Raw genomic sequence first — 471,085 nt, 5'->3', positions numbered from 1 at the left:
TTTTCCTGAACTACATTTTTGAGATCGTTAACTTTTCTAGCATTCCCTTTTTGTCACTAAACTGTAATAACAGCAGCAGCAGATGTTTTGAAAAAATCCAAATTCAACCATTTTCCTTTTCAGACCATATCTGGTATTAGCTGATGCATTTGAAAATAACTGTATTTTTACTGTCTCCTTGCATTTTGTTTACCTCCTTAATATTTGGTACATGCAGTTGTTGCCAGTTACAAAGAAAGCTGGAAAAATACAAGAGCCCCAAACAACATGTGCTACCTAATCAGAGAGGTACAAAGGTTTGAGGTTCAAAGATAAACTACTTCTGCCTCTGGTGTCTGTATATTCCACTAACTTCAGCAGAACTGTACAGGTATGCTTGAAAATTCAGCTGTCATTATACTGAATTGATTATATTTTGCCTTAGAAGATATGCTGTCTTCTGAAATGAGTTACACTGTTCTTCAGCACAATTTCTTGTTTACCCTTACCAGAGTAGCACCTGAAACCCAACCCCTGGGCTCATAACTCTAAACTGCTCTCCAATTACCTTAGTTACAATTAAGATGACTTCTTGACTGATACCGCTTGTGACCAAGACTGATATACTTCTAGAACTAGTCAAGAACTGCTATTTGTCTCCAAGAATGCAGAGTGATTGTCTCTCACATAGTATTTGTCGGATAACTCAAATCCTGCCTTAGACAAATAGTTTCTGTTTGTTTACATTACTAGAGAAAGTCCAGCAAAAGAAAAAGTTTCTCATGCAAACATACTGAAATTAATCTCAATTGCCTAGAAGCTACCTCTGATCATATCAGCCTGTGGTGACACACATGTCAGTAACCACAGTGTTACTGGTATTAGTGCTACTGGTTATGGAGCAGCTATCGGGTCCTCGGGGCAAACACCTTCCACACCCGAGAGGAGAGCTCACGATCTTAAAGGAACTTGTGTCTGGCAGTACAGCAGTCATAAGTGTAGAGGAAAAATCTTTAATTTTCTCAGCCCTGCTACTCTGAAAGGTCAAGGTTTAGAGCACATCATCTAAAAGAAAGGTGTTGGAGTAGAGGCTGTAGACAAGAAGACTGAGGAGAGACATTAAGTTTTCAAATACATAAAAGGTAACTGCAAACAAAGTCAAATAAACATATTTTGTGTCTGCAGCAATCCGAACTGGTACTAGTGAGTTTAAAGTGCAGCAAGATTAAGTCAGAAAATAGATTTCTAAAAGTGAAGTGCAGTCTGAAAGTACAGTGAAGCACTGGCAGCTGGACACAGTAAGAAGTTAGACAAACATCTGTCAGGAGTGATGAAGAATCCTAGTTGAAGCAAGGAATGGATTAGATGTCTTCTCTGGGTCCTTTCCTGTTCTGATGCCCTAAAGATATATCAAAGTAAATTTTATTCATAATTTCCAAATTTTGTATGAAATCAGATGTTTGTTTCTTTGAAAACCTGGTACTACAAAATTTCATGTGCATCCAGACTGTAACCCTGGCATTGTACTTTATAACCACAAGGTCCTTTTATACGTTCTTCTTTTTGTTAAAATCTGATTAAGATTAGGATTTATTAAATATTAATGTCTGCTAATACACATGCAAAGTCTTACAAGTTGTGAATTCACCATGATGTGATGGGTAATTGTATTTCAGTTTTCCATTAAGAAAACACTAACAACCATGATGAGATTAATTACCCTTTGTTTATACTTAGTAGGAAACTATGGACCAATACAAGCCCCCTCTTATTAAGGAAGCTTTCAGAGGCTTAAAGAGCAATCTCTGTGCTTGTCCTCTTTGTAAGAGCTGCCAGAGTCCCTTACCGACACGGGTCCATTACTCTGTAGACTAAGATACACATACATCTCTTACACATGCAAGTTTCTTGCCCAAAAGACATTTAAAGAAAAACAACACAGGCAGTCTATACAAAATGGTTCTAGTAAATATCCATGGAAAGTATGCAGTACATATGTCCAGTAATAATCCAGTGGTTTAATATTAGTAGAATATCCTGTCTCTCTTCTTTTACCTGAAGGAAGAAAAGATGACACAGCTCTTTGCAACCACAGTAGGAGCTCAGAAAGCTAACATCTTGGAAAAAAATTATTCATGCTTGTACATGGATTAAACATCTGACACCTAATCTTTGCTGAGCTGAAAACTAACTTGTGACTCACTGGTTTGTATTTGCCAATGATAAAATGTGTTTTCAAAAACAGGATGGTCACTGCTTGGTCTTATGAAGTAACCAGCTTCCACCTTTGGTCTAGGAAAGGAAGAAGCATTTCAGTGCACGCATTTCTCTGAAGAGAGATGCTCATTTATAACAAATATCTTCACTAGAAATTTAGATCCTAGCTTCACTGAAGTGGAATAATGTCTTTATGATAGTTCAGTAATATCACAGTGGCCAAGAAAGAACTGTCCCCAAAATAAAACATTTGGCTTAATCTTTGCTTACAAGGATTTTACTTGGGTCCCTATGCCAACAAAGCCTTCAAGTGCAGACACACAACTACTTTTGCCAGTACAAACTGCACTAGTATGAACTATATATGCTCTAATAGTAAAACAACTCTTACAAATGTAAGTTTTATCATATGGGAAGTTGAGTCAGTCGTCTTATTCTGGCTCAGAGTGGTTTGTTTTTTTTTTTTTTTTTTTACAAACATCTAGAGAAGGAAAATTGCACAAAAACACCAAATAGGAATGAGCTGAATGCTTATGGCAAATAAATTGTTCACTGACTCCTCTCTCAAAAACTGTCCATAAGTGAAACAGGCATTTTTAATCACAGAATTTATTAATTTCCATCTAATTGTTAGTAAATAATCATGTTATGTCATGACTTTTGTTACACAGTAGTTCTTTTCATCGTTTGGATATCCAGGTCTCCTGCAGAACTGGAAAGGCATGTGAGTGTGGAGCGTAAGGGAGGTGTCCGCTGTAATAAGCACATCATACTGCTCTCAAAGGCATAGCTAGCAATGGTACAGCTAATAAATCAATGCCACAGAAGCATAGATGTCAATCAAGACAGCAAAAATTCATTGAAAACTCTTGTTAAAAGCTCTTGTATACTTGACTAGGCTGATAGTGTAAATGTACATTTGTACTTTCACAAGCTGTCCATTAAGAAGTTAAGTAAAAAAAAATCCCAATGTCTTTCACATTTGTGGAGGGTGTGAAAGAATCAAACTCATCTATGACTTTGGTTCCATCAGTAGTTTTACTTCTGACCATTCACAAAAATGTCTAAGAAATTTTATTGTCAGGAAGTAAGTATAAGGAAGAAGTAGCAATCAAGACTTTAGTACTCAGAATTTCAAACAATTCATGCCATTAATATCATGTTATTTTCTCCAGCTCCTTCCATATTCATTAGGTGCTACAAAGTCAGGATGTGGGTTTTTTTTTTTTCTTGAATGTTTATCTTGCAACTTTTCAGACATTTCCATCTGTGACAAAATAAATACTTCAAAGCAGAAGATCATGTACAGGCAATGCTTTTCAATCATGTCAAGCCCATTCATAAGATTCAAGGTCTCACTTTTATTTTGTATGGTGTTTTTGTTTGTTGGGGTTTTTTTTCCAGGTTCAAACCAAGAGAACTGAATGCATGGTTTTTAGTTCTTTGAGGGCAAATTCCTCTAGTGGACTTCCCTGCACAGAGTGCAAGAAGTGGAGCCATATTCTTCCTGCCCTACTCCATCAAGAACACTAAAAGGAAAGGAATATACAAAAGAATGCAAATCACAATGGAAAAATAAGAAGAGAACATGCCCATCCAGAAATAAGCCTCTTAGAAATTTGCTTTCCCCTCCCTTACTTCCCTTTCTTCACTCTCTCTCCTTTAGTTTAGTTCTACTTTTATGCCAGCTCTATAAAAGGCAACACAGAAAGGGAAACTAACTCTATAGACTGACCCACGACTGTAGAGAGGAAAACTAAGTATCATGTGTTATGTTCTACTCATAATCTGGAATATGTTTTTCATTACAAAGTGCTTCGCATGAAACCAGTTTCCACTACAGGTTAAATAGACAAATTCAAGCACATTTCTACATTTCACTGCCTGGGTAGCCAACAACAAGCCAAATTATTTAAGCAGAGCCATTAAAACTCAGTATGTGTTTCAGTTCTGTAACATTTATCCTTTCTCTTTTTCTTCCAGTTTGGAAAACATGCAGTTGACATCACTCTCAGGTATTAATATGGCCTCAAGCTTCTTCAGAAAGACTGTACATCTATGTTTTAGACAAAAAAAAAAAAAAATCAACTTGAAGGGAATTAGCTTGCTTATAAACCCTATCTTCACTTAATACTCACACCCTTTACTGGCAAGTACAGTTTTCCTCTCCTAAGGATGCAGAAACTAAACATTTCTATAAATTGCTAGTTTCTAGTGTAAGCCATACAGCAACAAAACATTGTGGTCATCAGAAACAAGAAAATGCTGCTGTTGTATGCAATGGAAGGACAAAGGAAAAAATGAAGATCCATTACTACAACCCTTACAGTGTTTACCTCTAGCAGGAAGACCAAATCAAACAGAGAATATGTATGGAGACAGATGAAGCACAGTCACTCCTGTCTAGCACAGTTCTGAGACCTTCACAGTGGCTCTTTTCCAAAACATTACCAGAAATCATCAGCTGGAGAAGGAGCACAGCACTACACGAGCATCTAGCATGGGTCCCTGACCCAAGACTTGTGAGACAGTCCTTATGCATTGACATCAATAGGTCACACTCCACCATGAGGTCCTGCACATCTGCCGTGATTCTGTGCTCCCCTTCAGCAGCCCCGGTCCCACCACGTACAACAGCAGCAAGTTAACACGCTGGTAACATCTAGACCTGTGTGCCAGTGGTTATGGTAGACTTTCTATAAACCAGGCACTGAGTAGATTTATGCTTTGCAGGTCATCCTCTAAATCAGAGGGCTTATTTTCTAATCTATTCTTTTTTATCTATCTTATACATATCTTATTTTAAATATAACATCTAATAGAGATTTTAGAGATAACAGGCAAGGTATACTGTAAGCATGAAGTATGCCTGGATACTGTATTCAAGAGCTCCACATGAACAACTTGCTCTCTTTAGCTAACATCACCTCAAAAAATTATCACCTCCTAGACCTATGAAGTAATACAAACATTTTGGCAGCTATCTGTACTCCTTCCAAGCACCTGCCACCAACCAGCTAACCACACAGTAGTTGTCATTTATGATTTGATTTGTCCAGTTTTATCTACTACCAGATTTTCAGTTTTACCTGGGACTGTTACGAAGTATTTACACCAAGTGTATTGATTTCCAATAAATACAACTTTCTAGCTTTGTTAGAAGATAAAGACTATCGGTAGAATGGCTTGTCTTTAGAGTCATTATACCCATTTTGAAAAGCTGAAAGCACTTTTCTGCAATAATGACGTCCTGCTTTCCTGGCACAAATTGTTCTGTGCACATCTTCCAGTCCCCAGAAGAGGAGAGCACCCTGCTTGCATGAGGTAGCTTGCCATCATGTTTAACAGTGCAGACACCGACATTAAATTCCCACTTTCCTGAAGACTCAGACTGTTTGGGGAAATTGGACATCACCAGACCCAACAGCTACTCCAAAGGAGAGGTTGGATTTCATTGCTGTTGAGCCTTAGGGAATTTTCAGTAATTCCTGCACTCTTGTGCTCCCAATGTTATACCAGTCCTTTTAAAAGTTGTATGACTTTGTTTAGTAATTTTCATAAATTACTGTAATAGGACCCAACAACACTAACTAATCCAACTGGTATTTTTCCAGTTAACACAGTTTTGAACCAAAAACTTTGACAAAATATATATGTTGCCTGTATTGTTACAGAACCCCTGACAAGCCAGAGCCTGCTCAGGGGCAGACCCTGCACGAAAAAAACACTGCCTGCACCGGAGGTTTAAATACACATTAGCTGACAAGCAGGAATTTTATTTGAGAGCAGCTGTACACCAGGGGAGAGCAAGGGCAATCGGGCTGGATGATGCCATTCAGGCCAGCATGGCGAGGAGGGTGCCGAGCAGAAGCAGTGGTGCCCAGCGGTCAAGGGGGGGAGCACAGAAGCCGGGAGCAATGGCAAAAGGGTGGGAAGACATGTTCAAGACGGTGGTGTAGGGCTGGCAGCTGCCGTCTTCACATCTCCATCCCCCTAATTAAGCTTCTTAATGCACTTTCTCAGTCCCCAATAGCCTCACTCCCACTTTGTGACAGTTGCAGCGAAGGTCCCTTTCCTCTCATGCGTACCCTGAGCAGCAGAGCAACTGCCAGCAGCTAAATAATGACTGGCACTTTGGGCTGATGCATGATCAACTGCCCTTAACAGCACAAGGACTTCCACTCCCTTTTAAATGTGGATTCCAACTGAGGCCATTGGAAGGTATTTTCCTGTGTGCTTCAAGGTCCTGGAAATGAGAGCAAACTGTCAAAGCCACTCAGGAGCTCCAGGGCTGCCACGCAGGAGCGCTGGACCAAGCAGCAGCTTCGTCCAAAAACCCAAGTGACAGTTCAATAGCACTATATTGAATTATTAAGTGGCTGATAAATCGACATAGTTGTAAATATTAATACCAGATATTTTGCTCTGAGTAGACTAGACTTACTAATTTTTGTCTTGGTTTCCCTCAGTAAGCGCTCCGCACAGAGAGGACAGAGGGCCTCCGAGTCCCGTCAGTGTTTGCTCCCACATTCCCTGCCCACATGCCTTCCTTGGGGCTGTCTGTGACCAGCAGGCACCCTAACAAGTTAACGGCATGAGGAGGTACAAGGCCTTACAGACAGCAAAAGGTGAGTAATATATACACAGTAGGACCGGGAGTGCTTTTCCCAACACCAAGGGGAGAGCTTGGACACTCCAACAGTTTCCTAGAAAGGGTCACCAAGTACCTGCTGAATCCCAAAGTTTGCTGCACAGCCACAAGGATCAATCAGCACTGATTTTAATTTCCTTAATTCACTAAGCACAAAACTGCAACAGTCCAGAAGCAGATTTACAGGTCTAGCTTTAGAGGGGGCTAGGAGTCTATCTTGCAGAGAGTCTGGTAATTAGCAAAGAAAAGTAACACCTACTGTTGTTCAATTTTAATCCACAGCCTCCATACAGGGCACCCTTAATCTAGCTGTTGGTTTAATCAAGGGCACAGAAGCTGGTGGGTAGCAGTAGTCCTTTCAGCAGTTAGCTTAAGGACAAGAACAAGAAGTGGTGACTTTAAAGCCATGCCCTGCTCTCCAGAAGCAGCATCTAACACAGCTCCTTCTAAATCTACTTTCCAATTTCTTCCTCTTGAAGGCCTTGAAGTATTACATCCTCTAGTTACAGTGCTCATACCACTCAAAAAGTTATAACTTCAGATTAAATGCAATTTATACTGAAGAACAAACATCAATAGGACAATTCCTATACTATTTAAAGCACCTTGAACATTTGATCCACATTAAAACTACTTGATTACAACCATTTTGAGAGGATTTCTATGGCTGTTTTTCTTTCTGTCTTTCTTCAGCTTTGTTGTAGCTCCCTGAACAAGAAATTTTCCCTGCCACAGTATTAGGAAAGCAATGACCCTTCCAACAGAAGTGATGACTTCTGTTCTGGGTCACAGTTAATAAAACAGCATCAAATATTGTAATGTAACTCAACACTCTGCACTTAAAAATACCTGTAATAAACAGTGCCTGATAAGCCATAGGAAAGCAAGGTTCAGCATTACAGATGTCTCCAAATGCAACTACCATCTTCATTGAACTTTTCAAAATTCACTCCAAAATGAACTTGTAATAAATTTCACCTGTGGCTTTTTTTTTTTTTTTTCAGAGCAATCAAGGAGTTCCCAGGATTTAAAGGAACGCTTAAGCAATCATTATGCAGCTAAAGTTTAATTTTCTTGGGTAATGTCCTGGTTTCAGCTAGGATAGAGCTAATTTTTTTTCCTTCTTAGTAGCTAGAATAGTGCTGGTTTGGATTCAGTATGGGATTTGGTATGAGAAGAATCTTGATAAGGTACTGATGTTTTTAGTTGTTGCTAAGAAATCAAAGATTTTTCAACTTCCCGTGTCCTGCTAGTGCGCAGGTACACAAGAAACTGGGAGAGAGCAGAGCCAGAGCAACGGACCCAAACTGGCCAATGAAATATTCCATATCATATAACATCATGCATGTATATGAGGAGGATTGATTGGGAAGCTCACTCTTGCTTACAGGATTATGGTTTCAGGATTCTTTCCTCTCTGGGATTACTAGCTGGGAAGGGCTGTACTTCAGTCAGTGGGTGGTGAGCAATCACATTATGCATTACTTGTTTGTATTTCTGTTAATTTATTTTATTTCAATTATTAAATTGTTTTATGTCAATCTATGAGTCTCCTTACCCTTACCCCTCCAGTTGTCTCCCCAATTTCCCAGGGTCAGGGAGGGTGAGCAAGTGACTGTTCTGGTGTTTGGCTGCTGGCCAGGTTTAAACCAGGACAGGTAGCCTGGATATTCAATTAGATGCTAGTGTTGCTCTTGACTTCCTTGAGAATTACTTAGCTGCTACCACCTGGCCCAGCCTTTTCAATCCTTCAGGCAGCTGTAGTCTTTTCTTGTGCGTATCTGTGAGTAAATGTAACTCTTTCCAGAGAGGAGAAAACAATTGAGATGAATAAACCCCTTCTAGGGACAGGAACGCTTCTTTTTGTCAGGTCTATAAAGTGCTTGCCCCCCCAGAGAGCTGCCCCCATTCCTAACAGGCTTGCTACAAAACAAACAACGTTCAGGACCAGTAGTGATCCTTCAGATATACTCTCTTTGGTCACAGTGCTAGGAGCCTACTACATAGCTGAGGAGAACACATGTGCTGGATAGCAAGGTTTCCTCAGGAAACTAGTCTAAGGTAATATGATTATGTTGCATGGTATCTCAGAGTCTTTTCTTCTCCTCCTACTGGCTTTTCCACCCTGTTATAGCCTCTTTGTGAAATCTGTATGAAATTAGATAATTTCAAAAATATAAAGTTTCTTTCAGTTTCATGGAAACTAAAGTTTCAAGGAAAGTGACCATAACAGCCAGGTCACTAAGGGAAAGAATGTAGTATTCATCTCTTGTAAGACACTAAGAAAATCCACATAGAAGAAAGACTCCATAAATACAGTGAGTATGTTACTGCAGCATGCACTGTGCAATTCAGCAGAAAATCCAACAAGACATGAAGGTACTGAAAAACAGGCATTCATCGTTTGTTACCCACAGAACAATGAAGTTATATTAGATTTATTTGTGGTATTACTGCTCTCTGTACAGAATTAAAGGAGCAAATGCAGCCTTTGAACAAGCCACCAAGATAGATGCTTTCTTGAACTCCATCCTCTTTAGCTGATCTCCTTGAGTTTCTTTGTGCCATTGAGCTGGTTTTATTTACCTGGTTTCCTGAAGGGATGAAAATGTAGATGGTGCCCTAGTGAGCCTGGTGCACATCCACTTTGCGTCCACCTTTGCAGTCTCCCGTTAATGCCATTGAAACACTGAAGTGATGGAATTAATTTGTTGGAATTGGATATCTTCACTGAAGAAAGAGCAGAAATGGAGTGTGTCTGCCTGGTGTGGATTAATTTGTGTGGTGCTGCCAAATGATTTGTGTCCCTGTAATCCAAAGAGAATCTCCAGATTAATAAAGTTAGTAAACTAGTTCCTACTTTCCTGCATTAGGGAACTGAGTTTTCATTTCCACCAACTAAACCATGCACTGTCTAGAGCCAAAACCTGGTCTGAATTATCCTGTAATACAGCAAAAGTCATTACCCTCTTACCATAGGCATTCACTGGGGCAATTCTTATGCAAAACCCCCACATTTTTCGCTTTTTCTTACAAAGGCCACGATTTATGTAGATTATATCACATCAGATTATATATTACTTTCTATAATCACACATTTTGCCTACTTGGTTGTGTGAGTCAGCACAAGCAGGACACAGGAACAACCACAAAACCACAGATGAAATTCAAAGGGTACATTTATTTTCATTACCTGGTCAACTGGGGGATCCCTGAAACAGCACCCAGGCAAAGACACAGCAGTGGGGATGCAGGCACCGCTGAGCTCGGTCCATGCTACAGGATTTCCAAACCTGCTGTTTTCACCATACAACAGTATGATATATGTATTTTTCTACACCCCAGCTGCAGGTCACTGTAGAGTGTTTATAATCCTCCTTGCCCATCTTCTGTTATTTTCCCCCATTCCACCCCCTTGCTCAAGGGACCACTTCTGCTGGGACTGGAAAAGCTGAAGGTGTCCAGTTGGGCTTGCAGGGTGTAGGGCAGGATAATTTACAGAGGTATGTAATAAACACATACAGAAAAAGGAATAAACATATTCCTACAATAACGATTTGAATCAGGTGTCCCACCCATCCTGTCAGGGAATTAAACCACTTAGCCAGCCAGGCTAGACCGTTTCTTTTGGTGCATTAAGTCCTGGGGATGTTGAATGTTGTCCTCTATGCTGACTGATTCATTAGTTATGTTGAAGCAACACATGCCTTCATCATGCCTTTATGGTGTCAAAGAAGGAGATAGTCCACCACCAATCGATTTTGTAATGTTCCTTGGCATACAGCCATTACCTACTGGGAAAAAAATAATGAGGAACATTAATATCAAAAGCACTTAGCATAGTATAATCCTGTAATACAGCCACTGGGGTTGGCACACCAATGAAACACATCAAAAGATCTGCAGTTGTTAATCCTCCCTCAATACAAAAGATAGATGAGTTAGTTACAGTAGAGACCAAGCAAATCCAAGTATTTACATGTTGATCTTGTGACAGTGTAACCAGGGCATGTACTTGTAATACAAGACTACAAAGCATGACAAGCCAACCTGTGATAAGGGAGGAAAACAGGAGTGTCATCTCCTTCCAGCAATACATACGCCATTGCTCCAGCTCCTTCAGCTCATATTATTCCAGGTTTGAAAACCTCTTGTAGGGTAATTGTCCACACAGATTGAAGAGCTATGGCTTGAGCTTTTTCAGACTGAACTTCAATTTGATGTTGGGTTCATGATATCAATAACACCGTTCCGATGTTATCTCCTCTAGGTAAGGCACAGGTATTCATTGAAAATGCCTGAAATACAAGAACTCAAGAATCTGATATCAACGGAGGATGTAAAATAAGAGGAGAAGTTGGGGTACAGAACCATATGGCAATCTCAGGGGTTATTATATGAATCTTCATGTCTAGAGTAATAGGTTGTGGCCCTACCACGCAATCCATTGGTGTAAACAATCCCATTTCCCCTGTAGTTAATATTTTGGGAGAGATATCATCTGGAAGAGTTTCAGTCCTCACTGTGTTTTGTAGTGGAGGAGGTGTAATATGATCATAGGGTGTTTGATTATGAATATTGCTGTTATTTAACAAAAAAACTGCTTTAATAAGAAAGAGGTGAACTCCAATGTCAGAAAGTTTTAGTACTGGTTAGCTTTTTAAATTGTCCTTTCAACATTGCCTTCATTCTTTCAGTCAAGATACTAGCTTGGGGATGGTAGGCAGTGTGGAATATCCAATCTATCCCTAACACTTGAGCCCAGTCTTGGACATTATGTCCAGTAAAGTGTGTTCCTTGGTCAGTTTGCATTTGGTGAGGAGATCCGTACTGATGAATGAGTTACTCAAAAGCTTCAATTGTGCTATGCTGATTAGCATATTTGATGGGTTTAGCAAAAACCAGTCCTGACACTGTATCCACTGCAGTGAATACGTATCACCACCCCTCTCAATGGGGAAGGAGGTTCATGTAATCAACCTGCCAGGTATTCAAGGCCCACTGACCCCATTTTATCTTTCCCCAAGGCCTATATAATGCCCTTAAATGTAGTTGTGTGCAAATAGTACAATTATGTGCACATGCTTTATGAATATGTAGTGGCACAGGGGTTTGATTGTGACCAATATCCCATGCATGCACAGTATGAGCTGACTGATGTCCACAAGCTACATGCACATTTATAGCTTGAACATGTCCTTTGGCAGAGGTCATATCATCTACTTCCCTATTATTTTGTGACTCAAGCAAATCATCTTTTTGATGACGTCAGACGTGCCTTACTTTTAAAGGATACCTTTATATGTATTACCAAATTTGTTGCCACATATCTCCCCCCATATAGGGTATTTTTGTGCATGTCAATTCTCTTGGGCCCGGTGAGGTATCCACATTGTGAGGCTTTTGTATACAACCCAACTGTCAGTGTGTAAGTAATGCGCTTTCCCTTACAGGATGGCAAGAAATGCTGCAATCAGTTCACCCGTTTGCCATAATATAATTCCTGGAATCAGAGCATATGCAACTGCTCTCCATTGCCTTTGTCCAGTTGCTGTGTATGTTGCACTTCCACCAGTAAACCAGACATCTTTTTTGAGCTCTTCTGTGAACTCATCGTAAGGGGGAGCGTCCTCCACAGGAGATGCAGGGATGTCTCCAAGGGCAAGAGTTTCCCCTAGTGTGGGAATATGATTAAATGATAGTTTCTAGAAGAGTGGTGTGTGGTGTAGTTAAATGTGGTTTTCCCAGTAGAAATCTTTGCTGTAAATAATGTTTCCATTTCCAGTGTGTGGCTGCCTGAGCTAGCCCCGCGTGGGCCCTAACGATACCATCAGTAACGCACTCGTGAATAGGTGTAGGTGTGTTCACAGTCACACTGTCTTGGACAATGATTCTTCCAGTTTCTTGTAGTGTCCAAACTACAATTAAAATTTGTTTTTCCATCAGAGTATAATGTACAGCAGGGCCTTGCAATGCCTCGGACCAAAATCCTATGGGTTCTTTCTGATTTTTCAGCCCAGTCATCTGCCACAATCCCTGTGAGACTGTACATCTAGAATTGTTTCTTCTAATTCAAAAGGATGTCCTCACCTAGGAGAGTATAATTGCGCATGCTCAATTAAAGCATTTCTGCAGTCATCAAAGGCTTCTTGCTGTTGCCAACCTATCTTCTTCCCAGTTGAGGTCTGCAGACGGCACATTAATACCTCCAGATGTGGGATAAAAGTTCTCCAGTATCCTGAAAGTCCCAAGAAGGTCTGTAGCTGTTTTACTGTGACTGGTAAAGGAAATCACTGGACTGTTTGCTGTGCCTTATTCGGTATTTCTCTAATCTGTCCATGTCAAACTATTCCCCAAAATTGTACAGTAACACTAAGGCCCTGTATTTTCTTTGGATTAATTGCCCAGCCTCAGTCCTGTAAATGTGCTTTCAGCGATCTGGTAGCTACTTCAATTTCTTGTTGTGACTCTGCCATAATCAATAGATCAACAATATAATGGCAAACAGTAATGGTACCTGGCCATAGTGCTACATCAGCTGTTATCATTTGGTGGCAAATGGAGGTACTGTGTTTGTACCCCTGAGGCAATACTTGTAAAGCATACTGCTTTTGTTGCCAGGTAAAGGCAAACTGGTCTTGGCTTTCTGAAGCAATGGCTATCGAAAAGAAAACATTAGCAAGATCGTCACCTTCCAGGGCTGTAAATTTTTGCTAATTTTTTTCTGTAAGAGTAACCGTGTCTGGTACCATAACTACAAGTGAGTGTGGACGACTTTATTCAATTCTCTGTAATCTACAGTCATCCTCCAAGTGCCATCTGGTTTTCAAACAGGCCAAATAGGATTATTAAAAGCAGTCATGGTTTCCTTAACGATTCCCACTTGCTGAAGTGCCTGAATGGTTTGAGTAATTTCCTCCTCCCTCCGTGGAATATAATATTGTTTTACAGTTACCACCTTGGCAAGCACAGGCAGCACAACGGGATCCCAGTTCAGGAATCCACAGAAGTTGGTTATAGATTGAATAGCTAATCTCGCTTGCAAAATCCTAAAGCAGAAGTAACCATTTAAAGTTTCAACTATTCGTCCTGCCAACACATCGGTACCTAAAATATATTATTTAATTGGGGCAATCAACACCATTGTGGTAAATGGCGTGGCATTTCCTATTGTTAAGGTAACCCTAGCTCAGAGGGCAGGGGTTGGATTTCCCCCTAATCCACAGATCTGTGATGTGGCTTCTTTATTATTAATGTTACTATGTAATACAATAACTTCAGCTCCAGTATCCACCAATGCTAACACATGTAAAATCCCCCCCAGACCACCACTTTACAGTTAAAGGAATATAGGAGCAGCGGTCCCCCTCACAGTAAGAGGCTACAGTGGTGGCAATTTTGGGGGTCCTGCCAAACCTCTATTTCTGTTGTTTTGCCAGGTATTGACTTGCCTTGAGGTTGCAGGTGTGGCGGAAGGTGGGCTCGGAGTTGGCAGTGGGGCCGAGAGCAGTCAGCTTTTATGCGTAGGCACTAACTTTTGCCATCAGCAAAAGATTTCTGATGTTGTGATCCCATTTATTTCTGATCATAGGACACTGGCTTGTAAAGGTCATTCCACATTTGTTTCCTTGTCACCTGTGATGTAAATCCTTTCAGTTTTGCCAGCTTTCCTTTATCCATCACCTGCACAGATCATCCTGAAATTACAGCCCCAATTTCCCTCAAGATATTTGCTAGGGCACCTACATTACCAGTAGCATTTCTGACTGCTGGTATAATCAAGGGGTTTAGTGAGGCAGGTGCTCCTCTCAGAAACTGAATTTTGATACTTCTTGTTACTGCTACCCTGTCCAGATTGGATCCCATAATCAATGCATGAGCCATTCCCATCTGCCACACTAAATTAATACCCTCCTCCACTGTACACCAATTTCTGAGGGACAACACTAATTCGGCAGGTTCAGTATGTGCTCTTAAAACTGCTGCACACAACCATTGATATAGCGTAGGTGCAATAATACAACTGAGTGTATCTTCGTATCTGATCATCACTGGCTATAGGACTCAATAAATCTTTTTCACCCATCAATAAACAGACAGATGCAGCTCCACTATCCCAAGCTCGCAAAATCCATACCAGTATGCCTTCCTCACTCTTCTGCTGGTAATTCCCTTAACAAGTATGCATGACCTGCACACTCCAACCACTTGTTCCTGTTGTCCCTGCATTCGTATGGGGGATCGTGCTTCTACCATCTCCGTGTCTTCTAAATCCAACTCAAGCTCAACCTTGGAGTCCAAAGGTTCACTCCAGTTATTGCCACCACATTCCTCAGGATCCCATGAAGGTTTTGTGGTGAAAGCATGAACTTCAAAAATTGAAACCTTACATTTTCCATATATGTCCATTGGTTAATTAGCAATATGCACTACCGAATGCTCTACAGTACCTTGCAGCCCATGGCACTGCTCTGCTTCAGCAGTAATCACTTCTTGTGCAATCACCTTTGCATCTTGTGAAGTCCTTTCCAATTCTCATTTTACTCCATAATACTACAACTTCACGAACAAGAGCTCTAAGACTTGTAACTAATAACCATCCCAATCTCCCCACTAACTTGCGAGAAGACTCTGATGTCACTTTCCATGGCAACCCACACACAGACGTTTCAATTGTCTGGGGGGTAACCACTGCCCTGGCATCTATTTCAGGCCATGCTTCTGGCGGAGCCCATGTAGCCAGGAGAGTGGCCACAGGGCTCCAGCGCTCAGTAATGGGCTACCCTGGAATACAGGGAGTCACCATTGTGGCCTCCCCAGTCCCCAACATTTTTGCCAGCCAGGGCATGGCTGTTCCTGGATCCTGCCAACTGCACCAAAATGTGTAAGCCAACACAGGCAGGACGCAGGAACAATCACAAAACCATGGATGAAATGCAAAGAGTACATTAATTTTCGTTACCTCACCAACCAGAGGATCCCTGAAGCAGCACCCGGGCAGAGGTACACAGGCGGGGACGCAGGCACCGCTGAGCTCGGTCCATGCTAGAGGATCCCCAAACCTGCTGTTTGCGCCTGTTTACCAGGATTCATGCAGGCATAGTATACCACTGTGCTTTGACCTTTCCTGCAGCAGGACAGGAATCTCAAGCATGTGTGATAGGGTGCCTCTAAGTCTATCACAGGCCTATGTTATCTAAACACAGATGTTCTACTTGTCAAACACACAAGGCTAAACAACAATTAGTATGATGTATGTGTTTTTCTACACCCCAGCTGCAAGTCACTTTAGCATGTTTATAATCCTCCTGGACAATCTTCTGTTATTATCCCACATTGGTTGTTCATATTTCACAGTAAAAACATTGTGCCAACAGGAGCTAGGGAGGGGAGAAAAAAACTTGAGTACTTTGCAAACATGAAGGAAACAAACTGAATTCCAGATCCCAGTGTCTTCTCAGAGTTACAGACTGCTGAAAAGTGCTATTGAAGTATACCAGGAAAAACACAGATCTTTTCTGCTGTTTTCAGTGTTCCCAATTAGGCCCTATTTGATGGAATTCTACTTCTTCAGGTAGCATCTCTCAGGACATCAAGTTCTTGAGAAGTGCAAATCAAGATATGCAGCCATTTATCTTAGCAGTTTGTTCATTGAAAAGATGCTTAATACACACTGCCTTTTGTCCCAGGGCCACCTATCTTCACAGATATTTAGGAAACCCAAACATCTGTAGGTGGAGAGAGCACCATAAAATAGACTGTAGGCAACATTTTTGCAAGGTGTAGGCTAACAGGCTATGGGAGAGGCTCCCACACTGTGGGCACAAACCACTTGATGTTGGGCACTGACAGCAGAGACATCTCCCACCATGCACTTAAGTGCACACTGTGAGCACCTGCCCATACTGCTATTGCTAAAGCGGTGTCACCGCTATCTGTAGCTGTCTGCAATTCTTCCATGGGTGCGAGGACAAGGTGGGGTGGCTAAGGACACAGAGCTGAGCTTCTAGTCTGTGGGAGCTGGGTATGAAACGGGATGGTGAGCAAGAGCTTGGAGGTCAGGGTCAGTCTCTGGAGTTGTGGAAGAGAATGAAGAGAAGGCATCTGGGATTGGGGTTAAGGAAAGCAGACACGCTAAGAGAGGGGAAAGGTAGTGGAGTCAAAGGGCTGGCAGATTGTGTTAGAAGAAGTGAGAGAAATGTAGCTACAGGAAACCCTTCTCTGAATCCGCAGTCTAGCAGACTAAAAGGTTTCAGCTGTCTATAATAACTGAACACCCAAGAAGGCTGGAGGCCCCTACACTGTCATGTATGCATGTGGACTGGCACAGAAGCAGGAGTTGCTTCTGCTGATGCCATTTTCCCAGACAGGTGAACTCTGACAGGCTTTCAGAAGACACACCAGTATCACAAAGAAGTCTCGATGCTAGCAAGATGTTTGAAGCAGGATGAGGAAATACCCGTTGAAAGGATACTGCTAAGGCAGTCTACATAAATTAATAGATGACACGAGGTGTGGCTTACCCAAAGAAGGAAAAGTCCAACAAACAAGAGTAATCACCAGAATGACTTTTGAGAAAGACAATTTTAGTTTATTGTCAAGATACTTTCCTCCCTCTTTTCTCAACAAGTATTTTAGATAACTGCTAACAGTTTCTCTTCTAAGAGGTCTCCACAATTTCCCAGACACTGGTGATCATTCAAGACAGAGCATGTTTGTGGCACAGAAAGTAATTTTTGAGATTCTTTGTTCCCCAAATCCAACCTGGGTCTACAGTGGTTGTCACATCATTCAAGAAACTCATTCCATGAATTAGGTGACCAATTTGTTCCATAGGCAGTTCTGGGCTTCAGAGCTGCACTTCAGAAAAAAGCTTTTGTTTTACACAAGCTCACTTGCCTAGGGTTGTGCTTAACAGTCCAGAAACAAAGTAGTTCTGGTGATTTTTTTAAACTCAGAGAAATAAGCCGTATCAACTGCTTTTCATGTCCCCACATGCCACAACCTGACAAATTTTGCAAAAAGCTGCATCAGTAAATGGAGAAAAACAGTCTTATGAATGTTCCATGCTGGAATAAATAAAGGGATACCCTCTTGAATATTACATGGAGGTAGACTTTTTTCCCTGTATTCACATCACAGAAACCTGTCTGTAGAATTTAAGTTTCGGTTGATCCTGGATAACAGACTTTTGCCCTAAAAAAATCAAGTGTGCTGTGCTGGGGAATATGCCAGTCTCATCAGGGATCACCTGTAGTTTGGTACTGCATGTCATGCCCATGGCTTGCAGGTGGATATAAGCTACCCCAGAGTCACACTTTGACTTCATGACCTCTGCTCCCAGCCACATGCTCCTTGGTGCACACACTTTTGTTGTCTTAAGATCTCCTTTCCAAAATGTACTTTTGCTTTGTATTAGGACTCTACTAAAAGGTAAATATATTAAAATTATTATCACTCCCTAGCTTGTGACTGCTGTACTGACTACATAAATCTGGGCTTTTTTAAACCCTTTTGACTACACTGCAGCTCCCAGTTGGCACAATAATTTACAACAATCACCGTTTTTCAGGCAGTGCATTACAACATCCCAATGAAGGACAGAAGGATGGGACCGTCTTTCAGACTACACTAGGGCAGCTTCTCAATTGGTGATGCTGCACTGGGCACTGAATGTTCTTGTCACTGTAATGCTCTTTCACCCATTTTAAACTGGCCTAGAAATCAGTTTGCTTTTTCCAAATGAAATTACTTGCTATGTTTCTAACACTCTTTTCACACTGGGTTGCAGTAAAATGGATACAGAAATTCCTGCCTTCAGGAGCCTACAATGTATATTTGACTGACTTTTAAAGAAGACATTCATTTACTACTGAGACGTACAAGAACAACATGGGAGTTAAGCAATTCTTAAATACTGCCACTGTGGAAGCATTCTGCTTCAGAAGGCACATAGGACATTTTGTTTCCCGTACTTCTTGTTGTCAGGTTTTATTTAATTGGTTTTGTAATTTTTTTTTTTTCAAAAATTAGTTTTTACCATCTAAACACAGAACTGACGTTTTTACTATTTTTTTTCAGGAGGTAGTGAACATGCAGGAACTTCTGCCACCTCCGTGTCCTGACAGATTTTTACCTTTTTTGTTCCTTCAGTAGCTAAAATTTCTGGTTTTATACTGAAGGCCGGTGCACAAATAGAGTCAGAAGCAACTCAAATGTACATTGGGACTGGCCTTTCTCTCTTCTGTATATACTCCCACACATGCATACACACACACATTTGGATTCACTATTAACAGACAATTTCCTACTAAAAATCGATGACATTTTGCATTAGCATTGTTGGGAGAAGAATTGATTGGCCCTTAAAACGTTGGTTGTGCATGACGTGTAAGAACCTAACTTCAAAGAGCTAAATTTGCAACATAAAATGTACTCATTCTGCTGGGGAAGCACTAGCGAGGCTTTTACCCAGTCTTTCAGAACAATACATGACATAGCACTTCTTTATCAAACATCTCTATATTTTACTCTGTTGAATGTTTAATTCACACTGGTATAGCCACAGTCATGATCCTGCACTGAATACCTGCAAGATTTTAATGCTGCACTCTGATTTAAAGTTGATAACACCTCTTTAGAACCAAGAAAATTATCAATTTTATGTCAGAAGACTTTTCTAGTCTCAACTATGAAAGAAATACTTCTGAAAGTTGTTCAGAAAATGAAGGGGGGAACTCAGAAAACTAATACAATGTACTTTGTACGCTATATAATTAATGTAATTTGTAGCTAGCTTTGTGGGGTTTGTATTGAAGTTACTGTAAATAAAACAATTCCTCATTGCCACTGTAAATTTTTTCACACTTTATTGTTGAAGTCCATCCTTTTAATCTTCTCTTATAGAAGCAAACAGTGCATCATTTTGAATCACTTAAATGTATTATAGCAACAGCTTTGTTGGAGCAGTGACCGCTGCTATAAATGGCTTTTCCAGAACTTTGTGGGATCCAAACAATACCTGACAAGACGTATTTGCTTGCAGTGTTATGCAGACGTTTATGCCTGTGCTGCATGCACAAGTGGCCTCTCTTCACTCCAGGAAAAGCCTGCAAGTTTAGCAAGTTGCCAGAACACAGGTGTCTGGAGAACAGTAGTCAGTCCATAGTAATCACTGGATGCAGGGTTGTTGATAGAAAGTAGGCAGGATGAATCTGACCTTTAATCTTCCTGACCCCATATTCTTTCAAGATTTTGGGCACAGCTTTTCTGCACAGAATCCTTCCAAGAGTTGTGCTCGAGCCTGTAGCCGCCTGCCCGATGCTGCCTGAGGTCTCCTAGAGGTTCCTCACTTCAGCCTATTACTGCTTCTCTAAGCTCACCTGATTTTGCTTTTCTTCCTCTTCTAAAATGTTTTTTTCCATGTTTGACTGACTTTGGCCTTCTATATCCTTTGAATTGTGAAGAAGCACAGAGGCTAAAATTTTTCTTTCCCCTTGCTGTGTCTATCCAATTGTTCCTTTGCCTTTCTCTCTTTCCTCTCTCTCCTGTACTTGCTGGAACTTCTTTATCTTCAAAAATCTGCATTAGCCTGCCAGCCCCATACCTTACTGTCATTCTGTGCATCAGCTGTACTTCTCAGTAACCTCCCTGCTTCACCTTTTCTGCCATTATTCTGTGCCTTCTTTCAGGCCAAGCCTTATGCATGAACCAGTGTCCAGTCCTGGTTCCTCAAAACCCTGTCTTCATCAAATCCACTTCTTTCACAACTCTCTTAACTGATTTTCAGTAACCTTCCAAACCTCCTCTCACCAAGCTATTGCTCTTTGCATAACCATCCTTCATTTAAATTAATAAAGTCTCCCCCCTCCAGTATATAAACAGTGAAGGCTTGTAAATGCCACAGAGCCTTATGAATGTATTAATGTAGTAAGTGAAGGGCTCTAGTTTAAGGGGGATTGGGGCTGCCTACATCTGACAGCAGTACGAACGAACTTTGAACATAAGAGGAAGCATAGAGTGAGTTAATACAGAGCAAAATTTAAGAAAAGATTGAAGTTGAAAACCATTCCAAATTAAAGGAAAGCAAGAAATTAACTTCACAGTTAGCTTCAATGATCATTCTTGATTTTGAGGCAAACTGTAAACCAGCTGTAAACTCCAAACAAGCCCTGTAACATTATGATCCATTGAGCATCAGGATGACAAGTCTCCTTTCTCTCTTTAGCAGGGCCAAAGTTTGTGTATTCTTCCCCCTCTCCTACCGCTCTGGATGTCTTTAGCAGGGGTTTGCTAAACTTAATCTATACTTGTTGACCAATAAAGCCACAATTGCAAAACCCCCCTATGGACGAAGCTTATAATGGAAGAAAGTAACTTTGAAGTTGGATGCATGACAGAAAATTAAGCATGTTTTCCTTAGCATAATTACATACACACCAAAGTTGTTCCCAGTACAGAAAACACAGCCTAAAGCTGTCATGCTCTTAAGGTTTTGTAGTGGAAACTTGGGTCAAGGGCTGTATTGCTGAGGAAACCGAGCTACTAACCAATTCTGTGTGCTGCTACAGAGGATGACAGCAGCAGAGAGATGATGTGGTGGTATCTCTGTAAGAGTTACATCAGCTGCCTAAATAAATATCATTGTAAGCACTATTAAACATATTTTAGCACATTTAATGTATTTCACTGCATCTTATACTGTGTAAAATGCAGTCATGTAGCAACATCAGTAGGGCTACATAAACACTGCCTTCTGCACACTAGCCAAAACCTGTGCCCCAACCCAAACTCACCTTACACCCAATGTGGGTTTTAGATAAGCATCAAGGTTACCTGTGGCCAGAGAAGAAATTCAGCCCAAGCAACCTTTAAGTTTAACCTCGCCTACCTGCACTGACAACATGGTGTGCATATAAGCCAGGACTTTCCCAAGAGTTTCCCATGTAGCCTTTGAAAACAACTGGCAGCATCAGCAGGCCAGCATCAGGGAAACAAGCTGGCTGGGCTGCCTCCTACAGGCAGTTTATGCAAAATGCGGCAAAGTACTGCAGAAGTTGCAGACACCAGAACTATTAATTCTCTCCAATGCTGCAATTTTTCACTTAGATGATTTCCCCTTTCATAAACAATAAAACAAAGCCTGAGTATTCCCCTGTCAGGATGGTGGCATGAGGACTAGTTAGCATTTGCAAACAGCTTTGAAAGGGACAGCACTTGCTGGGAAAGGGACACAGCGTTCGATGTTTCGTGTGATCAGCTCTGGGAGAAACACCAAAGCAACACTCACAAGACATTTAGCAGCTGCAGAATGTTTTGCACTATTTCTTCGCAACAGTATGTAGTTCAGATCAATATTCATAATATCTGAAACAATCTACTTTATCCAATTAGGTTTTCATTTAATTAAAAAAATCCGAACGGTTCTTTAAATATATTTAGCACACAAAAATGGTAGGAAGTTTGCTGTGCACCAGTTAATCCCACCTTTGTTCTAGTGAGTGCAGCTGGATTCACTTTCTTCACTTCATTTCACTTCTCACTCACTCTGCTTATAATCTGGTTCTCCAAGAATTTTAGTTTTCTGGGACAGGTTGCAAGTAAAAGAGAAGTAGTAGAAACACTCACAAACGATACTAGAAAAATCTTAGTATTATTTCAATTTTTTTAGTCTCAGCATTGAGATGCCAAAATGGGTTGGATATGCAAGTAAGCTTTAGTTGTCTCTAAAGTAAATTAGTAAATTTTGCAATGAAAACTGGAGATTAGTAGCTAGATGCATGGTTTATGGCATTCAGTGGGTTGCCATATGCTGTGGAACACATCTTTTGAAGGAGATTTTAATCAACTCAAAAGACAATATGGCAACTGGCAGCCTTTTTCTTTATTGAAGCAAAGTCACAGCATTTTCATCACTATTCCCCTCTTGTGAAGGGAAGAGTTAAACGAAGGCCCCTGAAATTTACATTACTAACAAGTAAAGGATTGAAGAAAGAGATTACAAGCATATTTCTCTAAAATAAATAATCTACAAAGAGTGCTTTTTCTTCTTAAAAGCAATCTAAAAATGTATAAATTCTACTGTAGGGAGATCAAAAGATATTTTAACAACTTTCAATATTTACAAACAATACAAAAACTGCGCACGCCATCAAATGATGCAAAATTCTTAAAAATTAAAAGCTTCATTCCTACTAAGAACCAAAAACTCCAGCCAATATTTCAGTTTTAATTAATGGTCTTCTTTACAATTGGAAAACCGTTAAATGTTTTTATTATCTGTAAAATATACAATGAAAACGAACCTCACTAAATTATTAAGGTTAAAAAAGAAGAGAAATACTGCAGGCAAATCAAAAAGGAAAGTAACTGTAACTTATTCTTTGGTAACCAAAAGTTAGCAAGTATCTGTATTTCAAGTGATGAAAAGTAATAATCTTCCCATTTTGACAAATGGAAGAAAGATTTCTGGCAAAACACAACTCCCAAGTTTCAATTTTGAAAGACAGGCTCCACCTACAGCTCTGTAGTGCAAGTTCTCAAAGTTAAATTTTGCTTTCTAATTCAGAAACGTAACCCTTCCAAACTCTGGCAGTACACTGCTTAATTCCTCTCCCACTTTCCTGTTGACCGTTCACATCCTCCACACACATCCAGTTGTTCCAGTTCTCTAAGGGAATACTCTAGTCAAGGAAGCACTTCACTTGGAAATGAGCGTTTCATCAAGCGTACGTGTGTGGCTGCATAGCAGCTAGTAGTGTGTTATAAAACTCGGCTCCCTTTTCCACATTAACTACGTATTTCATTTTCCCTCAGGAAAAAAACAAAAAAGTACCCTGGACCAATCCACAACCCGGTGACCTAATTGCTCTAGCAGGACGTGCTTCATCGAACACTGGGGCATACCCCAGTAATAAGCCATGTAACCCCAGCACCACCCCTACGACCTTCTCACAGGTGAATGTGCCTCATCGTGCCTCTCCCTGCTTAACAAATGCACTACGCTGCACCACTACAAAGCTTCTGAAGCAAATGTCCAGCTTGTACCACAGGAGCCTTCCCATTCCTTTTTCAGGCTTATTCCTAAATTTTGCTTGCACAATTGCAGTCTCGAGAAAAAGAAAAACTTCACACCCCTACAGGCTCTGAGAAAACTCCCCCCCACCCCCCAAGAGGACTTCTAAGGCTTTACAAAAAATTCAACTGTTAACTTTCTTTAAGCCACAGACCACCCATTCAAAGCAAGTCCTCCCCACCCCAACCCAACCATGCAGAACAATCATTGCTTTAGCATTTAAACACACACATGCAGTTCATGGAATAAATGCTCAGCAAAGTAAACTTGTCCTGGTCTGGGCTTTCTTCTGGAATCTAGTCCTCTGTCATTTTCTAGACTAATATCCAATGCCTTTTGTCACTGCCTTTTAACTTTCTTCAGCTGAAGGGCTTAGATACTTCCTTGAAGTACCTGGTTGAGTCATTAAGTCTAGATGGGTTGGATCCAAGGTCTCCTTGCAGCCTGCCTCCTCAGCATATGGAAAGTCATTCATGTCCAGTTCATCACTGTTAAACATATCAAGCTGCCTCTCTTGCTGTTCTTCCAAAGTCCTTCGGACCCTGCCCTCTGACTGTTCCACCACCTCCCCATCTCCTTCACTAATGACGGTCATGGGGCTGCTCTGGATGCGGTTGCGGACATTGTACTTGCTGCTGGCAGCAGAGGGGGGTGTTCGTGACCGCCCATACCTAGTGCCAGAGAAGGACATGCTCCTTGGCATCAGGCCCTCACTCTTGGCCCACTCTTCCTGGGCCCGTTTGCTCTTGCTGGGTGAGCAGCTGGTAGGGCTGTCGGAAAGGTCAGGGGAGGCATCTGTCTTTGTCCGGTGGAACCGCGGGTCCGTGTTCTTCAACATCTCTGCCGCAGACATGCGGGAACTGGTGTCACAGCGGCTGCCTTTCTTCAGCAGCAGAGCCTTGAAGTTGTCGTTGCTGGTGCTGCTCTTGCGAACACTTCTCTGAATAGATCCAGCTTGTTTGAGGGTAGCTAAGGTTGGGGAAGCACCAGTGGGAGTTACGGGGGGCGACGGAGAATGGTTGCGGGTACGGTCGTCTTCAGAATCTTTACGGCCAAGGACTTTCCTTTTGGATCTGAGTTTGAAAAACAACAAAAAAAGAGGACCAAATGAAAATTGAAACTTTTTACCTCCCCCAATTAAATTTCGCTTAGAGGGATGACAATGAATTAAGCTACAGCAGAGAGAGGGGTAAGGGAGAAGTAATCTAAATCTAAAGCATGAGTAAGAACACCACCAAAACCGTACAAGCATTAATGCAGGTATTGGAGGTATAAGCTAAGTTTATTGTTCTTTTTCTGCAAATCTGGAACAATGAAACTACTAAAACTGGCAATACTGATGTCCAAAACACATTAGCTACTTTAGTGAATCAGGTTTTCTGGAGTCAGTATTCAACCGCTAAGACTAATGCATTATAAAGACTATACTCAATGCCATTTGCCTGTTACTCTGGGGACTTGATTAAAAATATGTCATCCAGAGTATGTTGGGTTGTTCTGTTTTGTTTTGGTTTCTTATTTCATTTGATGCTCTCTAGAGAATTAGAAGTGTAGTTTAGTGCACTTGCCTTTAGAAAAGGATATTGAATGCACTGCTGCTGAAGTTAAGATGGAGTGAAGGGATCCAGAATGGTTACATGTGGCTTAAATGACTTTTTAAAAAAAAAAATCCCCTCCCCAACCTAAATATTACATGAGCAGTGAAAACTGAGTTTTCCAGCTTCTATTAAGATGCACAGACAAAATCCACAGTTATGTTGGTGCTCTGTCATTGCAACTCTTCAACTAAATGAAGGAGAGACAAACTCCTGATGCAAAAGTTATCTTTCCAAATGAAAAGGCAGAGTGGGTTTCAATTTCTTAATTGAAGTGTAAAGTGCAGGGATAACAAAAACAAAACTAAGAAACAATCATGGAACTGGGAATAAGTGGAAATTGGACTTCTATTGCCCTATTTTCACATTATTAGAAAACTTAAAGAAAGAAATGTATTACATGCCCGGCATCTGTAGCAAAGCTGCTTTACTTCTTTGCAGGCCAAGCAAGAATTAATTCAAAAAGATTATATAAAGGTAATTTTACATACGCTATTTTGGCAAAAGTTTAAAACAAGTCAGTAGACTTGTTACAAATACAAGATTATCATGCTATAATTCCATACTAATTTTTATCAAGCGTGTGTTCAATACAGACCGTTCCCCTTGTAAAACAGGTTTCTACTTAACATCACTGATCTTCAGCTGTCCTTTCTTAAAGGCCTTGAGATTTTGCCAAGGCAAGCTCAAATGTCTTTATGCATTGCAGCCTACTGACAATTAAAAAAACAGAAAACAGAGTAGCAGGATCCATCTGCTGAGTAGGTGGCAGCAACAGACATTGCCATAAAATCTGCCAAGACTTTGGAGTGATCCTGTCTCTCTTAAGCGGTGAAGTTTAGGCATAGATCACTGCTCTTTACAGCTGCTGCTGCCTCTACCTGCCTTCCTGCAAGAATATCGACATACATTCAGCCTGAGGATGAATGGACACCAGAAGATAGCACAGGGATAAAATGATGACTTCAGTAGTGGCAAACATAAGAACCTTGTCTAGATTTAACTGTGTGTCAGTACTGCAGGCAGCAAGTGCATTTGGTGCTTGGATGCTCTGTGAGTCTGTATGCGAACATGTGTGTGCATTACTTACAGGGAAAAGAGTTCCCTTCATTAGGGTTTTGGCTGCCTACATGTATCTTTAAGCACTGCAATGCTGGGCTTCTACTGCTGCCAAAACCCAAATTAAATTCCAAATAAACAGAAAGCGAAATTCAATTGCAAAGATCTGCAGGGAAAAACTTAGTTATCCTGGCTTGAAGTAAATCAGTAAGACTGCGAATGCAGTGCAGAGCAGTTTGCTGTCAGCATCTAACCAGCTTTTCTCAGCATGTATGAATCATGGCAGAAACTTAAGAATCAAATTTGGTTTTGGTGGCTTTTCAGACAGAGATAGGGTATATATTCAAACAAACCTGTGACTTAAACTTAGATTGTTCTTCCTGCCCTTAACGTGCATACTGTTAAATTTCTTGTCTTACTCCAAAGCACATATTCAAGAGTGCCAATCACTGAAATCATACCTTTTAGAAATAGTGGGGGGAAAACCAAAACTTTTTTTATTAATTAACAACCAAGGAAGGTAGCGGTTCAAGTCTAAAGCCAGCAAAAGCAAGGTCTTAATAACAAATGTGTCAAGCAGTTTTAACTATGTCACATCCAGTTCCATTGTCCATTTCCCCATAAACTCATGAATTACACGTATGTACATACACACAGAGATCCACTCTCTATCTGCATACATAATGGAGAAACGCTACTGCCCAGGACATTTCATTCTAAAAACAGATTTGTCGCAGTCCTAGTGAGTGCCATGCAACATGAATGCAACAGACCATTTTTAGAACAGCTCCTACAGACGAAGTCCTAAGGGGTAACCATAAATTATAAAAAGTCAGTATCATATATATGTAATTTTTGCAACATCTGAAACAGAATTGTTTCAAAAATGAAAAAATAGCATTTGCATCCCAAGTGCTGCAGTTTCCCAGCTCCCAGCCACGTTCTCAGAACAGGATTTTCCTGTCCCTCAGTACTCCTGATGCAGAACTCAGGCACAGATGCACAAACTGACTGAACACCTAGATAAACCTATATGGATGCTGCCAGGCACTTTCTGTGACCAGTTAGAAGAGACCGCCCCTCTACATTTTGAAGTAAGAGACAAAGCCACAAGATGGCACTACCACTACATCAATTCTAGCCTAAAAGCAAGCTCAGTAGTTCAGAGAGTGGTAATGGTCTTCTGTGTGTACTGTTTAAATGGTGCACACGTTTCATTTTGTGGTTTTAAGCTTTTTTTCTTTTCTTTATTTTTTTGACAACCCAACGTGAACAGCACAAAAATCTAGTTGCCTATTCAGGATGATTTTGTTTTTAAGGGAAATGAATAATGTCATTAATAATAGAGCCAGTATTGCACATTTCATTCATGAACCAGTTTGACACAAAACACCCGACCTCAGGCTGGATTATGGCAAACAATAATCCAGCGTTTGCCATATGTTTTGCCATATGACTGACATGTTGCGTTACTTGCCAGTTTCAGCCACGCTTGCCATGAAGCATTAGCGTTGAGCCTCTGTCCCAAACTGCACCATATAAGCAGCGAAGAGAGTAAAAAAGAGATGGAGAAGGAGAATGAAAACAGAAAGATACACAGAAAAAGCAACAGTAGAGTTAATATGGCAGATTGAGAACAGTACAATAAATACTAGACGTAACTTGTATTTTAAGGGGCAGGATATTTAGAATATAATCTACATTGATTTAATCTGGTAGCTTTTAGTTCAGAATGGATTAAATATATTTGTAAAACAATAAAACACAAGTTATTTTCCTTATCTTTTTCATACATAGCCTTAGTAGAAAGTTGATAAATGTGTGCTTTCTGTTAAAGCAATGACTGTTGTAATTGGATGTTTTAGTAAAAACACTGTTAATTAATTTTTGAGAGAACTACTGGACCTGACAGTATGGGAAGGGCAATTTCTGCAGTACCTGTGAATGGCTGCAAAAAGATCCTCAGTAGTCCTTGGTCTCGCTGGTGTTGCCACTCCGTCCGTCTCTTCCCCATAACTATTGCTCGGCAGGAACGAACTATTTGCTGTATCCGATTCAAATACCTCCACTATGCAGAGAGAATGAATGATACTGTCAGTCCATCATGGGAACCCAACAGGAATATAATCCTGAAACCAGCCCTCGCCGCCTCTAAGGCAAAGCATCCAAGAGATGAGTGAGTGCACTGTTGTCATTATTGTGATTTCAGAACAACGCCTGCTTAGGAAACTGCCGTGCACGAAATGCCTATGCTTGCTCACACACACAGGCGGAGAACAACACTCAAAGAAAATTTGTATGGCTTCCACTAAAATAGAAAATCAAAATTAACAAAGCTAACCATGTTTTCATAGCATGATTTAATCCTAGCACAGTTAAACAAAGCATCATTCTCTTTCCATGTCTGCAATAATGAGAAGTCAGAAAGAAATTATAAGAAATCTCATAAAATATTAATTGGATCCCTGCAACTTTCTTTAGGCTTTTAGTTACAACTATTGCAAGAGGTTCTTTTCTCTACAGAAGCCCACCTGAATGCTAGGATTGCTACTCTCACTCCCCAGCTTCTTTAAAATAGCTACTGTTGTATCTGAAGAAGAGGCAGAGAAAAGAGACTCACCACTTTCGTTCTCTTGAGAGAGGTGCCCGTCAGTGTTACTGCCGCTGTCTTGGCTGCTGCCTGAACTGCTTCCCTCATCAAAAGCGGACTGCTCCTCCTGCCTGGGTTCTTCTTGAACTGGTGATGCAGCAGGCTGTACCACAAAGGCATTAGCTCCCACTGTCTCAGAGAAGGTGAATCCGGCAGCTCCTCCCTCAGGAACCAGGCTGCCAGAGTCCATCTCGCTAGAACTGAGTCCATCTGTAAGACAATTTCTCGCCTCCTCGCAGTGTGCAAGCACAGCGTCTCTCTTAGTTGGGCTTGATGTGCTTCTGACAGTATCACTCACTTCAGCTATTTTCTCCACTGTAAGATCTAACTGTGGAGGTGGTACAACAAGGAACAGTTTGGGTTTCTTTGAAATAGGAGGTGGTTTCTTGCTTGGCAGTATGACCTGAGTCTTGTCAGGAGATGCTGGTGACCCCTGAAGTGACATGCCAGAATGGAGGTCTTCACTCTGCACTGAAGACTCAGGTGTGTCTTCAGCAGCTGTCCCCAGTGCATCAGATTCAAAAGGCTTGCTTAGACCTACCGCACTCGCAGGCTTTTGATCGCTGTCAAGCGCAGGTATGTTATCAGAGAGAATGAGAGGAGAACCCCGAGCCAGTGTTTGAACCGAGTTTTTAAATGAAGTGCCTTGAGTTTTCATTTCCTCTTCGCCTAAGCTGCTACTGAGTCTTAGTGAGAGAGATGGCTGTAGGGAAGACTGCGATGATGTATTTACACTACCCTTTTCCTGAGACGTGGTTTCAGAAGCAGATTCAGGTGATGGCTCACCCTCTGTCACTTTTTTCACAGACCTCAGCTGCACCATTTGCAATGCTTTGGTAGTTACTAAGGGCATCACAGGTCTTGATGCATCTTGCTTGTTGAGTGGTTGTTTCACTGGACTGTAGCAAGAATCTTCCTGGTTACGTTTCTTAAAAGAATACTGTGGGCATATTGTTGCACCTTTTGTTAGCTTGGGATCAAGAGGTGGTGCTGGTGGTGGGACAGCTAAGGGGAAAGTAGGAGGAGGAGGAACAGGGGAAGAGAACGAATTGATGGAGGCTTCTTGTGGAAACCATGGGACAGTCTGGGCAAAGGAAGAATTTACATCAGCTTCTGGCGGAGGAGGGGGGAACGTGGGAGAGGCTGGCAATGGTGACAGATCCATTACTTCTGCTGGAGGAGGAGGAGGGGGAAGGGGAGGAGAAAGTTTGGGGCAATGCAGCGGAGGTGTTGGAAGAGGAGGTGGTGGAGGAGGTGCTCCAGAATCCGGAGGAGAGCTCAGGGTGGGGTCCAATTTCTTCACACTCACAGTCCCTTCAGTAGATGTATTTGAAGAAAGAGAAGTGGAGGATGAAGACATGGAGACTGAAGACAGAAGAGAGGATTTCCTTTCAGGCACTTTAGGCTTCAGCTTAGATTTCCCATTTCCTGATGATGCAGGTTTTAAAAATACAGGCACTGGAGTAAGCGCAGTGGGTGTATTGGACTGGCTGGAGTACCCGCTCGATGGCGATGTGACTCGGTGGGATTTCTCCGGAGAAGTGCTCTTTGGTTTGGCCAGTCCACTGGGCACTTGTGGCACAGAAGCCCTTGAGCCATCACTGAAGTGGCTGATGCTGTAATCACTGAGAGCTGATGATGTACTGGCAGAATGGGTCACTGGAGATTTTACCTGGTCATCTGCCACTGCGGCATAGTCACTGTAGTAACCCCACTGGTCAGCGTACTCCGACTTGATGCTACTTGTTTCACTCTGAGAGGGAGTGACTGTGCAGATGGAGTACAGGTTTGGGGCAGTAGTGGACATCATGCTGCTGCTTGCACTGACTGAGCTCTGGCTGCGGGAGCGCAACACCCAGGGATCCTCATAATCACTGCAGGGGCTCTGGGAAGGGGAGCTGCCATTTTTGCACTTGAGATTCAGCTGCAGAGAATGCTGGAGGGTGGCAATGAGGGTTTCATCAAGTACCTGTCCATTGGACTGGGCTTTTTTCTTGGGCATCCTTCTGAGTGAGTCGGTTCTGGATGGTGGCAAAGGTGGCTTCTTTGCCTTCTTCAGAGAGATGTTTCTTGCAAGGGATTTGTCACCTTTGCCTGACTGGTCATCCTGATGTTTCTTCTCCTTTCCTTCAAAGACATTTACCACGCTGTCCCTGGGGTTCCCAAAACCGTTAGCACTATTGCATGGCATGTCTGACTTCAGTCCAGAGTCCATATGCATGGAACCGTAATAACCATCATGGTCCATAGAATACAAAGAAGTAGAATCATCCCTGACCGAAGTCCTCTCCAGGCTGCTGCTGCTGAGGTTGCTGCCGGGAGTGGCACAGCCTGGTGTGGTACAAACCACCTTGCATGAAGCAGTCTCACTGCTTTCTGCAGACTTGTACAGCCAGTGCTCTGTGCTGTTTACTGCTGCTTGTGCTTGCTCCCCTGAGTAGCTGGATTCACTCCTACCATCACTGTCCTGGGAAGGGGTTGGTAAAGCAAGATTGTTCCTACAGCTATAGCTCATGCTCTGAGACCCACCCTCTGCATTTCCAGGAGTGCTAAGAGAGACAGCAGAGTCACCAAGAGAAAGCATCATGACGGTATTAGATGGGATGGTATCTGAAGTCTGTGAGTGACGTGTGGAACTACTCTCACTCCAGTTACCGCTTGAAGAATGGTGATCTTCTTTACCGCTTACTGCACTGCTAGCAACAAAATTGTCTCTTGGCTTTGGGTAGGCAGTGGAGCTGGTAATTTTACTATCCAACGATCCAACACTCTGGGCAGTATGAATAACAATAACTTCTGAGGAGGATGACAGTGTTGCATTGGGTATGATGCTCGTTGAGTAGGTGGCATGCGGAGAGACCACACATGCTGGGCTTGCGGACTTTTCATTATCGTAGCTTCTCACCTCTTGAGACTTTGGCCTCGACAGGGTCCCTGGCGTGGGATTATTCCTCAGATGCACAACACTATCATCCACTTGCAATTTACTTATCTGGTGGGGTAAAGTGCCAGCGACGTCTTCTGTCTGTCTAGAGATGCTCTGTGTCTGCTCTAGGGACTGCAGAGACACTCTTGCACCAGCCCGAGGCAAGCTGTGAAAACCTATGTCACTATTTTGGCGAGAAGCAAATATAACTGCAGCAGAATCACTCATCACTGACATGTTTCCAGATGAGCTGGAGAACTGAGACATCTGGGCTGCAATGCCTTGTCCTTTCTGCGCTCGTATTCTTCTCATTGAAGGGGGCACAACTTTAACTTCCTCCGTCTGGCAGCTGGTGTCCTTGGTTTCAGAGCGCTGCATAGCAGAGCGATAGCTGTCTAGTCTCCCTAGCGTGGAACAGTGATCTGGGACATACATCGAATGCCCTCGGAAATCACTTTGGCCAGTGCCAACTGCTGGAGTCAAAATAAAATAATTATTTCGAAGCACAAGTTCACAGTTATCTTCTTATGCATTTTAAACCAAAAAACCCCAGCAAACTGCTTGATCCCCATGCTCTTGCAGGTTATCCCTTCTGAAAAAGAATCTGCAACAATGGATTTTGCACAGGCATCGTGTAGTTTCTGCATTTCTCTTCCCTTTTTCCTTACTACCAGGAACCTTCCCCTTACAGAATCGTCTACGTTCCTGCCGCACATTCGACACATGAAATCCTCTGTTTATGACATGGTAATAATTTCCATAGTAATCAGTTATGTCAGAAACCAAGTAGTACTGTTTGACTTCCAGTAGGCAAAGCAGCAGGAACAGACAAAAGCCTGAGAAACGTGAAGTGTGTTTCCATGCTAATGCCTCATGCAATAAAGAAAAGGGGAAGGAAATCTGGAGACTAATGTGAATAATCAGATCTGCTTTTTAAAAGCATTACATTTCAGAAAAAAAATTTCAGGAGACACAGATAGCTCTCCAAGTCTTGCAGTTCGTCTGAAAGGAGCCTAACACATTGAAACATGCATTGTTTTACCACAAATAATACGTATGCTATAACACCATTTATACAAAGACGTTATCCAACACTGCAAAGAAAACCATTAAATGACATTTCTCCATACAACTACTTTCCGTTTATCATAAAGGAAAAACTCTAAGTGGGGAGAAGAAACAGCTAGTACTGATGGTCGTCTCATCCTCAGCACCGTCAGGAAATAAAAAATTACTGTACTATTTTTTAAATAAGTAATAATCATATACTGGCATAAAAAAACCTTTGAGGACAATGGAAAAACAGTTTTAATTCAAAATATAGTTATCACTGGGTCAGTAGAAAGGACTGTGGGGTTCTTTTAAATTTACATTTTTATTGGTAGCTGCCTTTTAAAATCACAAACCTGAGCACTGATTTAAAATTAGTCAGCGTAAGGCTGTTGCTTTTCAATTCAGTTGCATTACTGTATAAATAGCAGACACGAGAGGCACGGCATGCTGCTAGAGATGCTTGTAAGGATGCCGCATATGTCACTGCAGGGGAAAATTGGTTATTTCAAGTCTCCGCCTTAGCTAGTCTCAGGAGTGATGAAATAGCACGCCTGATAGGACTGTTCTCCTTTCGTATTTACTATATGGAACTGGATCAGGAGGATAGGTATTCTTATCATGCAGCTTTAACCACCACTTAAAAGGACATTTAATTATCCTTATTTTTGGCAAGCAAAAGAGGCATTTAGGATGAGGAAAAGAGGGCTCCAAACAGGCTACAGTGAAAGCAGCACACACAAAAAGATTGTTTACTTCTTTTCCCCAGGCACACAAGTAGTCTTTTAGCAGCTTGAAGTCTATTTAGTTTGCTTTGTGTAGATTCTCTTGCTCTCATGAAAGCGTAGCCTCTTTCTGCTTCTGGTAGAGGTTTGCAGGAAAGCTAGATACTCGGATGCTGGCAAACATCTTGGATAATCTAATATGAGATACTGTCAGAACAGATGGACTACTGCAGCCAACCAAGAGAGGTATTTGCATATTCTGTATACAGTTATTAAGAACTGTACAGTAAGAAAAATAATTTAATTTTGCTTTCCATGTGTATTTTTTTCTATAGAATCAAGTGTCCCCTTTGGTTAAGAGAGTGAAAAACATTGAAGTAGACATTATGAACGTTTCTGGAACCATGACATCACTGATGACAACTGTTAGCCAATTAAAAATATCCAGTAATAAAAATCTGCATACTAAGTTATATAAATAACCAAAGAGATGGGGTGTTTTTCTTCTTTCTACTACTGTGAAATACACACACAAATACACACACACACAAGCCAGAAGGATGGGGCTGGTGGAGAATGAAGCTGTCAGCACTACAGCAAGAATCTAATACTGTCACATACTGACCTGTGGCTGAGAGCACCACATTTCAGTATGCAGTATGTTTCTATTCACAAAGGAAGCTAAACGCACTCTATTTCACAAGCAGTGTAATGCAGATGGATGGTTTATGCTTGTTTAAAACATTACTGCTAGGGAAGGTAAATGGCAAAGCAGAACAATGCTGGACTTGCTAACCTCCCCTTCCCTCCTTTCAAAACCAGCAGTGCTACAACGCATTACTGGGACATGCTGTTTATGGTAAACACACAGCGATGTCTGAAATACAAAATTAAACCTTGGCATTATATCTACGCCACTAAATAAAAGAGGCCAAGGATGGTTGTACAGAAATGTCTGGGGGAACAGCTCCTGCTCCAACCCCTAGCACCCATGCCCAGAGCCTGGGGACTGCTGGCTGGCCCAGGCCAGAGCAGTGCTGGAGGAGCACGCTGGCGAGAGGGCAGCATGGACAACCACAGGATGCTGCTGAGCATCAGTGCCAGCCCTTGTGTTTGTAACTTAGGGTCCAGTCCAATATGCTCATGGAAACTGCATAAACTGACTCAACAGCAGTAAACTTTTACAACCTTGATACTGCAGGGAAGCTCGTTGGGGCAGGTCTTTGCACCAGTGCAAAGCCTCCTGTAGTTAGAATGGTTCAGAGCCCAAACAAATAGAGGGTTCAGAGGGGTCAAGACAGCCCAGTCTCAGATGTATAAACTATAGGGCTACATCCTTCAATAATTATATGGGATATGGTCAGGGAAGGGACTTTTCACAGCTGTTGCAATTACAAAAACACAACTTTGAGGTTTTAAATATTTTTTGTAGAAATACAGCGTATTTTGAAATTACTTCAACCTTGGTTTTGGCTTTACATGTATGCCCAATCTCATGCAAAGCTTTGAGGATTTACTTGCCCTTTATAATAAAGCAATTTTCTTTTTACAGTTCCATTTCCTGAAAAGGAACAACAGAAATCTGCAGGGAAAGTGGTTCAAAAAAACAACGAAAATAACATTTAAGACTCAGATATTCTCTTAAAACATTGAGGGTTTTAAGATTTTGGTGGAATTCAGAGGAGGGTAGCAAGCCGTATTTTGTTTGCTGTTTACAAATACACTGTAAAACCCTCACTAGCTTCCAGAGTAACACTGAAAAGCAAGGGTTTTCAAAAATCTTTAAAATCAAACTGCCTTTGCTGGTACTGCAGCTAGAAGATGAACAATCTAATTCTAAGGGACAGCTCAAACCTTTAATGAACTATCACACTGAAAATGCTATGTCTCTCAGAAAACCTCTACTTAAATAAATAGCAGTCAGAAGTTACAAGATTTCTGCAACACCGAAATTCTGGAACTGAATCAGAGCTTTTAAAGAATACCGTCTACAAGTCCATCTAGTTGCAGGGGCAATGTCTGAGCACACAGCAGCAAAAAATACTGCAGAACTGGACATCAAGTTACAGACGCTGAATGTTATGAAGTCAAAAGTGGCTGCAATTTGGTGGTATGATAAATGTAGCTGAAAGTAACGAATAATCATCTTGACTGCATTTCATATTATCCTGTGTCCAGCAGCCCTGCAGCCAGTGTTAGGTCCACCACAGAGGATCTGTATCTACACTCCGTTATTCTTTACTACCCTACTTCTTGCTATACTGAAAATGCTGAAAATATCTCTTATGGCAAATGCTCTTCCCTAGTGCACATGTTCGGTGTAGACTCCAGCAGGAAGCAAAGAACACCCACTATCTGGAACAAGCGAAACACACAGCGTATTTAACAACTCTTGTATGGAAGCACAGAGAAGAGGTTCAAATGCATACCTTAGCTCCAAGCACTTGATCCAAGATAGGCATATACAGGTTACACCAGTTTTCCCTGACTCTGGCAGTTACTGGTGTGGCTCATTAGAGATGACAGGGATTGAGACTGACTGCAAATTTGATGGGAAAAAGAAAGCGTCTGCATGTAATCCCTAGGGTCAGGTACTAGTTACTAGATGACTCTCTATCTCCCTGTGACTCTGGCTGATCTAGTAGCACCAGCAGCTTGCTGCAGAGAGTCACCAGAAAGGGCCTCTGCATTTAAATGAGCGTAGAAAACTGAGGATTTGAGAGGATAAAAAGTAGGTGTGTTGATATCACAAAGAACATGCTTGTTTCAACTAGTATATAGAAGTAATCTCTCTTCCCAAACTTCTGACTAATCATTTCAACTATGAGCACTTGTCTCTTCTGCCGTAGGCACATTCCTAAGATTTGTTGCTTTCATCTTCTCCTCATGCCTCACCCAGCAATCCTTCAAACCTGGTGGCCTGGCCAAGTCACAGTGAAGGCACCACAACTTCCAGTGCTACAAAAAAAACCTCAGAGATTCTTCATCTATTTCACCCTAGTACTTACATATCAAATGATTTTTAATAGACACTCAACAAGAAACAGACAAGTACATCGGGCTTATGGTAATTTTAAGGAATTTTCACTGTGCTCCATGAAGCATTTGTAATCTCTCAGCGAGGAGAAAATTATTGCAGAAAATCCTGCAGTTCTTTTCAGTACTGCCATCTAAAAAAATATCTTGAATCCTTGCATATATCACTGCCACCCTGAAAGGGAGAATTTTGCTGAAAATATAGGGAATTTAAGTTTTCTTGATTCTGTTCTTTTCTCTAACTGAAAAGCCACTGGTAAAGATTATATTCCTGGCATCTCTGTCTTTCATCCCTCATTAACAAAAAGCAGATAATACATACTTTGTAACACCCTGCTCTCTGGATGAATAGCGCTGGAAACATACAGTGTTGAGAAACTACAGCTATAAAACTGGTATTGGTGAAAAGGCACAGTAACTCTGAAAGAGAGTTACTCTCCCCAAAGACTGTTAAAGTTGCAACCTGAAGCAAGTGCAGAATTACTTGGCTTGAACAGCTGGGTATTTGCGTGGCATTTCTGTAGGACCACTGGATATCTGGGACTCTTCTGACCTGTGGGACCTATACGTTGAATGACTGCTAGTGCCAAAGAGACTAATTGGAAAAGAGTATCAATTAAGAGGAGTCTTCAACAGAACAGCTGAGTTCCCGAAGATCAGAAGGACTTGTGTTCCCCCATGTTGCTGAGATGAAATTGTTTCCTTTAAGGCATGTCAAAGGAGAAGCTTCAACAGTTCCAAATGACACCTGAGACACCAGCTGGTACCAACAGGGGGTCTGGAGCTGTGCCCCAAGAAAGCAAATGAGGGACTGACAGTTCAGGTGTCAGTCATATCCATCCTGATGACGGACAGGAGGTCCTATTGGTGACAACTCGTGAACTACTGAAAATGGGAGGAAAATAAGTTGAAGAAAAGCATATGAGGTCATTCTGACCCTCTGAACCCTTTGGTTAGGAAGAAAAAAAAAGTAGATGGGGGGAAAAATCAACAGAGCCATAAAGACCCTGAATTGTACCTAAAGGTGGAAAAAAAGTATTGAAATAATTCAAGGAAAGTACACACAAAGCATAAAATTAGGAGACTTTTTTGAAAAACAAAAGAGGACAGAAACTTTCTGTTTGATTAAAGAAAAGCAAAATGCTTGGCAGAAGAAGAAATCAAAAGGTGGAAAACTTGAAGATGGTTTCCTCTCCCCTGCTTTGGTGAGGTATGTTTACCTGGAAGATGAGCTGTGGTGGAACTGCTATTCAGGTCTGGGACCTGCTCCTCCTGCAAGACAAGGGAGGGAGTCCAGGACACCAGAAGCTGTCCATCGGTGCCTGGGACTGCACCGGTGCAGAGCTCTGGAAAAACACTCACAACCAGGTAACTTGGTACTTTCGTAGAAAGAAAGTTAGTCTGAGTCAGACCCTAAAGCAGTGACACAGAGAAGAGACCATGGAAACGTGAAGGTGTCTTCCTGCCTTTATTTCATCTGGAGAGTTGGAATGTGTGAAGGAAGCTGAAGATAACCGAGAGCCAAGAAATGAGCAAGGCCTGCAAGAGGTTCTCTCAGAGAGCTGCTCATCTCTACCACACTTGTGTTTGGGAATCATCTTCCTGCCTGAGGGGAGAATACTGGTTTGCATATAAGGTACTATCTAAAGAAGACAGCTAGAGGTGATAGGTAATGGCAACACAGAGCAGAGAAACTGAGAGCACAGAAACTTGAAGTATAACGTCATCTCAAAGTTCCTTGCCCTTTCTGCAGTTTTGATCCAACACTGACTCCATTAAATACATATATAATATTTATGCTCTGTAAGACAATGAAGGTAATTCATAGGCATGCAAAACTTATTTTTTCATTGCTGTGTTTGGCAGAGAGAGGAACGCTTTACCTTCTCCTCTCACTTTGGTGTTGCTCTGCTAAACAGTACTGAGAGGGTCCTGCTGTTAAAAAATAACTGTTCAGAAAATAACTGGCATCTCTAAACTGGCAGGCATCTCATATTCTTATTTTGTCTTAGAATCCCATCACATCCCATTCTATGTATGCAGCATTTTTTTATGCGGAAGTTTCCAGTCTATGCAGAAAGACTGGTTCATCCCTGGAAGACACCTGTGAAAACACGACAGTATTACAACGCTCAAAGTAGGAATGTTTAAAGATACTTTCAGCACATGCCTCATGGGTGCAGTTAATGACTACTTTTAGTACATTTGGCTAAATTCTACAAGGGTACCACGGCTGCTGAGCTCAGGCCAGCAATCAGCACAAGCTTTCTCTTCTGTTTGGTCTTTTTTGTGCCAAAGGAGCCAGAGCAGCCAGGGGAGAATCCCAGCAGCGTGGCCTGGCAGAAGCTCTTCCAGGCTCTCTCACAAGAAATGAAAATAGTTCAAGCTTGGTTGAAGCTTTGAGGTTCTCTCAAGTTTCTGCTTCCTTCTGAAGGATAAACAAGAGGTAACAAGAATTTGCTGTATGTGTTGGTTATTTAGCCTGCGCACAGCAACTCTGGTGTACCAAGGGATTTTAATCTTTGTGTAAATATTATAGCCATTCACAGCAATGCTTTAGGGGAGAAACAAAGAGATTTATTCAGCTGGAACCACAGGGAGAATGTCAATAGTCACAATGCAATTGCTTGATTTGGAGTTTAGTCCGGATCCTTGTTCTGATCAAATGAGCTGTGGAATGTTTTAAAACAACTCGTTGTTTGTTTTGGGACAGCGTAAGAGAAATAGGGAATGGACAGATACAGAAATATTTGGGGAGTGACAGAGGAGAAAAGGCAGAAGGAGCACTGGAAAAGGATGGGGGAGACTTCATTTATTCCCAGCCTTGCCAGCAGCCTGGTGGGTGACTTCGGCTAAATTACTTCACTGCAGCATGCCTGGTTTCCCCATCTATAAGATGAAGACACTGATAAGTGTTCTCTTTTAAAGAGCACTTTGTTTCTCGTGATAGAAAGCAATACATTAGCAGGATGGATACTGCCATTTGAGAGTTTTCCTGGCATATATTTTGCTGTCTGGATGACATACAACTACCACAGAAGCAACACGAAGCTCCTCAGACAACTTCCACTGTAGGGCAGATGGCTGAAGCCCTGTGTGCCTGCCGGTTGTGGGCCAGGGAACCATCCAGAGAGAGCTCCTACAGTGAGATACTGCCAGCCCTGAAATTTCTGCAACTTAAAATAGGAGCCAAGGAAAACCTTCAAGCAGTGCAACGTGAGATGTGCTCAGCACAGAGATGAAAGACTGAAACCAAGACCATAAAACCTGTCACCCTTAGCAAACAGGTTGACAAAAGTCACAAACTTCTTTGAAGATATTAATTGAAAAATTCTTTTTAAGATAGATGCCAACTGCATTCTCAGTTTATTCCGCCAGGTAAACTACAGTTCATGTTTTCCAGCATTAAACATCTGTCTGAAGTGGTCACAAACATAACCTCGAAGTTTTGGAAACACTTCCAGCAGCAAGCATTCTCTGCACATCCACCCAAGTACTGTTGTCACCCATTGCAAAACCCATGTGCCTGAAAGAGCGTCGGGAACTCCAACAAGTGACAAACAGTAGTGTGGGAAAAAAGTGTTCTGCTTTGCTCTGCTTTTCTCCTCTATCTGCTCTCGAGGTAGGTCCTACATGTGTCAAAGATAATCTGAGTCAAAAACTATGACTTTGGTATGTGTGACACTTTCAGAATAACACACTAGACTCAAGACCCCTGTAACAACCCAGAAAATGAACAGTTTAAGCGATGTCCTGTATCAGTTTTGTGTTTAAATGGCACAAGCATTTTTAAGAAGCACAAGTCACTTCATCTCAGCTCTAGACAAAGAGCAAAACAATTTAGTTTAAAATGGATGAAGGGAATGCAAAAAGTATCCATCCTGAACAGATGAGAGAGGATGAAGGTTGTCTCTGGTATTCCTCAAATGAGCTGTCAACATGGTATCTGAGGGATCAGCCTCAGACAGACCTCAAAAGGAGAAGGGAATCTTTTGTTAAGAATAATTCAATATTCAAGTTTCATGTAGTTTTGTTTCCAGCTTCTTCTTTGTTTGGTTAGAACAAATCTACTTTATTTTGTTTAACTCTCAAGCTTGCTTATAGTTGATTGCAAGGCTGATAAATGTGTCATTCTCTCTCAGGAAATAACAAATTCAAATTTTGCCCTCCAAGGGGACTTGGAAGGTATGCTATACCAAAAGGTCTGGAAAGTATCTCCTGCCAGGTGGCACAGCCCACTATGTACAGTGAAGAGGAAGGAAGGGAACTCACACTATGAGGGTAGTCCCTACAGCAGGCACAAAACAGCATCCATCCCAAAAGAAGAGATGGACAAAGACACCTGACAGCTTTGGACTAATCTCAGAGCAGCAGTTAGAAATAAAATAATTATGTGAGATCCAAAGGTAACGAAATCTAAAGCTGCCTAACTTTAGCTGTCCTAACAGGCTTAGGGCAATTGAATTTTCTTTCTTGAAGCAGAGGATTCCCATGGCAGGGCACTGTTTCATTACAGATGCTGAAGGAGCACAGCTGCTTTTCATGTACTTGCTCATTTCTTGGCTTTCTCTATGCCTGGCCCTCCAGGTCACTTCAAACCCATCCAGACAAGTTACATATTTGTGCTTCTGCTTCTGAAAAATCTAGACAAGAGAACTAAGAATTGAAAACATAATTAAAAAAAGAGATGCAAAATGCAAGGTAGTAAAACTCACTGAAATCATCAATATATGAGATGATTCCACACGTAAAGGACCTAAAATAAGTTCTGCCAGACTATTTAAAAAGACATTCTTCCTCTACTGGAAAAAAAAAAAAAAAAAGGAGGGGAGCATCATTTTATCTGTGAAGTTATCATTCGGGAAAAACTGAAACATCTTTTTAAAAAATAAATAAGAATGACCAGATTTAAATCAAAGAGTTCTGCAAAAAGTATCTGAAAGGTCTGCCAAAATTCAGACTGCTTCATCAGCTTTGAATATCACGTATGCTACTAACTGTGCAAGAGGACAGCCTGAGGTAGTGTAAATGTGACCAAGTAGGCATTTTTCCTTTGGAATACATGCAATAGCTAATGAGCCCATGTAAATTACTTCCAATCAAATAACACTGATACTTAAGGGGACGCCAATTAGATCTAAACTGAACTGGAAAATATGCAGGTTTTTCACTGTTGATGCAACTCTCGGCAGATTCAGGAAGGCATCCATGAATTGGTTTACTCCACTGAGTAATTATTTACAAGTCAAAATGCCTGCCCACTTCAATTTTGCTTCAGTGAACATCCTGAGGGAGTTGACCACACCTCCAGGAAAGCATTAAAGACCAGAAACCTTACATCCCTGCAGATTTCCATTGTACCAGTACACCAATTTCCAAATACCCTGTTCCCTTCAACAAATGGAAGACAACAGATAAAAGGTCCTAATTTCCCGATGCACAAGGTGGCAAGGAGGCACACACGTATTTGGAACTGTAATAGGCTATCAGACTGTATTGGTTTCATGAGCACTGGTAATGTTATTAGCCGAGTAATGATAAGCAGTGACAATGAACAGTGGACGGAATACAGTTCTGATGAGCCATACCTAGCTCCTTTTGTATGTTGTCAGGGATTCCTGTAATAGTCTTTCTCCTTTTGACTTTCTTCGGCCGTCTTACCACCGTGTCTGTGTAAATTAGAGACCGCCGAATGCTGGCTTGGCGGTCGAAATTCTCCCCTAATACATGGTAGAACAAGCAAAGCAACATTACTTCCAAGCACACTGACATCATGCACTTTCTTCCACTAGTTTTGTTGTAGAAATGGAAAAAAAGGCATTAATAAATGATGTTAGCTTGGTCCTACAATGAAGGTTTACACTGAAGGAAGATACGACATATCATCACAGTAAGGCTTTACACACACATATACGTTACACAGTACTGCAGGTTTTAAAAGGAATTTTGGCTTCCTGAGTCCAGCTCAGAACTGGTGAGAGCAGCTCTTCATTCCACAAAAGTGAACAGAATCCTTGCTTTAATTTGGCCCTTTGTGGGGTTTTGTGCGGTTTTGTTGTTTTATTTTGAAGTAATGAGCTGCAGAAAAAGCAAATCTGCTCATGAAAATGAAAGATCACAATAGTTTATGCAGGAACAGACATTGCTATTGGCAAGTTATTACAATGTCTTTGCACAGCTCCATCATTAAATCACACAAGACATTTCTTTTTCATTCCAAGTTGCTCTGAACCTGTCAAGTGTACCACATTTCTGGTGGTGATCTTTTAACATGAATACAAATAAGTACTATGGAGCATGCAGAGATCAAACCGATCTTGTGGTCTCATAAATATTTCAGTCAGAGTGGAAGCTGCTTAAAATTGAACTTTATAAACGATTAGAAAAATATACAACAGCAAGAGCTGAAAAAATGCGTGTGTAAGTGCACGTTGCCAGACAAAGCCTTATGATGACCATGTGCTGTATCATAATGGGACCCAGAAGCACCACTATCATTAAGCAGCTTTTCTTTAGGAATTCACTTTTGTTTAGAGGTTTATAATTTGGCCATTTTACTAGCAGTAAGATAAAACTTGCCCTAAAGACTGTAAGCTGTCACTTCTAAAAATCTAATGACTACCCCCCATATCTCACATGTAAGTTCTGTTTTGAGAAGTCAAAGTGTTTTTAAGCACTGCTAAATGTCCTTTAGATGACCCATTTAAAACTTAAATGCAGAAAAAGCTTGATATACGTGTACATGTTTTTTGCCTTGTACGCTTTTTTTAAATTTATGACCAAATTATTTACCTCTAAAAAGTGATTAATGCACAGTAACTAATACGTCAAAAATATTATCCCTGGCTGACTGCACATCAGTATGATGTGTGTCATGCAAATAGCATAGAAAACCTCATTACCTCTATAACAGTTAAAGATACAGTCATATATTAAAGTATAGCATGTGGACTTGTGAAAATGCAAGGAAAAAACATAGCAGTTTCATTCACCATACTGTAAATATAAAGACTCTGACTCTGTTTGACTGAAGCCTTTTGCTCCCATGAGCCGCACTCGTGCTAAGAGGAACGCTTACGGCTACAAAGAAGTGCCAGTTTCATCCAAGTTTTGGATTGACTGAAGTCAGGGCAGATTAAGGGAGCAGGATCTATGAAATTGAGAGCTATGGATGCCACCGGCTTAGTAGAAGCCCTGAAATATCAACACAGACTATCCACTGTCTGGGGCATTACCACTACTAGGACGTTAGGACCCTTACAGGGTCAGGGTCAGGACCATTAGGCCATCCTGCCATGCAGGATAATAATACTTCTAGCCACATTGTAACAAATCCAAAGAATTTGAAGGGGAAAGTTTTGCATCTCTGAACATATCTTTATCCATTCAAAGGCCAACAATTATGCCTGAGACAGTGAGTTGCAAGGAAATTAAAATACAGCTTTGAATGCCCTGGAATAAAATGTAAATGGTAAGTAAAGGGTGCAAACAAGGAGAGAGCCTTTTACATGAAGCCTCAGACAGCACAAACAGGATGACCATAGGGAAATGTTACTGTGTCAGCTGATCCACAGTAACTTCTTCCCCTGGGCTACCCAAGAGCTAACTCAACCAATCCACCTTCAATGGCTTTTGATACACAAAGGCTTTTTCAAAGCCACTGTGCAAATTTGTAGAATTTCAAAGCAGCAGCTTCAATAAATTCCAACAAGCAAAATGAGAACGTCTCAGTCTTTTGCATTTTTCACTGTCATCTTTTTTTTTTTTTTTGAAAATATAGATGTTAAAACTAAATATATTTTGCCGATTTAAGGATACTTTTTTTCTCCTTCTGTTACAGGTTTGTAGCAAATCACCTAGGCATTCCTTATACAGTTTACTCAGTTTTCCCTCATGCAGTTTACTCAGTTTCCTTGGATTCACTGAAAATATTTAAGTATGTGTTTAAATCTCACTGAAGTCAGTCAAACCAGACTCAAGTAAATGTTTAAATGTTTTGCAGGATCCAGCCTGGCGCTGATCACCTCCACCATCACCAAACTCCTCCATCTGGAAAGAAAGTTAGTTCCAGAAAACCCATGAGAGAAGACACCATTATACATCTTTTAACCCCAAGGATATGTAAAAGCAAAGATTGGCCACCACTGAAAATTCAGCCCAACCCCTTCCAGGCCAGAATAAGCTCAGCCCAGGCACTCCCAAAGACTGAAACTGCTTCCAAATCTGGATGTGTAGTCACCAGCTTGTCAGCCTAATGCAATACCCCTGCACCTTTAGGCTATCCAACAGATTTTTACTACTACTTTATTAGTTGCAATCTGTTCACTGAAGAGCCCTGAAAGCTGAACTCGCTGAGCATTTACTGCACAGCCACGTGAGAGGCCATTGTAGCAGAATCATTACTGATTCACTGCTGAAAACGCTGTCAATTGCCAGCAGCCTCTTCAGAGGTTAACCTTTTATTTCATGCCAGGAGTAATAAAATGGAAGTTTTTTGACCTCTCTTCTGGGAGAGTGAGAAAAAGAGCAAGCGAAGGAAAAAGCCAAATCAAAACAAAAACCAGTGTGGTTTGTTCCACGGCACGTTGAAAAAACGGCACAGAATTTTTGGGTTTTTTTTCTTGCCTCATGCAGTAACATAAGGAACTTCACAAAATAAATTTACTCTGCATGTGGGAGGGCAGAGGAGGGGAGCAGATTGTGACTTTTTAAAGAGGAACAAGGACAGCAGCTTTTTTTGTGTGTTGTGTGTAGCTTGTAGTCTGTTACTGTTGCTTGACTTTTTTCACAGTAGCACTATAACTATTCCACGGGAAAGGCAACAGTGGATCCCAGGGACCAGTCGACACACCACAAGGAAGGAGGACTACTATTAAAGGAAGTAGTCTTCCTTTACCTTTCTTTCCCTTCCAAGTACCATGTTTATAAGGGAACAAACGCTCAACAGCACACTCCAGCAAGGTGAGGTGTAATATGCATGTGCACTATTTTTATCAGAAAAATTGAGAACCGCTGAGTTTGCTGAGTGCAAACCAAACAATTCAGGAGAAACAAGGTTTGCTACATCAGTTGAATTAAGGCGGTTGAAGTCACAAGTGTAATTTATCCAAACATAGTAACGTTTCCAGTGACACTGAATTAACTCTATGAGGGTTATTTGATCTCTTTTACCCCATTTTTCCTTCCATCTGTTTACTTCCCCCATGTATTTTCAGTATGCAGGGTCATTAAACCGAACAGCAGATTACTCTTTCTGTAAGTATACCCTGTTCCTGCTGTCACGATATCTAAACCCTGCTCAAGCTTATCAATTATGTCAGATTATCTGTTGTTCCCCAACTCAGCCTTCTGCACCTGTATCCTACTAGGTAGTGACAACTGGCCTAGTAACGTTTCAGCATTGCATTTGTTTTCCTTCTATTGATTTTTCCACAGGTAGGGTGTCATTTTCTGTTGCCTTCATGCTGTTTATTTCAAATATTTTCTGCTGTTTAAAGAAACATTTGTTGTTAATTTCTCAGAACTCTCTGATATTTGTCACAGAAGTACTGCTCCTATACTATTTAAATACTATTAAATAATACTATTTAAAATACTAGTTTATAAAAATATAGGTGAAGAAATTATTGGTAGTCATGCAGAGAAAGAGAACACCTAATTTACTTTCAAAACAAAACCAAACATTGCAAGATACCGATTGTACGAGCAAGCATGGAGTCAGAGCGTGCCATGTGGCATTTGAAATAAATTGGGTATTGAGTAACATCCTGGTTTTGGCAGGCAAACGGTCAGTTATTTGAATTAACTAATAACAGACAATCTTGATACTGTGCAGAAAAAGTGATTATTAAACTGAAGTGGTAATTCAATCTTTCACAGAAATCCTATATTACACACAATAAAGTATCTATTCAGCATTAGGCTTTAACATAATTTAACTTCCACAGAGCGGGAGTTCTGCAACTGTAAAAGAAGCATTTTCAAAATGAAGAGTTAATACACAGTCCATAACAAGAAAATGTGGACTACGGTGACATAAGTGGAGTGTCTTACCAACAGTCTTGCTCAAAGACACAGCCCCATCAACTTTTGCTCTTCTTACCCTACTCTCCTTGACACCTAAGCCTCTTGTTGCCGATAAAAATAGGATTCTAGAGGTTTTTTTTCTTGAATATTGTAACATTTAGTCTTTGGAATATAGAAGTCCCTGATAACCTTCCTTACATAAAATTCCTAGAAGAAAATCCTGAAATATCATTACCATTGCATAAAAATGATTTTCCATTACATATCTTCAGTGCAGTCCACAGCAAAACACTGCTATTTATCAATTTTCTTCTTGTATTTCATGAATATCTAATGCTGTTTCAAGCCCATGTTGTGTAGACTACCTTCATTAATGATAATTTTAAGGGATTTCGAGGTTTTCTGATTTATTTCGGAGAGACTATTTAAACACTGTTTTCACAGAAAGGAGCAATATGTAATTCAAAAATTCATGCATCAAATATATGAGTGTCAAAATACTATCCAACCGTATCCCTTTTTATCCCTTCCCTCCCTCATCAGTGTAATATAATTACTGAAATTAAAAGCCTACCAGTCACATTAATAGGAACGACATCTGTTTGGACTGCCTGTGCTTGCTGTCGCATTTTCTCTTCAGGTGTTGGCAGTGGGAGTGACTTAGTCCAGTTGGTTTGAGTGTTGATATCTGATAACTCATTTGAAACTGGAGTTTTAGGCCTTTTGATGGTAATAAGCTTTTCTTCTTCTGGGGAAGAGACAGGACACTACAAACACAAATACATGCAACAATGTAAGTTTACTACCAAAAAAAAAAAAAAAGATAGGACTATGGTATTACTAAGGTTTGCCACTGCAGTCATCACAATTGCTTGTGGAGCAAAATATACCCTCACAGATATCACATTTTGACCAACATAAAGAGTAATTTAAAAAACACACGAACAAACCACCCACAACAAAACACCTGAACTGTATTTATCCAAGACATCTGATCAGTCTAAGGAATACATACTAATGAAAGAGAAAAGAGTGGTCTTGAGCATAGCAAAGCACAGTAACTAATTATCTTACACACTGACATTGTCCCTGGAGTGATTAAGCGCTCCCACTGCACCGCAGTTTGCCTTCCCTTCCTCTCTCCCCTCCTGGTGACCTATTAGGATGATGAGATTGGAGCACTGCTTTGCTCCAGCTGTACTAGGTTGTAAGGATGTGTAAGGTCTCAGCAAGAATCCTGTTATGAGGAGACAGATTTTGGGAGAGCTCAGCAAAAGAACCAGCCAATGCACTCTACAAAATCATCAGCCATGGATCAGTAAGGTAGCAAGAATAACTTTGCTTTAGTGTTAGAGAAACTCATGCCATAGTCAAGGGATTAATTTTGCCCATTTTTCAGGGGTGAAGCCGTTAACAATATTAGTAGCCATAGAATTGTCATTTTAAAAGTCATTCGTTATCAAAGTGGCAGATTTCACCTCCCTGATGGGTGTTTCACTTAAAAAAAAAAACAACCAACCAATGAAACAAAAAACTTTCAGCACCAGAAAAAGAAGTTGCAACAGCTTGTGCAAATCCTTCCACCAGACAAAGTTATAAGCCAAAAAAGCTATTTGCAAATCTATTTTCATTACAAGGTCCTCGCTTACATGCCAGTAATGGCAGAGAAAGCCATAATGTAGCTTTTTACTGATAGGACAGTACTAGTTCATAGCAAGCTCTGAGAACAGGCAGGTTCAGGGCATGCAAGAAGACATCACTGGGGCTTCTAGCAGGTGGTCACAAGCTCCAAGCAAACCCAGGAGAAGCACCCTTCTTTCCACCCTGCTCCTGCCAGCAAGGCACCCCAGAGAATCCCAGAAGCAGGAGAGAAGGAAGACCTGGAGGAAAAAACAATCTCTGCCTCCTCCTGCCCCCAGGCAAAACAAAAAAGAGAAGAAAACCATGGAAGAGGAGTTGCGTAGCAGCTGCAGCACGAGCAGAGATCCCTCTGCAATCTCCTGACTCCTCTGCTTTAGGGGTGTTTGCTTTGGGACCTCCATCTCTACCACCAGACCAGAGTTAACGTGCTGCCCCCTTTTCTTTATTCCTCTATCCCTCTGGAGAGCAGAATACTACCAAAGTAGGGTTGCCAGTACTAGATCACTGCCAGTACTAGATCACTGCCTCTCCCGGTAGTTACTCCCTCACTGCTGTATATGGGCATGGAAAGAAACATCACAGCTATTTACAACAGATGGGGTTTTTTTACTATTATGGGTTTTCAGTCTAAGCGATCTGTTTTCTCTTGAAGCTGAGTGCTATACAAAAGACATGCCCAGACATTGTGCCGCAAACACTGTTTATCATTTCTGATTTTAATTTCTTCCTGTTACCATGAGGCATTCCTGCTGTTTATAAATAAACAACCATTTATTTATTCTATTATGCTTTGACTCTGCATCCTTTAGGACAGGACCCAACATTTTATTTAATAAAAAATAAAAATAAAAGCAACTTCCAGGCAAAAAGTAAAACAACAGAAAGGTAAAATCTCTTTAGGTAATAATAAACATTTCAGGCAATGAAATTGTTACTGATGTCAGCCTGTGGTTTGGAAACACACTTTGAAACATGGGAGCTTTTCTTCAAGGAAATAATCCTTTTCTGTCAATCTTGCATTTCTTTACAAGGGAGACTGTGGATGGGATAGATGCTGCTCTGTAGGAAAGGGCTCAGCCCTCTGAAAGCCCCAGTAATTCTTTCAATACAAGCTTCTTGGAAGACAGCAGTGTTTTTTCAGGCCTGCACTGCTTTTAAAAGGCTCTAAAGCCATTTCTATAAAAATATAATGTGAATGCTTATTTTTTTATGAGTGTTGTTTACATAGATTGTTTATACACATATATAGTGTGGGCACACATATTTATATGTACTTACACAACAAACACAAGGGCTTTCCCACCTCAAAGCACTGAAATTCATAAAAACCTTCATTAACTTAAACAATTTGGGAGAGAAATGCCACTGCAGAAGGGAAAGCTGCCTCCAGGCCATGCTTCCCCCCAATTAGGTTTAAAACAGCTGAGAGAGAGAAAAGGTTTGTAAGGAATGTGGCACTGGGGTGCTAGCCCAGTGTCACGGCAGGCACTTGTGTGCGCACTTAAAGGAGTAATCAGGGGTTGAGGCAAAGAAAAATTGCTTTCCCTGTTCTACAAAAAGCTTTTCTCCACCTGAATCGGGGCACCAAGGGAGACACCTCAAGCATGGTTTTGCAGATTGTGAGGGGTGAGGATGAGCTCCAGTGACCTTCAGATAACTCTGCTTAGTTGATACTGTCCGCATCAATATCTGTCACATTCAGACTATACTGCAGTGCCAGGTCTCAGCTGTGATACAGCAGTCACCAGGGGCTACTCCAATATGTCAAGTGGCAGAGATATTGGTTACAAAGCCACACTTCCTTTTCAAGGAAATTACCCAAACCAGGCAGAACACTTCTTCCATTACAGTACATTAATAGAAAAACTGAAGAACTGAAGCATCTACTACAAGGGAATCCTAATTATCCAAAAAAATGTGAAACAACCATCACAAATTTTGCAGAATTAAAAGCTGAGAAAACTGGGGACAGATGGAGGAAGACGGAGAGAAATGAATCAGCCCAGTGAGCATATAACGAATGAAAAGCAACCGAAAACCCAATTGTGCAGTTGAGTTCAAAGCCCCATCTCAGTAAGAATGATTTTCTGCCATAGGACAGCGGTGTGTACTGCTACAAAGTAATTCAGTAAAAGAGTTGCGGGTGGTTTTGGGTGTAGGAATAAGTGCTCACGTTTCATCTGTAGGTACACTTTCCATGGTTCCTGAAGAAGCATGACTGTCTCTACTTACATTCTTTCTTCCAAATTACTCACAAGGATAGTGGTATAGGGTTTTTTTGATGTGAAGCTACTTTTAAGGGGCATAACAAAGCCATACATAGCCTTATTGCACAGAGGAAAACAGTAGCTCATCTTTCAGATTTCTTCACACAGAAATTATTTACCTCTATAATCAGGATGAAAATAGGAATTCACATATTTTTAGCAAACATTCCCAGATTTTTAACACCGAAGCTTGCCAGAAGATGCAGTGAATTGCTGCTTAAGGTCTGTTGTATCAGAAATAGAGCTGGACTAGGCAGTACTCTGAAATTATGTATCTGCTTACCAAAGCTGATCGTAAACACTATGTTCATAACAGAACAGAAAGCACTTGTCCCGTTTTTAAAGCATCTCTGATTCATAATAACTTCATTGCTAGACTTAAATGGTCAAATTTCTGTGCAATGGCATGTTAGACTCACCTCCTCAGGAAAATTCACTGGAATTCATTCTTTTTAATGGACATGGGAGGAGGGAAAGGTGGGATGTGAAAGCAGCAGTTGCAGTGTTTCCACAAACATGCATTAGAGGGGAAAAAGCATGAACTTTCAAATGGGAGTTGAAATGAGAATCCAGGAGAAAAATGGCCTATAAATACCCTATAGACAAATAATATGGCTCAGTAAACCAGAATGTCTCCGATGCCTTGTTGACATATTGTCCCCCAGCCTACTTCAGCCGCTGAGACACAACAAAAGGGTTTCACTATCTCAGCACGTTCATGGTATTTGAGAGGTCCCAGATGACAAGTAAGTATATGCTGTGTATCTTGCAGCACACTCTGCCTAAATACCCTGTTTATTCTTAATCTTTTTATATTCCAGGGGTTTATACTAATTGTTTGAAAAAAGATGGAAATTCTAGGAGGAAAATTCAATCCATACAATTTTACCTTTCAGCAAAGGAACTTAAAACTCGTAGTCATGTCATTCACCTCATTGTCCACTGCAATCACGTCTAAAATTGTAGTTTCGCAGAAAAACAAAATTGACGGAGGAAAAAAAAAAAAATCAGTGTAGTGGACAGCAGCCATACCAATTCAGCTGTCTATTACTATTTGCCACCATCCTATTTCTCCTCCAGACTTCTACTAGGTTTGATGGCTTCAAGTGCCCTTTTACCCAATGCAAAGGGATCAAGAAAAACAATAACAGGGAAAAAAAAAGGCAAGCCCCAAACCTTTAAACTCCTCTTTCTTGGTCAATTGAGAATATCACTTTATGTGCCTGCTTCAACCCAACGGGATTTCACTGTATTATGTACCACTGCCACATAAATTTACATGAATTTACACTTAAGTTGAGTTAGTCATATCTTGCTCTATTTGGTGTCCTCGAGACCAAGGTCCCCAGTCTAGTTCTCCCAATTTTTGTAGAATATTCCCTTTTATTACTTCTACACACAGATCTTCAGTTGCACTAGCCAACTTTCCTATCCTACTAAATCCTTCACTGTCTCAGTAAGGAAGGGATTATTTTTTTTTGTCAGCAGAAATTACTAACCATCAAGCAAGTTATCATCTTAACCAGCACTGCAGAAATGTTCCTTTCTTCTTCCTCTACTCTGTTGCAATGGGATTAAAAACATAAGAAGAGCTGTACTGCATCAGTCCAGAGCTCTAAAAGCCTACCTAGTATCTGCCTTACGATAATGGCCAATCAATGATATACAGGTGAAATTAAATCAGAGGATGCACACAGTGAATACCTTCCCCTGAATATTCTCTCAGCGCTGGATGGAGTACTCTCCCCTCAAGAATTTACCCAGTTGCTTTCTGAACCCATATGAACTTTCAGTATTCACAATTCCTGCAGCTGTTGCACTGTGTATGCGGTGAGTGAAGACTTACCCTCTTTGGTTTATTCAAAGAATTTCTATACTCACTTCCTTATGCTTTAGCATTTTATACTTTGAACTGCTGTTTCAATTCAGTAAATTGAGCAGTATTTTCAAAAAAACATGAAGTGGATATAAAATACATGTGCTGCTTACAAGAGCACCCCCATGCAACTGCAGCAGAGGGACAGGGAGGCCAGCTGAGGACACCACCACCTACAAGTATCTCCAGTTCTGCTAGAGCCCATGCCTAAGGGGTCTCAGGCATTCCCACCTCCAAACTGGAGTGCCCAACTGCTTTAGCCCCTCTTAACACCAAAGTTTTGGATTAGACCTCTTCAAGTCTCTCAAGCCAATACAGTTAATGCATTTGGTTTCACTTAAGATACTAAACACTCTCTTGCAGATACTGAAGAGATAACTAACGGTTTGGCTGAGTACAGTGGCAAAAATATACTTTTTTTCCCCATGGATGAGCAAAAGAAATGTTTTTGCACCCAAAGCTTAACTGTATGGAGGCAAAGTTCATAAGCCAAATAACAGGACCTGGGGAAAAATACCCTAAGTTTTTGGCATACAAACATTTTCATAGATGGAATAAAGACATGATACACTGCATGCCTGGAAGCAAGTACTCTCCATAGGTCACATTCATCATTTAAGAAAAACACATTACTCCAAATTAGTAAGGGTTTTCCTTGACTAATTAAAAACCTATGAGGCAGCCATTTAAATAAAAGACAGGGTTCACTGGGGGAAGGGTTTCAAAGGAGGCAAATGTTAATAGACAAAAAAGAATCAAAAAATTTCAGTGAACCAAGTAAACAGAGGATATTGGAATGTGGGCAAGGAGCAATGAGGAAAAATAAAGGAAACAAAGATGGCATGGCATTATTCTGTTGAGCAGTTGATTTTTTTTAATTATTTTTTAAAACAGAAAACAGAAGCAGGTAACAACTGAAGGCTAAAAACAGAATAAGACTGCATATATGCTAAATGCTACAAGTAACATCAAGCTGCAGATACGGCAGCTGGATGGTCCCACTTGTGGGCAAAGTACCTTTTTGCTCCAGGGAATCAAGTTACAGCAGGCGCTAATGCAAGACCGAGAGATGCAGTCTAACAGACTAGACTGTTGAGCAAGACAAAAAGAAACAAACAGAATGAGTGATAAAAAGGGAAAGAAAAAAGAATGAGAAAAAAGCCACACAAGAGACAAATACGTTTAACGTACAGAATGCATACATTTTCAGAACTTCAAGGGAAAACAGAGTTTGAAAGTGACATCTCAATCCATCTTTTGACACTTGGGAAACAGAGCGATACTGAAGGACAGAAATAGCTCCCAAGTCACATCACCAACAGTGGTATGTAAGAGATGAAAAAGAAGGATACTGGTCACAGTAGTGAGATATAAAGTCCACATAAACCAGTTTAATCTCAAATTCAATTAGGATCAGCAGAAATACACTGTAGTGGAGCTTGGTGTGTGCCCCGTTAATATAACTTGCAAGAATCAATCTAAGAGTAAAAGGGCAGTTCCAAGAACTTCATTTTATATCACAAAACATGAGAATGTTTGTGGATCAAAGTGTCCTCTCGCATCACCTAGCCATGGTTTCATACCATCTCCAGTGTAGACAGGACAGGCAGAATATCTGGCTTCATTTTTTTAAAAAGCAGACTAAAGAGAGTAGGGAAAGATGGTTTCCTTTGTGAAATCACCACGCAGCAAAACATTGTTTATTCTGCACGTTGGCAATTATGACAACTTAGAAGTAAATTTCCAACTAGTAAACAGCTATTCATCCACCCGTCATTATTCTGCTGTTCTCGAATTTCAACTATTAGGTACTGCATGTACAGAATTTAAATGTTGGCTTTTTTGCTTTGAATAGACAACAGAGCTATAAAGCTTTCATCTAGTGGAGAGGAGTTCACATTTTGAATCACGGGATTTTGGTGACCCCAGTTCCACACTGTTACTGAAGAACACTTCTGACAGCTGAAATACAATTCGCTCAAGGCATAAGACTTATTAGAATTACTTGGCACTTTACCAGCGGGATTTATAATTCAAGTTCAGAGATCTGTTGTGGTAAGCGCACATTTTAAAAAAGAGCAAAATTTTAGGCCATTACAAAAAAAGCCAATTAAACAAAGATACTGGTCAAAGGACCCCACAAAACACTGAGTTATATAATATGAAGGGAGAATCACACTGCAGTTAACAAGGCATTAACGTCTTTCTGAGCTGCAAATAAGAGCGGCAGGGTTAAGGTTAAGGTTCTGAGATAATCAGTAACATCCAAGACTATCACTTTGGCAACTATCTTTCTCCACAGCTCTGAATCATCCTTTCAGCTAAAAATATTGAAAGGAAACTATTCCAATTTGAAATGGAAGTGTTATCCTATCCTGGAAGCATACTTAGTTGCACTGATTTTTTTTCAGAATGCACAGAAATTGTTAGTGACACATTATGTTAACGCTCCAAAAAACCCTTAACCAAGATAAGGATGACAGATCATAGTCTCTAAGAGGCCTCACCCATGCTTATATGCTCTCATTCAAACTGTTAAAGAAAAGTGTATTTATATTTTTTAAATGTTACATTAGTTTTACATGTGCAGATGGTCATATGCTGCACATCACTGGCTAAGACCAGCTGATACATATATATGCAGTACATTAATAACAACAATGCGTTAATACCTTCCTCGGTGGAAATCATAATTTCACTGATTTCAGCAAGGTTTTACAAATTACTGTTATAATACATTCCACAGTATGAATGTGCTTTACATTCTCTGCTCGCTGCCAGTACATACCACACACAGCTAAACAAGATGCTCTAACATTCCCTGCCAATACACAGATATAATGCAGTCACCACCTGGATGAGAGACTGTACATATTCCACACACCTTTTATTATGTGATTAAAAACCATGGAGGATAGAACTGAAAACACTGTACCCTTTAAAGTGAGTTCTCAGGATCTGCACGCTTCGTACAGACAGTTATTTGGTCCACGCTACAGAAGCACATACGGTTTAGTGACAATTCAAAGAAATTAAACTGCGTTGCAATCAAGGATATCCTCCCACGCTCTAAGCAACAGTAGTTTGTGGCAAAGTATTCTAAATTATCTATCTTGAAAATCCCAGGAGCTCCAGCATTTCAGCTTTCGACAGCCGGGCTCCAGTGCATCTTGCTGTCCACCCCAGCAGCAACATCCTAGCCTGCAACACCAAAGTTAGCTTCTCTTTCACAGGCACAACAGGGTAAGGTAAGGACAGGGCAGCAAAATTTCTTTTCTTCTTTAGAACATTAATGCAACTTACTAGATCTGTAACTGAAATGTATATAAATTGGTGTATATAACAACGTCCTCACAACATTCTTACGACCTGTGCTCAGCTGTCCATTCTCTGGATTCTAAGATAAACATACCTGGAGTTGAGATGTGGGCATATAAAGATGAAAAGGATGAAGCAAACTGAAAGAGAGCTGATAAACCCAAGGTAGTGGGCAATCTTTCATTCTTCTGGATGGCTTTTCGCAAACAGTTGTGATGCATTAGGACAAAGCTTCTACCTAGTGAAACCGCAAAAACCCCCAGTGCCTACTGTCTCTGTTGCACTATACACTGATGACTGGTTAACAGCTATTCCTGCTACTTGAATGTAAACACTTAACAGATTCAAAACAGCTATCCTTGCTGGGGTCTTCGCTCCAGAACATTAACAAACTCCTCTGGCTTTCACACCCTGAACGTGCCAGTGGGAACTTTATATAAATGCAGGGGTAGAACTAGTATTTTTAAGAGACTATGGAAGTCAGATTACCTAATATCACTGTAATTCAAAGGAATAAGCATCTTCATGACCTTCAGAAAATCCTACCTTATTTGAACAATGTTATGGCAGGCAATTGAACTGCACCAGGCATGTATTCTTTCCAGCACTTTGCCCCCCACCATTACCTTTTGTTCAATTTCTTCATAATCATCCTGGTAACTTCCACAGATTGCACTGGAGGATGAGGAGAAGGTGGGACCCTGAGAGTAATACTGTGAGCTCCGGTAGCCATCCCGCCGCAGCTTGTCACACTCTGCCGAAACACACAGAAAGAGGAGATTAATTCATGACAAGAGCCATTACTGTTTACACTTGGTGTACCATGGCATTTACAAAAGCACAGAGTATTATTCTGAAAATGTTTACCATGCATTAGCATTGTCTGTCCCAAGTAACAGAACCCAAAGATGCATTTCTCATATTTGCATCTATACTTCCCCGTACCTCACATATATCATATACATAAGCCCACACATAACGTATATACACATGGCTTTTATTTAACCCAGGAGATGGCAAAAGCTTTGGAAAGAAGGAGGAAATTTATTTATTTATTTATTTATTTGAGGCCTGGCTCAGTGTCTTGACAGATGGCAGCATCTTGCAGGATGGGAGATGGAAGCATGTGAGTAACACCGGGGGTCTCATTTGCCAGGCCGGTAGACATCCATTATGTGCCTTACACTTGAAATGATGATGTTGCTCACTACTCAAGCACCATCTGCTAAATAACTTTGGCACTGACCACTTGTCTTGTCTTCCTGCCCATGGAAGAGACCATTTATTGTGATTTTGGAGAGAGGAATGCAAATCACAGGGATCTCAAAATTGCATGTCACTGCAGAGCACGTGTGGTTTAATACTGAAGTTTTCAAAGTTGAGAAAGAATTCAGATTCCCACTCAAAACGGCCTAAATCCCAGTCAGCATCTCATCCCCCTCACCCAGGTTTTCCACAATCATCTTCCCGCCTCCTAATTGATATTCAGTGTGACTGTGCTAAAGAATAACAGACGCCAGCGCATAAGGAAAAATTAAATGTTCAAGATGCGGCAACCAAACTCATCAGCCCAGTCAGACTGTTAGCTTTATGTTTCCAGAGACTGAATCTGTTGAAAAATGAGGAAAGCAAAAAGAAAATTAAGTATTTGGTACATTTCTGTGTATGAAATTGAAATTTCTGCACAATACATGGGCATTATCATAACACAAAGTGCTTTCATCATCACTTGCTGGACAAAGACTTTCTGTGACTGTATCATCTGTCTCCCTATCTTTATCTTTTGAATACCCCTTAAAGTGGAAAACATGCCATGTTTATATCGAGGGCAAGGTTTCAGAGAGTCTTTTGCTTGGCAAATGATTAAGTGGAGTTACAATCTGTAATATCAGCATACACTTCTTCCGTTATACTCAGGTGCTTCTGAGACTGAGGTCTGGAGGACTCTGTGCTGACAAGTTAACTGACCTAGAGCAACCACAGCTCCACGAGGATTTAATCAGTGCAGACTCCCCTGTACCTGCACATGCACATCAAGAAGGCAAGCTTACAGTTTGACAACTAGCCATTTCCATCAGAGCCAGACGTACGCCCTGGCCTATCACATGTTTCCATATGTGGTCAAAAAGGGCAGTATGGCATGAACCTGTCACTTTTCTCACGATTCAAGGACCAAGGGCAGTGGTGGTGGGTTTTGAGATCCAGATCAATTGCTACATCTCAGGAACAGAGGGTTGGTAACCCTGTTTTGCACGTGTGAGCATGCTGACACTGCATGCATCTGGCAAACAGCTGCTGTACTTCAGGAGGGGGGTGAAAAATGACTGCCAGCAACCGCAGTAAAACACATTCCTCCACCGCCCTTCCAAATTTGGCACTGGATCCAGCCAGATCCAGCACATAACGCTCACAAATGTGAGCACCCTGATGGGCTGTTTGTCGGTTTGAGCTGCAAATCAACAGGGATAAGCGGGCCACAGCAGAACAAAACAGCCCAAAGAGTTGCGTCAACTTGTAGCACGGGTTAACACATTAAGTTGTCAACTTAAACACTGCAAGTTTTACCTTCAGATCAGTTGCTAGTAAGAATGCATTTGTTTTTCCTTCCATTCTTGGGATAAGGCCCAGGGTCCTGGCTGGCCACTCCTGGGGCTCTCCAACATCAGGCATCGTGGCACATCCCAAGGGCAACAGGCTCTTCTGGAGCGCAATAGATGCATGCGCTGATATTAATTGCTTGACCTTATTTATTCTCCTAACTGAGGAGATGAAGATGATAAATAGTCTACTTCATGAAGCCTGGAAGAGCTCAAAAAACTTGAAGTCAACACTGAAGGTCTCAAGTGCACTGCAAGTTCAAGTGGTCTGACTATAAAAAACTGGTAGTTTTATCAAGCTCACAATCTCCATTTGTCCACAACATGAGATCCAAGTAGCATCTGAAGCTATTGCAGCAATGTTGCTGAAGAAACCAAGAGAATTGCTGCAAACTGCCAGGTGAGCCACACCAATAAAAAGGTGGTTTGTCCCCAAGAACAGCTTTTCTATTCACGCACTCTCGCTGTACATTTTGCAGCACTGCAGGAAATACACACCGTGGATGGCACCCAAGGCCAACAAACCTCAGCAGAGGTTTTAGGTAGGTATCTTTTACTTCACATTGCAATGGCCCGCAAGCACAACACAAGGTCAATCATTGAATCTAACTGAGGGTACTGTCACTGCCAGACCAAGGGTGGCAACTTCTGTTTAAAAACTGTTCTAGATGGAGGCATTCCCCCACCATCTCATCACTATTATTAAAGGTACACATGGTATTCTGTAAGCAATCAGGTTTGTATTTTTCAGGTAAAAGGTCTTTATTTATGTAAAAAATACTGATGAAGAAGCTAGAAATACTCTAGGAAAGACTCCAGACATGTTCCCTTTTTCCCAGAGGAGCAATACCTTGTCCTATTCCCACAGCTCCAAACAGAGAGGAGCACTATACATTAAGTGAAAAGTGCTTAGAGTTATACATGTTATTTCAGAGATGTCTGTACTGAAGCTTACTAGGTAAAAGGATACAGCCAGGTCCAGTTATTAAAAACCTTCCGTTTTAAGAATGTTGCAATACATTAGTGCTAGCTGAGCCAGGAACATACACACTCTTGGTTGGACCCAGCAGCAGGGCTACCATTACCTACATTATCCAATATACAAAACCATGCACAGCCACAGAACTGCCAGTGCAACCTGCCGGAGATTGCATCAGGCAGGACACAAACACCCGTTCCTGATGATGAGACTGGCAGTTCAAATCTGCAGCACATGCTGCAGTCAAGCAGTCATAATCTTGCACGTACCTGATCTGAAATGTGCAGTAACATTATTGTGCCCCAGATGAACCAGTTTTGTTTACACAAACACTGACCATTTACCCAGGAGGACCAGAAAAGAGCCTCTGCCTTGGCAATTGCAATCAGTGGCTGCACTGGGTAGTGCCATAGCACGAAGGCTGGAACTACCTCCCGTTCATCGCCTGACTGCTTCTGGGGCTGAGTGTGCAGAGGTGCTGCTGCCTATGATCTTCTGCTGTCCTCAAGTGCTTTTCTGGCCAGGTAAAACCATAGATTAGTCCTTGTCCTTCTCCTTCTATGCTAGTGATACACTAAATTTCAAGATCACCTCTGTATTAGAAACATTGCTTGAAAATGACTGTAGTCAGATTACATTATAATATAATTTACTCCACTTATGCGGTACAAGTTAAATCCTTCTTGGAGAAGGAAATTTTGCCTGAAGTTGAGTTTTGCTGTTCACAGGGTGGTATTACTTCAGCATGAAGAAATTGTGTGGAAAATGTGGTCAAAAGCCTTTTAAAGGTCCCCTCATCATTTACACAGTTACAAGAACAGGGTAGATACGAAGTTCAGGAGATGCATGACAGAGGAAATGCGTTAAAGCTGTCAGTGCCTGATAACATTATGTTCGAGTCACTGCCATATACCCAACCACTCATATGTCTGCTCAGGATTGCACTACCATAGGGTTTGCTAAATCCTGGCATCAGACAGAAGCGTGCTGGGGATGTGCTTCTCACTGCCAGCAGGTGAGTGAGTGCATCATCGTCCTCTGCTCTCTTCCCTTACGCTAAATAAGCAGGGGAATGGGCAGGTACCAGCAGCACCAGGCTGAGAGCGAGGGCTCAACCACGCAGAGTGTGATTCTGCACCAGAATTTTGAGCCACAGGCACTGAATTAAGTGCTGCTGTGAGTAACTCAACGTCTCCATGTAAAACCTTATGGCCTCTCTGACAGGCAGTCAGGCTAAGTGTATGAAAATACCTCCAAGGCCTCACAGCCCAGGTCTCTCTCTCCATTTCATGCAATGAACTCGCATGTAATTGCATCTAACCCTGAGCTTGTAACACAAAGCAGCAAGTCTTGCACACAGAGGCAATTTACTGCTTCTCCAACAACTTGAAACCGTATTCTTACATAATAATTTGAGACACAAATCACCGGAGTGAACAGAAGGCACAGCACTGACACCTCAGTAATTCGTCTGACATGGTATTACTGTGGAAAACCAGGATTAACATTTACCTTGTCTGCTTAGCCAGACCTACACACCGTACTGTTCCAGGATGGAAGGCAGGCTGGGTTTGGTGGGAGGGGGGACTGGATGTTGGCTCTTTTCCTCTCCTTTAACCGACTTGGGTAACATTTTGTACCTGCCAAGCTTCCTACCACTAAAACTAGTTGCAGTATCTTGGAAGTTTGCATGAAGGAAAATGCATTGGCCTGCCAGCAGCAGAAAATGTCAGAGAAGGATGGATTCATGGTCATTTTCAGGAGTTTTCCACATTTTTTTTTTTATTGTAAATGAACTGTTCAAGACTAGGTATCATTTTTCACGAGCTTCTTCATAAAACTGTTCTTTTGCCTGTCGGGCCCAGGGTGCCCCATATTGACGTGGCTGCAGGGAGAAAGGCTCCAGGTGCTCATTTTCAGGGCTGGACCCCATCTGAGCCTGGGACACCTCCCCAGGATGCAGCTCCAGCAGCAGTGCAGAGCCACAGCTTTCTGCCACCACCCTGGACCAGTCCTCCACGCCTCAGGCCTGACCATGCAGCCATCACTCACTAAATCTCACTAAATTAGCCCTAATGAGATTATTCGTGTAAGTAAACACTACTCACATGACTCTTGCAGGATCAGGCCTTAAGCTCTGTAGCTGTCTACATCCACACACTCAGACACACTCTCACAAGTATGTATGAAAGTTTAATACAAAAAGATCCACTTTTCTGTGTTTCTAAGTATTTATTAGTAACCAGTAAAGACACCGGTTAAAGAATTAAACTACCACTATAGTCACAAGCATAAACTTAGAAACTTGGTATCAAGGTTACTCAGACATTTAAATAACTCCAACTTGCTTGGCATAACTAGCCATCTCACTGGGTGGGTCAAGCAGTGAAAGACAGAAAGATAATGTGCCAGAAACACCTGAATTTGCCTCGTATCCAAGAACAGCACCTGGAACTCAAGAACAACTGCTAGAAGCCAAAGAGAAAAATGCCAGTCAGATGAGGGGCAGCAGCTTCCTGGAGGAGCAGACGCACTGCCCGCCCTGCAGAGCTGCCCAAAGCTGCCAAATGGAAACTCCCTGGTGCAGAGGGAGAAAGGGGAAAGACACGCACACACTTTGCTTGCCTTTGCACCATCCCCTGTTGTCTCCTTGTCAGCAAGAAGGGACAAGCGACGAGCTGACAGCTGCATCTGCATGCTTGAAAAATTATCTCAGCTAATGTCAGGGTGACTTCTTGGCAGAGCCTTTCATGTTGTAACTTGTATTTTGTAGAGTGGGATTTTTTCTTTCTTGTTTTTTTGTCTTTGTATTAGAGAGAGGCTATTAACTGCAAAAGTCAGCTAAACTGTCAACTACAGAAATAAATCTGCTGACTAGTATATTAAAACACATTTATCCATTCACCGCACATATCACTGAAAACCACTCTACTCCCTCAGCTCAGGGATCTTCTCCTTGTTTTTTTTTTAAGTCTTCAAACATTGTAGCCAACCCCTTCTGTAAAAACCCACAAACCATGTTCCTCCCTAAGTCACAACTACAAACGCTGTCTTACAAGTAGCTTTTAGCTTTTCAAAATTTCACCTAAAACCAGACAGATTGTAGTACAATATACATTTGTCTTGTAAAAGCAAACTTTTAAAAATGATGGATTACTTTACAGGTCACGCTGCACTTTAACAATCACAATATGTACTATAGCACTGCTTTCTGTTTTAGAAGAACCTTCTGTTCAAAGCTGAAAAATAACTGCATATCATTTTAATTTACTTCATGTATATTTTGAATTTGGTTTTCCAGTTGAGCTGAGACAACTAAGACCTCATGGGTTGGTGACAGACAGGTGTGGGTGTCAGAAGACCTGGATTCCCCATCCGGCATTGCTGTATCTGAGCACATCACTTTGGGTTACATCCAGTCAAGAACTTAAATTACAAACACAACACCATCTAAATTTCATGTATTTGCCTCCTAAATTCAGAGTCCAAGCAGGTATCTACACTGCCTGCAGCACATGAGTATACAGTGAGGCACCGCAGGATAAAGACAAGAAGGAATCTTCATCTTTGAAGATTTATTTAAAAATTCTTTATCTTTAAAGATAAAGAAGGAAGAACCTGAGGGTGCCTTAACTCTTGTCCTCGCCACACCAGTAACGACCGATGCTGGGTGCAATGCTGCAGGCATCCCTTCTCAGGAGGGGCAGGAGAACGTAACAGGGATTTCAACACCTTGTGAGGATGATCCAACAGTTGCTTAAAATAAAGTGCTGAAAGTTAAAAGTATTTTTCATGTAGATACAAATTTAAATTCTTTAAGGATGAAGTGAGTGCAGGCTAGATCTCCAGCGTTCTAACATTGTGCTCTGAACACCAGGCAAAAAGGTTGCCACCTGAAATGTAAGTCAGAGCTATGCTTTGTTTGGGATCAGGCACACTGGTGCATACCGAGACATGCTCTGAGCACACCTACCAAACTGGGGCCTCTTCAAAGGGCGCAGCTGCCTCTCTGCCTGCTTGCAGTGCTGCAGTAAGATGTGGGTAAGACTAGGGTAACTCTGGACTATGCAGTTAACCAGGGAATTTCAGGAAAGTAACTTTTCAAGATAAAGAGCTTGTTCAGAATGGTTATACCTCGGATCATAATTAAAACAGACGCCCTAGTTCAAAGGTCTCTTTGGTTAGTGAAGCTAACTATACTGCCTTTCGCTCTGTGCCTCTTTATGAGTCCCTCATTTGTAAACTGTGGATAAGAATGCACAGCGCTCTGTGTGGATGAAACAGGCTGTATAAAAGCAGAGCCGTACAAAGGCAATCTTGTTTTTGACAAATATCTCATGCTAAATATGACTTTAAAAAAAGCAGCTCAACTTAATTCCAGTGCAGCATCTATTTTTGTCCATGGTCTAAATACAAGGCAGACAGCTTGCCTCTACCACTTTATATTCCTCCCAAAAATTCATTCAGCTTGGATCAAATCCCATTTCCCTTAAATATATAAATCCCCATATAATCTGTAGAACTTGAGTATCACAGAGAGTACTTATATATCAAAGCTTTAAAATATGTTGTAAAGCCACAGCAATGATGCACTTGTGTAACAACTGAACTGTAACCAATGCTGACTGCAAAGCAAGTTCATGAACTTCAGCTGTGATATATCCAGTGCGCTGTTTTGTTCAGACTCCCAGTTTAATGGGTCAAGAATTTCAACAGATGTAGTACTGTGGCAGCCCAGCTGAAAAAACTTCTGCTCAACAGTGCAAATGAGATGCTTTAGCTATTATCAGCCTTTGCCAATCCAGCTACCTTCCCTATTATTCCCCTTTCTTCCCCCAAAATGCAGTTTTATATTGCTATTTCAAGGTCTTTTTTTTTATTAGTACATAAAAGCATAACACAAAAAAGCATAAGACAAGTCTGGAGACAGTGAACACGGTACCTGACACACTTCTTCAACAAGCAAGTGCCATATTGAAGTGGCAAGTTTTTAACCCACCGGCAAACTTTAACTGTTTCCTGCAAGGCCTTCTTATTTGATGAGTAACAGGAAAGGTCTATCGGACTTTTTTCAGACTGTTATGTGTGTTCCCTCTCTTGAATAAGCAGCCAAACCCAGCCACACAGGCAGCTTTGAAAGACACATGGTGCGTGGAGTTTCCCAGAAACAAAGATGTCTTGGACTCCACGGGATGAAGGCAAGCCTGACAGAGGGCTCTTGGACTCTGTGATGGAGAAGTCTATTGAATGGATACTTCAAAGAAGTCTTACTGAAAGCAACCAAATGTATTTATGTTAGGTCTATTCCCTCCAATGCACAAATGCTTGTGCTCTAATTGGGAAGGGTGTCCTGATGTGGTAACTGGACCCCCAGCCAGGCTGGGAAGCCCACCCTTGCAAACCGGCTCCTCCAAGCTGCTTCAGGGCTCAGCTTCATAGATGCTTGCAGTAGTGCAAGGATGGGGCATGAAAGTGCAACATTAAAGTAAAGCAAGTATGCAGCTAGATTTATTTTCAAGGGTCCAAATCAGATGCAAGTCTTTAAGAGGGATCCAAACTAAAAGGAACTCTGCAATGTGAAAATATCTTTAACGGGGTTAAATCAATGCAAACATGTTGATCATTCCTTTCTTTCTTTTCTTGAAGCTTTTAAAAAACAAATACATTTAATCCCAGTCTTAATTCCTCAGGTAATCTGCATGATTTAGCCAAACAGAAAACCTTTCTAATGGCATCAAAATGTAACAGCCATTACAAATTATATTTGTTAACAAGCTGTCACTAGGGAGTGCTCAAAATAATTATCACTGTTTGTCTTGAGTTAATTTAAATTTCTGCAAGTGTGGTATACGACTACATTTAGTGGTGACAAGATGTCTTAAATTTAACAGTTTATTTGCTTCCTTTTGCATGTTTGATGCTGGCATTAAAATCATTCTCCCTGCTTTTTCTCTAGCATTTTTATGGATTTTGTTGTTTCTCAGACAACCTAACACAGCTAATATAAAAATATGAAGGGAGTTTTTATTGTTTTTTCTGTTAGGACACATAACGTTAAAGCTATCTAAAATGCTGCAAGCAAGCATGTATAACACCCCAGTCTAAGAGAGGAAGGAGGAATAAAAGCAAGAAAGGAAACAACTGAAAGTCTGATACTCCCTGTGATGGGAATTGCTTTACCTAACACTGAAACAATTACACCACAGACAGTAACAGTTCAAATTTCTCTCCACTAAAGGCACAGATCTGAAATGGGGTGAGGTTCGATAATCTTTCAGCTAAACCTTCCTACTGACTCTGACTTGTATCATAGAACATTAAGAAAACACATTAATCTGGTTTAAGAAAAAAAACAGTATCATTACTATTATTTTGAAACAAATTTTCATCTTTTAACCCTTTCACTGGAATCGCTTTCACTTATGTATATCATGCAATCAATCTACATACAACCACCCTGTATGTTTTTACAGTCAGCACTGCACTATATAACTAAATCTAAAAATAGGGAACCTAGATGCTTCCAAGTAACTCAATTTTTCAGCACAAGAGCAGCTTTCAAACACGTGCAGTGTAGACTCCCGGTCAAATTCTGCTTAGTTTCATTTGAATATTTGCTTTTTTAAATTCCTTATTAGAAAGAGCAGTTGGAGTATGGAATTTGGCCAAAGCCATCAACAGATGTACTGTGAATTAATTCAGGAACAGTAAAAAGGACAGGATATATGGGCAGAACCTCTGGTACTAACCTGACTATTTAAACCAAAATAATGAGAAAGAAGTTGATTTCTCTTTTCTGATTTTACAGCTCTGAGGCCTTTCCAGAACATATGGTCTACCCCTAGCCTTTAATGGTCTTTTACTTCATTAAGGCTTTCGGTTGGTGGGGAGCTCACATCCTGACGTCTCTCTGAACCTGAACCAGACCTATTGTTAGTAAAGTGGTTCCCCCCTATTTTGCAGCTCTTTAATGAAACATAAGATTATTTTAAATCCATAATCTTCTCAGCAGGATTATCGACTAGTAGGGCTGACCCTAATATTGCTCATCTGAACAGTGATCTGGCAGATGCACTGAGAAAACAAAGGCTAAACACATACCTGTCTGGAGGGTCTTGCAGCAAGACATAATAGAGGCTTTATGAGTAACTACTTAAATCCGGTTTTATTTGACAATGCTAACCAGATGTCTTCTGGAAAACAAATCAAGTGTTTCAATCACTGCTGCTTAAATACATTCCTTGAATTTGGCCAACAAAGCTAAACAGAAGCTACAGTCAGCCAAATCCAGCTCTTCTGAAGATGAGATAATAAATGAATCATCGCAGACATTGGAACAACGAGCCCTATAGTATATACATAGCCTGAATCAACACAATTACCCTGGGGGGAAAAAGGCACAAAGTACAGGCAGTTGTGCAGGAAGTCTCCGCAGCTATAGTCTGAAAGTCAGACTGTTCCCACTATTCACAGCTACACCTTCCTCAGTACCTACCTGACACCTTGTTATCCACTGGAAAGGACAGCCAGGCCAGGCAGCCCCCAGCAGTGTGCAACAAGACATTGCCCGTCGTCTGCAACTGGAACTGCACAGAAAGTGTGTCCACAAGACCCTTCAGGAGCTGGCTATCTCCTGACAGCCTGGTATCATTTCAGACTGGCTGTGTTTGCCCTTTAACATTGACATTGTTCTTTCATCACTTCCCTTTATGCCTGTTGTCTCCCAGCTCATGGACAAGTGACAACACACAACAGTGGAGCCTGTCCTCCCCCACTTTTTTCTTTTTTAAAACCAAAAGTGCTCTATCTGCTAATTGTTGGAACTGGAAGGTAACTGCGCCTTGGAAATCTGGCTACATATGCCCTGCTCTGGCTCCCATCACAGGAACTGACTTAATATCCATGTTTGAGGGAGAATACAGGATAGCTCAAAAAATGCAGACACAAAGAGAGTTCAGGTGTGTGACAGGAACATTTATTTCCGTTTCTTCACTTCATCATAGCTTGCAAGATTATATGAGGCCAGTGCATTCCAGCTTACTTTAGGGTTTCCTTTTAGGACACTGGACCTACACCTGTGAACACACTGCTAATGCTGCAAACCTGTCCAGAAGATAGACAGGCACACTTATGATATGCTTCAAGAACTTAAGCAACACTACAACAGTGCTCTGTCTCCTCCCCATCTTCATGCTTCATACCCTATTGCTTGTCATTTTCAGATTATAGTACAGTTAGCAAAATAAGGATTAGTCTCAATTTACTTTTTTTACCAAACATTTGAGTCACTGTTATATACTACTGCTGTTGTATCTGTCCTCCCAGCTGAAGACCACTGTACTTTAGGGGCTTCTTCAGACAACAGTCTTTTAAACCTTTCTTCAGACAACAGTCTTTTAAACCTGACTATGGTACAGAGCAACAAGCCGGATCTGTCAATGCACTGTGTCAGGGACAGGGGCTGTTTTATGGTACTACCCTCTTGACTCTGCTTAAGCTGTAGGAAACACTGCAGTATGTGGCACTGCCCTTTTACCACAGATAATGGTCTGCCTTAAAAAAAAACAAACCAATGCCACTCTGAGAACAACCTTAAACTCACAGCTCTGCTACTGTCCAGACCAGACTCTCAGAGCTGGTCCAGACGCTCAGTGGACATTGGCAACATGAGACTAAACACGCCAAGCAGTCCTTCAGCCTTGGAGCAGAGCACACAGTGCAAGGGGACAGGATTGATTTGAGGACCTTGACCTCATGCAGAGCCTCGGCTCTTCCTTCCCATCTGTCTTCTCTGACACCTATTTTCACAACTTCCTAGGAGGAAACAGTGACATGGAGCACAGGAGTCACTATCTGAACGCCTGTATGGTGGGAAACGCCTTCCACAAGGTGACTATGAAAACAAGAGGCCATGTAAGACAGGCTCTCAGGAAAGGCCTGTTAGAGTGGCTTGTCCTGAGGGTAAGGAAACAGGCGCCTTGGATGGCACATGTCACCCCATCTGCTCCAGCAGGCACTCCAAGTTCCTGGCTACTTCCCCAAAGAAAAGGACAGCCTGTTTTATCCAATGCAAACAAAACATTAAAAAAAATGGGATCTATCACCACAACCCAAGAACTGAATCATTTTCTAAATGTTTAGATCACATTGCAACGGTACCATGACTGTGAGGTGCAGCTGATTTTGCTCTTCTGCTCTAGCCATCAGATTAAGCCACTGAGAGCTTTTATTTAAAATGTAGTAATGTACCCTGGGTTAAACATATCAAGCCACTGATTTTAGTCAATGACAACTTTAGATTTTAATATAAGTTACATAAAGCCACTTCAGTTCTCAAGAACACATAAACTGTGCATCACAAACTTTTCAGCTTCCAGGTCCTTCATTTTCTAATTCAGATTACTGGACAACACTGCTTTTTAAAACTTAAGGTGGCACCTGAGCACCTGCATCCCTAAAGAAGGATAAATAGCTTTACCTTAGCTATGAACAAATTTGAATGCAAGATCTCACCATTTATACTTGAAAGTACCTTCATAAAGAAAAAGCACAGTATTTCCCCTTGATTTCAAAAGGGTAAAAGGCTAGTTCATAGGTACAAAAATCTAAAAGATCTCCCCATGCAACATCCACCATCACATGCTGTATCCACTTCCACAGTGTGATATGCAGAGGACATTTTAATATATAATATACAAAGTAAAATAATAAACTGCACAAAAAAATAATGAAAAAAATCTCTTCCTCCTCCAAACACAACACTGCTTCTTGTAAAGGTATGCAGAGCATGCCGAGATCACCAGGCAAAGTACTTGATTTCTCTCAAGACAGGTTAGATATCATACATTTTAACAACTCTATCCCTAACTTTTTATTCTTAAACCACTTTTAAGAGTAAGCACCGATAATAGCTTTTCTGCTCTTTAAATGGTGCTTAAAAGTTTATTCTAGACAACAGACAGCTTCCTATCTATTTCACTAGATTTTTTTAGCTAGACCCATGCTGTCAAAAATTTGCTGTTAAAATTGTACCAGAATAAATAGGTTTGACCTCGTGGTGTCTTTAAAGCTAGCCAGGATTTCATCTGGTTCATATTAGATGGGTGAAAACACCTTGACAGAACGGAATACCTTGCTTGAATTATTTTGAAAGATTTTATACATTCAATAACTTTACAGGTGGTTTAAATGACTGTTGTGCTCTACAGGTTAATTACTATTTGTTACCTAAGTTTTATACTTACTTTTCCATTCACTGGGGCGAGCAATGAATGCAGTAACAAACTAATAGGCTGCAATCAAGTTGCTGTGTACAAGCAACATCAGATATCATGATTCGAACAAGAGGAAAACTTTCAAACGGGTGTGTTTTAATGGTCTGAACTACAGCTACTAGCTCAGCCCTCAGGACCACATCATCAGGTTTGAGGGGACCACCAGAGGTTATCTCTTCTTTCCCAACCTCCTCTGAAGGTAGGATTAAATTTACACAAACCATTTCTGAGTAGTGTTTCTCTCACCTATATCTTAAAACCTTGAATGATTTCATAGCCCCAAAAATTTATTTCAGCATTTCAGTATCTTTACTGCAAGGAAGTATTCCCTCTTACCAAACCTAAGTAGTTCTCCACTGCCGTGCACATCCACGACTTCACCTCCAACTTACCACAAAGAAAAAATTAATTTTGCTTTTTTCTACTCCTTTCCAGTTTGTACAGATGGTTTTTGGAGAATGGGAGGATTCATCCCACTGTTTCCTGCACAGAGTACAGCACACCTTGTCATCCAACATTGTTCATTCCCCACCACCCATGCAGCACGTTGGGTCACATGCAGCCATTCTACTGCACACGCTTCACCTCCACCAATGAATTTGAAACACAAAAAGATGTCAAAATGCAAGCTTCATCATGAGGTCAAGAAATGCAGAATTAAAGTTCCCATGATAGCCCAACGGTGCTTCTCATAAGACCACTTTTCTTCAAGGTCTTCTATGCTATAATCACATAGCACTGAATTTACTTCCTACCCACTAAGAAACTTTGGAAAACTCTGTCTTTTCTAAAGCAACAGGTGGAAAAGCAGTTTGGCTGTTGTCACAATTACATCACAACTTCAACAGCACTTTTACACTGAATGAAACTCAGCTCTGGCTACAGAACTTTTAACCCAATCCTCCAAATGTGATCAGAAGCATTGGCATCTTCCTGATTTCACAGTGCTGCTTGAAGCAGCAGCAGAGTAAAACTGATAAAACTGATAAAACTTTAGTCAGTGCCTCTCTTACTATGCAGAACCCCTACAGGCAAGAATGAAATTACTGAAAATGGTGTTAAATTCATGCTGTAGCTACTCAGCTACAGGCCACAGCAAGGAGTTATTTTAAAACTGCTCTTAGGGAATAAACATGGCCCAGGGAAAGTGCCTGAGGTAAAATAAACAAACAAATAAATAGTAGAGTTTTGTTGACTATGTCAGCAGCTTGAGGTCTGGTGAAGGCATCACAGTTCCTTCTCTCTCTCTCAGTTATTACCCTGAAAGCACAAAACTGAAATCCAGTTCATTACCAAGGAGTCCTACATCATGCGCACAAGCCAGTTTATTTAACACATATAGATAATTGGTAAGTTGTAGTAGTCTGAATAGATTTTGTTTTATAAAGACCAGCAGCTCCAGAGAAAAATCCCAGCAGACAGAAATAACTTCAGGTGTATAAGCTGCAGGAAGCAGTATATATTACTTAGTTTCACACAAATATATTAGATAGAAATGTATTGAAAAAGAATATGAAACTGCAGTACTTTTCTGATAAAACAGAAGAAAATCAGAGCAGCATTTTAGCCTATGATGTTTTCTTTGATAACAGTCCCAGAGAACAGAAAAACAGAAGAATGAGTAAAGTTTACAAAAAGCTAACCAGAAGCAGTATACTTTTTAATCTAAAGCAGGCAACTATTTTTCTTTTGTAAAGAACTGGTAAGTGTGTCTGCAAGGGAACAGTAAACATTTCAAGGCTAAAGGGCTGCACAAATGCATTAATCCAATAATAAGTGTAGAGGACACACAGGCTATCTGCTGAGCCATGCACAAGCTAATAACACTGGCTGTCAAGACTCCCCTATTAAATGATAACAAAAGGCACCTAGTAAGAGATGGTGAAAATCAAATAACTGGAGAAATGACAAGAGAAATAAAATACAGCAGCCAAACACTTCTCTATTCAGACATACAAAATAATGTTTTCTGCAGCTTTAAAAAGCAGAAATGTCGTTGTTAAACAAAACAAAAATTACAATGTTCTTTTAAATCAGGTTAACTCTGCAAAGTATCAAGTACCTGCAGTTCCTGCTGAAACAAAAAGGGACTTGAAACAAGTTGGCTCTTTGCAGGGTAACCCCCTTTGTTAAATAGCCAATGTAAAGAAAAATCTAGGTTAACCGTTTCCAGAACACAGACATTCAGCTGTAACTTTAAACTTTACTTCTGGCCCAGGGACAGATGTTCTGCAGTCCTCCCTGTTGGCTGCCTGCCTCTGTCCTCATGGCTGCACTAACACAACACAATGCCTCCCATGCCAGACTGTACGGGTACAGCCCCAGTGAAGGTACTAAGGGTAGAAATTGGTCCTTAAAAATACACTGCACCCTTCTGCAAGAAAACACTTTCACTACTGGAAGAGTCCTTGTGAGTGTCCTCTTCCCCATTTCCCTTCTCTGCCCTCCGCGCCTTTTCCGACCTCTCACAAGTAGCCACATCCCTGGAAATGACACTGTACAACAACAAAAGAAATCACCAAATGAAACATCTTTGATGTGCTTCTTACACTAAAGTATAAATGGAGTTAACTCAGAACTTACTGAAACTGAAGATACTGTTTTGGAAACACTGCAAAGACTAAATGGAAATGGCCAAAAGACACAAGATTTTCCCCTTTCTCATTCTAGAGTGCTCTGCCAGGTAACACGTTTTCTTGTCTCTTGATAGCAAAAGCATATTTTCCCTATACCTACATTTGAGTGGGTAAATCCCACTAACATTCCTGATGTGCTGCAGGCAGAAAAACAAATAAACTTCTTCCAAAGCCTGCCATTTGGATACGTTTGCAAAGACTCTGGCAAAAACTGCTGTCCCTTTAGGACACATCTGTGCCAGCAGTAGCATCTTACCTCTCAGTACTGACTTGAGGTTCAGCTTGGCTTGTCGGTGCAGGTCCTCCACACAAGGTGGTCTTGAGGAGGGCAGGAAGACATTTTCCTGCTGGTGCCACGGAGCAGTGTAGTGCACAGTCCATCTACTCTCTTCATCTAGGTTGGAAACAGCTGCAGAGAGAGACAAGAATAAGAAAATTAAATGCTACAGTAGACAACTATACCATGAAACCCCACATGTAAGTTTGTCACGCACCATCTTAAAACAAAAAAGATTGTTTGCCACTGTAGTCCCATCAAAACACTCTCTAGAACTTCACTTCCATGACAGTTAAAAACCCTCCTCTCATTTCTAGTCTAAATATATGTTATGTAGGAAACACCTTTCCCTCTTCCCGTGTTTATTTACTCTGTATTACAGAGTAAATACAATTCCCCTGCTGTATTTATTCTGAACTTGCAACTCTGTGTTCCCGCTTCTAGCTTCCAGTCTTCACAAACGAGATCAGTTTCCCGGTCCCCTGATCCTGCCAGGCACTGTGTGTTGCAGGATAGCTTCCTCTTGCTCAAAGGTGACCCTGGGAACATGACAGTCGCTATGAGAGATTACGACAGGTTCATTTGTATGGGGAAATAACCTTCTCTGACCTCACGCTTGCTCAAACCAGGAACAAAGATTCCAGTGAAGCCAATAAATTAGCTACTTTCCATCGCTGTGAGTGGAAAGCAGATCTGGACAACAGCAACTCCCTGGGCAAACACTGCTCAGAGCACAACAACACTGAAGAGGGATTGCTCTGGCCACCTCTTCTCAGCCAATACACACATGAAAATAAAATACAGACCTTGCTCAAGTTCAAAGTTCCCTACAGACAGTCTAGCAATGAATCAGCCAAAGCACATATTGCTAAGATTTGTTTATCATTTATGCTTCCCGAGAGACAGCCATTACCTTTTGTTTAAAGTTTATCATCAATAAAAACTTCTACAGTTGAATGGCCTTATCCCTCCACCCTGTAATAACAGGAAAAGGGCAGTTGGGGTCATATTTTATGATTCCCCAGGCACCCTTTGGCCTTCAGCCAGCGTGCTGCACATCTTTGCTTTTAGCTCTCCAAAGCAGACAGAGCTATTACAGCTGTGCTGGCTCCCAAACACCTGCCTTTGCTGCCAGCTCTGCATCTTCCCTTCGCTTGCCTTGCTGCCTGGGCACTGGTCGCTGCTGTAGCATCACTTCATGAAGTTTGTCTAATGCCTCTGTGGTAGTTGAGGGGTGTGTAAACTGAGAAGCAAAACGAAGGCAACAGCCTCCTGTCATCTGAAAAATGACTCTCCCTAACACCACTGTGCATCTGCCAGGATTATTCAGACAGAAATCATCGGCACTCGTTAAAAGAAAATAAGCTACGCTTTTTGCTTCAAAATCTATCTACAGCCTAATGCTCAATGCCTGTTTTGTCCTGAAAGACCTTGAGGTGGGGAGGGAGGTTCGTAACTGCCTTTCGTCCCTTTTTTAGATTAGTATCAGACCTCGAAAAAGGTTTTTGAAGACTTTTGATTGGTCTCTTCATCTCTGAGGTGGCTTGGTCCTGTGTCCCCTCCCCTCTTGCAGACATATTGGCTGCAATGGGGCAGGTACACATTCAGTCTGTGCCTGCTTTTCCCGTCCTTGCTAACTAAGAATCAAACCTAAATCACAACAAACTGACAATTCACCACCTACCTGGATACAACACCAATCATCCCAATATTACAGAAAAACTGATAGGTATAGCCAATATCCTGCCCGAAAAGCGCCCCTTGCCATCCCCAGGCTGAGCAGGCAGGCGGGGAGGGGAGTAAGGCTGGGGGAGGAAGAGGAGGGAAATCCCAGCCGCCAAGCCCACCGTCCAGCTGCAGTCCCACCATACCAAAATTAAAGTTTACTGCTCATCAGAGCGATGGGCATCAAAACTAGTCGACACAAGGGCTGTGCGTATTTGCCGACTACTCTCTCTAGTGCAACCTGTCTACCCTCCCGAATTAAATGAAGAATCGCGATTTTAAAAGCCAGTCTGAAACTAGAGCATCTTTATAAAACACAGCTCGGCTCAGAGCGAGCTTTCTGTCGGTACCTCAGAGATAGAAGCCCAGAGCTACACATGCACTCAGCAGCTGCCCAAGCGGAGACAGATGACTGACAGACGCCAGGAGGATGCCTCAGCACACGACAGGATACCTGCACACGACGGCAGGTGACACCTATGCACGATGGCGAGTGACACCTGTGCATGATGCCAGGTGACACCTGCGCACGACAGCAGGTGTCACAGACAGGCTCAGCCTTGTCACCCAGCTGCTCGTTTCACACTGAGAAGTTTGGCTCCTTCGAAACCACCACGACAAAGGACTTCAAAAGCAACAGTATCCCAAAGCAGAAGTCCTAAAGCACCTCATAAGGCTGCCTCCGCACAGTACAAAATACTCGACGAAGAAGAGTGTGAGATAAAAAGAGGCTTCAGGAAAGCAGGAGCAAAGCCGAAGAGAACTGCACTTTCCTGCAGGACTCGGCTGCCTCCCGAAAGGACAGCCAGCACGCACAACTACTTACTCTTTCTCTTGAAAAGTTTCATGAGAGATTTAAGCTTTGTGTTGATGAAAACCACCATTTTCAAGGTGTTGAACTGTGATCCTGGAGTTTAAATCCCATAGAAAGGAGCTGCAGAAAGGTGACTGTTTTCCAGATCGAGCCTGTTCAAACTCTGCACACCAAATTTCTCTTCTCCAGGCTTCTCCCCTCTGCCTTTCTTTCCTGAAATCACAACTTTAATTCTGTCTAGATCTTCCCGATGCACAAAACCACTTACAATTCTTTAGCCTGAATTTCTCCTCCTCGCATTTAACCTTGTGGGCTGAAAACAGCCAGTTTCAACGTATGAAACAGGAGGAAAAAAAGAAAAAAAAAAGTTAATTGGTATTCAAGTTTGCGCAGGAATAAAACTGGGGTTTTCTTGCTACCCATGCATTCACTCAGCCGTTCTTCTCAGCCTTTCCTCCGCTCTCCAAGTTTGGCTACTCCAGAAAGTCCTGGTTTGCAGGTGATCTCCCTCCTCCCCATCGCGCTGGCCGGCTCTGCCGGCGGAGCACAGGGAGATGCCGGCACCTTCCTCCCTCCCTCGCTCCCTCCCCCGGTCCCTCCCCGCCCTCCGCACCCCCGGTGCCCGCCCGCCCCGCCTCGGCCCTCCCCAGCCGCCGCCCTGCAGCCTCCTTCCAGTTGCAAATGTAAGTTGTATTTTCGTGCAAATCAGGATGCCAGGCTTTCCCACCGCTCCCCCCACCCCTTTTCTTTTTTTTCCCCCTCTCGCTCCCACTTTATTAAGGACCCAAGAGCTGCGTTTTAGCCGGCTGCAAGCTGCGGTCTCCCTGCAACTCCGGATCCACTGCTCCCCCCGCAGCACTGCCATTGCCTGGGACATCAGCCCACTAATTTTACATATTGAATTCCATTCAGTAACACTCCTAATTTATTCTTATTAGCGTCATCTCAGACCAGATACATGGAAAACAAAATCGAGTTACTTCTGGCTAATAGAGAACCTGTTATTCATCAAACCAAACTTTGTGCACAGAGATGAAACAGCCCAGGTTTTTGAGATGCGCATTATATCCTCATGCCTTACAAAAATACATCCACGGGTCCACAGCCAGCCTTCCTAGGAATGAACTGCAATTTTGCAGAAGTTAAAGAGAAAATGCTAAGCACCAAAGCAATGTGCTCAGCAGGGCATGCCCTTCGCACAATGTTCGGGCTCAAGAAGCAAGCCCTCCCTCACAAAGCAAGCTTAGGGAACCCCCTCGGGTTAACAATGAAAAGGATTTTTTCCTCGGGGAAAAAAGAAAAATGCCAGCAGCAGGGGGTTCAGACTGACCCCAAAGCTGCAGCAGGATGCGGCCTCTGGAGCGCAGCCTGTAAAGGCAGATGTTCCACGGGAATGTCACTAGAGATTCACCAAATGGCTGAGACTCGGCACTGCGCAGAACTGACCATAAACAAAGTGCCTCCATCATTGTCTGAACACACTATTATCAGCATTTTATCAGTATTTTCCAAACCCAGAGATTTTACAGTTACAACACAGGTTTGACACCAAAACTGCCATTAGCAGCAGGTCTCTCCAGCAGCTGCTGGTCCAAGAGATATCTTGACTTGCTCGCCTCACCCACTCATCATTAAAACCGCTTTAAACACACACTTGCTGGACACATGCTGGAGGCGAGTGCAGAATGACTCCATTTCGAACTCCAGCAGGGTTGCCATCGAGAGCAAAGCCAGAAGGTGCTAACTCCTTTTTAGTGTGGTGGTGATCTTTTCTAGGAGGTAGGAAGTGCCTCTAGAAGTGGGACGGGGAGCTACCATGCATTTGCACAGGAAGGGTGACAGTTTCAAGCCAGCATGTGAGGGAGACTGGCCTACTTAAACTGAGACACATTATCCCCAAAGTCTTTATGGCACCTCACAGAGGCCTGCAAGCCCTGGGAAGCAAGACTGTGTTCCCGTTTGATGGTCAAGCCCCTGTGTATCAACATGATCCTGGGTACTTTGGATGGCTCAGGGAACCTTTCCCTGTTTCACCGTGGGCTGCAAGATGTGCCAAGTGCAGCGCTGCTCTTTGTTATTGGATCCTCAGCCCACCTTGAGGGCTGAGCATTTCTCCTGCCTAAGAACAAGAGCTTAATCACTGTCCTCAAGCCCTGATCGCCAGTATGGAGGCAGCTATTCAAACCCAGTAACAAACAATGTATAAGATGATGTCTGCCTTTCACCCTTCCCTCCCCCCCCATTGCTTCCACCTTCCCTCAGGTCATGCTGATAAAGAGGTCAAACATCAAAAATGGCTATCATGAGGAGAGAAGCACCAGCTGGATACTTGTATCTGCATCTCTCAGAGTCTGCACTAGGTCAAAGACAAAAAACTCTTCACCACTTGAGACAAACTCATTGGCTTCCATGAAATCCAGCACGTCGTCTCAATCCAGCTTTTTTAAAACGCTTTTCCTGTCACAAGAAACTGCCACCACATTTAGCTTCTAATGGCAGTCCTCTTAGAGCTGAAAACATGAAGTAAGCATGCTTCTCCACAGCCTGCCTCTCTACATTGGGAAGAGAAGGAGAAGATGAGGCAGTTTGAGAAAATTTATATTGTAGTCACTATGCAAACTGATAAAGGACTTTAGCCTCCAACACTGCCAATCCAGCAGACAAAAACCACAGAAAACTCCCCACCAAACAACAACAAAAACCCCACCTAAAATTACCTTGATAGAAGGTAATTACCTTGTTGAAGCTGGATAAACCCAGCATGAACAGTAGGTGAGCACACACTGGGATATCGGTTCTTCAAAAGCCAATGACTCAGAGACGGCTGGTAGACTGAGGAGACCTTGGTCTGTGGCATATTTCCTACTTCCCCTTGGACAAGTTAATATTAACCCACCGCCTCAGTTCCCACATCCTTACAAGCAGGGATCACACTCACTTGCCTCTGCACAAGGACACTATCACAAGGAATACAGAAAATACAGAGAAGACTTTCAGCAAATGCTAATTCTCACTTCATACCGGATGGGATTGTTAACTTTGGTTACAAAGTTTGGCCCTGAAGAAACTCCCTCCTTCAGTCAGAGACCGAAACAAAGAAAATGAGAGGCACCAGATGCAGTGCCAAAGAGCACGCTCAAAATCATCAATGTGTAACACACTAATTAGCAAAACTGTGTCTTTTTTAAGTTCACAATATAATAGCTTTTAAACCCCAAGTGGTTAAACTGATTTTAATTTCCAGTAGAGGCCATGTACATCAGAAGAGAAGTGAACATGAGTAGCTGCCTGTTCATGGCGTGCTTGAAACACTGCAGCCATTCCTTCACTTCTCTCCCTGCTCTCTCCCCTCTTTAGAGGGGCTTTCCAGCTGACCTGCTCTGCGACGGCCATCTGGGACAGCCACCCCTCCACATTCACGGCAACATAAAACATCGGCGCCTGTGAAACAATCTGGAAATATTCGGCTTCCACAGAAATATTTCCAGCCAGCCCTCTGGGGGAGGGGGGGGCTCTCCTGTCCAGCCGCCATTAACAACCCAATGCCCCAAACCTTGCACCAGTGCACAAGATCCGTTGAAGAAGTTGAGACTTTATAAAAAGGCAAATGTTGAAAAGGGATGTACTTGCGTTGCTCGTAACCACAGCCGAAGCAGCTGGGACACTACAAATCGGTGAGAATCAACTGTTCTCCTTCCCACTGCTGTTCATCAGCCTATGCACACCTGCAGTTATGAAATTTAGGAAGTACTAACTTAAAAAAACAAATAAACCACACGAAGAGTTAAAGCAACCTACTCCTACTCCATCCCACAAATCAAGACAAATTTTACCACTTATTTGCATGAAGGAGAGGTAAACCCAGCACACTTACCAAGTTCACAAAAGGAATGATGCATCAAACTACTAACACGTATCATCATCTCAAAACCTGAACTTTAAGTTGTAAACCTTAGCAACTTTATTCAGACAATGGAAAAACCCTCCATTAAACAACTGTATAACATTGATGATATTTTAAGAGGAAAGAAAAAGCAAAACCATACAACTGATCTGGGAACTGCACCACGAGAGCTCTTCCAGTGAGTAAGCAAAAAGGAAAGTAGAAACGTTGGCAAGCAGATGTACATAAAACAATTAAATCGATGCCTTTTATTTTTACAGACACGTCAGACACTCACTTGAAATAAGTTTCCACTGTGCCACCCTCCAGCAGCTCACACGGGGAAGAAGCTGTTGGAGGGCAGTTTTCAGAGCATGTCTGCAGGACTGGATCAGCGTAGGACATGCTCGGGATTGCTCCCTGCCACCCCCGTCCGCCCCCTCTGAGCAGCTGCGGTGTCTGGAGGGGAGCAGCTATAAAACCGACCCCCCCGAGCACCCCCTCCCCAGGCTGTGCAGAGGCACCCAGGCGTCTGCAGGGCGAGCCTGAACCCAAGGAGGGTCATAAAACCCTTCCTGCAAGTCACAAGGCTCCCACCTGGCTCAGACTGACACCACCCGGCCTTGAAAGCTGCACCTTTACTTCTAGGCGAGACTTCCGTCATTAAGAAACACCAAGCACCTGAGATAAGAAACGCCGAATGTCTCAAGTGTTTTCAAAACTTGTGCCCAAGCTTTATGCCTGTCCTGGCCACCTTCACCCACTTCAACCACTTGCTAGTACTTAAAGGGAGTCGAAGCCACCCCCACAGACCACAGGAGTCAATAATTTATGGTTAGAAGGGGTTTCTTCCTCCCTTAGAGCCAGTCCTGGCTGCCCCTCTCCCGGCATCTTTCAGGAGAACAAAAGTGCTCCCTCCACAAAGGCTGTCCCAGGCAGCACCGCATTCAGCTGCCCTCCTGTCTCCAGCTCGGCTCGCTCACAATGGACTCTTTCAGGGCAACCTCGGCCTTGGTGAAGCGCGATACTTCCCCAGCTACTGAAAAATTACAATTCATTAAACCTGGGATCAGGAAGAAGAGGAGGAGGATGCACAGGGGAGAGGGAACAAAGGAGGGAAGGTATTTTATCCCCAAGCCACCACAAAAGCCAAGAAGGACCCATGCCCCTGGCTCCGCACAGGCAATCACAGAGCAGGTATTGCTTTAAAGAGGGGACCCCGGCAGCGCCCTCCTTTATTCATGCTCATAGGGATTAGGGGTGCAGGCTCTGGGAAAGGGGCTGCCCGGCGGGGAAAGGGGCAAGAGGGAGGAAGATGAGAAAGAGAAGCAGCACAACCTAAGCCACAGAGGACAGAAAAGCAGCAGACTGATTGATCTGATGATCCTATTTAGGTCACAGCACAATAAAGCTAATTCATTCCTTTGACAATTCAAAACATCTTTCCACAGGATCCTCTGTCATGCAAACACATCACCAGAGAGAAAAGGAAGCATTTGGGCAGGGCTGTCTGCAGACAAAGCAGCAGTTTCTTTTGGTTAGAGCATCTCCCCACACACTGTAACTGCAGGCAGGAGAACAGAAAACATTTAGTGAATGTGCAATTTTGTTCCATGGTTTTGTTTTAAATTGCAGGGCACAATCCTTTTTCCTTTGGCCATTCCTGAACCTCAGCTAAGGCAATGTCAGCTCCCAGAAGAATACTTTTCTCTCTCCCTAGGAAGACCCTTTTAAAATGCCACCAGGAAATATTCTCAATTTAAATTCCAAATCCACTTCAATGCTCCTATGCTACAGCTTATCCTGAAGAACCGATCAAAAATGGCTGCAGCAAGTACGTTAGTCTGCAAAATCTTGACTCTTATTTACCCTAATAATGCACCATAGAGAAGATGCTTTTCTTCTAAAGTAGTGATGGAAAAAATACCAGGCAGACAAGTTTGCATAAGTCTTCTCATCGATCCATCCTGTAGGACTCAGCGTGAAACCAACAAAACCAGACTGCAAAAATGCCATTTCTGAACTTCTGCCCCGAAACCATCTCCCTGTTCAGCCTGTAATTCCATCTTTGGCAGCTGTGCACTTGTGGATCCCCACTAATATCCAACAGACATCTCCAACCAATCGCAGTCTGCATTCTCCTTATAGGCGTCCTGAAGGGGACACGCTCCTCACTCATTTCACTTATTTAAAGGTCACAGAAAGAATTCTTGTAGCCTATCTCTATCTCCCTGCCCAACATTGCTCTTTGGCATACTTTTATTTATATATGGATTATCCTGGTATAAGGAGTTGGCAGATTCTTCTTTTTTTCTTTTCTGCTGACTCTTAATAAACTCAGGGTGAGACGCATTTAAGCTTGGAGACATCCTCTCTCAAAACTAGGCCAGTACATCCTCTAGTTTCCTAAGAACTTTGCAATCTATAAATGCAAAAAATGAAACTCCTTGGAAAATACCAATCTTCATATGCTCATGCCAAAATCAAGCACCAAGTGCTCACTCACTGTTCTCACTCAGCAACTTGAAAAGAAGTTTTGGTTTTTTAGCTAGAAACTTTCAAAAACTTCACCTGAAAATGTTATCTGCACAACACAATTGTAAAACGGTAAGTAAAAGCTAAGGTTCATAAATAATTAATAGATTTCAGCAGTTGGGACATTTGGTGTTGTCCCTAAAGCCCTAAGATTTTTGACAAAATCTGAAAACCTGGGTATGTTCCAATTAGATAATGGCACAATCTGCCCTGAAACAATAATATTGTCCAAACTAAAGTAGGGCATCGAGACCATGTAACAGTCACCTAATAATTACGTTGCTGCAGGATTCAGCAACCTGTTTTAAGCTCCTAAGGAAACAATTGAACCAACATCCACACCACAGCATCTCCAGAGAATGTCTTTGGCTGGCCAGGGGTGTGTGGATCTCAGACATATCAAATACCAATAGATTCTGAAAACAAATTTTAAGATGATATTTGTGTGGTCAGCATCTTCTTATTAGAAGTTCTCAGTAAAGCCAAATGAAAGGATAACCTCCTAAATTCATACTGCTAATCGTTTGAACTTTCAAAATTTATAATGTGGATACCAACTTAAACTTTTATTATCACCTGTTTGATTAAAAGTGTCAGAAATGAAAACATCCTTGTTACTAATCATATGGAATCTAGCAGCCCAAACCTCACAATGAGCTGTGGTCAGACAACATTAACAGCTGAATAGTTGCATTTCTTTGAATTGCTGGCAAAATGCATCTACCAGTTTAAATAATGCTACTGTGAACAAGGTGCCTTCCCACCAAACATCTTCAGAAAGCACCAGTGAGCACACCAACTATCATGAAGTATGTGGGGGCACTAAACAAACAACAGGCATCACCATCTACTTCATCAAAAGGTAATCTACGAAAAGATTAAAAAATGGGAGATTCTCTCTTCTTCCGCATCCAGTCTGCCATTTCCGCCTCCATTCCTGTCAGAAAGGGAAAGGAGTAGATCCCTACTTTTTTCTACAGGATCCCTACTGTAGATACCTATACTTTTTCATATTTTAGAAAAAATAGTTATTCCCTGCTGTGGCTGAAGAACTTCAGAAAACGGATCAAACTGTAAAGTTGTAACACGACAAGGGGTTTAACATACACCATTTAAAATGAAAGGTAACATTTTTAATTGCAAAAATGTCTCTTTGGCATCCCTGGTTTCCCCACTTAGCACAAAATGTAAACTGCAGAAAAGTTTGTATTTCATTGTAGCAGTATAAGTTGGAAAAATTGGAGGAAAAGTGTAAAACTTGAGACAGTTGATGTTAGTTTTAAAAATACTTCTTCAAGTACTTTCACTATTTCTATCTGAAAACCTTTTAAAGTGTGCAGCTATGGCACCATCACCCCCACCCACTTCAGCTCTGAACAGATCACATGCTCTGTAACCTGACATCATGACTTCAGAGTAACTTACTGCCAGTGGTGAACTCTCACTTGAAGTTAACTGAAAGGCAAGCATGCATCTACAATTCAGATCAACACTGCTTATGATAAAACTACCAATATATTCCTCAAAGAGCTTCTAAATGTAACATCCTGCCAATAGGAGATACACTGCGACTCAGAGATTTCCAACACTTGATAGGAGACTGGAGACAACGCACAAACAAATACAGAAACGACCATGCAGAGTCTAAAAATAAATTTCTATGCAGAAATACCATGGGTTTTCCAGCCCAGACAATAAACTTGCAAGAATCAACTGTCCTGTCCCACTCAGTCATTCTTGAAACTTCCCAGTAGCTGTTATTAAGAAAACAGTAAGAACAAGACAAAGAAATATCAGTAGTTAACTACTACTAAGCAAACAACCCTGTCATCTCAAGATAGTTGATATATCACTATGTATCCCAGTGGCTGCATTTTTAAACTATACACAACAACCCACATTCACCTTTGGGTCACAGATTTGTCCAGAGGACTGTTAAGGGCTGACAGCTTGTGCTATTACAGAATTGGAACGGGACAGCATTTTACATCACAAGTTATTGAGAAGAGAGGAGGAGCTCGATTTAAAAACAGTCTGGAAGAGTCAGGTGGGAAACTTCTCACCGCCTCCAGGGCAGGGCTGACCCCTGGAGCAGAAGATCCAATTCAAACATAAAGAAGGAAGTGGGAGATCAGTAACATGGTCAATGTGAGTAACATCTACACCCTCAAGAAAACCAATCAATAAAACCACAGCTGTACTTTCCCAAAATTATTCCGAAGTCTGTAGTGGGCATGAAAAGTCTCTTCCTTTTTCCCACCTTTATGGATAATGACACAAGCAGTTGTAGACTTTGGCACCCTTTAAGGACACTGCAACGGAACACTGAAGAAACTTCAATCCCAGTCCACTTGAGTTAGAAGCGTCTCCTAACAGGATCCCTGCTTTGCCACCATGTCAGGAATAGTCTAAGATGACACACACCAAAACTCAATTTACATTTTTGTTTTTAAACCATGGCTGGTTTGAAGAACATAGTTGAAACTACAGCCATTAAAAACATCTGACACATCCAGCAATGTCTAATATTCTGTACAAAGCATACACCCTCCTCCAGGAATGAAGAAATTAAAACAATGTGTTCATATAGGCTTTGAAAATATTTCTTTTTATGTCAGGGCAATTAGCATCCTGCTCCATTTCAGATTAATTAAACCTAACAGAACAAGGTTAGCATCACACAGAGGAAAAAACCCATGCTCACCTTCAGCTACTGGACATAAAAGAGAGTCTTCTTTTCTGACACTATTAATTATTTAACCTAACATTGCTACCACCATCTGCCCGGGGACCTGCTCACATCTGTCAAATGGCAGCCCACTGTCCCTGGTCTAGCCGTACCATCATGTTTCTGGCAAACATCTGACAAACAAAAGGAGGGCCAGGCCCATTACAAGTTGATGCTGAGAACAACCATGAGGGATCATTCAGTTAGGAGAGAATCCAAACCTGCTTTGGAGATACTACCCAGATACAAGTTTAATTTGTCCTCCCAGGAAAAGATCATGAAACTGCAGAGGAACGGTTTTATAAACCTCTGTCGATGCTTTTGGGCAATGACAGATGCGCTCTGCAGCCCTTGTGTGTAAAACTTCACTGTTCTTAAACTCCTTGTCAAGCACCCAAAGGACAGCGGACAAATGACAGCACTGATCCAGAAGAAGAAAAGTTGTCTTGTAGTCATTGTGGCTTGGATCAGAAATCAGATGGTCAGGGGATGAGACCTTTGGGATGAGCAGTATGTGGCCACTGACGCCTCGCAGAGCAGGGAGCTGAGTACTCCCACGGAAAAGGCGTCACAGTTGGATAATTTGCCTTTCAACTGCAATATTTACAAGTTTTCCTCTCTTCTCTAGAAGCCTAGTCTCCAGTGACACCAGTTCATGCTCAGCTGATGGGGATGAGCAGTTACCAGCATAGTGAAAAACAGCTTCCAAACAAAAGCCAGGAGCTGCAGCCAAACAGCCACAAGCAGTGCTTTGGGGATTTCAGCCTTTAAATGAGTAATAGTCAGGCACAGCCTGACTGACTGCACACAGAAGACACGGGGAGGCCAGTTAAGTACACTGGAGAAGCGGCATCGTGGGGTTTCGCATTTATTCTCTTCCAATGACTCCAAGTCAAAACTGGTCAGTTCACAAGTCAGGTGCTGTTTCTGTAACTGCTGTAATGGCAGGCACTGCTTGCAGTCCAAAATTCAAGCTGTATCTTTCCAGTCATGCATCATCCCCATAATCCAGATCCCACTGCAGTGTATTACAGCACCAATTGAGATGTAATTACGATGAGCCACTTAAAGCATTTTTCTGATTAAAAAAACCCAAGAAAACAACCCCTCTGACCCAATTTCTGCTTAGGCATAAGAATGTCATGGTTATTGTTTGTTTTGCACCACATAAGCTTAGAATAGAGCAGATCCAATCTACTTTTCAACTGCTTATTAGTAATTTCTTTATTGTGCAATCCTTGTGTCTCCTTTTGTGCTTTCCAATACAGTCTGGAAAATGTTTTTAGGGGTTTTTTTTAACAATATGTTAATTAAAACAAAGGCTGTGCCTCCCTCCCCTTTTTTTTAAATAACCAATCTTTCCCAATCCCAGCTCTTCTGAGACATTTAGGAAATGCAAGCAAAATGCCATCTCTTGGCAGTGAGGTGGGACTAAGCCTTTAATGTTGAAATACTCACTTTAGAAAACCCAAGCAGGCAGGTTTATGCGACTGACAAGATTGAGTTCTCTAAATCACTGCATATTCCAGGTCCAGTCCCATGCTTCCTTTCACATAATTAGACATATTTCTATTTGATCTGCCATTAACTCATTGTTTCCTTTCTAAGAGAGCAATGAGCTGCCCTTGGGTCTTCTTCCTACCAAACCTGCTGACCCATCACCGCCTTAAAAATTCCAGCATGGGGCTCTGCTCACCTTCCTAAATGTGTGAAGGGAAGGAGAGAGCAAATGAACTCAAGGTAGACTTAGGGTGTTTTTTTGTCTTGTTTCCGTAAACTTCCTATGCACATATCATACCCCCTGTCCCTGCTGCGAGTTCCACAGGCCAGCGGCTGCCCAGAGGCAGGAAATGGCCACCCTGCAGCTCCACTGAAGGAGCTGCTCTATAGACTGTGATAATGTCAGTCTGCGGGTGACAGGAGAAGTCACTGCGGCTGTACTCCCAACCTACACCTGCTGCCCGACAGAACTGCCGTGCATCCGCCAAGAGTGGCTGCTGCCTTCACACAGCATGAAAATAAAAAAGAAATTAAGTTGAGGGCAGCTTTCTAAAGTCTCACTTTCAGGAAGAGCATCACTCAACATCCTACAGGGTAATCTGATGCCAGATACATGCAGCGTCCAGTCCACTACTGTTTGCTTTTTGTTGTAGGTATTTTACACCAGCTGACCCACCTATGTCAAAGCTTTTATTTTTCATTCTAAGCAGCCCAGTTCTGCTCAAAACTTATGACTGTTACCTAAAAGGACTACATACTTGCAGCAAAATTGCATAAAATATAAAAATCAGCAACTTTTGTACTCCTTTTGGCTCTTCCAGCCTTGCTGCCATGAGAAGCGACTCCAGGCAGCGTGGGTGCATCCATCAGCACAGCAGGCAGACAAAGGCCGACGGCCACGTGCCAGCAAGGCTGCCTTCTCCAAATTACCAAACGAATTCAGTACCAACTTGCACAGTAGTACTTTCACAAATATGCAGTCACCATGCAAGGCACAATCCTTTCTACTCTAATCCCACCCACTTTTAAATACAATAATTTAGCACGGGGAAAAAAATACAGATTCCTTCTAAAAATCGGATCGCATCAGCAAGCTCCAGGCACCCTATCATTCTGAGATTTGTCCTCTGAAGACACCACTCTGCCAGTTCATTTTCTCTTTTCCACCACTAAATAGCCTTCACTCCACTCCACTGTCTCCCATATGGTTAACATGAATGCAGCAATTAATATGCAATTAATAAAACGGTGTGATCAACTGCTTTTGTTCACAGCAGCAGCTGGTCTGCATGTTAGAGAGTAATTAGACAAATTAAGATGTACTGCTTTTGTCTGCAGATGAACTGACAGCATCGCTCATGCTTAAATGTCACTAAGCCTACTGGCATTTCGGATTATTTTAAACCTGTCTTTTTTTATTAACACTACAAGGTATCAATAAGCCAGATTTATATGCTGCCAGGTGCAATGCCAGCAAAGCGCAAGTTTGCTTTACCTCCAAGACGTTTGCACGAGCCAACGGAAAGTTAAGGAGAGAAGTGATGTATTTCAGAGAATGAGGGCGCTTTTCTTAAAGTATCACAGCCCGTAGCATGGAGTGAGTGGCTCTGGATGGGGAATAAAAGCAGAGTTGATCTGTAACCATGTCCTAGCAGAGGTTTAAAAATCTTAAGGATCAAGCAGCGTGCATATTTTTCAATGATTTGTCATCAGATTAGGGCAGGGAAACAATGGAGGGCTAAAAATCTTTTGTAATCTATCAGATTTTTAACTATTTCCTTTAAAAGGTGTTAGCTTGGCCTATGCATGGGTCATAGGGAGAAAAGTGGTTTCAGGGACAGTCCTGAGCTCTTTGGGAGTAGGAGCAAAACCCCCATGCCCTGGCAGGGCAGGGGGCCAGAGATCACAGCACCAGCTCCAAGCACCAGCAAACCTACACAACACAGATCCCACAGCAGGCAGAGGCACGGGGCGGGTGGCAGCAATGCTCTGCCAGCCTGGCCCCCTGAGGTCTCGCCACAGGAGCTGCCATCCAGGAGTCAGACCCCATTGTCTGTGCTGGGTCCCCCCGTGGGACCCCATGTTCCCTGCAGAGGCTGCACACCCTCTTCTGGTTGTCTCTCACCAGCAGTACACTGCACAGCCCATATTGCTCCCTCCAAGCACAACAGCGAGGTCATCATACCCACCACATAAATGGCAATACACTGTTTTAATCACAGGATTACCACCTACCATGGGCTTTGCAAAGGCAGCACTGCAGGTTACCTACACTCAAATTGGGGTAGCACACACCATACACAAAACATCGAACATGATAATTGATAAATCAAAGTATTTCCAAGGCAACACACATTCACACCTTTCCATGGAGTCATTATTAAAGCTTCTGGCTTCCCAACAGTGTGAATAAACACAAGGGAAAGGACACTGTGTGAGGAGCAGTTGGCACAGGAAAAATAAGGGAGTGGCAAGGAAGCCTCAAGATTTTCACATTTAGTAACAGTTAACAAGAAAAAACAAGTCACCAGAAGGATTTCTGCTGCAGGAGCACTGCAAACATGCCAAATGCCACAGAAGGTCTCTACCACCATAACCCGGCACACAGCCTGACTCAGGAGATGGGTGGATGTCACTGATCTACAGAGTCCTGGAAAATGGGCTCCAGAAGGGATGATATGAGTTCTGCCTTGTTAATGGGAGAATTTGCTTCTCTACTCCGCCAGCACAAGAAAATGCACTGTAGCTATAAAACCTGGTTACCTTTTATCACTTCATCTTAGTGTTGGCCTATGGCAGGGTGGGATGCAGTAAGAAACGTGGCATGGTAAAATGGATTTTGATAATGCTGCCATAATCTATTTCTGATTGCTAATGTGACTCCATTAGCCAGGCCAATAAAGGCATCCCTTCAAATGCTTGTGCCTTTTCTGTGGAGTTTCACATTCTCCTCCAGCTTTAATTTGATCTGAGTCTGATTTTCTTTTAGCACTCAAAACCATTTTGTGACTTCACTGCACTAGATAAAGCAACTCCCAGTAAGATCTGCAAACATACCGTACCCACCATCCATAAAGCCCAGGAGTTTTAATTAAATTAAGCACTGAAGAGCCTATTCAGTCTACCATTAACCACCATCCTCAACCACAGGTTTTCCAATCTCACCTGTTTCACATGTGCATTTGCACTTACGTTGCTCCACCTCCTTAATTACAGCAGATGCTCCCTGCTCCAACTGCTGAAAACACTACACAAAAGACGTCTCTGAACTCTCTATTTTTTCACACTCCTCCAGATGCACTTGAGTGATGTTAATGAGCTCCATACCAAAACCTCCCTGCCTCTTCCTTGTGCTCCTGAGTGCCACACACAGCTTCTCATCTGCTCGCATGCAGAGAGGAATGCATCAAACATCCACCACCAGTACCTCCTTGCAACGGCAAGCACGAGTTCACACCTAGCAATAAACAGCCAAGCTAGCAAAGTGTCTTCTTTCGGCAAGGCAACGCAGCAAAGTCTTCATACTCATGTTACCAATTCACTTATTAAGAGTTTTACAACACCCCAGCATTAATCCCTTTTTACTCAGCATATTCTACATTCTTCTTCATCCCTCCCTTCATCCATAATGCTCTCGCATCTGACCCTCAAAAGGGCTTATGAGCCATATGGCAACAGGACAGGAGACCAAGAACTGGATCTCAATGGCCCGGCCAGAAAAGGACAGACAGGGAGGCTGGTTCTTTATGGCACACTCAGGGAATGTGCAGCAAAATGAGCCAAAAATGCACGACATACACAAATGCACACCAGGAGAGTTGTTATCTATCCAAGATCTGAAGTAATTCTGTACAAATGGACAAGTTCCTCTGCTTTGCAAGATTTCAGTGGCTTGTTTTGGCCAAATGAACAAAACTTCCAAGAAAACTCAGCCATAAGACAAGTCTTCATTAGGAACACTGACAGAAAAAGGGGAAAAAAATCCCCCTTTTTTAGGCACACAATAAAAATTATGTATCAAATTACTTTTTCTTTCTGAAACAAACCAGTTCCTGGCTTTATCTGATGCAATCCAATATGTCAGCTGTTATGATATGAGCTGGATGCAGCAGAGGAAGCCGGGAACGAGGATGGCCAGCCCCTTGCATGAGGCTCTGTAAGCAGCCATCCCGGCCATTCACCGCGATAGACTGTGTCCTTCTGTCACTTAGGGCACGAAAGGCCACAAAGGCTTGCTCAGTGCTCCCCACGGCCCGGGATTTGCAGAGATGCAAAGTGATTCAGTCTTTGTTTCACACTGCTAAATGAGAAGGCAAAGGATGAATCCTCCCAAGTCACAAGGACTCTGGATTTTTTTTTTAATGTAACGTCCTTTAGTTGGGAAATTTAAATCTCATCGCTATCAGAAGAGAAATCTGGAAAAAAAAGCCATGGCAAATACTGAATAATAAAAAACCCAACTTGGTTCAGGACATTCTATTCATTTTTACATAGATTTAGTTGTTATTCTTTCAAATTGTATAGGTTTTTCACAAAACACACATCACACAGATAGGTTTCAGCTTTACAGATAAGACAGAGCTGTTGTCCTTAGAAAGACTAATGAATGAAAAAGAAAGCATTCTTTCATGAGCTAGCAGGCCACAAAACCCTGAGAAAAACTACCAATAACTGAAGCTACTGTTTAGCAAACATTAAAAGTAATCTGATACTGCCACTGGCTCACTCCCACATCTGCAAAAGAAAGAAAAAACCTCCAAAATCTCTACCAAAACTTTATTGTCACAAAAAGCTGGCAGATGCCACAATTTAGCTAGGCTAGCAACAGCATACCACATCTATGAACTTTGCGAATTTGATAAAATATGAAGCAGCAATGGGAACCACAAGAGGCAGGAGATGCTCTAACCCAGAGGAGGTGACAGCCTCCCACAGCAGCAGTCACTGTCAACAGACTCAGACTCCAATTCAGCAGGCATTTAAACCAAACCAAACTCAGCCCTTCACATTTCTGCCAAAGCTGGTCAGTGGAGGATCTCAGCTTAACTTTGCTGCAGGAAAACCAACTACCGAACACTCAGCACCGCTGGAGTTTGTCTGCAATCATGAATGAACACGTGATGGTGATAGTCCCTCCACCACTGTAATACCATTCTTCTTGCAGACAGTCAGGCTGTTGAAGGATGTATTGGTGCCCTCTGACTGATTTACGTTGTCTATTTACAGTCAATCTGGCAGTGAAGAACGGCAGAGAAACGGCATCACAGATGCTGAAATGAGGCTGAGCTGGTAATGCAGAACCTCCACTTCACAGTATCACTAATTTAACAGTTTTATCGTAACAATTGCTACAGCTTAAAAAACCCCAAACCCTAACATGGTCACTTGTTTGTCAGAGCTGCTACATCACACCACAAGTATTTTGACGATTGAACATTTTGCAGCAGAGGTGCTGTGAGGTGAGCAGGAGTGCTGGGGACTCCTGCTGCAGACCATTGAGATCCCCTCAGCAAAGATGCTCCCCCAGGCTCTGAGAAATTTCAATAATTTGACTGTATTATGTTTTCAAACAAACCTAACACTACCAGGGGCATTTTCTACAGAGTACATCAGCACTGTGAAACCTCTTGAAGTGCTGTTCTCATGACGCTCAATAAGGACCCCAAAGGGACGCCTTTATCAACAGAGATAAAGCTCAGCCAATAATCTCCCACTGTGCTCTGCAGTTATCACTTGACCTGGTCCCAGAAAGCACTTCCACTTGTAAACACTTTTGTTCCTTAAAATAAATATTAACAGAGTTTGAAAGCAATGTAGCCTCCCTATCTCAAAGAGAAATAGTACCTGTCCCGCAAATAACGCTTTTAACTGATGGCTTAATTATGTTGCCGTTCTTTCGTTACTATGGACTGGGAATGAGTAAGAAGGAAAGGGAGCCAGCGGGGCAGAGCTGCTGTCCCATGTGTACACGCTTGTACCGCGGTGGGACACCATCACTGACGCACAAGCGGTTCTCCTGGGAAAAGTCAGGACAGAAAACAGGTTAACTGATTTTTGCCGTTCACTGTTTCAAGGATTCAACATTAAATATTGAAACTTCAATGCTTTGTGATTCAAAAAATAACAAATAAAATGCTTGGGGTCATACCAGACACCAGTGAAACTCAACATAAAGGAATCAACAATAAGCCTGGTCTGTAAATGTTTATTGTTAGGGACCAGAAATTGCATTAAAAAGCTTTAGTAGATCACAAGTCAAACAATCTAATTGCTTATATAAGTGCTACATTATAAATCAACAAAATTACACACATGCACACAATTTTTAAAATATTAAATAGAATTAAATAGAATTCTTCTTTCTTCATCAGGAGTATGTTGAAACAACAATAAAAAAAATGAATGGATAGGGAGAGCAGATGCTCCCACTGTGTATACAGGAACCAGATCACACCACTTAGATAGGCCAAAGCTTCCCAGGTTCTTTGCACACTTAGCTAAATAATTTCAATTCAGAGGTCATTAAATTCTCATCCAAGAAGAAACTGGATAGCGCCTTAAAGTGACTTGGCTATTTAAATGCAAAAAAAAAGCCAACAAAAAATCCCTGTGTTTCAGTTTCCAAACTTTTTAAATGCAAAGAGGATTTAAGATCATCAGCATGTATCTACTTTTGCTTTCTAATACTGTAGTAACATAAATATTCTTTAAAGTACTGCTCTGTTCCCCATTCCTGTCTCTATTCATCTTCTGAAAGTTTTATAATTTCAATTCAAGTGCATTTTAGAAAGGAGAGGATGGACACCTTTCCCTGCAGACAGGACAGAGAGAAAAAGAAGGCAGGCTGCAGGAAGGGAGCAGGGATTTCTGAGTGCCCTACCTATGCTCCTCAATCCCATTTCCACACTCCGAAGGAGCAGATTTAAACAGAGCGACTGCTCCCAATGCCCTGAGCTCGGCTGCCAGAGCAACACCTCCGAGGACACTACAAGAACCAGATCTGAAAGTCAACGTCACGATTTCGCAGGAATTAACTAACCTGTTACCCAGCAAGAGAAACAAAACCATCCCCCCCAGGCTGACTGGGGCACAGAGGGGCCATGTCCTCCACCCTGAGAGCATCCCTGGAGCGGGGTCCCTAGCACCGAGCCTCTTCAGAGTTTCCCCAGGCCCTACAGTACAGAGGCTATATCATTATACATAAAGGAAGCATTTTCATTTCCCCCCCTCGGAATGAATCAGAATTGACCCTGTGCTCCAAAATATAAAATTCAGCAGATGAGCTGGATTTTTCTTTCCCCGCATTTTAAGAAATTGCTTCCTCTTGAAAAAGGCCTGGAATACCCATGTGGTAAATCACACTCCTCCTCCAGGAGAGGACATCAAATGAGGCTTGCTTAGCACTGGATGAAGAATACTGTAATCCAGAAAACAGAAATACAGGTGGTTTCACTAATCAGCGTCAGCATCATGTGTCTAGACAGTGATTTTTCAGTTGGTAATAACTAGACATTGTCAGATGATCAGCGTGAGACTAATGAGGAAAAGCAAAATCAATACAGTTGCAAATATATTCATGTACTTTTTTTTTTTCTTTTCCTAAAGGCCTGGTGCAAGGTAGTCAGCCAGCTGGCTTTTGCAGGAAAAGCTTTCTTTGTCTTGTGAAATTTCTCCCCCATCACCCTTAAATACACTTTTCTGAGCAACCATTCCACAAACAGCTGGGTGCCTTTGCTTAGGTGGTCAGAAAAAAAGGGAAGGCAAGCAATAAGGCTAAAAACAAAACAGCTGAACATTACCATTGTCTGTCCTATTCTCTCCCTATTTCCCATCTGTATATGCCAGTGAAACTTGAAACTATACAGATTAAAAAAAGAGTCATCACAATTCAGGAATTCTTTCTTGTGTTCAGAGGGAAAATAACCTTAGACCTAAGGTTATTCAAAAGCACATTTTTTTAAAAAATAAGCACTCATCAACTACATTAAGCATCTTTGAGTCTGTTAGACCTTTTTCTTATTTTTCCTGGCCTTTTCATCCGCTGATTGTTTCTATGGCTTTCAATTAGAGTGCCACGTCAACAGCTCCACTCATCTAAAACAATCATTTTGCTGAAAAGGAGCATTACTGAACTGAAAGCAAGTGCTCAAGACCTCTCAAACATAGACATATCCCATGCACAAAGACAGTGTCATCCTGTATCCACTTAGCAGTCCCACTGGATACAATATTTACATATGTTCTCATGAGGTGGAAACATTCTTTTCATAAGAAAATTGTTCCCAGTGCCTTCATCCTCCAAAAGAGTAAGAGAAATACGAGTATCTTCCTTGCTTTTAAGTCTGTTTTACTTATTTATTTCCTCACTAATGACAACACAACACTAAATGACCAAAACAACTAATAAAAAGGAACTGATCTTTCTTACTTGGCCAGAAGGAGTTGTCGTCTTTGCTCAGTAACTTTTTCTTGAGGCGCCCGGGCAGCTTGGTGTGAGTGTTTCCCATTTCGCTGGAATACAGCGGGATAAGTTCCTCCTCCTCATCATCGTTGCAGCTGGGCTGCCACTTGCTCCTGCCGAGGCACCCGACCATCGGGTCCGCGGGCAGTCAGTGCACATAGGCAATCATTGTGAGATGCTGCTCTCAAGGATGTCCCTGCTGTCCCCAATGGCTAGTTTGGAGCAGAAGGGAGTGGCCTGCTCATAACCCTTGAACAGACGCATTCAAAAGGCTGCGAAGGAAAAGATTGTCTCCTCCTCTGCACTTCGGCAAGCTAAACTATTCGGTTATGCTGGGAACTGTTTTGAATAGAATTCTATCAGCCCTTAAAAAAGAAGAAAAACAAACAAATAAACCACCTGGTTAAGCAGCTCACTCCAGCAGCTGGATGCCCTGCCCTACTGCCAGCCCCCAGCTCACAGCCACGAGCAGGAAAACACAGGCTGTAGAGAGCTGGGAAACCCAGTCACCTGCCACAGATTTCACACTTCTCCCTTTCTGCTTCCACTCCAGTCAGCTGCTTCTCTTAAGCCTTATCCCCGATTATTCACCACCCTCTGAACAACAGGTACTACTGCCATACCCAGATGGCCATATCCAAGAAGCTTATTTAAAGCTAATGTACTGTAATCACTGTGACATTGATGTCTAGAGAACAGCAACTTGGCAGGAATCTGCCAAGAACAAGAACATTTACCTTCTTCTCAATGCACAAGCAGGAAAAATATACAGAGTAAAGAAAAAAGAGCAAAGTGTCACAATTTTGGTACTTGGATTTGAGTAAGGAAACTCCCTTTCAAAGTCAGAATCATTAGTAATGATTGCCACCAAAAGAAGGTGGTATCTTCCAGGTTAGACTGGATTAGATTCCAGGTTAGACTGGAATCAACTGGATTGATGCTGAATACAAAGCACAAGCAGTCATCTGCAGTTATGCACTCAGTACTGCATAAACGCATAAATCCTCACGATGCCTCTAGAGGGTAGGTATTATTTCTATTTAAAGCTGAAGACATAGTCTCAAAGGGATTTAGTAACCTGCCTGCAGAGTGGAAAAGCCAGGATTAGAGTTCAGGTATTCTCAGTTCTTCAGCCTCATCCGCAAGCCATTACTCCATGGCATGTCTCCCAGATACTGCACTACTAAACAAGTTTCCATGCTGGTAACCACATCAACCCTAATCTCGCATCCCCTATACTGTTCTTCTCCAGGATCCAGGAAAGGTGCCCTTCATGGGCTTTTGAATTGGCTGCAACAGCACAGTCAGATTGGGACAGCAAGAAAAACAGAGACATGCACCCTGCATAAACTGCTGTCTCCAGCAACTCTTTAAAGCTTGCTTTTTATTTTGTATTGTTCAAAAGATTACATGGGATAGTATTTGTTTTTAAAAATGGGAAGATACCAAAACCCTAAGGAAAGTACAACAATGACCAATTCTTAGTCTGCTTCCTTAACTCTTTATAACGCTTTGGCCACAGTCCATACCATTCATGAAAGTGGCTGCGCTATATGTAGGAGCACAACAGAATCAGGTAAGTATTTATGCATTTTAGAAAACATTTTATCTGCTGCTTGGTTGATATCTACAATAAACTTTTGGACAGAAAAGAAAAAATCGCTGTTTAACAAAAAAAAAAAAAAAAATTAGATCAGATGCACATCTCCTCTTTCTCCCTGATGCACACACACATTTCCTTCTGCCTTGGCGCTGCTGCCGCCCGTGCTGGCAGCCGCAGCCTGGGAGCAGGGTGTACATCCCAGCTGCCCGCAGGCGCTGCACCAGTGTGGCATCAGCATGCAAACATGCAAAAACACAGAGCACCACCCAGCATAAACTGTCTGCAACACTGACTCAACAGTGCTGGCAAAGGGTAGAAAGTTAGCAAGAAACTAGCTTGCGTGGTGTTCGGGGTTTTTTGTTTAACATCCTGTTACTTTGCACAGCAACTTGAGCAAATAATTTTCACTATAGAGTTATACACACCTTGCATGGTGGAATCACAGCAAATTTGCAACTAGATGAAAACAGGTCTTATAATGAAACGTGTCAGGTGATTAATAAATAGGGATGAAACAAGCCCTGCCCGCAATTTTACATTTTTTGACAACAATTTCAAGTATCTGCAAAAATATGGATGGAATGGGGAAAACGTGCCAACAGCATGGGCGATAGCTGACGGCACCACTGGCATGTCTGTACGTATAGCAGAAACTCACTGGTATAAACTGAACGCTGGCAACTGGGCGTTTGAGGCAAATACAAATTTACAAAGCCAAGTACTCATCAGATTCTGAGAAAGACAAACTGTGATTAACACTAGCCGAGTTCAACTCACTCATCAACCACAATGATATTCTTGCATCCGCCAGAATAAATGAATGTCTAGACAGTCCTCCTGGGTGGGATGAAGCTCCCAGAGTGCTGTTAGTGAACCAGTTCATAAGGAGGCCCCATTAACACCTCCTTAATGGGACAGTATCTCTGTAACTTGTCTAGCCACTGTGCCTGCTGTCTCACCTTTTCAATTCCCTGCGATTAGCGGGGTCTTGGGAAGAGTCACGCTTATAGATGTGACACACAAAACTTCTGAGCATCAACAGGCTCCTGATAAAAGTGCACTGGGGCTTGTATTTATTCCTCCTGCAGACAGGTACGGTATCTTTTATTAGACTAGAACACAGTTGGATTTCTGTTATGCTTTTTATTTTAACGACTCATAACATTATCAAATCATATTTCGAAAGGATATCAGCTGATGTTTGCATGCCGTCTTTGTATCTCTATGCAGTCACGTTACCTGACATAAAAGTGTAGATCTACACATCAAACCAGTATTATTTGGTAACATGCAGTGCAAACACAAAAGCAAGAAGAGAGGGGTGACAGACAAAATTCAGTGTTCAAGGAGACTCAGATGTTCCCAAACACTTAACAAGATGACACAGGATAACATACTGGCCTGGAGTCCCCATGACATTTATCGTGCACTTCTCTAGACTACAAACATACTCAATTAGCCATGTTTCCAATGCATGCTCACGAAGTAAGGCTGATGCCCAATAATGGGATCAAGGCTAAAATCCAGTTTAACAAGTATATTTACCATATGGTAGGCATTAATGTCCCCACAAATTTTTTACTTGAATTAATCTGACTTCCCTGAAGCTTGGAAGACCTTGGTAACACATACGATAAAAGGTTTGGTGATAGTTACAGTCTCAGCTACTAGCAAATGAAAAACCATAAAGAGTTAGGAGGAGGATGTACCATTTCATGTGAGAAGGACATTGTGTACATTGACTCTTCCTCTTCTAGTCTCCCCGCAAAAATCCCATAAAAAGAAACTGTTATTTTATACTGTGTCTATATGGAGCAATAATCTAAGTTTGATAAAGTCAAAATTTCACCCAAAATTTTACCACAAAACTTCTGATTAAACTTCACTTAGTCTACTGCAGCTATAGTGCTGTTTTATTTTTTCAAATACACAAAAGTGAGGCAGTTTGTTTTACTCAGCCTTGGGGTATCATTTATATAAAGATTTCCCCAAAATAACATTTCGTTTCCTTTATTACTCTTTTTCACACTTTTCAAAAATTGAACTATTAGTAATGCAAGTATGAATGTTTTGAGCAGACTGTTAAATACGCATATTCATCTTTATCAGCATATGTAATTTTTGCTAAACCACCTCTTTACAGTCAGGCTCTATTAGAGAGAGCTTGAATAATTAGGGAAAAAATTGATTACATTATACTGGAAGCAACATTTGGTCTAAAGAAAAAAGGTTGTTAAGAGCTTGACAGACTCCCAAAAACGTGACTAACGCAGGGATTACAAGAAACAAAGTTTAAAAAAATAACCAAAGAAAAAATCAGCCCTTTTATTAGATAACCATATATGCTCCTGAGCTCTGAGAACAGCAACGATACTTATGACTTATTACACGCAGGAGTTTAAAGAGCATATAGGATATACCTAATGGGAACTCAAGGGATTTGGAATCACAAAGTATAGTCATGTCAGTCCTACTCTGGTATTAAGATAATCTTTGTAAGTATGCTACATAAGAAATTGTATCATCAGTCTTTATGTACAATTTGTAGATCCTCTGGATAGAAGTGAAATGGTAATATGCACCATGTAGTGAAATAACGGCACTTTTATGAATACCATGCACAACAAAATCATCAAATGAAGTAATTTCTGATGCAAGCCCAACAGCCACATTGGAAATTAAAGAGAGCTTGCAGAAGTCCACTGGGATAAACTTTGCCCTAATTAGACAGCAATTCTATTTTTAGCATTGATGGGCTGATGATGTACTCTGGGCTTTTTGGCTGATCAGCTGTAGGTTTTAAATTGTACTTAAACAGTTATTAAAAAAAAAAAAAAGATTATTTATACATTAAATGTATTTCAGCGGAGCCATGCAGCATTAACTAAGCCTTAAAATAATACTCTCGAAGAGAAAGTATCCTCCCTTTACAGAATGGGCAACAGCAAGAATGAGGACATGCCCGTCACGGTGGAGCACCCCAGCATCCTCAGGAGCTGGCGATGGCCAGATGGGACATGGGATGTCCTCCTCTCCTGGTCCATGCATGTACCTTCCCTCTTTCCTGTGCATTGATTTAGTGTGTCTGAAGTCTTAACTCATTTTCCTTAAGCACACATACAGCAGACAAAAGCTAAAGAATTTGAAAACAAAGGGGGAAAAAAACCAAAACCTTGAGGTATTGTAATTCGCTTTTTAACTGAATATGAATCTTTCAAACAAGAAGCAAGCAGGAGGTATCAGCTTTACAGTGTTTAACGCAAGCGCAACATTTGAGCAGCTCGTACAATACCGACAGACATCAGGGCACAGGGGAGATGAAAGGGCCCCGGGCGGGGTGGCAGGCACCGCTGCCAGGATGCACACAAAGCTTCACGATGCTCCAAAAACCTCTCTCCACGTGGCCATCTTCACATTCACCAGCATTAGCTCTATCCCCTACTACTTTCATGGATGTATTTTTATCATATGCTTGCAATCACATAGCATCTCCCAAGCTTTTAACTTTTTTTTTAAAGGACATAAAATAATAAGGCATGTGCAGCTTAAAGAGCTTGACTGGGATGACAGCTAAAAGCAGTCCTAGCAATCAAATGTGCTTTGTAAAAAGCTACAGCAAGTGATGCTGGCAATTATGTGCCTAACAAACTGGATGCAAACCCCAGAGTGCTGGGGCATTTGGCTAATTTAATTCCTGGTACCCGAACAGCCAGCCCTAGATTCAAAGCGTCACCCTTAGGCAAACCTCAGCCGTCTGCAGGGACACCAAATCTGCAAACCGCCTGATGCAGCAGGCACCCATAAAACACAACAGAAAACAACAACAAAAATAAAAATTAAAACAAACTAAAGGATCGTGAGGAATCAATGCCTTGGTAGAAAGTCACAAAAAGTCTTTACAAACCCTGATGATGTAAGTTTCTTGCTTTTTGGCACTCTCCAGCAACTACAGCCCTACTAGCAAAACAGCTCCTCCGGTTTCATATTCACTGTAAGCTCAGAATTAACACCCTTCCCATTAAAACCATGCAGAGATTGCTGCACATACTTTTGGTATCTTTGTTTCCATCAACAGTGTTTTTCTGTCTCTTCATATACAAATCTCTCATGCTGACAGTGGAGGAGAATCTTTTCTTACTATCTGGAACAGCCTCTCTGTATCTCCCCACTGCATCAACTCTGAACATACCCATTACCCTCTCTTTTATATCTTAATTTAATTTTCCCTTTGCTGTTATGTAATAGTGTTCTGTAATTATTTTTAATCCAATAAGTATTTTGATATACAGCACATATGTAAGACACTAGAGGAGAAAAAATACACTTTGCATTACATTATTGGCAGTCCCTGGGCACTTAAAAATACACTTCTGTGTTCTAATTATTCATCTTTACTTTCAATTAGGAAGCCTTCTTAAGAGCAACAAGCAATGTCATATGTTTGATATTAACTCTTGATCACTGCTTTGCAATATTTAAACAAGAAAGCAAATAAAGCCAGCTGTATAAGCAGCAGATAACTCCGAAAAGCCTTTCTATGCCTTTCCATTTTAGCTCTGTTGCCATACAAAAAGAAAGATGAAGTATTTTGTTTGGTGTATACCGTGAACAGAGCACCTTTGGGAAGGGGGTGACACTCATTTGGGACACAAGACAGAGCTGTTAGCAAGACAGAAGCAATGAGATGTTACTGCTGGTGGCTGAAACAGAAGCTATTCTTGCTGCCTTACTCCAGGGGTTGGGTCCCACACATCTGCTGATCCTCCTGAAAACACAGAGCAAAAGATGATGCTGCCAAAAGCCGGGGGAGAAGGCGGCTTCCAGTCTGGAGCCACCGTGGATGGCAGCGCCGGTTACACTGGTACACCCACGTCCTCTGCGAGCAAAGGAGTCGCATCTCTACCAGCCTATTTTACAACTCATACTAAACGGCAATTCAGAGTTGGGTGGGATTACCCGTTTCAGGTTTGCTCATTAAACTCATTACCATGGTAACAGGAAGAGAAAGAAGTCACCTCCCCACTCCTATTTTCTCTCACAATTCCTTTAATGGATTTAAAAGCCTGAAGAGGGAAGCACCTTTCCGATACAGAGCAACAGCGACCTCCCTGCCACCCAAGCGGCTCACTGGAAGAGTCCACACGCAGTGAAATTTTCAACACAAAAACCAAAGCAACTTACGCTACTTGACAAAAGCCACCATCAAAAAGCAGCCTTCAGCCAGAAGGCTACAGCATCCTAGCCCTCCTCCGTCTGGAGGGGATGCTGTGCTGAGGCTGCCCTCTGTTCATGTACACCGTCACCGCGGTCAAAAACACAGTGCCACCTCCTGGACGCGCACGGTCCTGGGAAGGCCTGCTCCAGTCAGATGTGGAATGGAGAGCCAGGAGAGCTTTCAAGATTAAAACAACAAAAATGATGAAAAGAATTCAAAACCGTTTTGATAGAGTTTATTATTTTTAGTGGGTACTTCTAAAAACGTTTTGTTTTTATATGGTCGGAGTGCTTTGATGAGTGCCCTATAAAGAACTGCTTTTAAGCTCCACGTAAGAAAGAAAAAAAAGTGAAACTAACAGAGCACTGCTCCAGCGTATTGTAAAAAAAAAAACAAAAAACAAAACCCCAACTCTTGAGATGTCAAAAGATGAGCGGATCTGTTGCTCACCCGTTTTAGATAGAAACCACTATGTAATACCCACCCACACAAGGTCAAGTCTTTCCACTCTGTAGGGCACAACATTCAAGATCGAAGAGCAACACTCAGCTGCTGCTGGGCACTCTTTTTCAGACCACAGAGTGGCAGCTAATATATTAGATACAAATTCATGACAATATAATGCAACAATATTAAAACGTCAATGGAGGAGCAAGAATGGCAAACCTCATTGTCACAAAAATAAGAAATTCAGTGGTCGTGCTTTTCACCTTGCAGCCTGAAAGGGCCTTCCTGCGTATCGGCACACATTTCAGCCACACGTTAGTTCAACTCAGGGATGATGCTCCTTTCGGCATGACCCTGGCCACCTCCACATCCTGTGCCACTGGTTTGCACTGCAGGTGCAAGGTCCTCACAACTACTCCATGCTACAGATCCCTCTCTCTTCTGTCATGCTACTCACCAGTGTAGACATCGCTTCTCATAATCACTGCTGTGTGCTTAAGATAAGGTAGTTTTATTATTTTTAAATGCACAACCAATGAAAAAAGTAACCTTGTCACACACTTCTGTCAACAGCCTGAGGAAAGGTTATACCTCAGCAAAGAGAAGTACGTTAAAAGAACGAAAACAATACTTTATATCAAGTATCACCACATTAACCTGGAATGGTTCAGTATGAAATTTTTAATCTGATGTGCCATATTTACTTGAAAATCGCATTTAGGCAAGATAAGCCAGTTAGCACTAGTTTCTTAGGAATTATGGCTAAATACAGCTCCCTTACTTTCCAAGAGGTCACATAAAGGCTTTTTAAAAAGACTAAGTAAACTCTTGGATTTACAGATCGCAGCAGAGGAATGCATCAAATTCCATTAGAAAGAGTAATGACAAAAATATGCACCCATTGCCATGGAAAAGATTAAGCTAATGAGTAGCAGTACAAAATAGCAGTATTTCAATCCAAAACACAGTCACACTCTAGGAAGAATGTTCTTGAGTCCCGGATCAATAATATAACCATATGATGTGTAAACTTTTTTGTATCAATTATATAGTCTCGATTTTTATACAAAATTCATATTGACTTGTCCCTTTTGTTTCCCTAACAACAAACTGGACTGCTTTTTCATGCAGAATGTGAACTTACTAAAGTCAACTGTTCTTACAATATCTGATTTTCCAACTAAATGATTAAATGCAGATACTATAGCTGCTACACAGCTTGCCTTTCTTTCTTGGTATCTGGAGTTACGGCTCTGCAAAAAACACAAGTCACATGGGTGAGCTTCACAAAATCTTCAAAAAAATTGGAAGAGCAGCCACCTGTATACATGCCACAGTAAGAACACAAATTAATAGATCCAGTTGTCTATGGGTTTCATTTTAAGTCTGTTCCCTAGCAAAAAAAATAAATTAATCCTGAATTTCCAAGTAATATTCCTGAAAATAAGTCCCCTTTCTGATCATCCTCCCTACATGCTGACACTGTGTCAGAGAAGGATCTTCTCTGCAACAATCCTGACCGAGCAATGCAAAATGCATTGGTTATGACAAGGCCCATATCAAAACCATGAACTAGGATATGGAAAATGTATATAATCCTTCAAATCTATGATTCTGTCTGAAATTCTGTATTTTGAAGAATACATCCTTCTCAGGCTATTGGATCAAGATAAATTTGAAGCTGGACAGATCATTATAAACTTTTCTGTTCTTGAATTGTCACTCAGCCTTTACATGTATTCTGCGCTACACTTTTTCCTAAAAGAAAAATGACAGTAAAACCACACAAATTAGGATGATAATTCAAGAAAAGGTTTCAAAATTTTAGCAGAAAAGTAACATTATTTTTACCTGATTTGAAAACAATCCTTTAAAAAGAGAAGCAATGAGTAATCAGAGCAACCTCTGCACAGGAGAATAAGACTAGAAACCCTTAAAGATCTTCAGGGTGGAGCTACAAGCTGTTTGACCTAACCGGGTACGACATCTCTCACCACAGCAATCCCCTGGACAGCCTCTGGGCAGGGGCACCGCCCTCTCCAGCCATGATGCTCCAGAACAGACACTGACTCATGGACACACTGAAGATGGAGAAAAATAAGGCTTTGAAAAGAACAAAAAACTGTTTTCCAAATATCCATTAGGTAGGAAAAGTATCTTTTAATTTTCTCTATTCTTAAACATATTCTTGGCCTCAATCCCGCCAAGGAGTGCTGTTGCCATCTCAAGTCTTGCCACAGCTGCAGAGGGGCAGAGAGCTGAGTAAGGCGTAACTCTGTGTCACGGGAAAGAGTTCTTCTGAAACCTTCAGAAGGTAGCAAAGAAACAGATACAGCTTGTCAGCTTTTGTTTACCTTTTAAATTCACTTTTCAGAAAAGGAAAGGTGAACAAAAGTGACTTTGCTCCTCATAAATTTCTCAAAACATAGCTGTGTAACAGGCAGGAGAAGGAACGTATTTCATTTTTAAAATTCTAATTAAGGTAACTAAGCACATATTCCTTCTCCTAATTTGACAGCTACCTTTACTCTAGCACTCTGTCTGTAAGGAGAGAAGTTTAACACCAAACCTTGCATCCTCCTCAAGAAAGACTCTGTGTTCCCACTACCTGCACTTTTCCAGCACGGTTTGCATGGGGAAGGGCACCTATCCACAGGGTGCTGCAACAAATGATGGCTCCTGGATGCCAGCAACTACAAAAACCTCACTGTGATCTTGAATTCACCTGAGATATGAAACTGGGACAACAAAAAGCAAACCTGACTGACGAAAGAAGGGTGCGTTTGTGCATTCAGATGGTGGAAAGCATTTCTCCTATTTATTTAACATAAACCTCCCCGCAAATCAAGCCTTCGGGCAAGAGCATCCAACTGGTGGACCTTAATAATGAAGGGAGGAAAAATCTGGGTTTCCCTCATTACTTAAGCGTCATGCTTCTTTATCCCACATAAGCATGTTAAAGATGCAGCAATTCTCTTAAGGCTAAAAGACACACAAAATAATCCAAGACTTTGCAAATGAGGTGCAGACAGAAAACACATTCCCCTCCTAAAAAGCAGGATTTGCTATTGCTGAAGACGCTTTTGCTTCAGCAACACAAGTATTAGTCCTTGCCTTCACTATGGGATGTGGCTAAAATTCCCATTTTATCAGTTTCAGCAACTATTGATGAGTTTAAATTAAAATGGGGATAGATTAAAAATCAGAACTGGGCAGGGGCCAGGATACTGTGCTGCAAAGAGCACATTTACAACAGGTCTCTGGTTCACAGGCCAAGAAAGACCTTGTAAGAAGCAGCCCACAGTGAGATACAGCAGTATCTCGCTACATAGGTAACTACAGTGCATCACAGGAAAAGAACAGGAGAAAATTGAAGGGTGTCAGCAAGGTCCAAAGCCCCTGTGAGAGCAGGAAATCTGCAAGATAAAACTTCTAAGGAGAGTGCAGCACACCCAGCGCTAGAAGAGGACAGGAAAAGCCCAGCGGTACCAACGAGGCTGAACCTGCGGGGAGACTTCCACCTCAGCAGTACCTGTTGCTCAGTCTGAAGGGAGAGACAGGGTGAGCAGGGCACACCTGCGAGACAGTTTGATGCCGCAAGGACCTGCAGCACACCCTGCTCCTTGTCCCGCCTTTCCCTGCGGCCAGCCTCCAGTGAAGCAGGACAGAATAAAGAGAAACTTCAAAAGCTGCAATTACATATTTAAAGGGATAATTCTCCCTGGTCTTCACAGGAGGACCAACAGAAGCACTTACGCATGGGACGACAACATATGCACAGGCCAAATGCAATCCTGACCCCAAGCCTCCATGTAGCCCAGTGGCCCTCCTTCACAAACTTCCCTTACCAGCTCCTGAAGTTCTGACTTAAACTCTCCCCAAACTTATCAAGAACCATCTTAAAAACACTTCTTTGTCCACATTATCCTGTTTGGAAGTCTGTTCCACAACTTCCCTCCTCAGATGGTTTGGGACCTTTTAATGTCTGACTTCAATTAATTTAGAATGCACTCATAACCATTCATCCTGTGCCAATACTCTCCTTGGACTTCAACAGGTTTCCTCCCTCCTTGTGGTATTTACCTCCCAAGCTACCAGCTAGACTAAATAAGCCATGCTTTTGTAATCCCTCTGTGCACGAGCAGCAATTAAGTTTAAAATATTTTAAAGTCTGAAGGTCCAGATAAGTTACACAAGAGCTTCAAATGCCAAAAACATTTTCTGAATTTTTTTAAAATATAGCTAGAAAAAAGTGGGATGTTCTAGAGGACTGGAAGTCAGACACCACTGGGATAGTATTAAAAAAAGATGCCTGGGGTAATTATAGACTGTTTTGCCAGCCATTAACCACAGGCAAGATCACAGCTGTGACAGGACTCTGAATAAAAGAATTAATAAAATTTCCATCTCTCAATACCACGCAATGTGCTTTCACAGGGAACGGGTCTCCCATTTGACAAATGTTTATGGCATTTCCCCAGAAGTAACAGCGGCCTTCTGCACAAATGCTGTTGGGGGGGAAAAAAACCCAATGTATAAGAGTGACAAGCATAGACCGTACAAATCTGGTAACGCAATACTTAAACAATGTGAAATCATTACTGTGCTTAAACCACTGAAAAATGTATGAAGATATTTATAGGTTCCAAGTATGTGCATGCTGTTTCAAAGACCACTTCAATATGAAATTCCTTCAATGCTTACGAATCCAATCAGCTGTGCATGCTACTTTTTACATCTGTTTTAATATTCTCTAGCCTGCACGCTTTTACGTTTAAAATTAAGCGTTGGCTTCTTGCTGCAATTGGACAGAAATTCACTGCCCTCTACTACTGCTCTGCACAGCAATCACAGCAATCTGCATTGTACTCGCAGTGCTCCAGATAATGAAGGGGGTTAATAGGTATTGTTAAGCAAACATTAGCAGGTCAAGGAAAACAGCAGATGATCTTTCTACCTATGATTCATTTACCAACAGGGTCTCTTCAGGATTGCAGTGCTGTGTGAATTGTGCAAACGGCTCCTGTTGCAGCCTGCAGTGAAGAAATAGATGTGGAGCAGAAAGGCAGAGTGTGCATTAAATGCTCACGTGAAAGTAAAAATAGAGTCTAAGGAAGGGCTGTGTGTTAATTATACAGTTGTGACAGTAGACAAGTCAATTTTCACAGAGTCTCAAAGACTGAACGCCACCTGAGTAAACTAACAGGCTACAAGCATCAAGTATTTGTGTCTGTGTGTATTTATACTGCACTGTGTTTGAAAAGCACAAGCTGAATTCAAGTACTGAAAGCTAGGCACATACAGAAGTCTATCCTGACCTCCACATTTCCAGTCATCAGCTAAAGGTTTACTGAAGAAGAGGTTCAATACTACCTGATTTCACAGCTGAATCTATATGACATGCCTTGATACCACACCACTTCAGGGCAAGAGCCCCATGTGCCCTGGGAAAGGCTGGCATACTTGCCGGAAGAGATTTTTATCTAATGCCCGATTACGTTCACTCTGCTTCACCCACTGCCATTGGCCTTCTTAAAAATTTAACGGAAAAAATAGGCACCCACACCCTGTACTAGGACCAAAAAAAGCAAAGCAAAACCATAGCAAACAATAGGCATTCATTCTGCAGGTTCTGTGCCCGTGCCATTTGGTGGTCTCCTCTGAGGCAGTCAAATAAAACAGCTCCAAGGAGTGGAACAACATGCTTACATAATCTGGTGAACAACTGTATTTACGGGCAGTCTCTGAATCATGGAAACAAGAGCTGGGGTACGCCACTCTCCCCCATGGGTTGGCATGGCAGATGTACTCTCTGAGGTTTCCATTTGCCCCCTCTGCTGCAGACAGAGCCAAGAAACAAGTGGGGTAGGCAGTGCGGGCACAGCCACAGTGCAGCCACCCAGGCACTCTGCTGCCTTTGGAAATTCACTTTGCTTTTACATATGCTGCCCCCTTCCAAAGTATTTAGATTGCAAATTCATCCAAGCAGAAACGGTGTTGTACTTGGTGCTCAAGCACAACATTACACAACACGACCGTAGCTGTAGGTGGAGCAGCTGAGTGATACTTAAAAAAAGTAGTACATGGGGATCTTCGATATTTCTGAGCACTTGGCTAACTTCAGCGAGAATGTTATTATCCAGATCTATAATTTTCCTTTTGTTATGTTCAATTTCATTCCATACTTCCAGGCACGGTTGGAGGTGATTCTCCTTCACCGCTGCCTGACAGAGAGAGGCCAGTCCTGTGCCAGATGCTGTCAGCTGTGCTCAGCCACGGACATACCTTTCTTCACCTCTGTACCTCCCCCTCCTTCAGCATGAGATAATAAAGTTGATGCTTAACCAACAAAACCTTCAAACTTCAAGCAGTCTTAAACACTAAAATCTCTCCAGTAATTAAGTAAAACCTGGTATTTTGTTTCCATAGCATGTGAATACACGGTGTTTGACAGAGCTCTCTGTGGCTCTCCTGGCACATCAGGGATTCACACAGGTATAACTGTGAACACTTCCCTTCAGCAGACCCCAGCTGCAACTGAGATGAACCAGGTAGCCATTCATTGAATGAGGATAGGAGAATCAATGGCAAAGAAAAGAGACTGGAAAAAGTACAGCAGGAAGAGTAACTCCGTAAGACACAGAAGAAATGAAGAAAAAGAGCAGAGCTCTTCTTTCAGAAGTAGATTTTTTTAACTCAAAGTCGTATGCTTGATACTTAATTCTCATTTGTTTGTACTAATTCTGCATTTGTTCAAACTGCTTTTAGATTTTGAAGAACTGCAAATAAGAAATGTCCTCAAAGTTACTCACCCTATTAAAATAATGCATATGACATAAAAACAACTACAGAAAGAATGGGTCTGACTCACGAGTCCCATTGTGATTACACACAATTCAGACAGAATAAAAAAAAATGAAACAAAGTCAGAGGAACAAAGGCCACGTGACCAATCTTAGGCTTAAACTAAACTCATTAAATTCTGACAGGAATCTTCACTTTGACAGACTCCTTCATTTACATTACTACATGTGTTTCCCCCTTCATTTTGGCCTGCTGTTATACGCACAAAACAGCAAAACTTTAAACAGAAAAGAAAAAAAAAAAGAAAAAAGCAACTTGTACAAATTTTTGCTTGTCTAGTTCAACTTGGAAAATGCATTTGTTTAAAGACATCAGTGAAAATCTGTTTCTGATTTCAAACATTGGATATTTTATGAGAACATTGCCAAGAAAGGAATCCAAGGAATGTCCTTACGCGCACAGAACACACGAGACAACTGGTGAGCAGCCCTGTGATCTTTTACAAAAAATAAATAAAAAAAATCTGCGTTTCTAGCATGAAACCCTTCTCCAGGGAGCAAGCAGCACATGCCTGGGATTTTTCATGGATAGCTTCTATCATAACTTCTTGCTATTATTAGTATAAAAGACTTCCCTCTCAAATCCACAGCTGTAAGACAAGCAAGGATGGAAAATACTTCCCAAGTGCAGGCAAGCAGTAAGCGCACATGCTTGCTTTATAGCGTTTTTTGGCACTGTTCTCCTTCTACAAAAGCTATGAAGAGAAACTGGGCAAATATTACAGAAACATGAGCTCATTTTCCAGCACATGACAATGAACTGGCTCATGACCCTTCTAGGAATTTATTTTTTTATAAGAAAATGTATTTACATCTTCCATTTGTACCTCTTCAGTCCAAAGGATCAGTAACAAGCACGCAGCAGCATCATGCACGCAGCGCTGCCTCTGCTGCAGATGCCCAATTTTGATCAAACACCAATACAACTCGTGTTTCACATGATGGGGGTCACACCTCAAGGGCCGTGCCAAAGAACCGAGCGCTGCCCATGGGCCGGTGAGGTGCAAAGGCCACCCGGCACTGGAGAGCTCAGGCCAGCAGGCGAGCTGGGGACACCAGGTCGCCCACCACGCATGAGCTCTGACCACCTCTGTTCCCCAAGCATCTTAAGGGGCAGCCGGGAAGAGCATGGTGACAAGAGGCTCCATGCTGACAGTACAGACTATCATACAGCAAACTGAAACAGCAGCCTGAAAAAAGGAAAAATGAGAGGCAGCAGGCCCCCAGAGCTCACAGAGACTGAGTTTTAGAGCACGGATTTCATCACCGATCCGATGCACACCCAGCACATCCACACCCGCCAGATACACCGACTTAGTCCCTATGCAAACCTGGGACTAATTCCTCTGATCAAGACTGCTCACTGGATCAGACTGAGAAAACACACTGTAGGAGCTGGCGGCCAGGGAGGCGCCTACACAACCACACCGCGTCTTCCTGAGCCCTCAGAGCCCAAACTGATCCGAATCTGAAAGGCAAATGTGCTGTGAGGTTTCAAAGACAAGTCCTCCTCCCTGTTCAGGCTACCATCAAGTCAGTAAAAGGACTGGTGTGTAACAGTTTCTCTTCTTCGCATGTTAAGGGTAATGTTAAGGGTAAAAAAAATAAGTCAATGATAACGTCCCAGGTGATTGTTTCAGGACCATGATTTTCAAATTATGTAATACAGAATAACTTTTGCTCCTGAAGGTAGGGAGAAGTCTACTACAAACTAATAAAATGGTGCCAAGCACAGTGACTTAGAGAAAACAGTATGTAAGTGCACACAAACTGGAAAAAAATCAAAATACAACAAAACATATTGCTGCACAACAAACCTATCCAGTGCTTTGAAGCACAGCCCTAAAACGGGATTTTATGTATTGTAACTAGCAACTCTTATTTAGAAATAAAACCTGAAAATTTTGAAAACACTTTTTCCTATACATTCAACTTAAGACTCATTAAAAAGCAAGTGTAATTCAATTCTATTATGCAAGACAAAAATATATTGCTTCTGTAAAAACTCATTTGCTGCACATAAGACATCTCTGAAAACTTTACTCCTTGCTTCATTTTCCATCAGGTGCTCCAAACTACAGAAGCCTGTCATCTTATCTCCCCCATCTTGCTTGAAAACCTTTTACCTATTATACTCTTTATTTAAACAACTCTCCTGTATCTCTAAGTCAATGCTTTAAAAAAAAGTTTCATCTTTCATTGTTTCTAAATTCCAGTGATTTGTTGAACTGTCGTGAATTGAAAACCTTGTGCAGTTAAAAAACGTAAATAGTGAGTTTTTTGACTCTGTACACTGCAACAATTTCCTTTAAGATAGATCACTACACAGCAAATTGCGCTGTGCAATTCATTAAGGTTTTCTGTAGAAACACTGATACTTTACTCTGAAATTTGCAGGAAAGGAGCTTTTTCCCAGCCTGTTTTAATTCACGGTTGGCAACTGTACCAAGACCCTTAACGGAGACTTTGCACAAACAACTGTCATTAGTAGAGTAAAAGCAGTCAATGAAGCAATGTAAAGAGCAAAATATTCTGCACAAGCATCGATGAGCAGTCAACTATTTAACTTCACTGCTACTCTTTCCCAGGCAAAGTATCTTTCTTACAGCTCCTAAACCTTTCCTTACAAGAGCTCTCTGGTGTCAGCTTCCAACAGCTGTACTGCAGTAAGAAAAGAGTAGCAGTGGTAATAACGATTTTTAATAAAAACGGAAATAGGGACGTTAAACAGAAATGATAAGGTTTTCCTAACCGTGGTTTTCAGACCCACGTTCTTAGGAAGTCCAATGAAAAAGATGAAATAAAAATATCTCTTTGGCCATGAAAACTCTTACTGTCCCGCCGGCCCCGCACCACCGCTAAATGAGAGCGAGCATCACCCGGCGGAGCAGCCCGAGGTTCCACCCGGCATCTGCCACACCGCGGCACGACCCCTGCCCCCCCTTCTCCGGGGGCTCCGTCACCTGCCGTCCGTACGGGGGCAAAACCGAACCGGAGGGAGTAACCCTGCGGTGCGGGATCACCCGCGAAGATGCCCCACACGGCAGGCCGCTGCGGGCGGCCCTGCGCCGCAAAGCACCCCCCACCACCACCCCCGGGACCCCGCGCACCACAGCCCCGCGCACGACCCCGCGCACCACAGCCCCGCGCAGCGGGGCAGCCCGGCCTTTTGTCTGGCGAGCTGCCCTGCGCCTTCCCGCGGGATTCACGCCGGGCAGCGCAGGAACAAAAGGAACAACAAACCCATACACGCCCTCTCATCCACGCGCTGAGCGCACGTCTCTCTGTTGGGTTTTTTTGTTTTGGTGGGTTTGGTTTTTTAAGGGTTACATTTCAGTTCTAAAAATCCCTCCACCACCAGACGGAAAGGTCCAGCGGGAACCGGCGGCACCACCTTCCCCCTCCCTCACCTTTCAGGCAGAACATCCTGCGGCCGTCCGGCGGCGCGGCGGGGCCGGGGCTCCCGGGCGCGGCCCCCCGCGGCTGCACCGCCCCCCGCCACCCGCTGCCCCCCGGCCCGGCCCGGCCCGGCCCATCCCACGGCGGAGCGCGGCCCCGGCCGGCGCCCACGGCCCGGCCCCCAGTCCGCTGGGGTCCCCCCAGTCCCGCCGCGGCGCCGACACCCCCCCCCGCCCCCCAGTAAAACCCGTACGGATGGAGCGGTCAGCGCTGGGGAAACCCACTGCTGTCATCGCGCTCCGCTGCGCGTTATGAATTACTGACTGGGCTCTTCGGGATTTAATTTTCTTTTTTGTTCTGGAATATACGTCTGGTCTCCCTTCAGAAAGCGCTTTGTGTAGTTTTCTATTTCACCTACACGTATAGGCGTCATTAATAAACAAAACCCTTGCAAGTGTACCTGAACAGTCGAGCTACAGACAGCTCACCTTCACCTGACTCCTAGCAAGAGACAGAGGAACCCTCCACCCAGACTAATAGTTGGGAAAATCTAAGCAAAATGTCAAACAGTGCTGCATCTTAGCTGACTTCTGTTAAGAGGAATAGCACCGTTTCTAGAGCCAGGGCCAGCCTGAATTAATGAAGGTGTATTCCCTCTCACGTAACATCTCAGTTCTGGGGGTACCAAATTTCCACAACACACCAGTTACTCTCCACAGTCCAAGTGAGAAAACATTCATTTTTTGAATACTGTATATTCCTTTCTGTGCACTTCGGACTGCTTCCCCAGCTCAACACCGGAGATGCTGTGACTAGAAAGATTTCTTACATACACCCTATTTCTGCGGAGGAGAATAGAAGGAATAGAAGCACACAACCTTGTAAGCATTTTATTTTTATACGGGTCACAAAGAGCTGCCACCAGCACCTCGCTTACTGGTGATATTTGGGTCTAAATGCAGCTGTGTTGTGTTGATTAACCTTTCTAGGGCCTGGCCTTGTACAGCAAAGAAATACAAGAACCAGGGAGCAAGGTAAGGGTCAGGGTAACCTACCTTGCTGAGCAACCGAGAAAACTGCAGTCGTCTCCAAATGCACAAGTCCTAAAATCCACCATGTGAAGCCAAAAGAAAATAAAGAACACATGCAAACACATGTTATCTTTGGGTGGAGCTCTAGAAAAAGACGCTGGTCCAGACACCTTGAAAACGGCAGTTTAGACCCCAGATGGAGCAGTACTAATGAGATGCTGAGTACCACTAGCCCTGCTCAGATCTTAAAGTATCGCATTTCAAGTATCTGTCATCATGTAAGAAAAGTTACTTCATTTTAGAGTGGGCTAAGAGCAGGCTGCAGTGGCAGAAAAGCGGAGACATTACAGTGGAGTAGCTCAAAATCCAGAAACAGCTTTTATATAGCTTAGCCTGCCTTTTCTCTTTTAAATCCTGCTAGAAAGGGTACAGACTCATGTCAACATTTCCTCATGCTCCAAGAAGCAAAATAGCCCTTTCCCCTTAATTCCATTTTCTGGTGCTCAAGGCATGCAGGTACTATTTCCTACCATAACTCTTCAGAGGGCTCCAGGAATAAACACTTCATGGCGGCAAAATAAACAAAAACATTGTAGCTGGAGGAAGGTTACTTGGATACCAGAAGGATTTTAATGTTCAATCTTGTTAAATCTACTCACTAATTACCTGGAAGGGGAAGTAACCAGCGCATCAGTGATAATCACTGGGGACTGAGAGCAGCTGCGAACACACCACTGGGGACTGAGAAACGACACAATGGATTCTAGGGGAATCACAAACACAAGTAGAAAAACACAAAAAAGAGACAAAACCAGCAGTCAGTTCTCACAAAGGCAGGGGGAAAAAATGTCAATAAAACAAGGAAGAGGAAGCCAACTACGGAACAATAATATTGTCTGAGAAATTAGACACGGCTTAGAGGCAACGTGGTATTAAAGCGCTGAAAAGTCAGAAACTGCCATGACACCAGCAGCACATACCCCTCTGGGAGGGTTTGGGCCAGCATCCCTTCCTTGGGGGATACCCTCTGTCCTGCTCACCAGCTCCCTCTCCCACCCTCACCAGGAGGAGACCAAAGAAGCTTAAGGTTAAGCTTCTGATCCACAGAAGCTTAAGATCCCCACCTTCCTGATGCCCATTGGGAAAGAGGGAATGCTTAAAAAAATACAATAAATGAATGAAATAAAAATTCACAGATTTGGGAAGGGAGAAGACTTACCAAACCCTACACAAAGCAGTCCAGCATCTATTTCCCCCCTTTTTAGCGTGTCAGGACTATGAGTGCCCCAAAGACATGTGCACATCTTTACAAGTGGCAAAACTAAGGAGGGCTGGTATCCCACTGAGTGTCTCAAAGGCGGTGGATCTTGCCATCTAGGAAGGTGGGAGGTCCAAGTGAGGCTCTTCTCTTGCCTGGGCATTTGCTGCAGCCAGACAGGCACCTGGTCCCTCTCTGGCAGCTGTGACACTTGCAAGATGTCACGCCTGGTCCCCACTCCCAGTCCCATCAGGGAACCAGTTCTGCGACTCCCTACATCTCGTTTTCCTGTCTGTGTCTCTAGGGAACCAGACTTCCCCATGGTACCAGGGTGAACTCTATGGAGATAACATGGAAACATCTTCCAACCGTTGAATTACAAAGTGTACTGACTGCCTAAAGCTGCACACAGAGACAGCTTACAAGTGTGAAGTGCTGCCTCCAGGAACATATCCCACCGCATCTACTGCATGAAGGGAGAAGCAGAGGAGATAATGCCAACTGCCATCACCACCCCTCACGGAGGCCCTGCTCGTACTGACTGGATGCTAAATAGCCTGGCTCCGTATAGGAGACCACAACTGACATGGAGAGCTGTGCATGTACATCCATGTATATAGGACTGGTCATGACCTTCTAAATAGAAATGTTTTAACCACATGAAGTCGGGTATTTTGACACACCAAACCATGTCTTTCATTCTCTCCCTTACTCTCAAGTCACTGAAATTTCTATCAGCTGAGAACAACTAGAAGAAATATGCCAGTGTCATTTTTCCCTTGTCGAAAACATAACATCATTAGTGTCATTTCTCTTAGGTGCCCTAGCCTGAAAATGCAACAGGATGGAAGGAAATAAATTTACGAAAAAAAAATGTATATACTTGCACCATTTTTTGATACTGAAGATTGTACCATTGAAATGAGAACAGAAGAAAATGCAGCTCAGACCTGCCCAACTCATGGAAAAAGGATGAGGGTTTAGGCTGTTTCTGTCTTGCTTCACATGTTGCTGCACAGCAAAGCGCATCCCGATTTGACTGCCAGCTAGCAGGGCTGTTGGGACGTCTAATTAAATCCTGTTTCCTTTTGGAACCAAAGCGGTCTGCAGAGACATACGTTTCCGATACCCTGGGTGGATGCCAACTATCAAAAGAGATTTCTTTCTAAAGCCCAAATCATTCTGACACATTTCCCTTTCAAACTGTGCGTAAAACACACAAAACAAAAAAACCCACCCTGAAAAACTATCCAAAGAAAACAGCTGGAGTAAAAATAAAATTTTCAACTTGAAGGTTGTCACAGCCCGACACCATTTAGTCTGCAGTCGGCTCAAGCACTACGGAAAGCCAGACCCAGAGCCTACCAGGCGCTGTGGTCCCACTGGTGATAAGAGGGGGGAGATAAAGGGAGGTCAGGTCAGCCCCAGCATATCTTTAAAGGGGCAGCATCGACACGGAAACTAAGCATCGGCTGAAAAGATATTAACCATTATTTTGATAAGTAAACCCAAATATTCTTGTAACTCCTAAGCGAGAGAAAATATTTTGCTATTATCTCTTGCAGTTGATAGCACATATTATCTTACCCCTTCCACTTGAGGACTGGTTAGGGTGGAGTTTCCTCATACAGTGAGGAAGGAAAGAAATAATTTTAAAATTATTATAGAAGATGCAATTCGTTTGGGGAAAGTCACAGCAAACATAATGAAACAAGTAGTTTACTCAAATGATCAGGCTGGGAAGTATGTTCTTTAAAGGAGAATCCACTGTGATTAATTAGAATAACCCTGTGATCAATTCAAGTAACTCAAATTGATAAATATTCACCATAGCAGGGGGTCAAAGGATGTGTCCGGTCCTGCAAAAAGTAATGCAGGCAGGTGACTTGTGGTGAATGGACCTCAAATTATCAGTGAAACAATGAATATAGAGCTACTCATGTACTCCCAGATTCGCACCTTTCAAGACCGGCATGCAAAAAAGAATTTCCCGAATATTAAAATGAAGAAGAAAAAAATAATTTTAAGCACTTTTAAGCAACAGGGATGAATATAAACCAATATAAACATTTGAAAAAAACATTTGCTCATAATTAAAACTGATTTGTAAAACAACCTTCTTCCAATAAAACCTCTGAAACCATTTGAAATTGTTTTCTTAGAGAATTAAGCCCAAAGCACTGACCTCTTACTTGAAGGAGGGACATAGTTCCACTTTAGTCATATGTAAATTCAGGAGCCAATGTAAAATCCTTTATCTATGTGTTTGGGTTTTTTTCACCGAAAGACAATTTTCAATGAAAGAACTTTATTTCTATTCCTACCCTAGCTGTAGTTATACTGGCAGAGTCTTCAAGTAGATACTACACACAGCGTTTGTTAAATTGCATTATGGTTTCTGATTATTACAAACAAAAAGTTCTTCTGTAATAAACCCAGCAATGTCTGCAGGTGCAAAGTGCTTGGCATTAAAATTAATAAAATAAATTGTTTTAGGAATGGGCTGTCTTCTGCCTTAAGTGAGAAAGAAAACAAATACAATGAAGTCATGAATTAGTTTGCCTTATCTTTTGTTTGCCTTACTCTTCAGACAAAGGGCACAGAGAGGGCAAAATCTTTTTAAGAGCTGCTGCAGGTCAAGAAAGGAATCTGTAACCAACTTCTCCAAATTCATTCAGGAATTTCTTTGCTGCAGAAGTCGAACAAAGAGGGCATTCCTGTTTGTGCGGGGAGGACCAAAGTGCATAGAGGCTTACCATATGACAAGGAAAAATCTAATTATACCAAAACAGTCACTAACAGTCCTAAATTTAAAGAGAGGCTGGAATAGAAATTCTGAAGAAAAGCCTGGAAAAACAACAGGCAATCCAATAATTTCAATCTGCTGCTAAAAGACCTGCTCTTAAATAAAAAATGATTGTTATGCAGGGTCTGAGTGTCAAATTATCTTTGATTAATGGATGCAACAGGGCTTTACCGATAGTGTTTACTATTAAAACAAAACCAAAAAGCCCCTCGCAGGCACTTTCATTTGTCCAGCCACCTGTGCACCGCTCTAGAAAATCACCACAGGTGTACCACAGGTTGACATGGGCTTGCTCCTTCAGACTGACACCATCAGTATTTCACCAGCGCTGGTACCAACAAGCCGCTGAGGAATGCTCTGAGGCTGCCTTTGGGTAACCTGGAATATCAAAGTCATGGGCAGCAGGAAGGACACCTGAATTACCCCATTATCATCCTGGCATCCAAAGACAACTGTACCATTAGGCACCGTCCTAACAAGGAGGCTGGTTCCTGAAATATGCACAATTACAGCACATTGTCAGCAAATACAGAGCAATGGTCTTTTACTGAAAAACTATCCAAGGCTGAAACACACACCAGACAAATAAAAAGAAGCCAACAGAAAAATCAGTTTCTCTTCTGACCTAAGGGGTACAAGCATGCAGGCACACCATCAGTACTAGCTGGGGAACAGTCTTCATTCACATCATCAAAATGCTTTCCTAAGGGACCATAAATAGTTGACTGAAATACTGAGCTAAAACCAGCAGCACTTTAAGCAGTTCTCTTTTGATTTAAAGCTATGGGCCAAAATACATCCAAGTCCTTGAAAATGAATGACAAGAACTGGCACTTGGGTATTCATTGTCCTTGGGTAGCAAACAGAACCAGCACTCTCATCAGTAACTGTGCGCAGAGCAGGGTGACAGAGCCGTTTGTAGCTTATTACAGCTTCACCTGTGTGTTGTAATGGGAAATATTCCTCAATCTCCACCTGTTCCGGCATTTTCCTCGCTAGAGACCCAAGCCAGCCCCAAGGCGTTTTCTGCCATCATTCATCCCTGGGGTAGAAACGCAACTGCTTATTCAGTGTGGCTCCGACACATGTGTGTGAAGTGTCAGCACAGAGCGGGGAGAACAAAATGAGTTCTCATTTGACCTGATTAAATTAATAGATTTGTTGCCTTCCCCACAGTCCCAGCTGAATCACAATCTGCTGGAAACTGTGGGGGAGCTGCAGCCCCCTCAGCATTGGTCCAGCTCCGCCATCATAGCCAGCTGGCAGCCCGGTAGAAGGAGTTGTGCTGCTGAGCGCAGGGGGTCTTCTACCTCTGAAAAAGCTGGTCAGGTTGGCTACAAGTCAAACGTATAATTTCATACCCAATTCTGCCACTGCATGTCACAATTACCTCATTTTCATTCTGAAATGAAAATGCCATATTTATCATATATGGCATTACATGCATTACTAAAAGTTAATAAAATTGAGTTAATAACTCCTGAATGAAGGTTTCCATGTAAGTGTACAGTATGCTGTAATCAGTCACCCTTACTCATCAGCTCTTCAGCAGTCTTGACTACAAGGGAGGAAAACAGATACAAAAGACTCCATGGAAATTACAAGCAAGTACAAACAGATTTCAGTTTCTAAAACGCAACAGCCTCCACTATTCATTAGTTTCTATGTCAGGCATTTGAAATTAGACATGAATGACAGAACCAAAATTAAGAGACTCGTTTTTTCCATAGGTCCCTCTTTAATTAGCGAGTCACTAACGAGATGCCTACAAGAGTATTAAGCCAAAGTATTAATTCAGAGTATTAAGCCAAATAAGTAAACCGTGAGCATCCCCACTGCATTAGGGAGCAAACATCTGCATGTGCAAAATAAAACAAAGCCACAGGGAAGTAAGAAAATTCACACATGCAAGCAAGCAAAAGGAAAGAGAGGCAGGAGGCGAGGGGAGCGGGTCTGGTGGGACCCGACCAACAAGGACGTGCTGTGTGCACCCAGGCGTGTGGTGCCCGGCAGGCAGGTGCCATTCCCGGGAGAAGCAGTGTGGAGGCCAAGCCATGCCTCCCTCCAGCAGCTGTCCCTGTCAAACCTGAGCTGCCAACTGGCAAGCACAGCTTCTTGTATCACGGTTAATGGACATGGCCCACAGTGTGTGTGAGAAATGGGAAGAGGGGTCATGTCTCTGCCTGCCCCCTCCCTTCCAGTATACATACACACACATGCACGTTGCATTTTTATTATGGACCTGTGTTACTGTGGAGAAACTGCGACCAGCGATAACTTCTATTTAACATCTCCATGAGCTACGCTCAAGCAATACACAGTCCTCTCAATCCCTCTGCTTCAGTGTTTGATTTGACAACTTCTGAGCAACTTTACAGAAAGCCTTCTAGGCACTTCTCACATCTTTTTGTTTTGAGGGAATGGGCAAGTGATACACCAGTCGCGGTGCATTTAATTCACAGCTCATAACTGCCTTCAGTACACTGCAAGTTCATTGAGACTCAATGTCCACGGAATCCATCTGCTTTGAGGAGGTAAGTGCCAAGCCAAAGCTGCCATGCCATATATTTAAGGGAAGCTCCAGAAGGAGCAGAGGGTGTACATATTAATTACCTTTCCTTGGGATGAAACGTATGCCATACTCTTATGTGTCTAACATACATGCACCTTGCATAGACATCATAAGCACCTAAGCCTTACATTTTAACAGACCACTTCAGCTCAGGCTTTGGAACAAAAAGCTACACATAAGGGCATAGCAGAGTTTCCAGTTCAATTTGCCAGAAAAAGAAAACAAAGAGGTTTCTACCTACAAGTGGGAAGAAAAGGCTAGTAGATAAATTAACAGGTAAACGTCAGCAAAAAAAACAGGTGGATGGAAAACCTAGAGTTTAATTTCTTTATTTTTATTGAGATTCTGCAGCTAAAAGACAAGAAGAAAACATATTTCACAGTTTAAATTGCAAACTGACAAATCCACCCTTTTTTAATTGTTCCAAATATTGTAATAGAAGCTAACTACACTCTTGCAAAAGTCATTTAACCTTAGTCCTTAAAACACATTTTTAACCTTTAACTTCACTTTCTTTTCATTTGTAATGGAGATTGAAGAAAAACAAGTAGCTGCAATATTTGCAGTGTCCTGCCAGAATGGTGAGCTATGACCATGCCAGAGACAAAGGTCCCCTCAGTTTTAGGGGACAATTCACAAAACAGTTGGCTAACAACTGCATGGGAACAGAAATTTTCATGTATTCTCTTACTTGATGAGCAGCGTATAGAAAGCACATGCAGCGCCTTGTTTCAGCTCAAACAGCGCCTACAATGTCTCACTGGAAAACATCCAGCCTGTTTCATAAAATACAGTGAGCTAAGAGTACATCAGTTTGTAGATATTGGTTTTGACCCTCTACTGAGGGGGAAACATTTGCCCCAAGTTTTCAGCCTAAGGATTAGCCGGACTTGGGAGGGAACGAGAAGTATCCTGGGAACAAGAAAAAGTATATAAAGTGTATAAAAGTATATATACATCATGAAATAGAACTTGAAACCATTCATAAAGGTCAAAACAATACACTCTCGGAAGGACAATCACAGCACCCTGTGAGTTTCTTCATCGCAGCAAAGAAGCAAGCAAAGGACACGCTATTCTGGCAAAGGACACACTATTCTGTGAAGAGTGCTGCTCTAGCTGCGGTGCTAATCCAAACATCAAGTCAAGCTAAATTGCAAAACAAGCTGGGTTGCAATGTCCTTGTAACTTCGGAAAAGCACAGTTAAGTCAGGTGCCACCCAATTTGTTTGCATGTCCCAAGACTGTAGTCTTCTACAGCGACCAGCCGAGAAAACTCCTACTGGAGCTACCCTACAAGTGAGATTCAAGGTGCACTACCGAAGGTAAAAACAGTCAGGGTCTGACTTCACAGCAGCACAGAGCTGCCCAGAAGGAACAGAGGAGCTACCCAGGGAGCTTCATGGCTCTCAAATTCCCCTTCACCTAACAAAAGCACACTTCTGAGACAGCAGCTCTAACATGTTAATTCCCTGCAGTAACACCGTACAAGCATGCTCTTCCCTTCAACTCCTTCATCATAACAAAAAAATTCCACAATCCCCTGAGGGATTAAGACCCTTCAACACAGTAAATTTACATTAGTGAGAGGTTATGGCTCTTGGAGTTGACAGCATATAGACAGTGAAACCAGCCACAACTGTCTGTAAAAAAAAAAAAAAAAAAAAAAAAAAATCTATTCAGAAATGTCCTTTAGCACAGACTGCAGTTCCCCCATCACTGCTTCCTGGAGAGGAACGGACACACTGGGATAGCAGCTGGGAAAAAGGGAAGGACTGCAGCAAATGTTTAAGGTCATAGCAAGTTATTTTTATTTCTTTCTATTTTCACCTGAGAGATTTTGATCAGATGAGAAAGGACATTTTCTTTTTTAAAATAAAAGTTATTTGTACTACAAAAATAGCAAAGGATTGAAATTTGGCAAGGATCTTATAGAACGAATAGCAATGATGGCTGGATCCATGTTTTTTTGATAAAGCAAAAGTAGGGATGTGGGTCTGAACAAATGATTGTGTGATACATATCAACATTTCTTATTTAAACTTAATCTGTTTCTGTAATTTTTTGCTTAGCAAACCCACTTTCAAATTCCCATCTGTGGCAATATTTACCAGAAGACATGGGAAAGAAGGCAAAGTTTTGATTAAATCTGCATTTATGTGCAACCATACAAAAGTTGCTACTTCAAGTTGTAGTTAAATACAGGACATTCTACTGTCTCCAGCTGTTTTACCAGCATGAAGGGTTTCAATTGCCACTGTATAACATGAAAGTTTTACAGAACCCTCTGCTGTGCCAGGATACAAACATGCTAAGACAAATAGTACATGCCTCAGTAATTTAAGTAGTATCTCTCCTCCCAGCTGAGGACTGCTTCCATAAAAGCACAATATCCAACAGCTTCAACCACAAATACTAAGATACAAACTTGACTATAGAGACAAATTGTTATAAATGCGTATAACTATATCCAATTTTATCTTTGCATACAGGACCTACAACATGTAAAAGGAAAAGGTATGACAAGACAGAAAATTGGCCTTTGTATCAAATCTCCCATAATTTTTTCCACTTAAATACTTAGACTTGTATATGTCTGCTCATATATACAAAATTGCATGTCTATAAAACATTAGTTTCTTTAAAAAAAATAAGTCTTCCACAATAAGGTATATAAAACATATAATATTTGTCTTGGAGTTATTCCAGTCTCTTACACAAATGCTTTTTGAGGTTTCCATAAATGATTATTTATGGACTTGCCCAAAGCTTCAAGAATCCTTTTCACAGACACACACGCCCCAACACTACAATCCATCACATATTACTGCTTCCACAAACACTAACAGTTCCCTTTGGGTTTATGGGCCCTTATCTGTGTTGTAACTGAAATTACTTTTTCCCCCCTTGAACATGAGATCTTGTGCAAAAACATACAGAAAAAAGGCCCTGTTAAATGATTTTGCATTAAAATAGCAACAGCAAGTCTGGATTCAGTAATCTTGCTTATGGGGACTTACTAGTTCTTGGTACTTTTATATCTCATTACTAAAAAAATGTGATTATTGCTGTCCCTGAAACCCCCTTGTGAACTGTGTTCATGACTTAAAAATAAAAATTAAAAATTCATTCGGACTTTAGAAAAAGTCCGAGCTGATGCTCTGATGCTGCGGTTAGACAACGTCAAGAGTTGCAAATCCTTACATGAAGTTTTTACAGGAAACACTGAAAATACAAACTCCTCAGTATTACAAAAACTGAAGGTCTTGAGTACAGACTCTGCCTCTGGAATGTGAAGAAAAACTCATCTGATAGTATCAAACTTAGGCCATATATGTTTAAACCAACCACTGGTAGTATAGACATAGCTAAAGACCATCACTTTTACTGACATAATAAGGCAATGCCATTATTGCTACTGTGACAGAAGAAATTAATTGTTAAGTTTGTGGAAATTTAACCCCTTGGTAAGTGTGACATTCTCAAACCGTGATATGCAGTGGGTGGTTAGGAAGTTAACTGACAGGTTTGGTAAAAGTTGTCATCAGGATGTCAAGATTACCTCCAACAGACATGCCACAAGGACACGGAAGGCTAAGCCCACAAGTATTACTTCTGAATTTAGAGGACTTTAAGCATTAAAAGAAAGTTTCGCATTTAGACTGTTTTTGCAAGAAAAAAATGGGTATTCTACACACTTTTATTACTAAGGGCTGAGACTTGGCCAGCAGACAGCAGAAAGCCAGTGGCTGCCACTTTTTGAACAGAGTCTCTGACTAAAGACTCCAAATAAGTTTTCCAGGTAGTACAGTCTGCAGTAAAAAGCAGGCAAGGCTTTTGACTTTCTCATGATACAAAAAGGCTGCAGAGGCAGTGGGTAAAAAAAATCAGAGCAATAAGCAGAGACAGGAGCTGAGGGAAGAGGGGGTCAACCTCCCCGTTGGGTAACAGTTCTTTTGATGCATCGCCACCTGCAGCCAGCCCTGACTGCTAATTGTGCTTCTCCAACACCTGGCCTGAAGATCACTATTGGAAGGAAATAATAAGATAAATAAGGTCACTGGCTCAGGCATATTTAACCACTTCAGAGAAACATCTTTCCTTTCTCCGCATCCCTGCCAGTATGGCGGAGAGATCAGCAAGATCAGCCATGAAGGCAGCACTGCTCAGAGCTGCTGTCACAAGCTCTCCTCTTCCAACCCTCAAAACTGATGGGAAGGAAGAAAGGTGAGGGGGGGGAAAAAAAAAAAAAAAAAAAAAGTCAGCAAAACTCTGTAAGATGTTCTGATGCTGAAATGTAACTCATCTCCTTTTCTGCAAGGTCAAAGTAAATATGGTGAGATCTGTACCATAAACTGACTCACGTGTTACCTCCACTCCAAGTTAACTTGCTATGTCATACTCACGGTAAACAGCACAGGCTCACATGAATGACTGTTACATACTTCCACATGTCAGAAACCTTTTGCAATGCACACAAGCACCTTTGCTTCAGTTTCAAAGAATAACTGTGTCAGTGTTTTTTCCACAATGTGTTTTTTAAAGGAAAAAACCTTCTGAGCTTCAGTCTGAAAACACCTGGGGGCAGGAGCAGCGTGCCACCCATTTCACACGCCTGCGGCTGCACCTCCAGCACAGACAGAAACGCATCAAGGCACAGGGAACAGCCTCCAAACCAGGACCTGCTCGGTTTTCCAGGAACCATGAGTAAGCAAACCAGCCTGACTTCTGGTGGGAATTTTAGGCTCAGGCACTGAAAAAAAATCAAGCTGTTCCCTGGGCTTCCACTGAGCATACCAGAAGCAAGTCGTGCCATTAGAGGAGCAAAGCAGATGAAAACTAGAATGTCTACCAACAAAAACCTTGGACAAAAATCAGAATCTGACAGGTCCTACACCTGCCTCTTCAAAGCAGCTGTACCAGCAGTGGGTGTCACTGCACAGGTATCTTCTGTGAGGGAAACCGGGCTGTTATCCCTCATGCACAGAAGTTACGGAGTGCTCACAAAGCTGCCTCTTGAACCCACAGGACCCTGCTCAGCAGAACAAGCCAGCTCTGTTAACCAAGGTGACAGCAGAGCAGCTACACGATCCAGAAGGCTGGCGTCTGCCACTCTGGTGGCTTTCATGAGATGGGCAACCCCAGTCAGCAGCACCCCTCGGCAAAAGTGCCCGGGTACCACCGCCCCACACACAGCTGCATGAAGCACGGTCAGCTCCACGGGCTCAGTCCCTAACAAGCTGGATGAATTCAGATCACCTCCAGCCATACGGGCCTGTCCTCTCCTCTTGGAGCAACCTCCAGGAGCATCCGTAACAGAAAGGGATAAGGAGTGCCTACACAAGAGAAAAAGGACACTTGGAGCATGCGTAGGAATAAAAAAATATAATTTCACCCTCACACATGCTCCAGAGTAAAGGAAACTTCTGCTACCCCAAAAAGTAAGAAATCTGAACTAAAAGTTCGGGTTAAAGAAGAGAAACATGGGAGTTAGTGTGCTCTCATTTCAAAGGTCCTTTGGCTGACTGGGGAGGAAGAGGGCTGAGCAAGAAATGTTTCAAACAAACCTTTATTTTATTATCAACTTTTACCGTCTCTTTCTGTAACTGCTTTATCAGATGTGAAGTCTAAGTAGCACCACCTGTTCCAAAACACTCTGCACTACTGTGTGCCTTTTAAAAATGAAGAGCGAATGAGCAGCCCCCGATTTGACTTCCACACAAACAGAGCTCAGCTGCCCAGGACATCAGGGTGTGCCCCCGGATCCTAGTTAGCATTTACTTTTTGTCTTCCTTGCTCGTTTGAAACTCGCAAATCCAACCAATCTCGCTGCTCGCTGCTATTTGCTAGTTCCCGTTTGCAGCCAATGCAGATTAGCCACTTTGCTAGTGAAATACCATGCAACACATGCTGCCTTGTGCCTGTCACCTAGCAGCCTCGTGGGAATGCAATATGAGACGGGAAGAGCAATGAAGCGGCAAAAGAATAAGAGGTTTAAAAAGACAGGAAGAGAAACAGCTCAGAAAGAAAAACAACTCCTTCATTTCCCACTTCTGTTAACACTCCTGCCTTTACACATGCAGTTAGGTGAAAAATCGTAGAAAGATAGCCCGAGATTTGTCAGGCTCACCTTTTTTACCAATCCACCTGAGGACTAACTGGAGGCAAAATTATTTTGATAGACGAAATTTTAGGTTTTTCAGCTACTTTAAAATAAATTTTAGTTTTCTATATAAAACTAGCCATCCTTCCAGCCTGCTGTGCATCCCATTTCTTTATAGTCTGTGTCAATTTTAGGCGATGCGGTTAACTCAAGCACCAAAGACAATATTGTTTTGAGCCCTCAGTTTTACAAAGGCTGGCAAGCAGTAACACAACGGTCCAATGGAGCAAGCTAATTTGAGAACGCAAGTATTCATTTATGACACGTTTTGCCTTTGAACACAAATCCAAGATGATGACTCAGTCAGGTACCAATACTCAAACTGCTCCAACACTGTGCAAGTCTGACTTGAAGCCCTGGGTGACACACTTGCAGCCATGACAAGTTTCTCCTGCCCCAGTATATAACCCAAACTCCCTTCAGCCCTGGCAAGCCCTGCCAGTTTGTCAGCTCCCTCCAAGCAGAGGATCCCGGTCAGACAGAAGTGCACAGTTAGATTTATGATCCAGGCAGATTTTACAAGTCAAGTCAAATTGTACCCTGCAAAGGGGAAATAAGACCTGCATAATCTATACCTACCTCCACCTTCCTTTCAAAAATGACATATTGTCATCTCCACTATAGGCAGGCAGGGAGGCTTTCATAGCTTGCTACCCAATGACAGGAGGAATTCTGCCCTCCCCCTCCAGCCTGTACAATGGGCTCTTTATGTAAATCACTCAGAAAAATTAATACACCATTAATCCATCAGTAAAGCTTCTCTTCCCATCTCTGCCTTGTGGCGTGAGCGTGGGCTAAGGAAGGCAGCATGAGAAACTTTATGGAAGTTACACAGCGACCAGCAGCAGGACTACACAGTTCTGATCCACAGCATATAAGATCCCACAGGCGTTAGAAATGTATCTGACATTGCTGTAAAATATCAACATGTCAACATTCAAAACTAAAAATTAGCCACTGGTTGCCAATGCAAACTCCCTTTTTAGAAGTTTTTCAGCAGCAAAAGGGGTTAAAAAACAATCTTCAAAGGACAGATTAAAATCGTCTCCTAGTGTGCTGGGAGCAAAGCACAAGCACATACATCCTGTGTTAGTGTTCCTGCATCCAAACCATTTACTAAAGCCACAATTTATTCTGACTCGGAACTGAAATTCCGGACAAATAGCTATTCTCGCAGAAATGAAAAGAAATAAAAATCCCTTTCAAGTTCAAATGCCCTTGGAGAGCCTGCCTGCTCTTACAAAGGTGACCTTACAGCAGAACAGAGTCAACCTTACACTTCCCATTAACAAACTAGTGCTCTGGCAGCACTAGAGAGATTACAATCAAATCACTTTATCAAGTATTTTTAACCACACACCCCCCACAGCCCCCCACTGCCTGCCAGCTAGCAAATGCACTGGTAACAGCAGCTCACCGTCTCAGAGGAGCAAACTTCTGAAATTTGATTTATGGTAAATATGAGGTATGCTTGAGTAAATACCTGACAAACTCCATTCAAAAAAAAACCAACACAAAAAATAGAAGTACTTTTTCAAAGTCTCATATAAAATATACTCCGTGTTTGAGTATTTCAAGGGTTCATTCAGAGCTGCCTATCTCACATCCTAGATGTCCTTCCTCCTCTCTGTGGATCGATTCCCATCACCATCCCACCATCTCTTTTGTTTTGCATCTGGGACCTCTTCTCAATCTGCCCTCATAAAACAAAATACACTTAAAATTTTCCCACAGGATCATGAGGCAGTCATCCAAAAAGCTACCCTGTCTGAACAAGTGGCATCTTAAAATGGCTTTGGTACCACATAGAGAGGAAAGACTCCTGCAGCACCTGCCCAAAAGATCTGCCACCAGTGACAACCGGCTACAAGAAACATAAGCAAAACTTAACCTAGACACCACACAGTCAGTACCTTTATGTTGCCCAGATGGGAAATTAAAGGTTTCCCCTGTTGATTACTATAAGCTTTCACAGTTTTAACCCAGGAAAAACTTGGCAAGGTGGTGCTGCGCCTAGGCTTTTGTGCTGTCCTCCTCCTCCTACCCCACCTGCGGCTCCCGGCTCCCAGCGGGACCCGAGCAGCTGGACAACAGCACGAACCGTGGGCTGACACGGCAGCAGCCATCACAAGGGTTAAACAGAAAGCGAGTCACCTTTTCTCTGCTGGCTCCTGTAGGTCCAGTTCTCATCATCCTCGTCTACCTGCTGCACACACATGGAGGAGAGTTCACCATCACTGCGAAACAATCTCTTTGTCTGCCTTGACAAGGAGGAGAAATTTATCCAGCTTACAGCACGCGAGAGGGAGCCTGGGTTTTGTTTGATTTTGAAAGATCTCGAAACACACTCCTTTTTCATTTTCTTTCAATCCAGCTACTGGCCTCGGTTCCAAACACACCTTTCTGAAATTGTTCCTGTCCCCTTTCTCAGTGTTTTTTGTGGGAAGCTAAACAATTTCAATCCGACTTCTGTCCAGGCTTCTTCTTGCTGCATTTAAACCAGCACCAGCGTGGAGGTAGGTCACTATGCCAGCGCAGCTCCCCTGAAGCTGTTTTGATACAGCACTTAGGGAGCTGCCAAAGAAAACAAAGGGGAGAAAAGCAGCAGAAAGTGGCACCTTGCAGCAGCTCAGAGAAGCATGCAAAGGCTGAGCAGAATACAGCACTAAGGCACATGTTTTCCCCATTCTCCACTCAACAGCAAAAACTGTAGCTCCACTCTTCTCCCTGGCATCGCTCCCCAGGAGTGTCCATGCGATTCAGTCCTCTCTTCTGTCTCATCAAAAACACCCCACGACGAGGAAGAGCAGGCAGAGATCACACCCCAGCATGGCACAGCTCAGGAGGGACGATGGACTGACCACACTTCTGCCTCCTCATTCTGGCTGCCCTGCTCTCCCCTAGTGAAAAGCCCGGTGAAGGAGCTCCAGGAAAGGCTCTTCTAACAATAAAACAGACTGCGTGGCTATCGCTTAGGATTAGAGTGAAATACGATAGGCTCGCTCTCCTAAAAGCACGACCGCAGAAGCAAAACTCCTCCTTTCCTCAGCCAGCTCGGTGGCAGCACAAACTCCTGAACCCTGCGTGCAGAAATACAAAAGCACTTGTGCACCTCTGCAGACTTGGAGAGAGGAAAAATAAAATTCTGGAGCTGGTAAACACCACAAGTACCTGGAACAGAGTGTGCTGCAAACATTAGTGCCCCTGTACCTGGTGGTACATTTAAAAAATAAATAAAAATGTAAGTGCAGAGACACAAACAAAATCTGTGCATGAGCAGACACTTTCAGCGACCAGACTCCCACTGGTGTGACTGCAGCTCACAAAACAGGTTTCACTCCCAGCCGTGCTGTGTTCTGCCACCTTCTCTTTAAACTAGTGGCTGGAGAAAGGTATGAAGTTTTTAAAAGTCAGGCACTACTGAAAGCTGCCACAACCCAGTAGCTTGCCCTGCATGCCAAGACCAGTGCTGCTTCCAGGAGGGAGTAAGCCTCCTGGAAGGAGGAGAGGCAAAAGCAGCATTTTAAAGCAGGCAGAAGTTGGCTGTACCAAGGCATCCCAATGGGTTTTAATGGGATTTGTCACCAAGATGCAAGTTGATCAAAACCACACAAGTTTGTATCTCGCAGCGAAAGAACAGACCTGAATGTATGAGATGCCCAATAAAATCAGCTCAGTGAATCCTCAAGGAGATGCTGGTAGCAAGGAACCCAGAAAGAAAAAAAAAAGAAAAATGAAAAAAGTGCCACCTATCTGAAGAAAAAGCATTAATGCCTTAACATCCTAATAGCTGCAGATGATATTAGCAAAAAGAAAAGCAGCTTAAGAAAACAAGAGTACAGTGTTTCAGCTCCCAAGCTGTCAGTCAGATTTACACTATTGCAGAACACACCTCGACCCCCTGGCAGATGCTCTTGCAGCTCTCTGGATTCTGCTGCACAGCCTCTTCAAAACTATTAAAAACAAAGGCTCTGGCTTTTTCTGAAACTTATGGTTCTCTGACTCATAATAAGAGGATAAGGTTTAACCCACTGACTGGGAAGCAGAAAGCTAAGTACTGTATCAGATTACCCTATGAATCAACCAGGCACACCAAAGTGACCTTTGGCTCCTTACTAACACAGCACAATGGGTTGGCCAACTGTCTTCTGTAAATAATTTAATAGGCCGCATTTAAATTGAGCTCGCCTGGCGAGGTAATGCATATGTACATACACAGCTCTTCCACCCCTTTCCAAAGTCAGTGGTGGTGCAGTGGGGCTGGGGAGGGGGGCTGAGGGGGCGCGTGAATGGGAGCACGTACTGCTAGCATTTGCTTTTCTCACCATGTCAGAAAGTCCTTCTATTTTGGAGGGTTTTGTCTTAAAAAGACACCACCCCCCATACCTGGTGAGACAAGAGACTTGAGTAGGGTTTGGGGCATTTGCTTTGTTTTTATTCTTTAGACCTTTTGCTTAAAAGAAGATTTGGAGAATGTGGGGTGACATACCCCTAGAGACCCAAACACACATTTTGGGGCACTCCATGTTCAAGTAGGCAGGATTTAATATAAGAATCAAACACCATGCTTTAAGTCAACTTACTGTTTCTTTTGAGAAAGTGCAAACATTTAGAATTGCCAGTACTGCAAAGTGCAGAGAACTGTAAACTACCACAGCTATTACTGGCTAAATTATACAAAGCCAGATGTACAAAAACCCTGCTAGGAACTGCAGAATCACAGTCGTCATCTCGCCACTGTACTACTTAGAAACAGATTAGAGAAACCAACAAGAAGGAAACCCTTTCAGGTTAGCCCAGAATGCCAGGGTAAATCCCAGAGACCTGCCCAGAGTCTTGGCAGCAATCTGATTTTAGGCATTTTCCTGACCTGTCTGGAGCTCTGCCTTTATATCATGGTTCTGAGTCACAACTTGGTGATACAAGGGCAAGAACATTGCTGCAGGTGACTGACCATAACATTTCCACTGTTACTGTAAATACAAAGTGGTGCAACGCTTTGCTCAGTTTGGTATTATTATATCTCATTGCAGGGAAAGATCCATCGTGATACTGTCGTTACGACAGAATACTTTTTATTTGTAGGTGACAAGAAGCTTAATATCAGCTCACATTGTTGCATGTGTGGATCAGAAGTAAGTTTCCCAAGATCAAGAGAAAATAGCGATTACTGTTTGAAAAACAATATATATTGAGGCATTAACACCAGTGGAATTGCAGGGTAATCCATGCTTTAATCAGTAGCCAAACGCAAGGCAAAGGAGTTGGAAATGTTAGCATCTGACACACTTTAGAAGATTAAATTTAATTTTGTAAAACACTCTACAAAGCCATTTAAGAGAAATAAGGTATGCTTCTAATAAGCTTAGCTAATTTTCCAACCTGACTATTTTCTCCCTTATGAAGTCATCATACAAGTAAACAGGCTTCATATTTTCCAGGTTACACATGTAAAGATTAAGGCATTATTTTTGGTTCACCTAATACAAGCCCATCTCAGTAAAAAACCATGAACGAATAACAGAAGAAGAAACCCAGGGTTTGAAGTAGAAAGCTAAATTGGTTCCTCCCACCCCCCTTTATTTTTATAGGTGAACAAGAGCAAATATGCAGAGCCTCAATGCCGTCAGGGTTTTTACCATCTATCACAACCTGATCGTCGAAGAATTCTCTAAAAGTTGTTAAGCAAACACACGTTCATGGCTCACAGCCACTGCATTCCCCTAAGGCCAGCAAACGAAAAATTTGTTGCATGGAAGAGGGTTCAGTGTAAAAAAACAACAAAACAGAAAGAAAAAAAACCAACCCCAAAACCCCACAGATGTGCTCCGGTTTTGGTTGGGCTGTGGTTTTTGGCACAATTCAGATGTTAATTTAATTCCTACATTTCCTAGTCTATCATTTCTGATGACTCAACCAGACAGTAACAAGGGTGATTCACAAGTACAGCTTCCTGGGGCAGCCTGTGCTCCTACAGCAGAAAGGACACCTCTCTCTCTCAGGCTTCCTGGGTGTTTTCCTTCAGGTGGTAACAACTCATCACCAGCCAGTCATAAAGCCATCTGGATTAAGCACCATCAAAAGCCCATTGAAAACACCTTGCCTGCACACTCAACCCTTCCCTAGGCAGCTCTTGCTGCTGCCAGCAAAGAGCACGGGGTGCCCCAGCAGCCCTGAGACCCTCCACCCCAGAAACTGCAGCAACACCACCGGATCCACCACACATGGTCACCTCTCCAGCGCTGCTCATCATCTCCAGGCAGTGATGTGTAGGAATTTCAGTAGGTATCAAAACCTCGTGAATCCGACCTCCGTCAGAGATCTTTATCTACAGCATGCCTGTTCTTATACAGGTACCCTATAAAATGCCCACATAGCAAGCCTGCAAAGTAATCCATATTCCTGCGTGCTTATTTACAGCAAGGCAGCTATGGAGAGCGTTTCGGTATTACAACAGGGGTTACAACAGGGCCTCAAACTTCCAGTTAAGAGTTTGTCCCCTTTTTGTGCAGAGCACATAGCGAGAAACTCTTTCCCTTCCAGTGTGAATGGACCTGAGAGGGGAAAAAAATAGTAAAGAAGGAGAAGGATCAAAAATGAAGTTGCTTGCACAAGATCACAAGAACAGATAAGCAGCAAAGCTAAGAAAGTAGGTCTCCTGGCTACCAGCCTTGCGACCTACTTAAGTAAGCCCCGTCTTGCACAAAAAGCAATGCCTGTTAATTGCTTCTATCAACCATTACAGAGCCTTTGAATGCCCTAATTACAAATGAAAATTGCCTTCCTGTTTTGTTACCTATTTTATCCCTTTGGGTTTTTTTCCAACTTAAAAACATACCATACCATAAATGAATACCTAAAAGAGGAGTTCTGCACTGTAGGACTGCTTCAAACATCCCATTCACGTTTCCAATTTTATTAGGTCCATGAAAGAAAAAAATAAAAAAAAATAAGCAAAATCAGACTGCAGACAACCATAGAGGATAAAAGTTTTTTGGACACGTCTGTATGATGCACCTGCTACCAGCCTCTCTCCCTTCAACTTCTGTACCCTTGAAGAATTCACTGCATCAGGGCAGGCAATATTTTCTCTGATTTAATGGCTGTACTTACCTTGGTAAGGAAATCATAAAACCAGGGGCACAGCTTCTATAAAGCACTAGGCTAACCTGGGCCTAGTTCTCCTGCCAACACCAGCAGTGCATAGGGTACATAACCCCCGCCCAGCCACCCAAACTGCTCTGACTGTGCGGGAGGAACCGAGCAAGAGCGCTCACGCAATTTGGTCATTAGCAAAAAAGTAAGATAATTGTACGAGGGGCAAAGTGAACACCAGAACTGCCCAGAAACAAATGCTGGTTTTCTCTTAAAATAGTTTGATGTCAAGAGAGCGGACAAGTTAACTGCGCGTTAAGACCTACCTGCTTCAACTGGGTACAAATATATTTGCAAGCCTTTGGTTTTCTTAATCAGCATAATTCCAGAACTGAGGCAAACCCCAAATTTCAGAGAAAATCTGCTTCCAAGTACACAAGGAGTTAGGCAAGCACTGACTGAAGGAGCAGGTTCAATTACTGAGCTTTGCTGGGTAAAAGCACGATGGATATTCTGAGGGATACAGGAGGAGAGGGCTCGAACTGCATCAAGTTGCAGCCTTGTCCGTACGCAGCCGAGTTTTACCTCACGGCAGCCGATAACTATTCTCCAAATAAAGCATCTTATATTTATTGGTAGAATAACATCTGCTCTCCCAGCACGCAGGTTTTACGTGGCTGTACAATCTAAGGGATTCTAACAGGACTTTGATGAATTCAGACGCCGAGTGTTTGGGAGGCAGCCCTCCTCACCAGCACTGCAGTGTAAGGGCACCGCAAGTACCGGCAACAGTGGCTGCCAGGTGCCTCGCCAGGGCCTGCGGGAATCGCTGCCCCGAGGCCGGGGCGGGCGGGGCGGCGGGACCGGCGGGGCGGGCGGGGCGGGCCGGCAGGGGGCAGCAGGGCTCCAGGCGCCCGGCCGCGAGGGCCGCGGGCAGCACCGGGGGGTACCGGCATTCGCCAGGGGTGTGAGGCAGCTGCGGTGACACGCCGTACAGTGTGATCTGTACCTGACGTAGCTTTTAGCAGTTTGCTCGTAGGAAGCTGTTATTATCTCTGCTTAAAATGTAATTAACAATTTCAGTGCTCTTTGACTCGGGCACGACAAATCGCTAATTAAGACACCTCTGCTAAAGCTCTCACAGTTCTCGATTCCTACACACAGTCCTCCTGAACAGCAGGGCTCTGCTTTAATAACACAAAATCTTTCTTAAAATCTCTTAACCCTCTCCCCTCCAAAGCTGAGGCTTCAGGGAAGTACTCCACTCACAACTGCTAGCCAACACATCCCAAGTGTTGATAGTCTGTGAAAACTGACTAAGTATTGAATTTTTGAGGAGGGAGTGAGTTTTCTGTCGGAAGAAGAGATTAGTTTTTTCCCCAGGCACTCGTCTGTTCACTGAATCACTAAAGGTTATCAATAACAGTTTTCTGATCAACACGAGAAGTCACTTACAGGGTCTGGGAGAGAAACTCAAGAGGTGCTACAGAAGTCAGCCAGCGTTCAGTGCCCTGTTACTCCTGCACTGCACGGACCCTTACTCCCCGCGCACCCACCCGCTCCAAACTGCTGTCCCAGCTGACACCAAGGATGCTCCGAATGAAACCACCCGCTGCATCTCATCAGGAGGCTCCTACGTCCCAGGAAAGCTGTGTGCTTCTGTAATACCCTGTCTCTACTTCACATACCTTTGCTCTTGAACATCACTCTTTGCTCTTGAACACTCTGCAATGAATACATGGGTTTAAACAAATTCAGACTTTATAAATGCAACTTGCATTGCTTTAATCTAAATTGTGAGAATGATGTACTCTTTCCTACTACTTTACTCAGCATATGTTATGTTTATACTAAGAAGGGGCTCAAATCACTTTTAATACCTGAATAGGCACATGAAACTTTGCAACATGTTGCGAATTTAGAAATACAAGGTTTCGGTGAAGCACAAGAAACTTCTACTGGATCATTCAAGTTTCCTATGGAAATGCTGACAGCTGTACTACCAACAAGTAGAAGCCAGTTAAAAACAAACTGTATAAAAAACATTTCTTAACATGTAATTGAGGACCATTCTGCCAGCAGGAAAGTACCCTAGACAACTAAATAAATGTCTTTCTACTTCCCATTTCTCTGATTAAGAGGATACCAGGAAAACTGCAGAAGGGATATGGCTGTTTGCTTTGAGGTGGAAGCCCTCTGCTGGTTAACATAAACTAATTAACACACTAATCTGAATGCTTTTGTAGATAACAGAACCACAAAGAACAAGAAAGGAGAGAGTGGCTAAAGAAGAAGCAGAGAAGAACCGTCAGTAATCTCAGAAATCCTCATTCATCTTTTTTACTGGGCCCATAAGGGTGTTTGGTTTGTTTTCTTTTTTTCCTGTTTGTATTTACACACTCTTTGACTTAGAAAATATGCAATGCAATAAATCTTACTAGGTATTTTCAATAATCAAATGCCAGAAAGGAACTTTAGAACCCGGTGAGACACTTGGGCAGACCTGACCATTGCAACACTGAAAACATAGTTCTTATGTGTGTCATAACTAGGTCTCACTGTTTGACATGCAAAAGACAGGAAACTTTTTCTTCCTATAGATATGAATACTATTTGCACATATCTTTTTGTCTTGAGTCCTGTATCTTTAAAATATATTTCAAAGTTACTTCACACTGAAAGCAGCAAAATTATTTGACCTTAGCAACATCACACGTATGTCTTTTCTAGGAACCAAGCTAAGAATGTAGTTTCAGTAAATCATGCATAAATACTGAACTTCAGAAGAAAGCCAGAAGGCACACTTTTGCATCTGTGTGCACAGGTATAAAATTGCTGTGGTGCTTTTTCAGTTCATTTGTAAGTTTGCATGCCTGCTTAGCCTGATACATGTAAGTACAGAGACTGTGTTGCAACTCTGGACAAAATTTGTAAATGAAACCCAGCCCCGCCACGCCTGAAGGAATGCTGCAATCTCCTCTCTTCCTCACAACAGGCTCTAGGTTAAAAGAAACTCATTTCTAGGCGGAGGATGAGCACAAGGAATGTTGCTGACACACAGTGAGCGAGGAGGAAAACACACAGTTTGTGTCTTAGTTACTGTCCTACATAGTTATACTTAATCCCGATTAAAATAGCCCTGTTAAAAGCTTGATAAAAATGCAAGAGGGAAAAAAAAAAAAACACCTTCTAAAATAATGAACATATGGCCTATGTATGTGTGTGTGCTCTCTCTGTATGAGTGCCTGCGCATGTGCTCACTCCATATGTACACATCCATGTCTTCAGCAGGAGCACCAACTGTGACCAATGAGAAAAATTCCCCCCCACCCCGCAGTTTTCCCTTCTGCCACATACAGGTCTGAAATCAACCTTGACTCTTTTTTTGCAACCCTCAAACTTTTTAACATTTTCCCCTACTAACAGCAGTTTCTAGGTGGAAAAACATCTGAGAATTTGAAAGAATAATACGCAAGGTCATACTCGTAGAGTCTACAGTCCCCCCAACAGACCTTATATAAAACATTTGACACACAGGAAAGGTTCCTATCCATCAGCTGCCAAAACAAGGTGAGAACAGGAGGGAAAGCGAACTCGCAAATTATCCTTGGTGGAAGAGAAGACAGGATAAATAAGGGTATTCACAAGCAGCAAGAATAATCTGACGCTGCCTCTCAACCACTGGAATGTGAAATAATCAGCCTCAACAGAACAGCTGTTTAGTCGCAGTTAAAAAACTGAGAATATCAATTCTTAAATCGTTGCTCATTGCTCACAGCACAGAGAAAACCAAATCAAGGCTTTGCAATCTTCTGTAATTTGCACCACAGCTCCTTGTTTACATATCTAAAGAAAGCTCATCTTCTGGCATACCACTTACTTAGTGAAATACAGGGTGGGAGGGGTAGAAAGTGAAAGAGAAATCATGTCCTATTGAAATTACAGGTGTAAAAAATGTTTGTTCATCAGATACTAATCTGGTGAGAGCCCAGTGGATGTCTCCCACAACACTAACACCCCAAATCAACTTCTCCCAAGAAGGAAAGAGTTTAGAAAGCTGACTTACTGACTTCTCACAGCCAGTGCCAGCCACCAATCACTATTTCAGGTGGTTTCATCAAGACAAAGAAGATTCACATCTTGATAGTCATTTTTAAATGAAATCGCCCTGACATTTCACTATTAACCAGTGGACTAAATTACAGGCTTAATCTTCACCTAGGGCTCTTTCCTGTCCACAAGACAATTTGCTTGCAATACTCTGCTAGCCTGAAAGTGACTCTAAGATCCTCATCACATAGGTTCTTCAAAGCCTTCCTCTTCAGATCCTTGGAAATGGAGTATCAATCCTGATGCATCATTAACTCCCAAACACCTCCTTCAGCATGACTTCTCCTATGGCCAATGTCAAAATACTGCTCCTATCTATACCTTTTTTTTTTTTTTCTTCTTTTTATTAAATGAAGTAAAGCAATTGGCACAACTGGTAGCCCATGTGCCAAATTCAATGTTTCACGAGGTCTTTCACCTTCTTCTTGGCAGAAACAAGGATCATGGCTTGAGCTCAGTAACTGAGCTTATATAGGAAGAAGTGGAGCAGCAGGAGATCTCCACAAGAATAGGCTCAGGTCCCAGGGCAGAGCACCACAACAGCAATATCTCTTTACTTCTTTCAGGAGGTGAGGGGTGAGGAAAAGAAGCAGGACCCAAAATGAAAGATAACCCCTTTCTTACTGTATCCTCTGTGTAAGCAAATGTAAAGGCCACTAGACATAAAAGAAAATGTCAAAGTAATTCAAATAAAACACATCCCCAAAAGCGAATATTCAGCGTATGCATTAAAATGTAATTTTTATTGTAAAGAAATCAAAATGAAGATTTAATTGCTGTGTTTTTCACCTAATTCTGCCTGTCAAGCCACCTTCATCAACATGAACCCTACTGCACTAAATGCAAATGGAAAACAAATGACACTGAGAAGTGAGAGTTACTTATTATTTCACTTGCAATAAACATTCCTTATTTACAGGCATCTGGCAAACTGCCAACAGTAGAAACAGATGCCATTAGATATTCCTGAAGAAATATGAGTACACACACAGGGAATTATATAGAAAATAAATTTATGCAGAAATACTTACTCTCTAACCATGTGCTCTATCACATACCACATTCTTGTTATGCAACCAAGTTTATTCACCCGGAGGAGTCTGCTGACAAATAAGGAGAATGTTTCATATGTACTTATTCATCAAATAGAAATAACAATGGTTTCGAGATGGGAACTACCACCTTCTTTTGATTCACATGCCTCCCATGCTACTTGTTCTAAACTCACCAAGTTGACAAGATTATCAAGTTTGCTTAAAGAGCGGTACTTTTCTTCCTGAAATAGCAAAGTGGAAAACATGCTGGCTTTCTCAGCCAGCTTTGGCATAGAGATAATGCCATGCTCTGTGGTTAATTGCTAGCTCTTCTTCCTCCAAGGCACTGTGAGTCATCTCAGCTTTCCACACTGGTGTCTTCCAAACAATTCTGGGTAAAACTGTGCTAGTTCATTCTCACCAAAGACATTGTATGAGAGCACAATTACACAGAAGGGATCACATATTAAACAAGTTTTTTAAAGCATTCCATTAAAAAAATGCAAGGCAAATATGGCAGTAACTATTAATCAAGTCTAAAAATAAATTAAAACTAACTTCATGAAAGACGCCTTGGCATTTGCTGGCATTTAAAGCTTTTCCTTCAAGTACGAGCATGGCCACAGCAGGATTTGCTCCTCTCATCCAATGGCACCTTTTCCCAAGCTTAGACAAACAGATGTGAGGAGATGCTTTCAGTCTTTACTTGCAGGCAGTATTGTTTTTTCGTTATGACAAAGCATTACTGAGCCTGGTGGTAAAAACCACCCACTTTCAGTAACTTTCAGTGTAGCTAATATTCTTTAGCTTAACAAAAGATGCCTTGGTCTAAGGCTGCTTCTTACAGGCTGTTGTTGCAACACTGCACCCAACTGACCTTCATTTATGAAGGGCTGCTCTCGTTATAGGATCCTGAGTTATTCTGTTTAGTTTAGGGCCAACAAAAAGCAACAGACTGACAACTGTAAAGATCATGTGACAGAAACAAAAAAACCAAACCAAAACAAAACAAAAAAATCCCATCTTGGCTAAAATATATGGTACCTGCCAGCATCCTTCAGCAATGAATGGGCCATCTTAAGAGATACAGTTTACTTGCCAAGTCAGTATCCTGCATGGTTTCTCTTAAAAAAAAAAAAAAATTGACAAAAAGTGTGCTACTTTATAGACACTTATAAAACAGCCAAGCAAACAGAAAAAGCAGTTTCCAAATCCTGGGCTGCTCTAGGGGTCACTGACAGTACCTTGGGAAAAAAAACTTACATGACAGCCCCCAGTGTAAGTGCTTGAAGCCCACCTTCCTGGGTAGTCAATGGGATCCACCCTCAGGTGGGGGTCATTACAAAGTACCTTTTCTTTTGCTCTCAAGTAAAGCCAGAAAATAAAGTTCCCATCTTTCCCTGCCCTCTGCGTGCTTGTTCCCATGCTGCAGCACGGCAGGGCTCCTCCCGTGCAAGCACAGCCGCTTCAGGGACTGCCTGGGACACCACAGAGCTGCAACTGTGGCCTTCCCGAAATGCTGGGATTTAATCTAAATCACTGCAGTGAACCAAATGACAGCCCCAAAACAGCTGTGTCAGCACAACCAAAGGGACAGCAAGCTGAAGAAGGGTGGATCCGAGCACTGAAAGAACAGGAACTTCTTTGGAAGCAGAGCGCAGTCATGTTAACCAGCTGTACCCCCAAGGCTACATCTGTCCAGTGGTTTCTACAGACTCTCCAATTCTCTTCTGGACAATTCAGGGTATTGATAAGGAGAAGAAGTTCAGAGCAGAGTGCTTTCCTGGATCCCTAGTCACCTTCTACTTCAGGGGAAAAAAAAAAAGCTTGGATTTTCAAACACAAGTCTTCTTTGGGGGAAAATCTGTTTGTGGGGGTGGTGTTTGTTGGGGTTTGTTTATTTTTAAGATAGTGCTTTATTTTCACCATGTGTGGGAAAAAGATGCCTGAAGTCTTTGGTAGTTTTCAACACAGGAAAAAATACTAAAGAAACTCCACAGTGGGGTGAGGTCAGAGTTAGGCAAAAAGCACACTCAGAACATTTATGTGAATTACATCACCAAAAAAAATTCAAAACACTTCATAAAAATGTGTGGAAAAGTCATTGCCACAGCACAAAAAGAATATGGCATCCAAGATCACAGGAAGGTCATTACTGGATGCAGACTTTTTTTTTTTTTTAGGTTTGGCAATCAGTTTTGCTATGTTGTAAGTTCTCTCCTGTGTGAAGAAGATTTCATTATATCCAGAAGCATCTCAGCAACCAGCCAAGACAGGGATCAAGAGAGGGAGACACTGTTATGTTCTCCCCAATACAGGAGAGGATGAAGCCAAGGTAAATAATTTAAGAACCATCTTCCGAATTAAACTTTTCTTTTAGTTCATGGGTTATTTCTACACTGTCAGCCAACTACAGACATTACAATTTGTTAGGGTAGCCTGTTGAAATTAAGTGGAAATGTATTTTCACCTTAATTCCAGGGAACCTTATTTCCTTTACAAATTTTTAACTCTAGGCCCCCTTGGCAAAGTTGTTGCCTGCTGATTGGCTTTCAACATGTCTTTTTTTTTTCTTCAATGGAAACCTTCACCTTCAGATCTTACTGCAGAAAGCCACTACAAGACAGGGCAGAAAATACATTTCTGTGCTAAAGTGGCAAGCATGGAGAGGAAAAAAAAAAAAAGGACAAGTCATTCATGTGAGCAGAAGGTAGGACAGGCATCTTGCACTCCAGCCTTGATGGAAAAGAAGCATCACTGCCTTGCAGCTGAGGTGAGGACACAAGCTCACTCCTTGACCAAAGCACATAACATGCACCCATCCCTTCTCAGAAAAACAGCTCAAGATGCAGCCTGAAATACCCTCCTTGACTTCAGCAGCAGGTCTACTGGGCAGACATTCATCCTTGAGGCACTACCAGCTAGTTTTAAGCTTAGAGAGGGCTATTGCCTTTGCATGTCTTCAGTAAAGGTTCATCTGCAGTTGTCCTACAGGTTGTGCCTGTAAAACTGGGTCTGCCATCTCCTTGCAGGGAGGCTGGCCTCATTCCTACCTTCTCATCCCACAGCCTCGCCGTAATGACTACTTTCTTCTCCAGTGATGGACACTGTTAGTCAGAGCCACACACTGACACATGAGAAAATATCTTTAACTTCATCAGACATTTCTTCCAGTATCATTCCCTCTCCATATACAGCTTCCCAGGATAGTGCAAGTGGGAAACTAAGCCAAGGAAGGCAAGGTAGCACAGCAACCACACTGCTGCTGTGCATATGGGATGTGGGGGTAAACACCATGCATGGGCACCCATTCCCCCCCTGCCTTTCACAGCCCTGCCAATTTCTGCAAAATTCAGGGTGAATCATATTTGTGCTGCTTCTTCCCATATCCCAGTTCTTGGGAGTCACATATCTGGGTGAGAGTGTCATCTTTTATCTTCAAAGAAAAACTTCTAAACTTAATTTGAGGTATGGGGGAAATTCACATAACCCAAACCTCAAGAGCTATTAAAAAACTCCTTTTTATTTTCATATTTTATTATTTTTTCGAGTAAACCCAAGATCCTGAATGCTTTGGTTAAACACACTTCTACAGGTGGGGAGATCTTAGCCAAATTCTCTGTAATGGAAGCAGTTACACTGCAGGAATGCAGTTCAAGCAAGATAAGGGATGCTTTCCTGGGGAGGGTGCTGAATTCTTGCATACAGTAATTTTAATGTCACTCCTGTCAAGCTGATGCCCCATCAGGGTGGAAGCAAGAAAAATACAGGCTTTTCATTATTGGGTAATTGGGTGCACACCCTTAGCAGTGAAAGCAGTTTACTAGGTAATTGCTCACCACCAAGTAGCTAGAACAAGAATACTAACAAAAATACTGCAAGATCCCAAGTAGTAGAAGAGAAACAAGACCTGATGCAGCAACTGTATGAAAATAAGTGAGAAAGCTTTCTATACAGTAAAGACTTTAGCCAGTATGAACCATGCACACTTTCCACCCAGAAAACACACACCCAAACATAAGCCCAAATGACTAAAATTATTTCACTCCAAAGCTAACGAAACTTAAAATTCTTGTCCTACAATACTTACTTTATTCAAAGAGTTTACTGAAAATCTGATCTTGATTTTTAAAAACTCTCATCATTGATTACACTCAGATTTTAATTAAAAAAAAAAAAAAAGCAACCAACTTTATCTTTAAAGCTCTCATTCTGCAAAGGGTAACTTTTTTTTTTAAGCACAAAGGCAACATCTGAGATGACCAGAATGGGATCACCACTAGCATGTCCACTTCTCTCCCTTTCTTCACTAGATATGTGTAGAAGAAGTATCTTTCTGAATCACCCTAAGCTGGGTGTGTATAAAGGCAGGCAGGCAGCTCTGAATGGATGCCTCCACCCAGCTATCAATTACTGTCACAAGACTTCATGTATTTTCCTCCTCTCCTGTTTTGTTTTTCCTGCTTCAGTAATGAATTTAGGACAAAAATACAAGACTAAAAATTCAATCACTGACACCTACTGAAGCCTGTTCACCAATAGATGAGCTTACCAATTTTTATATTGCACGGTGTGAAAGATTAAACCACAAGTTCTTATTGAAAAATTTCTTGTTTATGTTTCCTTATTTTCATCTAAGAGACAGCTTACTACTGAGTTTGCAGATCAGCTTCCAAAAAAAGCTGGTTTTAGCCTCAGAAAAAGCAAGAAGGGACCAAATCAACATTTAACAGTTTGTATCTGAAGATGAAACATGCCTACCAATTTCACCAAGTGACCTATATCTGCTATAGACTGACATTTTCTTCTTATGTCCTTTCTTAAAGAAAACTAAGCCCATATATTGAGAGGGGTGAGAAAGAAGAAGCATTAATGACTTACTAGATAAATCAGAGTATACTGAAAATGTTTTTCTTGAAATTGAATAAACAAAGCCATCAATTGATAGATTTGCCTTGAAAGAAGAGTGGTCAACCCAGGTTGCTTTTTCTGTTTTTATGATCAAATGAACAGACAGCTACCAAGAGATATGTAATGTAGAAGAGTCAGTTACTCAAAACGAATCATACCACCTTGGAACTAAATAACATTTTAGAACTAGAACTAAGTAATAGTCTAGAACATTTACAACAAACATCACATGCTTCTGCCATGTAAAGGAAGACAACAATGAGAGTGCTGGACAACACAGGAGCTTACTAGTGGGGATTAAAAAAAAAAAAAAAAGAGATAATCAGCAGAATGAGAGCTGACGTTTCCATCACAAGGATGAAGATGACCCTCTGCCCACGGGAGAGATGGCACAATTTGGGGATGGAAGAGGGGAGTATTTCCCTTGCCCACATTAAGGCCTCTGACCTAAAGCTTCTTTGAAGGGACAAGATTTCACAAGCATAGGGGATTTGCACATGGGTTTGGTTTGGTTTTGTTGTTGTTTTGGGGTTTGGTTTTTTTGAGAACTCAGCAAAGCCTTCTTCATATGATATAAAATGAAAAGTTTCTTCCATTTTATTGACCCCTTTCACTGCTCTGAAACACAAATCTGTAAAGAAACACAAGCTATGCACTACTGTAAATCACCACTGATCCATAGCTGAAGCAGTCTGCTACAGCTACCATCGCCACTATATTTATGTTACTGCTTAATTCGCTCTTCTTCTTGATTTATGATGTTTCTGAACCATCAACACTAAAGACCAAAATAGGGTCCTGGTCATTTGATTGGGAGGTTCTCAGGAAACCCGGGGATAATATTAAAGAACAGTAACTTTGGCAAACAAGAGAAAAGACATACAAGGAAAAATAAACTCCATTTAGTAGGATTATATAGTCAAACTGAAAAATGATTTTTTGATCTGATCTATGGCTTGTTGGCCCTTTGTTAAAGCAGACACACATATGTTGAATGTCTACTTAAAAGCAGAATACATTCACTAAACCATACTGGAGCTAAAAAAATATTTGTAACCAAGACCATAAAAGGGAGAAACCTATGGAATGTGTTATGTTCATCTAGCAAAGCTGTTCTCTAGCAATCAGCAGATTCAGGCAGCTATATCAATCCTGTTCTTAGGCACAATAGAGTCTAGTCTGGAATACAAGAGTAAACTAAGACAAACCATTAGAAAGCTCTCCAGAGATTTCATCTTTTTTTTCCTTTTTTTTTTTTTTTTTTGGTATCAGACACTGTTGGCAGGAAAACCTGTTGGCAAGAAACATCATGTGTTCAAAGTTTACTGCTCCAACTTTCTAGCAAGAAGATGAAATCAAAACACCTCCCTATACATTGCACTTAAAAAAAAAAATTAAATAAAGAAAAGGAAAATGTCAACAGAGGTCTTCATCACAGTGAAAAAAATGTCTGGAAAGAATTAGCAACTCAAAGAAAGGAGGAGGAAGAGTAATTAAAAAAATACTTAAAATACTAAATACAAAAGTAGTGATTTTTTTTATGGCTAGAATACCCTAAACATTGCACAGATGTAACTTGAAGTTTGATACATGCTTCTACAGAATTTCATGCAGTTCAAAATAAAACCAACCTCTTTAATTATCAACGTTCCAAGGCTATAAACCTACACAGCAAGTTATCAAAGCAGAACATCTGCACACTGTTCACACATGCAGCGTGTGCTTATGAAACAGAAAAGAATGATGTCATTGCAGGCTGGTTTTTATTATATTCCGTTTTCTAAATTCTCAGCAGCACAGCCCTCCCTCTGCCTCTAAGAAACAGCCCAACATTACTTCACCGTCATTTGGGGCAAATTTACAGGGGAAGACACTTGCAGTGTCCCATGGCACGAACGCTCCCTGTCATGGGCTAAGGAAGACACTGCACAATTTCATTTACCCGCCACACTGCGAACAAGCCCGTGCCTATAAATGAACCTGAAGCAACACAGATTTTGTCACCTTCCCTGTTGTGCCACCAGCACAGCCTGCTTCCCTGAACATAGCTGGCCTGCAGCAAAAGCGTGTGAGTCTATGCAAAGGAACATGACACTAAAATAGTTTCTTGTGGAGATAAAAATCTACTCTCCACCAGAGAGCTGTTACAACCAAAGCTCAAGTTCTCAGACCTACTGCCCCTGAAGCTTATTCCCCCAAACAATTTTACCACCTGCTGGTGGTTTTGAAACTAGCATCTCCCTTACCATTTCCTCCATCCTCCCGTCACTGTTCCCCCTCACTGGTTACTTCTCCCAGAGATGATCACTCATGTTATCAACACATTTACTACAGGGAGAGTAAGCAGGAGAATTAGTGTCGCGATCTGCATAAGCACTAGAAAGCGTGGCTATGCTAACACAGCACTGCGCTGCTTATTTCTTCCCTTTTGGGGGAAATTAATGTCAATAAAATGAACAGATTTCTAGTACTAAGGCCTAGAACAGAAACTGTCAACTAGAAACTGTCAATCAGACTGGCCTTTTTTCTTTTTTTTTTTTAAATTTACCATGCTAAAGAGAAACAAAGTGTTGTTGAGCAGAGCATACAGTTTTATAAACTTGGCGTTTCATTTCTCATTTCTAATTATTTGAGAAGGACTAGCACATTTCAATGAGGACTTTGTAAACGTGGACCTCAGTAGTTTTGTGGAGGGATATGGAGTACATGTGTTTCTCTCTCAGACCAGTTCCAGGAGACAGTGGAAAAAAGCCATACCTCTTGATTTGAATGAAGTCACTCCTGCTTCTCTTCCAAAAATTACAACAGCACCATGTACGAAACTCATCGGTAACTGGAGAATCTTGGACTTCATTATTTAAACCTGGATTTGATGCAATATGAACTCTTTTTCAAAAAACAACTTTTCACATAAAGGCATTAATATAAACTCGGTCATATGTATTTTTTTTATGCATACCAACACTTTCTTGTAATACTCTTGGACTGTGTAATATTGGCCTTCCATACTGCATGTAAAAATAGTCTGTCCTCTTACCAAACAATGGGCTTGAGGAACTTCAGGGCTTTTAAATTTGGACAGACTGTAGTAGAAACACAGGATGTGCTTAGGGACTCAGAGTGGGAAGCGAGTACCTCTCCTAGCACTGCAGAGGCCAACTTCCCATGTGATGGCCAACTTGGCCACCCCTCCAGCCAGAGCAGAGATCTGGGCAGGCACAGGGAAAGTCCCATTCCCTGCCAGAGTCACTACAGTCATGTTGCTTTCTTTCCATCTCTGTCATCTCTTCTTCCCCTTACCTGGTCTGATGTGGGTATTACCAAGGGAGTGAATGCATACGGTATCTGGACAAACTGCACAGCAGTTTAACATCCTCTTTACCCATGCATGCAGCATGTTAACCCACACGTTCACCAAAACTTTCATGAGCATTGTACCAGTCCTGAAATGAATACAATTTTTAAAATTCCCAAATGTAGTAATTTCCTGCTTTAAAACAGCCTTTGCATATAAGGTGACCTAAGTCAGCTAAAATCCACAATCAAATACGTGAAAATCTCCTTGCTGAAAAACTGAGGGGAGGAGAAGTACTATTTCATTTTGAGATCCTAAATTAAAGCTCCAAATTCATGTTTACTCCAAACAAAAACATCAAGTGGAAAAGTTACTAGCAACAGATAAGGAACTTATAATTGCACATTTTTACTAATATAAATGAAGTTGTTTTAACTGGCACTAAGAAAGAAAATACTGTTGGCAGCTCACCATTCCTATCATTGATAATAAGTTCTATAATACACTTCAAATTGGTATGAAAGCAATCAATAGCCAGATGACTTCATTAAAGGCTTTTCCTGTTCTACAAAACACACATACACACAGAAAAAAAAAATTAAAAACTCAATGTTCAAGAACAGAGTGTGTTCAGTCAATATCTTCTCTGCAGGAAATAACTCCCATCAGAGATCTGCTTATATCTATTTATACATATACACAGATAGATACACTTTTCAATTTTTTTATATATCGCACACTATTTAAATCTACCCAGTAGGTAAAGTCCTATATACAAAGCAGCTAAAAAAAAAGGTCATCCAAAAAGAGATGCTGCCCCTGGAATGCATGAAATATTCAATCCCATTTTTTAAAATATTCCTATATATACTTCAATTGTAAATCTCTATCCAAAGTGAGCAAGTCTGAGAACACTGACACTAATTTGATTGTATTGTAAATCTGAATTTTGAAGACTCCATGTAAAAGTTCACTTCATCAGTATTGCTTTAAAATCAAGCAGTTGAGAGTCTTTGCCTTATTTCACTATTCACTTTGTTAAAGCGGTTCTTCCAAGCATTCAGTGAATTAAGTTTACTCAGCAGCATTCTCTGTTGTTATTTACACTTGATTTAAAACATATTATGTAATCAAAAGGGCACATACTTAGGTTAGAATCTGTACACTTGGACTCTGACCTGACTTTTATACATACCAAAAAAAGTATAACGTTTTCATCCGTAAATCAAAGCATGGCCTTTATCTGCATAATCTGGATTTGTGCAAAGCATTTGACAGTGTCCCATGTGACATCCTTGTCTCTAAATTGGAGCGACATGGATTTGATGGATGGAACACTCAGTGGATAAGGAATTGGCTGGATGGTTGCACTCAAAGAGTTGCAGTCAACGGCTCAATGTCCAAGTGGAGAGCAGTGACAAGTGGCGTTCCTCAGGGGCCAGTATTGGGACCAGCGCTGTTTTAACGTCTTTATTGGTGACATGGACAGTGGGATTGAGTGAACCCTCAGCAAGTTTGCTGATGACACCAAGCTGTGTGGTGCGGTTGACACGCTGGAGGGAAGGGATGTGCCATCCAGAAGGACCTGGACAGGCTTGAGAGGTGGGACCGTGCAAACCTCATGAAGACCAAGGCCAAGTGCAAGGTCCTGCATATGAGTCGGGGCAATCCCAAGCACAAACACAGGCTGGGTGGAGAATGGATTGAGAGCAGCCCTGAGGAGAAGGACTTGAGGGTGTTGATTGACAAGAAGCCCAACATGACCCAGCAATATGTGTTTGTAGCCCAGAAAGCCAACCGCATCCTGGGCTACATCAAAAGAAGTGTGACCAGCAGATCAAAGGAAGTTATTCTTCCCCTCTACTCTGCTCTCGTAAGATCCCACCTGGAGTACTGTGTTCAAGCTCTGGGGCCCCCAACATAAGAAGGATGTGGACCTGCTTGAGCAAGTCCAGAGGAGGCCATGAAGATGATCAGAGGGTGAGAGCACCTCTCCTATGAAGACAGGCTGAGGACAGTTGGGGTTGTTCAGCCTGGAGAAGAGAAGGCTTCCAGTATCTAAAGGAGGCCTACAAGAAAGCTGGAGAGGGACTTTTTACGAAGTGATAGGACAAGGGGTAATGGCTTTAAACTGAAAGAGAGAAGATTTAGATTCGATATAAGGAAGAAATTCTTCACTGTAAGGGCAGTGAGGCAGTGGAACTGGTTGCCCAGACAAGCTGTGGATGCCCCCTCCCTCAAACTGTTCAAGGCCAGGTTGGACGGGGCTTTGAGCAACCTGGTCTAGTGGAAGGTGTCCCTGCCCATGGCAGGGGGGTTGGAACTAGATGATCTTTAAGGTCCCTTCCAACCCAAACCATTCTATGGATTCTATGATAATCATAAATGCTACGCAGCTGTAATAAAAAAAACCTTAGTTGCTCCTGCTATATTTAATTGTTCCCTTCTAAATATAGAATAATTCCAGGCCTAGAGACTCAGGTCACCAGGTAAAGCTTTGCAGAGCATAAGACTGTCACCACCTTTGCTCAAAGCATCTCTTTAATCAAAATTCATTTACTGTGACAGTGAAAAGCAGCCCATTTAGACAGCACAGCCAGATAATTTTGAACTCGTTCGTCCTGTTTTCAAAGGAAGGAGATCACAGTGGAAACTCAGAGGAGTCAGCAGAAACTCTAGCAAGTTGTCAGCCTGCCAACCAACCTTTTTATCTTTTTGTTTGTTTACTTAATCTTCTTCAAAAATGCATGTTTGTTGCAATCATTACCAATTCCCAATGAAATTCATGAAGTATCAGGAAAAAAATGTGTTTCTGTTTTACTTCTTTGTAACAATTATAATTACTAGATATATGGGTAGCCAACCACTACCACAAATAAGATCATGTATTTCCCATAATTATATGGGGAAACATTAAGACCAATATTATTCCATTTTCCAATTAATATAGTTACCACTGAACTCTAATTTGGCTCATTTTTGTCAAAGTGAACAGATAACAAGAAGTACATTCATAAAGGGAGGGCATTTCAGTTACTGATGTCTAAGGCATAAATGCATTTGTAGTAAACTTTTCCAAAACCAGAGCAGCTCTACATATTTATGTATTTCTTCCCTCTTTTCTGCTTTTTTTTTTTAATCTACCATTGATCTACAACTAAATTAAGGTACTTGCTTTAAACAAAATGGGAGATCACTCTTGTAAAGCAACTTAGGTTTTGTGAGACAGTGGCACTGAGCTTTAACAAAATAACAAAGCTGTGTTCCAAAAAGATTCGTTCAAAGCCCTTTAAAATATTTAAGTATTCCTATCAAAATACAAATAAGAAAATTTAGCTGAAAACAAACATTTCTTTATAACCGTTATAAACACTTCAGTGCAGGCTACCAAAATAGAGACACAGCACTAGTACAGCCTCACAAAGGTTACTGAAATCCCGCATTCTTTCAGAAAAATGGAATCACCCAGTTCTGTATGGCATATCATATGGTTAATGAGGGAGGAAATAATCAAGCAGTGTTATCACATTTAAGTTTTCATAACAGATGACTTTCTCTAGGGAAGCCAAAACAAATTAAACTAAATATTAGAGCAGCGCAAGCTCTATTTAAGCTGTGATTAGACGTCTGGCGGCAGCACTGCTTCAGCAGCCACCACCCGCAGCTGCTCCTGCGCACACCCTGCACCGCACGGGACAGGGACCGGTGCTGCCCCAGCAGCTCACTGGCCAAGGAACTGATCCAGCTGAAAAATAAGCCAGCAAAGTCAGGTAAATTGAATCAAACCTTTGTGGGCCATCTTTCATCCTCTCCATCCCCGTCTGGTTCCTCATGCAATCACACACATGTGTGCCAGCAACTGGCACTGGTGCCAAGGTTTTGCTCAAAACATGCCCCACATTTTCTTCGCTTTCCCAGCTAAGCTGGTCAAGAGCAGAGGAAGACCAACCAGCTGAAGGGCAAGTCCTAGGCACTGATGAGATGCAGCTCCAGCCACTGCGATGACAGTCGCTCTCCCACCCAGCCCCGCTGGCCAGCAGCTCCTGCCACAAGCCCCGCTTGAGTCAGAGCAGAGACTGGCTAGTTAGGGCTGAGAAACAAAGCAGGGGGAAGCCCCGAGGCCCCAGTTTTGTGCGTGTTAAGCTGATCTAATTGCTGTGTGCCCTCCACTCCTGAGCCACCTACCCAACAGAAAATCATCATCATTTTTTTTTTTCTGTTGTGTTATCCCACGGGTTTTGTTTCTGTCAGCTTACTGAAATGGCTCAGCAGAGAGCGGAAGGTGGAACCACAGAAGTGGAGGAGACACCACTGAGTTCACAGATAGGCTTTCTTAGGCTGCTGCCAACCTGCTGCCTACATTAAATAATCACTTTGCAGCAATTCCTACTGTCTTCTTTTATACATAACTCAGCATTGCCACAAACATTTGCAACACCCATATTTCTAGTATGATTTTGCGTTTGCTCGTAGATTGTACATTAAAGCTAAGTTAACTGACGTTGAAAACACTTCTTGGGTCTTTCAGGATTGTAGAATATACAGGTCTCACCGCAGCACTGCTCCACAATGCTGCCATAACAAGTCATCAAAGAGAGGCAAGGGTTGGCTGATGATTCCTATGGGTCTCATATGTTGCATGCTAATTCCCAGACCGGTACAGCAAAATCAATCAGGACTTCCCTCAACCTTCCCTCTTCAAAGCCACAGAGAAAGGCTGTGGTGAGACACAGGGGGGATGGTGTCTCACCACAGGTTGAGGGAAGCTCTGACTGAAGCCCAGCCTCTGAAGGCTCACTCAAACTCCCACGACTGATCTTTAAGCTCAGCGGTGCTCCCAGGCCAGGTGCGGAGCAAGGGGCAGGTTATACACCCGCCTCTGAGCCTCGAATTCCCAGCAGTGCACCACTGGTGCGATAACCACTGCCATGCCTGCTGCATCTCTGTTCATCTTCTCTGACAGGTGAGATCCAATGCAACACAGCGAGCATCACCTGTCATTGTTAGCGTGTGACAGAGAGGTATTTTCTGCAAAGAAACCCAGCATATACTATGTGCACATGCTATGAAGCCTGGGCCACAGTTCTTTAATTTCCTGCAGTAGGTGGAAAAAAAGCACAAAGAAAACCACCATGAGGATCATCAAGGAGGAGACGCCCTTGTCTGAAACAGCTGTCCAGCTACAGATACCTTAAAAGAGTTAATTGGTACCTGCTTAAATATGCCTTCTCCTAATAAAGGATATTTCTTTTCTGCTGTGTTACCACTAGTGAATTAGTATGTTGGGAAGAGGCAACTTAATTATTTACAAGAGACTCAATCTATCTACATATCCACATCATGCTTCAACCAAAATAATCTAACACTCCATTAGAGATTATTAATACTCAAAGTCCCATGACCACCTCATGATTTATGCTATCATTTCCTTCACTTTACAAACAGAGAAAACTACAGAACAGCAGTTATCTCAGTTGAGTAGGTTATTAAAAAGCCCTGTGAGGAAACCCACAATAGAAGTCAGCTAATTTCCATGGGGCCAGGATTTCACGTCTGTTTTTCTGACTCTGCGCCTGTGCTTTAACTTTACAATTACTGCCAAACTTCAGTGAAGTGAAGCTCAAATAATTAAAGAGACATAGCCTGTTTCCACCAAAGCCGGTGGCAAAACTCTCTTAATTTTAACAGAAGACTAGACTAAGTGTTTATAAAGCAGTTGTGATCACTGGAAGGCACTCCTGAGTTCTCAATATTATTAGCTACAAGACTACATCTATCTAAAAGCAACTTTTGTTTTGAGACCAGGTTTTGAATGTTTTACAACTTACCAGGTTTTTAAAAGTTCTTGCATCATTGAAGGCACACTGAATGATTATTGCTCGTATTGGATTTTTTTTTATATGAATAATTTAAATGTGTTGCTAAAGCACATACCAAAGGTCACTCCAGCAAGGGACAGGGTTCCTCCAAGGATTCTCCCTTCTTTCATATCTGTTCTTGCCCCTGGTTATAACAGCTTTTCATTCTTTTTCCAATTAAAATGGTAATGTAACAAGATTTGGAAGATTCATCCAATCAACAAGTTTATTGCTGTATTCACTGGAAAAATCATGAAATATCTCAAAATGGAGGAAGGAAAGCTTTTCAGTCTTTTAGATCAAGTTCTTAATATGAAATTGTTTACATTATAAAGCACAGCAGACATAGTTTCTTGCACCTAGCTGACCTGTTCCTTTTTTGAGTTGTGAATTTTTCTCTACATAACTAGTGTGCCACACTGAAACAAATACATCCTAAAGATCATGAATGATGGGTTCCACCACATTTCCTTGCTCAATTTTGAAACTAAAGTTATGTCCTGAGTATGAGATATGCCTAACACAAAGGCATACACAAATTCTCACCAAGCCTATTGGGCAGTACGTGAGCAAACAAGCACGACTTCATTATGTTTTAACTATGACCAAATCAGTGCAGCCAAGGGCCCTCAAGTACAGATTTGTGCCAACAGCGTCAAAGGACCTACCTTTATTAAGTGTGAGCAAGAACTACACTAACAAACATGAGTACAGCAGCTTTCACAGGAAAGGTCACAGGCAAATCACTGCTGTGAGCCACACCAGGCAGCGAGGAAGAAGTCAGTGTGGCATCTACGACTCTCCCTGCAAGGAAAGTGATAAACAGGCAGCTCTGCTCCACTCTGATCTTGCTATATCTCTCACGGGATTTTAAAGAGAAGGCTTCATTAAATGCCTCTGGAAGCCAAAAAAGCATAGCTAACAGCAACAAGTTTCACACAGGAGAAAAATGCCACAATTATTATATCAAACAGAGAACTCTCCGGGAAACAAGGGATGCGACAGCATCCTGAAACCACATACACCTGTATGTCAAATAAATCTCAAATAATGGAATTTTTTTCATGAGCTTTCCTCTTATTTTGCAGCACAGTGTAAACATTTAGATGATGGCTGCCATGTCAGCACAGTTGTTTAGACATATTCACCCAGATTGAAGAGAATGGAAGCAAAAGCCCAGAATGCTGTTGCTTAAAAGAAATTCCAACATTTCGAGTGTTTGCACTTTTCACTGAAAACATGCAAGGCCACAGCAAGGCAAAGTGTACAACTTCAAAAAATGCTGCCTCTGTCCTACCCATAATCACAGAACAGGACCACAGAAGACTTCAAATATAACAGAAGCTTAGATTGCTCTTAAGCAGGGTATCTGTGAATACTCTTAAGCTTTGTATTATTTTAAAAGACATGAAAATATTTTTGCAAATCAGCTTTAAGGAAAAAACAATCATTGTTCTTTGCCAGTCTTAAATTTGCAGCCTCTGAGCGCTTATCGGTATAAGGAAGTTTACGTTTTCTGTAGTCTCACCTGAGCTTCCAGGATTCCTTACACCAAAGTCCCTCAAACAGCTTCATTGCCTTATAATCCCTACAGTTTTAGTGAAGATGAATCAGTGAATAAATAATTAAAGCAAAGAATACTCATGTTTCTCTACAGCAGGAGACCCTGTGCATTGTGTATGCTTTGACAATTTTTTAACTACATTTTCAGATGAAAAAGCTATATTGTTCTGAACAGCAAGGACAACTTGTTCTTTTAGAAGCACAAAAGCACACTCCTTCGGTTTAGTCAGCTAAATGCCAAAAATATAACCCCCTATTTAAATCCAACTGCAATAAGCAGGGACTTGAAATACACCCTTGTTACTGCCAAACATGAAATCTAATTTACACAGAAACAAAATTAGTTATTTCCCCAACAAATGACTGCATCCAGAAATGGCCCTACTCACACCTGTGCTAAGAGACAGAGAAATTCACACCTTGTCCCCATGTATATCTCAACCCTAGCAAATGGGAATCCCAAAGCTGCCTTTGGGATCTTTCCTGTTCAGCACTACACACCACGTGTGCTTGCCTCCCCCTGCTCAGATAAAACTCACAATAGATATCTCTCCCCAGATAAACTCACAACAGATTTAACTTGAAACACATTTACAACAAGCAGTACATGTTGTTTCCTCAGATGAACATCTCCAAGTAACTCAACTTTCCACAAAGGAACTTGAACCTTCCCCATCCCTCATAACACCCGGGCTTTCCCATATCTCTGTAAGGATTTCATCATGCTGGTGAGCACAGAGCAGACAATTTCAGTTGGTTAAGCCATCTGCACCACTGGGTCTCTTTATTCAAACTAATCCAATTTAATCTCTCGTGTCTTTCCAGTCATTTGTATATTTTTATCCTTGCAGTTAACTGTACATCAGTGCCAGCCAGTCACTCACTAACTATCCATGCTCCCCCAGCCCCTTTCTAAATCTCAAGCACTAACCAGTTTCACATTACTCCATGATGTGCCAGGTAAGCACTGGTCTCATCTCACAACTGAAGACACAGATAGAAAAAAATGTACTGACTTGTTTAAACTGAGGGGAAAAAAAAAAAAAAAAGACTTGCGAGTTAACACTTGTGATCAACAAAAACAGTAAAGAACTATTTAAGAAAATGCTATTACTGTGCTACTGAAACTTAATACAAAATTATCTTCATGTTCATCAAAATAATGTTTTGAAAGCACTCATTAAACCCAACTTTCATCACAAAAAGGCCATATGCTACTAAAGCAGATTTTTTAAAAATAGGGATGTATAGGACTGACATTGGTAAATACTAAAAAGGAGCCCAAATGTAAAAATAAAGTTAAAAAGAGTCTATAATTGTTCAAACAACTATGTGTTCTATTTAAAAGGTACTATTAAGCTGTACTACTAAAAAAATGTGAAAATCTACTTACCAGAAGGGTAATCCCTTGCTTTATCTGCCCAGAAACAGATAGGGTGATTAAAGTACATACTATATTTGAGTATTTGATATGAAAAAGAATTAAAGAAGAGAAAACAAGGAAAAGAAACTGGTAGCAGATCTAATTTCATACTTGGGGGATTACAATGTAGAGAATACACACACGCATTCTTCGCTGACAACAGCTCTGTGAAATGCTCAGTAGATTGTCGGCACTTTTAGGATTTAAAAGATTTAATGTTCTGCTTCGTTACTTCACAGCATGCAAAAGTTTGGAGGACGCTGGAATACCGAGCAGCTTAGCAGGGAAGAAAAACGCAAGAAAAGGGCCTCATCAAACTTACGGGATCCAGATAGACCTTATTTGACAGCATTTTACTTTGCTTAAATTGCGGAAAATAAAAAACAGAGTGCTTCTGTTCCCTTAACTGCATAATCAAGGCCATGTAGTGGGTGCCATAGTGATTGCCCCAAAAGCAGACTGTAGGTGCACTGATGTTCTATTTTTACTTAACCCAATAAAAAGAAACTTCAATCGTTTCTTTCCTCCCTTCAGAAACCATGAAGACTTGCAAGAGCAAAAAACAGAAACAAATTGATAAAACTTACACTTGGACTGGCTGCATTAGAAATTTTGCTTATACCTGAATACAGGTCATTTCTCATCCTGGAGCAGACACTTTGCAAATGCATGCTTTCCAGTGGTCAGCACTGAGATGGACCATTGCTCCTCAATGAAGAATAATAATTAGGGCAAAGCATCTCTGCAAGCTGCAGTAATTTCTCCCTTGTCTCCCCCATGCAGGAGCAACCCTGCAGGGTAGGTGACAGCACTACAATAGCTAATCCAAACAAGCAAAATTCTAAGCAAGGAAATGCGCTCTGAAAATACAATATTTATTCTAAGATGAGACTCCTGAGAAAACAAAACCTCAGTAATCAGTCTTCGGGATGAGAAGGCGACTCTTTTGCCTAAGCATTCTTTCCAAATCTTGGGTATTTAGTGCAGCTCAAAGAAAACAAGATTTTTTGTTAGGCAAATACGCAAGCACCTGGAAATTTTAGAGGCACACATACAACTTGAACAAAAACTAACTTCAAACAACTGAATTCTGTGTTTAAGGTGCCTTCTAAATTATCTGCGTAACACTAAATCATCTGTCGTTTTTATCCCTTTTATGAAAAAACAATACGGGGGGAGGATTGTTCTGTTCTGAAAGGGCTTGGGGGGAAAGTCGAAATCCACCTAAATACACCTCTGCTGTCCTTCCCTTCTCGCAGTGCTTCCTGAGGTGTGTGGCAAGCGTCCCCCAGCACGCTGGGGGAGAAGAGCAATAGATCCAATCCACGAGCGCAGCCCAAACGCCGCAGGGGAAGTCGCTACCCTCTGCACACTTTATTCCCCCTTCTTGGAAACCATTGCAGCGAGACCTACCCTCGCACACTTCTTCCCATTTGCATCCCTAAAGAAACCCACCTTGGCCAGGAAGAGCTCAGCCCAGAAAGAGATGGTACGGCAGCTCCTTGAGGAGCGCACACAGAAATGAAAGCTGTTTCTATCTCGTGCGTCTTCAAAAGTTACAAGCTGTTAGCAGAGAGCTGGTAACTGATCTCATGTTGTCCTGTGCAGTCCCAACTACATCATAAACATAGATCAAATTAGCCATACTTACTTCATTAAAAGCATACATAAACAGCGGAAGGGTCTGAAGTTATGCACATTAACGTCTAAACTGGCAGTAAGTCAATCATTTATAACTGGCTGATGTACTCTCAGATCATATCTTACGGCTCAAAGCGAGAGCAGTACATTGGCTTGAACAATTTCCATTCCTCACCACTTCATCCCTCCCTTTCCCCGCTAGCCATACCCAGCAAGGATGTGACATTGATGAAAAAAGCCTGCCTCTTTTCCTTTTTTCCTTTTCCATGCCAGCTCCGTTCCTTGCACTGGCTCACAGCAGAGCTGCACGGCTTACAGCACCGGCACCATCAGCCCATGGTGCAAGGCCACACGGCCATGGGAGCAAAGGACGCAGCAGGGGAGAGGACAGGAGGCAACAAGGGAAGGACAGCCAACCCATTCAAAACCACTGTAAATGTACGACTTTTTGGCAATATAGGCAGCTTCACACATGCTCTCCCAGCATGTCACCATGGCTCTACAGCACAGAAAGCTCAATGGATGTATTTTGACAATTAGAATTTCTGTAGCTTTCTAATTTAAAATAACTCAGACTGCATTTCTACAAACAAGATCACGTTCTCTGGGAGTTCATCTGCTCCCGAGTCTTACTGATGCCCATCACCCATCTCCTAACCCTGCCATATTTTTTCAAGTACTAGTAAAAGGCACAGGGTTCACAAAGGGTATTCAGACACAGCAGCTTTCACAGATAAAACATGGGAAGCAAAAGGAAGACAGAATTGAAGAAGAAACAAAACAGGATTCCCTAAGCAGGTCTAGCTGATGCAAAGTTTGAAATATCTAGCTCTATTTTATATCACATATGAAAAAGTTTGTACAGCGAGTACAACATGGAATATAAGCAATAATTGCTTTGGAAGGAACACTAATATGCAAGATGAGAATAAGTACTGGAGAGCTATCAGGAAGAGCTAATTTGCAAAAGAAAGATATTTGAATTAAAAAATTTGAATTATAAAGCGTATATTATTATGGGAAACATCAGCCCAAAATGCACATGCATTTTCATCAAGTATAAGGCAAGTCTAAATGCAGCACGAAATAGCTGCTATTTACAGGAAATTATTAGAGCCATACAATATAGCGTTTCATTTTGAAAGCTTACTGGACTTAAACAAGACTGGATAGACAAAACAGGTTACTATTATTTAAGCAGCACTCATCTCCAAAGGATATTAGGTTTATAGCCTGATGCTGCTTACTCATAACAAAGTCTAATTACAGCTTAACAAGCACACCCACTAACTTCAATGAGACTAGTTGAAGAATAAGACAGGCTCCACCATACGTCAAGTTTGGCAGCTTCCTGATGAAGTGCTTTAGAGGAAACAAACTATTCGGCCAGTTAATAGAGGAAACTATTTAACACGGAAGCCAGGGGAGAAGTGATGCAACTCGCTCACTACCGTGGCAGTCACCGTCAGTGCCAGAAGCAGGACTTGGGAACTTCACAGCTTCCATGTATGTGCACAAGACCATCAGATCTCCTCATGGAAAATTATGACCTTCAGTAGATCTTTAATTTTGTTGTTTATTTACAGCTTTGATGAAAAGTTTCTGAATCACTTGTTTTTATTCCACTGGTAATTGCATAGGGACTTGAGTTCTATATAGGTCACTGTCTTCTATTGGAGGAACATACACTTTTGCAGCTATAATAAAATGCAGAAAGGCAATAAAGGAAAAGTAACTGAGGAAGAAACTCACCATTAAATGGCTGTTGTTTTCAAGCTCCACATCCCATCATGAGTCAAACATCAAGTCATAAATCAGTTCTGCATATCTGCTTGGCATACAACACCACACACAAAAGATACCCATCCAACCAATATCTTTTTCAAAACACTGAATATTCAATGCCAGCAATATCAGCCTAGATAACAGTTTCACTGCAAGAGCTATCTCTTGGTTTTGAGTAGGGCACTCTGCTCCGGTCTTCAAACTACACTCCGCATTGCTTGCAGAGTACTCCTGATCACAATCCCTGCTCAAAACATCTTAATTCAATCAGGCCAGACAAGTCAGTAGCTGTGAGGTGCCTCTGTTAACCGGGTGTCACAGCTGGTACCACTGAACGTTACAGAAGTGTCCTATGGAAAGCATACTGAAAAGCAGTGCAGGGACTGGAAGACAGTGACACATCACGGGGAAACTGTGCCAAACTGACTAAATATGGATTGTTTTCTAAATAACTTTTGTGCTCCTTATTTATATGAAGTTGCATTCATGTTCTGACTGCACATGGATTTGGTTACACAATGACGTTAAATAAAAGGTTTTAAATATTTATATTTGGATTTGTAATATTACCATTGAGCCGGCGTACTCACATTTCACACACCGTTTACATTCCTTCTTCTTTCGTTTCCCCCCACCTGAGTTACAACCACCCAAGCTCCCATCAGCTCTGCGTGCAGCTCTGAAACATGACCTCTCTCCCTCCGCTTTCAAACCGCGCTCCTCCTGGCCAGGAATGCTTTCCCCTCCAACTGGAAGGATGGGATCCGGCCAGAGCCCCGCTGCCAACATTGCCTGGCTTTGTGGCAGGCTGACTCCATTCAGCAGAGAACTAATGTAAGCACAATTAATACAATCTCAGTTACACAGATATAAGGGTTAGGCATCTGGTTAGTCTATGTGCAACGTCTCTGGTACCCATCAGACAAAGCCAGACTTTCTTAAGCTGTACACGCTCAGGCGCGGAGTTGAACCTGACTGCACTTGAGGGCTGGCGATTTATAGGTGAAAGTCTGTGTTGTGTTCATAACAAGCTATACGTAATTTGTTGCAACAGTTGAACAATGGCCCAGATAAAGAGAATATCCACAGCAGTTGTGTTCCTGATGTATCGCAGCACTAGCACAGTCTTAAAATACCCAGGGGGTCAAATATCTGGTTTTTTGAAAAATAGCAAAAAAATAATTGGGGAGGGAGGGATGAGGCAAGAGTCCTACACTTTTTGCCAGTTCTCCTGAAACGCTGGTTTGTTCCATGCATTAAGCAAAGGGGAAACTGCAGTCATGCGTATACAAAATAGCTGAAGCCTAACATGACAAGACAACTTAGGATATATACTAACTGGTGAATCAGACATTTTTCCACCTCTCTCTTTCCTCTGTTAACTGAGAAGTCAAACTAATCCCTCCCCTTTGAAACTGTAATATTCAGATCAGAGGTGTAGAAGCAGACTCGGGTTGATCTTTAATTATAATTTCTACATGTATTTTGGTTACAGTCTTAATAAGGGCAGGCTAAAGGCCCTAGGGTCTTGTTTCCTTTCCCCCTGATTTTAATCTCACTTGATTCAAATGACTACATATGACTTTATACAATTTAGCTGTTTCAAGCATCAAAACCTGAATGTAGTGAGAATCAGACCACCACCAATCCTTATGGCTAAAGCCACTCCAACACACACAGATACCTGCCATTTCTTTTGCGTGCCAATTCTGGCAATGCTGCAGATATCTCTACACTGTTTCAAGCATGGGTTGATGCACTGCTCTTCAGTGAGCTGGGAGGAGCAGAAGGAATGAAGGAAAAGGATGAACAAAACAGGGTGGCCATTATGTCACTGCATCCATTTTTCAGGATGCAGTCCTAAGGAAAAGCTCTCAGGTTCCTGCATCAGTAGGGACAGCCAGTTGGGATTCCTCCTTGCTCAAGAGAAAGGACTTCAAAAAGCACACGCAACTGGTTCTCAGGCTCTTCAAAGAGCTCTAGAAGCAGGAAAATACCAGACTACAACATATTCAAAACCCAGTAATAACAGCAGCAGCTTCTGCCACCTTCTCACATTAGAGATGTATCTGCAACCTACCTCCAGCAGCAAACTGAGATAAAGAACAAACCAGTATAATCAGCCCACAGAAAAATGGAAGTCAGGAAGAGGGAGGATGGAAGTTTTTTCCACAAAGTATTTAACTGTTTTGGTCAGCTACTGTACTGGAAATTTTAAAGACTAACTTGGGGGAGTGTTAAAGGGTAGAGGTTGCAAAAAAGTAGAAAAACTTTTTTTTTTTTTTATATCAGTGTTGACAGTTACGCTCTTCAACTTGTATCTCTGCTTCCCTGGTGAAGAGGAAAGGAAGCGTTAAAGGGGTTGCTAAGCTTCCAAGCAGAAAAAGGGAAAATAAGCAAGCAGGTAAATGTCTCAAAGACACAACTTCAAAAGAAACTGACAGTGCCGACACCATTAACTGAAGAGACTGCCTGCATAAATCCATCTATATTTGAATGTGTTAATTTTCCCAAAGCTTACAAATGAATCAAAGGCTATTTCATACCTCAAGGAAAGGGAAGAGGTCTGAATGAAGCAGGAAAAAAATAATCAGCATGACTGTGCTGGTGACAGGAGGATGGGCTGACCCCCGCACAGACATGCTGTAAGCTCATGACATGATTTCATCCGTTGGAGCCTCCCACAGTAGTGCCTGTTTGAAACGCTGCTGCCCGCCCTACAGCCATGCCAGCACGCCTGTTTACACAGCCACGCTGGGAATCAGATCTGGCTTCACTGAGCAAAACAAAAACCACAAAACATGTTGGCTTCCTTCCCACCCCCCCCCAATGCTTTGCATTTTTAAGTCAGACCCAGTCCCCGCTCTAGGTCACAGGAGAGCTGTATGGCTGCACTGGAACAACTGAGAGGGGTGTGCATGCAAGCGTGTGGTGGAAACATGGGATATGAATTCATCTTGTAAAAATACAGTTTAAGCCAGTTCTCCCTGCCAGAGACAGATTTATCTAGGCTTAGAGGAATTTATAAATGAGCAAGTAAAACCTATCCACATAAGCCTTTTTGGAGACAGAACTATATCTCATGCAGTACCGGATCGTGTATCCAACAGGCATTTTCAAGGGATGAATAAATAACACCATGTTCTGAAGGTGCTGACTCCCTGTCACTGACAACATCTGCTGTCACTAGACTGCAGAAGAGAGTCCCCTATAGAGCCTAAGACATGAGCTACCTGCAGAAGGAACTGCCTGCGGCTGGCACACCCAAGCTGCAATCCCGATTTTAGGTCACGAAAGGACAGATCGTGACATTACATCCCAAGAGAGGCAACCATCCAAGGCCTGTCACCTGCACTTGCTGAACAGCCATGTGCAAGAAAATACATGTAGAAAAGCTTCGCTTGTAAAAGCCAACGCTCTTGTGTTCTAGTGTGTGTAACACCTACAAACAAAGCTTTGAATTCAAGTTAAAAATACAGTTGCTAAAACACTTGTGTTATAAGCAGGGTTCTGAGTGCAGCTAAATGCCTGTTTCTTTTATTCCATACCAGTTTCAAATACCCTGAACCCAACTTACTTCAACTTTAAAAAACCCCATTATTTCTCATCTATTTGCATTACTTTCACAATCCCTACATTTTGTTTCATTCATACGTTCACAACTGTTTAAATGACCACTCATTTGAGAAATTTAATTCTTATTTGCAGGGCAGTGTTCGTGCCCAAAGGAAAAAAAAAAAAAACAAGCAACAAACCTCATCACTTTTATTAGACTACAAATACCTTTCCATCTTTTCGAATGCTTGATTCCTGTTCCACTCAGTTTTAACCCTTCTGCAGAGTTATTACAGCATACTCAGACCTTTTCCACCACTAGAGTGACAAAACATTCAGATGTGAACTCTTGCTTTGAAACAGACGGAAAAAAACTGGCAGGCTTCTGCGGAATGTAAAAGAAGTCTCACATGCAGCAAATATCATGTGTGCAACAACTCAGCGGAGAAAAGTAGCAAGAGTAATTGCTTTGAGTAATTCTTGCAAACAGAAATTTTGGAAAATAAAGTAACCATATATAAAATTCATGTACACTGTAAAAATAGTTTGAAATAGGTAGCAGGGCTTGTTTTGTGCCCCCTGCCCCAGCAAGCCTCACAGTTACTTACACAAGGAAAGGTAATTTATGCCTTTATTATCAGAGAAACAGAAGGTATAATTCCCAGATGCATCTACGCATCTTTGTAACCCATATTCCACTTACTTTTTAAGTAATTTGGAAAATTAGTATATACACACCTGAAAGTTTAACCAAACAGCAACTCCAAGAAGGGTCTTAACCAAACCTAGTACTAACATGTAGAAGCTTTCAGCTCACTTAAAAGTTAAGTTGCAAAGCTTGATCTTTAGCTCTTTGGGTCTCTCAAAGCCAGCTCTTGGCACTACACCATGGTATGCAGATCAAAATAAAATCATCAAGATTTGGAAGCATATCCTAATTATATTTATGTGAAAACTGGTGCAAGTAGTCAAACTTGCACAAAATGTATTTTATCAACTCTCCGAGCTACCTTCCCTAGGTTTACATTTATTTCTATTTAACAGCTATTTTCTTCTCATTTAATTATTTCATAAAAAGCCCCAAAACAAGAAGATTTAAAGTTTCTAATACTGCATTTCATTCAGCCCTGGAGGGAGGGAAGTTCTGGCTCCCTGACATCACACCAGCACATAAAGACACCACAGGTGCTGCAAGAAACTTCGGCTGCTCATGAACCCTTCTCAGAATGTACAGCACATAGTGTGTTCCGTACAGTTACTGTACTTCTGTAGAAGGATGCATCTGACATAAATCTAACAAAACTAACTGACTATAGCGGTTGGAAAACAAAAGGAATGTAACAGTGAGGGTTTTTTTGCTTGCTTCTTCGAAAGACATCACAGGCTAACGCAGTGCCGTGCTTACTGGAAGCATTAGAAAATTCCCTATTGTGAGGATGCAAACTTCATAGGCTTGCTCAAAAGTTGTATGACAGGTACACATCAATAAAGCCGCTATTTCCAGCTTCAGAGCTGCTAGCATTCGGGCTTCTTTCTACACCAAGTTTTTGCTGAGTATGTGGCCTCTGTAAGTCCTTTCGGCACTGTATCTTGAAATACTGCAAATAAACATAAAATTTGACATTTCCATAGACATGGGATTATACAATTAATCCCAGGGGAACCCAGATTTACTAGAAAAAATATTACTCAAGCTCAAATATTTTGTAGTTATTTATTTTCTTCTGAAAAGAACTAAAATTTGTATTTCTCACGTACGTTGCAGAATACAAGTTCTTAAGGAAGATGAACAGACTTTGAAGCAGTATACTTTCAGAATGTTTCTCTTTTAGGATGAAAAATATTTTTATCTTTTATAACTTTTAGTTGTCAAACATATTTCTGAGAGAGATGATCAGCTCAGACGTGTGTTACTGAGTCTGGTGTAGAGATCACTGGATGAAACTCCATGAGCTGTGCAGGTCTAACCAAGTGTTCATGGAGATGATGCTCTGTAAAAGCTTAGTACGAAACTACAGACTTAAGCAGAACAGAAAAACAGGCTACCCCAATTTTGCATCCAGATCATAGTTTGGAGCTTATGCTTATCCTAAAACTGGCCCCACCTCTTTACTTTAATGTTGGTGCCAGAACTGCTGTCTTTCACCTGTGTCACTCCCATGGAAAACTCCCATTGCCTACAGTAAGAGACTCCAACATAAGCCGTACAAACACACAACATAAAACATTGGTTCTCCGAGTCATTTACAGCCTTAAGAGAAAATAAAACAAACGAGGATTACAAACAAACGGTGGGGTTAAGGACAGAAGGAATGGAAATAAGAGAAAAGAATACGTGCAGATTCACAGTACTATTATAAGCACGGTTAACTGGAATGCAGCCTATGGATTTGTACTGTTTATTTTGAGTTACAAGATATAAATAAAATACTGCAGCTTAAACAACTATTTCCTTACTAATTAAACTCAGGTATGCATTAAGCCTTTATATATTAAAATTATGAATAATTCTGCATATATCACTCAGCAAAAGCTCAGCATGCTGTATGACATGAAAGAAAAAACAAGCAAGTCAGTCAGGGAAAGACATTTAATGACTAAACATTAGAATTGGCAAGAACAACAACAATGAAGCAATCACTTCACTGACAGGTAAAGTTAATACACAATACTGTCAATGTGGGCCAAACGCTGACATGCATCAGGAGAAGGCAGCAAAGCCTGGAAGAACAGGACAATAGCGAATATTTGGAAAGACTGATGTGCCTACTGCTTTCTGCTGAAAAGCAACGATGGCAAGAGCACCGCTTTGCAAGGAGCTGCTGCTAGCCTCTCCCCTGGGCTGCTGGCTCAACAGCAGGGGCTGCACGGAAACAGCCCAGACAAAAGGGAATATAAGGCAAGAGCACAGAAGACAGAGAAACAGAAAACATGTGGTTATCCAGCCAAAACTCACTCATTTTAAAACACTTGTCTCTTTAATATTACCAAACACTTCCTGGACATTCATCTAGAAATCCAAGCGTGCAAATACATTAAGCACCTGCACAATGTAGTAAAGCAGTCAAAAATGAAAAAGTTTAGGCACAGGCTAATTGCAAAATAGGAAAGTAACAAATACAGAAATATTTAATGCTTTTAAGGAAGTCAGGCACCTTCTGGAGAGGGCAAATTTCCAAGAGTCACAATGATATCTGGTTTGAATTTTTACTGTCTTGCAGTTCAGTGTAATAAATTGTGGTTAAGAAGAATTTGTGTAAAAATTGGAGCAGATTACAGAGAAGTGAACTATTTTTGAATTTATAAAATGAGCATGAAAATACTCTGCCTTATTTACATCTCTATTATATTGAAACCTCAAAGTAGATTGAGGATAATTTTTTTAAAGAAGCTCAATGATAAACCACTTGATAAATAAGCTTTGGAAAATCTTGCTGACAGGGCACTAAACTGCAGTTAGAGGGCTCAAGGCAGGAACTCCTTAAACTCTGCAATAGTTCCTTCCTCAGGCACCAAAACTCCCATCAGGTTTCTGACAGATTTGTAGCAGTTGGTAAGTCAGACAAGTAAAGTTGCTCCTATCTCTACCTACACACTGTCGCAAGGTAAAGATACCCAAATTTCACATGAAGCAGCTCAGGAACAAATGTAGTTTTCCTCCCAGAAACCAGAGTCTGTTTACCTTGGTATATGGTGCAAGAGCCAGCCAACAGCACTAGGAAATCACTCCAACAGACCTGAGACTGAACTGTGTATGAACATACTCATCAAATCAGGTTCTGGCAGCATAGGCTGAGGCCAATGGCATAAGGAAGTCTCCAACTAAAGGACCATCTTTAGACTTGAAAAGCAACATACTAAAATTTTAACCTTAAATTCAAAAGGATGTTCAATTATAGCACCAGCTTTGTTGCATTGCTTTCAACACCATACCTCCTGCTAAAATTGCATCTATTTCAGTAATATTCACTTTGAATCTGCCTAAATACCTATTCAATATGTTTGTGTAACATTCAAATATTGTTACACAATAACATTAATGTTTGATTTCAGCTTTAACCACACACAGTGAAATTTATCCAAGAGTAGAAGAAATAAGAAGGAAACCTCTAACTAGACAAGAACTGTGAACACCACAATTAAATGTAACAGCCAGGTATAAACACAACTCTATAGGCAAAACCAACTTCCAAACTTTGTTACCCCCAAAGCAACTTCAAGCATTCTTCCAAGCACAAAAGGATGCCCATCTCAATCACGGTCCTGCAGAACTTTTACCACAATTTCCATGCCACACCAAAATTTAGCATTTACCAAAAACATCACCACAATTTTCCTATGTTAATTGTTACTTATAATCAAGATTTGTTATCAAGATTTATGCCAAACTTGCATTGATTCCAATAACATTTAGTTTGAGGAAAACCAGCAAGACAGATGATGACATACCTGACAAATACTAAGTTTGGTATGGGAAATGTGAATATCAGCAAGCTTTTAATCTTCAGTTTATTGCTTTCATCAACCCAACCCCAGCTCTAATTGGGAAGCCTTTTATTTTGGTCGAAGAGCTCATCTAGCAGAACAAGTTCAACCTTGTTGGTTCTTGCCCAGGGGATAGGTGTGTTTTTCAAATTATACTCTCACAGACTAGGAATAAAGAGGATAGGTTGGGAAAAGAAAATCATGATGGAGCTGGGCTTCAATTTCATTGGAGACAGTGGAAAATACTGACAATGTATTAGCATGCTTAGATTTTTTCATACAGTGAAGTATCAGAAAAAGCATTTCAGCAAATGTAACTCAAATTATTTTTAATGCACCTTATTCTAATAAAACATCCTATTTCATTACTCGTCATGCTTCACCCTTTAACCTTATGACCCTGTGCAAGCGCCTGAACAACTTTTGTATTTTGTACATATATTTTCTATTTGGCTAATATCTGCTCTACACAAAGAAAATTTTATATCAAAGCTACCAAAATTTAATCCTCAGGCATCACTGCAGGTTGGTTGGTTTTTTTTTTTTTTAATAATCCTGAAAATGTGCGGATACTGCAATATTTCCTATTTCAAGGAAAATCACTGCAATTGAAGCGTCATTGGTAGTTTTGAGTAAATCAATTAGCATACACGAGAAGACGCCACGTTAATAGCTCTGGAGAAACTTGTCTACTTTTGTTCCATTTTGATCTGTAAAAACATCTGAATTTTTGTATTAGAAATGCAGATCCCATCTAGCTAAAAGATCAAGAATTTGCAAAATGGTGTTAATAGTAACAAAATCAAGAGCACAGACACCAACACAATGGATACTAGAAAGTTCTTGTAAAAACCTTCTGAGTTTCACAAAAACTAAACAAATACAGTGGGTAATAAAACACTGTGCTTCTTTCACTATTAAAACCCTAAAGTCTTACCACATAGCCTTCACAAAAAAGAAAAAGATCAGAACAGTCATTTTTGGTATTGAGTGGTCTTAAGGAAAACAACAGTGTCTTTCAAACCGTACTTTGTCATTCCACAGCATAAGATTATTAAAAAATCAGCTGTAAGTGAATTAAAAATTGTCATTCTTCCACAGTTAACAGAGTAGACACATCAACTGTATCTATATGGCACTGCACTAGGTATAGGTCATGCCACTGTCCAAATGGTACTACACTATAATATAGCAAAGAGACTAGAGTGGTTGCAGCAGTTACTACATATAAGCTTCTCACCTCACTTCTGGGCAGGGAGGGATGGAAAGAAACCCATCAAGCTACTTCTGTCAACAGTAAAACTTGTTTAAAACTCAAGCTTTATAGCTATTTTTAAAAGTTTTGACTTAATGTCCCTCCTGTAAGACTGTGAAAAGTCTGTAAATTTATGCTAACCACAGTGATGCTGTGGAAATATGAATGATGTGGCTGTTTGGAAAACAACTGACATCAAAGATTTCATGTGCTACCAGAAACATCAAACTGCAATAACCTTCAGTTCCAAACAATTTACACTTGAAGAGAACTAGATCTTAAAAAAGAAAGGCAATTTCATTTCAGCCTCCAAAAAGTTTTTAAATATTTTTGAAGAAATAAAGCAGAAGTAGTAATTTATCAGTTAACAGAAACCAGAACTTCACTCATTTTGGTCAACAGGTAAGCAAGGTTGTTTCACATAAATCATAGAAAGTATCAGGAATATCTCTGCATGGCACACAGAAGGCATGTGGCCCTCAAGGGATACTGCTTCTGAATTACCCACAGGCAAATTAGCAGGACCTGAAATAGACCAGAAAAGTCTTAAATTTCAGCTCTGGCCTGTCCTATCCCAAACACAAATAGATGGAAAGAACAGAATTTATAAACACTCCCATTAGAGCTTTATAGTTCAGTTTAACTTTGTACTATATTAGCTTGACAATGCTTTCCCTTTGCCCATATTTTTTGGAAGTAAGGGACGAAAACATGGGAAAATAATGCAGATTCTACATAAAAGTCTCTATTATTTTATTCCCAAATATGACTATTAACTCTTTAATTAAAAAGTCTAAATGACTGCAGTTTACTTAGAGCTCTACAACCATACAAGCAGCATGTCTACATTCAATTTTTCAGTTACTTGAGTTCCTCTGTCGTCTATTGCCTGGGAATTTAGCACCTCCAGGCAATATACAAATTCCTGGTCTTCAGTAAAATTAAATAAATAAATAAAGGCAGGCTTACTCTCAAATCTATTAACACCAAATAATGGTGTTCTCTCCCTCCAAATTTTTCAGACTTCACTTAAGCCTACACACAGTAAGTAGAGGCCCATTTGTGCTCTTCCAAAAAAAACAACCACCTAGAACTTCTCCCAGTGGGTAACACCAATTTAAAAACAATCAGGAAAAGCTTTATAAACTAGCAGTGAACAAAAGATGTTTCTGGTGTGGTGATGAAGCCAATACTGACACAGTCGGGTTAGCAGGGCATTGTACTCCTCTTGAGCAGCTACTGCAAGCTTCAGCAAATGGAAAGACCAGCATCACAATATAATCACGATTCATTTCCGAGTTCAGGATCAAAATCCCAGGCTGACAGACTTCTGCCAGATAAAAAGCAGGTACAGTCACTTTGTCAGGAAAAAAAAATAATTAGGTGGAGGATTAATGTGAAAATTAAGAGTAACTTCTATTTCTGCGCTGGTTGTCTCCTAGGTGCTAAGCCCACAGGCACATGTCCCCCCCATAACTGCTACACATGCCCAAATGCATCTCCAAGCCACCAGCTCGAGCCCCACTGCAGGGGCTGTCCCAGAGGCAAGAGCGGGCACCTGGGCTGCCATCCGCCACCCGGGACCATGGCAGCAACCGCAGCAGCTGAGAGTATGGAGAGCTGCAATCCTGCTCTTCACCTCATCAGCTTAACATCAGAGACTACGCTGCAGCCACAGTAGCGCCTACTACTTAAAATATGACAAAGAAAACCAGAGTGGATTTTACATAATATATCACAGGACATAAATGAAAGCATTTTAAGATGTAAGCCTTGCCTTAGACTAAACTCTTCACTGTAGTTTTCCAAAGCTCTATTTATTCCAACAAGATTAAAAAACTGACAGTGAAATAAAACAACTGTAACCAATGTACAAGATGGGACATAGCACATACAATTCTTTACAAGATAATAATAAAACACCAGAAAAACTGACATGGGCTGACTGGCTTAAGCAGCGTGCTGCTGTGGCAGATGTGTGCAGTGGTACAAGGCTGCCAACCACCCAGCAGTGGCAAGGGTTAAGGAACAAAAAATGGGGGGAATACCTGCAAACTGTCACTCTCCATACCCCTCCAGTTGATTTGCAGTTTCCTAGGAGGGTTAAAGAAACACAACAGGGTTTGCTTGTTTTGTTGTGACTTATTTGCTTGAACAAGTTTTAAATTCACCTGACAATGGTAGGAAAATAAATTCAGACCTACTGACTGTATAGTCATGAAGAAACTCCCTTTTTAGTAAATGAAGACTTTTTTAAATTCAATTAGGTCTCCCACATGTAAGCAAACACAAAATTAAACGTGCTGTGGAAATGATGTTTTGTTGCTTTCCCCTCCAATCCTTTATACATCTTCAGCCATATTACAGAGCACTTCTGTGTACCTGGCATTCATGTATTTCATGCTGAATGAATGAAAGCAATGAATGTTGGAACTGCAACAATAACACATCTCAGTCCAGCAAACAGGGAGATTCTAGCAGTGATAGGGAATAACCTGGACTAGGGACTCTCTGAAGGAAAACCATCCACCCCCTCACTACAAGGGGGAAATGATTTAAAGGCCAGGTCCCAGTGCTGATGTGTCCCACCTCGGTCAGCAACGACTTGACTGGCACAGACTATCCTAACTGGGCACCACCATACCACTCCGATTCTCTATTTATCGGCAGCACAGGGCTGCTGGGGTGCAGAGCTGGCCCAGCCTTCAGAGCCAGTCCTCTGCGAACTGCACCCCGCAGCCAGCAGCTGCATTACTGGCTGCATCTGAAGCCATAACACAGTCTTTTCCCTCAGCCGCTCATTTTTCTGGTATTTTGCACCTTTGCTCCCAGTTACATTCCCTTTGTTCTAGACCACTATGCAATGCTACAAATCAGATGCTTAATCTCCCTGATCTGGGAGAAAAAGACACCCTATTCTTATTGCACCCTCTCCAGCTATCCCTCCCCGTGCTGCTCTGACCGCTGCCTCCCTCCCTGCCTGGGACACCCAGCTCAGCACCCGGCTCCCCAGTTCCTGCTCTTACCTCAGAGGCTTTCCCTACATTAAGGTGGCCAGAAACCCCCCACTATCAAGTCTGTCTTGCTGATACTTTAAGAGAACCATATGAAAGTCAGCATGACAATGAAGCAGGGCCAAGCCACTAATCAGAAACCATTCAAAATTAATTTCCTTAAAAACGTAAAATATAAACACTTGCACAGTAGGAAGAGGAACAAAAGCTCTCCAACATCAAAATGAGAAAACTTTTTTTTTAAGTATGACATCATTGGGGCTCCTCTAGATTTTTAGAGGCAGGTAATTTTTAAAAGTATCTCTTGATTTGTTAAAAAATAGAGAAAGCATGCAAAAGAGAGTGAAACAAAACCCAAGAAACAAGTGGGGGATTTTCACATGGAGACACACATACCTGAGATAAAATACCAGCTACATATATACCTTAAAAGCATTTAAAAGCATAAAAATATTTTAGAGATCTTATTTTTTTTAGACCACTTAAGATTTTATCCTGCAAGGTCTTACACATTTGATTGACCTTGTGAGCAGTTCCCTTCAGGTGGTGCAAGAAAAGATAAATTGTACATATTTGTAGAATCATGCCCTCATAACTGCATTAATTCCTAAAATACAAGCAATAATTCCAGAAACACATCAGAAAGGTTTCTTTGGAGCACTGTTATCCATCCCCATTTTCAGTATTCGATCTGACACTAACTGAGCAGAAAAACCTTTAATAAATTAAAAGTGCAAAGAATGCAAGATGCAGTGCATAGACTATTTTATATCTATTTCATCTGTGTCTGTAGATTTTTGTGCAATCTTCTCCCAAAATTTAGCACTCAGTGTAACCCACAGTTTCAGGCTTTTCTACATTTTTTTCCTATTTCACTACGGCAGACATTAGAAACACCTTTTCCTGGATAGTTCCTCCTCAGTTCTTACTATTTAGCTTTGAAAGGCATGTAAAGTCAGATTTCACAGAAGACCCTTATTCACTACCAAATATTGTTGTGATTTCAGAAACAACAGAAGACAAAGATCTTCCTGTTATCACAGCCATGTTCTGCAAATGGGATATTTTTCTGCATGGTTTGTCTGTTTTCTACATATTTACATCCATGGGATTTTTGCTGGTATTCAGAGCTCCAAATAGAACCATGGCCTTGTCTACATTCAATCACAGTCACAAAACATGTGCTGGTCCTAAATAAAATCAATATATCTAAAAACAGCGACATAAGTAGAAGACTCATATTTACCGTTTGGTTCAGAATATTCTGCATCCATCATCAGGTGTTGGCCAGGACAAAACGAAGCATCTCGGAGCACCAGCAAATGGGCTGCTCCAACTGAATAGTTTGGATGCGGTTTGACAATGAAAATACTTTTTAAAACAGAAAACAAGCACGCAACAGCAAGCTGAATAGCAAGTGGAAAGCACTAGTAAGCGCATTCTGTAACACACACTGCTGAAAATCACAACAGGCCATTCCGCTGGTTTGTCAAGAGATCATTAAAAGTTAAAACAACTTGCAAACAATAAGTATCATTCTGGCAACTCGTTAGGAATCATTAACTTAGTCTACATTTATCAGGAATTTTATCTCAATTCATTGGACACCACTCAGTGTATAAGAGGCTGGCCTCCAAAACAAATTACATCAGCTCCTCATTAGCAAGTACCTTTAGAAACAAAACAGGAGTCAAAGTTTTCACAAACAAAAAGATAGTTTTAAATCAACTATAAATAAAAGCTGAGTAGAATGAAACAGCTATATTCCCAGCATTTGTACCAGGCAAAACACCAGTGCAGATGGTTTGCTCAATATCACTTTTTCTGTGACTGAAGAATCAATGTTGTCCATTTGCATTAAAACAGCCAGACAAAATCCGTGTGCGATAATTTGCTGTAGCTAGAGAGAATCTGCAATGAGAGCTTGGAAGTTTTCATAGCAACCCAGTGTCCCTGTGAGCACGAGGGATTAAAAAGGAGACGCTTCTCTTGCCCACTGCCCAAAACCACCGTCACACAGGGCATGACCCCAACGCCACATACCTTCAGCTTTGCCCAGTCTGAGCCCCAAACTTCCTGATCTTTCCTTGGGTGTTTTACTTACTCATCTTCTTTCTCTTGCCTAAACAGACCGCCTTCTCTTCCTCCTCCAGCCCCCCATTCAAAGCCTCGAATTCAGGTCATTCAAATTCTTGCAATGGACACAGGTAATTCTTGGGGTTGAGCTGTATCAGTTTGGTTCTAATTTCTCTCTCTGTATTATTTTATTATAAGTCATCTAAATGAAGGGCAGTTCTTACATTCTAAAGATTTATTCAGATCAATGACTCCATACACATATTAATTTTAACACACAAACACAGTAGTTGATGGACAAAAAGATATTTTATACTTTGATGCTTTTATGCAATACAAAACTCAAAAAGAAGTTAAACAGAAAAGCCTCAACATAGTAAATTGCTTCTGATATGAATCAGGAACTGGAAGCATATATCTCAATACATTTTACAAAAACAAATGCCTTCCCAGTGAAGTCAATAGATTATGAAGCCAATGGATAGGTCCTTTGTAGGACTGCAGTTTTTATTACTGCCTAAGATTCTTGGAAGGCTATACAGATTAAAAATGTAAACATAAAAGACAGTACAGTGGTTTTCTAAAACTTTTCTGGCTGATTCCTACAAGGGTATATGATAATGCACCGGTAGACACAAACCACGGCTCCCACTGTGCCCTCCCACAATTCCTCAAGAGTCCAGAGAGAGCAGATTTCATTAGGAAATAAGAGTACTTCAGCTAACTGCAGTGCTTATTACCATGCAAAGCTCTTCCAGAATAGATGGAAAAACTCCATTGTGTGCCCAACTCTCAAACTAGCTTAATTCAGGAACTATAGATATGTAGCAATGATATACACAGTGAACGGTTAATGCCACGTATGCTTAGCTAAGAAGGAAGCCCTTTCACAGCTGCATAAAATAGGCAAAATACAAGGAAAACTTCTGAGAATTATCTATAAAGAGAATAAAATATGTAAGTCTGCACTGGAGATCAGAAGTCTTACTTTATGATACGTAACGAAAGGGAAATTATTAAACATCAGACAACGTGATAACCCTGGAAAAAGACTGGAGAAAAAACAACTTGCCTAACTTCAGAAACACAGGATCGGAAAATGGGAAAAAAATTAAAGCTCTGCATTTTAGCTAATTTATTTCACCATTACATTCTATCCTTTACTACCATAAACATGGCAACTTTTACAAAGCAGAAAAAGACAGCAAAAATCGAGGCCCTTGCAGATTCAACAAAGATACAAGTTGAATGGTCTATTATTGCTAAATATCACTAATACCTTCCAAACAAGGAGTAGATTTTGTAGGAGACACAGTTAAAACAAAAAGCCCTTCGTCAGCCTCCATGACAATCAGTTAGCACTATCACCTCTGTTGTCTCAAAAACCCCCAAGCTGGAGAAAAACCATGATACTGCAGCCTTAGAGTACCCTTCACCATATTATCAACTGTATGCGTGTAGTGTGGTGGCAATGAATTCCCTTATGATTAAGAGAAGGGCAGGAATGAATTGCTCATCCTCTACCTCATCCCAAGCAGTAGGAAAAGGTGAGCCACCTGTCATGTTTATTGTGTTTGACAGAATATACTATGTACCTAAGACGGTGCCTGTGGTATCCCTCCTGGGATGCAGGCAGGTATGTTGCCCAGGACGCTGGGTTTCCTGCTGCCTGACACAGCAGAGTGAGGTCTTCCCAACAAGCAGGAGAATTTCCAGAAGCCCTGAGAGGAACAGAATCTTAAAATGCCTTTTCCGCGGCCTCTGTGGTTTTCTGGTCTCTTGACAGCATTGGTTTCTTTTTCCTTTTACTCCAGGTAACAGAGCGCAGGAGAGAAGATGGGGCTGTTCGCTGCCTGCCACTGCTGCGTCCCTCCAGGGACGGGGATGGAAGGGGAGATGAAGAGTTACAAGAAACACGTGAAACACTGAAGGCTGAAAAGCAACAGCAAGAGCCCGATTTGCTGATGGCTGAGCTCATTAAAAGAAAAGAAAAATTAAGATAAAAATAGAGGAAAAGGAAAGTATGTCATCTTAACAGTGTTTGAAATTGTGTAACTAAACCTGACTCTAATATGTGTTTTAGTTATCTAAATGAAGGAGACCTGCAGCAAGTAGATACAAATCTCCACATTAGGAAGTACTCAAAAAACGAAAAACAAGTGACCATCCAAATTTCAGTCAGAATAAAAATCGGTTTATCTTGTTTATAATCACTTAATATGTACAGCATCTTTCCTTTTCTGAATAACAGGCATCACTTACAAACCTTAATGCATTTCATTTGTAACATTGCTTCCTGTTCCTGATAGGGAAAGGAAAATTCATGAGGCAAATATTTAGCTCCAGGCAACAGGCCAGTATAGCAACAGAAAGTTTTACACTTGTGCCAAGATTTCTTGGTTTCCTTTTAAAATGAAAATCGTGACAATTATCTTGATGCTCTCTGATGAATCAGATCTGTCTATAAGAAAAAAAAGACTTTTTTTGTTTCCAACACACTATTTTACAAGCTTATTCACTTTCTTTAAAAAAAAGCAGCTTATGTACCAACTTAAAAGCTAATGTGCTTGCATGAAAACATTCGCAACCAGTCAAGCCACAGAGATTTTCAGTCGGTAAACCTGAAATGCCAATTGAAAGAGATACAGAATTTCACCAAGGGGATGAATTTAGAGACACTTTTCAAAAAAAATACAGTTATTGTCCACTTTGTTCAACATTTTCCAATCCACATTATACATCTGACTGGCTTCTAGTGCCAATCCTTGATAATGTCGGCATTTCAAAAACCATCTCACCACAAATTAAAGCTTCAATTGAACTTGAAAAAAACCCCAAGTACTTCACATGCCATGCCCATGCTTCTTACCACCACAATTCTAAACTCAAGATTATTTTGCTGATGCTTTGTCTCATACATGTTTGATTTGTTCTGGGGTTCTCTCAACACTACTCTTGCACTGTTTTCCCACCAAGCATGGAAAATGTCAGTTGTTAGCTGATTTGCAGGTAGGAACATGAACTCTGCTCATTTTTAATCTCCTGTTTTAACTCCATCCTCACACTGAGCAGCAATTTAAGAAAGGCTGAGGTCATTCCAGTTTGCAAAAAATACTAGCTCATCTCAAGAAGGCTTTTTGAATCTAAAGTTATCCTGTGATTTTTCAATTTACTAAGATTCAAGAATCTAATCTGTTTCTAATGTGCATTTGTTTCCCTTGCTTTTGTAGCTCTTCCCCCAGAAATCTCCTTCTGGCTCTCATGAATACTTCTTGACCAGCAGTTGATTGCTCCCACTGGTAAAGCTGAATCCAAGAGTGCTGCAGGTACAAAAGTTCACAGCAGAAAACTGCCTCTACATTCAGGCAAAAACTTACCATTTACTGGACTTCTGCCTCTCCCTCCTTCTCTCCCCTGGCAGAGCTGCAAGTGCATTTTCTGCTCCCAACAGAACAAGCACACAAGCATGTTTGCAACAAGCAAACTTCTTAAACACAATGTCATACACAGGGTTCAAATCCTATCATGCACAAAACCCAATTCTTCTGGCAGTCAAATTTCCCCCCTGTGAATTACCAAAATTCATGACTGTCAGGCTGCGAGCAAAAAGGTAAGTAAATACAGACAATTTGACAGTAAGGAGGGAAGCCCTCACTGTCACACTGCAGCTTCTCAGCTTTCAACCTGCCTCACTGCTGTAGACACAACAGATCCCCTCACCATTCTCTCTGCTTACACAGTTAGGATACAGAAACATTATTTTCAGTATAGGAGGAGACTCTGAAATCAGATACTCTGCAGCACTTCAACCCATGCTTGTAATTCTTTACAAGTCCATCCCCCAAGACAGAGCACAGCACCCTTAAGAAGTATTTAAAGTCCATTTTGAAAGGAATCATATATTATGCAAAGCTCCTTTTCACAACAGACACCAAGACTAGAAATCCATGGTAGAAAGTCAGTAGACCTTCAAATAAGATAGAAAAACAGGACTTATGGCACTGAATTCTGTGTTTTCCTCAGCCATTCACTTTCTAGTTATCCAAACCTGAATCTCCTGTCCTTAATAACACCGTGGTCAGACATGCTCATCCATACCATACAAACATTGTTCACATGATCACATATTTGAGATACCTGAAGACATTATGACAGTACCCAATTTTACTTGTTAGATCTTTATCCATGAGTTTACCTTATGTTTTTAATACATCTGATACTAGTCCAATGATTGCAAAAATATCCAATAACTAGCTTCCTTTTTATCGGAAAAGTTTCCATCAATTGTAGTTAATGAAATTGAATTCTAGAAATTAAACCTGACTCTTTTTGGATTTCCTTGATGAGAACTGATCTCAAATCAGTTTAGCCCAACCAGAGCTTTTGAACCTGAGAGAAGAGGAAATGTTCTTTTAAGCATGTTCCATCAAAATCTTGTGGTAGAAACCACTGTTCTCCCTCCAAACATGCTTTATCTGGAGCTATACAGGGTTGATGCCCAAAACCAAACTACCAAGGACTGTACACAGGGAAGAACATAAAAGAAAAAACCCCAGAATATAGTATATTATTACTCCTGCAGCATTATATTATTTGTGGCTGAGTTCTATTTCTGTTAGCTTTTAAGTGGACTCATGTTATACAGTTAAGTATAATTTCTATATTTGATCTCCCCTGAGATCGCCTATTATGATTTTATGGAGTTAGTGCATTTCATATAGCAGTTGAAAGTGGAGAAGACACTCTCAAGCAAAGACAAGATGGACGATACTTCCACAGACACTGTACTGGAGAGGGAAGGGATTGTCCTTTTTTTTTTTTTTTCCTTTTCTTTTTTTCTCCCCTAAGCACATCCATTATTTTGTGGAAGAGAACAACGGTATGAATATGCAAATCTTGAAAAAAACGCATGGCGATTCCTCTCAAAACATACGAGCAACTATTACTGAGAAAGGGCAGTGAGCAACGTTGGGTATGCTAAAATAATCATAATTATATTTCAAACTTTGGAAGTTGAAACAGTCCTTCAGAAGGGTCAGGAAGCAAACATTTCATCATGAACAGATTATACTTTCGTTTTACTGCCATCTGCAAGAACTTAACCAACCTCAGGCACGACAAGGAACTACGAGGGAAGCCAGAGAAACCCTCTGGTTGCAGGAGAGACATACTCACATACAGCAGAACATTTGCTTTTTCTGAAATGCCACATTCCAAGTCTAAACCAGAAATCTCCGCAGTATTCTCTGTAAGTATCAGGTTTTGTACAAAGGAACGCAGGCAGTAGTTCCCAAGCTTACAAGCACAGTAGCTGATGCACCCACCCAGTCTTAACCAGGCTCCAAGTTTTGGTTTGTCTCTCTCCACAAAGGCCATCTCATGACAGGTTTTCCACTTGTTTGTTTAAAAACAAACAAACAAGCAAACAAGAATACTCTCCTCTTCCTTCTCTCACTCTTGCTACTTAAATCTGATCCCTTCTATCATCTCCCCTCCAGCAACCTTCCACCACTCCCACACACCCCAGTGCTGGCCTGGCCTCTCCTTCATTGACCGTTATCTCCTCTTGGCACTCAACACCTCTTTCCCTTCAGACTTCCCGCTGCTCAGTCAGACCCTCTGCCCACACCTCTCCCCACAGCCCTGCCAAGACTCCCTGCCTGCACAGTTTAAGGTCACAGGGGAGTGCTGCCTGCATGTGCTTAAGACATGGGGCTTCTGCTTGACTATTTCTTCTGCAGTACCATACTTAAAACTCTGATTTGGGGTATGATGAGGTACATAGCAGCAAGAAAAGCAGCTGAAGCCTGAAGTTCAGCTGAATTCAGCACTCCTGATTAAAAGGGTGGCCCTCATCCTGCCCCACTACCCAGCTTGCCATGATTTAACTCTTGCTCTCAGGCAGGCAAAGGGAAGTCCAGGGCAGGAAACCGCCCCAGTGGAGGATGCACCAACCTCCTCCTCCCAGCTTCATCTTCAGCCAGAGCAGAGAAATGTGAGTCACAGCACTGGTTTAGGAGGGATTATTAATGGTAACAAGACTAAAACAGGAACTGGAGAGACACCACAATTTCAACAGGAAGAACTGAAGAAATACGCTCTTCACTGGATTGTTCAATGCTTCCTATTAGCTCACTTGAATTAGACCTCCTACTAAACGTAGAATTATGGGAATAGTTTATCCCTGGTTTTGTGGGGGATTAATGGTAGAGCTGGAATTAGGAGTCCAAGCCTTGCGAGTCTACTCTAGTGCCCAATCAATTGCACAACACTGTATACACAAGCTTAAAATGGCTTTCGATGGCATGCTTCTCTGCTGCTTACAAAATGCTCATCATTTTTACTTCTGTTGTATTCAGAAAAAGCTAGAGGGTTAAAAGTACAATGACAGAAGGCAAGTTTAAAAGAAAAGCCTGAGTCCCAAAACCAGAGCTCTTTGCATTTTTCGTTGTGCACTTGCATACATAAGACTCTACTTACACATTAAAAGACAAACTATTACTATCACTGTGAAACCTCTAACAGCCTTCTTCCTAGGGTAGCACTCACAGGCAACCAACAAATCCATTTCACAAAAGCCGAGAAGCACAAGCAATCTTACCAACATGTAAATATTAGAGCACTGGTTCACATCCAATACAGATCACCAACAGTCAAAACCACTATAATGCTAGCTAGCCAGCCACCTCAACTTTTGCGGAGGCAATATTTGATCAGTTCACTCACTGGTATTGTGACTGTGTGATTACAGACTGGATAGGTATAGTAAATTCATACTTGCTCAATAGATGCAAAAAGATATACTGTCCTTTGATGAAGTTGGTGCCAAAAAAGAAGTCCGTGCCATGCTAAAATCCAAGAAATCCTGACTCAAACTACATTACTGAGAAACTACAATCTGGGCAAGCAGGATGAATGTTAGGAATGACCAAGCATTAGGGACAAGGAAAAGAACCACCATTAATGTTAAACATTTCCTTTGAATAAACAGTTTTTATTAGTGACACTGAAAACAAAGTAAAAACTTCATACAGCGTTTGGATTGTGGTTTAGAGCTGATTTTGAGAAAGGTCGTCTTCTTGTGGGGAGACTAAGTTCCGAAAAGTGACCATAACCCAAAATATTCCAGATACACAGCCTGTGGAGTGGCACCAGCTTCACAATCTTAAGACAGTTTCCCAAGCTGTTTAAGGCTAGCCTGAGAAATGAACACGTGTATAGAGGTGGAACCAGTTTAAAAGAACAACTCTAATGAAAAGCAATTAAGCAGTAATTGTACACTGGGCAGTAAATAGCTACCCACCAATATGCCTACTCCTACCAGCATGTCTACTAGTTATCATACACAGTGTTCTGAGCTAAACTGTATATACACCCATGCTTACAAACACAGTAAAGGGAAAGTGTGCTGAGCAATAACAATGTCCCCACCCCAAGGGGAATTTCAAAATCAGGCCCCATGTGCACATTACACAAAGGAAAGCTAATATTAGCATACTTGATATAACCCTACTGTGTCCCGAACAGGAGAGCTTTTGGGGAAACATCAATACTAAAGGCAAATGTACAGAACAAATAAAAACGGTAGAGACGTACCAGGGGGGTGAGAAATCAAGCAGAAAAAGGAAACTTGATCTTAATGCAAAAGGAGATGAAACACCAATGAATGTCGAAGAGCCAGGCAGGGCTGAACACAGGGGAGCAGCAGTCCTCCCACCCTGGCTCCCAGGGAAGCGGGATTACAGGGCAGCCTAAAAACCCTGAGTTTCCAGCAAAACAGAACAGATCCAAAAAATGACAAGCGCAGACCTGCCTGTTTGGACATTAGCACTAGTTCCTGGTTGAATTAAACCCATCATCTGTGAATAACCGTCTAAAAAAACTTTTTCAATTCCAGCTGCAAACAGGAAGGGGTAATATCCTGTCTTCTACTTATTTAGTATCTGAGAGGCATCTGCTGTGCTCTGAACTCCAAACCAGCTGCTTTCTGCCACTGCAACCTAAGTCACAGACTGTTGTACCAGGCTAAGTTCAGTGACTCAGGTTTTTCAAGACATTAGGCATTTTTAATTAGTAAGTTCTAATGCAGACTAATGTTGAGCAAAACTGGTTTAATTTGCATTTAATTACAGCAGTAGATCAAGCCACACAGGTCTGGCATCAATTTCAATAGGGGAAACTAATGAATACTCAAGGTGTGTGAGAGAAACAGGAATTTCAGCTAAGTGAGAATTCCAGTCCCTACAGACAAAGAAAAGAGATGGCAGAAAGCGGGGAGGTATACTCTAGAGAAATACAGGAAGCAAAGTTTTCCATTTTGACATGCCAAAAATACTTGGCGATCTAGGTAAAGGAATTCAATCTATAAATGATGTGGAATTGAGAACCCAGAATTGGATACACAGAACTTTATTAATAATAATACAACTATTATTAATAAAGACATGGAAAAAAATCACTGGACTAGAGCATAAAAAAAATCCCAAAGTGCAGACCAAACCCCTCATTAATCCAAACCAGTCAAGTGCCCTAACTCCCAGGCCACAGAGCCTAGGAAGCTTTTTTCCTAATTTCTTCCTTTCTGGTCCCATGACCTTCACTTCAGCAGGAGGGATAGAAAGTTCTGCTATTTCACAACAGCCCAGTGACTTGAGCTCATGCACTCTGACTGCCTGCAGTCTGAAGAGACCACTTAATAAAGAGTACCAATTGTTGTCCTTAAAGAATTAAAAAAACACAAACCAACAACAAAAACAAGGAGGGAGGTATCAACTGAGTTTAGGCATTCAGGGTTAGCTTGCAAGGTAAATTATTGGACAGCAGGTCCAGATTCCTGGGCCCATCAACCTCCCAAGGACATGGTTACTTATGTATGGTTTTATAGTAAGCAAATGCCAGATAAAGAGCTCCTACCAGGTTCTTTTACTTCTTCATAGTTACCTCAACTTGGGTTATTTCTGTGATCACTTTGGTGCTGAGCTAGCACACTGGAGAGAGGGCAGAAGCTGTTAAGGTGGGCACTGCCAAAGCGAATGCACCATCATACTGCCAGCATGGACATTACTCCTAATCTAGTAAAACTCTGTGTTGTCCCTTGTGCCAGAAAGTTTTCCCTTGGATCAATAGGCTGAACTAGCACTGCACCTTCACTGGATCTGTCCCAAGAAGCCTGCAGCAATAGCAGGAGAGGACAATGGGTGGCAGCAACCTGCAGTTACGCAGATCAGGTGTCACCCAGTGTGGTGGACCGAGCCCATCCCAGCTTGCTGCCACCATCAAAGGGGGATTCATGTTCTTCTACCTTTTCTTGGGGTCAAAATGCATCTGGAAGAAGTCTGGAACATTGCAGTGGTGCTTTATTCCTGCTGCTTCACACACACACACACACCCCACACCAAGCTCTTCTGGTGAATTAGGTATGGCTGGACAGGTTATGCTAGGGCATAGCATAGATGCTCCAACAGATAAAACTTATGGAAAAGACACAGAAGCCTGTCTGAAGCAAAAATCAGCACAGACTGAAGTGTACTGTAGTTTTAGGCAGAGCACCATCCCAACAGCTATGCACACACACTGTAAGTGACTCTGTCACATCGTATCAGACAGGGAAGACATGTTCATAAATTAGAATGTGAAATTAGTCTTCTGTTTGGGAACAATCAGCAACGATACCCCTTATATTTTAGGCTGAACCAGTAAGAGGTAAAATATAAATCCCTCTCACAATCACTGCACAAATTCTCTTTGTTACTGTTCTAAAAATCTCAACTCAATCTTAAAAATTTGTTAGATCCTTGCAGGCAGCTCAAGAGACACAGCTGACACCAGTGTAGTGACAACTCTCAAGCTTGTGTCCGAGAGCAGCTGGTGCTACCTCCCGCAGCCTTGTAATGCAGGCCCCAGCTTCTGCATCGCTGGAGCCTCTCCGGGCTCCCTGTGCCACTGCGCTTTAGAAAGTAAAGTGAAAAGACATCCAGAGAAAAGCTTGACAACAACCACGGCTGGAAAAAAAACAACGAAGAAATACAACATCACAGGCAAAGGAATGAAAAAGCCAAGAATTTTCAAAGCTTTCTACAGATACATGCATAAACTAAAAATAATCAAAGCACCTGCAAGCAGCAGGCACAGACTTCATTTAACAGGTGATGAAAGACACTTATAATATTTGTATGAAGGTACAAGGCTTCCATGGCAGCAAAGAAACCAGAAATAGAACATTTGTTATCAATTCTGTGCTCTAAACTGATACCTCACTGTTTTCCTCCCTCCTATATTTTTCCTACTGGCTTCTTTTTAAACAAGATATAATGACTAACAGATGCTACTGCAGTGCAGTCTTCAATGAAGGGGTAATTAACAGATGAAAGTTCAGCAGTTGTTTCTAGTTACAGTCAGATGAGCTGTACACTCCTCATCCCGTAAGTGAGGGAAGGGGATGAGCAAGCCAACCTCCGCCCCTGTTCCCCACTGTAAAACGCTACAAAGTAGTACATATCGAGGGGGACTGGGAGGTGTTGAGATAAAACAAATCCGGACCACTCAGGGTTTTTAGGTGTTGTCTCCAGGATTTAAGAATTGCAAATACTTACAATACTAACTTTGCCAAAAGCTTAAGAATATTCACTATATTTAGTAAAGCTGATGACAAAAATCAGTACTAGACATCTGATACTGACCAGTGAGAGATTATATATCATATAGACTCATTACAGTTCATTCATTAAAACTTGTACTTTTTCTATTGTAAATAAAGCTTGTGAGTAAATAACTTCTGAAGCTCTGCTGATCTTCAAAATGTAATTTACTTCCTACAGCATAAACAAATGAACAGAACTACATGCAGAATATGAAGGAACTGCCACGTATGAATGGACACAATATACGGCTTCAAATAACTCCAACCCAGTTTAGTTGCTACTTCCACTACTCAATAGCTGTCACAGTTTTCATTGCTGCTTAGCTAACCTTAGAAATATGGCAATTGGGGCTTGTTTGCCATTTCTGTGTCAGGGTTTGGTTGTCAAAAACATAAGCTGCAACCAGAAAAACAAGCAAACAATACATAAAGAAAGGACAAGATCAGCTAGTCTTCATAATTTTTCAGCGGAACCTTAATTATTGCAAGAATAAGACTGAGTGCCTCAAAAGATTACAAATGAAGAGTGTCATTCCATTCCTGTAAATTAGAGTAACACTGTTATGGTTGAAAATATCACTATCGTCATAAACACACGGTGCCGAGACATTCACTGTTTCAGAAATAAAAAAGCGTTACTTTGGGGAATTATATTACCCAGAACAGATTTCAGCTGGCAATAACATGAATGACTGCATACAGGAGATCAGGCCACACATGCTTATAGGTAGCAGCAGTCTGGGAAGGAGGTTAATAAAACTCAACCTGTAATTTCTGAATTACTTCTGAGCTAAAAATAATGTTTTACAATATTTTCTTTTGTGGGAGACGGGGGTTGAGAGAAAGTACAGCATGCTTTATTTTAAGGACTGTGAGGAGAGCTTTTAAAAAAAAAACCTAAAAATATCACCACTATAAATCTGAATTTAGGACAATAAATTACTATCTGATGGTATTTAATTAAAAATATATATACATTTTAGATTAATGCATTTATAAACAGACTGAGATTTTTTTTTTCCTCCAAACAGTGGCCTATCAATCCATAAACTGAACAAAAATCCTGAAAACATACACCATTAACTGCTTTACAGAGTTAACATTAGTTCAGGACACTTTTAACTCAAAAACATTTATTAAAGACAATATGAAGCCTTATATTTAAACACTTCAGTCACTTCAGTATTTATTATATCCTTTGGGAGTGGTTACAGAGAGTGGAACTACATGTCAACTTACACCGAAACTAAATCTATTTTCATTTCACACTTTGTGTTAATTCTCAGCAAACCTGCATGTGCACATTTATTTTGGAATAGGAGACTTTTTCAAAATGTGGCCACTGGCATTGAAGAGGTGGAAAGAGGTACTGCCAACACCGAGTGGTCATAAAACAATGGAGGGCTGGTCAGCAAAGTCCCAGAGCTGGCTCCCGTTTGATGTTTTTTATCTCAAGTGCCACCAAAACCAGAGGCTGTTCTAACTCCTGGTAACTGGCAGCATTTGGCCATGCTTGCTCAAATCATTCCCCCCACATGCTCATCAGGAGCTGCAAGATGGCCCAATGTGTGTCCTGGGCCACCTCTGTGACAGCCAGTGATTTTGCCTGGCCACCTGTGGAGTCACAGGAGCACTTCCTTTGGGTCATTGCTGCTGCTTTTGGGTTTTTTTGGTATATGCACACAAAGACAGAAGAGTGTAAAGTCAATGACTTTTTTTAATGAATGCAAGTGTGGACTAATGTCGCTCTCCACAGCATAAGAAAACCCACATGTGATTTTCAGAGCTTTATAAACTCCAGTTCTGTATAACATTTGCTTCCCCAAAATCCAAACCTGTTTTAACATCCTCACTTAAAGCTCAAGGGTGGTGGAACCACTACTACTTCATCACTTCAGCAATGGTACATTTTCCTCCTCGCTTCTCGGTACTCTCCTTCATATCTAATCATCAGGTTCAGATATGGACCAAGTAAAACACTACAGCAAGAAGCTACTGGTCACCAGCTGAAACATTTCAAAAGATCCATCTTCCCCTACAATAGCAAAGGCAGCACTGCCTTGCATGATGGACTGCAGATGTGGGCATCCCTAAAAAAACAACACAGAACACACAAAAATGCTGCACTACATTCTTACATTAGCAAAAATTATCTTCTTTGTATCTTTAATAATTATTCAAGCCCTATTACTACAGCACCCCAGTATCTCAAGGTCTAGTGCTATGGCCCTCTAGGGAAAACAGACGACCAGCAAATCCATCAGCTGCACATAATACCAGTCACATTAGTCAGCTGAGCACAAGCAGATTTGGTCTGATTTTATTTTTATTTGCACCAACACCAAGATCTTCGCAGCACCCAAGAAGAAACCAGTCTGTAACTGAAGCGGGAGTGGTCCTACTAGTAGCCCATGGGACAAGTCTGTCTGGACTGCCACTTCTTTGGGAGAGAGCAAGCGGGGCTGATGTGTGCTAGCACAGAGCTGCCACCAACACAGCGTGGACGGGCCACACTTCTCCTGCCACAGCTAAGAGCAGGCAATTAAGACCTGAAAGCCACCAATGCCATGTAAACAGAGCCAAAAACATGTTTGGCATGATACCACTCAAGAAGTTGACCAATGAGGGACAGACAAACAAGGCCCAACACAAGGGAACATGATCGCAGTAGTGCACATCATATGGAGAAGTCTGAGTGTGTCAGCAGCCTCGTCATTAAAAGCTGTTTTACAGGGAGTAGTGAGTGCGAGCAACACAGGCAAGATAAGCACAGGCTGTGTGCCTATCTGGATTGGAGATCTCACACTTTCATGTGTTCAGGTATGCTTTCCTTTACCGCAACAGATGTTCTACTATATTTCCTTTACATCTAAGTAGAGAAACTGTTCATTTTACCCATCCCCTGCATGCAGCAGGCACAGGGCTCTCCAGTCAATGCTGACCTCAGCACTCCAGCACAAGAGGTAACCTCCTCCTACTTTCAACTGCCTCAGAAAGGCTACACTCTTGCAAACTCCATTTTCAACCAAACCCAAAGAAAACATCTAACTTTTTCTTTGATCTTCAAGTATTAGTACAGGTATCGTGAACCTTGAAATTTAATTTTCTATACATACTGAAAACTTCTACATGTTCAGCTTGGTGTTTGTCCATTTCCAATTTCTGGGTTGCCAGCAAAAGCTCTCTGAAAAATTTAGGACTCCACGTAACCAAGAAAAATTGCTAAACATCCTGCTGCCAAAAAAAATATCCTTACTGAGGTACTCAGAAATAGCACTCCATCATACAATCTGAAGGGTATTATAGCAGATTTTCACATGCAGCAGTTGGAATTAGGTACACACCTTTCCGTTCAGTATTTTTCCCTTCCAGCCTTAGACTAATTTCTTTGAATACACTCAACTTTTGTTCTGCCAGAAGCATAAGGAACAATTTATAGCAACGCCTCAAATTTTTATATCAGTGGGAGTTAAACACAAGGGCCTTAAAAAATTCTAGACCCTATCTTTATCTTAGGAGCTATGTAAAATATTTTTCCCATTAGCACTTTTCACATCTAAAATTTCAAAAGCCACTGCAGACATGTACATCTACCATTCACAAACTTTTTATTGGGAATCCTTCAGAGATTCATATTACATAACTCAGCTGGGGTAAGTATTTGAGAGCAATTAATCACTGGGAATATCACATACACATCTTTTGTGAAATTTACTTAACCAAAGCCAAAAAGCATTTGACCCTTTCCACAGAAATCCTCAGACATACCTCATGAGGTAATTTCAGTATGCACATGTACATTATAATCCATTACCAATCTATGTAGTAAGACCATTCTTTGATTTGTTTGCAAGGGTTTGTTAGAATTAATCAAAGCGGGGATTTTTGAGGAAGGCATTTCAGAACTATTGAAGCAGAAGGAAAGATTTCAGCCCAGGCATTAACCACCAGACCAGCGAGAAGGCTGCCAGCGCAAGCCAGATTTGAAGTGGCAAGCGTGAACCATGGTGTTGCAGACAGCGACTCTGGGCATGCACAGAGCCAAGCAGGTGAAGAGGAAATCCAAGACACTTTTGGACCATTGCAATATCAATTATTAGAGAAGGTACTTTTGTGGTGAATTTCCTAGTGCACCGAAATGAAATGTTATAGTAACAATAAAAATAGTAATTTCATACAATGCTGGAATGAAAAGCAATGCCTTCTATTTAAATGTCTATGGAATGTTACAGGGAATACTGTAATTATTTTCCTTTATCATTAAAGTCATCTTTATCATCACAATCAGCCCAAGTCTGCAAAACACCAGGCCCTCCTACTCCCTTCCTCCTCAGATCGGATGGATAGGTTTGGCCACTGATGCCCTATTCAAATGCAAACTCATCAAAGTTAAGTTCAACAGAAGGCAAACCAATTGCAGCCAGATCAAGCCTGTGCAGCCTACGAATTGGAGAGCAGCTTGAGATATCCGATTTCACTGGGATTGAGATGCAGGCTCTGATACTAGCTTACGTGGACATGCCACTTGACCCTTCTCAATTTTCTTTGTCTTCACTGTAAAACAGGAGTTCTGACATCCTCAAAGCCCTTTTGACATCTGTGAGTGAGAATGTCTTTTAGCTATAGCGATGGCCACATCTACACTGTGGCTCACTTTGAAACATCAGCCTTTAAAGAAGGGATGTTGCTCTTCCATTTAAGGATTTTTTTTTTTTTTATGGTAGTGGTGGTGGTATTTTCATACAGGGGTTTCCCAGCTCCTTGTGCATCAGTCCATTCTTCTGCATCCACAAATTCAGTAAGAGTATTTCCAGGTTCCAAAAATCAAGATCTGTCTCTTCAAGACTTGCAGAGGAAGATCTCTAACCTTCAGGCAAACCTTAAATCATATTAGAGGAGATCTTGCAAGCTTACAGTACAAGAGTGATGGTCATTATTAGAGGTGTCATAGGGATGCTGGCAACTGTGAGCACTCTAAGCACTCACAGGATTTTATCCACAGCATTTTAACTTGTGTTGATTTTTCACATTCGTTTTTTTTCCTAAAATTCCCTCCAGCAAAGCAAGTGACACTTTTACCCCTCCCCTTCATCTGTTTATTTTTGTTTCCCATGCAGACAAAACCCCCACTGGCAACAGTAAGACAACACACATGAGCATCTAACTTGACTCCAAAATGGCTGTGGAGGACAGAACTTCATTAGTTCAGTGGGACCAAATTGCCTCATGCCAATTTTGTTTCTCTTCAATCCATCCCTTACTATTTGTGCCATCTGTTCTTGTAACCACTTTACTTTTTCCATCCAGGGCAAAAGAGATTAATTAATTAAAGGCAAGGAGACTTCAGCTGGGTATGACTGCACAGGTAACCACGTTCCCCCACTTGCTGATCTCAGGACACCCCAGACCGCTGGCAGAAGCCCAGCTGGGAGCCACAGTGCCAGCCCAACACAGCAACACTCGTCCTACTACCGCTCTACAGCGGTCCTGCTCTTACATCATATTCATTACTGAATACTAATAAAGCTTGATTAAAAACTCAAGGGCAATCCTTAGTTAGGAAGAACTCAATTTTCAAATTTCAATATTGCAAAATCCAGCTTCCAGAGCATTCCTGGACATACCGCTGTTCAGGCTGCTACTTCTACTGCTGGTAGTTTCTTCTCCTCCCAAAACAACCCTCTGTTTTTATAGCATTTCACTGAAGAACGAGGGGTAATCTCAGCAATTTTGCCAAAAACACAAACCTGCGATAGCTAGAGCTACTGAAATAAATGAGGGAAAAGCTGGAGGGGGATACGGTTCAAAAAGATATTTTTATTAAAAAGTCATTTTAAAAAATGTACCACAATCCAAACACAAAGCAAGTTTTTTGCAAAGAGAAGAGAAAAGGAATATAATGGCATTTCTTATGCAATAGATAGGCAAAATGTTGATCTATTACAACTACCTAATTAGGAAACATGGGGAATATCCTCCCCCCCAAAAGAAAAAAAAACAAAAACTTACCTACACACTTTTCACTTTTTCCCTCTTTTTTACATCTTCACTATTTTAAACACACTCTCAAAGTGCCAGCCTCAGCATTTTTAACTCCTGAAGCAACTGAGCTCTTCCCTATAAAGACAGAGCTTCAGTCTGACGATGAACCGAGCTCTGAGGATGTGAGCGTGGGGGAGGGAAACCTCAATATTACAACCCATCCATCAACCACTTCTATAAAGCTCTTTTGTTCCAAGTTCATACTTAGCAACTCAAGGTCAAAACTGATGTTGGAAAATGCAAATCGTAAGTCAACCCAGACTTTCACCCCTCCGTGTCTTCTTGACCTTAAATGCAAACAAGAAACAGGCAAAAAGAAATTTTATCTACATGATCTACTTGTATAAAAATGTGTATCAGCAAACTTAAAAATGACTGTGGGTTAGGTTCTTAATCTACACTATTAATGATACAGATTAGAAGAACAAAATCAAAATATATGCATTTAGGATACAATGCCTTTATTCCTTTGGTTTTCTTACAGTTTGGACAAAGTCAATCAGTTGTTTGCACCAGGTGGGGGCTTTTTTGTTCAGGTTTTGTGGGCTTTTTTTGTTGGTGGTTTTGGGCCTTGGTTTTTGGTTGGGTTTTTTTGGTTGGGTTGGTTTGTTGGGTTTTTTCTGAGAGAGACACACAAACACACAAGGTTTGATTGAAAACACCACAGGGAAAACTGACTGGTTTAAAAAAAACCCAACCTTTTCCTCCCTGGTAAAAAACAAAGGAACACATCCCTATTAGCCTCTGGCTTTAAGAAGTCCTGGGTCAGATGTGGGCAGCCTTAACAAAGAAGAAAAATAGTAGGTATTACAAATAAAAAGCAAGGGTTTCATTGCAGCAGAGAAAACAGGATGTATTCCACAGACTGTAACTATTCTCCTTAGAAACACAATAGGGGGGTGAAAAAAAAAAAAGTCATTCATTATGCTCAAATACCTAAGGCCGGACTTTTCAGTGAACCCCATTTTTGCAAGGTTCCACAGCAGAAAGCAACAGAGGTGCCAAATACCTGAGATTACAAGTTTATCCAGTGGATATTTCCCAGAGGTGCTGTAACAAAGATCAATTTAGATGTACAATACAAAGACAGTGTAAGACAAGAGAACTCTGACACAAACCTGTGATCTAGTATTTAAATCTCTTAATTTTAGGATGATCTGGTAGTCTTTAGAACTGTCATCTCAAAACTTTTTAAAGTTTTATTTCAAGAGCTTACGTACAACGTCTTTCATATGGGAAAAGTCCTGCCAAGAGCTTTAAATATAGCTTTATCAAATGCCAGTTTGGCTTCCTCCATGTGAATTTGGACACTTTAACAAGAGTTTATGAACTTTCATTGGAAAAAAAATGAATGTATAATAATAGTTTGCGATCCGTGTGTGTAAGTAAAATACCAGATAATCCTGCAGCCTAACAAAAACATTTTAAAATAAGTTATTTCTCTCCAATAGCTTTTATTTAGCCCTTAAATCACAAGTTTCATTTAAAGCACCATCACACATACAAAGTCCTGGCAATTAACTCGGCCTAAAGGGGTGCTTACTTAGGGGAAGTGTAGAAAAATTTGTTTATTTAGCAGCAACTCAGGATACCAAGGGACTACTTTATTTGATCAGCTGCTGCTGTGGATGATGAAAAAGCTGTTTCCTGTAACTCTCGTTGGAGTTCCCTTGCTTACCCTAAGCAAGATGAAGGACAGAACTATATGGTATCTATTCTAACCTGCTTAATAAAGCTCCCATCGACAAGCAAGAAAAAGGGTACTGTATTAACATAACCTAGATCCTAGGCGGTTTCCAAAAACCTAGCCAAGAATCTTCATCAGAATTTCAAAAAGAAGCCGCTGCTGAAATTCTTAGGCATGCAGAAGGGTTGTTCAGGACTCCTCTTGGAAACACTGAATGTTTTTCACTCTCTAAGAGACATTGTCGACAGCATCTGTAAGGTGAGACACTGGAAACAGTTTCTACTATCTCCACTGGAGATGGTTTCCATCTTTCTGAAATCAAGTTTATTACCTTGCCTTTCAACAGAAGCATTATGTATTTTATTGAGAGTATTAAAGCTCTTCCAAAGAAGCACTGCAAGGTCAGAAGTCCTCACATAAATAATTATAAATAAAAATAAATATTTAAAAAAATAATTTTAAAATGTTATTTTTGGCTGCCATCTTTGTTACTTGATGAACTAAGACCTTCACTTACCCATCCTTTTTCAGATAAATGTGCCAAGACATTTACCTAAGGCCACAGAGTACTCCAGCTCTCTTGATCAGGCTGTCCATCTTGGGTGCAAGTTAGGACCCTTCTTGGGACAACCTTCCAGTAAGAAGATTATATTAGTGTTCCTGCAGATAATGCTTTGACAAGCGGCAGTGAACACAAACTGAAATACAGGAAACTCCATTTAAACATAAGGAAAAACTTTTTTTACTATGAGGGTAATCAAACACTGGCACAGGTTGCCCAGGCAGGTTGTGGACACTCCTTCCTTAGAGATACTCAAAACTCAACTGGACACAGCCCTTGGCACCCTGCTCAAGCTGAGCCTACTCTCGGTAGGGGGTTGGATACAGTAGGTGGCTGCATCCAGAGGTTAGTGGTCAACAGCTCAATGTCCAGATGGAGATTGGTGACAAGTGGTGTCCCTCAGGGGTCTGTATTGGGACCAGCACTGTTTATTATCTTCATCAATGACATAGACAGTGGTATCAAGTGCACCCTGAACAAATCCGCAGATGACACCAAGCTCAACGGTGCAGCTGACATGTCTGAGGGACAGGGTGCCAGACAGAGGAACCTGGACAAGCTCAAGAACTGGGCTCATGCAAACCTCATGAACTTCAACAAGGCAAAGTGGAAGGTCCTGCACATGGGTCAGGGCAACCCCCGGTATCACTACAGACTGGGGAATGAAGGGATTGAGAGCAGCCCTAAGGAGAAGAACTCAGGGGCACTGATGGATGAAAAGCTGGACATGACTCAGCAATGTGCGCTCACAGCCCAGAAAGCCTACTCTATCCTGGGCTGCATCAAAAGAAGCCTGACTATCAGGTCAAGGGAGGTGATTCTCTCCCTCTATGCTGCTCTCATGGGACCCCCACCTAGAGTACTACTTCCAGGAGTACTGGAGTCCTCAGCACAGGAAAGGCATGGACTTGTTACAGCTGGTCCAGAGGAGGGCCACAAAAAATGATCAGAGGGATGGACCACCTCTTCTACAGAGTTGGGATTGTTCAGCCTGGAGAAAAGAAGGCTTTGAGGAGACCTTATAGCCACATTTCAACACTTAAAGGGGGCTTATAAGAAAGATGGGGACAAACTTTGTAGCAGGGCCTGTTGCAATAGGATAAGGGGTAGTTTAAAAGAGGGTAGATTTAGACTAGATATAAGGAAGAAACATTTTACAATTGTGGTGGTGAGGCACTGAAACAGGTTGCCCAGAGAGGTGGTAGATGCCTCAGCCCTGGAAACATAAGATCAGGCTGGACAGGACTCCGAGCAACCTGATCTAGTTGAAGATGTCTCTGCTCATTGCATTGGACTAGATGACCTTGAAAGGTCTCTTCCAACCCAGATGATTCTATGATCTCCAGAGGTGCTGTCCCACATCTGGTATTCTGTGATTTCAGTGACCATGAAAATAGCATTTACCCTTTCAGTTGCAAAGCTGTCAATACATGATCTTTGGTGACTGCTCAAGCAGCCTCAAGAACTTTTCCTTGAAAAATTTCATTCCAACTCACACAGTCACAGCTTCAACAATAGCCACTGAGGCGGGAGGAGAAATCAAAAAAAGTACTGCAGCAAATGGCACACAGTTCAAGTATCGTTTATAACGCCTTGTAAGCGGAGACTGTGCTCTAGTGTTAACTGAGATCATGTAGGACTTCCAGGCTGAGCAATGAGAGTCACTTCAGCATTTACCTACAGAGTTCATACCAAAGCCTGCTATTTGGTGGTATCTGTCTTTTCTCAGTCATTTTTCCAATCTGCTATTTCTGCTAAATGCTGAGATATTCTAGGGTTCTCCCTGGTAAGTTCAAACTTCTAGAAACATACTCATGCTTTCATTTGTCTTCAGGATGAAGTTTATTCATATTTTATTTTTATAAGCCACTAACAATAATCTAAATGTGCATAGACGTAAACAGTGATAAGACCAATGGAGCACAAACATGCCCAGCTAACAGGAGCTTAAATGAAGACAAGCTTTTGTCTATCGTGACCTAATTCATTTTTCTACCAGTTGCACTACAAAATGCATTTAAATCATTTAAATATTTGATGTGTTAACCTGCAGCACATCATCACTATGTACAATGCTAAATTACCTACTCTTCATCCTCTTCATTTACAAGCTGTAGCTGTTTCCAGACTGCAGCAAGTTTCACAATTTGTCAGCAAGGTTACTAACAGTAACAAAATGGTTCGTAAGGAAAAAACTACTGTATTTTGTGTGCTGGGAAAAGGGGTGGGAGAGGAAAACGTGCTCCGTTAGAGCAACAGGGTCAAAACAACACGCCTCGAAGAGCACTCCCTCCCATGTTACATACCACGCTCTTCAGAGGGACATCACAAATTAGAGAATTCAAGCCAAACTCGGCAATGAGTGGGAGCAGGCAAGATAATAAGTACTGCAGATGGTTTTGGTCTTCGCTACCATCAAGTAGACACAATGTCTCTGTAACAGATACCAAACAAACAGAGGCTTTTGTAACACGACAAACGAAAAAACACCAAGAGCTCTATGTTTTTGTGGTATTCTTCGCCTCAAGCAAACACTCCGTGGATTTCTAATTACCTGCTCTTCCACTAGACCTCAAGAAGGCCCATAACTATTGTGAAACTTTGGGTTCTTCAACACAGTCCTTTTTAAACCACACTTAACTAAATTACCATCTTCTAGCTTGACTTTTATGTGTTAAGACTAGACTCTCTCAGGGCAAAGAGCCTTATGCTCACAGTTAAATCTGTATTGTGGCTGTGCTAAATAAGTGCTTGCTAATGTTTTAAGGAAATTTGTGATCACAAGTAGGCCAAACACTGCAGTTTCACCTTCCTTCAGGATGAGCAAACCTCATTCCTCCCAGTGCAGGGGACTTCTTGCTGAAGGACAGCCCTGTCCTGCTACCGACCACCGAGACAAGGCAGGGCAAGAGAACTGGCTCACACTCACCTCCTTTTTCTCCAGCTTTCTTATCCTTCCTGAAGATAAATATCATTATTATAGATTACAATTCCGTATATTTTATAATTATTATATAATTATAACTGTGACTATAATTTAAAATCAACTGTAGTAATCTACTTACATTTAAACCACTCTCGCTAAGATCATGCTTGCCTCCCCAGGATGAGGCAAACCCTACACGATGCTACCCGGGATTTCACCAAGCGCAGAGGCAGAGCCACTTGGGCACATGTTGCACAACACGGACCGAGCCCAGCTGCAGCCCAACAGGGTCAGGGCCCCCCTTTTTGGCGGGACTATTGCCCACAGGGCTCGGGCTGTCCCAGCCTGCCCAACAGGACTGCACACGCTCCCCACTGGGAGGGTAGAAGCCAGAGATATGGGGAAGGGTGTTGGCCCAGTTGAGATCAGTTGCTATACCAGTTTCCTGTATCTTGGCTTCCATCAAGCTCCTGAACACAACTGATACAAAACCTTTCTATTCCCCCACTATCACCCTTGTATTTCCTACCCTACCCGTTCCCTATGGCATGGATTCAGCCGTGCAAACTGACTTTTTGTGATAAATATGCTTATAATGCTCTTGATCTTCTATCACATACACGTGCTATTAAAAAAAAGCTTGCAGGAGCAACCACACAATAACTACCTACCTTTATTTTAACATAGCAAGGAAATAGTTTAATGAACAAGGTTTAGAAAACTGCATCTAAACTAACACACCAATGCATATTATGAACATTACAGTATTCTCACTCTCTTTCTCCCTCATAACACATGCAGAACAAAGTTCTTTCTCATATTTAAAACGTTAAAGTTCACAAAATAGGGCTTCCAACTTTCCAATGCTACAAATCAAAATAGCATACAGGAGACTATAACCATATACTTCATTGCATTATTGTTTGTATACAAATTAACATATATCCCAATCTTACGGAGTGATTATTTCCAGAAATTCTTGGATTCCTGGACTTCTGCAAAGAAACATTTTCAGTGTCCAGTACTTGGGGGGGGGGGGGGGGGGTGTCATTCAAAATTTGAGGAAAAAAACTATTTCATTTACATCATGTCAAGTGGGGTGGAAGGGTGGATCTTGTCATGTAATCAATCAAGCTTTGCTTGTGCTATCTTTCTTCTAAATTGAAAATCCAGTACCACAGCTAACAAAAAAGGGAATGGTCTAGATAAGTTTTTTAAGAGCTTGTTCTCATTTCCTGGTAGTTGGCTTCTTTTTTTCTAGTTCAAAATGTTTTAAGTGCCTCTAAGGGCAATGTGGCTAACAGCATTTTGAGGTTTTCTTCTTAGCATTTAAATATACTGCATTAGCCAAATACTGCTTGTTTCTTCAAGGCTCTCAAGCAGATTCAGTCACTCAGCATCAACTAGATATTGAAGAGGAAAGGAAAGCCAACACACTCACTTGGGAGCTCTTTCCTCCCATACCACAGGAACAAAAGGTGCCACTAGAGATAACCCACAGAGCACTCCTCTCGGGTCCTGCTGAGCTTCCCATAAGCAAACTCCATCTGTTGCCAAAAGCCAAAACTCGCCAAAGTAGAAAACAGAAGACAGATGTCTGTTTGCCAGGAGAAAGACTAAGCTAGTTTTCTTACTCAAACCCAAGCTGTTGAGAAAGCTTACCAATGTAACAACCAGACACAGAAGAATATATGTAAGCCAGTGAGAGGCAATATTTATGCCACCACTTAAAAAGCTGATGAGAGCTCTTCTGAAGCCAGCATTTGGATACTGAAAAGGAAGAAAATTAGGAGGAGCAAGGAGAAAGAAGAGCATTCAAGTACAATATGTTACCATTTAGAACTTTCTGGAGAAGTCTCTTGTTTTCATTTTCCACTTAGCCATTCAATCAGAAAAAAATAAAATAAAAAATAAAAACCGACCACTATTACTGAATATGCTTGAAATCTCTACTTTATTTTTTTCCATGACGATTTACATTAGTATTTATTGCTAGTAGAAAAATTAAGTGGCTCAACTCTTCAGATGGCATCCATAGTTCCAATTTACTTCAGGAGGCATCTGTTACAGTCCTAATCTCTGAAAAGTAGGAGCTAAGTTAATTTAAAAATTACAATCTTAATCAAAACTTGTTTAGGCTACAGCCTGATTACAGTAAAAGGACTATCCAGCCAATTAACAGATCTACTGGTTGTCAAGATGTTAAATTTCAGATTAAAACAGAGCTGCTGCTCACATGTAGATGAGGGAAATTAAACCTACCAAAACATTAAAATGTCCTTTATGTTCAAAAGTTATAAGAACTCAGCCACAGATATATATTAAAGTGAATTCCTTTGGGGTTTTTTAATTCCAAGTAATACCTGGATACTCTCACTTCCACCACTGTAATGGTATAAATGGTTTTGCTCTTGATTTATATTCCTGCACCAGAGAAATAGAAATCTCTGTGTTTGGAAGGGAAGCGTTAAAAAATAAAATTAACAAAGGGACATACTCGAACAAGATTAAGACCACTACTACGGTGCTATCCAATGTGCCACAATCCCAGCCAGGAAGGCCTTACATTGGGGCTAACGCTGAGCAGTATGAAATGGAGGGGTGAGAAGGGGTTGTCATGAGAAAGCCAGAAGCTCCATCGAATTTCACCCTTTCCTGTCTCTGCCTCCCATCCCCTGACCTTCTTCCTCCCAAATCCTACCAACTATCAGGCATGCAAAGAGTATTGTATCTGAGGAAGAGGAGATGCCCAAGACCAGTTTTATCAGGCACAACACAGGTGGCGAGGTGCAGAGCAGACATTGAAACTGTCACATCTCAGAGCAGGCAGGATTGGAGATGGAGAGTCAGCTCAGAGCACACCCAGGGAGTCTAAACTACTAAAGAAAAGGAGAAAGAGAAGAGAAGAGGAAGGCAAAAAAAAAAATAATCAGGCCTTAACCTGAAAAGTGTGTAGACCAGTGGCTCCAACAGGGAAATTACAAAGAGGAGTTACGGCAAAGCAATTACTCAGTACTGCCTCTCTCTGCAGACATAGCTACCCTGCCTCCAGATTGCTGCGACAAACTCAACCACATTCAGTAGGACCTTAAACATTCATATTCTAACTACTCATAATTCTCAAAGGGCAACAAAATTTCATATGCACAATGATGATTAAAGGACAAGAGGCCAATAAATACATAAATAAAAACAACCTAAAACACCATCATTCACAGATGACAAAGAAAAAAAACACGACAGCCCGAAGCCAGAAGACCTGCCCAACTAAAACACGGTACAACATAAATAAAACAACTTGCAAAGTCCACCCACATTAATCTGTGCTTAACCCACAGGCAGAAAGATATTTTTTCTAGTCTCTTAAGTGGCATGTCATCCAGGCTCTCTGGAGACTGCCATCCAACCAGCAGGTTTCCTATCCAACCTACAGCCGAGAACAACATTTAATTACCATGTTTAATTGATCTTGTTAACTGTTAGGGTGGACAGCTTTGATCTCGCCTGCTGATACCTAGTTTATGACTACAAAAGAAACTGGGACTTTGCATAATTGCCAAGGCTTCAATGTGCATTTTTTAAGTCCTTCTATTTCTCAATCTCCCTTTCTGTTTGTGCTGCACTAACACTCCTGATAACATGAACCAAAGCACATGCCCTCATTTATCCTATCATTTATTTGAACATGCAGGGGAAAAAAAGAAAGATGGTGAAAAGGAAATTGCTCCTCCTTCACCCAGAAATAGAGAAAAAGGCCAAATTACCATAGTGAATCTGACTTTGGCAACGTTAAGCACAGTGTCCTGTGGCTGATGGCAGCCAGCACCAAACACTTTGGAGGAAGGTGCAGGAATCACTAAGCACATGTGGGATAATCCTCTCCCCATGCCCCTTGAAAGCCTCATCTGACTCTCCACTGATTAGAGGCTGGTTTAAATTCCAGGACAGAGGTTTTGAGAAATTTCAGTGGCTTTCCACTGTGTTGTTTTATGTTTGTTAATAGGTTCACCCAAAAAATGCCTCTTCTGCAGGAACTCCATATTAGCAGCTTAGGAGAGAAGCCCACAAGACCAAGATTACTAGCTCACACTCAACCAAGCTGAGACTGTGCCAATACTAATAGGAAGAGAAACTTCTGAAGACATTTTATTGTATCCTAAAATATCTAGGAACCTTCAAAATAGATCCTAATTAAAACAATGAATTAAACATACTTGTATTTAGTTAACTCCCTCTCCTAAACACCATTTTCCTGAATGATCAAGCCAACCATAAGATCTACGGAAATAAATGTTCATAGGTGGTGTATAATAGGTTCTGAGCAGTGTACAAAGCAGCTCTACATTTCAGCCAAAAAGTGTCAACTGTTTTCAAAACAGCAAGCCAAACCCTCATCAAACTGAATTCAGCTGGAGCTTTGCCACTCAGCAGGACAGCAACTTGGCCCACCGTCCCCATGGGAAATCTTTTTCTAACTCAGACTTTCTTCCTGCTTATTTCAAATGAAATCTCCTTTGGATCAGGTTGAATTTCCACAGATAATTAGTCTTGCACTAGCTAAATAAAACAAGAGTTATATTGCTTCTGAGCAGCAATCTGAATAATTACAACAGGGTAAAAGAGAAAATTTCTTTTCTTCTTTTTTTTTCCCCCTCAAGGGGAACTTCGCAATTAACTGTTTAACATGGTTTGAACTTTGCTGCTGAATCTTCATATTACACAGCAACAGAGAGAAGGAAAGTACCATAGCGCTCAGTCACCTCAAGCATCTACAGAGTATCAAAGCCAAACTGAGGCTCCCAAACAGTGTTAGACAGAATTTTTCACCTGAAAGTCAATCCTTTCTCACCAAAGCTTCCTCAACAGCACACCATGGTTTTGGTGGTTGGTTTGGGGTTTTCGGTTGTGGTGTGGTTGTTTTTTCCTTCTTTTGGTGGGGGTGTGTGTGTTTTGTTTGGTTTTGGGGGTTTTTTTCTAAACCTTTTTCTAAAGAAAGTTTCTTCTTGTTATTACAAGATGACGAATATCTTGTACAGTCTATCCTTACACCAGAAGCTATAGAAAGCCCAGAAAGGCAGCCAGCCCGTTCATCTCCTGCCTACTGCTGATACTGTCTCAAATAATGCTCACTTTTGGAGGCTAGGGATGGAGGAGGGGTTTCCCGAGGAATAAGCTGAATAAAGCTTCCTGTTCAGCTAAAGCAGGAAATGTGCTCCAGTACTGCCTTGCACACAAAGAGTGGAAAACACTTACTAAACAAAATAGCAGGAGATGAAGTGTAAACTGGATTGTCCTTCCATCATGCAGACAAATAGAAAGACTCCCCAACCCCCCACCTCTCTAAGATTAATGTGCTTAAACTTGAAAAAAAATACATACATATGTATACACGCTCTGCATGAACATCAAATGATTATGGTGTGCCTTTAAAACCAAACACTGAAGGATTTTAAACAACAGCAACAACGCTAATTAAGAGGTAGCATTTCCTCCCTCCCACAGGATCAGTTTCTTCTTGTTGGAATAGGAGGTACAACTGGCCAAACTCCATCCTACTACTGAAGAAACTGAACCAGAAGTTGTCATTAGCTTAACCTCCCAGCATTTCTCTCAAAACATCTCTTCAGAAAGACTAAAAATAAATAGCATAGAAGATGGAAGGGACAGCCTTCCAGTCTGTTGAACCATTAGGATTCACAGAAAAGAACAGCAATATTAGTTTTTTCATAAGTATCTGCAGATGGTAGAAGACAAATATTCATGGAAAAAATGTCCTTCTTCATGCCCTATAAAAACAATGACTGTTTAAGGCCTCACAGCATTTCCCAAGAACCAGCCTTGTAATTCTCTGTTGCCATCATGTGCCTTTTTATGAGCTCTGGTCACTTCAAAGAGGCACTTGTCCTCACCCACCCTGACGTTTAAGAACTGAAAGTGATGAAAACTACATCACCTAATGCTAGGTCACAGCTACAGATGCACACTGCTAGAAGATGAAAAGCTGTTAGGCAAGTTCCAAGGTGTAAAACATTGCAGCAGCTGGATGCTGGAAACATACAACAAAACACCACGCAAAACAGCAACGCACATAAGCATAATGAAAACCTGATGAAACACTGTTAAAAAAAGTACTGAATCCAATTAATTCTCTAGACGTAGCTAGTGCACTTTAAACTAAGGTCACAAGTACTGCATACTACACTTGAATTTTATAAACCACCTTGGGCCATTAGTGCCTCCCACCACCATGAGTTATAAACCAGTCATTGGGCCCACAGGGACATGTCTCATCCTATTCTGATGTCCCTTCTTATGGCACAACATCCTGCTCATCATGCAAAGCTCAAATACATGTCAGGAAACCATTTTACTAAACGGCCTTAAAAATATCCTTGTATTGAAATAGTGTCAGGCACAAGTTTCTCAGTTGGGAGACATAAAGGTTCTCTACCATCCTAAATGCAAAGTTTAAGACAGCCAAACCAGAGAGAGCTGAACCATTCCAGCGAACCCCAACGTCAGTGGAGAACCTTTGAAAAACCAGCCATCACTGAGATCACGTACAACTGAAAGCTACCTTCAATATCCTGAAGTGGACATGAAATTAAACTCTCTGAGCATGTGTGGCACACCAATACAAAACCCTTGGAAAGCCAGCCTCCAAGTTGAAGGGCATGGCAGAAGTCCAGCCACTCTTGATAGGTGAGGAAGTTTCCCCCTAGTAAGGGTTGCAAAGATGCAGCACCTACTGCAAAAAACTACTGCGCATCACTGACCAGTTTGCCACATCAGAAAGTTCTTTCACATGTGGTGCAATGAATGGGTGTACTTGAACTAATGCATTCACTACAGGATACCGAAGAGTATAAAATAGAAGAGAAACAGCAGAGATCATTCAAGACATACTTACCTATTAATACTCCAATATGTGTATCTAGGAGCATACAGATTCTACACACACAAGGACGCACCACACAGCCAGACAAGCAAGCACAGTCCACGACTGTAAAGAATGACTAGCTGAAGACAGAGCTTTGTTCTGCCTGCTCTCCCTCCCTCACACCCCACCCGTGCTCAGCAAGGAACAAACACTAATGGGCCCCTGTTATCTGAAGGATACTACATGGAAACTTTACTTTGAAACAAAATGATGACAGTACACAAATAAAAACCGCCTCACAATTTCGATGTACTTTCCCAAGCATCAGGGACAGACGTAGTGTATCTTATACCAGCTGCCAGTCTGCAGTTACTTCTCAAGAAGTGGCTGTGACCCAGATTTGGAAGTTTGCTAGTCCTCTTCTGGTCCTTCCCATATAAGATCATGCTGGGATCACAAAAGTCACCCTGGGACCTTCAGTTCCAAGAGGAAATTATTGTCTGGGCCTCACAAAGAGAACAAAAGCCATTTATTCGAGTAGAAATTACCCGTGATTTGAAAAGCAGGTGTACAATGTCCTATCCCCTCGTCCTGAAAGCCAGAGCAAAATACTTAAGTCATCTGATACAACGTCATGCTGCATCTGCCTGTGCAACACAAGAGATACAGTAGTTTACAATATTTTCCCCACAAGAAAAGGTTTATGAGCAATAAGAATCTAGCAAATGTGAAAGCAATTACATTTGTTTACAATCCTTGTTGTTCTTACAGTCCCACACCAGCAAACAGCTTTCTCCATGAAGCTTCTATATCTTCAAAAATGGGAAGGAAAAATCACCTTTGTCAGTGTTTTCCAAAAAAGCCAGCATTTTTAAACCATCCTCTTTGTTTTGCAGATATTTCCCTTTAATGCCAGGAACAGGGTTAAACTTGCAGACAGGCCTTCACAGCTTGCATTACAGAGAAGTTCATGCTGCTAACTACAACTGATCATCCCACCCGATGTCCTTGGCCAGACTACAATGTGTAGAAAGCATGTAAGAAGAGAATTGACATGTCTTTATGTACAACTTGATGTCAGTATGCTTAGCCTACACATCAATTCCTTGCAACCGAGAGGCAAATAAAATAATCTTCCTTTACAAAAACACTGTATTACATACCATTAAAAAAAATTAAAAAGAAATCATCAATAATTCTTGTTGACTTTAACAAATGAGATCTTTGAAAAGTAAGTAGTAACAGCAGCAATGCAGCTCTTAAGTAGCAAAATTAAATTTGACAGCATAGATGCTGCTTACCAAAGAATTTAAAACCAAATGGAGAAAGACAAACAAAAGAACCATGTCAGGTTTAGGGAACTGCAATGACAAGAGCAAAGATCATCAAATTGAAAGCAGTTAACAGGCTTAGCTCAAAGAACTGAGTTGTAATTTAAAAAAAAAAATAAAGTAGTAAATATATAACTCGTGCAAAACAATGACCAAGAGAGAATACCATAACTAAATGTCTGACACATGTAAAATTTCAGGGTTTGCACAGTGCAGCACTTGCCTTATTTCACCCTTCACTTTAGATGCATTGCATCAGTGCATGGTAATAATCACTCCCTATATCAGGGCATCAGTGTAGTATATAAACCACCATACTGCAGGTATCTCCAGTAATAAAACATTCTCATTTCAAGTCTGACTGCACCATGCCACGCTAAACTAACGTTGGCAGAAAAGGATATACCTGTCTTGGTGAGGAAGATAAGCTCCTTAAATTTGTCAAGCAGTTACAAAGCACCAAAAAAAGTCAAACTGGTTATCACAAAACTTTAGCCTAGCACTTACAGACCACAGAAATAGCCTTTTGGTAAGGGTGATGACGGTTTCCTCCTTTGGAGGAACCGTATACTGAAGTATGCCATAAGGAATGATTCTGCAATGAAACTGGTAAGTTACCCATACAGGGTTCAGACTCTTTGGATCTTATCTGTGAAAGGCCTTCCTTATCAGTTTTGTCATAAGTACGCCACAGGCAAAGCAGGCTTTCTACTTCCATTTAAAAGAAAACTATCAGTGGTCTCTGCACAGCAACCCTACTTAGGCTGGGCTTACACCTTACACAGCTGCCACCGAAGTTGCAACACAGTTCTTTGGATTCCTGAATGTTTCCAACACATTGAGAAAGCTAAACTGATGTTGCAAGCCATCTTTCACTGCGTCTGGGGGGAGCTAGGACACGCACAAATGAAACTCAATGTAGCAGATACGATTTTTACGGGATCCTTTCTCCAAAGCCGGACCAAGCTCGGCAAACCCTTTCCCTATAGCTCTGTGTAGTGGTACAGTTGGTCGCTTCTGAGGGCCACTTTACAGGCTCAGAAACTTATCAGAAACCTCCCCACACTGCCACTACTTCGGAATCCGAGGGCGAATCTGGATCTTGCGGCTTGTGCTCCGTGTGAAGTTGGAAAATACAAACCCGGGATCAGTTCTGCACACAGCACGGAAGCTCAGGAGAACCCAGAGATACAAAACCAGCTGCAAAGTATATCCAGGTTTCTGTTTACTGAGGTCTTCCCATGCACATACAAAAGAACTAATCGGGCATGTGGGCTGAACTGTCAGAAGCCCGGTTGATCCTAAGTCTAGCGCAAACGGGGCATAAACAGATAAACCACGAACACCCCCCCAGCCCTCCCTCGGGATTACCGCGCTCCCTCCCGGCGCGGGAGGTGCTACCCGCCCGCCAGCCCCCCGCAGCCGACACCCTCTCCCCACTGAATCAGATTTCTGCCAGGCGGAGGCACCGGGAAAACGCCAGCAGCCAGCGGCCCCGCAGGCTGACACCTCCCTGTCCGCCCGGCAGCCACCGGCCGAAGCCCGGGGCCGGGGTCAGCTGGAGCGGGGCGAGCTGGAGCCGCGGCGGGACGCCGGGGGGCGGCCGCCGCCACCTGAACACGGGGAGGGCGAGAGTCGGATGCTTAAGTTTCCCTCCTTCCTTTTTTAAACAAATAAGTAAAGCAAATCCTGACGCGCAAACCGCTCCGCCACCAGGCGGGCGCCCCCCGGCCGGTCCCCGACTCCCTCCCCGGCCGGTCCCCGTCCCCCCCACCCCGGGCTCGCCGCGGCGGGGAAGGTGGCACTCACGGATCTTGACTTTGCGGTGGTCGAGGCGGGCGAGCAGCGCTTCCAGGGCGCCGAGGCGGCGCTGGAGCCGGGCGTTGCGGTGGCAGAGGGAGTCCGCCTCGCTGAGGATCCCGCCGAAGATGTCGCCGGCGCAGCGGGAGAGGTCGGAGAGCTGCATCAGCAGCGACACCAGCGCGTACGAGCTGACCTGCTCCAGCGCCCCGAAAAGCGGCACCGCGCCGCGCCGGCGGCCGCCGCCCCCCTCCGCCGCCCCGGCGTGGTCCCCCGGCGCCGGGCCGCCCCGCTCCGCGCCGTCCCCGCCGGCCTCCTCCAACCTGCACAGCTTCAGCGGCTCCAGGGTCCGCAGCGGGAACGGCATCGCGGCCGGGGGAAGGAGGGAGCGCAGGGCACGGCGGCGGGCCGGGGGGGGCCGGGCGGGGAGAGAAGCTAGGCGTCCCCGCCGCGAAAAGTCTTCATCCGCGCAGCGGCCGCGGTGACAAAAGTTCAGAAAGAGGAGAGGGAGGGAGAGAGGGAGAGGAACAACAACAACAAATGAATCGGGGCGGGAGGGCGGCCGGGCTACGCGCTGCGGGGCCGGGAGGGAGCCGCCGCCGCCTCGGCGGAGGGGGAGCCCCGCACGGCGCCCATGTGGGGGAGCGGCCCCCGGAGGAGGGAGCGGCCCAGGGAGGAGGGAGAGCAGGGAGAGGAGGGGAGGGGAGGGGAAACGGAGCGCGGGGAGAGCCCGCGGCGGCGCGGCGCTGCCCTGCGGCCGGGAGACGGGAAAGAGCGCGGATTTCTCCCCCCGGAGTGGAGATTGGGGAGGGGGGAAAGGAAGCGCGGGAGGGGGGCTGATGCGCCCTGGATGCGGCCACAAAGGAGGAAAGGCAGCCGGCGGGGGGGAGGAGGAGGAGGGAGAGAGAGAGAGAGAGAGAGAGAGAAAAGCCCGGAGCAGCCCCACCTGGGGAACCCCGCGCCGTTGCAGACACTTTTCTGAACGCACCAAACTCCCAACCCGGAAAGCGATAGATGGAAAGAGAGGAGGAGAGAGGGGAAAAAAAAAAAAAAAAAAAGCCTCCACGAACCTGGGAGAAGCAAAAGAGGCCGCCGCCTACCTGTGGCTCCCCGAACTGGAGGCTCTGCCAGCGCCTCACCCCTCCCGGCCAGCTAACAGCCGAGGTAGCCGCCGCCGGCCCGGCCCAGCCCCGCGGGGCTCCCCGGGGACGCCCCCCCGGCCCCGCCGCCTCCTGCCCGGGGCAAGGGGCCAAGCAAGAGACCGGGCGGGTCGCCGCTGGCGTCTCGCCGCAGCCTCTGCCCCTGCCGGGCCGGGCCAGGCCGGGGGGGGCTGCCCGGAGGCGGGGGAGGGAGAGCGGCCGGCCGGGGAAACGGCAGTCGCGGTGCGAGCTGAGCGGTAATGGTTGTTTTGTGGTTAGCTTTTAGGAAGATTGACGCGAAGGTAGGAAAAGCAGAGTCTGAACCAGGCAGCACGGCAGCCGAGTGCCGCGGCACCAAACGTCGCCCTAAAGTGTAATTCTGGTGTAGACCGAAGGCAGGTTCAAGCCTCAGGAGCCCCTGCACTTTGCCTGTGTCCGACACAATCGAGATGACTGCTCTGGTGGACTATTCCCCACAGAACCAATTTAGTCTACTAGCAACTGTCAACAGCTGCTATTTAATTTTAATTGGACAATGCCCTACTGGCTCAGGCTCCAGCTATATGATAAAGAGAGGAACCCAATCCCTCTCTTCTTGTGGAAAAGGGCCCTGGGGAAAAGTGTTTGTATGGTCCCTTTCTGCTCCCTCTACAGCTGATGAATCTGTGTGATGAAAGAAAGAGAATCAGCTGAAGAAGAAAGGATCCAGGCAGAGATTCACAGTGCCCTTCCATTAGCATCTTGGGGACACATAATTTATAATAAAATGTTCTGCATCATAGTAATTCTCATATGTAGTTTTAGCCTTGGTTACTTAAGGGAAACCTGAAGGAAACTATTCCACCAGTGGTGTTTCAGAAGCTCCTTGGTGCGTGGAGGAATTTGGGAGCAAGGCTGCAGAGAGTGGAATACAAACTGAAGGCTCAGTGGTGTGCTCAAGAGTTAAGATCTACAGGAAACATGTTTAGGGGTGCTACTCATACACAAAAATCGCAAGTCACTAATTCTTCTCATACATTAATCAAGAAAAGTCTTTCACCTTCAAGTTTTTTTTTGGGGGGGGGGGGAAGAAAAACAAAAGAAAAAACAATGCAATCTAGTGTTAAAAAAATAAAGAATAACACCACCTTTCTTCAGACCTCGGTCCAAACAAGTTACCAATGGATAACTTTGCAGCTTGAAATGTTCCTACTGATTTTCTGTTACAGACAGTACCACTGAGTGCACATGTGCAGAATTTGTAGAAACTGATGAGAAGAACATGGTGCAAACAGGCTAAATAGTGTTTAATCAGGGGTTTAAGCACATAAGGAATCCTAAGCAATAGTCTTGCAACAGGGAAGCTGTCAGGGTTGATTATCAGAGGATGGAAAGCAGTCATTCTCTCATATTGAATTCTTCTGGTTTTATTTTGGGACATAATGTCTTCATTAGTTCTTAAACATGTTTGTTTGAGATAGTCATTTGATAAAAACTATGGCCTGTTCACTGGCATGTCTGAATGGAGAGGAGTGTATCTTTGTATGTTTTGTTTAAACTATAGGAGTACCATGGGGAAACCAAGTATGAGGTGGACTTAAATGTAAAACACAGTAGGAAGAAAACAAGCAAAGAGCTCAGTTCAGGTGCCAGCTGAAAAGAACCCACAGCAATGTATCTGCTGGGACAGATACATAAGACCGTGAGCATGTTTGATTGGAAATGACTCATTTTGATTTTGAAGTTTTAGTAATAGGTAGTTCTAAAAAGATACATTTACTGGTCTTAATATCCTTTCTGAAAATTAGGATCAAATCCTGATATTGTAAATATTTTTGCACATTCTTATCTGTAAGCAGAAAGAAGTATTTAAAACAGATGTGAGTGCAAGGAGAATAATAACATATCAAAACTTCAGGCAACACCTAAATGCAGTAAAGAGCCTCAGCTACTGTGAACAAGTGCAATTTCACTGCCAGTGAAGCCTACTTTACCTATTTCACTGGTTCCTATGTTTGCAAACTGTAACTTTCAACTACTGTGACAGCTTGAATATTTCTGATGGGAATAATGTCTCATAAAAAATAAGGTCTTTTTAGGACTGACAGTTAAACCAAGTTAAGAAATAAATCTGAATTTGAAATGCACTGACATTCTTGAAACTTTCAAAGTCCGTATGTTTTATTCCAGAACAATACTTTTTTCTCATTAATTTACCTGGGTCTATTTTTCTGGGATGGGCTGTTACTGTATGGAGTATTCAGAAAAAAACAGGTGGGAAAAAAATGCAAATATTGAGTGACTGAAATGTAAACATCGGTTAACTGAAGTAAAGGATGGTCTCGGAGCTTGTTTCTTCCCATGCGAAAGGAAGGGACATAAGAAGGGAAACGGAGCTTGAATACTTACACAGTTGGAGATTTAAAGTATTCATCACGCTGGAAAGGAAGCACTTAAATTTTCTAAGTTCAGCGGAAATACAGACTTTCTTAGGGTCACCCCATCCCCCTCAGATACCCGTGCACATTGTCTATTTCAAGCGGTTAAGGCTGGAAAATATTTCCTTTTCTGGCAGCACCGCAAGGATGCTCCTGCCCCCTTTTTATACTCCGGCAGGCTCGGGGGAGCACTGGGGCGAGGCGGGCACCGCTGGCTGGGGGGTCAGCGCCTGGCAGGGCAGCAGTGGTGACCACCCCAGTGCTTCTCCCCTCTGTTGGGTAGGCCAGTGCCTTTGGGTGAGCCACCCCTGCAGCTCACGGCCCCCCACACTCACGTCAGTGCAGTTGGTGGCAATGATGGTGTGTAAGCGGTGGGAGCGAGGGGCTGCTTTCCATTCAGCCACGTCCTCTGAAGAAGGAGGTCTGCGAGCTCAGCGGGCAGCAGTCGCTTTCACTTGTGCAGCTAAGCCTGGCAAAGCTGTGACCTGATGTTCTGGGTCTCACACATGCAGATACCCTCGGTAAGGAGTGGGAGATCTTCTGAGAAGAGGAACAGAGCCTAGAAAACCGAGATGCAAAGGAGGAAGGCAGATAAAAGGACAGCAGAGGCTTTACTAAATATTTCAAGTCAATACTGATTTCATTTTTAATGAAAGTTCAAAGTTCACTGGGAAATTCATTACATCTGAATTGTAGCTTTCTTCCTTCAGCATTTTAAGCCTCAACTTAAATGGCCAAATTAAGGACCTAATAAGTTTTATATTCTATTTCAAGAAACAGAAGACAAGTCTTGTGGGAGTTACTCATCACCTATTGTGGAATGAATGCTGCTCTTCCCTTGGCCTGTTTCTGCAATCCCTTTGGGCTCTCAGAAGCAAATGGCGAGCAGTAGTACAAGAGCCACGTGGCCAACCACGAAACATCAGACAGCTCTTCCTGAAACTGTAGTTACATGACAAGAGGGTAGTTTAGATGTGGTCAGCTGGGATCACCAGGCTCATCCATTGTAGCTTGGCCCACAGATTCAAGGCACATGCCGGTGTAGGCTAGGAAAACCCGACCGAGTTGATACATAGAAATAAACAACAGTACAACTTGGAGGGATGGAGGAGGGCATTTCTTGGTTGCTCCCAGAGCAGCGCTAATGAGCTCTGGTTTGTAGTTTAGAAAGCAAGCTTAACGTTCTGGGCATATAGTCAGCTTCTGTATTTTTCAGTTACTTTGGCTGTTGAGCTGTGGAAGTTTGGTGTAGGCTTAAAATAGAGGCCATTCTTCAACAGAAGGATGTTTTCTGACATTTTAGTCTTTCCTGGTTAACCAAAAGTATGTGGATGCTCCCAGTCTTGTTGGGCCACTGGGCTCTTTCAATCATCACACATTTCATTTCTGTCTTCAACAGAAAAACTTTTTCAAAGAAACTTGCATAAGATAGGCAGAAAATGGGTATAGATCTGACTCCTGACAAAGTTAAATGGTACCAGAATTTCACCCATTTCTTTTGTGGTCTGTCCCTCATGACTGCATACTTTTTGTGCTTTATATAAATATTATCAAATGATCAAATTAATTACCACGTAACTGTTTTGCTGGGTTTCTTTAAATTTACATGCCACTATGTTAGACTGAAGATCACCTTTGCCTGACAATGCAGCAAAACTTCCAGTCATCACTTTTCTTCCATTTCACCCATGCCAGGAACTGGTATTTTTGTGTACTTGAATTTGTACCCAGCATGGGCCAAAAGACTCCCTCCTTGTCCAGAAATGGAATCTTGTGTCTATTCTTTTAAAACTAATAGCAGGACTTTTCTGATGATGACAGGCATTTCTCTGACACAGGTTGCTTACAAAGTCCTATTTCCCTGGACATTCATCATTTCAGACTTCTGTCAGTCCAAAGGTCTCCTTGCCTGGCTTATTCCTGGGTCATGCACCTGCTTGAAGCCTGGAGCTGAGCTCCCTTTTCTATTTAGTTCTGTAATATTTTTGCTAATTTTCTTCACCATGATACCTTCACCATTAAACAAAGGCAGCAGTGTAACTCGAACACCTTCATCCCTGTTATTCAAAGTACTTGGCAGATATATCCACACTTTCATAGTAGATGAGTTTAATATTTTCTTGAGCAGTATCTTAAAGGTTAGTGGTTAGTGGCACCAGTCCCAGTCATTTTTCTGTCCCTGCTATCTTTTCTCAGTCCCAACAGTAAGCTAAAACTTATTCTTCAAGTCTCTCCAGCTTGTGGTTTAGACCTTGGGTTGTTCTGCTAGCTGGCCCCTGAGCTTTTCAGAGCTACGGAGCTCTGCATATCTACACAACTGCAAGAGTCAGCACACTAGGTTCTGCCAGCTTAGAATCTCTCAAACCCTTTCTTATTTTTCTATCTTCACACAGTTGTCTTTGGATAAAAGCCATGCTAGCAATGGTGCAATGGAATAATCAAAGCTAACTGCAGTAGGAATGACATTGTGGAGGAAGTGGTAGTTGTGATGGCCTAAGGATATGATTCAACAACACACCAACCAGGCGTAACAGCTCTTTGCCACTAAAAGAGGAGCTCTTCCACCCCTGCTTCCTTCCTTCCATTCCTGCTCACAGATGCATGGTCTGTAGTTTGCTCTGCAATCATCTGAAGTCCTCAGTGTAGAAGCAGCTCTGCTGCATGAAATGAGGCAGCTGACGTGCTGTGAAGAAACTGCAGGAAGATGTACTCTCTGCACTTCAAGACACAGCAGTATGTTGGATCATTCTCAGGGGAGCAGAACAGTGAGAGAAAAATCTAGGCTGTAAATAGAAACACATGTGAGAGATCATAGAGTCTATGACAACATGACCATAGCACTACAGCCCCCTCCCAGCTCAAAGCACATAGTGATCATCAGAGACTTTTGGTCCTTGTGTTCAGTGGACTACAGTGCAAAGAGAAGGCTGCCAGTCACCAGGGCAGTGTAGGACTGAGAGACAACATCTCAATGGATCAGTAATACTACTCCTGGAGCTGCCATACCAATTTTCTTCATTTGGTTGAGGCGTTTCTGCATCTTTAACAAAGTGCATTCCTCACTTGCACTTTTTCTGTGGCAGAAAAAACTTCTGCTACATTCTTTTTCTAGTTCATAAAGTGGTTAGGTTTCTGCTTCACAAGGTCTTAAGCCATCTAAATATCATGGAATCACAGAATCACAGAATGGTTTGGGTTGGAAGGGGCTTTTAAAGTTCATCTAGTTTCAACCTCCCTGCCATGGGCAGGGACACCTTCTGCTAGATCAGGTCGCTCAAAGCCCTGTCCAACCTGGCCTGGAACACTTCCAGGGAGGGGGCATCCACCACTTCTCTGAGCAACTTGTTCCACTGCCTCACCACCCTCACAGTGAAGAATTTCTTCCTTATATCAAATATAAAACTAATCTAATTATTCATTGTTACTGAGTTCCATAGCTACAGGTATGCATACAGCAAGAGACTGTAGGACAGGAATATGGGTGTCATTATTTGTGAAAGAAAACCTTCATCTGGAAAAACAAAGGTTGGAAGAATTATCAGCTGAAAATCAGACTCAACATGTGGAGACTTCATAAATGCTGAGCAAAGTCTTTTGTTGCTGTCCCTAGCTTTAATGAGAACAGTTTGTGTTGAAAGCTTTTGTAAATTCCATATGAAATTTTTATTTATCTAAGACACCGACCACATTTATGTCTTCTCTAATTGTGTTATATGTGGTCTCCTTTGAAGTAATTACACAGTTTACATTTTGATTCATTAACTAAATATTGTAACAAAAAAACCCTGAAACAGTTTGAAAAACAATTCAGTTAAGACTTGAAATTGTATTCTCTTCATAAGGCTGATTATCTTCTCAAATGAATGCCTCAAGACTTGGGGCAAATAATACATCCAATGGATGGGAGCCTCTTAAATTGCTTCCCAAATGTGCAGACTGTGCTGGTCACTAAAGCAGAGCTCAGCTTCTCCCTAGGTGTTAGCTTCCCACCATCAGTCACTACAGCTACAGCAAGGTACTTGTTTAAACTGTATATGTAACACTTTTTAAAAAATATGCCACCCTGGTTTGTTTCAGTTGATGCACGCAGATGGATGGCACGCCAATCAGTCACAAATGATTTTTGATACCTTGCGGCAGCTTCTGCCTCATAATAAATAAAATACAGGCTTTGGTCACTGAAAAAACGCAGAGCGTGATAAACCATCTATCAACCAATGCAGATTTCCCCATTCTCTTCCTCGCGAGTGAGCATGGTTTGTCACTGTGATCTCCACCATGGATGAACCAGTTGCTGGTGAAATTATACAGTGGTGGTGTACAGCAATCTGCAGCTGACTCCACCACTGTCTAAACTCACCTCTCCATTTTTGTAGAGAAATTTTCAGATTTCAATAAAAGACAAAATATTTCCTAAATATATTTAGTATGCTATCTGTGTTTTGGGTATTTACAGAATGCCAGAAAAAATTCCTTTGGCTTTAAGCTGACTTAAAAATATTCATTTGGGAAAAATCTACCACTGTGGTAGATCATTAAAGGTCTCTGGCTGCCTTGTTTATGTTCCTCTGCATAATTTCATCTACCTGATGATGTGTTGGGATGAGAACCAATGTGTTCATCCTACAAAGCTCAGTGATTGTGTTTATATACCCAGTCAGTCTCAGAGACTGGCGTATTGTTAATAAATAAAGTCTAATAAAATATTTTCAAATTCCAAAATAACAATTTGGAAGGCTGACAGTAAGGGAAAAGCTTTTTTATGGCTATCTAGAAAGTCTGCACTACATGGAGTAACAGTTGAGGATCTATATACACCCCCAAATTAGGAAACTCAAAGCGATACCTGTGACAGCTGGCACATTTGTAGTTTCTGAGACCTGCAGTGGTGGCACCACTGCTTTACAACCAGTGTAGATGATTTGAATTACTGGTGTTGCAGAAACATCACTGTTAAAATTTCTAACACAAACAAAACCTTTTATGAAATTTTAAATAAACTGAGAATGATATTAGAGAAAGTAAAGGAAATTAGGATTTTTAGCACATACTGCTCTCTGAATATTCCCAAAAGTTTGTGGGCACCAAATATGTGATTATGCAATCACTGTAATAAATGCAGCTGTGTTTATGTCATTGCATAGATCAGACAAACTGTACAAGTTAAGCATCAGCGTCTTATTCATAAATCAGTAAAAAAAATGTAGCACAGTGTGCAAGATTTACTCAGACCTTCTTTCCGTTCCAAGTGTTTTCAGACTTGGCAGAGTACGGATTCCTTAGAGGACTATGAATATGCCGAGTTTTAAGCATTTCTAGCAAAATCAGTTTTTAGTTAGTTCAAGAAAAAAGCATATAAACATTTTGCTTAATAGCATAGGAATCAACTATTAACTACAGTGAAATACAGCTTAAAAAGTTCTGTTTAGTTTTTCTTAAAATTGGGGTGAAAGAAAGTGTAAAGAATTTCAGCCTATTTCCTATTTCAGGAAGAGCTTATTTAGAAGAAAAAAAAAAAAAGCACTAACTATATTTGAGACTCCTTATTGTCTGTTTCCAAAAGTTTGCAAATTTAATCTGCTGTTGTGCATATACAGGAAAAACAAAAACAAAACACCAAGCAAAACCAAAAATCAGTCACACAATGATGCCACTTTGCTTCTTTAACGTGTTGATTTTTCTGTGCTTTGTATTTAATGACAGTTATAACTGCAGTTTTGAATTAATATAGTTATTGTGATCCACACAAAACTTGTAAATGCATGTAGTCAGTTATTTTCCACCGAAGTCTATAACTTTTTACTATGCTTTCCCTGTAGTTGCTTTTTAAATATACTTTGATAAGGGGGTCTCATTTAAACCTGTTATTCTATTAAGATTAATGTAAGAAAATCTTAAAATAGAAGTCTTCTCACTAATACCTACTGTACCAGACTATAATTAACTATTAGGTTATATACAATTGCCTTCTGTGAAACAGTGCTACTCACATGCCACTGTATTCCATCATATATTTAAGTCTTAAACATTTTGCTACAAAGGTCCTCTTTATTCTACAGGAACACGATGCACACAGTCACAGGTGTCCTGTTTGGACCTGAGACCTCTTGCTGCTATTTCTTTTTAGTATATCCAATGCAAAGGAAAATACTTCAAATATTTAACTTTTCCTTTGCTAATTAGAGTTACTAGGGTAAAATCATATTAAAAAGAAAACTCTAGTATACCGTTTAGCATATGCATTGCTTAGAAACAGTTTTCTGTATATATATTTCTGTGTACATTTATTCTCTTTAGGGAATGGATTTTTGTTTGGTTTTAGTTCTCCATTTGTATATATCTAACAAAACAGAGTCTGAAATTACAAACACGCTTTCCAATGTCTGTTTAGGAGAACAGACACGTAGTCAGTGGAACTTCTCAGCAATATATGTTCTAGCCTGGAAGAAACCAGTCACTTGATGCTTTTAAAACATCGTAGCAGTTGTATTTATACTGAGCCACCAAGCTATAGAAGGGGAAGAGAATTAAATTTCCCAAGCAACAGAAAGAAGTGACTTAAGGCCAACTACAAATGTGACCAGGAAAAATTGCAGACTGCAAATAACTCACTGTCCTATTTTGATATTAAGATAACAATATGAGTTATATTTCTAGGATATAACTATGTATTTCTATAATATAATTTTATTTCTATAACTGTAACTATCAGAGCTATATTTCATGCTCTTAGCACATTCAATAAAAGAAGTCTACCTGCTTGCCTTCACAGTTCTTTGCAGGCATAATCTTCACAAATCTTTTTACTTTAGGAAAATTACTGGATTTTCTTGAGTTGAATCAAAGTTTCCAAATGAGGCCTATAATTTTGCATATGGAGTTTGCCATTAAAAAAAATTATATTCAAGTTAGTTTTATATTGTGTGGCTCAAGAAGAAAATTCTAAGTTTGCTTGGTTTTCTTTTAAGCCAAAGGATCCATCAACAAAATTCACCTACAGATTCTTTTCTGTAAGCTACAAATTCATGATGCCAACAGAATCTTTGACAAAAATTAGGTTGCTGCTGTGCTTAAATCATGGTTGTTCATGTAGATCCATATTGTCCAGTTATTTCCTTTGTTTCTTTTCCTCTTTTGTCTTGTATCCATCTGTTGTATGATCTTTGTGGTAGGAATTGACTTTATTTGCTCCCTGAGTTTGTAGAGTTTTGCACCATTGGGATTCTTAACCATGACTGAAAATTCAGAGGTGTGTGCAGGTGATTATGTCCACAAGCCCATGTTTGTGCACACTAGAGGTGAGGCTGAAATTGCTTTGAAAAGTTAAACTGTATTTACTGGAACTTCCCTGGCATGCCTGGGTTACTCTGTACTAGGAATACTGTTCAGTGGCATTTCATAGAGAGAATGTGAATAGTGACATTAAGTGTAAACACTGGCAAAGAAAATAAAACAATTTTTGTAGGCATTTAGCCAAACTAGTAAAACAACTGAGCAAGTATTTTATTTCAATCGCTACCTTAAGACTTTTTTTTTTTGCAAGGTCTTCCTCCATTATGGTCCTCTAGTGATAAATTACTGAGCAGTTTAAAAAGCAGGCTACAGAAAACAAAAGATGCACCTTGGTTCTTTGTGACATGAGCTGCATGTTCTATCTTGTTGTACTAAATTAATCATAAACATTATTCAATATTTAAATATTTAAAAGGAGAAAAGAGCAGGTGCCTGCCAAGAACAGGTGTTACAAATTTAAGGTTAAATAAAATGCAACAATCCTTTCCACATATTATTTCCATAATATCCATCAGAAACCATACTCTGCATTAAAACATCCCCAGATGTGCAGAAGAAAAGTCTTTTGTCGTGTGATTTCTGATCTGGTCTTGTTTCTAGAATTTACTTCCCACTTTGGTTCACAAGGGTTCAGTTTTGCTGACCTTGATGGAATTCTGTAAATATCATGTTAGATATTTACAGAATTCCATCATAGAGTGATTCTTAGAGTGATTGTAAACATCGTTACATTTACAGTGAGTAGCTCAATGAGTACCTGCAAAAATAATTCAGCAGGCTTCCCAAGGATGAAGGATTTGCGCAAGGTTTATTTTGATTTATTTTAAAAGCAACATATGAAATTAATCATTGCCTACCATTGAACATGCATGTGAGCATTTGAAGGAGCAGTGCCATATGATCCAACCCTTTTCTCAAGTCTATCAATAGGTCATATGATGGTGAGAAAGGTTATTTATGATAAAATTAGTGAAACAGTTTGGTAGATGGAATAATGTATTTTATCATATGAACAAGCACTATCCAAGCAAGACAATGGTAAGAGATCGAGATTAGCAGTTGTGCTGGGTTTGTGTGGCGGGGTTTTTGGTAGCGGGGGAGGGGGGCTACAGCAGTAATTCCGTCTAAGCAGCTTCTTGAAAGCTCCTCCGGCTCCAAGTCGGACCCGCCTCTGGCCAAGGCCGAGCCAATTAGCGACGGGGTTGGGGGAACGGTGAGGAGGAGTTACGAGACGGACACTGATGCGAACACTGAGGTCAGTGGAAGGAAGGAGGAGGAAGGGTGGGAGGTGCACCAGAGCAGAGACCCCCCCCCGGTATCCCATGGTGAGATGGCAGGGCCGCCCTCCTGCCGCCCATGGGAGTCACCGGAGGAGCAGAGATTTGCCTGTGGCCTATGGAGGACCCCCGGGACTCTGCGGGAAGAAGCCCCCACTGTTATAGTTCAGCGCTGGGAGGAGTGCAACACGTGGGGGTGACCCACACCGGAGCATTTTGAGAAGAATGCATCCTGTAGGGAGGACTCACTGCAGAAAAAGTTTGTGCAGGGCTGTCTCCTGTGAGAGGGACGCCACGTGGAGCCAGGGGAAGAATGCAGAAGAGTGCTTCCCCCCACCCGCTACCTTGCAGGAAGAAGCTGCGGACTGACTGCACCCCCTGCTCCCCTGCCCCTGTGCCACTGGAGGAGGAGGTAGAGATACTGAAAACAAAAGCTGAGCCTGGGGAAGAAGGGAGGGGTGGGGAGAGGTGTTTTTAAGATATGGTAACGCTTCTCACTGTTGCATTCTGCCTATTAAGTGTTGTTGTTAGTGTTTGAATTAAAGTGATGTCCTTTTTCTTCCCTTAACGAGCCTGTCTTTTGCCTGTGACCGTTAATGGGTGAGCGACCCCTCCCTGGTCTTATCTCCATTCCTGAGCCTTTTGATTCATTTTTTCTCCTTCCCAGCGTGGGATGGGGGAAGGGGGGAGTGAACAGCTGCCTGGTGCTCAGTTGCCCTCTGGCCTTAAACCAGACAAATCATCCTGTGTAAAGTCTCTTCCCTCCTTGCTTTCCCTCCACAACATTTCCTTTAAGTGACTCACAGCCTTATCCTTCAGAAAACTCTGCTCTTTTTACAACATGCCAGCATCTAAAACCATGGAAAATGTTTTGAAATAATTCTGAAGGTGAATGCATTATACACTAGTGAACCACCAATGCATTTCTCGCTAATCTTAGCTTTCCATCCCTGACAGAATCTGAAAAATTCTATTAGGTTTGGGACTATACCCGAAATACTGAGTGTCCTGGCAGAGCCCATGATAGACTTTTTCCTCTTCCAGCTGGAGTATCAGGGTTATCAAAACAACTCATGTGCAGCTCCAAAGTGCTTTTTCCTTGGAGGATCTTAATGCATGTTACAAATATTTAAAACAAATATTTAGAGGAAAGCAGATGTAACTGTACAATAGCCTCTATATCTGTTGAACACATATAGAATATTAGCATGTTTTTATATAACTAAAAATTGTATAAGGAAAAACTTCATCACTAGGACTGTAATGCAGTACTGGAACAAGTTATCTGTAGGGGTGGTGGAATCTCCATTCTTGATGGTTTCAAGGCCTGGCCAGACAAAGCTACAGCTGAGCTGATGTGGCAGCAGCCCTGCTCTGAGCGGGAGGTTGTGCTATGGGACATTTGTGCTGTCTTCATCCTTGAAGGTTTTCAAGATAGGCTGGATAAAGCCCTGGGCAACCTGGTCTGAGCACACAGTTGACCCTACTTCTTTCACTTGGAGACCTCATGATGCCCCTTCCAACCTGAAGTATCTCATGATGCTATGACCTCAAGAGGTGCTTTCCAACCACTATTATTTCCATGATACTGTGAATATGAAATCCAGACTAACTAGTGGACATGTTAATAATATTATTTCAACAGTTTTCCAGGCATACAAAGAAATCAGGTGGCTTTTTTTTTTTTTTTCCTTGAGCCAAGACCACAGCATACATCCCAGGGGTCCATCCATGAGCTGAAGAGAGAGCTGGAGACCCTTACCTTAGGCAGGGATTGAAAGCCCAGGCTGAGCTAAAATGGGGCTCCTGCGCCTATGGGTAGCAGGGTAGTGGGGTCCCAGGTGGGACTGGTCAGGGCTATTCAGGCCCTAGAGGCCTAGTTCTTGGGGTGACTGCAACATAACATTGCTGTGTGCACAGAAACTGCATCTGAACTACAAACGTGTCCGAGACTGGAAAGTATTCAGAAGTGGCATCCCATTTGCCAGCTTCTTACAGTTTTTTTGAGGCATCTGCAATTGACTGCTTTGGAGTTAGGACACTGGGCTGTATGGATGTTCGCTCTGACCAGCAGAGCTGTCTTTATAGTTGGTAGAATTCATCAAAGCTCCCATGATAGGAAGAATCAGCCTTCATCCCCAGGGATCTCCTAGGTCCTAGGGAGACCATCTCAGTCTTTCAGGGACCATAAAAGCAAGGGGCCAAAGCAGGGCTGGAGAGGAGAACCAAAGATATACTTAGACAAAGAGAAGGAACTGGGGCATGATGAGAGTAGACACCTCCAGAAGTGAGGAAGGCTGTAACAAAACTGGCCAAGAAAGTCCCAGGAGGACATTAGCAAGGAGCTAAAGAGGTTTGTGTACGGTAGGAAACTGAGGCAAACCGAAGGGAAAAGCTTTGAGCGGCCTTCCTACTTCAGAGGCAGGCTTAGGTGTAACTGAAAAGATTATGCTTTTCGGGTGATTCAGCAAGTCCCTTCTGCTCTCTCTTCTTCTTCCACTCAATCACCATGCTGCTGGCCTGAGGAGGAAGTTTATTCAACATCCACTTTCTGGCAAAAGATTTGTTTTGGTTTTGAGCAGGTCACATATTTAATGTTTTGGTAGCTAACCAAGAATTGATCTTTTGCAGTAAGCTGACACTGGATGCACACATAATACCAGTGGAGGTTTTAAACTGCTTGCCTTCATGTGTAATAGTGCTGACTTCAGTGGACTACTCATGCTAGAGACACAGAAACTGATCATTAATAATATAGAAGTTTAAATATTTATATATGCTTCTATTCCTTCACTTAGATAGCCAAATCATAGTCTGTGTATATATACAGTGAGAAATACAATCTAAGAATACATGTTGACACGTTTTCAGGGACATTTCTTGAGGGCTTATCTGTCATCATTCGTAAAGCAGAATACGCACGTGCCTAACCCACACAATTCTACATCCATATTATTCTAATGTTAATTAATTTTCGTTATATCATCTCAACTTTGCTGCACTGTTCTGCACATTTAGCTGGCTGATAGATACACACGCACCTTGTTATGCTGCTAGTCATAAACCAGATATAAGTACTTTACTTCATATGAACTGGTATGTCCCACACTACGCTCTTTTTCAGAAGGTGATGCTGCAGCAATGTCATGCTTCCATGAGTACAAGGTGCCACCCTGTGAAATACATGTGAGATTAATTATAGAAGCTAAAGAATAAGATGCTTTCATCACTGTCTTGGAAGCCTTTAGAATCGACTTGCCATCTCACGTTAACTGAATAGGGTTTTCAGAAAGAAGAATCTGATTTTATTTGCATGCATATCTCAATACAAAGTACAGACTAGCTTCTTTGAAGTTCTTCTTCAAAGCATCTTCAAAGGTGGGCCTCTAGTTTGTAAGGAGATATACATGTAAATAAAATCAGATTGAATTAACTTTTAAATTTGCTTCTTTAATAATATTGTTACTACTAAAACACTGTTACCCTTGGAGCAACAAGTATATACAAACGCTACCACTGTCATGCTTGATGGTGTTGTCAGAAAAAAGCCTTACAAAGGAAGAAAAAAGCATTTTCTGAACTGTGAATCATTACCACAATACAAAATTATGCAAAAGCTCACTAAATGGAGATAATCCAAGACACACTTTTTTTTTTTTTTTTTTTCCCCTGGTGACTGTATGATAGCTTTATTTGATTATAGGCAACGGTGTTACCTGAAATAGGATTTGTAGTATCAAATCAAGATGATGCTACCTTTGATTCTTTGCTCTTAACTTACTATTATCTTTTATAAGAAATTAATTACTCACTACAAAATTACTTTCACTGTGAAAACATACAATAAAGTCTGATGCTTTCACAATTATCTGCCCTTGTAGGCACTGCTAAATCAGATATAGAAGTAATAGAGACATTTTCATAATAATTCTAATGCCATGTAGTGTACAATGATAAGAAATGTACTTGGAGCAAAACATTACCTGCATGCTAGAATTGATTGTACAACTTTTCTGGGGTGTCCCAGGGAAATCACACACTGCTTTTATGAGTAACTAAGTTAGTGTACTTGATCCCTCATACTGAGAGACCAAACTGAAGCAGGGTTGACTGTGGAATCCAACTGATTTCTGAATATAAAAGTAATTTTATTTTAAAAATGCTTATATTAATGATGGAAAGATTTCCCCTTTATTTAAAAACAGCCCATAAGACATTCTATTTCAACTGCTTTGGTAGAAACAAAGGATACCTAGCCACCTTCTGTCCTGTCAAACCTCTTTGCTTTATTCTGCACGCACAGAACACCATTAATCACAGGGGAAAAAACAAACCACACCTCTATATACAAACTGCAAGGTGGGTACATTTACTTGCTTGTATAGCATGTGAGAACTGAGCAGAATGAACATGAACATTTCTGAACTTACCCTGCAGAAACAGTATTTATCTCATAAAAATCTCCTAAATATCTATCCAAATCTGTCTGTAAATCTTATCTTTCCAGTTTTTGTAGGCCCCCCCATATATATATATATATACGTACACACATACACGTATGTATGTGTGTGAATGAGGATTCTACTTGGGCAGCCCTATGGCTGAAAATTTGTGACTGGCTTACAGCCTGTGTGAATTTTGCTAGCTCTTGTTTCCCTGGAATGCATGCCAAACTAGGTATCAGAAGTCTTTTGTATTAAAGAATCAAAAAGTTGGTAAACAACTGATTCTGCTTCTCTACCTGTCCCTTAAGTCTTGCAACACCACCTTTTTGTTTAATGTATCTCCAATGTTACAGAGGTTGCTTTCTTACTGGCGTGTTTTTGCTGTGAGACTTGTAGCTGCCCTTAGATTGTTTATTCCCCTAAGTGAACTGTCAGTGTATCACTGGTACAGATCTCTTGTAACACTACTGTTCGCAATGTATCAGAACTGATCCAGCTCCTCAGACCCAAGCTCTGTCCTGCTGCAAGGAATTACTTTCAACGCAGAGTGACCTTCAGTGGACGTTCAGTCCCTGTCCTTCACCTGGGAGTCATGCAAATGCAATCTCCCTTTGACAGCACCCCTTTTTGGACACAAAGTGGCCACCGAGTCTCACAACTGCAATGTCCCACGGAAATCTTGATGAGGTACTGTTACAGCTAACAGCCCCTTGGGTCTAATTCAAGATCCATGAGAATGTTCGGGATCATGGTACAACTGGAGAACCAGGGGTTTTGGTATCATGTAAGGTCTAGACAGAGGTAGGGGTGCATCCTAGCTGCACACCTGTTAGGACAATGCGATAGCTTTATATTAAGACATAGCCTTGCAAACACCAGTAAAGCTTTTGGCTGATGTTTTTGCTCTGGGTGATGTGGATTATACTACCCTTCACAACTGGTGTGTAAATAATGTCTGAGAGTTTTAATCAGAAAACATACAGTTATGAACATATTTCTCAGGTAAAAACTAAGATCTCATTGCAAGTAGAAGAAATTCAAGCTGGCAGACAAATTGTACAGATAGTGCACAAGTTCATCTCTCTAGACAACAAACTACTGTCACATGGGGGAAAATCGCCTTGAGCTACCAGCCATAGCTAGGAAAGATGCGCCAAGCATTCAAGTCCACAAAGCCATCAGTGACAGGGAGCACTGAAGAGACAAGTGATGACCAGAAATGCAATTGTTTGAGTTCCTCTACAATAGTGAGGAAATAGACTGGGAGTGGGGGCTGAACTTATTAATTACTAAGGTTAGGTAGGTACACCCTGCTAATATTGCCTGCCTTGAAAATTAAGTTCCTGCAAGGCTGGAATCAAGGTTGGAAAAGACAGCTGCATCAAACAATGTGGCAGCAGGGTCCCCCTCATTTAACTTGGATCAATAACCCCCCCGGAAGATCTGTCACGGGGATGAAGCTGTATGACACAGAAGTGGGTCCCCCCTGTCTGCCGGACCTGTTACCCCTACTACTTCTGAATAGCGAGCCCAACGGCCGGGAAGGGAAAGATAAAGAGCTGCCGAGACTTAAAGATCTCCAGAGGGCGAAGTGATGCTGCCACCTGGAGTACACGGACTGCCATTGGCGAGAAGCTGTCTCGCACCAAACTAAAGCTTCAAACCTGCAAAACCCGCTCACGTCCGAGCTTCTGCAGCTCTGTAGGTGACGAAGACAGAACTCCAGAAGTCCCCCTACTGACGAGGAGGCACAACGCCTTCTCTAACCATGCTGCTCTCCTTCCGTTTTCCACGTTTTAGAGCTTTGGAATTCGTTGTTTCACCGGCATTTCTAGCAGGGCCAGCAACGCCTCCGTGACGAGCCTGACACACATGCGCGAACCGGAGGGCCCGCAGCGGAGGGCTCCTGCCCTGTCAGACACCGCGGCCAACGCCAGCTGCCCGCCTCGGAGGCAGCTGTGATAACAGAGGCCCCCGCCGGTCCCTCAGGGCGCCGCAGGAGGCAGCCCCGCCCCTTTCAGCCGTTAACGGCTGCGCCGGCTCCGCCCGGGAAGGCGCGCGCGGGGTGGGGCGGGGCGGAGGGCGGGAGGACATGCGGATCTCGCGCATGCGCAGGGAAGGGCCCCGCGCGTTCCCAGCCGGCCGCCCTCTTGCCGCGGGGGATTCTGGGAACGGTAGTCGCCCTGCCCGTCAGGGGAGTACGGCCGCCGGCAGGGGGCGGGGCTCCCACAATGCATCTCGCAGGGCAGCCGGGCCGCTCCGCCCCAAATCACAGTCACGTGACCCGCGCGCCGGGCCGGGCCCGCCGCTTCCCTGGGGGAGGGGTGAGAGCCGGCGAGGCCGGGGGGGTCCGCGCGCGGCTCCGGGGGCGGGGCCTCCCCACAGGTAGCGGGCGGCCGGGGGCGGGGCCGGCGGGGGCGGGGCCTGCGCGCCGCGGCCGTTTAACGTACGCCGGGGGGGAGGGGACGGCGGTTGGTGAGGGGTCGGGGGGAGGGTGGTTTGCCTCCTCCTCCTCCTCCACCTCCTGTCCCCGGAGTGACGGGCGGCGTCCCAAGTCTCCGTGCTAATAAAATGGCGCCACGTAGCAGAGGCTGCCTGTGCCGAAGGGCAGGGGTCGTTGCTCCGGGAGGTGGCGGGCAGCGGCCCTCAGTGGGTCAGCGATGGCGCCCTGGGGATTACATCCCTGTGCCCACAGGACCCTCCACCGCCGCCGCGGGGTGGTGGATTTCGGAGGAGGCGTTTCTCCAGGCGAGATTATTAGGTAGCACCCAACATCATGTATAATAGCAGCAATCTAGCGTATATATTATTGGATAGTACCCATCAACAGCATATATAATAGCAATAATAACTCGGCATTAACTGAGTTTTGACAAGGCCGTTGCCACTCCCTTAAGAGGAGGTTGTTTGGCAAGGACGATCACAGCATCCTCATGCCACCATTGTTTCTCAGTATTTTGATTGGCGTGGACTTGAGTAGTCATGGTGTGGTGTTTTCTAGCAATAATCCATGGGATGCAAAGCTTGAGATCATTTTGAGGTACCTCTTGACTGAAACTGATGCAGATCTTAATTCCTCCTTGTTCTGCTGCTCAGGCAGGCCCAGGCAGCTTCTCCTGAAAACTGGATTCTCTTGTTTGAAGAAATGAGTGACAGCTCATCTTTGAAGAAGCTATACAGCTGTATTTCCATGCACTGTGACCTGTTTTTTCCCTTGCTTTTATTGTAAATGCCAATTTTACTGAATGTCTCTTACTTTTTCTTCTTCCCTTTGGAGGACAAGAAATTAGTCTAGATGCAGTAAATAGGAAGAAATGGAAGAAAGGAAAATCAAGAGGAGGAGCCCCAAATCATCTACCAGCCACCCTGCTCAGGTTGCTAACTCCAAGAAGAACTCTGTGCCAGTCAGTAAAAGTACAGCCTTTTCAAATCCTGCACCACAGCCTGCAGTACAGAAACCAAAGTTAAAACGGTAAGCTTGGGAGTGTCTAGCAAGCTCAATGGAAGTGAGAGCCAGAAACCTGCCAATGCTCGGAAAGTCTAAAGGTTGTTTAAACTGGTTGGGACAGAATGAAAAGAAAGGGCTTCAGTCTTGTGAAAATTCTTGATGATGTCTTATTTAGCAAAGCGGTTTGTGTTTCATGCAATATGATGGTTATTTTACAGAAAAGGGAGGTGCTCGATACTCTTTTTATAAGCTTTATAAAATGTTACACAATGCTGTAGACTCATACTGGTAACAATTTAGCTGAAGTGATGATAGTCTGATGTGACTGGTGAAGGACTAGAGTTGGGTGATATGACAAATATGGCAAATGTGGGCATCGTATGGGAGATAGCAGAGCCTTAGATGTACAGCTGTGAGGAACAAATAAAATATTCCATGACTGCAAGGTTGGAACTGATAAGTAGGGCAGGAAATGAAGGACATAAATTGCACAGGATGAGCTAGAACTGGAATTTCCGGTGTTTTTTGTTTGGGAACCTATCAGTGGGGGCAGCAGTAGCTCCCAGGCCATACTTATGCGCAGAGAGAGGCATTCGGCTCTTCAGAAAGTACCATTTTGGAGTAGTTTGTGGTTATTGATGATACATCTATTTCAGTTTGACAATGTTAATTTTCCTGCATGTTAGAAAATATATTCCTTGGCCATGGCAGGTACAGTAGATAAATGAGTGAAGAGGGATATTAAAGTGAAATGTTAGCTAGAGAGAGGCAGCTGAGTTTATTGACGTGTAACTATTAGCTCAAGATTCAATACTGAACTGTCATCATTAGCACAGACAGTCTGTTTGAAGGATTCAGTACTGACCTGATAAATAATGAATTGCTGCAGTGTGAAGTCTATACATTATTTTTCAGGGAAAATGTGTTTTTTCTGAGGGATTTGAGATTTTGAGGGAAATAATAATAAATACTAATGTGCTAGAAATCGGTGGTTTCTGCAGCTGACTGTACAGTTTACTTCAGTCTCAACACTATTCTGGAATGTGCTAGAAATTAATTTTTTGTAGCCCACAATATTGGCTAGAGAGGAAAATGTCCTTTTTTGCTTTAAGTTTTGGAAAAGGAAATTCTTGCTCAATTGTTAAGTCAAGCTTACCAAACAGTGATAATACAGACAATTTCTCAAACTTTCCAAGCAGGAGTGGTAATTGACATGACAATGTGAGGATGAACTGCTGTTAAGGATAGTGGAGTAGGAATATTTAATTAATTTCATCACTTCATCTGCAAGAATCTAATGAAGTAAGTTTTCCAGGAGTGATAATATAGTGTATTAAACTTCAGATACAGGTAGAAAAAGTTGATGACTTTTCTGGCATATAAACCTTTCTTTAAGTCTGAAATTGAAGCAGAAATAGCTAAAAGTTAAACCGAAATTGAGACGTTTTCCTCTGAGTTGAACCAGATATGATAATTGTTGGATTGTTAGTTGTTCCAGCCTGTAGACTATGTAGTCTGTACGATGTTTATAGGCTACAGAAGCTGTTAGGCTGTAAAAATAATGATTATTTCACATACGAAAGAGAATTTATGACTTGCAGAACATGGGAGTATTCAAGGGAAGGGTGGGGCTTACTGTGCTGTAAACCTTTTATTATCTTCACTAATTAAATAAAGCCTCTTTACTAAGGCTGTGATTTTTTAAAATATCCCATAGTATGCTAAATTTTAATTTTTAGGCTCAAAATTTTTCACTGAATCAGGTTCTGAACAGACTCACCATGAGGCTGCAGAAGCAGCCATGCCAGTGTGGGAGAAAGGCTGCGTGCACGCATGGATGGGCAAATCAGGGATGAAAACAGGCCCTTAGCTGAGTTGTATTAGGTTAGGATGCAGTCTGTCTGTCTCTGGGTCAGAGATGGAATATGCTGCTTCGCACTGGTAATTGTGTGTTTAGCTTCCCTATCGATTGCATGTTCATTTGGATTTATGATTATTCATTTTCACCCATGTAGTTTCTATGGGCACATGGTGCTCTCAATAAATTTTATGTCCAGAGAAAAATGTATGGGATCCAGGAATTTTGGTGGTTTTGTTGCAGAGGGGGCTATAGAGAACTTTTAGCACATTTAACGTTTGTTTGGGCACAGACTAGTTCCATTTGGTATGTGTTAGAGTACTGGGAGATTGCTTTTGAGTGAATTTTACAAAATTGGGATGTTAGTTGAAGGTGGGAAGGAAGAGCTCTAGCAAAATTTTACCTGGAGGCAAGATCACCTTCCTGCATAGGTTATAACAAGTTCTTTTTCAGACTGGTTGCAGTCTGTCGGTGTTTGTGACAACAGGAGTGTTTGATTGTTGAGGATTTTTCTTTCTGGTTTAAAGAGTTTGCAGATGCTTTTTTATGTAGATAATGCCCCATGTGTCATTGTTGGGTAATGGTCCTCTTTAGATTATGAAGATGGCCGCTACATATTTGTGCACCACTGATGTTTCCCAGTATTAGTAGGAAAACAGATTGTTGGAATCCTTCATTTTGCAGTATCAAACTGTCAAGACAGTGATGATGTTCTTTATTCTTAAGACAAATCGGTGGTCCATTTTTTAACTTAAAAGGAGCAATTGAAATTTTCCATTTAATTTTCAAAGCCCAGAGGTACATTTCTCTTACATTTCAGATTCTCAGTGAAAGTGAAAGCAAGAAGTAATCTTTTTTTTTTTTTTTCCCAGTGTAATAAAAGAGAAAGCCAAACCTCCAGGGGGTGAAGCAAAAGGGGCACAGGCAGCACCAATCCAGCATTCTTTTCTCACAGATGTATCTGACGTGCAGGAAATGGAAAGGGGACTTCTGAGTCTCCTGAATGACTTCCACTCTGGCAAACTTCAAGCATTTGGTAAGTGCATCAATTGTCTGTATACAATAGTTATTATAGCTATATGATGGTAACATTTGCCAACCAGTGCGCTGTATGGACAGACTGCCAGTTTGTCATACTGGACTCTGCCATATGAAATGAAGTTTAATGTAATTAATCCCTCTTACTGCATTTTTACATTATAGTCCTATTGTAAAGTTGTCTTTGGTGGGAGATGATTCAAGTGCCGTTTCATTGTTCCTTCCAGCATGGCTTACCAAAGGCAGTACCTTGGCTTATGGATTTAAGATACCAAGTTTAAAGCCACTTATTGATGATAGTATAGGAATAAGAAGAAGTAACTGTATTTAGCACCTGATTTTGCTTTAGTAACACTTTAGACCATTAGTAACAACTTTTATGGAATCCAATGCAAGTTGCATTTTACCCAGCTTACTGTCCTGTCTTAGCATTTTACTATTCTTCACCATTGATGGAAGTTTCAGAAAAAACATGACACTCTTCTGCTTCCTTTTTTTTCTCTGTACTAAGTAGAAAGGTGCATATGTGCTTTTGCAAGCTTACTGTTAGGTCAGCATGTCACATTAATTCCACACTGATTTTACAAGAGAACCTGAAAAGTCTGTCCTATATAAAGCATCAGTTACGAGAAAGAAACCCACAAGATTAAATAAAATTAGAAAGAAGGTTTATTGTGATTATATTTAAAGTTAAAAACAAGGGTCATCTTCAGTCGGAGAGAAATTCAGGAGTATAGAAAAAAAGAAAAAGTATATTCTAAAAACCAGTTAAGACATTCAGTAGTTATTGTAAGTTCAGCACAACATAGCACCAGATAGGATGACAGAAACTTCACTAGTGAAACAGGGAGAAATCATTGAGAAAGCAAATTAACTTGTAAATTTGATGTTTAAATGCCTCTTCTCTGATGTAAAAAGCTGCATCTTCACACCTTTATTTGCTGGCTGGTTTCTTTATCTAAAACTGTTGCTCATCGTTTTAGGAAATGAGTGTTCCATAGAGCAGATGGAGCATGTGCGGAGCATGCAGGAGAAACTTGCTCGCCTCAATCTGGAGCTCTATGGTGAGCTGGAAGAACTCCCTGAAGATAAAAGAAAACTAGCCAGTGACTCCAATCTGGATAGGCTGCTCTCAGATGTAAGTACGGGGAAGGCAGAACACACGGAACTTTGCCCACAGCTCAGGAAAACACCACTACTGGGCAGGCAGAGATTTACAGTTGAGAACATAGTTGTGTAATGACCCGAGACGTAAGCCCTGCCCTCATCTCAGTTTTGAGAATACACAGTAGCTTGGTTTCTTTTTTTTATAGGCTGCTGCTGCTTGTTCGGGTGCGTGCAGCAGTCTAGCTGTAAACTGTCCAAGGATGTAGGCCTGCGGTCCATCCTCCTACATCTGGGGAAGACCACACATAACAAGGAATTTAGATCTGTGTATTCTACACTTCCAAATTTCTCCTTCCTCTAGTGTATTTCTATAAAAAACCAAAACTGTTCAAATTTCTTGAAATTTCCTGAGATCAGGAGATTTAAACTTAATTTGGGACTTAGCTCTGTTGGTGTAGAATTCAGTGCAGGTTTGCTTTGCTTTTTGTAATGACATCATACATTTCAGCCCAAACTGTTAAGTGATTTCTTCCATTGTTTTAATGGATTTATTTCATCACATCAGCACAACTGTTGCATTTATTTGACTGAAATGCCATTTCTGATACTTTCTGCATTTATATTACAGCTAGAAGAACTGAACTCATCCATGTATCCTTTTCCTTAAATGTCTATTTTGCATTATTATTAACTGTAATCAAATTACAGTGTATTTCCCCAGTAACTGGTGTCTTTACAGGAGTCAAATCGCTTCAGTAATGCCCTTCCTTTTAAATTAGTATTGTAATACAGCGTGAACTGTAAGTTCTTTAAATACATAAATGACTGGATCTCAACACTTTTAATTGCAGGCTGTTTTTTCAAACAGTGATGTGTTTAGCTAGCATGTTCTGCTTCAGACAACGTGGTGACAGTCAGTGGCAAAGCCCCGCAGAAGCAGGGTCTTCCTGCATGCGTCTTGCTGAGACGTTCTGGAACAAACGTACATAGGAATATTCCTTCTATAGCATTCAGAAGTGTTCTGTCCCATTGATAAGTGAATCCTATTACCTTTTAGTTTTTTCTAGAAATATATGCTGATTTTACTGTGAACAGAGGACTGACCTAATTTTTTATTTCTAGGGTCAGACTATGGTTGAGTCAAATACTTTAGCTTTGGTAACTGAACAAATGTGTGCTCTTAGTCCCCAGAAGAAGATAAAGCTGAATGTCTTAGCTTGTCTTTTACATCATTATAAGCTAAGGACACAGTTGAAGAGTGTTGCATTCAGTTTAGACTGCAGTCTAGTTATCTCTGATGTTACACATCATTTGTGTGCATTGAGGAAGGTGGGACTGGTTTGGGACTTCAGATACCGCGCTGGTACATACATTCTCTGTGTCTGGGGAAAGCTGTTGAAGGTTCAGGCTCATAAAAAACACAAACAGAATGTGGTAATAATATCACATAATAGTGATAAAAATAATCTACCATCCCCCTTGATCTGCCAGCTAGTTCTGGAGGTGTGTAATGCTTAAGTCTCATCAAGGAAGAGTAATTGACCAGTTGAGAACTAGCATAGGACTTCATAGACCTGAATTCGTCTGGCTGGGTGCGTATCCATCACTGGACTAAGCACAGGTTCATGTAACACTGCTATCTTGTGTATACTTACCTATATGTGAAAATACTATTCCTTAATCGTTTGCTTCAGTCAAAAACTACATTTAGCAGATGCTCAAGATATTCCAAATGGTGCCACAGGCTGAAAGAACAGCTTTGTCAATTTGGATTCTCCCAGAAGCTTTTCTTTTGTTTTTCCTGACAGTGGAATCTGGAACAGTTGCGGTTTTGTGGTGTTTGGTTTGTTGGGGTTTTTTTAATTTCACACAATGAAGAATCAAAGTGCAAATCCAAGTGTTTATTTTTGCACATTCCTCTTTGAGCACTGCATTATGTCAGGACTCAGTATCTAGAGTTTGAAGTAGGCTATTATGTTGCTATGCTTTTATTATTGCCTTATTTAATAGAAAAACTGGGGAAGCTTGGAAGTACATTTCTTCTGCTCAGTGTTGTTCATGCGGTTGAAAACGATATATGTATGTAAGGTCATTAGCACTTCTCCAGTTTTTAAGAAGGTAGCAATGATGTTGCCTTTCTGATCAGTATACAGACAATCTGCACACTATATCTTCACTATTTTGTTGATCAGTGATGCCACAGACTAATTTATTGTTAATAAAGTATTTTAAATATATGTTTCATTTAGAGAAGTTGCTATCTGTTCAGCTATGTTAAGAAGATAAGAGTTCTTGCATGGTCTGAATGTTTGCAGAGTTTACTTTTTTCCATCACCATGAATAATTATGAAATTCACTAAATTAGAACTAGCCTGCATGGTAGCATCCACATAATTTGATTAAGTATTGTGAAATTCCAAAACTGGGTAAATAGTTGTTGTTCAATAAATCCGGTATATGCAATTGTGTAGTCATCCCTATGTTATAAATAGTCTGGTATTAATTGGTATCATCTTTGTGTTCACAGTCAGAGAAAAAAAATTCTATATTAGTGTAACGTCAGGCTGGGTTTAGATCCAAAATTTCTATCCTGGTCCATCAAACTATGCCTTTGGTTCTAGATTTATTTTATATTCAGTTTTTAGGTAATACATTCAGATTCTGTATTGTGTATACTTGCTGCACAAGGAATAAAATCTTTATCCTCCTACTTGAGCATGAAGCTTTCATCTGCCCGGAGTGGGCACGTGCCGGGGGAACAGGAGCAGCCTGTTGTTCAGCAGCTTTGGAGAAGATGCTTCTCCAGCCGCAAGGCGCAGTTGTGGATTCCGTTAGCTCGGGCTCCTTTTGGAATCACACACAGCGCCAAGCCTGCACACTGCTGCTGGGGACACCAAGGTCCCTTAAACACCACCCTGTGCTCTGGCTACAAATTCCACCTCAAAACACCTTATTCCCTGCCTCACCTACAGGGCAAGTCTCAGGGATTAACGAACCAGTAGGGATCCCAGCTGGGCTTTTCCTTTAGGATGTTCTTGTTCCTTACATGATTTATCTCCTTCATCGTTGAGATTTCCTAGAAGTTTTGCAAGCTGGTAAAAGGACCTCGAGGTCCCAGTCTGGTGCTGGGTACATACCTGTCACGTTGTGAGATCCAAAGACAACTTCAGAGATCTAGAATACAACGTGCTCCTCACAACATGAAGCCAAGGTGGTTGGGTTTTTCTCACTCTTTAGCCAATAACTGGGGAATTACCCTTTTCTGCACAGTAACCTCTCACTGTCAGCACTATGGCCTTGTTTCTGTGCAGACTTGTGAACATCAAGCAAAAAAGCACGTTTCAGCTTCATGCCTCAAGGTGTCTAAAGGTGTGAGGCAAGTTAAGGTGTCAAGAGTCACTAGTAGAGCTGTATTTATACAGGCAAAATGACATTCTGGCAGCTCATCGTGATTCGGGAGAGCGATACCCTCCCTGTCCCCTTACTGCCAGTGCAGCGCTGTAAAGCAACCTGCTCCCAAAACACACTTTTAACCAGTAGTTTTCACAGTTTACGTGATTCAACAATAGAATTATTTCTTCCTTTTTGGGCTCTGTTATCTAACTGCTTAGGCTTATGACTTCAAACACAATTCAAGTAACTTACAAATGTGTGGTCTGTTGGAGGTCTTGATCTCTTACATTTCTGTAGCAATTTATGCAAGTACGTAACGCATAATTCAAGATACAGAAATACCTTTCTGAAGCAGCTGTTTAGAATTATACAAGAATTAGCACCTTTTTCTTCAACCACCTTAAGCCCACAGGCAATCACAAGTCACAAAGAATGCATTAATTGCAAATAATTAAGACATTAAAATTATATCCTTCTGGATAAATATTTGCATCTTTCACACAATCCATTAATTGCAAATAATTAAGAAATTAAAATTATCTCCTGCTAGATAAATATTTGCATCTCTCACCTAATCCATTAATGGCATATGGTCATTATCTTTTGGATTTATACAAGAAAATTTTGTAGCAAGATCTTTGAGAGACCGAGCTTCTTTATGTGGTATTAAACTAATCACATTTCTGGGCTCTCGCAGGAAGAGAAAAAAAATCTATTGTATTTTGTAATTCTAAAAGTACGTTAAGTGGCTGCAGAAAATGAGCTCCTTCTCTGTTATCTTGTTTCCCGAAGAGTTGTTTATGGAGATAAAAGTGTATTAACATTGAATGCTTCCTGGCCTAAACTCACACTGATAAATGGATACAGGGTTTGAAAGAAGATGCTCTTTCCTGTGTCACTGATCTAGATTACCTCACTCCAAGAGGCATCTGTGGAACTGCAATGAACTAAAAAAGAAAATCAGGAACAAAAGCTAATAGGAAAGGAAAGCATCTAAGAAAAGAGGATTTGGAAGAGATGAGAATCAGTAGTATCAAACTAACTGCCCCTTTCCTCAAAAACAGCAAGACAAATTATTAAAGGCAGACATCTTTTGTTTAGAAAATATACTGAACTCTAAAAATAAGTTTCAACATAAATAGGTAAGGACTGATTTTTTTTTTCCCAGTAAGGTTATTAAAAGCGACTGATGTATACAAATACTGACAAACATGCTGAGTTGTGTCTTGAAATTCTCATTTGTGTAAAAACAGAAACATAAATTTATCAAGGCCTACTGACCTGATTCTGTTAGTGATCAGCAGGTTGTGTTTTACAACCAAAATTTGGATCATGACCTGTAAATTCAGTTCAATCTGTAAGAAACCAGGAGTGTTTGCTGTGGAGTTCAGTGGCACGTTAGAGTCTTACAAACCACATACAACATACTGAGACTTCACAACTACATCACATTCTTTGTATTTTATAGTGGATATTGATTGTTAATGCCTATTCAGTACCCCCATTAACCCACGTTCATCATGGTTACATTGCCATTCAAAGTATTTCACCTTTAACATGGCGTATATAGGGATTCTGAAGCATCAGTGTGTGATGCTTAGCCATTTTTCATATGCTTCAACTCTTGAAACGTTAGGTATTTTTACTTTTAGTTCTAATAATTACAGAAATTTAAAAATGCTACTTCACTCTCCTCACCTTCCCAAAGCAGGTAGAGAACTGAGTGTCTGTCTTTCATTTCTTCAAACACAGGTTCATGATTTTTGCATCTTTCACATAAAAATGAAGGAAATTACATATTTCCCATAAAAGGCAATAAGCCCAACAGGCAGATGTGGGAATGCTTTGTCCACATAAAGGCTCAAGCTGCTTATGAGAAATCAACACTCCTGTTTTCATGTGGATAATCTCCCCAACTATCTCCCCTTGTGTTAATACCAACTACTGTAACAGGTGCTTTGAGGGTATGTTCTTCTAGAAAGGAGTTTGTTTATCACAGGAAAGCTGGGCACAGAGCTCACTTCTTAAAAATGAAGATGGCAGCCAAATTTGGCCTAGACTACACCAAAGCACATGAGGATGCCAGCGGGCTTACTGTGTGTTAGGGTTGTTCTAACTGTACTTGCATTTCATCACTCCTCATGCGATCGAATCTGGCGCTTCATGTCAGATGTCACATACACAAATCAGTTCTTTCTGTATGCAGACACCAAGTTCTGAGTTAAGAGGCTGTTCAGGATTACTAACACAGAAAAGGAATACATTCCTTTTTAATTACAAATAATTGAAGTCACTGTCAGTGATCTATGCCTTGGGCATCTCACTATTGTCATCACAAAACATGGGCTTTATCACAGCCCTCTCCACTCACTATAAAAACCATATATTTAATATGGAGTACATACCAAATCCTTGATTGACTGCCCAGAAGCACCAACCAGCATGCAGCATAAAACATCCAATAGCAGGAACAAGACATCAGAGCAGGCCCCACGTAACAACTGCACTGTAAATGGAGAGAAAATGTTTTTGTTAGACCAGTATCAATAAAGCAGAACAATCTAAACACAGTTATAGGCTTCAGCAGGCTCACAGCGAGTTGTGACAGGCTACTGATTGTTACAGTGGATGCGAACAAGCTGCATCAGCTGGCATGTTTAAATTTGTAGGTGCCAACCTAGAAAGACTCCACACTAGTTGCATGTTTGCTTCTTTGCTCTTAAGAATGTGCTGCTATTGCTATACCTTATAATTTCTTTAAAACTGTTGAAAGTTTGCAGGAAAAAAATACTACTCTAAATCACACCCTTTCAGCTTTGCTTTTGAAAAAGCAGGATTTTTTTTTTTTAACTTGGCAGCAGAAAAACTGATTGTGTAACTCTTTAAAGAACAATGCTCTAGACGTTCAAACTACTGGAGATAATTTCAACACAAAATATAAATCAACTCTCAGAATGCAATGACTGATAAGGGTTACAGAGTATATGGCACATAAGAAACAGCATCAAAAATGCAAATATGTGTGCTCACATGATTTGAATTTTGGTGCACAAACACCTTGATAGAGGAGCTCAACTTCTCCCTTTATTCTAATTAACCAGCTGAAACATCTTTGCCTTCTGATGCAGCAGTGATTGTTGCCTCCTGCACCAGAAGCACTTGCAGCAGATGCACTGTAAATTCAATGTCTTTAATTTAGCGGGAACCATGAGGGTTTTATCCTAAGAATGTGACTGAAATTTAAAGTTGGCAGGAGACTTGGTTTCTAAGGCAAGGCAATGCCTTTTAAGTTCCAGATTGTCCTGAAAAAATTGTTCTCAGAAGCTCATGAAACCACCTCAGCAGATGTAATTTAAACCTACAGCCATGGATTCAAAAAGGCATACAAACAAAAGACAGTGGTCCCCTCGAAGCAGCCTAGCACTCAAGAGGTTGCTAGTCTGAAATGGAAAACTTGATAGCCATTTCTTAATTTTTGTCACACACATTTCAAAGTTGTAGCCCCTTGGGCTAAATCTACCTTGGGAGAAGATAAAAGTATGCCAAGCGTGGATTTGCAAGAAAAATGATTACCAGTAATTTGTACTCTACAAACATCGAAAGTGTGGTTTTAAACTCCCTGCTCCCCATATGACAACAGCACTTGGAAAAGGCTTTCTCTGCCATCAAGCCCACTAAAACATGGTATAAAAATAAACAGAGTGGCTGAACTGCCTAAATTCATAAATCTGCAATCCCACATTATTAGGTAATGAAGTTAGGTTTTCTGCCAGAAAAGCTGGGTCTTCAATAGCAAATGAAAAACATGTTAGAACAGAACACATTATTACTTCTGTAAATGTATTTAGCCAAAGAACCACTGGTGAGCTGGATCAGGAGTAGAACCAACACTCCATAAGCTCTCTTGGGGTAGGGTTTCAGAAATATTTTCAAGCCTCCAAAATTGTGCGTGCTGGAAAAAAATCCAGCCTGGCAGAGCTGTAACCCTGCACATTAGGGCGCTACTGACTCTTCACTCACTCTTCCTAGTGGAAAAGTCTAACAAATAGCAGCAGGCTGTGACATTAGAAGACTTTTAAAGCATGAAATATGTGGTGTCTTGGAACTATCCAACACTTCAACATGATCATCACATCTCTTTTACATGGATATATGTTTAGGCTGGCAGGCACTGTCTACACAGAGTTTGAAAAATACTGAAAAGATGCAACTAACACAGCTCCCTCTCTAGCAGGACAGTATCAGGGAAATAATTTGTCGTCTCTAATCTCCAGCTCACTTCAGATTTAACTCCATAAAATAAATGCTTTTGCAACAACATGAGTATGCCAGAAGGAAGGAACCCAACAATGCCATCACTAGAGTCCCTTGCAGAGCCTGTACATGCTATGGTGTCACCCACTCTAGATTTTGCATTGCATTGCTGTAGTGGCACCACTTCACATCACTGGTGTAGAGTCACCACGTCCTTGTAAATGTGCACATGGTTTCTGCATCTGCAGTAGTGAAGTGATGCCACTACAGCAATGCAACGGAAAATCTAGAGGTGACAGAGACTCCCCCCAGTCCGAGTAGGCTGGGCTTGGGCAAAAGGCTGGGAGAGGACACAGCCAGGAGAGCTGACCCGAACCGACCAAAGGGATATTCCCGAGCTGAGCAATAAAAGCTTACAGAAAGGAGGAGAGGGGGATGTTTGTGGTTATGGCATTCGTCTTCTCAAGCAACTGCTATATAGTGTGCCGAGTCCTCACTTCCCTGGAAATGGCTGAACACCTGCCTGCTGATGGGAAGTCATGAATGACACCGAACAAGAGGTGGAACAGATTTTAGGTGAGGGGTCAGTTGAACTTGGTCCAATAAAACTGATGCAAGTAAAACAGTATTTCTTAATACCTAGAGGAAAAAATAGCTTAGTTATTTCAGTATCTGGTCTCACTTTAACAACTTCGTTGTGCTATATGTATTTACACAATGTTTAGTTAGATGGTTGTCCCTGGCTCTGATATCAAGGCATTCCTCTCTTCTCCCTAGACTGGAACCCTTATTAGCAGTGTCTTATGATAAGTAACTGCTGAATACAGAAATTGCAGAGACTGCCTGCTACTGCTTACAAAGTTTTTTCTTCTGGTCAGTAGTAAAGCGATCAACATTCCAACCAGAGTAGCTCTAGAACTTATATTGCCAAGCTGGGAGACAAGAAGAGAGCAAGGGATTCTCAACTGGCAATTCTCACCATTTTTCTCTGTACAAAAGGCCTTAAGTAAAACTGAGCCTGAATTCCTGTGCCAGCTAACTCGTATTTTTCCTTTTAAAGCTACCAACATGATTAAATATTCAAAAAGGCATCTGCCTGCTCCCCAATGAATGGCATACTCCAGGTGTATCCTGTGACTGATGGTCTTGTTCTCAGACTAAGTACATGATGTCAGGATCCTGAAGAACAATAAAAATGAAAGCTGCACTTCATTACCTACAGCCAAGAAAATCAGTTTTAAATTAATACTTCTCCTAATGATCCTTCTCAGCTAGGTTTTGAAAAACAGTGACACACTTTGCTAACACTTACTAAGGGATTAAGGCCAACCATATTTAATGCAATAAATATTAGTTTTCTGTAATAACACTGTACTTTACAATTTGTTTAAGCAGGTCTCGGATTCTGGAATAACTGCAGATCTCTCTAATGCTATATCTGGTTTGCTAGAGTCAGTTACAATAATTTCTAGCTTGATTTTTAATTTTCTCCTAAAACAACGTTTATAAAACAGTTCTCACATTGTCTGTTTTTGACTAGTCAAACAATTGCTTGAAAAGCTTTAGTTTTCCAATTCCTGAAATAAACAGTTTGACTATAAATATGGAACATTTTTTGAAAAGAATAGTGTTACTAGCTTAGCTCTTACAATTTAGCTCATTTCCTTTTAGTTTTGACTAGGAATCTGCAAGTTGTTAAAGCCTCATCAACCACTTTTAACACATGCAAATAGATACAGTGGATAAGCACAGCTGTTTTATGAATTCTTCAACATAAACAACGTGTAGGAGTCACTATGTACAGTGCTGGGATAAGGACTACATTAATTCAAATATGTATCACATTGACTCATTCATAGATAAAGCAGTCACCTTATTGTTGGTTAATAAACAAAACCAATTGGTATTTGTTTTTTTCCCCACTACACAAATTATATACACAGAGCTCAGAAATGATTCCTTCATGGAGTGTGACTTGGTTCATGCTTTCAAGTGTACCGCTCTCTCTGTAGAGGCTAGCGGGTCAGTTAATCCACTTACCTGCCAGTTATTGGGGTTTAGCTTCAATGTCTGTTTTGGGTCAAATTGATGTTTCATGGCTCACCATACCCTCTTAACGGACATTCAAACCTCTGTCAGAAAAACACTGCTCAGACCGCAGCAGTGCTGCAAAGAAACACAGATTGCCATTGGGCTCTTACAAGAAAAGGAGGCATGAAGACAGATGAGCCAAGTTTGCTTCTCGTAACTAAAGTCTGTCACGCAGGATGAATTCACACTTACAGCTCAGGATGCAGAGCCTTTAAAAGCATTTTCGCAGGAGTTTGTTACTGCAGTAAGTTTGGTTGCATTGCTAACGCTAACTTTAAAAGCTTTTAACAGAATAGTTATAACCATTGTAACACATATATAATTAAGACTTCTGCCAGTCAAAGAAGTTGAAACTATAGTAGCTAGATCAGTGAATAATTTTAAAAGCTTAATGCAAGTAAATAAACAATATATTTCCTACTCAAATGCAAAAAGGTTTCTATTTAATTCTCAAACATATCACAGAAAAGGTATCTATGAATCACAGGATGGGTGAGAACAACATGTAAATCACTAGATACAGTCTATAAGCAGTGAAATTATTTTACATTGTTTTCTGTATATTTTTAAGCTACAGTTTACTAAATAAATGCTAGAAGATGGGAATGACCAGGAAAATAGACGTACAAATGCACATACCAGTATTTCTGTAGCAAGTGCTACTTTTTGCTAAGCAGGTGCCTAGAGATCATTTTTATTTTGGCATTTGTGAGCAGAATTCAGAGCTGAATGCCTCAAGGAATGCATAATTTTGATTTGTGTAATTTTAACAACAAATAATCCTTGCCATGAATTCAATTATCTGTTGTTCTTGTCCTCTGATCGAAATAATCTACAGATATTACAGAGCAGAAAAAATGTTTTAAAAATAATTTTGTTGTTTAAACCATCATCATCAGAACTAAGTGAAACTTGAGGTGGTGCTGCATTTCAGATGTTAGTCCCTAACACTACAGAAATTTAATACTACTCAGTTAACAGCACCAAAATTTTTTTCTGCCTTACAGTGAAAAGTCCTGCTCCATGCAGGAATACAGAAAATACATTTTTCTTCAAACAATATTAACATGACATTTTCACTATAACTTCTGATCTATCCTAGAATAAAAGTTAAAATGTTTTAATAAAAATCACTGAAGGCCAGGGCTGCTGCTACAGCTTTAAACTCAAGTTTAGGTTGTTGATTTGACACTGTAATAACTTAGTAAAGAACACAAGCTTTTTTCAGGATCTCTGAATTGAAAGGGTTAATTGTATCTGAATAAGTGCAGGACAACTTTTCAATTATGAGGCCATCACCCTTCTGTTTTACAATTATGCAAGTGTTAAAAAAAAATCTGTTTCTTCTCAAAGCATGTAAAGAAATTATGTTTTATCACCTTAGTGTATTGTTCTAAAACTCCACCAATCACAGATCTTCTATTTTAAAAGTTCTTCTATTTCAAAAGTCAGAAACAACTAATTTGGATTTTAGGGTGAAGACACAGCAGACACATGAACCAAGATTGCCAGGGAGCTGCTCACAAGTAAGATCTATGTACAAACACTGGAAATTGTGAAGAAGGTTTATTTTATTTAATGGAAAGCAGCAACCCAAGTCCTCTTAATGTTCAAGCGATCTTCTCTGACACCGCGATCTTACAACTGACTAAGTGTGTCCTACCAACTAAGACAGGCAAGCAAGAATCTGCTCAAAAGAGCTGCTGAGATGGCATCCATTATGTCAAGTGTCTGGAAGCTACAATGCTCCCTGGGTTACTGGACTGAGAGGGAAGCTGTTACTCCAATTTTGCTCATACTGCTGGCTTTTCACAGCCCTTTCCCTGGAAGATGGTTGTTTTTCTTTTCTTCAATGATAATCTGTAGCAGCAAAAGATAACACAAGTCAAGAGCTCCAATATACCAGAAATGACTGCAGCTCTGATTCTGCAATGAGACCTGACATAGTAGATTTCCATATTAGCACTGAACTTTGCTGAAGTAAGGCTTTATACAGAGACTTGTGGCACATTTCCATGAAAGCTGTAAATCTCTGTAGTCTAAGTTAAAAAAAAAAAAAAATCCACGTGATATTTCTAATGGCTGATGTTAGATAGAAGTTCTGAATCTTAAAAAGTGAATCACTGTAATAGATCATAATTTCTTATCACCTATTTGGAAATATCAAGTTTAGTATGAAACCTCCAACATTAAAACAAAAAACCCAGAACATGAAACAACTGAGAACAACTAAGTTTTCACAAACTGGAAGACTGAGACCAGAGCGAATGAAAGAAAAAAAGAGTAGTTTGCAAATAATCTGACCACCCTGATCAGTGCAATATTGCAGCACTAAGTCAAAGGCCAAAATAATGAAAAGACTGTTCTAGTATTTTGAAATTTTCAGTCGAACAGTGAAGCATGTGCAGATACAAGAAACATTTGTAGGGAACTCTAAAAATTGCAATGCATCTGTGAAAGAAAACAGGGGTATGTTAGAAGGAAATGAAAATCAGCGTTCCAGGTTAAAACCATTCAGACTACCATTGCAACAAATAAAAATGGTTTCCATTTCTGTGTCAGGATTTTCAATTTAATTTAATGTAAAGTAAAACCCAGAGAAACTACAAGTACGCATTTCTTAAGTTTTGAAAGTTGGCAATTCAGCTGGTTCAACACGTAACCTTGGCAGACCTACTTTAACATTTACTGGTTTTACAATAAAGCATATGCAACCTAGTTGAGAAAAAGTCTACAGGCTAAAAGTTACAAGCATCTTAATACTTTTAGAGCAATAGTAAGGGGCTGAATAGGCTACCAAATCAAACAAGGTCTGAGATCAAAGCTGTACTTTTATAAGGTGTCTTGAATTCACAGAGATCCTGATGATCTTAAGAGCAAAACCAGAAACCTCTCACTGAGTTACCTCCTAACTCAAGAATGAAAGAGAGTAAGTCTTAATACTACAAACATATGCTAAGCACCAGTCTAGAAAAAAAAAGTAGGCTGGAAATGTTTTTAAATTAGTAAAATTAGTTTTGAAAAGCCCAACTGACTTGGCTTATATTTTACAGGACAACAATTTCTTTTGTTCTCATTTGAAACCTAGGCAGATCTTAAGATATTCTGACAGAAACATTTTCAGAGTAAAGTCAGCCCAGACCTTAAGCAAATTAAGTTCAGTCTACCCCTTCAAACATGTACAAACTTCTTCAGCAGCATGCTTTATCCTGCAGACTCAGCAGTTTGCAGGGTAAAGTTGAGATCAACAACAGAAGTCCACATTTCTTGTGCTGGAAATTAAAAGGAACTTCTCCCAGCTTGTTTGATATGAGTTAGTTTGAACGAAGGTTTGATTCCACAGGATCCCAAGTCAGGATTGAAATTTTCTGAAGACAACTATGAGCAGATTGTAAAACCACATGAAACAAGAATGAATTTTGTATTAAGACTGTTAATTTTATGCAACTTCACTGCAATGAGATGTACTGTACAAGTTTGCATCAGGCTGTACTTTCACCTTAAGGTTTCAGGAACGCACTTAAAATACAGACTTGCTTGGAAAGAAAGCTGCATTCATGCACAATTTCACATGTCTATTGGTAAATCTATATGCCCAAGTGAGGAGTACACAGAAATTCACATAATTCACTGAAAGTCTCACTCAGTAAATTCATTTCAAAGTTACCAGCTTGATCATCCAAACGTGGATGCAGCATAAAAACTGCAAATCTCAATCCTATTCCTACCTAATTTAAACAGACTAGGCAAATGTGTATTCAGACTTACAATTAAGCATATGGTATCAAGTACTCCAGTTGGACAATAGCACTATGTCTATAGATACCGCTACACAGAGTTGCACAAGCTTCCTTTGGATCCAGCATTCAACCTGTTTTCCCCCCATTTTTCTCTTATCCTTACTGATAGTTATTTAAAGTGTGAGGACATGAATATAAAACAATACATTATAATGTCATCTTCATCAAAGTTTTAAACCTAAAATTCTAGCTTGGAATCAACATCATATCTATTTTCAGTTCAGTTTTTGGCAGTACTCACTTTGTATTAATTCAGATCAGGACAGCCTTGAGTTGTGACAGTTGAAATGCAACCCTACTTAAATCAATAGATAAAATTGTTTTCCACAGCAGAACAAAAATTTTCCTACTATTCTACATGCACAGCTATTTGCAAAAAGGGAGTTTTAAAACTTCAAAGGATTCCATTGTTTGAAAAAGCTACAGGAAAAAAGGATAAAAAAATCATTCACAAAACATTTGATACTTTCAGCATGACAAGTTCTAAGAGATTATAAACTCTAGTGTTTCTTAGTGCACCTATGGAAGCAATTTGGCAGAAACCATAAAATCCATCAAAATGACAAGCCTCTTAATTTTGATAAAATTACATGTGAATTAATACCGCTTTTCCACAGGAATTGTCTTACTTCAACACTACTTTATCTCCAAAGTGCAGACCAAACCAAGGAATATATTCAAGTGCCCTTCTACAGCAAAAGGACCTCTTGATTATTCTATAACCTCTTGGTTCCTTCAGAAGAGAAAGCAGGTGACTAAGGTCCTTCATGAGGGCAGTGAAAGACAATGGGATTGAAGCTCTAGGAGAAAGGTTTGTTGTAAACCGCAGCACTTTTTCCAAAGGCAGATATACATAACAGAAATTAAATTTGGAGGCACATGACTTCTGCATTTTCTGATAGAATACATTGGATCACAACTTCCTATAAATTCCTTTCATAATCTTTTTCTTGAAATACACACTGTATTTTCATACTTAGGCCGAACTCAAGCTCTGTATCAGTTCAAGAAAATCTGCAAAATAAGGCATCACTTCGTACAGGGTGCTGCGTTTCACAGCAGTTTAATGAAACACACTCCTAAGATACCATAAGGGTTCCCAAAGTATTTCCTTCAACTTCTGCTGAAAAATCATGTATTGCTGAAGCTACCTACTATCCATACCTTTCTGCTAAGTCTGACACAGTCAGTCATGTACATTGCACCTTCACAAGTGTTCCCATACACAAGTGTTTACAGCAACTGCAGTAATGCTTATTCCACTCCCCACTCCCCCAGCTGCATGTCAGGGCAAATAATTAATTTTAGCGCCTCCTTTCTCAATACGCAACTGTTCTTTTGAACGCTAGTCTTTCGTATTTGCCTTTTGAATGGATACTAAAGACAACAGGCTCCATGCCGAAGACATTCCCAATTCAAAGTGCTGTTTCTTACATTTAACTTGTTCCACTCCATGGGCCATACCCTCTTCTGTCAGTTTAAATGCAGAGTCTTATTTGAGCTCAAGAGAGAAATACAGTTAGACCTCCGAAGTTAGATGACAGAAAGCAAAACCCACCATTGCTGCTATATGGGATATATCAGTTTACATACATTGTAGAGCAGGAGATACCTCTCTCTGTGAGCTCCTCAGTAGAGTGGGAAACAAATACTCCAGTCATGTAAGGTTCAACAGCAGTATTGCTAGAATTTGGGTTTTCATCAATATACCACTGAATGTCAGTTTACATTGATTTCACTATTTATGATGTTTTGTTCACTTTCTAGGTTGCTCATAATTAAGACCAGTCAAAACAACAGAGTAATTCCAACTGCTTCCAGATAAGATGCATTTGTAGCATCTGCAAGAGTGAAAGTGTCAAGAGCATATTCCACCAGAGATGGAAAAGATTTCATGTAGCTTTCTGTTCTACAGTATGCTGTTGAAGTGTGATAAATAGTACTAATAGTCACCTTAAAACTTTGGATATAAGCTGTGAGATGACAAATTTAGTATTTTGTAGTTACAACTCTAAATCTTTGAGTATTATAAGGAAACAATGTTGTTTCTGACAATAACTTAAATGCAAGGCGCTGAATACCTATGTATCAGTAAGCTGGAAAAAAGCTACTGTAAAATCACTTTGGAATACACTAGCAGTGTACAATCAGGTACAATTAGTGTGCAAACAGCCCCATACAGTTTAGGTAGAATTAGTGCACAACCTAACCTTAAAGCAGGAATTGCAACTTTAAAACCCATGTTGCCAATTTAAAGAAATATTACTGAAAGGAAATTACAGAGTATTAAACCCTCCCCCCAAACACATAACTGAATTGTGAAAAGCAATCAATTCAAGGACTTGGGTACTAATTATCAGGACAACACTGTATAGTCTCATTTGGTTATTAGTATATAGACATTTTTAACATTGTTCCTATGCAACTGCTAGTTAGTTGTTTTCAAAGACTATTACGAGAACATAACATTTAATTTTTTTGGTTATTTAAGAATGAAGTCCTCAGTTTTCATGCGTTTTATTCTAGAGAGCTGTATTATAAATGGTTAGTACATCAATATGCATGGCAAAACAAGCTGTAATTCTGCTTATGAAATTAAGTTGTATGTCTCAAAAAATGGAACTTTGGGGAGTTCCATGAATACTCAACTGCACACGAACTACTTTGTAAAACATTTAAGCAACTTAAGCATGCAAATATGTTTAAAATACGTAAGTTATTTTTTAATCTTCCACGCAGAGTAAAATTGAATTGTTATTACTCACTTGGGAGTAACATGTTTTTGTAACATATTACCATTTCATGAAACTACATTCTATTAGAAACTAAGACTAGAAGGAGTCAGGAGACAGTGATTTTTTATTTTATTTTTTTCTTTTAGGAAAAAGTCATTCAGACTAGGTCATCCATAAAGTTGCATTTAGAGACAAACTCTATGCACAGCTAAACCCAGGGGAGAAACTCAACTTTGCCCTAAATGCAGAGTGGAAACACAGCACACCCCATCCATAAGGGACAGAGACACCTCACACAAGAAACAATGCTGCAAATTTATTTTCTTTAGTTTTAAGTTTTTATAACCTCAACTTTGTTTATCCCACATAAGACATTTTCAGTAATAAGAGATCCTCTAGTTCATGTACTATACAATTGCAAGTAAAATGAGGGGCATGTGAAGTACAAAAAAAATTGAAAATACTAGCTTACATTGGGTAGACTTAAATACTGCTCAAAAAAAGTAGCTTTTCAGCTTTTTTACCTTTGCATTTTGGAAATCTTATCTACAGTCCAAAGATAGGCAATGAATGGAGAAAAAAAGCAACTCCAAAGCAGGTGGAATGAAGAAAGAGGTACTAGTAGGAGAAACAAAGGAAATGCAAATCAAACGAGAAAAGAGACACTCCTCGAATCACAAAGTCCAAAGAAAAACATTTTGCAGGTGTTTCAGAAATGCATGCTGCTGTCCATCCATCCTAGCTTTAGTAGTCTACGTTTATACTTGCAACATAGAGAGCACACCTCTTGTACGGTACATAATTCCTTGCCCCAAAGAGCTTACAATCTAAGTTCATATAAAAGAATGCATCAAGTAGCTGGATGAAGATCAAACAGATGGAGAGGGAAATAATTTTATAAGGGATTAAAGTTGGGTTACATTACTAAGTGAGGTAACTTCTGAACATCATTGGCAGTGATGTTCTTAAGACATAAGTAATTTTTCAGTTAGAAGCTCTTCCGATCATGAAAAACTGGTTTAAAATGCACTGAATGATGCATTAAAAGTAATTCACAAAAATTCTGAAAAATAGACTTTTTGGCAAGACACAAAAATGTTCAGATTGCCTAAATTCTTCATGAGACACTATCATTCTACTAGAAAGATATGGATGTTACAGAAATTCATATGTACATGTCACATTTGAATGTAAAAGGCTTTTTACATTTAAGCTTAAAATGTTAAATTCTGATTTAAGATTCCTGCTGCTATAAATATGGGCTTAACGCTTAAATATTAATATGAAAATAGTATATTTTAAAAATGTATTTTTACCTTTAAAATAAACTATGGACAAGATACAGCTGGTTTGAAATCAACTTTAACTACAGTAAGTGACCCACTTTTTCCACTTTTTTAAACACTGGTTTTGTTACTTGACAGCTATAATAAAGTGATTAGTTCATCAACTTCAAAGGTTTTTTTTTTTAAATTTCCCTAGTTATATCTTATTTTTTGAAGTTGAAGTCTTGGACTTTATCTACTAATTGGCAAGACATAGTTGAAATGTAATTTGTATGTAACCTTTGTGCCCATTTAGCTATCATTTCTTAATCCCTTTACATGCAAATAGAAAGTACCATCTTTCATGCAACTATGACACTCGTTTCTTTCATTCCAGGAAATCTTGCTTTGGATTATATATGTAAGCCATCTGCAACACTACCATAACATTTGAAAAAATGTTGAAATAGTTATAGTAATAAAAATTAACCATAATTACCCAGTCTGTATACGTTAACCAAAAAGATAAATACTTTTTCACTGTAACAAACAGCATATCCAGCAGAAAAATCTGACTTGAGCTGTCCGTTTGAAAGGGAAGCAGATGTTAAGAGAATTTCATTTAAGCACCGAAGAGAAACAGTGAGGATAAGGACTGCTAACAGGAGAACCATTTAGTTTTAATTTTGAAAGGTACTCTGAAGAAAATCAAACCAGAAATGAAAACTAAAGAACTATACATTTGTTTGACCCAAGTCAGTACTAGCATTTACTATTTAGAAGTTACAACTGTATTAAATTTGCTTATAGGAAGATATAAAAGGAGTATAGCCACAGATTACCAAGAGAATTTGATCATTTCTGACCAACAGCTAAAAAATGAGGCAAGAAAATGGTCAAGGGATTATGATCAACTGTTTCCCATACATGCCACAAAATCACAAAAAATTCCCTGCAGACCTGTAATAAAACCCTCCCGCCTATTTGAATGAGTTTCAATTCCCAGGTAAAGATGAATCAACAAAATTAAAATATTGTGCTGTTTTATTGGTGTAAAAATCACACAATTGCTAGTTCTGATTCTGCAGAGATACATCCATGCAGTTAAACATCTATGATCCCACAGCCAGAAGAAGCCATTAAATAGAATATCTGCTGTTAGTCAGCAATTAATGCAAATTTACATATGAGATCAAAAGGTGTGTATCGTACAATATACAACAAATCCTAATACAGTACATCAACCTGAATAGCAGGATACACTCAGGGAACTCTGTTAATAGTGAAGCCTGTCTAAATGCCAGAGAAATAAGGCCTGGAAACAAGATGACAGAAGGTACCCCAGAATTCCTAAGAAGCAAACTCTTCATTTTTTGTTTTATTTTTTTTTTTTTTTTCTGGGAATTAGAAGTTCGTAGAGGTATTGACACATTACTTGACAATACAATTTGTTATAATGAAGACTGGTGGATGTGATCTGTTATTAAAAGGTAATGTGTGAAACATGCAATTACAGGTGGTGCTTAGGTAACGTGTAATTAATATGTTGGGGATTTACACCCAACTCTTTTCACAAAAGGAAGGACTGAAAAAGGTCTGTTTGATAGACTACCAATTATACCATAAATCTTTATACGCATGCGGCTGAATCAGGATCATGAATGGATAAAATGTGAACACCTGGCAATCTGTGGTTACATACTCTATAATGTATGCAACAAAAACACAAAACCAAATCCAGTTGATATGGCAAACAGCCTGCAAGAACTCTGTCAACCTGATTAGGTTGGTTTATTGCAAAAAGGCAGGCTTTCCAGAATTGTGAACAACTTTCCAATTGTGAAAGGCAGCTTAGGCAGTAACATCGGCTGATGACAGATTACTAGTTTTTCCTCTTTTCTGGCACAATAAAATAAATGCCATAGTGAAAGAAGAGTTTATGTGCTTAAAGTTTAAAGTCAACTGATTAGCAATCCTCTTCTGCAAAGATGTTTCAACGGGAAAAAAGAAACCACTAAAGAATTCCAGTTGGAAATTTTGGCGACAAACTCTGCAAACTCAAGTCCAACAAAGATCACGGATGCCCACAGAAAGGTATGTGAGAGGCAGTGTCACATTCAAGAAAAAAGTTTTTTTTCTCTGTACTGAAATTAAAATACTTAAATACAAAAGTGGACAAATTGACAAAACAGAACCACAACATTTAATGTAGAATAGAGTGCACTGAGCTAGATGAATGGATCTTTAAATAGGCTTTGAAACCAATACCCCTTTCAAAATTAGTAAATTCACAGTTAACGGCAGTAGGCTTAGAGGTGAGAGAAGGGTCGAAGTTGTTCCAGTTGGACTTCCAGGGAGATTCTCTCTTCAAGAACATCCTACAAAAGAAAGATTTTCTACTGACTTTCCGCAGAGAATGAATATTAAAAACTTCCTCATGCAATCAAAACTGGTAAATGTCAGCTTCAGTTTTGAGAACTAAGGTCTTTTGTAGAATCTGGAGAGCTCTTTCCATAATCTGAATAGAAGACTGGCTAGCTAGTAATTATTCATAAATGAAAAATCAATACTTCCCTCAAAGGTGAAGCCATCTAGTATTTTTTTCATTTCTTTCAAATCACCCAAAACCACAAAGTTGTAACAGCTGCAAACCCAACTATATTTTCAAATGAAATCTAAAATGTTAAGGGGGTAAGCTCTGATCTCAGTTAAAGGATCGGAAACTCACAATTTCCACCCCCACCCCCTAAGTTTTTCCTCTTTCCTCTTATGTGAATTTTACCATTTATGAGAGTCAAGGTGTGTAGTAAGTGAAATTCAGGCTTGACAGTTGTTAAAATGGCCTATCTTCCAGTCTAGAGAGTATCACATTAATTCATGTTTACATTTGAGATTTTTTTAACTTGATAATTAAAATTAGATATCTTAGGGTAAGAAAGATGTCAAGGGAAAGATGTTAAAATGGTGCCTACAGATAAATCCAAAACGATAATAGCTGACCTAGATAAACAGATGACTACTGTTGTTCTTAAACTGCAAGTGTTGTATTGCAGATTATTGTATTTGTTTAAAAATATTCATAATTTTATTAAGAATTTAAGGTTTGCCTTTTCCTTCATAAGAAAGCAAGCCACTTCAGCTGCTCTTCTCAATACTGCTTTTAAAGTATCTGATGACCACAACAGTTACCTCGAATTATTAATACTGAGTTGAGATCTCTGCTTTTTTATTTTTAGTGTAGCTGAAAGCAAATCAATAACTGAAAAAATGTGTTTTGTAGTAGTAAAAGTGCCCTTGTAATTTCATGAAGCTTGTCACAATTAGGTATATTCTATGATCTACAAAACCAGCTAAATATTTTATATCAATATCCTCTACTATGTGTATCATTGGTTTGCAGAGATGCCTGTTACTGTGCATCACTAACAGCTTGCCCTCTCAGGCTCTTCACAAATAGACAAAGACTATGGAATTACCTTTAGTTGCTGCTGTAGTTCACTATTCAATCTGGCCAGAACAGTGTTGGTTTCCTTGTTACGTCTGATTGATGCCTGAATTGCCTTCTTGTCTTTCCCCACTGATCTGAGAATATATTAGAAGTATTGTAGTAAGTCATTTCATCACTTAGCTGTATATCTCATTTACAGTCCCTCTTTTTTAAATGAGCAGAATCCTATTTTCAATTTTTTTTTTAACTTGTTACACTGCTAATTTTCCCTCTTCTGCCTGTCTCAACCTTGTTTGTTTGCATACTTGGATTCAATGAAACAGCAAGCAGCACATTTTAAAAACTTGTTATAATCAATTTTCTGAAGTCCAAACACACCGTACCACATTCCTTTACCTCAAGGCAACTAATGTAATAGTCTACTTTCACACTAGGACAAGACAACTGCACATTTTGGACTGTTCATAGCAACCATTATTTAAAATTAAATACTACCATGTTAATACTTCCACCACTTATTTCCAACATACTTGCAGAAGTTAAAAAGAGAAAAAGTCAAGATCTGTAAAAGGTCTTCCAGTAGTAAGAGGCTTCGGGATGATCTTGTTTAAAAAACAAAAACCTTTAAACTGTTAAATTAATCTAATTCAAACACACTGAAATTGTTTGCAACTCCTGGAACAGAAAGCGTGTATGCTGTTTACATCAAAACTTTCCAGTAACAGATGTATTTATACACTTCTTGGGTTACCTAGGAATAGATGGCTGTGAAGCAAGAACAGCAGCTATGACACCTGTTTTCTGTGTATGTTCCTCAGCTTCAGGTCTTAGCTCATCTTCTGATTTTAATCTTCTGCGAATAGGCTTTGGTGGTGGAGCAAGTGGGGTAGTGCCTTTACTCTGAAGAGGAAAACAGAGCCTGTTAATTCTCTTGGATTATAAAAACTGGTAACTTGTTTGTGTTACATCTTAAAACCAGTTACTGAGCTAACTGAATTTACAACCCATCATGTATTTTCTGATGGACGTCTAGCTGCATTCTCATATGGTCTAGAAAAAAACTTAAGTGCTAAATCCTACCTCCTAGTGAAAGGGCAGTAAATTGCTGCACACTGACAACTGTGCAAGCAGAAACACCACGGTACAACTGACAATTGCAAATATGCAACATCTCAGAGCCTGCTTTCCCCCCCAGTAATTATATGTCTGTAACAAAAAAAAAAAGCTACTGTTAACCAAGTTCTGCACTAGAAGTTTTGCTCTGTTTCAAAAATTTGAAAACTTACAAGTATCTTAATTTTCTGCTACCTTGAGAATAAAGCTAATCGTGATTATCTTCTGATGCAAAAATTCACCATACACATGCCTATTTCAAGGACATATTGGACCTAAGAAAGCTGGGTTCAAGTGGAAGCATATGAAGTTGCTGTTGCAAATCAAAACAGACATATAATTTCATATACATCAGACAACTGCGCTCTCCTTCCAAGTGTACTTTGCATACCACACTAGTGGGGACATTAGCAGGTGCTTTGTCTTCAACTCTTCCATCTGCTTTGGCAACTCTAAGAGAACTTGCAGAATCGGAGGGCTTTTCAACCTAAAGGGATATAAACTATATTTAGAAAACTACTTCTTAACAAATATTTCATTCAGCGACAGTTGGAATAAATACGAGTATGCTGTGTTTCTGACACATAAATACAGTTAACACCTAAAATCCCAGTTCAAGTCTTCTTTAGAAGCACAAGCTGGAATACAACAATACCTGCTTCGGAGCAAAACCATCTAAAACTATTTTGGTCACAAACACTGTTTTGGTGTGGGAGTGGCTTACAGAAGAGGCACGTACATAAAAAGCTGTACTTCCAGAATCAACAGTCAGACCTGTCTTTTGATACAGAAATTAAGATATAGAATCTGAAATCACTATGAAAAGAAAGACAAAATAGTTACTTCAAAGTACTCTGTTCTCAAGCACTGTACTCCGGATGTTAGAAGAGCTCTGAATACAGTCAAATCCCCAATGTTATGAGGCACTGTATAGTACAAAAGAGGCTGTGGCCTGATGATAAAATGCTACAGCTGTTTCTGCTATTACATTACCACCATTATCTATGTGTTGCTGCCAAAGGTTAATCCCTCCAATGGAACACACTGTAACTGTTCCCCATGCACCTCAGTGCAAAACAAAGCTTAATTTAAGCAGTTTTCAGTAGCAGATTAAGCTAACACAGCTGATTTTGCAATGAGGTATGCAGGGAGTGCTCAAATGGTTCTATGTCATTGAACCTCCTAATTAAGGGAAGCAAGAACATGCTGCTGATAGTTGGGAGAACTTTAAAGCACCACAGGTACTTTTACAACTGAGGATGCAGAAGGGCCCCAGAGAACTTACCGCCTGGATGAAGGCTACGAATTATGAAAGGAAAACATGAAGTAATTCATGCAATAGCAGTAAACTATTATGACATTAATAGGAATAAAACCTGAGGCTTCCAAACTTTTAAGTCCTGTATCTGTAGTAGGAAACAAGGTTTTGTAAACATCTCCAACAATCTATTATAGAAGGATGCCAGAGCTCTGTTCACTTCAGCTGTTTGACCAACGGCTTTGAACAAAACCAATTTAATGGGATTTTAGCAGATGTTTATGATACTTGACAGTCATCTCATTTATTAAGACAGACTGCTTTAAAACTTACCAGTAAGTCATTTGGAAGGCTGGCAAGAGTGAGCAGAAGAAAAGTTTTGCCTGTGCTAAGTCTTAAATGCATCAACACAATTACGTTTGTGTACATATATGCTAGTAAGTACAAAATCTTTTGAATTACAATCAAGAACTGAGAGGAAAAGAACTTCTGCCTAGGTGTTTGGCAATTATCAAGTAAGTGTGTAATGTAATTGTTTTCTAACAATGGATTGGAACACCATGAAAAAACCCCATTGAGTTCAAACAGCAGAAGTAGGTTTTAACAAAGTCTCATTACTATTGGTGGTATTAAGCAGTTGACCAAGATCTTAACTTCTGCTCACCTGCAAGACTTCTGAGTGTGTTTCAATTTCATCTTCTTCGTCTTTGTTTACACCTGAAACAGCAAACGCCTCAAACTGGCTGAAGTCTGCAAAATTTGGCTGTTCTGGTATTTGTTGAGGTGAGGTACTGGTGTGAGCTATTAGACCTTCAGCATCTACTGGGCGATGCACATGAGGACCTGCACCCTGCAATTAAAAAAAAAAAGTTTAGTGACATTGTTCTTAACATGGTTATTTAATGCAAAGAATTTTGCCAAACAACAGTTTGTGACAGAATGTTAAAGATTATTTGCCTTTGTAGTTTTTTGTAGTAGACAAACTTATGTTCTGTCAGTAGGACAAAGTGCATCTCATCTAAGACACAAACAAACCACTCTGTGTTTATAACAATAAATATTTAAGAGAAAGGGAAGTTCAAAATCAGATTGCTATTATCCAGAGAATGAGACCAAAGATGGATTCACTGTAGGACTAGCTAGACTCATTGGACAGTAGACGTTTTTACTGTAACACAGTCCAGCTTGGCTCTGTCAGGCTTGATACAGATTTTTAGTCAGTTCCATAGGGAAACATATGATCACACTGTATGGACTATGTCTGTCACTGTACCCTCTCTCCTTGCATATGATTTCTGAATCCATTGGCTGACTTCAATTGCTGGTAATTCAGATTCTAACAAGTAGCTGCTGCTGAAAAACAACTGACAACAACTGATGACCAAGTCTATGACAAAGGAAGAAGTAGGATCACTCCTTTTTGGGAGCAGGCATGTTATGTTAAAGTATACCCTGTGCCAGACAGGTAGAAGACAAACACTTATTTTTCAAAACTTGAAAAGACTGCTGTCACAGTCTGTGTTATGGCCTATTAGCTACACAAGGACGGGTGAAGAAATTTGAAAGGTGTAACATTCCTCCCTTTCCTACAACTCGGAGCTCCAGAACCACTCATTCTTCCTCAATTTCTACTTTAATCCCTTCCCATGGTTCTACCAGAAGCAATTTTTTATTCAGGAAAGGCTAACATTCGGCTATTATCTAGGTTTTACCATCATTCACATCCTGGTGGTTTCAAAAAATACCAAGCAATGCTACTCATTTTAGAGATAAATTAAAACTCAGAGTTAGATAAAAATGATGCACCAAGTTAGAGTATGATTTTTCAAAAGTGACAACATCACCTGTGAAGGCTGTGGTCTTGGAGGCACTGCAGGGGGATAGGCAACAACTCCAGCCTGTTGCTGTCCTGTAAAAGAGGGATCGTGTTTGCCAAGATTGTTACTCTTCACATTACAGTGCTATCTAATTTTTTGACTTGTCAACATGAAGAAATCCTGCATTCTGCCTACATACTAACCTGTCATATTGAGGACTATAACTGTAATGTCATCTCCTTTCAAATTTGCACACAGACAAAACAAGGAATCAGAACATGGATCTTGTCCTTTGTCACAGCTCAAAGTACAGACACGGTCACACTTTTCTGATCTTAAGTCTTTTCTTTCTTTTACCCTCATTCTACACTCTTAACATTTCCTCAATGTCATCCTGAATTGAAAAGTACTGACAAGTCAGAAGTACAATAAAAACCCTTAAGCAGAGCATCAGAAGTGAACTTTAATAATTTCCCCTGAAGTGAAATACTTAACACCCATTTCTAATACATCTGATATGAAAAGATATGAAAAGAACTCTTTACTGGCAGATCCAGCACATGGCATGTGGGTGCACTACCAAAATGTTATTTCCTGTCTTTGGTTCCCACATTCATCCAAAGGACTATAATGACACAGCATCCAGAATTTCCTTCTAAATTCTCTGTTTAAGCAAAGTGGAGTACAAATTTTAATACAAACAGGAAGAGCGACAACATTTTCAGCGTTTTCATCAGAAGCAGTGTGTTAAAACACACTCTAAATCTTTCTTCAGAAGAAAAAAACCTGTCTGCTTCAGGAATATATGGGCTGAAAAATAATATACACTAGGAACACAGTATACCTACCCGGGGTAACTGAAAAGGATCTGTTCATATCTAAAGATGATGATCGAGAATGAGAAGGATGAGGTCTTGGAGGGGGTGGCGGTGGTGCAGCGTTATCTGGAGATGTTCCTGAATGAGATCTGCAAAACATACAAGCTTCTGTACTGATTTTAGGCAGCTACAACAGAACTAAAATTCAAAAGTTCTTCAAAGTACCCAATTAAAAAATACAGTTTAACAGATAGAAAAGAGCCCGATTGCCACTGATTCTGAACATTGCCAAATCAGTTTTAAACTTCTGGTATTCTTTGATTTCACAATTTTTTTTATATTTCTATTTACTCAAATCTCATTATAGTAGTCACTATAATTTGCAAAGTATGTAAGATATAGTCAACGTCCTGATTAGGTTTTAAACAGGTTAATTTCAATGTCATTGAAGGAGAATATTAAGTTTCTGTTGGATCTGCCTCCATGTATATCGAGCTTATAGAGTATCTCAGTGTATAAGATAGCTATTTAATTCTCTGCCTGAAATTTTTCAAAACTATATACTTGGTAGTATCTTCAGAAATTTTAACTCATTCTTAGGCAGGATCACCATCTAGCGGATACCAGTTGTAAGTTCATCGAGCACACATGCAGAAAAGATAGGATGAAGTACTGCACTAAGTGCCACTTAAGTGGGATTTACTGTATACAGAATTTCCATACAGCTTCCATTTAAAAACAGCCTGCAGAAACCTCCTAGACCAATTTGAGGAAGACAGGTTTACTGGATTCCCGACATGAATACAGCTACTCTTTCATTCAACTCATAAATAAGCGATAAAATATTTTCTACGACTGTTTCTCTAACATTCTTCTGTAACTATCTTAAGATATAAAACTAAGAGAGGTAAAAGGTACCTAAGTTTCACGCAAAACCTGAAATTCCTGAATGTTTAAGTCCAGAATGAAAACTGAGTTATAGCAATAGAAAAATCTGCTTTCTTAATATACTCTCCAGGACAATGCTTCTGTAACACTGCATAACCCTCCAGCTGATGAAATGCAAATCTAATTACACTGACTCCTAGAGTCATCCCTCTAGCTAGTCTAGTATACAAGGCACAAGTAGGATTAAAAAAAGAGAAAGTGGTTTAAGGACATTCCTGAAGTATCATTATCTGACATAGCCTTGTCAGTTTTTGCTTCTTGAAAATATAAAAAGTAGTCTGGACTAATGGTAAGGTTAAGGACAACGTCATCTCTATAAAGTCACAACTGGTAGAAGAGATATCAGTGGAAGTAAAAGAGGAAGTGGGAGAAAAATTTCCTGGGTGGACACTGCCAGAACTGTCAGATCTGGACAGAAGCTACATGTGCCATAAAGTGGCAACTCATCAGAAAGCTTCACTCATCTACACAAGTTCATTAAGAAAACCCAACCCAAAATCTGAGATGAAAAGAACACGCTGAAACCATCGTGTTGACAGTGCAAAAACATACACAGAAGCAGGACAGACAATCAAACTTGCCATTAAGTAAAAATGGAGGAAAGAAGTTTTCAAGCTGCAGTACTGAGAGGCAATTGCAAATCTTTCTTTGCTATTGAAGTCACCCTAATTATTTTTGGTTTGAAACTTACCTCCGAAACCGATTGTAAGACGGTTAATGGCGTAGCTGGTTTTTAATCCTATTCAGGCAGATTTAATGGGAACAATTAGCACCAGCTAGTACAGCACACTCTCTTATGTCAAGCTATGTAGTTGTTGGTTATGTGCGTGCATAGCTTTCTCCAATCCCTTAATTTATGTTGGGCCTAAGACTGCCCTTCATTTTATAAAAGCTCATTATTAAAAGAGTTACTTCCGTGATATTTCTAATTTAAGTTTTATTCTTCTTTCATGCTATAAAGTCACAAGGTCATCTCCATTAATGCCTAATGGATATTTTAAAAAGTCAAAAAATTGGTTTCAAGTAACATCACGATCTCCTGTGCTTACATACCCTTGTGTTTAAGGAGAAAATCTTTATCAAGATTTCTGACTGAAAGTAGTTTCCTTTGATTGGCCAATCCCAAACAACTTTTCAGACTACATTTTTTCTGAATTTTCACTTTGCATGTTAACAGGAACAGCATACACTGTTAATGCATTAGAAAACACACTGCCTCTTGATTCCTGAGTGTTAAAGCTATGAATCTATTTAGCTGTCATTTTACAAGCTAGTTGTCAACCAACCAGAGGCTCAGAACAGGCTTCTTTAAACACCTTCCATTTATTTTTTTCAGTTGCTACTCTACTGACCGTTGCCGTGTTACAGTGCTTCCAATTTGCTCTGGATCTGAAGTATAGGAGTCCGAACTGCTGTAACCATCTGCTGGTAGAAGAAAGTACAAAGTTTCATATTTGTTTTACATCATTAATATACCCTAACAGATATAGGTAATATATAATTTCAAATATCCAATTTTTATTTTTGAAAAGTTTATGTCCTTGTATTACTTTCCTGAAAGGTATCATCTGGGCAGGATTCAAAATCCTTGAGTCTGAATAATTGAAGGATCCAAGACAAACCAACTCCCCTTGCCCAATACTATGAGTTGATTGGTACTACTGGGATGTACTGAAGAATAAACAATGACAATAATGTTGTATTTAAAATACAAGAAGTTTCATAAGCATAAGTTTTAAACGCTTGACATTCTATCACTTCAACAATATAACCAGCAAGATTAAGGCATATCCAAGGAAAAAAAAAGAAAAAAAAAAAAAGGAGTAGGACATGCTTGATTTTAGAAGTGCTCAAGGATTGTCACAAACCTTAGAAGCCAGAGAAAGGAAAAGATATGTACAGCACACAGATTAACTCAGCAGCTTTGCTACTACTGTAACTTCTGTACCTTCAAGGGTGATAGTCAACTCTGTTTTGGACTAAATCTTTTTAAAAGCTTTCAGCTTCTGGTTAAGGCAACCTATGAAAATGAAAGATGCTATTACAGCATCACGTAGACAGCTTCCTTAAGGACACCCTCACCCTTAAAAGCTGTGCAAAGCTTGAGAATTTTTCCCCAGAAACGAGGACTCTCACCAAAAACCACATGATTTGTATGGAATGAATGTAGACAGAAAAATTGATCTCAGAACAATTTATCACAAGGGATGATTCCAGGCACCTGGTAAAGCACAATTCAAGGTGGAAAGTCAATGAGACTCACGTGACTAGTTATCAGTAAAGAGGAAAATTCTACTCAAGAATATCAAGGTTTTTCTGAATTACCCAGTCTCAAAGGATTACTTTAACCTCCTAGGACACTAAAGTTTACAAAAGCTTTAAGACACATCAAACAGGACTCAGAGACAAGAATTCTGCAGAGATGACTTTCCTGTTCAGGAAGGCACATTCTTACCCATTACTTTTTTTTTTTCCCCTTAAAACTGCAGGTACATTAATCTAGTGAAGTTGGCTTGAGACCTTTACCATGCACAGCCAGCTGAGGAATACCTTATTTCAAGTTCATTTCAGATTATAAGTTATTTTGCAGGTTTACACATGTGTCCTTATACAATGACAGCTACAGAGAATTAAGAAATGAGATCTATATACACTTCTTTAAAAAAAAGAAATAGAAATGCCTATCATGAGATGACATTTAAATTTTTGATGATCAAGTGAGAAAATTAAGTTTTAAGCAGAAACTGGTTATGTGGTAAATGACATTATCTCTCTCCAAACCAAACATCTCTAATACTGCATATATTTCTCAAGGCATTCAGAATGTAATATAACCTAGTCAAACAAGAATTAATGTAATTAGACTTCTAAAGAAGAAAAAGTAAGCCTTTCTGGACCAAGAAGTTTTACACCATTTCAGTACAAAACTACTGGGTTTACACTGATAATAGAAGGATTTCTAAACTAATTTCAAAGACATTTTGACAGTAAACAATTTTAATGGTTACATAAGGCAAATCATGGTCACTTAGCAAATGTAATCTTCATACTGCAGCAATATTGGCTAATCCAATCTCATGAGTTTAAACACAATCTTAAATTTAATAGAATCCTTTTCCAGTATTGCCAGTAATGTAAGCATGATAGTCAGGTAAAGTTCCTGTTATGAAGGATATAGAGACTTCTGCAATTTATTTTTGTCCTCAAGGGAAGTTTCTACTTTTTAATGTCAGTAATACAAGTTAGTTCCCAGCTTTGTTTGTATTTCATTATGAAGGAAGGTGATTCAGATTATCCTTCCCTTCTGATTGTAGTATTCACGATCTTGTTTATATCATTTAGCAGAAGTTTAAAATAACATATTCACAAAATTGTCTTTCATGACATACTGAAGTAGCATGTTGCTTTAAAGTTAATACAATTTGGGAAAACAGCAGTAGTTTTTACTGATTTTTACTTGTATAATAACAGTTTCAACACTTTGGGTGTCCAGCAATCAGAAGAATTATTGACAAACCTCTCTAGTTATCACTTTCTGAGGTTACAGATCTTCTCTCCTTTGTTCCAAATCACACAGTTTACACAGAAAGACAACTGTGCAGTGCCTATGCCTAGTGACTTCTTTCTTATCTCATGCAATGGAAAAGTTTGTCCCTGCTTCCTGGCTTAGGTCTGAGCTGCTATTTACAAATTCTGAACTTCCAAGCTGAATTACAGTTGATGTAACGCATGGAAAATAAGGACAAAATGCTAGTTTCTCAAGATCAAGATGATGCTTATAAATCTCCACTGGTTCTCAGTTCAAATACTATTTTAATATATTGAACCATGAACAGTAGACTATGAGAAGTAAAATAATTAACCTGCACCTGAATTTTGATCAATAAAACACTAAGAAATCTGTACTCTTCTGTATAATGCAGGAAAAAAGCATATGAACCTATGAACAGAATATCCTAGAATAAACGTTCTGAAGAATAACCGTTTACGAAACACTTCCAAAACAGCTATGTATTTAAAAAAAACAAAACTAATTTAGAAAAGTACTTGCTTAAATAAAGATTGAGACTCCCTATTCTCAAATGAATTCTGGTACAGATAAACAAAATCAAGCAACTAAAGCAAACACTGAAAATGAGCCCAGCTCAAGGAAGTGTACTACAGACATTGTCACTGATTTAGCATAGAAGGTGCTCAGATATACTATAAAGTATTACACCAAAGAACGTTAAGTAACCTAATTACCAAAGACAGCAAGTCTGCACAAAAAAAATCCTGTTAGATTTACAGTGTTAAGCATCAGAAATTCATTTTCTAGAGTTAGCTTGTATTGAATGATTTCTTCAGGATTCACCTGAAAGGTGTTAACCATCCAATTTCTTACAATATTGACAAGACCCATTTCTTCAGATAAAGGATGGGCATCCCATGATAACTGCAGTCTGAGGTACTGCAGGGTAACATAAAGCTGCCTTGTAATGCGGTTTGTTTTATTTCACTACATTCTTCCTCTGAGGGAAGAATACTTCTTGGTATAATTACAGGCCCTTTATCAAAGTTTAAGCTATATTCAGATAAGGAAAAGGGAGTACAGAAGGGCTCTCAGAACTTAGATCCTGCATATAGTAGTAGTTTCCCCACTAAAAGATCATTTTTGCTCATTGTTTCTTTTGCATCAGAAGACTACCTAGTGAAAACAGAACTCTGCTTGAAAAGAAAAAGACAGACAGGCTCAAGACATCGCTCAGAACAAAGACTGCCACTGAAACAGAGTTCATGAGGAAAGCAAAACATATTGCAAAAAGGCACTTTCTGAATTACTCCTGTATTACAAACCAATCAAAATATTTCTGTCTTAATAATGCAAAGGACTCAAAGTAATGAGTTCTTCAGACCTTATTCTTACTGAACAGAAGTTCACAGCTTAAAGAAAACAAATCTCAGAAACAGACTCAGAGATTTGTTCAGGCTATGTATAATTTGGGATCTCCCTCAATATTAGAGAAGTGGACTAATCAAATTGAAGTAATGCAAAATGTTTTGGACACAAGAGATACTAAAAATCAAAAAGGCAAATAAACAGTTGAAAAGCTGTACCTAAAAAAGAAATCTAGAAGTCTATCACATTTTCTTAGTAGCTAAACCAGATGAGAATTGCCTGAAAATTTTGTGGTCAACAGATTTTCGCTCTTCAGAAACCATGTTGTTAGATGGTTCTGAGTGAAGTAGAATCAAATGCTACTTAGTCTATTTCACTTTCTATACATTTCAATTTCTCATCCTAAAATTAAGAGAAAACAGAAAGATGGAAAAGAGCTGATGAAAATGAACTTTTTTGAACACATACAGCAGGAAAACATCTCCAGTAACATCAGTAGAACATTCTTAATTACTACTTCTAATACATACTTTGTATGAGAAATGTCTCTATTCTTAGGATTAGTTTATCTCATTTTACAGCTTCTGCTATCTAGCAAGTTTTCATTCACTGAAGAATATATCAGATCTACATTTTGTGTAATGTAAAAAATGAGATCAGAAAGTACTTTGATACTTACTAACTGTATTTCCAGCTGTAAATTTTACAGATGAACTAATTTTGTTTTCTTCTGGGAGATCAGGTGGTTTCACAAGTAGTGGGCTAGTAGGGTTAGCATGATCTAGATGGAAAAACAAGTCTAAATAAACAAATGTATTCAAACTAGCCTTTACTTCTCATGCCAAACCTTTACATTAGTTTTCTGCCCGTATCTGAAGTGCTGCACTCAAGACTAAAATTTCTGTATTTTAACACTTTTGGTGTATGAATTATTTTAACTTTAAAGTTTTACATTGTAATAGCTTTACTTCTATTTCTCAGTGTTAAGAATCTTAAGGAATCTTTTACCTTTTTACAAGGTTAAGCTAAGGAAATTTTAAAAGAAATGTGTTGTGGATATCTGTTTATGCTCATATGCTGAAGATTGTGCATGAGTTACATGGCTTTAGGAAATACTGGCATATTGGGACACAACTATAAATGGAGACTCCACTGTTCCTCAAGGAAAATTATCAACACCCATCTTGCTGCTTATTGACAGGAGTATTAAAAAGAAGCCTGCCAATACTCCCAAATGTTGTCAGGTTTCAAAATAAACTTGGTATTTCTGACCACAGTAGAACAAGCTTTATCAATGCAGGCTATGTTCTTCATCTTCACAGTCTCCTTCAGTATTTCATAAGGGAACCTAGACAAACTGCTGGAGGCCCAAATCAAACCTATATCATGATGCTCCTGAACTATTCCAAGAAAGGCTCTCCTATAGATGGTGAAATCCCCACTGTAGCAATTGGCCAATTCAAACCCTGCACCTATTTGAACAGTACTCTTAATTCTTAACTCAGAGAATCTGATTATGCTGGTTATAACTCCAGATATATTCATCTAAGGAGAACAAAAAAAGTCATTGTGTTTAAGGAAGCAAAGCCAACTCTAATTGTACAAAACTTTCCTCATTAGCAAGAGAAAATATCCTACCACTTCCAGTTCTTTTAAGCTCCATTTCCTGCATGTGGATTTTGCTTGGAGTCATTCTTATGGGAACTGGGTGCACAATTGCAGTGTCCTGTGGAGATCAGAGTCAATGATGTTAATCCAGTTTTAAATTGTTCTGTTTATCTGACACCATGCGAAATGTCATTTCTAAACAAAATTTCATAAATTTTATTTTTTACACAGGTCCAGGGAATTGAATATACCCATAAAACTAAAGCTCTATAAGCTAAAGTTTCTCTAACATTTTATAAGGTGTAACCTAGCATTCTACTTTAACAGGGCACTAGAAATGTTTCTATAGATAAACACATTGTAAACAGGACCTGAATTTTACCAGCTTTCCACTATTTTTGGCATCCCAGATATGTTACTCCAAGTACATATTCCAAAAAACCTCAAAACAATCAAAACCCAGAATTTCAAACCTCCACTCTTCTGCTTTACTTACGATACCTTAGAAACTTATGGGCTCTTTAAACAGTATGAGTAATTCTTGACAAAATAGGTACTTCGTAGTATTTTAAGACAAATAGTTTCAGGAGTCTATATAGTAAATAGTATATTATATATACTTGGTATATTATACTATACTATATATATTATATACTATAATTATATACTATAGTATATAATATATATACACTACACTATATAGTAAAATCTTCTAAACTTTAGGATGATAAACCCTATGGAATATAACTCTAGGTAGGCATTGACATTACATTTAGGCACCTTCTTTGTAGTTCAGACAAGGACTCCATTTTAATGTACTTTATAGACAGCCCTTTCCATTTGGTTTGGAGACTGACTGTAGATAGCTTAAAAAAAATCTCAAAACTTTTCATGTTTGTTCACAAGTAACCTAAAAATATGGACATAGCTGTCTGAGGTGTTTTTTTACTGTCATCTATATTCAGAATGTATGAGTGGGACAATGACAGCACAAAAAAAATCCCAGATTAAGTCTGTCCCTAGAAGTAACAAGAAGTTTCAAAACTACCCTTGTATCAGAAACTTAGTATGTTCTGACTATTCAAGTTGATCATTTTCACCAAGCATAATACATTTACATTAATAATTTCTAAAACTGTTTAAACTGACTTGCACTACTCTTGTTGCAAATACAAACTTTTAAAACCACTTTCTAGTCACAGCTAGAACACTCTTGTTGCACCAGTTTTTTAGGAATAGTTATCACTTTAAAATATATTGCCTTCCCCCCCCCCCCCCCCCCCGTAATGGGATTATCATGCAAAGATCACTCTTGCTGTAACTACTTCAATCCTCTTCTGTAATCTAATGTGCAGCTACTACAAAAATCATGTCTCAAATAATTAAATGGATTTTTATATAATGTATTAATTCAGATCATTAATCTCATTCTACACAGAATAACTTAACATGTTACCAACTTTCATTTACAACTGGCAAATTAGGTTCCCATACCAGGGGATGAATGTACCGTTTTACTCTTTCCACTTATCTTTTACCTTCAAAGTAGCTGCTTCTCCAACAAAGAGAGAAAACAAGTTTGTGAATTTACTCTTTAGTTAGTTATTAACTGCTTGAGAAAGCCAGTTCTCTCCTTTGGGAAAGCAGGAGTTGTTCAGTAAATCAGTCCCATCCATCCCTGTTGAGACTGCTAAAATAAGAAGTCTGCACACTACTACTGAAAATTTCCTTGTTCTTATTTTCATATGAAGATAAAGACTCTAAAGTTCTATTCCCAAAGTCTGTTACCTTAGCAAGCATCGAAGATGCTTACCGTTCTTTAAAATTCTTCTCACTACAAGCATTGCATGAAAACAACTCAAGAATGTGATCTCCCAGTGTATTTTTTGTATTTCTACTGGATTTCTGTTTATACACACACACACACAAACATATATATGGCTATATATGAGTTTTCCATGTGTCATCACTCTTCTACTTTTTAAATTATCAATGTATGGGAAAAAATTCCAATATCAGATTTGTCATTTATTTACATGTAAAAATAAATTACTATCTTATTGTGGAAATGAGACAGTGATAGGTTTTTACTGTGAAGTAATTGTACAGAGTAAGAAACAACCACGAACTGATTCCCATCATGCTCACTTCATTGACACATAAAAATACAGTACATTTAAGCCAAAAAAGTGTGTGTCAGATGAAAAAGAGCTGTGTTTCGCTTTAAGGATGACATTTTCATTTGTTTTGAATGTTTACTAAGGGCAATTCTGAGCACAAGGAACAGTGCAGTTTGAATTCTAGCTTCCAGCATCCAGAAATACTATTTCCATATAAATATCAGTGTTAACAGAGTGAAGCACTGATGTATTTAAAATATATGTATGTTTATGTATTACATCTTTTCAGAAGTGACCTGTTTAGTACTAAAAGCAGTTAAATGTGTATTATGTACATCTATTCTATTTTGTCAAATGGACACTAACACCATAATTAAATTAAAATGGACACTAACAATGGTAATTAAATCTGTAAGAAAAGCAGGATGAAAGCAGCAGCCAAATATTGAAGTAGTTTTAATGCATTTCAGTACTGTTTCAAGGTCACATGCTGTGAAGTTTAAAACCAGCAGAACTTGAAACACTGTAGCGAGTATCTGGAACCCAAACTTGGCAAGATATTTAACTACATAATCCTTCAGAGCACTCCTCACTGAGTAAAGCATTAGAACAGCGCAGGTTTAGCTGGAGAAATACTAATTAATAAGTAACTTGGTGAAAACATTAGGAATATGAAATACCACACCCATTAAGCCCAGTAGTTTTTTCAGTGAAGTTGGCATGGTCAACTCCTAAGAGTTTGTGTAAATCAAGCTCTGCAACTTGAAAAAAATAGAACACTGAAGACAATCTAAAACAGGACTGGTTTCTCACCGAGTGGCCTTTGCATTGACTTATAAACATTTTCAAAAAAACATTATGTTTAAATACTTTGTGTAATACAGGTTTTGATAGCAGTGTTGTATTACATCAAAATCAAGGGGAAAAAAGCATTCTTTGCACTCAGATATTAAACATGAGCAGTACTAGAAAATTTATATTTCTAAAATAAGCAAAAAAATTAAGAAGCCTGCCACCATTCCCCAAAAAGCAGTCTATGAAATCATGCATAACAGCTAAATACAATGAATGGAAATTCAGTGTTAATAAAATTAATTTCAAACAAGCAAGCTAAGTGATTGACTTACAGGATCAGCTGGTGCAATGTTAGAATCAAATTGGGTCAGAGTTTGTGAGCTTGAAGAGCGTTCGCTAAATGTCTCCCACTGCTGAACAGACAGAGGAGAGAAGTCAGCATGATAAGAAAGATGGGAGTAAAAGATCACTGAGGAGATTTAGCACAGTAGTTTGGAGGTTGCACTGGAAAGTACTTTATTTGCACTGGAAAGTCCTTGACTTGGAAAGCACACTAATACACATTAAGTATTTCTATTTCAGTCTGAGGTTGTTGTGCAACCAAGTTTGTTATCTGTCAGTATATTGATCTTTACATTCACATTTCATAATGAAGATACAGGTGCACAGTCAACACAGAAGTACCTTCAGAGTTCATGTTTGCCAATGAAAATCACTCAAGTAAAAAACTAGTTAAGCCATTCAAATACCGTAAAGATAAAATCAGTGACATACGTATATTTGTAATTATAAAATCGAGAGAAAGGTTCCTCAGCTTTGTAGCTGCCAAGTTTCAACTGTATTTCATAAATGCTGATTTTCTTACAAAATCCCAGACAGAAGAACACTGAGCAGAGTACTCCAATTACACCAGTTCGGCTTGCCAGTGCAACCCCGAGAAGTGATTCTATGCCGTAAAAGAGCATTTTTACAAGTCTAAATCACTGACAAGGCAAAGAAATAAATTTAAACATATTGTTGATTGCAAAAAACAAATAAGTCAACCTCTGAACAATTTTATAAAATATAGGCATGCTGAATCAACACATGGTTGTCAAAATTCCTCATGCTTACTAAGTCAAGCTACAGCCGCAACTGGACCAACAAAGTACTAAAGTACATAAAATTAGTCTGTGATCCAGAAACCAGATTACAAAACACAACAGGAATGCTAAACTTGTTCTATTTTGGTAAAATAACATGTAAATATTAACCAAGTTTCAAACGCTACAAGAAAAAAACCAAAAAATTTTTAGTGCTCAGAAAATCTGACAAAAATGTTAGTATAGTTGTGAAAACAAATCAATATTCTTGTCCCATCTCTACACACAAATCAATGTAAATGATTCCAAAAGATACAGGACAAACTATATGGTGTTAGTCAACCTAATCTCATATGCTCCTCTACACTGAACTATATTTGGTGAATGGCCTGCACGTGAACCTAGCCTAACCCTAATTATTTTAGAAATAATTCTTTATGGAAATTCCTAAATAATTGCTTTCAAGCAGCTGAAATTAAATTCAGAAGAAGATTAACTAAAGTTGTAAGTGCTTTCATATATGGCGCCATTTTGTTGTAGGGACAGCCTTATCTCCTCATTTCAAACTTTAAACTGAGGCAAAAATTATGGGATACTGTTCATACGGTGTTTTTTTGGGGGGGTGGAGGTATGTGTTTCCTTCCTTGTTTTGTTGTTGTTGTTTTTATTTGATTTGTTTGTTTTTGTGGGGGTTTAAACACAAAACTATGCCCTTCATAGACAGAATCTAACAAAACCTTTTTAGCAAGGACATAAGGTTTTCCTTCCTAACTGTTCTCACTCCCCATATTAAACAGTTCATCCGTGTGTCACTCCACCCCTTCATGAAAAGGCAGCATTGCAAGTAGGTTGGAGCTATACAAACCTGTTGAGTGAGACAGTATTTACTAAGTCAGAAACTCAATGGCCAAGTTCTGCAAGCCTTTCCCCTGGTTTGGCCTCTTGTGTTTACACAGCTGCTCATTTTCATGAAACATGCATTAATACTTCCTTCAGGACCACCACCCTTTTAAACTTGACTTGACCAGTGGCTTCAAAGTTACCAGCGAGACTGGCAAACAGATCACGTGAATACAGAAATACTGTTTCTTAATTTTTCAAAACTTCCATGAAGGCATACAGCATCTATGCTATATTCTACTCCTCTGAAGCCAAACTGCAGGACACTCATTACTTGTCCTCAGGCTCCCTAGCTGGGCACAAATGAACACCAACACCTCCTGACTGCTCTGGGGAATATGGTATCGTGCTCCATGCTGAAATACTACCAGAAGCTAGTTACTGCTAATTCCCTCGTTAATAGAAAGCTACATATATTAAGAATCTACTGGACTGCATCTCAAACTCCATGCAAGGTTTAAGAGTGTTGACAATACAACTGATTTGCTAGGATAAAACTCCTACTAGCTTAAACTAACTTATCCTCTAAATTGGCAAAAATGTTTCAAAAATACTTTGAAAAGGTTAACTATTAGAAACTAAAACTCACACCCTGAACTGTTACTAGTAGAACACCAAGATATTTGAAACAAGGTGTAACAGTTGTGGACTCAAAAGCAAATCTCTGTGTCTGTGTCAAAGTTAATATGGCCATATGACACTAGACTCTTTTCAACAAAAATTTATTAGACTTTTCAAGTTTTTTTAAGCTCTCAGAACTAGCACACAGACTTCAAACTGGATGGAAAAGATGTCTGAAGCGAGAAAAGTGATGAGTGAAGAGATGAGAACATGAAGCATGTAGTATCCAGACTTAGGTGGATTTTCATAGTGCTCTTGATTTCAAAGTTTGAGATTGATGCCTTGGTCCACATGTGTGAGCTTACACTAACTGAGCCTGGCAACTGGAGTCTAAAAATCAACTATGAACTAAAAAGAACAGGGTAACCGACAGTTTTGAAACTAATAGGGATGAAACTGCCTGGAAAGGCACACGATCTAAAGATGCATAGGTTTTTCAAGCAATTCATTTGTTGATGACAGTTATAAGAGGTTCAAAGAGGAAACAGAGTGGTGCCTGCAGTAATACCAGAAATTTTTTCATGGCATTAAAACCTCGAGGACTTTGACCTGAGTCATGCTGAAAAGAAAATGCTGAGGAGCAAGAAGCATGCACAGCAATATAGCTGAAAAATCAGAAGTTCCTTTGTGTTAGAACAAAAAACTCTTAAGTTTTCAACTCTTATTTTAGTACAGTTAGTATTTGGTAATATATTTAGTGTGAGAACTTTCTCATGCTTCTTACAGTTTTAGTAGACTTTCAGAAAGAAAATATCACATTATCTATCTGAATGGACAAAGTCAGTTTTGTAAGACAAAATTTTGACTGATGGAGAATCATCATTAACTTTGTTCCACTAGTGCAATTATGCTATTTAATTGGTTTGAGTTGCATGGGACACTGAAGGAGTCTGTTCAATTACAATGCAGCTTACCAAATGATTAGCTTATTAAATCTTTATTGCAAACATGAGGGAATGTATCAATGCAAGTTTTAATACAGTTGCAGACATTTACAGCCTTTTAGCAACAACTGAGTATCTGCTCACCTCCCTCCTAAAACACTGCTTCCTATCAGCAGTCTAAGAGTCATGCTCTCAAATAGAACAACTAAGAATCACTAAATGATTTCCTACATTTTTTATTTAGTAAGGACATCACTGTGAGGCTAGCATTTGCCCTTAAGAGGAACAGCAGACTTTACAAAGTCCTTGTTTCCTGAGAGAGGAAGAAAATCCCTGCTCCTAACTGTAATCATAAAAATGTACTTATGTTCTGTTTCATACTAACTCTGATTTGTCTTTTACTACCACTTGAAGTCTAATGAAGACAGACAAAAAGCTCTTTCAACAAGAGAAGCACGTAAGATAATGCTCAGCTACTGACAGAACTATCTTGAATGTTAAAACAAGCTGAGAGTCTCAGATTCTTAAAAAGTTTTCAAAAAATAATTTCAGTACTTTTCCCTCCCGCCCCCCAAATGAAAAATAAGCCTCCATCATCCTTGTAGTATGGTTGCAGTCAGGAACTCATTTGAGTTGCTGAAGTAGCTCTTAGAACAGAACAGTGGTTTATTCTAAGTCGAAGGCAAAAATGTTAAAACAGAGCAACAAGAAAAACTCTAGGAATCAATCCCTTAAAGGCTTTTTAAAAAATGGACACTGGGGGAGGGGAGATTAAAAAAATTCTTTTTGGTAACTTCAGTTTCAAATTCTGACAAAATACAGCTTTACTATGTAAGACTGCTTATAGAGCAAATATGTATGGTAAAGGATGATAAAGCAGCAGCACATAACAGTAAAAATTTAAAATTTAAATGCTATGACTTCTCTAGATTACTGGTGAGAATCACCTCCAGAAATAAGTCTCGATGTCTGGATCCGTCAGAAATTTATTTTAATGCTTTGCAAAAGTGTTGGCTGTAAAAGCCCTTCTGAGGTAACAAAAAAACCCAACCAAAACCCCTAAATTAAAAAATCAGGAATTAACTTTTCCAATAAATCCTATGACAAAATTCTGTGATTAATATAAAGCTTAATTAACATTAATGACATTTTAAATAGTAGCTCATCTCACAATGAGACAGAAAAATCAGAAGGAAACATTACCTTTTTTACAATTTAACACGTGTAGAACCTTCCTATGTCTATTGTCCCGCTAACTTTTTCAGTTTGTAATCAACAATCCTCTTATGATGAATTATGGATGCAGACGCAGTTTAGTTATTGACTGGCAGTGAAATAACTCTTAAATAAAAGTGCTAACCTCACTGCTCTGATTCAATTCTGGCCAGGTCTGGTTTAGGGATGGCATTGATGGAGACTTGCTTGGAGGTGCTTCTGCTGGAGAGCTGGAGTAACCTACCTCACCAGTCTGTTCTCCAACTTCTGAAATGACAGGAATCACTATAAACCAAAATCATGAATTGCATTCAGTTTATTCTCAGAAGACCTGCTCACATCTCATGGAAAGTGCAAAGTACTTTTGGTTTAATCTTTTCTGAGTAAATACTTAGCAGCAGACAAAAAACCCATTCATTCAAGTCAAATATACTATTTATCAGGTGCTATTCTTATTTTGAGGATCTTTCTGAAAATTGAAGATTACTCTGTACCATACTATCTTCCTGTACTTTGACTTTTAAATAGCAATTTTAGATTTTTACTCCATGTAGAAATAAATATAATTCTTTCCTACATTATAAGAAAATAACTTCACATTAATGTTTATTACAACAAATCCACCACTGAGAAGTTTATCTTACAGTAAATTACTTCCTTATATGAAAGGTTAAAGCAAAACTGGTTTATCAATGCACCACAAACCAAAAACATGAAAACTGAGAGGAAGAAAACCATTCCCTTAGATTATTCCCCCAAAAATATTTTAAGTTTTAAGCCTCCTTACTAAAACAATGGTGTTTCAATTCACTACATTTTGCAAATTGAGGAAGTCTAGTAGCTGTCACAGTGCAACTGTACATTCTTACTGTTATTTCAGTTTTCTCTGAGCTTTCAGCAAGTACAGTCCCTTGCAGAAACACTCCTTCAGAGTTGTACAAATTTTCATGATGCAGCATGCTTATTTTTGCTCTGTTCAAGCTATAAGAGAATTGGGTAAGGTAAATCTGAGCAGCAGATTAAGCATTCTGCAAAATACAGTAAAATCCTGCTTCTACAGCTTCTATTTTGCTAGATACCACAATACAAGCTAATGCAATGCATTGAAAGCCCCACAAAACTGAAACTCAGGCTATAACTGTATAACTGGATAAAGTAACGGGAACAGTTGAAAGAGTGACTGGTAAGTAGCTAGACATATTAAGATGTTTGAGGCCCAAAGAATTAAAACTGCACAAGAGAAAGATGGCTTAATTAAATTACCATTTTAAAGGACTGCTCGATAGATAGGTGATTGAAGACAACTGCCACAAGACTGTGTGATGCACTGTACCAAAAACTAAGATTTATAAAAGGCTCCTGAAGAGCTGAACTCTGCAGCCTGCTATTCTGCTATGACAGCTCAATATTCTGTCTGCTGTTTTCCATTCAGAAGAAACTCATAACAAATCCAGTGTCAAATTGAACTGGAAACAGTGGAACAGTCAATAGTGATCAACTGCACCTTTGAAAACTAGCAACAACCCACTATCGTCTCCAAAGTGCTGCTGGAGTCAGCAAGAGGCACAGCCTGAAAAACCAGACAAAACACTGAAGTCCAGAAAGAAATTAATTGTCCCATCTTGAGGCCAGGGGAGACTGAGGTGCTACTGACATGATAAAAAACCACACACAGAAACCAGTAACTCACCAAAATTTCAAAGGGCTTGTAAACTTCTGTAAATAGCCAAACATCAGGTTGTGCCCAGCACCTAGTAGTATCTTGTACTACTGTCCTTTAGGGAAAATGGCTTTACAAATTATTCCAGATAGAAACTGCATCTAATACCTGCTTCAGGCAAAAAGCATCTGGCAATAAAAAATAGGCTACATCAAGCTAGTATTTACAGGTGCAATGATGTCACATGATACGCTGTGGTTACTGCACACAAAACAATATGCCAGTGGTAATGTTTTGGGAATGCATACTGCATGTCAATTGCTCTGAAATGTAATATAAATAAGATTTTTCTAATGAGTTAACACTTAAAATTCTCATTTCAACAGTGATGCACTAGATAACTAACTACTAGTGTAAAAGACAAGGTCAAAAGGCTGAAAACTGCTGTGGATAGGCTACACAGCCACCTGTAATTCAAGGAATTTTGCAAATATCCAAACAAAACATGCATAAGACACCTACGGAAAACTTCAGGCATTGAAGTAATTAAATTGTGTAAGACACAAAGCATGGCAGATTTCTTTTGTACAAAGAAATGTCATTGTTACAGCAGCCCAAACAAAAAAATAATCACAGAAAAGCAAAACTTGCTTTGAGTTTTGTAAAGGGTGGTTTTTACTAACCAAGATAAAACTGAGTTTAAGGGAAACTATTCACATTTATTTACATAACAGGAAGTGAGACTAGTACTTTTTTCAGCCGCAGATCATAAATTCTGCCAAGACAGATGCAGATGCTATCAACAGTATTCAATTCATAAAACAAACGTATAAACACTTAGAGAAGTATTTGTACAACTGCCTAACTTCATGCTCCAATTTTCATTCACTGCATTTTTCTTCGAAAGGCTGTTCTTACACAGAGATATCTTGCTCATTCTGAAGAGCTGACATTATCTACAGATACCACAACACAATGTTAAATCTTAAGCAGAGCTGCTGCAATCCAAATAATTCTTTGAAGTATACGATCCAGTTCAAAATACGAAAACCATTCAAATGTATTGTAGAATTACCACATTATTCTAAGGACTTAAAACACCTAATTTCTCTCTCTAGTCAGCAGGAAGATACCAGCACTTCATTTAACATTTTTTTTTCTGTTAAAATTCTATACAGGTGCAGTGCTACACCAGAAAAATGACTAACTATATAAATGCTTTATTATACAATAGCTCTGTGTCTTGTGAGAGAAATACATATCCCCGGTCATGAAATCAGATTTAAGACAAGACCAATACATTAATGGGTGTGAGACATCTGCAGTTTGTCACATAATAGATTCACAGGGGCTGATGAGGGAGAGTCTGTCAGAGTAGACCACAAGAGTTCTTCCCTCCCTCTGTCTGAACAGAGACATAGGGTGCAGGGAGTCCTCTGTGACTTTTCTTTCTGCTGGCCACTGATTCAAAAGTCAAAATGGAAAGAGACAGCAAGTTTCAAGTGCAGAAGCATGGAAGATCAAGGGGAAAGTTTCCAATAAAAGGACAGAATTAATAACGGTACTGTTAACACTTTTGAAATAAAGTTTACCATCTTGCACATTCGTTTAAAAAGACATTCAAGCAATTCACCTTCTTGAACAGTTTGAAAGCAGTTATTCACACTGAGGCTTCAGTCAGTCAAACTGAACAATTTCTTTGAGAAAGTTGTATCCTATGAAAAAAAGAGCCCTCAAAGACACTCTAGTGCCATACTTTATAGTTTCTATTTCTGAGAAGGATGTTGAAAGCAAGCTTTATTGAAATACAGCTTTTATGGGAACTAAAAAGAAAAAATCATGACAGAAATTTAAGTGGTTGATCTTTCTAGGCTGATTTACAACTCTTAAGTTGAAGCCTTGTAATTTAACATGCATACTAGGCTGCACATAGACCTCTGAGTAACTTCTAATTTATATTAAAATAGTAAATGTATACTGGAGATTTGGACTGTTGTAACTACAAATAAAACTACAGCCATATCAGTAACTTCTCCTAAAGTCTTTATTCAACATACAAGTTCTGGTGATAAATCATGTTAGGTGCTAGAAAATATTAGCTATTTCCAATAGTGGTGGCCCACATTTAAAAAAATTAAATCTAGTTAATTGAATAAAATTCAACAGGTTTGGAAGATCACTTTTCATTGTAGCTATTAATAAAAGCAGAATGAAGTACCAATCAGAACTTTTTTTTTTAAGCACAGCTTAGACAGCAATGGTAGCCTTTTAATATTCACTAGAACACGACAACTTTCCTTTAATATCAGTGGGAAAAACATTTTTTTTTCTACTTTTAAAAGTAGCTTTTCCTCAAATTTAAAGACTGCTTTGTACCTCATGAAAATAAGTCAAAGTTTTATATTAACAAAGTTGCCTGTAAAGTAAGACCAATAAACATACAACACTTTCTGGTTTAATGTCCAACTTACAAAGTTTCCAGACAACTTCAGTTAAATGATAGAAGCCCTGAGATCTATAACCAATAAAGGCAGTAGAAGATCAGGTATAGTTTGGTTTTGTTGTTGTTTTTTTAAAAAAATAACAATGGTTTATACAAGTAAGTGTTACTCTATTTCTTATCAAGATTTTTGCTTTGCCATCACCTTAACTCAAAAGTAGACGGAATGGGTAGGTTTCACACTTGCTAGGTATTCAGCCAATTAATTATATGTATTTTTCATGAACGTCTTTCAACATAGCAAAATATTTACTCATATGAAAACACTTGAGTTGCAGCTGACTGCTGCTGGAAAGGTTTTTTGAGGTGCCAAACTACTCCCACAAAAAATGGTTTAATTATTAAAGCAGAGGTGGTAAGAGCCACTGTATCTAGTTTAAGAACTCATCAATAATTGTCAGATGAAAGTCTCTGACATGCTACAAACACAGTATGAAGAGACTCCCTTTGAAGTATTTCATAAAAAGAAATAAAATTCTAGGAAATCATAGTACCTGTGCACCCACAGTATAACCTGGCTTCCCAAGCAAAGACCGCTGTTAAAAAGTAATCTAAAGCAGTTTTGAAATATTCAGTTTCCTTTATCTGTTCTAAAATAAAAAAAGGAAGATGGCCAAAACCATCTTGTTTTTAAACACCACTTTTACATAGAACAGTAGTCTGCTTTTCAGTTATGGGACTGAGTTTTTGGCATATATTAACAAGCAGAACTCACACTAATGCATTATGCTCATACAAACCTATCAATATCTGCTGATATGCTGTAACAACTATACCATCATTTGAAAACATTGAAATTTGTGTTGATGCATGTCTTACCCGTCGAGTCTTCCAAATCAATCAGTTTAGGCATTAAACTTTCAGGTAACTTTTCTGGCAAATCATACCCATTCTTCCTAGCAACTACCAGATGAAATGCAGCACAGAACTCGTCCAATGTCAGTGCACCATCTTTATCAAAATCTGACAGTTCCCTAAAAAGAAAAACTTAGTATAAATAAAATTTCTTAAGGTTATTTTATTTCTAAGTCATACTTCTGTTGTGCTATTTGGAAAGTCAAAGAATGCAGTCTATAGTTAATTTACCATATTAAACACTTCATATTAGCACTACATGCTTTACTCTTCAAAGAAAATGAGCCTTCATTAATAACATTTCTTAAAGCTTAAAAATCATTTAACCCATTTTTATCTCTCTGGGTTTTTAACTCATTTAAGACAGTACTACACAATATTATTGGCCTCAGATTTTTGGCAAAGTATATTAAAGAAATCACAGTGCTGAGGCAACATGATTTATTTTAAATGGGAAAATACCTGAATTAGAAATCATTACCTTGAAAGAAACATCAAATCTGCCAAGGTAAGCCATTTAATTATAGCATGTAATGATACAGTACAAATACAATGAAATACAAGCTTTGCACCAAGTCAAAGCTGAATTTGTCATCAAGTCCCACTAAGTGCATTTAAAAATATTTTCATCTGTACATTTCATTTAAATTTACTTAGCCTTGAATAAATATAGATAAGGAATTATTTAATTTTAAATGCATCCTTAATAAAAACCTCAAATAAATTACTTCTTATTCTGAAGTGCTTGAAATTTCTTCAAAAGCTCAAAATGCCTTGTAAATAGCGACAGCCTAGACCCATTAAAGCTCACTAAAGTAATATAATATGTAACATAAACATGAGTAGGACTGAACATACTATAGTAGTAGTGAAGTTTCACTTAATACCTTCTAGTAAGTAGATTATTAAATGACTGCCAGATAGCTATCACCTTTCTCAATAATTATCCTGAATAAAGACACATCACACTTACCAAATATGAGAAAGTTCAAGAATAGGTAGTTTTGACTTAGTGAAAAATTCTTTAGCTGCAGATCCTGAAAAATTACAACAAACATTTTTAATATTTGAAGGAAGTTGAATCATTAGAAGACTTAGTTATGGTAAAGGAGATGAGTTCTTTTAGCAAAGGTTTTTGGAAAACTGGTACTAATTACTAGGGTTAAACAAAGGAAAAAGGCAAGTCCTTTCTTGAATTACACTGGAGTTTACTAGAACATTATCAGTAAAATGCAGAACTTTCTTCAAAATGGTATGCAAACCTAAGTACACAACAAAGTCTTTGTAACAGAACTGCTGCACCCACAATTACATTTTTTAAAGAGTAACTTACCTGGTATAAATCCATTCAGATCAGGTTGAATGGTTTTAAACTGATTAACATAATACTGCCTTTGTTCATCAGTTATTTTCCAGGGGTCATCATAACTACTTGATTGCCTACGAATTTCATTTGTTGTTGTAGCTGATGCTACAGTTCGTACTGTTGTCTGGTCCTGAAATGAAATATTTTTCCTCAGTATTATCTACCTAAAATGCTTCTATGAATTCTCAACTTCTTGCCTTCAAGAAATAAAGCATAGTTAAATCTCACAGTAGTTTAAAAACTGCAGGAAGCCATCAGATTGCATCTACAGGGTGACAGGGTATTTTTGCACACTGATACATATGGATAGGAATGACTGCAGGTATGTAAGCAGAAAAAAAAAGTATGGCACATATGCAAAAAAGCTAAACAAATGTTTTGAAGTCATAATTCTTGACATATTTTAAATTAGTAGCTTCCAGTTAATCATTCCAAATGAAGTCTACTCAATGAAACAAGTATCTGCTGGGTAAATAGCACTGAACAGACTACAGCACAGATACACAGTAAACATCTACAATGAAAATTATAAAAAAAAAAAAAAAAGAAAAAGATTGCAACATCAATCTGAATGAAGCAAATCAAATACCAATAAAGTGTCACACCTGGACAGAAGCAGGATGCATGGCTAAAAGAGCACTGGTTGGTGGGGTATCTGCAAAACTGACCCAATTTTCTTGATGGGGTGGTGGTGAATGGCCAGACCATATGGGATCACTAGAAGTAGATGAGCCTGAAAGTAGAAGAAACATTTCCTTTTCAAAAGACAACCTTGAAAACTGAGTAAGAACTATGGAAATGGAAAGCAGTCAAAAAAAAAAATCCTGAAACACATATTCCTGCCAGGAAGATAGCAGTTGTAGAATGGTGAAGAAAATGAAAATCAAATTCTACCAATGTGACTAAAGTTCACCTCCTGATAACTCAACTCCTGTAGATATTTACATCAGGTCAGCTTAAATCTGCACTAAAAAGACAAAAGCGAGGAACAAGTTTATTGCAACATGTGTAAAATGTAAATTGGGTTTTATCCATTTAATGGATTTTGAATGAGTTAATACTCCAAATTTCCACTTAACTGAAATGAGCAACACTTGTATGGACAAGCAGCTATTTAGAAGTGACATACAATATTAGCATGCAACTTTGTTATTATAAACTTTTTTAGGTTTTATTTTGCCATTCAAAGAACACAGCCTTAGAAATTCCTCTTAGGAAGCAGTCTTTTTGGCACAGATACTTTTTTTTCCTAAATTATTTCTAGACTAACTTAACTCAGTTGCTTAAAAACAGGCCAAGAATAATAAAAGGCATCCATATAGAGTGCTGACATCTGCTATGTATTAACTATCTGGAACACAATAATTGAGATTCACCCAGTGCCTTGTTATAATCTACTTCTGAAGTACTGCTGATTGTCAATGTCTTAATATTAAAATAACAATAAAGCAAGTATAGAAAGATTTGACCACCCACTGCTCTATGTACAAAACCCTCCAAATTCTTTTAAATTGCAGTTACAAATTAAAATTTAAGGAACTCCAATCAGAGGGAAAACAAACCATCTAGAACAAATCTGGAAGAAACCAAGGACTCCATTCTACTCCCTGACTCCTAAAAGAAATGCTGAACTCCTTAAATCTGAACAGCAATGGTGAAACTGATTAACCTACTCTTCTTGCACAACTAAATGCTTTCTCTTGGAAGATGTTAAATGAAGTCATACTTCAATAGGAACTTCTGCCTCATATGTAGAAGCAGATTTCCTTCTACAAGGCAGATCAATTTCTTGAGAGTTTCTGTAAGCCCTCCACACAACCCATAAACAAGAAACATGACATTAATGTAATAATTTTAATCTTGCCAATTTAATCTATATTGAAGCAATAAACCCCAAGAATTTATTGCCAAGATGCTGACTAAAAAATATTGCTACAAGAAGTCCATTTATATATGAAGTAATCTGTTCATGAAGCTGACAAATATCAACAATTTCAGGTTCTTGGAGACTCATGAGACTACTAGCACACAATCTGCAGTAAAGAGAGTAAAGGAAATCCAAGAAACAGTGCGGCACAGAGGGCTAACATCTAAAGTGACAGTAACATTGTTAGCATACAAAATTGCTACTTAATATCTGGAAGTATGCAATTACTCTTTCATTCCATAAATGGTCTTTTTCCTAGGAGAAAGGTCATGACAAATGCTTAGAACTGGTTTATCTTTGCTCTTCCCCTACATACAATAGCCATAATTGTGCACAATGTATTTAATCTTGCATTACATAGAGTAAAGATTGAGATTTCCAGGGGGAGAAAGATTTTTTGGAGGATATAAGTCAAATATACAAAATTGAGAGGTTACATTATTTCTGAATTTCATCAAAATATGAGAATACCACCAACGTTTTTTTTGTGTTTGTTTGTTTGTTTTTTTAAAGTTAGCTTTACTAGGATAAAAAGCCACTATTAACTATTCCTTTTGTTCCCAGATTTGTTCTCCACTTCTGGAAGCTCCTGATGTAGCCTGGAGCTTTTAGTGACTTTATCCAAAATTGCTGAGAATAAAGACAATGAGTTTGAAAATGCTTTTGGCCTTGGGATTCTTCAGTAGCTGTGAAACACTAGAAAGAAACATGCAGAAAAGCTCAGTCTCTTTCAGCACTGGGCTAGCAGACAGTAAGATTCAGACAAGTCCTTCCTGTCTCTCCTATGGATATGCCACACTCAAATTTTACTTCTGATACAATGGCTCTCTGGCTCTCAGACACTGACATTGTTACCACTAACCTCATATATTTTTACTCCACCTTTACTTCTCCCAACAACTTGTCTTAGTACAGTTCAATTTGTACCCACTTAGCACAGCCCCTCTTCCAAAGCAGTGCTTTGACAGCAATGGAGATGCCAGTAGCCCACACTGTCATCCCTTCTGAGTACTCTCCAAGTATTATAAGAACTGTTGCCTTTCTCCTCTATTCAAATAATCCCAACAAGAATACTCTTGCTTCACTGTTCCTGTTACTCACTCTGCAATGCAATGTTTTAGGACGCAGGATGGGAAGGCTGGAGAACACTGGAGAAAGATTACTAGTAACTGTGAACACCTGGATCTACACACATACTCATGGACTGCCACCAGTCATTAACTCAATTCTCAATCATTAAAACTACATCCCTTTGATATTTGAATTGGAGATAGTCACTCCTCACTTTATTCTCAAACTACAAAACCAGACTGGAAACACTGATGTAGAAGGGAAGGTGGAAGAAAACCGGGTTACAGAGAAGAGTCAGAACAATCACTGGACTTTTATTTTATGATTTGTAACCCAATGAAGAAACAACCTTTAACGGTCTCTGTGCATTTTCATCAGTGAGAATGCCATTAACAGCACTATGAATGGAGAGTAGACCTAAGACCAATTATTAGATCTGAACTAGCTGGTGAAGTCTAATGCACTATATATAGTATGAAGACCTAACTTGAATTCCTGTGGCTGCTCTATACTCTTCTCTAGCTTGAATATCTTACCAACATATTGACAACTTAGGAAAAATGATCCCATTTCCTGTGGGAGAAAAATTACCCCCTCACTTTAAGCTACAAATGTTGGTGTAAGAAATGGTCTATCTAGATAACATCTGAGTAGCTTGTAGTTTTCAGTAACTATACAAATGTGGGTTTACTCACAGAGAACTAGATTTTCAACTTCGTAAACTAGCAAGAACTCTCCTTACCACCAATCTGTGATGAAACAAAACCAGAAGGCTGGTTTTGTCCATAAAGTAAACAGGAACAATTTTGGCAATAAGCCAAAATGCTATAGAGCTCTTCCCTCCCTGAATCACATACAGGTAAGAATAATCCTTAACTTGTAACACGGCCAATTATCAACAATTATTGAAGCAGTAACCAGGAAACAAAGAAGTATTGTCCCCTGTAAGCACAGCAAATAACTTAGGACTCAAGTTGCAAGTGAACTGTTCACACAGCAGACATATTCCACTTCTGTTCATGAAGTTTTCCAGTTCTTGATTTCATGAACTGCAGCAAAATCTCTCCCAACAAGAAAGAAGCGTGGCTTAGGGCTGCAAGTTCTCATACATATTCAGACATCAAAACAGAACTTTGATGTAATGCCAAAGAAAGCTAACAGAGGGTCCTATGACTGAATAGAAGACCTCAGATTTATTTTTTTTTTACTAATTTGAAATAATTATTTGGATAGTACAAACATAAATGCCCTGTTTTGCTTCCAGTCCAAACAGACTATAAGGTAATGAAAAATAATTTCTAGTCCCTATTCTGACTAACATTTGAAGTGAGGAAGGGGCTCTTTCTCATAAGTTTGTCACCGTCAGCATTCTTCTAGCAGCTGACGCTGTAGTGCAAAGTGAGCTGAAAAGGTAAAAGTAAGAAATTTGGTGCTGTCATCGTCCCCCGTCGTCCCCCCCCCCCTTTTAGCTACAGGAACAGAAAGCTCTCATCTCATATACAATTCTATCTCCTACAAGGGGTTCAGTCATCCACTGTATTATTCTCTGAAGACTGATCCAGATCAGAGATGCAAGCCAGAACTGGGACATAACAACATGATTTCTGAACAGCTTTATCTTAAACTGTTAAATCAAAGACACCTGGAAGACTTGAGAGACTCAGGTTTGAACAGAATTGACTCCAGCATTTAAGGATGAGACCTGAACTAACTATAAACCTAATTCTACGCAGGTGATCAACGTCTATCATTGAAGTTTTAATTCCTGATATTAAAGTAAAATACATGCATCCTTTGGGGCACTCTGCAAAAAGGCTTGAAGAAAGATGGTAACAAGCCTTGGCTTCTGATTTCATATGTGAGCTATTCATGACAGTGCCTCAGAGTCCAGCTACTTATAAAGCATCACTAATACTATCCTAACTGAATTACTGGACAACACAATGACAATGTTTTGCTCTATTGAGATGAGAACACTACAGCTGTAAGTTATACTTAAGACTTCCGATACAAGGTAAGGTGTAAGGTTTTTTTAAAAACAATTGAGTCACTATCTAATAATTATTCTACAGCCCAATTTGATACAGAAAGCACTATTTAATTTTGTTCGTGGTGGGAGTATGATGACGCAGTGGAGTGTCTTTACTATGCATAAGTCAGAATCTTCCTGTTTAAACACATCTTTCTCCAAACAAAAAAAAATGTTTTGATTTTTGTCCTTCTGGTTTAAGGCAGCATGCTGCTTATTATTAGACCCATCAAACATTTTCACACTTTAGGTTCCATGTTTTCAGTTGACAACCCCATTACCTTCAATGTTTCACATAATGTGAAATACAAGCAGAGAGACCTGGGTTCTTATTTTTCTTGGATCACAAGTGAAATGGCATAGTCATGCCTTAAATCCTACTGAAATAGTATCATGCACTTGCAAATTACCTGATTTCTCAAGAACATCTTGCATTGGAATCAAGATGAGCTTGCAGTGCTGATTTTAAGAAAAGTAACCAACAGTCTATCTGGTTCTACCTAGATGCCAGCAGAACATCATTTTTCTACAAAATATTGTCCTTCAAAATGATGAACTCTCTACAACAGCTGAAATTCAAAGGAATAATTAATCATCTGCAGTGCAAAAGAATTACCCACAGTCAATCAGGTTAACAATTTTTGTTGACCTAATATATGAAAATCCACTCTATATGTAGCGCTGGCAGAACAGACAATCCTTCCATAACAGTATCTCTGAAATACTTTAAACACACTACGTGCTTCAGTATGGAATATCAAAATGGTGAATATTAAGCTAGTTCAGAAATATTTTCAGATTGCTACTGAAAAATTTATCCATTAGACATCACAGGGAAAGCATTGTCAAACCGAAATATTAACATGGTATTACAACTTTATTTTTAAGAGGACAAGATTGAACTCTTTAACAGTAGGAATAGTTTGCATACTTCCCTGGAGTCCTTGACTTCATAAGTTGGAAAAACTTCACAAGTTAGAAATCAGCTACCAGACAAACTTGTATTTCAGCTTGCAAGAAATGCAAATCAACTAAACTATGCAAGAAAAAAAGTCAAGAAACTTAATGCTGAAAAAAATCACAATGCCTGGATTGAACCCCTTAGAAGTGATTATATATGCAATGAGCAGACTAATAATGTTGGGTTTTTTTTTTTAATTCTAAATTGACTGACACTATCAAAGAACATTCATTCAGGACACTGGCATAAACCTCTACATACAATCCATTTCACTTCTAAAATAAGTTTTATTTCCTTATCCAACCAATTCTAAAAACAGAACCCCTGGTCCTCCACGGATGCTTATAACTACAGAATAACAATAAATTGAAAGGTAATAGATCAATTTTGGAATATCACAACTGAAATAAACCAACCAACCACAGTTCCATCTGAAACTACAGCCTACAAAATGCAACATATTAGAACCTGAATTTGAATTGCTCCATGGTTCCCAAGTTTAAGTCTATCAGACATCAGAAAACAGAACTTTTTGAAATATGAGATATTAAGAGGGAAAGCTTTTTAAACCTTGAGCACAGCAATACAACAACAGGGAGGGTCTTCATGTTAAATGAAGAACAATAAAGGATGAAAAGCTTCATTGAAACAAGAGGTTCTACCTTGACAGATTGGAGATACAGCAGCTTCAGTTATGTTTACATAAACTTTAAAGAAAGCAAAAAAAAAAAAGGTAAAAGAATTAGTTGTTCTGACAATTCATCTAATCTACCAAAAACGCAATTCAAACAAACAATACGTTATCTGCTGCTTTCCCTTGAGATCCCCATGTTTTTGGGTATACTGACAGTTCCTGCACAATTTCAACAGGATGTCAGTTTTGTATTAGAAAACTTTCCACTGGGAAACTTCCATACTTTCTTTCCCTCCCTCCAAACTCTAAGCATTTCCCATACCACCCTAAGGAATGGATCCACCATATGCAAGACCACAGATTCCACAGTGTTGCCATCAACATGAACCTTTGAATCTGCAAGAAAGTTTCCAGGATTGGAAAATACAAAGATATACTGCCCTGAACTCATTTAAGATACTTATTTAAGAATTCCACAACTTTGGGTTACAGCTGAAGCATAACAGAAGACATTTATACCTGGTTGTGCTTCACTAAATGGAGCCCAAAAAGGCCCAGGTCCAGCAAGAGGTCGTTCATTATTCCCTCCGCTGGGATGGCGGTTGTGCTTCCTCCATGTATGTGGAGAGGTTGGTGGGGATTGCTGTGGTGAAACAACTGGAGATGTGGACTCCTAATAAAACAAAGGAACCTTTTAAGTTTTTTACTAAATACATAAAAGCCTATCTAAAACCATTATTTCTAGGAACAACCATCACTGCAGTTAAAGTCTCATTTTAGAGTGAAAACTTTAGTACTTATTAAAATGAGGGAACAGGAGAAGTACAGTATGACTGGGACTGGACGCGTTCACTTCAAGCAATGTTTCCTAATGTATTTTTAACTTGGCATTCTTAAGACAACAGCAATGCCGAGTTAATGACCTAGCTACAAAGGAAACTAGATTACAAGATTCACTTTCACTTGTGATAAAAGTTGCATTTGAACCCAGGTCTCAAAAGAAAAGATTACTTACTGTACAACTTATCATACCTAATTTTCATCCAGTGATTCACAATCAGTTACTTTCATTTAAAAAACAAACCAGAATTAAACATTGAAAAAAGTCACCAGACAGGCCACATTGGTTTTTTTTAATATGCAAAAACATAGATATAATTTTTTCAAAGAATGATGCCATCTAGGATATACTTCTCTGCTGTACAAATTACAAGGTAGTTTTGCCCTCATGTTAAGGCTTCTCTTTAATCACATATTGTACTATATTCTCCCTGAACAGGTAGGAAAAAAAGAGAATCATATGTGGAATTTCTACCCGGAATCAGTTCTCATGAGACATTCAGATTACCAGTTATTCCATTTCAAGTAAAATACAAAGGAAAAATAATTTATATTGTACCATGTGAAGTATTTATATAGTAGAAAGTAATCTCCTCCCTACATCTAGATCTTTTGAAATTCCTGTTTGCCAGATCTCCCAATTTGAACTAAACTGTATTAGTGAAAACAAGTACGACAAGAAAGCAAAGCTTGAACTCCGAGTTTCCTGAAAAGTAAAAACAAAGCTAAAATTCTGTTTCAGTAGTAGGCAAAAAAAAGCATTCGGTAGTCTGTCAAAAACTGTTAATATACTATCAAGTACCAACAGCCAGACTGGCTGTAGGCTTCCAAATGATTCTTAAAACTGAACTGGTTTACTCTGCTGAATATTCAAAGGTCATTATGCTTTTTAATCAGTATTACGCCCGCAAAAGTCTAAAAGTCAGTGAGAAAGTGCCATAAACATGCTTTTCTCCAAGTGAGGTACTACTAAAACTACAAGCATCCTAGCAAGAAAGTTTGAGGGCCACGATGACTGGTTACTTTCTAATGATCTCAACTGTCACCATTTTTTGCGTCTGATTTTCCTATTTCCTGGGATACAGGGCCAGCCTGGTTGATTCTGCAACTGAGGTATGTCCTAAAGTTCTGACCATTGAGTCAGATTTTCTTAAATAAATTCCTAGGCCACATGATTTTGAACTTTCCATTCAAAGCATTTAAATGATGCCCATATGTATTGGCAAAGAACATCACAAAGTGGCTGGCAGCAGTACTAATTCACTTCAACTTTTAATTCAGGGACCAGCTGACTGCACAAAGTCACTGTTTTTCCACAGTACCTCCACCAGTTCAAGATTTTGTTGCAGTTACATGCCTGTCTGAAATTTGCCTGAAAATTCCTTCTCTTAGCATCTTACTTGACAAGAAATTTAGTTTAGATGGCAGTACATTCTCACCCTTACACGTACATGAGGGCAAGAGGAGGAGTCAGGGCATCCAGAGAGACGCTTGCAGGCTGGAAGCTAGACTGGGGTTGAATGGTGAGTCTGCTTAGCACAGTGCAAGAGGTGCTAGGAGAATCATGATGATGCATCACTGAAATCAATTAAAAGCTTCCTCTTCCATTGGCTTTTATACAAGCCACCCTTTATCAAACGAGATTTGAATGATATTTGATTTTTTAGACAAAATACCATGAGTAAACCTAAGGAAAGCTATGCTTGTTCACAGACACTATTCATCTACTTCAGTACTCTTACTCTGGTACGTCAGATGGTCCAGAAAGATACAGAAGAAAACCCGAGGCAGACAAACGTATGATAGTCTACCTAAAAGGAAACCACTCACTACTTCTAGTAACTCCATGTAAACACTGGAACTCTTGACACATAACCCTCATGAAGCAGCCTGCCCTAGTGAAGCCGACAACTGCGACTATTCAGTAAGCCTCCATCTAACATTTGGCCTTATACTCAAGGCCAAATAGAAAGATATTGTAAATATGATTCTCAACTTCAATTCTTCTAAATGTGGTTCAAGTGGTTCTGTAAATCATATAATAATGGTTATCAGATCATCAGAAGTACAAGCATAATAAATAATTAACTTTGTTCTCAACGTTCCACTCAACATTATATCAGAATTCTGAACATTTACAAATTTCCCACAATTGATTTGGAGCTTCAGCTTGCACTCCAAAATTATTAAACAGCAAAAGCATGTCACCAACTCTGAAGTCAAAAAGGTTCTGGAAGAAGGACAAGCCACATCTTCAGCTTTACCGTCATTACAAGACACATTCCCAAAACAGTTTAAACCAAATTTAGATGGCATTACTGTGGCACCATCCTTCCCTTGTGCAATCCCAGTCACTCACATATACCACTCATGGCATTCATTGATCTAGTTTACTAGAAGCTTAGGAGAGCTAACCCCCTTTTTTTTTTTTAAAAAAAAAGTGTGTATATATGTATTTATATATACACAAATATAAGTGTTTGTCTGTGTGTTTGTGTGTGTGTGTGTGTATATATATATATATATATATAAAAATAAAATATGGCTTAGACAAAATACTGATGGCTCAATGCAAGTGTAAAGGAAGATGCAAGCCAGAAAAGACTGGGGAGGAGGCAGGACTGTAGAAACATTGACTCTCATTCAAAAGCAGTCATGGCAAAACACAGTGAGTAGGGATTTATTGAAACTGCAATTACATACAGGTTCATTCACCCCTTATATAGAGGTTAACATCAACTTTGTATGTTTTTGCAGTGGGTAAGAAGTCATTTTCATATACTCATGCCCAGAAAACATCGTTTATTGTACAGTTTCCACTTCAATTTTGTACTGGGCTTCACACTTCAGTATGTTCATTAGAACCACCTCTGTTCAACTGCAAGATACACTCTCAAACTCTCAAAACACTCAGTTTATGAGTGTATGTTGCAGCTGAGGAAGTAGGGTTGTTCACTTTGATCTGTCTAATCTATTACTAAAAGAAACTAATTTTGAAAGCCTGAAATATCCAGGATCAGATTTTTCTGAGAGTTTTAGTGTACAGAACCTAACTTCATTGCTCTTCAAAATCCTAACATGTCACAGCTACACCAGTTTGCCTAATGTGGGTTACTGATAACGCAGTGATTTTTTTTCCACCAACTTTAACAGAAGTTACCCACCTAATCTCTTTGGGAACTTTGACAATTTTGCTTACCATCTGCATACTGTAGTTGATGTATCATTTATGAGATCAGCTACTACTAAAAATCTTATTTTGATAAACTGTTTTAGCACTTTCAATGCAATTATATTTAAACATTTAAAACACTAACTTTTAATTTCTCTCCAAACAACCCTCAGTAAAAAAAAAAATCAAAGTAAAAACCAGAATGTTGTAATTGCTATCTTAAGACATTTATTTTTTCTCTTTACATTATTACAGAAAACAGATGTAAATGAAAGCATGCTGACATAAATAGTTAACTTTCGCATTTTCATGTGAAATCAAATTGCTAAAAACATTCTTCTCAATGATTAATCAAAAAATAAGGTTATAGCTAGGAGGCAAAAATTAAGTAATCCATCTTGATTTAAAAAAATCACATTAAAGTTGTAAAAAAGCATGATTTTTGTCAAAATGGAATTATGAAACCAAGACACTATGAAGGACTCAGAACTTGGACTTTTTTGGACTGACAAGCAGTTACTAAAATTAACATGTTAATTAAAAAAAGGTGCTATAATATATATGGCTCTAAAAAAAGAACCTTAGTGAAGATAAGTCAAACAAACTGGCATTAGGCAACACAATACTGTGCTAAAGCAACTCTGGAGGGATCTCAACCTCAAAAGGGCATTGCAAGCATACATGAGTCAAATGAGATTATAAACCTTTTCCTGGATCTCACACCTCAGGCCAGAAGAAAGCCTCCTAAGGAGAATTCCAGAGACAATGAAGCCAGACATGGTATCCGAAGGGTAGCTCTAAGGGTGTTGTGATCCAGGTCCTGATACCACACAGCCTGCATAAGAGTCAGGGAACAGATCCATCATGAAGAAAGATTATGCTAGAGATGGTAATTGCATTGCAGAACCCATGTTTTTGTAATCAACTAGCATTCATACTGAAGAACAAAGTAGTCCAAGGTTCAATGTGAACTTCTCCACATGCATCATGACACATTTTTAGAGAGGGGGTGTGTGGTTCAGCCAATTACAAACTTGTTAGTCTGATCTCAACGGTTTGAAAGGTTTTAGACTAGGTTTTAAAGAAAGTAATAATTAAAAACACAGAGACAAATGGAAAAGAGATCAACTGCAGCAAGGGAAATTTTACTTAAGTTGGCTGATACTATTTTTGTGATTTTCTGGACAACGGAATGGCACTACATTTAACCTGAACCTCAGCATACTTCAGTGGGGTGCTAAACAAGATAATTCCAACAATGTGGAGATTAATACAAGAATCTAAGGTGCAAAAGAAACGGCTACAGAAGGAGCAAAACTGGATTGTATTAGAATGGGAACTATGAGATTGAAGGGAACTTTCTAATAATGCTCCTGAATGACTGATTTGGGTCTTAACACTTTAAGTAACTGATTATGCACACTAAATAGCATGCTGGTGAATTCTGACAACAAATGTAAGGAGACACATGGAGGATTCCTTTCAAGACACAGGTCACAGTAAACTATTAAGTTTTAAAATATAAAATAGAGTTTCTTGCATAGTGTAAATTAATACAATAGTGCATAACGAGAAACAATCAGCTGAAAACAGAAGACTGGAAGCACAGGTCAACTATCAGACCATTACAATATGTCAAATTTATAGATTTGCTTTATTCACAGCTGCTAAAGTATATGAGATGAGATATATCAAGAAGAAGTAGGAAAATACCCTAGAAAATAGTATTAATACTGGTGAGATCTTATTTGGAACAAGAAATACAAATCTAGTAAAATATTTTCAATAAGAACAAATTCAAATTGGATCAAAGGCAGAGGAGTATTATGAGGATTACTGGTAACTACTTTATGAGATGAAACTGAGACTATGGATTGCTTTGTCAAGCAAAACAAAGCTAAGGGGGAATACAGTGGTTTTCTAGTAAATACTGGTGGTGTTCTGCAGCAAATACTAAGGACAAAGCTGTTAAAAGAACAGGTATTACCTGATCTGCACAAATTTAAGTGAGAATTCCGATCATATCCCCACAAATATTCCGCTATATTCCTACTAAGGCTCTGGACTAGTTTTCCCCAACGTAACCATTGTGGATACAAGGTTACAAGATTTCAAGAGAGAACCCTGATTATTTTTAAAAAAACTCATTATCACAGAACCGTCTAGGTTGGAAAAGACCTTGAAGATCATCTAGTCCAACCATTAGCCTAATACTGACAGTTCTCAACTACACCATATCCCTCAGTGCTATGTCAACACGCCTCTTAAACACCTCCAGGGATGGGGACTCCACCACCTCCCTGGGCAGCCTATTCCAACGCCTGACTACCTGTTCTGTAAAGAAATGCTTCCTAATATCCAGTCTAAACCTTCCCTGGTGCAGCTTGAGGCCGTTACCTCTTGTCCTATCGCTTATTACTTGGTTAAAGAGACTCATCCCCAGTTCTCTGCAGCCTCCTTTCAGGATTATCTAACACAAATTCTCATGATAATAGAGGGTTATACTCAATGACATGAGGTTTTTTCCAGTTTTGTGCTCCTAAACAATTTACTTAATACCAGATATATTTTACCTGGAATTACCTGTTCAATCTACAAAATGGAAGTGAACAGAAATGGACTACTGGCAAAACCCTAAAAGAAAGTCACACAACTTCTTACATAGTTAAAAAAGTTGAAATTATCAAATTTTGACTGCTACAGGTGCCAAATTTGAGCTGTCCCCTCCTAAGGCTGCACTGATATAGCAATAAATCAATATATAATCTAGAGTGCCAGTATTATACTTAATGCACTCATAGGTAGACAAGCACCATCAGCTTTACCTTTCATGTGAACCAGGATATAGCAAGGTTCAGCCTATGAGCATTTGCCAGATACATGTTCTTTAGCTGTTAGAGCCTCAACATCTATTGAAACTAGCTACCCCCCCTTTCCTTGAAAAGGTGGCAAGCCTAAAGTAGTACCTGATCAATACCTGGATCACACTTAAAGACACTGGAAAAAGCATGTGCTTTTTGACTTTAACCACAAGACACAAAACATCCAAAGACAGTATCTAACAGATTGATAGTGAGAACATTTATTCACTTGTAAGCTACTTTCAGAAGACAGAAACTACTTCCTAATCTCTAAATGGCTGCTTCTTCTAAAACTGTTTTCAATACATTTGTCTTATTCCTTTTAAAAAAACAAACAAAAAAAAGCTTCCATCTACAATGACAACTCCTAACTCTACTAAGAGAATTTATTTTAAAAAAAGCACAAGAACTCAACAGAATCTAGATTCTCAAGACTGTCCTAAATTAACATTTTTAGTTGTACAGTTACTACTACTGCCAAGGTATAAAGGTATGTATATACACCATGGTTAATGTACCTATGTCAACAAAAGCGCTCATATAGATGTCACACACTGTCAGAAGTGTTCAAATCTACTTAGCCTCTGTTATGTAGGAAGAAGAAATTATGCCAGCAGAAAAAAAAAAAAGATTTTCCTCCAATGTCTTATCTACACTAAGATGTGCAATCAGCATGCTGTCTAATGAGTAAAGGCATCTTTCTTTATTTGGCTTGACTCCTAGAATCAGTTCTGCAGCTTCCATGACAGCCAGGCATGACTTCAGTCATTTTCTATTAACACTAACAATATTAAAAAGATACAAACTTCTGGCCAGTGCTGTATTTACATAATACTTAGCCATTATAAACTAAAAATACCGCCACAAAAATGGCTCGAGATAAAAAAAAGGATGTTATGGAACTTAGCTCACACTTACTTTAAAAGATGACCTCATTTATAGCTATTCTTTGGAAACACACACTGACTGTCATTTCCTGATGCCCTGTCCCCCAAGTGAAGCTCATTGAGGGAAACTGCCAAAATAATGCATTGATAAAGAAATAGCTTTAGGTAGGACATTTCAGTAGCCAATACTCTAAGTGAAATTCTTCTACATAAATTATTTGTAATTATATAATATTAACTTACGCATGACAAATCTCTCCAATATAGGAAGCTACACATGAATGAATCCAGTTTTTAAAGGTGAAGATTAAGATATTTTATGATTTCATACAAAAAATGTTTCAGCCAGAGTATTTTATGAAATCGATCTATTTTGAAATGCCAGGTATATTAAAGCCAGTAAACAATAAGAAAAAAAACCCAACAAACCCAAATTCACTAATGGAGTACCTGATAGCTACATGACAAACTCTGAGTGAAGTATCCAAGCTTAACTTTGACACTTAAAATTCCTCCTGAAAGAACAATGATCCCTAGGAAAATGACATGCTGTAATTTACTTCTCAGACTTCAGCTCTTCTCATCCTCATCACTGAAAGAGGTGGCACATAATGAGAACTCACAGTCTGAACCTCTTTCTAGATTTTATAAATCTGAGTGGTATCTCCAGGTGAAGACAACTGGATCAGCAATTTCTACAAAAACATGGATAAAAGTTGTAACCATCTTTTGGAAAACAACCCAATTAGAGTATTTATATGGTTAAGTAAGAAATCTAGGCTCAAGCCCCTTTCTCAGCTTGTTTCTAACATGCTGTCCAAATCAATAAATATTAGACTGGGACAGAAAGTCTGCTTGAATGAATTCATTGTACAGTCAGAAATGTAGAATCAGCCACAGAAAATGCAGTTTTACAATAGGATGCAAAATCAGACAATACTTTCCTGATGTTCTAAACCATGAATGCAACTTAAAACTGCTGGACTCAATGCTGTGTTGTCCGTTACATTTGCTCTATGTTTGTTTTCTGGGCCAGCCCTCTCAAAGGACTTGCACACAGAGTTTCCTTATTCTGATGATCCCATACAGACTTGTGCAAAAGAAAGATACCCAGCTGCTTCTATCAGCCAAGATGAAGAAATTAAATTTGAATGCTTATACACCTTTTTGAATATGTGACTTCTTTATCTGGAACCTGAAGACCTCAAACACCAGATTATTTTTTTTCATTTTCAATTTACACCAGTACAGATTCCTGTAACAAATTACAGCTGTTCACTAAAACTCAAAACCATGATGGAAGCATACAAAACAGTATTTCAACCAAACCAAAACCCCATCATCAGATCAAGAAGATCTGTGACTGTTGATTTCTTCATGAAGTGCTTGGAAGTTCTCAAACACAACTACCCAAAACTAGACAACATGAAGCTATCTTCAATCTACTGCCAGACTTTCTTTCATTACCATCCCCATCTCCAGTTTGGGAGAGAGGAGGAAGTGACAGCCAAACATTGACTATAGATGGCCTCTGCTAATTTGATTTTTCTTTACATCGATCAGTCTGGGCTATATGTTCATGAGTGATTTCTTGATTCCCAGAAAGATTAAGGGATGTTTGCAAGTTCCTTGATTCTTTACAAAACATGTCCAGAAAAAGAGCGTACCATGGGGAAGAAAACAGGTCATTCAACAGTTATGCACAGACACACATACACCCAGCAAAATTTAGTATTTGTACTCAGTGTTCTTGCTTGTAGAAGAGACAATCAGAAAGTATTTCCCCATGCAAAGAAAGTGTAAAGACTATCAAATCTAAGGAATTATGAGGAGGCACAGAATTGCGAGCGTTTACAATTTTCATTTATTCAGATATCCCGTAGCTGAAGATGAAAGAACCAGTGAGCAAAACGAGATCAGTTTTCTCATTATTAGAACACAATAAAAATCTATGTGAAAACTTCTAACTTATTTCTGGTTCTCATTGCGTCTACTTAACAATTAAATAGATAAACAACAAAATGTAAGGCAGAGAAAAGTAACTAAGATTTTTAAAAAAATTCTAAATAAAGTATTTCAGATTTAAAGGTACTGAAGCATGTTGAAGGACTAGAATCCAGTCTTCCATGGCATTCAGCACCACTGTTCCAATAAGCAAGAAGCCGATATAATCTAACAAACACGGTATTAACATCATGATGATTACCAACTTGATATTTACTATTGTATCTAACACATTGATTTTCTTTTCTGTCTTAATTCTGTCCATTACCATCAATATTTTAAACACAGATTATAAGACTTCATTAAAAACAGTCTCCTACGTGCAAGTATTTCAGAAGCGTATGTGGTCTTCACGTGTAATACAAATCAGTAGGATTTATTTTTTTTGAAAGAAACTATATTGAAAGCAACAAAGCTTATAAGCCCTATCAAACTGACATCTATGCAGCAAAGTAGTGGTTAAGAGTCCCATTTAATCTTTTAAGTTAACTTACCTGTTGCTCAGTTGATGTACGTTGCTGAACTGCATCATGGCTCACAGAGCCTTTTTTGACTTGTATCCTGCCAGGTGGAGGAGGAATCACACCTGAATATGAAGCTGGGTTATCAGCATCTGAAGAATACAAGGCTGTGTGTCTTGATTCTTGTTCATTCTTTGACACAACAAATCTGGGAAGAGGGAGGTCCTTTACTGTTAAAAAAAACAGAGCAGGCCATTTACCATACAGAAGTATGATGCTTAAAAATAAAAATGCAGTTCTATTTTGTAGGTAAAATTTCACATGTGCCTCAATTATTTAAACACCAACACTGCTGCTACAGTCAAGCCAACATCTGCCAGTGGGAAAAAAGCAAATACCCTTTCTGCATTATACTTAACAATTCAGCTACCCAAGTCTCGGTATACAAAGAGGACTTCATATAGCTCCATAACAGTTTTGCACTACAACTTTGCATTAAATGCAGTAGCAATCAGATAATCTGGATTTAGCTCATTTTTTTCTTAGTTTTGCCAACATTTCATTATTGAAGTGTGATTTTCAAAATTTATCTACCATTTCTAGCACATATATAAAATGATAAAGCCTTCATACAAAATGGTTCATCAGGAAAACAAATGCTAAAATACTGCAGTATATTCAACATCCTCTTTCAGCGAGCTCGTGTCATGTTTATGTTTACAATGGATCATATAATCTAGTTTTACTGCAAAAATTGCAACTATTGCTTAAACACATCTGTGCACACCTTTCAAAAATAGAAGCTAAATTAGCTGTTTTACTGGGATACAACTGGGAAAATTCCAGTATCACCTCACTTTGTTATGAACACATATAAAGCGAAGTTTCTACAAAATGCTAGGTCCTTCGCTTTACATACCACGGTTCAGAGTAGTTTGATATAAAAATGCAAGATTTCTACCATTCTTCTGAATCCCAACCACGACTTTCTTACTGGTCCACTGTGGATGAAAATAAACTGCGAATTTGCTATACAGCTTACTTGGAAACTATTTTTCCAACACAAAACAAGCTTACAGGCATGGCTCAAGTTTAATTTCTCTTGCTGACTGCTTACATCAATTACTTTTGGTATTGAGAATGAGTCAGTAGTACCACCAACTGTATTAAAATATGAGATGAAATTGCATACAGTTTATTACATAAAAATTAAACATTAAACTGATTTGTATTTGAAGAGTGTCATTCGAATCCATAGTATTCAACAACTATGTATCCATAGAAATCTTTATTTACCCAGTGTTAAAGAACAATGCTCCTGTAAGAACATAAGTTCTTGATTTAAGTCTCTGTCACTAAGCACAAGTCAACACACCAAACAGCTTTCATCACAGGGAAGGGGCATGCAAGGGTCTCTTAGCTAAATTTGTGGTTACCTATCATGTGGAAACACTGTTAAAGCAATTCCTGATGCCTTCCTCATTCCTCGATGCCAGTTTTCACATTAGCATTGTACCCCATGCTGCACTAGGAAAGTTACTGACATAGCTAAACAGTGAACTATAGCCAGTCAAAAACTGAAAAGCTCATTGCATACAAGTGAAAATTCATATGCTTGCAAAATGGGACAATACAGACCCTAGAACATCCAACTGACAGAGGGAAAGTCTATGCAATCGGTTGTTCCAACACGAGGCTTTGACATGAGATATCCAGCACTATTTCACAAATTAATATAGAGGGCTCAGAAGGAAAATCCTCTATTGTCTGCTTTAAAAAAATGTAGGTTTGTTTTGCTGTACTAAGTTTTTACATGGCGAATTAACATCTGCCATTTTTACCTTTCTCCTGTCTTTTCCCCGTAACAGCTGAAAAACCTCACTTCAACACTACAACATGTTACCTTTAAGAAATCCCTCAATTATAAATGCAATAGCTATTATGAATGGAATTAAAACTTGAATAAATTAGAAAGTTCTCTGTACTTTTTATACCCACATCCTTGTTAACATCTTTTTCCACACTTTGAAAATAAACATTACTTTGAAATAGACACTGCTCAATTTCTCAATTTTTACCTTCCTAGAAGGAAAATTTTCTAGAACAGCAAAGGAACAACAGATTTAGAGGCTTGTAGTATAATAACTAAAGCCAGTATTTTTACTACACTGCACATGTGAGTAATCAAAGAAGCACTTAGTTAACTGAGAATCAATTGGATGACATTTGTGTAGGATGGACTTAATACTCAAAATTTGACTGTAGTCTCCACTCAGCAACTCACATAAAGCAAGCTTCCTGTTTACCGAAGAGACACATAGTGAACAAAAGAAAAAAGAGGAGAGAAAATACCAAGAGTGAATAACCTTAAGAAAATAATTGAATAGAACATTCATAGAAAGCAGAGCTAAAAAGTAGATGTCCTAAAAACACTTAACCAGTTTTAAATGTTTTACTTTGAAGAGAGAAAGAGTTATATGGTTTAGTTTGGGATGGCTCTAACAGTTCCTCTTCAAGACCTCTTGGAGATGGACTGCGGGCAGAACCCAGCTGGCAAGGCTGCTGGACCCCAGTTTTCAAAGGCAGGCAACCCTAGCTCAGAATCATTTTATAAGTCTTCAGCCTTCTGTATTTTAGCTGTTTAGTAGCTGCTACAACACTTGAATCATCCTACGAGCAGGAACTTCATAGACAGGACTGGAACCACTGCAACCAAGGCAACAGACAACCAAAGCTAAAAACAGTTAGGGTAAAAATAAATGTTCCGTCAATTGTACTTGTATTTAGTAAGTTTGGAACCAGTTACAGAAAATTATTCCTAGAAGTCCAGAAATTATTACAAGTATTTCTAGTATTGTCATGAATCAAGGAAATGTATTCCATTATAAAAGTTCCAACGGCTGCTAATTTTACAGCAACATGTTTTATATTTTGAAATTAATTCTGTACCTTCACTTCAATTTCTTCCTTCAAATTTATTCTGATTTTTTTTTTTTTTAAATAGAAAAGCTCCTTCCAATTAAGGTATCTTGCATTAAAATAAAACCAAGCACATAAAAACTCCGGAGAAAGCTAGAAACACAGATTTTAGTCTTTGCCTTCTTCAATGGGCATGTGATGAGAAATCCCAAAATTGTTGTATCAAGTCTCAGTTCCATCAGATATTAAGAGTCCAAGGTCCCTTTTCCAACTTTCTGATTCTAGGGCATTCTGCTAAAACTTGCCGAAGCTTTAGATTTGGAAACACTCACCACGAAAACTGTTTATAAACACAGGATGGCTTATGAAGTGGCATATGAAGTGACTCGAATAGTAGCAAAATGTTGACTGAAACCATGCACTTTTCCAAAAAACTACACAAAACCATGAAAGCAGTACATACTGTTTGTACAAGCCTAGAATAAACATAACTAAAAACATACACAATGATTCCTTTCTTTTTTTATAGCTTTGTCAAATACTTCAGCCCTATCAGATTGTTTTTAACATAGTCTCCTTAACTACTCTGTTTAATCTATATCCTTTAGACACAAAAAACTCCTAAGCTTTCTTTTAATTATTGGCATATATAAATTATACCATAACATGTATTCTACAGACATAAAATCTACTAGGGAAGTCACCTTAATGCAAAGCTGTGCTCCAAAAGATATTTTTAAGTTGTGAGCCGTGTACTATACTGCCAAGGGCTACAGTGGCTTAAAACTCATTATTTCATCTTCCTAAGTCTCTTTTCATCTTACAGAGCAACACTGATGTGGACTCACTTATGTCACTCAGAAGGCTACAGTAGAGCCTTGTATGAAAGCTCTTTCTGATGTTCTGAACCATCTTTCTAGAGCAAGTCTTTCTCCTGTTCCTATTTCACTACCCACACCGCAGCTGACCTTTGAAAAGTAGGATAACGTGTTCTGGCTGATAACCAACTTCAAAGATCTTTTACAGGTCAGTTTTTTTCACTGAAATCTTAAACCACTAATCTTCATATTTGCACTAAGAAAGGAGAAAACTGTCAAGCCAAGTGCGAAGGAATGTGACTTTAAAAAAGGTGACCTTTCATTTGTTGCAATCAAGGCTTCATAAAACTCAGCAACTACAAAAGCCTGCAAATGTCGCATTCTTCTTTTCCTTCCAGTTCACACTAGTCCTATTAGTACTTTATTTAGAGCATACAGCACACAAGTTCTCACATTAGTAATCTATAGAATGAACTTGTGTCTACACAAGTCAGTAGTAGTTGTTCATTTACCCCATGAAGAACACAATACTTGTTCAACAGAGTAAGGTATTTCACCTCATTTATTGCATAGTAAGAATACACTTATAGCCTCTCCACAACTTTTTTTAAAGTTAGCAACATGTATAAAAAGACATACCACACTAATTTATACAAGGTTACTCTACAAGAATCCGTGAGCCAAGTACAATAATTCTGCTTAGCAACTCAATTCTGCCCAAATCCTGTGATTTACCTGTATTTAAGCTTTCCACTCTTAGAGGGAGACCAGATTGGGCGACAGCAACAAGTTTCAAAGCAATGTAAAATTGACTTCTTCCAAAATAGCCAAGTCTCGTTGCACCACAGAGCTCCATAATCTGAAACAAAACACAGTTACTTGTACAAAGAAACTTAAAACACGAATTGCTCTACAGAGGCAATTTCATACATTTAAGAGCGGCATGGCTTGCACTCAATGCTCGTAACAACTTCCTATATACAATCTTTCAGTAACAACTTCACTGCAATCTCTAAATGTGACATGAGTCAGAGTATGTGATTTCTCACAACCAGCATAAACACCAAGTCAAAAATTTAAGTTTTTCCCAATTATCCACCTATTCTTTCACCTAGGTGTTAGAGGCTCTACAGAGTTGATGTGAGATAGAGTAAGAGAGAGTAAGTGGGGTCACATTCCTTTTTTTAAGAAAAAAGAAACAAACAAAACAACCCTCCACAAAACCCCCCAAAAAGCAAAACCACCAAGAAAGCACATAATAAACATCCTGTGTCACTATTAGCCATTCCATTAGCAGCTATATGCTATATCTGTCTTCGGTAACTGCAACAGAAAAGGACCAGCATTCAACATTTTTAGTATTATAGTCATATGTAAAACAAACACAAAATGAAGACTTTCAAATAATTCTCAGACAAAACTGAACAATGTTACTGATCAAGTTAGAGAAATGGTTGCCCCTCAAACTTCTCCATGAAGAATTTCAATAACAAGGTTAGAATTTATAAAAAGTGAAAAAGCTAGACAACTGTAAATGATACCTTCCAGACTTTTCTGATATGTTTGCTATAGCTCAACTTTTAACTTACAAAGCAAACACAAAGTGTTCATTCAGAACACAAAGAAGTATCCACACATATGCATGGATTTCAGCATTGCAAGAGAATGCAGAACTTCACGTTCTCCAAAAACGCCACAGATGCTGTTTCATTTAAGAAATACAACAAAGAAGTGGGGTTATCTTACTTCCTTTTCTTCCCCTGGTGTTCTAGATAAGGGAAAGGTGGTTTTGCCTTTCATTATGAATTTTGAGAAATTTTGGTCCCTCCAGACAACAGCCATATATACAAACATACTGACTGCACACCCCTCCACATCGAAGACCTGCAAACTTGCTGAGGGTGCATTCCTGCTTATGCCAAGTCACTGATAAGATACTAAGCATGACACGTCCCAAATCAGACTCTCCGAGCTCTATGACCCAGACCGCCTTTTTACCTACTAGCAGTCTCATTTAGACTGTAGTGTTCCAAGGAAGACACAAGGATGCTCTTGGACACGATAGTGAAAGCCTTGTTGAAGTGAAGGTAGATGACATCACTGCTCTTCTCTCCTCAACCACAGTTCAGTCTTTCCATGACAGCAGACAATCTGGTTGACAAGTACCCTTGGTAAACCCACGCTTGGTAATCCTAATTACTGTTTTCACCTTCATATGCCTAGAAATGGCTTCCAAGCAGACTTGCTCCACAATTTCTCAGGGACTGAAGTGCAGCTGACCAACCTGCAGTTCCCCATATCAACCTTCCTGGCCTTCCTGAAGATGGCTGCAACATGTCTTTCTCCAGTTGTTGAGGCCCACCCCTGAACTCCACAACTATTCAAAGAGAAAGCTGGCTTGCAATGACCTTAGCTAGCTCTCTCAGCACCCTCAGAAGCATTTAACCTAATACCATCAACTTTAGATTTCTTGAGAGATCCATCAATCTTCTTGTAGTACTACTAGTTTCTCTCCTCCTACAATCTCATCTCCAGGCACAAAGGCATATGAGACCTCGTCTGTGAAGATCAATGCAGAGAAGCACAGAGAATCTCAGTCTCATCTACATCCATGGACGCTAATTTCTGTCCTCACCCTTCCCACCAGAGCTCAATTTTAAGTTCCCTGTTTGGCAAATCTGGTCTCTTGAAACATCTGCTCATTTTCCTAACTAATGGGATGGACTCTTACTGAACTTAGAGCAAGCTGTCCTGAAAGATTTCCCAGCTTTCAGAGGGCACAGTTCTGAAGGGCAGAGGAGCCCTGCTCGCAGGCAAGTTCTAACTGAAAAAAGTCAACTACATTTTCACCTAGCAGCAACTGAACCACATGATCCATGTATGGTAACTCCATAGAATCAGATAAACAGATGGGTTTATTAACTACAGCTGAGCTAGATATGGCTCAACAAAAACCTGCTCAGGTATTTCCTTACTGTGCACCAGGATTCTAGGACCTCATGAAAATAAGCTGTCGTAAAACCTGCCACAGGAAGGTGTGGGAAGTTGACAAACACTTAGTTCAAAAGAAGTCCCAAGAGGATCAGCAGGTCTAGGGCTGTGCATGCAGCTCAAATCCTGCTGGACAGAAGCTAGCTGCATTAAATCATTTGGTTATATCTGCATTACACTTCCCACATTGTGCTACAGCACCTGTGTTATCTGCATTTTCCCATTACAATATTTCTGCAGCATGACAGAAGTCGGGATAACAGGGCATTTTCTAAAGTTCAGTAACTACAAGAATAGAATTAAATACAGCCAAATACAATACGTTTGTTTCAATAGGTTAGTTGGACTACAAGAAGTGCCATGAGGAAAAAAGTGACAATGTACACTGGCAGGTGACAATTCAAACAATAAAAACTTTGCTACATCAACATCTAAAATAACTTGCCCGTACCCAACTTAATGCCAAAAATAACTACACTAAGTTTAAATAATAGGCAGAACTAAAGCAGTGAAAATTTAAGAGACAGCTAGCGATCAAAACCAGTGCCTAGCGATCAAAACCAGTGCAACAGCAAGAGCAATTCCTTTTTTTAAAGCATTGTATCCTGGAAGACTGATGAACATCCACATACTTGACTACACCCAACACAGAAAAAGCTTGTAGAGCTAGTGGCCTAGCACTGACAGATGAATAACTGAGGAGACTCTGGAAAAGTTTCTTATGAAAGGAAGCAATGACGCAGGCATTTGAAGCCTATGGAATCATTAGGCAGTAATGGCTTTGAGCAATTTCAAAGCCAGTGCTGGACTAGAAATTACCTTGTTTGGAACTAGTCAGTACTGCCAGACTGAAAAAAAAAACCAGTTAAAAACAAAATTAATAATTAAGCTACCATGGTAGATAAGTATTAGAAAGGAAAGACAAACATGGATTCAAAGTAAATAGATATAAATGTAGAAAATACACTAATGTAAGTATCAAGAAAAGGAAAAAACTAAGGATAAAAAAAAAAAACACAACAAAAAAGAATGCCCTTATGCTACTGAACAAGTAGCTGTGAAGCTACAGAACACAGAACATAACCCAATCAGAAACATGACGGAAGGTTGAGTAAAATGATTAAATGCAGATATCTAGTGAAGACTCATCTGCTGACTGACAGCATGCTTAAACATACTCAAAACAGCCTACCTATAATCTCCTTGAAGGAGGATTTAAACATTCAACAGATAATAAGCTATAGTGATGGGGGGCAGGGGGGAAAATAATAACAACAAAATAATCAAGGGATTGCTTCTCTGAGATTTAAGTTTAGGGCTTTCATCTTCTTAGGAAGAGAGAGGATAAGGAATTTCCTTAAACTCTTCAAGGAATGCAGAGCCATCTTCAAGACAAAATGCTCCATGACTGTCCTCATATCCTCAGATACGAAGATCCTGAAGTCACACTACTGCAGTTAACTGGATTAAGGTCAACAACTCTGAAGCTCCAGAATTACTGGAAGTTGTTGATACAAAAGAAGAACAACTCAGTGCAGTAGCTGTAAATTATGAAATTGCACATTCAGTCATCATACTGCAAAGAAGCAAAGCAGCATCAACAGTATCAGGAGTTGGCACAGATCGGATATGCACAGGAAGCAGTATGTTGACAAAGGGCACCGTTTGAAGCACATACCTTCTAGAACTCTTACAGGTTTCAAATAAGAGGTCCTTGAACTTAGAAAGGTTTGTGAACCAAAAAAACCTAAGACTTGAGAACCTTTAAAATTCCAGGTGAAGGGGAACAAATTGCAGCTCTATCAAAAGTGCTGAAACTCACTTTCCAGAACTCAGAAAACCTCTCTGGGAGAGTCTTCCAGAATATCACAGTTCCCCTACCCCTAGGTTCTTCTACAAGGCAAATCAAGCCCATTATCTGTAAACATTACCCATGCAAAAGTACAACAACGTATTTAGGCAGGGATGACTTCAATGGTAAAACAATAAATGAAGCAACATGCATGCCACCTACATAGTAAAGATAAAATATATCATCTGCTTAGAGTTACTAAAGTACCTGCTGTTCCATACCAGAGGGTGGTAAGAGGCAAGACTTTAAAGGCAACTTTTGAGGGCTGGAAGTTACAACACGCCTGGTGTATGCTGGCAGGAATGGGGAATGAAGAAACTCAAAGAAGGACCTTTTGTATCACCTCATCCAAACTAGGACAGTAACACAAGTTTATTCACTAACACAACCACCACCCCACCACTCCTCCAAATCACATATTGATATGAAGCCAGAAAGAAGAACTGGGATTCAGAATACACATTTTGGTCCTGATTTTATTAACACATCCTTAACTTGAGGTATCCTAGTAGTCCTACTGTGACTTGGCAGGAATTTTCCTGTTTGTATTGTCAGTGTTAAGACTTTCTTTTAATTAATAAACGCAAAGAAACCCTATGTACAATCACAGAATAGTTGACCTGGGAAAGGTCCTCTGGAGATCATCATGTCCAGTTGGATTTCAAGTATATCCAATGAGGGAAATGCTACAACCTCTCTGAGCAACCTCTTCCAGTGTTTGATCACCCTCACAGTAAGAAGGTTTTCTCTTATGTTTAAATGAAACAATCACCATGAACAGTATCATATAAACCATGTACTAGAGGTACAAAACAAGTTTTCACATTCATTTTACAATATTTGATACAAACTTGATTTAAACCAGGCCATATGAATATACTTGTGCTTCAGAATTTAGTACATGACTTTTGAGTTTTACTGTGCATACTGAAAATAACCTTTTAATGAAAAGCAAGCAATACATTTTAAAAAAAGCTAATGGTTTACTTCAGATAAAAAAAAGCTAAAAAATTAAAAAGAATAGCCTGCATTCAGTCTTAGGTTATTTAATAAAAATGTAACTGATTACAGATTGATTTTGTTTCACAGTTTAAAATGAAAAACATTATAATGTCCATGACATTATTTCTGTATCCCATATGCAGCAATTCATTGATGATAATTCTAAAGCTCTTTGCAAACTTAAGCACTAAACAGATATGACAGGATGTTTTCAAAATCAAAAGTTTATTGGAATACAGCCTCAAATTGGGTACTAGAAAATGCTGTCCTACAGAAGTCCTCTCCTGAAGTCATGTAATCCACTCACCTCAGCTACAACAAAAATTAACCATATCTCTACAGTGTAATGTAATCTGGGGATGTATAAGAGAAATTGAAAAAATCTTTGCTATTGTAGCAGAAAAAAAAACCCTGACCATCACTACACACTGAAGACCTATGAAGAACTCCTTCGTGCTTTTTTTCTAGATTGAATACATTTCTTTCCTCACAATTTGTTACCTTCTAATCTTGTTATTCCACAACCACTGTTCATTCAATAGATCATTCCCGTCACTTCATTTATCTCAATCTGCCTCACTAATTGCAGACCACAGACTGACACAGTTTAGTAACTGCAGTCTCTCACTTATCATCAAGTGGACAAAGCAATACTGATTAGTTATTAAAAAATAATTTTTAACTTTTCTTCAGAAAAATCTCACTTGACAGGTAGCTTCTCAGATGCAACAGTTGTTGACAACACTGTGTAGCAGGAACAAGACAGAAAACTGACAAAGATCCTTCCTTTGATGAGTTATTTTTAACCAAGTCATGTCTCTGACCCAGTTCTCCGCAAAGCTCCACAAACCTTGGCACATGGTGGCACACAAGAAAAAATAATTGGAGACAGGACAAAAACACACCACTAAAAGAAGCAGTCCAAGTATTGCTCTGATTTCTATGTTTCAGTAGTAATAGCAGTATATGACAAACATTTAAAAGTCTTACACCTATGCAAAGATCATTTGCAAAACGCATTTGTGAAGGGTATCAAGAACTGCTGTATTTAATCCAGTAAGTGTGAAGTAGAAGTTCATGTGCTAAACAGCAAGTCTAACATTACCTCTAACACATACATTTATCTTATTAGATATTTAAGCACAGTAGTAAATGTAGTTAATACTAAAATTTCCCAGGCACAGGGTATATTTGGGACTTTGTTGTACTTTATTGCATAATGAATAGTAAGGTCTTCCTTTTAAGTCTTACTGACTGTTCCATGAAGATGGATCTCAGTCAATGCCACAAACCTGGCTTCAGAACACAGGCCTTTAAAGAAATAAAACCAATAGTACTGGAGGACTTCCAAGATGACACACGCTCTCTGGCAATGAACTATTTAGAGTCTCCTACTGTTTGAGTCTCTCCTAATACTTCTCCACCCTCCTGATTTTCACACTGCGTGTATCCACAGTGGAAGCAGACTGCTAAAATACCAACAGGAAGAAAAAGCTTCTCATCAGCTCTGATCATTAATTCTCTATAGATACTTAAAACTAAACTTTCCCATTCCACAGGTCATTTCAGGTTCAAACATAAGTTTCAATCAAATGAAATTTCAGAATTAATCACATCAGAAATACAGCATTAGCTGTTCCAAAAATGACCCAGTACTTTAAGCCTCAGAGGAATGATTCTGCCCCTGTACTTTGGGATCTGTTTTACAAGGTTGTTCACTCCCTGAGTAAGGGTTGGCAGATTTGGAGTCATGCTTTCATTCTGTTTATAGAAAAGCAGCAGATAAACACCAAAAATTTAAAACTCTGATTTATGACAGATGCACATAATAAATACATAGCTTAACAAGTGAGTATGTTGAACACCACACACAGAGAAAACAGGATTTTCACCTACTGTAGTACTTTTTGAACCAGTTACATTTTAGGTCACTCCTGACCTCAAACCATTCCGAAAGTGGTCTGCAGCACCTCCTGTTGTTCCTGGTGGCACATATGTTCACAGTGGATTAGTTTCACGTATCAAAGACACTTCCTAATGCAGTAGCTTCGAGTTTTCCATTTGCAGTCAAAGTTCACAGTCTTGCCAACAGCTCCTGCAAAAGCTGTTACAAGCCATACACGTGAATCTTACCTGCAGAGCCTCTTATGCAGAGCTCCACAGCTCTCTAGAGGTCAGTGGTTCCCTTCTTGAGTTGGTAGTACATGGTAACCACCATCAATCAATCCACAAAGATGAGGCAGATGCAGCCTACATGCAACTACAAAAAAGTTCAAGATACTGATTTAGAGGGGCCATTTCTCCAAAGATGCACCACCACAGACTGTCCTACTTGACTATAACTCATCAATAAATTATTGCCAAATACCCTCAAAAGAGAGGACAGAATAAAGAAGCATGTTCCTTTCTGACATGCTCAACAGCACCAACAAAGGAAAATCCAGACAGCCGGATGGACAGTCACTTAGAAAGCAACTACTATCTTCCCAAGTAAAAAGTCATACCTGGAAGACCTCAAGGCAGAGTTGCTCTTTGCTTGCATTAAGATTCTCTCTACTGCTGTTCTTCTGGCAGAGTAGGTGCTCATGAGAAAGGTATCTTACAAGCAGTAATGGTAATAAAGCAGCAAGAAGAACTGGAAATAAAAAAAAATCTGAAACAGCATAAGACAGCCTGGGGACCTACACAAACTATTTCTAATTCTTGATGCATAAAGAGATGTTCTTTTAAAAGGAGATATTCCACATACCTGTCTTCTCTTCCGAGGCAATTTTACATTATTGCTTAACCTAAATAGCTCCTCCCTCCTCTGCTCTCAGCTGTACAGTTCCCCATTCCCGAGCACTAACTGTTGCTCATCTATCTGATCACACAGTAAGATTACGCCACTCAGCCAGCAGAAAGTTACTGTGTTAGTTATCTGCTCATTTATTAAACTGAATCTGACTACTGTACAACCAACAAACACCTCAGCAGCTACAAGGCACATGGGAACACACGGCTGGTAGCCATAGTTTGTTCATTTGACTGTAAACTTCTTGTAAGGCTGCAGCCTCAAGAAAGCTGTGTGCTTTGCATTTAAGAGGGGCAGAAAAGGTACAAGGTAACTGAACAGAATGTCACATCAAGAGCACTTTCAACTCCAACTTCTTTGCCTTGCCCAAAGAATCCCTCCTTAGAAAGGAAAGATATATTCACGTATCAGGCTGCTAAGAACTGCCCTCAGAACAAGGGTGTCTCCTTTTTACTGGTCGTAGCATGAAGAGTTCAAGCAATAGGAGATGAAGAAGCACACTTCAGCAAGAACTCTCAATGCCTGAGCCAGTGTGATGATTTGAGACTCCAGCATGATTCTGTAACACGCAAGTGATTGTATCTTCTGGAACAAATAGTACCAGCCAAAGTGTCCATATAAGCACCAAGAAAGCATCTAGCTTCAGCAGGCACCAGAGAGAGATTTTACAGCAGTAATATATGTAGCATTTCAAATTATTACGCCAGTAACAAATAGTACAAGGGAGGTCACATGGATGTTCTAATTGTGGATGCTCTTGCCATGCAGCATTAAATTGAGTATTTTTCCTGCAAAATTTCTACTTCAGTGCTAAATGCTAAAGAGAGCTGCATTTATATAGACATTTTGATTCCTTTCAGACCTCCTTTGTAATTGAAGCATTCCAGTGATTGATATGCCTTGCTAATAATTATTTTCTTACTTTTTTGATTTTAATATTTCTCCACACATTGCCTTTCATCACTGTGCGAGAACAAACCTAAGACAGAAAAGCCTCAAAGAATGAACAGAAGCTTCTGGCTTTTTGCTAATGTAAAATTAAGATTAAGGCATTCTCTGATCCCAGAATTAGTGGTTGTGCTGTGGCCTAGCCAAATAGGACTGCTCAGATCTGGTCTTGTTATTCCTGAGCTACTTCCATACAAGTTTACCTGAAGCTACTGTGCCCACTACTTTAAGCTGCTTTCCCATCTCATTCTGTTTTCATCTGAGCATCAATCTGACCAGTGTTAGTAAGTTACTTAGCTTTGCACTGCTCTCCTCCTCCCAATAAGGTCCAGAAGTCTTAACAATGTCTATCAAAGTTTAAACAAACCTCAGTTAAAGTTCTAAAAACTGCATGTTTAAAGAGTTACATTTGAGACTCAGAATAGAGCTGCTAACACCAGGTCTTAAATGATTTAAGAGATTTTAATTCAGAAAAAACAAGTCATACACCCTCTTGCAGTAAGAACAGACTTTTCTACAAAATTCATGACTAACAGTCTCAAGCAGGAGTAAGTTATCACCTAATGCTAAATTTTACACAGCTCAGTCTTGGTCACCCTTTTCTGGGATTACTGATGTTGAAAGATGTATTTGAAATTGAGTCTACTCATTGCTCTGTTACCATACTTCAGGAGCATTTTAGATGTCAGAAGTCAATCATTCTAGAAATTCAGGTCAGACTGTCACCTTTTCCAAGTCCTTTAACCTATCAAAACACAGTTCCTATACACAGACAGGCATGCCTAAGTTAAAATGTATTTTTGTATAACAAGTGCAGGGGATAATTTAACTCTTTAGACACCAACTCCAGTTGGAAAAATAAGCAAGTCACAAACATGCTCACCAGCTCAGTATGTTAGCTTAGAAAGAATAACACCACTGGCTTAATAATATACCTGTGGTCAAAAGAAATGATAAAGGAAAAAGAACAAGTGGGAAATACATTCTTACACTAATCGTTACTGGAACTCCAATGAGAAAAATCTTAAGTCAACATATTGCTCCCACACTCACTTCTGACTCATTTAAACGAACAGCAGAACTCCAATTTGAAGTCCAGGAATTCTACAAGGACTAATCTAAACATCAAATATTTTATGACCTAATAGGTGTGAAACTCGTCTGTAAGAACTAATATTTTGAAAGCTAGCAAATATAATTGAAAAGTCATAGAGGCAGCCAGCAAAGTTCTATAATTTCACAGTATCTGCAGAAATATTTATTGAAGATTAGACTAAGATGAAGGCACATTTGCTATTTTTCACAGACAGTGGGTGAAGTGCTCAAAACTTCTAATACAAAAGAATCATCTTTATAGGAAAAAGATCAAGCTTACAATCCACAATTTTATACAGCTAATGTGATTCTAAGACAGCTGCATTTGCCAAGGACCCTGATATTTCCAAAAAGATTTCAGAAGTCTATCCAGTCATGTCAGAATGGGTATTAATCATCCCTGCTGTCATTTGACAGCACATTTAAAAAGAAAAAAATTAACTGTTTTCAAACAAAGCTGAGCTGTGATACTTGAAATTAGCTGAGTGCTGCGCTGGCATACAAAATTATGAAGGAATTATTTACTATATAAGTGACTATACAGTATGAATGCCAGTCAATTTCAAAGGCTCAAAAACAATTGAACTGAGAAATCTGCTGAAAACAAATATAAGTCTAATAGACCTAATCTACGCTCCTAAAGTTTTTCCATTAACTTCCTGCCTTCTGTTTCAAAAACAATGATTATTCTCTGACTAAATGCTGTTGAGATATGAGACTATTCAAACTAATTAACTGTAAAGAAAAAACAATTTGCAGCCCACTACAGTCTCTGTGAAGGTAACATCATTAAAGTAAACATTTTTACCAGAATTCTGCAGAAAACTCAAAAGCACAGTACATAGGATAAAAACCAGACTAAGAGCCATTTCTGGCACTAACAGAAAGTAGACTGCTTATATATCTCATAATTGCAGAGAAACAAAACTAACCTACTGCTCAGCTGAGAGGAAAGAAAAATACTCTATTACAGTAACATTTGAGGGAGAAAAAAAGAACAACCTATTTGTCAAGTACGTACTAACTATGGATCCAGGCACTGTTTGTATTTACAACAGATTTCTAATAACTCTTATTTCCTAAATGAGAACTGATATACAGCATAATGTATTCACAAACATCCTTTAAATATATAAACATTACATATAAATTATGCATTATTACAATCATAAAAGGCTACAGACTAACCAACTTCATGACACTCAGGCTAACAAAGTATTATGAATAAGTAAGAAAAATGCTATAGTTATACATTTCTACACTGGAAGAATGCCTTAATAATGACCTGTTATGAATACTGCCTCAGAAAAAATCTAAACTAATTTTATTTTTAAATGTTATGTAGAAAAGCTGTAAGCTTTAAAATAAAAAATTCAATTTATTTTTAAAATTTGGGCTTATTTGCAGATTAGGTAAAGGTCAGTATTAGGAGAGGAAAGCTTTTTACACAGCATACTTTTTTTTTAAAGATCTGAAAGTGCTATGGTTTTTTAAACATACTCCAAATCGCTGAAAGGAAGGCATGGGATTTGCTGTGTATAAGGAATTCTAACTTCTTGTCCCGTCAGTTCTGAAAAGATAAAAAATTCAGCAAATTAACCAGAAAGAGATTGAGTCTTCTGCATGTCTCTACCACGCAGGTAATCAATCCTAAGCATGACCAGGCTCAGCTTCCATTTGCAGTTGGCATTTAGTAAATTCTACTGATTCAATAAAGTTAGTCTTGAGTAGGAAACTTCCCTGAAACACTAACTGCAGCAATAAAATCACTGTGAACAAGTTTTTATTTTCTTAGATCCCTTTCTCTCTACATCCCTTCAACAAAGAGACCAACATTTTAAATCAAGAAGCTGCATTTCATTTTGCCATGTTCTGCCTATGGATTATAATTCCAATTATAACAGCACCGCATGCCAGCAGATGAATTCTAGCACCTGAGAAAACCACCTTTCCATGTTCTCTGTTCCCTATGTTTGCCAAAACCTATCACCCCAACAACAGAAGGCAGCATATGCCTGCACCTTAGTTTTTCTTCTGCACAGTGCAGAAATTGTAGCCGATGAATGAGGCTTTACACCAGAGTCTGGACTTCACGATGAAGCAGCTGCATCACAGGTATGCACTTTCTTATAACTTCTGATGTGAAGGCAGCAAACTCTAACAGAGAGTTGAGGTAGACAACCACAGACAGTAATTTTTTCCATCAAGGACACAAAAAACCAATCAAAACTAATCTGTAAAGACTCGTTCAAAATGAAAAAAAAAAGCTGGAAATTGGCTAAAAGCAGCCAAAAGCAGGCTTTACACCAGGTTTTTAATGGACTGATGCAAGCATATTGTAATTGAAGAAACTGGGCATAATTGTACAATTCATCTGTCACTTCAAAGACTTTCTAACACTAAATTAGAAGTCAGGTAATGCTGCTGTACAGTGCCAACACTGAAAATGACAATTCATTCATTTTAGAGAAAGTACATGTAAATACTCATATATTTGTTGTTTTATAATAATGTTGCATTTTAAAACAAGATGCCTTGACTCATTCCTTTCAGATGAGTACCATACGCACAACTGATTTGCTTCTTGTCTTGTGAAGTTTGTATGATTCATAATCAAAGAGTGCAAGTTCATAAAACATTCTGTGATTAAATCACCTAAATAAGAATTCTACAAATTGAACAAATGGGGCAGCTATTATATTAATCCAATGCACAAGTAATGAACTTCACAATACTTTTTTTTGGCTGTCTGTATGTACCTTTTACAAGCAACTTCACCATCAGTACATGGGTACCAAGAACTGACTTTAACAGCATACACACATTAGCATTTTAGGTCAGACATGAAATGTGTTTTTGAAGCCAATTTCCAGATCGCCCTTACTGCTCTCGTTCATACTGTGCAGCCACTCCAGAACAGGCAACTTCTTTTGTATGAAACTAACCTAGAAGATACACTCCAGAAGCGCACCTAATGAATCGCAGCTAACATTCAGTCCACAGGACCAGGCCAGAACTTTACCAAAGGAAATCTTCTGAAATACATATACAAGGTGGATGGCAGCTCCTCAGCATCGCTTGTGTTGTGTCATACTACTTGCTAATACAAACACCAATGCACGTGCAACTGAGCCATGAGCTCATGCAGCTGAGTCAGGTGAAAAATAACTTGACAAAACCCCCTAACTTTTGGCTGAACAAGCTCCCTGGAACCAGCTCGCTGTCTGTTCAAATGAATGTCAGTGCCAGCATAAGGCAGCTCCAGCTTCTAGTGGTTTAAGCTACCATGAAACCATGCTGGATCACAATGGGCATACCCAATCACTCTAGGAAAAGGAAAGCTCTCCTCTTCCCCTCCATCGGCAAACAGTTTTCCTGCCTCCTTCTCTGTGCCAGCACTGACATTCATTCAACCCCACTGTTAGCTGATACAGAGTTAAAATCAACAAAAACTTGTGATTAATCTTCTGCCTGCATAGCCCCCAGTGCCAGTGTACAAGAGCATCGGAGAGGCACTAGCTTCTTTGCAAGAAGCAGCAGCGGGAGCACATGGCTGGGGGAAGGGGGAAGACTGAACCACCTCCTTCAGCGGCAACTCACCATTAGATTGGTTTAGCCGCAACGTGAAACCACACCCTCAAAGCAATTTGAAGACTCATGCAACTGTTGTCAAGTAGCTGGACTTGTTACCCCAATACACACACTTTTATTCACTGTTTTATGCAAATCTTCTACCTTAATGCTAATTTTTAAAATGTGCACAAAGAAGGCAGAAATATGGATTAATAAAGACTGGTGTTCTCACACACACAGTTAAGACTGTAACACCTCTGGTGAGATATTTTTGTTCTGGTAATAAGGCTGTCCTTTTGCAGATGTGTACTAAGTGAACATACAGCTTTTCTTTTCCAGGGTTTTACCTGCTGCAAGACTGGTATCTCACACAAACATAACACTTTGCAGGAAAGGCTGCATGTATATCCAGCCTTTAAACAACAGATTTGCAAGCAAAACAAGTTACGGGTCTAAAAATGCATCTGTCACACATTTTTATTTCCAACAGAATCAATTCTGAATTATTGAAAAGTATCTACAGACCTGTACTACTGAAGAGGAAAAACTTCAAGGTAGTTCCTCAGGACTACTTGGTCCCCATGAGTTTGAAAAGCGGTAATTTTGTACTACATTTTGCACACCTACAAAGGTACTTAGCATTCACATGACTAGTGCTACGCTTGCATGCCAGGATTATGTAAGAATTGGGTAACTGAATCAAGCTCCTTTCCCCACAAGCATCAGGTGCTTCAAATGAACAGGTAAGAACACAGCACCATGTGGTCAAAAGAAAATTCCCTTCACAGGGTTCCCTTATTTCTTAAGCTGTATCATCCTTGATGTTTCAGTTACATAGGTACAGCTTCCGAAGCATCACATGCATTTTCCCTTCAAAGAATCCCCATCCAATGCCTGTGTTAACCTGAGGTACAGCATACTCCCAAGGAGAACATAAAATAACTAGACAACTGGATTCTCTCCCTCAGAAGTACAACATACTTTACAGGTAACCAAAAGTGATTGCACAAGATATTCGTAATGGTCAAACTGCTAAGGGCATTTTGACTTTCTTTGTATTATTTACAGTCTCATTCCTCAGGCAATCTAATACCTTGTTTGCCATTTTAACTGCAAGGTTTTCCTTGAGATCACTACAGTGATAAGCCAGGTCTGCTTCTTGAGTTAATTTATTTAGAACCCATGGAATGATGCCCGAGTAGTTTTTCTTCTTGATGCGATCTACTTTGCAAGAAAATAGCTGACCTCCTCTGCAACAGATAAGGATATAATCTGTGGCCACTTGTTTTCAAAATTCCAAGTACTTCCAAGTCTTTCCAGGTTCTTGCACTAAATCCCTGCACAAAAAACCTCTAGCACTAGCCTGTTTTGCCTATACAGTGATCCAGACAAGTTTTATGGAAAAGAAATTTTAAATGCAACAAACATGTAAATATTCACTTTCCTGGGATGATTCTTCTGAAATTGGTTGGCCACACACAAAAAGAAGCAGTGGGTGGCCCTTGAGAAACCTCACTCATAATACTGAGCATGCAGACTCTCTTACCATTAAGTCCAGTCTAGCAAGTCATCAAATAAGAGATTACTAGTTTTACCAGTAAGAAGCACTTCTTATTCAGCTCTCCTCCACTTTTTTGCTTCTTTAACTAACCAAGTTGCTCTTAGGAGCCCAAAACACATGAACAGTAACCCTAGTCAAGCGTAAGTACTCTGAAATCTGGTACTATATTGCAGAACACTGAAATTTGTGTACTGTGTTTCTGGCTACAGTAACTTTAATGCTTTGTTAAAAGGCCTGCTTATCTCACTAGGCTGAGGATGAAACTGCATAAAAGGCAGCATGCCCTTTCAGATACAGTTTTACCCACAGCAGCTCAAAACACTAAAACTTTAAAGCACTGAACAACGACAGAGGGAACTGCAGAAGCAGCAAATTATTACAAATAGCTGTTCATAACAACGGTTCACTGGAAATACTTTCCTCAAATAGTTACACAATGCACATTAGAGCAGATTTTTCCTTTTTGTATGTCGCTAGCTCTGCAATACTGCTACACCTTTTAGACATAACCTGGCCAAGGAAGTAAGTGCTAAAAACTGTGCACATACATATTGCAAGTATGGACCCATGTCGTTCTTAACGCTGCATTTTTCATTGTTAGAAATGTTTTGATGACTACAGGTAAGTTAATACCTGCTGGGAACCGATGTCCAAAAAAGCCTGCATGGCTTAGGTGAAGCGGACCACTGTCAGTAGCACTCAACGACACAAACCCCAGGTTTCCTTCTGTGTTGCTCTTCGTCAGCAGACTGTGGGATGAATCTCCCCCGCATCCCCAAAATGCTTTGGGGTTCTCATGTTTTGGATGGCCTCTGCCGACACGAAGCAAACAAGGCACTTTCCTACCAGTTGCTGGACACCGCCAGCACAGATTAGCCACAGCCCCTTCCCAGCCGCGTAGTCAGAGGCCCCACAAGTACACGGCGGGGGGGGCCTGCTGCAGGCGTGCTCAGCGCAGCAACTCCTGCACCCCCCGCCCTTCCCTCTCCGCTGGAGAGGCTCAGCCTTCCCCGCCTGCCCGGGCTCAGGTGGCCGGTTCCCGGACCGGACAATAGCTCCCGGCGGGTCCCACTCCGGCCTGGCCCGCCACCGCCGGCAGGACGACCCCCGCCACAGGGCTACCGGGCGGGCAAGGGGGCGAGGGCCGGGCCGAGCGCGGCGGAGGTGAGGGGAGGGGCGGCAGCCCGGGACGGGGCCGTCCCCCCCTTGGGCGGCAGCGGCGGGGCGGTGCCGGGGCCCGCCGCCCCCCCGGGGGCCCCGCGACGGCTACCTGCATGACCACGTCGTTGGGCAGCTGCGCGGCGCGGAAGAGCTCCAGGACGCGCCCGTTGGACGCCACCTTCTTGGTGCTCTCGGTGTCGCAGTAGGAGAAGAGGTCGCAGTAGTAGCGCTGCTCCGCCTCGCTCAGCGTCAGGCCCTCCATCTTACACCCCGGCTCCGCGCGGCGCTGCTGTTGCCGCCGCCACTCCGCATCCAACGGCGGCGGCCCGGCCGGCGGGCGGGAGGGGGGGGCGGGGAGCGCGCGGGGCTGCCTCGCGCCGCCCGGTCCGTCGCGGTTGGTGGGGACACGGGAACGACACGGGACGCCGCCGCCGCCGCCGCCGCCGCCGCCGCCGCGCGCCTCAGCCGGCCGCCGCGCGCGAGCGGCTGTTCGCACCTTCCCCCACCAACCGCCCGCCCGCACGGCGGCGCGCCTGCGCGCCTTCCCGCGCGCCTGCGCCCGCCGAGCGCGCGCCCCGGAAAGGGCGGCGGGGGAGAGCGCCCGAGCGCCACCGTCCCCTCCGCGCGAGCGGCGGCGGAAGCGCCAGGCTCTGGGGGAGGGAGGGGGGCGGGGTTTAGCAGGGAAAAGGGCCAACAGCGCTCCCCGCCGCCTGCGGGCCCGCCCCCTCCCCGCGTCGCGATGCCGACGCCATCGGCGGCGCCTCCGAGGTGGGGGGTGACGGTCTGGGCACACCGCCCGTTTCCCGGGGCCCGGATGTGCAGCGCGGCCGTGCGCGGCAGCGCCCCCTATGGGAGCGGCGGGCCGAGCCGCGGCGGAGGCGTCTCCGTGTGGGGAGCTCCCCTCAGGGAGCCCTTGAGCTGCCGGCGGGGCGCCAGCCCTCGGCTCCCAGCGGGTGACCCCCCGCTGGCCTTGAGACTGCGGCGTTGGCGGCTCGCTCGCTCGCTGGCCTGGCCGTGGCTGCCGCCAGATGGTCGGTGCCCCGAGGGGGAGCTCCACAGTCACTGACGCGGGGGTGTGCGGTCGCGCTGCTCAGGCAGCCCATCCCGGTCCCGCGAGGCGCTGCGGGTCGCCCGCCCCCTGCCCTGCAAGCTCCACAGCGTTCACCTGTGGCGGCCCAGCCTGGAAAGCAGGCGAGAGGTAACCCCTCGCCGCGGCGGCAGCAGCGTGAGGGGCTGGGGCAGGGCTGCGCGGCTTCCTGCGCCTGCACTGCAAGGGGCTTGGGGCAGGGCCGCCACTAGTGCAGGTGATCCTGGTAACTGGTGAAGAATTACCCGTTCTCTGTAAATTGCTACTTTCTTCAGTATGCTGTCTGCACCATCAATACCTCGTGCAGCAACACCACATAACACACAACAGTAAGTGTCCTAGATAATAACTCAGTACGTAAGTCTTCCGAGAAAGAACAGGCAAGAGCTCACTCACCTCTTCAGTCAGCTCTTGCTCTGCATCTCTTGGCTGTGTTTTCCTGGATTTTGCGTGTTTCTCCGGGTAAATCCATGCTCTTGCTGCAGTACGTTGACGGAGTTAGTTCCCTCGAAGCCACTTTGCTTTCTGGAGGGAATCTAACATCCCTGACAGAGTAAAGGCTTTATGCAGGATGCGGTGGTCTCCTGCTAGACCCTTTTGACTAACTGATCTGATTTAAATCTTGCTAAGGTACCAGTCCAGTACTTCATACTCAGAGGCATCCTCTCAGCTTTATCCTTCTTCCCTTTTTGCACTTCACCTTCCTTTACAGCTCCTCCAATTTTTCTCTTTCCAGGTTGCTGTTGCCAACCGCTCTACTTCTCTTAAGCACCTCTTCCTTTCTGCCTCTTAAGATGGGTATGTTCGGAACTTAAAGCAGAGATTCATCTTCCTTGACATTTGAAATACACGGTATATCCTTTTGCTGCTAACTAAAGTTTCAGAAAACCTCTGATACATTAGCTTATAATTAAAATGACAGAATGATCTTCACAGAAATCTACCACCATTATCAAGCTTTTGCAACCCCAAAGGGTATTAATGATGAAACCATATAGATTGATCGCATTTCTTCGTTGGTTAAAATTCGTCAAAATAGGCTATACTGAAGAAATAATTAACTTTTTTATATTATATCTAATTATTATGATTTTATAGGCTTTGATAAGGCCAACTTAGGTCACTTAATTGGAGCTATTGTCACATCGTATCTCTGCAAGTAAAACGAATGTAATCTTTCCTCTACAGCTAAATCCCATACTGCAATTCTATTAGTTATACGGAGTCATTTGTAGAGAGGTTTTTAAATCATTTATTAGCAGATGATGGGGTTCAAGTGCCTTTGCTTCTTATAGGTTCAGTGACTGTATGCTAGTCTGGGCACTGGAGTTTGAAAGATTAATATATGTGTGTAGCTATAAAGTTCTTCATAAGTTAGTGTAAGGACCCCAAAATACTTTTATTGTCAAAATAATGTTGAGGCTCATATCTAAAAGTAATCTGAACATCTTATTATTTTAACTGAGTTGCTATTTTATTATTTGCGTTTTTGCAGTGGGTGCACTCTTTTGACATTAATGGGGATCACTTGGCTGCAACAGTTCATACAAGACACAAAGAACAATATAGGGAAGAGGTTCCCTAGAATGGACTATTCCCACATGTCCAAATGCCAAAGAATTCTGAAGTATGTTTAACAGCTGTATATTTCACTAAAACCATGATGTGTCATGTGAAAATGTCATGTCATTGCTTACTGGAGAATTGTATGCTTTGGGGGAATATGCCAGGCTTTTCACTGTGTACAGCACTACTCTGAAGCCGCCTAGGTAGCTATTTTGGAAAACAGGTGGTTGAGTCTCATTTCCAACTCCTGTACCATAAACTTACCTTCTTGCTTTGTGCTAGTTCAAAGACTGAGCAGAAAGAATAGGAACGACATGACGTGTACCAAGTTCATTTCTAATTCCCAAAATCTACATGTGGGGGAAGCATCTTTGCCTCAGAGAGTCCCAGTACAATGTTTCTGTGTTTGGCTCTGGGATCTCCCTTCCCCCTAACAGGCCCCTTGCAAACCTCCAGGCTGAGGAGGGATCTGCTGTTCAGAACATTACCTGTTCCCATCAGGCCAGACTTAGCATCTACTGAGATTAAAAAAAATAAATCTTTTCAGTGGTTGCTCAATGAAGATTTGTTTCATTTGGCTGGAGAATGTGCTGTTTGCTACAGGATGAACTGAGGAAAAGAGTATTCCTGCATGTTTGTAAGATGTATTAACTTCTCCATAATTGTACTTTTCAGTGTGACTGACCCAAACAATGAAACCATATTTCTATTTTTAGTTCTTCTGGTTTGGAAAGATCTGTATCACAGCATTTCCCAGAACTCATATCAAATAGGCAAAGGAGAAGATTTATGGCAAAATACCCACTAAAATATATCATTAGTGATACATTTTCGATACAGTAGCTTCAGCCTTTGGTACATGAAAAACTTAACTGCCTTGAATTATGGTTTAAACAGAGCAAGAAGAGGAACCTTTCTTGGATTTTTAGGTATTGTACCTTTTATTCTCTTTTTAATGTATCTTCTTAGAATTCAGAGCTCTGAATAGCTAAGAGTTAAGTTATTCTTCACATGGTGCCTACTTTTACTGTATTTTATTTTCTGTGAAGCAACTCTTAGATGACATATATTGATATCAAAGCAGTTATCCTTTTAAGAGATCAAAGTCAGAGAAAATCATCATTGTCATAGGAAGGCCGAGTCTAATGACCCAGATGGAAGGAAGTGCAAGGTTGTTTTGCTGCCATAACAACTCTTAGAATCAGTGCTAAATTATGCATCAATAAAACATTATATTTTTTAGAGAAGGAATACTTTTACAACTTGATATATGACCAGAAATATGTATGTCTATTGCTACTAAAAAAAAAAAAAAAAAAAAAAAAGTAATGTTTTATTCATTTAAGGGAAATGCCAGTTAAAACACTGCTCAGGTTTCAGTGTCTTTTATCAGCTGTGAAATTAATGTTGGTTTCTAAAAACTAGTTACACATGCTGAGACTCAATTCTAAATATAAACATAACTCATATACATATGCAGGGTCTAGTCTTCATCAAGTCTAGTGGGAGTGCCATGTCTAGGGTCTACCTGATTTCGATGGGTCTCCGAACCTCTGAGTTCTTATTATAGTTAGGGGGTCTCATGTATGACCTTATTTACACTGAAGTAAGCTATATGCTCCGATTCTTCTTTTTTTTACATTAGAACACCTTCAAATCACTTTGAACCTTACTAAGTATGTATTTGGGTCCACTTTCCATCTTGCACCTGGTTCCCCAAGTTTAGAAAAATGGCCCGAGGTTATTTGCCATTGTCTTTCTAAATTCTTCCGCATACATAATGCTGTGGAGCAGGTTTTACAATCTCTGTCAATATACTCCTTTACCTGCAGCTCATCAGGAGTTACGGGAACTTGTTCTATCCTGATTCTTTAGTGGAAAGACAAGTAGATTAAGGGTAGAAATGAATGGGAGAGGTTTTAAAAAAACTTGCTGTCTCAGATTTTAGAGATGTTTTATTGTTACTGCCTGATCTTTTCAAAAAAGATACCTCTGGAGGTAGGGTACTCTATTCCCAGACAGAAGAATATTTTGAGAACTGTGTTAACACAAATGAAAGAAGTCCCTGTTCTGCTTTCCTATAAAGCATCCTTATTTCCTTTGTACGGAAGCAACATTTTAATGCAAATATAGCCACTGTACAGATGTTTGTACCCATATTTTTGTAAATTTCTACATGTATGTTCTGTGTGTTACAGTTTAGAACCTCCTTCCAACCTTGATGTTTACATTTTTGCAATTTTGAAAAACATCAGTTTTGTCATGTGGTCAGGTTTCACCTGCTGCTGATTTTACCTTCTATGAAGTGGCATCCATGTTTCAGAGAACCTACCCTCTGTTCTACCAGTCCTGCTGGGATTGTTTCACCATCAAAAAGGGCATCCCACATTTAAGGCTATGACATTTTCCATGGTGGGTGAAAAAATCCTTTCCACACAGCCATGTAGCCAATGGTAAGAACAAGGAGGGTGTCGTTTTTTCCTTCTGTACCAGGAGAGTGTCTTTGCAAGGAGCATTCAGCAAGCAAGCAGTGGATCTAAAGCGATGTTGTTACTCACCACAATGTGGTCATTCTGGTCCCTCCTGCACCTCAGTGCAGGCACGTCCCGGAAGAGAAAATAATAACTTCTTTCTCAGCAGCCTCCCTAGCATGTTGTGTCACTGCTGAAATATGTATGGGAACCTGGCTGGAGACGTCAACTATCTGTGGAGTATTTAACAATATTTCTCTGTGTAAATTTCCTCAATGGAGGATGAATAATACCTTTTCCATATCATTCACCATTGCACCTCCTCAGTTTTCCTCAGTCTCTCCGTTAAGCTTTTAATTTGTATATATCTGTCATGGTCCTTGTAAAAGTTGCACATATTTCAAAAATGGCCCCCTTTTCTCTTTCATCCAAATACATCAATTGGTTGAAAGGAGTAAGCTGTCAAATGAAAGCCTCTAAAGGAAAACTTTTTTGATTAAAAAAATCAAAGTGGAAGATACTGGAAAGGAGAAACCTTTACTCCTTTATGATTTTGGCAGATTTCTACATGAGATTTCATCTCTGCACCAAAAAAGGTGGGGGGCACCTACCCTTACCGCAGCACAGCTATATGTGTTTGGTAGGTTCCAGAGAGGAAGTCCTTTAGAGAATGAGTTGAAGGGAGAGTGACTTTTCATATTTACCTCAGCACCTCAAAAGCCTGAGCAGCTGGTCAAATCCCACCTCTCTTTAGAGTTTAAAACTATCCTTGTTTCTTCCAAAAGGCAAGGATGTCTCCTGCTTGCGTGATGCTATCAAATAAGTCTCTGCTTATAGAAATTAGAACTTCATTTAGAGACTTTCAATATTTAACTATAAATCCATCTGGTCTTGCTGCCATATTTACAGCAGATTATTCATGACAGTGTCTACATCCTCTTTATAAATATATTCTCTATAATTCACAGAGTCAGGAGGGGTAAGAGAAAAGTTAAACTATCTAACATACATAATTCTTCATAAAATTATTTATATATTGATAACAGCTGCCTTGAAGCATGATGAGGTTGTATTCAAATTACTTTTTCTTAATGATTTGGGTTACCTGTGTAGTCCAATATCTTTCTTTGTTCTGAAGCTCTAAAATGTACATTACTGAAGCCCCAGCTAGTCTGAGAACAGTCTTACACCTCCTTCACGGCCTTTATTTACTTAGCTTCCATCTCCCTGGATTCTTGAGCGGTTCTCATTGTTGTTGTACTTCTTACTCTTTCCTCTTGCTCCCTGAATGTGGAAGTGCACTGTAACTTGCTAATGGAAGAGGATGTTATCCCTTCCTAATGGATATGGATTCCACTGAATAATGATCTCCATCTGGGAGGGTTGTTAATGGCTACTTCAGGAAACTGAATTTGTCAGAAATTGGTTACGAGGTGGGAAGAAGTCCTGAAAGCAAAATGTCACATCTCTGTTTCCCATATTACACACATACTCGCCCCCCTTCCTTTTCCTCCTCTCCTCTTTTGGCTGTATGTATAAATGCATCTTTCCTTTTCCATTTCACTTATAATTAGTTTCCATCTTACTATTTTTTCCTTAAGAGTTTTCAGTTATAATCAGTTACTCAAGGATTTTAATTCTGTCCTTTAACCTTTCTTTCTACATATTTCTTCCTCACACTAGCAATACAATCCTCACAATATTGATAGTCTTGAGATTTGTTCTCCAATTTGCCTTTTCCTTGGGCTTTGATACTTTCTCTATCCTGGGTTCACCAGTTTGTTATTTCACAGTGTGATTCTGCCTCTTGGTCAGAATTTGACTCAGCCTGTTCTTGTAGCTGTTTTCCATTAAGATCAGTTTCCTAAGGATTTTAATCGCTTCCTTTTTCTCTGTGGTGATGTGGGCTGCTCTTGATGTGTTAAGATAAATAAAATGTAAAACTCCCTCTGTGTCTTATATTTGTTTAAGATAGCAATAATCTAGTTTATTTCTTTTTCTTAAAGTCCTCTAGATCAAAAACACCCCAGTGTGTTTTCAAATCTGCTGTTTTTGTTAAAAACAACACTGTTATGACATTTCTCTGATGTTTGAGTCAGGTATAGCAGGGATATTAAGAATGCTGTATGCTCCATCTGTGATGGCTATAGGAAGGAGTCTAATAATTAAAGCTCTCTCTATATATAGCTTTGCTTTAATATGTTTTACAGACTCTCATTTCTTCACGCTTTCTAATTTTTACATTATTTTTTTTCTGCCCCTGTCTTTTTTTCTTTTTTTTTTTCTTCCGAACATCTTCACTTATTTTGAAGATCTATATCCAATTACATCTCTTTACCCACAGGTATTGTCAGGGATTAGCAAGGGAAGCTGGGAGCCGAGCATGATGACAAGACGGGCAGTGGCCATCTTTGCTGACAAAAGTCCCACCCCGCCACCCCCAGCCAGGGCACCGGGCAGGGCCGGGAGGTCTGGACTGGCGGCCCATGGCCAGGGACAGGCAGGGCTGTACTGTGGTGGGGCTGCCGCTCCGGCCAGGCCCCATGGCAGAGCCTCAGATGAAGGCAGCTCCCATGGGACGAGGTCAGCCCTGGCTATGGCTGCCCTTCCAGTAGCTGGCTCACAGCTGGCCCTGACCCCCACAGACAAATCCCCGCTTACCTTTAGGTCATTGACCTCAGCTCCACGTCCCTAACTTACATGTATTGTTGTGAAAGCTAGAATAATTCCATCATGTTGAAGAGTCTAGCTTTGCATTTACATTAGTGTACTTGGGAGCAGAAACTGATTTTGAAATATGGTAGCATTTTCATTGCACTACCATTCATATTTACAGAAACCCCATTTTTTGAGTTCAACAGTAAGATATATACAACATACACAGAACTGAAACTTCTTCTGTTTGCATTAAGAGACTCAAGATGTCAAAGAAGAAAGATGTAGTTTTCCTGTTAGTGTATAAATAATTCCTGAAGCAAGGCTCTTACCATCATAACTTCCTGCTAAACTTGACTCAGTTAGCAAATGCTAATGACAGTCCTGCAATGTAAAATCAATAAATGTTATTTGAACTAAATCTATTATTTGAACAGAGTGGAAATATATTTAATTAACACACATTCAGATGTTCTAAAGAAATTACATTTCTTTTTTTTTGAAACATCATGTTCTATTCCAGTCATTTTAGAGGGACTATATTTGGTAGAATTGGGGCTAAGCCTACATAGTGCTACAGTTCTCTGAAATTAAGTGGAATCGTTGCCAAGTACTTTATTTCTCCCTGTTCCTTCTAGAAAAAGGTTCAGAACTTACAGTTCTTCTAATTAATCATCAATGAGCATATTAGAAACTGGCAGGATGGAATGAATATATGTGCAGACAGAGAGACAATTGCATCTTTTGCTATCCACGTGTTTTTTCATGTAACTGTTAACTTGTGTGTGCCCTTGTATGTGCTTCCCATGAAAGTTGTTTGCTAGGATTTGTGTCTGTGACAGGAGAGAGAATACTCTGAGCACATGAAGCACATATCTCTCTTTTACTGGAGGGTGAAATAAAAGGTGAAGAAAAGCAGCTCTTTACATCATTACTCTTCTCATGCACCTTTTTTTCCAGGCTAAGAGCAGTTTGGCTCTCTTAATTTCATTAGGAAGGGATTAGAATGTATAGTCACCCCTCTGAGTGAAAGGTTGTGTCCCAAATTGGTATCACCTCTGTACTCCTGATAGATCAAATAATGGTGGTGATAAAAGGCAACGCTGATTCTTTGCAGGAATCCAAGCACTGCTGTTATTTGGCTAATGCAGCAGCCTAGATCTCCTAGCTTGAACAGGTGCTAGAACGTAGCAGACCATCTCATCCTCCTCTGCCTCTCCCAACCCAGAGAGAGAGCTACTAGTAGGTTTCTTCATGGCCAGCTTTGGGAGATATCTGAGTAGTGCTTGTTTTTATAGGTGTCTTACAAATACCTGAGAGACAGAAAGGACAAGCCTCGGGCACGAGCTCTGCAATTCCTTTGCGGAGGACCTAGTACAGATGGAAGAAACAGCACCGGACAGCAAAGCGAAGCTTGCTGGGAGTATACAGTGGGCTCATGCTTGCTTCCCCACATTTCTAGTTGCAGGTTGTCACTGAATGAGAGCAGAAACTTATTGTACCACTTCCCAGTTCATTCCAGTGAGAATTGTTGCAACCCTGGCAAGTAGCCTGGGACTTGGGTAGCCAAGGGTGGGCCAAATGTACTTCATAACTCAAACCTTTCTCTTGTTTATATTTGATCGTCATACTCCAGCCATTCAAATGACTTAAGACTTAGGAAAAACAGCTGAGAAAAAGAAACCCAGAAATGGTTTATTGAGATTTTGTGGGCAGGTTATTTATTTGTATAGTTTGATCTTATTACCTGGGAAGAGAGAGAACAATTTGAATGAAGAGCTACTATATTTTATATGAAAGAAAAACAGAGGCAGGAGCTACCTTTGACATACAACCTTTTTATCAGTAAAGGCTTTTCTGCTATTGTCTGTGTAATACAGGAGCCATTTATATATTATTAGATATCCAAATACACTAAATAGAGATGATGCACTCAAAGTGGCAGACCCTTGCTTTTTTGAATGAGGCATAGTGAAAAAGGAGGCAGGAAACTGTAAGAACAATAGGTCTGGTTCCATTTTCCTCTTCTCTTTATACAGAGATTTTGAAGGAAGTGAAATGGCTCTGTTTCCTCACATCTGACCTGTGAGAAAAATAGCCTGTGCAGTCAGATTTTAGCTTGGGAACACATACAAGCTCTATTTCCCAGTAATGAAATAAAGGATGTGTATTCCTTAGAAAGTAAGTGAACGAAAAAACGCCTGCATTTCTTCTGGTGTGAAATACTAGTCTGTCCACCTTCTGTTTGCCTCTGCGATAGAAACATTCTGATCTGTAGTAACCAGTTAACTGACATACTAAGTCTTTATTGGTGACTATTTGCTATTGGGAGAAACTGTTAATACTGAGGATAATTTGTGTGTTTGCTTAGAGAACCTTTGGTAATTGGTGTCAACAATACAGTCTTGGTACTTTATATGTCTCTTAGCCTACAGCTGTGACCAAAGAACTATTATTTGTTCCATGTGTCTTTAGCTATCTAAAAGTTAGTAGTGATCTCTGATCTACATATTAAGAGCTGTCTCTGTAGTGGTGCTTTTTGGAAGGTGAGGTATTCATCTCCTCTACTATAGAGACATAACTATGTGTATATGCAGAGACTTAGTCAAGTAACTAACTTAAAATAGACACCTTACTTTCAGGTAGCTAAAGTCTGGTGAGATGAATACTGATGTAAGGTGTATGCATAGGTAATACAATTTAAAAGCCTGGCTGAAAATTAGGGATCTTTCAACTCCTAACCCAAAATCTTAGCCACTGCACTTTACCCAATGATTTCTTAAATGCCTGCTGACTTTTCAGGGAGATTGTTAATTGTTCTCTGTGCAGTTCATGGCAGTCCTACTTTGCTAGCATCTGCAGATAAAGAGTTCCCCGTGGCTGATGTACATCCTAGTGCAACACCAGCTATTTTAAACAGTGAGCATCATGGGCAGCCTTTCTTCTGAAAAGTGCACTGAGAAAACCAGCTGAGGTCAAGGGAATTCTTCTAAAGGATTACAGCATGAAAGGTCACAACCCACCCTTTTAAGAAACAACAAGATCTTAGGCTCTCACTACATTTTCCCGTCAGATCTCCTCCTTTACTTCCACTGGCAAGTGAAATAATTCAATAAGAGGAAAGTGGGAAAGTTGGCTGGCTGGAGTCTTTGGCTTTGCATGCATCCCCAGAACTAGACAGAACTGATCCACTGAATGACCTTATGATCAGTTGTCTGTGTTTTAGAGACTTTCTCCAGTTTCCCTCCACCCAGAGGACTTCCATCAACTGTCCTCTTAGGGCGCCAGCTATGTGACTCTGGAAAATAACTTAGAGTAAGTCCCTGTTCTGCTTTTTATTTCCATTTTAACACCCCACCTCTCCTGAATGTACTCCTGAGGAAGATGGCTAGTATTTCTTCTGTACCTTATCCTACATACTGGACCCGGGCCCACATGTACCTTGTCCCTCTGATGGACAGGCATACCTTGTTTATGTAGCTGGGAAGCTCCTCATCCTACACTGCTTAGTCTATGATGCAACTGATTGTCTAAAGAAAAAATAAAACCATCCTCCCCCCCCCTTCAGTTTCCTGTTGGCACTGTAATTACAGTTATTTATGTTTTCTAGAGCAGAAATACATATATAAATTCTGGAATCATCAGAGCCCCCCCCCCCCCCCCATTGTTTCTGCCAAATCTGCAGATCATCAGAAGCATAGTTTCATCTCACCTGATATTATTTTGTAAGCTTCCATTAAATTCAAAATGGAGATGAACTTTTTAAAATGGAGTAATATACTGGTTCCTAATAGCAGAAGGAAGTTGAAGCTGGTCTAAACTTACGTAAGGAAGACTTGGATTCAGAGGAAGTGCATTGGGAAGTTTCTGTAACACTTCACAAAGAAAACACTTGTCTGTGTGCAAGACAGCTTTTGTGCTTCCTTCAGCAAACGTAAGGGAAGTGAGATTCATTTGTGCTATTCGTGTGACAGAGAACAAATAATGTTTGCTTCAAAATATAACATCACAACACCTTGAGAAGCAAGTATTATTTATATACATGTAAGATAATTATATAGGATAACTATGAACCAAACAAGAAGATGGTTATACTTAATTTTCTTAACTATGGTTTTAAATCTAAGCTTCTCCAACACGTCAGAGATGATGCTTGGACAAAATTTCCTCAGGGAAAAATAAAAAAAGGTAAGACTTATCCCAGAAGCTCAGGATTCACAATTACAATTAACTTTGCAGATGAAAAATTCATGAAAATTCATAAAACTTAGGTGTTAGGTGAACGAGAAAACTGGCACATCATTTGTAATCAAACTGTATGGTGTGTTTAAAAGCGTAAATTAATTTTGTGTTCTCATAGTACTTCCCTGGTAGATATTTGTCTACTATTTTAAATCAGCATACAGTTTGACCTTCTACATGGTGACAGAAATTCCTCCAAGGCTATTAGGTCAATAGGTGAGACCATTAGCAGTGCTCTATGGGAAGCTGCGATGGGAATCTGGTTGTTCTGTGTTGCAGTTTCAAACACCATGAAATCAAATTATTTAGGATCAAAAGACTTGTGGCTTCAGTGCCAGTGAAATTAGTAAAGTTTTATCAGTTAGTAATTCAAACCTCATTTAGATTTCAGGGCTGGCATTGTATCTTGAAACCAGAAAAGAATTCTTAAAAGGCAGTTTATATATAAATTTTACCCTAAAAATACGCTTCCCCATATGCAGGAACCAAAAAAGTGCTCCTGTACTTGACTTAAAAATATAGCATAAATTCAGCGTAATTGCAAAGATTATCAGATTCAGATGATCCAATGTGCACCTTAAGCACAGTTTTTGAACTAAGAATCTGGAATCTAGGCTAGCAAAATTACAGGTTTATCCCTAAAAGTGCTTATAAACAGATTTTTGCATTAAATTATTATTAACTGTCATTAACCCAGTGATAAAGAAGGTTTTCTTATGTTTTTTAGCCAACTCTAACTTCTGTGAACCATGCTTGCATGGCCAGCAGGAGGTCTTGACATTTCACTAAAAAAAAAATTTAATGTAATGACTTCTGCCATGACAAGATTTCATATGTTAAGTAAATGCATTCTGACAAATGTCAATCCACAGTTCCATTTCAGTAAGATTTCCTTCAGGAAAAGATTTTATGTACTTCTGTTGTGAGTCATTATAAATGCCTGAGCTTTTGGAAGGAAATTTATATGAAACTAATAAATGAAGATATTACACCTAGAGGTGTATTTGATGTGGTTGTGAACAGTAATTCTATATTAATGTATCTGTCATCTCTGCTACCATTATTTGACATCTTCATGCAAAGCCAGTATTTTTGGTTTTCTGGAAAAGTCCCCAGAATGTCAGTATGTGTATATATGTCTGTGAAGGGAAAGGGAGAAGGGGAGATGATGTTTTTTCGTGATGCGTACCAAATAAGAGGACAGAGGGGCTGGGTGATTCAGCTGTGACCATGCTGTCTGGAGATCAGGAGATGCACTGCTGTTTCCTTGCTAGAAGAGATTTTTTGATACCAGGAATCTGAGAAAGTAGTTAGTTTTCATGTTCCTCTCTCTCAAATATTCAGCTGTTATAGCAAAGAACACCATAAAACACATTAAATACAATCAGCTATTTATATATTTCTTTTTCCTCTTTATAAACTGTCTCCAAACACTTTTTGATACTCTGCCCCCTCAAGACATTACTGCATATCCTCTTTACTTCCCATCCTCTTGTGCAGAAAAGCATCACCCAAGCTCAAAATAAACCCCCTACGAATTCTGACTTTGTGCATATTTAGGGAGGTTTTGAGTTCAGTCTTACAGTTTTCAAGTAACTCCTCTCAGACTCATGATTAGGGTCATCCCATAGTTCTTTTTACAGTGTGTGCTGTAGGACTAACATCATGGGCCCAGGCTTTTAGCCTGTACTGATACAGCATCTTTCTGTCATTCCATATAGAGGTTTTATTCTTGGGTTAGGTGTAGAGCAAGTAATTGTAGTGATTTATGCCAAGGTTTTAAATACTCCTTCTCTTTTCTATTCAACTGTATTAAAGATTTACATGCTTAATTTAGGAGGAAGCAGCATTACATTGTTTGAAGCACCTAGTGCATGACAAGAAGGTATGGTGTCCTGAGGCCCTTTCTGAAGTAAGTCCTCTCTCCTGGACAGACACAAGTGAGTAACAGCGTCAGTGAATCACTCATGTACCTCAGTGGAAGTGCTCATCGAGTGCCAAGACTGTCAGCAGTCACTATGTCTGTATTTGGAGTCTCTTGTTCTGAGGCTGGTCTGTTGTGTTTGCTTTTACATTAAAAGAAATGCTTATGTTTTGCTAGGTTACTTCTGGAACTCACTGAGAGAGAAAAAGGGGAAAGTGGGTTTTTTTGTTCTGTTTTGGTTTTGGTGTGGGCTTTTTTGGCTGTTATAGGAAAAGTGAAGCTAAGAGCCCATACAATTAATATTTTAAAACATGGCTTTACAGAAAAAATCTTGGAAAGTTTTCCAGAGCATCACTATGCTTTTCATTTTGATAAAATAATTTTCTCCTTGAAACAACTGCTGACTTAAGACAGAGAGAACAGCCAAGTAAGACTAATGATTGGAGCAAAAATGATGGAGATGCTTTGTGTGTGGAGTTCATAAGAAAACAGTGCTACTTTCCTGGTTGATTGGTTTGTCTCAAACAATATAGTTGTTCTTCTGATTATCTCTAACAACCATACTTTCTGAATATTGCTTATTCCCCTCAGATTTCTATAACAGCATTGACTTGCTGTGGTTTTTAATTTCACATTGTAGCCAAAGGCACTCTCTTGTTCTAAGAAAAACTACCTTACTTTTTCTGTGGTGTTACAAAGCCCACAGGAATAAGGAATGTAGTAGATCCTCCACCACTTGAAATCTTCACATCAGGCGAAGACATATATTTTAAGGACCTGTTTTAGCCTGGGCTGAAGTGGCTTTACAGCTTCATGTTGAGTCATAACCCTACAGTGGGTTGCATAATACGGCACACCCATGTTGAGAAGTGACTCATGGCTCATACGTGATGGGGCTGGGCTAAGACAAGACACATATGCACACTCCTGGTTGAATCACTGTACTGTAGTTTCTGTCCAGCTTTGGAGACAGTAAGGAGAATCTCTGGCACTTTGGACAGGTGTAAGTTGCTGGCGTTAAAGCAAAGGGATGGGACACAGGCACATGTGGTAGGAACTCATATCTCTACCAAATCAACAAGTCAAACAAAAATGTGTTGAAAGAACAAAGTAAGACCCAGACTGTGTAAGAAGACAAATAAGATAATCTCTTCCAGCAGTGAAATCTGCAAATCATGGTGGCAGTTCTAATGGTTTTTAGCTGGGGAGGATCTCAACTGCAAACTGTGTGTATGTATGTGTGGTGCGTAAGTCTGCCTATTCACAAACACATATAATGCAACAAAAATTCAAGAGAACAGTATTGTACAAAACAAGAACAGCATGAGTTATCAAGAAATGCTAGTTAAGTGAGAATATTTAGTTAATATATGCTGGAAAACAGAAAAAATGGCCATTACCTAGCAAATGACCTTGTAAGTTTCTCCTACATTTTTCAGTCTTGGCACATGCTGCTACTCACCTGTCTCTGGAGAAACCTGTTGCAACAGATACGTTTACAACATGTATACTGTAAACATTAAAATCTTTTATAAAACTGATTTCTATTGGGGTAGGAAGACAAGGTCCATTCAGAAGCAATAAACAGCTGAAAGGTGGGACGAGACAAAGAGGTAGAGCTGATGGTCAAATTTCATGAGGGAGAGAGGTTACTAGTGCGCACTTACTACCATCTCTGTCTGGACCTGTGTTATTCAAAGCTGTCATTGATGACATGAGAAAAGAAGTGACAAAGTTTGTGTGATCCTATTTCAAATCACAAAGTAAAACAGCCAATGGTACTGAAAAATGCAAAATAATATACTGGAGGGAAATATTCCTAATTATCTGTAACAGAACAACTAATTACTAGCACTTTGGAAACAGTTTTTGAAACCAGTGTGGATAGGGCTCAGCACTGTTCAAAAAGGCAAGTAAAACGTTGGGAATTATTAGGAGTAAGAACAAAATCATTATGTTGTCATATATACTATACCCATGTGCTGAATAGTGCTGACAGTTCTACTAATTCAATCCCCATAAAGGACGTGGAATTATTTGAAAAATTATAAAGAACAACAAGAAGGATCAGCAACATGAAAAGACATTCATCTCACATGAGTTTAAATAAAGCTAGGGCTCTTCAGCTTGAAAGTAAGATGAGCCATGGGAGAGCTATAGGCATGAATGTGATGGAGAAAGGAGAAGATGGAATAATTACTTGCTCCAATAAGTGCCAGAAGCCAGGAGAGAAACCAGGGGATCAACTGATAGCTTTCATTGATTATACTGTTTTCCAAATGCCTGCTCTTGGTCACTGCTGGAGGCAAAATGCTGGGTTAAATTGATTGTTTGATCAGATCCAGTATGTCTACTGTGGTGTTCTCAACCTATGTTTTCTAAATTTTGTGTTGCATAATTCCTCTGGCTGCCTTGATGTAAAACTGTGCCTCTGGGGGGACAGTAACAGTACAGTGAGATGCCAAGGAAGGTCAAATTAGAATAGTATTTTTGAAGGCAGAATTGCATGACTTTTGGGGAGCACTCTTAATAAATGCAGAAAGGGGGATATGAATTATGAGTCCGACCATGAGCTTAACCAGTGATATGAAATATGTACGAGCAATATTTCCATGTCCATCCTGTGTGCTTGTAAAGGACTATTTTGCACTTTTTTTTTTTTAAAGTATCATTTTGTGGAAGCAGAATGACAAAAAATCACCATCTCCATAATTTTCATGTTTCTTGCTCTCTGCTGCTGCCCCTGTAAAGGACATAATCAGTCACTTAGTCCTGATGCTGCTCGGTTCATTTTCATACTTTGGCAGCATCACTGTTCCCTTAATTGTCATGGTAACAGATGGTTTTGAGTACTGATTTACCTAGAAGTATTTTAACATTACATGACAAGGAAGGGCCACAAAAGAAATAGTAATGAAAGCATACTGTGTTTTGATAATCTCCTGATGTGTTCCTGGGGACCAGTACTTGGGTACATGACACTTTCTTCTCAAATGACAGAATTAAAAAAAAAAATAATTTGTAGTTCCTCAAAAAAAAAAGGGTTAAAAGAAAATAAGATAAGGAATTACAGATTTTTGTTCATCTTTCTCAGATGTATAGTTGATCTCTTCTTATAAATTAGGGGCTATGCTTCAAAGCAGACCTAGAAAAGAATTCCTAATATAGGTTTCATCATCATCATAATACTTTTGGTCTGAAAAGTCCCAAACTGTTACTCAATCAAATATAAATTATCCATAATAACAATCAGATTATGCAAAGGCCTACATTATTTGTGCAAATGTAATGGTGTTCTGATGATTAAGAAATCTAGAGTACTTGTGTGATAGAATTGAAAGCATGTTCTTAACAATAAAAACAGAAAATAAGCACTTTTATTCTATACTGCTAAATCACTGGAATATTTGCCATGTTTGCTAACATACTAATTAGATTCTCTTTTGAAAGGTTTATCTCAGATTTTCCTTAAAAGTCTATCCTTTTTGCTATTGTGTTGGCCAACAAAATGGAAGATCTTAGGAAAAGTAGTATGCCTTAGTATAAACACATATGCCAACATATCCACAGAGCATCAGTGCTTTTCAGATACTACATTTTTCTGAGAATTCTCCAGTGTCTTGATTCAATTGAGTCAGATTTAAATTTCATTAATTTCATTATCAATTTAGGAATCTAGCCCTTTCCATCTTAACTTGTTTTCCTAACTATCAGGGTTTGTTTTGAAAAGAGCACCCCTTACTGATGTTAAATACCGCTAATCTGTTTGGGAAAATGTTTTGACGTGCTATCATCCGCTGAATATATAGCTCCTTGAGCAGAAAGCAGTATGGGTTTTTTTTTGACTAACCAAAGATTCTGTACTAATAAATAGTGATTATTCTAAGGAAAAGTTAACCTTTTAATAACACCAACATCCCTTGGAAAAGCAAAGGGCTTGGGCTGCAGTTACCTGTTCCAGATAAAAATGTGGTCTCTTGGTGTAATTTCCACTGTGCAAACCAATTTATCTAGCTGCAGGTTCCACCAAACAAGCCCTAGCAGAGCTTGCTGTAGTGGTTTAAGGTGCTGTTAGCTATTTATTCATCCTTACACCAGGGATGGGGGAATGTGGTGAGGGACCAGACCTCACTGGTACAGCCCACAGTCTGAGAAAGTATCTCAGCCTCACCCTCAGAAGCTAATGGATGAAAATGTGAATTGCAAGGGCTAGAAATAGCTTCTCATACCAACGCTGCTTCAGGGGCAGTCATGCCTGCTAAGGAGGTGGGAGAGACAGCCAGGAATGGCAATGCCTTGAGCTGTGCCGGTGAGAATTTTCTGGAGACATTTGGTGTGAGCCTTGCCTCTGACTAGCGGGTTGGCAGCAGCCTCGTTGCTTTGTGGGAGTTAACGCAGCTGTCGGGTTTAGTGCCTGTGTCCTTGAGAGAAGATGTAAACATTTCTGTGAGGTGAGGAGGAAGCAAGAGAGACAAGAGCAGTAGCTAATACTAAGATACAAGACGGAAGAAATTAAGTTGCCTTCTCTCACAGTGTAGAGTGCAAAGACCTGGCGGTGAATGAAAAAGTAGATAAACTGCAACATAACTTTATTGAAGTTAAATGATACTGATGTAGCACATTCACTTTTTCTGGAGAGAGAGCTGTTTTTCTAGGAGAAAACCAATGTGGGGGGCATAAGAAAAGAATGTGGCATAACGTCACCCCGGGGAAGCCAGTGGAGATGGAGAGTACAAGGCAGGGGATGGGGACAGTGACCGAAGCAACACAGTGTACTGCGTTGCGAGCAGGCCTGGAAGAGAGGGAGTTACTGGAGGCCTTGGGAGGCATTTTACCACGCGCACTTTGTCACGAAAAGAACGACGTGCGCTGATCAAATCCGCAGATGGCACGAAGTCGGGAGTCGCTGACGCGGAAAGGGGCGAGGTTGCGGACGGGGGCAGAACGACACGGTCCTTCCACTGGGAAGGCAGGGCCAGGCCCTCGCCCTCGCCCGCGGCCTGGCGGCAGAGGCGGGGCGCTGCCACCCGCAGCCCTCGCACGCCCCGGGGAGCGGGACCCCGGCAGGGCCAGCAACGGCACAGCCCAACGTGGCCGAGGGCGCCGCACCCGGGCGGCGGGGAGCTCAGCGCCGGGAGGGGGCGCGAGGGGGCGCGGCCCCCCGGGCGCCGGGCGGGGCGGGGCGGGGCGAGGCCCCGGCGGAGGCCGCGTAACCGCCGCCCGCCCCTCGCCCTGCCCCCGCCTTCCGCCACCCCCGCGGTGCCTCACGCGGCTCCCGCCGGCGGCGGCCCCTCGCGGTGAGAGCGGCGACGGCAGCGGGTGAGTGGCGGCGGCGGCGGGAGCGGGTCGGGGGTGCCTCGCCGCGGGGAGCCGCCCTGCCCTGCTCTGCCCTGCCCTGCCCTGCCCTTCCAGCCGCTCCGGGGAGAGGGAGGCGCTGCCCGCGCAGCCGCCGGCAGCGGCGGGCGGCTGCCCCTCGCCCGGGCGGGGCCCGTTTCTCGGTGCGCCCCGCGCAGGCGGCGGCAGAGCCCGGGGAGGCGAGGGAGGGGGGATGGGGATGTGTGTCCTGGCGGGGGGTGCCTCGGTGGGAAGGGGACCGCGCGCTGCCTCCAAACGCGGGCCCGCCGAGGAGCCATCTTCTGCGGTGTCTGCAGGTTCTGCAACGGGAGGGGCCGGTGCGGTGGGTCACAAGGATGTGTTTGTGATAGTAACCGTTAGGAGAATTTCCAGGAAATAAAGAGAAGTTTAGTTTTCGTACTACGTACTGAGAAATCATGCTGGCTTCCAGCAGTGTGTTGGCATCAGAAACAGTAGAGTTTAACAGTTGGCGTGCGCTTCTGATAGTTGGTGTGTCAAGTATATGACAATATAAATTACCTTAAAATACCTAGAATCCCCTTTTCCTTACACAGCCTCGGTTCTCTGATCTCAAAAGTGTGGGGCAGTAATGTAGAATATATGTTTTTCTTTTAATTCTAAATGTTGCTACTTAAATTGTCAGTGTATGTGTATGAGGGAGAAGAATTTTAAATTAACGTGAATTTAAAGAGTTAAAGTAAAAAGGCCTTTAAGGTTAAAAGAACTTTAAAGAGAAGCTAATTATGCCATTGTAATGACCAATATTAAAATTGGCAGTTTGATAAATTAGTAGTGATAGTGTGAGCTTCTTGGTAGATGGGTCATATTTTCCTCGGTGAGTTGTGGCAGTGTATTTAGTGCGCAGTTGAACAAAATCTGAAAGTTTGTAGAATTCATCTGAGGTAGCCACTCCCGCAGCCCTGCTGCCGCGCCCTTTTAAGGCAGCTTTGCAGAGCGAGTACCACGGCGGCGCATCCTGCTGCGATGTTACTGTTAGTCTGTTAATGTCCACTTGAGCGTTTGTTCTCATCATGCGTGAGGGATGGAACTGGGGTTTGGATGGGGCTTTGCCTGAAACCCACGCTGATGCTCAGCTTGCTCAATTTTGCATGTTAAAAAGACAGGGGTTTGGGATCTGAAAATCAGACTCTGTTACAAAAGTTCTTTTGCTTCTCGGATGAATCATGAGGGGTCAGGAGGTGAAACTATGTCACTCTTACCTATTTTAACTCAATAAAAAAAGAAGGAAGGGGACGCTTTTCTCTTAGGAAGAGTTTGTGATGCATCCAGATGTCAATTTTTTTAAGCCGGATTACTCACCAGATCTGTGCAGAAATCCTGTTTTCCTGAACAATAGAGGGTCTCAGTGCTCACTAAGCCCCTTTTGGACAGCGCTCAGCTCCAGAAGCTCGCTCTGTAGCCTTTGTTCCAGACTGCATTGTTAGCACCTGTGGAGGCTGCATTTGAGGCTTTGCTTTGTCTGTGGGGCCCAGTTTCTTGTGCTTACCTTGATGCCAGTTTTTTTCTTAAGGAGTTCCACATCTAACAGTTTCATTGTGTTGACGCCACTTTGTGCAGCATAGATCCCAAAACACCTTTCAGGTGCCCTCAGTTATTAATCGTGGACACTTTGTAGCCAAATAGTGTTTTGTGTGACTATAGCGTTGCCATCTACTAAGTTGCATATGGCAAGGCATTGATGCACATTGGTGAAAATTGCCCCGTTTCACAGCAGAGAGGTGCACAGGATATGTTTGGCGATACGTTCCTTGGGATCACTATGAATGGAAATAAATTTTGGCTGCCTTAGGATGTGCCTTGCATAGTTTGTCTCTGGCTCAGTTCTACTCTCAGTAGCCATTGTGCTGTAGCTGCTGTCCATTCAGGCACTGTGTGCACGTATAGATCTGCTGTCATCAGCTGGATGTCTTTGATACCTTGCCAGGGTAAGTGGAAAGCTGTGTTGTGGTTTAAAAAAACAAATCTATTGTATATTCCATATGCCAGAGAGGAATTCAAAGGAAGATGTTCCATTTTTATCAATGCCCTCAATAGAAAGTTGCAAAGCCCCTGAAGGCCTGTGACATTACCAGGATGCTCTGATTCTGTGGCAGCCTATGCTCATTCTTTAAAACAAACACCCCCACGCCCCCTGCCCGCCCCGACCTTCCCACATTTTTCATATTTTGAGATTAGCTTCTTATATTTGTGTTTAGAATGTACCAAGGTTCCAGTTTCTGTTCACTTCCGCTCAGGTGTGGAGGCTCTTTATCCGTTCAAGACTGCAATCTCAGATTATCCTGTAGCCATGTGTCTCCAGGCTACTGGGATTTACAAAGTGCTGTGACATTCCTGACGAACTGAGAACAGGCCAGGATGGCGCAAAGGATTTGCAGGTCTCCTAATAACTTTGTCAAAATTTATTTTACTTTTTAGACCACAATGAATGTGGAACATGAAATTAGCCTCTTGGTTGAGGAGATTCGGCGGTTGGGAACCAAAAGTAAGTACTGTAGTATCTCTGACCGTACAGATATAGTCATGTTATGCCTATGTGTATGTATATGACATGTGTCATACAGATGTAGTCATGGTATATCAAACTATGAACTTGGCAAATTTAATTAACCTGAAAACTTGCATATATACTTAATGTTGGACTGTATGGTACTCCCTACGTTCCATCCTTTGAAGTAGTTCTTAATTAAATTAAGTTAAATGTTGAGCCTCTGCAGCACAGAGGATCTAGGCCTGAAATCCTGCTCCCACTAAAATCCACTGCAAAATTACCCTTTTCTTTAGACTTCCAATACTTGCTGTGGCCATCAAAGAAGGAAGTTACACCTTTTCCTTCCATTTCCTTCCTTGGTAGCTTCTGAACTTCAGAATTCATACACTTCAATTCTGTTCATCATAGTATTATTTGGAAGAAATTGGTGTGTATGCCTAAAACTAATCCAGAAGTTACAGGTGTAGTCCCAACCTTCCTACAACTTGCTTAGAAGGTAGCCTTTTCTCTTAAGATTGTTTTTTCATTGTTAAAACTTCCTTTTCTTTACAAATATTTGTACAATTTGTGGTTGTGCTACCTGCTCATATATTTTGGTTTTAATGCAATTTCGTTCAGTTTCCTTTGTTTTTCAAAACCTAAGTGGATATGTATGTCTTGCATTTGGATTGACTGCATCTGCCCTTTAGGAATAACCTAGCTAATCTTAACTTTTATTTTAAAATTCTTTCTTTGTTGAGAAATGAATTCACACTGTAGCTTTTTCAATGTGAACCTTAAACATTAATAAATTTTTAAAAAATTTTGAAAAATTAACATTTTTATTATTTAAAACCAATTTCCTCCTTATGCTTTGAAGAGGTTCAATAGCCTGTGCAGTAAAAATAAACATAGCAGACATGTGGTTTTTGATATGAGTCTCTGGAAAAAAGGGAAAGTCATGCCAGACAGGAGTTCTGCCTACTATTTATTGTCAGCATTCATAATGTGTTCCCCAATAAGTCGGGAAACACCATGGGGTTTATTTTCAATATTCTGACTGTGTGTCACTTTGTTTCCCCAGTAATCTCCTAAATGAAAGAAAATCTGCATGTGTTTTCACGTTATATCTTTGGTTTAGATGCCGATGGACAAGTGAGCGTGAAATTTGGTGTCCTCTTTGCTGATGAAAAGTGTGCCAACCTCTTTGAAGCTCTAGTGGGAACTCTTAAGGCTGCAAAGCGACGGAAGATTGTCACTTACCAAGGGGAGCTACTTTTACAAGGTGTTCATGACAACGTTGATATCATGCTGCTGCAGGACTGATGCAATGTTTCAGCTATGCATTAGTGGAATTGTTTGAGACGGTGACTTTCAACATCCTCTCAATAAGGCTGATCATTCTAAGGAGTTTTGATGTATTTTCTATATCTTTATAGTCCAAAGGAAACTGTCCTATTTTGGAAAACATTCCCTTTTGTAATTCTCTCTAAAATGGTACTGTATGTGAGTAAGATAAAAGATGCCAGATATCTCTTTTTTTTTTTTTTTTTTAAAAAAAAAATCTCAGGTAATGCTCTCAAATTCTGGTGGTTATTTTCAACATATGAAGAAGGGGACTGGTAATTTAATGTTTACAAATCAAAATGTGCCATGAAAGTATAAAATAAAAGCACATACTTAAATTTATGTAATTCTTATTGCTGTGTTTCTCTTTTTTATTTGCAATCTGAAATGAAAGCAAACTGAATTCCTATAAGGAACATAGTTAAGTAACTCTACAGAAAGCATGAGTGACAGTGAGATAGAAATAATTTTGCAGCATGATTCAATTGAAGAATGACCGTCCTTCAGAGGGACTAGATTGTGCACAAAAAGCCATGAATGATAGATGTACCTCATTCATCTCTGGCAGTGTAATATGCTTTCGTTTTTTTGGCCTCTAGACTTTTGAAGGCAGTGAATGAGGAGCTCCCTGAACACTTTCATGCAGTGTTAACCAAATGATGGTACAGCAGTTTCAGGTTGTGATTATTTTCCTCACAGAAATCATACTTTCTCTAAACCACTCCAGGTAGAAAGTGGGAAGGGAGGGGGTAAAAAGGCCTTTTGATATTTTTCTAGCTTACTGCTAATTCTTCTTAGTAGGTAAAAATTCTCCCTCCAGCAGGGAGAAAGAGGTGCTACATGAAGAAGGCAGCAGTGGGTAAGCAAACTGCTTACTGCTCTATGCTCCTACTCTGCAGCCGCAGCTCTTAAAGTTGCAGGATGGGTGAATTTCCCTTTACTTAGCAGCCTTTTACAAGTGCAAAATGCTTGGAAAGTGTCTCCTTATTTCCAGATACAGGAAATGCATGCGTGATTATGGAATCCCTACAAAGCTGTGTAATTCCAGCTGCTGCCCCTTTCATCTTTGTTTGCTCTGCTTCGCACAACAGGAAAACAACTTAAATCCTGTGTGCAAACAGATCTGGGCTGCTTCTGCCTGTGCGGGCCCCAGAATCTGGAGAGCAGGGAAGTGATACACAGAGAAACTTGAGCTGTCTGGGTCCAAGCCAGCTGGAGCGGACAAGCAGAGCAGGAGCTCATCGCTGCTTACTGGCTCCAGTGCCCTGGCACTCCAGTGCAGCTCTTCCGCTTCCAGACCTGAGCTGACAAGTGCCTGCACCCCTGTGCTCCTCAGGTGGAAAGACAGGGGACTGAGACCCAGGCCTTCTGCATTAGGGGTGAGACCAGGCAGCTCTGCATTACCAGATAACCACAGCTGTTTTTTCCTCTGCCTCTATGTTGTTGAAAGCCTGAGTCAGTGTCTGGGTTCACAGGATAGCCTGAGTGCGCTGACAGATTGCGAGTGCTTTGTGATTGAGATGCCAGTTTTGGTACAGGAGGGCACCAGCCTGCCTCAGCCAGGATGCAGTTCTCCGTGCATGTTCACGACAGCTCTTTAAGCACTGAAGGGGCCTCAGCTTTGAACATTTAGTCAAAAAAAACCCAGGAAACAGTAAATTTAAGGCTCAAGGCTGAGTTGGAGCTGAGATGGGACTATGAAGAGACCTTTATGTCTCTCATTTTGTTTATCCTCTTAACAATGCAAATAAATGTATCCAGGGCTTCTGGGAACACCATGTAGAAAGAGACAGCAAAACTTGGCACTAAAACAAATGTGTAACAACCAGAGGAGAATGTGACCGTGTACTGCCCCGGGGGAGTTGAGATTCGTTTTCCCTCTGTTTCTGAAAGCAGAGGAGGAACAACGTGAACAAGGATGTATATCCAGGAACTTGCACTCAGCACAACTGGCTGCTGGCCCCAGAATTGCGTAAACTGCTTCACTTCAGGTTATATATGACCACTGTTGACTTAGTTTCTAAATTTTTTTTTTCAGAGAAAATCAAATACTAACATTGCTTCACATGCATGGGACCACACCTCTGTTAAGGAAATAATTACCACAGCAAATGGCCTGGACACAAGATGTAGTTCCTGGAGCACTTGACACAATAATAGAAAAGCTAACTGTGGGGAAGGCATGACCAGTTTTTGTAAACAGTAGGACAATCAGCATTCCCCTGTGATGGATTCATGACCTTGCCAGCCATGGGTCTGAAGGAAGTTTGTAGGTCAGCCAGGAGCACCAGTGATTCCAAAATAGCAAGTGATTCTCCTGACTGCTGGGAAGTAGGAAGATACAGAGATCTTTGACAACAGCATAAAAGAGTTGTCAGTAGGGCTGTTACCTGCCTGTGATAATGCTGGGATATTAGTGAAAAAGTAGCTTAGCTAATTCAGTCTCCATCTGTGTAAGATCTGAAAGCATGGCAGAACCTTAAAGGGAGGTTAGATGAGGTCCAGGCAAATCTAGCTGGTACAGTTTAAGATGTTACCAGTGTATGTCTTCAGGAGGGACTGTTAGAGGAACTGATGGAGTGGAGTGTATGCACTCACCTCAGTTTTTTCCATGCAAAAGTCCAGTGACTGGAGAGAAACGTGCTTTCCAAAGCAGTTTTGACTAAGCTGTGGAGGCACAGAGGTGCAGTTTTGTGTAACCTCTGGCAAGGGGTGGTATCATCTTAAAGTTTTCAGCTGTTTCTCTTGTGAGCATAGGTTTTTGCTGGGAAGTTGAGAAAAGGAAGGGTCAAAATAGATACAATCTTATCTTTTACGTGCCCCTTTCATGTTGGAATGAATTTTGAAAATGCAAGTTGTGTTTTGCTCGTTTCTCTTCTCCCCTCCAAAGCTTTGCTGTAGGTGTTCTTTCCACTTCAAGGAATTTCTCTCAGTGACAGCAATGTTACTTTTGCCATTCATATCTGTGTAAATTTGGTTATTTTACTTACTTTCTTTGCCACAAAAAACACTTGAAGGAAAGAACAAGAGTAGCAGGAAGTTCTTACACACTGAAAACTGGTTATATTGCCACTGATACTTAGCAGTTTTATTTAAAAATAGTTGGATGTTTCAGAAATAGGCTGAGATTCTTTACTCCAGCAGCACAAAGTGACTATTAAGCATGTTTAAACAGTTGCAGGGCCTTTGCTAAGATGACACAGTACGCACTAATGAATGCCAGAGGACTGGCCTTGGGGCTCCATATCAAAACACTAACCGTTAATGATATCTTTGTATCACCTCCACCTGGTATAAAAGAACAGTTCTAAATGTTTGGTCTACACCCTGCAGTGTAATTCATGTTTGGTATTGCCTGAAAATCTTCTGTCTAATAATGATGGGAATCGTGGTTTCAAGGACTTAAAAAAAGCAAAAAAGCCCAACATGCATTTCTTCTGGAAGCTGGCAAAGTCAGTATTTTTTCAAAATTCATGTTCATGTCCTTTTCAAGGAAATATGGAACATTTGGTCTGTAATGGGTCTTTTTTTCTGATTTTTAAGAAAGTGATTCATTCCAAAGCCAGCCACAAAGGGTAGAACGAAATATGAACAAAGCAGTTTCAAGGAAAATGAATCCCTAGACCAAAAACTATGTTGCAGTGCTCTGACAGCTATTTGGGACAGGTGATCTGGCTAGGTTGAAGAATATGAGTTTGTTGGTTGACTCAGTGACATATTTAAGCCTGAATACCTTTCAGGACAAAAGGCAGTATGACATACTTTGTTTTGCAAACCAAAAGTTGATGATATATGCCAGAATACTCCTGTTTTTTTCTGCTTTCCTACAGACCAGTCCATTTTTTACTTTAGAAACTGTCCATTAGGCTTATGAAAAAGACCCAAACTATCCCATTTGGTGCATTTATTGCATACCAGAGAAAAAGACAAAGACAAGAGAACTGCTTAGTGCTCTCCAATACCTGCAGACAGGATCCAGGTCAAGACTGTTAATGTTACATGTGACGCTAAAAACCAATGGTCTGCCTTTGCTCAAAGGTCTAGCACCCATATGAACCTAGATCTCCTAAGGATTTGATTTTCAGGGCAAGATATCTTCAGCATTCTGTTCTGAAATGGCATTCTCAAAGAAAATCAATAGTAGGTTGAAGAATTGCTCCAGTGCAGTGATTTCAAGGAATCTGTATGGTCTATATTTCCAGGTACTCCTCTAAAAAAAAAGCTGACCAGGTTAGTTAAGGATAAGTGCTTGACAGTGTTTTTAGAAAACTGGTGTATTTAAGATCTAGTTACGTAAACTGCTTAAAGTGAAATTGTTCTAATAAAGTTTTCCTGAGGGTGGCAGTTCAGTTTAGTTCTGCCACTCTTGAGTACAGCTTTAGCCACAAATATATTGTAGATGCATATCTAAGCAGCTGAAGCCAGTCTCCTGGCAAGTATTTTGAATTAATGCACCAGAAGAAGCATAATCTTGTGGTGTAGCCTAGATGTCATCACAAATTATGCTTATCTCCACCAGAGCACCTGAGCGACTCGAGGAGGTTAAATACCAGCCTGGTACCTGGGGAGGGAGTAGTGCAATCTACAAGCACCCTCCAGAGCCTTGTCAGATCAGATCCAGATCAAACTTCCTTTCAGAGAAATGCTTGCAGTCAGACCTGAGCATTTTCCCATACGGCATTTTCACACATATAGCAGCATTGTCCATGACCTTGCTCCTTTTTGGAGCTTATTCCTGCATAACCACTGCAAGCTGAGTGACACTAAAGTCTTACGGCCCTCTTGCCATGCTTAAAGCTGTTGTCCAGGGAGGATGATAGTATGTACCTATGCGTGTTATGCATATGTATTGGTACAACATGTACTTAAAACCTGACTATTTTTCCTCAGTGGGGAAACACTCAATAAATGACAGTTATGTTTGAATGGGAATATAGTGTTCTGCATTTTCTCGTCTTTGCTAAGTCTGCTAAATGCCACGAAAGATCACATTAGAATAATTGGAGTTTGTATCTTGCAGAATTAGGTCTTTTGTGAAGCTTTGGTGATAAAAGATATATTATTGCTGGGTCTTTATTAATCTAGAGGCCTTGGTCTGTCTCTGCAGCTAATGTTCTAAAAAGCTTCTTTTATACAGTTGTATTTTGGAGCACAGTATGATTTTCTTGGAAATCTGCTTTCATTTTTCTTAAGAAAAAAAGAGACATAAAGGCAACAGCAGTCGAAGACACCACCGTTCAGCAGGAGTTCATCACTATGCAGCAGTTGACACAGAAGTCAAGATCCAAACATGGAAATAATTGCATTATAGGTACCTTCAATGGCATTGGAGTACTTAAATTCAAGTATGTGACATCTGCAAGGTACTCTGGTAGCTCCAAGTCCACAGACATCTAAGGTTTGACTGGAGAACTGCTGGGAACCTAAAATCATGCAAGCCTCCATACACCCAGAGGCATTGCCACCTTATCTGTGCTGAACACCAAAGTGCCTGTCTCAGATTTATGTCCGCAGTGGATCAGCACACACTCATGCCTAAATTCCCCCAGGATCTGTGCTGGGAAGCATGAACACCAAGTAGTCCTCAGCCCTGTACAGAAATGTCTGTAATTTTCTTCTTAAGAGTCCACTAAGAGACCTTTCATTACCTTGGCAAATGGTTCTGGCTTGAAGGGGGTGGGAGCACCTGCAGCGGGTGGGCATAGGCTGCTGCTAGGCCCTGTGTGCTTACCCCCTGCGTGGAACATGGTGCGCTAAAAAACATATCAGCAGGTGAAGAGAAATCGCCGTGTAAAAAACTGTGCCTCAGGTTCCTTGGGAAGTTGGTCTGTGCTGCTGTGTTAGCAACACCGAGGTTGAACGGTCTGCTCAGAGCCAAGAGTGGGATTCCCTAACCTGTGCTGTGGAAGACAATGCTGCTCTGTGTGCTTACATTCATATTGTATGGCACTCAAGCAAGCCCAGCCAGCTGGCCTGATAGCGGGGAACTGCTGTAGTGGGACTTCTCAGGATTATTTTCTTCTCTATAAACACATTGGGCAGTTTATAGAATCACAGAATATCTCACGTTGGAAGGGACCCATAAGTTTGTAGCACACATCAGCTTGATTTCCTCTCAAATGTGTTGCACAGTGAGAAAAAGAGCTCCCAATCATGCTTGGGACCCCATTTGTAGATATGTGCCATAGCAAGGGTCTCAACAGCTATGTTGACATTACTGAACACATCTCGTCTTAAAAGTATAACAGTATGTGGCCCAGAAAACTAAGGGTTAAAAAATAGCAATACCACAGTCCCACTGTCATCACTAAGTTTAGGCCTGTACCCAATATGCTTCCCTTACATTTTTAAAACAGTCAAAGACAGCAGGCTTTGCATTTGGATGTAAAAGTCCAACCTTCCCCTCTGCGGTCTGCAGCCTGAGCGCTGGCAGGATGTGGCGGTGGGTGACAGCCAGGGGTGAAATGTGCCCCAGGCTTCTGCAAAAGGGAAAACGAAACCAGTTCACTTCAGCAGAAGCAAGAGGAAGTAAATGGTATAAACAGTGCAAAGTAAATGATACTGCAAATTTTTGTTTTATTGCAATCCAGACTGCTAGTGATCATGCAAGCACGTATTCTAAATTGCTATGTTGATAATCTCCATTTTAAACCAAAAAAAATCACTGATTTGAGCCATACCTTGCAAGCTGCATGTATTGCTGTCAAGTCTTATGACACTTTCCTTTAAATTTAAGAAAGAAAACTAATCATCTTTACATTATTAGTTATAGATGATGGCAATAATCTTGGCCAATTAATGATGTCTCAAGGGTAAAATGCAGACAGTTGGCATTTTATCTATTTATAATAGTTTTTAAAATGGCAGTGCCATCCCTTCACTCCCACTCAACCTCTCCCACACACACTCAGCATTTTATGAGTCAGCCTGCGAAAATATCGAGAGGCTGATGTAAAGATGAGGTTTTGGAAAGTTCTTTTGTAAAGAATGCTTGAGGTGCTTTTTCTTTGCCTTCCTTTTTTCTGGCTGTGAATGGGTCATATTTCCAAGCCACTGCCTGCAGCCTGCAGTACAAGGGCAAGGTTTGCCCTAAATCTAAAATCTGAGCGTATTCTATGGTTAAGGTGAGGCTACAACAGAAATATTTTTTTGCATCAAATTTCTAAGAATGTTTCTGGATTTCATAGGACCTTTATTTTTGTAAATGTTTAGGAGTCAATAGGACAGTTCACACACAATCAAGGCATGTACGTGGCTGTGGCTATAGAAGCAAGGGGGCAATCAGTGCGAAAATCACAGGTCTCATCACTGCACTCACTATTTATGCACTTTCCCATCCCCAACAGAGGTAGTCTGTGAGCCATTCAAGCATAAAGGTCATGGTCTTGTGGCTTCATGATCACAGTAGTGATTCCATACCATTGACCAGATGATACCAAGGCTACAGCTTGGACATGCAATCATAGTCTACATACATTTGTCTCATGAGAGAGGTTTATATTACCATTTTAACTCATTAACATTACTGTTTAAAAAAAATACGCTTGACATGAGATGTGTTTCCGGTTTAAAGGTTTACTGGGGTAGTACAGGTGGGAAGGCTGCTGGGCGACATGGTCTCCCGGCTGCAGGAAGGCAGCAATCATGACAAGCCCTGAGTGAGCCTCAGGTCCTGCTGGGTGCTCAGCCCAGTCCTGCCCACGGTTGTGAGACGGGGTTCCACTCCGGGGACACTGCTGACTCTACCTGGGAAACAACCGCCTAGATCCTCCTCACTCAGCAGTCCATGGTATGGGGGCTGGGCATGCTGCCTCCACCTCCCACCACTCTCAGATGTGGCTCTTTGGGTGACTATCCAAAAAGGTAACTATCTCTGCCCTCGTTGGAGAAAGTAAAGTGTGAGTTTGTGTCTCTGTAACAACAGCAGTCCATTTAACAGGTCTCTATTTTTTTGGTTTAGTTTATATCTCCAGGGTATATCTAGGGTACATCCCTCCTTGCTCTCTTCCACCCCCTAAAGCCCAAGCAGCATAACTCTACCTGTTATGCTGCAAAATACCTCCATCTTTGCATAACGAGTAGACAAAATAACCTTCTGAGAGATCTTAGCCCATAAATCTTAGAAGAAGCTCTTGTAAAGGCATCTGATCACAGACGCCGTCCCTGTGGCTTTCCAGGTAGCACCAGGGCTTTTTGGTGGAAATTTTGCAGAGGAAGTATTGTTTCCCTGAATTTGTTCATGCATGTTACGCACCACTAACCTAGTCCTGACTGGAACATCTCCTTCACTGATATAATGGTGCAAATGACAGTATCATCTACAATTACATTTAGTAGCTTTCCAAATATTTTTTTTCTTGTCAGAGTTTGTTTCCTACAAACACAGCAAAAAGTTTAAAAAAAATCCATATAAGACATGGTTTTGCACTGGGAGTGGTGGTGAGGTGAGAGAGAGAGAGAGATGGAGAGAGAGAAAGGTCCTGCAGGGCTCTTTCTGGGTCTCAGTAAGAAAGGCCCAACAACAAATGTATTAATAAAATAGCCATTTTAATAAGACAGAATAAAGAGAGAAACATAGATGGTGAGTAATTCTTATGTCCCTTCTGGGGAGCTGGGCACTCTGCTTTTGCACAGCATCGGACAGGCCCCAGATAAATTTTCCTATGTCAGATCCCTCCAAAGAGAGGTTCCTTCTTTTTGGTCCTACAAGCTATTAAATTTCCTTACAAGAAAACAACTCTGTTCCTAAAGGATGTTTGCATGAGAACTTCTTGCTGCACTTTTAAATAAGGGCAAGACCAGGCAGGTGGCGTAATCACTGGTACCAAGTGGGAGCTGCCCGCAGGCTCCTCTGTTATAACGAGGTGGCTGCATTTCTCCCGTGGCCAAGGGATCCTGTGGCCAACGCAGGCAGAAGGCCACACTGGACGTGCGTCACGGCACAGCACAGGCCTGGGACTGCTCAGGTTCACTGTGATGTGGATGACCGATTCCTCAATGTACAGCGGTCTTCTGGTCAGAATCACTACACAGGTGCTCTCAAATCTTCAGCTTATTCCTTCTAACAAGCTGCTAAACTACTTCTTGGCTCATCTCTGAAATGAAGTCATTTAATGGTGGTAACGGGAAAAAAAATGGGGAAGTACCTTCTGTTGTTGTTTTCAAGTAGAGTAACTGGTCTTTTGGAAGACTTGGGTGTTTCACATGTTGGAGCGGAGCCTAAAAACTGTCCCAAGGGGAATTTTGCTAAATGCAAATTTTCTGTTATGGAAGAACTATATCATATCACATAGAGTTAGGATATTAATAGGTACCTAATCCTGCTGGGTGTCATGTCCTGTTTCTGTGCCTTCCTATTCTTACAAAGACATAGTCGTTTTCCAATTTTCAAAGCTGCCAGGCACTCTAATGTCGGCCCACGTTATACTGACTTGTGCACTTCTTTTCCACCCTGTCAAGTCTAAACTGTTGATTCACTGTCCGTGAAGCAGACTGAAGAAACTGTGGTTACTGTCGGGGAGGAAGTCTCTAGCAGTGGCAGGGACACAACTGAGTTTTATTTTGTAATATTCGCTTGCTTTAGTCCAAAAGAAGACGTGCTCTCTCCTGCAGTGTCCTGCCTTTGCTCTGCAGAAATTTCATTTCCTACATGGTAGAGCAAATGAAGCAAAGAGTCTAATTCCCAATCTTGCTTCTTTTTCTTATCACTGTTCTCACCATATGACAAGATCCTTGTGAAAAAAACCCAAAGAACATTTAATTAAAGGTTATCTTCCACTTCACATACATACACAAGGAACCAAATTAAGGCTGCATGGAAGGTGTCGTTTATAATTCTAGAGTGTTTAACATCAGTCTAGAGCATGTTATGTAAGTGCTGTATGTACGAGCTTTTACACATATTGATAAGCATTATCTCCATATCAATAACATTTATACATACAAGTCCTCTGTGAGGAAGATGGATAAGGAGAGTCTCACTCCGGATCCATGTATGAGTTGTTCCTGGTAGCACACTCCATCCTCCCTCTTTGAAATGGCTTGTGCTCAGTTATTTTGGCAGGATCTTGGTGGTGCAAATGCAGATGGCAGAAGGACAGCAGCAACCTGAAAAACACTGTTGTCCAAGCTTGTATGGAGCTCCATGGAAGGCAGGCAGAGCACTTGTCACCACTCCTCTCCAGACTTGCAAAGGCTTGCTACAAGACAGAGGTAGCAACTGAGCTCCTCCAAAAAAAGTAAGATATCTTTTGCAATAGCAAATATTTATCAAGCTAAATATGTAACTCCTCACAACCTGCACATACAAGTCCAGTTTGATTCATATCATCCTTATAGCTGAACTAAGTCATGGCAAAAGGCAGGGAAAATTCTTCAGAAGAAGAATGATTTTGGTATGCTTAGAAAACTGGTAAACTTAGAAATGCATTTAATTCTTTTCTCTGTGGATACACAACGGCTTTTAGAAGCAAGTGTAATGTTTAAACACAACCCGTCTGATCCAGTGTCACTAATTGCATCTTACTGAGCATCACCAATTGACAGCTGTTTGCTCCTAAATCCTTTTTAGAGCTTTCCATTCTTAACATTTTCTATTAGCACAGTACTTAGGCCTCAGACAGTGCAGGTCCAGCATAAATAATATGTAAACTGGATGCAAGCTGTGTTTTCCTTCCAGTCCTCAAGGTTTAGAGGACAAGATGATAAAGAGGATAATGTTTTCCTACTTTCCACTTGAAGTTGCTCGTAGGGATAAAGCTGCTGCACTTCGATTATTTTTCTACTTCCATTTTATGTAACTTCCACAATTTTGTAGGTGTCCTTCATCTTTCTATCTTTTTCTGCTTATTATAGCCTGGTAATCTTGTGGAAGCAAGAAAACGGTCTCTCCAACTTCTTTCTCCTTGCAGAACAAAGCATTTGTTCACCGTGGCTTTGCACCTCACAAAGATGGCAAAATGATGTACAATTATTGCTAGATCAGAAAAGGTGTTTGTGCTTGGTTTGCACAATAACAGGTGATTACACCAAGTGCAAACTGCTGTACAATTAAGCCCAGTGTTCCTAAATATATGCAGAGCTAGAAAGGGTAAGTTTTACTGGAAGTTTTCCAGCAGAAAGTTTGTTGAATGTCTCAATCAGAGCTGTAGGATTGGGCTCAGCATATTCAAAGCAGTTTGAATCTTTCAAGATCACATCTTTTTTCCATTTCCAAACCCGATGGTTTCAAATCATCACATTCCACCATAGCTGAAGTGATTTATATGTCTTAGCAGTGCTGCAAACTGCAGTCTTCTAACCTGGAACTTTCCCTGCAAGGTATTAATGCTCCCCAATGATTTCAAATCACTTCACACACTGTAAAAAGGGCTATGTGATCAACACCCTTAAAAGCTTCTTATGTTTGGCAAAGATTTACATTTAAATCCTAGGCATGTAGACAGCTAGGCTGATACAAACCACAAGTTGTATTATTTTGTAAATTCGAATGTGAAAGGTATTTCCCAAGCTTTTTGCTCTATCATTCGGCTAAACGTGTCAGAGTCTGTAAAATTACTCTCTGCTGCTTCACTTCAGCAAGTTCTAGTAAAAAAGTCAAGAAAACTAGTGGGATTTTTTGGGCATAAAATGCAAATTCTTCCACTATTATATTACACTTCCCTAAACTATATACTGTCTCTGTTTCTCACCTCTCCTTTTTCGTCTCCATGGGCTGTACAGAATTGCCTGTTTAGCACAAGGTATTGTTTATATAGACAAAGGGGTGGCTCTGAGACCATACAAAGCAGATCCAAAGCTGCATTCAGGGATTAGAGTAAATCCGCTGTATTTCTGCCTCCTCCTCCCTTTCTATGATCTGGTAAAATGAGGGGACATAGACTAAAAGCATGTAAGGTTGAAACAGTGGGTGTTGGTTTGTTGGTTGGAAGCAGATGGACCCTCCAGATTTGTTGCCAATGGATACAAAGGCATTTGCACAGGTGGAGTTAGAACAGTCCAGTGTGGAAATTCTCCTGTTCTGCTTTTGTTTTGAAATGCAGAACAGGCTATCCTTTTACTTTCTGGAAAGAAAAGGGCAGAGCTTATTGCTTTCCCTAACCAGTTGCAAGCACAAAACCTGTCCTCTCTATCCTTGTGCACATGAACACCACCTTCACTCATGTTGGGTCTGTCTGGAGATGGACTCCTTCAGCCACCATCAAATCCTTGTCTCTTCCTCATATTCCTTCTGGTCTACCACACTTTTGTTTCCCCATACAGCTGGAGTCCCCACTGGTATATGTAACCTTAGAACTATGGTAAGCTCTAATTGCTGGACCAGCGACTTCAGCCTCTGAACCCTTCTTTCCTTTTCTCCCAGCATCCTAATACAATGTCCTCCTTGAGACTATGTCTTGATTTCGACCAGGATGGATTGGAGTATTTCATACCATGTGATGTCATGCCCAGGGATTTAGACGGGCGGGCTCTCCTCTCTCGAGCACGTGGTCTGCTCGTCGGGTCTTGTTGTTGCTGTGGGGGGGGCGGTCGCCGCGCTCGGTAAGGCACTGCTGCATTTTACCCGTTTTCTTTTTGGACTCACTATTGTTACTGTTGTTCTCTTGTTATATTTAGTAAATTCTTTCTTTTTATTCAGCCTACGAATTCTCTTCTTTTTGTCCCTCCCCTATTTCACCAGAGGGGAGAAGGGGAGGTGAATGGCTGGCCACGTGGTGTCTGGCTGCCGGCTGAGCTCAAACCTCCACAGACTAGTATCTTGAATTTGGATCAGCAGAGTTTTGCCTCTGAGCTAGTAATGTCCACAGGGACCTACTCCTTGGTATTAGCCCTCCTTAATGTAATGCCAAATCTGTGTGTTTGCCTTGTCCCATCAAACTGGGGCTGAATTCTGCTGTCAGCACATCACTGCCACATCACTATCAATCCCTTTCAAGGGTATAATGGAACGGCAATATCAGCTACGTACAATATTTGTGGTGCAAAGAGCAAAGCTTTTTTGTTAAAAGGATCCCTTCCTGAGTATGTGGCTAGGGGATTTCAGCGCCATCCCTGAGAGCAAACAAGCTGAACCACTCTTTCGTAGCACAGAGAATTACTGCTGTGTTAGTAGGATAAATCAACTGTCAGCCCCCCCAGAGAGCTAGGTTTGGCCAAGCATCTTGTTTTCTCTGCTAAGTTTTATGCTGGGGGTTATTTATTTATTATATTTCCTTTCTTTGTTCTGTTGAGAGAGGAAAGGGCTGCAGGCTGAACAATACCTGTGTGCTTATTTCAAGACAGGCAGTCTCATGGGCCTACAAGCTGTGAGTCTATAGGATGAACTGAGTTACAACAAGAGGAGCATGAAGTTTGTATTGGTCTGCCTTTGAAAAGGACAGTCAGCTATGGGACCTGTGAGGCATCTATTGTGATGCCTCTGACTTTAAGGAAAGTCCAGGCTATTGGTTTTATTTTTTAATGAGAAGCTTTTAATCTGCACCTGTGTTTCTATGCACACATATGAAATGTGGAACACTAAATGGAAATGAACCACTGGCTGATCTTCAAAGCTTGTCACTGTTGTTTTTAGTGCCTGCTATTTTGCTACTATAGAAGCAACCAGAAGTCCCTAGAACTACCGCATGGGGATCCTTGAGACCCCAAATCCTCTCAACAAACAGAGAATAAGTTACAAGAAGCCAAAAGTTAGGAAATGCAACGTGCTCCTGGCAAAGAGCAGGGTCCTGCTGCCCATGATGGTCCATGGGACATCAGAACAGGTTGGCTGCTGCTTTCCCCTGTTCCAGAGAAGCCAGCTTGAGCGGGAAATAAGTTTTGTTGCCCGAGAGAAGCAGGGTGAAAGTAAAGTGGAGTGTTTGGATACCTGTTTCCTGGTCTGTGCACTGGCCTCAGCTCTTTCTGTGATAGCTTGATGACTCGTTTTTCCTGTAAGTAAGATAAGGGTAGTAGTATTTACTTTCTTGGCAAGGTGAAATGATGATTAATTGGTCTTTGTTTTTACAGTCTGATGTACAAAGTGTGATTAGTTGCAGTGTGTGCATGCATCCGCTGGGGCAGGCCATCTTCAGGCTGCTCTCAGCAGAAGCAGCTGCTTTCAACCCTTCCTGAACCAGGGAGGGAGGTGCCTGGATTTTTCCTTCTTCAGTCCCACACAAAGGTGGTTGTTTGTCTTTTACCTGGAGACTTAGTGCAGATGTGGGTGTTTTGAAACCACCTTGTTAACTGTTGCCCAGATTCTGGGCTGGCTCTGTGCGTCGTGGTGAAGATCCAGTGGACGTGAGCTGGCAGGTGTAGGTGGCAAATTGTATTACAGGTTGCCCAGGAACATCATGCTTGTCCTTCAGTGAGGACAATGCTTCCTATGAAGGCAAATTTCAATCTAACTGTAACAATATTCTTTGAATATAATGAAACATATTACAAAAAGATTGCAATGACAACAAAATAAATCAGCACAGCAGTTAATGAGAAAACCCTACAGGCCGTTCATGCATACACTCCCATTAACTGGTCTTCATTTTGTAAGTTCATTTTTTTTCCTGTTTCACTGCAAAGGATTTACAGGACTAGACATTAAATCTGTTTGACTTTTGTAACAGAGTAGTGAACAACACTGCAGTCTAAATCTAAACTCAATACCTGACAGAAGTACTCTTGCTCATTAGAGATGAGGGAACTTAGGAAAAGAAAAAGCTCAGTTCTTCCAAGAAACTTCAGCTATTCTCAGTGTTTCCAAAGACTGAACATCACCTTCACTCTCTCTGCTCTTTTGATCATGTGCCTGGGGCTATCCTCCATAAATTCTCTATGGATTTGCTAGAATTGCTAGAGTTCATGACATCCTTACAGGTTCCAATGGCAGCTTCTCTTTTCTGTAGTGCAGAGTTCTGTACTATAGAAAAGAGGGAAGGAGCCTTAATGATCTACCCCAGAGCCCACAGCCTCACTGGAGAAATCAAGGAATGATGGTAAATTAGATAATGAAAAAGACCTCTCAATTTTTTTTCTAATTCCTCCTTCCTGAATGGTAGCAGATTTTTTGCTGCTAGAAATTACATATATACTACAATTTCATTATTATCGTTTACACAGAGCTCATGCATGTTTCCTGGTGTGAGAGTTTGTGATACACGATCCACTTTTTGTTTGGGAGTTGAAAAACATACTTCTACTTCTTACAGCAAGAGAGACCTTTTAGCCTGTGACAGGAATGGCGAGGGGGTCGAGTCTGGCAGTAATGGCTGTGCCAAGCAGAGATGCTGTTGGCATCTGTGTACCACCTTTGTGTTAAGCTATTTATCACCTCTACCCATCCCCATCTTGCCCACATCATCCTGAATGTTTCTTGTGGCAGAAGTGTACTGAATTGTTGCCTAATGGAGTCTGCTCCTGAAAATCACCAACCTCAGATGCTCAAAGCAGCAGCCAGGCTCAGAGTAACAAATGCCCTCACATTAATGGTATTTTTTTACGGTGAAGAAAGTACATTGGGGGTTGTATTATCTTCTCCTTTTTGAGCTTTCAGATTGCCCTGAGAGGTTTTTTTTCAACTTTTCTCTGAAATTATCCAAGGCAGACTCTGTTAATTTGATGTTGTGCCCGGCAGTGGAGACTTTGAGAGAGACCTCAAGGTGCAACACTCATTGCCTGGAGGGTACCTCTGTGCAAGCAGCCCAGGAGGACCAGCGTATCTGAGAGGGTGGAGATAAAGCCAAGCATAAGTTACAGTGTGAATAAGCACAGGGAAGGTGGTGCTGGGAAAATCTCCTGGGATCTTGATGAGCTGAGCGCTGGCAGCTGGCCATGCCAGACCCCCTTCTGAGAAGCTGTCTCCAACTTGCTGGTTTCTGCCTTGTTCAAGGAAACAAGATTTTGTACATTATTTGTAAACAAGTGGAGCTGTGTCAAAGACACCCACCTCTCTTATAATTAATTTCTCTTTCTAACAGAAAATGACTACAGAAACTTGAATTTTGCCTAAGCATTAGGGTTAAAATACAAAAAGAAGAGGAACAGTAATTTAAATACACAAGGTGTGACTGGTTCTCTTCAGGCATCCTGCAAGACTAATTTTCTTTTCCTCCTTACCCCCTACCTGAGGCACCCATTGTCTATAATGCAGGATTCACTCAGGAAATTAATTTCTTTTGGAAGTCATCCTTCCTTGGTATTTCTAATTATTTTAATTTTTTCCCTTGGAACTTTCCATTTGCAGGAAATATTTATAATTTCTGAGTTTGGTATGATTAGAGTCAAAACTGAATTAAAAAAAAGGCTACTTGTCCATGAAGTGGGAATATGGCCTTTTCAGACAAGAGTACTCCTGAATTACTGCATGCATTTTTGTATAATTTCAGGATAGCATTCTGAGGCTCTTAGAAGTTACTCTGTAATGCATACTGCTGGTGATTTTTCAGTGTAAAGCTTGACTTCATCCATGGATTTCAAAGCATTTTACAAAGGACAGCCATATCATGGTCCTTCTTCTAATGAATGGGAAATTTTAAACTAGAGAGAGAGGATGATTTGCTCAACATCACACTGTAAGCATGTGCTATGGCTGGGAAGAGAAGGCGGATCACCTGGAGGGAAAGTCAATATTCACAAAAAATAGGCATCAGTCTCCATCTCTGTATCTCAGCATGAACTATCAGTTAATTGGCTGTGTACATGATTTCGAGTCACTAATACAGGGTCTATTGGAATTGAAGCTATTTCTGAGTGACCTCTCTCAAAGTTTCATTTATTTGGGGGTTTTATTACTGTATTTACAGCATCCCATTTGTCTTGTTTTGTTGGTCTGTAGAAGAACAGAATGTACTATTCTGCAGACACCTGAGTCTATACAAAGAATGACAATCGGCAGATAAAACTAGAAAAATATGAAATAACTAAGCTACCTTTGGCATCTACTGACTCAAGTTAGATTAGTAGAGAGAGAAAGGTCAAAGTACTGGCAAATTCCTCCTCTTAGCTGGAGGGAAGTGAGCAGAAATCTCAGAGGCAGAAGTACATTCTTCAGTGGGGAATTTTGACTGACAATATAATAGACTGAACTGGGAGAAGAAAGAGGGGAAGGACAATCTCCATTGATGCAAGCTAAATGTAACTGCCATAGCTATAGGAAGTCAGTTTTGTCTCTGTTTAATATTATTGAAAAAGGTTTGGAAGTAAACCAGTTGGTTGAAAAATTAATTTAGAAACAAATAGTTGAAAGAGATCTGTGAATGACATCATAGAGGCTAAGAAAATATTTTCCGAGTTTAATTTCTCATTTTTTTGCATTGCTTTCATACAGCTGCAAATGAAATACTCCTGAAAGCAAATGACTAAGGCCTTGATCCTCAGTCTTGGCTTCAAAGGCCTAGTGACATTTAGTAAGCAAATTTTCTGTTCTTTCCTGTGCCATCAATTCATTATGAACTCAACAGCAACACCCTCTCCTCTCCTCTCCTCTCCTCTCCTCTCCTCTCCTCTCCTCTCCTCTCCTCTCCTCTCCTCTCCTCTCCTCTCCTCTCCTCTCCTCTCCTCTCCTCTCCTCTCCTCTCCTCTCCTCTCCTCTCCTCTCCTCTCCTCTCCTCTCCTCTCCTCTCCTCTCCTCTCCTCTCCTCTCCTCTCCTCTCCTCTCCTCCCCTCCCCTCCCCTCCCCTCCCCTCCCCTCCCCTCCCCTCCCCTCCCCTCCCCTCCCCTCCCCTCCCCTCCCCTGTGGTCACAGCAAAGCCAAGGAACAGGCTCTGCTGGCTTCAGTGTCTTTGTAGGGCTGAGATGTACAGCAGGCTCTTCTTTGGCATCCACTCATTTTTATCAGGCATATCTGACCCATATGCTAAAGCACAAAATTCAGTGGGTGTCAATAGCACGGTAGCAATTCACTACCTGGTGTTATCTAATCATACCAGTCCACATCTCCTGTGAGTCTGCAGAAAAAAACCCCAAAAGCTCACACAGACCTATAAGCTATTCTGTAAGAAATTTAAAGCCTGGAATATGCTTTTCTGTAAAATATACTTACCCCTTGCCATAGTTATGCATGCTCTCAGAATGATCAGTGTGGATTAGCTCTTAAAATTAAACTCGCAGCAGCAGCAGCCATAACAGGGCTGTCATCAGCAGGACCCAGACTTGGTGCATGCTGAGGGGAACAGCTGGTGCAGAGAAATGAATAGCCAGCTATTGTCCTTGCACCTGGCCGGTACCGGCTCCTGCCGCCGGAGATGATAAACAGGGCGACCATGGAGATGACTGGTGTATTTTTCTGGAGAGGCATAAATTAAATGATAATTGTGGAAGAAGTATATGATGTATAAGAATTATGTATAAAGGAGATGTGTTGAACATCATTTTACCCCCACCCATCAATGAAAGCTTTTTAGCTCTCTTGTCTTAGGGACAGAAAGATGTATGGGGAGGTCCTTTCACAAAGTGGAAAGATGGGGAATAGCCAGATCAGGGAATGCAAATGAGTCTCCCAGCACACTGGACGAGACTCTAATCCTCATTATGCTTTGTGGACACAGCAGTGATTTTGATTGTTGCTTTTGTTAGCTAAATGCAACTGAGACATAACTTGTACATGAGGCCCATCTGTTTGTAAGAGCAAGGATGGTGGGAGAACAGCAAGTGCTGAACTCAGCCTGCCCTGATACTACAGCGGAGAGCATACGCAATTAATACAAACATCAGCGATGTCTTCAGACATGAAATATGGAATAACCAACCATTATCACCATGCATGGCTTTACCTTGTGACTGGGAAGGGGCAGGTAAGCCTGCTGCACTGGCTGTGCTCAGGAGGCTGGAGAAACCCTGTGCCTGTGCTACAGCCGCAACTGCCCTGGTCCCAGTACTGGGAAATAAGGTCTGGGGTGGCGGGAATGGTTTTCAGCACAAGCTGAGCATCATGCTCATGCTTTGCTGGAGTCAGGGCCTTCATTTTTGATCATTAGTGCTCAAACTCACTTGAGAAAAAGGGATTGCACACACCACTTTCCTTAATTTTGTGTACAGCTCTGCAGTGCTTTGCAGTTTCACTATCACAGATGTCTAAACCAATCTTCCCATTCAAATGAGTAATAGCAATTAGTAATAGCAAAACCTGTCTCCTGAGATCTCATTATAAATTCCCAGACCCAGGCGTTTACACTTAGTGATAGCGGGAGACCGATCGCTCCCCTCAACGAAGGAGACAGATCCCAGGGACGGAAAATGCTTCCCCACTGGATGTTTGGAAACTCAATCCAGTTTTTCAAAAGTAAACACCACAAAAGTGATATGAAGACTTCTGCATGCCTTCTCCTTCGACAACTGTTGCTATACCACCTTCCTACAGGCGCCGAGAAAACTTGCCCGTGTGTTGCTTGGGGCCTTTGCAAAAAATAGCATCCATTATTCAAAGAGTGAGTAACAGCTCACAGATTACATGTTGTGTTTCCTTTTTTTGTTAGGAAATGCCTGGAAGAAATGCTAACAACTTCTTTGCAGTAAACACTCATAGAGAACTGGAAAAATTTCCAGGTTGTGGATAATTTTGTGTTTTGCAACTTCCCACAAAACAGAAATTTTTCACAAACGCATGATATTTCCTTTGAAAATCTGTGTACTGCCTGTCATCTCAGCAATAACTATGTGCAATTGATATAACTTCCTTTAACTTCATCACCTACTCACTTCTGAACAGCAGCAGTGAAGGTAACAAATGCCACCAATTTTCTCTCAGTAGCTGCAAAAGCTTCGAATGTGCTGCTCGGGAATCAAAGCTCCCAGGACTTGAAAAATCCTTGGGGCTTTGCAAGGATCTGCATTCAGCCAGTTGCCACAAATAATTTCTGTGCTGAGGTGCTCACGTTTTCTGATTAAACCACTTTTCCCTGGCAAACTTCACTGACCAACTGTGACAAGAACAGCCTGCTTGCCATTATTCCACATTAAGGACAGAGAAAGATGCGTCGGGAAACCCAGCTTTTATTGCCTTAAGAATGGGAAGGATTCATGTAACACTACTTAGGAAAAATTATAAAAGTGACTTGTAGGACCAAAACTACTTAGAGTGAGTGCGCTGAAGAACCAAAGTCCCTTCATCTCCTGCTTTCTGCGTTTCAGCCAAAGCCATTGAGGAGAGGGGAGCTGTGGCGCAGATGTTCTCGGGCACTCAGCTAGGGGCTTTAATAACAGGGAATAGGAGTCGAAAGACCACTGTGGCACCAGTGGAAACCACAGATGGGGACCACAGAGGGAGAGGACAAGGGACTCATCTCTCTTCTGAGAGAGGATTTTTGAAAGATAACTGGAGCCCAGAGGTGAGTTTAATCATCTTAAGTAGCTGAGTGAGCAGCAACCTGTTATCTGGGTGACAGTAATAACTAGCAATAAAATAAACCACTCAAAGTAGTCTATTTTGTCTCCCACAAAATATATATTATTTCTCGGTTATGGGTAGTTTTATTTGATCAGCTTGAACTTGGATTTGAATAACATTTTAAAGTTGTGCAGGAGAACTGCAGAGGTCTGAGTTTGAGTTTTCACTGTTTTAATCTCATTCTTTCTTTTTAACCCTATGCTTCCATAAAAGTACCTAAATAGAAAGTTTATAATATAGGATATTTTTATTAGGTATTTCAGATGGGAAGATCCCAGAAGGATTCACAACCTCTTCCCGTTAGCTCGCTCTCATGCTTTTTGACAGCCATGGAGTGGAACATGGCGCACTCTCTCTCTGCCAGCAATTTAAGTAAAATGGCACTGTTTTATCTACTCCCATTTCTTCCCAATTGAGTCTCTTTTCAGAGTATGACCCTGATTTCAAGTGTCTAGTCTGTATCCATTGAGAAAATGTTGTTTGCTCCTATACCATCATACCGATTAGGTGCAGTCATTTATTTCTCTTATTGATGCTTTCAGCTCATTTTTTAACATCAAAGGAGATTACACCAAGAATGAAATACTGGCCAATACCCATAAAACCAAAATATAGTGCTTATGGGAATTTTTCTTCTCTGTAGAAAACGGTCTTAGTACATTTTCTCAAAGTCTCTTGATGCTTCCCACATGTATCTCTTTTGAAGTATACAAATGAGGTGTCTTTTATGTTTGAAATAAAAATTTAGTGAGACTGATCAATTTGTGAACATCTGCAAATTAAGTAAGCTAAGGTCAGCTTACTGGCACCAGTGCTAGCCCTTTGTATAGGGAAAGAAATAAAATATATATATATATAAAAAAAGAAAACATAATAATAAAAAGCTGAGAAAGGTGGCTTGTTTTGCTAAACCTTCCTTGTTTATTTATTAAAGGAGGAGATCATCTATTCTTATAAAGGAGCTCCTGAGAAAGTATGGTCAATGGAAAAGATCTAGGTGTGAACAGAAATCTGATTAAGTTTTTCAAAATTTGTGTGAATAATGTAACTACTCACCTGGCTTTTAAAATAACTCATTTCAGAGAGGAATGGTCACAACTACTCTGTGCGCAATACCTAGAAAGAAAAAGAGATGCTTATTTCTGAGTTACAAAAAACAAGGCTTCTACAAAGGACTGGACCATGGAGAGAGAAATTGCAGTACTGGTTGGCGTGGACTAATCGCACTTGTCAGAAAGATGCATCTCCAGGACAAGTCCTGGCTGATGATGTGCAGTAAGGACCTTGCAGACCCAAGCAGAGCCATCTCGCTTCCATGGGACAGGGAATGAGAGGGCCTTCGTGGAGAGGCTGGTGGAGGCCCCTCACCCTCACGTGGAGGGATCCTCATGACCCCACAATCGACCAGGAAAGTGCCTGCACCAGGGGACTGTGGCAGTCTTGTTCCCCTGCCAGATCAGGCAAGGGAAATTAGGCAGCATGCATGGTAGCATCAAGACAGTTGAGATGAGTTTCCCCTGTCCAAAACTAGTATCTACCTTGAGACTTCTTCTGCCCAACACGCCTGCTCCTAATCACTACTCTGCCAGAAGCTTGTCCTAGGTCACCAACCTGGCTCATGGATGGCTCACAGGTGTGGGAATCCCTGCATTGCCTAGACAAAGGCCACTGTCTGTGCTACTCCCTTTCTGAGGCCATAGGGGGTTTTTGTGGTGCTGACCACAGACACACCCTTAATGATGCCCTGTTTGTCTTTACCAAGTCAGCTTAGAGACATCATAGCACTTCAGAGAGGAAATTTCACCTAGGACCTCTCTTCAGTCCTCCTGCTCCTACTCACAACCCTTGTCTCCTTAACTGACATAGGGCTTTGGTTCAGTAATTTTTGCCAGATGGCTACAAATCTGTCCTTGGCAATGTTAACAAGAGGCCTTTCATTTGGATATACATTTAGTAATGGTGCTTTGTACCCATAGAAGGCTTGCCACTACTTCTTTAAGTAGATCTGAACAAGGAAAGCCCGAGAGGCAGACTACTCCTCTGTGTGAGCCAGTAGGCAGTTGTCACACTTGTGGAAGATTTTTTTCACCCCCAGAACATTATGGCAGATCTCCATGACTACTGAAACCGCCATTAATTACTTGATCTCTGCATGTATTTCTATGATTTCACCGCGAGAAGGTCTCACTTAAACATGGCACAACCCTCGCAGAGAGCAAAGGCTGACTGGACATCACCAAGACTTGACCTTGCAAACCAGGAAGCTTAAATTTTGCAAAACTGATGTTTGAGATGTTACACTTTTGTACCCAGCCACGGTAATAAGCAGTTACTCCTCCAACTCCTCTGATGCATGGTAAGCATCTACTTTCTTGCCCATCTGGACCAACACTCCACACCTACTCCAGACATAAGAATCAGGCAGCCATGGGGTTTTCACTATTTTATAGGAACATGAAGACTTGAAAAGATTTCCTTTGGAGGTCTGACCCCATGTTACTGCAGGCAAGCACATTTATGAGCCTGTAAGCATGGTAGTGGAAGGGATCTTTTTTTTTTTTTTTGTCTTGGAAACCTAAAGAACTGGGGATGAAATCTGATCTTGCCAAAATAAATGGAAATTCTGGGATCAGGATTTGCCCAAACTTGTGGCCTCAGAAATTGGCCACACTTTCTCTGTTCCTCTGGTTTCTAGACAGAAATGCGATTTTGAAGATTCAAAGCTGTGAACTAAGGTAGGCAGGACATTTAGCTACGGGAATGCTGACGTACTGAAAAGTACATAATTTCAGAAGGTTTCCACCAACACGAGAAACTGTTTTAAAATCTCTCTACAATGTCGATGTCTGCAGACAAAGAAACTAGGCCATGTGACTCCAAACTTCTTGTGATAGCTGCTTCATGAGTATTTGAAAATACAGTGGCTAATTTTCTTGGAAAACTAAGGCCCCAGCTACAGGTACAAGACAATACAGGATGTATGTTGTTTCTAATAGGAAGAAATTTGGGAACTGTTCCAGGCAAACAATTTGGCCAGTCACCGTAGATAAATTGTAACTTACAAAATGTGGCACCTTCCCGTCAGACAGGCCTCACTTACTGCAGGTTTTCAGCTATCCACTTTGACTTGATCTCTAGAACCCAGACAGCTCATACAACCTCTTGTCCTCCCAGCCTGGCTCAGCCACAGAGCGCTGTAACCGCTCTATGAAGGCACATTCTTGCACGCCTGTGTGCTGCTTCTGTAAGGAAATCACGGAAACCTAATCTGCAGGATCTGGGTCAGAAGGATAAAAAGTTAATTTACGTGCAAGGAAAAGCTTGCCAGACTCAGAGTAACTGCTCAGCCCGGGAGTTGGCACGCCGTTCTTTCAGCAGGTTGTACTTTTTATTCTCAAGTTGGATAAAGTTGTAGGTACCATCCTGAGTGCACCGGCAGGCGACACTTTGGAGCCGGGACCCGCTGCTCGTCGGCCAGGCGAAGGCATGTCGCGAGTGCTACTGTGCTGCAGCTGACTGGCAGCATCTCTCCTCCCCGGCTGCGGGAATCCCGGGAATATTCGTTCCCTGTTTTCCGCAGTGCCTCCCGCCGAGGCCGGACTCCTGCAGAAGCCCGGGCAGCTGCCCCTCCACAACGCCTCTGTCGAGGCGCGGCGGCTTCCAGCTCAGCCCCAGGCGGGCGCCAAGGTCTGACAGCTTTCACCTAACTCCTATCCTGAAGGTTCACCCCCGCTACCGCTCACCCACGGAGCCACCCCTACCAGGAACCACACGAGATGAAAAAAACTCACGTCCGGGCTGTAACGTTGTAAGGCTTTTCGCTCCTTAACCCGCCCCCCCAAACACGAGAATGCACTATTTTTATTTCCTCCCCCCCCTCCCCTTTTATTTCTGCACCTTCAGGTGACATTTTCCAGCCGTTCCCCGCTGTTTGGACATTCACACCGCCTGGGATGCCGAGGGGGGAGCCCAGCCCCGACCGCTCGGTCCGGGGCTCCGGCGAGAAGGGGGCTCCCGCCGGGCCCCCCGCTGCCGCCCGCCTCCTCCCCTCGCCCCCGTCCCACCTCCCCGCCGCTGCGCTGTCCCCGGGGCGCGGTACGGCCCACGGCGGCAGCTCCCCGGCGCGGCCGCTCGCCCCGCCCCGGCTGCGGGGGGGCCGGCTCCGGTTCCCGCTCCGGCTCCTGACGGCGGGGCGCGCTCTGTCCCCTCCCGGGAGGCGCTGCCGCCCTCCCGCCCCCGTGCCACCGGCGGGAGCGGGGCTTTCCCTTTCCCGATAAGCCCCTCCCGCTTCCCCCGCCTGGCTCAGCCTCAGCCCCAGCCCCCCCCGCTCCAACGCGCTCCGCTTCCCGCTGCCGCCCGCGCCTGCTCCGGGAGGAAGCGGGGCGGCGGCGGCGGCCGAGCGGGACACGCCTCTCGCCCTCCCCGTCCCGGCCCTCCCGGGCCCCGCCGCCCACCGCGGGCGCGGCGCAGCGCAGCGCGGCCCCGCCATGAGCCGGAGGTAGCGGCGGCGGCGCCTTCCGCAGCCGCCGCCGCCCGCCCGCCCCGCCGCGGCGGCGGCCGGGCCCGCGATGCCGAACCAGAAGGGCGGCAAGGGCAAGAAGAACAAGCGCGCCAACAGCAGCGGCGACGAGCAGGAGAACGGGGCGGCGGCGGGCGGCGGAGCCGCGGCAGCGGCGGGCGGCGGCGCCGCGGCGGGCGGCGGAGCCGGAGCGGCGGCGGCGGGCGGCGGCGGCGGGGCGGGCGGCGGAGCGGGCGGCGCGGCGGCAGCGGGCGGCGCGGCGCCCGGAGACGTCAAGAGCGGTGAGCGGCGGGGCCGGGCCCGCGGCCTCCCGCGGCCCGCGGTGGCGCAGGCGGCAGCGGGGGGGCCCGGCGGGGCGGGGGGGCCCCGGCGGGCGGGGATGTGCGGGCGTGTGCCCGGGGGCGGCGGCGGGACTGGGGGGGGGGCGGTGGGGGGGCGCGGGCGCCGCCCCGGGGCCCTGCGCGGCGGCGGTGGCTGCTGCCGCCGGCGGGATCTCCCCGAAATGCGCGGCGGGGCGGGGGGCTGCTCGCCGGGGTGTCCCCGGCCGGTGACCCGCCGGAGGGCGGCGGCGGGGGGCTGCCGGCCCGCCCCGGCCCGCCCCGCCGCGCAGCGCCCGCCGGCCGTGGCCGCGGGCAGGCGGGGGAGCGGCCCGGCCGGCCGGCCCGCGGGGCAGAGCGCATCCCCGGCAGCGGCTCCGGCCGCGTCCCGGCTCGTTCAGCCCTTCCTTGAAAAATCCCGACTTTTATTTCGTTACAATTAAAAATGGAGTCCTACTTTTCGGTCCGTTTTATTTGTCGCTTTACAGCAGTTGGGTTCGCCAGGGTGATACACTCACTTTTCATCAACCATTTTATGCTGCCTTTGGTTGGTGGGTTGGTTTTTGGTTCGGAGCAGTTTTGGTAAGGTGTTTTCTTGCAGAAACTTGCATTGCTGTCCGTGTTTGGAAATAGTCTTGCTGCAAAATGATATTTCAGGCTAAAACTAAAGGTGGGCTAGGATTTTATTACACTTTTTGCTAAGCCAAAAAACTCCCACATCTCAGGTCTGCTGCTAGATTTACAAACTGCGGCACAGAGTCCCTACTGTTGACTTTCCTCCCCTCCCGAGTTGGACTTCAGCTTTTTACTCTCGATGCTTTGGAAAAAGTGGGAGGGTAGCTACAACTGGTTATATACTTTGTGGCGGTAGTTTTGCCTGGCTGCTGTTAGACAAAGGTAGTTCCAAGTATCTTACTTCGGTTTTCAAGATGTCTGATTCCCGTGGATTATTTAATGGAAACTTTTCCTTAGAAATATTAGCAATTAATTACTAATCACTGTAGTGCACAAGGACTTTGCCAGACTGCTTTTATAAGAGTATTACTTACTCCAGAGAATCATGGAGAATGCTTAGAATTTCCTTTTTGGGTTTGGGGGGTTTTTTTGGGTTGTTTTTGACTATTTGTTCTGAGTGAGTGAACAAGGCGCGGGGGTGGGGGGGGGGGAAGAAAGATTACCAGGAGTTAGAGAATTTCTCGAGCATTTTTATCATGACTTCAGGCCGGTGATGTAATATGTGCGACACCCGCTTTGCAGGTGGTGTGTCTCATATGCGACACTGTCGGCTTTTATTTAGTTTTTCAGGTGGGGAGAAACAGTGTTTCCAAATTTTTTTGCTGAAGCACAAGGGAAAGCAGAGGTGCATTTCTGGTGCGGCTGTTTTGCCTGGGGATAATGAAGAGGTGTTCCTTGTGCAGATGCCACTGAAGGTGATGCCAGTGAACACTGGTAGCGGCACAGCTTGTTGGGTGGACAGGTTGTCAGTCTTCTTCAGCTGTAAGACTGAGTGTCACAGGTTACCTCACGTATCCTTCCCCTGTGCTGGCCAGCTTCCTCCAGAGTTGAGGCTGCCTTTCTGAGAGCTAACCTGAGATGTTTCTTTATTCTCTCTCTCCCTGTTTCCATATGACTTCAGTGGTCAGAAACATCCTTGTCTCTTTTGTCAAATTCCCCCCCTCCCCCTTTTTTTTTCCCCCTCACAACAGAGACACGACACTGGCTTTGGCATTTGCTGTAAGTGCCTGGTCAGCACACCTCATCTTTGCCTTGACAGGATCATTGCATCTAGTCATATCTTTCATCTCAGGTAATCGTAAAGGCTGGAGGAGTAGATGTGGTTGCTGGCTTTATTTTACATCGGCTACTGCCCATCAGATAATCCTGAGCTGAAATTTCGTAAATTGTGTTCTCACTGATAAGTTCAAAGCTTTCAACAGTTTTGGTTCAGGAGATGAAAGGAGAAACTGCTCCTGTCATGCTACAGAAGTGGGAATCTGACTCTCATGTGCAAGGAAAAAATTAGATGATGATAACAGATTCCCGCAAGTCTTCAAAACCGATGAATCTGAAATGAAGCTATGTAGTATAGCCAGGGCCTTGGAGTCTAGCTAGACTGAAGATGTTTGTAAGAGGCCATGCACTTACAGTTACTTGATCACTAAGCAGTTTATGGAGGACGCAGCCTGCTGCAGTGAGTTGTGAGGTTAATAGGGTTCTGCTGTACACAGCCAACTCTCGATTATTCATGGGAGACTATCTGGGCTGCGGATTAAGCATGCTGGGTGCAGGGAAGCTCTTCGCTGTGCTGCTTTTGGACCATGCAGCTGCATGCTGTGACTCGTGCTGCCCAGGCTGCCCACCGGTCCGGTGGGTCCCTCGTCCCTGGGCTCGCTCTTCTCTCCTGCGTTGTCACCATATGCTGTTCTAGAGTAATTTGCATGTGTCTGGTATTATCGCTCTCCTACTCTTATCTTTACCCTGGAAAAGCGGTAGATGATCATAATAACATAACCTGTTTTCTTTCATTAATGTGACAGGACAGAAGTATGCAGAGATGAAAGCAGCAGATTTAATAATTGCAAAATTAAGATCGTCTGTGCAAACCTTGGCTTGGCATCATGATGTCAGTATGACAGTCTAATTACACAGTCCCATCAGGACCCTGCTTCACTCAGGGAAGGGATAGTGGTTCGGATGGGTTTTTTTAAGTCGTTGCAGTTCATTATGTGGTCCATGTATTTTTTCTGCCCCCCATCCACGTGTCGTAATGAAACAGAATTTTTGATTTCCTCTGGGCTTCTCCATGCAGCTCTGACTAGCAGTGCTGTGTAATATGGAACTGCCATTATAGCACCCCTTTACAGTGGAAAGGTGTTCCCTTTTTCATTTTGGCAAATTTAGCCTTCAATCCCTGCACCATTTTCCCTCTGTGTCAGTCAATTTTTGACACGATGATTGAGAAATGTAGGCTGATTTTTCCCATGCCCCAAGAGGGCATCTGTTTAGGCTTTTTTTTGGTCGTGGTTTAATTTTTGCATGTTCAGAGCTCAGACTGTGATTGAAGGGTTCTAGACTCCCACATGGGAATCGGGAAGGTGGAGAGCGTAACTACTGACCAGATGGGATGGCTTTTCTCCATCTTGCACTGTAACTTCTCAGCAGGTATTGGGATGATGACTACAAGGAGGATTCATGTTCTGTAGCTGTGCCTTCCATTCCTATCTCTTCCATCAGACCAAGCAGGAATTCTGTATATGATTGATAGATTAATCTTTCTTGACCAAAGTGCATCCATTTTCTGCATTGAATGAGGCACAGGTCATGGGTGGGAGGAATAGACTAATTTAACAGTATCACAGTGCACAGGGAAACTGAAGTGCGATGTCAGAGAGCGCCCAATTTCTTAGATTCCTGGTCTTCAGAGTGGTTGAATGATTGCCTTATACATTTTTAGTTTCCTAGCTAATTTTCTGGGTTACTTTTCTTAACCAAACTGGAAAATCTGAGCTATAATCTTGTAAAATTATACCAGCAGCTTCATGGGATTGTGCACTTACCCCACTGACTCCAGCCTGGTGGGTTATCAGCGTTCCCAATGGCAATAGTTGGTTACCTTCATCTGCAGACATTAGTGAGTGTGAGGGGGCAAGACATTTTGTGGATACTTTGCCCTGGGCAGCAGAAGAGGAAAATCCAAAGGGTTTACATCAGATCTGAGGGCTCTGAGTGGCAAATTCCTTCTCTGTTTCTGCCTCGCTGAGCCTGGGCACTTTTACACTGTCAGCTCAAAACGTTTTATCCCTTTATCCTATAAACTTCTTGCTCTGGTCTCCACATATAGTTGCGTCTGACCCTAAAATTCTTTCTTCCATCCATTTTCTTTGTCTTATTTCCATTCTTGGTCTTGTTGTCCAGTAGACCCGAGTCTTCTTCCTCCTCTTGATGGTCAATATCTTAGCATCTTGCTGCTTTATCCCCTTGTCCTTGTCACTCCTAGTCTCTCCAGCATTGGTGCTATGAGAAGATGAGAGAAAAGGAAAAGCTGGCTCTTCTTATCTGTGCTTTTCCTCTTAAATATGTGGTTCATTATAACCAGTTAAATTAAACCAAAAAAATATGACAGCTGTCTCTAAATCACTGTCTTACAGTGTATTTGCCACCTGTTTTAAGACTGTAGTTTCCCCCCTCTGGCACAGGTGAGCTCTTTGTGCTGGTTTTGGCTGGGATAGAGTTAATTTTCTTCACAGTAGCTAGTATTAGGGCTATCTCTTAGATTTGTGCTGAAAACAGTGTTGATAATGCAGAGATGTTTTCGTTATGGCTGAGCAGTGCTTACACAGAGTCAAGGCCTTTTCTGCTTCTCACCCCACCCCACCAGCAAGTGGGCTGGGGGTGCACAAGAAACTGGGAGGGAACACAGCTGGGACAGCTGACCCCAACTGACCAAAGGGATATTCCATACCATATGACGTCATGCTCAGCCTATAGAGCTGGGGGAAGGAGAAGGAAGCGGGGGACATTTGGGTGATGGTGTTTGTCTTCTCAAGTAACTGTTACGTGTGATGTAGCCCTGCTTTCCTGGGGGTGGCTGAGCACCTGCATACCGATGAGGAGTGGTGACTGAATTCCTTGTTTTGCTTTGCTTGTGTGTGCGGCTTTTGCTTTACCTATTAAACTGTCTTTATCTCAACCCACATGTTTTCTCACTTTTACTCTTCCGATTCTTAACCCTATCCCATGAGGGGGGAGTGAGCGAGTGGCTTTGCGGGGCTTAGGTGCTGGCTGGGTTAAACCATGACACCCTTAAACTGCAAAAGTGTCAGAGCTGGTGAGTCGGTGGGTTGTCAGGCAGAGTTGCCAGCAGTCAGATCTGTACAGGATCCCCGGGCATGAGAGTCCTTCAGGGGAAAAAAGACTGTGAGGGAGCTGGTGTAGGTGGTGGTTGCTGGAGGTCTCACTGGAGCATGGTTTCCCAGGGGTGGAGTTCCTCTGTGGCAGCAGAGGGGTCGTATGAGCAGTGCCCACTGCACAGGCCAGGCTCTGGACTTTTCTGTAGTTACCTGGGTTTGAAATGGCCAGCTGTGCTTTTGCCCATTCTTCACCTGGGTTTCACAAATCTGTAAGACTGGTTTACTTTTGAATAAAAATGCTAATGCAGGACAAGGGTATGAAGAAGAAAATCAGTCAGCACAACAGTGACTAATGTATTGAAAGCTGGCCAACAATTAAGATTTACAAAAAAAAAAAAAGATTGTATCCTGGAGGTGGGATAGTTAAAGAGGGCCAGAAAATTTGTCGGTGCAATATTTAAATTAAAAATGCATTTTTAGAACATGAATTGCCGTAGTATTTAAGCATGGATTAATATTTGCTGTCAAATGTTCCCTGCTGCATGTAATATCCAGTTCCAGTTTGGCACTCTAGCGATGCTCAGTACTGGCACCTTCTTATACACCCACTTAGCTTGAGGGAGTCCCATTGACGTTGGTGAGACCACCTAGAAAATTAAGTTTCTGTTCTGTTGCAGTGACTACAAAATTTAATACCTATTAATTTTCTAAAGGAAAACCATTTTGCTTTGTAATTCCATTAAGTTCTTCTAACTACAGAAATCAATTGAATGCAAATTTCACTGTCTCTCAAAGCAAATTGGGTTTGAAAGGACTTTCATGTTAGTTTTCGGATTTTTAGAATTATGCATTTACATGCTTTTGTAGCAAATGCATTTCATGTTCTTCAAATCTTTGCAAATCGAATCATGTCTATGGTATTACTGAATAAAATAAATACTATCCTTTCATGCAATCAAGTACACACCCATTTATTTTTTTTTAACAGTTATTTGCTATCAAAATGGTTATTGGTGCCCTGACAGCATTCTGTGTTCATGTGATTAGTCATTTGCTCAAGTGTAGCGCTTGCATGAGTAAGGGTTAGGCTAGATGTTTGTTAGGTTTCATATGAGGAAATACAGTTTTTGAACTGTTTGCTTTACTTTGTACTTGTCCTGTATCTTCCTCCCAGTGATCTAACAAGTAGTGACAAAACAATTTCTAGTCCTTGGAGACATTTGTAAGTTTTTTTCAGCCTTTCTTACAGCATTGCGTATCAAGACATCCTTTGATATTAAGTACCATGATGACTGGCAGACATCCATCCTTCTCTGCTTTTCTTCCTGCAGCATATGCAAGGGGGAAAAAAATAGAGGTTAACCTTGCATCCAGCTTGGGGTAAAATACTCCAGCTAATCTTCAAGGTGTCAAAATTACAATAGCGTTAGTAGATCATGGGCTTTCTCTTAAACAGTTTTGATAGAAATTCAAATGATTTCAATGAGGCCTCTTGAAGCAGTAATCTAGTCACTGGAGTGGGTAATTCCGTTTTGGAAGCTTGTGGGATTTTGAGTGGAGCACTGGCATTTCCCAGTAGACTTCAGTGACATTTATCTTGAGAGCATTCCCTTTAACCTTTATCTCTTTCTCTCTGCTTCTCCTACTATGTAGAGTCTATCAGTCCTCCTTCCAGGGCTTGAGAGGGATATTGATGTTGTTCCTGTCCTGAATGCCTGCTGGGAGAGGAGGTAGCTTCAATCAGAGCCTGGCTATTGAGTGTGCCTGGCACTCCCTGTCTCCACTCCTGTTCTACTGATACCCATGTTGGGAGCCATGTACAGTCGAGGTCTCTGTGTACCGCACAGATGCCAGAGATGGCACATGGGCAGGGCTGGGAGCCAGCCCAGCATCGTGAAGGAGAGGGCTATTGGAACTGACAGCTCCAAACTCGGGAGCTGCTGTCTTGCAGAGACGCTGGGTACTGCAGCTAGGGTGACTGTGTCTCCTGTTTCCCACTGAGTTTCTAACAGCTTCTTTAGCCTTTAGCATGGGAAATAAAAATACTGTCTGTCATATTGAAACTTGGGAAGGATAGACCAATGACACAAACATCCCTAGACCCATGACACAAATATCCCTAGACTTGAAACTAAAAGAGGTGCTGATACCACTTGATTCAACCTTTTATCCTTTTTATCTTCCCTTCTTGTGCTTTTGGACTGGGTCTAGTGGCTGGTTGGCTCTGAATCTGGGCAAGTCCAGCCTGTGGTGTTTACATCTGTGCTTAGTATTAGGGCATCTCCTGCTTGACAGAGTTACCTCTTTATTCCCAGCGTGAGTTGGAATTTGTTGCTGAAAACTGGCAAGGGCAGGTGCATTAGTCTGCTTTACTTATTAGGATGTCTGTTTCTTGAGGCACCAGGGTTAGTTTTCTGTAACATTTCAAGGTATTAAAATCTATTGGAAGGCTACAGTAAAAGAATTTTAATGATGGAAATGCTTTTCTGTGAGGATGATTCATGTGCAGACAAAGCAACAACCAGTGTTCAAAACATCTTTGCATTCACCATGATAGAGGTCACCAGAAAAATCCACCCTACACTGAGGAGCGCAAGGAGTCTTCCTGGCCCGGGCATGATTGCTTGTGACATGTAGAACCAATTGTCACCTGACCTGGTTAAGCCAACTCAGAATTCAGGTAGGAGTATCAGGACTGCATTGGCATTAGTTGTCTCAGTGCTGATACAGGTAGAGGCTCAGGCTTGTTCTCTTCGATATATTGAACTGGTGATATTTTCAGTTGGATTGAAGGTATGACAGCCCAAGCCAGAGCAAGATTTCTTCTATGCAGAGAGAGTCTGCATATCCTAGGCAAAAGGCAAAGCTGGTGACTTGAATTGTTCTCTGTGTTTGGATAATAACAGGTATTAAATGGAAATAAGTTGGCTAAGTTGTCTAGATGATAACTGTACAGATTATGGTGACTTCTACCAGACCATGTGAATTCTCATGATGGGTTTCAGCGGTGTAGGCAGTTAGTTGGTCCAGCTTGGAGCACAGATGGTTGTGTAAGCAAACTGCAAAACTATTGTGCACACGTTAAGTGCCTATCCTCCTTAGTTTGTACAGTTTTGCTCTTGACTTTCTGACTTACTTTGGTGAGGTGATGGCTGAGCTGGGAGTGGGTGGTTGAATAAGAGCCACAGATAACTGACTTTGTATCATGTGCCAATTGCTGATTTCATAAACAGGCACTAGCTCTGACTGTGCTGTGTGTTAGAAGGTGTTAATGTAGCAGGCATGAGTTAAGCTTTCATGATTTCCATGGCATCTTCCTACTGCTGTGTAGTTGCTAGGCCTTTCTCAGTTTTGATTTATTTATTTTTTGTGAATAGACTCCCTTGGAGGCCAAGCATGGAGTCAGCGTAGAGTGAAGTGCATGGAGATGGTTCTAGCACCTACTGAGCCCTCCAGGAGTACTGTCATTTGAATTCCCAGGTGAACTAGGGTTTAGCAGCTCCAAATTACCTGAAATCTTTTCTAGGGGAATGTAATCACTTCACGTGGCTCCTCACCTAATACAACTAGTGACATCTTGCACAAGTTGTAAGTGTGCCAAGGAATGCCAGGCTGCTTACAGCTTTGTTCTCTTTAAGTCCCTCTGAGCATAAATATTGACTGCAGCTACTTGGCCCTTGAGGGTAGGACTGACCTCCAGATTGTAAGTGTCAATATGTAGGTGCTTACATGTGGAAAGCTATCAGCCAGTCTCCCATTGTGATGAGGGGTTGTCTGGAGTCAGTGGCGCTCAGAGGGTGATTCAGGGGGGTCTGTGCGGGTGTCAGGCCAGCCTGAGCTCTGTCTATTGCTCACTGAAGATGCACTGCTGGTGTTGACTTCTCTTTCCAAGAACCTAAGAGGGAATCTCATGACACAGACAAAAGCCTGTATTTTAGGAGGCTTACCAGGTATCGCTGTCTTGTTTTTTGCCTCCTCCCCCCTGGAAAATGAGTGGAAACTTTCATCTTGATCAGTCTGCAAAGATTGCTTAAGAAGTTCTAGAGAGACATCGGTCATCATCAGTGAGTGTTATCAATATAAGCCATGAGCTGAGCTGTTCTGAAAGACTTCTCTTACTGTTTGACGGCTGTTACTTCTTGTTGCTGCACTGAAGATCCAAACTTGCCTTTTGTATCCACTTGTGAAACATTTTTTCCCATTGCATTCTTCCTGCTGCATTCAGGCTCTGAGGAAGATGGCTAACTATTTCTGTATTCCCATACTATTTGCAGTGTTTAACCAGTTATGCCTATGGCAATACCATTTTGTCACGTCTTGGTAATCGTTTGAATATTAGATGGTATTCCAAGGTTCACCAGAGCAAGCACATTGGACAATTAATACAAGTTTTCTGTTCAGTCTGTTTTGTTGTTGTGGTGGTTTATTTTCTACAGCTGCAGTATAGTATTAGCACAATAATATTGTATGACTTCAATTAAAATAAAGCTATGCTGATGGCAGAGGAAATTCAGAAGATTCATGCAAATGGTTGGTAGGGAGTAGCCTTCCACAGAAATGACTCAGCTCTGGTTCAAGCTGTCAGAGTGAACAATTCCTAGCTGTGTAGGGTTGTGAAGAGAGCACTGTTCATGGGAAGGTGCTGGTAGAGGTTAAAGTGCTTGATTCGCAAAGTGTGTGTCCCACAGGTACCCTTCTGGCCTAGGTAATGTGCTGGCAAGTAAAGTGTCCTTGGCATAGATGGTGAGATGCTAGAGTAACAGTGGACCAAAAGCAAGCCATAGTAATCTAGATCTTGCAGCCGATCCAGTGCTAAGACCTTAGCTTTTTTTTTTTTTGATAATTTCTTTTTCCAGATCCATAACAACTTACTGTTGCCTGACAGTTGTTTTAAGATGACAGTAGGGCTGCCTCTTCCAACAGCCGCTGTGCTTCTCTCTCCTCTGCCCCCAGCCTCACATGTTTAACACCTCCCTTGAGTTTTACCAGCGATTGCAAGTCTGCGGTGAGCTGAAACCTACGCTGACGAGTACAGGAAATAATTATCTGTTTCTGTCCACTGACTGAAGAACTCTGGTGCTTAACACAATGGATAATGTGGGAATGTGGCAGGGGAAGAGCAAATTTTGCTTGAGGCGTCCGCACTGAGGACTTGGAACAAATGAGAGCAGTCATGAAACTGAAGCTGTGGAGTCATTGCATTTGGCTTGCTGGGTGCATCTCTGGTTTTATGATGGGTGTGTAAACAGAAGTAAACAACATTCTCCTCCATTTACTTCACCAGAGGGAAGTTCCTCAGGCAGCTGTTGTTCTGCTGCTTTCGTTTGGGTCATAAAACAGGAAGGGTCGTCTTCATATACCCTATTTCTTTTCTATTAAAAGGTAGAAACCAGTTAATGTGGGTTTTTTTGTTGAAGATTTATCTGAACTGTCTTTTTCTATTCCTGACTTTTATTGATATTTATAAACCTGAACAGAAAAACAGAAAAAGGCAAACACCCAAACCATCTTCCTTGTAGTCTTCTGTCATGTACTCATTTTTGAAAGAAAAGTTAATTTTATGGTAGTTCTGTCAAACATAAAACACAACCTTGTTTAAACAATGAACTATCTTTGCTCCAGTGTATGTTTGTTTGGCATATTGTATGCTATTTCTGTTTTAGAGGACATTTATGTGCTGCCCCTTGCACTATTTTAAGAATTACTGATGAAATTCACTACAGTGGAATATGAGAAATCATTTCCTTTTTTTAATGTGGAAACTTAATTTCTTGAAAGAAGCAGCATGCAATTGTAGTTGCAACTTGGCAGCCTGTCTGTTACAAGTAAACCTTGAAGCCGTTCTGCTACACCAAACTTCACGCTGTCTTGTTTTGTTCTCTTGTGCTGTGAAAACCGTCTTGAAACTGAGAGGAAAAATAGAGGTACTTTTATGGCCATTTAGGCGTTCTTTCAAAGGGTCTGCTGGGAGGATGGATGCTGCCCTGATACCTATTAATCTTTAATTTTTCTTGAAGTTCAATTTCACAACTTTGGAAACCAGAAATCTGTGGAGCTATTAGATACTTGAAAGCAAATTTTATTTAGGTGACAAGCCAGCTTGGGCCTGCAGGTGTGCATGGGCAGCTTGGCCATGTGAATTTCTATTTACTCATCTTTATTGTCTCTCTTGACAGCAATCGTTGTGCTGTTATCATAAAACATTAAGACGATGATTCTAGCTCTGACTTTTTGAAGAATAACCTCAAAATGCATTTCTAATTAATGGGAAATAGAAGGGCTTGATAACAAGAATTTTTAAAGTTTTGTAATTCTGTAATAAGTGCTTTGTCTCGTTTATAAAATGATGATTAAATAACCCAGAACACTTTCAAGGGTGTGAAGTGATGGGAAGAGCTCTTCACATTTGCTAATGTGGCTCCCATACTAAGTGATCTGAATGTTGTCTCTTTCGCTCCTAAGGCATATCTGTTGCTGTGATCTGGGAAAGTTGCACAAAAAATTGCTTTGTTTTCTATTTCTTATTTATTCTTTATGTAGGAACATGTGGCATGATTATGTTTGGCAGGAGATGTGAATGGAGAGAAGTCCGCAAGGGATGTTCAGCCCTGCGCAGTCTGTTTTGTACAGATAGACCTGCTGGAATTTGAAATATTAGGCAGAACCAAATGCTGGCTTGAGGTTTCTGTACGCTTTTCAGGTAGTGGAGTTCTCTGCTTTCTTAAATAGGGAGCTACTACAGAAGTGGTAGAACTTTCCACTGAGACAACTTTAATTAGCTGTGCTAAATTTCTATGTGGAAATACTGCAGCGGTTTTATCAAGGCCATCTCCAGATCAGCAGACTTCGTAATAACAAACAGTAAAAGCAGGTGCTTTGACTAGCATGGCATTAACCGTGCTGTGGAGCATGGCAACATGGCAGAGAGACCCGTTGATTTCTTATGCTGCTACAGTGACAGTAGTGAAATGTCAGGTGAGTCCCCAGAAGGGGTGAGTAGGCACCAGCTTCTCCTCTTAGCAATGATGTTTTCCAAAGTGATCTCAGTGCCACCATTTAACAATTCAGTGGTGTCTTTTGCGTGGGGAAAGGCTCTTGTTCACTCCGTTGCTTTCTTCCAGCTGCTCTAGATCTGCTTTTGCGTTGGTGATTGTCTGACCAGCTAATTCACACTGAGTAGATAGAAGATCAGATGAGGGAATGTCTGAAAACTTAGTCATCTAGTTAACTTAAATGTTGAAAAAGACATTACTGTCCAAGACCTGAAGCTTTTTCTTGCTCATAGTTATGCTGTGTGGGAAGTTCCTCACATAATCTGGCATGTGTAAATTCTCAAGGAGAAGCTGGAGAAAGTCCCACAGTCCTTCCATTGACCAACCAGGGAAAAGGGGAAAATAAACTGTTGAAAGTCACCTTTACAATAGCCTCTAGACACCCAGTACATGATCATAATCAAATAATTGTGGATATGTTCTGTGGAATACACAGGCTGTAGTGTTTTTTTCTGTATTTCAGCCACTTATTTTATTAATTTCATTTTTTTGTTCAAATAGTGAAGAGGGTCTAAACTTCTTAGGGGGCTAGAGATCGTATGTTTTTGCATCCAAAAACAAAAACATGTTCAAAGGCTAGTCAAGGAAACACTGTTACAAGTAAACCTTGAAGCCGTTCTGCTACACCAAACTTCACGCTGTCTTGTTTTGTTCTCTTGTGCTGTGAAAACCGTCTTGAAACTGAGAGGAAAAATAGAGGTACTTTTATGGCCATTTAGGCGTTCTTTCAAAGGGTTTTTCAGTCAGTTAACTATGCCAGTATGGATGAACAAGTATAAGGTCTTGTGGAGATCTCTAGACTTGTCTGTATAGTAACTTTCTCGGCTGTCAGCTATAATTATACCTGCGACTGTTAGAACATTTACACTTCGAAACACAGGGGGAGCATAAGTGGATTTTTGGCATGTTCTTTCTTCCTGCCTACTGGCAGTGGTGGAAAGGAATATGTACCAAAATAGATGAATACAGGAAATGCATAAGTGAGAACTCTTCTTATTGGTACCTCCGGTATCTTGCTACACATCTGACTTCTGACGATTTGCCTTTAATGGTTTCAGTTTAACTGGCTTCTCTGAGAGAAGCTGCATAAGGATGCTGTCATTGCAAACTATACTTTCAGACCCTAAATATGATGAAAGAATGACTGACAATGAAGAAAAGCTTTGCAGAGATGCTTGGTGTGGCATAGTGTAACTTGAATCGAAGTCTGGGGGAATGGGTGGGAGAACTCTGTGAACTGGTAAACAGATTTTATTTCAGAGCAGATAAGTTATCGTTCATTTTTGCTCTTGGTCGCAATGTTATACTCAATAATACACAGTAAAAAACAGGGAGAAAAATTAGACATTGGTAGCTGATAAAATTCATGCTTCTCAAAGACATCTCAAAACCTGCATGTTTTTAGTGAGCTTTTCAGAGACCCGAGACAACTAGTAAGAACATAGGTGTCACATGTATAGAAGGAACTTCCAAAGAGTCCCTAGGGAAAGCTGCTCTTATCTCTGTTCTCTCCAATTTGGTAATTTGTTTTTAAGTCATATTTTGAAATGAAATCGGCTTTTTTTGCTCTAAGAGAATGTTTTGGGAATGTGCGTTGCTTGCAGTTTATAGGCCAGTCCCTGAAGGAAAGGTATTGCAGAAAATTCTCTTTGCAACTGTGCTGCTTCTGGCATTAGCAATGGAGACAGAGAAATGAGGTGAAGGATGTGGCATCTTCCAGGCAATGGCTCAGGAAGATTTTCTCGTGCTCTTTGTACCCGTCTCTTCTGAGTAAATAAGTCTTCAGAGCTACTGTAATTTTGAATTTACTGAAGGTAACTTTGAAGATTTTGTTTGTTTGTTTATAGCCTTTTAACAAAAACTTGTTGGGAAGGGGCGAAACCACTAGAGTGGCAAAAATCTGTTGTTGTAAAGCATCTGGTTTGTGTATTGCTGCTGTAGGACACGTGATGATGGGTAGTGTGTGTATTCCTGAGAGCCTGAGTAAAATCAAATGGAGCAGCATAAAACCTATCATCCCACTGCAAATTATTTATATTATTTGTGCTAGCAGTGAGAAGAACAGGATTAAAAGCAATGCAACCGAGTGGTGGGTTTTTTTCCTGCTTATCAGCTAGAAATTTGAAGTCCTGAGGAAAAAAACCCTGGATCACAGCAGCCTCTCTTTCGCAAGGCTCGGTGTACCTCTTTTTGAGTTCCGGAGCTCTGGCTGAGACTGGGGAACTGCAGGGAGCTGGTTTGCTCTGTTTCACATAGGGTGAGACAGCACTTGACCATGGAAGACCCTGAAGAAGCCTGCTAGTATTTGAATGCAGCAATACAGAGGTTAAAAGGCAGACAGCCAGCCCTGTTGGAGCAGTATTTTTTGGTGAAGTGGAGGAAGTAGGAAGTCAGAAATACAGAGGAGAAATATTTGTAATACTTGAGTAAGCATCTAAAAACTTCATAATTAGAAACTCTTAAGATCCAACAGAAACTCCAGCTGAAAATTTCCTGTCCTTTCTGTGCCTCCCAGCTGCAATGGAGCAGCCAGAAATGGGACTCATATGTAGTCCATGGTACTTTAGTGAAGGAGGGGAAAACATCATTGGTCCATAAATGCAGAACATTTTAGTAGAGCATTTTTGTGTAGAAGCTGATAGTGTTGCAGGGAGAGAATTGAAATAAACTCTTCTTTGCTCAAGCATATAGCAAAGGCTGCTGCTTTGCTGATAAAAGACCAAGTGGCATTTCATTCTTTTAAACTGTCGGTGTTGCAGAACTATTTGGTTTGTGAAATTTAGCTATCCAGGAGGTCAGTGATGGCAGTATGATCTATATTTGCCTGAGCAATGTAATGAAGGCTCTCCTTTCTGTACTAGGAACATAAGCGGTTTGTCTTGCTTTTCAGAGTCCTCTGTTTCCTCCTTCTCTCCCTAGCTGTTGTCTCTTGCTTAGTCCCAAAGAAAAGATCAATTTCTGCCTCTCCCTGTGATTGCAAAGCCAGACTGTATTGCCTACTTGTTTTTCAAACAAACATCTCTGTGTGTTCTCCCCCTGTTGCCTCTCAGGCTTCAAAGCAACCCTCCAGAAACATCCACAAAGCTTTCTCCTTACTTCTTAAGGCCTTGCAACGGTATCTACAAACCCTTGCGGTGGGCTGATTCTTCTGAGATGCTTTGGCTTTGAATGTTAAACAAACTGTAATGTCATTTTGTCCTTTATTCCCTCACTTTTGTATTTTCTTTCACATACTTAATTTTTTTTTGGCAAAGACTACTTTTTGCCCTGACCCAGAGCTAGTGCTTGTGGGCCCTTCGGTAATACGGATCATGAGTAAGAGCTCATGTGTGTATTTGGCATGGTGTTTAAAGAAGTATTGCGATAAGCAGGCCATTAAGTTATTAATGTATCTGTTTTATCTTCCACAGAAGCCCCTTGTGCTACTCCACTGATCTGTAGCTTTGGAAGGCCGGTGGACCTGGAGAAGGATGACTACCAGAAGGTTATATGCAACAATGAGCATTGTCCGTACAGCACTTGGATGCACCTTCAGTGCTTCTACGAGTGGGAAAGCAGCATTCTTGTCCAGTTCAATTGCATTGGCAGAGCCAGGAGCTGGAATGAAAAGCAGTGTCGCCAAAACATGTGGACAAAGAAGGGATATGACCTGGCTTTTCGCTTTTGTTCCTGTCGGTGTGGGCAAGGTCATTTGAAGAAGGACACTGACTGGTACCAGGTGAAGCGAATGCAGGATGATAAGAAGAAAAAATCAGTGTTGGAGAAGAGTACGGGAAGGTCAATGGCAGAGTCAGCAGAGGAGGCCAAAAAGGGCAGGCCAGCCAACAAGCCGCAGAAGGGCTTGAGCAATGACCTCCAGCGAAGACACTCGATGGACAGGCAGAACTCCCAGGAGAAGGGCGTCATGGGCAGCAGCTACGCCGTCCGTTCGCCTTGTGTCTCCCCTGGCCAGTCTCCACCCACCGGCTACTCTATTCTTGCCCCCACACATTTCAGTGGCCCTCGTTCTTCGCGATACTTAGGAGAGTTTTTGAAGAATGCCATTCACCTGGAGCCCCATAAGAAGAGCATGGCGGGTGGGGGCATGTTCAGGAACGCGCATTTTGATTACGGGGCAGCTGGCTTGCAAGCACATAGATCAGGACACTTCGATGCCCCTGTGCAGTTTTTGAGAAGGCTTGATCTATCTGAGCTGCTTACTCACATCCCCAGGCATAAATTGAATACTTTCCATGTGCGGATGGAAGACGATGCCCAGGTGGGCCAAGGGGAGGACCTTCGGAAGTTCATCCTTGCTGCTCTTAGTGCCAGCCACAGGAACGTTGTAAACTGTGCGCTGTGCCACAGGGCGCTGCCAGTGTTTGAACAGTTTCCGCTGGTGGACGGGACCCTGTTCCTTAGCCCATCGAGACACGATGAGATTGAATATGATGTTCCCTGTCACCTTCAAGGTACAGGTTGTCTGTCAGTCATGCTAGGTTTTATTAAATGATGGAACTACCTTTTGTGCCTTGTACCCCCCATTATAGATTTTCATCCTGATTCTGCATTTTTAAGCAGTTCTGTAGAGCTTGAAGTTGTGTCCAAATTAATCACATGGATCAGATTGAAACACTTAGAAGGAATTACAAAAAGGAAATGCTGTGTAGAAAGGTCCATGTCTTGTGTTTGGGTTTACAACTAAGAGATTTCTCATCGGCTTTCTAGGTAGACCACGGAAAGGTTTTCCAGCCAATCTGTTCTGCAGTGTGTGCCTGCTGATTTATCTGTTGTGAGCTTTACTTCCAAGATATACATCAACCTTTTAAACAACCTTTTAAATTTAAGCATGCTGTGCTGCAGCATGGGTGAAAGTTGTATTTGTACCACCAGTGAGATGAGATGCTTCTCATCTGCTTTCAGACTAGAGAATATCAGTCTTGGTTTATAGCAAACTACTATTTTTCTTTTATGTGGAAAGGACTGTAGTCTGGCCTATGTTAACACCAGCCTGGAGAGGCTGGATGTAGTAGAAGTAAGCTTTTATATGGTGGGTTGAAGCAGCAATGGTGTAGTGAGGGTTTTAGACTTATTTCCAAACTTCTGCCTGTTTGGACTCCATCCTGATCACGTCCCAGCTCCGAGCTGAGTTGAGACCAAGGCATGTATTACTTTTCTCCTCCTAGAGAAATAAATGGATGTGGGCTAGGATGAGCTTCAGCTCATCCTGAAAGCTGTGCCCCAGACCAAGTGATCGGGGTGGTACATGGCAAAACATGCCTGTTCTGCAGCCTGCTGGCAGCCAACATGGCTAAAATAAATCAGAAAATATTTGTAGTTTGGTGTTCAAAACCACAGAATTATATGTTGAAAAGTGTGTTGAGAAGACATTAATGAGGGGTATTTTTAATATTTAAGTTTCTCTCCTTTCAATAAAATTTGTTATATCCCATGCATGATCATAATATGTGTTATGTAACATTCCTTTGCTCAACAAACTTTGTATTTTTTTTTTTCTTTCCTTAAATCACTGTGCACTAAGTCACTAAACTGTATTCATGCTAACATTATTGTTTTGTCTTGCCTAATGTACTTTAAGGAGGAAAAGTGGTAGGCAAATATACAAGCTAAAAAAGCTACAGGATAAACAGAATATATGTATGTGAGATAACAATGCTTATTTGCTTTGGTGGGGAGGCATGCACAACGTGCTTGTGATTTTATCAATGCTAATAGCTGGTTTAGTAATAGTGAAACTCATCACTTGTTAACATTTGCCACTAAGAATGAAACTCTGCAAATTAATTTCTTTAATTAATTGCTCCATACCCATTGGATGATATGTCTGAAAAACTTTCTTGGACAAGATACTGTGAATAATTAATTGTTAAAATTTCTACCTCCTTGTCCTGGGTAAAATGGTTTATTATCAGAAGTACACTTTGAAATGAAATTAAGCTGGCAAGGTGCTGTTCCAGGGTGTTACTTTCTCTTCAGTAAAGAAAATAACAAATTTTATTTCAGGCATGTTTAAGGTATCAGGTGCCTCGTTTCCTACATAACAAGGATCCTGAAAATTAAGCAGTGGGGCCATACAGTATTTTAATATGCGGGAGCAGTGCAGACTTCAGATGAGGAAAAATATTATTTTCCTGCACAGAACACAAAACTTCTGCGCATGGAGTTATTTGAAAGCCTCCAATCTCGAGTGTTCACTTTAGGAATGGAGTTTATTATATTTGCACATCATGTTTTCTACAGCTGAACACTCCAATGTGGAATAACTCAATTTCTATCAGCTCATACTAGCAAGTTTATTTTGTATATATATTTCAAGAAGAATCTGATTTGTCTTCTAATTTTTCTAAGAGTTGGCTTAAAAAACAGAACAAGTTAAAAAATCAAACCATTAGCTTTAAAGTATCTGGTATGGACTAGTCACAAATGGTTAATATTTTACTCCCTTTTATCTAGAATGAGTACAAAATGTATATGTTCTTTAAATTACAGATTGTGATGTGTTCACTACTTTCATGCTAAAGAGCACAAATTGCAATCCAAAATAAATGCATATTATATGCAGCCCTATTTTTGTAGCTGATCTGTAACTGCATTACTTTTAACTCTGTCTTGTATAGCAGTGCAAAATGTGGTATATTACAGAATCAGTACTCTGTCAGCCCATTTTTAATAACCAACTATTAAACTACAAATCGATTCAATCACTACAAGTCAGGCTTAATGTGGATGCCAGATCTTTGTGATTTGTAATTAGGGCTTTTTGTTTTGTGTGAAATTCGCATCTTGGATTTTGCATTGGTGAGTTTAGTCACCTTTATGTAAAGAAAATATTTAATTCTAAAATCTGAAATGCTTGATTTTTATGGAAGTCAATATAACTCTGTTTTTGAAAGTCATTGTGTGTACAGAGCCTAAGGTCATGATAGAGTTCCATAGATTTGAAGTTCTGAATGACTGAATGTTAAAGTCTGTGTATGTGTAATGTATAATGCTTTTAAATATACTTACTGTAAATGAATGGTCAGGAAAAAGTATATGAAAGAAAATTGCTCTGCTGGCTGTTGCTTTTTTCCATGATTAGGTCCTTAGTTCCCTCTTTGCTGGAATATTTTGGCAAGTTGTTAAATGAATCTGTACCCAGCTTGCTAATAAGCTTCAACACTTCTCCACTTGTTCTGTCAGGTGGGGATGAAGCTAGGGCACAATCCTGGTTTTGGAAACACTGCAGCTGATCATGTAGCTTAACCTTGCATCTGTTCATGGAGCTTAAGCATCTCCTTTTATAAAATATTTTGCTAAGGTCTACCAGCAAATGAAGGAAGGGAGGGTGGGAAGGGTGATGACTAATTCCTGAGTTTTGCATTCATGGAAAGTAGCTTCAGTCAAGCCCTATGTGTTTCCCATAGAGAAACATTTTTTACTTTATAATTCACCCTTTTTAAAAAAAAAAAAATTAATAAGGTTGTGATTTGTATCACTGAAGAGCAGATAATACATTGCGGGAAATGTCTGTTTTAACAATCTTCTGTTCTCATCTCCTTAAGAAGTGTCTTTCCTGTCCACAGGAAGGCTTATGCACCTCTATGCTGTTTGTGTAGACTGCTTAGAAGGGGTTCACAAAATTATCTGCATTAAGTGCAAGTCCCGATGGGATGGAAGCTGGCATCAGCTGGGAACTATGTATACCTACGATATTCTGGCAGCATCTCCCTGTTGTCAGGTTAGTACCGTACATAAATAAGACTCCTAAGGTGAAATTCCAACAGATGATAAGTAAAGCCAAGGTTTGTGTTGCTCTTCTCCCTTCCCTTCTTTCATCCTTCTTTTCTAGCCTATAAGTGCAATACAAGAAAGCTGACCATGTCCCTGTCCCTTTGTCTTATGAGGCACAAAGGCCGATAGCTAGACAAAAACCAGTGCAATGGTCAGTGGTTATTACTTAAGTTTTTTAATAAAGCCCCTTTAAATGCATCCACAATTCAGTCTAATGCTTAGGATGATCCCTAGCAAGTATCTTTGGCATCATATGTAATTTCAGTAGTATTTTAATAACAATTGCACATTTTTAGCTGATGTTTCATGTGTTCAAGTTTCTTTTGGTTGCTTGAATTGTGTTTTATCATAAGATACTTGTAGCAAAAAAGCCGAGGGAATGGAAAGGTCTAAAGAATCTCTGTGCTCGTGCTTTCCTTAATCTTTTCTACGACTGAGTCTGGTGATGGTACTCCACCACAGCTTGAAGCAGCTTAGTTTTCATTAAATGTTCACCTCATCTGTACCTTGGGTGAGAAAGATCCAAGACCTGAGGTTACTCCAGAGTGGACATCGGCCTGAGGCAGTAGGGTTGTCAGCGTCCAAGAGAATTGTCCATGTGATGGGCAGAGCACTTTTATTGTGTAGGTAGGGGTAGACAGACATGGAAAAAGCATTTATCTGGGAATGGCTCAGTGATCTGCTTGGGATGCTCAGGAGTGGGCTGTTGCCTTTGGACACACAGGTTTTGTTACTGGGTGAGAACAGAAGCCTTGGCAGAGATGCATTCATTCAAAGTACAATCACTTCATGGTATTGTGTGTGCTTAAAAGCACTATGAAATATAGTTTTGTCAATATGTGAAATGCCATTTTATTTTAAATTTAACATATTTACCAAAATGGGTTGCTGAAAAGACAAGTGGAGTTGCTGCTACTGGATAAAATGATACTGATAACAATTATAACTAAAGACAGATATTACCTCCAAATTTAGTGCCTCTTGAGGTTGTAACTTTTTTTTTTTAACATAGGGAGTTTTAAAGGTAAAACACTGATGCTGACTTGCTACCTCTGTAAAAGCCAGGAAATTTAAATCTGAATTGCTTCTGTTGAATGTACAAGACAAGAATTAAGGTCTCGTTATACAAGAGCCTTAATTATATGATTAATGGACAGTGTGACAGTACATGCTAAGTAATAGAACTGACTGTGAAATCATTAGCTGCAGTGACTGTGATTGCCAGATAATACGCTTTATTGTTTCACTGTGATTGTTATAGCTGATTCTGTGCATACAGAGGGATGACATTTAAATATGGTATATAATTTAACTCTGAATTGCCTTGCTAATTTCTATTTTGAATAATTCCATACCTTATTTCAAAATATTTAATTATACATCACAAATGTGCATGTAGGATAATGAACTGCAGCCGCTGTCAGGTTACTAGCAGGTAGCTGATGTGCTGGACAGTAGCAAGGGGGAAAACAACACTGGTTAAGAAAATCACACAAATTCACATCCTACTAAATTGTACTACTTAAAATTTCTGCTTTTCAAGCAGAGCAGATGGCTGTGGAGCTGATGGCTTGTTTCTTTTTGAGTCTTGTCTCAACAGTAATAGTACTTAAATAATTTCTTCCTTTCCTCATCCCAGGAAACTTCCTTAAATCAAGGTTGCTATAGAAAAGTTTTTGTTCTTTTCAGTGAGGAGCTGAAGCTTTCATTAGCGTATTGGACTGCGAGGTTAAGCTATGATACAGCTCATGCCCTTGCTGCTCATTTGCCACCTTTACTCTTAAACTTCTTTACAGTCTCAAATCCCTTCTGCTTCTCTTGAGTATTTCAAATGGCCTGCTGAGCTTTCACACCACCTGTTGCTTTCTTTGCATCAAATGGGCCAGGTTTCTCAGCTAGATCTCTTCTGAAGACTTACTTTTTGTTATTGCGGAACATTAATAGCTCTGTCTGCCCTCACCCTTGACCTTTAATTATTTCTCATATCCACCCAGTTAATATTGGTCCTTTCTCAGTTGAATTTTCTAGAATGGTTTGTGTGCTTGAAGTGATGTTTAGTTTGTATAAACTGATACGTATTATAAATGTTGAAATAGATACTTAAAGTGATACAATACCATGCCATGCTGATAGATTGAGTTATAAATTTGTTAAGCCAAAAGATTAAAACGCTGATATATTTCATAGACAGATCATGTTCAAACGTCAACCTAAACGGTTCAGCTGCATGGCACAAATGTAAGGTTTCTCTCTTTGCTTTGGGGCTTCATTAATGATGTATTGAGACTGCACTACTTGTGCTGGGGATTGAGGAATTGGTTCAGAGATTAAGCAACACAATGCAATTGTTTGCATATATAAACTTTGAAGTTCTCTACCTCCTGTCAGTCAGAGTGGGAGGTAACCTACTCTCCAGAATTTGGTGGCGGTATTTCATGTGAAAAGCATTGTGTATGCCTGTGAGTTATCAGTCCAGGTGAGGAACGTCCTTACCAGCAGATCCCATTACTGCCAGTTTCCTGACTTACCCCTTCTCCTGCCAGGGAGGGCAGGGCAAGGGGCTGTGTGTGATGCACTCTCTTTCAGAGGCAAGGAGCGGAGGTGAGTTTGATTATTTCAAAAGGGTTTGTTTCTTTGTTTCTTTGTTTTTTTACAGGCTCGACTGAACTGTAAGCACTGTGGGAAGCCAGTAATAGATGTACGGATTGGCATGCAGTATTTCTCTGAATACAGCAACGTCCAGCAGTGTCCTCACTGTGGAAATCTAGACTACCACTTCGTGAAGCCATTTTCTTCATTTAAAGTTTTGGAGGCTTATTGACGAAAGCTTTGCTTTAGTAATAGCTATTTTATGGGTATTTCAACTTTATTACATATCTTTTTATAGGATTCATTCTGTGATGAAATTTAATTTCTTTTCTAACTGAAAGAGCAGCTTCTTTGTCTGTGTACATATTAATATGTATATATACATGTTGTTAAAACCAGAATCCTCCTGACAAGGTCTCTGTGAAGATTGAAGGCAAGCCAATTTAATGGCCTTTGAATATATCCCAAGTATGGGGTAAAGTTCAGCTAAAAATGATTTGTTTTTATTTTTTTGTATAATTGTAATACAGTTTATAGGAAGGATATGGAGAGACATACAGGACAGAAATATGTTCAGCTGGAAAGTGGATAATTGTGTAGGGTTGTTGTCCCTTCAGCTTGGTGGAAATGGGAAATCCTTGAAAAGAAACTGTCCTGTTACTGTTGAATTCATTCAGCCTTTTGCATCGGTTCCCACAGGTGCAGGAGCTGGCCCTGCACTGCCAGTCACCTCAGCAGGCTTTCTTTCAGATTTCCTGAGTCGGGGTAAACTAAGGTATCGTGACAAGTGAATGTAAGTGTATGCCAGAAAATGCAATCTTGAAATGAATTTTTTTTTTTTGGCATAGTGTCTTCCTGCCATGTGCGTTTGATGTGCGTTGCCCTCACTGATGGACCATACGACAATAGTGCTGCTTCCACCGGGGCTGTCATGTGCCCAGCTGGGTCATCTGTTCATACCAAAACAAGCTGGAAATCTTAAAATGCTTTATTTAAAGGTGTTTCTTCATAGACATTTTCGGGAAGGAACAGGCTGAGCTGAAAGGGGATGTGTTTGTATGTGTCTGCTGTGGCTGAGGCTTTGCTGCCTACTGCGAACTGGTGTGACTGGTGTGGCAGGAGGACCATGGAGTGGGATCTGGGCCGTCAGACCTGTAAGAGCTGAGAGATACTAAGTACAAAATATGGCATCACTTTTTAAAACAATTAATTGCTGCACCTTTGTCTTTCAAAATTACATTAAGTCCAGGATCTAAAAACTTGGAGATGTTTTAAGAAAGCAAACTTAGAATATTTACTTTCTACATGCCTCTGTGCTGTACATAATAGACTATGCATTAGGCAGTGAATTTGTATCAGAGGGCTTGGCCCTGTAGTCTCTGCAGTTGTTTCTTTGTTTCCATTTTTCCCTTCCTTAAATAAAATTTTAAAAATAGGTCATTAATCTTTTGCTTGGTTTCTCAAGCCAGTTGAGATTTAGGGAAGTTTGGGTTTTTTTGCTTTTCTCCATAGTGTATTTATGGAGTGTTTGTCCACTCAAGAGGTGTGGGTTTTGTTTCTGTTTACAAGGTTTCTTCTGAAGTTTTTTTGTTTTTCCAAATTAGAATCTTTTTAAAGAGTGTATCTGTTGAAATCATGATCTTGAAAATGACCCTGATACTCTGCCGCCCTGGGAAAGAAAATAAAAATGTTAGAAGACAAAAAGGTGTTTCATTTGCTGGACTGAGAATTATGCTTTCTGCTAAGTTAAAAAATTAATGTGCACATAAAACTCGAACTGAATATCCATGTTTCTTTGTGCATAAAAATGCCAAGTTCACAGTTTTGTTTCCTGGCTCTCTTCACTGCAGAATTAGCTCCTTTTAGCATTAGCCACTTTTCAAGTAATACTCAAGCTGCACAGAGGGCTTTGTTGGCACAGATGACTTGCTGCTAACTTGAGTGGTAATGTCCTTAGAAGCCAGCCAGCTCACTTCAATGGTTTTCACATCTGGACTATCTCATACAGTTTCACTGGTGATCTGCTGCTGGTCTGAACAACGATGTTAGAAGGCTGTGGTAGCCTTCATCACTGGTGTTTCCCTCCTTCTGTCCTCACTCCTGGGCTTGGTTTTGGGTGTGGAGCACACCCTTGGGGTTTTGTGCAGATGATCCCTTTTTGTGACAGTTCTGGGAAAATTTGTTTACTTTTTAAGGAGAACTATGGAAGGGACTTTGAGAGACTCCTAGCACTGTCCCGGTGTGGCTACCACAAACCAAGTTAGACCAAGCCCAGTTGCAGTGGGACCAGCACTGTAACCATTGCCCATAGGAGCAGGAGCTGGACTAGGCATACCTGGGCTGGAAGAAGGTGTCTAGCAGATAAAACCTGGTTAGCTGTGCAGTGTGGACTTCCCTTATGGGTGACAATCAAATTATAATTTGAATTAAGTCCTCAGGGAGGATGAGCCCTTCAGCTTTGATGGTGCATTGAACAACCTGATGGTGTTAGGGTGGCTAACAAGGTTGGAGTTGCGTTGCCTGGCAGTACTGTGAGAACCAGAGCAGATAGACAATGGCTAGACTGTTCCAGCAGTCTGAAATCACACAGCAAAGACAAAGCTCCTGTAATGAGAAAAATTAAAGGATACATCTGTTATTGTAGTGTTGTCTTGAGTGCCAGTCCCTCATGCTGTGAGTCTAGGGTGTTAATTCCCACATAGGCTACATGGCATTGTGTACCCACTTTTTCATGCACTTGGCGAGGGGAGGTGTCACTGTACAACGCACATGGTAGGGGAGAAGTGGGATCCAGAATCCTTCTAAATACTTGTTTATTTGCGTTCCTTAGAGTAGCTTAATTTATAATTCTGTTCTTAAGTACTTAGGTGCCTCTCCAGACATGTACGTATGACAATCGAGAATGAGTAAACATGGAAAAAGGGAATTTGGCCAGCTTTAAAAACACAAGTGTATGAAAGGTTGTACAGTATATTCAAGTCAAAACCAAGAATGCAGCAGACTAAGAAAATGGGAAGGGAAAAGCATATTTAAAGTCTTAACAGTGACAAGGAGTTATGTACAAAACTATCCAAGAAAACAATTTAGTTCTCCATCAGCTTTTTCTTTTAATTCTGCTGTTAAGTGAGTCTTATCTACTGTTTGAAGAAATACCTATTTTCTTTCAAAACACATCTCTCAACTGGAGGCTAGCAGCACTTGTAGCACTGTAAAAATGATCTTCAATGGAAACCAGCTGAGATACAGAAGGATTCCTCTGAACTTTAACTCCAAAGTAAATTGTCCCTAATTTGTAAAGAATGCTTTACCTGTTTCTTCCTGGTACTGAAAACTGGTCTTGGTTTACTGTAAGATATGTATTTTCTGTAACATGCATCAGATTCCAGTCAAGCAGTCAGGCCCACCCTTCAGCCTTGAGAGTTTCAGCTGGGCTTTGCATAAGTAGGAAGGCAGAAGTAACTTCTTCGGGACCTAATGGCTACTTCAGAGGTTAAACTAGACCACAGTTGGTTTGCTTTCTGTCTTGACAAGCACTGGAAGTAGTCATGAGCTTTTAAATGTGTCAAAAGGGAAATTATTTCCCTAGCTAGGGAGCTGCTTGCTTTGCTTGTTTGGCTAAAGTTTATTCTTCATTACCTTTCGTTTTTCTGATGCTGTGTGTTGTTTTTAATCTGGCCTGTGTTCAGATTAAATTGTGCCTGAAATATGTTTTGTAAACGAGAATACAGTCCTCTGGATTTGGAAGTTCATTCTATTCCTCTGAAGTGCACGATACTCCTTGTGATAGTAATGGGAGTTGCATGTGCAAATGCTTTTCCTTCCAGTAGTTAACTCCATTTTCCATAGCAGAGGCTTGCATTTAGATAGACTTTGTATTTTGGATGTGTAAAAATGAATTCATCCATCAGTAGGATGTTTAAAACTAAATTTTGATAACTGTAACTAACACAATGGACATCTCTTACGTGCTGATGTGTAGTTTGGCATCTATTAAGGTGAACAACCTGAAATTCTTGTTCTGTCTAATGCTGCAGAGTCATTAAAACTACAGTGTTCTATAGCCAGCCCATAGACTATCCTATAGTCTATTTGCTTTAACATCTCCAGTAGTTAGCTGTGTATTCATAATGAATTTAGTTGGGAAAATAGGGAATATTTGTACAAGGGAGGCATCTAACTCAATTTCTTTCTTTTTTCTTTTTTCTTTTTTTCTTTCTTTCTTTCTCATATACTCTTCGTTTTGCTGTACCAGGTAACCAAGGACAAATGTTGTTGTAAGGCCACTGGTGAGAGAACCCCTCAAAAATATACTTGTCCGTAAAGGTTTCTTGAGGCATTCTTGGATTGCACTTTTGCAGATGGAAGAATATGTACATAGCAAATGAATGTTGATGAAATTAAAATAATTAGTTATGATATCATTTGCGTGTGTTGTTAGAGAATATTTTGTTGTGACTTCTCTGTATTAAAAAGTAATAAATACCAGACAGCTAACAGCGTGGGTTCTTCTTTCCCCCTTCTCTTGACTAGTTTCTTACACCTGCTCTTTATAGAGAGACTTAGCCTGGTTGCCTTAAATATTAAAGGACACAGTGAAAACAGATTTTCAGTGCCAATTAAAATGTAGTCATTTTGAAGACCTCTGTACTAAAAGAAGGAGGGGGGTCTGACACGTCCCCTTGCAAAACAGAAGTCCTGTTCACTTTGTTGACATTGGAAATGCGCCTCCTGTAGCATAGCATGTCCTGCGGGAGCTGCTTTGGGAACGCCTGTGTGCTGCACTGGCTCTTGCCAGTGGGGATGAATAGAGGACGGAGTGCTGAATCCTTCACTTCTTGTTGAGTCTGTTAATAGAAATATGCCCTCTGGTGCCTGAGAAATATCAGAAGGGCTTCTGTAGGGACGGATGCAACACAGTAGCACCAGGCAAAAGGATTTCCCACTTTACGACAGCACACTTCACCTCTGAAACACTGTTGCAAGGGAGGGAGCCTCAAATCCCTGCTTCCTGTGTAAGGCTTTCAGCAGTCCGACTAATCATCTAATCATGCATTTTAGCAAACCTTGCTCCACATGCTTACAGCATGATTTTTTTTCAGCCTTTTTGTATTACCACAGAGAAGTTCAGGAAGGATGTAAATGATCATGACAGTCCAGCCTTTCAAAAGGTAAAGCAAATACTGCTGTGGGGGAAGGAGGTCCGTGGCTCAAGAGAGATGAGATGTGATTTGGAGATTGGAAACACTCTCTAAAGAGCCAGCCGTAGCTGTTCGGGTTTAATTTTGGAAGCAGATACTGTGGCTGGCTTGAATAACCTTGAAGCTGAAAAACTGTGTGTTGATTGTGAAAAGCACTCTGGATAGCTGCCTCTTAAAATATGAAGATCTGTTTATGAGGTGGAAATGTAAATAAGCTATCATCAAGTAATTGCAAGTGAATGCAATGATTCCATATTGATATTTTGCTGAAGGGATCTTAGGTCATGATTTAAACCTTAAGCCTATGTGGGGAAAATGAGAAACTAAATGAGAAAACTAAATTGGTTCTGAGCACTAAACTGCAGAACTTCAGGTTTGGTCTGCTGTGGTAATTACTGTGTTGCTAAAAAGAACTGAATAGCATTGTGAGGATGTGGAGGAAAGAAAAAGTCACTGAAAAGAAGCTTTTCAAGCTGTTACATGATACAGTATATAGTTAAAATAGGGGTGGCACAGGCAAATTGGGTTAGGAGCATGCCTGGGCTCGTGTTCCTGCTGGAGGCATCCATGATTGTATTAGAGAAAGGGAATGAACTATTCAGGCTGCATATGTGTGTGGGTGTGTGCACCTAAAAATACATGTCCAGGTTTCACACAGCTATATCCGTATTTGATTTCTATTCTGACAGTATTCTGTGAAACAACTTCTGTTCATTCTGATGCAAGTAAAACCTGGCCATATAAAACAAAACCTGCTTTCCTGTTAAGGCTGCAGCTGCTGTGCTTTGTCATTGACTTGGTACATTAGTAGTTTTTGGCCTTAAATGCGTGTATTAGTCACTGGGTTTCCTGCACATTTGCTTTTCATTCAGTGATGTCCAACCAACATCAGTGGGATGTGCAGAGAAACTACAGTGACTAGTATAGCCCCTTAACCCACAGGTCCCCTGATGTGATGCTCACATGAGCAAAGCTTGCAGGACTGAACAAGCCGTGATGGCATCTAGGAGTAGCTCTCAAGACATGTTCCAAGAAGAAATCTGCTCCTTCCTTCCATGAAGAAAAAGGTTTCCTTTTTGTAATGTACCTGCCCAGAGTGCTGTATATTCAAGAGTTGACATCTGGCTCCATTATATAATGTAACCCTGAAGTTACTCCCTTTTGTAAACATGCATTTGTTTTCTTGTGAGAAAAAACACGTGTGCAGATCACATCCATCTTACTGCTTCTGTGTCCCATTTTCTTGGCTACATGCTCCTTTAACAAGCAGTTGAAAAAAATAAAAAGCCCCAGCAGAATCTTTTCAAAATAAAAATCTCCCTGGTTAACCAGATAGAGTTACAGAATAACAAATCAATGCTGCCTTTGTGTGATGCCTGCGTGACTCTTACTAATACAAGAGTCATAACTCTGAAATGGAGTCTTTGGAGATAGAAGGTAATCCAGCCATAAAATCAAGGAGACTTAAACAATATAAATTGCAATTGCCAAATTCTTACACCTTTTATTTTTTATTATTCTTTTTTTTTTTTTTTTTCCTAGTGCCTGAGCTTTTAAATGAGTTTGGCTCAAACCTAAGTAATACCTTGTGTTTGGAATGTGATTAATAGTAGGCTCAGGTTAATTGCTTGGGACTTGTTCTAAGAAACATCTCTGCTAGCTGATTACTTGTATAATGTTCATAAACCTCCCAATCCCCACGTGACAAACTGATCCTTTCGTATTCATATGTTTAGGAAGCATAATTCTATTGGCACAAGACACAAATACTAGTTAAGGCTCTGAGCTGAGCTTTTCCTTTAATGTGTCTTCTATAAGACCTGGAGGCAAACAGCACCTTGGAGTTAAGAGACAAGAAGATCAAGAAACTGAATCAGAATTTTAATAATGAGAGAATATTTTCTTTAAAGCTTTGTTTAAATGATTGCTATGGTTACAAGCTCTGTAACCAGGATACTCCAGTTACACAAATAGTAGTTGAGTTTAGCCTGCATTTTATTCTCAATTTTCTGCCAAAGAATATATTGAACTGCGTGGGTGTCTTTCCTCGCCATCAGGCAGCCTTTCCCTTCGGTGCAGTCAGTGCTAGATTGGCTGGCCGGGCCGACGGTGGAACAGGAGCTGGCTGCAGACCTTGGCGGACAGCCGGGGAGGACAAGGGAACCGAATGGTCGGTAGCAAAATACTGCGTAGGCTACAATTCACTGCTGAAGGCGGTGCAGCAGCCAGGTTGGTTGGAGTAGAAGTCAAGTGCGGAGTAAGGGGCGTTTCCTCTCAAAGTTTTATTGAAGTTTTTCCTGATGTTTTTGTAAGCAGTCCTCCCTTAAAAATTGGCAGTGCTTGTACCTTGTTGAATTTAACTTCCTGTGGCTCTGACTGGAAGAGTCCCTGTTCCGCTTCTTCACCTCTTCCCTCCCCAGCACTGGGGCTGAAGAGTTACTTGCAGCGGGGGGGCGGGCATGAACCTGGCTGCTTCCAGACCCACCAAGCTGACTCCACACCTCTGCTTGCAGGTACAAGATGCAATGCAGAGAGGCTGAAGCCAGCCCTGGAGAGGGCCAGCATGGGTATGACCAAGCTGAATTATTTTGCCTCTGTGTTCTGCCTCCTTCATCTGTAATATGCTTGTGACCTGCTTCAGAGGACTATTTTGCATGGAAAAGGAAGCAAAAAAGGAACAATGCTTAACTGCCCCTGCTGCTGCATGTCAATGGCATAATATCTGTTGCCCAAGGGGAACATAAAACATTGTGAGCTGGCTCAAGTTCCCTGCACCACACAGATGTCTCATGCGGGTCCTTACTCCATTACTTGTGTGCTGGAAGATTGGCAGGGGCATACTGTTACTCCTGTGATGTGACTGCTTAATGCGAGGCATCATGCCTGTGGAGGTGGAGCAGCTATGCAGCAGGTGGAGCGGGATCACCCAGCCATCTTTCTGCTCTTTGGGAAGAATAAAAGTAATAGAAGTAGCTTTCAGGAGCTGCCTGTCTGTGTCTGGAACAAATGAGAAGGGAGTAGCTTGCAGGAGAGCTGGGAAGCCAAGCCAGGATTTTGGCAATGTAGCTGTCCTCTGTCTCCTGAAGTCTATGGAGATGGTGGTGTGCCTGTTTATGCCAGAAGAGGATTTGTACTAGTGCTTCAGATAATTGCTGGACATCAGAAATTCAGTGTACAGGTATTGCTGAGAACAAGCACTGTATAAATTAGTCTAGTCATGTGTTTGGCAATCTCTCATTAACAAGGAATTCTTAATAAGAATTATAATATTCCTATTAATGAGGATTATCCTCTAAATCCCTTTCACAGGAAGAAAAGAATCAGAAATCTGACTTGTACAGTAAGGTGAGGACATTTGTCTGAAGGCTGAAGGCATGAGAGAGGTGATGCGAGAATTAACATTTTACTTCCTCTCTGGAGAGTGTACAGCAGGGCATTGTTGGAGGGAGGGATGTCCTGACACAACAGGCTGGGAGAAGGACGGAATTAGCATTTTGGTGAAGAAGGGGAGAGCTTCCATCAAGGTGTTTGATGACTAGTTTAGTTGACTTGCAATATAAATTTTGGCTTGGGAGAAACTCTTGTCAAGTACAAAGGGCTTTGTTTGGTGTGTCTTGTCATTACCGTTGCTAGGGCCAGTAGGAGTTAGTGCCCGTAGCACTGGGCACAGCCCAATACAAGAACGCCTTGAGAGGGGAGTCTGTGGGTTGCACTCAGCTTTTGCTGAGGATTGTGTCTGTGTGCTGGCACTCTTCTCCGCAGGGACGGCAGTGTTGTGGCGGCCGCACTGGAGGTTTGTATTTGTCTGGATTTTGGCATGCTCCATGTCTGACCTTCTCTGATGAAAATGTGCTGGCAGGAGAGCAGCGCTGGAGAGCCCAGCCCCATTCTGCTCCTGGGCTGAGAGCATGGCTGCCTGGTTGTCCCTTCGCTGCTCAGCTGCAACCTCTGTGCAAACACACACCTACACCTAAAGCAGCTGGACTTTCCATGACAGATTATTATTGAATCCTCTCTCCCCTCTGTGCTCAGTTTCTGATTAGTGGGAATGTTGTTTTGTGAGCCAAGCCAGAGAGAGTGGGCCAAATTTTAAAGTGGATGTGTATAATCTTCAGAAAAAATACAGTATAACTGTGAACTCTCATTTTCTTCTGATTGTTTGGATGGAGGTCAGGGCACGACAAAAGTGCATGAGAGAACTTTCAGTGGTTTAACTGCATCAATTTGAAAATGGAAAGACATGAACAAGACCCAGAAACAGAATCACACAGAATCACAGAATCGTCTAGGTTGGAAAAGACCTTGAAGATCATCCAGTCCAACCATTAACCTAACACTGACAGTTCCCAACTACACCATATCCCTCAGCGCTATGTCGACCCTACTCTTAAACACCTCCAGGGATGGGGACTCCACCACCTCCCTGGGCAGCCTATTCCAATGCCTAACAACCCGTTCTATAAAGAAATGCTTCCTAATATCCAGTTTAAACCTTCCCTGGTGCAACTTGAGGCCATTATCTCTTGTCCTGTCGGTTATTACTTGGTTAAAGAGACTCATCCCCAGTTCTCTGCAACCATCTGTATTGCACTTTTGAAAACCTGTGGTGTGGTAGTGAGGACCCCAAAATAAGCCTGACTTTCCTCCATAGTACTGTTGCTCCCTCTGACTGCCATAGCTGGACACTGCACCAGCACAGTGGAAGACACTTCAGACAGACTTTTGAGTCCTGGAGTTAATAGTATGAGGGCACAAACCATGTGAACTTCATCATAGTGTCTTAACCTTGCCCCTGGCTTTTGGGACCAAGTAGTAGACACCTCACAACTCTTAGCAGTTACGTAGTTAACCATCAGCTGTGACTGTGACTCTTTGCTGAGTTGTTTTGGCAGAAGTTTTTAAAACAAAAATACATATCCAACAGGCTTCAAAATAGTAGTCACACATTTATTGGTCAGACTTTGCTGGTTGGAGTACCCCTAGGAGATGCCCTGTAGGGTATGTTTCTGTTCAATATATTTATCAATGATCTGAATGCAGGAGTTGAATGCACCTGTAGCAAGTTTGTTGATAATACCAAACTGGGAGGTGCTGTTGACTCTATTGAGGGATGAGAGGCCTTGCAGAGGGATCTAGATAGATTGGAGCACTGGGCAATGATTAATGGGGTAAAATTCAACAAGTCCTAATGCTGGATCCTGCACCTAGGATGGAGTAATGCTGGGCACAAGTATAAACTGGGAGAGGAGCGGCTGGAGAGCAGCCCTGCAGAAAGGGATCTGGGGGTGCTGGTTGGCAGCAGGCTCAATGTGAGTCAGCAGTGAGCCCTGGCAGCAAAGAGGGCAAACCTCTGCATCCTGGGGTGCATCCAACACAGCATAACCAGTCAGTCAAGTAAGGTCATTATCCAGCTGTATTCAGCGTTGGTGTGGCCTCACCTTGAGTACGGTGTGCAGTTCTGGGTCCCACAATTTAAGAAGGATGTGAAGGTCCTTGAATGCCTCCAGAGGAGGGCAATAAAGCTGGTGAAGGGGCTGGAAGGAATGTCCTGTGAGGAGTGGTTGAGGACTCTGGGCTTGTCTAGTTTGGAGAGAAGGAGGCTGAGGGGTGACCTCATTGCTCTCTACAGCTTCCTGAAGAGGGGACGTGGAGAGGGAGATGCTGATCTCTTCTCCCTGGGATCCAGTGACATGTGGGAATGGCTCAAAGCTGTGTCCGTCAGGGGAGGTTTAGACTGGACATTGGGAAGCATTTCTTTACCGAGAGTGTGGTTGAACACTAAAATAGACTTCTAAAGAGGTGGTTGATGCCCCAAGCCTGTCGGTGTTTAAGAGGCATTTGGACAATGCCCTTAGTAACAATGCCCTTTAACTTTTGATCAGCCCTGAATTGGTCAGGCAGTTGATCGTTGTAGGTCCCTTCCAACTGAAATAGTGCTTCACTGCTATTCTATTCTATTCTATTCTATTCTATTCTATTCTATTCTATTCTATTCTATTCTATTCTATTCTATTCTATTCTATTCTATTCTATTCTATTCTATTCTATAGCAGCTTCTCAGTGGTAGGCTGGTATGACAAGACAAAATGTCTTTACAAGACTGACTTAAGCTTCTTAACCTTTAAGGATTAGAAAAGACTTGCTTTCATTTTCTGTGGTTGAATGTAACACACACAGGTGTGCTTTAACCAAGTTCTTATGGTGCTGTATTTTTCTTATTATTAATCCTTGTAACATTTTGCCTGGCAAGTAGGAACAGCACATGTGGAAAGTTCATACACCTGTGTAAATGTTATTGTTAACAGTTACTACTCTGCTGAGGATTTGGAAAGATTTGCCAAAGCCTGAGGAGAAGAACTTTATCAAGCATAGGAACCTGAGCTTATGGGAGGTAGGGCCCAAGTAGCTGATGCTGTGTCACACATCCCATTGGAGCTGCAGCTGCAGGGGGGGAGGATTTTGCATTCTCAGCAGACCTGGGTTAACCCACCTGTTTGCCAGCTATTGCTTCTCTACTCAGCTGGCACAGCTGCCTACATAGTCATCCCCCAAGCAAAGTCAGGTCAAAATGATTTGGTTTGCTTGAGCATTTTCCTAACTAAATGTGAAGCTGCCTGATGCATTTGTGCCAGGCTGTGTTAGGAAATGATCACACAAGCTGGTACGCTGACAAAACTGGTGAGGGGTTAAGCTGTGGTGGAGTTCATGGTGAGATACTGGGAAGACTAGGGGGTGAATGGGAAGTGGTGGCTGCTTTGCTTGGATAGCAGCAGTCTGAGCAGGCAGGGAAGTCACTGCTGCAGTTAAGCATGTATGTGGGCTGTTTTATCATGAAATGAGGGTGTCCCATGTAATCTCAACAGAACTGGGTTTGTTCAGCCTGGAGAAGGCTCAGAGGTAATGAACTGTTTTCTTCAACTCATGATGGGAGGCTCTGGAGAAGACAGTGGTGCACAGTGGCAAGGGCATGGACTGCACCAAGGAAAATTAGATAGAAGGAAAAAAATTTCACTGTGAAGGTAATCAAATACAGGAATGAGTACCCAGAGATGTGCAATCTCTGTCCTTGGAAATACTCAAAACTGACAGGACCTGAGCAACCTGATGTAAGTTCAGTATTGGTCCTGCTTCCCTTAGGAACGGGAGGTGACCTCTAGAGGTCCCTACCAACATAAAATATTCTATGATTATAATTTTTTATGGCATTTTAAATTAGGTTAAAGCAATTAATCTTACTGAGAAGTAAATGTTGCTTACACTCAAAATAACTCACAACCATGTTCACTACTCAAATTTTACATGCAGGAAGATGAGGCAGAAAGATCATTCGTCTGAGACAGAGGGTCCCAAGAGCAGGGATTATAATGCAACAGTTGCAGGGGTTTCAGGTGCACAGCCTGATGTCTGCATTGTATGTCTCCCCCTGTTATCTACTACTGCCTTTGGGATTCTCCAGGGTGCAGGAAGGATCCCAGCTCCTCCCTGGGGGAGAAGGGCACCAAGCAGAGCAGCGATGTTGCAGTGTGTCCCTGCAGCTGTGGTGTTACAAAGCTTACACCATTAAAATGCCTTACTACAGCTCTGTATGTCTATGTGCTTCATAGCTATAATAGAACATGCTACATCATATGATATGCTACATTAATATATAATTAAGATGTTAATATGGTATATGTTAATTCACTGGTAACTGCAGAGGACACTGTGTTCCATCAAGAATCTTTATTGGTATGTGTATAATAGAGACATAGAAATAGATAATAGCAAACATAATAAACTGAAGATGTAGAAGGCCTGGGTGGGTTAATGGCAGCCACTGTTCTGCACACACAAGGTAAATGTGATCTTTTATAGAAGGAGAAGTTCAATCTCATTTCAGGGGAGCTAGCTGAACATATCATGCTGTTGTGTACCATGCTTGTAAATTGCAGTGATTTTAATCTATATTTTAAAGTGTTGTGGGTGTATTTAATGATGCAGAAAATGAGAGAGGAATGGGTTGACCGAGGCAGGTGCAGAGAACTGCTGCTGAGTAAGCCATCCCTCGCGCTGACAGGTCCATCTCTTCCTGATCCTATGTCAAGCTGCTATTTCTGTTGTCAAGAGATTTCTGAACAGACTTTCTAGCTGTACAGAATAGCACCAGTCAAAAGTGTGTTTTTGTGCAGTGGTCTGGTCTAGAAGCACATATTTAAAACCAAAACTGTCTCCAGCTGACGTAATTCAGATGTGATCCTGAATTTCAGGAGGTAACACTGCATTATCAACCCACAAAAAAAGGCTGCTTCTAATAAAAATGGCACAGATGACACTGGTTTTTTCCCTTCTTTGAAACAAATGCCTCATTTTCTTTACATTACATTCAGCCTCTGGTGTAACAGAAAAATGAGTTTTCTGTGTTCTGGGATGCTGTGGTCTATACACATTGATTTAATAATATTTTGTAGTACAATAAGCAAAGAAAGAAAGAAACTCACTATATTCATATTGCTGAGGGAAGCTGAAAATTAGGATCTACCAGAATGACTGGGAGCAGAGAAATGACCCTTGGAGTCTGAGCAATCACGTTGCTGCTGGCACATGACCTGTTCTCATGTGTGAGAACCCAGGGTGTCCACATGGAAGACGAGAGCTTTCATTTTCTTTGTGAGCAGAAGATGTAATGCACAGTTTGAAATGCTGGAGCTGGTCATTATCATAGTGTGCTGGGTATTGTGTCTCCTCTGTCTTTTGTGTAGAGGGATACAACTTTTCAAATTCGGTTTTCAGTCCAGGAGACGTCTGCTAAAATAGTTAATGGAAAGGCTACCATTAACTCTGAGAACAGCATTATGCTCCAGAGTTAACATCCAAATGTGTGGATTCCTTCCCAAGCAAAGGATGGGTGAAGTTCAATGAGCAGTTGTTGTGACCAGAATTCAGGTCATAGTTTCATGAGATACTGTCACAAAAACACCCAACTGGATCACTGCAATGATCTGAGTTAAAATTAGCTCTTTCTGGAGTTGGTGGTGGGGTATTTTTAACCTGAATTATTTGAGTGACCCAGTTCAAGTGCAGCCGTGCAGCAGAACGTTGGCAAGGGCAGTGGGTGCAGTGTGTAGGTGGGAGCGATGCCTTGAATGGGGGGACGGGGGAGAAACTGTAAGTCATGTTACTGCTCGAGCCAGCATTTTATTTTTGATTCTGTGGAAACACCCAGGAAGAGATAGCTGAGTAACATGATGACTAGCACAACTTGACTCTCCCCTTGGGACTTGTTTAAGGCTTTTTCTGTGTATGATTACTGTGACACTGGAGGTGTTCAGCTTGTGACATTGTTTTTCAGAAACTGAACTAGCTGGCAGTTTGTAGGCTGAAGCTTTCTGGTGTTAGCTGTGGGGCACCAGGACCACCTAAACTGAGAAAACAGAAATTCCAGAAAACTGACGAACGCCAGCAAATGCTGATTTTTAAAAAGCTATTGCTTTTTTGTTGTTGTTTTGAGTAATACCCTCCAAAGGGATGCATTGAAAAGGGGACTGAGTATCACAGTGCCCGACTTTAATGTTGCTGACACCTGGCAAATCATGGAACGATAAAGCTAGGAGATACTTTGAAATGTTCCCTGCCTGGGTGAGGCCTGGTGTGGTCTATGTGCCTGAGTCGCACAAGCCAGCTCTCCCAGCCCTGTAATCATTTTGGTAAGGTGCCCAGCCCTGTGTCCACAGCCCACCTCACTGAGCTGACACCTGATGATGGGACCTCAGAGATCTCTCCAGTCCCCTTGTGCCTAGACCATAACCCTTTCTTTAAGGGGTCCATGGTGTCATATAAAGCACCTTTTCCCTCTGGGCTGCAAAGGTAGATGCTGCCACAGCCTGCCATTCAAGGTAGCTTTTTGGTCTAGAAAACTGCCCAGCTTTGCAAACTGGAAGTGAGTGTTCATGGCCCGACTGTTACTGATGTGTGGGGGCATGTGGATGCTCAAAAGCCCTCGGTTCCTCTCAGCTTCTGCACTGAGTGAAGAACTAGCACCCCAACCCTGTCCCTGTAGTAAGGCAGTTCTGGGAGTCACACCAGCAAAAAAATATTTTTTTTCTTTTGCAGAGTTGGTTTTCCGCCAGGTTAAACCCCAAACCATCCCACAGCTTGGTCAGAGGGGTGCCAGCACTCAAACAGGAGAGGAGGCTGTGATACCCAGCAGAAGTGGGGGGAAGGAGGACTCCTTCAGTGGTAGCTTTAAGAAATAACAAATACCCTGCTGCTCACAACAGTCATCCATCTGGTCCTGTATTCTGTCTCCAGCTGCGGCAACATGAAGATCACACTTTAGGTAGCACTGCAATTAAGTAGTAAGTGAGCAGGATTTCAGTACACCCGAGCTGACCTGGTAGCTTGCTGCTGCCAGAAGGACTATATCCCACTTTATCCATCAGCACTCTGCTAGAAAATAGTCCCTTTTTCCTCAGTTGGACTACTTTTCTGTTGGGCTAGTGAGTCAGATTTGTTCATCGGAGAGCCTGACAAGCGCCTGAGCTGGTGCATAGGAGGGTCTGCAGAGCCGTAAGCTGGTGAGAGGAGCAGGACCTCCCCCACTGTGGAGACAGAGCTGTTGCAGCAGCTCAAACGGTATTGTCAGTCCTGACCTAGATCTCGTGTGAAATGAAACCTGAATCTAATCATATTTTGTTCTATTTTTAACAAGGACTATCCAGCAAACTGCAGCAAGCAGAATAGGTTTAGACCCGTCATTGGGTGGGAGAAGTGTGAGAAAGAGCGAAGAGATGCAGGAAGTGGGTGAAGCGGTTGAGGAAATGGTGCTCTGCCTTTTATCCTTTCTGAGGAGAGGATGTGAGCTGGAGCACTGCAGCACTTGGTGTTTGGATGAGCTGCAAAGTGAAGGCTGTGGCCACTTGTGGTCAATAAAGATTGCTTTTTTGGCACTTTTCCTAAAATTGTAGCTTCATTAAATGCAGCGTGTTGGCCAAATTCTAATTGAGTAAATCCATTCTGTCTCTCTCAGGGCCCCTGAAGTATCGGCTGGGTAAAATGTTTGCTTCATAGGAACAGAGGACTTGCTAATGGCCCAGTTATTCAGCCCCTTGGATGGGATTCTCATTGGACTTCGATGTGTGGAGTTCAGCTGCCTCCCAAGGAGCTACTCTGATTTACACCTGTAAAGAGCTGGATCTTTATTTTTCTGCGGATGGCAGTGCCAGAATTATCAGGGCAAGGTACAAAAAAATATGAGCAATTAGGGAATAAACTGGTCATTGAAAAGGTTTCTTTCTATTACCAGGCAGTTGTGGTTGGATTCTGCTCTGATGGTTTATACCTAGTGAAAGCCTCTGGCCTAACTCTGTATTTCTGAAGTGTATTGCTGTTGCATTACAACCCAGAGCGGGTGGCCCTCAGCCCAAAATGAAGTCACAAGTCATTCCTTAACATTTAGAGCTTGAAAAGCATTTTGGGATCCTCTGAAGGCAGTCTCTGTGGTATATTTTGATAATCAGGGCATACAATGATTCATGCAAATAAGAGGGCTTCCTGAACATTCTTTTCCCCCCCTTCTTTTCTTTCTTCTTTTTTTTTTTTTTTTTTTTTTTCCCAGACAAAAGGTATTCTACTAATACAGAACTTATATTCTCGATCAGTGAACATTAAATATTTTCTTAATTTCTTCTTTGTCTCATGGCTCGTGGCCACAAGGTGCAACATCTTTGCCCAACTTCAGAATCCTTATTTGTGCTGAGCGTAGAGTCCTTTGCTAAGGCTGCCTTTCTCTCAGGCTGGATTGCAAGTACTTCATCTGCACCTCAAAGCTGAAGTCTACTAACTTTGTCAGAGGTAGACTTGCACTTAAGCCTCTCCCTTTTTTTCTTTTAAGCATAAAAATATTTTCAATGGGATAAACAGAGAAATTAACCTCAAATCAGGGATGCATTAAAAAAAAAAAAAAAAAAGCGCCAGGATCCAAATACAGGGAAATGTAAAGTTTTTCCCAGTCTTGCAGTCAGGGCTGCAAGCAGCTGTGACAGGGAGGGAGGATGATGTAGTTGTTCCCCCCTTATGGGACACAGAGCAGATGACTCATTAGCCAACATGAATGGGTGTATGTGCATGCCTTCCTCACATCCTCAGGGTAAGTCCAGGACTGCCCTAGACTGGATGCATGACTTCAGTTGCTCTGTCATTATGTGACTCCCTTGAGTAGGGGCAAAGAGCAAAGAGCATTCCTTTTAGACCCTTGTCTATACATATGTGATGTAGATATTGTAAAATACACTATTCTGGGTTTATTTCTGAACCATTAGCTCTTTTGGCTTTTCATTTACCCTTTCTTTCAGACCATCTCCAAATTTAATATATGAGGAGTGTGAAAGCCACTTTGTTGATGCAGAAAATTGCTCACAAATGGCATACACCCCATCATCTTCCTTTGCCATCTATCTCCCAAGGTCAGGACCAAAGCATAAGAACATCTGCTGCTCTCCACCGTGCCTGTGGAGGGGGACCTGGCCCATGGTTTGTTCGGCCGTCTGCAGCCCATGAACAACTACCACTTGATTCACTGTGTTGAGTCAAGTGTGATCAGCGGCCGGGGCTGCAGGGCAACCTGAGCTGTCAGGCATGTGAAGCTGTGAGCCAGTGGGGACTGTGGATGTTGACATTTCTGGGTTTCCCTGGGATTTGAGCACTGGCCCAGCACTGTCTTGCCACAGCCACAACCGTCGTCTCCTCCTGCATCTTTGAAAGGGGTGTGATAGGTCTTTTCTAAGTAGAAAAAACAGCATTGCACAGTAGAGAACAATGTTAGTGCAAAAAATTCAGGGGAGGAGGAGCCCACCAGCACAACAAACACCCCTTCTCCATGTCTGCCCTTCCCTGTTCTCCTGAATTCCTCATCCAGGTGGCACATCCCGCATTGCTGGGCAGGCTGACTCGAGGGCAGGGTTATCTCCATTCCTTATGCTTGCCCCTTGGCTCAGCAAAGATCATGGGTGAAAGTTAGCATGAACAGCAATGCAGGGGTAGTGTGTGGGCCTAGGAGAGGAACGAGTCCTGCTGCCATTTCCTAATAAAGTAAAAAGAAAAGTCTAAATTCAATACCGATGAGCACAATGATGTTCATTGCAAAGAGAGAGGGGTGGTGTGAATTCGGAGATGACTGCATATGTGATTGATTGCAATCAGATTGACAAAGTGAATTTAAAGATGACATTACTAGTGAAGCCTAGAATGAAAGTTTTACTGTATTTTACCAAGTCCCTGCTCTGGGTCACTTGCACTATTGCTGCAGTTCTGTCATCTGGATTGTATATTCCATGCCTGCATCTACTTCTGTTCAGTTTTGTGGGAAAAGTTAAGCTGAAACAGATGAGCTGTTTCTTACTAATCTCTCATCAACAAGATTTATCATTACTGTGGTCTGCCAAAGGGATCAGAAATTAGGTGAGAGGGTCATGTTAGCATCATGGACGTGATTTTAGCTGTCATCATGAAAATCCCCTCACATTTGGATAAACTCTGGGTTATTGAAAAATGTTGTGTTTTACATGTTCAGCAGGGAAGCTGTGAAATTTTTGAGGTGACAAAGATCAGCCATGCAGAAAGGGAAAATATTTTTGTTCTTTCCTTGCAACTTTTGCAAATAAAGGCTGTTGCTGGTGCAGAAGCAGCGCAGCAATGGATGGTTTTAGTAAGGAGGATATAACTACCATCACCACATTTCCTCACCCCCAAATCTGTGCCTGGTGGTATGGGAATAACTGTGTGAAATAAAAGCAAGACTGAAGGAGGCAACCACACACTACAGCACACACCAGGAGTGATGAGACTGGCAGTATCAGTAGGAGAGTGATGATAAGGATGAACAGCAGGGAAGACGCACGTCTCACTGCTACTTACTGCCTCTGAATGATCACAGAAGTGTGGCGGGTTTCTCAGTCTTGGGTGCGGAGGTACCCGAGGGAAGTGCAGCAGAGCTGATGTGCAGACTGCAATCCCAAAAGCTTTTCACAAGGATGGTCCTACCATGCAGAGGCAGTTTTATATGGGGTACCAGTATAAGCAGAGAGCAAGAGGAGATCAGCAATTAATGTTGAAGAAGAATGAGAGAAAGTAGGTTAACCCACAAAAATCTGTGATGGTGATGGTGGTTTAAACTGCCAGCCTGATGCAATGGATGATGAACAGGTACATGGTTAAATTCTACAGATTTTCTGCCTCTCCTGAGGGTACTCTAGGCTCCCACAGCTCTATAGGCCATGAGATGACACATAAACAATCCCCATAGTTTGATTCTAAATGCTCTATTCAGTCTGGGATCAGCCAGAATTTTCCCTACATTTTTTTTCTCCCATCTCTTGCAAACACATGAGGCCAAATACTGGAACTAAAAGGTGGGAGGGTCACTCTCCTGTGCTTTCAGTGTTGTATGTATGCACTGAGAATGAGGAGGAAACTGCTAGGATAAAATGCAGTTGGTAAATGGTATGGAAGAAGAGAAGCAACAGGTATGTGGGTAGAAACTCAACAGAGTAATAGGGATTACAAGTATGTGAGTGCAGTTTTAGATGCAAGAATTAAAAGGGCAAAAATGAGGAAGGCGGAATAGAGTGGGAGTGATTTTCCCAGAAGGCTGTGTAATTATTCATGAGGGATGATGCTGTAAGAATCAATCATGACTATGTAGGAAGTTTTTATCTGTAGAATCCTTGTCTCCCTGCTTGCTGAAGTTGGAAGGTATGAGGCGACAATTATGTAATTAAAGATGTGACCATAATGATTATGCAAAATTGAAGTTGCAAGGCCATGTCAATCATTATTATTATGTAATTGAATATTTGAATGTATAAGAAAACTTCAACAGTTAAAGGCATTCTAAGGGCCTACTTGAAGAAAAAGAAGTTGGTTTCATGCAGGTAATTACTAAAATGGCAACAGAATCAAACAAGACCAAGAAAGGAAAAAAAACATTAATGGGTATATAAATTGCATTAATTCTAAAAGTCATCCTAACAACAAACAAAACTTATAATGGAAACTATATTTCTACAGACTTAAGTCAATGGGAACTAAGAAAAAGTAAATCAGGTGAGTATAACTTTTTATCTTTGGATAAGGATTTGTTATAAGTTAACATTTTCACAGGCACATAACTTGTTGCTTGTTACAGCTTGTTTTTCAGAGATGGCCATTTGCTTGGGGCTTTGAATCTGAACAGTTGATGGGATTCATCTTGCCTAATTTAGACACCTAATAATAGACATTTTAAATTTAAGCTAGTTGTATTAGGCTGACTTTAGAATCAGTGAAGAGAAGTGGCATCTTCAGAGAGAAAGTAATTTCTTCTGTCTTGGATGCCAGTCTTACTGTGAGATGACTTGTCCTCAAAAGATGCCTATTATTCTCTACTGCTTATAAAAGGAGCTTAAGGTGACTAAGACTTGAATGATCTACTTTCAGGTGATTAAAGATGTGAAATAAATCCTGTTGGTCTTGGTGTCTAACATAAGGCATCCACATTTGAAAACTGTAGCCATAATAGCTGCTTGTAAGGCCATATCAAAACAAACTGTTGCAAATCACGCTGTATACTCCAACAGTTAGCTCTCAAAAAGGTTGGACCAAGCAGTGCAGACACAGACATAGTTAACCAGGGTGTGGACCATATTCAAGATTCAAAGGGGCAAAGATTCAAACCCCACTTTTGGAGGGTGGTATGCTGGAAGGACTCTGTGACCACAGTCTCTCACGGCCTGCCAAAGATGAAATCTTTCCTCTTTGTTCACCTGTATCTCAACTCTGACTTGAATGAGTCACTTTGTCTTCAGGGGCTTCTTGGGATTTGTCCATAAACATAGATTTGTTTGATTGTAACATTTCCCTTTCCAGCCTCTGGACATCTTGTTTAATTGCCCTTTTCAAATTCTTAAGCTATCCAGCTCAGACTCCAAAAGGCCTAGACTGAATTTGGAGGAAGGGGATGAGAAACAAGAAATGTGTCAACAGGATTTTTTTAACCTTCTTCCAAACAGTCTTCTTACTCTCCTTGCTTGAGACAGTAGATCTGTCTGGGTAGGTACCCTCTCTTGCCCCCTTCCTTCTTCATCTTTGTTTTTGATGCCAGAATCAACCAGTTTCTGACAAGGTGGCTACATTATTAAGCCATGGTGTGTTGGCAGAGGGGAAGAGCCAGTTAGACAAGAGAGGGGATGAGAATGTAACCAGTTCCTAAAGGTGTCTGTGAGAGGGATTCCTGCTTTCCTGATACTTGTGCTCCACTCCAATGAATGAGGTGACAGGTGAGTGTGCTCACCCTTCTCCTGGGAGCATCAGCACATGCAGCAGGGCCAGGAGGAAGACGTGGTGAGGAGGTTCATGTGGCTGTGGCTAAGGAGAAATGGCACCGTCCATGATCTATGGGGTATCTTCTGGAATGAATACATCCTGGTACCTTCTAGTGTAGCCCCACTCTGCTTTGTGCTTCTGGTCTAGAAGTTGGGATCTGGCAACCAGCTTCTGAACTTCTGACCTCATTTGTGAGCTGGAAACAGCCATGAGCCCCTCTGTTAGGCTCATGATCCCAAATAGTATGACAAACTAGCAGGTTTCTGTTGGATTCAGAAAGAAGGTTGTGACCCCTACATTGGGCATTGCCATCAATTTGGAAATTGCTGTTGTTTTCAGTCATTTTATGAGGAATTTAGAAAAGATCTTCTCCCCTCCCTTGTAGTTCTGTTGAAAGCGAAACCTCTTTTAGAACACTAAGCAGAAAAGACCAATTCAAGGTAAGGTTAATAGCTTGTGGGTGTTCAGGCCACACTGCTGAGTGGTAGTTTACTCATACAAAGATTAATCTTTTGTTATTGCACCTCTCCTTGGATATGCTGACCACATTGATAGTTTCACTATTTTACTTTGTAATTACAGATTCCTTTTGCCTCATTTATTAAAATCACTCTGTGTCCAAGTAGGCCATCTTTTATGCAACATCATAACAAATAGATATAATTAATTATGAGTCTTTAAATATATGTATGTGAATTGCAATAATTTTTGAAAGGTGAAACTTCAACACTTTAAAATTATTTTGCTGAATTAGATGACTCATTATGCCTGGGAAAAAAAGATCCTGTAATTTCATTGTATTTTCCTGTCATTAAGAAAATATTATGCTTCAAGCAGATGAAGGACAGCAAAATTTGCAGACACATTATTACCAGATAGTGGTAGCAAAGAGAAGTGCATTACATTTGCCTACAGATATGTGAGTGTGTTTTAGCACCCACTTTTTGTTTCTTAAAAAAAAAAAAAAGGGTATCAATTTAGAGGACAAAATAGGGCTGTGGCTTGTGGCTTGCCCAGACAAGCCTGGACACACCAGTTTCTTCAATCCACTGCTTCCATGTCTGTGTCCCCTGTTTGCTCTGAGGACTGACCTTGGACAGATTGCTCTGCTGGGTCATCCACACATTCTGCAGCTTTTGGTGGACTTTTCGTGGGTACTGGCATATTCCCAAGGGGAGTGGACATGCTTTGTGTGGGTGTTGGCACGTTTTCGGGGGTTGCTGGCATGCTTTCAATGGGTTTTGGCACATTCCCCGTGGGTACTGGCACGCTCTCAGGAGGTATTGGCGCACTTTCTGTGGGTGTTGGCACCCTTTCTGGAAGCATGGGCATGCTTTTGGTGGGGTTTGGCACGTTCTCAGTGGGTGTTGTCATATTTTCAGTGGGTGCTGGCGTGCTCCCAGTGGGTGCTGGCATGTGTTCTGTGGGCGTTGGGGTGCTCGTGCTGGGCTGCTCACAGCAATTCCCACCCTCTGACTGTGGGGCAAGAGGGGAGGCGACCTCTGGTACCAGGACAGCATTACACGTTTGAGTGTCACAGGTCTCTGGATTGCTGCTGTTGTTTGGGAGGGACTCCTCTGCCTTGTGGGACACCCTGAAAGCTTCAGCCAGCTCCTTCAGCATGCTCTCGTCAGTAGCGTGCAGCTCAATGCTAGCCTGCTCAGAGGAGGGAGGGCTTATATCAGTGTCGTCTTCTTCTTCTAAGATGCCATTTCCATTCACCTCTTCAGGGAACTGTGCTTGCTTTATTTTTTTGTACAATTCATTCCTCTCTTCCTGCAAAGCCCGGCAAAGGTTCTCTAGCCTCTGGATTTTCAGCACAAAGCACTCATATTCCTTGGACCTCATGGCTTTCTGTGGTCAAAGACATCAGACAAAGGTGCAGACTGTGTTTAGGTGCATGCAATTCATTGGTGGAACTGGCAATTATGAAACAATTTGAGATCTAGGCAGCCCTCACAGGACTCTGCCAGGTAGCTGGCTTTCCCCAACCGCTCTACAGTAACTACGGTCTTTTGTACTGAAGCTTCAAGAGGTAATTCACCCCTGTTACTGCAGTGTATTAGCATTCTCCATACAGATTCAGATCAATTTCACTCAAAAGTATTTGCAGGAATACCTGTTGATGATCTGTAGAGATGGAAAAACATAGTGGATATCCATATAGATATCCATATAGATGAGCATCCAAAAGCCTACCTGGATTTCTGGCAGGTGTGGGTGTGAATGTGTGGGAAAACAAGCTGTATTATATTTTTTGTTTATTTTGCTTCTAGGTTCTGTGAGAGCAGCCTTAACTGGAACATTTTTTTGCTTCTACACCCAGTGAGGAAACACGAGATACAGAAGCCCGTAGAAATAGCAATAGCACAGAGCTACAAAGCTAACCAAAAAGGCCTGGTTCAGTGTAAGTTTGGGGTGAAACTTCAGGCAGCCTCTTATCTTATTTGAACAAGTTCCCACGTGCTTATGAATTTCCTTTGCAATGCCCCTGTGACAGTACGTTTAAAACTATGGTGAGCTACAGTACTTGGTTTTGGCTCTTAGAGTTTGCCTACACAGGAAGTTAACAAAAAACATGAATTTAAAGTTCATTAGCTAGAGCACATTAATTCCCTGGGTGGATGCTCTTATGCAGAAAGAAAGTAGCGTGAAGTGAACTAATGCCAATTTGCTTCTATGTGAGAGCATTAACAATCATACATTTTTAGAGCACTTAAAATTCACAGTTACATAATTCACTTTCTTGTGGACGTCATGAATGTCTCTGCACAATTTAAGAGCCCTAGCAGCTGAGATTGTCTTTTTCTTTAAAGACATCTAATTAGCAAGGTAGCTTGAAAAAAGGACCTTAGATTCAAGAACAAATTTTTCATTGACTTCTAGTGATTTTAGGTTGTCTCGTCTCCTAGCTAAAGCTTTATGTGGGGAAAGAGGTGCGTCCTGAGAAGAAAAAGACTGCTCACCTCTTCAATCATGTCCAGTAACGCTCTGTTACAGTTCTCAAACCTGGATTTCCATGTAGCAGTATCCTTTTCCAACTTCTTCATTTTCTTTGTCATCTATAGAAGCAGGAGGAAAAGCTGAATCACAACAGAAATTCCATGCTGCCGATGAAATTAGCACAACCCTTTTATTCAGGCCTTTGGCTGTACTCATAACTCTGCTACCAGCAGCTGTAGTGGCTGTGCTAAGTAATAATTTATGTTAAGGTATGGATTTAGTTTTAAGTAGCTGCCATATAACTTTCAGCCTCCAGTCTGTAGTCCTAAAGTAGGACCAGTTGATTATGTGGTTAAAAGCATAGCCAACTCCCAGAGTACAAACTGTCACAAAACCAGAAGGCAAAGAAAAGGTGGAATTATTCTGTTTGTCTCTTTATCAGACCACAGTGCTAGATTCCTGGGAAGTTAAAGAAGGGGTTGTATCTTCTGAGCCAGCACTGCCAAGGAAGTTCCCTCTGGATTAGTCACCTCTATACTGCCTCCAAAACACGGCACTAGCTAAATAGCAACATCTTTCCCTTTGGTTTTCTGTAGACTGAACTCTCTGTGAAGATCATTAGAGGTTGTCTGGATTAGGGCATCAGGATTTTGGGCCCTGGTGGCACAGCAGAATGCTGTTTATTATGAAAGTGGGTATGACACGTGGGTGTGTTTGGTTTTTTTGACTCCCGTTCATTACAGGAAATAAGTATACCAGCTGCAAGGAAACAGTCACTTGGGCTTAATAGTGGGAAGGTGTTGGTGGACTTCAGCTCTGCCTACACGCTCCAGTGGGAAGACATGTAGACTGTGTCAACCTCTCTGCACCAGTGTCAGTCACTCAGGAGGCTCTGGACACTCCTGGAGACATGGGCTGACCAGTGCAGCACCAGACTCCCCCTTTGGTGTCTCTGGAGGGTCTGTACCCAACCAGCACATTAGGTTTTAGGTAAAATGTTTATTCTTCCAGGCAATTTCAGTTTTAGCTGAAAGGGAAAGTGAAATATTCAGCTTGCAGTGCTGAGGTCTAAGCTGCTGTCAGTCATGTCTGAGTGTGCCCCAGATCTTATTTGGATGTTGATGAGATTGTTCTCCAAAATATGCAGAAACAGTTCCATACCAGATAAAATTATTGTGGTGAGAAATACCAAAATCTAAAAGGAAAGTCTCAAGCACAGAGTTCAGGTATGAGCTGCTACTCACTTTCTCCATCTCCTGTTTGAATGTGGCAAACACTTCATTGCTTTTGGTCAATGTTTTCTGAAATTCTTCAAACCTTTCAGAGTAGAGAGTGATCTGCATTAACAGAGAAAAAAACCCACAGTAATTTCAGAGTCTCCAGGATGGCGAACTTCTACTTTGGTAGAAGATAATAAGTATTGTGTTTGGACATGGAAATTAGCTTCTGTTTGGAGACCATGAAGCACAGACATTAGGGAACTGAAACTCTCTGCATCTTTTTAAGGTAGCAAACTATTATGATTCCTCTGTTGCAGAAAGGTAAACTGAGGAAGAATAAAAAGACCCAGGCCAGTGATTTTAAAAAGACCTGGGAATTATGCGTGCCCTATACTCCTGAATGTTGCAGCTACGGTGTCTCTACATAGGGTGTCCAGAAGCAAAAGAATTCCTTAGAAGTGGAGACTTCTGAAAACATTTCGCTTGGTAACTCTTTGAAGACTTCAGGAGGACAGCATTAAAGTCTACAAAGTTTTCCAATCCCTGCCTTTCCTCACAAGACCTGTATACTTCTTTTCTGTGTACAGCTGTGGCTCACATCTACAGGAAAGGACTCCTAGGATGACCTACGGAATGGAAAATGATAATGTGAACCCTGGGCCACCCCCATGGGCAGGGACTAACCTGAGCTGGTCTGATCACTGATGCTGTGCAGGACCAGGCAGTGGGATTAACTCAAGGTGAGAGCCAACGTGGTCAGAGCTGTGCCTGAGCTCTAAGCCTTGCTTCACCATGCAGACATCGCCAAACTTCAACTTTAACCTGAGGACATAAGCTCTGGCAGGCTTTAGTGGAGGAGCTCAGTACAGCCTGGCTGCCCAGATGTTTACCTGCCTTCCTGATTACCCAATAAGCCAGGCTTGGAGCTGGGTGCTGCCCTGGCTATGCTGCTTCTGATGTCCAAGCAAGCTGGGTGAGAGGCGTCTCCACATCATGCTGCAGTCACAGTTTCTCCTCTTCCATCTTTCCAATCCCCATGTGGTGGCTCGGGCTGTGGTCAGGAGCTGCACCAGGCAGCACTTGTGTTTCACTGGACTCCACCGTTGAAGAAGAGTGTCACTGCTCTCTTTCTATGTGATCTGGCATGCAGGGTAGCCCCACCACTGAGCAAAGCCCACCCTTTGTTTCACACTGCCATGATCCTGCACTGGATTCCTTCAAGCTGTGTCCCTGCAGCATGGCTTGAGTGAGCTGAGAGGGCACCTTGTCAGCTCTGTTTTGTAGCCTGCCTGTGAACTGCAGCTGTGGGCAAGGCCGGCAAAGGCAGAGAAAATAATCTCCTGCCAGCCTCTTTTGCCAGTTTCACTTTGCTTCATGAAGCAGAGCAGAAGAAAGATCTGTTGCAATGTGCCAGTGTTTAAGACTATTAGGGTTCCATATTTTGCTATCAGTTTATACCTGGTAGCCACTTGAAAGTTCATCTGTGGATGTATTTTGTCAGTAATCCATATTTTTATATCTAAATTCTGTGGATGTTTTGGGGAAAAAAGTGTTCTAAAGATCTGAGCTTAGTTTTTCTGTAAGATTTTCTTGTTTTCTGCTTTTTTTCTGGGGTTTTTTTTTTGTTTCTTTTGTTTTTTTTGGGTTTTTTTTGTTTGTTTTTTTTTTCTGGGTGGGAAAAGCACTTTCAAAGCTCCAAAATCATGCAGGATGCTATGGAGATAAAGCACAGTTATCTGCTCTTTGGAAAAGAAGACCAACTCCAACTCATTCCCTTTGTTCTGGTGCCAGAGCACTCCCAGCAGTGTTTAGGTGATTGGACATTTCATCTGTCCAGCCTGACAGCTCTTGTTAGAAAAAGAGTGATTGGTGATGAGCCTCTTTAACCAAGTAATAAGCGATAGGACAAGAGGTAACGGCCTCAAGTTGCACCAGGAAGGTTTAGACTAATTATTAGGAAGTATTTCTTTACAGAACGGGTTGTTAGGCGTTGGAATGGGCTGCCCAGGGAGGTGGTGGAGTCCCCATCCCTGGAGGTGTTCAAGAGGTGGGTTGACATGGCGCTTGGGGATATGGTGTAGTTGGGATCTGTCAGTGTTAGGTTAACGGTTGGACTAGGTGATCTTCAAGGTCCTTTCCAACCTAGATGATTCTGCGATTCTGTATTACACGCAGTGGCTGAGGCTGGGTGGGTGCAGAGCAGTGGGAGGTTCAAGAGCGGCCTGCAGTATCCAGGCATCTGGCTGGAGGCTAACTGCCCTCTCCGCACCCGCACGGAGCTGACTAAATGTTTAGTTGGGAGCTTTTATTTTGTGTGGTGCCAGTCAACACACACCCTCCCCCGATACTGCTCTTCAGTTACCAAGGAACAGAAGATTTAGAAAATGTTGCTAATAGTGAGGTGGGTTTAATTCTGATTTTGAAATCAGATATATTATGTTTCATGTTCATTCTGACTAGTTGTTATGATGCCCCTTGTCATGGCCATAACTGCAGTGTACTGTGGATATGCCCAAACTAAGTTTAAACTAGGTAGTTAGGGTCTTGGTGGCTGTGAATATGGCACTGGCCACAGCCCTTCCCTGCCAAGCTGGGTGAGGGCATGGGAGGTTAATCCACGCAGAGCTCTGTGGTGCCAATGTCAGAGCTAGCTGTTGTGAAGCTTGCATGTCTGTATTTATACTACGCTGTAGCCAGAACTGTGACCTATGCACAAACAGAAAGTCAGAGGGATTTGTTTTAGCAGTCCAAGTGCCACAGCATAAGCGGGACACTGATACCAAGTGAGACACTTGGGATAGACGTCATGGCTCTAAGGAGAAACGCTTGAGCATCCCAAAGCCAAGTGACGGAGCAGGGGTGGGAGCCAGCAAACCAGGGCTCCTAGCTCAGAGCTGTTGTCTTAAAAAAAACTCACCTCAATTCTCTATCTCTGCTTTTCCCTTCCAACTTTTGCCTATTGTTTAATTAGATTAAAAACCTTCCAGGTTTGAACAGGGCAAGCTCAGATCTCAGCTGGGGCCCTAGGCAGTACCATAGCACCAAGAATAGCTTCTGCAATTTAAATTTGAATAATAAATTAATGTTGTCATAGTGGCTGGTAACAGGCTGTGAGAGCTGTCTCTCACTAGGAGCATGCACCCATGTTCCTCAGTTAGGGAGACGAGGACCCCCTCACTGCTGCCCACTGCCCATCCAGCCCCTCTGACAGTGAGGGCAGGGAGAGTGGAGGCAGAGCTGCTGCCAAGTGAGAACGTGAAAGTGCACGGCTTTGGGAAGCAGGGGCATCTCAGCATCGCCATACTGTGAGTGAGGGTGTTACAGCGAGGACGTCCCTTTGTACCTGTCACGTTCTTCTCAGTTGCCATAGCCCAGTGGTTGCACTACACCACGTAACAAAAATTAAAGGCCTCAGCTGACTTTTATCTTCTCACTTTGTTTCAAAGCATGAAGCTAAAAAAGTCTGCCTAAGCAACATGCCTGGGGAGGCCTGCAGCATCCTGGGAAGCAGAACCACTGTTTGGGTGTATTCCTTCAGCTGGTGCCAGATCCCTGTCACCATCTGGAGGGTGAGATTTGGCCATCTCAGGCACATTGTGCTGCCCAGAGACAGGCTGGCATGGAGCTGATGTCCCCTCATTCTTTACAGCTCAAGGAAGCGGTGAGCGTTCATCACCTCCTTTAAAATGGAGTGGTATCTCACTCACTATAGCAGGCGGTGAGGGCTGTGCTATGGCTTCTCCTTATCTCGTTGACCAATGTCTTCTCATAATTTCCATGCAGTTGTTCCTCTGTTAATATCTATTTGTTGTTTTGTGCTGTTTGCATCAAGGAGCTCTTTATGCTTTTTCTGTTCTGCACTAGCCCAATGCCTTGCATGACAGCACCTGGTCCATGAGGGAGGCCCTTCAGTGCTACCATACTGGAAATAATGTTATTATTCCCAGTAATTCTGAATGGAGGCTGCTGTGTAAGTGACAGAGCTCTCACACTTGAGTAGAACACCTAACTTTATGTTTCATTTCAGCAAGTGAATCAATTTTTGTCTACACAAGTCTGAAAGGGGCACATGTATTATCAATGCCTTTGCAGGCTTGTTTGACTGGATTTTTCTAAAAACAATTTTACTGTTTCAGACATATGCTTAATATATTCTAGCTTTTATCAATACCTTCAGTTTCATTAAACGGGCTACAGAGGTCTGCCTGCATACAAAGCTCATTCTGGCTGAACATAAAAGTTTAATTAAAACCACTCTGAGAAAATTGGAAGCAGGTTTGCAGTTGGGACAGACTCAGCTGGAGGCCTTTGAGGTTTGGTTGCAGAACCTGTCAAACTGGTGTCAGCAGCAGTTTATGTGATATTCTTTGGTGCGCTTATCTTAGCCTTTGAAAAAACACTTAAAGGACCAAACCCCTTTTAGCAGGTTTCCAGGTTATCAGTTTAATGCTAGCCTTTCTTGAGTGCTCAACAGGTAGGAATTAGACCATCTACAAGAGCAGAGCTGGAACAACTTACCAGTACAATTAACTGTGATCAAGGGCTAAGAGGTGGCTTCCTGATGGGTGAGGAGATGGGCAGCTGCAGAGGGGCTGAAGGACTGACACCAAATCCCCCACCACACTCCCTGATAAGCTCTGCTTGTGGGGACCTTTCTCACGGGCAGGTCAAAGAAGATAAATCTACATGACTGTTTCTGTAAGTCTAGGAAAATCTACCAATGCTGTCTCTTTTTGATGTGGAAGTCCAGCATGTCATCTTGTGTTCTCATTGATATTCAAGGGCAATTATTACATTGCTCTCAAAGTGTAGTATATACTGCCTGTTTCTTGGTTTTACTGCCTTTCACTCCAGCCTGACTCTTAGTGTAATTTTGGCAAGTAATTTTATTTTATTGAATGTTTCAAATTCCAACTAAACACTGAAATCCTAGAGGCCCCTTTGTATAATCTCTTAGTAGGCAGAATTCCTGCTAAAGTTAATGAAAACACTACCTTCGCACCCCACTCCAGAAAAGCACATGAGCACATCAGCTCCAGTTTGGTAAACATGTTTCATGATATGTATGTACTCCAGTGTTTTGCTGTATTAGAAACCTGCCTGAAGGGTAGTTATAGTGAATAATCAAGCCAAAGCACACACATTGTTGTGTGGTTGAGTACTGTAAACACTCATAAATCACAGCACCATAGAATGGTTTGGGTCAGAAGGAACCTTTAAAGATCATTTAGTCCAACGCCCCTGCCATGGGCAGGGACACCTTCCACTAGACCAGGTTGCTCAAAGCCCCGAACAACCTGGCCTGGAACACTTCCAGGGAGGGGGCATCCACAGCTTCTCTGGGCAACCTATTCCAATGCCCCACCACCCTCACGGTAAAGAATTTCTTCCTTACATCTAATCTAAATCTACTCTCTTCTAATTTAAAACCGTTACCCCTCATCCTATCACTACATGCCCTAGTAAAAAAATCTGTCTCCATCTTTATTATAAGCACCCTTTAAATACTGAAAGGCTGCAATAAGGTCTCCCCAGAGCCTTCTCTTCTCCAGACTAAACAACCTACATGCCACAGTATGATTTGCAGTATGGGCATTACCTTACAGTTGGCTTGAAAATAACCTGTTTCCTTTGCAATAGTCTATGTGATGTAGAATGAGGCTAGAAGGAATACATAGGAAATAGTTTGGATACTTTACCTGGAACATGCCTCACAGGTTAAAAACTGGGAAACAAAGGCACACCATGCAATCACCTCTCCTACTTCACCTGTGCCTGCAGGACAGTCTCTTGCTCTTTTAACATTTTGGCCTGGAGCTTCCATTCTGCAGCTTGATTCAGGAGCTGTGTTTTGGGCAACAGAGAGAAAATTGTTAGGTCTCTAGTTTATCAGTTGGAAATCCTCGTCCTCCAGCTACCTATGCTTCTGCCACTGATAAGGAGTGATCTAACTTTCAGAGGAATGTAGTTAGAGGAGTTAGGCAAGACAGAGTATTTAGTGCTATCCTGAGACGTGGGACAAGGCATTTGGTTTCCAAAGGCATATCTGAATAGGATTTCAAAACCTACTTGGAATGAAGTGTACAGTGGACTCTAAAAAGTGTGTATTTAACCATATCTTCACCAGACTTCTAGAAAGTGAATATGATACTTTCTGGCACATTCATTTCAGCACAGCTCTGGCCAAATTCCTGCTCTCCAGTGAATGGCAAACTCCCTTTTGCATTAATGATCAGAACTTAGCATACATGTACCGTCACAGTCAGATGTGCCTCAAAAAATCTTCGAGCTTTCAGAAAGGGAATTCATACTAAATGTCATACATTTACTGGTGCCTGTTATCTTTGGGCTCCATTTGCATTGACATGCCATCAGCAGAGAATCCCAGCTCAGGGTGATAAATGTCTCACTTAAATCAAGGAGGCAGCCCAGGAAGAGCTTGACTGCAGTTTCATCCCTGGCTGCTCCTGGGAAAGTGTGATTCCCTGCTACAAGGTATTTGGCAAAATGACATTCTGATGCACAGGCTGCAGATGGGAGGGTCGGTCGAGGGTGAATGAATTGTAGGAATGAGGTGTACAAGACTTTTTCAGGCTGCAGTTCTGAGTCAGCACTTCCAAAGTGTGCAGTAATATTCTAGCAATTGGTTTAATCTGAAAGCAGGAAACATTTACTGAAGTGTTAAAGAAATGTGCTTATTGCCTACCAGACATTTATAAAGCGCTTTACTGGTTAGGCCAAATGTATTTTAGAAAAAGAATGCTAATGATAGCTTGAGAAATGAGATATAAACAAGTTAGTTTACCACAGGACTTTCTTCTGTTGGATTAAATTGTACTGTTTAAAATATCACAGTTGGGGCCTGAAAAGATGTTTAAAATGAAAGTGCTATGTAAGTCAACAGATCCTATTCTCATATTGGAAGTGAAAGGTGAGTAGAGCCACATGCAGAAAATGTATCTGACCCCTAATAAAAATTTTTATTCTAACCATTTTTTTGGAAATAACACATGTAAACTACTTGAATACCACCTGGTGAAAGAGCTGAGGATGTACTCTACAAATGCTGACTGAACAACATGATGAATTCTTTCCCTGTCTAGCTATTTGTGGCACAAAGACTATATGAATTAAACTTGGGGCTTATATATATATATATAAGCTCTAGAAAAATCTTTCTTCCATCAATTTGGCCTTTTTATATGGATCCACTGAATATTTGCCATCTACAATTTCCTAGACAAGAATGTTTTACAGCTCAAGTATGCATTCTATGAAGAAATACCACGTTCTGTTTATTTTATACCTGCCTCTTAATATTTATTTTGAGAATTTAATTTGATGATTGGTTCAATGGAGATAAGTCAAATTCTTGAGTTTAGATCTTGTTGACTAAAATTTCAAATAGGTTGTCTCATAGCAAGTAAAAAGAGATGGTATGAGTAAGCCTAGGATAAATGAGCCTCAGTTCATGCATTTGTTTTCTTGGAAGAGGGTATGTTTTACACACATGAAAATAATTTTTTTAAAGTTTGGATGAAATCTGGATTTCTAAGTTTCACGTTTCTTTGATATATACTTGTTTGAGTTTTGGGTTTGGGTTTTTTTTAGGAATTACAGAGTGTCTGGTTTGAATGATCTAATGAAAAGTGCTTTGAAAACTTTCAGAGCTACCCAGTCTCTAGGCCAGTCATTATTTCCAAGAACTGGGCTTTTATCTGCATTGCTTCAATCTCAGCTAGGGTTACCTTCATACCCAGTGTGCCTGGGATAATGAAAAGGTCCCACCTTCCACGCCATGTGTTCTGCCACAACGCGAGAGATGGACAGAGAAGGCAAAGAAAAGTTGTTTCTTTTGCTTGTTAATGAAATCCTTCTTCTCTCCTATTGACCCACATAGCTTCTGCAGCCAGTCAAAATCCAAGAGTTAATAAACTCTTCTGTAATGGAAGCAAGCCAGACAGAGGTTTGCTCAAATTAGCACGCACTCTTATGCAGCCTGAGGTCACCTGCAAACACCAAGCTGGGAGAAAATGAATCAAGAGAACTAATGTATTTATTAATAGGCTATGAAGTGGTAACAAGGAAGCTGAAGTATAAAGAAATGAATAAATATTGCATATGGTGTTTACAAAGCAGCACTTCAGTGAAATGTGGTGATGTTATACTATATTATTAGAGCTGTGATAGTGCTGGAGGCCCAGACAGTCACATCATTCTCAGGACTAAAAAAAGCCAGTCTCCAAGAACATACATTCCAATTTAATGACATGGATCTAGGGACTGGCTTAATGAAAATTAAGATTCCCTTTTTGCTGCCAGACTCTGCAAATTCCAACTGTGTAGAAATCTGATCAATACCTTCCAGTCATATACTTGAAAGCCACAGAGGCTTTAAACTGCAATTAATTGCACATTAGAGTTTGTATTACAAATGTTAAAAATGTATGATATAGTGAGGAAGTCCACATAACATTGATTATGGGTTGATAGCAAAATTGCATCCTTAGGTAAAGTTGACCCTTTGGGAAGGCCACACAGTATAAACCATTGCTCCTTATACAGGGAATCACATTCTTAGCTGGATGTGTAGGTGAATTGTGTGAGCAATGAGATAACCTGCCTATTGAGATGTGATGTACAGAGGCTGCAGGATGGGACATCTCTCCTTGTCTGAGGTAAAGAAGTTTTGTATAGGGGCAAAGATTTCTACATGGAAGAACTGCCTAGGAAGACATCAAAGTGAGCCTTTAAGGAGTAATCAAACAGATAAAAGAATACAAAAATTTTCATTTAAGGACATTTGCAAAAACCTGAAGCAAAAGTCAGGCACAGGGAAGTAATAAATGGTATGGAAAGGTTCTGAAAGCTGTTCCCTCAAATGAAAGGATGTTGAAATGCAGTAAGGCTCTGAGCTGGAGAGAGATACAACTAAATTAGAAGACTCCATCAAAAACACCTTGATTTCATACATATATACATTACTCCCACAGACACTAGCACAATAGCTGGGTGGGCGGGACTAAGAGCTCAGCAATAGGATCGAAGTGGGAGACAAGTGTAGGCTAGCTCTCTGGGTGCTGGGCTACCTGTGATGAATCATGACATGCTAATTGTGCCTTGACTCATTGCATGGCTTTTGGCCAGTCACTTCAGTTCTTCAGCTAAATCTACCTTGCTCTGAGGTGATACAGCCATACATCGCCAGCCTACCTCAAACGCAGGGTTTTTAAGCATGAGTTTGGACAGTGTGAAAAATATTCTTTGTACGTGGTGCATATCATTATACACCCACTGCTTAAAGGCTTTGTAGCTTTTTTCCGAACCTGTTATTTCATAGGTGCTAATCATACACACAGCAAAGCCACAAAGAAAATCTCCCACTCCCAAATGTAGATGGTGATGACTTTCATTGCTTTAGAAGAAATTAAAGTATCAAAACTGTGTATATCAGTTCTGGATAAAATACACAAAGAAGGTTTGGCTAGAAACAGGGCCGGTTATAGGCTACAGGTAGCCCCAAAACTCATATTGTGTGAGGCACAGCAAGAAAGGTCATTGATAGAAGGCTGTATGTGTCAGTTTTCCACAGAGATAATGCCCTGTCTTTTCCATCTTCTGTTTTTTTTCCCAGTATCTGAAATCTGGTACTCAGTAGCAGAACTCCCAGTGACAGCAGTAAAGTAAGCCCAAATTTGCTTTATCATTGTAAGGGATTTCTTGGAAATGTTTCCTTGGGTTTGAATCTGACAAGAATCAATGGTCATGAATAAAATTTTGGGATTTGGCTTTACATAGGCCTCACAGTGACAGGGAATAACTCAGCTGGGACACAAATTGTCATGCAGTGACATGCAGATGTGCACACGGAGAAGCTCCAGCTCGTCTTCCTCCTCAGTCTTTAGCTAGGAGTAAAGCCGAGCAGGAGTGGGTATCCCAGCTGCAAGATCAGTGCAGAGACAGAGGATAAGTGCTCTTATGGGCAATTTTTGGTAAGAGGTGTTTTCTGTGTTTCCCTTGTGCTCTAGCTACAAGGCTTAGACCCCCACATTTTCATCCATATTTTATGATACCTTGTCCATGCTTGTGCTAATTAATCTGTTTCCAGATATGGGGAGGGGATAACTATCCTCTCTTTAGAGCGCTCTCGTGCTGCTCCTGAGTTAGCTGAAGGACTGGTGAAAACTAAAGCTCTCTTCCAGCCGATGAGAGCTCGTTGCTCCCCCTGAGTAGTCTCAGCTGCTGCCACCACCCAGGAGAGGGACTAGGTGTCAGTGTGGAACTCTGATCCTTTGTAGGTGTGAGGATTGCTGTGAAAATACCAGGCAGTCTGAGAAAATTAATTTTGGTCTGATTGAGTCGCAAGATGTGTGAGACCAGAGAGGAGTGCTCTCCTCCTGTCCCAGCTGTGCCTTCAGGGAATATCCCACCTGGAGCTGCTCCTCCCTGTCCCCCTCCTAGAGATGTCCCCTCTGCCAGGTAGGGAGGAATGGCAGACGGGGCTGTTAAATGAACCCAGACCCTTCCTGCCCGAAAGAGGCACTGACAGACCAACGTGGGGAAGGGGAACCTCTGCAAAAGAGAAGGGGAGGCTCTGTCACAGCAAGCAGCTCCTGTAGCCTCTTCTGCTGGCAAAACGGGACCCACAGAGGACATCTGGGGAGGCTCAGAGCCTGGGAGGATACCAGCCTTCAGCCATCTCACTTTAAACTCATGTTTTTGTTCTCCTCTCTGATTGTTTAAATGTGCTCATTTATCATGTGGGGAGATGGAGTATCAAATATCAGAGCTGTTTGAAAACTAATGGCATCACCTGACTCAACATCACGATGAATCAACTGTATAGTAACGGTGAGTTAGCTAGAGCAGTCTGTGCTCTAACCTACTGCTCTGCAGTTTGCTTCAAAAACTGTAAATGCCAATGAAAGCTGCCTTTCAGGGGCTGTTTCTTTACATCGAGCATTGACAGTAACAATAAAAACATCTCTGCTAATATATCCCAGCTTGGACCTGAAGGACCAATATATTAGTGAAATAGCATGCAGGGCTCATTTTGGCCTAAAGTCAGATAAAAGACAGACAGATTAGAAGGATAGGTACGTATTCCTTTTCTTTCTGATGTCGCTCCTCGGCTTCCTTCATCATTTCCTGAGACTGCTCCAACTTGGCATCCACCAGTTTCTGTTGAAGTTCTCTGTGCTTAAATATTTTATCAAGGTGCTGCAAGAAAATAAATTCCGCTGAATGTGCAAGTTTAATTATGTACACAGATCTTCATGCTCATGCATGTACAGGTATCTACTGGAACATTCATGAAACAAAAATATTGCAAAACAGGAAGACTCCCAATCTATTGCAATTACTGAAAAACTACAGCACTGATAAGAAGAAACTGTGCCATAATTTGCATGGAAAGGGAAACCTGTTTACATTATCTATTTTGATTTATTGTAGGAAAAAAAAGAAAAAGCCTTAGCGTCTTTGCCAGTTCTATGGTCTACATACGAAGTCAACAGTATAATCCAATATAAGTGAAGATCAAATAACTGCTCGTCAGTAACAAATATGCAGGGGAAACACTTCTTTTGAGCTGTTAAGTGTCCAGCAGATCTAAGCCACTGTGTGGATAAATGTGTAAAGACACATTTCACCTGCAGTGCTTGGGAGCTTGTGCACAGCTCATGCCATCCTTTCTGTGAACACAAGCCCTGTACATCCCCTTTGCTCTGGCCACACGTGTGCAACGTGGGCTTGGAGGGCCTGGGTGAAGGTACATGAGTGGGGATGTGGAGGAGGTCAGACCATATGAACCAGAGGCCTCCCCTGGCCTGTAAAAATGTCTGGCTCCATGGTGACCTTCAGGAGGTGACTGTTGCTGATAGCCCTCTTGCTTCATTTAGATAAAACTTGCAGGAGCAAATATTCTGAGTGCATCCCTCTGCTTTACAATTTCTTCTCATAGAAACCACAAGACAGGAATGTACATTGCCTTTGTTCAGCATAAGACTTCATACATGATGCAACAGATTTGGAAATGTATGTATTGTATTGGGCATTCCAGATTGTAAGGGAAGATTACTTATGTTTTATTTAGCATGATAATGTTGTCTGGTTGCACTGAGGCTGACAGTAAATGTATTTAGAAACAATAAAAAGACCCACTGTGATATTTGTTAGCATTTGTCATAAAATAAGATAAAAATGGTAGTTTGGGATTTTACTGGAAAGTTTTTTTTGTGTCAAAATTTTCTGACCAACTCTAATGTTTACAGAAAGAATAATTTCCCATCTGCCTATTATCTGCTAGATCTTATGGTAAGCATTGTGCCTGCAAAGAAGAATCTATTCCAATGGAAAGGGCCTCCTTTATCCGTCTTCTTGATTTTCTGCTTCTGGGGAAGGGTCAAAGCATTTACATCAGAGCCCTTCCAGCAACCTGTATCTGGAGGGAGCAAAAGTATATTTGGCATCACCAGCAGAGCAGGCTGTCCAAAAAGATGGGATATGGGACATGCTTGGTGGGGACTTGGGGGGAAGCAGGAAAGTGGTGCTGGGGGAGGTCCCTGGGGATTTAGGGGAGCTGTGAGGGGGCCAGGGGGCAGCTTAGCAGGCAGCTGGCACACCTTGCTGCTTGGGCACCTCAGCCCCTCTCCCCGCAGCAGCAAGGGTGCTGTTAGGCAGGGTGCTGGCCCGCACAACTTCTTGACCACAGAGTTTGCCATGTGGAGTCCGGCAGGCTTGCTGCATGCATAGTCCAGCTCAGATGGCAAGGTGTGGGGGGGCTACTCCCATTACCTCCACAAGACACCCAAGCTATAGCCAGCGAGGAGGGTTCTTTCTGCTTTCTGCTTTCCCCTGGGGAATCTGGGTTTGCTGCCTGTCCCCACGGGCAGACAGGGCATTGCTCTCACCTCTTCCCGCAGCTCGTACTGGTCAATGATGCTTTTCAGCTTCTCTGCCAGCTCCGTGTTCTCCTGGCAGAGCTTCATGTTCCTCTCGCTTTGCTGCTCGATCTGAGCCTGGATTTCACTTAGCGTGCCCTGGAAATGATTAGTTATTTCTTTCCTCTTCTCATCTTCCTCCCGTGCCCGCTGAATTGTTTCCTCCTGTTGTTAAATGGGAGAGAGCGCAGTCATGTAAGTAAGATGCATAATAAGCAGTTCCAGAAAGATACTGTTTCAGAGTAGCATAAGGCTTCCCTTTGAAGGATTATACATGTTTGCATTCCTCTTTGGAGATTTTCTTGCTTTCATCTGCTCCAGCATTAGGCATGATTCTAAATTTACAGAGCAAATTACATAGTGGCCTTGAAAAAATTAGGGAACTAAGAATTTGCATTTATAAAGATGGATGTAGAGCAGAGTTTCAGATCAAAGCAAGCCTGCAAAAGGGAACATACGCGCATGTCTTGATTCATGATACTGCAGCACAGCTTTTGCTTTGGAAGAAGATATTTAGTGGAAGTAGTCAAAAGCTCTTTTATCAAAATGCTTTTTGATTCCATTAAAAAATCACCCTTTAAAATGCCTCCTTTTAACTAAGAAACCTCATATCAAATTTATGGTCTCTGGGATTTTCATTTTTAAGAGAAATCCATCACTTTCTGTAGAATTGTTCCCAACTCCTCAATTTTCCTTCCCTAACTTTTTAACTGATGCCAATATTTGCACTAATTTATTAGGTAGTGGAATCAAGGAAAGCTTGTGGGCTGTTTCTTACAGAATCAAAACAGATAATCAGAATTTTGTCTGGAGAAATATTGATGGATTATTATTTTTTTTTACTAATTATTGAAATTCTGGTTTGGATTTGTTTATATTAAAGACAATGAAGAAAGAATCTGGATTCATTGCTTTGGATCCAGAACTATGGACTATTTTTATTCCCTGTTCATTTGCTTCCAGGGCAGTCTGCCCTTCTGAGGAATGTAATCCTGATATACAGTGGCTAGGACCATATCTGCTGTAGTTACAAATCATGCCAGAACCACATTAAGAACCCACTCCACAGCATGCAAATGGCATACTCTAATAAGGTTTCAACTAGCATAGTCATTTACATTGAAATCTCTGATAACACTGCATATGGATATTTTCTATAAATATACTTGAATAAAGCCTTAGCTGACTCTAATGAGGTATAATTTATATCATAAATGTGACATAAAAGGTGTTGATTCAGGCCCTAGTCTTAAAGTAAGATGAATACCAAATAACCTGATTTCTACTTAGCATGCACAACACAAGCCTGACCTTGGACAACTGCTGTTCAAGGTAGGGGCCATTTTGTCCTTTTGCTGACCGTGGAGTGATAGAGATGACAATGCCTTGGATGAGGAGGAAGGTATTGGAGCCATTAGTGCACAGAAATCACCATGAAGCCCTGCTGTGCTCTGCAGTTTACACAAGAACATGTGTGTACTCACAAACAGAGTAAAGCAAAGTGTGAGCCCAGAAGGACTCCCACTTTTAAGAGGAAGAAAGAATTTCAGATGGAGCTGAGAAAGTTACCTGGGGGGGTTCCTGATTCAGTACCTGGGTTGGAAATTGGACACATGAAAAATTTGCAGCAAGATGTAAGAGAAGCTCTCCAATTATTTTTTTTTAATTAGTGAGAATTATATTGAGTTAGCCCGAAACATTTTGCCTGACCAGAAACTGAGCTGTCTTCTGTTCATAGTTACTTTTTGTTTAACTCTTTTCAGTACAATATTGAAACGGAAATGCTGTTCCAAAGTAGAGTTAAGAATGCTACTCAGAAGATGTTTTAGATCAACTGCTTTAGCATTCCCAAAACAAAACATTTAATTTTCTTTTGAAAGGGGATGTTTACAAACAATGTCGTCCTTTTAAATTTTGTTTGAAACATCGACAAATTTAACTTGAATTCCTAGATAGTTTCAGTCAAGTCAGAACTCCATTTTACTGCTTATATACTGTTTAAAAGACTGCTCATACCTCTTAGTTTTCCACCGTATAGGTGCAGCCCTGAGCCGGTAGAAGAGTGAACAGGTGCTTTCACTTCAATAAGTCAGAGCGAGAAATTGAACTTGCATGTCTGGAGTCCTATTTCTAGGGCTTCAAAACATCCTTCCTCAGAAATACTTTATTGTTTCAGTGGACCAAATGGTGTTATAACACGTCACTGCTGTGATTTAAAGCTCTCTGGAGTAATAAATCCAGCTGAATATAAAACAAAAAATTGGTGGATTGTGCGTTTGTCACACCAAATAGTTCTGTTACAAGGTGAAATGAGACATCTTGAGAGTAGCAATCATGCAAATGTAAAAAAAACCCTGTGCATGTGTTACTCAGAGGATCTTATTTCCTGCTCATCCTCTCTTCTGAGGTAGAATAATTATACAGAACCCAGAGACAATACAAAGATTCATGGTTAAAGACACTGAGCCAGGAAGTATTTAGTTGCAGGGCACAGTATTTCTCTTGATCTCTTCTGCTTCAGACATAAAGATATTTGAGGAGGATATTTGCTTCGGTGGGGGCTGGGGTGTGTCCCAGAGAGCTCCTCAGAGTTCCTCATAAAATGGCAGGGATTTGTTAAATCCTTGAGATCCCAGTTACAGATTAAGGGAGGGTGTGGGTGAGAGGAGCTGGCCGAGCAGAAAGGCGACTGCGTGGCTACGGCACTGTGTGGAGACCCGCAGGCATTGCCTCTTCCCTGCACCAAGGAGCAAATCCCTCTGTGCCTCAGTGCTCTGCCGTGCCCCAGAGCTGGTTGCGATGCTGCCAGCGCCCCGCTGATGGTGGGCTGGTACCCAGTCCCTACGCTAATGCAGTTTCAATCCCAGAGGCTTTGAGGTGCTACTGATAATACCATGGGAATAGTGATGGGTCTTTGGAGGTGTCTGCTTTAAACCTGAGCCTTTACTAGCTGTAAAAGCCTGTGGCTGAGGCTGCATCTGCACTGGAGCCAGGGAGGAGGCTGGATGCCCATGGTGCCACCCTGTGTTCCTGCCAGTTCTGCTCCGGGGCTGTGGGGCCAGCTCCCCTTCACCCACCTCACCTGGCCAGGCAGTCTGGCAAACCCCAAATCATCAGCATCACCCAGGTTTTGTTATCACAAGGCTACAGCCCCAACACTTTGCTTATACCTGTTGCTGGAACCTGAGAAAATGCACTTTTTTCCAATAGGTTCCTTAGTCCTTTCCATTTCAAGATGCCATAGTGTAAAGTAATATCCTTAAGTTTTCCCCCAAACTGGAGGTTTGAAGACTGACTTCTGGTTTGTGCTACTGCTGTTGCAGCTGAAGTGGTTGTGTGGACTCCAGAGCTCCTGGCTTGCTCAGTTGTAGGGAGCAGAGCAGATGGTGTTCGGGCTGGTGACTTCTCAGCATCATCATGGTGAATTCATAATATGCAAACCATCCTTGGTCTTGTCAGCTGCTCCACCCTGCTTGTTCTTTTAAAAGTTTTAAATTAAGTATTCAGTTTTAGTGAGAAGAATAAAGCATTGTAAATTCTTTTAAGATTTCCAGTTCTGGAAGACTAAAGTCCAGCCATAAACTATTGTTCCCTTTCCTCCTGCCCTTTCTTAATCTTTTGCTCCATGCCTACCCTATCAAAGATATGTTCTTGTGTCCTACTGCAATACTGCTATCACTTGCACGTTTTATTGCTAAAATGTAAGAATGCATTGAATAAAACCTTGTAAAATTAAGACAGGGATATCTTGCAGTTTGGGGTTTATCACTGGAATGTGAGATAGTTTGCCAACAGAAGGTCAGGATTGTGTCTGGCCCTCATACATCCCTGGGGCAACTCAAGACTGTTGGTCTGCTGAAGTCATATCAGCCAAGAGAACATGAGCATGGACTCCTCATTTTAAGTGAACTGTTCTCTCAATTCCCAGGCACCACAGTCTGAGCCAGTTTGGAGCTGACCCCATAATCGAAGCTGTTGACTTCTGTGACATTTGTATGAAAGTCATTGTTTCATGCTTGGTAGCAAGAAAGACAAGGTACCTGAGATGCTTATGTCACCACAAGATGCTAAACAGACACCAAACTGTCAGATAATTGGCAGAACACAAACACCATGCAGAGAAACAAGTTGCTGTCAGTCTTAGCAGAGCCGCTCTCTATTGCAGTGGGAACGCATTCTGCTATTTCATGAACATTTATTCTGCCTGTCTTGGAGGGAGAATTAAACATCTGTTTTCTGCTGTGAAGTGTAACTGCGAGGAAATAATCTGAATAGCTGGACTGTAAGTAAGTCAGATTTTGAGGCCAGTATCCAATACTAACCAGAAATTTTTCTTCTCTGATCTGCCCTGTGGATTTTCAGTGCAGCTCCACATTGCATATTCATCACCACTTGGCTGCACCGATCTCCACTTAATGGGAATTCCGCACACCAGATGAGTGAAGATGACATTTACATGACGTGATGTGCATATACTGTACCACATGGCAAGTCAGAGGAGGTTTGTGATCTGGACAGGCCAGGTTTCTCCTTTGCTATTGAAATGACACAATCTCCTACAGTTTTTATTTTCCACGCTTTGGAATGTAATCAGAAGTGCTAATCCCAAGTGCTAAAAAATTATGAATCAGCTTCTCTGTCCTGCCAAAACCAAAATAAAAATTACTTAAGCAAGAGATGTTAAAAATAACATTTAATGGATTCTCCTGTTTTGGGCCCTCTCAGTACAGTCATAAGTGAAAGCAAATTGGGCTCATTTAAATAAACAGAAGATGAGATTCTGGAGATTCACAGATCTCCAGGAGCTAAAGCTTAAAGTCAAATATTCCAAGAATTATGTTAAAATTCTTAGAGAGATAAAACTGGATAAAGATATTGAATGCTTTTGTTTATTAATTTAATCCTCATTCATTCTGCAAGTGTATTTTGTCTTACTGTCTTATTTAACTTTGGGGTTTTTTTACACTGAAAGCACAGGAGCCAGAGGAAAGCTAGTATCTGGGTTTCTTAAAAGGTCTCCAAATCCTTAGAAAGAAGTGGCCAAAACTTGCACACTTCTTCCTACTACAAGATCAGCTCAGGTACCATTTCAGGCTCACCTGGCATAGGTACAGAATAAAAATCAGAACTGAGTCTGAAATGGATAGGTTTATTTAAACCTAATCCCAAAGTAAAACAGTCCAACAAGTGGAAAGATATTGGAAAGAGACTTTCCTAAACGTAAAGATGAAACGTGTAATGAAGTATTTATATGCAAAGAGAAAGGAAAAATCATGCTCTCTAGTAGTGAGATTAATAAGCGTGTGGTAGATGGGAAATCATGTTAGGAATTCAACAAAACCTGTTCCAAATATGTTTTCCAAATATAATGAGTTTTTCTCTAAACCCTGTTTCCACTGATTTGTTCAACTGATTTCTTTGGTTTAGAAATCTCAGTTAGGTCTATGCAAAGCACTGTACACTGTATTCTTAAATCACTTTAAAATTGGTTTGTATTTCTGTTGAAAGATTTTGCCCAAAGACACTCTGGTAAATCAGTGTGGATCAAAATCGAGGTATAGCTCAGGTTTGGTACAAATGACAGGCACAAATTTAATTGGCACTACCAGTTTTGCACTACTATAACTGAACACAGAGATTTGCTTCTAGTTTTCCTAACTACCTGTTAAACTGCCTTTGTCCTTCTATTAATGCACAGTTTGAGTGTATATGTGGCCATTTCCCCTCTCAGCTATATTCTTACCAATGTACAATGAAAGTCAGAGCTAGACCCTGAAGGCCCCCTCCTGGGCTGGCGGAAATGAATGAAAATCTGTTACAGTTAACAGAGGTTATATCAGGTGAAATTCTTGCTGCTGACAATTCATATGTGTAATTCTATACATAACTATATCCCCATAAAGAAGGATTTTGAATAGATCAAAGCAGAGGCTTTTTGTATAACACCACCATCACTAATGTGTACTTGGAAAAAAAAGATCACAACAGAAATATATTCTTGAACCTAAAATTTTTCAAGAGGCATAATCATATTATAAATTTCACATTTAAAGGGCGTGATGCACCACGCAATAGGCAGACACGGCATATGGATCCCAGCCTTTTGACACTCCTGAAAATTTCCTTTTTGAACCAATTCTTGTAATCCAAACAACTTCCACAGTGTTGGCATTCTTCCTGTGTTGAGGTTTGATGTCTTGAGGCGAATGTCCTGATTGACTAACCCTCACAGATCACTTGAAAATGCCCAAGTGCTCAAATTACATGAAAACACCCACCAGCCTTCTGTGAGTCCCCCAGAGTAAAGCTGGTGTTCCTATTGTTCTGTCCACACACCAGCATTACCATCTGTGGTCTCAGGGACCTGGTCTGCTAGCACCTCTGATTTTCCCTACACTGAGCTCCCTGACAAAGCAAGGAGGGCTTACAGCTAATGTGGGCAAACGCGATGTCCAAAAGTGCTTGGATATTTCCAAACGAGGCATAAAGGAGTCTTGGTGTAAACAGGCCTCAGGACTAGAGTGTATCTATAATTATGTATTGCACGTGCAGATGCAAACATCTCTTTGATTTGGTACTAGAGCAAGATGGGATGGCTTCAGCATCTTCTTCCCCCCCCAACTGCCGGGTACCTTGATAAGGCCACCACTCACCTTGAGGTTTTTGTTGTGCCTCTGGAGCTCCCGGCACAGGCTCTCAAGCTTGCTGCGGGCAAGGATGGCTCGGCTGTGCTCGCTCTGCAGCTGGTCCTTCTCCTTGGTGATCTGGGCCTGCCTCTTCTGCAGGTACTTGAGCTTTTTCTGTTCTGCACGATGTTCTTCGAGCTGGGCAGGGAAGAGGGATTAAAATGAAACAACGAGGGTGTGGTGGTGCAATTCTTACTCCCCCCCCCCGCCCCTCTTTGTTGGGCTGCTTGGTGCTAGGTGCGATTCCACCCACATCCCCCGAGCTATACACCAGTCTGTGGAGATAAGGACTGACAATGTTAAGGAGCCTGGCTCCTGCCCCTCCCGATTGCTCGGAAATGGTTAAAATGGCCCATCAACTCCTAAGGGCCTGGCACACCTGTGCCTGGGATGTGGTCAAAGGGGAACAATAACAACATTAATCAAATTCTTGTGTAACTGCTGGAAGGCACCAGAAAGTATTTGACAAAAGTCAATTATCTTGGACCCTATAAATGGCGACCCCCAGGGAGACCCTTTGAGCTCTCCTGGATCACAGGGGGCCTGTGACCAGCACCTCCCCTGAGCTGGGACGCCTCTCAGGTACCAAACCCTTAAGGGGTGGGTGTGGGTGTGGGGGTGGGTGTGGGTGTGTGTGTGTGTGGGTGTGTGTGTGTGTGTGTGTACCCTTGTTTCTGTGTGTGTATGTTCGTTCTGCGTTCATTCTACTGAATCCAAACACCTTTGTTTCTGTATGTTTGTCTGTTTTGTTATGTGCATGCATGTATATATATAGGTACCGTTAAGTAAGTTAGTGTGAATCTTGTCATTTTAGAATCTGAATAAGTCGCTTTTCTTTCTTTTAGTATTTCTGAATTATTTTATAATAATAAATTGCTGTTAGTTATTAATAAACCTAAATTTCTTACTAAATATTACCGTGTCAATACTTTCATCTGCGACAGAGGGACAGGAAAGAAAAGAAAATGAGCTCTTTTCATTTTGGGAAAGTCTTCACACTTTCTTAAATTCTTAGGAAACGTTTTGTATTTATCAGTGCTAATGGAAGAGGAATGAGTGACCTGGAGGGAGTCCCAAGCCTACTTGCTCCAACAGTCCCAAGTGTGCTGTAGTGTGAGTGGGTGAACATAATTTTTAAAACTCTCATCGCACCATTTCAGTCCTTCCTTCTTTGGTTTGAATTTCTTTGAAGGACAGCTGTGAGATTTTTATTTTTGTTTCAACGTTAGGAACTGGAGCAGCCAGTTACATGGTGAGATTTCATTGGATCATGAGATAACGCAATAGCTGCTCATTCTGAAGTTCCTGAAAAAGAGTGGCTTCCTAGATACCTAGGAATCTGCTGGAAAAAACAACTGAAAAAGAGGTGCTGAAGACCAGGGATGTCATCTGTGTGGGGGCTTTGCTGCTGATGGAGGAGAATGCTCTTCAGGGAAGAGTTCCCCAAAACAACACGTGGGCACCTCCTCTTGCCAGGCTCCTCTTACTCGCAGGAGCATGTGGGAGCATCCGTCAGTTGTGTTTCTGGAGGTCCTGTCATCAATGGGGGTGGGTTATGGTGAATCAAACCTCTTTGGGGCTCTTTGACTCCATGTAATTACTGAAGAAAACATGGACAGTCCCTGATGTTCACTTGGGAACCTGCTGTTCCTGTGGATGCGTGGCTTCTGCCTTCCCTAGAGGGCTGGCAGAGAGGAGGCTGAATTTTGAGCGGGATGAGGGGCAGCAACAGAATTGCTAATAGCAGTCCCCACGCAGACTGGTCACAGAATCACAGAATCATCTAGGTTGGAAGGGACCTTGAAGATCATCTAGTCCAACCATTTCTTCTGACACGTGCCTATTACTAGCTGTTTTGAAAAAATGTCCTGCACTTCAAATTAACACCATAACAGTCATGTCAAAGAAGCATTTCACCTCCAAAGCTTTTAAAGATTTCATCTCCTGTTCCAACACACAGCAGCCCTCCTTGCTGTATTACAGGCTGTATTACATTGTGAGATATTTCTGAAGTCCAGATGTTTTCTGATTGAAAAACAGAGGCACATGAGCTGCAATGTGCAAAGCTTAATAATAACCTTTTCTTATTAAGATCACCTTATCTAATAATATGGTACCACTAGTATTATTAACCCTAGTATCACTGGGAAAGTCTGTGAGTGCAGGGGAATAATGTGCAGCTCAAACAAGACAGTCAACAGGCATCATATTTTACACGTTCTCTGCCCGAGGATCTGTTTTCTGCAGATGTTCTGTAATTTATGCTTACAGTACAGAGCTCTGTGTATTATCAATCAAATCACAGCTAGGCATACACAAAACAATGCAATCACCAGCTTGGATATATTTACAGTTTATGCCCAACTTTCAGCATGCGTATTGAGTGTTTTTACCCCTGTAGATCAGAATAGGGGCTTTTGCATCTAATCAAGCTGCACTAGCTGAAATAATTTTTCCAGCATTGTAGGGAAAAAAATAGCCTCTATGTAATTAAGGCTGAGATTTGTTTTCCTTTATAAGCTTGATTTTGGCCCCTTCCCCTTCCCTTTTAAAAACATAAAAAAGGTTCTTTTTGCTTCACATTTTGCATGTGCAGCCTGTGCTGAGCGGATAATGATTTATCCAAATTTTAGATGATTCACTCAAGCTGTGCTTGAGATAGGGGGCTTAGAATAAAATAGGTCTTAATCGTGATATGAGAAGTCTTCCAGGCATTTTTTTCTCTTTTTTTCAATAAAAATTACTTGCACTAGAAACTTGTATTTCAAAGTTCTCAGGAATGTCTAAGACGTGGTGTCACTTTTGCACTGAAGAAGGGAATTCACTGGTAAATCGGAATGACAAAAGGGCTGTCAATGATAAAATTTTAGGAATAGTTAATGAAATATTAGCTAAAATTAGCTACAGATAGAAGGAATTCTAATTTTGGAAGGCTGACCTAGAGAGAGATAAACTCTCAATCTAGGAAAAAAGTTTTATCTTGACCCCAATGCAGACAATGACAACACTCATATTTATTTATTCGTGTATAGTTCTTGCACTCAGCAATTGTAAGACCCTCAGAACCTCTGAAAATAAACTGTTCACAAGCAATTCTGCAACAGCTGTTTGTAGGCAAAAGCTGAAGTAAAGCACAGTCTGTTTTACTAACCCCAGCCACTCTGCCTACGCCAGCATTAGTGAATAAAATGTTCTCTGATGGTGAGTAGTGTGTCACAGCTTGTGCCCAAATGGCTACACTGTCTTGCTTCCCCATCCCCACAGGCACAGCTTCCTTCACACCAGTCCGTGCTCTTCCCTGATGCCTTCCATTTGCTGTACCCATCACTACAGATTGTGCCAGGGCATGTGCTAACAGTTAAATAGCATGTAGCTGGGTGGCTGTGGGGAAGGGCTGGTGCTGCAGAGGGTACCCAAGTACAGACAGCCCCTTAAGCACCGTCAGCAGCAGCACTACCTAATGCAGCTGAAGCTATTGCCAGCACCCAGCTCAGCCTGGCGCATGGCTGCACCTTCCCCTGGGCCGTGCTGCAACAAGTGCTTCTGTCACCACGTTGTTCACCAGACCAGGGAGCTGATCTGGCTGGAAAACAACTCAGCAAAAACAAAAAGCGACCTGAAGTGTGTGATGGGGATCGACAAGAGGGAGCATAGAGAGTGGTAACTACTACAGCCGACAGCTGACAGGTTATTAATCACACTACACCCTTCAGTCATGCTGAGTGAGCAGTGTAAGGCTTTCTCCAACAAGCTTTTAGTTGTATTTATTAAATTATTTATTTTAGTGACATTGCATATCAAAACTGAATGCTCTGAATTTATGTTTTAGCACCTTTCTCCTGCATGGGTTACTAGCAATATGACCCCTGTTTTATACAGGGCTCTGATGATGTTTGAATGCAGTGGAGAGTATATAATAGAGGGAGAAGAAGACCTATTTCAGTTAATTTGTGGGTATGAAGTCTCTTTAAGCACAAGCTAAACCATAAACAGCCTGAGCATAATTTATGAAATCAGAGAATTTTACATGAAAAAAAGAGCTGAACTTCACATTATGATGAGACATGGACACATCTGTGCATAAAACCAATTATAAAGTCAATGTTCTGCTCGGCACATTTTTCAGTACGCCACAAACTGTAAAATGCTGCAGCCTTTTCATTTGTAAGATTTCCACAGCTTATGGCCATAGAGTCCTTTAACTACTTGGAAGAAAATACTTGATCTGAAAATAACCCATCACTTAAGTGTGGAGAGAACAGAGGCAGGTAGGTGGCATTGTTACAGGGGTGACATTATGGTGGCAGAGGCTTTGACTCTTCATTTCACTGTGTTGTGGATTATCTCATGACTAGCATCAGTTCTCTATTCTCTGATTTTCTGCTTCCTAACATTTTATACTAAGCCCTGTATTATTTTTATTTTGATTAAATCACCGATATGTAAATTAAAGCAATACCTGCTTACAGAGGTATACAAAACTCCTCACAGAAGGTGAAGGCAGGAGTCTAGACAGTAGTCTCCAATGTGGGTCGGTTTGGTAGATTCACACTTAAGTACAAATATTCTGCCTCATCAACTTTTCAACCCAAAGTCCAGCTTGTTTTCCTCACTTTTTACTTCTTTTCTCCTTCTCACCCATAATTGATTATTTGACCCTTACAATTATTTTGGGATTCACTTAACAGGACAGACGCTACTACTACATGAGGCTTGCCCGTGCTGCATGGCATATGTTTTTTATACCTTCCTGTATAGACAGTTTGCACAGAAAAGAACCAATGCTGTACTAACCAGCTCAGCATACTTCTTAAATAAGAGATCCAGCTTCTCCTCTGGAGTATTCAGCTTGTTCAAGTTTTGCATCAGTAGGGTGGCTTCCTTCCCTTAAAAAAAAAAAAAAAAAGCAGCATAGATTTGATGGTAGAGGTCATTTGTAGTTGATATACTGTTATGAAATTGATCGTTTGATGCATGAATCTGTAAAAACTCAGGGAGAAATGAGGCATTTTGGAAGGAAGAGACTAATTTTTGCTATGAATTTCTGTGTTTTATTTCTTCCCGTAAGAACAAACACGCTTGAATTTTCCTCCATTTCAGACCTCAGTAATGTGCTGTCTTCTAGCAAAAAGCATTGGCTGAGCAATGCTTTTGTCCTGTATAATCTGAATTTCATTTAATGTTTTTGCAACATGAATGAGTCACATATATGGCACATTTGACTAAAATAGGATGGAAAAGGTCTGGACCCTGAAGGCTCAGAAACCAGATCTCTTTGCAGGCGAAAACTGATCAAAGCTGGTGTACTCAGCTTCTGTGCTGCTCAACCTGTACAAGAGATAAGAAAGATTAAATTAAGTACGGAGACTATGGTGTGGATGGAAACAATCAGAGAGCAGCGGGTACTACCAGCCTGGTCTAGGCTACATGATAGTGGTGTAAATCAGTTCCTTGAATTGGTGAAGAAAGTATGGATACCAGAGACAGTCTAATAACTATCTGAGCATGCATGGCTAAATCACGGCATAGCCATTTATGTTCTCTTCTGATACCTCTTGGTATTCATTTCAGCCCTGAGTATGAGCTGGAGCTTGAACACCACTTGTTCATCAAATACAAAATGTCCCTGGCGTCCCTGGAGATAAGGCTGGCTGTGGCGCCAGGGGCTTGGCTGTGCTTTTCCAAATGCTCCTCTTTCCTGAGGCAGTGAGAGCAAATTTGCTTTCTGCTTTAGGCTGGACTTTTTCTCCTTCGAGTCTAGTGCAGTCCAGGAGTACTGCCTGTGGAGAAAATCCACTATTTCACACTAAGATCTCTCTATGGCACCAGTATAAATAAGTTGAAGAGAGCTAAAACCAAATCCTGCAGTTGCAAGTGCAGCTGGAGAACTGTGCTTTTGGTAGTGTTTACACTGATCTTGGAGAGGTACCAATAACTGCACCAAAGCCAAGGCAATAGAAACCAAGCTACTTCATTTCTCCTGGATGTTCAAAGAATTGGGGGGAAAAAATCTGTTCTCTGTCCTATGCATAGTCCCTTGTCCGTAAGAACGTCTGGCAGTGATTTTTCTATAGGCTTAGTCTGTGGTTGGGTTTGGGCTCTCACGCAAAGGAGAGGCTTGAAGATTGGCTGGAGTTAAATGTAGGAAGGGAAATAAATTGCATGTTTGCTAGATTGGGATGTAACTACATTGCTCTCTAGTGGCTGCCCAGCAGACAGGACATACTTTACAAAAACTAGCTGAGACTTATTTCTAGCTCAGCTAACAGAGCCCTGCCATGGCCGAGGTGCTCTCTAAGCACTGTGCTTAGAGAGAATAAGCGTATTGCCTTATCTCCTATAGTCTGTGATGAGTCCAGAGCTCTGCTAGATGAAAAATAACCTGGGCATGACAGTGAATTTGTTGCGCAGAGTCCCACGCCACACAGTAGCACCATTATGACTGGTGAGAGGTCATACCTGAGGTATCAGGGGAAGAAAAAATTTACTGAGGCACAAATGAGAGACCATGTTTTCCTTTGTCTAAGAAGCAGCTTTCTGCAGTGTGTCATCAGACTCACAGCTTTGGCTAACTAGTTTGGGTGGCCCAATAGCACATCAGAATTCTGTGATATAATCCTAACCTTTTGTCTTTTTGAAAGGACTAATATCTGATACAGCCTACATGTATCTGTCAGGTAATTGATGAAAATAATTATCAATTAGAGAAAAGTTATATTGTAATTTTCAGTGGCAACTAGAGGTCCCTATCATCCACCGCAGAGGCTCAACATGGGAAAGAGCAAGGACCAGGGATTTACATCTGTTCGCAGAAGGACTGCATAAGTGCATAAGTACATATGTACTTGCCTAGTCCTTTCAGGATTTTCTTCTCTAGCTTTTGCTCCTTGCTGCCGCTGGGCTCTTTTGCTCTGGAAGCATCTCCAGGAGCCAGCTTTTCTTTCTCACTCTCCTCATTTGCATCTTCATACTCCACATCCTCCATGCTGCCTGGGTCTCCCTTTTCAGGCCTGTCGGTTCCTGTAGCAGCACTTTCCTTCTCCATCAGGCTTGCGGCAGACCCGTAGGTTTTAATAATGTCCTCCAGTTGCCGGCTCAGCTCCTCCGAGATGTCGCACACGGCTAATTCGGGCTGGGTGCTTGGCAATTCCACGGGGGCTGGAGCTGGGGGCTGTGAGCTGGCAGCAGATTTGTCCCCACTCTGCCCCTGGATGTCCTGCCCGGGCGAGGTGGGACACTGGTCATTCTCCATGCTTGGTGCAGTTCCTGACAGCAAACAAATGGAGGGTTAATTTTAAAGTACATTAAATTAGTCTTCTAACTGTTCCCAAAGCTCAGCCAGCATGAGTGATTTTGTGTGGAATTTGGGATGGCAGCTCGTCGGTTGCCTCTGGCTTGATAAATATGTCACACTTAAATGAACAACCAAGGTGATTTGCCTGCAGGGAGAAAAGCAAATTATATACTTTCCAAGAGGAAAAACCTGCCCAAACCTAATACTTAAAAATCAAACCCTTTTATTCCTGTTGCCATCAATAACGCACAAAATGACACCTGAGTCATTTATATCATTTCCCTCCCTGAACTATTTGCCACATGTTTACTTTTCTTGATCTGTTTACCTGCACACTAGCTACTGATATGGGCAGCTTCACTTCTGCGCTACATCAGTTTCATTTCCTATTTCTCCCCCATCAGCACATCTTAACTCAATAATCACAAAAAAGGAATATTTTAAATTAAGCCAGTGTACGAAAAACTGCTGTGCTCTTGGAGAAGCCAGCCTGGTGTTTGATCTATGAGTGGCCTGGCTTGGTACTGTCACAATAACAGCAAAGGGTAAGATAAACAACTATAAACTGTTCTTCCCTTGTACTTGCTGCGTGCTGCTAACAGTTTGTTTGACAAAGTACAAATACAGAATAAATTAGTGAAGTAAAACCGACCAGGTGTAACACGGGTTGATAGTCTATGGTGTTTTCTGGGGTGAATTTCACACAATTTGTTCCTGATTTGCAAAGGGAAGCTTTTGTTTTCCCATGTCTTTGAGCGACTGCACTCAGCCAGGTGAATCCAGAGCTCCTGACATGTCTGTGTTCCTCCGGAGGCTGCTCCAGCTTACCCAGGACCTGGCGATGAGGGTGTCAGTGAAAGTGCCCTGGGTGCCTGCACATAGCTACTGCAAGGCGTGCACCAGCAGACACAGTATCTTTGACTGTGTGCAGCTGGAAAACTCAGTGTAGAGAAGGCTCCTTCCTTCTCAGAGTGCTGGCAGAGCTGCTGTCATCACTGCACTGCTTGCATGTGGGGTGCAAGCTGGGTCTCACACTGCAGCTGGCCCCCACTTTTGCTTGACTACAGTACTCTCTACTCTTTATAGCCATGAGTCTTTTCTCTCTCTTTTTCCAGCTGATTTCTGTTCCTCCCTTTAATGATATGATTTACGATGGTGCCAGTGGGGAACGACAAGAGGAAGAAGATTGCTTTCTTCATTCTGTTCCAGTGTCTGAGGTTGCTGCTTTCTTATTTTTTAAAAGACAACTTGCTTTGAAAACATAGAGCTAACTGGGAAGCATTTTGTTCCCCGTTCAGTTGGCCATAACGTATATCTTCTATGGTGTCTACATTTTTATAGCTTTCAAAATTATAAACTAACTTGGCCAAAGGCAGTATATGATAAGAGAGATGTAACTTACTGTAATACATGAGTCAGTGTTTGTCATTAAACTATCCCCAGTCAAAGTGATGTTTGGAAGTGCAGTGATGGCCATTGCTAAGGCAACGTTTTTCAAGATGTGATTGTCTAGCTATTTGACTGGTCTTACAGATAAGATAGTCAAATATTATGGTTTATCATCTCTCAAGCAAATAATTGAAAGCTTTGAGTGGGGCTCAGGATGTGCTTGAAAACTGTTAGCTATAAATCCATGCCCCTGCAGTCCTCCCACAGGTACAACTCACTAGCAGGAATGGCTTGGGAAGGCGACTGGACCTGGTCTCACAGACCCTGTCAGACAGATGCATCCCATTCTTTCCTTCCTGCTTGTGGCATGGTCATTATATCACTCCAAAGTGATTGTAAAATTATATCCGTCTGATTTGTTGTCACACTGAGTTTAATTTACATCGAAAGATTAGAGCCTACATGTGCAATTTAGGTAAAAAATTCCAGATAGCATGAATGTTAGACTACAGTTTGTGATCTTGTTTTAACTAGAGTTAATTGACTGCCAATTAATTCAAGGTCAGTAAGATTATTGTAAATGTTAAGCTAGATGCTCCACAAAGTACGTGTTTATCTCTGACATGTTCAGACTAGTGTTTACAGTTGTATTCATTAATTTGAGCTAATTGGCAATTGGTGATCAATCAACAAGAAAACCCAGGATCACCAGCTCTTGTCTAGAGAGAACAAAAGTCTCACAAAGTATATCCCCAATCTAAACTAGCTATTTTTGTAATACGTTCATCACAGAAGGAGAACAGGATTGCTAAATGCTCCATTTCCAAATATGAATTTATCTTCTGACTATCTCCCCCTCTTTTTAAGAAGGCACAAGTCGATGCAGTTCTTACTGCACCCCAGATCTCTCCCTTGACTGCCTCCCAACTCCCAAGTGCATCGCTCATAAAGCAGCACCATACAGCTAAAGGTTTCCTCCTACATGAATCATGAAGCATGCCTGCAAACACAGTAGGCTTTAAATCAACAGCGGCTATCGATTTATGCATGGTGTTTCTCAGCAATAAGGGAAAAACATGGGTGAATGAAAGAGAAACTGAATGTTTAGAATCAAGGATACAAGATGTTTAAAAGCTGGCCTCACAGGAAATCTTCCCTAACATACATTCCTGGCTAGAAAGGGATTAGTTATAATCAGTCTTTGAAACCATGACAATTCACATCCGCTGAGGTTCAGGCCTCCAGCCTGGAACAGTGAGCAGGCAGGAACCACAGAAATACCCAGTGATGAACCTTTAACCCAAGGGTCCCCACCTGCCAGATCATACTGGGGAATTGTATTTACATACACAAATAAAGGTTTTACTGTTTTATTTCATTCTTCTTCAGGCTAAACCAGAGGTCTAATAACTACTTTCAAGCACAAACACAATGCTTGTTAAGATTTCTGTACCTTGTTTTGCATAATGGCTTTCACAGCATCACAGAGTTTATATTTAAGGAGACAGGGCAGCCCTCATCTGCTGAGAGCAGCCCACTTACAGCCATTGACACTGGGAGATTTTATTGCAGCTGGCCCCAGTCCTCCTTGTGCTCCAGCCTGTTTAACCTTGATGTGCATCTTCCTTATCAGGCCATAAAAGACTTTTGGTGCCAATCTCAGTAAGACCCGAAGTGTTTACATTATACACTATCTCAGACACAGTAATGCCTAAAAATTAGGTGACTGAGCCCAGAAGAGGAATTCCTTGGTTCCTCAAGGAATTTTAGACTTGCCCAATTTTAGACTATTCACCTCTTCAGTTCTGCAACTCCTACTACTGTTACGGTTGTCTCCAGGCACCTGAATTTCCAACACGGCCTTATCTTGCTTTATGGTGTGGGGGAGGACTGACCAGTTATCTAACTGAGTCTGAGTGTTGCATCTTTCTTACTCTTTTCCTCCTGCATTCCCAAATCCTGGACCTGTTCCACAGCCCTGAGATCAGTATCTTTCATGGCCCTGCTGTTTGGGAGGGAAGCTTGATCCCAGACACTTGTGGTTGCTGCCTACAGATAGTCACTCTGTTTTTACTTTCTTCCAGTGGGAAACACCCCCGAGAGCCAGAGGGTGCTGCTGCCTCCCCTGTGGGAGAGGATCTTCTCCATTCTTCTCCTTCCTCCATTAAAAACTTGGGATAACCCAGGAGAGCAATGGAGCCCCCTGGGGCATGGGTGACCTCCATTCTCAGGTGGGAGGTGACAGACACCGGTCCCAGACTGATGCCTTTCTGTAGGAGGGCTCATGGCCATGCCTACCGTCCCACAATGAGGCTAGTGCTTGGGGCAGCAGCAGTCTGTGGTCGGCCCCAAAGGCACAAAACTGGACTGAACAGCGTAGCCACAGCTGCACTCAGAGGCAACAGGAAAAGGTGTGCCAAGCTCAGTCTGCTAACGTCCTGAATTTGTTTGTCTCTGACCATATCCCTTAACATCTCACATTTACGGCACCATTTGCTTTCGCTGTGCTTTGAAATCAGCCAGTACCTCCAATGTAAAAGGTCAGTCGGCAAGAGCCAGTGCCTGATTTAGCAGAGCTGCCATAGGCATCCCTCTGCTGCTGGGAAAAACGCCTCCCATGCTGGGCTGCGTCAGCCCACTTCTCGCACTGCCGGAGTGGCCATGGCCGCTGAGGCACCGTCAGGGAATGAACAAAGCACAAATCAAACATCCTCTTCTTAGTTTCTCTGGCAGACTGTCTTGCATAGGGTTGTAGAGTTTTGTTTACCTTTTTTAAACAGAACAGTTCCCCTTCCTTCTCACGGGAATTGCTTCCTCCTTCCCTTCTTGTGACTTGAACTTCTGGAGGGTTTACAAACCGGTCTATATTTATCATGCCTCCCCATGTATCCCACAGAAGGACACACGGCACCTGTTCTGCAGCCAGGAGTTATTTTAAGGACTTCTAAAATAAGTAATGGTATTTAGCACTTTATGCTCAAAATTCATATACGCATACACAATTCTCTAAACCGAAGTGTTCCATGTATTTACACCAGACAGCATAAGCTGATAAAAATCTGAATTTTTACCTCGACATAACACCAGATTGAACCACACTAACACCTCAAAGCAGCACATATTAAACTGTGGAATGGCCCACACTACTGTAGCTCCAATGACCCTCCAGAAAAATACAAGTGTCTTGTTATAGCCTAGACACTGTCCTATGTATTACTTCAGAAAGTGTTGATAAAATCAGCTTTATCAACTATGTGCTACATTTGAATAGCTTTATGATTTATGCACAATTTTCTAGAACAAAACTAAACAAAAGTTTGGATGCTTCGTGGCAGGTTTCCATACAAGCATGGAAAGAATCAGACTCAGGGACTTTCTCATGCAGCACCCAAGTCTTGATCATGTATTGTTGTAGCAAACCAGCCATGGCCCCTAGTCTCACTTAAAGGCAAGCTCTACCAAAGTCAGCTTAAATTTTTTTGATGACTCTTTAGAGAAGCATTTCTTACTTTTACCAACAGCCTTAGATACTTGCCTGTTTTCCTCACACATCATACGGTGCCCAAGCTTTTAAGGCTATTCCTAGAAAACGTGGGCTGACAGTCCCAAAGGGAAGTACTTAGATTAAAGCCCTTGCACTGTGCCACAAAGCAGTGAAGGCAAGGAAGTTGTTCATCAGACTTACCGGAGCAAAGAGAAGAGCTGAGCAGAGAAAAAGTCAGGCAGAAAGCTCAGGCAAGGGCACGTCAGCAACAGGACACTGGTACTGTAATCCTACCACCAAGGAAGAGGGACGGGAAGACCAAGCGAGGGGGGAAGGACAGAATGACACAGCAGGAGCAAACACTGCGGAGACTGAATGTGTGCTTTGCAGGGGACCAGCTCTGATAGGCGAGCAGGGAGGCTGCCTGCTAGCTGGCAGCATAAGCCAGCTATGTTGGCTATTCCCTGCTCTGACGAGACAGCACAAGAGATTAGAGACTCGGGCCCTCAAGAAGAGAAAATAAAGGAAGGATTCATACACAGCTGCTACCCTTGAAAACTAAGTCTTAATCCTTCAGTGACTTGACATGTTGTGCTGTGTGAAATTTGTCTGTATTGACTATAGATTGGTCAAACTTGGTCTAATTTTTCTGTCTGCACCAGAAAGACTGGGATGGCTTTCCATAATGTGAGCTCGCAGCTGTCGCCCTTTGCAACCTGGGATTTGGGCAGGATTTGTTAAAAACCAGACTGATTCTTAATCATAGACTCACTGGCTGGAAGGGACCACAGGAGGTCTTTAGTTCAACCTCTTGCTCAAAGCAAGCTCAGCTGTGAGCTTAGACCAGGTCTCTCAGGGCTTTATATTAGTCTTAAAAACCTCTGAGGACAGAGACTGCTGACCTCCCTAGGAAGCGTGTTGTTCTGCCTGACTGTCCTCATGGTGAAAAAGTTTCTTCTTATACCTAGCCTGAACTTCCCTTGTTTCAGCTTGTGCCCATTGCCCCTTGTCCTCCCACCTTACACCCCTATGAAAAGCTTGTCTCTGTCTTCTTGATAATCTCCTCGCAGGTACTGTGGGGCTGCAGTTAGGGGCCCTCAAAGCTGTCTTTTCTCCAGGCTGAACATCCCACATCCCTCAGTGTCTCCTCATGGGACAAGTGCTCCATCATCAGTCACCATGGTGCCCCTCCAGTGAATTGACCAGCTTCTCCCATTGGGGCAGCAATGCTAATGGAGATGGCTGGTGTAGCTGTCCCCCTAATCCCAGTAGCTCCCAAACAAATGTTCTTATTGCTGCCAAGGTAACCTGTCTGACCTACTTTCTGCATGTTACTGTGCTGGCTCACACTGACCCAAAGTCATTTATACAGACAAGCAGAGCACTCCCCAGGGAGCTCAGCTGCATGCTGTTTAGCCAGCAAGCCAGCAACCAGCATCTCCCACTTCTGTGACCCACAAGCCACTCAGGCAACATCTTAAGGTACCAGATGGCCTAAAGACCATCTGCTGCCACTCCCTAGAGAGAGATGTAGGTCAGTTTAATGCACAAATATGCAAACAACTGAGAAACCATAGGCTGGTACTGGAACTGGCAGCCAGGACTATGAGAAGAGAAATGGGACTTTGGCTCCAGTGAAAAATAATAAGGCTCAGAACAACAATAGGAAGAAAACCACATCGATGCTACAATGATTTGGAGTAAACCTTCACACTGAAGCATTGCTGCATGGCACTAGAGGAACCAGAAAAGTTTTGCACCTGATTTATGAGGGATATAAGAGAAAACAGTACTGGGCAGCTCAGTATCCAGAAGTACTGGCTCAGAAATAGTCCGTATGTTAGCAGCATCTCAGACCTTCACCGGAGAGGACTAAAGGTCCTGCTATATTTGTGGAGACAGTGTCTATGGGGCGGAAGGAACATACTTGGGGTGGTTTCTCATTAGTCTTATTTATCTACTTGGAAAAGACAGCTCATATTATCTGGGGATGCGTGGGCATCATGGCTTAAGGAAAAATCAGTTCTTCAAATCTTCTTCAGGCACTGGCAGTGGCTTGGTAGTGCTCCTAAGGAAGTCACAGATCTAAGGATAATGAAAGGGAGCTTGCAAGGTCAGGGGCTTCTGCTGTGAATCTTTTGGAGGGGTTGGAAACTGTCTGGACGTGTTTTGAAAGAAGATAAAGCTCTGGGGTTGTTTGTGACAGGGCAGTGTGAGCAAGCAGAATACCAGTGAAGATAAGAGTGTTTGCGCAGGCTCCTTGTGCTCCTCCTGTTTCAACTAGAGAATTCTCCTGTTCCAGTCCCCTGTTCATTTTTCTTTTGAAATAAAATCAGCTCCAGGGTTTCTGAGATCAAAATGCCCAACTGAGCTACCAAGGAGCTGAGCAACAGCTGAGCTGCAGAAAGTTACTCCGGCGTATCCTCACTCCTTGGCAAACACAAGGCAAGACACGTTCAGCTTTGCTCTCTTTCACTGGGGGTAAAGCTATTATGTGTTAGCTCATCTTTGCAACAGCCTGACAGCATGCACACAGGCCCTTATCGCAGCTCAAATGACATGAAAGGATTCACTGGGGGTGGTGGGAACTTGGTCATGTCCTTGAGACATCAGAGCATACTGATAACAGGAAATTAGTTGGGGTCATCATCATAAAAATTAGCTACAAGAAATACAAAGCTACATGTTCTGAGTTGTTCCTAAATATGCAAGAAAACTGTCTCTGTTATAGCCAGGGAATGGAAAGGGGCAGATAAAATCAGTGTTTCTGAGTATGTGGAGAGTACGTGTGTGTAGCACCAGAAGATTAAAAGGGATCTGCTGGATTTTGGCCTGTAAATTGAAACAACCACCTTAAGAATGGAAAGGGAAGCTCAGACTGAGAAATTTAGAGGAGTGTATTGAAACTGCTATGCAGGCAATTCACATGCTGAGGACAACTGACCCACCGACTGGCATTTGGACTCTGCATGCTGGGATGGTTGCATCTGGCAAGCTGTGGAGTGAGCTGGCTGAAAACGCTCACTGTGAAACCTGCACTGTTTCCAAGGTTTCTGCTTTTGCAATGCTTTGGGCATTTCATGTCCCTATTTAGGGGAAGAGAAAGAAAAGCCTTCTCTAACCCATGAGAAAGAGGAGAAAGGTACCTTCCCATATTAAAACTGGACCACTCCTTGAGAATTTGCTGTAACGAGGTTGAATTTATTTTTCAGAGGTGTTCAGTTGTGAGCTGGATTGCATATCTAAAACCGTACACTCTCTTTGTTGCGCAGTGGCATTTCCACTGAGGTCATTGGTAATGTTACACAGAAATTGTTTCTGGATTAAACATAATCATCATCATCATCTACTGAAGACACAGGCTTCCCAAGGGACAAAAAACCTAATAAGTAGACTTCTATCTGTATTTGTAATTTGCTCTGTATGATATTCAATGCATTCAGCCTTACCAAAAGGAAGGACAAGTTCATTAAGTCAGTGCTATTGAAGCTTTTGGGTTTTCTTCCTATCTTTTTCTGATGTATTTTTCCCTTTCTTTCCCCAGGCCATTTTCTTTAACTGTAACATTCAGCTCTCACCTGCTGAAGCTGTCCCCACTCCCTCCAGTGCTAATGTCATTGGCATTGTAACAGTTACTTTTGGCATTTTTGTGTATTCTCTGTGTACGCCATGGGAAGGTTTAGGTGAAAGACTGACGGTTCAAGTTTAGAGTCTCTCTCTCAAAAGTTCAAGAGCTTTAAAAAATGCAGACTCTGTCTGAAGGCAGTACTGTGTTGGTTAAAACCACTGTAAAAAGTTTTGAGGGTTTTCTTTTCACCACAAGTAATGGCAAGCCTTAATTCTTCTTCCAGAAGCCCTAATATTCCCTGGAAGTCATACAGACTGATTTGGCCTGCAGGCCAATCTCTTGACAGAAGATGAAGAGTCTGGGGAGGGTCTCCTGCCTTCTGCACTGGCCTGAAAAAAGCCGTCCACACCCCTCTGCTGCTCTGCTCCACAACACCCTGCTTGCCAGCAGCACAAGAAAATTTGGAGACAATCATTCCCAGTTCCATCGTACAGGGGGATGCAGACTGCAGTGGACTGCTGTGGTCTGCCACTTCAGTGACAGATCTATATCAATGAGAGCATCAATTCTGGATTCTAGCACAGAAACCCCCCTAAGAACCTGGAGGAGTTCTTCACGGCTTTCCTGCTGAACAGTTTTTGCTTTATTTTTGGAAAGATACAAGTGTTTCAAATTATATTGTACCTGGGCAGAACCAATCCCTGTAATACCGCTATTTCCGTCAATTATATTGGAAATAAAATTGATCCATTCTGTTTAAATATGTACCATAATATACATATGCCATTACATAATTATATAATATAACATGATCGTATATAGTAACAAGCAAGCATGTAAGTTATATAATGGAAGTACAGAGTGTATGAAGAGTCTGGAGATGCCTATAATGTAAAACGTGTAATTAGAATTTAGAAAGAGCCCTCATAAAGGTCTTGAGACACAAAAGCACGGTGATGTGTGAGCAGTGGTCTAGAAGTCAGAAGCTTGCTGAGCCTGGCAGTGTTTCCCTGATGTGGGCACCTACAGCTGAACCAGTGTTGGGAGAGTCCTCTAAGGTCCCAATGTAAAGTCTGTCAAGACTGATCTCCACTGGGTTTAATTTACTTCTATAGCAATGTCATAAACATCTGGACCAATCAGACATTTTGCATGGTGACCTCTTGGGAATCATTTCTCTGTTGCTTAGGCCTGTGTTAATGAAAAAAAAAAAAAAAAAAAGGAAAAAACCCCGTATTTGCATTTATTTGCATACACAAAGCAGGTGTTCCACACTGCATCAATTTTCTACAGATTTTCTAGCTCCAAATCAATCTCAAAAGTGTTTGGAGGTTATGATTTGTCTTCTAATAAGATTTTATGGCCTGAAGGGTTTGTCATATACCTAAGGTTTGCCAGGTTTTTTTTCTTCTACAGCTCAAAGATTCCGGCTACCAACGGCAGTTAATAACGCAGCCAAATTAGCTGACACAGAAAATCCCAATAGGCAACAGACTTAACTATTTTAAGCAAATAATTTAATTCTTAATCTACATCAGTAAGAATATAATTTCTGAATTTTAGCAAGGAAACCACTCTAAGAATCTGGAGGAATTCCCCACGGTTTGCTACTGAACAGTTTTTGATTTATTCTTGGAAAGATTCAAGTCTTTTGAAACCTTAAGAGCAAGCAAAATCAATTATCAGGGTTTCAATTTTCTCCAGGCAATTTCCACTGCTTCAGCTTGCCCAAGAGATAGACTTTCCATAAATACATTATGCTATGTGCTATTTGAAGAATTTGGCAAAGTGGAGAATAGCTTCACTTGAAAAATCACACATAAGGTAAAGGAATCCCTCAGGTGAGGCATGCAGTCACACCTGAATGCATCTCTGCGGTTTGGAACCAACTCTTCTCCATTATATACAGGTAATTTATTGGGAAGGAAAAGAGCAGTATTAGTTGTTTCCAGTTATTCTAGTACTGCAGCCAAGTTACTGCTGATTTACACCATTATAAGCTAATATAAAATCTAGCATGAAACTTCAAAAAGGTACTGAATCCTGAAACACTCTATTTTTAATCTAATTTAATTTTAAAATGATGCTCCTCTAGCTAGAAACCAACAGACTGTGGGAACAGTGTTGGGCCAAGTCAACCTGGACACTTTTGTGAACCTGTCAGGGGAAATCTCTGGGCCCAATTCAGATGTGATCATGCTATAAATCACGTATCAGGCGTAATTTGGAAGTCTTTTAAATGCCAATGGTACATTGGTCAAGGGTGAGTTGTAGAGAAGAAATTATCTATTCCAGTAAAATAATGTAAACTGACTTGCTCTGTATGAGGTAGCGTTTTGTCTTTCCCTCCCTTTTCTAGCCCCTTCCGTTTGCTAGTAATGTTCACTTGCATCAGTTTCATTATCAATATGCAACTTTTTTTTTTGATTGCTGCTAGAGCTGGCTTGTAAAAATTAGAAATGGAAAAGACTTATTAAGGGCTCAGTCCTGCAGCTGCTCCATGTGTGGAACTGCCATTGATTTCCCAAGCAGCACCTGCTGGTGAGCAGCACAGAGAATAAAGCAAATTAGAAATTGAAGGCCAGCTCTCTCAGCTGTACGGGCTGTACATGGGCGGTAAAGCACCTCGTAATTGGAGCCAAACATCTTTCTCTGGAAAGGACAAGGTCCAAATTCTGCTGACAATCATAAGTAAGCTGAGGGGGGCGGGGGGCTGAGTAACACTGAGGTTATGACTAACCTGTCTAAGACTACAGGAGGGAAGAACAGGGACTGACATGATGTGAATGACACAGATTGAGATAACACTTAAACAGTGCTTGGAAATGAGGGGAACATTTGTGGTGAAAGATGAAGTCCTGTAGAAAGAAGGAGGGCAAATAACAGTGATGGTGAAATAAGTCCTAATGAGAATCTTATTTTACAGAATAATAGCAGGGTCGCTGATGAACTGTTAGTTCTGAGGGAACCACGCAGTGATCTGCAGAGCTGGCAGCACTACTGTGTGATGTCTAAAACTGCTGCTGATATAAACACCAATGACTCATTTTAAGACATGCATGGAAAGAGAATCACTATATGGAAAACGCAAAAGGATGCAAAAGGTATATTGGCATTAACAGATCAAAACTGTGAAATGGTGTTAATTGGATTTTTTTATAAGGGTTTTCTAGCTGTCTAGGTAGAATCACTTTATTAAACGTAACAACATTTAGGGGACCAAATGAGTTAAGAAGAAAATAAAACCCAAGAGACGAAAGGATGAATAAAGAAAAGATCAGCTGAGAGTGACTTTCGTATTTTACTAAGCTGAAAGACAAATACGAGAGGTGGTGCCAATGTCACCAATTTGTTAGAATATAGTAAATCTTCACTGTACATAAAAAGCCTATGCAAGTCCTATTTATTGTGAAAGGCAAATTGGTCTCTATTTTAGATCCTGGACTTGAATAGGAGTATGAATATGGACAGATATATGCATAATATTTAGTCTTAGGTATCTTCAGATGTGTCTCCAGAACTCTACTACTACTACTACTATGAATTTAAAAAGTGTTTTTCCTCTAATGGCACTCTAAGAGAGAGGATGGGTTAGAATACAGTGCTTCGCAATAGCCTCAGAGCGGTTATGTAATTTGGAGATTCCCAAACCAGTTGAAGTATGGGGAATTGCTGAACCAGGGAAAGATCAACTGTTTAGGACCCCCCTTGGAATCCGAGAGAACAATTCTAGTTCACTTGGATACTCTGAAATCATCATTAGCCAATTTGTAATATTGTCTGTGTTCCTATAGTATTGCAAGACACATCACTAGTTGCTCTTTACCTTATTAATTATTTTTTCTTTGGCTATTAGTTCTGTTTTCTGAGCCCAAAGTGTATTTTACTACAAATCACAGTTATCTGTGGTTAAAATATTTAAATCAAACTTTTAGAATTAAAGGTGTAGAAACAAACTTCTGTGGCAGTGATTTTCCAGTTGTGTAGTAGCTTGCATGCAAGGATCCAATATAATCTGTTAAACAAGGTCAACATCAAGCAGCAATGAACTGCAAAAAGCACATCGTACTCATTATTTGAAAGGGTAAACTGAGACGTAAAGTGTTACATGTTAATATACAATAAATAATGACTTGCCTAAGGTCATGCAGATGGGAACAAGATGTGCTCAGATTCTTTTCTACTTTAATTGTGGCATGTTTGCTTTATACATGAGGACCAGAGTTGTATGCTTAGAGTGAAGGGGAGGTCCACCTCACAAAAATGTTCAGTGTCTTTATGTGCTTTATGTGCCTTCACTTTCTGCAAAGGGTTTGCCTTGATTGTGAAATTCATAGGACCTGTCTAGTCAGCTTGAATAAAGATGGTCTAAAAACTGCACTGCTTTGCACAAAGGAGGGATAAATTAGGCAAATTATAGGACTAGAGGGCCTAAATGTTAGCCAGTACAAAGTAATCTTCCCTATACAAAGGAACTGTACTTCACATGACTCTGGAAAATTGAAATTCTGATTTTCATTAAATTCATAAGGCATCTGTGACATCTCTGAGCCATTTCAGGGGTTGTAACTACGACAACCCACACAGGACAATGTAAATAAAATCCCAGGGCTGTCATATTGTTATTCACATGACTAACAAATACTACTTTTTCTCAGTTTGTTTTCTTTTTTTCTCATCATTTGGTCTCCCGTCTGCCTTCCCTGTCTTGTAAGACAGCCAGTGAGTAAGTCCCTCAGAGCCACCTTTCTCTTGCATGCTTGTACTCTCCTGGCACAGCAGGCTCCTGTGCTCTGGTTGCTCCTACAGGCTCTTTAGTGTTCACTTCTGTGCTGTAATCTTTTCTCACTAGGAGATCAGCTAGCAGAGCAGGCAGCAAGGATAGACACTATTCATAAGACTGTGTACTGTTCCACCAACCAAAAAGTGGAAAAAATAAAATCTGTCTTTAGTCCTATTCTTTCTCACTTATTTGCCAGTCACAAAAAGGAAAAGCCATTGGAGGGCACATGGGGCAGTAAGTCCCCCAGAAATCTCCTATGTGTCAGTCAACAGCAAACAAGGAGAAGATACCGTTCTTTTATGTCTAGCTTGATTTGTCTTCTCCTTCCTTTTATGTAACCAACTAATATTTTACTAAATGGGCCCTTGTGAGGCTTTATTAATGTCAAAGTCCTGTTCTGTCATCCTATCACTTCCTAGACTGTCAGGTGTCAAGGATACCCACAGGTCATCAATCTTCCAGGTAACCTTCATCAAAAAGTGGAGGAAGAGAGAAATGCAGCATTTCAGCATGATCACCTATCTCAAGCAACAAATGCTGAGGAATCATGAACCCAGTAACGCACCAGCAGGTTTAAGCTGGCATCTTGCCTTTCTAAAGGGAAGTATAAAACCCCCCTGATAACAATGGATCCTTTACTGGCAACCTGAGTTGATTGGGCTATTAAATACTATATACATCTATTTCTTCATTGTTTTAGCAGAACAACCAGAAAGACAAAAGTGTCTATACCCCTAAGATGTGACATACCTGAAAGTGAAACATGCATGTACTTAAGCTTCCTTAAAAAGTAACATGCAATTTCCTCACAATGAAAGAGGCTGGCAAAAGCCACTGACTAAAACCAGTTTGGAGCTGCTAATTTTTGTGGAGGAGGAAAAAAAATTAGGAAAATATTAGTCAATCAGATTTAGTAGAAAACATCTAAGTCAACTCTCCATCTACCTTCCTTTCCTTTTCAGTAGTTAAAGGCCACCTGCTACCAGGTGATACAAAAAAACCCCAAAACGAAGAAGCTATTTCACCTTATGCTGAGGAAAAAAAGTAATCAGAAGGTCCACTAAATCATTATCAGAATTATTTCAGAGGTAATAAAAACCAGTAAGTTAATGTTAGAGGAAATTAAGGACCAGAAAATACTCTAATCCATTTCTGACCCAAATGTGACTTTAAAAATATACTCAAATAGGTGATGTTATATTTGAATTAAGTTAATAAGGACCTCGGGTAGGCTCTTGGTCATCATATTGATTGTGAATCCTGACTTAATCCAATTTGAAATTATCATTGTAACACGAGGTGCTGGAGTTACAGAAGATGGTTCATGTCTGCACCTACAGTGCTGTGCTCATGTAATGCTTTAACTTGGTCAAGCAGGGACTCTAGCAACACCACTCCAGACTCTCATGAAGGACTTACAGGACCCAAGACTGATTTACACCACTATGGTGTACCCTGGACAAGCAATGTATAGTCCTCCTAAAATGAATAACATGTTCAGAGCACTTTTAGGCCCACTGACGCTGGTGGGGTGACTTAGGGGAAACTGAAATAACTGTGTTAGACTTAGAATACGCAATGTAGTTTTGACATAAAGTACTGCCTGCTCTCTAAAAGGGATCCCAAGGGTAAGTCATCAGTCAGGCCTTGATTTTTGACTTGGACATGACTGGCCAAGCAGTTACCTAGGTTAGAACTAGACCCAGAGTATCACTGATCTAGATTTTGGTGATGAAGCTTACCTGGGAAAACCAAAGGTGAATAATAATCTTAATTTCTGTTAATCTTCACAATTCATAAATCAAGATCACTGCCTTTTGAAAGCTAACCATAAAAAATACCCAACCAAACAAGAAACGGAGAATGGACCTCCAGCACTTGGCTTATGCACCAGGTCTTCTCTTGTTTTGCCTTATCTTCAATCAAAGTTATGAGGATACCATTCAGGGCAAAGCTGTTACGTACTGAAAGAGCTACAGAGATCTGAAGGAGAGGCAAGGAAGCAAAGTCTTCTTCCTTCCTTCCTTCCTTCCTTTCCTTCCTTTCCTTCCTTCCTTCCTTCCTTCCTTCCTTCCTTCCTTCCTTCCTTCCTTCCTTCCTTCCTTCCTTCCTTCCTTCCTTCCTTCCTTCCTTCCTTCCTTCCTTCCTTCCTTCCTTCCTTCCTTCCTTCCTTCCTTCCTTCCTTCCTTCCTTCCTTCCTTCCTTCCTTCCTTCCTTCCTTCCACCAAAATACTAACTGATAGTTCAGCTTTGGAATTTAGAAGTGCTCTGCTTCACTGGTTTCTGTGGAACCAATCTCCTCTTTTAAACACTGCCCTCGGTAATAGTTCTTGGGGAAAAAACACACAACCAAAGCTAGCTCCTCTAATAGATTACTTCATTGCTTGCAATATTTACATGTAAAATGAACCACATCAAAAAGGCTCCTGGACTAGAAGCTCTCTACTAGAAGGTCTGGTCTAGAGGAACCAGAGTAGAGTCCTTGTGCGTATTAACCTAAATTTTGTGATGGCATTGTGGAATTGCTGAGATGTAATTTTTGCACCAGGCAAAGGCTCTGCTCCAAAAGCATCCATCACTATACACTCTGACTACCCTTCATTCGGTTAAAACGTATACGATAAATCAAATTAAAAAGCTGCTCTTTTGAAGACTTAATTGATAAGAAACGCAGGGTTTCAGCTACACCTAGTGGACAAGCTCTGAGTACTGCAGCCACTCTGATAACGCGGGTCTATTTAGCATGTTAAATCACTCCTCCTCTGTTTCAACATATAAACTGTGAATTGAAACTAAGTACCTCCAAGTAATTATCAACAATTTAAACAGCTCCTTTCAAAAATCTGTGTGATTACCTGTGCATTGCTGTCTTTCACATAAAGTGTTTGATTAAAACGTCGGGCAAGAGGACCCCGTCTCAAAAGGCGAGAGCTGAGAAAAAGAAGCCACACGATGGGATGTCAGGCCTGTCCTGCAGTAGGTCCCCCATCTGCGAAGCTGTCAGAGATTTCTCTTGCCCTTATAGGGCAAGGTCACACACAAGGTGACTTGTGACAGACCAGCTGTCGTCCTCCCCTGCCACCCTGGGGCACGGCTGCAATGAACCACCGCATCCCAAAGCAAACACACACCACCTCAAAACGCTTTCAACGGCTTATTTTCACCCTGATTAAACTAAAGCGAGGACAAGAGAAAGCATGGGGCCTTTGGTGCTTCCTGGCCACCAAAAAGAAACCCGCCAGGCGAGGCTGAGGTACTGGACTACAGGGAATTTAAAAGGAGAGAAGGTGGGTTTTAAAAGCAGGACTGAACACAGGCTTCAAGTCCACGTCTTGTCTACAATGGTGGCTGACTAGGACTGGGACTTCCTACTCATCTTCCAGGAGCAAGGACACGGATCTGCGTCCATCCCCAAGAGCAGAGCAGCCAGAGCACAGGACTGCAGGCTGTGTCGGCTCCATCCACTCACTTTGCTCACTTATCTCTGCCAGGGTAAATCCAGGTTTATGTTGTAAACAACGTTCTGTGAAGAAGGTTAACACATCACATTTTTCTCGAATTCTCTACTTCTCCAGTGTACAGTGTTGTGCCCCATCAGACATGACAAGCAAAACCAAGCTGTCCCCACCACTCCACAGACAGGCACGTGTTTATAGTTTGTGGGTTAAGGCTGACTGGTTTTCAGACCTACCCTCTAAAATCTTCTCAGTGACAATCATAACTAATTCTCTTTTGCCTACTACTTAGAAAGGCTTTATATTCATCTCGGTACCTGTGTTCACACCTTGCCCTTCACCTCCCTGTCGGATTACACGCTAGCCTTAGTGCAGCCTGCTGATAAGCAACTCAGAAGCAACCCCAAATATAACTACAGAACACTTATAATCCCATGAGCAACCTAAAATATAACTATTTAGCTTCTGTACAAAGCAGACGTGTGCAGAGGCTTGGTGTCATTTCCTATTGTTGGAGAATCTCAGAAATACATTCCTGACTTCAAATACATACTTTACTTCATACCAAGTTGATGATGTATAGCTGTACAAGGTTTGTAGACAAAAATAATATGCATTATAAGACCCAATAACGTAGCTGGAAGAAAACAAAGTGTTTTGAGTAATAAACCTTTAAATACTTATCCTGGCAGAGAGACTGACATCTGAAATTCTCTGCGTTACTTCTGTTGAATAGCAGCAGGTAAAACATTTTACAGACTTCCAGAAACTTCACCCTCTCTTGCACAGTGCACTGTTAGCTAAGCAGGCTACAGTAGAAAACTCACAGTGCAACGGCTGGGAGGCTCTTGGTCAAAACTGCACATAAGTAGGTGTGCCTTCAGCATCTTATTGGGACAAGTGTCTGCTAAGTATTAACTTTTGATCTTAAGAAATGCTGTGTACTCATACTAGTAAATTCAGCCATGGTTTTAGGAGCTTGACAATTCTGAAAATTTATTTTACTTTATTGCCCATAGAATAGGGAATAATATTGCCAAACGAACATGCCAATAGAGATAACAAAATGGCCTGGTGAAAGAAAAAGGTGAAAAAAGTGTTCAGCATTTTACGAAGCCTGATAAGCTGGAAAATCTTTAGCTTATTTTTAATATGGTAAATATGTGTCTTTCAAAATCTGTTTCAGACTTGTGACCAAATTGCCCCACTGTAATTTTTCAAGAGGAGGAAGGGCACAGCAGATGGAGAGGGACTGCAATACCTGATCCATCTCTATTAAAAGCCTGGTGTTGCAAATTTCTTTCCAAAATGAGGTGAAGAGAATAAGAGAACCTACCATAACAGCGGCTCATCTGTTCAGTCATTTGATGTATCTCGTTATTGTTGTAGTTACTGAGACTCAGCTTTATCTTCTGCGCAAGCACAATAGTGGCACCATATTGAAATGTGTAAATATATTTTCAGAAATTATGTAAAATACCTCCTCTGTACTGACAAAATGATGCACTTAGAATACATGAAACCCTGAGAAAATGCTGCTGCCTTGGGTTCCAAATTCCTTTGATTCCTCATCTTACTTTTATTGCACATGCAGTGTTATCTGACAAATATATTTGCCTATTTAAAACAAATATTTTGTCTTATCATCTAAACAGCTCCTGTCGATGTTACTTAGTCCTTGTTCGTACTATCCCTGTAAGTGATGTATAGATCAGGTTAAGGTCGGTGTGTGTAGCCCAGATATGTAACACTGGCATTTCTTATTCCTGCCAGTGGTAGCCCCGCAGTGAGCATTTTGGAAGAAATGAAGCCTTCAAAAAGGGTAGCTGTAGGGGCAGGGACAAGACCTGCTTTTTCTGACTTCATTTCCCCCCTCTCCATGCCCGTACCCGCCCTGATTTTGCTAAGGTTTCCAACACGAGGGGGTATCGGTCCCTTGGGTACCAGCTCACAGGTTAAGCCCTGCTGTGCCACACAGCCCGGAGGGCACGAGGCAGAGGGCAGGAGGGACAGGGCAGGGACAGGAGGGCTCCTATAGCAAGACGTTGCCGCAGAAGCTACCCACGCCCTGAAGAAGTACAATGTGGCTCCACAGACACATGCCATAGCTTTTGGCCAAACACCAGCGGCTTCATATCCAACTTAGCTTGCGGATCTGGAGTGTGGAAAACATCTCCTGGGGGAAAAAGAGCAAAAAAAAAAGTAAGTAAAAAAAGCAACAAATGAAAGGAACTCTGCAAATCCAGATGTTGGAATTTTCCAATCCCCCCTGCAAGACAAGATAAGCAGGGGATAATCCTCGTTTATATAACTTTGAAAAATAAAAAAAAAAAACCGTGAGACCAACAGGCATGTTTCCACAAGGTTTGTTTGCTTCTTCCCTAAACCCACGCCGAGAAATTTCGGGAGGCCGCGCACCCCCTGGGGCCGTCGTGCCGCGCCGTGGGCCCGCCGGGGCGCCTCGCCCAGGGCTGTGACGGGCACCGGCGCCAAACGGGCGCATGGCGGCTCCCCTCGCTGCGGGCCGTGCCCTTCCTCTCCCTCCCTCCCTCCGTGGCCGAAGCTCCCGTGCTCGGGGAGCAGCTCCGGCCCGCCGCGGGCCCCCTTCGGCTCCCCTCCCCCCCGCGCCCGGCAGCGGCTGCGCGGGGCCCGGCAGCGCCCGCGGGAGGGCGGCGCAGGGAGGGCGGCGGAGGAAGGACGGCCGCCACACGGGGGCGCTGTGGCGCCGCCGGCCGCCGCGCGCAGGTGCCTGCGGCCGCCGCGCGCCGGCCGGGCCTAGCCGGGCCGGGCCTAGCCGTGCTAGGCCGGACCTAGCAGGGCCGCGCCGGGCCGGGCCGGGTCTCCCGCAGCGCCCTGTCCCCGCCGTGCAGCGGGGGAGCCTCGTCGTGTGGGTATGTGTGTGTGGGGGGGGTGTGTGGCAGCTGCCCCCCAGCGCCCACCCGTGAATTCTTTATTCCCGGGGAAAAAAGGCAGAGCACCGCGTTAATCGGCACCTGATTTTCCAGCGAGCGTGCCTTGCGTGGTGGGGCGGCTTAGGGCTGATCTCCCGTCCGAATAAAGCAGCGCGTCTATTTATGGACGTGGCTTAGAGAGGAGCAGATCTCATGTACCATGTTGGAAGCTCTTGAAAAACAGCCAAAGTACAGAGGTCAAGTTTCCTGCACTGAAAGTGTAAGCCAAAACGTAACAAAAGCAACTTCATGGGACGCAAGACGGCAACGTCCTTCATGAGGATCTGGCAGTAGCTGGAAAACTGGGTCACTCTGCATTTTTCACTTAATCGCTGGGTTCAAATAATAAATTACTTCAGTGCATTTCTAAACATTGTGGAGGCTAGAGAGGATCTACTTGAAGGCCTGTTACTGTTTCAGCCCATGGGAGCGTTGCCAAGGGGTTCACGTCAGGAAGATGAGTGTCAGGCCCGATGAGTGTCAGGCCCCAAATAATGCTCAGTGGATGATACTAGGATAAAAGAAAATACGTAGTCGTGCTATCCACTGGGATCTGACTCTTCATTAGAAATTAAGGGACAAGGTAGGCAACATGATTATTTTGCAAATTTCCCTGGGGGCTGCTTTTAAGAGATCGTAAAACTCCTTGGCAATGGCTTGCCCAAAGCCACTGCTTTCAGTAGCTGCTGTTGTTGAGAGGCAACAGCTCTCAGAAGTTTTACAAGGAGTAGTACACAAATAGACTCAACCAGTGTGCCCGTGAAACTGCCTATTCTTGGAAAAGCTTATATGGACAGATTTAGTGTTGACAGACGTAAGTAGTGATGTCTCAACCATGGAGGATCTGTTGTTTAACCAACTTTATGAAGCAAAAGTGTTTATCAATAAAGCAAGAGTATTCCCTTTTGGTCTAGGAGATTGTGGAGGCTTTACATATCTATGCAATTTGTTATGCACAATAATTTGATAGTCTGTTTGATAAGAAGTTGATTAGAACCAGAAAAATCACCCTCCCAAACTCCAGCAGAAGAGGGCAATGCAACGTGTGCAGATCAAACAGCCTTGAAATGAAAAAAGGGTTTATATAGTGGCAAGTTGGGCAATGGCTCTTAAAACTACAGCTGTATTCTTCTAAACACTCTTTCACGTTACTGGTGAGCTGATAAGCTATGATTCACTGCCATTTGATGTTAAATTTACTGTCTCAAAACATTAGAGATCACTGGCTGACACCAGAAGGTTGTTTTTTTAAATTCTTGGGTACTGAGAGTTGTCCAAGAACGGGCTGTTACTGCCTGCAGAGAGCATTTTGTCGCCAGGTTTTCCCAGAAGTGTACACTTTCCTCTTTCTACTTTTGCTAATACTTTAATACAAGCATTTTTATTTTTTTTTTTTACATTCATAAAACAGAGTAGCTGCTTGATGTCTGTAAGGCAAAGAAGGCCAAGTATCACTTTTCTCACCAGCTGGGACATTTTTAGCAATAGTAATCAGTTTAATTTCCCAGCTTGATTCAAAACACTGCTGTTTACGCTCCCATTGTGTGGTGATATCCTCCCCTGTTTACGTGCCCAGGTTTAAAATTTAACTACATCCACCATGCTGTTTTTCTTCCTAATAAATTCAGAAGACGTGGCTGAAGAAGTAAGCAAAAAGAAAGCACGGTGGTATGGCTCCTGTATCGAACTTGGGCAGCGTGGCTCAACGGGATTACATGTGTTATTAGGGTCCTGATCCCACAGTCGTGTCATAACTTGTGCGGGAGCTTTGCCAAAGGCTGAGTGGGGTCAGAAGGCTGCAACAGTTGGCACTGAAGGAGCAAGATGTCAGTAGCCTTATTATAATGGGCAATTTTCTCCCAGATATTTAAAGTAAACCAGTATGGATTTGTCTGTGGCTTTAGTTGGTAGCAACATCTGGGAGGGGTCAGAGCCGTCCCAAGGTAGAGTATTTTAAGGATCTATGCCCCCTCTCCTAAGTCACTGGAAATGAAACACAATCATTTCTGGTGTGATGCAGATCTGGGCTGATGCAGCAATCGTCTCCTGTGTTAACCCTGGTAGGTGAGAGGGTCGGGAAGACACACCCCCCCCTCCCCCCCCCCCCCCCCTTCCCAAGTTACCAACACTTGCACGTTAAGCACTTGGTCTTTTTACACAGCTCTTCCAGGTGAGATAAATATACAAAAGAACAAAGTCTACTATATAAATGAAAGCAGATTTATAAAATTACAAGTTTAATAGATAAATATAATAAATACTTTATGCATCATAACTCTGGACAACTACATTTAAAGCAAGTATGTTGGCAAGTCACAAGAAAGTTGCGCCTCGGCAACTTCATTTTTCATAAAACCACACTGACAGGCATATTACAATGTTACGTATGAGGCTTTATGCTGTAAGTATGTTCAAATCCCGCTCACCTACCAAGTTCACCATGACATATATATGGGTGTAGTGTACCTTCTATTTTGGAATGTCTTTTTGCACACCAACACGGTTGTACAGATAGATGTTCTACTTACCAGGGACAGTGGGGAAGAGTTTTGAAGAAAAATACTGGTAAATGACTTCTAGAAAAACTAAAGCATTTCTTAACTTTTTATTGACATTGGCAAATTAAAATAGAATAAATTAACAATATTTTCTCAAAAAAATGTTTTGTACAAAAATACTGTCAAAATTTCCTGAAAAGCTTTCAACACAGTAGTATCTTTTCATGTACTGAATAAACTATATTAGCACAGTGTCAAAATGCTGAAGACAGAAACAAAATAAAAAAAAATAATCTGTGAAATGTTTGCCACTAGTCAACATTCCATCCACACCATATTATTGTCTGTACATATGGGGGAGGGGGAATGGGTAGCAGACTTTTCTAAGTAACAGTATTACTTTTCCTGATCTGGAAAGGTTTGGCCCACATCTGTTAAGCTTCCAGTTTAGCGTATTGAAGAAAAAAAAAAATTATTAGTCTGCACTGCAATGCATAGTTAAAAATTAAGCAAGATGGCAGCATTTGTGCAGTAGTATCTGCCCTTCAAAGTTCATGCAACCAACTAATGCAATTTTTTTTCCCTGTTCACTCAGAATTTGAATGCAGTTCAAGTCATTGGAAATCATCGTTTACAAAATCCACAAGATTAAGCAATTTGCCAAGATTAATATCTAACAGTTCAGCACTGTGGGAATTATGGGCACGTTACTGCGAGGAAATGGAAGAGAGTGAGGAGGGAAGGGGAGCGACCAACATAAAAAGGCATAGTTCGCTAGAAATTATTACTACGGGAAGGGACGTGAATGTCAAGGCTACAGAAAAAGTGGCAGCGATTTAAGGGGAGGGGGGAAAACAAAAAAGAAAAAAAAAAAAAAAGGATTTATACAAGCGCATAGTTGACTCTGCTTTCCAGATTCTCACCTTTTCAAGCCCTGAAAAGTGAGACACCGCGTCTAGGGGAATGTTTTCATTCGCACCGATAGAAAGTCCTTTGTTTGTTTGAAATGAATCAGCAGCTCACCCTGCTGGGCTGCTGTTTGCAAACGAAGTCTGTCATGAAGTCAAACTCGTTCTGTCCCAACCACAGCTCGGGAAGCTCCTTGATGCGATCCAGCCCCATTTCGATGACTAAGGACATGAGGACCTCCTCGTCGATGAAGTCAGTGTCTATGACATTGGGCGGCAGCATTGCCGCGGGGACGTGGGGGACGGCGGGCGGCAACCCGCTGCCGCTGCCGCCGCCGCCGCCGTGCTTGGGGTTGCAGTCCCTGAAATGCTGCTGCTGGCTGCCGCTGCCGCCGTTCAGCTGGTGGGTGCCGGGGTGCAAGTCCGGCATGTAGTGGCCGTGGGGGTAGGGGTGGTGGCTGAAGTACTGGTTGTTCAGCTTCTGGAGCTGCATGCTGGCGCTCAGCTGCCCTCCCGGGCTGGCGACGGGGGGGGCCATGAACTGGGAGCCGCCGAAGCGGGCGGGGGGCGGCATGTTGCCGGCCGGGTGCCCTCCGCTCACGCTGCCCGGCCCCATGGCGTGCCTCACCCCGCCGCTCGCGTTCATGTTCCCGGCTCCGTAATGTATATGGTCGCCCATCAGGGCGCTGAAGGCGTGCTGCTGCGGCGGCGGCGGCGGCTGCTGCTGCTGGTGGTGGTGATGGGGGGTGGGAAACTGCCCCATGCCCAGCCGGTGCGCGGGGTGGTGGTGGAGCCCGCCGGAGCCGTCGGGGAATCGCCCGTGGTTCATGGCCATCATGTGGTCTGCCATTGCCCACCTGGAAAGTTACCGTGTGGAGACATTAAGAAAAGACACCCTCGGACAAGCCAGCCGCCCTGCATCTGCCCGGCCCCGCGAGAAACGACTTCGCTGGTCCCGCCGTCCTCTCCTTCTCGGGGGCGGACGGAGAAGCGGGAGGGGGAAAAAAAAAAAAAATCTCCTACCGCGGCTCCACCGTGGAGTACAAAGGGAAAAATAAAAGGGGAGCCTGCGGTACGAAAATCCCGGTCCCCTCTGCTAATCCGGCGAGCAGCACGCCTTCCCACTCCAAGTTGTGCATACCTATCAGCGGAGGAGAGGGTTGCGTACGGCAACAGCCGCCGCCTCCCCGCCCGCTCCGAAGGCGGCCGAGCCCCCCGGCTCCGCCAGGGAAGGCGGCGGGTTTCCACGGCACTCCCGCTAACTTGCGGGGAACAAGCAAAGCACGGGGAAGTCCCACCTAGCCGCTGTCAGCAACTTTTGGAATAAAGTCCTAATTATTTCGGTAAAAATACAGCAACGCACGGATAAGGAGGTGAAGCCAGGCAGCTGAGAAACACCTTTCCTCGCGTGTTTAAACAGTCCCGTTTTTCCTGTTGCACACAAAAGCGACACCCGGCACCAGCTACGAGAACCGCTGCACTCACCTCCCGGCTCCTTTCTTCTTGTGCTTCAAAGGTGGCGGTGAAATCAGTCACGAAGAGTCACCCAGCATAGAGAGAGAGGGCTTCCCCGCCCCGCTCTCCTCGGCGCTCCCGTGACGGCGCTGCGATCGCTGCCGCAGCCCCGGAGCCGTTTCTCACTCCTCTGCGAGGCGCATCGGCACTTGCCAACAATGAGCTGTTCCTTACCCGGCTCTGGCCACGGCTGATATAGGATTTCAGAAGGGAGGAGCAAAACCCTTACAGGCAACCAGAAGTAAAACCTGGAGCAAGCGAGGGGAAAAAAAAAAAAAAAAGAAAAAAAAAAAAAAGAAAAAACCCCCACCACCAAAACCCAATACCCAGCGCGCACACGCACGCACACAGGCGCGCACACGCACAGGGGCACACGCGCGCAAGGCGACAGGCGAGAAGGGGCCAGGCGGCTCTGGAAGGCATCCAAGCACCCCGCTCCCCGCGGCTGGCCCACGCGTGTGGCCGTGGGTTGCTTGCGCCGCGCTGCGCGCCCCGCCTCCCCCGGGAACAAAGCGGGACTCCGCGCCCTCCGCCGGCTCCCCGCGCCCCGTCCGCTCGTGTCGCCGCAGCGCGGCGGCCGCGGACACGCGTGGGGCTGGGCGCTCCGGCAGCGCTGCCCGGGCAGGGCGAGGTCCGCCTCTCCGCCGCCGCGGTGCAGGTGCCCGTCCCCACCGGCGTGAGTCTTCCGGTCCCGCGTGGGCGCCCCCGGGACCGGCCCCTCTCCCGCAGGCGAGATCCCAGATCCACCTTTTTCCACAGACACGGGTGCCACATGCGGGAGGTGTGCGGGGGGGTGACACCCCCCCCCACCCCCCCCACCCCCATCCTTCGTGTTTGCCCCACAGCCACCCGCGGTGTGCAGGATGAGTGCCCACCCACTCTTGCCCTTGGTTGGTTTGGTGGGGTTTATTAGCATTATTTATGACTGTTTTTCTTGGACTGGCAAAGAAAAACAACACGCGGAGCGCGGGTGGGTGCACACTGCGCAAAGGCGATCGCCCTGGCCCGGCACGTCCTCTGTCACTGCCCCGTGTCCGGCAGCGCCCTGCCTCGCAGCTCCGCCCCGGCAGGGCCACACGTGTACACCCCCCCGGCTCCGGCGACCAGCGCTCCTGCCTCTTGCTCCACATCCACCAGCTCCTCTCTAAAGGGCGGCCGTGATGAAGTGGCAGGGAAGCGCAGAGGGCCCGGGGGAGGCCTGCCGCAGGGAAGCGCGGGATGGTGGCCTATTTTCCACAGGGCCTTCGCCTGGCTTTCCGCTCCCCCTCTCCGCTTTCACCCTTCCAGCTGCCCTCAGGCACGCCGAGGGGGCAGCAGCAAGCAGGACACCCTCCCCGGACAGATGGAATTGTATGCTCCAATTTTGAGGTCAGAGCGGCCATCGTGCAGGCCGAGATCGGGTTTCTGCTCCTCCACGCGCTCCAGAAGGATGCAGCGGTGCAGGAGGTCCTCCCTGGGCAGGCACGGGCAAGGGCAGATGGGATGCTTCAAGACACTGTCTGTGTGGCAGCCCTCTTGCCCCCTTTTGGGGGGGCTAGGCCCCTACCTGGCTGCAGTGAACTACGAAGCTGAAACCAAATGGAGGGTTCGCTCCACCTCGTCTGCCCCCTGGGACGGAGGCAGAGCGGGGTTCCTGGGTGCAGCGAGGTGTGGATGGTGAGAGGAGAAGGGCCATTCCCTGCATGGCTGGTGCAATCCTTAGCAAAGCCATGAGAGCAGGCGGCAGTGGGTGGGAACATATGAGATGCCAGAAAAACACCCGGCTGACACCCCAGCAGTGAGGGACAGCAGGGATGGAACCAAAGCCCTGGGAGGACAGGAAGCTTTACAAGTGTCAGAGTTACCTCGAGGAAGTGGCCTCATCCTGCAGCTCCCTTTTCTGCGGCGATTAAGTAGGGTGCCCACCACGATTTGACCTTTTGGTCTTCAAATGCGTGTGAGTAGGTGGAAGGGAGTTGCCGTTGAACCAGGACCTCCAGCATGGCCAGGGATTGTCAGAAAAGTGACAGTACCTTTCTGGAGATTTTTCCTTCTCGTGGTTGTGCAGGTTTTACAGGGCAAAACAATGAATAATAAGAAGATCCTGTTCCATTTGGCAAGTAGTCAGCTGTGTATCATGACAAGTGGTTTGTTTAATGTCACATATCCATGGTGATACTGGTATGCCTTTTTGCTCTCCACTGCCTTAAGTTTGTGATCCTTTTCAAAGCCAAGCACACATCATATCACCACCCTGCAAATGCCCTTTCCTATTTTCAGCTTTCAGATGCTGGAAGCTGCCAGCTTGCCAAAGTGAGTTATGGAGAACTGGCATGAGACTGCCAGAAGCAATAGTAGGGAAGTCACAGCCTCCATGACACCTCTCTCATACAAAACATATCTTCAGGTATTTACAGCCCACATACAAAGGATCGGCCAGGACAGAGCTTTCTTCATTGGGGGTTGCAATGGGGTCCAGATCAGGCTCAGCAAAGCGGTGCCGGGCAAGCCAAGTTTGTCATTGTTTATGGCCATAGCAAAGTGGGAACACAATCAGTTGGTTGCTTTCCAGGAACTGGCTGGAAGATGGGTGACAGGCAGCCAGGGGAATGCAGGATGAAGCATGAGCCCATCACCACTGAGCTAGCAGGAAGCCCCGAATCTCCTCGGTTTGCCTCTCCTGATCTAAGCCACAGTTATTTAAACAAATATTTTCACTCACATTCTTCAAAGTCTTCTGCATACCTGAGTTGGTTCTTCAGTCAAACAGCAAGCAAGCAGGGCACTGCGTATCAGGAGAATGCCAGAGATGGCCAGGGGCTGGAAGGAAAGCAGCAGGGTTCACAGAGTCACTCCTCAGTGAAGAATCCAAGTAGAGCTGAAAGCAGAACGTGACTGCTGTACCCATCTAGGAAAGATCACTGGGAAATATCAAACACAACAACAGAAAAGAAGAGAAAAAATGGATCCTCAGTTGGGTGCTAATATTTTGTATCAGAAGGTCAGGGAGGCACTGAGGCTGGGTTGCGAATGCGGCCCTGCTCGCTCCTTCCAGACTGGAACATCTGTGGAGTGCGGTGAAAGAAAGGAAAGGAAAATCCAAAAGGAGAATCCCAGATGGTGTTTTTCCAGGTATTTACTGGAAATGTTCAGGCCAGCTAAATACTTGTAGTTCCAGGGATATATCACTGAAACAAGATACACAGGGCAATGGATTTCAGGGGGACTTGGATCTCTAAATCCTTTTTTTTTGCAACTCTGAAAATATAATCCCTAACTCTCTGTGACTTGTCTGTCCCAGATCACTGTGGAGGTGAGTTTCTATATGTTCCCTCCCACGCTGGCACAAAGCAGTCAGGAAAACCCAGTTCAGGACATCTGCTAGGGTTATCTGATAGGAAATTTTATATTAGAATGATATCCTGGAAGAAATGCCCTTTCTGTAGAAATGATTAAGCTTTGCTGTTGAGAAGAAGAGCCATGATTTTCAGGCTGCTCTCGCTTTTAACTTCCTCACAGCTCCCTTCAATCCCACCCTTCCCCGGGGCACCTGGCACTTGGGAGGGAAGAGGGAGATGTGGCGCAAGAGGTCCCCAGCTCTTTGCTTTACTAGTGCTGAGCTGGACGGCTGCCACTGGTTTCATTGCCCACCCCAAGGAAAAACAATGAACATGACAAGTTTGTTCCAGATGGGGACCCAGAAAGCAGAGAAATCTGTTTTGGTCTCTCAACATGACTTTTTTTTTTTCCCCTGGAATTGCCTTTGTGAGAAGAACAGTGGGCTTTTTTTGTCTGTGGGGTGAAAACACATGGGTTTCGACTAGAAGGGGGTTCCATTTTTGGACATGCTTTACTGAGAGACCTGTTATTCTTACATGACTGCGGGGGAAGAGTGGACACAAGATTAGCCGTGGGTCTGGGTATGAGATCTTCCAAGTATCCAGGTGGGAAGAAATTATTTTGGCAAATTCAGCTGTTTGAACAGCACCAAAATCCAGACTATGGCAGAAAACATAGGATTAGCTCTGTTCACTTAGTTCGATACCAGGCACAAACTTCCTAAAGCCATCACAGCTCCCCTCTGCCAGTCCAGACGCTCAGCCAGAGCTGAGCAACTGCCCTCCTGTTTCAAGTCTGGTCTCCCAGGGAAGGTCACTGATCACTGAGGTAGGGCTCCTGACATCCAGGTAGGCAGCCCAAGTGTGGAAGAGATGACCCACTGGGGATTTCTTTCAGTGGTGGGCGTATGTTACAAGGAGTTACTGGAGTGATGTCAAAGCAAATCTGTACTGCACTCCTTGCAGCTGGCTAGTGTGGGAGAGTCGGTGGAAGTGCAGAGAGAAACAGAGCATGCACTATCTCCAGTAGTCAGCATGGGACTCACTTTTTCTTCACCAGGTTTTACAAGGTAATCCGCCTCTGTGCTGATTGGAAGTGCTTACTCTGCTGAGAATGGGGGTTACCAGTGTATTTGTTAGCAACAAATCTCTGTGAAAAGCAAAGAGTTACCCAGAGCAAGGAAATGCCTGAAGCATTTGGGGGTATGTTAGAGGGTTTCATGTGCTTGCATCCCTTGTTTGTGTGCCAGGAACCAAAGATGTATGCATCAAAGTGCTGTTCTAAAGTAAGGAACACAGGCTATGCAAATTCTGCTACTCTCTCCCCACCCACCTTTTCCTGTTTGTTTAGATGGCTCAAGATAGTAACATGCTGGTATATTTTATTTTGGTAATAATGAATGTGGCTTCGCACCCTTCATCTGCATGGTCTTATTCGTGTGAGAATGTCTTGGGAAATGTGACAAGCTCCATTGTTTTACCATTACGCCTCTCAGCACAATGCTTCAAGACTGTGATCGCAACTGAGGTTCTTCCTTAAGTGTAATTAATTTCACTGCAAGGATTTTCTTTGAAAAAGTAACTGTAAAAATGGGAAAACTTATTAAGAACATCCTTTCTTGAAGAGGCTCAAGAGGATGTAAATATACAAAAATAAACACACATATAAGTAAATAATTGATCATGTATCATACCATTTGCATACTGTCACATAGAACCCCAGCATGAACCCTTTCGCTACTCCACTTTTGGGTATCAGTGGGAACCAGCAATAATAAAAGGAAAACGTTCAGGTGCCTTTGAGAAAGTGGTAGTAGCTTCTGTAGCAAACCAAATGACATCGGGTTCAAATAGAGCAGAGAGGTGGGAAGTGGTCACCAACTAGACTGTATGAACAAAATTTTATTCCATTTGGAGACCAAGCCAAGTAATAATACTACTGTTTTGGGTCAACAAAGACTGTTAACATTTCTTCAGGTAGAATTGAAATGTTTTATTTAATTTAAAATTATTAGAAAGCAGAGTACATACTTCTAAGTATGTATTAGACCTGGATGATTACACCTAAAGTGTTCATTGCATACATTCTGTAATTAATTGAACTGGTAGTTGACAAGTAATTTATTTGAGTCCACCAAATAATTGAAGCTTATTATTAGAATGAATTGGAATGCTCCAAAAAAAGAAAGATTTATGATAATAAATATAGGCCCCAATCTAGGACACATTTATACACACGATTAACAGTCACATTTTTTAGGCAGATCGTTTCACACAGTAACCTACTCTCTCATATCTGCATACAAATATTCTATTTTAAATCAGTGGGGCTGTGCAGGAAGTAAGATACTTCTCAGTATGAGTAAGGTTGACAAAATCTTAACTTCTCAAGCCTCCAACTGATCAAATTAACACAACTTAAATCCAACAATGGTCTGTACTTGGGACTGGATTTCCAGGTGGTCACATCTTTATGGCACAGCAGTCCACTTGAGACACTGATCTGTGTGAGTGTCTGGCCTGGAATTTAATAATACCCAATCTAAAATGTAATTGTATTATTTCATTGATTAAGTTCACATTTTCCCTTTGCAGTTCCAATATTTCTGACATGAAGAAAATGTTAGTAAAATTACCATAATGGTTATATAAGAGAAATGTTTTGTTGCTGTACTGGATATCAATTTAGATTTGGGACTTTGGACATGCTTATTGGACCTAATGGTATCATATGCAGCAGAATATTTCTACATCCCATGAGGAATATTGACTTCCATAGGACCCTACAAGGGTTCAGTGTACAGCAAACAAGTGTGTGCAGAAACAGTGTTGCAGCATATAGGAAAGTAGTTTTTTAGTATAATCACTGTGGTCACTAAAGCTTCTCCAGCACGTTTGCCACTTTGAATTTTATTTAAATAAATAGGGAAGTAGTTTAATCCTCCTCATGATGATAAAGGGTTACAAGCGCTGTGGTGTTGGTCACATGTCACACATTGTCAGCAGACAGTTGCCGTTTCAGTTACATTTTCTCCTTTGATTATGCTTTTCTCCTAAATTAAATAATTATAATGTGTGTACTGTGTGGTAATAGCAGCAGCATTCATTTCAGGCCTTTATGAATATGCTGTGGGTTCAGGAGAATTTGTAAGTAATAAACCTTGTCTTGTTCAGCATTTTAGGGAACTTATTTCGCATGCACCTTCTCCAGTGTGGTTTCCTTTTACAAGTATGAAGGATTTGGGAATCATTCCAGTCTGACCTGTCTTTTCAGTGGATTTTCACTGCAGTTCTTTAATTGAGAACCTGTAACTCTTTTTACTGCAAACCTCTATTTTGAGGCTTTGTATTTCAAGTTGGGTCTCATCTCAATCCAGTACTTCACATCGTCTTTCTCTGGAACACAAGATACCTTATCTTTGTTTTCTGTGGCAAGGGTTAATCTCTCTCAGACAGGCCATTCTCAGTGTAGAAGATGCCTATCTGTGCTTCTCCCTTCCTGAATGCTTGCTGCAGATGAGGCTTGCTGCTATCCCTCTCAAGATTAGTTACACACTTTCTATGTGGATTACTTCCTGTTTTCCCTTAGCCTTTCATTTTGGTTGGCACCAGCAAGTGTTGTTTCCACTTGTGTAAGTACCTGTTTTGTGGGCCATAGGATTCGGAAGCAACAGACTCGATTTCAGTACATTTCAAGTTTTGCTCTGAAATACTAGTCAGTCTGTCGGACCCCTGAAAAATAATGACACGCAAACAAAGAAAATGTAAATAGTTCAAAATAGTTTATATTTCCTAAAGCTAGTTAAACCTCAAGTTTTGTAGCCCCTTATTTGGAAACATAGAGATAAACCCTGTTTTCTTATCAGACCTATCTTTGTGAATGCTGCAAAATTATGATACACTGATTTTTTCGATTGATTAATTTCGGTTTAAGCTGGTTTTAGGAAGGCACTGCAGATATATGTGATTTTTCACACTTTGCTCTTCTGCGTCAGCCTGATGATGTCATACTCAAGCACTAATAATACTAGTACTTGCCTTTTACATAAATTAGCACTTTACAGCTTCAGAGCATAATACCAACATTACCTAATTACTCTAGAATTGAGCATGCACTCTTCTCCTTTTAAAGTAGAGATTGATGGATTTAAATGGTGATATGTAATCAGAAAAGAAAACAAGTCCTTTAACAGCCTGTGTAGCTGTCTCATCAACAGGCCAGGAGCCAGGGTATTTGTTCTCCCTCCTCTCCCAATTCCAGCAATGTAGTGAAAATCAGACTTAAGCACCCAAATTCCTTTCTCCTTGTGAAGGTCTCACACAGACCTACGTTTCTATAAAATGGAAAACTGATACCCTTCTTCTAGAAAATGCCTAACAGAGATCTTTTTGGGTAAACACCTAAGTATCACTACTGTGGCCACAGATATTTGATGTCAAAAAGATTTTAAAGCTATCCTAGTTTTCTGCTTTTATTTCAGATCATGAGTGGGACGCTGGCCACCTTAATGTCAGTAGAAATAGTCATTATCATCACTGACTCCAGTAGAGGCAAGGTCTACCCTGTCATTTTTAATCTCACACAAAACGTAACCCTTCCAATAACCTCTTGGCAGCAGCTCCTTGCAGCACTCACTCCCACCCAAGCAACAGGACAAAATGCTCCCCTCTCTTCTCTGCCTTCCTTGTGTCCTAAATATTCCACTCCCAGTGCCTCTTACCAATTACCTCTGCAAGACTCTTTGGAGGCTCTTGCTTCCTTTCTGCTCCAGGATGAATTATCCCTGCAAACTTTCAATCCTCATAGCTCTTGTCCAGGAAGATCATTGCAATTTTACTTCCAAATAGCCCATTTCCTGCAGCTACATGCAACACCCCCCACCAAATCTCTCACACGGTGAATGGCAGCAGTCCAACAACATATTATCCATCACAGTGCAGTCATGTTCTTCGATGACTTCTTTGCATAACAGCATCCACAGCCTCTTTCTTCCCTCCAGACTCTGCCACCCCAGTAACCAATTTCCATTCATGCAGAAAATGTTAAATCCAGCAACTTCCCTCACTATAATGCCCATGCACGATAAAACCTATAACACCCTATAGTTTGCTGTCATATGGAAGGTGTTCAGCAATAGCAAGAATGGTGTGTTAGGGCTCTTACATCTATCTGAAGTTGTCTTCAAGATCTTTGTAAAATATTTCTTCCAAGTGTGAGGCTGGCCTACCCTTCTACCTCCTGAGGTTGCCTGCTCTTCCAATCCCCCCCACCAGTCCCATGCCAGGGCTGGAAGAGGATTATTACTACTAATAAACATGTACATATAGCTTTTACTCCTCCAAGAGTTTGAGAAATATCCACTCCTCTGTATTTTCATTTACAGATTTTCTAAAAGTCTTCACAGTTAAGGACAAAACTCCTGCCAGTTTGCAATGTTTTATGAACATTTCGTTCATTGTCTTTTGTGTATAAATTCTCAAGGCTAGTTGATTGCTCAAGAATATTTATGTTGCTTGTGGAATAAAACAAACAGCTCTGTGACTAATACTGGCTTAAATTCAGTGTATAGCTCTGATTAATGCTATTTTTAACTGTAATATAAGGTTCATTGCTGCTCATGTATTATGGCTAGCTCCCTGGCTCAATTTTTGTTAGCACAGCACAAGGAAACTTGATTTCGGAAAGAACAAATAGCTAAAAGGATATCTGCAATTCAGTCACACGTATTTTTCCTGAAGATAGGTATTCATAGCACAGAACAAGCTGCTGGTACACTTAAGTTCAGTATCTGCCTACTAGCAGTGCCAACACTAATGTCTTCTAAAGAACTCATAATGCATCAGGCATGCAACCACACTGTACCTGGGGAAGGATTTCCTCGTGGCTGTACAACTGAGAAGACAAACCTCTAAGATAAAGCAACTCGCCAGTTATATCATCACTGATGGAGACATAAATCTTTGGGATTTCTATCTTAACCCTGCCAAGTCTTGAACACTGGAAGTTGAAGGCTCTTGTCATTTTTATTTTCTGTACAACAGCTGATGAAATGGTACCTCCCTGGCTTGTATAATCAGTTCTACTGATTACAGCAGTTAATGGACTGACTAAATTTACATGAGCTGAAAGACCCGGTTTCCTTTTTTTTGTTTTTACATGTATGTTTAAGTCTCCTCT

General features: G+C 41.4%; 7 protein-coding genes and 3 long non-coding RNA genes across 48 annotated transcripts; 3 read left to right on the top strand and 7 right to left on the bottom strand.

Moving 5' to 3' along the window:
• Window positions 1-10,008: 10,008 nt before the first annotated feature.
• On the bottom strand, window positions 10,009-15,931 carry LOC141921792 (uncharacterized). Its single transcript, XR_012622780.1, has 3 exons — window positions 15,810-15,931; window positions 10,949-11,145; window positions 10,009-10,641 (listed from the first exon to the last, which is right to left on the bottom strand). It is a non-coding gene; the product is annotated as an uncharacterized LOC141921792 (long non-coding RNA).
• Window positions 15,932-19,699: 3,768 nt separating this feature from the next.
• Window positions 19,700-205,190, bottom strand: NHSL1 (NHS like 1). 13 transcript variants are annotated; one of them, XM_074818944.1, is made up of 10 exons: window positions 128,011-128,745; window positions 72,833-72,985; window positions 56,717-56,844; window positions 53,790-53,861; window positions 47,563-47,755; window positions 42,551-42,682; window positions 29,196-32,624; window positions 28,514-28,643; window positions 28,037-28,104; window positions 24,708-24,994 (listed from the first exon to the last, which is right to left on the bottom strand). In XM_074818944.1, exons 1-10 carry the CDS (start codon window positions 128,213-128,215, stop codon window positions 24,918-24,920), a joined length of 4,587 nt encoding a protein of 1,528 aa, XP_074675045.1. In that variant the 5' UTR covers window positions 128,216-128,745; the 3' UTR covers window positions 24,708-24,917. The 13 variants fall into 13 exon arrangements, with proteins under 13 accessions (XP_074675032.1, XP_074675034.1, XP_074675038.1 ...); XM_074818945.1 differs by having other exon boundaries at window positions 28,053-28,104; window positions 128,011-128,744; XM_074818931.1 differs by lacking the exons at window positions 28,037-28,104; window positions 128,011-128,745 and adding an exon at window positions 204,833-205,190 and having other exon boundaries at window positions 19,700-24,994.
• A 5,565-nt stretch (window positions 205,191-210,755) lies between these two features.
• On the bottom strand, window positions 210,756-223,325 carry LOC141921790 (uncharacterized). The gene is made up of 3 exons (XR_012622779.1): window positions 223,059-223,325; window positions 219,991-220,122; window positions 210,756-211,162 (listed from the first exon to the last, which is right to left on the bottom strand). It is a non-coding gene; the product is annotated as an uncharacterized LOC141921790 (long non-coding RNA).
• A 337-nt stretch (window positions 223,326-223,662) lies between these two features.
• CCDC28A (coiled-coil domain containing 28A) lies at window positions 223,663-231,555 on the top strand. 3 transcript variants are annotated; one of them, XM_074818928.1, is made up of 6 exons: window positions 223,663-223,779; window positions 224,672-224,866; window positions 227,573-227,736; window positions 228,722-228,876; window positions 229,474-229,496; window positions 230,540-231,555. In XM_074818928.1, the coding sequence occupies exons 2-6, from the start codon at window positions 224,709-224,711 to the stop codon at window positions 230,592-230,594; spliced, it is 555 nt and encodes a 184-aa protein (XP_074675029.1). In that variant the 5' UTR covers window positions 223,663-223,779; window positions 224,672-224,708; the 3' UTR covers window positions 230,595-231,555. The 3 variants fall into 3 exon arrangements, with proteins under 3 accessions (XP_074675029.1, XP_074675030.1, XP_074675031.1); XM_074818929.1 differs by having other exon boundaries at window positions 223,667-223,718; XM_074818930.1 differs by lacking the exon at window positions 223,663-223,779 and adding an exon at window positions 223,912-224,155.
• Window positions 231,556-245,419: 13,864 nt separating this feature from the next.
• REPS1 (RALBP1 associated Eps domain containing 1) lies at window positions 245,420-314,342 on the bottom strand. Of its 20 annotated transcripts, XM_074818962.1 has the most exons (24): window positions 313,941-314,029; window positions 313,304-313,482; window positions 305,204-305,334; window positions 304,833-304,959; window positions 297,590-297,713; window positions 293,151-293,347; window positions 283,412-283,565; window positions 282,921-282,965; window positions 276,876-277,003; window positions 276,238-276,400; window positions 275,878-275,941; window positions 274,869-275,023; window positions 270,035-270,174; window positions 265,520-265,600; window positions 262,303-262,390; window positions 261,344-261,445; window positions 257,138-257,210; window positions 254,868-254,986; window positions 254,047-254,111; window positions 252,867-253,052; window positions 251,336-251,431; window positions 250,583-250,731; window positions 249,860-249,965; window positions 245,420-248,761 (listed from the first exon to the last, which is right to left on the bottom strand). In XM_074818962.1, the coding sequence occupies exons 5-24, from the start codon at window positions 297,708-297,710 to the stop codon at window positions 248,693-248,695; spliced, it is 2,301 nt and encodes a 766-aa protein (XP_074675063.1). In that variant the 5' UTR covers window positions 297,711-297,713; window positions 304,833-304,959; window positions 305,204-305,334; window positions 313,304-313,482; window positions 313,941-314,029; the 3' UTR covers window positions 245,420-248,692. The 20 variants fall into 20 exon arrangements, 18 of the variants coding, with proteins under 18 accessions (XP_074675063.1, XP_074675065.1, XP_074675060.1 ...); XM_074818964.1 differs by lacking the exon at window positions 313,304-313,482 and having other exon boundaries at window positions 313,941-314,067; XM_074818959.1 differs by lacking the exons at window positions 304,833-304,959; window positions 305,204-305,334.
• A 625-nt stretch (window positions 314,343-314,967) lies between these two features.
• ABRACL (ABRA C-terminal like) lies at window positions 314,968-337,313 on the top strand. Of its 4 annotated transcripts, none has more exons than XM_074818927.1 (3): window positions 314,968-315,247; window positions 335,568-335,634; window positions 336,761-337,313. In XM_074818927.1, the coding sequence occupies exons 2-3, from the start codon at window positions 335,574-335,576 to the stop codon at window positions 336,943-336,945; spliced, it is 246 nt and encodes an 81-aa protein (XP_074675028.1). In that variant the 5' UTR covers window positions 314,968-315,247; window positions 335,568-335,573; the 3' UTR covers window positions 336,946-337,313. The 4 variants fall into 4 exon arrangements, with proteins under 4 accessions (XP_074675028.1, XP_074675025.1, XP_074675026.1 ...); XM_074818924.1 differs by lacking the exon at window positions 314,968-315,247 and adding an exon at window positions 332,964-333,095; XM_074818925.1 differs by lacking the exon at window positions 314,968-315,247 and adding an exon at window positions 333,381-333,427.
• A 9,525-nt stretch (window positions 337,314-346,838) lies between these two features.
• On the bottom strand, window positions 346,839-361,354 carry LOC141921789 (uncharacterized). Of its 2 annotated transcripts, none has more exons than XR_012622777.1 (4): window positions 361,220-361,354; window positions 358,379-358,438; window positions 350,831-350,892; window positions 346,839-347,083 (listed from the first exon to the last, which is right to left on the bottom strand). It is a non-coding gene; the product is annotated as an uncharacterized LOC141921789 (long non-coding RNA). The 2 variants fall into 2 exon arrangements; XR_012622778.1 differs by having other exon boundaries at window positions 347,028-347,165.
• Window positions 361,355-361,878: 524 nt separating this feature from the next.
• Window positions 361,879-388,916, top strand: HECA (hdc homolog, cell cycle regulator). Of its 2 annotated transcripts, XM_074818923.1 has the most exons (5): window positions 361,879-362,122; window positions 377,471-378,511; window positions 381,626-381,780; window positions 384,490-384,688; window positions 385,271-388,916. In XM_074818923.1, the coding sequence occupies exons 1-4, from the start codon at window positions 361,891-361,893 to the stop codon at window positions 384,652-384,654; spliced, it is 1,593 nt and encodes a 530-aa protein (XP_074675024.1). In that variant the 5' UTR covers window positions 361,879-361,890; the 3' UTR covers window positions 384,655-384,688; window positions 385,271-388,916. The 2 variants fall into 2 exon arrangements, with proteins under 2 accessions (XP_074675024.1, XP_074675023.1); XM_074818922.1 differs by having other exon boundaries at window positions 384,490-388,916.
• An 8,411-nt stretch (window positions 388,917-397,327) lies between these two features.
• TXLNB (taxilin beta) lies at window positions 397,328-442,262 on the bottom strand. The gene is made up of 10 exons (XM_074818921.1): window positions 442,114-442,262; window positions 436,595-437,011; window positions 434,540-434,631; window positions 429,713-429,883; window positions 423,030-423,224; window positions 421,219-421,338; window positions 415,888-415,962; window positions 410,143-410,235; window positions 408,922-409,017; window positions 397,328-407,809 (listed from the first exon to the last, which is right to left on the bottom strand). The coding sequence occupies exons 2-10, from the start codon at window positions 436,995-436,997 to the stop codon at window positions 406,997-406,999; spliced, it is 2,058 nt and encodes a 685-aa protein (XP_074675022.1). The 5' UTR covers window positions 436,998-437,011; window positions 442,114-442,262; the 3' UTR covers window positions 397,328-406,996.
• Window positions 442,263-458,875: 16,613 nt separating this feature from the next.
• On the bottom strand, window positions 458,876-462,213 carry CITED2 (Cbp/p300 interacting transactivator with Glu/Asp rich carboxy-terminal domain 2). The gene is made up of 2 exons (XM_074818919.1): window positions 461,561-462,213; window positions 458,876-460,932 (listed from the first exon to the last, which is right to left on the bottom strand). Exon 2 carries the CDS (start codon window positions 460,923-460,925, stop codon window positions 460,179-460,181), a length of 747 nt encoding a protein of 248 aa, XP_074675020.1. The 5' UTR covers window positions 460,926-460,932; window positions 461,561-462,213; the 3' UTR covers window positions 458,876-460,178.
• Window positions 462,214-471,085: the final 8,872 nt, after the last annotated feature.

This window comes from Strix aluco, chromosome 3 (assembly GCF_031877795.1).
Source record: "Strix aluco isolate bStrAlu1 chromosome 3, bStrAlu1.hap1, whole genome shotgun sequence".
Taxonomy (NCBI): Eukaryota; Metazoa; Chordata; class Aves; order Strigiformes; family Strigidae; genus Strix; species Strix aluco.
Note: the sequence above shows the minus strand (reverse complement) of the source record. Positions and strands in the feature narration are given on the sequence as shown.

Bases quoted from the DNA above. Each gene is read 5' to 3' on its own strand.
- NHSL1 (XM_074818931.1), bottom strand. From the start codon at position 205,190: ATGCCGTTCCCGCTGCGGACCCTGGAGCCGCTGAAGCTGTGCAGGTTG. The intron at 56,845-72,832 runs GTAAGATGCTAC...GTGTTTCGGCAG, and splicing joins CCTCAAGTCAGTACTGAGAG to AGTGTGACAAGCTGCGGCGG. The intron at 32,625-42,550 runs GTATGGCTCATC...TTTTGACTCCAG, and splicing joins CAACATACAAAAGGAGCTAG to CAGTTGGCACTGGCCAAAGT.
- ABRACL (XM_074818927.1), top strand. From the start codon at position 335,574: ATGAATGTGGAACATGAAATTAGCCTCTTGGTTGAGGAGATTCGGCGG. The intron at 335,635-336,760 runs GTAAGTACTGTA...TCTTTGGTTTAG, and splicing joins TCGGCGGTTGGGAACCAAAA to ATGCCGATGGACAAGTGAGC.
- HECA (XM_074818923.1), top strand. From the start codon at position 361,891: ATGCCGAACCAGAAGGGCGGCAAGGGCAAGAAGAACAAGCGCGCCAAC. The intron at 362,123-377,470 runs GTGAGCGGCGGG...TATCTTCCACAG, and splicing joins GCCCGGAGACGTCAAGAGCG to AAGCCCCTTGTGCTACTCCA. The intron at 381,781-384,489 runs GTTAGTACCGTA...GTTTTTTTACAG, and splicing joins CAGCATCTCCCTGTTGTCAG to GCTCGACTGAACTGTAAGCA.
- CCDC28A (XM_074818928.1), top strand. From the start codon at position 224,709: ATGGAAGAAAGGAAAATCAAGAGGAGGAGCCCCAAATCATCTACCAGC. The intron at 228,877-229,473 runs GTAAGTACGGGG...TTTATATTACAG, and splicing joins TGGATAGGCTGCTCTCAGAT to CTAGAAGAACTGAACTCATC. The intron at 229,497-230,539 runs GTATCCTTTTCC...CGTTTGCTTCAG, and splicing joins GAAGAACTGAACTCATCCAT to TCAAAAACTACATTTAGCAG.
- TXLNB (XM_074818921.1), bottom strand. From the start codon at position 436,997: ATGGAGAATGACCAGTGTCCCACCTCGCCCGGGCAGGACATCCAGGGG. The intron at 410,236-415,887 runs GTGAAGTAGGAG...CTGTTAATGCAG, and splicing joins AGACTGTCCTGCAGGCACAG to ATCACTCTCTACTCTGAAAG. The intron at 409,018-410,142 runs GTGAGTAGCAGC...CTGCTTCTATAG, and splicing joins TCAAACAGGAGATGGAGAAA to ATGACAAAGAAAATGAAGAA.
- CITED2 (XM_074818919.1), bottom strand. From the start codon at position 460,925: ATGGCAGACCACATGATGGCCATGAACCACGGGCGATTCCCCGACGGC.
- REPS1 (XM_074818947.1), bottom strand. From the start codon at position 314,093: ATGGAGGGCCTGACGCTGAGCGAGGCGGAGCAGCGCTACTACTGCGAC. The intron at 297,714-313,940 runs GTAGCCGTCGCG...GTTTTGTTTCAG, and splicing joins CCAACGACGTGGTCATGCAG to ATTATGGAGCTCTGTGGTGC. The intron at 248,762-249,859 runs GTAATTCCATAG...TTTCTTTTGTAG, and splicing joins AACTACAGCAGCAACTAAAG to GATGTTCTTGAAGAGAGAAT.